This window comes from Pseudorca crassidens, chromosome 6, assembly GCF_039906515.1.
Source record: "Pseudorca crassidens isolate mPseCra1 chromosome 6, mPseCra1.hap1, whole genome shotgun sequence".
Taxonomy (NCBI): domain Eukaryota; kingdom Metazoa; phylum Chordata; class Mammalia; order Artiodactyla; family Delphinidae; genus Pseudorca; species Pseudorca crassidens.
This window is the reverse complement of record NC_090301.1, coordinates 38,486,556-39,026,316: the sequence shown is the minus strand read 5'-3', so window position 1 is coordinate 39,026,316 and position 539,761 is coordinate 38,486,556. Positions and strand designations below refer to the sequence as shown.

At 39.3% G+C, this 539,761-nt stretch overlaps 2 protein-coding genes across 4 annotated transcripts; both read right to left on the bottom strand.

Annotated features, from left to right (window-relative positions):
- Window positions 1-39,068: 39,068 nt before the first annotated feature.
- On the bottom strand, window positions 39,069-71,072 carry STK17B (serine/threonine kinase 17b). The gene is made up of 8 exons (XM_067741148.1): window positions 70,824-71,072; window positions 61,116-61,281; window positions 55,574-55,786; window positions 48,217-48,361; window positions 46,959-47,085; window positions 45,463-45,511; window positions 44,092-44,271; window positions 39,069-42,502 (listed from the first exon to the last, which is right to left on the bottom strand). The coding sequence occupies exons 2-8, from the start codon at window positions 61,235-61,237 to the stop codon at window positions 42,220-42,222; spliced, it is 1,119 nt and encodes a 372-aa protein (XP_067597249.1). The 5' UTR covers window positions 61,238-61,281; window positions 70,824-71,072; the 3' UTR covers window positions 39,069-42,219.
- Window positions 71,073-101,471: 30,399 nt separating this feature from the next.
- HECW2 (HECT, C2 and WW domain containing E3 ubiquitin protein ligase 2) lies at window positions 101,472-515,534 on the bottom strand. Of its 3 annotated transcripts, none has more exons than XM_067741145.1 (29): window positions 515,341-515,534; window positions 348,867-349,193; window positions 269,077-269,184; window positions 253,110-253,204; window positions 247,999-248,074; window positions 243,481-243,650; window positions 239,402-239,544; window positions 234,050-234,150; window positions 232,263-233,612; window positions 230,880-230,975; window positions 221,993-222,143; window positions 221,230-221,333; window positions 220,237-220,361; window positions 208,067-208,252; window positions 190,051-190,185; window positions 186,635-186,737; window positions 184,608-184,704; window positions 163,234-163,317; window positions 156,248-156,357; window positions 146,452-146,572; window positions 144,630-144,743; window positions 133,345-133,497; window positions 131,270-131,368; window positions 127,791-127,920; window positions 126,399-126,545; window positions 125,595-125,709; window positions 122,689-122,774; window positions 121,553-121,665; window positions 101,472-105,536 (listed from the first exon to the last, which is right to left on the bottom strand). In XM_067741145.1, exons 2-29 carry the CDS (start codon window positions 349,156-349,158, stop codon window positions 105,425-105,427), a joined length of 4,716 nt encoding a protein of 1,571 aa, XP_067597246.1. In that variant the 5' UTR covers window positions 349,159-349,193; window positions 515,341-515,534; the 3' UTR covers window positions 101,472-105,424. The 3 variants fall into 3 exon arrangements, with proteins under 3 accessions (XP_067597246.1, XP_067597245.1, XP_067597247.1); XM_067741144.1 differs by lacking the exon at window positions 101,472-105,536 and adding an exon at window positions 115,682-116,186; XM_067741146.1 differs by lacking the exons at window positions 101,472-105,536; window positions 348,867-349,193; window positions 515,341-515,534 and adding exons at window positions 115,688-116,186; window positions 284,033-284,186.
- Between the last annotated feature and the right edge of the window lie 24,227 nt (window positions 515,535-539,761).

Below are 539,761 nucleotides of genomic sequence, written 5' to 3'. Positions count from 1 at the left end.
TCAAGAATTCGTTTAAACCAACATTCCCGGATGGTCTACTGCATGAAGGGTGCTGTGCTAAGGGCTAGGCATACAAACCTGACCAAGATGCCATCCCTTTAGCACCGGCTAAGGGAGTATTCAAATAAGCAGTTAAAATGGTGCAGGCAACATGGGAAGGAGGATCCTCAGGAAGAACACAAAGCAGGAACTTCTTAATTTCTCCTGGAAGATGTGGAAGTGATGTGAGATCTGAAGGAAGAAGACATGGCTGGACAATGTTGAAAGCAAGCAGATTATATATATATAAAGGCCCTAGACAAGAGTGGATGGCTGATGCAAGAATTAAAAGTAGTTCTGAAAGTTTGAAGAGTTGATTTACGTAAAGGGAGTTAAAGAAAATCTAGAGATGAAGCTGAGGTGACATGCAGGTGCTATATCTTAAAGGACTCTTTAAAACATGGTGTAATAGGGAAGAACAAATCTGACTCCATTTTGGATCTGTTTCTTTTACTTTAACCTTAGTATTCTATTGTTTTCACTACAAGTTAAGAATGTTGCCTAGAGCCTGAAATATACAGGACAGCCCATTCTCAAGGCTCTGACCTTTAAAGGTATAACACTTTTCCATTCATAGAGAGAGAAAAAGTTGAAGAACAGAGAATAACATTTGTCTTGTCAGAGGTTTACAGGAACATCATGACCTGACCTACCTGGACAGCTGCAAGAACAAAGGATTCCAACACCAAGAAGTTGGCAACAACCAAATACACCCCCTCCCCTTTTACTATAAAAGAAGCCTGAATTCTAAGTTAGGTAAGACCGTTCTTTGGGACACTAGTCCACCATCTTCTCAGTCTGCTGGCTTTCCAAATAAAGTCACTATTTCTTGCCCCAACAACTTGTCTCTCTATTTATTGGCCTGTTGTTCTGCGAGCAGTACGAGCTTGGCCTCGGTAACAATGGTATGGAGTTTAGACTTAAAGGGAAAATGATCTCCACTGAAAAGTGTTTTGTTCAGAAATTATAAGAGCCCATCCTAAAATTCACAGGGAATTTCAAGGGACCTAGAAGAGGCAAAACACTCTTGAAAAAGAACAAAGTTGAAGGACTCACAATTCCTGATATCAAAACTTAATACAAAGCTGCAGAATTAAAAACTGTCTTTTCAACAAATGGAGTTGGGAAAACTGGAGATCCACATGTAAAAGAATGAAATTGGCCTAACACCATATACAAAAATTAACTAAAAATGGATTAAGTCCTAAACGTAAGAGCTAAAACTATGAAACTTTTAGAAGAAAACATAAGGGAAAAGCTTCGTAACATTGGATTTGGCAATGATTTCTTGGATATGACACCAACTGCATAAGCAACAAAAGAAAAAATAGACAAATTGGACTTCATCAAAACTTAAAACCTTTGTTCATCAAAGAACAGTGAAAAGGTAGCCCACAGAATGGGAGCAAGTATTTTGCAAATTACATATCTGATAGGGATTAATATCCAGGATATATCGAGAATTCCTAAAACTCAACAGTAACAAACAATCTGATTTTTAAAAATGGCAAAGGACTCAATAAGACATTTTCCCAAAAAAGATATACAAATGGCCTATGAGCGTATGAAAAGATGCTCTACATCACTAATCATCAGGGATATGCAAATCAAAACCACAAGATACCATTTCACATCCACCAGAGTGGTTATTATTAAAAAGAGAAGCAATAAAAAGTGTTGATGAGGACATGGAAAAATTGGAACCCTCATACACTACGGATAGGAATGCAAAATGGTGCAGCCCTTATGGAAAACAATATTGCAGTTCCTTAAAAACTTAAAAATAGAGTTACCATATGATCCAGCAATTCTATTGCTGGTATTTGCCCAAAAGAACTGAAAGCAGGAACACAAACATATTTGTACATCCATGTTTATAGCAGCATTATACACAACAACCAAAAGCTAGAAGAAACCCAATCACCCATCTAAGGATGAATGGATAAATAAAATATGGTAATACAATGGGAATTTTTTTCATAGTGTGCCTACTGGTGTTTATTTATTTTTTAAAGTTATATAGGCGTATGAAAAACGCTCAAAATAGAACAAAATTTTACAAGAAATAAGTCTCCCACACCTGATCCATTTTTCACCTCCTCAGAGACAACCAGTGTTACTACTTTCTTTGGTAGACTCTAGAAATTTCCATACATAAATAGACATATATAGCTATCTTATTTATATAAATGTTTGCATACTACACAATCTATTCCGTGATGTGCTTTTCCTATTCACAATATATCTCAGAGATGGATCCATGTCACGCACTCGTTCTTTTTGACACTGGACAGTGTTCCACGGCAGATTCTCCACAATTTCTTAACCAGTTCATTATTGATGGGTACAATGGGAATATTATTCAGCCTTAAAGAGAAAGTAAGTTCTGACACATGCTACACCATGGATGAACCATAAAGGCCTTATGCTAACTAAAATTAGTCAGTCACAGAAGAACAAATACTGTATGACTCTACTCACATGAGGTACAGAGTCAAATTCATATAAACAGAATGGTGGTTGTCAGGGGTTGTGGGTAGGGAGGAATGAGATATTATTTTTCAAAGGGTACAGAGTTTCAGTGTTTGCAAGATGAAAAAATTCCAAAGATGAATGGCCGTGGTAGGTGCACAACAGTGTGAATGTACTTAATGCCACTGAACTGTACACTTAAAAATGGTTAAAATTGTAAACTTTATGTTATGTATATTTTACAGTTAAAAAATTTTAAATTCTTTTTTTAAAAGAGGAAAACTAAAGCCAAATAATGAGGAGGAAGAGGAAGAATATTTAATTTTTTTAATGATGCTTTATTAAACAATTGATTTGACAGAAATATTTGTTATATAAACTTAATTACTGAGAAGTTTCTTTTCTTCTTTCTTTCTTTCTTTTTTTTTTTTTTTTGGCCACACCATATGGCATGCAGGATCTTAGTTCCCTGACCAGGGATCAAACCCGCGCCCCCTGCAGTGAAAGTCTTAACCATGGGACTATTATGAGAGTTCTGCAAGAGATGATGGTGGCTGGAACTGGGGTAGTGATGGAGGTAATAGAGATTCAAGAGATATTTAGGAGGTGGTTCCACTAGAATGTGGATGTTTAAAATGGAGAAATAAGGTTGAGGATCATTTTACTGCTTTGGATACCTGTATGAATGATGGGATAGAGAAAAGAGGAAGAGGAGTGGGCTTTAAAGAGAAAGCAATGAGTGTGGGACATGGCGACTGTGAGATAACTACAACACGTGTAAGTGTATATATGGCCAGTAGGTGTTGTACATAGCAGTCAAAGCTCAGAAGATAAATTCTGAGCTAAGGACATGGATTTGAGACTCATTAACATATAAGTGACATACAATCCATAAGCAGAGATGAGATGGCTCAGGGAGTATGTAGAACAAGAACAGAAGAGAATCTAGTATAAAAAACAAACAATATTTGAAAGTTAGACAGAAGGGAACCCTGGAAGGAGAACTGAAAAGTGGCCAGAGACAATTGGAAACTGAGAGTATAGACCCATGGAAACCAAAGAAAACAATATTTCAAGAAGGAGAATTTGGTCAACACGGTCAAATGCTTCGGAGCGGAGATTCAAAAGTATCCATTGGATAAAGCAATAAGGAAGTCACTGGTGAACGTGGCAAAGGGATTTCAGTACAGTGAGGTAGGAGGATGTGGGCCCAGATACCAGAGGCTGGAGAATGAAGGGAGGGAGACTGCCAGTGTAGGCAAATCTTCAAAAAGTATGGGTTATGGACAAGAGGGATGGAGTGGGGATTGAGGGGAGTCATGGATACAAAGACCTTATTTTTCAAACAAGAGAGTTTTGCTTATGTTTATATGCAAATAGTAAGGGGGAGGATAGAGATGAAGGGAAAAGTTAAAAGGAGATAGGATTACTTCCAGATGAAGAGACACCCTGTAGGGACACTCACAAAAGGAGGAAGAAGGATGCATGGAGATGTGGGTGTTGAGAAGTTTGCTGGTGTGTAGTTGGGGGCATTTCCAAAAATTGAGTATCATTTTCTCTGTGATGTAGAAAGCGAAATCACCTACTAAGAACTAGAGGGAAGGTAGGAGTCAGGGGTTAAAGGAAAATTTGAGCAGAACCAAGAAGTTTTGAAATGACTACTTGGCAGAAAAGGAGAGAGAACAGAAGTGATCAAGGAAATTTAGGAAAGGCCTAGATGAAGTTGAAGCTTCTGAATTAGTGGTGACAGAAATCTACACTCCAAACATGTTCAACAGACCAGGCTCAGGTTCAGAGAAGACCAACACACAGCACACTCCCCAGGCCGGTATGACAGCAGGATAACTGATGGCTCACAGATAGACTAGAGAAAGAGGCAGACAGACCACTTCAGATTGGCAGGTGCCAGGTTTAATAAGCCAGGGAACTTACATACAAGACTTGTCTTGGGTACCTGCAAGATGCATACATCTCTGCACCCACCTGCCAGAATCTTCCAAGTTTATATGGAGGCATTAATGGAGTTCAGTCACATATATGGTCCAGATGGTCTCAACAACACATTGCTCTATAAGGCTGTCTCTCTGGAAACAGCTCCCACTGTGAGAACAGAGGAGTGTATACTCCAAGGACCGGGGAGGGAATGGGGAGCCTCTGATTGCCCGGGTCCACCTTGTGGATCCACCAGCAGTCACATCCTCTCAATGACCTCCAACAACAACAGAGCAAGAGAATGGGGCATCTGGTAGGAGTGAAGTTGAAATAAAGAATCTCAGAACCTAAAATCAGTAGGGGAAGAAAGGGCTGTTGAATGGGGTAGGTGGGGTCTTTGTGAGGGTAACACAATTGGAGGCTCTAACTATCAAAGCAGAAAGGATAAGAGTGAGGGTATTGACTCTGATCTCAGAGGTGGAGCAATTCCAGATGTTGACAAGGCACACAACTAGCTGTGGACATGGGTGACGAAAGTAAAGGACTTTGCCCATGGAAATTCAAGGAACTAAGTTGCTAAGGCTATGGCTGTTCCCGTGGATGCTGAAGTAGCGGAGTGGAGAGGACAGCCATGAGCTAAAGTCCTCAATGAATGAAGCAGGAGAAAAGGAGAGAAGATGCTATGAGCCTAAAATTAGTAAGAATTTTTTACTAGAAAACAGAGAATAAATGCTGAAGACCCCATCTCCTGAACTTGGAATGTGGAAGAATTGAAAATCCCACATAGAAACAGACCCTTCAGGGAGAGACAAACTTCAGTCAAAACCTGGAGCTAGGGATAAGGTTCAGAGACTGAGGGGAAGAGGTAGAGTGCTTTCACAGCCCCAGGGCACAGTGAAAAGATCTGAAAGCCAGCAGAGTGCTGGAAGGTTGAGTCAACCAAAGAGAAGCAAAAAGCACCTAGACAGTAAGACTCCGAGAAGCAAAAAAATGACCTTTAAGGGCTCACAGCACTGGCAATAACCAGGAGATATAAAGCGGTGATTGGTTTAGTGACTGCCCTACATGCTGCCAAAAGAACTAGTCCCAACAGCTCCCAGGTGTTAGAAGAAATTAGGGCTCTTGGTAGAAACCCAGCACCAACTGGATTGCTTCAGGAAGGGTACCTGTCCACATGAGCAGGCCAGCAAGAAACAGAAGGAGTCACAGCAACAGTCTAGACAGAGATGAGCCTGAAACAGTCAGCCATTCACCCTTTCCCCATCTGCGAACTTTCCTTCTTCAGTATTCTGCTGTCCCGCTCTCTGCTCACCACAACCTCAAAAGCCATAATTGAAATAAACAAGCAGCAGGGTATTCTGACTTTCTACATTGTCTCCATTTCTAGCTCCCCTTGGGGTCAATTTCTCATTTGCAGAATCCTGTTTCTAAATTTGTCTTCTGTAGTGCACCTTGCCAGCATTATGGAAGGAAAAATAATTTTATAAAAATTGGCAAAGACAGTTCTTTTGTATTTGTCAGTTATTGTGATCCCTGTCAAGCAAGAGGAATATGGCTCCAGGGGCTGAATTCCCATTGTAATTCTCACAGCAGTCAGTAATGTCACCAACCATACTGCGGCTGAGATATAATCCCTGTCCTCACCACTCAGGTTAAGGCAGGCTCAAAAACCTGACAAGAATCAATATATTTCAAAAAATATTAGGAATGAATTTTTTTTTTTTTCGGTACTTGGGCCTCTCACTGTTGTGGCCTCTCCCGTTGCGGAGCACAGGCTCCGGACACACAGGCCCAGCGGCCATGGATCATGGGCCCAGCCACTGCGCGGCATGTGGGATCCTCCCGGACCGGGGCACGAACCCACGTCCCCTGCATCGGCAGGCGGACTCGCAACCACTGCGCCACCAGGGAAGCCCCAGAAATGAATTTTTGATTAGACATGTTGGACCACTGGTTTGCTCAAGTTATAGAAAGACACTTTACTTCTCCTGCTATTTGTCTCCTTGAAAGACTGCATCATGCAATTACTTAGGGCTTAAGTAAACTTTGAAGGGCTTAAGTTTGGGTACCATTATCTATATGCTTTTGACTTACTAATCTACAAATATGGAAATCCATTTTAAGAGAAACCACCTGGGAACAGAAACTGGTTACCTCAGTTAACCAAATATGAAAGACCACATGGAAAACAGAAATTGACTTGTTGATATTTTGGTTCCCCGAGTGTCAAGGTCAGTTGCATTTATGATCTTGTGTTTTCTTTGATGGTTTGGGCGTTTTTTGCTAAAATTTATTTTATTAGACACGAACCAAATGCTTCCTTAAGGACTGTACGCCCAAATTTGTGCTGAGCCTATGGGAATCTTTTATGAGAAGGTATTTTATTTTCCTTTAAAATATATAAGCTTATGCTGCTGAGTTCCGACTTATGTTGTTATTTGTTACTACTCATTATTTTAGCTTCAGCTTTTGAAACTGTAGCATGTGTGAAAGGAAGGACTGTGAGTTACACATGTTCCTTTTGAGGCAGTGTGGTAGCTTTTTATGATTGTGGGGCATGGTATGAGGCTGAGAAAATTAAGTGTACAACTTAAAGCAGAGTCCAGGACACCGTATTCTTCTCTCTGCCCATGCCTTTCTCTCTTTGTGAACCTGTACTCATCCACATCTTCCTCATCTTGCTCAGTCAACAAATATTTCTTGAACACCAGCTGTGGGCCAGGCACTGTTCTAGGCATGGGAGAGACAGGGGGCAGCCAAGACCTCAGCTCTTGTTCTAGTAAAGAGAAAGAGAAAACTAGCAAGAAAAAAAATAAGTATATTAATCAATTTTTATTTCAGATGATGAAAATGCAAGAAGAAAATGAAACAGGGTAATGGGAGACTGCAGTCAAGGAAATTCTTGCTGAGGAGGAAACATTTGAGCTGAGACTTGAATGACAAAAAGGAACCAGCTGTTCAAAGATGAGTTTCCCAGGAAATGGCCAAGCCCAAATGTGAGAATGAACTCAATACATTCAAGGGCCTGAAGAAGGCCAGGAACACAGCGAGGAAGGATCTTATTTTAATTGGGCGGAGAAACTATGAACTGAAATGGAGCGGGAGTGGAAGCGGGAAGGCCAGTTAGGAGCCTCTTGGGGTAGGTCAGGGAAGTAACAACGGTGGCTTGAACTTGGGGAAAGTAATGGAGATGGAGAGAAGGGGACAAATCAGGGATATATTTTGGAGAAAAACCTGATAGGACTTGCTGATGGACTAAATGTAAGGAATGAGAATAGGGTACAATGACTGTTAGGGTTTTTTGTCTAAGCTACTTGGTAGGTGGTAGTACTTTTAACTGAAACGCAAAGCGGGGTTTGGGGGCACATGCTGGAAGGTGCAAGAAAATAAAAAAACTTGGTTTTCAAACATGTTAAGTTTGAGATGCCTGTTAGATGTCCAAGTGAGATGTTGAGGAGACTGAAAGCTATACAACCCTGGCTATAACTCTGGTCAAGGAACAGATTAGAAGTTCAGCCGTAGACAGACGGTAACTGAAGCCATGAGGTTAGACGAAATCAAGTAAGACAGAGTAAGTAGAAACAAAAAGAAAGGTGGTCCAAGGATCAAGCCCCAAGCCTCTCATATTCTCTTTCTGGAAACTAGAAATTTAAAAATTACGTACTTTGTCAATCCTTTAACAGAGAGTTACGCAGTACAAAGTTAGAGTTACAACAGATATCTCAGATACAAAAGAATCCTATGACATTTGGTTGACAATTCATGCATGTGGTATTTGTTTGTGAAAATATTGAGCTATATATGGACCAATTCCCATAAAAACAAATAATGATGCTGGCTTATTACCACACATTGACCTTTGACTAATCACAACCAGATCTGGAAAAACACAAGATTGCACTTGGTTTCTCTGAACACTAGAGGGAGATATATACACCTGCAAATTAAGGAAACATTTTTTCCTATACAACCAATTTTACCACAGAATCATAGAATATTTAAAATTTTGATATTCTTGCAATATCAAGAAATTAGTCATGGGCTAATGCTAAAATAAATTACACATGTTTGGAAAGTAACCCATTTTCTTTGTTAAACCAGGTTTTACTGAAAGGCTATTTCGTATATGCTTATGATATGCTATATTGCCAGGTGACGTCTTAGTCATTTTTCTCTTGGGCAATGTGAAGCAATAATATAAAAATCAGTCCATTTTTGTTTTTTAGATTACAGTCCATTTTTATTTGGGGAAACATCAGTGTTTCCTCCCCAGGAATTCTGGTAATATGCTCATTGTAAGCCAAATTGTCAAAAGCTTTGACTCTCGACCTTATGTCTGTGGACACTGGGAATGTGCTGTACTTCATCACGTTCAGTGTTTTTCAGGTGGCTTAAAGGTCATTGGCACTGACTTAATTCTGGGCTTTTTATTTGCCCAATAAAATGCTCTTCGACTTTTCTAGGTAATCGCATAGATATGTAGTGTTTTCATGATTGCTCGAGGCAGCTAGAAAACTTTTTCTTTATTTACTTTGGTAATCTTTCCAAGGAACACACTGTACAGTGTCCTCTTTTCCTGATCAAAGGTTGAATATGAGCCTGATCCAACAGCTCTTAGCCTACCAAATACTTTCTTTGACCTTGTAACTAATTTAATAAGCCCTCTTTTCTGTAACTTCAACACTGAAATGCTTCTGGTAATTGAAGGGAGAAAAATGTCTTTTCTATCCCTAGGGAAGGAGTATAGTGTAGGAAAAGAGGCTATTTTCTGGAATCAAAGCTGGTATGAATCCTGACTTTGGATAGATGTTAACTAAACATATTATGGTGATCATTTCACAATGTATTTGTATATCAAATCATTATGTTGTACAACTTAAACTCATACAATGTTATGTGACAATTATATCTCAAAAAAAAAAAAAAAAGTCCCGACTTTGTCTCTACCGGCTGGTGAAGGCAAACAAGTTACTTTGCATTTCTGAACTATTTTCTTTTTCTAAATTGGAATCACCATCTTTCAGAATTGTTGTGTAGACTGATTCAGATACTAAAGGAAAAGTAGCTAGCTTAGCTCCTAGTAAAAAGCAAGCATTCCAAGTTCCCTGGGACTTCCTCTTTTCCTTCCATGTGAAATGCTTTATAAAATAACCCTATAAATCACATGTTCATAGATTATGTGCTATGACGTATTTGTCATGTGCTGGTGTTATGTACGGAATGTGACCTGGGCCACACTGCAGCTGTACTGCCCTGTGCTCTATAGGACAAGGACAGATATAGGACCTTTCCAAGTGACCAGCCACTCATAAATATGGGCTTGTGAGTGGCGAGAGGGGAGGGGTGGCACTGGAAATCTAGTGAGGACTGTTATCCCTGAAATGAATGACTTCCCCTTTCCCTCCACAAATGTGAATTCCACCTCCCCACCCCCATAAAGGTCCAGTTCAAATCCTCCTTTTTCCAAGAGACTTCTCAGCCTAAATGAACTCATCTCTCAAACCACCTGTAACGTTGATCCGATTCAATCATCTGGCAATTCATGCCTGGCATTCCCACTTAACCATTTACATATGTCTCCCCAACCAGGTAGGTTCTTATAAGGTACAGTTGCTACTATGTCATATTTTGTAGTGCTTCACTTTAACACATATCACAGTGCTTTACATGAGGCAGGCTGTATTTGGATGTATTTCCATGTCAGTTTTCCTTCAACTTACTTTGTGGCATGCAGTTTGACAATGGAACTCATCCAGAGTAACTGTGTAGGTACAGCTTAGATCATTCTGCTGACAACATCTGAAAGTTCTCTCTTTCCTTTAAACTATAGATTGTTAAAAAGAAAGAACCAAAAAGTATAACATATTAGCCTTACATTTGTGCCATTTACTCTGCTACCTCTGCCATGATTTTTTTTTTTTTTTTTTGCGGTACGTGGGCCTCTCACTGTTGTGGCCTCTCCCGTTGCGGAGCACAGGCTCCGGACGTGCAGGCTCAGTGGCCATGGCTCAAAGGCCCAGCCGCTCCGCGGCATGTGGGATCTTCCCGGACCGGAGCACAAACCCGTGTCCCCTGCATCGGCAGGCAGACTCTCAACCACTGCGCCACCAGGGAAGCCCCTCTGCCATGATATTTGATGAGTATTCACTTTCAGTTGGAACAGTTTTGTTTCCATGACGTAATGATCATCACTCACAGATAAAATACAGCAGAGAGTGTGTGATAAACATTTTCCTCACCAGCAAGCCACTTGTTTTCTTTTTAAACCTCTTAGTCAGATCTTATCATTGGTCATAAGATGTATGAGAGGTAATGTGACACCTGTAAAACTCTAAGAGTTGGCATTCATGACTCCAATTTTACATACATAGAATGGAAATAGACAATGAAATTTTATCATTGTTTATTATTCAAACTGGAGAATGAAAGGGTGCTGAAGCTGGAATTAGGATGCTCTTCAAGGTCATGGTGGGTAAAGGCTCACCCATGAAATGATCACCTCGTCCCCAAGTGTCAAACCATAACACAGGAAAGTCATAATCCTAAATCTTTACTTAGCAGCTCTGTGATGTGACCCTCTTGAAGTGTGACTCTGCTTTAGGTGGGCCCCACCTTTCCTCTAAGCACCTAGACAAGGTTCCATGTTCTTCAAGAAAACAGTACAGGAACGTACCTTCAAATACGAATAAATAGAACTGAAGCAGCATTACTTTCAAAAGAGTTGTATGGTGATGCATTTTTTAAAGAATATTCAGGTAAAAAAAAAAAGAATATTCAGGTAATGGTGACAGTTTTTAAAAAATAGATGCAGAGGGCTTCCCTGGTGGCGCAGTGGTTGAGCGTCTGCCTGCCGATGCAGGGGACACGGGTTCGTGCCCTGGTCCGGGAGGATCCCACATGCCGTGGAGTGGCAGGGCCCGTGAGCCATGGCCGCTGAGCCTGCACGTCTGGAGCCTGCGCTCCTCAATGGGAGAGGCCACAACAGTGAGAGGCCCGCGTACCACAAAAAAAAAAAACAAACACTAAAATAATGCAGAATGACTCCATCTTGGGTTTGGTGTCATCCAATTCTATTTCAGTAGAGTATCTTTCAACTCCCTCCTCCTTACCAATCCACGCTTATCTCCCACCATCCTCTTCCCTGTGCAGTCTCTATACTGTGCAACATAGAACTTCTACTCAGATTGTGATCCTACACATTTGGACTGAGTTTACTTTTCCTTTGTATTTTTCTTTAACTCTATTCCAGCCAAACTCAAAGGCATTATATCAATTAAGCTTTTGCTCAAACATCTAAAATGGTCTATTCTTTTTTAAAACAAGAATTCACATGGTATCATCTTCTAATGTATTAACCATTATTGTTTGCATGAATGCTATTCTCTCTTTTACTATGTTTAAGTCCCAGTTCAAAGATCACTTCCTCTACAGCATTCCCTGACCCTCCCAGGCCTGGTATCCCCCAAAGATACCTGGCAGAGTTATAGGCGTGAAATTGAACAGATGCAAAAATATTCCAGTTGTTCTGTACTTTGGAGAAGAATGACCTTGACGAAATTAATTGTCTTCTCAGACCCAAAGGACGCATACATAAACTAACAGGGAAAGAGGATATTTTTCTTGGTTAAGATTGGTATTATTAGTAGAAACAATAAATAGAAATGAATTCTCAGAGTTATTCTACTTTCAGTGAAATTAAGCAAAAGCTTTTCACTACAGTCTATGAAATACTTATCACTACAGTGTATACAAAATCATTATTTTTGTTTTTATAACCTTTTCTCTAATTACAACATTAACAAATTGATACCATAATGGTGAATATATGTAATTATACATTTGTTATAGAATGTACAACACAAAGAGTGAACCCTGTGTACATACACATACACACACACAGACACACACACACACAGACACACACACACTGATTGCTTGACCTGTTCCATGGCTCCCTGAGGCTCCATCCACTTTTTTCCCTCCAGTTTTTGCTTTCTGTGCTTCAGTTTTGATAGTTCCTGTGCCCTGTCTTCAAGTCTTTTTTTCTTTTCTCCTGCTCTTAATCTTTCTAATTTATCACTGAAAAAACCTCCTTGAAGATGTTTTCACGGACCAGCTCCTCTCTAAGCCACCTGCCCTCCTATATTTCTGCCTAATAACACACTGTAACCAGCATCCGATGGGCCTCTTAGAGCAAAGCCTTTTGCTCTTCCCTCTTCCCCTACGCTTCCTTCTCGTACTGTCAGTGGGGAATCTTCCTCTCTTAAAGGATTTCAACAATAACTCAGCCCCAGGAACTGAAGTCATGCTTGGTGAGTTTCTAGCCTCATTTTCTTTTTCTATTTTTCAATCCCCATTGGCCAGAAGCCCCCTTCTAGAAATCAAAACATCATGACTGTTCTGTAACATGTACCTTCCAGGTGACCTTCATGTGGAACAAACTTGGAGAATCACAGACTCATTTCAGTAACATGGCATTGACCAAGCTATCCGTTTCTATCCCCGTTGGAGGGGTTTACTTAGTGGCTCTCCTCGGTGAAGGGAATCTTCCATCTGCAATCTGAAGAAGAGAGTTTCCACTGGATATGTTTCTGCCAAGGCTCTGTCCCATCACACCTTTCCACTCCTCCAACACACACACACACACACACACACACACACACACACACACACACACACACACACACACACACAGAGTATACCACTTCTAAGCACCCACTATAGTCACTGTTTCCATACAGATACAAAATTCTTTTCTGTTACAAGAAGCTGATCATTTTGTCACAATATCATTATCTCTATAGGTTGGCTTTTTGGTTTTAATAATAATCTTACATAGAGATGTACTTGAATAGGACATGGTACTTAGCCAAAGATATCCAGAAGGTTTGCTCAAAAACATTTCTTGTTGGGTCAGCCTTTATTAAATCCTCCCCAGGAGCTGATATTTTGGGAACAAAATATTACTGGTAAAGAGAAGCATGTGAAGTTTCCAAAAGCAAGGGAGTATGTAACCAATGAAAGGATAAAATTTCAAGGCCTGTACAGTAAAGCAGCTGTTAGATGATTTACTGGAAAATTCCTCCAAAACATAACAGAGGCTTCCTACTACAAAGGAAATATTTTCCTTCAAATCCATAATATTAAAGTTCACTATGTTATGTACTCAAAAGACCTCTCTAATAAAACCTGGGATTTTCACAATAACCCCCACCTTAGGGACTTGACTTTCTTTCCATCCCTCCGAGCAGCCAGGGCGCCACTGGTGTGAGAGTCACGATGTGTGTTCTCAACTTCAGAGATTCGTTCCTTTTGTGCAGTTTCCAGTGTCAATAACAGGCTAGGACTTCACTTCTCAGACATACCAGTGACTCACGCTAAACTAAGCAAAGGAGATAACCTCTCACTTTCAATTAGAGGAATTATCTTAGACCCGCCAGCACGTGTGGATTTACAAGGCAGCAAGCACAAGTGCAAAGCAATACTTGTAAGGGGAGGGGAGGGGTGAGGGAGAGGAAAACAGACTCTGGCCAGTACGTCCCCTTAGCTTTCTCCATGGGTGACCAACACGCAGGCGGACTTTCTCAGATGCTGCAGCACCTGAGCGCTTTGGCCAAGTCCTGGTCGAGGCCTGTGAAAGTGACCAGAGAGTGAAGGCGACTCCACAGAGCGGTGACTGTGGGAGCACCCCCGTGACCGAATGGGCCAAAAAGCTCTTAATAATTCCCCAAACCCAAACTTCCCCATCTAACCTCATCCTCGACTCTGCTGACCCACAAGACCGTTTATTAGGAGTTATCAGAAACCACTCGGACTCTTAAGGTCGTATTTGCACATAAAACACCCTCTGGCTCAAACTTCAAGGAGGAGCCCACCTGTACAAAGGGCACTACTGAGCTTGCTGAGGGGTAATCACTCCCAGGACTTTGATCAACAAGAGAAAAGCAGAACGGTAGTGGAGGAAAGAGATGCAGTGACACAAGCCAAGGTCAGAACCAGAGGTGGCCCCTGCCACTTGCCTCCTTTCGGATTTTGAATGTGCCAACCAGTTCCAGCCCTCCTGTCCCTGGACGTGCCAGAGGTTGGGCTAGGCCATCACAGCAGGAGCAGTGCTCCTCAGAAGACAGCCCTTTATCTGCTTACTGATCAATGGCAAGGAGGCTGCTCTGAGCCTTGTTTGGATATTCAGACGGTCAGAAGGGACACGGCTTCAATATGCTCATCTAGTTGATTGAACCTCCAGGCTAAACAATCCTACTTTTCTTAAGAAATGAACGTGGAAATGGTCCATTGGCAACAGGAACACTGATGTTGGAATGATCTGTTCAATAACTCTGACACGCCTCTATGACACATGAGTCAAACGTCTGGAGTTGGATTCTGACCTAAGCCGATACTGTGGGAGCAGGAGAACTGAGCTCTCCGAGCGCAGAGGCTCCGCCTTGGCCCCCGAGGCCACAAGGCAGTGAAGGTTTGAGTCCCTGTGTCGGTGACTCAGCTCTGCCTCTGCTCTGGGAAGATAAATTAGGTGCCACGTGCTTTACTCTAGGTAAAATGGGTTATTCAGGGAAAAATGTAAAAAGACTTCAAAAAGATTCCGGTCAATATGAAAGGTCCCCTATCAGAAAAGGTGCATATTGGGGCCATGACAAGAACTTCTTCCTTCCTTGTGAAAAAATAGTATCCTCCAAGTTGCTGACAACTGTTTACCTGCAGGGGCCCTTTAAGTTGGGCTGATAAGGAGGGAGGCAAACCCCTCTTCCAGTGATACTCTGCAGGCTGTGAGGGCAGCACGCCCCCTACCCTGCAGCACGTGCTACCACCCCTGTCCCAGCTGAGGAGCAGCTATGAAGTCTGTTCTCATCCCAGCAGCGAATGGGCCCGGGGCCTATTATTTCCACGTGGTAGGAGATACCCTGGGATGGGCTGGAGAGTCGTTTGTCATACGTGTGTTGGGCAGCTTCCCTTCTGCACTCTGTGAGGGTACGTGTCCCAGGCAGCATGCCCCCTTGTCTCTCTCTCACCCCCCTGTGCTGACAGACCCGTGGCCTCATTCAGGGCTCAGGCAGCAATGTGCTCACAGTAGTTAGGCTCAGGCCCAGGGATGACTCATGACTGGCCATTCCCCTTGGCCAGTGATGGGTGTAGGGATCAAGTCCAAAAGAAAAACAAAACAAAACAAACAAACAAAAAAAAAAACACAGCTTACAGGCTTTGGGAAAGGCTTTCCTCCCTAATAAAAGGAACCTTGACATGACTGAGCAGCTGAATTAACCCTTCCCGCAACCCTACCTCTGAACTTCTTGTTTAGGGAGAGGATATACTTCCTATTGTTTAAACCCCATTGGATATGGTGAAAATTGCAATGAAAGGCATCCTTACTGGCCTTACTGGTTCTCAGTGGTAGGAACCTGAAGTTACTTTCCATCTCTGGAAGAGTGCTACAAGCCACAGGCTACCAGCTCCTACATAAGTAGAGAAAATAAGCACTCACTCGTGGTAAGCTGCGTGAATCGAGGCAATTGCAGCTGAATTTGCTCATCTGTAAAATGGTTTTAGCAGTAGCAACAACTGCAGAGGCTTATGATGATTAAGTTAGTTAGTGCGGATAAAGTTCTTAAAATAGAGCACAGAGTAGAGACTCAATTTAAATGTCAAATGTCATTATTATGGAGATGAGGCAAGAAGGACTGATCATCCTGGGCTAAGTTAGGGCTACCAACTAGAAACCAAGAGAATATTACAGCAGACACTGGTAAGATAAAGGAGACAAAAATTGCAGTTTAACAATGTCTTCCTCACACTCATTCTCTCCACAAGAGTATACGGGTGACCTGGCTGTGACAGCAGTTCTTGTCCCTTTCGTGTCCAGGGCTGGCTCAGTTTACCTGAAGTGGTAGACTGAAAGATGTCCCCAAAGATGGCCATGCCCTAATCCCCGGAACCTGTGACTGTGTTACCTCACATGACAAGAAGGACTTTGCATCTGGAGATGGGGAGGCTACCCTGGACCAGGGGTCCCCAGCCCTCCTATTAAGAACCGGCCTGCACAGCAGGATCCCCATCGCTTGTACTACACTCCCCAGGTCTGTGGAAAAAACTATCTTCCACAAAACTGGTCCCTGGTGCTAAAAGGATGGGGATCGCTGCCCTGAACTATCCAGGGAAGCCCAGTGCCCTTATAAGAGGGCAAAGGAGATCAGAGTCAGCAATGGGAGGGTGCTGATGGGAACAAGAGCCCGCAGTGATGGGAGGAAGGGGCCACAGCCAAGGAATACAGGCAGCCTTTAGAAGCCGGAAGAGGCAAGGAATCTGATTCTCTCCTAAACTTCCAGAAGGAACTCAGCCCTGCCAGCAGCTTGAATTTAGACTTTTGAAGTCCAGAACTGTAAGAGAAAAAAAATTGTGCTGTTCTAAGCCAAAGTTTGTAGAAATGTGTTACACCAGAAATAAGAAACTAATATTTCTGGCTAACCAGGTGAGACATGCCCCCTACCTCCTTGTCTTCATTTAGATATTCCTGCTGCAAGTAACAGAAGTCTCAACCCCAAATGGCTTAAGGGATCTGTTATCTTACATATTAAAATCAGAGTAACAGAGCCAAGGTGTTATAGGTTGGCTAAGTCAGCAGCTCAGAGATCTCATTAGAGATCAAGTGTTTTGTTTTTCCAAATTCCTGCTCTGCCATCCTCAGCATGAAGGTTTATCTTTTCAGGTTGGTCCACTCATGGTCAAAAATGGTGGCTGTGCTTCAAATCACTATATCCCTCCACATTAATGTCCAAAGGTTGGAAGATAAAGTCACTTCTTTCATGTGTCCCTTTTTAGGTAACAGGAATAATTTCCCAGAAGTTCCCAAGTAAACTTTGCCTCTAGTGGCATTAGCAAGAATTGAATGATTCTTCTATTTCTAAATCAGTCACTGAGGAGAATGGAATTAACATTCAGCTCTGGGATAACAGAAGGGCCAGTCCCTCCTGAAAGTACTTGGCAGCCTACTTTCTAGGTTGTATTAGTAAGAAGAGGGATGGTAGGTGATGTGTGTAGCAAACATACACATCCTCCATTCCCTCCCCAAGGTCCCCTTTGAGCAGACAACTGCATCAGAGAGAAAAACCTTCCAAAATAGAGGAAGGCTGTCCTTCCGGTGAAGTGTGCTAATGTCTGTAACCCTCACTCTCTTTGCTCAAAATCTTCTGACCTGGAAGCACATTCATTTATTTAATATTTTTCTTTGCTCTGAGTAACTACTAAATAAATGTTTATGAATCAAGGATCAATAATTGTTATTTTGTGCCTCTAGTGGTATTATTTTCTGATTGATTGTTTCTCAACAGTCGGGAGGTATTTAGAACCTACTGGAGATTTCGTTAGCATAGATATTTGTATTAGGTGGAATAAAAATAAAAATACTAACTCATATAACATTTTCTCTGAGCCTGTCATTACACTAAGGACTTGATGTAACTCATTCAACCTTAGCTATATGAAGTGGTACTGTTTTTAATCTCCATTTTACAGATGAAGAAATTCAAACACAGAGAGAAAAACCATTGCTAATCCATAGATTCCTCTGAGGAAAAGGTTAAGCGATGGCAAAGACTGGTCGTCTAATGATATTTTAAAAGGAAATAAAAACAATTTAGGACAAGTGGCCTGATCCATTGATATAAACTACAGGAGAATTTTATATTTCAAAAACATTGTTTTTGGTGTAAAATTAAATGACACAAACAGCATTCAAACCTCTACGAAGGGGTGGATGAAAACATAGGGCAAAGTGAAAAGTGTGTCTGTCTGTGGGAAAGATACCAAAAGAAAAAATAAAAACTTTATAAATTATGATCCAACAGTCATGAACTAGTGAAAAAACTTGGGATTTCAAAGAGTTGATTTGGAAGCAAGATCTTTTGGCTTCCCCTAGCTGAAGACCAATATTTTGAATGGCTTTTATCTGTTTCTATAATTATTTTGACCTTTCTCTGAACTAACACCTTCTTTTAAAAACACGTATGGGACACTGTGTTACAACCATTCTAGACAAAAAGGCGTATATTATGTTTTGGCTATTGGGCTTTTCTAATCACTATTGACTCACTTTGTTGTTATTGATTTTGGATATAATGGAACAAAATGATTCCATCAGTTCTTGCATACAGATATAGTCAGTACTAAACTCCATGTTAAATTTGTTAGGATTCCCTTCAGGAGAGATGATGCCTGCAGATTCCATTGTGCTTTGTTGGTTGGCACTGCAATGGAGACTGAGATGTTTTTTCAATACTCTATAGAACAGTAGGCATTTTTACACCAAGGGAACAAAAATTACCTCATCTGAATCCTTTTAGAGGTGACAGGGTTTCAGTGAAGTTAGGTAGTTATTTAAAGATAAGACATTGTAGATTTCATGATGCAAAGTAAACGGAAGAATGCCTTCAAGAACACAAAATCCTGAAATACATAAGGGGAAGTAGGAGGCTAATTTATGGTAAATGCAAAGCATGAAACTCAAAAATTCCCAAAACAATTTGCATTGTGGCAGTATGTTGATTTAATTCTGGTTCTACTTAACTGATCAAATATCCAGAAAGAAAAATAGAAAATGTTGTTCATTTATCTGGATGATTCTAAACAGTCATATACTTGACATAGTAGAACTAAAATAGTAATGATCCAGGTTTTCTTGTTTTAATACTTGACATCTAAAATTGTTCTTGTTTCAACATTTCCTAAAAGGAGTCAATGTAAAGACTTCATTGATGATTGTTAAGTGTATTACTCTTTTGCATTTAGTTTTCCCAGACCAATTTATTGTTGCCAAGCATGTCTGGACAGGTTCTATCCTCTGAATACCCAGATTTTAATTTGGTATTTCTATGGTACTCTGAATCATTGCTGGTAGAGTTTTAATTAGTCCAATGCATTGGAAACTAATTTGGCAGTATATACAAGAGTCCTACAATGTTTGGGTATTTGACTCAGGGGTTCTGCTTCTGGAAATCATTTTCAGGAAATAACACAAAATTCACAAAACATATTTATGTTCAATAATATTTGTTTACATGGTAATTATGTTAGCCAAGATGAGATACAACCTAAATGCCTGATAATAGCAAGATGGTTAAGTAAATTATGATATATCCACTGAAGGATGTTACTGTCTCTAAAATTTATAATAAAATGAGAAAATTCTTAAATATAATGACAAGTACAGAGGTGGGCAGAAGGCAGAAGCAAAATTGTGTTCAGCATTTGATCATAACAACATTAAAAAACATATTATTTTAAAGACTGAAAGAAATATATCTCCCAATGTCCATTACAAAAGAAAGGATAAATAAGTTGTGGTATAGGCACATGATAAAATATTATAAAATTGTTAAATGAGTGGACTTGCGTCATATAAGCCAACATGGATGAATCTTAATAAATATACCAAAACAAACTAAACAAAATATTACATTATTTAGATACACATATGTATACATGTGCATGTGTGTGCATTACGAAATTAAGAAAAGGAGTGGTGATAAACACAAAAATGTGGGACAGTAGTTATCTCTGGCAGGGAGGCACAGAGTTAGGAGGAACAGGGAAAAAACAAGTAGATAGAGGTCAGTTACTGGTAGCATTCTACTTCCTGACAGGGCATGGGGTCTTTTGCTATTCATTATGTTATATAGTAATGAATAAACAAAATAAAAGATGTCCGTGCCTGAGCCCATGACAACAGTGTGCCACAACTGAGAATTAAGATTTATCCATTTCTTAACTTTGTTAGAAGATGAGATTATAAATGACTTTTTTCCCTTTATACATTTCTACAATTTCTATCATTAGCACTATACTTTAAATTTTTAAACACAATAAACAACTCTAGAAAGCCTGTAGATATAAAAATTCAAAAGACAAATTATACCTGAGGCTGGATGAGCTAGAATTACCAAATTTAAGTCAGGCAATTGAACCAAAAGCTTGGGTTTAATTAACAGTAACCTGCAGTTAGTGGTTACATTATGTAGACCTGATTTTATTTTCTTAATCCTGATGATTCCAATTCTTCTCTGAGAAAGTGACCACACTGGGGCCTAACTGTAAAGATCTAAAAATGTTATATTTTCTTATAATTAATTATAATAGCTAGAATCAATTATTACTATGTGCCAAGTACTGTGTTAAGTGCTTTTCATCCATAGTCAGATTTAATGCTCACACTAAACATATGATAGTTACTAGTATTGTCAAAATTCAACAGATGAGGAAACTGAGGCACAAAGAAGATAGGTGCCTTGCCCAAGATCACACGACCAGTAAATAAGGGAGCTCAAAATTTGAGCCTAGACTTACAATGGATCAAGCCGCCTCCTGAGAACTAAAAAAATCTTACCAAACGCTAATCTCAATAAATATGCACATATGAAAGTGGAAGTGTAATAAGTCTGAGAGAGGGCCCTAGAGTTTGGTTCTCAGAACCATGTGTGAGGGTAGATGTAGGGGCATGGTTTCCCAGGGCAAGGATCTGAAGATAGAAGTCGGAGAAGTATAGACCCCAAGGATACCTAGAAGGCGGGCTAGCTCGGTCCCTTGAGCAGGGCTCTGAAGGCCACGACTACGTAGGTTTATAGCTAGGCTTCACCACATACTAGCTTTGTGACCTGAGAAAGTTACTGGAATTCTCTGTGTTTCATTTCCTACGATTGTAAAATTGTAAAACAGTCGTACCTACCTCACAGAGTCATTGTGTGTATTAAATGAATCAACCTATGTAAAGCAGTCAGAACAATTCCTGGCACATAGTACTCATGAAATGTTAGCTATTATAATTCTGGTGTATATTTTCCCAGTACATAATCTTTTCTGTCTCTCTCATTGTACATTCATTGGTTGCTTTGAATTATCTGGGAAATGAGAGAAGTTATAAATAAATACAGAATGGAAAAATAACCCTTATAATATTAATAAATCTACTTTTATGATACTGAATAGAGGCTTAAAAATGCATACGCTGGTTTTCTTTTGCAGTTGAAAGAACATAATTCTAGGACCAGGAGATGTGAATTCAGGTCCTGGCTCTGTCCGTAACTCTACAACCTTGGATAAATCTCAACTCTATCAGCCTCTGTCTTCTTGCCTGACAGTGGAGGTGATGATGCCAGGATCACCTCCCTGAATGCTTTATTCTGGCGTGCGTCAGCAGGTTTGTGCTTTCATTTCATGATCCACACTTGGTGAGCAACTGCTCTGTACCAGACTCAGTGTTGGAGGTGGGACATGAAAAGTTTGGTACCTTGAGGAATTCAGGGCAGAGGAACTGCAATCCTGACTGAAGAGTGTGAGCCTGCATGAGCCCGCAGGGCTGGGGAAGGAATGAAAGCAGATATTCCAATTCAAATGATGATTTTCGAATTCTAGATAGTACACCAACCACACAAGGGGGAATAATAGCTGGCATTATTTTGGCCATTCAGAAACAGGTCCTTTTTTTTTTTTTTCCATCCTGAAACATATGCACATTTCCATGGGACTCTCCACCTATAACTGCCACCGTCTGAAATATTTTGTTTTGCATTTGTTTTGAATCCTTTAAGATTCCACAAAACTAACTCACTTTCTCAGGACAGAACATTTGTATTTGTTTGGCAGAAATTTTCCCACCGTTCATGTCCAATTATTAAGTTGGTTAGATAGAAAATAATGATATTACTACTCTTTCATGCTTATCACCCTTGACATTTTCCAAATAGAAACTTTGTTCATTGGCTGAAATCCTGTTTGGTACTATCCAACGTCAAAGACAGGTTTGGTACACCAATCTCCTTGGAGAAAAGGATGTGGGTCTCTAATTCAGTTACAGATGGAACTGAATTTGATAGCCCCAGACTATTTGCCAATAATATTTTTATAGCCACAAATAACCTGGCAACTCAGCATTTTAGTTTTGAGTCAGGTCAGGAAAAGGTCTACTTTGGGTCTGATTAGTTATTTATTTGCACAGTTTTTCAGATGTTCATGTAGTGCCCAGGTGCACGTCCATCCAGAGCAGAAAAGCCCACCAAGCTGACCAAAGCCACAGCTAGGTGTCAAATTTTAAGGTTTGACCCCCCCAAACCCCAAATTCTATGCCTGTGGCATCTATATAAAGGAATCAGACTCCCCCCCAAAAAATAATCTAAAGCTTTTTTGTTAACCTATCATCACAATATTTGATGTTGCTCAGACTGCACCAAATTTTTTTTTAATTGTTCTTCTCAAAATGTAATAAAAAGAGAAGTACAAATAGCTGATAAACCACAAAAAGATGCCTGGCCTCATAATGATAAAAGAAATGAAAAATAAAATATATTTCTCCTATAAAACTGATAATCTCTTGAAAATTGATAATAACCAACATTGGCAAGGGTGGGGTAACAGGATCTCTCACTTAGATGTTGGGCCTTAAAATATTAGTAAAATTTTTCCAGAAGGAAAAACACCCTGATATTTTATGTATCCTTTGACCTTGAGATTCTACTTTTAAGAAATTATCTTCAAAGGAAATAATTATGAACGTACGCAAAGATTTGCCTTCAAGGATAATTGCTGTATTCTTTTCAATAATGAACAGTTAAAAAAATTAAATGTCCAAAAATAGGGGATTGAGTAAATAAAAGATGCTATATCCATACAATGATATAGTATATAACCATTAAATATGTTACAATATTTTGTGGCAAGAATATATTTATGATATATTAAGTAAAAGAGTCATCATCATTAGCAGCAGTTATCCCTAAATAAGAGATCTAATTTGATTTGTAAATTTTTTAAAATTTTTTGTTTTTCTGTATTTTCTATGGTGAATGCATTTACCACTTTAATAGAAATTATAAACTATAATATAATTTTTAAAAACATATGAACTATAATGTAATGCTTCTTAAACTTGTATAAATTTCTAAATGTTATTAAAGCAAATAGATATTGGCATTCACCTTATAATCTCTGTGAGAGTAACTTTATTAAAAGTTATACTTTACGAGTTTTTATCAATTTAGTGTCAATATAGAATGTAATATTTGTTGAAGACACTGTAAACACATAGACATTTTATATAATATAGTGGTTGTGCACTATTTCAGTGGAGACCTGAGATTTGCAAACTTGCACTCCTGTCCATGGGAAGCACATGGAAATAATAGGAAGAGCTGACAGATGTAGGTACTTTGTAGTCTAGTCCAAAATAATAGGGGTAGAAAGCCAACACTCATTGGTATCCGGGGAGGCCTGCACTAAATTCCTGCCGCTGCCCCTCATAGGCTGTGTAACTTTGGCCAACTCACTGAACTCCAGCAAAACAGGGATAACAATAACGTGCAATATCTACCCCTTCCAGGGGTTGTGAGATTTAAATGAGAAAAGAGGGCTAAACGTAGAATTTGCACTACACGTGGCAAATAAGTACTCAATAAACTTAAGCTATAATTCCCAGCCATAGGTTCATCGTGGGATTGGTACATCCAAAGCCTCCTGCTCAGTCCTCTGTGGCTAAACCAGAGGAGGAACGACAAACAGCAAAATCAGTCAACAACCGCCCACGTTCCTCCACGTTGCTCAAGTTCCCCAGGGAATAAAAAGTGCAGTCCTTGGAAAGGAATTGAACATGGAAATGCCCTTGCATTCCTACTTTGTGTGTGTGTGTGTGTTTGCCTTAATGGAATCCTTTTGTTTAAAAAAAAAAAAAAAGCAGTGGAAGAAGAGGCCCCATTCACCATAGTTAATATTGCCAAGCCTTGGGGAGTAATACACTCACTGCTTTGTGACCCAGAGCCCAGCAGGAGTTAGGCTTCAAGGGGTCCTCTTTGAATTTCATGATTTTTTTCTCTTTTTTAAGGTTGCTTAAATGTTACCAAACTCTTAAGTCCCTGGATGGATGAAAGTCGCTGAGTGAATTGGTAAATGTTGCTGAAGCCGGGGGATGAGGGTCCCAACACAAGGAAGGGCCTGATTTATTCAGCGCCTGAGCATGAGGAACAGTGACCGCTTTATGTGGTAAAATAACTAACCTGCTAAAACAATGATCACTTACAGGAAAAATGTAAGAAAAGTTGACTTAAACCAGGAAAACGTTGGTAAATTCACTGTTGCCTTTGTGTCAAATCAGTAATTGAAAACTCTAGCTCCATGTTCTTAAAGTAAAACCCCTCAGTCCTGAGCAGGGCAGGGAAAAAAAAAAGTTTGCTTCCTGAGAAACACAAAAGCTTATTTTTTCAGATCTTAAAAAGAAATATAATTTAGAAAAGGGATAATCACAAGCAACACTTTCTGCTGAAAACAAAAACCAAAGCAAAAAAATATTTATGGACATTCCCAAGAAACCGCTATGGCAAATCTCACTGGAACTTTAATTCATGTGGAGGCTTTGAAACATCAGCACACAGCAGGAAATGAAAGGGCATTTGAAAAATAAAGGACAACTCCAGCTTCTCCTCTACCCATACCTCTATAAGTTGCAAAGAAAGTCCTTATTTTTAGCAAAATTGCTATCACATTTACAAACTGCAGTCTGGACATGTGTCCACAGCTTGGTGCCAACATGGCTCTATCACCGCAGATCCAAACCCACCAGAACATTTTGTTTTTCAGAAGTCAGTTTTCCCTTAAAATACATTCACGTGGAGAGCGGGGAATGAGAACTGCCGTGGATAATGAGAAGTGGGGGCCTGAGGACAAGAGAAATCTGCTGGAGAGCTCAAGGAGTATACGGTGAAGAAAAGTTCTTTTTTAGCTCCCAGTGAATTCCTCAGCAATTAGTGGTTTGTCATGAAATGATAGCAGTTGCAAGAACTGTGGCCAGAGACCCATGGCCTGCCTGCATCATGGGAATATCCCTGGCCTCCGAGACAAAAGAAGCTGCATAGAGTTATGGTGGTACAAAATATGTTTTTCAAAGCTTTTTAGGCCCCTCTTTCAATAATATATGAAGCAAACAAAGCTAAGCAAAGAAAAATTGTCTTTGATCAGGTTTTAACAGACATTTCAAAGTAGAGGAATGTGTTAATACTGTAAAGTATTGTTTATGAACAAGGAAATATGTTTCAGTGTGCCAAGCTACCCTCCAAGAAGCATCTTAAACTCTTGGAGGAATAAAGTCCAAGATAAATGGTTGTGGGATTTTGCAGGTAAGATGACTCTAACTTGCTGGCATTACTCAAAAAGATATATAATAAAGTGCCATGAAGAACTTCCAAAATCATCAGAATTTGTTAAAGACAGTATACTATTTTAGTTGTACATTTTTTGCGTTATTGCTAAAGCAGCTTTGCCCCCTCCCGCCATCAAATGCCTGATTGTAAAAGAAATGTGTGCTTATCGTAGGTAACTGGAAAGCATGGGGAAATATCACCTATCATTCCACTGCCCACGTGCTGATATGATTAGTATACTGGCATATTTTTTCTTGACTTTTTCCTACATGTATTTTTTTAAACTGGGTGCGATTACACTGTCTCTGTGTGTGTATGTGTGCGCAGGCGTTTACACGTAGTGTATCACAGAATTATCCAAGGTCGTGGAGCACACTTCACTATTGTCATTTGCTTAACTGTTTCCTGTTATTGTACATTTGTACACTCTTTGAGTGTTCTGTTGAATTTCAAGTAATGAGGAGCTTTTCTTGCTAAACCATGAAAGAATTGTACCTTATATATATATTTGTACATATAAGTGTGTGTCTCAGTTTTGGGTGCTGACACAAAATATTTTGGTTTATCTTATATTTATTTTCTTTGATGCAGTTCCTCAGAAATTAAGGAGACCCATTTTTATCTAGATTATGTAAAAAACTCCTAAAATCACTAATAGAGGATAAATAACCCAATTTTAAATGGGCAAAAGATCTGAATAGACATTTCATCAAAGAAAATACACCAGTGGCCAGTAAGCACATGACAAGATGCTCAACATCATTAGTCATCAGGGAAGTGCAAATCAAAACCACAAAGAGATTTAACTTTATACCTACTAGGATGGCAATTATCAAGAAGACAATAACAAGTATAGGGGAGGATGTGGAGAAATTGGAACCCACATACTGCTGGTGGGAATGTAATTTGATGTAGTCACTTTGGAAAACATGGTGGTTCTTCAATGGTTAAACATAAAGTTACCATATGAGCCAGCAATTCTACTCCTAGTTATACACTCAAGAGAAATGAAAACATATATCCACACAAAAACTTGTACACAGCAACATTATTCTTAACAGCCAGAGTAAAAACAACCTAAATGTTCAATAATTGATGAATGGGTAAACAAAATGTGCTATATCCATACAGCAGATAATTATTCAGCAATAAAAAGGAATGCAGTGCTGATATATACAACTATATGGATGAACCTTGAAAACATGATGCTAAGTGAAAGAAGCTAGTCACAAAAAATTATTTATTTTATGATTCCATTTATATGAAATGTATACACTAGGCAAAGCCATGGAGACACAAGTAGTTTAGTGGTTGCCTAGAGCTGAGAAGTTTGGGTTTTCTTTGTGGGGAGAGGAAAATGTTCTGGAATTAGATAGTGGTGATGGTTGTACAATTCTGTAAATACATTAAAAACCACTGAATTGTACACTTTAAATAGGTGAACTATTTGGTATGCAAATTATGTTTCAATAAAGCTGTCACTTAAAAAGAGGACTCAGAACATTGTGGGGAATGTTCAGACATTGGCTCATTTTTCATAGTTAAAATGTATCACTAAGGACCCACCATGTTCTTGGCAAGACAGTTTTCCTGGCTGCAAAGCACCGTTTGGTATCAAATTTCTTTAAATGTGTTTGAGACGTTCTTATAGCCACAGGAGATAATTACTAAAGTTTCTACTCAGAAGGTTGACTTATAAATGCCTGCCTTTTTAAGAACTGGGTTTAGACTATGCATCCTGAGTGAAAGTAAAGAATTATTTTAAAGAGAAATTCATCTAATTCACAGAGGGTTTACTTTAGGTTCAAAGTAAATGTGAACTTTCTGTATCCAGAAACTGGAATAAAATTTATTTACATTTGCTATCATTTTGACAAAAACTCTCTACAAATCTCACATATAGTGAGGTTATTTCCACTTCTAACCATTCTAAGAATAAAGGTAGTCTGGCCAGTTTAACTTAGATGGCATTTGTGTATTTGTTTAGTTTTCACAGGCATTTTGGACAGCCCACAAATGACACCTATTTGCGTAGTCACACAGCGGGGACGTGGCCAGGGGAGGGGCCAGGTTGTGGAAGAACATGAGGGATCATAAATATTTCTGTGGTTATTTTTCAGAAAATATAATCTGCCTCTAGGGGTGACTTTTAAAGCTTATAATAGCCATTTTCACTTTTGCATGAATATATTTCAGATGCTTTCTGAGACAAGGTTTTCATAAGAGGGACAGAACCTGAGTACAAAGCCTTAAAGGAACTGGGAAGTGGGCAGAGAGGAAAGAAGGAAATGAGGCGCTTACAGAAGTAGAGACAGGTTTTATCTACCACCACTCTGGCAGGGCAACCCGCCTTGATTTGTAGCTTCAAGGCTGGCCACACCATTGAGCCAAATTCACATAACCAAAAGCCAGCATCACAGGCAACACATCACAGGTGAACTCATCTTTCTCTCAAACATGCCCCTCCTCTGCTGTTCCCTATATTACTAAATTGACAACCACTGAGATGGTTACTCAAAAGAAAAACTTGAGAATCATCCTTTATATGCTCCATCATCTTACACACCCAAGTAATTAGGGAACTCTATCAGTTCTCTCAAATCTCACTTGAATCTGTCCCTTTCTCTCAGCTTCCTCAGCCACCACCACCTCTTGCCAGGACGACTGAGATAATCCTCCTAAGTGGGTCTCAGCCTTCAGATTTACCCCCTTTCAGATAGCCTCCACACTGTGTCCAAACAATGAAAAACATAAATTACGATTATGTGAAACTCTCATTGAAAACTCTTCACTGGCATCCCATGACCTTAATGTAAAAGCCAAACTGGTTGATACGGCCTCTGCCCACCTCTCCAGCCCCTTGTCTCACCTCTCTCTGGAGATCTTTTGGTTGCTTCAACAAATCAGGCATTTGGTGCCTCGGAGCCCCTTCTGCCTGAAGAAGGTCTTCTTAGGAAGGCTATTTAACAAGAGGTTTCTCAGATGTTATAGATAAAGAATTATGAAATTTTATACCAATTTCTGTTCCACGTATAACAAATTGTGTGTGAATACAGGTACTCTGTACAATACCTATTGGCATGGTACAAATGGCTAACTAGGAAACACTAGTGAATTATTCATGTCTCTCTTTCCTATTTAGCAACACTACATTTTGTAATGCTGTAAATATTGCCATTTAGATGATTCAATCCTAAGTTTAACTGACTTTATGATACATTTTTAGTTTTTAATCAAGCATGTATAAATTAAAAGGTAACCCAAACATTTTCTTAAATAATACAGATTCTAATCACTTTCTCCTGTTTTGTAAAATTTAATCCTGGAAAATTTAATTCAAATCTGTTGTGATAGAAAGGGCAAAGAAGGCATTTGAAGTCAGGTAAACTTGAGCTCAAATCCCCACATATGGTAATTAGGTAACTTTGAAAAACTGCTTAACCTTTTTATTTATTTATTTTTTGCCCCACTGTGCAGCATGTGGGATCTTAGTTCCCCAACCAGGAATCAAACCCTCGCCCCCTGCATTGGAAGTGCAGAGTCTTAACCACTGGACCGCCAGGGAAGTCCCTGCCTAACTTTTTTGAGACTCAGTTTCCTCACCTACAAAATGAAGATAATACAGTCAACCCTCAGTATCCACGAAGGATTGATTCTAGGAACCCTGAGAACAGCACAATCTGCAGATGGCCGAGACCTTATAAAAAATGTCATATATGCATATAACCTATGCACAGCCTCCAGTATACTTTAAATCATCTCTAGATTACTTGTAATACCTACTACAATTGTCACAACACAAATTCAAATTCTGCTTTGGGGAAACTTCTGGATTTTTCTTCAAATATTTTCCAACTGCTGTTGGTTGCATCCATGGACGCAGAACCAGTGGCTACAGAGGGCCAACTGTATTCAATTTGCAGAGTTGTGAAGATTCAATGAAAACAGCATGAATAAAAGAGCCAAATATAATTCCTGATTCACAGTGGGGCTTAGTACACTGCATTCTTCCTTCTTTAATTTATATCTTACATATCCCTGAATAGGCATACCCACAGGCGATATTTTTTATACAGACACACACATCCATTCTATAAACACATACCATAAAGACCTTCCAAAATTAAACTGATAATTAGATACAATGTTGCGGGACTATTTGTGCCTGTTGTTTGGGACACGGGGGCAAAGCCAAAGTAATTAAATCTCGTATAAATTTAATGATATAAGTGGCCCCAGCCATTGGCCATTGTGATTATTCTATTTCTGGGAAGAAAGGAGACAGGTTTATTTGCAGTATCCCATGCTTAATCATTAGTATTTAATGAATGAGGACCAGAACTAATCAAAGAAGCAAACAGCTGATTACTGCTGTTTTGTCAAAGAAAGAAGTAATTGATGTTCGTGCAGGTTAAAGCGGCCAAAAAGGCCTCTAAATAAACGGCACAGCTCTTTTTCTCCCTTTATAACTTGTTTTCAATGGTCTTTAGTCTGTGATTACTTAAATATTCACTTATTTCAGAAGACTTTTTGTGCAAATCCCAGTTAAAAAACCAATCACGTTCTTAATAAATTGGGCTAACAACATCTTTCAAAGGAAGAAACAAATAAATCTCAATGTTTCATCTCTAAAATTTGATTTTGTATGACTTTACAGGCAGTTAATTCAATTATAATCAGGAAAGCCTAATAAATTTATTCATGATGATTAATTTATAGGGGAAAATAAGTCTGTGATATGCCTTCTGTGACATGGGGAATCTATTGTTTTCTTTGTTCAATAATACTATCTTATAATTTTCTCCACATACATTTTGCACTCATTTGTTTACTATTCAGTATAACCAGAGTGACTCTACAACCTACAATTGTATCTTTAATTGGTGACCCACTTGCATTTTACCATCTGGCTAGAAATATTGGTATAATTAGTACATATCTTTCTTTTGGCCTTTCAAAAGGGGTATTACAATCACTAAATTTAAATTCCAGTGGTGAACCACAGAGGGCGGAATCCTTCCAACTAATTATAAAACAATCCCTTTTTTTGCTTATTCTGAAAGTTGACCACAGCATAGAGTTGGCATAGGACCTAAATGTGACAGATTATTCATTTGATGCTGACTACACTTGCACCTAGCCTTGTGCATTAGAGAGACTGTTGAACAGTTTCCTTAGTAATATATTTAGAGGAAAGGACTTAATCTATTTCAATAAGCTAGAAGACCTATTTGCTTTCTGTAAGTAAAACTTTTACTTTTCTATATAATAATGATAAGAAATTGTGTGTGTGTGTGTGTGTGCATGTGTGTGTGTGTGTGTGTACTGAGGAAACTATGTATATGGGAAAATGTTGGAACTTCTCTATTCTTATAGGAAGGCTTTGATGAATAAGAAAGAATTCAGAAGATATGGGAAGACCCATGGTGGTTAATTTCATGTGTCAACTTGACAGGGTTAAGGGATGCCCAGATAGCCGGTAAAACATTATTTCTGGGTGTGTCTATGAGGATGTTTCGGGAAGAGATTAGCATTTGAATTGGTAGATTGAGTAAAAATTACCCTTACCAATGCAGGTGAGCATCATCTAATCAGTCGAGGGCCTGAATAAAACAAAAAGGCAGAGGAAGGGATAGTTTGCTCTCTTTGCTTGAGCTGGGACATCCATCTTCTCCTGCCCTCAACATTGACCCTCCTGGTTTTCCGGGCTTCAGACTTGGACTGGGATTTATACTATCAGCTCCTCTGGTTTTCAGGCCTTCAGATGTGGACTGGAATTATACCATGAGCTTTCCTAGTTCTTCAGCTCACAGATGCAGATGGTGGAGGCTCTCAGCAACCAAAATCACATGAGCCATTTTCTATAATAAGTCTCCTCTTATATATATATATCTGTATACTACTGGTTGTGTTTCTGGGGAGATAGCTAATATAAGGCCTTTGCCTTTAGGTGAGGAATATATTACAAATGAGTTAAATTGATAGAGATGAAGGAGCAGTGAGAGTGCAGACTGCTGGTTCTGGAAGCCAAGCAAGGCATGGCCAGCTAAGAGTCCTCAGCAGAAAGCCATACTAATGACTTCCAATCAAGAAAACACCTTCGAGGTGTTGCCAAACCAAACTTGGGTCTGCTGGCTTGACGCACAGCAAAGCCAATCTATTGACACCAAATCATGGTGAAGGAAAGTACAGTGTTTCTTGCAAGGAACCCAGCAAGGAGCAGAGGCAGCTAATGCTCAAAAGACCCAAACTCCCCAATGGCTATTGAGAAAGACAAAGTGAGGGAGACGGTTGTGGGGAACGTGATCAGCTCCTGTACAATTTTCTGATGGTGGGTGGTAAGGTAGCCAGATGAGGTCACAGGGGTTAACATTATCAATTTTCAGGCTCCAGCCAACTGGGGGACTCCATGCTTATCACCACTCTCTGTCTGGTTGGGGTATGGTTTCTGCAGAAAAACTGACTGCATTAGACCTTATCTTTGCCTTTGAGAGAGAACTGGGAGTCCTTGGGGCTGATTTATTACGTTATGTTTTGTTCTCTGCCTGACTGCCCTGTCTCTGTTTCTGCACTCCTTAGCTTTGCCAGTCATCAAATGCTGGGGCTTGGTTCTTTCTCTCTCTACTCATGGATGGCCTGGGAAGCCACAGTATATTTCCACAGTTTTTCTTCACTAATCACCAGTAAGCAAGGGCCACACTGCGGGTTCTGCCACCAGGAAGGCCTCTACATACGTCTACCTGGTTTCAAAGATACTGAGAATCAGAGTCTGTTGTATCAGAACCTAATGATGATTTCTAATAAAGGTGCAAAGCTCACAGTGCTAAAAAGAGTGCTAGTGAAAATGGTCTTACTTGGATCAAGAATTAGGAACCTGCCCTTTCAAATTCCTTCTCCAATATAAGAGCTGGTTCCCACAAAATAACTTGAATTCTATTCCTGGATAAGCCAGATCTTTAAAGATCTTTGGACTATATTGCTTTGGCATCTAGTACAATGTTTTCCAGTAGGTGTCCACGGATAACTATCCAGAGAGATGTTAGCTTGGTCAAAGTAGTTATAAAACATGATACACGTTAGGTTCCTCACTCGGAGGTTCCCAGTGTAAGGTCCCCAAGCAATCCTGCTGTAAAAATACATGTCTAACACTGTCGAACGTAGTGTTTCTAAAACATAAATGGGTATATATGCTTTCTTTCTTTGCCACACACCTAGTAACATTATGAGAAATGTGAGTTCAGAAAACGTTGATGATTGTGTCAATTAAGATGCTTTTAGCTGCCAATAACAGAAAACCTGAAACAGAGCAGATTAAACAAATAGGACATTTTAAAAAATCACATACTGAAAAGTCAAGGAGATGACTGCGGCCATTGCTTCAGTGGCTTCAGTGGGACAATAACGTCAGGACCAGCATCTCCAGGATTCCCTTGTCAGCTCCTTCATAGTTACAAGATGGTGGAAACAGTACCCATTCCTTTGCGTATTTCATACTCCAAGAGCAGAATTAAGTAGTTGTGACAAGGCACTGTCTGCCCTGCAAAGCTTTTAAAATATTTAGCAACTGGTTTTTTATAGAAAAAGTTTGCTGACATTTTTCTGGATGTTCTAGACGATCTAGGTATAAATGAAAGAATGTGTACCAGTAAGAATTGACAGGAAATGACTCTAAAATATATAAAGTAATATCATTGATAGAAATTAATAATTAATAGACAGATGTGCAGTAAGGAAATAAAATTTTTAGAATGAAACCCAGAGATTTCCAGCTGTGAAGTATGGGTAAGTAGTGCTGTGTTAACTAAGGGAGATGACATGAATCCAGGAAATTTGGGTGAGGAGGTAATAAAGAAAGGGAGAATATGATCATCATTTTACTTAGAGCTGTTCTACATTTGAGGATACTTATATCCAAATAAAGATAATACATGTAACTTCAATGTCTAGGATGAAAACAGGCTAAAGAGAAAAATTGGGGAGTGAAAGAAAGACAGACAAGATGAAAAGGCAGAGGGCTATGTACCAGATGAAGGAACAAGACAAAACCCCAGAAAAACAACTAAATGAAGTGGAGATAGGCAATCTTCCAGAAAAAGAGTTCAGAATACTGATAGTGAAGATGATCCAGGACTTTGGTAAAAGAATGGAGGCAAAGATGGAAAAGGTGCAAGAAATGTTTAACGAAGACATAGAAGAATGAAAGGACAAACACTCAGAAGAATTAAAGAACAAACAAACAGAGATGAACAATACAAAAACTGAAATGAAAACTACACTAGAAGGAATCAATAGCAGAATAACTGAGGCAGAAGAATGGATAAGTGACCTGGAAGACAGAATGGTAGAATTCACTGCTGTGGAACAGAATAAAGAAAAAAGAATGAAAAGAAATGAAGACAGACTAAGAGACCTCTGGGACAACATTAAATGCAACAACATTCTCATTATAGGGGTCCCAGAAGAAGAGAGAGAGAAAGGAACCGAGAAAATATTTGAAGAGATTATAGTCGAAAACTTCCCTAACATGGAAAAGGAAATAGCCACCCAAGTCCAGGAAGTGCAGAGAGTCCCATACAGGATAAACCCAAAGAGAAACATGCCGAGACACATAGTAATCAAACTTGCAAAAATTAGAGACAAAGAAAAATTATTGAAAGCAGCAAGGGAAAAATGACAAATAACACACAAGGGAACTCCCATAAGGTTAACAGCTGATTTCTCAGCAGAAACATTACAAGCCAGAAGGGAGTGGCATGATATACTTAAAGTGATAAAAGGGAAGAAACTACAACCAAGATTACTCTACCTGGCAAGGATCTCATTCAGATTCAATGGAGAAATCAAAAGCTTTACAGACAAGCAAAAGCTAAGAGAATTCAGCACCACCAAACCAGCCACACAACAAATGCTAAAGGAACTTCTCTAAGTGGGAAACACAAGAGAAGAAAAGGAACTACAAAAACAAACCCAAAACAATTAAGAAAATGGTCATAGGAACATACATATCGATAATTAGCTTAAACATGAATGGATTAAATGCTCCAACCAAGACACAGGCTTGCTGTATGGATACAAAAACAAGACCCATCTATATGCTGTCTACAAGAGACCCACTTCAGACCTAGGGACACATACAGACTGAAAGTGAGGGGAGGGAAAAAGATATTCCATGCAAATGGAAATCAAAAGAAAGCTGGAGTAGCAATTCTCATATCAGATAAAATAGACTTTAAAATAAAGAATGTTACAAGAGACAAGTAAGGACACTACATAATGATCAAGGGATCAATCCAGGAAGAAGATAAAACAATTATAAATATATATGCACCCAACACAGGAGCACCTCAATACATAAGGCAACTGCTAACAGCTATAAGAGGAAATCGACAGTAACACAATAATAGTGGGGGACTTTAACACCTCACTTATACCAATGGACAGATCATCCAAAAGGAAAATAAATAAGGAAACAGAAGCTTTAAATGACACAATAGACCAGATAGATTTAATTGATATTTATAGGACATTCCTCCAAAAACAGCAGACTACACTTTCTTCTCAAGTGTGCACGGAACGTTCTCCAGGATACATCACATCTTGGGTCACAAATCAAGCCTTGGTAAATTTAAGAAAATCGAAGTCATATCAAGCATCTTTTCTGACCACAACGCTATGAGATTAGAAATGAATTACAGGGAAAAAAAACGTAAAAAACACAAACACATGGAGGCTAAATAATACAATACTAAATAACCAAGAGATCACTGAAGAAATCAAAGAGGAAATCAAAAACTACCTGGAGACAAATGACAATGAAAACACGACGATCCAAAACCTATGGGATGCAGCAAAAGCAGTTCTAAGAGGGAAGTTTATAGCTATACAATCCTACCTCAAGAAACAAGAAAAATCTCAAATAAACAATCTAACCTTACACCTAAAGGAACTAGAGAAAGAAGAACAAACAAAACCCAAAGTTAGTAGAGGAAAGAAATCATAAAGACCAGAGCAGGAATAAATGAAATAGAAACAAAGAAAACAATTGCAAAGATCAGTAAAACTAAATGCTGGTTCTTTGAGAAGATAAACAAAATTGATAAACCATTAGCCAGACTCATCAAGAAAAAGAGGGAGAGGACTCAAATCAATAAAATTAGAAATGAAAAAGGAGAAGTTACAACAGACACCCCAGAACTACAAAGCATCCTAAGAGACTACTACAAGCAACTCTATACCAATAAAATGGACAACCTGGAAGAAATGGACAAATTCTTAGAAAGGTACATAACCTTCCAAGACTAAACCAGGAAGAAACAGAGAATATGATCAGACCAATCACAAGTAAGGAAATTGACATGGTGATTAAAAATCTTCCAACAAACAAAAGTCCAGGACCAGATGGCTTCACAGGTGAATTCTATCAAACATTTAGAGAAGAGCTAACACCCCTTCTCAAACTATTCCAAAAAATTGTGGAGGAAGGAACACCCAAACTCATTCTATGGGGCCACCATCATCCTGATACCAAAACCAGACAAAGATACTACAAAAAAAGAAAATTACAGACCAATATCAGTGATGAATATAGATGCAAAAATCCTCAACAAAATACTAGCAAACAGAATCCAACAACACATTAAAAGGATCATACACCATGATCAAGTGGGATTTAACCCAGGGATGCAAGGATTCTTCAATATATGCAAATCAATCAATGTGATACACCATATTAACAAACTGAAGAAGAAAAACCATATGATCATCTCAATAGATGCAGAAAAAGCTTTTGACAAAATTCAGCACCCATTTATGATAAAAACTCTCCAGAAAGTGGGCATAGAGGGAACCTACCTCAACATAATAAAGGCCATATACAACAAACCCACAGCAAACATCATTCTCAATGGTGAAAAACTGAAAGCATTTCCTCTAAGATCAGAAACAAGACAAGGATGTCCACTCTCACCACTATTATTCAACATAGTTTTGGAAGTCCTAGCCACGGCAATCAGAGAAGAGAAAGAAATAAAAGGAATACAAATTAGAAAAGAAGTAAAACTGTCACTGTTTGCAGATGACATGATACTATACATAGAGAATCCTTAGGATGCCACCAGAAAACTACTAGAGCTAATCAATGAATTTGGTAAAGTTGCAGGATACAAAATTAATGCACAGAAATCTCTTGCATTCCTATACACTAATGATCAAAAATCAGAAAGAGAAATTAAAGAAACATTCTCATTTACTATTGCAACAAAAAGAATAAAATACCTAGGAATAAACCTACCTAGGGAGACAAAAGACCTGTAAGCAGAAAACTGGAAGACACTGATGAAAGAAATGAAAGATGATACCAACAGATGGAGAGATATACCATGTTCTTGGATTGGAAGAATCAATATTGTGAAAATGACTATACTACCCAAAGCAATCTACAGATTCAATGCAATCCCTATCAAACTACCAATGGCATTTTTTACAGAACTAGAACAAAAAAATCTTAAAATTTGTATGGAGACAGAAAAGACCCCAAATAGCCAAAGCAGTCTTGAGGGAAAAAAATGGAGCTGGAGGAATCAGACTCCCTGACTTTAGACTATACTACAAAGCTACAGTAATCAAGGCAGTATGGTACTGGCACAAAAACAGAAATATAGATCAATGGAACAATATAGAAAGCCCAGAGATAAACCTATGCACCTATGGTCAACTAATCTATGACAAAGGAGGCAAGGATATACCATGGAGAAAAGAGAGTCTCTTCAATAAGTGGTGCTGGGAAAACTGGACAGCTGCATGTAAAAGAATGAAATTAGAACACTCCCTAACACCATACACAAGAATAAACTCAAAATGGATTCGAGACCTAAATGTAAGACCGGACACTATAAAACTCTTAGAGGAAAACATAGGAAGAACACTCTTCGACATAAATCACAGCAAGATCTTTTTGATCCACCTCCTAGAGTAATGGAAATAAAAACAAAAATAAACAAGTGAAACTAGTGAAACTTGAAAGCTTTTGCACAGCAAAGGAAACCATAAACAAGATGAAAAGACAACCCTCAGAATGGGAGAAAATATTTGCAAATGAATCAACAAAGGATTAATCTCCAAAATATATGAACAGCTCATGCAGCTCAATATTAAAAAAACAAACAACCCAGTCCAAAAATGGGCAGAAGACCTAAATAGACATTTCTCCAAAGAAGACATACAGATGGCCAAGAAGCACATGAAAAGCTGCTCAGCATCACTAATTATTAGAGAAATGCAAATCAAAACTACAATGAGGTATCACCTCACACCAGTTAGAATGGGCATCATTAGAATATCTACAAACAACAAATGCTGAAGAGGGTGTGGAGAAAAGGGAACCCTCTTGCACTGTTGGTGGGAATGTAAATTGATAGAGTCACTACCGAGAACAATATGGAGGTTCCTTATAAAACTAAAAATAGAATTACCGTATGATCCAGCAATCCCACTACTGGGCATATACCCAGAAGAAACCATAATTCAAAAAGACACATGCACCCCAGTGTTCACTGCAGCACTATTTACAATAGCCAGGTCATGGAAGCAACCTAAATGCCCATCAACAGACAAATGGATAAAGAAGATGTTGTACATATATACAATGGAATATTACTCAGTCATAAAAAGGAACGAAATTGAGTCATTTGTAGAGACGTGGATGGATCTAGAGACTGTCCTACAGAATGAAGTAAGTCAGAAAGAGAGAAACAAATATTGTATATTAACACATATATGTGGAACCTAGAAAAACGGTACAGATGAACCAGTTTGCAGGGCAGAAATTGAGACACAGATGTAGAGAACAAATGTATGGAAACCAAGGCAGGGGGAAAGCCGCGGCAGGGGTGGGGATGGTGGTGTGATGAATTGGAAGATTGGGATTGACATGTATACACTGATGTATATAAAACTGATGACTAATAAAGACCCTGCTGTATAAAAAGATAAATAAAATAAAATTCAAAAAAAAAAAGAAAAAAAAATTGGGGAGTACCTATGTGCCAGAAAAATAAGATATGGAACCTGAAAGAAAAGCACGCACAATTGAGAAAAAGTTCCAACTTTTTATGAATGTCTCCTTCCTACAAATTCAATTGTCAAGTCTGCACACCATTTCTCTCTCATCACACTTCATGCTTTCTACATGGTGATTTTATTCATCTTTATGCAACACACAGTGCACTGCCATGCATTGACATTTTCTAAAAGTATCTGTTATTACTTACACGAAGTGAACAGACCTTCCTGTTTCCAAACTTGTGTTTTTTCCAGCAGAAAGGATCTAATAAACATACCTGTATTGGAAAGGGAGTTCAAAGATGACGTGTGTCAAAGGCTAGAGAGCCTCCAGGCAAGGAGGTAACAAATTTAGAAATACTTTAAAACAAAGACAACCACAAATTTAGAAAAGTGCTTTTTAATCCTTAACCAAAAGGATAATTAAGTAGATGTAATTTGTTTTTTTACTAGAGTATTCATAACAATGTAGGTCAATATGCCTTAAGCAACATGATTATTGAATAAAAGTTAAGATGGACAGCAGTTGTAATTTGTGTGAAATTTATACTTGAGTTTAAAGTTCTTTAAACTTTTATAAAACTATAAACTGATAATAATTCCCCAAATTGGAAGTCAGATAACTTAATTTTAATACAATATGAAATTAAAGTACACTTGTTTACACAACAATGAATAAGGACAAGTTTCCAAGTCAGATATCAACGGAAAATTCAAAAATAAACAGAGGAAATGTAAACAGTTATAAAATACCAACAGTTATAAATGTTGCTTAAAGCAAGCCTATTCAAAATATGGTCTATGAACGATTCGTGACTCATCCAAAATGAAAGAAAGAACTTGTGCCAGAATGAAAATCTATTTTGTTACTAATTGGCCGACATTTTTTTATAACAAGACTTTCTTGATAAAGGAAGCAATGTGTTGATTTATATTCTGGTACAGGTGCCTCATCTCATTACTGACTGGAGAACAGGTACTGCTTACTTCTTTAAAGTGTCATTATAATTTTACTGCTTAGAGTTAGGTTAAATTTACTGTGGGGGAAAAAAGTTAAAATGAGACTTATGATTGTCACCTATACCTCATCTTTTTAATCCCATCTATACAGGGCTCCTATCCGAAAAGCAAATTAAACTTTATAAACTCACCACAATTTAACATTAATCTTCAGATGTGTTACTGACATCTATTCACCTCTTGTTTTCAATCTTGGGAGGAAAAAAATAAGAATTGAGTTATTTGTTAATAAGTTCTCTCTAAAAATTGGTTTATTTTCATATTTCAATCAGAGAAAATAGTTAAATTCACCTTTATGAAAAAACTGAATTTTCATACTGTTTGCATAACCTACTAGTTGCTTTTTTACAATAAAAATTGGTAGGAAAAAAAAGGTATGGAAATTTACAACTCTGTGTATTCTATTAACTAAGGGGAAGGAGATAAACTATTTAAAGATTTCTCAGAATAAAAGAAAACTCGTATAAAATATTTTTTTTAAGAAACAGTTTATAATTCAAAATTCGAACATTTCTTGATTTTTGCTTTTTAGTATGGCATAATTCCTCTGGAAAGTTAAAAATATAATATGGTCTTTTGTCAGAATAATAATTTCTTTCTCCAATGACTTTCTTACTAAGCTTTACCTGCATTAGCTTAATACTGAAGGCAAATAAATGGGCAACAACAATTTAGAAAAAACTCATCAGTTTTAGATACACGAAAGCCCAATTTAGCTTCCGCAATGATTAGTTTATTGAACCGATAAATTACTTCTTAAAGAAGTTAAATGTATATTTACATGTCTTAAGATGAGATCCTTTGGCACCTGAGTTGAGTACAATATACCAGAAGGAAGAATCTCTAAGAGAAAGTTGTCTAAGGACCATATTTCATCTATCTATACATATATACATACACCTATACAAATACATATACACATGTGCACGTGCACACACACACACACACACACACACACACGAACAGAAATAACTTTTCCTTTAAGAAATGCTGAGGATGTAAAAAGAATTCATTTACCCAAGTAAAGTGATCTGACCATTATTAAAAACAGTTTTAAGTTATTTGGAGTCTTACCAAGTTTCAAGAAGTCAAAGCTTTTACAGTAATATATAATTCAAACGGAAAAAACCAAAGGATTTCTTTTGACAAAACCTAATTTCTTTTGATACAGTAACATGGTCATGAATTTACAGTTATCTTAACATGGTAACATAACAGAGTTTTTAATAGTCTCCAGGTGGAAAGTCATCAAAGATTACTCAAAAAGGAGTAAATCTTCCCTGCCTCCGGCCAATTAGGACCAAACATAGTCACCGGCCACCCATCAAACATTCTGCTGTCCCTAGACTGTGACTTGCACTGGCCCCAGCAAAAGACCATTAAATGCCACTATGCAGATCTCCTGCTAAGCCTCCTCACTCACTAGGAATTTTACACAAGAACTTTAGAAGAGCTTGATGTCATCCTGCTTTATGAGCATATCCACCTTGCTACTGCTGACTCTGGCACTGTGTTAATAGTACTACTGGTGCCATGATATTTTTTATGCATCCTTTTAGAACTCTGAATAATTGGCTTCTATTCTAAGAGTTAGAAGATACCTAAAATTCTGTAAGTTGCATAAGTCTGTAAGCACTTTCTTCTACATTCAATTAATAAATATGTTTGGTTGACTGAAAACAGAGCATACTCAGTTTTACCTAAGCATCTTCTACTCTAGAGATTCTGGAGGATGAAAATCCTCTACACCTCTGTACCCTGTATTCTCCATCTTTTACACCTTGTTAAATCTGACGTATGTTGAGAATGGGCAAAAGACATCTGAGTTAAAAATGATGCCATGCTGCTCTTTCCTCTGCTTCAACTTGTATAGAATATCCCTAATCTAGTTTCTAACCCCCCCTCTGCTCTGGTTAAAGGACCTGTCTCATATAGCAGACCATATGTAATGGAAATCTTATGCAGTTTCAAAATATCCATGATTGAAAAACATTTTCAAGTGTAAAATATCTCTTGAGCATCTATAAAATAATGTATATTCTTATATAAACTTGACATTGTTATCCTAAACAAAATTTTGTCAGTAGAGGCATGGTATAGAACTTACCTTGGAGAATCTATTAAATTCAAATGTCTTCATTTTGTTCTGTTTACATCAACCATAATATAACCCAAGTTACTTTTCCTGATATGTAAAACATTTTAATAAATCCATTTGAACTTGAATTCTTTCATTAACATGTAAACTCACATGTACAATTTTATTTTTTGTCACATATTTAAATATTTTCTTTGAGAGCTGATATCTCAGTACAGGAAATGAAATTATGCTAGTAACTAGTAATTTAGCATTAAAACACTTCCCTAAATTCTTCTATGCTAAAGTGCATTTACAATATAAACATGCCATATATGAAGCTATAAACATGCCATATATGAAGCTATAAACCACAATCTCACACTGAAGTGGATTTCAAATCCGACATTCAGTTCAAATGAGTCAAAGAGAAAAGTGCTAACAGAGCAAATCTGAAACAAGTTCATGGGGATTGGGCAATGAGTCATCAAAGCGGAACCTTTTGGACACCATGCTGCTATCCTCTGGGATATTCTCTTTGTCTTCTCGGTCACTGCAGGTTCCATTACAAGAGGGTTTAGAAGTCTTGTCTTCAGAGGACCTTACTGTATGATCCTGACTTTGAGAGGAACTGGAAGTTTCTTCAGGGTGAAACAAGTTTCCAAAGTCCCACTGCTGGAGCCAAGAATGAGAAAGGCAGATTTCGGCTGTTGGTCTTTTCCTTTGAATGAAAACACCAAGGGAAAATTGAGAACCAAAACTCAGGTTGGAAATGTCTGCAGTTCAATATATTATAGACTTATTTTTTATTTATTATGAAAATAACACATACTTATAGTACAGAAGGGAATAATAATAGGAAAAGTGGAGTACCTAGAGTTTAATTCTGACGTGCTGAAAATTCAATTTATCATGGAGCTTACGGATGAGACTATCTAGTCATAAAACTGGGAACGTATTTTAGGCTCACAAATAAAAATTAGTAAAATTATAAAGACTCCTGGGTTTACAAACCCTTTGAAGGAAAATATATGTAATTTATAATCTCTATTATTATTTTGTGTTCTTAAAAAGCAGTTAACTGTTAAATCTTGAAAACCAAGGCTATTCTTCAATGACGTTTATCCAACATTTTTAGTTTTTAAATTTTGTTTTTGCTTGTGAAAGCAATATGGTCAAATATCACAATATTTCAAAAGGAAGGAAAACACCTATTTATACTCAACTCCAACCTTAACACACCCACCATTACTATCAGAACGTAGGTTTCCTTAGTCTTTGATTTTATTGTTCATTTTTTCCTGATAATAAAAATTAAGGTGCTTATTATAGAAATTTTAGAATCTAGATGAAAAAATATTTAGGAAAATAAATACTGTTTATAACCAGAAACAAACAGTATTATTGCTATTTCTAATAAATAACCATTCATGTTCAAAATAGAGCCAGTGCAAGTTTGTTCAGACTTGCGTTAAGCCAATAAAATAATTAACAAACCTCTGAGGGTTGTTTTCTTAAACAGATAAGGAAACTGAGTCCTCCAGGAGATTAAGTAATTGTAGGAGATAAAAGACCTGACAAGCAACACAACCAGGATCCCAGCCCAAGGCACTATATCACAGCTTCTGCATTATGTACCGCCAGGCCGTTTTAAAGTAAATAGGAGATTGGGATTGACATATATACACTAATATGTATAAAATGGATAACTAATAAGAACCTGCTGTATAAAAAAATAAATACAATAAAATTCAAATAAATAAATAAAGTAAATAGGGCTGATCCAGGTAAAGAAAAAGGAGGTCAGCTTTTTCTTTTCCTGCTTTGAAGTTGCCAATGAATGAGGTAAGAGTCTTAAGACATAGTTTCATGTCCCTTCTTTAGTAGGTGGTCAAAGAGCATCTGCTCCTTAAAAATTTGACAATCAGTAATTTGGACTTGTTATACAACTGTAGTTATTTAACTATAAATCATTCATAACAAAGTCTTATCTTAAGCAGCCATGTGTATTGTAAACCTTATACTTCTAATTATTTTAGGGAATTTCAGGGATTAGTAGCAGGTTGAGAGAGAAATAACCCAAATCTTCTCTTCAGTTCAAGACTTCCTGTTACATATTTTGTATTGTCTATGTTTGAACTTACGGATTGTTATTTAATGATCTCTCATACCACCTCTCTCCCCATTTTACCTGAAACTTGAGAGCATACATCTAATAATTTTGTACTGTTTTAGAGTATATCTTCCTTAATAGTCACACATATAATTCATTTTATAATAGTATTTAAACAAATTAATGTTATTACTTACTCTGGATTTTTTACTAAAAGGCTCTGGATGAAGTCTGTAGCCAGCTGTGAAACTGAAGAAAAAGTTTCTTCTGAATAATCTACATTAACTTGGGAAATATTGAGGTATGTTTCTTGATTATCTTCTCCCACAAATGGGGATGTATGAGTTAACAACATATATGTTATTATACCAACGTTCCTGAAAAAACAAATAGGGGAGAAGATGGGAACTTAAAATGTGTGCTAATCTTAAAACACCTATATAAAGTCAAATTGATTCTCAACATATCCCCGTCCTCAAAACTTGTACAGTTAAACTACAGATTTTAAATTGCTTTTCAAAGTTCCTACGGTATACTACTAAACTGAAATAATTATGTTATCTCAAAGTTTGCCTCACAGAAAAATAATATGAGGGAATGCACATGTGTGTTATATAATTATAAATATGATGTATTAAATATATATCATTATATCTACAGTCTGCCCTTCACACAGATACCTATGTTATCAAGTACACAAAGCTGCCCTGAGCAGCATTTCCCAAATGGTGTCCAATGACACAGTAATGGTCTGTGAGACATAAACAGGATACCATGCAAACAGAATCTGCAGGTTTGGTAAAGCACAATATTGGGCAGGCAGATTTTTTTTTAATTGCAAAACGTTTAGAACCGTAAATATGTTAATGACAACTCCTGTGTTCAGGAACCAGAAAAAGACAATACATATAGTACCTATTTCACCCAATTATTTAGCCACAGGACCCTTTTTTCTTGGCAAATCCATTACAGTCCCAAACATAGGACACAGGGAATAAGTCTAAACTCTTCTACTTGGCCTTACGGAGTCAGTCTTCCACTGTGGTCCCAAATGAAGTTCCAGTATCAATGCCAGTTCTACTCTATGACATTCTCTCTGTGTCAGCCACACAAACTCACAATACCTGAGAAATATACTCTCATAAAACTAAACTTTTGCATGGCTCTGACCTCATTTTTCTGCTGAGCAAATACCTTCCCTAGTTCTCCTAGACCTAGACCAGATGTCTCCCAACTGGTGCTTGTCTGCTAATTCCCCCATGCTTATTAAATAGCATTTTATCTTTTTTATAGAACACGTATCACAGTACTGTGGCTATTTTGTTCTTTTACCAGAAGCGGTCTTCCTCCAGGAAAGGGATTTTCCTATTTATTCCTGCACCTTTGGCTCACAGCCAGAGTGTTATTAAAAAGAATGAACAGGTAAATGTTTTCCTGTGGCATAATAATGACACTTGAATAAAATCTTTTAAAGAAAGCTTTATTATTTACTTCTGGAACCAAAGAACCCTAGAATATATACTAACCAGCTTTTAATAAAGGCATTCAAGTGATTAACAAAATCTTACCACATGTCTGTTGCTGTGGTAATAGGATCATAGTTCAGGATTTCTGGAGCTGAAAGAGAAAATAAAATTCAATACTGACAAATTTAAAAATGTGAAAATTACTTTATATTAAACTGGATTTAATTTTAAAGAACTACCAATATGATCAGTAGAAATTTAGCATAGTATTAATTATCCAGTGATTAGACATTTAAACATATCTAATGTTGAGAAAATTATAGAACCAGATGGTTCAAAAGCACCAATTATATTCTTGAAGTAACCAGTAGCTATGTAGTATTTTTTTAACCATTGAGATTAATCTCAGGAGAAACAATTATGAAGAAGTAAAATGTTAGAAGCTAGAATCTTTTTATAGTTTAAGTTTTATCACTCTGTTAGGAATTAGTTTGAGTTATTTTATTAGACTGATTTAAGTTTTTCTTCCCAGGGTAAATAGAATCATATGCATTTACAATGACATTATGAGCAAATTAAGCTTCATGGAAGTGCTTTAGATTTTCAAGTAGATTAAATATCCCCTTAAACTACAGAAAACCTAGTTTCCTAAGCAATTAATTTTCCACTGTCTCCTCCCCCGCCAAAAACATTTTTTAAAAGGTGCAACATAAATTGTCTATACTTTCTAAACATTACCATAAATTTCAAATTAGTAGAGTCCAAACTAGGATCCATGATTGAATAACTTTTTTGTTTCACAGTATGGTTTCATAATTTTTCCAAAGAGAGATTGTTTCTTAAAGCTTAACAATTTTGTTAAAGCCTTTGAGTCACATATGTTGTCAGCCTCCATTGCACCACCTACCACCTTTTCACATACATCTGTGAGCTGTTTTATCTACAATTACAATCATTATTCTAGGACATGGTGGCCTCTATTAGCATTCAAAAGTTAGTAATTTGCTTTGCTTTTCATTTTGGGAAAGTCAGCTGCCTAGCTGAGTAGCACTTGTTCTGTTTACTTGTATCTTTTCAGTGCCTGCATGGGACTATCAATATGAGCAACAACAAAAAAATGTAAAAAACTTGTTACTATAAATTAAAATACTTTATGTACTTCTTCATACAAGTTAAAAAATCGTTCATCTGCATGATCTTATTTGTTGATTTAGTACACTATTCCTAGATTATCTAATTATAGGTTCTTTTTGACACCCCTATGAAACAGGCTTCAAACGCAGTAACATTTGCTTCTGTTTTCCTCTTTTTCCATTTTTTCCTGCTCCCTAACTTCCCTTTTACCTATTTTTCTCTATGTACAAAGCTTTTACACACAAACATTAAACTTTTAACTTATATGTCCACTGTCCTGTAAATTGTTGTGAATGTCTCAATTCGCTACAGTCCATTTAAATGTGTCATAAGCAAATTTCAATGCACTAAAATATTTGAGCCAAATATATCCTGGAATTATACACCCTAAAATATAGTTCTATACAGATATCATTTAGTTAATACATTTCAAGATGGTATAGAAAGTAAAAGGAAATTCTTACCCAAGTATTCTGGTGTTCCCATGATTTCCCGAAGTTCACATGCATTCCCTATTTTTCGAGACATTCCAAAATCTACAATTTTTATGTCCCCAAGAGGGTATATGCTGCTCAGTAATATATTCTGTGGCTAACAAAGCACAACAAAACAATGATAAGTAATACAAAACAATAAAAGAATACTAATCTCAGATCAGAGGTAAATTAAGTGGAACTTATAGTTTAGCTATTAAACATTTTATTGAGTCATCCATCGAACACTTACTGAACTACTACTTAGGAGAAGCTATATATTCAATGATAAATAAAGTAAAAAATATACTCCAAGAGGCTTCTTTGTTTGAATAAAAAAGATAGGTACATAGATTAATTGATTATGAGAGATAGAATACTCAGTAGTAAAGACTACTTAATTCTGCCCATTAGAAAGTCCAACAAACCTTTGCAGTAGAGATGATGCTTAAGCTGAACCTTAAAGGATAAATAGAACTATGCCAGTTAGAAAAGTGTTCTGGGGAATAGCATGACAGAAGGCTGAAGGAATAAAAATGCATATATTTCCAGGAACATAATGGTTCAATACACTGTGATGGTTCTGGGTCTGACCATTCCCAGGTTTCTACATGAGATAGAAAGAGGCGTCGTGGGGTAAATGAAAGGGAAATTGTCCAGGAAGAAAAGAGTCCAATGTTCAAACAATAAGAGACAGTTTGATCCAGATTTTAACGTCCTTGTATGGCTGAAGAGGAAGGATAAGGAGAAAGGATAGTAACATGAGAGGCTGAAGTGGTATCTCAGGGATTGGGAAGGGGCCTGAATGGTCTGGGGGCGGTGGGGGGAAAGGAGAAGCCAAAAGACTGAAAGCCTCAAGGGAAAGATGAATGAGTATAATGGGAGCAAAGGAGTGAGGACTAGAAGGTTACCTTCAAGATGGAGATCAAAATTAAGTATTTTAGAGATAGACAGTTTTATAAGATAGAAAGGTCCAGGATGTGGCAGTAAGAGTGGGATGGAGTGACATGATGGTAGGATTAGAACATATAGTAATGATGGTTTTTAAGAGCCCAGTGATTAATCTGAGCTGCTCACACATGCAGTCTTCTCTCTGCCAATACAGAATTAGTCCATGTAGCAAATGTGCAGTCTAGACAAGCATGATCTGACTGTTGTTTCCTCTCAATACCAGCCTGCAATTAATTGTGCAAAGCAAGAGCAGAGAAGGAACAGAGATGTAGTGTTACTTAAAATCACATTACATTACCTTTAAATCAAGGTGTACAATGTTATTCTGATGTAGATAATAAACTCCTTCAAGTATTTGTTTAATGAGTCTGATAATGTCATTTTCAGAGACCATTTCAGCCAACTCAGGTAAACACAGATTGAAAATTTCTCCACCTGCAGCACTGAATAAAATTCAAATAACAGAAACTTGAAAAATCATTGACCTAAAAATGACAACTTTTAAATACTGTATACCTTTAAGTAAAAGACATGGCCATCGAAACTTTATTCTCTCTATATACACACATTTAATGGGGGGGTGGTCCTGGGTGGGGGAGAATCTTTAAGGAATAAAATAAATAAGAATATTTCAAATTCTGGGTGCTAGTACTTATTTATGAGCTCAGCTCTGTTCTATTTTACTCATTTATTCATTATATATAAATACAGTTATCAGCTATGTATAGATACAGATATTTTGATCCTCATGACAATCAAGTGAGGTAGGTGGTTATCATTCCCATTTTACAGATAAATAAGTACAAAGAGGTTAAGCTACTTGTACAAGGTCACATAGTAAATGGGGGTTGGGGGGACAGAATCTGAATAATATGGATGAGAATCTGCATTCTTTACCAATATCCTGTATTGCAGCTTCACAAAGAATACTTGGGGCCAGAACCCATATCTTAATTGTTTTTTTTAAGAACTGAAAATCTAAGAATGTTGACAAAAAAAGCATTATGAAAAATTCCTAGGTTTGGAATAAAATGATTTAAATTTAAATCCTAAACCTGCCATTTATCAGCAATATAATTTAGGATCAATCACTTATTTGAGCTTTCACATCTGTAAAATAGAGATATTACTGAACTCAACAGATTTTATTTTGAGGACTAAATCTAAATAAATGAGATAAAATTTGTCAGCCAGCACATCGTGCAAAAAAATCTAGATGGTTATTAATCAAATTTATAAGGTATGTTTGGGAATATCTCAAGTAAAGCCTATTCTATGTAATAAAATAGAAACTCATTTATTTCACAAGACACTATTTTCCCCCCTTTGGTTCACTGCTGTATCCACAGCATCAAGAACAGTGTCTGACATGTAGAAGGTACTCATTCTCTTAGAATGAGTTCTTTGCTAGGCCCTTTATAAGATACATCTGGTAAGAAGTCAGACCAAATCATTGGAAAGTATAAGAAAACTGTATAAAATACTAACTTATATCCACTATTAAGATATGGAACATACCAAAAAAATATGGAAAATACCAGAAAGATCTGAATTCTTCAGTATCTGGCAGTATATGGCAGCATAAATTCATTCTTGAACACTTTATATGTATATACCAACATTTACATTACACTCACTAAAGTTAATTCAGTAGACAGAACCCTCCATTAATTCTAAAATTCAAAATAGAATCTAAGAAAACATATGTAAAGCACTTCCCAGTGCCTAGACCTAAGAGGAGAGCAGGTTGTTTATAGAAGTGCCTACTGAAATCAAGACTGCCTGGCCTCCACTCTTGACTCTGCCACTAACGAGCTACCTGAACTGGGAGAAAATGTGTTTCTGTTTCTTCTATTGTAACATAATGATACATAACAAAAAATGATAGCTCCTGCTTCAATGGCTTGTTGTAAGAATTATTTTAGATAAACCATGTAAGGTACTGAGTAAAACCAATGTTATAAGCATGAAAGCAGATCACCTGTAAGTATTTAATACAGTGTCTGACACATAGTAAATATTCAATAAATATTAGCTATTATTATAATGAACCAACTAATACTAATTCCAAATCTAGCCAACATCCAGCCTTTCTGAATTTGGGGGCTTCTTGTTAAACTCTGATTATGAAGGCAATTTTAAAAGTCTTTGCTAAATTTAAATTCATTTTTAGAAATACTTATACATATAAAAATGCACATAATATATTCTTAAGTGAAAAAAAGGGTTATAATAGAGTATAATTAGTAGATCACAATTTTGTTTCTACAGGTATACATACATAGACAGAAAAAGAATAATTTTAAAATACAGGAATATGCCATAAAAGTAACCACAGTTTACAAATGATTTCTATTTTCTATACCTTCTAAATTTAACACAATAAATAGGTGTTACTTTTACACCAGGAAAAGTATCCTAAGGGTTTCTTGTTTGTTTATTTCAGTAACAAGATCAAACAAACACTATGATGATCAGCCAATCACACTGTCCCTACCTTTCAGTTTGGCAAGCTGACCAATGCCTTTTGTAGGAATGCCATTTTTCCCACAAAAGAGCGAAAGCTCTTCACCATAGCTCTCCATAGGAGAAGGTATGGTAAATAGAAAATGAGGAGGAGTTAAGAGGAGGGGAAGAACAGATAACATAAGAAGCAGACCGCAGAAGTTAGTGGAAACTGGAAACTGGAAGCATAAATGGAAGCAGAGTGGAGTAGCAGACTAACAGACCCTTTGTTAAAACAAGGCACCCAGAGCGGTGACTACAGAGAAGAAAAGATATCTCTGTAATCAGAGAAGCCACCTATATCATTATCATTGCCCTGGAAGGTAAATTCAGGTATTTCTACTCTTTCTCTCTCTGTTGAAGAGTTTGCCACCTGAAGGAACTCAACCAACAATTTAGAAATTTGGAGTATTCACGTTCTTTTGCTTATGTATTTGTATATGTGTTGTGTACACTGTCACGTAAATCTATGTGCTATATACTACTTAAATCTACATTTGCCTTTTACAGCTTTCTAACGCACAGTTTAGATATTAGTAGGGAAGTAGAGAATTACCCTTTAGAAGAACTGCCATAACAATAAAGTTAACATGTAAAAGATTAAAATCAGAATATTTTCCTATCCAAAATAATAAATTTCCCTGGGTACTAGAGAGCCAAGATTTTCAGTAAAACAAAGCAATATCTTCCTCATCCATACTACAAATCTATGCATATAGCTTTGGAAATCATAGTAAAGATTTTTAAATTATTTATTTTTAGTGATCAAAATGAAGTAGTTTTAAATTTTTTATATTGAGTATCTTTCAAAATTATATCCAATGCTAATGAGGGGGAAAAAAAACCCATGGAATTTCAGAATGGAAAGAAACCAGCCAGAGTATTTCCTGTCTCTAAATTAGAATATGTGAAGTAAATACCAATCTCCCTTTTTGGAGGATTATTTTAAAAATCAAATGAAAATATAAAGTGCTTAGCATGGTGCCTGCCATATAGTAAATGCCCAACACATATTATTGTTGAAATGTTTTGCTATGGTCCTCATCATTTTCTACTGGGTCTATAATATTTACTTAAAGATATTTAATAGGCAACATAAGCTGGTAATTTCTTGACAGAAAGAAATTATTGTTTCTCTTCCATATAATTTCAGAGTTGACTGGATAAACTTATATTTATCCTAACCAATTTCCCCTATCGAACTTTGCTATATCTAGGACAAAGTTCTTGTTCCACATTTTCTAAAGATTATACATACATATTCTTTATAATCAATTTTAGTTAGCTCAAAACTCAGCATTGAAAACTTAATGTGCCCAATTAGATAACATCCTTCCAGAAGTTTTTTAAAAAAACTTTGTGTATATTTTATTTAATTATCCAAAGATGCTTTTAAAACACTTGTTATAGAGAAGTTGTTGCCTCACGGAGAGTGGAGATGGTTTGACTCAACTATCCTCAAAAATTTCCCCCAATTTATAAAGATATCTAATACTAACTCCAGAATAGTATTTATATGACTTTTCAAATAGTTAAAGAAAGGGCTAAAAAATAATTTAGACTTTATAACCGGTAATGAAATACTTTGCTGTGGACTAAGTATTAAGATAAAAATAAAAGATTTAGTAATTGTTAAAAACTGTTACATTGACTGCAAGAAGTTAAGTTTAATTCACAAAAGTAAACAAGTTAATTTGGTTCAAACAATTGGTTTAGGTTAAGTGAAGGCAAAACAAAACACAAAAGCAAAAATAAAACAGAGCTATCAGAACCCATAGCTTAATAGTTCCAAAGGAAGATTTAAGTTAGAGTCATATAATTAACAAATAGTACCTTTTTAAAGTAATTCTGTACCATCCATATAAAGAGAAATTTGACAACACCTAATACAAGCACATATGCATTTACTCCCGGACCTTGCAGTCACATTTATAGGAATTTACACCAAAACTCTACCTCCACAAATGATGGCCATCCAAAGAAGGCTGAACAAATGGTACACCATACAGTGGAGAACTATACAGGCATTTAAAAAATAGCAATAATAATAATAATATTAAAAAAGATGCCTATGAATATGAAATGATTTCCAGGATATAATGTTATTTGAAAAAAAAAGCAAGGCACAAAAAGGCATATATAATATGCTATTTTTTCTGTAAGAAAGAAAGGGAAATATACATATATACAAATTTGCCTATATTTGCAAGAAGAAACACATAAAGAATGAGCCAGAAACTAATAAATATGGTTACCTATAAGGTTGAGTGGGAAGAGAGTGGAAAGGATAGGAATGACAATAAGACTTTGTAGTATACTTTTATAATAATTCAAACAAATAGCATCAATGGTTACCAAAATCACTAGATAAAAAGCTGTTAAAGAACAGAATATTCACAGTGTTAAAATATTACCACATAGGTTACTTATTAATTATAAAGGGGAACATGTTCCTTACAATGTGGAGGGCTGGCAGACTCCACCTTAGCCATGTTCTAATTAGAAAAACCAATAATGGAACAATCCGAATGTACTTGCCACCTCATGTTTTACAATAAGAAATACACATGATCATCCACAATGTCCCCTTGCCAAAAATATTTAACCTAAATCTAGTCATGAGAAAACAAACACACGAATCCAGGATGTAGAATACTTCATGTGAAAACAGATACAGATTTCCTCCCAAAAAGACAATGTCAGGAAAAATAAAGTGACTAAAGAAGTTTAGCAATCAAATATAATGTGTAAGTCTTGATTGGCTCTGGTACTGGAATTAAAAAAAAAAAGGTCCATAAGACATTTCAGGGATAATCCAAAAAATTTAAATATGAACTATATATTTGATGATAGTACCGGATTAATATTAACTTTCTTAGTTTTGATACTGGTATTGGTTATGTAAAAGAATGCCATTACTCTTCAGAATAAATACTTGGGCAAGTGAAGAAGAAATATCATGATACCTACAACTTTCAAATAGTTTGGCAAATATGGCAAAATGCCAACATTCGGTGAATCAAGCTAAAGATTATAAGAGTGTTAATTGTACTGGTCTTTCAACATCTCTGTAGATTTAAAATTTTCTCAAATAAAAAAGTCAGGGAAGAAAAATGAGTATGCAGAATAGTTTGAAAAGAATATCAAATTGGCAACAGTAATTAGAGTAAAGGATTCCACTGTTTTATTTTTACCACATAAAAAATTATGCCACCTTATTTTACATAGCTAAACCTGCCCAACACATTTTTACCTTTGGTTGAGATTGTGTGATGTGACAAGGCCACCTCAAAAGTGATAGGCACAGTAATAAATTTTAATAGGTCCTAGTTGCTCTGGTAAGAAATTAAATATATTTATCCACTCACATTTACTGATTGCTTGCTACATTTCAGCCACGAGATACAGTTTAGCCCTTACAGAACTCAGTTTACTGGGTAAGGTATCTGAATTAATTTTCAGAGTATGAACAAGGTCCATCCATAAAATGTGTTAAAACTTTTTGATGTATTTTGTTGTTGCTATTAGGAAGAGAGGATTTTATGAAAGTGGTCAATGCTCCTATTGTATACTCACTCTCCAAACCTAGTATTCCATTAAGTACTGTTTTTGAAAAATATTAGCTACTGTTCACATACTTCAAACATGCAGATGTCATGCAAGTAGATAACTTTTTAAAGGTCAGCTTAAGAATTTGACAAAAATAAACCGAAAATGTATGAAAATTAAATCCTATTGGAAGAATCCCGGTCTTCTCTGCAATTCTAATTTATTTTGAAGGTACTATAATATACCGTAATTGGTATGTTGCTGTTCTGGGAGATATACATAGTATTCATTCTTAAACAAACTACTTGTAGGTTTAGCATTTTGCAAAATAAGCATTTTCATTTACAAGTTCACTCTAGGCAATCATCTTTCCTGGTACAAAAATATTTAGATTTTTAAATAAATATATAAGCAAATCTATTCATCCCTTAAAATAACTGAACCCTAAAACTTGACTAATATACTTTTATTTTATTTATTTTTTTTGCGGTACGCGGGCCTCTCACTGTTGTGGCCTCTCCCGTTGCGGAGCACAGGCTCTGGACGCGCAGGCTCAGCGGCCATGGCTCACGGGCCCAGCCGCTCCACGGCATGTGGGACCTTCCCGGACCGGGGCACGAACCTGTGTCCCCTGCATCGGCAGGCAGACTCTCAACCACTGCGCCACCAGGGAAGCCCCTGACTAATATACTTTTAAATTCAAAAAGGCAATAATGCAGTTAGCTACTAAAAAGAATTACTATATTTATAATTTTTTTTTTGCTAAAACACCTCTTTAGCTTTTTTTTATAAAGACTATTTTGTAATAAACTATCAGAACCTAAAGTACACTAAACATAAACTTAGCTGGTCTCTACTAAGTGTTGCAAATGTTCAGATACACATTTTACATAATTATAATAAATGTGTCAGACTGTCACATTTTAGAGTAACACATCAATAACAACACTGTTTTAGAGTAACATGTCAACATATTGGTTAACAAGCCAGTTAGTTTAACCATATTCTATCCCGACTTGACAAATTATTGAAATCTAGGTGTTTTCAACTTTTCACTGACTTGTGGGACGAGATATATATTTTTTCTTATTGCTATAATTCCTAACATAATGTTTTGCACATCACACATACTAAATACATGTGTTTTTTTTAACAACCTATATGGTTTACCTTTCATTCATGCAAGTTTACCTTTTTATTCTCCTTGGGTCACTTCCTTGGATGTGCTCTTCAAATAACTGAATATACAAATTATTTCAATCCTATTTGCCCACCAGATTGTTTTGCAGAAAACCTCATCAATTTTCTGTGCCATTAGCAATGAAAGTATACTCATTTCACCATATTCTGCAAACACGGTATTGTCATTTGTTTACTGAATGCTGTTTAATTAGTTTTTGGGTATGTGTGTGAGGCTGCACATTAAGTTTTGTGAAAACATATAAATATACACTATGTTCCTCTAATATTTTATCGACAGGAATCTTTACAAGTTCTTGTCTTACTTTTATCATTCTTGTTCTTGACATTTCAAGCAACCTTATCCAACAATTAAAATAGGTACTATAAATTTACTTCAATTTTTAAAAATGTATACTTACTGTTCCAATATCAAAATGATTTCATTTGTATTTTCATAGACTTCATGAAGATTAATTACATGGGGACAGGACTTTGCCAATTCAAGTACTGCAATCTCATGCAGAATCTCTGCTCGACAATCCTGTCCTCTTCTTCTCTTTTTCAGAAATTTTGCAGCATACTCTTGACCAGTAGATTTTGATATACATTGTCTAACCACAGCAAATTTTCCTCTGGGGGCAAAAGTGAGGACAATCAATTTTAACTTTTCCATAGAGAACAATATTAGTATAACACAGATACTGTTATACCTCCAACTCTGTCCATCCTTTCAAATATTCATGTCATCAGGAATTTATCTTTGTTCTCTTAACCTAATCAACTACTGCATGTATTTTTATAAAATTTATAGTACTATCACATGAAAATATAAATGGCAAATGTAATAACAAGATAAGACAATTATATTTATTCTTTACTATCATATCATTAATATGATATATTACCATTGTAGGGGGAGATCTAATTTGCCTACCAACTCCATGCCATACTCTTGATATAAATTATTGTATTTAAGTATCACAACAATCCTACATAGTAAATATTATTCTGTTTGGCAGACTCCAGAGAAGATATGTATCTTGGTCTATTTTCAAAGACCAAGAGTTTCACATTAACCCTCTATGAAAAATTTTAGCTTTCCTTCAAATGAAAAAAATTAAATGCAAAAATGGGTATTTGACTTATTTACTTTTATTAGTGTAATCATTCTGCCTTTCAACATCACTTTTAACAAGCTTTGAAGCTTTCTATCACAATTTGTCAATTGTTCTACCAGAGTATCTCTTAGTATTGCTCAGTACCATGAAGCTTATAACAGATACCAAAAGTACATACATCTTACGGAGAGTATCCAAAGACACTTCATGATCAAGTAAGAAAATTCATGGTTATCAGTAGCTACGTACAAACACACCATTAAGGTCATATTTATCATTTTAGGAATAAACGCGTTTTAGCTCTCTCCAATAACAGTGCTCAACATTTCAGCCAAAATTTTAAAAGACTGGCAAATGATGTATTCTAAGCCTATAGTCGCCCAAAATTTAGTTTCTCAAAGACCTAAGCTACTTTGAGTCAGACTATTTTAAGAAACTAATAAAAGCTATTGACTGCCTACCCAGAAAAATGTACACATGCCCTTATATCGAAGGTTTTACATATAATTTCAGACGGTTTTCAGATTTCAAAGACCATCCATAAACTTCCTAAGCCTGGTCCAGGGGGTCCAAAATTAACACCTTCTATCCTAAGGCTCAAATGACTCACTGGATACTAACAAATCAGGTATAAATAAAAACCTATCTTTAATACACTTGGGATTTGGGGTGGGAGTCGGGGACAGAATAAATTGCTTGACTGTGTTTTTACTTGCTATTCTCAAGCGGCCGGATGACAAAGATCCCTACTGTTTATATCCCAAATTTCCTCAAAATTGGTGCCAATGAAAAGCACTGGAAACCAACCTGAGAAGGTATAGTTACTAATGCAAAAAACTATTTTTTAAAAAAGTGGCCAAGCTATAATTTGATTCTTTTACATTTATCAAAATAAATATCAACTCAGAAAATTTGCATGCACAAACTTGATTTTTTGATAGAACTTTTCATTTAAGATTTGAGAATGCTTAATTTATTATTTTACTTATTTATTTATTTAACATCTTTATTGGAATCTAATTGCTTTACAATGGTGTATTAGTTTCTGCTTTAGGAGAATGCTTAATTTAAATTATATTTTCTTACTACATACAATATGAATACAAATCAATGCATTTTAATGAGCACACACAAAAAGTTAATCAGTCCCTTTGTTTTATACTCAAACTGCCCATGTTTTATAGATTTTATGCTGGATAAACTGAGTCAAACTAAGAGTAAATGACTCATGAAAGGTCATATATGGAAATGGAGTACCACGACTTAAATTGTAGAATGTGAAATCCTAGCTTTCTCTTCTGACCATTACAAAACAATTTCTCCCTTTAAGATAGTTTTTTTTTAAAGAGGTAAATTCACTTTTGCCAACTCTTAGATTTAGAAGTGAAAATTTGTCTAAAACAAAAAGGAAACTTTGAGTTTTATGAAGAAATTCACCTTGTAAAACTTAGGAAACAAACTAGTTAGCCAAGAAATCTGTCCATCTGAAAAAGTTTACAGTACTAATTGTGACAATTAAGTTCTGCTGTAATTTTACAATTATATCTATAAGCCAGAATTTTCTCAGGAACAAAGAGCAAAATTAAATAATAACACTTTTACCTAATTGTTTCAGGTATTCTCATGAGGCTTACAAGTATAGTACTCATTAATGCAAAGCAAAGATGACCAAATGATATTGGTAATAATTTGCCAATGTTCACCACTAAGTAAAAGCTCCATGAGGGCAGAAACCCTATCTGTCCTAATTACTACAGTAATTATAAAATCTACACTTCGCTAACTAACACATAATATGAACTGAGTATCTGTTGAATGAATGCAAGAGTTAGGAACCTACTATAGTACCATACATTGTGCTACTTTGTACACTGTACTTAAAGCATTTACATTTTTAAAGTTTATTTGAGACTCAAATAAAATTTTACATATTCATTTATGTACTGTTAAATAAGGTAAACATTTTTACCATAATTATCAGATGACTTAGGGAAAAAAAGCAAGTATTTGTTTTCCATTCTAAAATGCTAATTGTCATTTAGAAGTATCAAAAATAACATTTAATATATAATGTTCCTATATCAAATTTAACAGAAACATTTAAGAAAATTTAAAACCCTTAACAATAGCACTTAATTCATACCCTAAAAAGGCAAGGCTGTCTAGATTTCCCAGCAGCTAAAAGGCCTTGTTAGTTACCCTTCTACATTCTAGAATAGACAATAAAATGTGAAAGGACGGGGGAGGGTAAGCCACAAAGGAAGCTGACGTTTATTTTTGCATCTGCCTCACCCTTCTAACCACAAGAAGTCCTATGAAACCTTGATTCAGTTGGGGGAGGGGTGGAAAAAACTTAACCAACATGTTAAAAAACAGGAACAATGCAGTTTTTTGAGAACAATCAAAAATGAACTGTTAACTTTTACATATTTTCTTCTAATTTGCTGAAGAAAAATAACTTCTAAAACACTAACATCTTAAAATTAATTAAAAAACTGATTTATAAAGATAATTTTGTAATCACCACATGCTAGAATTATATGTTTGTATGCTTCAAAATGTACGCGCCTCAGAAGAAACAAGATTATGATACTAATTTTCATTTTGCAAAAGTATGGGATAATATCAAAATTGGTAAAATACTGAAAGAATTTAAAGCAAGTTCATGGCAGATGAAAGGGCACGATTTCCAATTTATCAAGGTTTACTAATTAGACACATCAATATTTACCATGTAACTCATTAGCCCATATCAATTAAAAGAAAAAAGTTAGGTCTCTTTCATGAAGGTATTAGAAGATGAAATATTAGCCATCTGAATTTGTTTTCATCAGATTCTACCATGAATTTTTGCTCTAAAATGTTGTATACTGAGTCAAGTTTATGACTGTGATTTATGACGGCACCCCATTTACAAAACTTAGAATTATTAATATTGTTCTCAAAGTTTAAGTTATTAATATTGTTCTCAAAGTTTAAGTTCTCAAAAACCCTCAAAGAAAAAAAATTAGTCTTTCTAGCTCCGACACAGGCTATCTCAATAAAGTTTTGTTGTATTCTAGATGATAAGATATTGACAATACTGTGTCCATTCTAGACTTTCTTATTTTAAAACTGATGATGAAAAAAATACAAAGTGGTCCAGAAGAGGATAACTGGATCAAGGAAGGCTCTCTGAAAATCAGGTCATAAGATGACCATTTAAGGAAACTGGCAACATTTTGCTATATTCAAATCTCTGAAGGGTTTTTACATGGACATTATATGCAGCTACAAAAGGAGAACTATGTATAGTGGGTAGAGGTTAGGAGAATAGAAAACAAAATTCTGTGCCTAAGAGGTGCCCACAAAATGGAACAGACCATTCTGAGGTAGTGAGTTCCATCACTGAAGCATTCAAATTGAGGCTGGGTAAAACACTTGTCAGGAAAATTTTAGAAAAGACTGCTGCACTGCATAAAAAAATTACATTAGAAGGCCACTGACCACTGAAGTCCTTCCAATGTAGATTCTATGACTATTTAATGAATAGTGAGATACAACTAAAAGAACACTTACTCTTGCCTGTATAATGCAAAAAGAAATAGTATAGATTTAGAACTAAACTATTTCTTGAAAACATTCTGAAAGGGTTTTGAAACTATATTTTATAAAAAAATAAACCATTAGAAGACAAATATTTTGCACACAAAATTAAATAAATGTGACAGGAATACTGAAATATGCTTTCACATTTAGTTCTTAGTCTGATGAGGCAGATATTATCACCCTTATTCTGCAAAAGAAAGACTGCATCCAATATCTGACAAGTAAAAAAGCCAGGACTAGCCTTTATCCTTGACATAAAAGACCACCAAGAATAGAATTACTTGCCATGGTTCAGTCAATTTTTGTTTTCACATTGAGATTTTCAAAGATAAAAAATCATTCACACTATTTTACTGTGCATCTATCAATAATACAAACACGGACTTTTACCATTTTAATGTAAAAATCAAACTGAAGACAGAAAATGATCATCATCCTACCACCCTTTGTTAAGTGTTTTTAATTTAAAGCTCAAAATGCTGAATAAATAACAAATTATTTGGTATATCTTTTGTAACTTTCATATATATTAAAATGGTAGTGCTAAATGGTCTCATAATCTCAGTTCACTCCTTGGTCTTAAGGAATTTACACCTTCGTTAAACCAAAACAGATTAGTACCAGTGTAAATACAGGTTTTACTTACAGTACATGCATTGTTTGTCATACAGAATTATACTATCTAATATGAGTTAATTCATTTTGCTTAGAAAAGAGAAGGAGAATCTCCATATTTATTTTTTTTTAGCCCAGCACAATATCCTAAGAATTAAAAATTTTTTTATTCAACAAAAACTTCTATGGTGTTCTACTAAATACTTTACAAATATTAACTAGTTTAATCCTCACAACAACCATATAAAATAGATAACAATTATCTTCATCCCTGGGTCTCAGATGAGAAAACTACAAAACCAAGAGGTACAGTAATTCAATTGAGGTTAAATAGTAAATGGCAGAGCCCAAACTTGGATGTGGCAGTCCATTGTGCTAAGCTGCCTCTTCCCATGCACAGCCTCAAGTAAGAACCCTGACTTCCAACCATGGGCTCTGAAGCGAGGTGGGATGTATCATATATGCTCACTAACCCTCTACGGATTTGATTTCCAAGTCAGTTAAGACTAAACCCTGTATAACATCAGCAGAGATGAGGACTTTTCTTTCTAATCACTGCAAAATAATCATCAAGTGAGTTTTATAGACACAGAAATCCTAAATGTGAATTTAAACACATACACATCAAAAGTTTCCTTACCTTCCTAGCTCTTTGGATGTAAGTGTATAAAAATTACTAAAGTTTTCCATTTTAATTGGAGTTTGAGGAGTTGTAGTTAGCAAGCCCGAAATACTTCGACACTCAAATCTTCTCCTCGACATGTTAGATGACTCTCAGGTAGGCTTCTTCAGTCACTTATTTTTACCTATTTAAAAAAAGAGAAGATACAGGATATAACTTAAATGCAATTAAGAAAAAAAAAAGATGTTATCTCAGATAGGATGTGCGTTATATTATACAGCTCAAAATATAGCTATAAGATACAACCAAAAAAAAAAAAAAAAAAAAAGAAGAAGAAAGAAAGAAGAAGATTTAAGAACATATTCTACCCAGAAGGAAGAAAAACAAAAGGCATACACATAAACTGGTATCTCCTCTATGGTACTTGAACTAAGTTACTGACTTCATTTCAGAATAAAACTACTGAAAAATCCTGTAAGACCTCCCAAATTCTTTAAAAAAACAGTTAAAATAAAATTGTAATACAATCATTCAATTTAGTTTTTAAAAAACATTAAAATTTTTTTTTAAATTTCATTTTTAAACTGTCATTCTTTAAAGTTATATCTTCACATAACAAGATAATTTAACACAGCATGATTATAACACAAATGATCATTCATTTTAAATTTAATTTCACATGGCCAAACAAATTTGACGGTAAAATCACATATTGTGAGTTATGTTACTGACATGTGAATGACTACAAGAAATGGACTGTTTCATAGGCCTTAGAGGCAGAACACAGCACAGAGCCTGCTATGCATGAAGAGCTCTATAATTTTGTTGGATGAGTGAGTGACCACACATAAAGCCTTATTCTAGAGTTCTAATCTGTAACTGAAGCTCATATTTATTTGGAACTTTTATTTATGAGTATTCAGTTTTAACATTAAAACTACTATTTCATATTAATTGAATTCATATAATAACAGCAGACTATATATTTAAGATATGCCTGACTTTTCTGCTATGCCTATCTAATAAGAAATCCAGTATTCTTCTTCTAGCACCCTCTTATAAGAGGGTGTAGTTAGCAAAATGTGTCTCTGACACATTTTTCCTCCCCTTATTTCCTACTTGACATGTTCTGTTCTTTATCTTCCTAAATTCAAATGCCATCTATATTCAACTTAGCAAGTATGCAGTATGATTAGAGGGGAGTGTTTTCAGTTTCTGTGGCCTTTGAAAAAACAAAGCCCTAACTAGTTTTGAGGTACATCTCTAGTATTCCAAAAGTAGTGGTGTAGAATTCTGAAAATAACATTTGGACTGAATCACATCTGGGTCTGAATCCCATTTATCCATCATACCAGCTATGAGACATTTAACTTTGCTAATGTTATGGGGTGAATTATGTCCCTTCCCTCAAAATTCATATGTTGAAGTCCTAACCCCCTAGAACCTCAGAAAGTGACTGTATTTGGAGAAAGGGTAATTAAATTAAAATGAGGTCATTAGGGTGTGCCCTAATCCAAGAGGACAGGTGGCCTTATGAAAAAAATGAGATTAGGATACAGAAACACGTAGAGGGAAGATCATGTGAAAACATAGGGAGAAGCCCATCCACAAGAAACCAGCCCTGCTGACACCTTGATCCCAAAATTCTACTCTCCAGAATTGTAAGAAAATAAATTACTATTGCTTAAGTCACCTGATGGACAGTACTTTGTTGTGGCAGCCTAGCAAAGTAATACAGCTACTTTAAAAAAGAAAGAAATATTTCAAATGTGTAGGAAGGGATACAAATATAACAAACACTTGGGGCTTTCAATCTTATTACTTTGCCATATTTTGTTTAAATTAAAAATAAATAAGGCAACATAGACACAGAGTAGGTCCCTTCTTTCCATTCCACTAGCACTGGGTAGGAGAGCTTATCATCTCCTTGCCAACATTTGCCCCATTCAGACAGTTTTGTGGTTTAGTTTGCATTTCTCTGATTACTAGTGAGGACAGCTTCAATTCTGCTGCCCCTGAAGTATGGATGAATTATGGAATGTATCTGGCAGTACTCTAAATATTAAAAATTAAAATATGATGAACTCATGTAGAATCACACTGGTACAGTGCTAGTCATGAAAGCACATCATGATTGTTCAATCAATAAATACTGTTACTATTCTACTGAAAGATACTCTCCGCACAATCCTCTGCCATTGTTGAACAGCTGTACCTATATTTCCACATACAAAACTCTCACCCCAAGTTAGCTTAAACTCAACTCTTAAATTCTGTCTTTTTATTCTGTTTTGATGAACTATTTGTATACTTTTAGCTCTGATGGAACTCAGTTTCATTGGTCACATATTCTTCTCTGAAAAATCAATACGGTTACCAATTTCTATGCTCAACCTTTTTTTCTTCAGGTCATCTTTGGACTTTTAAGATTTTTTCCCCTAAATTTAAGTCTATGAATTTGCATGCTTATGACCACATTTATACATAGAAAGAAGGGATATACCTGTATTATAGATACAAATTGGGCTACATTCCCAACATGGTTCCAAATCAGGCCTTAGGAAACATGAGCACAAGAACATGTCAAATTCACTCATATAGAGAGAGTACAGGCTCTTGATTCTAAGATGTTCACCTCATCTAGATTCTAGAATCTAAGATGTTTATCTCATACTGTAATATATCAGCTAAAAAGTGATCTATTCATAAGAATCTAGTAGAATGGAGATATATTTTATAAATAATTATTTTCTGCTCTCAAGTTTCAAAAGAATCAATATGGATCTTAGATATACTCAAAGACTTATGTTTAATGAAGCATGATATATAATAGTTAAAAAAATAAAAAGCCTGTAGAATGAATGAATCCCAAAGTCCAACAATAGGGAAATGGCTAAATATACCTAAATAGGATATTATATACCTAATAAAAATTGTGCTTTCAAAGAATATTTTTAACTCATATAATACTAAGTGAAAAAAGGAAGACAAAACTTTACATATAATTTTGTCATATAAGGTATATGTATTTGTTATATATAATTTTTGATATGTTACATAATTTTGTTAAATATAAAAGCAAATAGAGGAAAATACTGGAAAACTATGGCAACATATTAACAGTGGTTATCTTTGGGTGGTGAGATTATGGCAGTATTTATATTTTCCTGTGTTTAAGTTATCTACACCAAGCAGGTATAGACGAAAACTAATAAATGCCTTTGGGTAAAAAAGATGGCTTTGAATATATATGACTAGACTCTAAACGCAGAAACTTACCCATTTTTAACAGCAAAACATATCTCTTTACACATTAAGTGTTACTTGGCTGGAAGTTCATGAGCTATTATTGCTCAGGTTTTTTAAGGCCTCAACGTTTTCTCTGCATTTATTTAGAGCATATGGTATTCATTATCCAAATAACATGTCTGTTCTTATGCAAAGACCATATAAGCATTTAGGGTAAATACTAAGCAAGAATTAATACCTTGTTTAATACTGCACAGAAAGAATAATTTCATAAATTCTGAATTAATGTTATAGTTATAATTCTATATAATGAATAATAATTTGTAACCTTAAGACATATGCCTTTATTGTATCACTTGGTGAAAATCCAGATTCATCCCAGGATCCCTCCAAAAAAAAAATCCAAAATGTGATATCCAAAATATAATACTAATAGGTATTAAGTTTTGTAATACCTATTCAGTTATATTAGAAGGAAAAAAAACTTACCTTTTTTAAAAAAAGGATTGAAATAAATAGTGATAATAAAAACAGGGCCTATTAATCAAACTACTTAATAGTATTTCCTAATTCTAGACATTGGTTTAATTTAATTTTTTACCTAACAAATTTTCCTCCCCTCACATGTACTGTTGGTCATCATAATGGATGAATGTACCATGGTATCTGTATATTTGTATGATTATAAATGCAGCTGAAAACAGTGTTGGGTAATCAGCAGTTTTTAAAATACATGTTAGTATAAAAATCATTTTCTGAATTGTGATAAATTTTACTCTGTCTCTGAATATGCTGGAAACACAAGCCATGTCTCAGAAAAAAGGAAAAGCACATTTCTGAAGGTTGAACTTTAAGCTTATCTACTTATTGCAAATATACCTATATTACAAACTGCCTTAGGGATCCATATAGCATCACTTAGGTGTAGCTTCCTTCTATTTACTGCACTTGCACCAGTTGCCACGGCCTAGATATTTTTTCCATTTCCTCTCCTTTGGCTAATTTTGCATATAGTGGAGCAAGAATGTCACCTTTTTCCACCAATCCCTCCACAAACAGCTTGCTGCCCTTCATATAAGATTTAATCCTTGGGCACAAGCAGGTTATCAATCAGCTGTCTTTCCTTGCATCTTCCTAAATTTCCCACTGAATCCTCTTGAACTCCAACAATCACAGACCTTTTCTTGTTTTCTACCATAATTCACAGACCTATAACTGACTCTAAATTACCAATAGGTCTCACTCCATTTGAAATGCATCTCATAACACTATGAGGCTATACTAATAAAAAATCTCAAGGTACTTAGTACGTAAATTTGTGTGTGTGTGTGCGCACACATGAGTAGGTACACAGTTATAGACACAATCAGGCACTAAAAACAGTAAGAGGATAATAGAAGAAGGCAAGAGACAATTAAGCTTCCAATTACACAGTACTATCAATACTAGGAAAAATGGCACCTCAAGTTTATTTGCAAAGTTTTTTTTATTAACTCCCATTACAATAATCACAATAAGAATTCAGATATGGATCAGTGAAGGAAGGAAAAAAGGAAATGTTAGGCTTGATCTGGGCCTTTAATTTACTTGAAGGGAGAAAGCAAATGTGATGTGATCAAAAGTAAGAAAAACAGTCCCTATAAACCTATAAATAGCTCTATTTAAAAATATTCATCACGGGCTTCCCTGGTGGCGCAGTGGTTGGGAGTCCGCCTGCCGGTGCGGGTGACGCGGGTTCGTGCCCCGGTCCGGGAGGATCCCACGTGCCGCGGAGCGGCTGGGCCCGTGAGCCATGGCGGCTGGGCCTGCGCGTGCGCTCCGCGGCGGGAGGGGCCCCGGCACTGAGAGGCCCGCGTACCGCAAGCCAAAACAAACAAACAAAAAATATTCATCACGATATTCATTTCAAGGTTATCATATAAAAATGTTTTATAAAATAGAATACAGCATATAACACTAAATAAAAACATCTAGAGAATTAAATTATCTGCTTTGATCCGTGCATTAGCTTCCCAGTAGCTACAAGTTCAAGTCCTTATAGCATGCACACAAAAGCCTTTGAGGCCAGGTACACACCAGCTTCATTTCCTGCCACACTTGTAGCTCATCTTTTGCCTCCACATCTCTCTTATACTCTCCTGTCTGAACATCCTTTCTACCTTTCTTTAAATGCAAAAACTCTTCGTATGCATCCTTCTTACCTCAACAAAGAATGTCATCTCCCCCAGGAAGCTTTGCCTAAAACCCACAGGTTGCCTTTAATGCCTGTCCTTTACGCTTCAAATAGGAGGAACCTTGACATACCTCTTTACCTCAACATGTAACATGTTAGCCTGCAATTATATTTAGTGTCTGAAGGGTTGCAACCATTTGCTTTCATGCCTAAACTCCCAGCACGGTGTCTGGCACCTGGTAGGAATTTTTTTTAAATGTCTGATGAACTGAATTCTTAAGAATTATGAAATATAGCAAGAAGAATTTTTAGGTACATCTCATATCTTCAAGGGTTTAGCAGAACTTGAGATCCATCTTGAAATTATCATATTGGAGCTTCAAATGCAGCTAATCTCTGCTTAATTCAGTATTTGACTAAATAAAATAAGAAATATTTTAAATTGCTATCAGAGAACTTCAGTTCTAAACAGGATAGCCATAGTCTGGAAACATGGATAAAATTATAATATCATATATTGTAATATAATACCAACGGGCCATTTATTTTGTATTTACCTATCTTTCCAAACTAGGTGGCCACATGATACTATACCTACTTCAGCTAAGAATATCAATATTTTAAGAGCTGCCTCAATCAGGAAATCCAGACACTTGTCCTGCCAAGGACTGATAAATCAAGATCTTCATGAAGTAAATTTGAAAGGCAATGGAAAGCAAAGTAAGGCACAAGATGAGAGGGGAAAAAAACTTTTTCTTTCTACATTAGCATTTATAGCTACCAAGTTTTCCCTAGGAAACAGAGGAACTGTAGATTTATTTATCTAGAATCCATCAGAATAAAGGAAGAACTTTCTGCTAGTGTGGTAAAAGGATCCATTTTTAATTAGTCATTGATCAGAAGCAAAGTTATTTGTGTAGGGAAAGGGATGATGATGATTTTCAATTTCAAGGAAGAGACTGTTCCTTATATGTATTCTACTAACAGGTTTGTTTGTTCTATTAAGATTGAATAGAAAGCATAATTCAAGAATTTAATCCTTTGAAAATCACAACAGGAAGCCAGCTAACTGACTCTAGTCTAACTAGTCTATCTAGTATATACTATCCAAGGGCTAAAGTCCCAGGTAATGACCCCAGGACTGATTCTGTACCATGACAGGTAAGTCCTGGTGCTGTCTCTTCTACCTTCAGAAGAAGAATTAAACCCTATAATTATGGACCAGGATGGAAAGATGTTGAAAACGGAAATATAGTGGGCCAACAAACATACAGTGCTTGTCATTCATCAGATGGAAAACTAAGTTTCTGTTGTAAAATAAAGCAGTTTACTTACAGCATCTCTGAAGTATTGTTTATTCAGTAAGTATTACAATGCAAAACGGAATATGATCCTCGGATTACAGATGAAACTATCATCTCACTGTTAATATTAAGATTTTTAAATGCTTCAAGTACAACGATTCCCTCTTTTGAAGAAGTTGCAAAGGGTCCAGGGTGCAGCGACACATTGCATATAAATATTAAAAGAAACTGACTAGTTTAGATGTTTAAAGTGGCACTGAAGTTCAAGGTAAAATATATTTGGGGGAAAAAGGATAAATTAAAGAAATAAAAAATGAACAAAGTATGTCTTGAAAATTACATTTGTCACAACATATTTATATAAAAATATGCGACTTAATTCCTAAGTACATTTGTTAATTATTTGTCTATTATCTATTAATGTCTATTATGATAATAGACATTTGTCTATTATCAAAGAAATATCCTTTGATAATACTCTATAATAGAATATAAAATACTTAAAAACAAAACCATTGAGGGACGTCCTTGGCGGTCCAGTGGTTAAGACTTCACCTTCCAATATGCAGGGGGTGTGGGTTTAATCCCTAGTCTGGGAGCTAAGATCCCACATGCCTCGTGGGCCAAAAAACAAAAACCCCAAAAACGTAAAACAGAAGGAATATTGTAACAAATTCAATAAACACTTTAAAAATGGTCCACATTAAAAAAAAAAATCTTTAGAAAAATCATTGAATTTTGTCATCAATATTGTGGAAAATTAAAATAACTAAAACATATAAAGTTTTCAAAAGTGGAAAGTAAGTACATAAATGACTTAATGTCTTTGACACAATCAATACCCACAGAACACAAAGAATTCTTTTTAAAAAAATTAATCAAAATCCTTTAAAAGCAGTACCTCTAGAAGCACTGTCCTACGTAGCTGCCAATTTTTTTACAGGAAATATGCACTGCAATATAACATACGTGCAACTGTAAGACAATTTTAGGATTAAGTGAAAGTGTCAGCAATTGATTTCCTTGATTCCTGGGTTTTAAATTAGGTCTCTAAGAGAAAAACAGGGAAATTTTGATAAGGAAATTCTCTCTTATAATTATCAAACAGCTTCAAAAACAAAGCTTTTAAAACATATTTAACTGTTTACTTAACACCAGTAAAACACTGTCAGTGCAAGTCTAAAGATAAAATTGTAAACATGCCATAAAATGCCTGTACCTTCCTCAGCTTTGCTGTTAATACGCTGACACAGTGATCAATTTGTCAAGTCCCAACGTTCCTAAAAACTGATTCTATCTTAACCAAATTGTAATTCACTATTCAATGAGCCCAAGAGAAACTACAACCATTCTGTCCACACACAAAAATGAAAGGCCTTCAATAACACAATTTTTACTTTTAAAACTTGAATATATTGCCATGTAAATACATTTCACTTCAATTTCAGATCCATAATTTAGAAAAATGATGTAAAATGTATGATATGTACCTCAAAAATAAAGCAGCTATTAACAACTTCAGTTATTAAAATATAAGAAAAACTTTAAAAAACTGAACATCTGCTCAGAGGAGGATGAAGGGGGAAGAAGAGAGATCTTAAACTAGGACATTGCTTCTATGGACTAGCTTTTTCAAAAACACACAATTTTACGGGTGTGTGGTTTAACATTTATAAAACAAACATTCTGGAAGTTGTTGAAAACTACTTCTGGACAGTTTACTATAAAACTATAAAATGGTGAATCAATGACAAAGTAGGTTTATCATCTTTTTCTTTAATAAAATTGTGCTCCCGGGCTCAAAATGCCAAGTTACATTTGCTGCCACTTGCCCAATCATCTCAGTAGACCATGCTGTCTCAGGGCACATTCTCAAAGGCTTGAGAACCTAAGGGGGTGACACCATATCAAACATCGCTGCTTATCATCAGTACCAGGGATGTAAACATTACGTTGGCAAAACCAACAGTGAATGTGACACACCGACCTAATATAATTGAATTCTGATCAGCATGTGGCTTTAAAATGTTTTCTCTTCCTTAATTTCAATTTGCAAATTGATGTTGGAGGGCCTCTAGTCCCATCACAGGCAGCGGAAGAACGAACATCAGCTACCAGCTGCCCATAAAGTCTCTTTCAACTTCGTCTCTACTTGCCCCCCTAAGGGAATTCAAATGAAGAGCTTTTCCCTACACCAAAACCAAGAGCTGGGTAAATGTCAAAATCGTAGCCGTCACGTAGTTGTATAGTTTGAGGATGGGTCGTGTACCCTTTGCGGTTTACATGGCGTCAAAATAAAACCAGATATCTAGAAATCACAGAAACAACTACAACTCGACTTCTCTATTCACTGACTTTAAAAAACTGTTCACAATAGTAACTGAAAATCCCCCACAAGATGAGCACAAACTTCTCTCCAGACGAAAGACAGCTGTGAGCAGGACGTGTCCATGAGTCCAGATGTGAACACGTCCTGTGCCTACACCACAGCTGTAAACTCGGCAGGGACCTGAAGGGACCACGTTGACGCGACGTGGAAGGGACGCGATCGAGCCGGTCGCGAAGGGGGCCCCCACGGGACGCGACCCAGGGAGAGTCCGTGCCAGCCAGGCGACGGCGCGCACACAGTCAGACAGACAGACACACACACACACGAGCGCGCGCGCGCGCTCCCCGCGCTGAGAAGGGTACTGGGAGGACCAGCCGCCGCTCCCAGCGCCGAACCCGAGGGAACCAGGGAAGCAGGACTCCAGCCGATATGCGGCGAGGGATTCGGAGCAGTCGGGCCACCTAGGGGCGGCGGTGTCTGAGCCCATCTTCCCCAGGCCAGGGGTCAGAGGGGACCCCGGATCCGCCCACACCGCCTGGATCCCTCCTCGGGACCCCTCCCACGTTCTGGGTCTCTGTTCCACGGGTAAAGGGGGCTGGTTCAGGGGTTTGGAGTCGCAACCCCCAGTCCACCCGGCAGGACCGCGGACGCGCGAGGCGGAAGACACTGACCGCTCAGGCAGCAGCAGGTTCTCCCGATGCTGCCCCCTCCAAGGGGGCTCCAGTCCCGCCCCACGCAGGTGGGCACGACAAGACGCGTTCTCCAGCTCTAGCTCCGTGAGGTGCCGGGTAGCTCCAAGCGTGGCAGGACCCACTTTTACTCTTCTGGACAACGGCCAACAGTTGTGACCTGACCTCCCCGTGAGGTGGCTCCCGGCTACGGCGGCGAAGACGGTGACGGAAGGTTACAGTTGAGGTTTGAAAACTGCAGCCGCGTTGCGGGGCAGAGCTGTAGGCTAGAACCCACCCCCTCAGTCGCGAGAGCCAATCCGAGCGCGCATGGAGGGCTGGGCTGTCACGTGAGGAGAGGGCGGGGCGCCAGCCAGCGGCGCGTGCTGCGAGGCGGGGCTCAGTGGTGAGGGGGTGCGGCCGCCGCCCGGCGGTCGGAAGCTGGGCGGAGCTGCAGAGCAGGTGGGGCGCGCTCTCGTAATTGCTGCGAGAAAGGAGTGAGTAGGGCGCCAACCTGACCGCGCACGGGGCTGTAACTCCGACCCAGTGCATCCCGGCCTTCAGAGTGGCAGTCCACGCGGCGTGAATATCTCAGACTGGGGAGAGGGAAGAAGGAAAGTTAGTCGCTGCTTCTGACTCATTCCCAAACTTCTGTGCCTGTTTTCTGACTCTTCCCGGTCGTCTTCCTTATCACCTGAACACACTCGGCCAGTGGAGAGTCCAGTTTGCTCGAACTTGGCAAGCATCAGCATCGCTGGGGGATTTATGGAACTTGGGCCCCACCGCTAAAGTCCGCTCCAGCGAACTGAGTTCTTCTGAGGCATGGTTGAAGGCAGTGAAAAGAGAGTCCAAATAAGATGAATTGCTGTTTTTGCATATAGGGTACTAAGGGAAAAGATGAAAGCTCCTCAGCAAGCTACTCAGGATCTGTTCTCTCTTCGAGAGAATGAAAAATCTGAAAGTCCTGTGCAAGACACAACTGCGGGATTTTTGTTTGTTTTATATAATCTAGGGTTGGTTGCAAAGTATATTTACAGTAATTGTAGAAGACTATTGAGAAAATATGTTGGGAGGGGAATCGTTCTCCTTGAAAAGACTTCAACACTCAGTCAGCATTTAAAGAGGAGATTTTCTTGTTCTATCCCAGTAAGCTGAGCAAATTGTCATCAAGCCGTCCATTTGCTCTTCCGTACTGTATGCTTCCCAAGATAAGTGCTTAAAATGCCTCACAGTCATCTACTCGTCTCCTTGCTGTTACTTAACTAACTCATCCCGGTTTAATGTGTCTAGTCCCTAAACCTTGTCACTTGCAGAGTATTGCTTCCATCCATCTCATTTCTTGTTGCTAACAATTGGACTGACAAGTTAAGATGGAGGGGAAAAAAACCCTGCATGCTGAAATGGACTTTTCAGCTATTATTATCTAAGAATCCACAAACAGTGAGACTGTCCCCATCTTTTCTTTTATGAACACAAGGGTGGTTCCTAGAAGTCTCAGCACCAGCACTGGAACCAGTAACCTCCGGAAATCTCACAACCGCAGCATGGCGCGGTGATTTCTGTTTTGCCCGTGCACGCGCGCGTGTGTGTTTAACTCTGGACCTCCTGAGTATCAACACTTGATCAATAGCCAGCTCTTAGCAATCTCCTCACACTCAGTCTATCTTCCCTTCTGTCTCTAATCCCATGTAACCACATCACTTCACACCTAGATGCAGACCTTTCTCTCTCCCGTCACTGCCTTAAACCAACCCTCCGTGTGGTCACAGGTCCTCTGCTCTAACCAATCATCCTGCTGGGCTGATAGGCCTTTTCATGTCTTGTTTTCTCCTGCCTCTGCCTAGGCTCCAACTTTTCACCATCCTCTTCATCAGCACCTGTTCATCAATTTCCAACTTGAAGAAGTTACCCCCTCCAGAAATCACAAATCTTTGCTGATTTCTACTTTCCACTCCCAGCCCGATCACCTCTTTTCCCTCTGTCCCTGGGTGCAGGGCTTATACTTGTTCCCTGTGTTTCTCTTATGCCCCTAAATAGATTGTTAACCCTTGTGCCTGATGTCAGATTTGCCAGCTAGGATTTAGCTCAGCTACTTACTTGGTCTCAGGCACTGTGGTTCAAGTAACGAGGGACTCCTGGTGCCGAGGAGGAGACTGTACCATCTGTGACCTTGCAGTAACATTCAGGAGTCAGCACATCCCTTCATCCGACCTCATTTACCTAAAGTCATTCATAGCCGTGTCAAAGGTGCATGTTCTTGCTCTCCTTCCCTTGAGTGGGAAATCCCCATGTGACCTAATGGTCATTCTGTAGTCATTGCCTCTGACTGCACAGTTCATTAAATTGATCCTTGAATGCCACATACTGACCAGAGATGGTGGTTGTTATGGGCTGAATATGTTTCCACCAAACTGATACACTGAGGTCCTAATACCCAGTACCTCAGAAAATGACTGTATTTGGGGACAGGGCCTTTAAAGAGAATTAAAGTAAAATAAAATTGTATAGTTGGGCCCTAATCAGAGACAAAAAGATTACACCATCAGGAAAATGAAAAGGCAGCCTACTGAATGGGAGAAAATGTTTTCAAATCATATATCTGGTAAGGGGTTAATATCCAAAATACATAAAGAACTCACACAACTCAACAGTAAAAAAACCAATCCGATTAAAAAATGGGCAGAAGATCTGAATAGACATTTTTCCAAAGAAGATATACAGATAGCCAACATGTACTTGAAAAAAACACTCAACATCACTAATCATCAGGGAAATGCAAATCAAAACCATAATGAGATATCACCTCTCACTTGTCAGAATGCTTATTATCAAAAAGATAAGAAATTACAAGTGTTGGCGAGAATGGGGAGAAAAAGGAACACTTTTGCACTGTTGGTGGGAATGTAAATTGGTGAAGCCACTATGGAAAACAATATGGAGTTTCCCCCCAAAATTAAAGATAGAACTGCCTTATGATCCAGAAATTCCACTTCTGGGTATTTATCTGAAGAAAATGAAAACATTAACTGGAAAAGATATATGTGCCTCCATGTTCATTGCAGCATTATTTACAATAGCCAAAATATGGAAACAACCTAAATGTCCATAGATTGATGAATAGATAATGTTGTATGTATATGCAATGGAATATGATTCAGACATAAAAAGGATGAAATCTTGCCATTTATCCAATATAGGTGGACCTCGAGGGCATCATGCTAAGTGAAATAAGTCAGAAAGACAAAGAAAAATACTGTATCATCTCACTTATACATAGAATTAAATACAAAACAATACACAGTCACACACTCACATACCCACACACTCACACACCCAGCTTATAGATACAGAAAACAGATTGATCGTTGCCAGAGGCAGGGGATGGAGAATGGGAGAAATGGGTGAAGGGGGTCAAAAGGTATAAACTTCTAGTTACAAAATAAATAAGTCATGGGCATGTAATGTACAGCACGGTGACTATAGTTAACAACACTGTATTGCATATTTGAAAGTTGCTAAGAGAGTAGGTCTTAAAAGTTCCCATCACTAGAAAAAAATATTTTTTTGTAACTATGTAAGGTGGCAGATGTTAACTACACTTACTGTGGTGATCATTTTGCAATATATACAAATATCAAATCTTATGTTGTACACCTGAACCTAATGTTATATGTCAAGTATACCTCAATTTAGAAAATAATTTTAAAAAAAGGGATTATGACACAGACAACACAGACTAAAGGATGACGATGTGAGGACACAGTGAGAAAGTGGTCATCTGGAAGACAAGAGGAGAGGCCTCAGGAGAAACTAAAACTGCCGACACCTTGATCTTGGAATTCTGACCTCCAGAACTGTGAGAAAATAAATGTCTATTGTTTAAGCCACCCAGTCTATGGTATTTGTTATGGCAGCCCTAGCAAACTAATACAGTGGTGCTCCTCAGTCAATCCAAGTGAATCCCCATCAGTGACCAGGGATGCTGGTCCTTTCTGATCATGCCACCATACTCACCACATTCTCTCCAGGGAAAACGACCATTCCCAATCGCACCAGGTCAGCCACCACATGCTGACCACACACTGACCAGAGAAGTTGGTCCTCCTTGATCATACATTTACTCCCTACAGATGCAGAGAGGGGGGCAGAATTTTAAACAGAGGAAAAGACCCCAAATTCAAAACTCCTGCCCTTGACACATGCTCCTTCTGAAGAAAGCCTTACCTGTTATTTTTGTGTCAAGATCCTACAATTCAATCCATGTGGAAAGAGCAAAACAAGTACTACTATCTCCAGGTAGCACTATCTCCAATTGAATAAACCAGAAATTTGTGGCCAGACTAACGGCAGCCAGACTCGGGTTGGCCAGGGTGTGGGCTAGAGTGGCGGCAGGAACAGCCTCTGAAGGCACTTGACTCAAACCTCCACCCAACAGGGGTACTCATGCTGAATGGAGACAGGCTAGTCCAAAAAGATCCCCTCTCTGGAGGTAGGAGTGCCGAGTGTACTCAGATGGGTAAGTCATGGTACATTTATCCATGGTGCCTACAGCAGCCCAAGTTTGGAAGCATTGGGGACCACAGAGACCTTGCATCCCCTGGCTCTCTTCAAACACGCCCTATTAGCAAAGGTAATTAGGGCAAGTCTTTCCCGACAAGAATAATGACTCAGACTGGTACAAATGTCTTCCTCAAAAGGTGACACTGTTACTTTCTCCAAAGCACCAAAGCATGCAGCGATGCCAGAAAAAAAGAAAAGAAATATCATGCAAGCCACATATGTCATTTTACTTTTTCATATTGGCCATGCCGCGCAGCATGCAGGATCTTAGGTCCCCGACCAGGGATCTAACCCTCGCCCCCTGCAGTGGAAGCGCGGAGTCAACCACTGGACCGCCAGGGAAGTCTACCATGTATATAATTTTATATGTCCTCATAATCACATTTAAAAAAGTAAAAACAGATTAAATTAATTTTAATAATATATTTTACTTAACCCCATATGTCCAAAATATTGTCATTTCAACATGCAATCAATAAGAAATTATTCATGAGATATTTTACATCCTTTTTTAATATTGTCTCAAATCTGGTGTATTTTACATGTACAACACATCCCAATTCAGATGCTAAATTTTCATCAGAAACACTTAATCTGTATTTAGACTGTACAAAATTTGTTGAGAAAAGATTCATATCCCTACATTGTTTCAAACATAAAGGTTTTCAATAACTGAATACAGTATTAGTTTCTGAATTCAAGTTTAATTTAAATGACATAAAATTATAGTTCAGTCACACGACATTTCAAGTGCTCCACAGCCACACGTGGCTGGTGGCTACTGTATTGGACAGCACAGGTCCAGAGGGCTAGAAATATGCCTTCTAATTGCCTCTAAACCTCGAATTGTTTAATGCAGTACTAGACACAGTGTAGTTTCTCGGTAAATCATGGCATCAGAAGAGTTTGGAACTTCAAAAATCCTTAAGGTTCAGTAGATTAATTCTCTTATATTAGGAGGAAAACCTACAATGGGCGAAGTTAAGGGACTTGCAGAAGATCACACAACTGAACTACTGGTGCATATCTGGACAAGAATTTAGGTCTCCTGATTTTTAATCCTGAGGTCTTTCCACCTCATTACATCAGACATACTTCAGGAAAAAAAAAAAGATTTTTAAATTTATTTGAATAGTCACTTGAATGATACAGGCAAAGAAAAACATACTTATATCCTAGTTGTATTTGCATAACCTGATAAAGACAGTGCATTCTAGAATATTTAAGCCTCCTTCCACTGTGGTCTGCGGTCCAGGTAGTCTCATCTGTCAGTCCCTCTTACCTCCACCCGTCACTGCTTCCTCTCCTTGGAGCTGCCTCACTGCACATCCCCCGCTCCCCCGCCCACAGAGCATCCGGCCACATTTTTCTGTCTGCAGCTGTCCTCTCCCAGCTGTCTACCACAATTTGTTTAAGGTTGTGCTTCAGAGAATTCTTTATATTTGCAAATCAAAGTATTCAGTAGAAACTTCAGCAAAGTTGGAAAAGAGCTACTATTCTCCAGCCACAGACACACCAAGCTCTGAGGTCCTGCTTCCTGAGAGGTGTGTGTGTGTGTGTGTGTGTGTGTGTGTGTGTGAGAGAGAGAGAGAGAGAGAGAGAGAGAGAGAAAGGATGGATGTGTGGTTAAGTGTGTGACATCAGACAGACCTGCACTCCAGTCCCAGTTCCACCCATTCCTAGTTGTGTGACTTTGGGCAATCCTCAGTTTCCTCCTTTGTAGAATGAGGATAATAGTAATAGCTTCCTCTGTGAGATTTCAGTGTGATAGTGCATACGGAGCCCAGTGCCTGACAAGAGTAAGTCCTCCGTTCATACAAGCTGATGTTATTTTCCAGTGGTCTGTGGGCTCCCTGAGGAGGACTATGTGTAGCTCTTGGGCTCAATACCACACCTCGTGACTAGCAAAATCCCTGAGACATAGTAGGTCCTAAATGAATATTTGTCAAATGAATTTATAATATGCTTATGATTTCCCTCAAATCTTATAATGGATGCTAAGAGACATAATTGGGGGGGAAATGGTGGTAAGGAAAGGGGAGAGGGAGGTGGCTGCTTCCCCCTTCAGAATCTACCTGGCGGTGGCACCCAGGCTCATAATGAAACTGTAAGGTCAACAAATAGTGATGTCCAGGGCTATGTATGATAAAAGAATTAGAGTCATAGTGTTTAAAGGGGAGTAGATATGGAGTGGAGCAAACAAATAAGTAAAGGTGTAAAATTGTCATGTATTTGATTTGAGTAGATAAATGTCTACTAGTTCTCCCCATCAAATCTCCTCCCTTTTCACCTCTAAGACACTTCCTTTACCAACTTCAAATTCCATGAATCACGACCTGGTGTCACATTCCCCAGAGCACATGGCAGGTAAGAAGTAATAAAGCTTCCAGGAAACCTTCACTAAGTGAGTCTTCTTACAACAAGCAGTCACAGGTATAGATAAGGCAGAGCTAACTTTTAACTCCCTTCTTGGGTGACCTTTGCCTCAAGTGGCTTAGGTTGACAGCATGAGTATTGAGAAGGCCAATCTACTCCACTAGCTGAGTCCTTTCATGGCATGAAAGTGGTGGTAATGTAGGAAATGATAATGATGATCACTGCGTATACAACAAGTATATAACAAATGCAGGAGGAAGGGGCTAGAATGATCCATGTGGCAACAGATTTGAGTTAGAGACATCAAGAATATTTAAAGCATCCTTGCGTCTTTTCAGTAGTTAGCCTTCCCTTTAGATTTATAGAGTAGCACGTTATAACTTCATTTAAAGAAGAAAGAGATATAAGTGTAGAGCTGTTCAGAAACTCTTTAAAGGGCATAGTTTATGAGAGAGTGGGCCTGAAATTTACTAGCTGTGAGATTTTGAGCAGGTTATAATATCTCTATGCCTCTGTTTTTTCATCTGTAAAATATAAATAATAATATACTTACCCCTTAGGGTACATAGTAACAATAGGCCATAAATACTGATCCTGGCCCTGTTCTAAATTTGCTGGTTGTGTTAACATTTAATCCTCACACTCCTGTGAGTAAAGTGCCCACTTTGAAGATAAGAAAATGAAGAGACAGGGAAGTTATATACTTTCCCACTGTAACCTGAGTTACTAGTAGAGTACTAACAAGAGTTAAGCTTACTCTCTATAAGGCTTTTTACTATGGATATTTAAAAACTGTAGCTGTGAACAATAGAGAACAGGCTCTTGGATGTTTAATTCTTCTTAGTCGCTGGAGTTCCTGCTCTTTTCATCCTTTTGTTTCTCTCATACCTACCATTACAAAATTTCTCCACTGTTAAAATAACTTTACAAATAGATAACAAACGCAAGAGGAAGTTGGGGGGTAGAATGAACCATGTGGCAATGGATTAGAGTTAGAGATGTTGGTATGAACTAATGTTTAGTTTAATAAATGCAGATGTTTACATATAGGTTTCTTTATAGATATCTGTGCGTGCATGGGTTAATATACATACACATCTCCTTGCTCTGTCAGCTGAGAGCACGGAATAGCAATGACACCCCAATAAGCACATCTATCACTCAGGTCTTGTTTTTTTTTTTTTTTTTTTTTGCGGTACGCGGGCCTCTCACTGTTGTGGCCTCTCCCGTTGCGGAGCACAGGCTCCGGACGCGCAGGCTCAGCGGCCATGGCTCACGGGCCCAGCCGCTCCGTGGCATGTGGGATCTTCCCGGACCGGGGCACGAACCCGTGTCCCCTGCATCGGCAGGCAGACTCTCAACCACTGTGCCACCAGGGAAGCCCCCAAGTGTCATTCTTATTACAAGTGTCATTCTCATTACATCATATTATGGGTACCTATTATCAAAATGACTTATGACTAATGTTAACTTTGATCACCTGATTGACGTACTATATGTCAGGGTCTTCACTGTAAAGTTACTCATTTTTTTCTCCATTTCCATATTGTGCTCTTTGGAGGAAAGTCACTATGCACAGCCCGCACTTAGGAAGTGGGGAGTTAGGCTCCACCAACTTGAGGGTGGAGTGGCTACATAAATTATTCATATTATTCTTCTGCATGGGAGAATTGTCTATTCTTTCCCATTTATTTATTCAATCATTTACATTTATCTGTACGTACTCATGGATATTTATTTTATACTTTGGGATATAAGCCAATAGTACTTTATTTATTGTGTAGCTCAATTGTCCCAGCTTTGGCCATTGGGGTCTGGTACAGTTGGCTCCTGAGTCCCTTTGACATACCCCCATCATCGTGTGGCCATTTTGTTTGTTTGTTTGCACTTCCTTCTTTCTGATACTACACAATGTTCCAGGCTCATCTGTCTGTTTCCTGCCCCAGTCCTAGAAGCATCAATTTCTCCAAGGAGCTTTGTTTCCTTTTATTGGAGGAAGATATTAAAAACCAAGACCGGGCTTCCAAGCCATGGCCGCTGAGCCTGCGCGTCCGGAGCCTGTGCTCCGCAACGGGAGAGGCCACAACAGTGAGAGGCCCGCGTACCGCAAAAAAAAAAAAAAAAAAGAATGACACTTGGCCTCTGTGGTCTTCCTCCCCCAAATCCCATAACCCCATTTCAACCATGAGAAAAACATCAGACAAATCCCAGTTGAGAGACATCCTAGAAAATACCTGACCTGTACTTCTCAAAACTGTCAAGGTCGTCAAAAACGAGGGAAGTCTGAGAAACTGTCACAACCAAGTGGAGCATACGGTGGCATGATGACTAAACATAATGTGGTGTCCTAGATGGGATCCTGGAACAGAAAAATGACACTAAGCAAAAGCTAAGGAAATCTGAATAAATTATGAACTTTAGTTAACAATAATGAATTAATATAAATCACTATTTATGACAAATGTACCCTACTAGTGTAAGACACTAATAGGGGAAACTGGTTGTGGGGTACTCTATGGATTACCATTGCAATGATTCTGTAAATCTAAAACTGTTGAAAAATAACAAGGTTGTTTAAAACAAGTAAATGATTGCTTACAATATCCAAAATTAGGGAACTATAGAATCAGATATTAGAGTTGGTAATGAGCTTTGATATCAAAGCAGAGGACAAAACTCCAAAAAATAACCAAAATACATTCCCACTATTATTTTTGCAGTCTATTCAAAATATCATCATAATAGTAATTTGATATAGGCTCAATCCTGTCACCCTCTGAGCAAAATGTCCAAGTCTTGGGTAAAAATATATGTGACAGGATGTAGAAGAAGGTCCAGAGAATTGTGTGTTTCAGTATAATATATATCATCTAATTACAACCACAAAGTAAATCTTTTGTCTAGCAATTCTCAAGCTGTGGTAGGGAGACCCCAACACCTTTTTAGGGATTCTCCAAAGTTGAAACTATTTTCATAATAACACTAAGATGATATTTACCCTTTTCATTCTTATTCTCTCACAAGTGTATGATTCAGTTTTCCAGATATGACAGAATGTGTGATATTACAGAAGATTAATGTAGAAGCAGATATGAGAATCCAACTGCTTTCTATTAAGCCAGAAATTAAACAGATTGCAAACATGTAAAACAATACTGCCCTTATTATTTTCTTTTGTTTTGGATAGTATAGCTATTTTCATAAAACATGTCATTTATGTTAACATGTAACTGTTGTTATTATTAAGGTGTAATTATTATTTAAAATAAACTAATAAATATTTTTAAAATTCCTCTTTTAATTTCTAATATGGTAAATATTGATAGATAACAACCTACACAAGCAAAAATTCTTTGAGGTCCTTAGTAATTTTTGAGTGTAGAAAGTTTTGAGAACTGGAAAGATTGAGAACTACTATACTAATCATAGTGACCAGTTTGCTCTTTCAGCTTTGAGACAATTGTCATTCTATGGTCACCTTGTATCCTAACCCCTCCAGTGTTTTGAGAATTCCTCACCTTTGGAGTCTATGGGAATGAATATGCCAAATACTCATGTTCCCAGCCTTATGCCTTGCAGCTAGGGCAGGAGCAGTTACCTTAGGTCCTATCAACCACCTGAACGCACTTGAGCCTTGGAACATGGAGAAAGTGAGACTGGGGCCAGGAACAGGTTTATCACAGAAGCAGAAGTGGCAAGGAGATCAGGTCCTGTAAGCTGTAGTTCTAACGGCACCTTGTTTGTCCACTGTTAGTTGTGTCGACAGCACAGATTGCAGTGTACAATCCTGTATTTGGGCAGCAGTGGTATCTTCACCTGAACAATCCACATATGTGAATCTGGATATTATTCACGGTTATCTTGTCCTGACCCTGGATTTCCAGCCTGGATCTCTGTTCTTTGAGCTGCACAGTATCCTTTAAATAACGTTCCTTTTCAGCTTTAATCATCCAGAGATGCTTAATTGCTTGCAATTAATAACTCTGACTATCCTACCAAAAATTGATTTCTTAGTTAACTTCTGTAGTTATATATCTTGACCTCTTTTAACATCAGTCTTTCTGAAATCGCACAAATCATCCAAGGTTAATTAAAGGAAAGAAAAAGCAAACTAAACTTACCCTTTGCTTTATCTACTATAGAAAACAAGCAACTACATAAATAAATTTAAATGTTTAACATTTTGAAAGATGAAAAAAAATGTTGGCCTTCTCTAGCTCTAAACTTTTACCGACATTTTGGAATTGTGATCCAACTTTCAACCAGCAGAGTGTAAGATTTTCATGTGTTACTTCCCAGTTATGCAATTTCTATAAAGCAGTCAAGAGGATCTGAAGAGAATGACTTATGATGCCATGCCATGTGCTTAGCTCATTATAAGTCATTTCAAGGCCCTCCAGCCATTCTGAGCCAATCAAAACAGAAATGTTCTAACACATTTGAGAGTATCTTGTTTTATAGAGTGCTTAAAACGGGCAAAAAAAGCACACTAGATTTCAAATGTACCAAATTATCCAGAAAGGATTTTGAAACTGGTTCCTATTAGGTTACTTTTCATTATTATTTAATGTGATATATAAAATATAATGCTTTTCTGTTTGAGCTCCTAGGGCCTGGAATAGTTCTGCCTTTTATAATTTTGCAAGCAAATCTTAAAGTATTTTTATGCTGCTCACTTTCTTGCTAGATTTCAAAAGTGAAAAGTATGAGGCCAAGTTAGGCCCTACAGATCTTCCCAGTTTTATGCTAACTCAGATTATGAGGGGCTTAAATTAATTTTGACTAGAAAAAGCATCTTCTTCTACAATTGAAATACTACCTCAGATTAAGGATCCTTTGAAGTAGTGTCTCAAAATAATTTAGGGAAAACATACGAGGGAAGTAACCCATTGCTTTTTCCCTCTTATGCGTTTGATTTTCCAGGTGTGAGTGTAGGGGTTCCTGGATCTGGATATCTCCACATTTAACTTCTCAGAGGAAAGGTCTGTTTACAGGAGAAGTCAACAGAAAAGCATACACCCACTCTGAGCAAATCACCCTCTGAGCAAAATGTCCAAGCCTTGGGTAAAAATATATGTGACACCCCACTCTGAGAACAGGTTGAGGAATTGAAAAACAGGCACACATTATAACCAATAATAACGTATTCTTGCAAGCTTAATTTAGGGGTGCACCTTTTAAAATATGAGGTTTTTGAGCACTTTGCAGATGATTATCTTGGTGTATTTGAGAGAAGCTGCATAGACATGAACTCATTTGTCTTCATTTTTTCCTGTCTCTCACCCAGGGCATCTTTTTCTCCACTTGCTAAGAACAGGAAATGGCAGAAAATAAAGATTTGATCAGTTCCCATTACCTCAATGAGACTTGCTCAGTTTAACTTAGGCCAACAGCACCTTTATATTTGCCCCAATAAATTACACAATGTATCAGAATAGACTAGTTTTGTATAGTTTTTAACTCTCTTTTAATCTTCCAAGCCTTGAGTTCTTCTCACTATTAAAAGCCTGTCTCGAGAAGGTTGCTGTTTCAAAGTAAAAGTAGGCGGTACCTTTGAGACAATTTCCATTACTCAGTGACCTAGAAAAATCCCCTTCTAGCAGCTCCGTCTTGAGCAGGTGTAAGAAGCTTCTTGGCCAGCCATGCATGTGAATGTGGCACAGGATAGGCTAATATTAACAGCACCTGAAATCCGGACAGCATTTTAGAGTGAATATAGAGCTTTCACATGCAACATTCTGTCTGAGCCTCAACAGTCCTGCGTTTACTGTAAGCAAGGCTAGAACTGTCCCATGTTACAAATGAGGAACTAGACTCCGAGAGTGACTTTCCCAACTGAGGTGAAGGCTCAGTCTAGAACTGCAGACTGTAGACCATCTGGGCCACCGCTAAGAGAGAGGATTATCCAGAGAGCGAAATCATCTGACCGTTTTTCACTCCTCTCCCCTCCCCACCCTTTTCTGAAACATTATAGGAAGCCCTACGATTGAGCAACCATGGATATTGGGGAAGAAAGGAGTACCCAAAGGCCGGATGGCAAGGCAGGCTGAGCCCCTTGGGTAGCTTACCTGCGGCTACGTACAGTACCAGGAGCCCTGTTATCACCCCAAAACTTAGCATTCACTTCTCCCCAACTGGCCAGACCATGCTCGTTCCCTGGATTGCTTGAGGCCATTTTGGGTGAGAATTAGGAAAGTCAGGAATGATTTACCACCTGAAGTAATAAGATTTAGCACAGAACTGAGAATTCCAAATCAATAGCCAAGGTTTGACAAAGAAATTTAAGAGAAAGGAATGTACCTGCCTTTAGAAGTTGACATTTCTGTAGTGAGACTACATAAATACAAAGGATTTAAGTTTTGTAGCGAAATGACAGGAATGTGCTAAATAAAGCATGGCAATACGTTTTTCGTGCAAGATCCTCTGCATATGTCATTTCATTTAACTCTTACAACCTGCCTTGAAGTCGCCATTATTATTCTTGTTTCTCATATGAGGAAACTCAGGCTCAGAGAAGCTGAGTGACCTGCTTGTAATCATACAGCTAGAAGTGGAGACAAAATTTGAACTCAGACGACAGATCCCATGTCTTTCTCAGTATACTGCACTACATCCTAAGTAGTAGGTTACTTGTTCTTATTTTTTTATTTCTCTTTGTGTCCCATCTCCGTAACTCATTATACAAATGAGTTTTTTTAATATTTTAATTTCATTTTTCCTTCTTTCTTTATTGGCTGGAATAACTTTTATAAAGAGACATTTACAATCATCCATTCTTTGGTTGCCTGGAGGTACAACAGAGTTCATTAGGAAAAGTCAGAATAAATAATTCTATTGTATAACAGCTTACAAAATAATGAGTTTGTATTACTATAGCGAAAAGCTACTTACCTCGCGGTCCAACTTCTAAGGAACAGGAAGTATGCAAAAAACTCTTCTGAGAAGCAGAATAGACGTTACAACAAGCGTTCCTATGTGAGAAGGCTGTCTTTGGTGGTGATTATGTCTTTTACGTATACTCTGTAATTATCTGGGATGTTATAAGACTTCAATGATAGGATACTGCAGGAGTTTTCCCTCTGATCTTTCCGTGAGTGACTGCTCTTCCACCTCGAGTTCTCACCTGTCCATCGCTGCGCCCGGTTCTTTTAGCACTTTTTATCATAATTAATAATTATGGATTTATTTCTTACTACCTGTCTTCCCCATTAGATTGTAAACTCTCCACAGACAGGAATCATGTCTGCTGTATTCAGCAGGGTTTCTCCAGCACCTATAGTGATGCCTGACACATAGTAGCAATTCAATAAATGTTGATTGGATGAATGGATGGATGGATGATGGATGGATGGATGGACAAAGTGAATCATTCCCAGAAGAGTTTCCAAAGATCGGAGGAATAGGTGAGTTGGTAACCTGATCCAGGGAAGGCTGGATAACTTTGGGGGCTAGGGTGGGTCAGTCATCCTTTCCCTACAAATAGGCCTGGAAGCTGGTGTTTTCCCAAGGACAATACACAGGAACTGTGAGGCCAGTCCACCAGGACAGAGGGGAAAGGGAAATCAATATACTAAGCATTACCAAGTGCAAAGCAATGTGCTAGAAACACATTATCTCATTTAACATAAAAGCACTGTATGAAAAAAGAATTATTTCTATTTTACAAAAGAAAAAGGTGAGACTCAGACTGGTGAGGTTGCCCAAGGTCATGCAACAAATAAGTGGCAGAGACAGAATATGGAGCTAGATTGGCATATGTCAAAGATGATACTTTTTATTTTAAGCAAATTCACTTTCTTTAAAACATTTCTTAGAGATACAGATGTAGAGAACAAATGTATGGACACCAAGGGGGGAAACTGGTGGGGGAGGGGTGGTGGTGTGATGAATTGGGAGATTGGGATTGACATGTATACACTAATATGTATAAAATAGATAACTAATAAGAACCTGCTGTATAAAAAATAAATAAAATAACATTCAAAAATTCAAAAAAAAGTTTCTTTTTTTATTGGCCTATAACTTACATACAAGAATTGATCCTATTTTAAGTGTATAGCTTGATAAAATCTAAATATGTATACATCCTGAAACCACCATCCAGATAAAGAAACAGGACATTACTAGCCCACTAGAGGTTCTTTGCACTTTGTCTCTGTCCATATTCCCAATGCTACCACTATTTATTTTTTTGCCAAAATATATACATATATATATATATATAAAACGTTTTTATTGGAGTATAATTGCTTTACAATGGTGTGTTAGTTTCTGCTTTATAACAAAGTGAATCAGTTATACATATACATATATCCCCATATCTCTTCCCTCTTGCGTCTCCCTCCCTCCCTCTCTCCCTCCCTCCCTATCCCATCCTTCTAGCTGGTCACAAAGCACCGAGCTGATCTCCCTGTGCTATGTGACTGCTTCCCACTAGCCATCTATTTTACATTTGGTAGTGTATATATGCCCATTCCACTCTCTCACTTTGTCCCAGCTTACCCTTCCCCCTCCCCGTGTCCTTAAGTCCATTCTCTAGTAGGTCTGCATCTTTATTGCCACCTTGCCCCTAGATTCTTCATGACCTTTTTTTTTTTTTTTTTAGATTCCATATATATGTGTTAGCATATGGTATTTGTTTTTCTCCTTCTGACTTACTTCACTCTGTATGAGAGACTCTAGGTCCATCCACCTCACTACAAATAACTCAGTTTCATTCCTTCTTATGGCTGAGTAATATTCCATTGTACATATGTGCCACATCTTTTTATCCATTTGTCTGTTGATGGACACTTAGGTTGCTTCCATGTCCTGGTTATTGTAAATAGATCTGCAACGAACATTGTGGTACATGACTTTTTTGAATTATGGTTTTCTCAGGGTATATGTCCAGTAGTGGGATTGCTGGGTCATATGGTAGTTCTATTTGTAGTTTTTTAAGGAGCCTCCATACTGTTCTCCATAGTGGCTGTATCAATTTACATTCCCACCAACAGTGTATGAGGGTTCCCATTTCTCCACACCCTCTCTAGCATTTATTGTTTGTAGATTTTTTAATGATGGCCATTCTGACTGGTGTGAGATGATATTGCATTGTAGTTTTGATTTGCATTTCTCTAATGATTAATGATGTTGAGCATTCTTTCATGTGTTTGTTGGCAATCTGTATATCTTCTTTGGAGAAATGTCTATTTAGGTCTTCTGCCCATTTTTGGATTGCATTGTTTGTTTTTCTGATATTGAGGTGCATGAGCTGCTTGTAAATTCTGGAGATTAATCCTTTGTCAGTTGCTTCATTTGCAAATGTTTTCTCCCATTCTGAGGGTTGTCTTTTCGTCTTGTTTATGGTTTCCTTTGCTGTGCAAAAGCTTTTAAGTTTCATTAAGTCCCATTTGTTCATTTTTGTTTTTATTTCCATTTCTCTAGGAGGTGGGTCAAAAAGGATCTTTCTGTGATTTATGTCATGGAGTGCTGTGTCTATGTTTTCCTCTAAGAGTTTTATAGTGTCTGGCCTTACATTTAGGTCTTTAATCCATTTTGAGTTTATTTTTGTGTATGGTGTTAGGGAGTGTTCTAATTTCATTCTTTTACATGTAGCTGTCCAGTTTTCCCAGCACCACTTATTGAAGAGGCTGTCTTTTCTCCATTGTATATTCTTGCCTCCTTTATCAAAGATAAGGTGACCATATGTGTGTAGGTTTATCTCTGGGCTTTCTCTCCTGTTCCATTGATCTATCTTTCTGTTTTTGTGCCAGTACCATACTGTGTTGATTACTGCAGCTTTGTAGTATAGTCTGAAGTCTGGGAGCCTGATTCCTCCAGCTCCATTTTTCTTTCTCAAGATTGCTTTGGCTATTTGGGGTCTTTTGTGTTTCCATACAAATTGTGAATTTTTTTGTTCTAGTTCTGTGAAAAATGCCAGTGGTAGTTTGATAGGGATTGCCCAATGCTACCACTATTTTGACTTTGGTCACAACAGGCTCCTGTTGCCTGTTTTTAAACTTTATACTGATGGAGTCTTACAATATGTCCCCTTATATGTCAGGCTTCTGTCTACAGGACTCATCCATGTTGTTGCTTGCAGCAATAATTGATTATTTTTCATCACTGAGTTATATTCCAGTGAATTGATATAAACACAACTTATTCTACTATTGATGGACAATTGCATTATTTCCAGTGTTATTAATAAAGTACTATGAACATTCTTGATTGTGTGTTTTGGCGGGACATACATACTCATTTCTGTTGGATATCCACTCAGAAGTGAAATTGCTGCTCATAGCTATTACAAATGCTTCTGCTTCTTGCATGAATCTGACATGATTCTATTCCTAACTCTCTAGTATCTCAGGAAGATGGGGTTCTCATGTCTGGACACACAGTGGGTGAAGTAGACTCTCCTCAAAGGATAGAACAGACTCTAACAACTGGCTCATGAATGTGATTGAGGCAAATGGACCCACTGAGAGAGAAGTGGGACATAGCAAAGGGAAAAACATTTCCCCTTTGATCAGAGCCACAGACACCTCCAGCAAAGGGGATACTAATGTCTCATCAAAGCATGTCCAGAGCAGGATACCAGAGCAGGACTCTTTCATGTAAGGAAGTGCCCACCTCATGTAGCAGGTCAAACACCAGACAATTACCACCACAGTTATCAAATTTTGAGCACTTTTTATATGCCAGTCATAGTACTTCATACTTTATAGAATGCAGTAGTTAGGACTGTTGAGCTGTAAATAACAGAATCCAACCTGATTATTAACAAAGATTAATTCATTTAAATAATAGTTCTTCATTCCGAGATTGCCTTTCTCTTCATGTAGGTGTTAAAATTTATTACATTTCATATAATAATGATAAGAGTGGATGATAATTGCTAATTGTTATTAGTAAATGTTCCTTTCAACCATATGTAAAGCTCATAACACTAAACTATTTCCCTGCCCCCACCAACCAAGTCTTTTACTTTTGTGTTGTATATGGGGCTGAATTTTATTGCCACATGACACCCAGGTGGGAAAGCTACTGCTTCACACCATTCTCTAAAACCTGGGCATTTTCATTCTTTTATCCAAGAATAACCCTAAGGTTCTCATCAATATCCTATTTATTAATGTAGCAAGAATGTTAGGTGAGTTTATATGATAGTGATATGTCATTATTTACTGAAGTCCATGCTTTATTCAGATTTCCTTAGCATTTACACAATGCCCTTTTTCCATTCCAGGATCCTATCCAGGATACCATTGTGTCTCATTAAGCTCCTCTTGGCTGTGACTATTTCTCTGTTTCTCAGGGTTTTCTTGGTTTTGATAACCTTGATAGTTTTGAGGAGTACAGGTCAGCTATTTTTAGAATGCTCCCATACTGGAATTTGTCTGATGTTTTTCTCTTGGTTGAACTGGGGTTATGGGTTTTGGAGAGACCACAGAGGTAAAGTGGCATTTTTATCACATCATATGAAGGGAACATACCATCCACATGATTTATGACCGTTGATATTGGCCTTGATCACCTGGCTGACGTAGTGTTTGTCAAGTGTCTTCACTGTGAAGTTTCTCTTTTCCCCTTCCTCATTCTATGCTATGCTCTATGGAAGGGAGTCATTATGCACATCTGACATTTAAGGGCGGAGTATCTACACAAATTACTTGGAACTCTTCTGCATGGAATATTTCTCTCTTCTTCGTTTATTAATTATTCAAGCATTTATTTATCAATATGGACTTATGTATATTTATTTTATATGTTGTAATAGAATTCAGTACAACTTTTTTTTTGCTTGGGTTGTTCTAGATTTGACCATTTGGAGCCATTTCAGTTGGCTCCTTTACCCCTTTGATATACTCCCATTGTTGGTGCTTTTTTTAATTTTTTAAAGTATTTCCTTACTTTGCAGCACTACAAGATGCTCCAGGCTCATCTTATGTTTCCCGAATCAGTCATTTCTCCAAGGAGTAGGGCTAAATTTTTTTTTTAAGACAAATGTTATTCTCTCTTCTGTAACTTTTTTTTTATTATTATTTTTTATTTTTGGCTGTGTTGGGTCTTCGTTGCTGCGCGCAGGCTTTCTCTAGTTGCAGTGAGCGGGGGCTACTCTTTGCTGCAGTGCGCAGGCTTCTCATTGCGGTGGCTTCTCTTGTTGTGGAGCATGGGCTCTAGGCACGCGGGCTTCAGTAGTTGTGGCATGCAGGTTCAGTAGTTGTGGCACGCAGGCTCTAGAGTGCAGGCTCAGTAGATAGGGTGCACGGGCTTAGTTGCTATGAAGCATGTGGGATCTTCCCAGACCAGGTATGGAACCCATTTCCCCTGCATTGGCAGGCAGATTCTTAACCACTGTGCCACCAGGGAAGTCCTAGGGCTAATTTTTGAAATATGATTTAATATATATGATTTATATCTTAACTAAGGACCTTAGCTCAGGACAGGTCAAAGTCAGCTAGAAAACATTAGTTTACTAGTATGTACATGTACAACCATAACCACACCCAAACAGTGTGGCTTGTTAGAAAAGATCTATACATACCCTCCCACCACAAAACTATTGGCATTTCTTCTTGGTTCCAAGATTCAGACAGCCTGTTATCTTCATTCCTCCTTAAACATTGTTATGAATGTTATAACAGACAGGTTAATTGAAGATGAGAGAAAACAAACCCAAACATTTTAGCTCCTAATCATCAGTAGTATTGTATGAGGAAGAGATTTTGATGACATAGACATTGCTATTCAAACCAATGAGTGCACACCCCAAGATACCCAGTTTCGGCCAGGGATCAGACAAAATCAAAGTGGTATCTTACTGGATCATCACTTTTCTTTTATATCTGGGGCAGTGGGCAAGCAATTGTTATTAAAGCTAATGGGAAAAAATTTCTATTTTCAAATTAAAAACAAGTTTGATGATATATAAAAGTTTACTGGAAAGTAAATGAAGCATACATATGATTTTGTATTGGTAGGGCTGACTTAAAGCTATGTTTCTGTATTTGGAGGGTCCTCTATCACTACTGGTGACTTGATGCAACATTTAAGAAACGACAAATAACATACAAGGGAACTCCCATAAGGTTAACAGCTGATTTGTCAGCAGAAGCTCTACAAGCCAGAAGGGAGTGGCATGATATACTTAAAATGATGAAAGGGAAGAAACTACAACCAAGTTTACTCTACCCAGCAAGGATCTCATTCAGATTCAACAGAGAAATCAAAAACTTTACAGGCAAGCAAAAGCTAAGAGAATTCAGCACCACCAAACCAGCTCTAAAACAAATGCTAAAGGAACTTCTCTAAGTGGGAAACACAAGAGAAGAAAAGGACCTACAAAAACAAACCCAGAACAATTAAGAAAATTGTAACAGGAACATACATATTGATAATTACCTTAAACGTGAATGGATTAAATGCTCCAACAAAAAGACACAGGCTTGCTGACTGGATACAAAAACAAGACCCATACATATGATGTCTACAAGAGACTGACTTCAGACCTGGGGACACATATAGATTGAAAGTGAGGAGATGGAAAAATATATTCCATGCAAATGGAAATCAAAAGGAAGCTGGAGTAGCAATACTCATATCAGATAAAATAGACTTTAAAATAAAGAATGTTACAAGAGACATGGAAGGACACTACATAATGATCAAGGGATCAATACAAGAAGAAGATATAACAATTGTAAATATATATGCACCCAACATAGGAGCACCTCAATACATAAGGCAACTGCTAACAGCTATAAAAGAGGAAATCGACAGTAACACAATAATAGTGGGGGACTTTAACACCTCACTTACATCAATGGACAGATCAACCAAAATGAAAATAAATAAGGAAACAGAAGCTTTAAATGACACAATAGACCAGATAGATTTAATTGATATTTATAGGACATTCCATTCAAAAACAGAAGATCACACTTTCTTCTTAAGTGTGCGTGGATCATTCTCCAGGATACATCACATCTTGGGTCACAAATCAAGCCAGATTAAATTGAAGAAAATTGAAATCATATCAATCATCTTTTTTGACCACAACGCTATGAGATTAGAAATGAATTACAGGGAAAAAAAGGTAAAAAACACAAGCACATGGAGGCTAAACAACAGAATACTAAATAACCAAGAGATCACTGAAGAAATCAAAGAGGAAATCAAAAACTACCTGGAGACAAATGACAATGAAAGCACGATGATCCAAAACCTATGGGATGCAGCAAAAGCAGTTCTAAGAGGGAGGTTTATAGCTATACAAGTCTACCTCAAGAAACAAGAAAAATCTCAAATAAACAATCTAACCTTACACCTAAAGGAAACAGAGAAAGAAGAACAGACAAAACCCAAAGTCAGCAGAAGGAAAGAAATCATAAAGATCGGAGCAGAAATAAATGAAAGAGAAACAAAGAAAACAATAGCAAAGATCAATAAAACTAAAAGCTGGTTCTTTGAGAAGATAAAAAAAATTGATAAACCATTAGCCAGACTCATCAAGAAAAAGAGGGAGAGGACTGAAATCAATAAAATTAGAAATGAAAAGGAGAAGTTACAACAGACACTGCAGAAATACAAAGCATCCTAAGAGACTACTACAAGCAACTCTATGCTAATAAAATGGACAACCTGCAAGAAATGGACAAATTCTTAGAAAGCTATAACCTTCCAAGACTGAACAAGGAAGAAATAGAAAATATGAACAGACCAATCACAAGTAATGTAATTGAAACTGCGATTAAAAATCTTCCAACAAACAAAAGTCCAGGACCAGATTGGCTTCACAGGTGAATTCTATCATACATTTAGAGAAGAGCTCACATCCCTCCTTCTCAAACTCTTCCAAAAAATTCCGGAGGAAGGAACACTCCCAAACTCATTCTATGAGGCCACCATCACCCTGATACCAAAACCAGACAAAGATACTACAAAAAAAGAAAATTACAGACCAATATCAGTGATGAATATAGATGCAAAAACCCTCAACAAAATAGTAGCAAACAAAATCCAACAACACATTAACAGGATCATACACCTTGATCAAGTGGGATTTAACCCAGGGATGCAAGGATTCTTCAATATACACAAATCAATCAATGTGATACACCATATTAACAAATTGAAGAAGAAAAACCATATGATCATCTCAATAGATGCAGAAAAAGCTTTTGACAAAATTCAGCACCCATTTATGATAAAAACTCTCCAGAAAGTGGGCATAGAGGGAACCTACCTCAACATAATAACGGCCATATACGACAAACCCACAGCAAACATCATTCTCAATGGTGAAAAACTGAAAGCATTTCCTCTAAGATCAGGAACAAGACAAGGATGTCCATCTCATCAGTATTATTCAACATAGTTTTGGAAGTCCTAGCGATGGCAATCAGAGAAGAAAAAGAAATAAAAGGAATATAAATTGGAAAAGATGAAGTAAAACTGTCACTGTTTGCAGATGACATGATACTATACACAGAGAATCCTCAGGATGCCACCAGAAAACTAGAAGAGCTAGTCAATGAATTTGGTAAAGTTGAAGGATACAAAATTAATGCACAGAAATCTCTTGCATTCCTATACACTAATGATGAAAAATCTGAAAGAGAAATTAAAGAAACACTCCCATTTACCACTGGAACAAAAAAAATAAAGTACCTAGGAATAAACCTACCTAGAGAAAAGACCTGTATGCAGAAGACTATAAGCCACTGATGAAAGAAATGAAAGATGATACCAACAGATGGAGAGATATACCATGTTCTTGGATTGGAAGAATCAATATTGTGAAAATGACTATACCACCCAAAGCAATCTACAGATTCAGTGCAATCCCTATCAAATTATCAATGGCATTTTTTTACAGACCTAGAACAAAAAAAATCTTAAAATTTGTATGGAGTCACAAAAGACCCTGAATAGCCAAAGCAGTCTTGAGGGAAAAAAGCAGAGGTGGAGGAATCAGACTCCCTGACTTCAGACTATACTACAAAGCTACAGTAATCAAGACAATATGGTACTGGCACAAAAACAGAAATATAGATCAATGGAACAAGATAGAAAGCCCAGAGACAAACCTATGCACCTATGGTCAACTAATCTATGACAAAAGAGGCAAGGATATACCATGGAGAAAAGAGAGTCTCTTCAATAAGTGGTGCTGGGAAAACTGGACAGCTGCATGTAAAAGAATGAAATTAGAACACTCACTAACACCATACACAAAAACAAACTCAAAATGGATGCAAGACCCAAATGTAAGATCGGACACTATAAAATCTTAGAGGAAAACATAGGAAGAACACCCTTTGACATAAATCACAACAAGATCTTTATTATCCACCTCCTAGAGTAATGGAAATAAAAACAAAAATAAACAAATGGGACCTAATGAAACTTCAAAGCTTTTGCACAGCAAAGGAAACCATAAACAAGACCAAAATACAACCCTCAGAATGGGAGAAAATATTTGCAAATGAAGCAACTGACAAAGGATTAATCTCCAAAATTTACAAGCAGCTCATGCAGCTCAACAACAAAAAAAACAACAACCCAATCCAAAAATGGGCAGAAGACCTAAATAGACATTTCTCCAAAGAAGATATACAGACTGCCAACAAACACATGAAAGAATGCTCAACATCATTAATCATTAGAGAAATGCAAATCAAAACTACAATGAGATATCATCTCACACCAGTCAGAATGGCCATCATCAAAAAATCTAGAAAGAATAAATGCTGGAGAGGGTGTGGAGAAAAGGGAACACTCTTGCACTGCTGGTGGGAATGTGAATTGGTTCAGCCACTATGGAGAACAGTATGGAGGTTCCTTAAAAAACTCAAATAGAACTACCATACGACCCAGCAATCCCACTACTGGGCATATACGCTGAGAAAACCAAAATTCAAAAAGAGTCATGTACCAAAATCTTCATTGCAGCTCTATTTACAATAGCCCGGAGTTGGAAACAACCTAAGTGCCCATCATCTGATTAATGGTTAAAGAAGATGTGGCACATATATACAATGGAATATTACTCAGCCATAAGAAGGAACGAAATTGAGCTATTTGTAATGAGGTGGATAGACCTAGAGTCTGTCATACAGAGTGAAGTAAGTCAGAAAGAAAAAGACAAATACCGTATGCTAATACATATATATGGAATTTAAGGGAAAAAAATGTCATGAAGAACCTAGGGGTAAGACAGGAATAAAGATGCAGACCTACTGCAGAACGGACTTGAGGATATGGGGAGGGGGAAGAGTGAGCTGTGACAGGGCAAGAGAGAGTCATGGACATATACACACTAACAAACGTAGTAAGGTAGATAGCTAGTGGGAAGCAGCCGCATGGCACAGGGATATTGGCTCGGTGCTTTGTGACAGCCTGGAGGGGTGGGATAGGGAGGGTGGGAGGGAGGGAGACACAAGAGGGAAGACATATGGGAATATATGTATAACTTATTCACTTTGTTATAAAGCAGAAACTAACACACCATTGTAAAGCAATTATACCCCAATAAAGATGTTAAAAAAAAAAAAGACAATATGGTACTGGCACAAAAACAGAAATATAGATCAATGGAACAAGATAGAAAGCCCAGAGACAAACCTATGCACCTATGGTCAACTAATCTATGACAAAAGAGGCAAGGATATACCATGGAGAAAAGAGAGTCTCTTCAATAAGTGGTGCTGGGAAAACTGGACAGCTGCATGTAAAAGAATGAAATTAGAACACTCCCTAACACCATACACAAAAATAAACTCAAAATGGATGCAAGACCCAAATGTAAGATCGGACACTATAAAATCTTAGAGGAAAACATAGGAAGAACACCCTTTGACATAAATCACAACAAGATCTTTATTATCCACCTCCTAGAGTAATGGAAATAAAAACAAAAATAAACAAATGGGACCTAATGAAACTTCAAAGCTTTTGCACAGTAAAGGAAACCATAAACAAGACCAAAAGACAACCCTCAGAATGGCAGAAAATATTTGCAAATGAATCAACGGACAAAGGATTAATCTCCAAAATATATAAACAGCTCATGCAGCTCAATAATAAACAAACAAACAATGCAATCCAAAAATGGGCAGAAGACCTAAATAGACATTTCTACAAAGAAGACATATAGATGGCCAAGAAGCACATGAAAAGCTGCTCGACATCACTAACTATTAGAGAAATGCAAATCAAAACTACAATGAGGTATCACCTCACACCAGTCAGAATAGGCATCATCAGAAAATCTACAAACAACAAATGCTGGAGAGGGTGTGGAGAAAAGGGAACCCTCTTGCACTGTTGGTGGGAATGTAAATTGATAGAGTCACTATGGAGAACAGTATGGAGGTTCCTTAAAAAACTAAAAATAGAATTACCATATGATCGAGCAATCCCAGTACTGGGCATATACCCAGAGAAAACCATAATTCAAAAAGACACATGCACCCCAATGTTCACTGCAGCACTATTTACAATAGCCAGGTCATGGAAGCAACCTAAATGCCCATCAACAGACGAATGGATAAAGAAGTGTACATATATACAATGGAATATTACTCAGCCATAAAAAGGAACGAACTTGGGTCATCTGTAGAGACGTGGATGGATCTAGAGACTGTCATACAGAGTGAAGTAAGTCAGAATAGAAGAACAAATATCGTATATTAACACATATATGTGGAACCTAGAAAAATGGTACAGATGAACCAGTTTGCAGGGCAGAAATTGAGACACAGATGTAGAGAACAAACGTATGGACACCAAGGGTGGAAAGTAGCTGGGGGTGGAGGTAGGGGTGTGATGAATTGGGCGATTGGGATTGACATGTACACACTGATGTGGATAAAATTGATGACTCATAAGAATCTGCTGTACAAAAAAAAAGAAAAAAAAAAGAAATGTTGACATGGTTTCCTGATTGAAACTGGAACGACAGTAAATCTGCACCAACTGGTGAACAGTTCTTTAACCAACAGTCAAAAATGGTTTGTTTTGTTGTTTTGTTCTGGCAGAGGCAGGGAGAGGGATATGTTGGCAATGTCATGAGAAGGTTCAAGAATTTGGATTTGCGTTCCATTTTCCAATGCCAACTAAATACCAACTAGACGTGAATTATTATACTATCCAAGTATTTTGTGTTGCAAGAGGTAGTATTTTATAACAATATTATAAATTGTCAAAGAAATATCTATTTGACAATGATTTATGGCTTGGAAATTGCTGGCTTTTCCTTTCTAAATGAATAGTCAGTTCATTAAACTAGACATCATCTAAACATCTTTTGAGATGACCTATAATGATGGGGCAAATAAATTAAGTGAAATTCATTTCTATCAATATATATATTATGTTTTTATCAGATATTCTCATTTCAATTTATTATTGTTACTCTAAAGTTTACTTTGGTTGACAAATGGAATACTAGTCAACCTAGTATCTATTTAGAAGAAAGTATCTGTTTAGAGGGAAAAAAAGTCATTAATAAAGTTTTTTGATCAAGAAAAAGTGGAAGGTATGAAGAAAAACACTTTTCCATTCCTTGATAAAGGGGTTAAATGCTTTCTGGTTAAAGGGTTAAATAAAAAAACATCAAGAAAGACTTCCTGGGGGCAATTAGCAGGATGGTGGGAATTATGCATTGTTAAAACATTCACTAAGTAGGTTTCAGGTTTTATTAAAACAATATAATGAAGGTAGATAAATTTATCATAACGAAAGCACACTGAGGTCAAAGGTTACACAGGGAACATTATGACACAATAACCAGGAAGTCAGTGTCATAGATTAATCTCTTGCTCTTCTCTTTCAATAATAATGTCAAACTTTAGTCAGTTATAAAGGATGAGTCTTTGCTTAACTGTTCTCATGTGATACAGGAAATTCATTTCTAGTTTAAAATATAGAATAGAGCTTAATGGCACATCTGTTTCACAAAATCTTGACATGGATCCTAAACTTATATGAATTAACATGATGAATTGATTTTCAGAATGATACTGGTGGGTTTCCCTGATGGCACAGTGGTTAAGAATCCGCCTGCCAATGCAGGGGACAAGGATTCAAGCCCTGGTCCGGGAAGATCCCACATGCCGCAGAGCAACTAAGCCTGTGCGCCACAACGACGGAGTCTGCTTGCGCTCTAGAGCCTGCAAGTCACAACAGTTGAACCCGCGTGCCACAACTACTGAAGCCCGTGCACCTAGAGCCCATGCTCCACAGTAAGAGAAGCCACCGCAATGAGAAGTCCATGCACCGCAGCAAAGAGTAGCCCCTGCTCGCTGCAACTAGAGAAAGCCCATGCTCAGCAACGAAAACCCAATGCATCCAAAAATAAATAAATAAAATAAATTTATAAAAAAGAAGGAAAGAAAGAAAGATACCAGCAAACACAGATCATTTTCAAGTACATCATTTAGTGAGTATCTGCCATTACAGCATATATTTGCCTTTTTCCTTTCCCCATCTCTTCGTATTAACTGCCATATCACAGTAATGTTTTATTTATTTGGTCAGTTCATTTATATTACCAATCAAGTATAAAGTAACATTACTGAGTAAATCAAGGGTTCCAAACTGGGGGACCTGCAAGCAAATTCAACCTACAGACATATTTGCTTTGATCCACCCAGTATTAAAGAGATCTAGAAACGCCATATAAAAATTTAGATTTCTGGATTTCTCTTATTAAACCAACTGGCCTGAGTCTTTCAACACTGACCTGAATCTCATGTGACTCGAATCTGCTGGAGCAAAATATGAGAATGCCTCCTTTAGGTAAACCCCACCACACTCTGTTGCTTACACCCAGCCAGTTTCATTCATTAAATACCTACTTGGCCCCTGCAGGCTTGTGAATATGTGACCCCTCGATTAGACTGATGTGGGTGGTAGTGGTGGTGGTGGTGTGCATATGTGGTTATGAAGTAAGCATGCAACCAAGATGGTTTAACAAAGTCTCAACCCATGTGACTTCAGAGATTATGATTTGTGTTAAATCATTTCTTTAACAGTAATTTATGGCCTATCAAATAGTAAAATAATCTTTTAGGGATAAACAAAATAGATTCCTACTTATAAATATCATGAAAAGAGAACTTCCTGTCTACACAAAGCTGCATACTAATCCCATGAGACCTTTATCCCTACTTTCTCTTCCCTCTTGAGTTTTTTCCTCCCCAAATATATCACAGAAAAATCATAATCTATTTTTTTAAAGAAGATTTATTTTGGATTAAGTGATTTCATGATGCAACATGGTTTTAAACAAAAATAGAGATCAGTATGAAAATAAAACAAATTGTACACATTAAAATATCTTTCCCTCAAAGCATTTCAGAGTCATAAAAAAATACAACACAAAAGTCAGGGGTTCAGGTTAGGATAAGAATACAGAAAACAAACAACAAGTCTACATTTCAGAGTCCCAGGCTCCATTTAATACCACCCACGATTCATTTCTAGGATGTCAACAGTCTGTATTATTTGCTTGGGAAAAAAATAAAGATGAAATTGAAATATAAGGTGAAATGAAAGCTGTATAATTTCAGTGTCAATAGCAAATACTTCCCATTATTATTCTCTATTAAAAGTCACATTGAATAAATATAAAGCTTAAATCAACTCAACAAAAATAGAAACATAACTATTAATTGTGACATGGTGTAATAGACACAATGGGTGGAGTTGGTGAAAAGAAATTGGAAGGCTTAAAAAAATACACGACCCGTGCTCTACGTCTTAGAAATAAATGTGTTTTTCTTTTACAGAGCCTTAATATTAAAAAGTAAGCATTATTATAAAATTAGATTAATACTTTCAGTAAGAGGCAAGAGAGATGCATGTACTTTTATTTATTTATTTTGGAATGCCTGCATCCCTATTATAAAAACATGTAATCTTGTGCACTTTCCAACATATAACAGCCTCCATTTTACTTATGATATCAAATAAAGAAAAATAGGTTGTAATAACATCTTTTAGAGCATTAGGGTCCTAAAAGAACATTCATTTTGTGTGTTTCTTGGTTAGTCCTTCCAAGGTATTTCTTGAACATTATCCATCCTTTTTTTTATAGAAGGTGATAGTAACCAAGAGTTTACTAATGGTTCCTTACCTGCATCAGTAATAGCTGATTCAGTTTGAATCATACACTATACCTATCAACACTCCTGAGGGCTGTAATACCTTAAAAGAAAATTGGATAGAAAGATATCACCTGCCCAAGGCCACTAGATGTAAAAATCACATATTTAAATTTAATTTTCCTGTGTTCCCCAGAAACCGTACAAGTAGGCCCTTCCAATTCTGCTGAACTGTTTGATCATGAAAGCCCAATAAACTACCTAACAGATTAAATCTAAGCAAATGTATTTCAGTCTTGATGAATTTCTCAAAAAATCTGGAAACACTTATTAGGTCTCCATTTGCAATTCAGTAACCTAATGCTTAGGTTTCTGCTTTTAAGATGAACAGTGAACATTTAAGTTACCATTAGAAACCAAGAAAAATGTCTCAAAAACGATTGTAACATCAAAGAATGTCTGCTAAAAAACAAATTAGGCAAAATAAATGTGTCAAGCAACAACACCCTCTCTCATTTTTCCCATACAAAGTTCAGTAATAGTAACGATAATTCTTAAATTAAAAATAGTCCACAACATAATTTAATGCTAAATTGTTGAATCTCCTGATTGAGCTACGGTTAGCTTTATTACTTTGGGGCTAAGTTCTGTTTTGCAACACATAAAATGTTATCAACCTACTTAAGTTATAAAATAAGGGTATTTCCCACCAGGTAGATTACCAAGCAGTGCTCTCATTAGGCCGCACGGCATTCTTCTCTAAGTCAGAAACCAAAGTATATGTTCCTATACCCACCAGCAAGCCCTAAGATGATCCTTCCATCTTGGTTTTAACTTTCCCTCTGCTACAGTCCGGTGGACTGCTCTGATACGGGTAGTGCACACACATTACGTATATCCTTTGTGCCAGCTCCTTGGAATGCAGTTGCCACTCCTGAATCCTCAAGGCTGGTCAATAATTAGCACTACATTCTTGGCAGGGGTCAGGGAGGGAGGGAGGCACCACTGCTGGGCTCCTCTTTTCTGATTTTTGTTTCTATCATCCTTCTAGTGGGCAGCAAGTTGTTGGCCTTAAGCCACAATTCAGAAAGCTTGACATCGCTGACATTTCTTTGCTTCCATATTAGAAAAGCATATCTATCTAGAAAACACAATCGAACTAGAAAGGTAATAGTTTTTGCAAAATTAGGATCTATCTGAAAGTGACATTCTCATTAATTTAAACTCAAATTTTATAGAAGGTGTCTAAGATTTAGAGTGTTTTCATTCATCAATTAAATCAGAAAAAAGGTAAGAGAGCACAAAAGGGCCTGAAAGTCAGATTCAGTTTGAGGATGAGGCGTGTTCTTTATTTGTGTTTTTTTCTACACAGGGTGATAGGTATCTTGTAATGATGGTATAGCATCATTTCATCCTCAGTGGGAATTTTCCGAATTGGGTTGGATTGGAAGAAAGACTTTAAGGCTCTTCGTTTTCAGATGTTTGCCTTAGAAGTAGTCAAATCATAAATACAATTCGTGCAGATAGAAAAAAAAAAGTTGGAGGAATGTGAGGAGGACAGAGAGGAAATGAGAACCTGTAGTAGTTCCTTCATCCACGTCACTGGAACTCAGCTATCAGGGTTTTCTAGATCCATCCTTGTCCAAAATTAAAAAATAAAATCAGGCTTCTAATTAAAGTGTTTTTTCATTACTTTGCTTCCAAATAATATTTGAGAAAACTAAACTTACTATACTATATAAATCCACCAAAAGCAATCAAACTTTGCAGTTTGTTTTTAATTTCTCATAACAAGTAGTAAAATGGAAACATTAAGAATATGCGGAGTTTTTCCATGAATATGCTAATTTCTTCATGGACTTTTCAGAAGGTGTCACATTTTAAGACTGTTTGAAAAAATGAGAGTTTGGGTAGACAAAGCAGCTTGTAAACTTCACTGAAATTGGAATAGCTTGGTAGAAACATTAGTCTCCACATTTCTCGAGATGAAACCTAGAACTGTAGCTGTAAAGTACTAAAATTGATCTCACAAGCCACCTGTGAAAATCAGCCTCAATCCAGATGGGACCTGATACCTTCTACCCCACAGAGTGTGAAGATCAAGAGAGACTAAGCACTTAAAAGTGCTTAGCAACTGTAAAGCGCTGTTCAAACATATTCTACCGTTACTGTTAATCATTTGAATGCAGGTTTTTTTTAAGCTTCTGATTGTTAAGCAAGTACAACAAATTTTCCTTCATTTATTACAGAACTTCTACTTAATTATAAACACAATATATGGTAGAAAATTGTGACCGCACTTCTTTGACCAAGATCCACTCATTTTGTGCACAAGAAAAAAGTTTTGACCCCAGTGGTGGATGGGCTCAAGGATTGGGATTTTTCACACTGAAAACCAAAGGTACATTGTAGTGCAGATGAAGGGAAACTACTGAACTTAATTTTGGCATTTTTTGGGTAATTTGAAGATCCTTGAGTTTGTCCTTCACAGTTCAGCTCGCCACCTGCACACTTTAAACTCTGTGTGTAAACACACTCTGGGCTTCCACACTTGACCAGTATCACCACACTGTTACATGCCATTAGTTACCAACAGAAAGAACATTTATATGATTTTTTTTTAGCCACAGTATCTCCCACGTATGAACCCTTCACTGGAACCCCCAGATGGAGCAAGCCATTCTCTCCTCATTCCTTGACTGTAGAACATACCAAATTTTATTTAAAATACTTTCTTTGAACCTTGGTGTCTACCCCACTAGACTGTGAGCTTCTTGAGGCAGATTTTTGAATCTTGCAGCTCCATCATCAAACACAGTGGCTGGCACAGAGTGAATGCCAATAGTGGGCCTCTTCTCTCACCTAACAGAAGCTCTGCATACATATTTGATGTATCGTGACTGTCTTTTATAGCATAAGCATCACTTATGAGTTTCTTAAAGAAAACAAGATCAGACAGCCAAATTATCTAGGTTCATAGTCCAGAAGAAAATATTTACAGATATTTCTATTTGTAGAGTATATTAAAGTCTAATTTATTCTGTGGAAATGTTATTTAATATTTTAAACAGTTATTATTGGACTCTTTTACTAATGAATAATAATAGATCAGTTATCATGGTGTTCTGAAGTGAGAGGTCCATCTTGGATAATTCCCAATTCTGAGAATGGCAGCAGCTAGACGATTATACTGGTATTTGGAAAGAAGCTGGATGCCTTAACAAAGAAGTATATTTGCTAAAAATAACTAAAGAGAGATATTTTATTTGAAATCTCTTTTACCTAATAATGTGTAATATGGTAACAAAGTGTCACAAACCAAAATGCAAGCTGACATGGTCTATGAAAATATTTTTGAAAGAAATGCAACCTTCTATATCAGCTGCTTAGAGAATGCCAGCTCTGAAACATCTTATATACCATCAAAAATGTGTGTGTTTTTTTTTTTAAAAAGCATGTTATACTATTTTTCCTTATAATGAAAAAAATACAAGTAAAAATAGTTTGTAAGATTAAATATATACTTATATTCATGATAAGTAAGTACAAACTAACATTTCCAGTTCAAATTTTTTTCTGTTTCTTTCTGATACAATTATAGTACACAGATAAATCTTTCCTTCTTATTTCCAGATTTCTGAAACCTTTTCCCCAGAATGTTTCTCCACACCATAGTACTTGCCTTTAGAGCAGGAATGCAACATGAGTGGTATTCCTCCTGAGGGTCCCAATAATAAATGTAGCTTAACCAACAGTGAAATCAGTTCTTACAAACCACCTATGAAAACCATGCATTTGATCTCCATAAAATGTAGGATTGCCAACACCTCATAATAGGAATTCCATGGTTGCTTATAAATACAGTTCTCGAAGAAGTATTTGGGCCATGCCTGTAATACCATAGGCTGGCAAACCAAATGTTTAATCCAATGATTTTATTACCTTCAATTTAAGTTCACTCTATTGAACACCTGATTAGTTACGACCGTAAGTCAAGAAATAAACAAGGATGTGGAATAATCCCAAAGCAATAAAAATGAAGAACACCCTCTGATAAACTAAGCAAAAATAACTTTAGTGATGTCATGCAGTTTCTGAGATATCATAGAAAAATTGTTTCTTAATACTGATAAGAAAATTATGCATCAGTGAAAATGTAGGCTTAGAAATATAGTACTGAGAGTTTCAATTTGTGATGTCTTCAACTGATGAGGGAAAATGGAATTCTTATCACTAAAGAGAGCTGATCTCTTGGGTGTTTCTGATGGCTCCCTAACTGAGCTTAAGTGTTTAATGATGCTGTACAAATAAAAAGCAGTGGGGGAAATACGAAATATATGTATTAAATGCCATCCTGAAAAGTATTTGATGGATGGAAGAGAGTCTAATGCATTTTAAATAAATGCATATCATACTATCACATAGAGTGAATCTTAAAAAATTATTACTTAGATGCACAGTCCTTGTAGTGGTAGACATGGCACTGTGAAGAAAGTTTGATTTAGAAGCTATTTTCTATTATACTTGTCAAGTGATGGAGTTGCTGTTAGTCATATTGTAATGTCCCTTCAACTTTGGTACATTCAGTGCAAAATATTTTGGGGAATTTTTTTGTACCTTTATAAATATAAAAGGCCCTTTTGTTCCCTTTGAGAGTGCTTAAAAGGATACATATTAGCATGATGCCCTAGTAAGCATGGAACACGAAAATGGAACAGATGATATGTACAGTATGATAGGTAGGTTCTTATATACATCTTAGAGAACATAAATATAATGAACTTATAAAAAATAAACAGAACTCACTGTGTACTTTTTCCTGATATGCTGTGATTAATTGCTAGTTATTTTAAAACTGTTTTCATGCATTATAAAGCATAAAATCTGTCATTAGTAATTCACTGAATAACAGTTTGTCTTCGGCCATAATTACACACATACCACTTTGCATATACATTGTCACAGACCACCTTATTGCAAATCTTTAAGGTTACCTCATATTGACTTGGTTTCATTTTCACTGTGTCCCATGAAAGCTGAAACCTATGGTGCACACCATGCAGGCACTCATAAGCAAGAAAATGAATATTCTGTTATAACTTAGGGCTTAAATGAATGTATTTTCAGGAGATATATTTGTTTTTATTATATTATTTAACTTGCACTAATTTGGAGATTGGGCCAAGTGCTGCCAGTTTGGCTTGAATCATGTTCAAAGGTAAGTTTCAAGATTCTCCTGAGTCTCTAAAAGTTATCATGGAGCTGATCGTGTACAGGTTCATCTTCGTCTTGGAACATAACAAATGGAAAAAAGCTTGGCAGTCAAGAACTGTTGATTGAAAGATTGTTGGGTGGTTCCCTGGGCATCAAGCTCACCCAAATCCTTCCAAGAGTACTCATCACCACTATCCAGTCCCCAAATGTGACAGAACACGTGTTCCTGGAAAATAACAGCACTCAGCTTTACTCTAATGGAAGTGTACTCTTGAAACTTCCAATGTTCAGCCATTCTTCTAGAGGGCAGCTTCTGGAATTGCCTGTCTACACGGAGCGGGGCATTGTGCCTCCAGGTCACTCAAGTCCAAAGGTACTGGTCTCTTCAACTGCTGTCAAGAGTTTTTCATAAAGCATGGAGAAGGATGGGTACGGAGGGAGATCCAGACGGTTAAAACAAGTGTGAGCTCTGCAAACAGAAGAAGCAGTACAGAGTTCAGAACGCTTTGAGTGAAACGATATTGTTTCTCTGTGTGTCTGCCTGTGCTTGTCTTTCATATTCAAATGGGTTTGTTGCCAATTTTCACATTCCTTTTGGAAACACTTTGAAAACGTTTCGACTTGAAAAATTCAGAATTGAATTTCTTTAAGGGAAATAGGATCTTTAAAAAATATTTTCCTTACATTTTCACAACCGTTTAAAATCCATATTACATACATATCACTAATTGTTTAGTTGTCTAAGAATTACAAAGACAAGTTTGAATGTTTGTTTCTCTTCTGATGTTAGATTTTTTTTTTTCCTAAAAGACATGACTATAAACTCTTGCAAAGTAATTCATTTTCAGAGTTGGCATTTGCCTGAAAGTCTCTCAAAAAATCTACGGTTTTCCATTTTTTCATTTTGTTGGTCAGGGAAGAGCACTGAGTGTCTCTGAAGACCTGCAGACACGCCTCATGGCTTAGAGTTTTGGGAAATTCCCTGGCTGGACTTTCCTGTCGAAGTCAGTAGACCATTGTTACTTCTTTGACTCCAGTGCTATAATCTGTTTTCTCCTAATTCACAATGCAAAATAATGGCCATTTAAATCATTACATTACATTCTTTTTAGAAATACCTCCCCTTTTGCCAAGATAGGAAAAAAATATGCTTTCCTGTTATTTGCACCTGAATCACAATAAAAAATAGACAGTCTCCAAATAGTACATCTTATCAGGAAGTAAATCTGCACTTTTGACATGAAATAGGAAGCATTTTATTTGGAATGTACAACAGTTTGTTTGGGGAGCTAAACAACTTTGACTTTAAAAAAATGCTCCTGAATTAATATGGAATTTTGGGAGCTGTGATTTTTAACAGGCTGTTTTTACAAAGTCACGTTTAAGTTTTTATTCTTATAAATTACTTTAATACTAATGAAATATACTGCTAGATGCAGCATAGTGTCATGGGAAGATCAGAGATCTACAGTTGGATAGACTTGGGTTTGAATTTCAGCTCTGCCAACGAGTTGTGTAATTTGCAGTGAGTTATTAAAAATCTGCCACTCAGTTTTCTCACCTATAAAATCAGAATCATATCATTTGTTTCAGAAGGATATGAGGATTAAATGAAATCACAGAAACATGCTTAATACAATGCCTGGCTCACAGTGTTTGACCATTTACTAAGATATATATTGTTAGCTACATTTCATTACCATCAAAAAGATTTACTCCAATTGCATTCATTAAACTGCCAAAAGATAATCATGACTCGTGGCAACTATGGGATAACAGAGAAGATAAAGCAGGTGTGTGGCCACATGGCTTATTAGAAACAGTAACTCGAAGGGGCTCTGTTATATTAGAAAAATAAAGATCTTCCTCAACTTACAATGGGGTTACATCTTGGTAAACCCCTCGTAAATTGAAAATATAAGTCAAAAATGCATTTAATACACCTACCCTACCAAATATCATAGCTTAGCCTAGACTACCTTGCACATTCTCAGAACACTTACATTAGCCTACAGTTGGGCAACATCAGCTAACACAAAGTCTCTTTTATAATAAAGAGTTGAATATCTCATGTAATTTATTGACTATGGTACTGAAAGTGAAAAACAGAATGTTTGTATGGGTACAGAATGGTTGTATGTGTATAGCTTTTTTTACCCTCGTGATCACGTGGCTGACTGGGAGCTGAGGCTCACTGACACTGTCCAGCATCATGAGAGAGTGTGGCACTGAATATTGCTACCCTGGGAAAAGATCAGGATTCAAAATTGGAAATATGATTTCTACTGAAAGTGTATCACTTTCACACCACTGTAAAGTCGAAAAATTGTAAGTCAAACCCTCGTAAGTCTGAGACTGTCTGTACCAGTTTTAGGACACAGAGATAGAACTGGCTCAGAGTTTACAACTCTTGTTATTACAAACTCTAGAATATATTGGGGGAAAATCACCTAATCAGTCTTTCCAAGCAAACACTTTCTTTGATATAATAAACCACTTCAGAATTGCATTTAACATAATCCATATTACACCTTCCTTACGCCAGAGCCTCAACTTGGGTCTCAAGGACAATGTTTTATTTTTTAAAAAACTGAACTAGCATACTGAAAGTCTTAGGAATGGTTTAAATATCTATCTTGTATAAAACTTTGGTGTAAGAATATTAACTGAAGACTTAAATCTGTCATAGGGAAAGGGGAGGAAGAAGAGAAGTATGTTTTGAATGTAATTATCATCCAGACTTTGTGTGTCAGATGACACATAACATTCATTATCCCATTAGACTAAAGACGATACTTCTTTTAGATGCAATTTAAACATTTTCATTTCTTTGGTTACCAACAAGGCTGAGAATCTCTCCCCAAGTCAGCTTGTTTGTAACATTTCCCATTTTGTGATCTACATGTTCATCTCCTTTGTGATCTACACGTTCATCCCCTTTGCCCATTTATCTTTTCTCTAAAAATTGTTTTTGTGATAAGATACCCACCACATAGAATGTATCACCTTCACCATCACCAAGTACACAGCTCTGTGGCATTAAGTACATTCACATTGTTCTGCAACCAACACCACCATCCATCTCTAGAACTTCTTCCTCTTTCCAAACTGAAACTTCGTACCCACTGAACACTAACTCCTATTCTCTCCCGCCCTTGCAACCACCATTCTTTTCCCCATCTCTATGAATTTGACTACTCTAAAAACCTCATGTGAGTGGCATCGTACAGTATGCGTCCTTTGTGACTGGCTTATTTCACTTAGCATTTTCCAGGCCCACTTTGTAGCATGGGTCAGAATTTCCCTTCTTTTTAAAGCTGAATAATATTCTATTGTTTGTATATACTACATTTTGTTAATCCATTCATCCATTGATGGACACTTGGGTTGTTTCCATCTTTTGACTATTGTAAAAAAGTGCTGTTATGAACATGGGTTCCAATTTTCCTACATCCTCACTGACACTTGTTATTTTGTGGGTTTTTTTTTTTTTGATAATAGCCATCCTAATGAGCGTGAAGTCAACTTATTTAAAACTTCAGGATTTCTTATTGATTTGTAAGAAATACTACAAAATAAAGAGATTAATTCTTGTTTATCTCTAGCTAATCTCTTCCAGCCTGTTCACCTTTTTATTTAGTTATGCATTTTATTTACAGAGCAATATTAATCTGGTTACTTGTTACCCATTTTTGATATTGTCTTTCTTCAGCATGTTGCTGTGATAAGAAATGTTGAAAAGATGATCGCTAATGTTTACACCTAATAGAAGGTTTTCATTGCCTATTTTTTTCTTTTGGTAGTGCTGGTATATGAAAGAGTGTGACAGATAAACTTTCGGGACAACTCTTAAAAGAGTAACTCATTTTATACAGTTGTAATCTTGAATAGATACGTGTGAATTCATTTTTGTGAACTGAATCATACTGGGTAAACTAGGAAGTAAAATAATTCAAGCAAACTCTTTATCTAGGTAAGCAATAATCCATAATTAATGTTTTATTTGCTTAGGACAGGACAGGACTGTAGGTGTAGTATATCTATCACATGGTGGTTAAGCCTGTTCCTTCCCTCTTGATAACCAAATACCTTCCCTTAACTGAAGGTTAATTTTACCTAGTCAAGAATTAACAAAATGGCCACATACATGAGAATGAGAATTCATAAATAGTAATGTTGGAATCCCCCAATTAACTTCTTACGCATACTTGAATTGAATGAACTTTAATTCACTGTGGTCTTATGGTAGGCAGAGCTCTAAGATGATCTGCCATGACCTATATACCTTTGTATAATCCCCATCATTTGAGTGTGACTGGGGACCTGTAATTTGTAACCAATGGAATATGGCAAAGGTGAAGGTATGCTGCAGATGTAATTAAAGTCTCTAATCAGTTGATTTTAAGTTAGTCAAAAGCCTGATGATCCTGAATGGACCTGACCTAATTAGGTGAGACTTTTAAAAGAGCATCTAGAGATCAGAGACTCTCACTGTTGCTAGATTTGAAGAAGTAGGCTGCCATGAATTCTACAGCTGCAGGCAATGAATTCTACCAACAACCGAAGGGAGTTTGGACGCAGGTCCTTCCCTAGTTGAGCCTCCAGATGAGAATGCAGTCCACCTGATATCTTGATTTCAGCCGTATGAGATGCTGAGCAGAAGCCCTGGCTAAGTTGTGCCTGGACTCCTGATTCACAGAAACAGACATAGTAATTCTGTGTTGTTTTAAGCTGCTAGATTTGTGGTAATTTGTTATGCAGCACTGGAAAATCACTACAGGTCTCAATGTAGTACAACAATCTAAGGAAAGGTAGTAAGTGTGATATAGTAGCATCATCCCTATCAAGGGCAGGCAGTGGGGCCAAGTTGGGAGCCAACAGCAGTCCTTTCATTCTCCCAGGTTTCTGAGTAAAGAAAGAGGAACTCTGCATGTCTCTGCTGTTCAGTAACTCACCCATGAAATCCATAAGCCTGGGTACTCTTTCTTCGATAGTTTCAGTTCTCAACACAAAAAGAAGGACTGGACAACTTTTTTGTTTTTGTTTTTGTTTTGTGGTATGCAGGCCTCTCACTGTTGTGGCCTCTCCCGTTGTGGAGCACAGGCTCCGGACGTGCAGGCTCAGCGGCCATGGTGCACGGGCCCAGCCGCTCCGCGGCATGTGGGATCTTCCCGGACGGGGGCACGAAGCCGTGTCTCCTGCATCGGCAGGTGGACTCTCAACCACTGCGCCACCAGGGAAGCCCTGGACAACTTTTTTGATCCTCTTCAGTCATAAGACATAATCACCATCACTGACCCATAGCCTAAGGCTATCACTGCTTCCTAAATTACATCTGGTTGCATAATAGACAGTTACCATAACAGAACTTTCCTTCTGAATAAACTGAACAGCTCCCCTGGAAAATGTGTCATGAAGATGGAGAAAGTATGCATTGTTGAAGGGGAAATTGTGCAGAAAGATTAAATGGTTCTCCCAAGGTCAAATCAGGAATAGGACTGCAACCTTGGGTTCCTAGGGGAAGTCGAACATTAAACAGAAAGCAGGGAGACTAATCCTCTTTCACTTTTGGAAGCCTGACTGTTAACTTCATCCCACCCCTGACTTTTAACTGCTAGTCCTCAGCATCCTACCAGATTACATACATTTTGACGATAGGAATTAGCAAAATAAAGCTTCAGATATATATTTTTTTTCTTCTTTTTTTTGCGGTACGCGGGCCTCTCACCGTCACGGAGCATAGGCTCGGGACACGCAGGCCCAGCGGCCATGACTCACGGGCCCAGCCGCTCCTCGGCACGTGGGATCCTCCCAGACCAGGGCACAAACCCGTGTCCCCTGCATTGGCAGGCGGACTCTCAACCACTGCACCACCAGGGAAGCCCCCAGATATTTTTTAACTGAATGACTCAATCAAAATATACGGGCACTCTAGGGAAAATGGTCCAGGTTGGGTCAGTCCAGAGAACTCTGAGAGATACCAGGGGATTTTTAGGTACTCAAATCATCTAGTTCTATCTCATGCTCACCAGAAAGCAGAGATACTCAGAGAGGTAGGGTGAAATTCATCAGAATCACCCAAGAAGCTTGTTTACAATGGAGATTTTGGGGTGTACCCCGAGATTCTACTTTAGAAGGTTTGGGGTGGGCCTAGGGATCTGCATTTTAACTATCACCCCAAATGAGTCTGATGCAGGTAGGCTCCACTAGCAGAGAGACATCAATTGGATTAGAAATAAGATATCTACATTGGCTATTTGTTTCCCTTTTTTGAATTTTATTTATTTTTTTATACAGCAGGTTCTTATTAGTTATCCATTTTATACATATTAGTGTATATATATCAATCCCAATCTCCCAATTCATCACACTACATTGGTTATTTGTACCAGTGTTTTGTGTGCTTGCAAAAATTTCAAAACTCCTTACAAACAAGACAGCATTGCTAATACGGAAATTGAGGAATAGTGTGGTTAAATAAATTGCCCAATATTTACCATCAACTTGCTGTATGAGCCAAGAACAGGGGAAAAAAAAAAAAAGCAAAACAAAAGACAATCCTCTGAGGCTTTTCACACCCCCTCTCCCGCCCCATTCCATGTCCTAAGAAAACTCTAGCAGAAAATAACAGAAGGGCCCTTGGACTATGTTGACATTGGCAGCAAAAGCACATCCAGTTATTCAGTCTCAATAAAAGAACATTTTTCAAATCTTTCAAAGCCAGCCACACTAAGGCTATAATGAGTTTACCTCATTTTCATCTATGCAGCCAGAAACACTCAAGGAGGGCAGGTCTGAACTGGTCTTTGGGAAATCATGCTGGCATCAATATAAAGAAGATTTAAAAGCCCTCCAGACATCTGGTGTGACTTAATAGATCTCTTGGTGCCTTCTGGATTCTTTAAATGTTAACCAGAAGGTCACATGCTCAACCCTCTTTTCTTTCCTATAGATAGACAAGTCAATTATCCAAATCCAATGAGCCCAAAGAATCACAATTACATCTAAAATTTCATCAATCAATTAACTGATAAATGTATTTCTGTGTGTGTGTATGTATTTATTAATTTATTCTCCATTTCCTCAGAGTGATTTTTCGTAGCTTATAAGGACTCAAAATATGAGGCGAAGAAGAAATTACAATCAGGATTTTAAAGAGAGAGAGAGAGAGTGAGAGGTGAAAAGCATGGGCCTCATTTTATCTGGTAGATATAGCCCGAGAAATAAAATGTATGTAAATTGAATAAATTTTTAAAATTTGCATTATCATTTATAATGTGTTTTATCAGTACTCTCTTTCTTTTTGATTGGCAGTGGTGCCTAATCCTAATTTGTTTCCTTACTCCTATTCCCACCTTTTCATTAAGTAATTAATCAATCAAAACCAAATACTTATATATGTACAGCTGATTCACTTTGTTATAAAGCAGAAGCTAACACACCATTGTAAAGCAATTATACTCCAATAAAGATGTTAAAAAAAATACTTAAAAGCATTCTGGAAAATTCCTAAGGGATACTAGAGCTTATCACTTTTTAATGTCATGATTTCTTTGGAAATGTGAGCATTCCTGACCAAGTTTACCTGTCAAGTCCAAATTTTCCTCATCTGAGACAGGGCCTATAGGCTTCCCCACAGGGGAATCAGGTGCTCCCGCAGTCCTGTCGGCAGGGAAGGCTGGAGGGAGGAGCACAGTTGGCCTGGAGCTGGGCTATGAGGTAGGCAAAGAGGGACTCTCTTTGGGCTCTCAGGGCCCCCTAATCAGGGCCCACTGAGTGTTCAGGTAGCACCCAAGCACTTTCACCTGCAGACCCTCTTTTATTATGTCCTCCATTGAAGACCCCATATTTTGAAAGCTTGTCATTCCTATACAAAGTGCCCTGATGCACAAAAATTAATTTTTCAACTTACATTTCATTTATTCCTTCATTCATTGAACAAATACGTACTGAGGTCATACTGCATGCCAGACATTGAGCTGTCCCCTGGTAGATGAGGATGAATAGTCTGCTCTCTGCCCACAAGAAGTTTGCACTCTGACAGCAAAATATGCAGGCAAATGGGACCCACTAAAGGTTATGCAGTCTGTGCTCTGTACTAGGGGAACTGGCTGGGGCCAGTAGGCACTGTAATCCAGCCTACCTTTGGCTCTGCTCACCAACCCATAATCCCTAGCTCAGGGCTGCATTTCTCCAGAAAACTGTAAGAAACCTTTGTCTAATCCAAAAAATTCATATGGGCTCTCAGTGGCCCTGCACACAATGAGTTACAAGTCTGCTCTGCAGAGTCAGGAAAGGCTTTACAGAGGACACTATCTGTGCCAAGCCTCGAAGGATTTATAGGTGTGTAGGGTTTGTCTGGATTGGCAACAAGAAGGACGTTCCCAGCAGACTGCCCGGAAGTGTGAGGAAGCATTGCATCACCAGGAAACCTGAGAACTACAAGTGCTTGAGTGATAGGAGCCAAGGCTGGACGTGAAGCCAGAGAGGGAGGTAGGGTCACATCAGGAAGCGAGGTGTGCTCATGCAGAGACCTTTCCCATTTATTCCACGCATTAAAGGGAGCTAGTGACCGGGCGTGGAGCTTGATATGGCACAGGTGCCATTAAACACACCAGGGAACAGAGGAAAGGGGCACGGTAGATGATGAATTCGGAGCTTGCAATCAACATGAGAAATACAAAGTTACCAATCGCACGGAGTGATAAATTCAATGGACGTAATTCAGTGATTGTTTTGTTAGCCTAGATCGATTTATTAACACAAATAAAGGTATAACTTTTGTTATGATTTTAAAAAAATATTCATAATTTCTTTATGATCCCAATTAATACTTTCTTAGACCATGAGATTTAGGGCAGGAATTCTCACTAAGACTAGTTCACAAATATCTGGGTAACCCGTGGTGGCGCAGCACAACCCCGACCCTCACCAGGTGTTCAATAAATGTGAATCAATGGAAAGGAATTCTATGACACTTACTACGCCCACTACTCATGCGTCATATACCACTTGGTGGCGGTGATGTTGGTTATCTATTCATTTAAATATCTATTACTTCCTTCTCTGTGTTTTAAAGTCCACATGGACAGAGATCAATTTATGTCTCCCATAAAGTTTTGCATATAATAAGTGCATAATGAGTATCTAAAGGCTTGTTGGAGGAATTAGATTTACTAACTAATTAATATCTTATTCTGAAGTCTCATTAGGTTGTCTTGGTTAAAATGCATCTGGGTCTATAAATACAATGTGGAATGTTCCCACAGTGGGAATTCCTGCACGGGGGATAATTAACAGAAGAAAGTCTTCAAACTATGCCTGGTAATCAGGTCACTTCTCACCTGTGGATGCCCCCTGGGAATAGGTGAACAGTACATACTTTTCAAATGTAAGAATTTAAACCCAATAGAAGAAAACCCAGTAAGGAACTGTTCCAGAATGAGAACTCTTAGAAGCCCAAACAAAATATAAATACCCTGGGTGGATACAGCACATTTCTTGCACACCTAAGGACTGTAAAATGTCATGCCAGCTCTGAAGGCTAGGGATTAGGGCCAATAGTCAAAATAGCTGAACTTACTGAATAATGTGTCAGGCATCATTTTAAGCACTTTGTATATGTTATCTCACTTAATCTTCAAAACAACTTTGTAATGTAATTATCAGTACCAATCCCTATTGTTCAGATGAGGGCATAAAGATACAGAAGCGATTTTGGCATATCTTGTCTGGAGTGGTCCAGAGTCAGACCTGAAGTTTAAGAAGTCACTAAAAATACTGAGTACCAATTACGCGTTACGACTCAGCACGAGGGGCAAAACCACATTCAATTCAAACAAGGTCCTTGTTCTCACGGGGTTAGATCCTAGAGGGGGAGATAGACAGTCAACAAGTAAACCAATCACTAAACACAACGACTGAACCGAAATAAGTCCTATAAAGGAATTAAGGTATGACAGAGTGGCAGGTACACTGGGGGCAGAAGCCTGGAGGGCCTTTCCGAGCACTGAGCTGAGTTCTTAGGGATGAGAAAGCCAGCCACGTGCAGAACCAGCAGAAAAGAGTTTGGGCAGCAATTTCCAGAGTCTTGAGGCAGAGTTAAGTTTGGCACATTTCCTCAAGAAGGAGGCTGGTGGCTGTAGCTGGCGGGGGGAGAGTGTATGTGTTGAGGTTAGAAGAGTAGGCCAGAGCAGGCCACCCACCTGGTAGTCCTTGGCAAGGAGTACGGATTTTACTCTAAGGCACTGGAGGGGATGAGCAGGGGAGGGAGGTGATCTGGAGATTTCAGAAGCTCACTCTGGTTGCTGACCACAGAATGAACTACAGGATGTACGAAGAGAAGCAGGTGTGTAGCCAGCAGGCTGCGGCAGTAGCCCCAGGGGAGAGGGGCTGCTGTAGTGGACTAGGGTGGTGGAAGGAGATGAGCCCAAACTAGTTTTTGGTCTTGAAGCCAAAGAGAAGGGGATAACCATTCCTTAACAGCTGCAATGTCTGTCACTCACAAACACACACTTTACGATTTATAGTTGTTGTGACTTGGACGACTCTATTCTGTTGGCAGCAGCAATGCAAACTACTTTCATTCCATTCAGTAATTACAAATTATTTCAGCAGTATTTTACATTCATCACTGGAGTCCTTTTTCAGGCAAAGTAGGTTTTACGATCATCTTACCCACTTCCCAAAGTAAAGACCAATCCAAAAGGTACAGCATATTTAAGGATTTTTAATAAGGTAATATTCGTAGTCATCACTGGTGTATTTTCATTAGCATGTGCTGAACCAATGGCAGAATACAGTAAAACCTTAAAATATTATTATAAGACAGTATAAATTGAGTAAGTGGAAAGAAAGGGAAAGGGTGGAAGAGGGCCTTGTATCAGAGATTAAATGATGGAACAGACTGCCGTGGGACCAGCAGGTGGTGGGGAACTGGGAGACCAAGGGGGGACATCCCAAGGCAGGTACAATACGGAAAAGTGGTGGTGTCACCAAGCGATCCTCCCAGTGTCCATCGCTTGTTCTGGATTTTTTTTTAATTAAAGAAAGTGACACCAGCTCCTCAGTTACTTTCCAATTTCCAAGCTGATAGCTCCAGTAGACAATGCTCTCTGTACTAGAGGAGGAAAAGCTGAATTATTGATAACATTGTAAAGCAGTATTTAATGACATGGAAAGTTATTCATGATTAGTGATATGTGATAAACAAAAAGCAGGTCATAAACAGTATAGGCGCTATGATTGTATTTTGTTTTTAAATGTGTGTCTTGTGTGTGTTATGTTTGTAGAAATGAGTGGAGGCATGTTTAGAGATTATCTCAGTAGTGGACTTTATATATATATATATATGTATACATGTATATTTTTATTATATACACATATTATTGTATTATATGTATTATATAAACAAATATTAAAAAATTTAAACTTCTTGGCATTTTTTGTGAAATATTTTCTTTACATAAGAATAAAAAGCAGAGTTTTAAAAATGAAAATAATGTCTAGCAATATAGGGGTAGGGGAGTGAGAGGTACAAACCATTATGTATAAGAGAAGCTACAAGGATGTATTGTACAACACTGGGAAATAGCCAATATTTTATAACAACTATAAATGGAGTGTAACTTTTAAAAATTGTGAATACTATATTGTACACCTGTAACACATACTATTGTATATCTACTGTACTTTAATTAAAACAATTTTTAATGAAAAATGTCTCATCTTTAAAAGATAGCTTTATCTTTTTAAATTCTATTCCACTGGAAAAGCTGTCTCCCTGAAACATTTCATAATTAACTCTTGCTTCTTATTTTTTAATTTGGGTCAGCATTTCATTTGTAATAATCTCCAGATGCAGCCATTGTCAAAAATGAATGTTTCCTCCCTTTGGCAAAACCAACACTCCCCCATCACGACTGCGGCTCTCCAACTCCTCTGTCCCATCATCCTACTTGGCAAGAACCTCTGAGATGAACACATAAAGTCTATACCACCCTTGGAGAGAGGATTTGACCTGCATTTTCCTGCTGGCATGTTAGCAGCCTGTTTTTCGGAATGTTTAAGAGCAACTGCAGTAAAGTGAATTTACAGTCTCCTAAGTCCATCAGAGCACAAGGGACCGGAAATCTACAGAAATGCAAAATATAGCTACCAACCATGAAGCAGAGGAAGTACAGTTATGTGTTCAAGCTAGAAGCCTCCACAGAGACACCCGTCTGCCTCCATCATTATTTATCATCTGGTCTCCAGTTACTTTATTACCACAAGACAGAAAAAAAAGAGCCATGGATTCAACTTGTACTGGCTTCAGAGACAACCCTATATACTTTAATACACTTCTTGGCCCACATTGTGAGTAGTGCTATTCACTGCTACCACAGTGTGGGACTAGGAAATCTGAGAAAAGAATGAGACTCACATTTGCTTTCCTGAAAGGTTTAAAGGCCTTTAATCATCCGTTTCTAGAAAGACTAAGATGCCCTCCCTTCTGCGGGTACTACCTGCCCTCATCCTTTATAGCCACTTCCAAGTCTCCAGGGTACAGCCTCCCATGCCTGACACGAGATGATGCCAGACCTCTTAGGGAATACACTTTTTAAGTAAGAACAACATTCAACCATTTTGTCTCCAGTGTGTACAAATGTCACATTTTAAATGTTAAACATCATCTTGCTAATAAGAAAAAAGAAATACATTGGGGATGACCAGCTTGAGACAGACCAGTCCTTTAGTTCTGCAACTCAAACCTAGCCGGAAAGATGGCTTCAGTGTATCTGTTCTGACGGTGGGAAAAAATGGACTCAGTCATATAAAACCATCTTTTTAGACCACAGCCAATCTTACAGATCTTTTTCACACTTAAGTAACACCCCACATTTCATAAAGGGTGATGACAACGTTATCAGTAAAGAAATCACTTCTGGGCTTCCCTGGTGGCGCAGTGGTTGAGAGTCCGCCTGCCGATGCAGGGGACGCGGGTTCGTGCCCCAGTCTGGGAGGATCCCACATGCCGCGGAGTGGCTGGGCCCGTGAGCCATGGCCGCTGAGCCTGCGCATCCGGAGCCTGTGTTCTGCAGCGGGAGAGGCCACAGCAGTGGGAGGCCCACGTACCGCAAAAAAAAAAAACCCCAAACAACAACAAAAAAAACCCCAAACAAACAAACAAACAAAAAGAAATCACTTCTGATAAAACTATATGGTCATGCATTGAAGTTCTCCTTTTGTGTTTTTCCTCCAAATGTACTTTTTTTGTGGAGCACATTTTAATAGTTTCAGCAGTATGGTGGCTCACAGAAGATTCACAATAAAAGGTTTAAAAGAACAAAGAGAACATACTGTCCCTAAGAACTTTCATACACATTATCTCACTCACTTGTCGCAAATACTCTTTGAGCATGGCATCGTTATTCCTACTCTTCAGAGGTGGATCAAGGCTTTTAGGATCACATTGCTAGTGTATCACAGGGCTTAGGTCTGCATTCATGCCTCCTAACAAGGCTCTATAAATTGATGAACTGTGAATTAGAATAGCCAAGTAGCTCTTTCTTCCTGCTGGACCTAAAAAGTTAGGGCTTGTTAGAGACAAGGTATGAAAATGGTCTGCTTGCCTAATGTGCCTCATATCATCTTTATGTATGGCTATTTTATAATCTAGGTAGAGCTAGGAATCTAGAACCTAGAGCCTTAGGTCATAATGCAGAAAGGAAGAAACAACAACGCCTGTTGCTCAACCATATGTATGCAACAATGTGAAGAAACCCACCATTTATGATGACTCAGCACACAAACTTCCTGGAGCTCCAGGCGGAAGCAGACAAGTGAATAGGGCCCGACCCCCAAGATTCTTCAGCAACCTGTTGGTGCTACTTATTGCTCCACTAAACCTAATATACCACCCCTTCCCTGGCCATTTAAAGATGGAGAAATGGAGGCCCAGAGATCAAGTGATCTTCTAGGTCCCGTTAGCTGGTGGCAGAGGGGCAAGAACCCAGGTGGTCTAACTCCCAACCCTGTGCTCTTTCCAATATGCTACAGCCTGACATATATTACAGACAATGGTGACAGAAATCATAATGGCAGCCACCATCGACTGGATGCTTACTCAGGGCAAGGGTCAGTAGTAAATGTTTTATATGAACGATTTCCCTTAATCTTCAGAATTACTAACCTACAAGGTAGATGAGGAAACAGAGGCTCAGAACAATTAGGCAACATCTCCAAGAGCCCACTGTGGGCAAGTAACAGAACTGGGATAGAGTCCAGTCTCTCTGAAGCTTAAGTTTGTTGTTTATACAAAATTGCCTTTCTCTGCTCATCAGGTTTGGTGAAAATTACAGTGATTAAATATGAACAGCTGATATATCGGCCTATGGTTACAGTTTATTCCGTCTACTTTACATAAGCAAGTCTTTACAAAAACAGATTTCAAGAGAAAGAACACAATTCATCTGTCCTTTCCTGCCTCTTTAATGCTAATCCTTGAGTTTCTCAGAAAAGTAAAAGGTCCTACTCAGATACTGTAAATCTGCTTTTGAGTTGCAAATTTGGTCTGAGGGGAAAAAAGCGTGATTCAGACATAAACAAAATAAAGTACTTCTTTAAATAATGAAATTAAAGTCTCTTACATTTGGAACACCAGGTAAGCCAGCTAATTACTTAGGTGTTTGGATGCAGTGCCTCTGTTCACAGACTGACATGCACCCAAAGCGACTGAAGAGGCTCAGGCAGCCCTGAGCTTGCTCTATTCATTGCTCTCTGTATCTGTATTTTCAGCATGCTTTTTTTCACATGTTGATGCTTAGAACGTTATTCTTAAGAACCAGTGTTGTGCAATTGCTAAGAAGACAGTCTTGTTAACACGTTTCTCAAAGTCACTTGTAAAGTTGTCCCTTGGTATCCCCAGGGCATTGGTTCCAGGGCTCCCTCAGGGAATACCAAAATCTCGGATGCTCAAATATAAAATGGCATGTTATTTGAATATAATTTATGCACATCCTCCTGTATACTTTAAATCATCTCTAGATTGCTTGAAATACCTAATACAATGTAAATGTATGTAAATAGTTGCCACAACACAGCAAAATTCAAGTTTTGCTTTTTGGAACTTTCTGGAACCCCCCCTCCCCCCCCCCTCCGTACGCGGGCCTCTCACTGTTGTGGCCTCTCCCGTTGCAGAGCACAGGCTCCGGACGCGCAGGCTCAGCGGCCATGGCTCACGGGCTCAGCCGCTCTGCGGCATGTGGGATCTTCCAGGACTGGGTCACGAACCTGTGTCCCCTACATCGGCAGGCGGACTCTCAACCACTGCACCACCAGGGAAGCCCTCTAGAAATTTTTTTAAAAAATATTTTTGACCTGTAATTGGTTGAATCTGTGGTTGGTTGAATCCGCGGATACAGAGGGCTGACTGTACTTAAACAAACTCAGGATAACATCTTGAGGAAACTAATATCACTTGGGAAGATTTAACCTCCCCAGATTGCAATTTCATTATTAGTAAAATGAGAGGCAATCCTTTTTACCTCAAAAATTCAATATATTACTGCTGACTAGATAAAGGAGTTCTGAAACCAACTGTTCTCTACTCCTCTTTTGTTCATTTGCTCTCTCCTTTTCTTTTGCTTCAGCTCCAGTTTGCTCCATTCCCCACAAAACACTTTTTTTTTTACTCACAAAGACTGCCTTACTAGTCTCTTACATTTATTAGTAGCAGCAGAAAAGCAAATTTTTCCACTCCAAGGAAATGTATCATCTTATTACAAATGAGAGTACAATGCAGAAATCATTCCCAGGGAGGTAAGGCATGTATGATAGAGACTGAAGAGGCACAGAGCACAATTACATGATTTAATGTTCCTTAGAAACCACAATGGTCGTTTTTAGTGAAGGGATTCTAAATAGTTACCAATGATAAACTTAAAACTAGAGCTTCTGGAAACGTAAATTAGAGCCACAATCATAAGAAGCCACAAGTATGATGACCAATGTTGCTTTTCCTATTGCTAACAAGTGCTTTGGTTCTGTTGCGTTTTGTATTTTGAGATATGTACGTATGAATATACGCTATTGATACTATGTATAAAATAGATAACTAATGAGAATCTACTGCATAGCACAGGGAACTCTACTCAGTGCTCTGTGGTGGCCTAAATGGGAAGGAAATCCAGAAAAGAGGGGATATATGTATACGTATAGCTGATTCACTTTGCTGTACAGTAGAGAGTAACACAATATTGTAAAGCAACTATACTCCAATAAAAATAAAAAAAAGATATGTATGTATGTATTCCAAGTATGACCAGGAAGACCTTTTTTCCTTCATTTAAAAAGGTAATCTGAGGTAAATTCATTCTAAAAGTTTTTTCCACTCTCCCAAACTTTCAGCATAAAAATGGTAATAAATCTATATATATATATATATACGCTAAAGGTCCTACCTAGAACACTGTAGTGACAGTAAAGAAGTATCTTCTACTTTACCTGGGAAGAGCGGTGATTTTCCCCCATTTCTCCACACAGAATCTTCTTGGGCCGTTACTCCCTCGGAGAGAAGCAAATCCTTCATAGGGAATGCTGGATGTGCCTGTAACAAACTATCAACCCAAGAAAACAGAAGGAGAAGGTGAAGCCAAGAGACCAGGCTCCAGGCAAGGTTGACATCGTTCATGTGCAGAGGTGCTGGGGAAGAGCAGCCTGCTGCTCACTGGTGGAAAAGCTCACAAGATAAAACTTTATAGACATAGAATAGCTGTAACACGAGAATTCTGGCAAAGAGCTGGAGAATACCAAGGAAGGACAGAGCATTATAAAGAGAAAGGGGATGTGGAGGATTTGTAGAAGATACAGCGTCCTGTACAGCTGACCAGCTTAGAAGCTCAAACCATGTATACTTCCCATTTGAGATTAATAAAGTGGGCGTATCGATGAACCTAAGTCAACTTAGCATTAGTCCCTGATCGAACTGAGGTGAATGAAAAACAAAGAGAACTTCTCGTCCTGCAAATTTGAGACCCAGATCTGTGATCCAAAGGAGCCAAGATCCAGCCTACTGGTAAGGCTTTGCCTGAGTGACCAAAAGGCTTCCTCATGTCTGATATTTCTTTAGCTGCAACCAACCAGCAATTGCCCTGTATAACTATAAACACCACAAGAAAATGAGTTAGTTTTCCCAGTATTCTTAAACTTCAATATTATCTCAAATTTGTGGAATGTTAGATGGAAGAAAAGAGAGGACTCTTTATCAAGGAACTGGGTCACTTCTTAAGGGACTGAAGATTATCTCCTTCAGTTGCCAGGGATGCTGGCCTGCAGAGTACCCAGGGACCTCTTGTGGAAGGGATCCAACTGCTGTAAAGGCAGACGCTGTTGCTGGGATTCTTGGATGGGAGTCGGTACTTCCTCACAACTCTAATGACATGCTTGGACTAGGTTGGGGATGTTCTGCATAGTGATGGAACCACAGACCCACACAGTCAGGAGAGTCTGAAGACAGTATATCCCGAATATGTAGATAAACCTAAATGTATTTACTGAGTATACTTAGCAGTTATTAAAAATTTGCAATTCCAAAAATAACTATATTAATGCATTAAAAAGATGAACTGATGGCATCTTACCTGTAACAACCTTAGTCGTTGTTCATTGTTGAATCTTTCCACTGCAGCCCAGAACCACCGAATTACAATATGATTGTCATGATATCCTATCAAAGCAATCATGAAAGCCCGTGTTACTTTGAGTTTTCTATCTTAAGTCACCACGACACTGGCAAGTCGACAAAAGACCCCCAGACATAAATCATCATCTTGGATTCGTTAAAGGTTATTTATAATTTAAGACCAAGGAATTACACTGTAAATGTGATCACATGAGTGTCAGAAGTTAAACAAAACACTAAATGAAACCAAGAAACCTGTTTCCATTTAGTGGTCACTAAATGAAGCTAGCGGAGGGAAGAAAACAAATGAGTTATTTTAACCATACCGTTTCTGAAAAATATAACTGCTGTTACTGGAAATGTTTAACCCTTTTGGTCATTTATTTAAGAAATAATTTTCTAGCGCTGCTATGCCAAGCAGTGTCCTAAGTTTGGGGGACAATGGCAAAGGAAATAGTCCCTCACAGGGCTTCTGGTAAAGGAGAGACATAAATCAAATAATTATTCAAATCAATATATAATTGCAAACCATTTTAAAACTATATATTATGTTCATATTTTAAAAGCAAATTACTTTTTATTAATAAAAAGGGAAAATAAGTTTATTACTTTAACTCCTTCAACAAATAAATCTCAATCATCAACCTAAATGTTACTTTTATTCCATACTTTACTAGAATTTAATAAAATGTCAAAAGTATCATCCCACAGGTGGACTGAGGAAGTAACTGTGGATTCTAAAACCTTCTGCCGAGAAAAATTAAGTTCAGAGAGAAGGTTGACGAGGATTAAGGCACAGTTAGTGATTCAAACCAATTAGCTGACATATTCAATGTATAGAGAGCTACTCTAATTCTGAGTCAGCAGCAGTTAAGTCCTAAATAGAAGGTAGGTAGAAACCATTTTCATTCAAATTTTTCCTCATATGTTTCCGTGGCTGTAGGATTTGGGGAGAATCTTGCCTTACTGTTTACCATTTGATCAGCGATGCCCTTGGAGAAGAAAGGGATCCAAATGAAGCGTAAATACAACTAGACTGGACACGGCGATGCATCGGCTCCTTGTCCTGCCTTTGGCAAAGACCAGCTGTTTGGTGCTGAGCAAATACTTTTCTAATCTATAAAATAAGTGCGTTGGCTCTTTATAGCTTTAAAGTTTTCTGACCCTTTGAATCAGCCCTTTTATGCCTCTCCTTTGCTGTCTGTGCCAAACCATTTGGAGAAGGAGGAGGAGTGAAAATGTCTCATCCTATTCTCTAGAAACAGCTGCCCTGTGAACATATGGCAAATGGCAGCAAAGCCGCCCCTTCATTCAGTGCCAAGTAGCTGGGTTAGCAAACATGGCAGCTGGGCATGTCGCCATTTTCCTGCCCCCTCCCCCCAGCCCTCTCCTCTCAAGGATTTCACTTGATAAGACTGACAATAACCATAGAAATAGGTACTCGATTAGTCATATACAGTGAATAAAAGTCTATACTGTGTAAATACAAAACTGGCTGACTTGATGAATGGCATTGCTATTAGAATCTCCTGGGGTTTGGGGACGGGGGCGGGGGGGAAGGAATGAGCTAATAGCATTTATGGTAAGATGTAAGTTATGTAGCATGTTGGAGAAACTGTGTTCTAGTTAGTGAAAATAGTTAACAAAGTTATAATAGCCAAGGTCATATTTGGATTATACACGGGGCCAATTGGAAAAGAGTTATTACAGCAACTGGACTTCAGAAATAGCAGCAATGGACACTGCAGTTTAATATCATCTTTCAGAGAAAATGGACGGGCAAGGCCAGCCCAGGGCAACAGTGATGGGCTGGAAGAGCCAAGCAGAGGCCAAAACAAAAGCAACTGAGCCAACGTTAAGGTATTTTTTCTACTCCAAACTTTTTAATTGTTTTTTTTTAAATCTCTGTTTCAATTTACAGATAATTGGAGAACTGCTCAGCTCTCATTTTAGTCTAAGTGGTTAATTCAGTGACTTAAAGATTGTATTCTTCACTCTCCAAGTTCAGAACCACTGCTAACCTCTTACATTCTGACTTCAAAAACAAAAACAAAAACCAACTGTCATTTGTCACGACTTTCTGAACACTTTATAACACTACAATAAATTTCAGAAAATGTATTCTTTCTTTGATTAAAAGTATTGAATAAAACTTTAACTCTGGGTTAGCATCAGGTCCCTTTCCATGCGTCTTGATTCAGCAAATGTCACAGGCTTCGATGCCAATTACTAATTGAAAAGTTGTATTGATCTACAGAAGTGCCAGTCCTAAAACTTCCCATTTGGTGACGTGTGTAGTTTTTAACTAACCTTACAGCAGTTTCCTTTTCAGTTGAACTTAATGCTTGAATTTTAGAAGGGCTTGTTCAAGAAACTTGAAATCTGAGAACCATATCTTACTCCATTCATGTGTTTCAACTGTGAATTACAACTGGTAAGCAGTTCAAGTGAAATGTAGAAAAACTGTGTTTGTTCATTAAGAAGCTCAGAGGGTATGCCTCTTCAGGTTTGAGGATGAAGGCAGAATAGGTGGAATTTGACCAGCTGGGTATGAGCTCCCTGGTGCTTCACTAACACCACCATAAAACCATTAATTGATGTTCCTATGGCCACATTCCTTCACTAACAATTAAGAGTTACGACATCCTTAGATGGTGTGTAAACAGCTCTCCTTCCACTTGACAGATGAGGTAGCTAGGGAAAGAAGGGCATGTACCTTGCCCAAGGTCTCAAAGGAGCCTGCATCAGACCTATGATTAGAGTGCAAGTGCCCCTGTCTGTCCTGGATCCAGGCCAACGTGCCAAACCGCTTGCTTCCCTCTAATCTGAAACTTTAAATCCAGCCATCTATAAGTCAAATTTCACCTCCTCTATATTCTGTGTTGTTCCTCCAATCACTTAGGTCTATTTCAGCTGTGCCTGCGATGACCAGTTCTAGTTCTCTCGCATCAAAAACAGATACCAGCCTGGCATCCACGACCTGTGGAATAAAAAGAATATAGGACATGGCTTAAGAACCTGGAGAAGCCTCAGCTATAATTAAGCCTCATCAGAAAAGGAGGGCACAGGGAGTGTTGGGAATACTATGGATGTATTCTGTGGAGGCGCTTTAAAACATGTAAAGCTCTCTATAAATATATTTTTAGTACAAGGTTGATGAGGTTTTCAACAGAATTTTTGTTTTATAATTGGTCACTGATTAATCCAGTTTTTTTTTCTCTTTGGGAGAAGATCTAGTGCTCCAGTCACTTTCACAGTTTATTTTTATTTTAGCTATGGCTTTTTCACAGAAGAAGTCATATGGAATACTTGTTACAACTCATTCTGACCCTCAGATACGATCATTTCACATATCAGGCATGAGATCTGATTACACATATCTAAGCATGAGTAAAATGCGTGACTTAAATGTTATTAGTGGTCATTAAATCGTCAAATGCTATTTGAATGCAGGTCATTTTATTTCAGTGATTTCTTGTAACAGGGCAATAAGCTTTTTTTGTGTTCTTAAAACACACAGGAAAAATTGTTGAAGTGTTTGAACTGAAATAGCAACGGTAAATATACCAAAGAGAAATGGAAATATTGCACACATATGAAGTACAGTGAAGTGGACCAAGGTATTGCTGACATCAGACTGAGAACCCCACTCCTGCTGATTGTCTTTACCTCATAAAAGCCACGCACTAAGCTCTCTGTTTGCTGCACGACACCCCTCTCAATCCTCCATTTCACCATCCTCTCGATGTACTCCTTCTTGTTCTTCTCGGTGACTGGGATGTTAGCACCCCCTGGTTTTAATTCTCGTTCGGTAATCTGCGATTAAAAAACAAAAGGACTGACCATAAAGCAATACTCTTGATGTTGTAAGACCACTGCTACCAATGAGCTGGAATCAGCCAGCTACCTGTCTCTGCCCTGGCCCGGGTACATCCCACAGGCAGAGTGTGTGGCACCAGCACAGAGCCCAGGCACCCACTGATGCTCAGGGAAAGCTAAGTAATGAGCAGACGTCTGAGAGCCTCAGTGGTTGAAAATGTATGTGTTGCGGGGCTTCCCTGGTGGCGCAGTGGTTGAGAGTCCGCCTGCTGATGCAGGGGACGCGGGTTCGTGCCCCGGTCTAGGAAGATCCCACATGCCGTGGAGCGGCTGGGCCCGTGAGCCATGGCCGCTGAGCCTGCGCATCCGGAGCCTGTGCTCTGCAACGGGAGAGGCCACAACAGTGAGAGGCCCGCATATCGCAAAAAATATATATATATGTGTTGCAAGGTTAAGCTTTAAATCCTGATTAAACAAATAAGTCTTTTAAATGGAAACAAAAGGGCTCCAGATTCTGTCCCACTGCTATTTGAATGTTTGACAAAAAGACATTTTCACAAATTCCTTTAGGATTCACAATCAACTACATATAGAAAGCCAATATTTAGGTAAACGTTTACCTTAAGGAAGCAGAATTACATTCAAGCGAATGTTAAACTGAGAACTTCTTTTCCAAAATATGAAATTCAGGAGACCAGCCAAGTATTAATGTTTAACTAAGAATATTAATTATGAATTAGCATATAATTTCTGAAAATCTTTTGACCAACTCTTCTACCAACTTTTTAAAAAAACAATATGTTTCCAAACCTTCACCAAAATATTGTTTACTTTCCCTCAGCTTCAAAACAATCCATTTCAGTTGTTAAACATGAATGAGAGGTAAGTACAAGGGCCAATTAAATAATTTAATATTCAACTCTGGGGTAGCATGGATATTTAAAAACTGTATTTGGTACAAGGCACATTCTAATATCTTATGAGGATATTTTAGTTGGAAATAAAAAGATTGTTTACAACATACAAATAGTGCAGTCTACAAATTAGAAAATTTTAATCTGAAGTCGGCATTAGAATAACCTTTATAACCAAGAATATTGTAACTGTACATAAACCTGGGTTTAAACCACCCAACCAACCACAAATAAATAAGCATCTGATCTTAGGCCACTGAATTAATTCTTCACCAACCAATAGCCTTCAATTACCACACTTAGTCACCAGTTATTCACACACACAGACCTGCCCAAAAACTTCTTCGTTCACAGTGAACGTGAGGTCCAGGATGTCATGGATGTCATTGTCTTTCATCCACTGCAGGCTCTGGTGAAATTCTTCATCAAGGTATTCTAGATCACTCAGGTCACAGAGACTAAGATGATAAACAGAAAAAAAAAAATGTAGTCATGGCTATTAGCAAAAACCCAGAGTTGTGAGGAAAGAAACTAAGAAATAATGACAAGAACAAGATCAACTAAAACAGGCAGTGATTTCTGGAATGTTCTTCGTCAAAGTTAGTAACCAAACCAGTGAAATAATTCAGAAATATGACATAAAATTGAAAAATTCTGATATATAAAATGCCTTAGGAATCACTCAGTTTGTTTTGTCTTTTAAGACACAGAACTGGAGGTGCAAAGAGTGGCTGCCGTTTGCACAGTCACCCACGATTAACGCCAGAGCTGGAAATGGAACTCGAGCTGACCACTTGGGTTCAGTATTCTTTGGCTATGTTATACAATCTTAAATTATCATTCTCCTAATTAGAAATTCTTCGTATGTTTCTATACTGTACTTTAACTTTTTTTTTAAAAGACTAGATTCTGTGATCCACATTCACATACGTCCCTTTTTTCTTCATGGTTCTTATTCTTTCTGTGATTCTGAAAACTGAAAGCTACAGAATTGCTCTACAATTATAATGGTTTTCTAAGAGAAGATCTACATGAAGTGGAGTTACTATTATATGACCCTGTTGTAAGATGGTAGCAATTGATTTGCTTTAGTTGTCTTGAAACTTCCTCCCATCAGCCCAATTTCAAAGACCATTTTGTTTAGTTCAGTCTACACATGTATTAGGCATCAAGTATGTGCCAAGTATCTTAATAGCTACTTGATAAACAGTTACTGCCCTCAAGGAGCTAATGGTCTAGTGGGAGAGACAGGGACACAAATAGATAAGTTAACGTAAGGTGATAAGTGATAGCCTAGGGTGGGTAACACTTATTATTAGTGCACTTCTTTATATGTACATTACACTTCAGTTAAAAAAAAAAAGATAAGGTAGATATAGGGACCTCCCACAGCAAACATGCAAAGCATTTACTTTGACCTGGAGATTTAGAAGAAGGCTGTTGGAGCAGATGATACCTATATTAAAGTTTGCAGGATGTTTCAAGCTAGAGAGGTAAAGGGGAATGGATGAAAAGGAGAAGAAGGGGAAAAAGAGAGACAGGAGAAGAAGACAACCTGAACAAAGCACAAAGGGATGGAGTATACAGATTTTCCAAGCATACTGGCAGCACCAGAGAGTTAACCACAAGACAGAATGTCTAGAGAATGAGGCTGGAAAGGTAGCTGGGAGCAGGTCTGAACGTCATTCTAAGGAGCTTGGTGATTCAGAACTACTGAAAGGTTTTAAAACAGGGAATGACATGGTGAGACATGAGATGTGACTTTAAATTGTTCTTCTGGAAGTGGCAGTGTTGAGGATTACTTAAAATTGGGGGGGGCGGTAATCATTGGGTGGAAACCAATTAATAGATCACTACAGTAATCTGGCCAAAATAAGATAAGGATTTTAATTAGGGCACAGCTATTAGGGTAGAGAAGATGAATTTAAGAATTATTTAGGAGGTGAATGTGGAAATTAATAAATGGTTTTACTGGGTAGTATAAAGAAGTATATCTAAAACAGGATGGCAAATGAACTCAAGTTACAAGACAACTCTGATTCATTGGCAGTCTTGAGGGCCAAAAGTTGAAAAATTCCTGAGGCCACAACGAGTTCAGCAGGAAAAAGTACCTAAATGATTTGTGACCTGTACCATGGGAATGGGGTGGGAGGTGGGGAAGAGAAGAAATGGTGCTGTGTATTCACCATCCCTGTTTGAGGATGACGCCCAATTTCTGACCAGAGTGACTTGAGAATGTTGGCACCTTGATCTGTGACTGGGCATATAAGGGAGAAGGTACATTTTTAGGTCAGGAGAAATTGATGAGTCTAGTTTTAACCATGTTGATTCTGAGGTGCCTGTGAGACATACAAGAGGAGATATTCAGTGGAATGTTGACCACTTGAGCCTACGACTCAAGGGAGATCATGTCTGTGGGTGCGGATTGGAGAGTAGATGAGACAGGTAAAGAGATAGCCCATGAGAGCACACAGAGAGAGGAAAGCAAGGGGACAAGAATGGAAGCTTCAGGAACATCAAGGTTTAAGGGCAAGTCAGGACATCCACAAAGGAGGCATAAAAGTGAAAGGAGAACCAGGAGAGCACAGTGTCACATAGGCCAGTGAAGGAAGAACGCAAGACAAATGGGTGGTGGGGTTGGGAGGGGTCAACAGTATCAAAAGCAGCAGAATGGTCTATTAAGATAAAGACTAAAAAACATTCTTTAAAAGCTTCCATAGGTTATTGGTGGGAAAAAAAGCCAGGCTAAAATGTGTTGAGGGTGTGTCAACAGTCAGTGTAGACTACTCTTTCAGGAAGCTTAAATGGAAAATGAGAGATAAGGCAATGAAATGGGAAGGTGCAAATGGGCCAGAAGAACCAGAGAGGCAGAAGTCAGTGTCCAGGTGCCCAGGACTTCATCGGTCCATATACCAAAAGGGAGGATGGCAAAGGTCTTCCTACTGACCCTCTTTAAGAACTATTAGAAATACTTTGCTTTCAATTGAGCTCTAGGCTTCCATTTTGACAGAAAGCAGATACATGGCCTTGGTTAAGGAATGAGCTGGTCAGAGCCATGCAATCATTCTGTGTTTTCTCATTGCAAGTTTGAGCTACTACCCTCACAGATAGTTGCCTTCTTCTGTTCATCCTTGAAAATGACTACTGATTCTAGGACAGAAACTGTTTGCTCTACATTTCACAATAATTGCAATCTTTCATTGTGCTAACAATGAAGAAAAAATTCTGTGAATGCTAAATTTTCATCTGCCATCGTAAATGACTGTCTTGCATATAGAGAGATCTCAAGATAAATATGAGACTTTAAAAATATTGCACACCTCTAACAAACAAACACATTTAAAAAAAAAGAGAATGAAAATATGAACCAAGAATAAACAGTTGAAAGTTTGCATAAAGCAAAATGTAAAATGCATCTTGTGAAAGATGGGGGGCTGTGAGTCACCAAGACTAAGCCACAACTATTCTATTAATAATCGGCATTAATACCACAGGAATTCCAGCACTGTATTTGAAGTACAAGTGTTTCGAAGACACATGTGTAGCAACAAATGAGAATGAATTATTCAGAGTGGAGCAAAACTAAGCCTTTGGGAGCAAGACAGGAATAAAGGAACAGAAGCTGGAAAAATCCAGTAACCACTTTTGAAATTATATTAGTTGATTAGTTTCAGAAATCTAAATCACTATTAAGTAATAGATTTGAGATAGTGAGCCGATAAATGACATTGTCAAAAGACCCCTTTTGATAAAGGAAATATTACATTCTTTACATGCTAATTACATAAGCAATAAAAACACTCTTACATTCTGAGAAGAGCCTTATAAAAGGGCCGTGTGAAGAAGGCATCCAACAAATACTGGTGAATTAGTGCAAGACCAAGGATCCTACCACTGAACCGGAACCTGTGAAGGAAAAGCAGGAGATGGCTTACACATCATGGAGCAATTTCTTTCCTTTTTTTTTTTGCGGTACGCGGGCCTCTCACTGTTGTGGCCTCTCCCATTGCGGAGCACAGGCTCCGGACGCGCAGGCTCAGCGGCCATGGCTCACGGGCCCCACGTGGGATCTTCCCGGACCAGGGCACGAACCCGTGTCCCCTGCATCGGCAGGCGGACTCTCAACCACGGCGCCACCAGGGAAGCCCCATGGAGCAATTTCTGAACGGTTCAATTTGCTCTCAAGAATGCTTTCCAGCTCTAATCATCTAAGTTTGTCCATGAGAGTCTGTGTGCACTGCAGGCTGGGTCTTCATTAGGCTGATAGTCACATCTCCTTGTAGAAGAAATCTGTTTCACTCTGATGTTCAGAGAGATACTGCTCCACTTTCACCCCGTGTCAGTAATGTCCACCATGTAGCACCCTACATGGCCAACATGAATTTCCTGTTAGCATGGCAGTGAAATTTCCCTATATCACTTCTAAGAAATGTTGACAGAATGAGACCAGTGGTGGTGGGGAAAATGTTGTCCCCTTGTAGTTTGCTTGCATGAATATTAGCAGGATTTCTCTAATGCAAACCTAGTGGCAATTCCCTTTTGAGGAAAAGCCCAGTCTCAGAGTGAGAAAGTTCCTATTTCTGTTCTCTCTCAAACCCCTCTCTTGATGATAACTCACAATCCAAGAATTATGCATGTGTACATTTGAGGGAGTTTCCTCATGGGACATTCTGTTCTTTAAAATTTCAGTGCTCAATTCTATACTGAATCACTTCGGAAATTTTATTAAATATATCTGTCACGACTGGGTTTGCTGAGATGTACATGTATTTTCTTTTTCGGAAGTATTCAAGTTTCTAGCTCTTTGGAAGCCTGATGCCTTCCGAAAGCGTAAATCCACACTGAGGTCCATACTATTCATTTGTAATTTTAGTGTTAGGCAACCATTTTAAGATGAATGTCCAGCAGCTTTGTTTTTCTTTATCCACTTATGTTAGTATAGCTGCCATAGCTACTCTTAGGAGGACTCCAAATTGTAGTTAAACGGAAGTTAATTTGAAGAATAAGTCCTAAAACTTAATGCCCTCCACCCACCAATATTAACCTCATGACTCAAAGAAATTGTTTCCATGAGTCGTACTCATGTTCTCTTTTTTGTTACTATAGTGAAAATGAACAGGAACAAGCAAACAGGGGTTATAAAGATACTTCAAGTCTATAAATGCAGGCATGTAAAAATAAATGTCATAAAAAGAGTGCAATTCGGGATTTTCAGAATAAATAATTCCCAGATGGGAATCCTAGCCCAGTTTTCCTTGGTTTTGTGTGAGAAATTAGGAAAGGGGCAATTCCTGGCTACAAACTTGAACCAGTCACTAGGGTAAGGGGCCACTGCTGTGACTCCGCACTCCTGCCTGCCTGCCTGCCAGCATTCTCTTCCACCTCCCATTCCTCCAGGGCACCCCATCCTCCCGCCCTCCCTCCCCCTAGAACACCAACAGCCCAGCTGCTCTGCCCCTCCCCCAGTGTTAGCCACTTCCCCAAGGGCTGCTCCTTAAGCTGCCTGACCTCTGGGTCAGGACATTCTCCTACTCACCCCCACCTGCCCCCGTCAGATCTCAGAGTGGCCCAAAGCTGCAGAGAGGGATTTAGGGTCTTGCTGGGAACCTAACATCACCCGCAACTTTCCTTCAGTGGAAAAAACCTTTTGAATTCTACCCAACTCACTTAAAATTGGTCTTATGGAACATAATCTATTCCTAGCTTGGAGACTGCCTGTATATTAAATTTGACAACACAAACAAGAGTCAAATGAGACAGTTAACTGAAAATATGATTTTCTCCAAGGGAAAAAATGTTTAAAAAAGAAGTGTGGGTTCCTATAAAAACTAATATCACAGAAAATCAGCTGAAGAAAAGCGTTGGAGAAAAAAAATACTTACCATTCATGGTGATTGTCTACAAAAGCAGACATGGGACTTATTTGTACTGTGTATGTGTCATTGGCTGAATATTCAAATAAGCCATAATATGGGTTAAAGAGTTCTCTGGATACCAGGAAGAAAAACTCTCTGGAAGGTCCACTGTAATCCAGCCTTTAAAAAATTCACAAAAAGAACAACCAGTTATTATCTTTTTCTATTTATTAGACACATTTTCTACAGTGCTCAACTTTCTACAGAATACTCCTTAGAAGTCTAATTATCCACACACCAGGATTGTCCAAAACACTGGACAGAATGATCATGATTCCTGATCTCAAACATGTTTTGACCCAAAATAACGTAATGGACATTTATATGGAGCATATCTAAAACTAAAGCTACATATCAGATAATGGATGAGATAGGCAGTATGCTAATAATTTGATTGTATAAATATGCAGAAAAAGGTAAATTGAAATGCCCAGAGCCAGGTTATGGGGAGAGAGAGTACAGTGGGAATGCTTTATTTAAGCAGGTTAAACCAGAGGGCATCAGCTACATACATCCATGGGACATGGAGTCCTCATGGATTTCTGAAACACTTTTAAATGGGAAGGAAAGAGACTTTAGGGGATTGGTGAGAGGGTATTACAGATACAAGACCTCCTAGGGAGATCAGAGGCAAAAGATGGAATGATAGGGTTCACGTGAAAACTTTAAATGATAAAATGCCACGGAAAACTATAAACAAGAAAAGTGAGGGTGTCTAAAGCTTCGTCGGTAAGGTATTTGGAGAAGAGGCTGAAACTCCAGCGCCTGAACTACAGTGTAAATTCCATTTTACTTACAAAGAAATCAGGGTCAAAGTAAATTTTGAGAAATTATTGTGTGAGGTTTGAGGAATGACAAGTGGCCAAAAATGCTGGAGCAAAAAACACAGCAAAGAGGAGTTTGCAATAAAGCAATTTGATATGCTCAATTTAAAATGAAAAATGTAAAGTACATCTACCCTATGATAAAAAGTTTACACAAGGGTTCAAAGACAGGAAGGAATTCTGAAGGGGGAATGAAAGCTACAGATAAGTTGGGGTGGTGGGATTTTATAAGACTTCCTTTGTTCACTCTATTTTTTTTCCTCTTATGGAATTTCCTCCAGTGGGCATTACTGTTTTTTTTTTTTTTTTTAATGACAAAGAAATCATCTGAGTCTTGGGTGGTGATGGGATTGTGTGATAGAGAAAAGCATCCTATTATAGGTAGAAGAGGGAGTTGGAATACTAGTAAGAAAAGTGAAATGGCTTTTATATGTCTTAGACAAGAGTTTAATAGAATTTACTTAGAACAGACCTCAGCTACCCACCTAACTACTTTCTCAATTTTTGCGATGCACGCACTGCCATTTCCTTAATATTTCTAGCTTTACTTGCTTTTCCAATGTAGCCTTGTCTTATACAATATTGATGGAATCATGATGTGCTAGCTTTATATCTTTTCTAATACACATTAAAAGAAACACATAAATATTAAAATAAAAAATGTCAGTCTATGGAATAGCTACAATCATTTCACACCTCACCAGTCCACACTGCACTTTAGGAGATATGAGTGCAGACTGACAAGAAACCTATGTGTACAGAAAAATGCAAACACAGCAGACGCTCAAGGCCAGAGAGGCCTTAAGGTGACATGACAGAACTGCCTTCTGGGGCAGCTGAATATACTGTGCCTGCCAGGAACTGTGGGACTATGCTCAGATCACCCTAGGGGGGCTCCCAAAGCAGCCCTCTGGCTGCCTGCCAGGTACAGTGACGCAGGCTACCCCTCTTGGTGCCGAGACCAAGGCAGCGTCTCGTGGCTTCCTTCCACTGTCCTCGTTGTGGTCTCTGACGCCACCAAGAACAAGTAGAATACTTTTTCCACTTGAACGTTCTTCACATACTTAGAGGTTTTCTTTCAACAAATATTTGAGTGCCTATTATGTTTTGGGTATTAATCTAGATGCTAAAGATGTAAATTTTTTTTCAAAAGTCATTTTCTACAAGAACTCTAAGTTCAGCAGTTTCCATATCCTTGGTCCCTGCCCCCTCCTCACTCATGAACACAGACACTTCTTTCAACCTCCTCTCAATGCAGGGTAGGGAATTCCCTCACCACACTGGTCCTCTGCTCTGGACAGTCTCCAGGTGTCAAAGTCTGACCTAAGGGGGCGGTGTCTATGCTGATCACAACACTCAAGGTGTGGTCTCGTTAACAAAAACTTAGAAAGGGCCCTTGACCTCTTTTCCTGGAACTTTTCCCCACTAATGCAGCTTAATGTCACTCTGCCTTGTGGGGCAGTCACTTGACTCTGTTGACTCATCATGAACTAGTCATCAGCTCAAACCTTTCACCTATGCTTCTTTAACCTAGGACTCTCCCATACTGTCTGCACGTTCACTGTATCTTTTTTGTTTTGTTTTTTTGCGGTACGTGGGCCTCTCACTGCTGTGGCCTCTCCCGTTGCGGAGCACAGGCTCCGGACGCACAGGTTCAGCGGCCACGGCTCACGGGCCCAGCCGCTCTGCGGCATCTTCCCGGACCGGGGCACGAACCTGTGTCCCCTGCATCAGCAGGCGGACTCTCAACCACTGCGCCACCAGGGAAGCCCCTCACTGTATCTTTTTAAAACCTAAGTGCTAGACGTTATAGTTTTCCTACTAAAATTCACTTTGTGAGACTGAGTTCGTGATTCCAGTCTGTCTACCTGGATCCCTGTGGGTGCAAAACATCTCTAAATTTCCTATCGATGGTGAATTTCAGACCCCTGTGTCTCTTCAGAAACAGAGAATGCCATCAATAGTATCTGAACAGTCATTTCGCCCATCCCCTCATTTCATTGAGAAGACTGGGGCTGAAGGAAATCACTGACTTGTATCAAATGAAAGCTGCAGTGGAGGATCCAGGTCTTGACACCGGTTTCCTGATCCCAAGCGTAATGTTCATTACTCCTTACAGCTCACCCTTCAATAAATTTTAAACGCTCATAAGCAAAACAATGTTGCTTATGGCAAACTATGGCCTGAGGGCCAAATCTGGCCCACCCCCTGGCTTTGTAAATAAAGTTTTATTGGAACACAGCCACGCCCATTTGTTTATGTGTTGTCTGGGGCTGCTTTCCTGTTAGGATGGCAGAGTTGAGTACCTGCAACAGGGAATGTATGGTCTGTAAAGCCTAAAATATTTACTATCTGGCCCTTTACAGAGAAAGTTTGTCAACCCCTGCTACAGAAGAAAGTAGGAGGAAAATGATGCTTTATTAAAAAACCTGACTTACCCTAAACCCTCTTCTTTAGTGAGGATCACTTCAAGGCAAGATAAAATGACAACGATACCCTAGGGTGTATGCAACCTCCAGGAGAGCTGCACACACCCTAGGGTGAGACCGTGAGTGAGCCTTGGCCTGCGGGGTCCCTGCTCTGCAGAAACCTTCAGACACAATCAAGGCACACGAGGATAAGGGTCACAGACAGCTGAAACATGAGTCAAACACTCTGTGAGTCAGTTTTCTTACAAAGAGACAACTGGTATAAGTAAAATGGGTTTTTAGCTGCTTAAAATTAAACAGTGGCATTCAGTTAGAAACAGCAGGTTTTCACTGAGCTTCAGCTCTCAGTGTTTTAATAATACCGCACTTAGCAGAGTGTCTTATAATTGTCTGCCTCCCACCAGACACACATCTAAACTGTAACCCTACTGAGGGCAGGGACTATGTCTTTCTCATTTCTGGATCCTGAGTACTTAGCCTGATACATAGGAGGGGATCAGTTTATATTGTTGAATCACTGAGTGGAGCTGTCTGATGCTCTCTAAAGGAAATCAACATAATTTACATTGTTATTTCACATCTAGCGGAGTGAACAGTTTTGCACAAGTCTGCCTTATATTCAATGCATTAATAGGTCATGCCAGTCCTTAAGAGACAACCCGATTAGCAAACACTGTCAGAAATCGCTCAAGTGAATTATGCTTAGAAAGCTTGCTCCTTGTCTTTTCCAAGTCTAATATCTTCTAATATGGTAGAGTTTGTTAAAACAACAAAGATGGACCTCACTGATTGGTTCCTTTTTCATGATGATAACTAAATCTGGCTAAAGATACAATGAATGTCCCCTGAGGAGTTAAGTTGAAAAGTAAAACTCCTTTTTTTCCCAAGAGAGAACAAAGCTAGCAGCTCCTCTAGGAGGGAAATGTATCTTCCTCAACTGCTCAGGCTTTTATCTGCTGTTTTTTTAACTCTAGCAGCACTGATAGAGTCACTATAAAGCCAAGACAGTTTTCAAAGTTTGATTTGATTATAATCTGAAATTGAGAACCGCATATCTGAGGGCAGGTTGTTGACTACACATTACATATGTCTACCTAATTCAATAAGACGTGTCCCAGCAGGATACCTTACGCATGCGCTTCCTGTCTTAGCAACCTCTTCCATATAAATAGTTAATATGACTCATATCACAGGGCTCATTTGTTACATTCCTGTTCTGCCAGTTAGGTTGGTTCCACAGCTAAAGACTTGGCATGGAAATAATGAAACTCCGGACAACGGGTGTGTAGCCACACAACAGCTGCATCTGAGGCCATTTCGGAATAAGCACAGATGTCCTTAGGGTGGCAATGTCGTTCTGAGCCCCATGAAGTGCCGATGAGGCATTTTAAACACCATCCCGTTGCTGGGCTGACACCACCCGAGTTGTTAGTAGCAGCCAGTATTTGTTAAAATAAATAGTTTTATTCTCCTGTTCTTTATTTTCAACTAAAATTCACCAAGTATTCCAAAGGAAGTAGACTATAAAATGCAAGAGGATGGTGCCATTGGGAAGTCTCACTATCATTTCCTACAAGTTTTCTGGAAGACTCTGCTTTCTTACAAGTTGGTTCAGGCACAAATGGCCTACACACCTGATTCAGCCTCAGATACTTATAGCAGCAAGGCTTTGGTTCTTGAGCCACTGAAGAAGGCCTGATGGGTGAGTAAGGAATTTTGTGAGCCATCAGTGTGACAAAGTTATACCTGGGGATACCAAGCCAAAGCCTAGATACAGAAGCACCCTTCTCCAGCATGGTAGGGATCAGTTAGGTTATCCTGCAAGTGTCTCTTTTTAGAAGAAAACAAGCAGCACCATAAAGTTTCACTTGAAGCTTTACACATTGCTGAGGAATAAATGATCAAGCCCAGGACCCCAAACAACCTCTAGATCAGTCAGATGTTAACAGCTACTGGTTATTTTATAAGCAGGGACCCAAGAAAACCTTTCAGATCTCATCCTCCCTAGTTGCTTTCATCTGTCTAAGTAGAAATATCACAGGAAGAGCGCACCTGTTCTTAAACCCCCAAACTAAAACTGTTTGCACGCATCCCCTCCCTAGTCCAAGTGTGGCTTTGCAAGACAGATGACTAATGTCACATCAATGGCACCTTACATATAATGAACTCATTCTTTCCTAAAGAAAGCTGCCTTTTATAGAGCTGGCCATGGAGAAAAAAAAAGAGGCGAGGCAATCACAGTGTAAACATCCTCTCTTTATCCAGGCCATTATTTCCTGACTTGTTTTGGGTACTAAGAAGTGAATGTACACCTGAAACTAACACAATATTGTAAATCAACTGTACTTCAATTAAAAAAAAAATAAAAAGAAGTGAATGGCCCCAAATGTCCCATCAGAACACAACAGTCTGCCTAGCTAAGTTCTGACACCACACATTTAGAAGAAAATAATACACTAGAGAATATGCGGTATTCTACTGGCTCCCTTCCTAAAGAAGCAACTTCTAGGCGGACAGAAGCACAACAGAAAGAGGCAACTAGAGTACGCAATTTCCCACCACATTCAGTCAAGATGACTCAGTTTCCAAGCTCTTCCACCACTGCTGTCTTCTCCTCTTCCCCACTTTGGAAGAGCAGATAACCAAATTAAGTTGGGTAGAGATTTTAATGACTAGAACAAAACCTTCAGCGCTGACCAAATTAAATCACAGTGTTTTGCTTAGAAACCGTCTGCTTTTCAGAAAAAAGCCAAGCATAACATGAAGCATTATTTTAGCGAGATATAATAATTAGCTGTCAACTAGTATATTTACATTAATAGATTCTAGATTTATTTTTGTATTTTTAATTGAATACAGGCATCTCTACCATTCTGGGGTTAATTCTACCTCACATGGAATTTGTAGTCGTCCTGTAAATTTATGACTATAACATTTCCCATCATTTCTCTTGACTCAGCTCTTCCATTTCAGGAACAACCTATATATCATGTGTCAAGACCTACGCAAAGAAACATCTTAAAGCAGAGCTGCAGTCTCTGAGTGAATCTGCTAATTCACACCTTTTTGGAGGGCAGGCAGACGCATTATTCTTAAAAATAAATCCTTTTCTCTTTATGCCCTCACTAATCTATTATAAATAAAGACCCTGATTATGACAGGTAGAAAATACAATCAGTGAGATGGTATCAATAAGAATTGCAAAGTATTATTCCCTCACAGATAACAAAGTTGACTTTAGCAACACAAAATAATACTCTATACATACCAATCAATACCTCTACTAATTCCTTCCACAGAATGAACTGTATCTCTATACTTATTACTCTCCTGACCTCAAGTGCAAAAGGAAGTATACACCTACCAAAAATTACCCTGGTGGCAATCACTCATCAGACAGCAAAGAAATAAGAAAGGTTGTTCAGGGAAACATTCTCTAAATCTCCCCAAATCCTGACTCTATGCTTTCTTTAATAAATGTTCTATTTTAGATTAGTTTTTGATGTATAGAAAAGTTACAAAGACAGTAGGGAGAATTCTTATATACCTCACACTCAAGTTTCCCTCTTATCAACATCTTACATAAGTACAGTACATTTGTTACAAAATGAACTGATATTGATACATTATTAACTAAAACCTATACTTTAGTCAGATTTCTTTCGTTTTTGCTTAATGTCCCTTTACTGATCCAGGATCCCATTCAGGATACCACATTACATTTAATTGCCATGTTTCCTTAGGTTCATCTTGGCTGTGACAGTTTCTTAGATGCTTTTGGTTTTTGATGACCTTGACAGTTTTAAGGGGCACTGATAAGGTAATCTTGTAGAATGTTCCTCAATTTGGATTTATCTGATGTCTTCTCCTGATTAGACTGGTGTTACATGATTTTGGGAGGAAGACAGTAAAGTGTCATTCTCATCACATCATACCAAGGGTACATACTATCAACAGGATATATCACTGTTGATTTTAGATTTTAGCCTTGATCACCTGGCTGTGTGTTTGTCAGGCTTCTCCACTGTAGACTTAACTTCTTTCTCCCCCTTTCATACTGTATTATTTGGAAGAAAGTCACTATGTGCAACTCACAATTAAGGAGCAGGGAATTATGCAGAATTATTTGGAAATCTGCACAAATTTGTCTACTGTTATTTATTTATTTATTCAATTGTGTATTTATATCAGTATATAGATATTTATTTTATACTTTGGGGTTCTAATCCAATACTACTTTATTTTTTTGCTCCAATTATTCCACCTTTGACCACTGGCAGCTCTTTCAGTTGGTTCTTGTGTCCCTTTGACATCACTGTGAGCTGTCTGAGCTCCTCTATACTTTCTGGCACAAGATGCTTCAGGTGCTGTCTTGTATATTTCCTGCCCCAGTCCTAGAATCACCCATTTCTCCAAGGAGCCCTAGTCCCTTTTATTGAAGAATGATATTGCAAGCCAACATCTGGGCACTAGGCATATACGTTTTTTAATACCTATTACTAGAGCTAGACATGAAGAACTTACAAAATGACACATTTTGAGGGCATTAAAATTAATGAACGAAAAGTGACCAGAAAACTTTCAGCTCCATTTCACAATTCCACAGAAAAACCTAGGTAGCTTTTCTCTTTGGGTATTTATTATAATTCAGAAAGAAATGTTATGATCTCTAATTTTAATGTAGTAAGATGACAAAGGCTAAAATAACTTCTTAATTTTATGTTGTTTTGAGGTTTCAATTTTTTAGCAAGCATACTGCGTTAATCTTTCAAAATAGTATTATGTGTTCCCAATGCCTTAATAGCAAAATAAAGTCTATATCTAACAATCTATATGTATGATACTGACATGATAAAGCCATGAGACCAGAAGTTATCTGGCCCCATTCCAGTTTCAAAAAACCATATGCAGAGGGGCCTGATTAAGAGATTGTCCCTGAGGGCTGAGGTCACACCTCAAAATATCCTCCCTCTTATTTTCCTTCTAGGGTTACAGGAAGAAGACAAGAAATGGAGGCAGGAAACATTTGGACATTAGTGGCAATTAAATAAGGTTTCAGGCCCCACTCTGCCTGGGCCTCCTCCTAGGAATGGATGTCAGTCCAGACCATGGGGAGACAGCTTTAGGATGACCAAGCATGATAGCATCTGTTCTATTCAAACCTAAGTACCAGGGTTTCCAAAGACGCTTGCCTACATCTCTGAGATCTCAACAAACTGTGGTCCAACAAAGAAGAAAGGCAGCTGGAGTTCTGGGGGAGGAAAAGTATTCTCATCCAAACCAGACTAGTTATGTAAGGAAATACCTGGAATCCCATGCATACCTGTGATTAGGCTAAAAACATTTGCCTTCATTTTCAATTGCCCACCTGCATCTTTAAGGCAACTAACAAAAGCTAGAACCATTAAGGCTTGTCAGCAACAAAAGGCTCAAGTCTCAGGCAACCTTCCCAAACTTTGTCACATTATATTGTTTTCCCATGTAGTATTTTACTTTAATCTAGTCACAGCTGGGAGACTATACAACACTATATGTGACAAGAGAAGTTATCAGTCACTAGCCGGAATAGTGAAAAGATCCATGGGTAGGAAAAAATTCAGACAGATCAGAGTTCAGGAGTTTTGCCTAAATCCCAGTGCTGTTCTAAGAATCCTGGATGGAAGACAAGAGGCCTAATTTTAAATCTCAATTTTACTATTATCTAGTTCTACTAGCACATGTGAATTATTTTCTACTTTAAAAAAAATTTTTTTGCGGTACGCGGGCCTCTCACTGTTGTGGTCTCTCCCGTTGCGGAGTACAGGCTCTGGACGTGCAGGCTCAGCGGCCATGGCTCACGGGCCCAGCTGCTCCGCGGCATGTGGGATCTTCCCAGACTGGGGCATGAACCCGTGTCCCCTGCATCGGCAGGCGGACTCTCAACCACTGTGCCACCAGGGAAGCCCTATTTTATACTTTGACAGCTCCATTTCATTAACCATAAACCAAATGGCTGAATTTGTTGAATATTATTGCTACGATTCCATAATCTAATATACTTTATTCCTGGGCAAGACTGAGAGAGGTAGCCTTAACATGATCCAAATCAACAGCAGTTAAGGAGTTAAAGAGAAGACAACCCGAGTTCAGACAATCACGCGGTATTTTTAAAATTCACTCTAGTGATGTCTACAAAGAAGGTGCTGAGACTCCAAACCTAAACCTGAAATGAGGAAAGAGTAAGGGGTCTAGGAGAGATGAGAGCTTTCATCTTCTCAAGAGTCATAAAACCACCGTTATGCCTATTTGAATGCAATAAACACCGTGTAGGAGTCTTTACTCATTCATTTCCTAACCCCTATCTCTATGAGCACACTCATGGAAGAGTCATACAAGGCTGGACTCTGTTTATGGCAGGTAGTTATTTTGGTAGGTGTGCCAAAGAAAGAGAAAAAGTGGGGACAGAGAAATAAGAACCAAGGCCCAAGAGATACTGCTGGGGAGATTTCCAGGTGGAACAGAAGGATTCTTCTTTTTTCCTCTTTTTCTATCTTTTTAAAATTGAAGTACAGTTGACATACAATATCATTTTAGTTGCAGGTATACAATGTAGTGATTCCATAATTTGATACATTGTTAGATGGCCACCACTGTGAGTCTAGTTACCATCTTGTCAGCATACAAAGTTATTACAATGCTATTGACTATATTCCCTTTGCTGTACATTACATCCTGTGACTTCTTTATTTTACAAATGGAAGTTTGCACCTCTTAATCCCCTTCTCCTATTTCGCCCATCCTGCATCCTCCCCACGCCCCCTACTCTCTAGCAAACACTAGTTTCTAATTCGTGGTTCTGAAACTGAGCTTATTTAACAGGTGAAGTACGATTTACTTAGTATTCCTGTGCACATAACAAGATCATAGATGTTAAAATGCAATTCCTTGCTTTTTTTAAATCTCAAAGCCCATGTTTTGAATCCTCTTACACTGTTGGTGGGAATGTTTATGGGTACAGCCACTATGGAAAACAGTATGAAGCTTCCTCAAAAACTAAAAATAGAGTTGCCATATGATCCAGCAATCCCACTCCTGGGCATATACCCAAACAAAACTCTAATTCAAAAAAGATACATGCACCCCTACGTTCATAGCAGCACTATTCACAATAGCCAAGGACGTGGAAACAACCTAAATGTCCTTCGACACATGAATGGATAGAGAAGATGTGGTACATATATACAATGGAATACTACTCAGCCATAAAAAAGAATGAAACGATGCCATTTGTAGCAACATGGATTGACCCAGAGATTATCATACTAAGTGAAGTAAGTCAGAAAGAGAAAGACAAATACTATATGATATCACTTATATGTGGAATCTAAAAGATGACAGAAATGAACATATCTACAAAACAGAAACAGACTCACGGACATAGAGAACAGACTTGTGGTTGCCAGGGTGGTGGGGGGTGAGGGGGAGGGAGGGATAGAGTGGGAGGAACTTGGGGTTAGCAGATGCAAACTATTATATAGAGGATGAATAAACAACAAGATCCTATTGTATAGCACAGGGAACTATATTCAATATCCTGTGATAAACCATAATGGAAAATAATTTTAAAAAGAATGTACATACATGTATAACTGAATCACTGTGCTGTACAGCAGAAATTAACACAACATTGTAAATCAACTATACTGCAATAAAACAAACAAACAAACAAACATGTTTTCCCTTTGAGAGAAAGAGTTACGGAGAGAAGAAACGAAACTAAGTTTCTGCTCTCAAAAATGATCTATAGTTAGAGCTTTTACCAAAGAATTTTTATGTCAAATGATTTAAAAATCAAAGGAAGCTTAAAAAAAAAAAAAAAACTGAAAGGTTTAAGTGTATGAGAACAGCATTTTCCGTCAGAAGGATTTCCTGTTTCAGGCAACCGCAGGGGACAGTGTGGGGAAACATCCTCCGGCAGCCACAGCCTGTGCTTCACAGGCCACTTCTCTGTGTTACTCACCCTTCCTCCCCAACAAATGTGACATACAGCTTATTTCTCTGCAGGTCTTTTCTGGAGTAGCCCATAATCTGATTAAAAGCATCTTCGAGCAAGTGATCTCTTCTGATAATTAACCTGTCCAGAAAAAGACAATTTGAAAAATACAGATTATTTCCTAATCTTTATCTTTCCAGAACTGGGCACTTGCCATTTAACTTCCACTTACCACAATTAATTAGGGGAAAAGTGGAGTGACTTACTATCATCGCTATCTGCAATAAAGCACACATCTGTCTGTAACTCTTAATAGCATTAACAAAAGTTACAACAGAGAATCATTGGTAAATAGAGCACCCCACCTAAGACCTGTAAAACCAATGCAAGAGTCCTTTCTGAATGGTCACATCAATTTATCCCAGAAGGAAAACGATTACAAAACAACACACACACACAAAACATTTGTTTAGGAAAGGAAGAGCAACCCTAGGAGGTAATGTTTTAAGCCTGAATGCACTTAGGAATTCAATTCTTAAGTACCTAGAAAGATAACAGTGAGAACAAGAAGGACAAAAAAATTCTCAGTGTCCTCCAAAGCAGTGGAGTTTACTGTTGTGCTTAGTTTTTTTTTTTTTTTTGCGGTACGCGGGCCTCTCACTGTTGTGGCCTCTCCTGCTGCAGAGCACAGGCTCCGGACGCACAGGCTCAGCGGCCATGGCTCACGGGCCCAGCCGCTCCGCGGCATGTGGGATCTTCCCGGACCGGGGCACGAACCCATGTCCCCTGCATCGGCAGGCGGACTCTCAACCACTGCGCCACCAGGGAAGCCCTGTTGTCCTTAGTTTAACTTTAAAATTAAGTGAATCTTGAGATTCCCTAAGTGACAGATACAAATGAATGATACTGGTGGTTGATTAATCTACTTGTGACAATGAAAATTTAAGTCACCCTTAAACAGGGGTCAATTTTCCCTTAATGCAAATAGTAATGGAAAGGGAGATGATAGGGAGGCTGAAGGTATGAAAGCTTGATCAGCAAGACCTTAGTAAGTGAAGCTCTGAGAGGTACGGTGTTTGGGGCGGGTTGATGTTTTCGAGGGTGATGAAAGGGGAACCTGTGAGTTCAGATGAGCAAGCCCTGCATGGGGGGCAGTGAGCCGTGTGCCTGTTGGGCTGGGCAATTCTCTCACACACCCGGGTCCCGACGCTTCTGCAGTCAGACCCTCCCTCCTCTGTCCTCTCTCAAGTGGCATAGTGATCTCTAGTGGGGACATGGGACAGGGGTGGAGGTGGGGCTGAAGGGAGTATGGGTAAGTAGGAAGTTCAGATAATTCTAGGCCAAACAACAGGATGATGTTTCAATTTCCCCATTTAAAGGGAGGTGGATAAAGACAGGCAGAAACAACATTCATGACATATTCCGTTGGACAAGTTAAGCTTACTTCACAGAAGGAAACAGAGCTGAGCAGTAGTGCTACACTCAGGTCAGCCCAGGAGACAGTGACGTGCAATACAAGACACGGTGACAGCCTTATATCTAATGAATATGCGATATAAGTCAACCAAGAGGTACTTTTCAGGAGAACAAAATAAATCAGCTTTTAATTTTGCCTTATTTTTATGTGAAACATGGTCATCTCTTTCCTGTCTGTTTTAAAACCGTAAGTTTAATAGTGCTTAATTCAAGAACTATGTTTTAGATGATCCTGTAATTTACACGTGCCCAAATAATTACGCCGACTAAAACGAAGGCTGGTCATCCCTAATCAATCCATTTCCTACATTCCAAATTGCATCCCATCTTTTCGCCATCTACAAATCCTGGGGTTTGTATTATTTTGACTTACTTTAATTTCCCTGGGCCTTGTCCATATCCTTTAGTCTCTAACTTCCTGTAAAAGTTTCTTAGTTTGGCTTCAAAGTCTCGCTTGTAAGGGGCTGGAGCACGGGCATTGGCACGCTGAGTACCTACAACGAAGCACGAAGAGACAAGGGTGTGGATCTGTGCGATGTCCTTATGTTCATCACATCACCATGAAAAAGATTACCATGGGGCTGAGACCACAGTTCACAAGTAAAAGGAGGCAATACTGTTAGGTCCCTGCACTTTTCACCTCTCCAAGTCGAAGGCTATCACAGAGCTTAACCAGGATCTTAAGATGTCTTCTTTGTGGCCTTCAAATCCTGTTTGAAGAGTTACAGTGGTGCCCATGTGTTAGTCAAATATGTTCCTCTTTTCAGTCCAAATCAATATGAGTCAAACAGTTACTCATGTCTAATGGTAACTGTTCAGGGTGGAATATCTTTGCTTACGGCTGAGATGATATCACAGCAAATAGGAAGTTATCTTGTGAAAGTATGTGGTATGCAAAGCAAGAATAGTGAGTTTCCATACTTGATGAAAAACCTACAACATTATATTTCATACCACAGGGTAGAATAATCTTGATTTGAAAACAGAATTCAGCCATAATTGCAGAAGGCACATGTCTCCTGGTTATGCAGAGTAAAAATACTGTGATTTGTTGCATTCTTAATACATGCCAAGTACTGTAATTATCTACAGATTATCTAAAGATGTCATGTCATTACATGTCATTACATGTCATTCCACGGCAAGCATCATTAATAAAATATAAAAGCAACATGGTTTGTGCCTCTTTCCATAGAAAAATCTGGTTTTGTGTCACACTGTGACTAACCAACAAGCGGGGATACAAAACTGATGATGAATATGGGAATCGGCGCCATGACGAAAACACGATATTTCCCAAGACATATTTCACAAAACAATAAAAGAAACCAGAAAACAAAAATTGTGATGTCTTGTGCATTACATACCATGTAAGCTCCTTAAATATATCTTTATGCATGAATCAACTAAGTGATGATTATTTTTTGCTAACGCTGTGTTAGGTTCAGCAACAGATGCTCAGAATGGATAAGGTCAGGTTGCTGGAGTGGATATCTTGGTTGGGAAGACAGAAATAGAACATATCAAACAACTAGAGAATATTTAAGTCTTAAACTAGATGGTATACAAACTCTAAAGCAGAAGGAACAAAACGACAGCCCTGGGGCTATACCCAGCCCTATAGATTTTGTTTGCCACACAATGTTCTCAAGATTTTAAATTAACTGCCAACATTTAAAAATGAGGAGATTTCAAGAAGAAAAAAAAAATCCTGATTTCTCGTGAAAGTCAGTTGGGAACTCTTGCAACAACTGGCTTGCATTTCCCTGGGGCTACAGAGGGCAGCTGCCCCATTAGGTGAAGCATGTGCTCTCCACTGTGCCACCGCCACTCAGTGAGGATGCATCTGAGATCAGTGTTATAGAAAAGTAACAGTAAATGAGGATAAGCAGAGATCAAAATGGAAAAGACTTTAGGAAGGAGATGTCATTGGAACCAGGCCTTATAAACATGGGAGAACTATAGTCTATACTGGGGCAGGGCAGCAAGAGCTGGAATAAGCATTGCCTGCATGTTCAGAAGACACGGAGGAGACCCCACTAACCTAGAGCAGAGGGGGAGTGCTAGGACGTAAGTAGGAAATTAAATTGGTCAGAAGTTTGGTATGAAATTATGAGAAGAATTTTTAAAGACCTAGCTGAGAAGTGTGAGCGTGATGCAGCAAGCAGTGGGAAGCCTTTATAGGTTCTTAAGCAAGGGAATAACAAACAAGTGGTGTTTTATTTCAGAAATGATTTTTGGAGTGGATTAAGGGCAGGAAGGAGGAAAGACCTAGGAGTAGTTGAAGCAATGGAGGCCTGAGGGCATGAGGACTAGCCTGGACTATGGTGACTCAGAGGAAATTTTACAAAATGTGAAATAAGAATTGCTAAAAGTAGATAAGTAAGGAAGAGGAGGAAGAGGAAGCTCTCATGGTAATATAAAGTTTTTTTTTTTTTGCGGTACGTGGGCCTCTCACTGCTATGGCCTCTCCCGTTGCGGAGCACAGGCTCCGGACGCGCAGGCTCAGCGGCCATGGCTCACGGGCCTAGCCGCTCCGTGGCACGTGGGATCCTCCCGGACGGGGGCACGAATCCGTGTCCCCTGCATCGGCAGGCGTACTCTCAACCACTGCGCCACCAGGGAAGCCCAATATAAAGCTTTTTAAACAATAACAATAGCTGTCATTTTTTGTGTCTGCTATGCATTAAGGACCATTCACTTTACAGAGGGGATCTTGGGAAATCCTCACAAGTCTAAGAAGCAGGCATTAGTATTATTACTGTCATCACCACTTTGTAACTAAGGAAACTGAAGTCATATGACAGTGAATAGTAGATTCAGGATCTGAGCCAGGTCTGTCTGATGCTAAAGCAGCATGGGAAATGATGCTGGTGGACAGGAGCATATGAGGCTTTCTACATACTAAGCTGGAGAGGACAGCTGTTCAGGTGGATATACCTTGCAGACACTTGAAAATATAGTACTGGAGTTCCAGTGAGAGATCCGGGCCACACTTGTGGACTAAACAAGTTAGTGTATGTGTGGTGTGGCACTTCGCGCAGTGCCGGCTGCATAAGCAGCCCCATGTAAACGTTAGCTGTTATTGCTATTATCTGCATAGTTGTGAATACTGAACACATGGGGAAATGTACTGAGGTCGGGGAATGGAATTTAATAAAATGGGCTATTGATGAATAATATGTCCAGAGTTCTGTTGGCACAGTTATGAATCTTTTACCCAAAGAGCTAAGAGCTATGCCATAAAGGAAACAAATAAACTTGACCTTAAAAGGTCTGGGATGCAGAAGACTCCTAGGCAGTGGTTCTCAATCTTGACTGCACATTAGAATCACTTAGGGAGCTTTTAAAAATCCCAATGTTCAGGCCACAGCCAGGACATATGACATCAGAATCAGTGGGGGTGACACCCAGACATTAGTGTGTCATGCAGCTCTCCAGATGATTCCAACGTGCAGCCAAGTCTGAGAACCATTATCTCCCACAAGAAGGTCAAAGGTAACCAATGAAACACCTGGGCATCATCCAGGGACCAACACAGGGGGAATACTTCCCATGTATTTGAAAGGTATCATCTGCAACATGAAGGACCATGATCTGCATGGACTCTGGGCTCCTCTCTTGGATGGCTGAGGGACAGAGCCATGCAGCACAAGTCCAGTTAGAGTGGCAGAATAAAGCTTTTGTTGCTGCAGTCTGAGTAACTGCAGACTACTAAACCCAGACAGCTCAGCAAGCAGCCATAATGAATCAGCTTTCAAGAGCGCGATCATTGATAGGGAAGAGGAAAAACAGGAACAAAAAACCGAAAATCTTTCAGGACTCAAAAGAAACCCGATTCTTTAAGAGTTGATGACTTTTGAAAAACAGCACATATACTATTGCTATATAATTTGAGATGCTTAAAAGGATGTGGCAAATGCCATAACGCATTCCATCAATATCAATACAGACACTTAATAAAAATTAGCTCTGACTCCTTTTAAGCTCTAGGTAAAGGAATTCAATTATGGAGGCTCTGGAGACAGAAACTGTTAAATGCAAAAATCCTTTTGCCAATAGTTCTATGATGAAAAAATCATTTACACATTACATCATGATTTAAAAATTACAATAAATTATGCTGTTGGCCCTTGTCAAATTCTTAATGCAAGTCAGGTGCAACTGCCAAGAAAGTCCAGGGCAGAAACAATATTACTTCCACTTTGGAAATAAAACATGATCTTGGAGACTGAGCTCACAGAACTAAGAGCCATAACTGTAAGTGAAGTTCTAGAATAGAATTCTCTTATAGAGAGGGTAATGGCATAGTCTATATGGTCTTAAGAAAGGAAGTCAGATACGAAAAGGTCAATGTTACATATAGGAAGTGATCAAATGAAAGGCTGGCTTTATGGATAGTCAGTATTATGTTAATTATTTATGGGAAAGAATTTCAGTAACAGATATTAGACTTTTTAAAAATCATTGCTAGGCAGGCCTAAAGTACTTCCATATAGTGTTACGCAATTTCCACATACTGTTAAAAAACTGCACAATCACATACAAACTAAAGAATTCTACCAGGCAAAGGATTTCTTTTCTAGGTGATACTAGAAAAACCTTGGCATCAAACAGCTAAGAAGTCTGGGCCTTTTTTGATGCTGGGTGTGCCACCCAGAACCCAGAATGCTCTGATGACTTGCTCTTGGTCTGCAGTGGAGGGGGATGAAGCCCAGCCTAATTCAGCATGGTTCCAGGCCTATGTACTGGGATGGCTCAGAAGAGAATTTCTTTTCTGTTCACTTTCTAAAACAGATAAACTCTATGACATTTTTTTTTTTTTTTTTTGCGGTACGCGGGCCTCTCACTGTTGTGGCCTCTCCCATTGCGGAGCAACAGGCTCCGGATGCGTAGGCTCAGCGGCCATGGCTCACGGGCCCAGCCGCTCCGCGGCATGTGGGATCTTCCCGGACCGGGGCACGAACCCGTGTCCCCTGCATCGGCAGGCGGACTCTCAACCACTGCGCCACCAGGGAAGCCCTCTATGACATTTTTAAAACAATAATTCCCTGTTAGTGAATGAGAACAAATTATGAAGCATTATAATAATTTCTGGAAAACTCTATCTTATGGAACATAGATCAACAATGGAAATTAAGAAAAAAACCAAACAAACAAACACACAAACAAAACCTCAAAAAATAGCTGGCACAAAGCACAAGCAAGGAAGTCCTGGCATTTTTGCTTTATTCTCTAAGAGTAATAAAAGGCCCTCAGGTCATTGTTTTGACCTTGTTGATGCTTCCATTTACCTACCATTTATTTATTTGATAATCTGATTTTTCAAATGTTGGCAAATTAAAAGCAATTTATTAAAAGGGGAAAGCTTGAGGGCATGCCAGTGACAGGCATCTTCTGAGAGCGTTAGGGGTGGGAAGCAAGGGAGAGTAACAGCAACAAAAAACACAAAAATAAAAATACCTGTATATTGTGACAGAGATAGTATTTGGTTTTCCTCCAGTCTCTGGAATCATAACTCCCCCATCCCCACCTACCCAGAAAGCATCCTTCATTTGTACTGTTTGGTTCCTAGATCATCTCTGTGGGGCTTAGCAAAGAGAAGGGATAGAACACTTTTTCTAACAACAAGTATAAAGCTGCTTCAGAGACTGTGGGAAAGGGGAGGGATGGAAGAGGGAGAAGGGAGGGTGGGAGGAAGTCAAAGAAGGAGGAAGGGAGAAGAGGGAGAGAGAGACGCTGAGAGAGAGAGAAAGGGAGGGAGAGAGGGAGGGAGAGATGGAGGGCGAGAGAAAGTGAGGAGGAAAGGAAGGGGGAGAGGAGGGGAGGGGAAGGAAGAGAGAATATTTGTGAAAAGGGCCGATGAGATAAGCAGCAGCTGGGATACTAAGACTTTGGAGGAAGAGAGGGGAAAAGAAAGTCCTTAAGGAGGTGCACTGTGTGTTGAGAGAAACAACTGCCCTGAAGACAGCCTTCAGTAAAGACCCACACAGCTCTTCAGTGCTCTCTGGTCTGTTTTACTTCTCTTGAGTGTGATCTGGTGCTCTACTGGCTTCCAGAGTGTCCAGTTCTAGTCAAGTTATAACAGCTCTGTATGCTGATCCCCCCGAACCGTGAAATATCCTCAAGGCACTGTGTCTAGGGAAGCAGGGAGAAGTATAATGTATTTATGAAAGAGTCTCAGCAAATGGTGGGTTAAACAAATTCTCAGATGACTAATGTCACAGCTTTGGTCACGTGGAAAATTCACATAAGTAAGCACGTCTCCAACAATATTAGATAAATTAGGTGTTCTTGCATTTCAATTCCTAGAAATGTACAGCTACAAAAAGTCCTTAAATAAAATTCTGGATCCTATATTTGGCATAATAAACCATATGGTAATTGGAAAGATCTTTTCCTTCTGGCATAGCTAAGGTTGGGACTGGCATTATAATGGTCCTAGAAAAACAAACCTTCACATTCCAAAATTTTGACAAATTTTAGGTGAGCACTCTAACAGCTGCAAAAAGCAGCGAGTCCAAGTTTCCAAAGCCCCTCTCTCTCCTGCACTTGAAAAGACATGTAAATGGGCTTGGAACGGGGAAAAGTATGGAAAGTTTAGCAGGTTCCTGGGTGTTCTGAAAGAAGATCATTAAAATTTATGATTGTCGTAATTTTTCCAATATTATTCTCATACCACTAAAAGGGATGAAATTCTAGTCACAAGAAGGAGGATCAGACAACTTGAAAAAATCTGTTAGAAATGTTTTCATAAGAACTTTAGGAGTACTGGTAGAAGAGGCTATTTTACTCAAAGAAACAGAAGATTCCTCCACAGGGTAAATAAGGCTAGTCCTGCCCTTGTTTCATGTGGAATTAGTTATAGTTACTTCCATTGATATCAGGCAGTACATCCCGATTTCAAGATCAAATAAAGTCCACTGAAATAGAGTAGGCCAAAAATATGGAGATGATTCTTCCTGAAAATTAAAACCACCACAAACACTGCTAGCAATTTAAATATATTTGGGTTAGACATGTCTTTGGAAAACGTTTAACTCTCAATCTGCTTCCAGAATGCATTTATTACCACCATGGGTTACTTATGTACATTTGTGATGCTACATGAAAAGAAGAAACTTAGTCACCATTTAGAATGTTCACAGAGTCTCAAGTCCAGCCTGTCACCGAGAGCACGTGCCTTTGCAGGGCTCAGAAGGGAAAGAATCCGGTGATCTACTTTTTCTCTAGGAGGAGGGGCCCCAGAAAAGGTCTGGAAAAGAGAGCTTTGACTGGGATGAGCAATACTCCAAGAGCTTCATTCCTTTAGCCAGAAAGCTGAAGGGACAACCCATTTCAACCCCCTCGTAGGTTCTAGCTAAGATTAAGGCCAGTCAGAATGATTAAATATCTAGGCAGTCAGTTCTGCAAACATGATATAGATTTATATGTATCAATTATTAGTAGTTCAAATATTGACAAATTAGACTTCTCAGATTTCCAGAAAGAGAGAAAAAGGGATAAACTAACATTTATTGGATGCTTGACATGTTTTAGGCACCAGGTGAGGCATTCTCCTCCAAATAACCATGGGAGGTGATTACTATCATTCCCATTTTAAGGAGAAAGAAATTCAAATTCAGGAAAGGAAGTAAACTGCCCAAAGTCACACACAGTTGGTAAATGACCGAGGCCAGCTGTGAATTCCATTAATTTTTCCCCTACACCTTTACACTTACCCATAGAGCCATATACTTATTTTCTTTTCATCCTGTATCATCAAAATAAGTGTCCCTACTTTGTTCCAAAGTTGACCTGTGCTTTGCCTCCAGTGTCCTGCCTTCCCACGGGCCTGTGCTGTGCTGACTGCTGCTTCTTCGCCCCATTCAACAAACCACTTTCCTTCCACCCACATTATCTGACCTCCGCACACACATGCTCAACTTCCCCATCCTAAAATCCCTTCCTTAATTCCTCTTCTCCTTCTAAGTACTGCCTTATTTTGCTTCACTTCCATATTTCATGAAGAGAGTATTTTTCATGCCTGTTTTCTACTTTACATCTTCTAGCATCCTGTAACTGGTAACATTCCAGTTCATGACCTATTAATTCATAGAAACTGCTTTGCCAAAGGCCACATATAACTTCATGATTTTCAAATCTAATGGCCTCTTCTTAGGCCTCATCCTTCTTGACTCCTTTGAACACCTGGCCCTGTTGGCCACTCCTTCTTTCTTGAAACATGGCTTCCCCGAAAAGACTTTCCTAATTCTCTTCCAAAATCCACTGGCTCTCTCACTTTCACTTGCACCCTCAGCCCCTCCCTTAAATATTGGAGTTGCTCATGTCACCATCCCCTATTTTCTCTTCTTTTCACTGACCTGTCCTCCCTACTTCCTCTGTCTACCCAATGGGCTTCAACTGCCGCCAGCACGTCTGTATTCCCAGCTGCTAACCTCCCCTGAGCTCCAAGACTCTGTTTCCAGTTGTCTTTGGGTTTCCGTCTCCAGTTGGATGGCCCAAAGATTCTTCAACAAAACATGTCTCAAACCAGCCTTTCACCTCTCCCCTCCAGTCTAACCTTTTTCCTTTCTTGGTAGATGGTGTTACCATCTGTCTAGCAGTCTATGTGGTGAGAACCTTAGAATTTGCCTTGACTCTTCCCTACTTGGACTTAAAGTTCTAGAATCTCTACATCCAACATAGCCTTTTCTCTATCACTGTTAGTCCAGGCCTTATCATGTCACCTGGGTTAATGCAACAGCCTCCCAGATGGTTTCTCTAACTTTAGTCTCTCGTCTTCTAATACATCCTCCACATGGCCACCAAACTGAACTTTATAAAACAGGATATTCCTGTTTGTAAATTTTCAGTGGCTCCACATGGAGTACAAAGTAACACTTCAGTGGCCAACCAACTCTAGCTTATCTTTCCAACCTGCGCTTTGAGAACTTGCCTTTACTTGTATCTATTAATTTGTCCTAAACTACTTTCATGCTTCTGTGGCTTAGCTCATGCTACTCCTTAGAATGTCCTCGTTCCTTTGGTCCACCTGGTAAAATCCTATTCATCATTCTTCAAGGCTTCCCTTTATACCTTTCCCCAAACACCCCACCCCCATCTTGAATGAAGAATTGTTCCCACACATTTCTTCATTATAGGACTAAACACAGAGCTTTTGGAGTCACTTGTTGACTTACTGCCTCACCGTGAATTTTCAAAGGCAGAGACTGTATTATTCATCTTTGTAGAACCAGGGTCTAATTCAGGGCTTGGATCATAGCTGGATGCTCAATAAATCTCTATTAAATGAACAAATTAATAGACCTTTTTCTGTTTGCAGTATTCAGTTAGGCTGTAGCTTCACTATGATACCAATATATGAAAACAGGTGTTATATATCAGAGAACACATAGCAGCTTTTAGTGACACATACGGAGTTTGGATTTCTATTAAAATAGTTTTAAATTCTGATAACTGCTACAGTGTGAACTATATATGGCTTATAATAAGGATAAATAGAGCTGATGTTCTGTCAACATCATGACTACTTTCCTTAAAAAATAACTCATTTGCTAAGCTGCATTATCTACTATTTATTCATTCCTCCATTCATTCCTCCATTCACACCATACCCCTTTCAAAAAGAATTTAAACTTAAAATTTTTAGTTAATTTCATCTATCAGCATGTTCTACCTGCCCATGTATCTCTGGTCTTCCTATCTAATGCAGTTAGTAACTACTGAAGGGAAAAAAATTATCCAAGACCATTAAACTCACTAATTCTAATTCTATAATATTTCTTGAAAATAGATTTCTCTTTATTATTCATTGAATCAATCTCCTAACTACAACTTTTTAAATCCAAAGAGCTAACATAGCATTTTGTGCCCTAATATTTTCCAAGATATATTAGGCACTACATAACATAATGAAAAGTAAATTCTACATCTGAGTATTTCATGCTGCTGACATTTATCCTATTTTGGAATGTCATTATTTTCCTGTCAAAATAAATCCCCATGGAAACAAGCCAGTTTTAAGAGACAGGAAGTACCACAGAATATGTACCTGTGCTAACAGTACAGATGTACCCAAAGTGTTCCCTTACTGTCCTTTATGAGGACAGAACATGTGACTTCAGGGCTCACTCCTCAGAGAAATTGCATGCAGCCGGTGGACTCACCTGGTGAGTTCTGGGGAGAGGACACAGGAGAGCCACGTGGGGACTGACAGTAGCTGGGATGGAGTAAGGCATGTGGAGGCACATATGACATTATCTCTTCTTCAAATAAACTGGGGAAAGACAAGAAATAAAATGCATACTTTAGCCAAAGAGGTGGGTAAATGCCTTGTTTCCGCAATGAGTAAGTCGATCTCTCGCTCTGACCAATTCCATCTGAGGTCCACTTCACGTCCTAAAGAAAGCACCTGTCCCCCTTCTCCTGCAGGTAATTAGTGGGACAAAAACGGGTGGCTCTTGCATCTTTTGTGAAACCTGTGGTTATTTGCCTGTTTTCCTACCAACTTTGGACAGCATGATCTCTATTTTGTTACTTTTTTTTTTTTTTTTTTTTGCGGTATGCGGGCCTCTCACTGTTGTGGCCTCTCCCGTTGCGGAGCACAGGCTCCGGACGTGCAGGCCCAGTGGCCATGGCCCATGGGCCCAGCCGCTCCGTGGCATGTGGGATCTTCTCGGACCGGGGCACGAACCTGCGTCCCCTGCATTGGCAGGCAGATTCTCAACCACTGCGCCACCAGGGAAGCCCCTCTATTTTGTTACTTTAAATGAGTTTGAGTTTGCACGTTCACCTGAAAATAGCCTGGGTTTTTACGTCTAGGAATATGAGTCAAACACAAGAGACAATGTTTATGGAAGACCCATAGTAAATACACAAAGTATGTTCATACCTTCATTCTAAGACACATACAACATGATCTCAGCCTTCAAAGAGCTCGGGATTTCATTGGAGAATTAAAAGCAAAAGAAAACAAAACACCTCTTAAATAATTACAACTGCTAAATAATAAGCTTCCTCATTTAGTCTGGCTTTATAATGTTTTTCAGATGTGAGGATTTTGATGTTATTCAACCTAGTGTCTTCTTTCTCCTCCATACTGAAATTTCTGTTTCTAATACTCTCCTAAAAGATAGTAACCAGGGATCTGAGATCTTGGAATCCTAGACTTTTCATTAACTGTTATGATAAAGAAATGTACTACTGATTATCAAATATACAAACACTTGACAAATAGAATCAACAATATAAGTAAGAGTACTTGTGTTTTTTAAATTAAGAGTAGAAGTAGCTTTCCCTCAACTTTGGTCACATCTAGAAACCTGCTACTTGTTTTCAAAAAACATTGAGAAAAAGTGCCAACAGTTTAGTCTTGCGAAGATTTAAGGAAAGAACTCCTCAGGGTTATAGCACTGGTTTTCCACTGAGGCTATTTTGCTCTTCCCCACACTCTATGGGGACATCGTACAATGTCTGAGGATGTTTTTGGTTGTCGTAACTGGGAGAGGGGGTGCTTTCGGCATCTAATGGGTAGAGGCCAGGATGCTGATAAACATCTTACAATGCACAGAATAGCCCCCTGCAACAAAGACATATCCAGCCCAAAATGTCAATACTTTTAAGGCTCAGGGACCCTGGGTTACAGCAATGCAATAACAACTTGATAATTCTTTCTCTGGTTCTTCATTCACCTGCACATGTCTGCTAAACCACTATCACAAAAACATTTTTAGACACCATAGTTTTTTAAGCCATATTTCCACTTTTAAACTATAAAAGTCAAAAGATTTAGAAACAGAAGCAATAAGTAATTGTACTTGTAATATCAAATTAAGCCCCGAAACAGTCAATTCTCTTTCTCAATAAATCAATAACCATTGAAATAATGTGAACTTTAAGTTGATTGCTAAGGAAAAATGCCATATAAACAGTTGATACCATAAAGGTCTAGAAATTCATAGCTAAATTAATTGAAAAGTAGGAATTAGCACCCTCTCCTCAAACATCTATACCTGTGTCCTTTGCTCCATGACACTTACTTCCTTTAAATACAACCAATATGCAGAAATCGTTCTTATCGAGAGAAATTTTTTTACTTGAAAAATTTAATATAGGAGAGATAGCGAATAACATAAAAACACTCAGTACATATCATCCAGGATTAGTACATGTTAACCCTATTACTTTTGCTTCAAACACACATGCATACTTAGGGATGTCTATATATCTATATATAGATGTATCTATATATCTGTGTGTATGCATGTTATGTATATGAAGTCCCTTTTGAGTGCCTCTATCATGACTTTAACATATCCTTCCATAGTCTGATATTTTGCAACATATGTACAGACGAACAATATACAGTTTTGCCTTATGCGCTGCTAAAAAATTATTTAAATACTTTATAAGTATACTGAATTATTGAACATTTTTTATTCAACAATATATTTCTGGTATCTGTCTGTGTTGATATATAAGGGTCTAATTTACTACTTTTACTTGCTATGTAGTATTCCATTCTATTAATGTATTAGTTTATTTATCCATACCTTTCTTGACAAATATTGACTTTTTTCCCCACTGTATGCTTTTATCAATAATGGTGCAATGGATATCCTGTATGTATCACCTTGTATACATGTAATACAGTTTCTTAGTGTAAATATGGTATATATCTAAAAGCAGAGTTGCTCAGTCATAGTGTGTATGTCTTTTTTTTTTAATAGATCTTTATTGGAGTATAATTGCTTCACAATACTGTTAGTTTCTGTTGTACAACAAAGTGAATCAGTCATATGCATACATATATCCCCATATCCGCTCCCTCTTGAGCCTCCCTCCCACCCTCCTAATCCCACGTCTCTATGTCATCGCAAAGCACTGAGCTGATCTCCCTGTGCTATGTTGCTGCTTCCCACTAGTTAACTGTTTTACATTTGGTAGATGTTGATGCTATTCTCACTTCGCCCCAGCTTCCCCCTCCCTTACCGTGTCCTTAAGTCCATTCTCTACGTCTACGTCTTTATTCCTGCCCTGCCACTAGGTTCATCAGTACCTTTTTTTTTTTTTAGATTCCATATATATATATATATATATATATATATATATATATATATATATTAGCATATGGCATTTGTTTTTCTCCTTCTGACTTATTTCACTCTGTATGACAGACTCTATGTCCATACACCTCACTGCAAATAACTCAGTTTCGTTTCCTTTTATGGCTGAGTAATATTCTATTGTACATATGTGCCATATCTTCTTTATCCATTCATCTGTCGATGGACACTTAGGTTGCTTCCATGTCCTGCCTATTGTAAACAGTGCTGCAACACTGTGCAACACAGTGCTGAACACTGTGGTACATGTCTCTTTTTGAATTATGGTTTTCTCAGGGTATATGCCCAGTAGTGGGATTGCTGGGTCATATGTTAGTGCTATTTTTAGTTTTTTAAGGAATCTCCGTACTGTTCTCCATAGTGGCTGTTATCAATTTACATTCCACCAACAGTGCAGGAGGGTTCCTTTTTCACCACACCCTCTCCAGCATTTATTGTTTGTAGATTTTTTGATAATGGCCATTCTAACTGGTGTGAGGTGATAGCTCATTGTAGTTCTGATTTGTATTTCTCTAATAATTAGTGATGCTGAGCATCTTTTCATATGCCTCTTGGCCATCTGTATGTCTTCTTTGGTGAAATGTCTATTTAGATCTTCTGCCCAATTTTTAATTGAATTGTTTGTTCTTCTAATATTGAGCTCCGTGATAGCTAAAAGCAGCGTTGCTCACTCATAGTGTATATGTCTTTTTAACTGTACAAGATATTGTCAAATTGTCCTCCAAAGAGGTTGTAGAAATTGCAATCCATTGAGTCCAGAAAACATGGAGTTCCTACTTCTCACTTGGTATTACCAGACTTCTTGATTTTTTCAAATTTAGTAGTATGAAATAGTATCTCATTATTTGAAATTGAATTTTATGATTACTAGCATCTTTCCATGAGTTTATTGGCTATTCATGCTTCAATTCCTTTGAAATGCCTTTTTATATTCTTTTTTTTCTTTAATTTCTTTATTTTATTTATTTTTATTTTTGGCTGCATTGGGTCTTTGTTGCTGCATGCGGGCTTTCTCTAGTTGCGGTGAGCAGGGGCTACTCTTCGTGGCGGTGCGCGGGCTTCTCATTGCGGTCGCTTCTCTTGTTGCGGAGCACAGGCTCTAGGCACGTGTGCTTCAGTAGTTGTGGCGCGTGGGCTCAGCAGTTGTGGCTCAGAGGCTCTAGAGAGCAGGCTCAGTAGTTGTGGCGCATGGGCTTAGTTGCTCCGCGTCATGTGGGATCTTCCTTGACCAGGGCTCGAACCCATGTCCCCTGCATTGGCAGGCGGATTCTTAACCACTGCGCCACCAGGGAAGCCCCTTTTTATATTCTTTTTTTTTTTTTTTTTTTTTTTTTGGCGATACGCGGGCCTCTCACTGTTGTGGCTTCTCCCGTTGCGGAGCAACAGGCTCCGGACGCGCAGGCTCAGCGGCCATGGCTCACAGGCACAGCCGCTCCGCAGCATGTGGGATCCTCCCAGACCGGGGCACAAACCCGTGTCCCCTGCATCGGCAGGCGGACTCTCAACCACTGCACCACCAGGGAAGCCCCTTTTTTATATTCTTTATCCATTTTTCTTTTGGGTTATTTTCTTTCAAATTGATTTAAAGGCATGCTTTATGTATTCATGATATCTTTGTTTTATGTGTTGTGAATATATTCTTCTAGTTTGTTGCCTTCTTTATGCCTTTATATGTGGTGTCTTTCATTACATAAAACTAAGAATCCTAATGTAGCCAAATTTATCAATCATTTCCTATATAAGCTCTGTTAAAGGCACACTTCTTACATTAGTTGAGTTAGTGACAGAATACATGAAATAGAATAACAAATACAACCAAGTTATTTTAAAGTTCTTGAGTTTTGTAATAGCTATATTGGAAAATAACCTTACATGGGTTTATTTAAAAATGAATAATTTCCTAGAGCTATATCAGTTCTACATTGCAACTTGCTGATGATATTCAAGTCCATTTGTACCAGGAGTGACTTTCCTTTTTAAGAAATAGACAATGTATATAGGTAAAAATTAAATAAGATACAAGGATACAATGTACAGCACAGGAAATATAGCCAATATTTTTATAATAACTTTAAGTGGAGTATAATCTATAAAAACACTGAATCATTATGTTGTACACCTAAAATAAATATAGCATTGTAAATCAATTATACTTTAATAAAAATATTTTTATTAAAATGTAATTCACATACTACAAAATTCATCCAAGAAAATAAATATTTTTAAATACAAAAAAGAAAGAAATAGACAAAGTATAAAAACAGAAACAGAGACTCCATCTACATATCCAACAAGTCCACTGCCTGAGTTTATAGTTACTGATTCAAATGACTCAAACTCCAAAGTAAAATAAAAAATATAGAGCTGAGAATATCCCAAAATGTTTCAATAATCATTAAATATTATTTATTAAGCATGCACATGTAATATATTGTGTCACAGCATACAACTATTTATTTGCTCATCCAAATGAAGTAATAGTCTAGAATTAAATAACATCATTTGTCATTTGTATGTAATAATTATAAAGCTACTATATGTAAGTAAATTTCTCACACTTCTCCAAAGGCTCAACTTCAGAAAACATGCTTATTTTCCCAAAAGGGCAAAAATGTAGCCTTGCTCTTTATATATAAATCAGTTTTCAAATATTTTAAAATTCAACCACATAACATATAGAAATTCAGGCCAACTGTGGTGTTTAACAATGTACAAATATTATAAACTATACTGTAACTCAAAATATTTAGGACTATACCATCTAAGGATTATTTAACTAAGGACAGGTGAACAATAATCATGATTTCTGTTTTGCAATCATTTTTGTTTTTACTAATTCCAAAAGTAGAACTCTTTAAATAAAAAAACACAGACTTCTAGAATGAATCAAAAGAGTCCTATCCCAGCCAGAATTTTGTAATAAATGTTACTACTTTATCAACAACCAAACTACAGTAGAAACATCATACTCCATATTAATTGCCCAAGAGTCTTCATGAGTATCTAGCATGCTACATCCTGCTTTCAGAACTGCCAGAACACAACAAGTTGAGGGTCACCACCTGGGCTGAGAAGTGACGCCCAACCACCAATACATCTTGTTCAGGATAAAATGAAGTGAAATACCTATGGAAAGTGATTATATCCCTTTGAATTACGCTCCAACCACAGAGTAAAAGAAAATAACTTTTTGGCTTTAGTTTTACAAATATGGCAACTATCGAGCATGCAGTAGAAATGGTTAGAGTTAAGATTATCACGAATAATATGAATGAGACTATTAACACTTTGAGATAAATAAAACATTGCTGATATGGCCAAGCATGACTTCCCTTTAAGCCTATGGAGGCTATAGTAGTAGATGCCCCAGTCACTAGGTACAGCAAAGCATTATTTTACTCTGATCTCCTACATTTGAGAGATAATATCAAAAATGAAAAAGTCTCATGAAAACTTGCCATTCTAAGCTACTCTAAAGTTTAAAACTAAAGCTCACCTAACCGTCAGAAAAGAAAATATAATTGGTCAGTATTAGGAAGGTCTATCAAGTTGGCAGTGAGCACCAGTGACCAAATTTCAACTTTCTTATCTGATTTCCCACCTTAAATTCTCAAAACCATAAAGTAAATAGATAACGTCAAATCAGCAAACAGGGACAAAACACCTTTCGAGAAAAATTTTGGACGAAAATATAAATACAACCTCTCTTCTACTCTGATGAGGCAAGCCAGGTATAACCTCCTGCTCCATTCTGTGATGGGACATTCTACTCATCAGCCTCTACAGACTTGCCGTTCTCCAGTACCACACCTCCTTTGCCAGCAGGGTGAGAACAAAATCAAACTGATTCCAGTGATAAGAAATGAAATCTGAAATGAATTATCACTAAATCAGCATCTTATACCTTCAACATGAGTATTCCACGAGTCTTTAAGAATATAGGCTGCCAATATTGGCACGTTATTTTCTAAAATGCTCCACGATGCCTGACGATAGGAGACTTCCCACTTCAAGAAGCGGTTACGTACCTCAGCAACATAACAAGGTCGGCATCACTTGAAAGACGCACCAATCCTGGGGTCCCTTCAGTTCGGATAAATTGGATCTTCTCCCTATTCAAGCAAAGAAACAGCTCAAATATGTGTAGTAGACTTTTGGGACATAACTCAGTACTTTAGGCACCATTTTTTTTTTTAAACAATGGTCACAACATTTTGGGGGGGACTACTATATGGCAGCTACTGTGCCCTAGGAATACACATCCAAGAAAAACGTGGTCCTTGCCTTCAAGGAGGACCTCGCGAGCATGAACATCACCCAGTTCTAACACTGCCAAAAAAATTATTTTATCGCTTTCATCTTTTGCTGCCTAAATACTACTGTGGGTAGCAGCACCATCCAACCAATAAAACTCAGTTTCTGCTTTGAGTTAAAAGCCTTGTTGTGGGCTTGAATCTAAGCAAGTCTGGACCATTCAGGCTGACTCTCTCTTATTCCAAAAAGGGAGTGTGTAGGGATGTTCATTTATTTTCCTGAGGATATACCTCTATATTATGTGTAATGAGTACATCCCTACTTGGAAGCAGGTAGTATCTATAAATTATATAGTCAATATAAAAGCATATGGCCCTCTCAAATAACTGAAACCTAAACCATTTTCAGTTACTACAGTTGGTGAAATAGATTGTGTGTATACTTGTGCAAATGTACATATACATACACATATCAAACACAACGATGTGAGTTATCTGGACCATTATTTTATTATAGTTATATGTAATAACACAAGTTTTTGTTTGTTTGATAAGTCATCGTTTTGCTAGTTTCAATTCTTTGTATGAATATAAATTCAGTAAAACTTTTCCTGGTTGCTTCCCCTCATTTACGTCATGCCATTTCAAAGCACACCATATCAATTTTGATAAGATGAGGACAAAAATTAAGAACATGAACTATGGTACTGAAAGCATTACATTTGATAGGAACATAGGGGCCGACACAAGTATACAATTTTACTCTAAGTGCTAAAGACAATATATTCTGATTCCTGTATACTATGAAATAAAATATCAATCTCTGATGTAAGTATTTATTTAGATTTAGTTCTTTTCCACAGAGCATCTTGTTTTCCTATTTGATATTTACACAAAGCTCTAATGAATTTTATATTCCCAAATTTCAAATTCTAATTCAATTGCATGCAGGCTTGAAAGTAATGAGGTGAAAGGCAAGGTTTAATTCTTGAGATGAAAAATTCCCTAATGTACAGAAAAGTCAACTGATACGCTCTTAGCCACACAGCTTACTGGGAATGATAAACAGAGTTTAGTCCTAGGCTTCTTCTGCCTAGATCCATTTTACATAACCTGTTAGCATATGAGGCACCTAATCTTTGATATTACCAACTTTTCTTTTTGGTCCTTTATTACCAGTAGCAATATTACATGTTTTATATAATTTTTATATGATCTAACTTTATATTATGAAATTTTAAATTATAGCTATATTATATATTATATATGCTATATATAGTAGCTAGCTACTGGCAATATAGATACAGATATAGCTATACATATAGATGAATGGCAGACATATATATAAAGAAACTATTCAGAAGAGAACGTCCAGCCTCTCCTCTCTGCTTAAGGTTATTTCAGTCTGAAGTCTCAAATCAAGCAGAACATTTTTCCTCGAGTGTTACAATCATATGTCTGAAGCACATGACAGAAACCAAGGCCCATTATCTGGTAAATGGTTTTTTGATAAGAGATGTAGAAGTTAGTTTAAAGAAAGCTAAATTAGAGAAAAGTTATCTTGGAGAAAAAAATGAACTTGACCAAAGAAGTACTCTTATAAGGGTCAGTAACAATATGCTTTGATCTTGAAGAATCAAAAGCTGTCTCCAATAAATACACAGTTTATCTCCTTAGTCTATCACCACAATGAAAGAGGCAAACCGAACACAACGAGAAAAGAAATGGGCTGAGCACTCTCCTCCACTCCTTTAACTGGAACCACACAGAAGGGGTTGAGTGAGGAAAAAGATAGCATGCTCCGGACTGTGGCCTGTGTGTATCCTGTGATAGCCTGTGAATAAGGAACAGATCATAGCTTCCTGAGTCAGAAGGATGACAGGGTGAGGGAAGGAAAGGGAAAGACACCAGAGTAAACATGCCAATTGGGAAACTCTTCATCATTTTCCAGATATTACCTAATGAGGCAGTGAAGGCAACTGGTCTGATTCTTTGGGCCAGAACATACCAGAGGCAGGCTGAGACTAGTTCTCTATGGGCCCAGCTAATTTATCACAATGGCAAGTGATGGGTCATGTGCTTCTGGAACAAGACACTGGAGCATGTTATCTGATGTACATCACACCACTAAGGACTTTATTATATTAATATGCGTTCGTTCAGCAAACATTTTCTGAGTGCCTACTGTGTGCTGGGCATGGTACCACATACTGGGAATCCAACTGGGTGTAAGACACAGCCCCTTCTCAAAGAGTTCATGGTGCAGTGGAAGACAGACAGTCCATGGGCAATTCCAGTATGACATGAAAATATTTAAATTATTCCATTCACTTAACTGAGCTCTGTTTAGGCCTTATACCCACTCTTCTTCTAATAAGTCCTTCATAAAGTTATTTCACATAGAAACAAAGAAGGCATTGGTTTATTGACTGTCAAGAAAGCAGATCAAGGCTGAGGAAGAAAAAGAAGTCAGTAGCTATCCTCAGAAATGTCACCAATCTGTCCTGAAGGGGAAAAAACGGGAACTACTACTCCTCGGTTATCAGGTCCTTGCCCAATATTCTACAGGCCAGTATTTCTTTTCTTTTCTTTGTTTTCTTTTTTGCGGTACACGGGCCTCTCACTGTTGTGGCTTCTCCCGTTGTGGAGCACAGGCTCCGGGCACGCAGGCTCAGCGGCCATGGCTCATGGGCCCAGCCGCTCTGCGGGATGTGGGATCTTCCCGGACCGGGGCACGAACCCGTGTCCCCTGCATCGGCAGGCAGACTCTCAACCACTGCGCCACCAGGGAAGCCCCAGGCCAGTATTTCTTAAACTGGCATCATTGCCTACTAGAAATCTACAGACATAATCTTGAGTTCTGGGAGAATTTAAAAATGCTGTGTTTTCACTTTGATGATCAAAACTGCTAACATGAGGTAAGCTATTTTGGACAATATAGATGACATTCATGACTCAACATCACTGACTTCACCTCCCATGTTTGCATTTACAAAACACTTGTTGCCAAGTGATCAGAGGTGAACTTTCAGGGTGTTGATGAGCAGGGCCTTGATATTAAATATGGTAACAGTCCCTGTCTGCTCCTCACACACAATTCTTTCACCACTTAAAAAGACAAAACTTTTCTTTGGAAGTATTAATTTGCAAATTAAATGATCATGATGAAGTGAGACAAGGTAATGTATGTATAACTTGCCATAGGCTAAAGAGAAAACAAAATAAATGGACTTAAGAAGTGAATTATGCATTTATGTTAAATAAAGCAAAAAAGATGTTATGGTTTATTCTAAGAACAAAAGTTTTAACACAGTTTAGAAGTAGAAAAGTGGTGGCAGAATCATCACAGGGTACGTTTAATGACATATTTTTCTTCAGTATTGTACTTGGGGGTGCACCATTAAATGAACTGGCTCTTCACATAGATAAAAATAAGCTATTTGTTAAGAAAGAAAAGTGATGACCACAATAATGCCACAGATGCACGATATACCATTCGATGCAAAATCAAAAGAATGGAGTCATAACACAAGTGAAACCAAAAGCATAAATGTATCTTTCCACTGACACTGGTCTCAACATCGGTGATCTGGCTTCTGAAAAACAAAACCTTCTCACGATATCATTAATTCAAATGTTATTTTTTTAGTTTTTACGTAATTTATATTTCTTTTGGTTTTATAGCTTATAAAAGCTGTAAGGATAAGAAGTTTATGCATATTTTATATTTGCACACATTTAAGTTTCATTAAAATAAAAGTGGTTAAAATCACCATTGTAGATCTGCAATGCTTCTTTTCCTTTTAGGATGGAAAATAACAGATTTGGCTCCTAAAAAATTTCCATGAGTCCACCCAGTGTCTGAAATAAACATAACAAGTTTGAGAAACGTTGTTGATGATTCACATGACTCTGATTAGAGGGACATTTGAAAGTTACATTAATATATTTATTCAAGTTTATTTTCTAAATTTATAGAGTTAGAAGGAATCCGTGGCAGTCCTCTAATTTCTTTCTTTACTGCCTACACCGTAATGAAGAAATTCTATTCAATTTTAGTGGTTTATAATGAGAATTAAGATTACATTCAAATAACATTTTATCATTTGACCGTCTCTGCATGGGCATGTTTCTCACTGTGCCCTTTACAGCACATTCCAGCATTTCCTCCACCGCACGTTCTCACACGGCCACTCAGTTATAACTTCAGTTCCTTTTGAATTGTGAGATTCTGGAGGGCAAAAGCTCTTCCTCCTTTATCTTTGTGCCTCCAAGTACCTAGCACTATGCTGTGCAACAAGAAGTGCTCAGTAAAATCAAACCAGGCACATGATCAGTTAACCCCAAAACAGATTTGGCTCCTAACAAACTTCCCTGTGTCCAACTCAGTATTTGGAATAAACGTATATTTATAGCATTTTTTGTTGTGGTGGAGAAAAGAGAATCAGAAAGCTAACATTAGATTATTTACTAAAACAGAACCCACTGTAGGAAGCGCAAAGACAGGTAAAGGCAACCTCTTAATAAGAAAACACAGCTGTTATAACTAAGAGATTTATACAGATGCCAGACTGTAGTGTCTACTGTAGTAGACACAGTGACAACCTCAGGAAAACGTCGCTGGCTATTGCTGTCTCTCAGATGCCCATGGCCTTCAGGCCTTGGTAACCACTTCCTCAAATGCCTAGAATCACGCTAGAAGATCAACTCAAGCAGAAGATCATCTGAGGATAAGGAACATAGTCTCAAGACCGGAATTCCCGCAGAAAATATCCTCACTGAAACCAACCAACATTTTGGTGAAATTAAAGTAGGGCACGTGATCAAAAACAATCAGAAGCAGGAATGCCTCTAAACCACAACACTCTCTGGATTGTAGACTCTGCACACACATGGTTCCTGTAGATACAGTTTAGTAAACCTTCAAAAATATATATGTTGTTAAAAACTGCCTTAGGGCAATTTTAGAGAAATCCCCATGACTTCTCTGATGGTGTAACTTCAAGAAAATAAAATTAGTACCGATCATTCATATTTCTGATTACAGTCACAGGGCATGGTCTGACTTGAAGGGTAAGAGCCAGGCAGTAGAAAGGTCAACTTTTCTTTCTACTTCCCATTATACAGGTTAGGTTTGGAGATACAGGTTCATTATTATCTCTTGATTCTTATGGACGCACAGAAGTGACATCAATTCGCCATATATGTAGAGACAATATTTGTTGTAAATGGATATAAATCAACTTTGCGCTAAGAATTCAGAGAGTTACTTAACTCTCTCTCTGCTCGTTTCCTCATCTTGAAGTAAGTATAGTTATACTATCTGCCTCATAGGTTGGTGGAAAGGATTTAATGAACAAATGCAAATAAAATGTTTAGCACAGAACTATTATATAGTAGCATTCAACCATTTTAAGATATTGAGTATATTATAAGATATGCCTCATAATTAGTTATTACTTTTTCAGTGGACAGAATCATCTACTGAAAATAGAGCAAAATAAGATGTCTAGTCATAAACTCCTTTTTTTGTTTCTGTTGTTGGTAAGTTATTTTAACCATGCTATTTACCTTGGTTAATTCCACAAATATCTATTGAGTACTTCTATGACATGCAGTAGATAAGACTCTGACCTCTCCATAAAACTGAAATAATGCTGTGAGTACCAAAGAGATAATACATATGAAGGGTTTACAGTTCTCATAATTCAATGGATAATGGGAAACATTATTCTCAGTAAAGCAAAATTCTATGTAAAGCAAAACCATTTTGGACTCTAAAAAAGGAATTTAGTTATTATACAAAAAACCCCATGTGGTTATAAGACACCTTACCTAAGGCATTCTAACAGCTTGCACTGTAAGCCCATCATTATTCTGAAGAATTAGTATCTAGGGTATATTAGAATGCATAACTGGTGGTTTATATTTTCTTATGAATTATAATAATTTATTATGTATTTGATAACAAATGTTTTAACTGAAAATATATCCAGGAATTGAAACTATGTTATATATGAATATATTTTATTTTAAAATCAATATATATATATAAACAAAAGACCCCAATTGGTTATAATATAAGACATTAGAACGGATAAGTCAGTTAAAGAGCGTGTAAAGGGGTAGACAAGGATAAGGCAGTATTTTTTCAACAGTGATATAAAATGACAAGGTAAGGGAAAAAAGAACTTCAGGCACCCATTTTTGGAAAATAGTACTACAAAAACTAGTAGTTTTCTAGATTTGGCAGTTATTATTTAGAAAACTAAAAACAAAAAGTCCACCCACAACCGAAACAAAAACATAAAATACTTTGGGAAAACCTAGACAAGAAACATTCAGTTCTTAAATAAATAAATAAGAACATTTTATTGTAGGAGATGAAGGGGTTGAACACATGAAAAAAACTGTAGTTGTAGAATAAAAAATGGAAAACTAAATATTCTAATCATATCCAAAGTAATTTAAAAATTTTTTAAAAATCCCCATCAAAATCCCAATGTAATTTAAAAAGTTGAGAACATTATTCAGAATTTCATCTCAATACTCAAAATAATGCTATGTGCTAGAGAATTTTAGCCAAGTTTTCAAAATAAATCATTGTTATGCTATCATTTCCTGAGATCTAAAATAACATACTGGAATATACAAAGATATATAAGTTGTTGTATTTAAAAGATGGATTCTTTATAGATATGATTTTGTGTACTGGAAATGTAGTTACTTGCCCTTTGGGATAAATAGTTTTAGGTGCTATCATTAAGTCCCAAATATATTGCTATGAAATTGATTAATTTACCAAATATTTCTCAAACACCCACTTTATTCAACATAAGATGTGAGGTCCCATGAGGATTAAAAAGATGAGTAAGTTACATATCTTGACTTCATGTAGCTTGTACTTGACTTGGAATAAAGTGTGTAAGAAAACATATGGTAGAAAAATACGAGATGTTTTTAAACATTTTAAGCACAGATGGTAATATTATGCCATTTCTATTGTAAGCTATAAAATTCAGACACATAAGATACCTGATTTTTGGTATAATGGCACCCTGATGGGGCTGCAAGAATGTTTTCTGTAAAATGTGCCCTCAAGGAACAGAGAGTAAGGACTTATTCAATGGGATGTACCCATTTGCATGTAGGGCAATGTGCATGAAATAAGGAGATTTTAACTTTAGCCAAGTAAATTTTTCTGAAGACAGTTTCCATAACTATTTAAACCCACTGCAAAAGACGAAAAAGAAAAAAAAAATTACATTATTAACATAGAGGGGATGTGTATTTTGTTTGCTTTGTAAGAAATGCTTCTGATTTACTAATAACTTAGAAATTTAAATATAAATGTAAAAATCATACTTCATTGAAAACCATTTTGTGCTATCACAAATGGTAATGCATTCTGCATGACTTTATTATTCTCTTGAGTTTGGGAAAAGCATTGAGGCTGGAATCCATACTGATATTTTTCTCTGGTCCACACAGAGTCCACATCTGATGAGCTACTGAAGAAGGATGACATTTTGCTGAACTCTTTTCTTGATAAATGCAACAGAATATAGCAAAAATCAATAGTGGAACAGACATACCTAAAACATGGTTATTCTTCATGTAAGAAAATGGTTTGAAAACCCTGATTGAATCATTTGTTAGCCAGAAAATACAAGGCTTCAGAATAAATATCCAGTGGATGAACATATTCATAATTTGGGAAATCTTGAAAAGTTATATGAAGGAACTTTATTTATGGGAAAGTGGTTTAACAAATACCTGGGTGTAATACTTAAAGAGAATCTAAACTAATCTTGGCTATGAGGGTTTTTCTTTTGGGCCTCTTTTATCTTCAGTGATTGTATAGTTATTTAAAAATTAATCGTTACAAGATTCCACGCATGGAAAATGTGAAAACCACACATTTACAGGATGTACATGTCAAAAGCCTATACACGACTACATCTTGGCATATCCATTCACATAAAACATCAGCAGCAATTATTCCTTCTGCAGAAGCCGTAGAATAGGTATCAGGGACTAAGAATGTGTGTTCCTTACTGTCCTAGGTAGCAATATCTCAAACCTCTCATTAGATCTACGAGAAGGTTATTGCCTGAGAAGGTGTTTTAATTCAACTTTGGATGGCTTCTAAAATGTTATGTCAATGACTTTGCCATGATGTTTGGCCTTCAGTAATTTGTACTGAACCTTGAGCCAGAAGGCTCAGTCCTCTGTGCAGGCATGGAGCAGTGAAGGCTGGTTTCATCACATACATGTAAACAATTTTAGAACAAAGCTTCCTATAGGACACAGTATAAGCACAACACTAGAAAACCTTCCTACACAGAAGTTAATTATGGAACTCAAGGTACCCTTTCTGTATTTTAACTATGTCCACAGAATCACACGATGCCATTTATGCATATGATCGGTCTTAGGGATAATGGTATTGAGAATCAGTACAATTAGGGGTAAATTACTTTAAACTGAGTCCTTGTAATACAATAAAGAAGTGAAGGACAGATTACTAATACAATATTACTTTAAATTTGTTGTATGCTTTCTATTGCTTACGTTGTACCAGGGGCTGTAAATACATTATCACATTTAATCTTCAAAAGGACACTGCAAGTTAGAAATTCCTATCACCATTTTACAGATGGGGAAACTAAGAGTTGGAGGGGTTAAATGCCTCATTCAAAGACTGGTGAGTAAACTGCAGAGCCAGAATTCAAACCAGGTCTGTTTGACCCCAAACCTGAACTCTTAAGATCTATATTCTACTACTTTATAAGTGTCATTATTAATGCTGGTCTCCCAGTTGGGAGACAGACCAGAACTCTCCAAATAACACTATGTGGTGTCAATAAATTATTTTAATCAGGTGTGTAGAAAAATTCAGGAATTATGCTTATGCAAACTTTTCATAGGAAAATAATAGTTTCAATGCAGTTTTCCTGTTACATAAATAGGAAAGTTTGTCATGTCGGTTCCAGACATCTGAGAGACCAGTAAACAAATTAGGAGACGACGATGAGACAGAGCTAGGCAGGTCATAACAGGAAAATGCATAAAGATTGGCAAAGGGAAATTTATGCTATTTTGACCAAGTAGATCAGATGTTAACTGAGATTAATATTTCCAGCCCAATAGTAAATGCAGAAAAACTCATCTGTTAGAAAACTGGACAAGAAATAAGTTAGAAATTTTGAACACTGGAATTTGTTTTATGAAAGCCAGCTTTTGGGAACTTTAACTTTTTATTTCATAAAATTCTGTATTGCTTGATAATTTCACAATGGATGCACTATTTTTAAAATGAAAACAAAATTAAGAGTATAATTTTAGCAATAACAAAATTCTAGGGCTCTTAAAATGGGATTATGGGAAGAAATAAAAGGTCAGAGTCTGCGTTTGCTTCTATTCTGGTGAACCCTGAGAGACGTATTCATTTACCTTTTTTTTTTTTTTTTTTGCGGTACTCTGACCTGTCACTGTTGTGGCCTCTCCCGTTGCGGAGCACAGGCTCCGGACACGCAGGCTCAGCGGCCATGGCTCACGGGCCTAGCGGCTCCACGGCATGTGGGATCTTCCCAGACTGGGGCACGAACCCGTGTCCCTTGCATCGGCAGGCGGACTCTCAACCACTGCGCCACCAGGGAAGCCCCTCATTTACCTTTTGTAGCTCAGAATTTCTTGACTTCCAAGTTATTGATTTACCAGTGACATAAAATAGGAAATGGCCCAATTTATCCAGAAGAGGAAAAAAAGGTATCATAGATCACATCCTCATGGGAAGGAAATTTTTTTAGGAAGCACTCAAGGAGGAATTGACCTAGAGCCCAAAATAATTATCACTGATGTCTGAGGAAAGCTGGACTAGTAGGGAGTAGATTTACTGGTTGATTCCAATAGTCACACAAAAGGGGAATTCTTAACTCAATTCAGTTTCATGGTACTTAGCTCCTTGTTCATAATACAATGTTGTACACCAAAAAGTTTATTCAATTTGTATACATTACATTCATCTGTAAAATATGCTTAAAAGGTTGTTTTTTAAATGAATACAGTTTTTTAAATGAATACATTTGTCTTTGGATAAAATATTAGAGCATTTTATTTTAATGTTATAAAGCTTTTTAGTAGGATTACTGTCTTTCACTGAGAACCAAGAGTAGGATATACTAATCCAACGGAACTCGATCCATTTGATGGAGGTGGTACTGACTTCTGGATGTTGAGTTTTCTGAGCAAACCTCTTCTGAGGTTAAAAAAAAAAAAAAAGAGGACAACTTGGTAGCATGCACATTTGCTTGATAGATGAAGTTAGAAGAAGTGGTGATTTGAAAACAGCAGTTGAAAGCAAAAGCCACATCCCAATGCACGAAAAACCATAGCCATTCTACAGCAAAAGATACACAAGGCGGGTCTCAAGGAGGAGAAAGCTGTATATGGATACAAACTAAACAAACTGTTTGCTATCCTCTGGATAGCAAGGAATCGCAAGCAAAACAAGAAAATCACACAGCACAGAGGTGTACCTACTTGAATCTCCCAAGGGCTGATGCTTATTTCCTCATTATGTTATGGAGAAAATAAGAAGGGATATTTCCTTTAAGTGGCTGTACCACGGGTGATGAACAGTGTACACAGAGCTCGGGATATGAATATAGGTCCACAGTTAGCTTTGACACACAATCAGTGGCTCCATTCCATGCATAAACGTCTTATCAAATGTATCACTGAAATATGAGATTGAAGAACCCCAGCGAGTTCCCCGCCCCTTCATTTGTGGGAATGCTCCTTACAATGCAGTTTTTAACTATATGAAACAGGGTGTTCCTTTAGATGTACAAACTTCCCCATTATGTTGTTATGATAAGCAAAATGCTAAACTATCAACAGCTTTTCAGACTAAAAGCACACTGTGACACACACTCTGTGTAAGAGGAACAGCATTATCTCATTGATGTAAGTTCCTGCTTCTTTCTACTTGTCATGACCGCTCATGCTTTCTATGGTCAAATTCTATAGCTATAGAAAGCGTAAAAGGAAATTTATAAATAAGTTTTGAAATAAGATGGAAACTTATTTTAAAACCTATCAAATAATATCTTAGCAATAGACTACCACGTGAGATTGTACTTAACTGAGGACCCCGGGTGTCATTAAAAAGTAAAAATCTTCAACAATCTTTAGGAGATTAGAGCCTTTTAAGACTCTAAAAAGCAGAAAGGAAAACAAAAATAAAACTGGAAGCTACCAAAGGGGCCTGCAGCTTTTTCTTCTTCAGGATTGGTTAAGGATCTCTTAAGTCATTAAAGAAAAATGATGTTAGGGCTTCCCTGGCAGCACAGTGGTTAAGAGTCCCCCTGCTGATGCAGGGGACACGGGTTCATGCCCTGGTCCGGGAAGATCCCACATGCTGCAGAGCGGCTGGGCCCGTGAGCCATGGCCGCTGAGCCTGCGCGTCCGGAGCCTGTGCTCCGCAACGGGAGAGGCCACGACAGTGAGAGGCCTTAGTACTGCAAAAAAAAAAAAAAAAAAAAAAAGGATAATGATGTTAGATGCCTTGTTCAGGTAGATTATATCATCTTATTTCTCTGATGAGAGAGATCTGAAGATATGTTAAATTAATAATAATGTGGAGGTGCAGAGCAAAAGTAGAAAACTTCTTGAGTTCCCTTTTTCTTGCTTTTTGCTGCGGCACGGTTCTTTCAGAGGAACAGATATTGACTAGACGTGGGGGGAGGAGGGGTTGTGGCTGAAGTTGGTAACAAAGAGAGAAAATAGAGTTCTCCTTATTTTGTGCTTTGCGAAAGAGCAGGGATTTTGTTTGTATGTTTGTTTCTTTTGTTTTTCAGCCCAGAACCTCTAAGATCTCTCATTAGAAAACTGAGGGGCTCATTTCTGCAACGTTATTTTTACAGAAGACTCTCTAGAGGACCATGAGTTGCTGAGTAGATGCTATAATATACAAATATACAAAACTAAAGCTTATATAATTTTTATAATTTTTCCTGACTGAGAACAGCACGCTTACCAAGTTGGGGAAAACACTGAAACCTGAGTTAGATGTTAACTCTGTGAAACCAGGAGTTCTGTATAAGCAATGTTTGTACTATCATACTTGAAATTATGTGTACTTCTAGCCTGTAGAAACTTTAGAAAGTAATGATGATTTTAAAGATATGAGAGACTAAGAACATCATAAGAAGGATATCTGGTAAATTATATTTCATATAAACATATACCTACATTTCATATTTCATATCGACATATACCTACATTTACTATATATGCAAAGTGCTATTCTAGATATTTCAGCAGTGAGGAAGGAGAAATAATGAGGAGTTGGATGAGATCCCTACTTGCAAGGAGCTTATAACCTAATTGGAAAATTAAGCATAAGGACTTGAAAACTCAAATTAAATCACAAAAGTCACATAACCAAAATAATAGGAGGGACAACTTGATACATAATTAATGATCAAATTAGTGTCTAGACCAGAGGTTATGACACCTGGATGGGCCACTGGAATTACACGGTGAGATTTTTTTTTAACATCTTTATTAGACTATAATTGCTTTACAATGCTGTGTCAGTTTCTGCTTTATAACAAAGTGAATCAGTTATACATATACATATGTCCCCATATCTCTTCCCTCTTGCATCTCCCTCCCTCCCACCCTCCCTATCCCACCCATCCAGGCGGTCACAAAGCACCGATCTGATCTCCCTGTGCTATGCCGCTGCTTCCCACTAGCCATCTATTTTACGTTTGGTAGTGTATATATGTCCATGCCACTCTCTCACTTTGTCCCAGCTTACCCTTCCCCCTCCCCATGTCCTCAAGTCCATTCTCTAGTAGGTCTGCATCTTTATTCCTGTCTTGCCCCTAGGTTCTTTTTTTTTTAGATTCCATATATATGTGTTAGCATACGGTATTTGTTTTTCTCCTTCTGACTTATTTCACTCTGTATGACACTCTCTAGGTCCATCCACGTCACTACAAATAACTCAGTTTCATTCCTTTTTATGGCTGAGTAATATTCTGTTGTATATATGTGCCACATCTTCTTTATCCATTCATCTGTTGATGGACACTTAGGTTGCTTCCATGTCCTGGCTATTGTAAATAGAGCTGCAATGAATATTTTGGTACATGACTCTTTTTGAATTATGGTTTTCTCAGGGCATATGTCCAGTAGTGGGATTCCTGGGTCGTATGGTAGTTCTATGTTTAGTTTTTTGACGAACCTCCATACTGTTCTCCATAGTGGCTGTATCAATTTACATTCCCACCAACAGTGCAAGAGGGTTCCCTTTTCTCCACACTCTCTCCAGCATTTATTGTTTCTAGATTTTTTGATGATGGCCATTCTGACCAGTGTGAGATGATATCTCATTGTACTTTTGATTTGCATTTCTCTAATGATTAATGATGTTGAGCATTCTTTCATGTGTTTGTTGGCAATCTGTATATCTTCTTTGGAGAAATGTCCATTTAAGTCTTCTGCCCATTTTTGGATTGGGTTGTTTGTTTTTTTTATATTGAGCTGCATGAGTTGCTAGTATGTTTTAGAGATTAATCCTTTGTCAGTTGCTTCATTTGCAATATTTTCTGCCATTCTGAGGGTTGTCTTTTCATCTTGTTTATGGTTTCCTTTGCTGTGCGAAAGCTTTGAAGTTTCATTAGGTCCCATTTGTTTCTTTTTGTTTTTATTTCCATTTCTCTAGGAGGTGGGTCAAAAAGGATCTTGCTGTGATTTATGTCATAGAGTGTTCTGCCTATGTTTTCCTCTAAGAGTTTGATGGTGTCTGGCCTTACATTTAGGTCTTTAATCCATTTTGAGTTTATTTTTGTGTATGGTGTTAGGGAGTGTTCTAATTTCAATCTTTTACATGTAGCTGTCCAGTTTTCCAGCATCACTTATTGAAGAGGTTGTCTTTTCTTCACTGTATATTCTTGCCTCATTTATCAAAACTAAGGTGACCATATGTGTGTGGGTTTATCTCTGGGCTTTCTATCCTGTTCCATTGATCTATATTTCTGTTTTTGTGTCAGTACCATACTGTCCTGATTACTGTAGCTTTGCAGTATAGTCTGTAGTATAGCCAAGGAGCCTGATTCCTCCAGCTCCGTTTTTCTTTCTCAAGATTGCTTTGGCTATTTGGGGTCTTTTGTGTTTCCATACACACTGTGAAATTTTTTTGTTCCAGTTCTGTGAAAAAGCCAGTGGTAGTTTGATAGGGATTGCATTGAATCTGTAGATTGCTTTGGGTAGTAGAGTCATTTTCACAATGTTGATTCCTCCAATACAAGAACATGGTATATCTCTCCATCTATTTGTATCATCTTTAATTTCTTTCATCAGTGTCTTATAAATTTCTGCATACAGGTCTTTTGTCTCCTCAGGTAGGTTCATTCCTAGATATTGTATTCTTTTTGTTGCAATAGTAAATGGGAGTGTTTTCTTAATTTCACTTTCAGATTTTTCATCATTACTGTATAGGAACGCAAGAGATTTCTGTGCGTTAATTTTGTATCCTGCTACTTTACCAAATTCATTGATTAGCTCTAGTAGTTTTCTGGGAGCATCTTTAGGATTCTCTATGTATAGTATCATGTCATCTGTAAACAGTGACAACTTTACTTCTTCTTTTCCAATTTGGATTCCGTTTATTTCTTTTTATTCTCTGACTGCTGTGGCTAAAACTTCCAAAACTATGTTGACTAATAGTGGTAAGCGTGGGCAACCTTGCCTTGTTCCTGATCTTAGTGGAAATGGTTTCAGTGTTTCACCATTGAGGACGATGTTGGCTGTAGGTTTGCCATATATGGCCTTTATTATGTTGAGGAAAGTTCTCTCTATGCCTACTTTCTGGAGGGTTTTTATCATAAACGGGTGTTGAATTTTGTCGAAAGCTTTTTCTGCATCTATTGAGATGATCGTATGGTTTTTCTCCTTCAATTTGTTAATATGGTGTATCACGTTGATTGATTTGCATATACTGAAGAATCCTTGCATTCCTGGGATAAACCCCACTTGATCATAATTTATGATCCTTTTAATGTGCTGCTGGATTCTGTTTGCTAGTATTTTGTTGAGGATTTTTGCACCTATGTTAATCAGTGATATTGGCCTGTTGTTTTCTTTCTTTGTGACATCTTTGTTTGGTTTTGGTATCAGAGTGATGTTGGCCTCGTAGAATGAGTTTGGGAGTGTTCCTCCCTCTGCTATATTTTGGAAGAATTTGAGAATGATAGATGTTAGCTCTTCTCTAAATGTTTGATAGAATTTGCCTGTGAAGCCATCTGGTCCTGGGCTTTTGTTTGTTCGAAGATTTTTAATCACAGTTTCAATTTCAGTGCTTGTGATTGGTCTGTTCATATTTTCTATTTCTTCCTGGTTCAGTCTCAGAAGGTTGTGCATTTCTAAGAATTTGTCCATTTCTTCCAGGTTGCCCATTTTATTGGCATATAGTTGCTTGTAGTAATCTCTCATGATCCTTTGTATTTCTGCAGTGTCGGTTGTTACTTCTCCTTTTTCATTTCTAATTCTATTGATTTGAGTCTTCTCCCTTTTTTTCTTGGTAAGTCTGGCTAATGGTTTATCAGTTTTGTTTATCTTCTCAAAGCACCAGCTTTTAGGTTTATTGATCTTTGCTATCGTTTCCTTCATTTCTTTTTCATTTATTTCTGATCTGATCTTTATGATTTCTTTCCTTCTGCTAACTTCGGGGGTTTTTTGTTCTTCTTTCTCTAATTGCTTTATGTGTTACGTTAGGTTGTTTATTTGAGATGTTTCTTGTTTCTTAATGCAGGCTTGTATAGCTATAGACTTCCCTCTTAGAACTGCTTTTGCTGCATCCCATAGGTTTTGGGTCGTCGTGTTTTCATTGTCATTTGTTTCTAGGTATTTTTTGATTTCCTCTTTGATTTCTTCAGTGATCTCTTGGTCATTAAGTAGTGTGTTGTTTAGCTTCCATATGTTTGTATTTCTTACAGGTTTTTTTTCCTGTAATTCATATCTAGTCTCACAGCTTTGTGGTCGGAAGAGATACTTGATTCGATTTCAAATTTCTTAAATTTACAAAGGCTTGAATTGTGACCCAAGATATGATCTATACTGGAGAATGTTCCATGAGCACCTGAGAAGAATGTGTATTCTGTTGTTTTGGGATGGAATGTCCTATAAATATGAATTAAGTCCATCTTGTTTAATGTATCATTTAAAGCTTGTGTTTCCTTATTTATTTTCATTTTGGATGATCTGTCCATTGGTGAAAGTGGGGTGTTAAAGTCCCCTACTATGAATGTGTTCCTGTCGATTTCCCATTTTATGGCTGTTAGTATTTGCCTTATGTATTGAGGGGCTCCTATGTTGGGTGCATAAATATTTACAAGTGTTAAATCTTCTTCTTGGTTTGATCCCTTGATCATTATGTAGTGTCCTTCTTTGTCTCTTGTAATAGTCTTTGTTTTAAAGTCTAGTTTGTCTGATATGAGAATTGCTACTCCAGCTTTCTTTTGATTTCCATTTGCATGGAATATCTTTTTCCATCCCCTCACTTTCAGTCTGTATGTGTCCCTAGGTCTGAAGTGGATCTCTTGTAGACAGCATATATATGGATCTTGTTTTTGTATCCATTCAGCCAGTTTATGTTTTTTGGTTGGAGCATTTAATCCATTTACATTTAAGGTAATTATCTATATGTATGTCCCTATTACCATTTTCTTAATTGTTTTGGGTTTATTATTGTAGGTCTTTTCCTTCTCTTGTGTTTCCTGCCTAGAGAAGTTCCTTTAGCATTTGTTGTAAAGCTGGTTTGGTGGCGTTGAATTCTCTTAGCTTTTGCTTGTCTGTAAATCTGAATGAGATCCTTGCTGGGTAGAGCAACCTTGGTTGTAGGTTTTACCCTTTCATCACTTTAAATATGTCCTGCCACACCCTTCTGGCTTGCAGAGTTTCTGCTGAAAGATCAGCTGTTAACCTTATGGGGATTCCCTTGTATGTTATTTGTTGCTTTTCCCTTGCTGCCTTAAAAATATTTTCTTTGTATTTAATTTTTGATACTTTCATTAACATGTGTCTTGACATGTTTCTCCTTGGATTTATCCTGTATGGGACTCTCTGCACTTCCTGGACTTGACTATTTCCTTTCCCATGTTATGGAAGTTTTCAACTATAATCTCTTCAAATATTTTCTCAGTCCCTTTTTTTTCTCTTCTTCTGCTGGGACCCTTATAACTCGAATGTTGGTGCCTTTAATGTTGTCCCAGAGGTCGCTGAGACTGTCCTCAATTCTTTTCATTCTTTTTTCTTTATTCTGCTCTGCAGTCATTACTTCCACTATTTTATCTTTCAGGTCACTTATCCGTTCTTCTGCCTCAGTTATTCTGCTATTGATTCCTTCTAGAGAAATTTTCATTTATTTTGTTGTTTATTATTGTTTGTTTGCTCTTTAGTTCTTCTATATCCTTGTTAAACATTTCTTGTGATTTTCTCCATTCTATTTCAAAGATTTTGGATCATCTTTACTATCATTATTCTGAATTCTTTTTCAGGTAGGCTGCCTATTTCCTCTTCATTTGTTAGGTCTGGTGGGTTTTTGCCTTGCTCCTTCATCTGCTATGTTTTTCTGTCTTCTCATTTTGCTTAACTTACTGTGTTTGGGGTCTCCTTTTCGCAGGCTACAGGTTCATAGTTTCTGTTGTTTTTGGTGTCTGTCCCCAGTGGCTAAGGTTGGTTCAGTGGGTTACGTAGGCTTCCTGGTGGAAGGGACTAGTGCCTGTGTTGTGGTGGATGAGGCTGGATCTTGTCTTTCTGGTGGGCAGGTCCATGTCTGGTGGTGTGTTTTGTGGTGTCTGTGGCCTTATTATGATTTTAGGCAGCCTCTGTGCTAATGGATGGGGTTGTGTTTCTGTCTTGCTAGTTGTTTGGCATAGGATGTCCATCACTGTAGCTTGCTGGTCCTTGAGTGAAGCTGGGTGCTGGTGTTGAGATGGAGATCTCTGGGAGACTTTTGCCATTTGATATTACGTGGAGCTGGGAGGTCTCTTCTGGACCAGTGTCCTGAACTTGGCTCTCCCACCTCAGTGGCACAGTTGATGCCTGGCTGGAGCACCAAGAGCCTATCCTCCACACGGCTCAGAATAAAAGGGAGAAAAAAAAGAAAGAAGGAAGGAAGAAGATAAAATAAAATAAAATAAAATAGGGCTTCCCTGGTGGCGCAGTGGTTGAGAGTCCACCTGCCGATGCAGGGGACACGGGTTTGTGCCCCGGTCCGGGAAGATCCCACATGCCGCGGAGCGGCTGGGCCCATGAGCCATGGCCGCTGAGTCTGTGCGTCCGGAGCCTGTGCTCTGCAACAGGAGAGGCCACAACAGTGAGAGGCCTGCGTACCGCCAAAAAAAAAATAAATAAATAAAATAAAAATAAAATAAAGTAAAATAAAATAAAATATAGTTAGTAAAATAAAAAATAATTACTAAGAAAAAAATTTTTTTTCAGTAATAATAATAAAAGAACCCTAGGACAAATGGTAAAAGCAAAGCTATACAGACAAAGTCACACACAGAAGCATACACATACACACTCACAAAGAGAGAAAAAGGGAAAAAAAATATATATAACGTTGCTCCCAAATTCCACCTCCTCAATTTGGGATGATTCCTTTTCTATTCAGGTATTCCACAGATGCAGGGTTCATCACGTTAATTGTGGAGATTTAATCCGTGGCTCCTGAGGTTCCTGGGAGAGATTTCCCTTTCTCTTCTTTGTTCACTCAGCTCCTGGGCTTCAGCTTTGGATTTGGCCCCGCCTCTGCGTGTAGGTCACCAGAGGGCATCTGTTCTTCGCTCAGACAGGACGGGGTTAAAGGAGCAGCTGATTCGGGGGCTCTGGCTCACTCAGGCCGGGGGGAGGGAGGGGTACGGAGTGCGGGGCGAGCCTGCGGCGGCAGAGGCCGCCGTGACGTTGCACCAGCCTGAGGCGCACCGTGCGTTTTCCCGGGGAAGTTGTCCCTGGATCACGGGACCCTGGCAGTGGCGGGTTGCACAGGCTCCTGGTAGGGGAGGTGTGGATAGTGACCTGTGCTTGCACACAGGCTTTTTGGTGGCAGCAGCAGCGGCCTTAGCATCTCATGCCCGTTTCTGGGGTCCGCTCTGTTAGCCGCGGCTCGCGCCAGTCTCTGGAGCTCCTTCAAGCAGCGCTCTGAATCCCCTCTCCTCACGCACAAGGAAACAGAGGCAAGAAAAAGTCTCTTGCCTCTTCTGCAGGTCCAGACTTTTTCCCGGACTCCCTCCCGGCTAGCCATGGCGCAATAACTCCCTGCAGGCTGTGTTCACGCTGCCAACCCCAGTTCTCTCCCGGTACTCCGACCAAAGTCCGAGACTCAGCTCCCAGCCCCCATCGGCCCCGGCAGGTGAGCAGACAAGCCTCTCGCGCTGGTGAGTGCCGACCACTGATCCTCTGTGCGGGAATCTCTCCGCTTTGACCTCTGCACCCCTGTTGCTGCGCTCTCCTCTGTGGCTGCGAAGCTTCCCCCTTCCGCCACCCGCAGTCTCCGCCCGTGAAGGGCCTTCCTAGTGTGTGGAAACCTTTCCTCCTTCACAGCTCCCTCCCACTAGTGAAGGTGCCGTCCCTATTCTTTTGTCTCTGTTTTTTCTTTTTTTCTTTTGCCCTACCCAGGTACATGGGGAGTTTCTTGCCTTTTGGGAGGTCTGAGGTCTTCTGCCAGCGTTCAGTAGGTGTTCTGTAGGAGTTGTTCCACGTGTAGATGTATTTCTGGTGTATCTTTGGGGAGGAAGGTGATCTCCGCCTCTTACTCTTCCGCCATCTTGAAGCTCCTCCAAGTTGTGTTCACTGGCACAACGTGGCCATCCCTGGCTTCACATCAACATGATCTCAGGCACAAACCTCCTTGTTTTTCCATTTTGTTTTTAAGTTACTTGTTGAAACAACTGGCCCGCAGTCCCAAGGACTGTCGCGGCTTCGGCTGGTGGGGCCCCTCCAGAGCCGGCAGTCTCAGTGAGGCCGCCCTCCCCTCGGTCTCCGGGGCAGTTCAGTGACGGCGGAGGGAAGAGACCCTGAACCAGCTACAGTGAGGTTTTAAGAAATTAAATGCTTGAGCTCTACCCCAGACCTCCTGAATTAAATTTCTGGGCAGGGCATGGGAGGACAGAGGGTATAAATTCAGAGAAGGGAGAGGAGTTGGGGGAAGCAAGACCTGGCATTCTGTACCTTATAAAACTCCCCAGTAATGCTGATAAAAACAGCCTGACGCAACTTAGTGAAGCAATATTTGAGAATCACTGCCATGGGGCAGGATGGCACCATTGGGCAAACGTATTCCTGTCAGTTAACGTGGCATGTGACCAAATGGGCTTTGAGTTATGCAGGATTTTCAGCAGAAACTCCCACGTCTTTCCATCTCCACCTCTCTGATGTCTAGCACACCAAAGTTGAGAAATACTACACTAGCTCATGAGCCTGAGAGTCCACAGTGGGGCCGAAAGGCTTCAAGGAGGGGCATCTTACATTGAATTTAAAAAGAAAAATCTTGCCAAACATAGAAGAAGAGAAGAGTTGCCAAGGAAAAGGAACAGCATGTATTCAGGAAAGGAAAACTGGGCTTAAAGTGTGATGCACTGAAGAGTTGTTTAGAAGAAAGGGTTCCTGCAGGGGAATGCTAGGCTCTGGAGAGGATCAGATTTCTTCCTTGGGTTCCACTGTGTTTTTATTATGGAAAATTGTGAATACCAAGTCTAGGATTTTATAAATCTCAATTCAATAAACTCTATGTTACTTTTGTTTACTCAAGTTACATTCTAATAGGCAGTGTCTTATTATTTTTGTTATAATCTGCACATCTAGGATGCATTCTTGGCTGTGAAATTTTCATATTTCTTCTTTAAAGTTGGTTCCAGGTTCTTTAGTCAGTTTCATTCAGTCCTCATACTTAACAGAGAAAAGCCAGGACTACATTGACCTGATATTAATAACGAGGTATCTGTGTACAAGATGCCTTTGTTCAGAATGCCACAAAGCAAGAGTGAATTTCCAAGACAATTATCAGTGTTACTGAAGATTTAATGGTTGGGGCTTATGCAACCTGAATTAAATACCAATATTATGGTTACCTGAGTGAGTGATTCCTGGTAAGATCAGGTTGACGCTCCTGTAGAATTTCAAAGATGTTGGGCTGGCGCAGAAATGCAACAATCTTGTCATTGTAAGCTGAAAAAACATACATATGTAACAATATTTTAAAATCTGTTATTTTATGCACATAAATCCAGACTTTTTAAGTTTTGTTTTTCTGGTTAATGTTCCTTGTATTCAAAGTCATAGTTTAGAGCCACTATAGATGCTTAAATTCCAATTTGTGTCTATCCTGTTATATGAGTATTGGACTTAGATCTGTTAGGTATGACTGACTTAAGCACTCATTAAACTCATCTGATGAGCCATATTTATCATCAAATTGCAAGATGAGATCACCAACAAGATTCTAGATACTGATTGTTTTACGCTACTGCTTACTAAAATCAACCTTATAAGCAATTGTTAAAAATGGAAAACCATCTTCTGATTAAATGTCAGCCACCTACAGAGGTGAAGAGGTAGAGTAAGAGTTGCTAAAATACCGTAGTTGCCAGCAGCAACTACCAATATGCAGAGGCAAACCATTCCCAAATTCTACGTGGAAATAAATGCCATTAAGCCACAGGGTAGCTCTTTACCAAACCAACTACACCAACAGCTACAATACGACCAGCATCATCAATTATGTACATAATATTTTAAAAGGAAAATCTATATCTTAGTCAAGGCTGGCTAATGTTTACAGAAATTTTAAATTTAATTAACGTTTACTAAAGGCTCTGTTAATACTCTTTTGTCAAGAAAGTAATTTGCTTACTTAAGATAATTCATCTTGATTCCATTTATTTATAATCAGAAATACAGATATATTTAAATTACAGAACTGAGTGTCTGAATTCTCAAACATCAGAGATCCTAGTTCAGTCAATACTCTTGTGCTCATAAATATGATCAAGAAACATGCCTTACTTTAACAAAATATCACTCAAAAGAAGTATAATTCTCTTGACATTTGCCAGTTCAAATTTTAGCTGCATCATGCTAATTTTAGTAAAATGTAAATAAAATAAAAAAAAATACTATCTGCTAACATGGAATCCCATTGTCAAACTCAAAGTGTCCCTAACTGCACATTTAACCACATATAATAAAAACATTTTTATAATTGAGGTTTTGTCAGCAGTTTTTACATTCTATCTAAGATCAGAGACTAGATAACTTTTTAAACAATTTTATAGTACTTTAAAATTCTATGTGCAGCATTTAGTATCATATGAGTAACAGCATAATAAAACATAGACTGTTCAATTTCTACCCAAGGTTTCTTCTTATTCAGTGACTGTCGAACCTTTTAGGACATGGGCACTGCATTATATTTCATGGTAAAGTCTTTCTTAAAAAAGTAAAAATTTTAAAGCAAAATCAGACAAATGGAGAGTTGCTCAAATTTAAGATGGAACAGGGAGCCCATCTGGCCTCCTGCCAGTCTGTCCACTCCACCTGCCTTAGGGGCTCTAGGTTTGAAAACTGATCTACTTCAACCTCATCATTTTACTAACAACTCAAGTTGTTCTTTAGGCCAATTTGTCTACATTCATTTATTTTTATTTTACAATTTTGAAGACTTCTGCTGTCTTGCATTTGCTACAAAACCCCTTAAGAATGTGCCATCATTGCTTTCTTATTTTGTGAGGCTCACACACCTTTTAAACTCTGTCTCAAGTATTAAGATATATACTAAATAAATGCTTGTCCAAATGCCTAATTTAAAATGACCATACAATACAGCGGCCTTAAGAACTTATTTTTCCTTAACTTCAACAATCTAATATAATAGTTCTACTCAGGTAAGGTAGAGTAGTAGAAAAAATTCTCATCCTATAGGATTTTACAAGACATAAGTGTTTTGAGACTCAAATCGATTTCTTAGGGATAATGCAGCAGTTTTTCAGTACAGGGCAAATGTAGCAGGCTGACAATAGGGAAGCGTATCAGCAGAGAATGCATGGTACACACTGACATGAAAAGGAAAGATAAAGACTTTGGGAAAGAGATGACATACCCACTGGAACCATGTCCTGGTACTGTGGCCTACTAACTGTATTGAACGTACTTGATGGCCTGGGAAGAACTGGTGGTCCTGCATGTCGAGAATCTTCTCCTACCTGCAAACACAAGCAGTGTTTTTGTTCTGCACCAAATCCTAGAATACTTTACATCAGTACCCCAAGCCAAGTTGTTCAGAACACTTGACAATGAGCATTGTTAAGTACCAACTGATCAGAACAGAGGCTAGCTGAAGAGCTGACATAGGACTCTCAAAAGCTCTGCTTCAGTTGCTGAATTGAGGGGATGGGTTGGGGTATAACGTCCCTGAGAGGGGCCAGGGCAGTAACTGTTGACCAAGTGGTACAGGAGTAGCTCAAAATGCCTACAGCTCTTGGGGATGTAGATGCTGAATACCTGTTCCTCAGGAATAACTTCTACCTGACAAAACACAAACCTGCAAAAGTACAATCAGAGAGAACACTTTGGTGGTGCAAAATTCATCGGGCAGTGCAGGATATACCTTCTTTTGGCCAAGGCAGGTCAGGGAATTCCCTGCCTCAGCAGAGGAGGGGTTGAAGAGCAGCAGTCCTCATGTGGGTTTCCGAGTTGGATATCATCTCCTCAGAAGCAATTTTACATGCCTATTAGAGCACCCAGTACAACAGCTTTTTCTGGTTTGAACCTCCCACACCAGCAAGCTAATCACAGCAGGTGTGGAGGAGCTAAATAGGGTTGCCCCAACCTGAATTAGTTACATACTGATTACAGGCTTAGAAACTCATACATACAAGGAGATAAATAAAAACGCCCATTAATAATCTTACCAGAAAACTCTAACACTGCTTTAGCTTCTGTTTTAGCATTTTTCCCCCGTACTACAGAAGTCTTTTAAGACAACAGTAGAACAGTTAAATAAGAGAGTAAGAGAACAAAAGGCAAAACAACCTCCTGGATTTATAAATTGGTACTTTTAAAATACAGTTTCTACTCCCACCCATTCAAACCCTCACAACCATTTTAACATACTGCATCCGTTAGGTGTTCAGAGAGGGTTTTTCTAAAGGCCCTAAAGCTGGAAATATCGTCCCCACACTTGACTGCTTGTTTATCCTTCAAGAATGTTCTCACTCATTCTTCAATGTGTAGTTCAAACAGCCCCTCCTCGATGAAGCCTTCCCTTCCCTTCAAGCTGACATGAAATGTCACCTTCTCTGAGCACCCACAGCACTCGGGGTACATTTCTAAAGCAGCTGCCATTATTAACAGTCTATGAAGCATTTTTTGCTTGTATTGTTATACATCTGGATTATGGTTACTTTTATATATTCTCTCCTTAATAAGAACACAGGAACATACATTATTTACTTGTATCCCTCACACCAACCACGTTTCTACACTACAGGTGTTTAGTAAGTATTCATTTGTTGGATGGAAGAGATACCAAAATTTCTACTACCTGGAATATTTGCTAAATAAGTCTAAGAGACTGGCTGGGAAGACTTGTGAATGTAACCAGAAATTTCCCACTCTGCTTCTCTTGAGTTATTGGCTCTGAGAAACGAAGTCAGCCCCTCTTGGGAGAGATTCAATCATTAACTATACCTTGTCAGTCACCAAACTTATCATTTCAATCTACCAACATATACTTTCCCTCCTGTCAGTAAGTTGCCTTGTGTCATCATTTCCCAGAACAGCCAAAGGTCTTCTCCTTGACACCCTGCTTCTTCAAACCAGACATCAAACCAGACCATTATCAGTGGGCAAGCTGTGATAAACGTCTGTATTACTGCAGGATGTGCGTGCTTCCGACAGCTGGGCCAGAAAGCACATTCCCCTCAAGGGTTTAACAACGCCGAGACTGAATGCTGAGTCTTTATGGGGTCGTCTCTGTTCCACTGCTCAGCTTCCGTCAATAAGAAGAGAAGTTCTCATTCAAATTTTAATGTGTACCTTAGTATCCCTACTGCTAGACCATGAAACTAATTCAAGTTCTGAGGCAGAGGAGTTGAAAGAAAATATAAGTATAGCTACTAATCCCATGCACGTAGTCCTGATCAGACTGAACAGCCAGCGTCATATTGTGACGTCAAATAAGGCAAGCATCTAAAGTGCACTGGTTGTGTGATAAAACGAGGCAGGGCCCTGATATGCTACATATCACGCACAAGGTCCAAAGGTGAGAGGTCTGTTCTGCTTTTTAGATGAATGCTATTAGCATCATCCAGTTCACCACTAATGTTTTATATGACAGCCAGGTAGAGATTTATTAGCTACTCATAAAACATGAATATTTTTGTGCATACCTCATCCTGCAATAGATTTATATAACATTTTTATGTGAGCGTCTCGTGTGTACTCTTCTATGTCTTCACTTACAACCAGCAAACACACATAATCATTAGAGCCAGTATGTAAATCATGAGGGGAAATTCCAAGAGTGGAATTTTGATGAATCAAATCCAGTTATTTATTACATTCATAATCTTTTCTTATAATAGAAGCTACAAAAATATTTGACATACAATATAATACTGAAAATATGATATGCACATAGATGGAACGTGGAAATGGCATGCAGGAAAAGAATCTTAATTCTTCTTGTCTAAGGGAATTTTTAGAAACAATGTATATCAAGTGATAATATATGACATTCAAAGCATAAGTCTTTATTAAGGAGAAAATATGTGACCTAAAACATTCCTGTTTTATTTATTTAACCTGCTACAGAAAAAGGGAAACAGGAAGAGATTATTTCTTTTCTCTTTTTTCTTTTTCTTTCTTTTTTTTTGTCTGGTTAGATTATTAGAGAGCCCTCATGTGGTTACCATGGGACACTGCAAACTAGCAAAGTATAATAGAGTACGGTAGAGCTTTTAGTAATTCTTAATGCTACCCATTTTCTCTGAGCACTTAAGAGTACATAAATCAACCCTCATACATATCCTAACTTTAAAGAATATTAGTGAGGATGCCACAACCCCATAGCATTGGCCGAAGATCTTAATCTAATCCAGCAATCCTCACTTAAGAAACTTCCCTATCTTTAACCTAATTTTAATCCCCTAAAAAAGTTACATTCCTTCCTTCCTATGAAGCTGCTCTTAGGTATGCAAAAGGGCTCATCATCATCCTCTCTTGAACACTGTATTGCATTATGAATTCCCTCACCATCCACTGAATTTTTTTTTTTTCTAAATCTCTAATTTCTTCAACCTTTCCTCACATGTCCTACTTTTTAAACCTGTAATTTAGGCTCTTTGAGTTTCCAGAGAAACCCCGTTAACATTCCAACACTTTCAGCCTCCAAATGACAGTCTCTAAATTAAACTAGAAAAACAAAACAATAAGGAAGAGCCAGCACGATTCCATAAACCCCACATCCCGTGCTTCTATCAGCCAACAGGTCGGTCGCTAAGGCTCAGGACTCACCTCGCCTGCGCTGTGGCTGCGCTGCCTGGTCAGGTGCTGTCGATGCACCAGCGCGCTCGTGGGTCTGCTGCTCTGAAGCGGGAGCCGGGGATCGATGAAGGTGGTGGTACGCGAGTTGTGGTCGACAAAAAATGCCTAGGAAGCAACCCACTCAGTCAACACTCCGTACATGGCACACACCTGTCTAGCGGTCCTATCATTTCACACATGCAGGGAAAGACCCACTTTGGAGTGAAAACCTTCGCTCCGTTTTCTCGTAATTTCAAATCTTCGGGAGAATTTCTCCTTCTTCCCTCAGGACAGACCAGAAGAGAGGAAGCCACGCTTAGATTGGATGCAGAATGAAGACAGCAGGAAGGAACATTGTTCCTGGCTTTAGGAAATACAGTCATCAAAGATAGGATCTCAGAAAGAAGCCCCCTGAATGGACATTTGGGCTTCTCTCTTAACTGATGCTCTTTGCTCTTACTGCTATCGGTTATTACCAAGTTTTTCTTTCAAACATCATTGGCTTCTCTTTTCCTTCTATGTAATCAGCTACCAAGTCCTCCCCCATTTTCTCATTAGAGTGTCTCCTCTATTTGTCCCATCCCAGCCTATCATTCATTCCATCATTTCAGGGTTTTCTCTTAAACGTGTAATTATTAATAGTTTCTCAGCTGTTCCACGTCTCTACAACCTTATTCACTGAATGGCACCTCACTATCAGAATTTTTTTTTTCTAAAAGCTTTGACTACATTTCCACTCCAATCCAAAGCCTCTAATGGCTACCTGTTATCTACAGAAAAAACATTCCAACCCTTTGGTCAGTTTTCCAAGACTCTTTACCATCTCCTTCTTACTTTCTTTCCAGTTTGGTCACTGATCACACACCCAGATAAATTCTATCACATACAATGACTCAGGGCAAGACACTTAAGTTCTCTGGGCTATAAATTTCTTATAAAAACACGCCTCCTTCATTCATAATAAACATTTCTCCACCATAAAGTGATAGGAAGGAGGAAACCAGGTCTGTCATGTTTACTGCAGAATCCTTCGTGACATGAAACCATGAATGAGCATAAACCATTTCCCTCAGTTTTGCAGTAAGGATTGCATGTAATGTAGAAAGGCCTTTAAAAATTCTGTTTGTTTAATTTTAAAACTCGATGTAAGTGCAATTTTTCATTATCATTAGGAACAAAATGGTGTTAAGTTTGCAATGTAAAATTCATTCAAGGTAATAATGAAGCCCATTATCTCAAGGATAATTAGAAAATATAAGTTTTCCATGATCAGATAAAGTTAATTAGGTCAAGATAAAAAGGACTATTAGGAGAGCCTGGAGACTCATTACTGATAAATGTCAGGAGACATGATATATGCCAAATAACCTAAGCAAAAAAGAACTGATGGAGCTCTGTTAACAAAGTACCTTAAAGACTAGGAATGAATGCATCTAGGCAAATCTCAGGGGCAGATGGTATATTTATGCTGATTAAAAATTCACCTTTCCATTATGAAACAAAATGTTTCTGTAGATAATCAGGAAACAGAGCAAAATAATTTGTAAGTAGCTCCCAAATAGGGGGAAAAATGACTTCTTTAAAAAAAAATAACTTTAAGCAGAATGTGCACTAGAAACAAAGCAGAGAAATGGCCAGAACAAGAATCCTTGTCTGTCCCTTCTCTCGATATCCGATTTCCAGGTACAAAGACTGGATTAAATGGAAGTCTTGTAGGACGGAGTCACCAACCTCACATCCCTGGGTAATGCTCCCTTTTCCATAACCTATCAGGTGGAATATCTTTCTTCTCTGATCTTGTAAAAATGTACACCAACAATAAACCCTACACAGGCTTATATTGTCAGGCTCTGGTCTCAAATGTGACACTAGTCCCCGTTTGATTTGAGCTTCTAATACACATGTATGTATATTATTTCTGCCACTATTTAAAATGTCATAAAATAGAAATTCATTTTTTTAATATACATTTCAACATAATAGGTATTATAGTCAATTTAATATTCTCTTTATGTATATTAAGATTAAGCTCTTATTACTACAACAATAATATTAGCCATGTCGTTTAAGGGGAAAATACAAAGAGTATGAAAATAGAATTGCCTATTTACCTAATGTCTTAGGAATGTTTTGAAGGAACAGGTGGTCATTTAGAGGTAATGATGAATCACTTGTAATTATAAGGACAAATGGGTGTGTACATCTAGGTCAGTTGTGATTTACATGGAGTGTCATAGTATAATTTGACGTTAAGAGGCTTCTCTAAAATCCATTCTATAAAAAATTATACTGTAAATGCCTTCAGGGTGGGGACCCTTTCTTACTCACCCTGTTCTCCCTAATAGCTTTTAGGGCTGCATCTGGGAGAAAGAGAGTGCTCAGTAAATAAACTGCCAAAAACTCGAACAGCAGACTCCTGACCAAAATACAGGAAGACAACTGACAATGAACTAACCAAGTATTAAAGGTCGCATTCTTTTACGTAAGCATAGAAATACTGAAATATTTGAGAAAAATACATGAGAGAAGTGTGTGTGTGTGTGTGTGTGTGTGTGTGTGTGTTGGGTGAAAAGTGTGGAGAGCTGAAGACTATAATACCACACAAATAGGATAAAAGGTTTTAAAACACCTCATGTGGACATGGATAAACTATCAAGTTAAAACTTGAGAAGTCCGAGACAAAGTAGTGATTAAATGCTTGGGATCTAGAAAAAGACAAGCCTGGGTCTGAGCTCTAGCTCCACCACTTACTACTGACATAACATTGGGCAAACTACTTAACTTTTTCAAACTACAATTTCTTTTCTGTTAAATAGGTATAATAACGCCTACATCAAAGGAAGATAAAATGAGATGGTTCATATAAATTTCTGAACATAGTACCTGAGACCCCTTAAATGTGAGTTAATATTATTATTACTAATAATAACAGTATTAACTTCCGAGACATTTTTCTAAGGATTACAGTGGTTCTCCCTGCAGCCCATAAACAAAGCTCAAAAAAAAAGGGGTGAACCCACACTTCCCAGGCTCCTTGTAGGTACGTATGGCCTAGATTAAGTTCTGGTCAATGAGATGTAAACAGAGGGTCACATGATACTTCTGGAAAACTCCTTTCCAAGGAGATTTTTACAAGGTAAAGCCCTCCTTCTGTACTTCATCCATTCTGCTCCCTGAAACAAAGATGTAATTGCCGAACCCCAGCAGCCACAACGAACCCTGAAGATGAGGGATGGCTGAATAAAAAGCCGTAAGGAGCCAAGGCTCTTACAACTTAAGAAACCACCTTAAGGGCCCTAGACTGCCTGTCTCTGAACGTCTTTATGTGACAGAATAAAATCTTGTAAACTTTGTATAGGTCCCTGTCACAATGCAGCCAAACCAAATCCTAACTGATGCACTGAAGTCAGCAAAGAAGAACGCATAAGCTGGCCACCACCATTATGAATACGGATTTTCATTATTTCATAAATAATGATTTCTCATTATTGTTCACCTTTAATACAGTTGGGTAACAGTCCGAGATTTAAGTGAAATGCAGAGTTGGGAAAGTATAAAGCTGAGATTTGAATCCATCTTTCTGACTTCAAAGCCCAGTGAGCAGTGCCTCTTTCCCCTCCCTCTCCTTTTCATAGTTCTCCTCTTTTTCTTCCATTCTTTCTGCCTCCTATTTTTCCTTTTGATGTTCTTCCCACTCCCCTCACACAGTACTTGATTTTAGAAAAGTATTTAAGTATTTATTGAATTAGGCCGACAATAACTGTCACTCAGAGTGCTGGGCCTCACCACTGTCTCAGTGCTGAAAAGGTTGCTACTGATGCTGGACAGCAAACTGTACGTCCTCTGCACAATCTGTACGGCTCCCCTGCTGGAGGGTGGGCTGTGGCTGGAGCATAGGTGCTAATTTGTATTCCACAAGGAGCTCAGTTTCAGAGTAAATGGAATGTGTATACTGTTTACATGTGCTTTTTATGTCTGCCAAGTACTTGGGGGAAAAGTCTCAATTAAGACCACTATCGAAACCACGCAGCTAGCACACTAGCACTAGCCGAGGGCAGCACGAAGAGGCAATTCCTTGGCATGTGCTTTGGCTCTGCTCCGCTCCCTGTGTGACCCTGGACAGGCTTCCTTGGTGCTTTGCTATATCCACGTAAAGGAGATGACTGAGGTCACAACTGAGTTGTGGAAGATGTATTCTACTTTAAAACAAAGATCAAAGCATAGAAAAAATACAGTGCAAATTTTAGGCTTGACATTTCTATTTGTGATGCACAAATCGATTATGTCACAAAATCACTTTCCCATAGGATGTCCTAACTAGTTCAAGCCAGTAATGAAGTTGACCTATTCCTTTTTTAAAAAAATTTAATTTGGGTCACCATTTTATTTTTTTACATCACCATTCTTGAATAGCCTGCCTTTATTTATGAAATTGTCTACCATGTATCAATAAATACTGTCTGAATAAACAGTATGTTGAGAAGGCAGACCACATCAAAAAAAGCAATTGTATTAAAAAAGGAGTCTTTTCCAGATTAGCCACTAGCAAAGCAAATTTTGAACAACACAGATTCCCTACTGTTAAGTTTCATTAAGGAAATTCACTCAAGCTTCCCAGTGCTGGACCAACTAGGGCTAACAACATAATCAAAAACTGAAAGGAATGCAAATACCCAAATTCAAATCTCATTTTAAAAACGTCTACCCTTTCGCTGCTTCAGGGCATGATCAGAGTCAGAAAATATGGGCTGGATGGAGCCCATATTAGTGAGGCCAAACAAAATACACTTCTCTCTTTACACAATTCTTTTTTTTAAGCTTCTGTTATTTTAAGAAAAGAAAAAGCATCAGTATTTGTGAAGAAATACCAACCTCAGGCTCAACAAATCTAAGTTACAGAAGTTTGAAATTGTTTCCACTTACATTTTGCCAAACCAGGAATCCGTATTGAAAGACCGTGTAAACAAAATAAAACAAAAAGCACTTGTAACTATGCTCCAGAAAGACATCATCAGATCTTTCTTTCTCTAAAGAGCTATGGAAACAAAGAAAGAACAATAATTTAAAAGATAGCAGCACTGCATATTGAATCTGTTCTAACTTCTAGTTTCTCAACTCTATAAAGTCTTAAAATGCTCAAAAAGTTCATTGTAATCTACTTTAATTTTTATAAAGATTGTAATTTACTCACGCATTCTCTCCCTTCCGTAATATAAGAATATCTCAGTTCCTGGTCCCCTCTCTAGTATTTCCCCAATTATAAGGAATAAACATGCTATCATTTTCTCTACATTATATCCCAGACAGAACTCCATTACCAATACTGGAGATGAAAAGCACTGAATAGTAGAGTTTATTGTAACTAAAAAAATAGTCATGCTAACATTTTCTAACATTTGGTTCATCTGAAGGAGTGAGTGGTCCCAAATATCTCATGACATCTATCAATAACAAAAAAGTTAAAGAAGGTTATTTTGTTAAACTGCTGTGATCAGAGATCTAAAGTTGCTAGGAGAGAAAACAGGGACACATGGCACCGTGGATAAGTAAAACATCCCCAAAACTTCAGATGTAAAATGTTAGCAAAGGGAGGGGGGTGGTATTTTATGTATTGGGAGTAGTGGTATTTAGGTGTTAGAAGTATAATATAGGGGAGCCAGTGCCATGCTGGGGATGGCATGGACCAGCTTACAGGAGCTGATGGTGAAATCTCAAGCTGGTTGATGATGATGCTGGCAGCCTGAAATTGGCTATGGTGGGAAAATTTACACCATGGAAAATGGCAAAGGCTACAGATCAGCCTTCCTCCCCACCGCCCCTGAGGAGCTGGTTGCTAAGCATTTATCAGCACGTCACTGCAGAAGACCAAGGATGGAGTTATCCAAATCAGCACATTTCAGGTAGAATAGAAGGGCATTGCCATGAAATTTTAAAATAGTACTCTACATTTTTTTAAAAGAGTCAGTGCTGGTCAGAGGACAACTGTTTAAAGATAAAAGGCAAAGCCCATCTTCATACTTGGGCAATTCCTTCAATATTCCATGAGTTTAGCATTTTACTCAAAAACACATTCACAAAACCAACCTCTGCTTTATTCTCTCATTCTGAAAGGTATACTGCCCTAGAAGGATTCTTCAGCTCTGCCTCTATGTGTGGGTTACTTTTTGGTCTAACAAGATTGTACCCCCTGAAAAATAAGCAAGAGATACTCTAAAAACTATGTGTTATTTGTAAATTTAGAGTTTAATTTCATCTCTACCTGGACTGCTGTGTAACTGGAGGTGATTAAACCAGATAACCACCACAAAGAGGTATTAGTTGTTTCAAAGCAATTAAAGAGACATGTCACAAAAATAACTAATATAGTGCTCTAATGAATGAAAAATATATTTTTCAAAGTGTAGAACTTATTCTGCTAAGAGACTTTTGGGATTCACTTGAAACCTCCAAATATTAAGTTGCATTTTACTCATTAAGAGGAACCTGACCCAGTAAACTGTGGCCATCAGCTTCATGTGGGACTGAAACCAAAGTCTATGTCATCACTGGGGCAACTTCTACAGCCACATAAGCTATTAGCATCTGGTAAAATGAGAATCCTCAAGTAGGCTCTGACTGTGGTAACTTTCACTGTACAAATATTTGTTCTCTTCTAAAAAATCTATCCTCATAACCATGATTCCTACTTGCCACGGTCATCGAAGTTGAATATTTGGACCATACGGATACTCAAATCCCCAATGTGACATCCAAAGTCACAAAGCCCTAGACTTACAAAGCTTGGCTTTAGAGATGGATGTCAATTTAGCTGGGTGATATTATAGCAAGTGTTTTTTGTAGGGAAAAACACAAGAAACTATGGGAAAAGACATTTCACTTTAAATAAGGAGATGGTTACCGTTTTATATTTTCATTTAAAGAGCCCATGACGTTTATATCACTTTTAAAGCTCAAAGTTTCAGTATAGGCTCAAGTAGAATGAACTGGGGAAAGCACCCTGTGTTAATACTGTTAACAAAACAAAGAGGCAGGAAAAAAGTTATTCCATATTCAACATCTGAAAGGGGAGTCAAAAATAAACACTTTTCTTAAAAATTAAACCAAATGGTAAGTCCATTATATAAACTTATTAATAAGAAATATCAAGCTTTGTAATATTTTTCTAATTGTCCATGTCATTGTCCATGTCATTTTGTATCATTCTCTCTGTTATCCTTAACCCTCTGTAGTGATGCTTCCACTGATTTTACTCCATTTGATATCGGTCTGTGATTGTTAATTTTATGTGTCAACTTATCTGGGCCACTGGGTGCCCAGACATTTGGCCAAACATTATTCCAATGTGTCTGTGAGTGTGTTCCTGGATGAGATTCACCTTTCAATCAGTAGACTGAGTTAAGCAGATCACCCTCCCTAATGTGGGGGGACCGCATCCAATCAATTGAAGGTCAAAAGGGTGAGTAAGAGGGAATTGCCTTGGCCTGACTGAGTTGGGACATTGGCGTTTTCTTGGGTCTCAAGCTGCTGGGTTTTGGATTGGATCTTACACCATCAGCTCTCGTGTGTGTGTGTGTGTGTGTGTGTGTGTGTGTGTGTGTGTGTGTGTGTGTGTGTGTGTGTGTGTACGTAATACAGGGTCTCTCAAAATGTTCCCATTACTTCCTTTTTTTCTCTCTTAATTTTATTTCTTTCTTTTTGGCTGCATTGGGTCTTCATTGCTATGCGTGGGCTTTCTCTAGTTGTGGCAAGCGGGTGCTACTCTTAGTTGTGGTGCACAGGCTTCTCATTGCAGTGGCTTCTCTTGTTGTGGAGCAGAGGCTCTACGCATGCGGGCTTCAGCAGTTGTGGCATGAGGGCTCAGCAGTTGTGGCTCATCGGCTCTAGAGTGTAGGCTCAGTAGTTGTGGCACACAGGCTTAGTTGCTCCACAGCATGTGGGATCTTCCTGGACCAGGGCTTGAACCCATGTCCCCTGCATTGGCAGGTGGATTCTTAACCACTGCACCACGAGGGAAGTCCTTTTTTCTTTGTTTTGTTTTTTTATACATCTTTATTGGAGTATAATTGCTTTACAATGGTGTGTTAGTTTCTGCTGTATAACAAAGTGAATCAGCTATACATATACATATATCCCCATATCTCCTCCCTCTTGTTTCCCTCCCACCCTCCCTATCCCACCCCTCTAGGTGGTCACAAAGCACGGAGCTGATCTCCCTGTGCTATGCGGCTGCTTCCCACTAGCTATCTATTTTACATTTGGTAGTGTATATATATCCACGCCACTCTCTCACTTTGTCCCAGCTTACCCTTCCCCCTTCCCCCTCCCTGTGTCCTCAAGTCCATTCTCTACATCTGCATCTTTATACCTGTCCTGCCCCTAGGTTCTTCAGAACCATTTTTTTTGATTCCATATATATGTGTTAGCATACGGTATTTGTTTTTCTCTTTCTGACTTACTTCACTCTGTATGACAGTCTCTAGGTCCATCCATCTCACTACAAATAACTCAATGTCGTTTCTTTTTATGGCTGAGTAATATTCCATTGTATATATGAGCCGTATCTTCTTTATCCATTCATCTGTCGATGGACACTTAGGTTGCTTCCATGTCCTGGCTATTGTAAACAGAGCTGCAATGAATACTGTGGTACATGACTCTTTTTGAATTATGGTTTTCTCAGGGTACATGCCCAGTAGTGGGATTGCTGGGTCGTATGGTAGTTCTATTTTTAGTTTTTTAAGGAACCTCCATACTGTTCTCCATAGTGGCTGTATCAATTTACATTCCCACCAACAGTGCAAGAGGGTTCCATTTTCTCCATACCCTCTCCAGGATTTATTGTTTGTAGATTCTTTGATGATGGCCATTCTGATTGCTGTGAGGTGATACCTCACTGTAGTTTTGACTTGCATTTCTCTAATGATTAGTAATGTTGAGCATCCTTTCATATGTTTGTTGGCAATCTGTATATATTCTTTGGAGAAATGTCTATTTAGGTTTTCTGCCCATTTTTGGATTGGGTTGTTTCTTTTTTTGATATTGAGCTGCATGAGCTGCTTGTAAATTTTGGAGATTAATCCTTTGTCAGTTGCTTCGTTTGCAAATATTTTCTCCCATTCTGAGGGTTGTCTTTTCATCTTGTTTATGGTTTCCTTTGCTATGCAAAGGCTTTTAAGTTTAACCATACACAAAAATAAACTCAAAATGGATTAAAGACCTAAATGTAAGGCCAGACACTATAAAACTCTTAGAGGAAAACACAGGCAGAACACTCTATAACATAAATCACAGCAAGATCCTTTTTGACCCACCTCCTAGAGAAATGGAAATAAAAACAAAAATAAACAAATGGGACCTAATGAAACTTAATAGCTTTTGCACAGCAAAGGAAACCCACTACTTCTTCAAAGGAACCAAACATACCCCCCCAGTGTGTTCCCTTTTCCACGTCTTTACTTTGAGTGTTTTCCTTCCTTTCCCATTCCAAATTTTCTCTTCTCCACAATCTAATTTTATCAAAATCCTACTCATTGGGCTTCCCTGGTGGCACAGTGGTTGAGAGTCCGCCTGCCGATGCGGGGGGCACGGGTTCATGCTCCAGCCCGGGAGGATCCCACATGCCGCAGAGCGGCTAGGCCCGTGAGCCATGGCCGCTGAGCCTGCGCGTCCGGAGCCTGTGCTCCGCAACGGGAGAGGCCACAGCAGTGAGAGGCCCGCATACCACTTAAAAAAAAAAAAAAAATCCTAGTCATCATTCAGGGTTCAGTTCAAATCCAATCTTTACTATGAAAACTCTCCAGGTATCCCATGCCAGAAATAAGTCTTTCTGTACCTATACTAGTGCATGATGCACGTTCTGTGCTTTTATAATCCAAATAAGAGGAATTAGGGGTAAAATGGTCTGGGCAAGGGGTGCTTAGTGGCTTTACACAGGAAGTGCATGATTCTGTGCAAATGTGTGGATCTGATTTCAGTCCCAGTTCTAAAAAGAAAGTTACTTATCTGGCTAAGGATGTTTTTAAAACACTATCTTCATGACCATAGCTTATGGAGATTGCAACCACCAGAGCAGAAGACCACTAATCTAGCAAGAGAACAAATCTACCAGAGAGACCACAATAAACAGAACACTCATAGCAGAGAAACAGAAAATGCTCTGGGTTGTTATACAGGTTTCAGGCAGAAGCAAACACTCGAGGGCAGACTACTGTGCAGTGATCAAGAACAACATGGACAAAAAGAACAAGAACAACAAAAGGAACCCTGTTGTGACAAAATTATTCTGTTGGACCACCTCAGTTAAGGGAGATCAGCTGTTTGTTAAGAGGAGGAATGGGACACTGACACTAATTCTTCAGTGTATCTTTTATGTCATTGTGTATTTCCCATTAGAGTAAGGATTTAACCATCAATAACAAATCTTTATCATTTTTATAAAAGTCTAAACTGATGAAACTCTTTAGTTGTTGTTCTACTTACTGTAGATTCTTGCTTCTACCTAACCATTCAAATCAAGATTTTGGAGAGCTGGGTAGGAATAACCAAGTGAGTAGCATTCCTGGCTTAGTGTGCTGTATGGTCCATTTTATTTTGTGGTGTTTGAATAATCCATATTTTGCTTTCCCCAAACTAAGTCATAAACCTCTAGAGGCTTTGTAATTGTACTGCTTTTATCTTCTACACTATAGATAATAATAAGTCAATTACTGAAGAAGTTGTTTAATTCTAATCCTAATTGTTTTTCTTCCATTTGTAATCCTGTGATTATCTAAGTGGATGCCAACCACAGCTCCAGGAGCTAGACAGGACGGGTTACTGGCCCTCACTTTAGAGAAAACTGAGGTTTGTAGAAGTTAGATCAGAAAGACAGCGATGGATCCAGAAATCCTGATCCACAGCAGCATAATTTCCTCAAATCCTCCAAATTAAAAATGAGAAGGGGGCTCCCCTGGTGGCTCAGTGGTTGAGAGTCTGCCTGCCGATGCAGGGGACACGGGTTCATGGCCCGGTCCGGGAAGATCCCACATGCTGCAGAGCGGCTGGACCCGTAAGCCATGGCCGCTGAGCCTGCGCGTCCGGAGCCTGTGCTCCGCAACAGGCGAGGCCACGGCAGTGAGAGGCCCGCGTACCGCAAAAAAAAAAGGGAAGGGAGGGAGAGAACGAAGGGAGGGAGGGAAGGAAGGGAGGGAGGGAAGGGAGGGAAGGGAGGGAAGGGAGGGAGGGAAGGGAGGGAAGGGAGGGAAGGGACGGAGGGAAGGGAGGGAGGGGAGGGAGGGGGGAGGGAGGGGAGGGAGGGGGGAGGGAGGGAGGGTAGGAGGGAGGAAAGAAAGGAGCAAAGGAGGAAAGAATTTTTAAAAATGAAGAAAGAAAAAACACTCCTAGGTTAAGTAACATTTGGTTTTCCTTATTAAAACTCATATTCGTCTACCAGATCTATTATCCCCATGAACACATACTAATGATCAAACCTAGCCAAGAACCAGAAGCATTTTAACCAAGTCACATTTTAATACTACTGATACATATTTCTTTCTTTTTTTTTTTTTTTTTGCGGTACGCGGGCCTCTCACTGTTGTGGCCTCTCCCGTTGCAGAGCACAGGCTCCGGACGCACAGGCTCAGCGGCCATGGCTCACAGGCCCAGCCGCTCCGCGGCATGTGGGATCCTCCCAGACCGGGGCACGAGCCCGTGTCCCCTGCATCGGCAGGCGGACTCTCAACCACTGCGCCACCAGGGAAGCCCCGATACATATTTCTTGCATAAATATAAAAAGTTTGTATCAACAATGTAACTCAGATCCCAAAATACCCTTGATTTTCACAGTCCTGAGAGTGTACAAACATTTAAGAATTATGCAATAAGAAGTAAGAAGAAATTTTCTTTCTCTACTGGCCTACTTTCTTTGCTTATATGTTTTGTTTCAAATAAGGCAAGTCAAAATGTGTCCTGTATGTTAGTTGAAAATCCTAGACCTTAGGTACAACAAATATGTACACGTAGGTATTGATCACAGTCTCATGAGGACTATCCTGCATAAAATAAAATGTGGGTTAATTCCCAAAATCAAAATGATTAAGGAAATCAAGTAATGGAACAAAATACTGATTAAAATATAGTGTGGAATTCTGAACAAGATACCTTTCCAAATGTAATTAAAAGTAGAAAGAAAAGCATTACATATTTGATGTCAAACCCAGTTTGGAACTGTATCATCTAATCTTTAAGACTGAAGAATCAAAGATCTATAAAATCTAGGAAGTAAAAAGGGAAACTTAGTCTTCCTCTAATTTAACCTATTAATTTTTTAAACAGCTTTACTGAGATATAACTCAGACACTATACAATTCCCCCATTTAAAGTATATAATCCACTGTTTTTAGTATATATACAGGATTGTGCAACTATCACCATAATATAATTTTAGAACATTCTCTTCTCCAAATGAAACCACATACCTATTAGCATTCACTCCCCATCCCATTTCCAACCCAAGGAAACCACGAATCTACTTTCTATCTCTATAGATTTGCATATTCTGCACATTTCATATAAATGGGATAGTATGTGATATTTTGTGACCAGTTTCTTTTACTCAGCAAATATTTTCAAGGTTTACCATACTGTATCAGTATTTCATTCCTTTGTATTGTTAAACAGTATTCCACTGTATGGATCTACCACATTCATTTATTCATTTATCAGTTGACGGACATTTGGGTTGTTTCTACCCTCTGGCTACTTTGAACAACGCTACTGTGAATAGTTGTGTACAAGTTTTTGTTTGGAAGCACATTTTCATTTCTCTTGGGTATATACCTAACTGTGGAATTGCTGGATCATGTGGCAACTCTTTGTATAAACATTTTTCCAAAGAAGATATACAAATGACCAATAAGCACATCAAACGATGATCAACCTATTCTATTCATTTGCAGAGATAAAGAAAGTCAGACCTAGGAAATTTAAATGATGTATCCCAAGTCAGTTAGATGGCTAGTGGCCAGTGAGGTCTAGACTAACCTTGCACAGGAAAATTATTACAGGATTTGGATACAGAAAGACATGGATCTGTATACAAGAGTTTACTTGCACACTTAACCTCTTTGAGCATTGGTTTCCTCATCTATAGCAAAACCTATTCCATAGGATTATTGTGAAAGTTAAATGAGCTAATATATTATCCTATCATAGAACCTGGCATCTAATTAGTCATCAATATATGTGAATTTCATTCCTTTCCATTATTCTATGCGTCCCTAGCATAAGGACTCTATGGTATTTGAGCATGAAGTCATGCATGTGTTTCTGGTGAGGTGTCCTCTAGTAAACTACCTATGATCTAATCAAAACCTGTACGTATGTATGACTCAGCCTTGAAGTATACCAGTAACCCCAGTACCTGGATAGGAACTCTTCTTCCTTGGAATGATAAAATATCTCTCATTTCCAAAGACTATCTCTCATTTCCAAAGACAATCTCTCCCAATAGAGTGTAGCAGTTAAGAGTCATACTCCTAGAGTTAGAATCCTGAATTCCTCACTTACTTGCTAATACACACATTAGTTAACATCTCTAAATTTCAATAAAATGTAGATAATAATAATAATAATACCCACCTCATAAACTTCCATGAGGTCTAAATAAGATAATTCATGAAAAAGTACCTAGTACAGTGCCTGGCACATGGTATAAGCTTAATAAATGCAGGTATCATCATTAACACCATTGTCACTGTCATTATCATCATCATCCTCATCTTACCTAGTAAGGCCTGATATTCTGTTCTTACTCTTCAACTAATAGTCAATTAAAAAAAATACTTTACTCCTTTTATGTAAGTCAAGGACATTTTTCACTCTAGAACTCTCAAAAAAAAAAAAAAAAGCATATCAGTATAGACTCTTGTGAAATCTCACCCAATCTAAACCTTTGGCCTTAAGTAATTAGAAAAAAAAAAGTCTCTTCCAAAACTGAAGACAGCTAAAGTGTGGTACAAGCATAATCACTACCTTGCTCAAACATGTAATACGAAAAATCCAAGACAACATATGCATTAAGAGAGGTCAAATCAGGCGAATCTTAGGAGCTACTTCTGGTGAGAGCACAGGAGGAGGGAGTAGCACTGAGGAGAGAGCCTGGAAGCTTCTTCATTTGTCCAAAGCAGACATCACTGAATAACCAGGAATCTACAGGTGACAAGTTTCATTCATTCATCGAACTTGTTTTGAGAATCTTCTATATGAATGGCACTGGGGTTGAAGGGGGTAATTAAACAATAAACAGAATAACTCTCAAGAAGGGGATCATCTGCTTTAGAAGATAAAATAAGTTAACAACTATACCATGAGACAGATGGGGATAGCTGTCATAAAACAGTGCAAGGGAGACTCTATGGGGAGTCGCTTATGCCTGGAGAGCCAAGAGCGACCCACCCAATATGCTGCCCTTCAGTGATGTGTCTAAAAGCCCCCACCCCCTCAACTATGGTAGGAGACGCTACCACAGGCTCCCAGAGCACCTTCACTGTAATTGCTAGAAGATATGCATTCACCCTCCTCACTGGTGAGAGGCAGGGTAAAAGCACAGACCCTGGAGCTGGATGTCTTGAGTCAAATCCAATTCTATCACGTACTAATTGTAGGACCTTGGTAAATTTGCCATGCTATGCTTCAGTTTCCTCTTCTAGAAAATATGGATAAAAGTAGCAGTTATGTACAAGGCTGCTGTGAGTAGGGAAGGAATTAATCTAAGTGCTTATAACATGGGTAGCACACAGCCAATGCTACATACTACATAATGCTACACTGTTAGCTTGTATCATTGTTATCACAGTGGCATGTACATAGTAGGCATTCAGAAGTGTGTTGAATGGCAAAGAAATGAAAACACAAAAGGAAGATGTTGCACTTGAGAAGACAACATGGGGCCAAATTTCATAAGCCTGAGCAGCTAAGTTTGACAACGTTCCTCTTAAGAACCATTTCTTTTCATGCAGGTGAGGATTTGGCCGTCCTATTCCATGTCAATTCTAGAAATCAATCATCACTGAGGGGAAAATAAAACCTCGTAGTATTTAATAGCTTTCGATGTTATATTAAATGGGGCAAAAAGTTTACTCCCTTTAAATGTTCTGGAGGTAAAGCTATTCATTAAAAAGGGGAGCTAAAATTTCTGGCTGGAAGAAAACCTATTAACTGCCTGGAGGATGGGAGCCATGACTTTTAAAGTACAATCAAAAGCAGCACAGCCAAATACAGACATGGCAAGAGCCTGTCCCAAATGTTCTTTTAAGCTATTTTAGTTCATTGGAGGCCAATCATTTATACAGGAAGGATAGGGGAGAAGCACAGGGAGATACACCTGCTTTCATTAAGGTACCCAGCTTAGCTAAAAATCTTATTAAAGTCCAAATGCACAAAGCAGAAGAATCAGGCTAAAGTGATAATCTTTCAGGCCTGTCTGATAATCCATTTTGTCCACAAGGCCAGGGGTCTTTCCACATCTTTCATGCCACACAGCATGCAAATGCAAAGCCACCAACAGACTGTGAGGTCAGCTCTCTACCAGCCCACATCCAGGGCTCTTTACAATGCTTACAACTTCAGGCTGAAACCCCAAATGAATCCAAACCCTCAGGGAATAAGATGGATGGTTATGTTACCCACACAGCCGAGATAATGTTTACCTCTGTTTAACTATCGAAACTTTATAAAAGCTATGAGACAGAATTTGTTCTTAAGAATACATTGTAACTCAAATAGTATCCTAAGTTTAACTTAAACTTTTCTCGAGGTTCAGGTGTTATTTATAAGAAGCTCTCTCCTGAAGCATGTCTGACAAGTTGTGACTGGCAAGAAAGGAACCTCCCCTTCCATGTCTGCATGATAAGTTCCCGATTCCCTTTAGCTAAGGATACAAAATGACGTAACAAGTTACGTCTCTATAAAGAGCAGAAATACATGCAGCATTATCTCAACTTGGGTTTCCCTGGAGCTATGGTTCTCTAATGAGTATAGCTCCTCATGACACCAGGAAAAATATTGTCAGAGTTGAGGACAGAGCTGAATTCTTCGTCTGCTAATGCTCTTTTATATGCAGGTATAATACCATCTATATTTTCCAAAGTCCTTTCTTGGACCACCTGTGCCCTTCCATTTAGTTAGAATGTTTACAAACACTGGGCTCTCAGGCTGTTGACCCAGAATCAGCACCAGCAAAGTGACATCCTCCTCTGGAAGGAGAGAGCACAGGAAGTGCCAAGGGTCCCTGCGTGCAGCTCCTAGTGTCCTGGAAAGACTTCCCTGCCATGCCCACCTGACTCTGATACAACGCCATTCTATCTGTGGTCCAGGGACCTAATCACAAATCCATTCTCTTTCATCTATTCTACTTCATGCTTGCCACTTCTAATCTCCTCTAGGCTGGGAATTAGAGGTTTACTAAAAAAAATTTACAGAAATCAAGTCAATAGTTTCAATGAAAGTCTGAGGGCTCCTCCCATGCAAAATACATACATGTACTTTGTAATATCTAATTTGACTGCTTATAAGTTCTTAGATAAGACTGCTGGAAGCTGAGTTCAGGATGAGTAAGATGCTACTGTGGTATTATTGCCAGAGGGTACTTTGGGGGAGAACGGCATTTATTGAGTACTTTCCACATTCCATTCACCTTGAATGCTCTTCCCTGATATGGTTTACTTCTCACTTCGTTCAAGTCTGTGTGCATGTAGAGCCTTATCTGTGAGGCCTTCCCCAGCCACCCTCTATAAAATAACCCTCCAATCCTGCCTTTCTCTAGACCTCATCTCCTGCTTTCTTTTAAATCATAGCTTTAATCAGCTCTTGGCATGCTCTGTATTTACCTATCTGTCCACTGCCCATCTCTTTCCATCAGAATGGCAGTTCCATGGAGTAGTTGGCTTAGCTGTTTTGCACAGGTACTCAATAAATATTTGTTGAATGAAAAAGTCAAGCATAGTTATTGTAAATATCTTGTCAATTTAATCCTCCCCACCCTACAAGTCACATATTTCAAGCCTTTTTATAGATAGGGAAATTGAGGTTGGTTACTCAATACTTGGAGAGCATGCTGTGGTGGTTAAGAGCATGGACCCTGGAAACAGACTGCCTGGATTACAGCCCAGCTCAGACACTGCTCACCTCTATGACACTGGGCAAGTCACTGAACCATTCTGGACCTGGGATCCTTTATATGTAAATAGCAATAATAATAACAGTACTGCCTTACAGAGTTGTTGAGAAGAGCTTAAACATATAAAGGGCTTAAACAGTTCATGGCTCACAGTAGGTGCTGAACGAGAGTTAATAAATAAAATCTTAGCTGAGAAACACCTTATAAGAATTACTAACTTTCTCATTCTGATTTCTTACTTATATAACAACCTCCTGATTACAAGCCAGCTTTCTGGTTCATCCGTCGAAGAAGGAAGTACGGATGTGGTTACCCGGCCTGTGTGAGAGTTACGTATTTCTCATCATAAATTCATCAATCTGTGAATCTTGTTTTATTGTGCTAACAAAACCAGGGTCCTGAATCAACAAGACTGAGGCCCAAACCCTGACGGTGTCACAGACACACCTTGTGCTGTTGCTTAGCAACCTCCTAGCCACTTTCTCCAAACAATGCCGCAACTTGTATTCAACTACTCACAGCACAAGCTGTATAGCTAGAAGAAGGAAGTGTTGTTGCCTAAGAAACCTCTTCTCTAATCAGTAGAAAATGGTGAGAGATTACAATTCAAAGAAAATCCAGGGGAAGTGAGTGTTTTGCCCAACAAGTGCCCTCACAGCCATCCACCGCATACACTACTTCAGAAGAGTGTAGCAATGGTTTATGGTATCAAACAACCTGCTTGTCCAGGTTTCCCTTGAACCAGGTCACGCAGGGCTTTTAGCCCTCACTTGAAAGGTAGGGCCCAGTGCCAAAGCCACAAGCAGCCCACAGTCACACGGAGGCTTCCCCATGGCAACTCCCGCAAGTTACCTTGCCCTGATGATCATGTTTCATTTCCCAGCCCCTCGGCAGCTCCAGTTGTTTGTTTGCAAACATGTTGAGGAATCCCACAAGGTCCCGGTTATGCTGGTAGCGTTCAAAGTGGTGGGTGTCCCGCCGGACTTTGGTGATCATGTGCTTCAAACACGTGTTGTTTGTAAACATGCGGTAGGCACTCTGGAGAGGATGGAAAAACAATGTTAATCTGCTTTGGGACATGCAAAAGTAACATATATACTCCCATGGGCATATTTAATCTTTGGAATAGTGTACAGGCTTCAATGTAACTCGAGACCCACACATGGAAACAGCAGATAAAGCAAAATAATTTTGATCAAAATAAAACAGACTACAGAAAATCAGGGAGTCTTCACTAATGATTCTAGTTTTCTAAGGAACGAGAATGCTGTCGAGTCTCATTCTATAGGTGATGTAAGATCCTAAAGTTGGTTTTAGGCAAAACCCACACAGTCGAAATCACACCATGCTGGAGGCAAACATGCCACCTCACAGTGAGCCCCAATACAGCCATTGTTTCCTCCGGCACAGGAACAGATCATCGGCTCTATGGGTGAGTGCCAATGAAGCAGCTGGCGTACATTTAGGAGCCAAGTTGTATGAAAAACTGCTTGGCCGTATATTTGAATATTAGAAGTACATGCAATGGGCTGAGTTGTTCTCACTGAGAGTCATATTTAACTGAGACCAGAGTAGACTGGAGTTTTTCATCTCACTCCTGCTTGGAGGCATAATCTCAGTAAATGGAATGGCAGGCAGAACTACCTGGACTGTATAACTCAGTATTTTTTTTTTCTTTCTCTCTCTTTTTCCTGTGTGTGTACACACACACACACACACACACACACACACACACACACACACACAGACAAATACACATATATATGGCTAAATTTACATGATTGAAATACACATTTAATAAAACTCCATTATACCAGCACATACAAAAAAGTGATTGTTTTGTAAAAGTATCTCATGATACTTAAAGAGGCCAAAAAAGGACCATGGGCTGTCTGCGTATGAGTCAGGCAACAAATATTCAATGCACAATACCATGTGCCAAGCAGTAGAAAAGGAATAACTGTATAGAGCTATTTCCTTAAGTCATCAGAAGAAACGTGATATTCATGAAATTGACCAACCGTGAATGATCTCTCTTGGAATGCTATTCTTCTCACGTAGATTCAAAGGGCTTTGGATTCCTCTTATCTTTAGTGTCCCAGGGACACCAGACTAAGTCTGGAGGCCTTCAGGCTTTACTTCATGGGTTCTGTTATTTATTTCCTTTTAGACAGACCAAGGCAAACCCAAAAGAAACCAGAATCCCTGGAAATCATTTCACTTTAATAAACATTTACTGTGCTGGTTATTGAGGATAAAAGATAAATGAGTATGAGGACAGTCAACAATGCTCCTGTCTTTCCAGGGTCCCTCAGGATGTGTCATGTCCAGGTCAAAGCATTTATTGCCGATGGGAGTCCCTCTAGAGCTTTCTTTTCTTTGGTACAGTGAGCACAGCAACCGGCCATGTTTGAAATGGTGGCTGTTTCCCAGTCTGGGTTCCTGGGTCTCTGAAGGACTACAGGGATCAGAGAACCCTGACAGCCCAATTTGGAATGAGAAACAAACCTTTGCTGGCTTAAGCCACTGAGATTTTTTGGTCACCGTTATTGATGTATAACCTAAACTACATAAAGTAACTTTTCTACCGTTATTCTGATTGATTCCCTGTCATTATATACTTTTTGCTTTGCATTAGAATATTTTTCCTCTATCAAAATGGAAGGAAGGGAGGAAGGAAGGGAGGGAGGGAGGGAGGGAGGGAGGAAGGGAGGGAAGGCCAGCCACATTAAACAGTCCTCAAATATTAGTGTACTAGTTCCTTAGTACACCTGAGTAGAAAATATTTTGAGGTCACATTTCAACCTGACAGTCTAAATGAGAGGAGGTTTGATGGCTGTGAGAAATTATGAGGTTCAGAGCACAGAGCACTACCAAAGCAGGCAGGCCCATGCAGGGGCTCTGGGCAATTAGAGAGCACGAGAGAAGAAGAAAATGATACCATGAAAGCAGAGAAGGAGACTAATAAAAGAAGTTGGAGGGTGTCAGAGACAAACGTTAGCTAACTCACAGTTTAGCCTGTGGCTGACCCTTCCTTGGAGTCTTACGTCCAATCAGCAAGGCATCTGTTTTCTGCATTTGGCTCCATGGTGCTGATATATTTTCACAGAAGCCATTACAAGCATAGAGGCCAGAGACCACACTAGCTTCTGTGATGACGATGGTAACGAACGTTCAAGTCATACTCCCTAATAAGTCTCCTTGGGGACAAATTATTGCGGGATAATTCTGTCAGATAAATCATTTCATTAGCTGTCTTCTAAACAGGTGTATGTCCTGTCACCCTTCCTTCTCCTTCCGCCCATTAAAATAAGAGGCCACATCCTGATTCTTTATTTAGAGCACCAGAAATGCTCCTCACTCTGCTAAAGAAAAGCAGCAGAACTTCATTAGGGCAAGCAGTGGTGATTAGGTGAAGGAACCCACTCCAGCCTCAGGCACGAAGCAACTCCCTGGGGTTGGACAGCTCTTTAAGCACAGGAGTCTTAAGGCTGGTCTTATAATTAATTATGTCCTTTCATCTTCCTCTTCTCCACTTAATGAGACGTGTAATACAGTGCCAAGTTCAACTGCTCTTTGCAAAAAGCATCTACCAAAGTAAATTAAGTGTAAGGAAGATTTCTCTCATCACTAACCAGCAAACAACCTTTAGAACCACAGCTTTTTCAAGTCTGAATAATACGCACATGACTACTAGGGTCTATTTAAAACACATAAGGCAAATAGGAACATCCCTCTAGACTGCTACATGTCTATAAGAAACTACATACATACTTATTTACATGTATATGTTTATTTATCCATGTTTATATGTATGTATAACATTTATACAAGTCTATGCTTATATATACATCTGTTTATTCTATTTTTAAATATATATTTTATATGTTTATTCAATATGTATAGTATTGTTTTAAAATATATATTTTATATATGTAGATACATATGTATGATCGGAAATATAAATATCCTTTCTGAGTAATTTTGTTCAGGAAAGATATTTATACTCCAGTTCATACAGAACTATGGTGAGGATTCTAGTCACAGCTCATGGACAGAGACAAAGAAAGTAATTTACTCTCTGCCTCAATTTGCTCAACTATAAGACAGGATAATAGCAACTGCCCTGATTTCTTCATAGGCATGTGGGATTGAAATCCAGTGGAACAAAGGATGTACAAGTGCTTTGAAGAGGTAAAAATCACTGTAAAAATATAGAGTGGAAGTAAGTACAAGAATATATAAGGGATTATACCTATCATAACTACATTCTAACAGACGAATTATAGTACTAAAACTGTTTTCTACTTTCAGTTGTTGAAGATCTTGGGGGAGCATCCCACTTTCTGTTAAGGGAAGAAGCGTCTCATAACCTCTCACTAATTATGTGCTAAGCCCTGTGCTAAACCCTGAGGATACAGAGATGAGCACAGCCTGATCACTCAAAGGGATAGAGAAGGAAAATTATAGGGGGAGGTGGGAGGAAGGGGTTCACTGGAGGCAGAAAGTAGAGCTTGGGAAACAGAGGCCACAGTAGCAGTGAAAATACTGAAACACATTGATAGAACTAGCAGAGCTAAGAATGAGAACAGTCCAAAGAGTTGAGAAATACTAAACAGGTGGGATTAGGTTGAAAGAGCTTCGTCTTCAGGCATCTTTATTCGCCCTCTGGGGTTCAGTGGGTCTAACTGGAAAGGGATCCTTTTCTGTGTTTGAGTTGTTGTTTTGTTTTGGTCTTATAGGGAAAATAGGCAGTAAAGGGATCTGACCTTCTACCTGAAACAAAAGTAGATTAGGAAAGGGCAAATGGACCTATTTCATAGCAGTCTCATTATAATGCACAGAACGATCTCACCTGGGAAGCTGCTGCATGTGGACTCACAAGCAGTAAGGCAAGTTGGCAACTGTTAACAGTAGACAGAGCCCCTTTAAATGAACCCTGAAGGGTGTAAAGTTTTCTTGTCCTTTGATGTGATTTAAAATGTCCATTTTGATCATCCCTTCTCTAATCCAAAACTCCCTTTCCCAATCCTGTTGTTTCTTGTCTTATCTCCCTAGTAAAGAAATAAACACTCCATGGTTGGATGAATGATCAACTGATTATGAACTGAATTTCTTTGTGGAATTTTGTTAAAATAACACTCCTTAGAGCTTGACATGTTTTGTTTGGTTAAGTGCTTGAGGTGTTAGAAGTGAAAAATATTGAGATGAGTGAAAAATACTGACATAAGCCGAGGGAACGTTATTGCCATTCGGCAACAGAATAAGAAAATTGTATGTGAACACTCAGCTCTTATCAATCAACCAACTTATCAATCAATTAATTGCAATCAATGCAAGTAATAATCAAACCTCTTTTCTTTTTTTGGCAGTTTTTTTTTAAGTGTTATGGTGATCATATGCCCAGGATTACCTGGCCCAGTCTTGATTTACTATAAATCTGTTCTTTTCAGTAACACAGGTAAGTATTGACACATTACTGCTAAAGAAAATCTATCTTTCATATTCCAGAAATCCTTAATCAAGAACAGGTATTCTGATTTCATGCTTGGAAAATATCATCACTGCCTCCATAGCAAATGTATACAAAGGCTCACAAGGGAGCAGATATAAGCATCTGTATATATTATTCACTAAACAAAATTTATCATGAACAACATCAAGTAACATTGTTTCCATAAGATATATGCTGCGATATGGAAACAGTCTTGTCTTAAGCAGGTGTTTCACAATATTTTTAATCATAAGGGATTTTACATTTTTCTCATCTAGCTAAAGAGTAAAATGGAGGGAAAACTGAACTTATTGACAAAACTAAACTATCAACTCATCTACCTTGCAATAGCGGGAATTTCTGTCTTATAAGAATATATTTAAGTATTTTGGAGCAATATTTTTTCTTCATTAAGTAGTAAGGAGTGTATAAGATGGAATTAATGTATTTCTAGAGAGTTTATTAAAAGCCGAAGTAATAATTATTTGGCATGTATGTTGGAAACATTATTCAGTTGCCTATAATGAAATGTATTTATGTATGACAATTATTAGACAAACACAGTCATACCAACTATAAAAGACATGACACTAATAATTAAATCTTGAATTATCAGGAGAAATGGTTTATCAAGACAATTTTGGAAGCAATATGATCACAACCAGAAGAGGGCAGTAGAATACATCTTAAAGCAACAACCACGCAAAAACAGAAAAAAAAAATCCCAATATTTTATTCCTCAAGTTTTCCTTTAGAGTTATGACACCTATATATCTACTTAATTTTGTTCTTTTCAATAAATATGATTAGGTGTACACCAAAAAACCATTAGAATAAATGAATTCAGCAAAGTTGTATGATACAAGATTAAAATACAGAAATCTGTTGCTTTTCTATACACTAATAATGAACTAACAGAAAAAGAAAGCAAAAAAAAAATCTGTTTAAAATCACATGAAAAAGAATAAAATACCTAAGAATAAACTTAACCAAGAAGGTGAAAGACTTATACTCTGAAAACTATGAAAGACTGATGAAGGAAACTGAAAATACATAGAAATGGAAAGATCTTCTGCATCCTTGGATTGGAAGAATTAATATTGTTAAAATGTCCACGCTACCCAAAGCAGTCTACAGATTTAATGCAATCCCTATGAAATACCCATGACATTTTTCATAGAACTAGAACAAAAAACCCTAAAATTTATATGGAACCACAAAAGACCACGAATTGCCAAAGCAATCTTGAGAAAAAAGAACAAAGCTGGAGGTATCATGCTCCCTGACTTCAGACTATACACAAAGCTACAGTAATCAAAACAGACTGGTACTGGCACAAAAACAGACACACAGCAATGGAACAGAATAGAGAGCCCAGAAATAAACCCACACACCTTGGGTCAATTAATCTATGACAAAGGAGGCAAGAATATGCAATGGAGAAAAGACAGTCTCTTTAATAAGTGGTGCTGGGAAAACTTGACAGCTACATGTAAAAGAATGAGATTAGAACATTTCCTCATACCACATACAAAAATAAACTCAAAATGGATTAAAGACTTAAATGTAAGACTTGAAACCATAAAACTCCTAGAAGAGAACACAGGCAAAACACTCTTTCACATAAATCACGGTAATATATATTTTTTGGATCTGTCTCCTAAGGCAAAAGAAATAAAAGCAAAAATAAACAAATGGGACCTAATTAAGCTTAAAAACTTTTGCACAGCAAAGGAAACCATCAACAAAACAAAAGACAACCTACTAAATGGGACAAAATATTTACAAATAATATGACTAACAAGGGATTAATATCCAAAATATATAAACAGCTTATATAACTCAATATCAAAAAAACGAACAACCCAATTAAAAATTGGGAAGAAGACTCAAAAACATTTTTCCAAAGAATACATACAGATAGCTAACAGGCACAAGAAAGGATGCTCAACATCACTAATCATCAGAGAAATGCAAGTCAAAAGCACAATGAGATTATTACCTCACACCTGTCAGAGTGGCTATCATCAAAAAGTCTACAAATAACAAATGCTGGTGAGGATGTGGAGAGAAGGGAACTGTTGTACTCTGTTGGTGGGAATGTAAATTGGTGCACCCACTATGGAAAACAGTATGCTGGTTCCTCAAAAAACTAAAAATAGAACTATCATTTGATCCAGCAATTCCACTCCTGGGTATATACCCGAAAAAAACCAAAAACATTACTTCGAAAAGATACATGCACCCCAATGTTCATAGCAGCATTGTTTACAATAGTCAAGATATGGAAGCAACCCAAGTGTCCATCAACAGATGAATAGTTAAAGAAGACACAATGGAATATTACTCAGCCATAATAAATAATGAAATTCTGCCATTTGCAACAATGTGTATGGAACTAGGGAGTATTATGCTTACTGAAATAAGTCAGACAAAGAAAGGCAAATACTGGATGTTATCACTTATATGTGAAATCAAAAAATAAAACAGGGCTTCCCTGGTGGCACAGTGGTTGGGAGTCCACCTGCCTATGCGGGGGGGCACAGGTTCGTGCCCAGGTCCACGTGCCGCAGAGCGGCTGGGACCGTGGGCCATGGCCGCTGGGCCTGCGCGTCTGGAGCCTGTGCTCCGCAGCAGGAGGGGCTGCGGCAGTGAGAGGCCCGCGTACCGCAAAAAAAAAAAAAAAAAAAACCCAAATATATATAACAAAACAGAAACGGACTCACAGATATAGAAAACAAACTAGTGGTTACCAGTGGGGAGAAGGGAGGGGGAGGGGCAAGATAGGAATAGGATATTAAGAGATACAAACCACTATGTATAAAATAGATAACCAACAAGGATATATTACACAGCACAGGGAAATAGCCATTATTTTGTACTAACTTGAAATGGAGTATAATCTATAAAAATATTGAATCACTATGCTGTACCCCTGAATCTAATGTAATGTTGTAAACCAACTATACTTCAACAAAAAGAAATCACAAATCGCACACCGTAAAAAGATGGTAGCTTGAAATTGGCCACAGTGGGAATATCAACACTGAAGAAATCGGTAAATGCAAATCAGGCCTTGATATTGTTTTATGGGCTGTCTAGACTAAGAGTGAGTAAACTATAGACTCATGGGCTGACTGGCTGTGTTTGCTAACCAAGTTTTATTGGAATACAACCACATCCATTCATTTACATGTTGTCCTTGGCCCAAACGCTGAAAATATTTACACTCTGGCCCCTTCCAGAAAAAGCCTACTGACCTTTTCTAAATAATAAGTTCTAGACTTAAGAAATTGGTAAAGAAAATAAAATGCTAATAATACAGATTAAAGTTCAAATTGTGCCATTACATTGCAAATAGCGCATGCACGTGCACACACACACAATGAAGAAAAATAAGTCCAATATTCAAACACTATTATCTAGCAAAACAAAGAAGGTGCTAGCCTCACTGACAAAAGAGTGTGAAGAATGTCAGCTCTCCCTCCAAGATATGTGCCATATTCATCCACCTGTCACCATCTCCACTGCTGCTGCACTAGTCCAAGTCCCTTCCATGTCTCACCACAGCGCCTTTTCACTCGTTTCCCTGATGCCAATCTTGCCTTTTAAAACCCAGTCTCAACACAGTAGGTAGAAGAAACTTTAAAAACATCAAAACTACACCCCCACAGGAACCCCTTTTAGAATAAAGCCCATTTAGAATGAAGCCCAAACTCCTTGCCAGATCACACAAGCCCTACATTTTGAAGCCCTGCTCACCTCTCTGACCGTACTATGTACCACATCAAACTCATTCCTGTCCTCAAGCCTTTGCTCTTCCTTGGCAAGCAAAGTTCTTCTCCAAGACCTTTGCCTTTCTGGCTTCTTGACATTGTACAACAGCTTGAATATGACTCCTTGGAGAGGCCTTGCCATCCACCTGACCTAAACCAGCATCTGCAGTACCTTGGCCCCAAGTCACCCTAGCCCAGTCACCTGTACTGTTTCAGTTGCCTCACGACACATTTTACTGTCTGCATTATCTTTTCTTGTTCACTAGTTGATCTTTATTCCACTGTATCCTGAGAGTCTCGAATGTACTAGGCAAATCATAGGCATTTAATAATTATTGGTTGAATGAATGCATGAACAAATGAACAAAGGAAAACTCATGTTACCTGACCTCAAGTCCAAAGCTTTTCCCACCACAGCATGACACTTTCTGTTTTAGACTGACAACTCTGAATGTTATCCCATTTTTCCTTGTATGAAAGTCTACGATCTCCTAGAATTGTCACATACACGAGTTTAGGTTCCTGTAATCTGGCTTCTGCTTACCTTTCCAGGCTCAGATCTGACTTTCACTAGTGTCCCATGGTCTCCGCACACCAGCAACACCAAACTGCTGTACTAGTAATTCGGTTTCAGTACTTCTATAGTAATTACTAAGACAGCCCTGCAACTTCATGGATCTCCTGTTTTGTAAATGCTGCTCCTTCTACCTAGAGAGCTCTGGCCCATCTAGGGCAAGTTCCTATTCAATCTTTAAAACCTATCAGTCTTTGAAACCTACTCAGTCTTTAAAACCTATCCCAAACGCCAACCCAGCCATGGCTCCTCCCATATGCCTTCTCCCCAGAGTTAATCACACACCCCAGCAGGATATCTTCTACAACCTTCCATCACCGCACTTACAACTCTGCTCACTGCATTGGAATGTGTTTTCAAGTCTGGGGCTCCAGAGCCCACAGTTGCTGTCAATTTTGTATCTCTAGGACTTAGTGCCTGGCATACAGTAGGGAATAAACAACTGTTGCTACACTGAATGCCTCTTGCATGAAATCTGAGAACAGCCTTCTCCCAAGTCCTCTCTCTTCCAAGATAAACCCATAAACCATGAGATAATGATCAGTATGCTAACTGATCAATAAATACGTGCATACTAATAGCCTCGCCAACAGCTCCTGGTGACTGGACTATGCTGACTGCTACTTTTCCCAACAGTCTATTTTTCCTAAGGCATATAATCTGTCCGGTTAAATTCAAAATGTTCTTACATTCCCTTAACAAGCCTCTCAAGAGTCCTCTTCTTCAGTTTCTGTTCTATTTACCCACCAAAGCCTGCCAGCTCTCTGCCTGTGATTCTCTCATGCTGGATCCTTCCTCGTTATTTCCTCACCTCCTAGTCTAGGCTCTTATCAGCTCCAGCCACGACGAATGGGTTATATACAGCTGGATGTCTGTGGCCAGGGTCTCCCCCGGCCCCCATTCTAAAGCGCTCCAGGTGCAGCTAAGACAATCTTCCCCTAATTAAAACCTCCAGGAAGCCGCTCCCTCAGCCCTCAGAGACTTGCGGGACAGGGCCCGCCTTGCTCGCCCTGTTACCCTCAGCACCTTGCAGAAACACGAAGCTCCTTCTCGATGCCTCCACACCTAGTCCAGTTTCGAGCTGTTTACTTGCGCCTTAGCTGACCCAGCAAGATGAACTCCTGTGTCAGACCAAAGCCCTACAGGTGTTTCTCGTTTGTTCTTTTTCCCATCCCTAACAGCCAGTTTTTCACCAAGTCATGTCGACTCTACCTTCAAAACAGCCCTTGAGCCCGTGCACTTCTCTCCATCTCCACGCCAACACCAGTATTCCAGCCATCGCTGCCTTTCCCTTGGACCGTGAAGATCCTCCGTTCTCATCACCCTGCTTCCACCCTTGCCTTTCTACGCTCTCCAAATCCAAGCATGTCACACTCTAAGTGCATGATGGCTTCCCGCTGCTCAGAATAGAATCTAAATCCCCTGCCATGTCCCATAGGCAGACCTATGATCTGGATCTCACTGACTTTCCAACGTAGTATCACACCACCCCCTTTTCTATCACTACACAGCAGCCCCTCTGCCCTCTTCTGAGCCCTGGGGCCCCTGCACTTCCTGTTTCAACTGCTTGAAATGAGCTTCCCCTGGCTTTTCCCATGGTTGATGATTTCTCATCTTTCAACTTCCAACTCAAAAATTATTTCTTCAGAGAGGTATTCTAGAACCATCTTTCTAAGGTAGCCTTCATTCTCTGCCCATTCTAGGAAAAGAACTTGATCTTATTGCCCACTGTGTCTGCAGCACCTACCATAATTTCTAGCATCAACCGTGTTTTAAGTAATATTTATTGGATGATTAAAATAACTCACTATGCATATAGGACATGTTTTTCACTTCTGTCTTTGCTCATGCATACGCTCCACCTAAAAGGCCCTCCTACTCCTTTCTTTTTTAACCAGCCAGTGTCTGTTATTTATTCTGTGAGACAATTTAAGATTTACATCACAAAGAAATGCTTTCTAACCAACTTTCCTATCACACTCTAATTTTTTTCTTCAGACACACATGCACGCGTGCGCCAAAACACAAGTTTTGGCTTAAACTATATAATATTTTCAAACACTTCTCCTTCCTTCTAGAAATGTCTGAGATAAATATCACGCTCAGGACCAGAGAACAGGTATGTAACATTTTCCACTGTCACCCCATGGACTTCATATACCCTGGTGCCTCCAGGAGGCTAACACTTCCTGAGTAAAATTAAAACCTCCCATTCCAGATGGTAATTCCAAAATAAATGTGGGAAAGGGGCACATGAATAGAGCTGGAGAAACTGATTGTCATGAGGACTTAATGGGGTGGGGATTGGAAGCTAGCAAGGGGTTTCTTGGTTAAGGAACCAAGATCAGGAAAGGGGTAGAATTTTTGTTAAAAGTCAAGACGGGGGGAAATGAAAGAAAACAAGTGAAGGAGACAGTCAAAATGATTTCTCTCTATTTAAACAATGATTAAAAGGCTGACGTTTTTTATAACCTTCTGGTTAACAAAAGGTTGATTCTTTTAGCTGATGCTAACATGTTTAGGCCTCTGGCAAAATTACAGAGGGAGGGCTTCTAAAGAATAGCCATATTAGTAAAAGGAGGGAAATTTAAATCCACTTCATCCTAAACACATCACCATTACCCCTCCTCCCACTAGCCCCCCCCCCAAATCCTGATCTCCCATACAAACCTCATGTATCTTTAAAAAATTCCTCTATTTATGGATTTATTTTTTCAGATTACAGCAATGTATACATTTTATATTCATTCTTTCTTTTGGAGAGCCCGTACCAGTATCTCAAAGCTCAATCTGACCAACGCCTGTTGTCAACTCTCAGATATTTGGTTATACTTGTGCACGCAAAACAAGGTGGTCATTAAGAGCACAGACCCTGGAGTCAGCATCTCTGGGATTTTAACCCCACCTATCACACTTAGTAGCTGTATAACCTTGAGCATGTTATTTAAGCTCTCTGTGCCTCAGTTTCTTCATCTGGAAAAATAGAAGTTTTATCTAACTCGTAGGTTTGTTTGGGCTAAATGGGTTAAGCCATGGGTAGTGCTTAACACTGAGCATGGAACACATGTGGTGCTCGGTAAACTTAGCTATTTTCATTCTTACTGTTATGACGTAAACAAGGATAATTTCCTCTGGCCTGGTGCTCTTTCCCTCACATCCTCTCGGATTTGATACTCACAGGGTTAGAATGCAGCACAGTGAAGAACTCTGGGCTGATGAGGAACTTCACGGGGGGAGACTGTAACAGCAACGTGAGCCTGGATCTGGAGGTAGAGTGGGGCGGGACGTTCTCCCGTCGGAAATCTAGACGGGGCAGACCACAGAGGCTTTCAGGGAGGTCTCTGCACGTGCTGGAAACATCTACTCACTTCCGTCTATATTTTAAAACAACACCTATATCGTTTGTTATTATTTTAATCCCCCAAACACTTTTTTACTTCTCTGTAAATCACGCATAAAACCCAATTGCTCTCCATCACATTAAAATGGAATTCAATAATATTTCTAGTCACTATTAACATTTTTTAAAATAAATTTATTTATTTTTGGCTGCTTTGGGTTTTTGTTGCTGCAGGCTTTCTCTAGTTGTGGCGAGCGGGGGCTACTCTTTGTCGCAGTGCACAGGCTTCTCATTGCAGTGGCTTCTCTTGTTGTGGAGCACTGACTCTAGATGCACGGGCTTCAGTAGTTGTGGCACGTGGATTCAGTAGTTGTGGCTCGCGGGCTCTAGAGTGCAGGCTCAGTAGGTATGGCGCACAGGCCTAGTTGCTCTGTGGCATGTGGGATCTTCCCGGACCAGGGCTTGAACCTGTGTCCCCTGCATTGGCTGGCGGATTCTTAACCACTGCGCCAACAGGCAAGTCCCCACTATTAACATTTTAATGCATCCTTAGATTTTGTAAGTAATCAGATTCCATCTTTTTCTACTAACCCACAGATCCAGAGATTAAAGTAATTTATATCCTGTTTGGTTTTGTGATTCTTTTCTTAGTACTAATAAAAAGTCAAGGGTTAGAAGAGGTGTCTGGTGAATTGGACTTTTTGAGTTGAATTACCTGGTCTTCATGAAGATCAAAAGTCCTTTTAAAGAAAGCTTCATTTCTTGGAAATCCTTACTTACTTGTTTTCTATTTTTGCGAGATTACAAAACAAACCAACCAAAGGCTCTTACCTGCACTGGCTTGGTGAAAGTCGGCTTCCTCCCCTGCCACATCAATCGCATTGGTGTTTTCCTCAGGCCTCTCGTTTGTCATGGTTCTGCGGATACTCTGGTATCTAAAATCAGAAGCCTAGAGTTACAACACAGCAGCCTCTAAAACACAGGGCTCAACTGCTCCCCCAGAGCCCAGAAGTTTTCACCATCTTCCCAGCCTTGACCATTTCCTCCCCAAACCTCTATCCTCTGAACTTCTGGGCCATCTGTTAAGTAAATCCATCGGATTTAATTTCTTCTGTCCATAGTCTGTGGAACATTTTCTTAACAAATTAATAAAAATTTAAAAAAACATTGTGGCCTTTAACCAAAGGAAACTAAATTCCTATATTGTTAAAGAACAACTTTTGTTCCATAGCAATTAGTTTTGGGAAAAGAAGGACAGATTTTTAAAAGCTTAGGTAACGAATAAAGATGCATTACGAACGAAGATTCTAGATATTTAAAAAGCTATCTGGCTTCAAATGACAAGTGTATATGCTCTGTTCTACTAAAAATCAGTGCCTTGGGTTGACTAAAGGGGTCATCTCATTACTTATTTCCTCTCTATTTTCTAAGCAAGCTGTGGATGTGTGCGCTTATTAATTTTTAACCAAGAGACATTCAATGAAGTCTATGAATCAAGAGAAGTGACAGGACCCCCAGAGATGAAAGAGGCAACCGTGTTTTCCATTTTGCACTGTGTAAAAATGAGCCCAACCACAAAACTGCCCATCCTCACCGCCGGTTCAGCTGCTCCATCTGCTGTATGGAGTTGGACCTCTGCAGCACCTGCGGGGCAGGGGGAGCTGTGGGCCGCTGCCAAGTCGTGGTTCTGTTTACGTGATCCACGTAGAAGATCCTGCCATGGCTGTCAATGCGTGCCTCCCAGTCTAAACAGCAGTAGTGCACAGAGAGGGATTAGGAGGGGCAGCTGAAGCCATTAACGTGGTTCATCAAGCAGCACGTGTTTTCTCCCTGACATGCTATACTTTGGGGCTAATAACGTATACCTGGGTGCATAATCCAGCACTTCCCCCCAGTCCACTCCAGAATGTTTGACCAGTTAGTAAAACAGCTCCTGTGTGCATAACCAACACCTTAAAGAATCCCTGAATGTAGGGGATCCTCCCAGATCCGCCCACAATGCTCATCCTTCACGTATGAGCAACTTTAAAAATTACTAGTTGGTATCATACTACTTTCGATATTCACATCAAAATTGGTACTGATGTTTATTTTCACCCAAACTTGATTTCTTCTGTTTTTTTTCCAACCTAGATGACAGACTCACAGCTGGAAATTCCTACGTGTATATTTACACACAATTTTAGTAGATGTAGTCTTCGGAAGAAGGTAGTGCTAGCCTAGTCATCAAACAGTATCATTATCTACAAACTTCCATTTACACTTTCCCAAAGAGGAACACATTTTCAGAGCAAGGTTAATGACTTGTCTCCAACCTTAAATAAATACAATGTTTTAAAAGATTATTTACTTTTATGTTTAAGCAAGCTCGTTAAATGTGTTAGTCTTTGTAAACAAATATGTAAGAGCATGTTCAGTAAAAACAGCAAGCACAGTAGTCTTCAGGGCCAGCCATCCCGCCTCTGTGAATTCTCTAAAAGGCCATTCCCCTATAAAAATAAGCAGAGCGTGAGCTGATCTTTACAAAAGGCAACAATTTTTAAATTGATTGCAATTGGGAAGGGTAATTTATATTAATTTATATAGGAACATATGAAAACAGCAGAGATCTATTCTTTAACCAGGAAAGTGCTTTATACATTGCTATTTCTAGGACAAATATGTTCTGAAATTAATAAGCACCTTTCTCTTGAGCAGCTCTGTTAATTTCAAAACTCTCCATGTGATCACACAGCTTATCAGCAGACGCCGTGGGTCTCATCCTAGAGACCAGGACGAAAGCATGTTTGCTCCTGACCAGCTATGGCATCTACTCTGGAGGTGAACGGAACAAGTATTCCAACTAAGTCCTTAGGATTGCAAAAACCTGCAAGGTAGATCCCAGCCAGCACCGGAAGACCCCTGAAGACTGCCTCAGCTGGGAGTGGAAGGATATCTTTTTGTTGATTTCAGCTGATCATAATTTATGACACGTGGCAAGGGAAAGAAAAATTTTCTGTGAGGAAAAGCACCACACAGACAACAAACAACTCCGTGTCACTCATGCTCCAGGGTAATGCGGACTCACAATGAAGCAGGCTGCCAAGAATGAATTACTTGGGCACAGCTACAATCCCACCAGTAGGACATTTCCAAAAGGCCTCCTGCTCAGCCTGCCATATGCTGACAAACAGTGAGCACATAAAGGCATTTTCAGGAACCATCTTCTAAAACCTTTGATCCATTCCATTGTTTGGCTCTGCTCCTCGCACACTTTCCCATCTCAAAGATTCTGAGAACAAGTATTCCCACTGCATTCCTCTCTCATTAGAGCCAGGGTAATTCAAGCACATACTATATGTCAGATCAAATGCACATGGAAACAAATGACCATTCCTTCCCCCCCAAGAATGTTTACAGAAGCTTCCAATTTTTTAAAAATATGTAGGATAGGTCAATTAGGGATAAAAACAGAACAGAAACCAACTAAAGGAAGCAGAGAGAGAGATTCTGCCAAGCTCCCAAGATAAGGTTGTCACTACAACTTGGCTCTAAGTATTCTGGCAATTTCAGCAGAAGAGAAAACACACTGCTGCATACTTTCCATTCTCTGACAAAAGAATATTAGAAAAGTATCTTCAAAGATGGAACTTTTTCCTTGAATAAACTATACAAGAATTTACCCCAAGAAATGTGACCTGTATGCGGGCCACATGGGTAGGAAAATGGAGGAGGGGGTATCTCCAAATATATTCACCACTGTGCCTTGCACATAGCATGTAATGAATGAATAAATAATTTAAATAACGTAAAGCTATTAAAAAATGATTCTTCTTATGGTTACCGGGGGGTCGGGGGGAGGGATAAACTGGAAGATTGGGATTGACATCAACACACTACTATATATAAAATAGATAACTAATAAGGACCTACTGTATAGCACAGGGAACCCTACTCAATACTCTGTAATGGGAAGAGAACCTAAAAAGAGTAGATATATGTATATATATAACTGATTCACTTTGCTGTACACCTAAAACTAACCCAACATTGTAAATCAACTATACTCCAATAAAAATTTTAAAAAATGATCTTGTATTCACTTTCCACAAAGGCCAGGAATAACCTTCATTTGTATCTCAATAAAGACATTTCTATGCAATGGGAAAAACAAGGTCCAAAAATTTGCTTTCTAAGAATATGGGATGTTGGATGCACATTAAGACTCTCCCTATCAAATATCATATCTTTAAATTGAGGTTGTTACTTAAGTCCCCATAAAGAGAAATGCTATACTGCTGGTTTCAAGTGGACACTCGGCATTGAACTGGGAAAGACTGTTATGCTATTGACTCATTCGTGAACTACATATCTACTCTTACCCAAGCAGTCAATACCCTTCCATCCAGGCAAGACAGCAGAGGTGCCTGTAGGAAGGTCAGTCCTCTATCATTATCTATCATTATCTATTCGTGGGGGTGGGGGTATGGTTGCTTTAATATCTTGTAAGTATTTACATGAGGCCTGGTTTGTTCTTGGTTAAGAAAGCATATGAGAACACATGGCCTGGTATCAGTTTCTTTCACAGACAATGCTAAGATCACACAGGCAGGGTTAGAAGACTAGGATCTTGGCATTTACTTCCCTGTCTTGCCACACTGTAAACTGGGGTACATAATCAGTGTGCAGCGAGACTGACAGCAATGTGTTGGGTGTGTGTGTGTGTGTGTGTGTGTGTAATGCGTTTGTGTGTGTGTAATGCACTAGATTAGCAAGTAGAAGGCCTGTATCTGGCCATGGCTTTGTCATACCTTTGCTACATGACCTTCAACAAATTACTACATCTCTATGGCCCACAGTTTCTTTACCTAAAAAATTAGAAGACAGAGGTAAACATTGCTAAGGTCCCTTTCAGTTCTAAAATAACATGAATCTGCAATGACACCCATTTTATCACATTAGGTTCAGGAAGGTCCTAGCAACATCTTACGTCTAGGCCAGAATTTCCAAAATAGATTCTAAGTTAATTAAGCCTTTGGGGCCAGGGGCTTTGGGGTCCTGAGGAGTAGGGCTGCTGAACCACCTGCCAACCCCACTTTAAACACTGCAGCTCCAACATTATCTGTTGTGCATATTAGTCTTCCACATAAGATTTCACTTCCATAAAGAGCTTCACAGCAATAATAAAGTTTGAAAACTATTATCTAGAGAATGTTTCTCAAGGTGTGGGATTCTGACAGTATGTGTCAGAATCATTGTGAGGACCAATAAAAATGCAGATGCCTAGGACACACCCCAGGTCTTCAAAATCAGACTATCTGAAGCCAGGACTCAGTTATCTACATTGTTAACAAACTTCCCAGGTGATTCCTAGACACACTAAAATTTGAGGAACACTGACGTAAATTAGCAAGAACTTAAGACAGCAGCTAACTTACTGGACAAACCCATGGAGCTAATGCTGGATTTCTTAGAAGTCATGAAGTGCGGGCTCGCAAGAAACTAAATTTCAGCCTAAATACCCCAAACTGAAATCCAGGAGCAAGTGTACACTTAAGACACCCTGAGATTCAAATATAATAGCCCCCTTTAAATAGCTGGATATTAAGGGTAAGTCAGAGAGTTAGCATGAAAATCTATGCCAAGCCACTGTCACAGCATTAATTCCAGATGCAGGGAGGTAGAGCTGGGCAGGTCTTAGATATTTTCAACTTTTAGAATCAATATATGTAGGCAGGGGGCAGGGGTCATCACTATGGCCCCTCTTCATCTCATCACTCTTCTTTCTCGCTCCTCTCAAACTAGACCTTGGTCTCCACTGGGCCACCCAGGTGATTAGATGAAGACGTGAACATATCTCAGTGAGTGCTGAGACTGGGAAGAAGGTCAATGTCTAGACAGGATGAATCACATATCAGGGGAAGCCAGCACTGAAGTGTCTACTACGGAACTCAAAGCGGTGAGAGGACTAAGAGTAGGGAACTGACCTGGTTGTAACTGGATTAAGGAAAACGAAGTACCTGAATATTGTGAAGTAAGTTTATAAACCCACTGTAAAAATTATAATAACCGTGGTATTCTCACCAAAATGGTGAGATGATGAAGTTACAATAAACTAAGGGTACTTTTAAGGAAAAAAAGCTTTGTAATAGATGCCAGAAATCAGTGTTTAATGGATTATTTTTTCCTTATTTAAACACTCAAAGATGTATGATACCATTTGTATAAAGTACGAAAGTAAGTTAAACTTGTCTGTGCTCTGGGGAGTCAGGACAGTAGGTCCCCTTGCTCTTCAGGAGTGGGGGTTGGAGACTGGTAGCGGGGCACAAGTGGCCTCCCAGGGACCACAGATGTGGTGCTGATTGCCTGGGTGGGCACAGTTTGGGAGAATTCAGCAGGCTGAATGTGCTCTTTTCTGCATGTACCTTATATTTGAATAAAAAGTTAAAAAAATCTCAAATAGCTGCATAATTTGGACCTTAATATTCGATTTTTAAGGAAGTAGCTTTTTAGATTAAAAGTGTGAATTTTTTCTCCAAACTAACTTTTAGGTTCTAGAGAATAAGAGCCCCTAGCTTTAAACAGAGTAGAAATTCTATAAGATTAATTGTATTTTTCAGATTCATTACCTTCTTTTAAACCTTCATTTCAAAGGATGCTTTAATAACAAAAGTGCACAACCACCAAAAATGATAAACATCGCCCTGTGTTTTTCCAGAGCTACTCATTTGAACCCACCACATAAATAATACACGAGTCCTAAAAATATGGCAATAAGCCTGGGATCCTATAAGAGTTCACTGTGGACTGTTCATCCGGAATCTATTCCTATTCCTACCCTTTTGGGAGAAAAACACCTTTCAACAGTTTCCTGTTGTCTCCAGTAAGCAATGGGTTAAGTCACAATTACACTGGAGCCAAGTACAGTAATGGGTTAAGTCACAATTACACTGGAGCCAAAAAAGAAAAAACTAAAATAGTTTTTCAGAAGGGGCTGAGCTGGCCATTTTTTTCCACTTATCCTAATGCTAAAAAGACCAAGATTCATTATGCTGATGACATTTTAGTGGGCTTCAGCCCTGAACAACCTCCAGCTGCCAGCCTATGAATCACCTCAGAAGAAGATACAGCAGGTTCTTAAGGCACTCAGTGCATATTCAAGTTCAAGCTGCCTCCCTGGAAGGCTCTCAATAGTGCCATGCCACCTTTAAGAACCAGAGCTTTCTTATTTTTGTATGGCTCATCAGAATGTCTCTCAACCAGTGGTTGAGGTTACACAGCCCACAAGGTCACAGCACAGGGGGTCCATGGCCTAACGCAAGAGTAAGAGTTTGAGAACCAATCGATCGATCATCATTACAGCTGAGTGGTCTCTGTCCAACATCTGTTCCCTGGTCCTGAGATAGGAGGAATAAGGCTGGAAGAAGAAGCAAACAAACAAGAAAACCTGCTTTACATAAAAAGAGATCAAACAGACGTTCAGAGACTAACTTATAACCCTGACACACAGACGACCATGCCATCAGCCATAAGAGTGAAGAGGCATAGCAAGGATACCTCTAAATCCCCTTAGTTGAGTTTGCAAATCTTCAGAGAGAAGCAAACTTTACTGGGTAGTTTCCTCACTGTATGTTAGTACATGGGTATTTTTAAGGCAAATACAAGCTAAAATAACAACAACAATAATAATAAGGAAAAAGAAAAAGAATCCAGAGTGGGGGGGGGATCATGCTTCAGTAGACTGTCCTGCAGGTGTGTGGATAGTGACCTATACAGAGAGGAAAAGGCACGTCTGAGTCTAATACAGATGCTTAACAGAGCAAATCCATCTGGGCCAAAAGACAGTCGCTAGTACTGTCACTGTCACCACTTTTCTTATACTTGAGGGACCTCCCAGAGAAGGGTCCTGCTAAGTGATCTTCACCTGGAAGAAGAAAGCTGAGCATCTTTTCAGCCTTCCTAGGTCTGCCCTCAAAACACAATATAATGCAGTTTCAGAGAAGCCCCCAAACCCTCTAATTTCAGGTGATTCTTGTGCCTAATAGATAACATACCAAGATATGTCACCACTCTGCCGCTAACCAAACTTTCAGAATTTACATTCATCTACCTACACAACAGTCCCTACCATTCTAACCTTAGATCATGGAGTAGAAAAAAATGTTTGAGACTCTGTCTCAACTTTTACTAGTATGGAATCTTAAACAAGTTACTTAATTTATCTGGGCTTCAATTTCTCCATCTATAAAGTGAAAGAATCAGATTATTTGATTTCTACCCATCAATCTATAAATTATGGATAAGACCTGCTTGACCTACTTCACAAAATTGTTAAAAAGAATTTTTTTAAAAAAGCTAAAAATTCTTTGTAAACTGTAAACCACTATACAAGTCTGAGGTATTATAATAAATAATGTTAAAAGTATAATCCCTAACCTTAAAATAATTCAGCCAGGTCATTTAAGAGACAGGTCAATCTGCATACTCCAAGTGGATGCCCCTTAGCTGAGCCTCCTGAGAGACAATATATGAACGCAGAATGCCACAGCTCTGAGTTAAGAGGCATGGCCAGAGACAGTAGCAGAGCTGCCCAGTAAGGCAAGGAAGGCAGAGAACTGGTTCGGGCAGGACGTACAACTAGCACAGGCAGCCAAGTGATTAGACTGTCAAAAGATGAGACCGATTGGGAATAGGAGAGGGCAAAGCAGTGTGAGGACAGAGTTGAACAGTAATCAGGTATGCTCAGACCATAATCTGTAATTGGTCCATGATCATGTAAATCTCCAAATCTGCAAATTGCAAGTTGCACAAGAGGGAACAACTCTTAAGAATTCCTCCCCTCGCCGCTGTTCCTCAGTTACTCATTAAATTGGATATACTACTAACGTGCTTTTTTTCCTTTTGGATATATTAATTTATTAAAATGAACTGCCAATTGTTTATTTTTTTAAATCCTAAAATTTAGCATTATATCTGTGTAATGCAAATATCAGTGTTTAAACAAATGCATGGAAACAGCACAAATGGTGGTCATAATTTCAGCAGGAAAGTACCTGTCTTTATTAAATACAATCTAGAGACCAAAACTGTGAATCCAACAAAATTCAGAGCAATTGGATGTGGCCAGGAAGATGCCATTTATCCATACACTGATGCAATGCTATGCCTCCTGTCCAGGTGCCTGAAACTCTGATTACTTACTATTAATCCACATACTCATGTAAACAAAGCTCTCCCAGAATTCTCTCCTGGTGTTCCTAATTCATTTTTCTCCAATTATATCTAAATATCACCCAGGAATACTTTTCTTTTCTGCCTCTAATGTTTTCTCCAAGGGTAAACAGTAAGGAAGTTTTCCCCTCCACCTGCTTAAGATGACACAATGGTTAATTAATCTCTTGGATGATTTTTAAAAACTGCTTAAAATATATGTTTCCTATGAGTAACCACCCTCAGCTATCCAAATATATGAACAAGGGGAGGATCTGTGCACAACAGTATTTACAAACGATTAAGTCAATATTTTGACAAACTGTACAAAGCACCATTCAGCTCTTTTGTCAGCACTCACCAAAACTAACTACTCAGCATTTTAGCCCTTTAAATGCATACTGCCCCTGCTCTATGTCCCACCATTTTTAAAACACAGAGGGCCAAAAGCATCCACTTCTTGCCATGATCACATATAAGATGGGCGAATAGAGAAGGTGAACAAGAAGGAAAAGCAGTAAGGCAGAAAGATGTATTTTCCAATGTGTTCTTAAAAACAGTATTTACTGAGCTTTATCACTGTTCTTCAAAATGCTTTGCTCTCACAGAGTAATACTGCTTTAAGGGATTCTAGAAACTTAAATAGAGTTTAAATTACATTCAGACTATGACTGGCCATGGGCATCACTCAGCTCTTGGAGTTCAGGTCGCAATACTTTCCCAGCATTCCTAGTGCTCACCCATCTCTCCTTTAAGTGCTACGTGTTTCTTGAAAGCAAAAAAAAAAAAAAAAGAAATATCTTTCAAATCTCCAGATAATCATCATGGTCCAGAAAATAGTAGACTAATTTCTGAAATTAATAACACTTCTCTGGATATTCCTAAGGAAAAAAACCAGGACCCTGTAGTTAATGATTTAAAATGTTGTAAATGAATAAAAAGCAGTATATTACCTAGAGCTAAGGTTCTTCTAAGAGATTGTACCTATTTGTCTAATAACTGAAAATTCATACTGCCTATGCAAACTTAAAATTTTTTCTATTATACATCCTATTGTCCATAACATCTGGATCTCTTTTACTTTAGAGTATCTACTTTCCCCCAGCTACCCTTTCATTTGGTGGAACTGTGCCAGAGAGGAGTCTTCTGCTAAGCACTTTCCAGACTGTATCTGCTAAATCACGTGGCAGCTCCCAGAACTCTACTTCTGGGGGACTGGGCAACCATCCTTTAGGTCCCGTCACCCTTGAACCCTTTGATCGAGGTGAGCCCTTTAGTTAGCAGGTCCTCACTTGGTGGGAGAGCCTCGTCCACCCTCTGGTACCGGCTAACATCCTGGCGCACTGAAGGCAGTGATCGCAAAGGCTGGTGGCCGTTGGCTTGAGAACCTAGGATTAAAGGTAAACAGTTACCTGAGTATTGTTTTCCCCTTCAGTATCAAAACAGCCTTTGGGAAAAAAAACACCTAACAAAAGTCCTGGGGCTAGTCTCTTATCGCTTTTTCGTCTCATTTCCCATATGAGGACCCAGAAACAACAGAAGAGAATGGGAGGTGGATGCTTAGTCAGAAGTGGGTCTTCTAGGGAGATGTCGGTCTGGGCCCATTCCTCCCCGTCCCCTGCCTTTTCCCACCCTGGCATCTGTCCTAGTCACGTAGCAATGCTTTAGGGTCACACAATGACTGGAAGATAATGAAAAAAAACAAAAAAACAAAAAACGGTGGAGGAAGAAAAGAAGGGGATAGGTAGAAAAATAAGTAACAGAATAAGAAAATCATTTCTATTTCTGAGTCTATGCTATTCAGGCATATGAAATTATACTCAGACTTTTTGATGCAGCTATAACAGAACAGTTTAAAGGCATCATTCTACTGAGCCACATTCATTGAGACAGAAAACAAATTTTATGTGTAAATTTGCATCCTCAAACAGTTTGTTTTCAAGTGTCAGAATGCATCACCTAACTTAGTTGACATTTCTTATACTGCAGAAGGCAAAAATATGACATTTGATGCAAACCACATATTAACCTTCTGTTTTGAAGTTTCATGCAATAAGGAGCGAGTTAAGATGTTCCTGAAAACCCTGCAGATAACACTAACGTAGATGCTGCCAGTCTGTTTGGTTTTGTATCTACAAACCCAGGTCCCGCCAGAGATTCATTATGCTTTTTCACACTGCCCAGACAAGAGGACTGAGCCCCAGGCGCACTGAATGTGCCGGTGCGCGGCACGCATCCCAGGCCTCCAGGCCTGTGTGGACCAGGGGTGCCCCCACCCACCGGGCCACCTTTCTAGGCAGAGCAGGTGCCCGCACTGATGCAGAGCCTTGAGGTTCATTATCTAAGTTTAAGACTGTTATCTGACAGGCCTCTTATTCCACCAAAAGAAGATCCATAGGGAGGGTGGGATGGAGACTCAAGAGAGAGGAGATATGGGGATATATGTATACATATAGCTGATTCACTTTGTTATACATCAGAAACTAACACACCATTGTAAAGCAATTATACCCCAATAAAGATGTTAAAAGAAAAAAAAAGCTGTTGAACCCCAAAGAGAAGAATTCAGCTAATATGTGCCCTGCAGTACAATTTCCACTGAGGGCCAAAACCACAAGACTTCTCTCTGAGCGGGTATGCCCGAGCCACGAGCCACGTTGTCTACTACATCCTACCTCCGGTCGCGCCCTCCTCCTGGGCAGTGGCCCCTTCACAAGCCCCTTGGGCATGCCCCGCATCATGCTCTTCTTGGGGCAGGCTCTCAGTAGCAGCAGCAGCTCCCTCCAGGCTCCCCCTCCGCTGCCAGACCTCCCCCACCTCCTCCTGGTCAGGTGAAGTAGCCGATTCTGCCCCTGGCCCTTCCTCCTCTCCACTGGGCACCTGCACTACAGGTAAAGAACCAGGAGTGCATATGGAACCCTGTGAGCCTTCAGCAGGGCCACTGCTGGTGGGCTCTGCTGCACAGGCTCCATCTTCCTCCTCCTGAGAAGAAAAGGCTGGGGTTTCGGGAAACCGCGCACTCTCAAGAGATGAGCACCGTGTCTCCACCGAGGACAGCTGCGTGGTGACACTCTCATTGCAGGAGCTGTCGGCCCCGTCCAGGTCACTCTCTCCCTCAGGCCTGGTGCTGGCCTCGCTCACGCTCTCTGTCCTGGCGGGGTCACTGGGCTCTGTTTCCGAGGACACCTGGGAAGGCTCAGACCCCTGATCAAGGGACTCCATCTCACTGACGGCTCTTCGGCTTCCTCCTGACGTGTCAGAAGTGCCCGTGTCTGCCCCACTTGTGGGCTGATCTACCTCCTGAGAGCCGCACAACTGAGTGCTCCCCTGGTCAGCACTCGGCTGACACTCCGGGGCATTCTCACTTTCATCAGGGACTGGGCCTGAGGGGAAGGAGCTCTCCGCAAGCTCTGGAAGATTTTCTGGCTTGTCCTCGAAGGAAGCAGCTTCATTGGTGGAGGCTTCCTCATTCTCCACCGTGTTGTCTTCTGGCTTTATCTGAGATGTCAGGCTCCCATCATCAGTTCTTGACGCCCTGCTAAACATTATCAACCCTCCTTCCTCCTCCAAGGAGGATGGATAACCCAGGTCTTGCTGGAACTCGTGGTCTTCTTCATCTGAGTCGATATGAAGCATTGCATTGAGTCTTGTGTCGGTGGGAAAACTACTCCTTAGTTTCGGAGAGGCTCCCATGGACCTTTCTGAACAAGTAGCTGCACCCGACCTGGAATGGCCATTGTGTTCAATAGCATCTAAATAATCATTGAGTGAATCCTGACGTCCTCTGGGAGGTGAGGTCCTTGAAGAAGTAGAGGTTAATTCTTCTGAGTCTATTTCCAGAGTAGAGCTAGTCCTGAAAGAATGCTTGGGGGTCCCATTAGCACTTTCCTCAGAAACTGGTCCATTGGAACAAACCGTGCTGTCATGATGGCCCCCTGGCATGTCCTCCTCATCAGAAGGGCTTCCTAGGTCTCCATTCACAGTATTGACTCCAAGTATTGTGCCAACAGCTTCTGGAGAAGCATCTGAAGGAGAAAACAGCATTTATAAAAACAAAGTAGTAATAATGAACGAACTTTTAATGTCCTGTTCCTTTGCCACTAATGAGTTCAAAGAATTCAGTCATCCCACTGAGGTCTCTTTACAGTATCACCAACTTGCTAAGAGTTACTATTCACTACTAAACGAGTACATATATTGCTGGTCAGTTTGACATATGAGGTTTACACGTTCACTACTGCCGTAAATTCCACATCCCAGTTTCCAAATGCAGGTAAAACCTAAGAGAGATTTTTTGATAAACAGGCTTTTAAATCTGCTTGGAAAACTTCAGCAGGTAATCATTTGATAGCTATTTTATGTTCAGAACAGGATACAAACAATTCTGTTCAAATGTAAACTGACAACAGAGTAAGATTTAACAAGTTTTTCCTATGGCAATATATTTATACAGGTATCTCACCTTCATGCACAGAAGATGTGACCTCCACTCTGAATTGGAGGTACCCACTCACGTGGTCAGCTGGGAGCCTTCTGCCGAGGTTGTAGCTGAGCATCTGGTCACTGCAAGAGGAGAAATGGTTCCTTCATCTGTACTACTCTGGTGTCAGCCTTCATCTTCTTCCCATAGGTCACCCCCCAAACCCCACATATTTATCTTGAAACTTGCATATTCACAAGAAAATAAAAGGTCAAAGGCATGTTAAGAGTCAGTGTAATTTTGTTCATTTGTACAAGTGAATACTTATAAACCCAGGGATAAAAGGGAATCTTGTCACAAGGAAAAGTATCAGTAAAGGCTGAAAATGCAATACTGTACAATATTGTTATGATTTTTTTAAAGGGCACTGATTTGCTCTCTCACTGTTAAGAGTGACCAGAGAAAGGGCATTTTAAAAGCCATCAACGGGCTAAAATTTTGGGTGTTTTCTGACTCAAGTGTAAATGTATAGAAGGTCTGGTTCCTTAGCATTTAGCATGATAGGAGTTAGGTCCTAAAAAGACAGGCACAGGGAATTCCCTGGTGGTCCAGTGGTTAGGACTCTGTGCTTCCACTGCAAGGTGCAGAGGTTCCGTCCCTGGTTGGGGAACTAAGATCCCGCATCCTGCATGCTGCACGGCCGGCCAAGCAAAAGAAAAAGAAACAAAAGAGAGAGAGAGGCGCACAGGTAAGGGTTATCACATGGAGGGCACAGTGCTGCTGTATCCTCAAGAACAGGAGCTGGGAGTCAGGAGAGAGCAGCGTGAGAACAGGCCGGGCTCTGACAGCTGTTCCAGCTGTGTGAGAGGCAGAGGGCTGTTGCACCTCCCCTTCCTCACCTGTAAAGTAAGGGGCTCACTGTTGGCCCTCATTATTGGAGGGCCTATCATTGATACTCCAGGCAGCTTGTAAGCCATACTGATGGGACAGTTGGAGAACTGCACTAGCTGTCGGAGTCTCGCTGCCACACTTGGAGGTGCGCTGGAGGGGACCACAACTGGGCCCAGCTCCTGCCCCACCTTGGCTCCAGGCTCAGGCTACCAGCCTCCTCCAGGATGGAGCAGTTGATCTTTTTCAATTCCGTGTTTATTTATCAAAGTCAAATACAATCGCATCATTTCTCTGTATGCAAGCAACTTTCGTTGAGAATCTGATTTATTCTTAATTAAGGAAAATAATCAGAGGGATAGTACCAAATCACACTATCTGTGCTCTCACACTGCCCTCTAATGGCAACTTCAGGAGGAAAACACAAGGCCTCTACCTAATACTTGCACCACTGTACACTTCAGGGCCTCTGGTCAGCTACTGATTATTAATCTCCATAACTATTTTGCTTGTTCTTCTCTACCTCCTCCGTACAATTACAAATAGATGTTATCTGGGATTTTACATTAGCGTGTACACATTTACATGCTAATGTGAAATCCCAGTTCAGCTCTTATGAATTTCTTTGAGTTCATAGCAAGATTTTCTTAAAATAATGAGATCGTTTCCTTTACTTCTTTCTTTTTCTTCCCTAGAAATGTTGTAATAATTTTTTGATTGATGTTTTTAAAAAGCTTTGTTTCCCCCAATTGAGTGCTTACACTCTGATAAGGGCTTTGCATGCATCATCTCCTTCAATCTTCCCTGTGAGGCAAGTGGTGGCCCTGTTTTCTAAGGCATAGGGAGGGTACGTAACTTGCCCAAGGCCAGGCAACAATTAAGTGACAGAACCAGGATTAGAACACAGATGCATCTGACACAGAAGCCCCTGATCTGCAGTCCCCAGATCAGATCTCATTTTATGCACACTTTCAGTGATTCTTGGCGGCTTTCAGTAGCATGCATTTTAATGATATTTACTCATGGCTCATCTCAATGCAATCATTATCATAATGTTTTGTCTACTTAATCTGGTATTTAAAAAAATTTTTTTCTGTAAAGGGATATACTGGCATTTTTAACTATTAGACATTACAGGTATGTTAAATGCTTTTACATTAGCGTGTTCGAATAATTCTATAATGACTATAATGACAGCAGGGATGTCTTTTTCTCTTACCACTGTCTTCCAGCATTTAGACAGTGCCTGACACACAGAGATGCTCCACCTTTGTCCACTAATGCATGAACCCAGCAGCAAACTACTGGGACCTACTCTCAACATTACAGTTCCTCATCCACATCTTTGGACATTCAGTCCTGGAATAATAAAACTCTTCATTTCTCTGTTAAAATTAAATTGACTCTCCTCTCCTCCTCTTTGGCCAATAAAAGTAAAGTGTTGGTGTTGATGATAAAAGCTTATAAAAGTGATGCATTTTAGCTAGCAAGTAAATGTTCAGTAGGGATTCTAAGAATGGCATCCATCCTTTTGCTCACTATCATATCCCAAATACCCAACACAGTGCTTAACATTTAGTAGACACTATATGTATACACACCCACACATTTGTTGAATAAATTTAACAAATGAGACTCTTTACTTGGAAAAAAGAATTTTAACAGGTGTTAGTGCTATTTTTTACCCAAACTGACAAGATACTCAACTATTCAATCTATCAGTACAGGAAAGCCTCCCTATTTGGAGATTCCTAGTCAAGGGGGTTTCATCCTTTGTGAGTGCCTGTCAAGGGATTCACCTCTTTCTTGTTCTTACTCAGTCTCATCTGATTCATCCTGCCTCTTGCCATGACAGATAATTGTGTACCCTATATTATATATTATTATGATACATCATTATAAAGAATAAGTGCCAAAGAACTCTCACTGTCTGACTGAGACATTCTCTCACTAGTGTAATCACAGCAAATGACAAAGCATGGCACAGTGATGTGCCTTTTGGACAGAATGCAAGCCACTCTCTGAAAAATGTCACATTCAAACCAATGCTCTTAAAATAGGTAATTAGTAAGGACTTCTAGCTCATCCTATAAAACCTCACCGTGTAAAACCTCAGCTATTTCAGAGAGTTGCAGTCTACAAAACACATAAGAAAACTCAGTATTTTTCAAGACGTATCAATTACTTGATAGAAAGTAATAATCAGATCAAAAATAGATTTAGATGCTAACAGCCAATACACTAACATGTAGTATCATATTTATTTAATAAAGCAAATCCCTAAGTATCAGGCAATGCTTTTAATATACTTATGTAGGAACATTTCATAATTCTGATACTTTACGAATTCATGCTGGACTTCCTTCCAGTACATATGGAATCCATGACAGGCAGTACTCTATGTGTCCAGTTCTTTAAAAGACTGAATGAAAAGCCAGCAAGTTAACAGGAGTTTCAAGCACTCAAAATGCTTTCAAGCATTTCCAGTTTCAAGATTTTATTTTTCCTTGATCATTCTTACTGGTATACATAAATTGACACTCTGCCAAGTGTCACAGATATTATATAAATTATATGATTATACTTACAGAAACTAAATTATAAGTATATTTCCAATGAGAGTTAATTCTCACTCTTCGTAATTTTTCATTTTCTATCAATCCTAAAAATAATTTTTAAAAACTTCCCAAAGAATATCTCTACTAGAAGCAATAATTGCTATCCTTAAAAATAACTGCGATTTCCAAGTTTTATCAAATTAAACCAGGCTGCTAGAATTTCAGCCTAATATTTCTACTTCATGTGGTCTGGCTCAACCATTGTCTCTGATGGCCAGAGAATTAGAATCCATTAGAATCTCTTAATTTCATGTTTTGAAGGTGTCTTAGAGATCATCGGTCTAAAGACTTTATTTTTCAGATGAGGAAACTAATGCCTGAAAAAATTGTGACTTGCCAGAATAGAACAGTTAATTAGCTGCAAGGTGAATAGGAATGAGCAACCTTCCTCAGTTAGCTAGACTAGTATTCCATCACTGCCAGTCCTTAGTGTTGCAGAGAAGCTGGGATTCTGGAGCTGACGGATCTGCTCCAATCCCAGCTCCACCCCTGGCTTGCTAGCCTCAGATTTCTCATCTCCAGAATGGGTATAATCACATTATTCACCTCTCAGAGTTGTTGAGAAGATTACATGAGCTAATGAGTGTAATTTACTTAGCTCCTGACATAGAATAGGGTCTCATCATCTTTTTTGTTTACTTTGGTTTACTACTGCTGCTACCACTACTACAACTACTGTTATCACTGATACTGCTGCTACTACCACTACTGTTATCATATGTTCATAATGTCCTCCTAAAATGAAAAAGATGTCCCCCAGTGCCACCTGAGAGCACCAGTGTTACTGGGTTTGTTGGCACTTACCATGTGAAAATATATACACCATTTATATAGTAAGGGATGGAGGCATGTTACGATTTCTTAACTACTTGATTCACAGCTTACAAAAAGTTCACAGAAAGAAAACAGACGTCAAATCACATTTCAAAATTCTCTCAACGGGCTTCCCTGGTGGCAGAGTGGTTAAGAGTCTGCCTGCCAGTGCAGGGGACACGGGTTCGAGCCCTGGTCTGGGGGGATCCCACATGCCGCGGAGCGGCTGGGCCCGTGAGCCACAATTACTGAGCCTGCGCGTCTGGAGCCTGTGCTTCGCAACAAGGGAGGCCGCAATAGTGAGAGGCCCACGCACCGCGATGAAGAGTGGCCCCCGCTTGCCGCAACTAGAGAAAGCCCTCGCACAGAAACGAAGACCCAACACAGCCAAAATAAATAAATAAATTTAAAATTCTCTCAACAAGTAATTTCTAGTTGTCTGAACGAATGTACATGTCTTAGAGCTCCACTATAACACCTTCTCGGAGTCTAGGCTTTGTTTTAAAGGGCCCTAAAATAAGGTGGTTTTGGTGTCTCAGGAATAACATTCTCTGGATGGGGTTAATCAGGATCAGGAGGTGTCAACCTGACACGGAGATCTTGCTTTAGGGAGAGACTTTTATAGCAAGATTTCAATATCTCAAAAACAACTGAGCACTGTGACATTTGACACTGAAATGGTAATAATGGTAGGTACATCGTGGAAAAGATAGATAACCCAAAAAAAGGTATATAATTAAAATAAAGTGCTTTCTGCCCTTCACATTTCAATGAGTATATGAGCACTTTCTTTCTTTCTTTCTTTCTTTTTTTTTTTGTGGTACGCGGGCCTCTCACTGTTGTGGCCTCTCCCGCTGCGGAGCACAGGCTCCGGACGCACAGGCTCCGGACGCACAGGCTCAGCGGCCATGGCTCACGGGCCCAGCCGCTCCGCGGCATGGAGCACTTTCCTTTTTAAAAGAATTATGTTACCACTTCTTATCAGTAAGAAAAGTCCTCGGACTTCAAAGTATCATTTCAGTTGCTTCAGTAGGAACTAATCCCAACAAGACCCCTAGGTGTGACGGCTGATTACCCGATGGCTTGTCGCTCCAAAAGCCTCTGGACTGGAATGGTTAGTTTCCCCAGAAAACGCTTGATGATAGGTCGGCTCTTGGCAAATTTGTCTTTAATTTCAATTTCTAAGACATCAGTAAGGAGTGCGAAAAAGGAATATTTCTGAAAACAAAACATAACATGTTGAGTCAAAAAAAGATAAATATGAAATTATGTATATCAGTTTATTATTATAGAAAATAGTATCTCTTAAATCCTAACGACACACAGAGTCCACATTGCCAGAAAAATCTGCAGCTATTGTCAATCCTTTATTCACTCAGAGTCATTAACATTCACAAAGACTAAAAAGCAACAGCTAGGATCTGTATGACAAAGGAAGCCCCTTCGATCATCCAACCCTTCCTGGTTCAACAGTTTTAGGAGATGCTATCAAATATTAAACTATGCACAATACAATTTTAGTGCTCACTACATTTAACGTATCTTTATTCTTTAATACTTAATATCTTGTTATAGAGTGGCTTAGACTTAACTGATACATTTGATTAACAGCAATTTTAATTCCTGATCCCATGGTACTTTCGAAGTTGCACATCATAGGTTAAAATACTCCTTCACTTAGTGGTTAAAGTAGGAACATCTAAAGGATATGATAATTTCCCCGGTTTATATTAAAATAAAACAATGCTTAAATGGAAGTTACTTAATTTAAAAGGCACACAGGGACATTTCTTCTGGGACAGAAAAATAAAAGTATGAGGTTAAGATGTGTTGTTTTAAGAATGCCATTGGAGAAAACTGGATTGGATATTAATAAGGATATAAAATAAAAATAAAGAGCTTTACTCATTTACAAAGACTTTCACATATATTACAAAGATAAAATTTTCTTTTTAATGATGAGGCTTTCAGGAAAAGTAAGTGATGGAGCCAGGAATCTAACCTGAACCATTTCTCTCCTCCTCTGGCAGTATCCAGGCAACCACAGTGATATGAATAGTGTCAGACAGCTTTACACTTCGGGGTCACTAAATTTATTCAGTCATAACAATTTATTTTCACCAAAGGGCCGTAAAGTTTAGTCATCTTCTTAATGGAAAAAGCACTTGCTTAGAATAAGGGAGCAGAGTTTAAGCACTACTAGCCTCTGAATAGCGAGTTACATAAACATTTTAAGCTTCTGTTTCTTAATCACACAAATGGAGAGATGATAATCTCATCCCTTACACCCCCCCTTATCAGGCTTGTACTGGTAACATGGTTAAAAACATGGTTAAAAGCAATCTACAGATTCAATGCAATCCCTATCAAATTACCAATGGCATTTTTTTATAGAACTAGAACAAAAAATTTTTAAATTTGTATGGAGACACAAAAGACCCTGAATAGCCAAAGCAGTCTTGAGGGAAAAAACGGAGCTGGAGGAATCAAACTCCCTGACTTCAGACTATACTACAAAGCTACAGTAATCAAGACAATATGGTACTGGCACAAAAACAGAAACATAGATCAATGGAACAGGAGAGAAAAGCCCAGAGATAAACCCATGCACCTATGGTCAACTAATCTATGACAAAGGAGGCAAGGATATACAATGGAGAAAAGACAGTCTCTTCAATAAGTGGTGCTGGGAAAACTGGACAGCTGCATGTAAAAGAATGAAATTAGAACACTCCCTAACACCATACACAAAAATAAACTCAAAATGGACTTGAGACCTAAATGTAAGACCGGACACTATAAAACTCTTAGAGGAAAACATAGGAAGAACACTCTTTGACATAAATCACAGCAAGATCTTTCTTGATCCACCTCCTAGAGAAACGGAAATAAAAACAAAAATAAACAAATGGGACCTAAGGAAACTTAAAAGCTTTTGCACAGCAAAGAAAACCATAAACAAGACAAAAAGACAACCCTCAGAATGGGAGAAAATATTTGCAAATGAATCAACAGACAAAGGAATAATCTCCAAAATATATAAACAGCTCATGCAGCTCAATATTAAAGAAACAAACAACCCAATCCAAAAATGGGCAGAAGACCTAAATAGACATTTCTCCAAAGAAGACATACAGATGGCCAAGAAGCACATGAAAAGCTGCTCAACATCACTAATTATTAGAGAAATGCAAATCCAAACTACAATGAGGTATCACCTCACACCAGTCAGAATGGCCATCATCAGAAAATCTACAAACAACAAATGCTGGAGAGGGTCTGGAGAAAAGGGAACCCTCTTGCACTGTTGGTGGGAATGTAAATTGATATAGCCACTACGGAGAACAGTATGGAGGTTCCTTAAAAAACTAAAAATAGAATTACCATATGATCCAGCAATCCCACTACTGGGCATATACCCAGAGAAAACCATAATTCAAAAAGACACATGCACCCCAATGTTCACTGCAGCACTATTTACAATAGCCAGGTCATTGAAGCGACCTAAATGCCCATCAACAGACAAATGGATAAAGAAGTTGTGGTACATATATACAATGGAATATTACTCAGCCATAAAAAGGAACGAAATTGAGTCATTTGTTGAGACGTGGATGGATCTAGAGACTGTCATATAGAGTGAAGTAAGTCAGAAGAGAAAAACAAATATCGTATATTAACGCATGTATGTGGAACCTAGAAAAATGGTACAGATGAACCGGTTTACAGGGCAGAAGTTGAGACACAGATGTAGAGAACAAACGTATGGATACCAAGGGGGAAAAGCCGTGGGGGGTGGGGATGGTGGTGTGATAAATTGGGAGATTGAGATTGACATGTATACACTGATGTGTATAAAACATGTATACACTGATGTGTATTAAACTGATGACTAATAAGAACCTGCTGTATAAAAAAATTAAATTAAATTAAAAAAAGAATGCTAGGGAAATAAAGTTATTGCTAGTATCATTACTATATCCACTATGTGCCTTCTAAGTGCTCATCTTGAGATAACGTTTTATGTCTTCTAGGCTTCTAATGCGTTAAATTAAGTGGTATGCCTTTAAAAGTTATTCACTACTTGGGGACAGTAAGTAGTTTTTCAAACCAGGAATAAGAAAACATGTAGTTTTTATCCACTTAAATAACCATAAAAACTGCCCAGGAGAAACATCCTGCTGCACTGGCAAGTCTCAAATAGCCACATCTTTTCTCCAATTGGTTTTAGATCCCCTGAAGTATCTCCCTCTCCAATGAAATACTCGTTCAACATTGTTAGAACATATTATTGTCATTAAACATTTAGAGAGTGATTTAATTAACTGTGCAACTCCCATGCCAATACAGGTTTGTCTAGAAGCACTCATTAATGCTAGTATATGAAATGTGTCTTGGTTTCCTGAGAAATGGTGGGAGAACTCACACTTTGCTCCCTAGAAAAGAAGCAATGTCTCTGTTCATTCTTTGACTTTAAACAGTTCCAGTGGGAAAACCCTGGGCTTGATTTCACTGATATGATGCACTGTGATGACTGGTAACATATTGTAACTGTGAGAGAGTCTGAAATACCATCAACACAATCTGCCTTGCCTCAGGATGACGACTCCTTGAATGGCTCATGTAAGTAACCAAAATCTATAATGGAAATCCAAAAACCATTTGCCAGACAGTAAGGAGAGAAATTCCTTTAATCTGTACTGGGTATATGCTAGAACAAAATATCAAAATTTTAAATAAAAATGGAATCAGTATTACTGACTTTTCCTTCTGCCTCAGGCTCCCATACGGCTTGGCAAGGCAGTTACTGATGCTGCCCTTACAGAATTTTGATATTTTGTTCATCACGAATTTTTGCCTTGATTTTGATTTTTTTAAAATATTGCATTGAAATATTAATTTTGATCATCGAGTCTTTTGGACCCTATAAATCATGCACCTGAAGGAAGTGCCTCACTTGATTTACCCTAGACCCAGCCCTGGTTAGAAGGGAATATCTCACTTTCATTGTACCTTTTTCTAACAGAACCTCTAGACACCTCAACCATCTTGCCCACACCCATAAGCAGCTCAATGATACAGAGCCCAGTGGAGAGAGATGGAGTTGGCCAACTTCCTAACTGTCAAGCAGAAGGCCACGTACGATCATCTTACCTCTCGGTGCCAAATTGGATTTGTGGTGTTACTGATGATAGTAGACCTCCTCTCCTGCCCATGGTGGGCGCAAGTGGGGAAACTGCTCTTCTTCCCTGGCTGAATCGACATCTTAAGATAAGGGTCAGGATTGAAGAACATCCCTTTCTTTAGCCCAACTGCCCGAAGATCTTTAAAGAAAGAAAGAGAGGAGGAAGGAGGGAGGGAAAGAGAGAGGGAGAGGAGAGGGACAGAAGGAGAAAAGATTCACATATCTTGATTAGAACAAGCAGCTCAACGACAATTTGTTCTTAAATAATCACACAGGAAGCTCGAAACAGAAACTATTTGGTAAAACAACAAAGTTATTCACACTATGATTGCTTAGGTAAGTGAGGACAAGTGGGTTATGACTAGTTCCAGCAGAAAGTCTCCTAACAGGCTGCAAAATGAAGCCAAACTTTTACTACCACCTTATACAACTAAAATGACTTTTCCTGGGAAACGTTTTGAGCCTAACACGTACATCATCTTCACCCCCTTTTCCTATGTGGCTTGGCAGCTAGCATTTCACACAATGTCTTGAGAGAAACCCTTAGTAAATAGTGTGTTAAAAAAGAAAACCAATATGTTCCTTCATGAGAGAAAAGTGAATCTTCTATATACACATATGAGATGCACTGACTTAAGTTTAATTGGGGATGAAACGTAAGAGCACACATTCAGTTGTGCCATATTTAAAACGTCATACATATTCTACAAACGAAATGAATGTTAGGGGAAATAAAAGGAGGCCAGAAATATTTCTAAACTTTGAATGCTATCTGCTATATTAAATAATTGTAAGGTTATTTTTTCAATAGGCTGTTAAGTAAATTAAGTATTTGATGAATGTTCCATAACTCATCTTAGAGTCACCACTTGTTATTTCATACTATGCGAGCTGCTAAAAGTTCTGGCTAAAGTCTGGTTAGTGAAGAGACTAAAACTTTTAAAAATGGTCAAGCTGAGGGATACAAAAACGTCAGGAAATAAAGCTGGCTTCACTGGATCCTCAATGCCTTTCTGAGAATATCAGTTTGAATAAGGTTGCCCTGGGAGTTAAATGATGTCGAAAGCTTCCGGGAGAACAGACAGCCTCTAGGTAACTTTATGCAGTTATGATCAGTGTAGGGAAGTCCTGACCACTGGTTCAGAAAACAATTCTGTGGATGGCCTCTGAATCCTCCAAGACCTTTGGATTACCCAAATGAGCTGGGGAAGAGACCCTATAGAGTAACCCCACATTTTAGGAGGTCACCAGGGTCATCCTACTCAAGCCCATTCCTGAAACACAAAGTCTTTCTTAGAAGGACAGAATTGGCCTGGGGTTGCCCATAGAACCATACTCCCTGGAGGAGGTTCACCAATGACCAACAAGAACTTGTGGCCTAGATAACATGTGATGAAAACAGACCAGGACTGTCTAACGACTCATAACTGGCGGTAGCGGGAGACAGTCTAATATGTCAGAAAAGATTTAAAAATTCAAGCAAGAGGACCTTATGTTAAGAACACTGCATCAAATATAGTAAGATCTTTGATCTAAAAGCCAGTGGCAGAAGGGAAAGATGAGCAAAGAACTAGACAAGCACTTCAGAGAAGCTGCTGTAATCTCATTAGCTTCACAGTCCCCACCCCTGGCACTTCCTAAACTACGGAGTCATTATTAATACAGTATTTGCATTTTACTGTCAATTTAACAATGCTACATGTTTTCACTTGGCTTTATTTAGCATTAAATGGCTTTGAGAGAAAATGCAATTTACATATTTATTTTCTTACCTTTCTTGATTGTGCTCGCCTCAGACTCAGACAAGAGAATGACATTCTTTAGATATTAAATCTACTTCTCAAGAAGGGATTTCTTTGCAGTAAACAAGGAGTAACATGTACAGAAATGGCTGCCATGACATCTGACAGAGCTAAATTATTCATGCAAAACATTCCTTTGAAGAAAAAGCATCCACCAGAAGATTAAGCCAGAGCAAAGAAAGATGTCACCATTAACCCTTTTCCACAAGGGACATCGTACAAATAAATACAATAAACTACCAATTATTTGTACTCTGATCATTCAGTTCACTTTATCCATCTCTTGCCTCTCTTTTATCTTTTATATATTTTATTGCTCATAAATATCCACATCACCTAATAGACTAAAGAAGGACTCAAAGTCACAAAGGTATGACAGGTTAAATATCCTTCTTACTTGGAGAAAAGGTTTAAGATAGTCATCAAAAAACAGTTTTTTGGGGCTTCCCTGGTGGCGCAGTGGTTGAGAGTCTGCCTGCCGATGCAGGGGACACGGGTAAGTGCCCCCGTCCGGGAAGATCCCACATGCCGCGGAGCGGCTGGGAAGATCCCACATGCCGCGGAGCGGCTGGGCCCGTGAGCCATGGCCGCTGAGCCTGCACTTCCGGAGCCTGTGCTCCGCAACGGGAGGGGCCACAACAGTGAGAGGCCCGCGTACCGCAAAAACAAAAACAGTTTTTTGTTTTAGCTGTAGAGTTCAATTATTTGTGTCCCTACTTATTCATAGATAATCAAGAGCAGAACATTTGCAGACAGACATTCTACAGTGCTTAAATGCTCTCCATAAATATTATCATCCACTGTCAATATGCAACAACCAGATGAATTTTTTAGAATTACCGTTATAAAATTGCTTTCATCTTCTATAATTTTTAGCCATTTCTATACATCATCTGCAACTAGCTGATTACATGGTAAGAAACAGAGCAGATTTTAGGTAGCAAGCCTCCATGTGTATTGAGGTGGATGTTAGAAAAAGTTGTATATAGAAAAAAAAGGATTTGGCTGTGCCCCAAAGCTTATTTCCTACTTTTTAGGAAAATGTCCTGGGATTTTCAACTTCTACGTGGTCATTCTCCCACGGTGGGTTAATTAACATCCCCTCTGGAGTCAAAATCAATTTGTGTGTGTCATATTTAGAGTGATATTGATCATTTGAAAGCTTAGGGCAATGCTTCTAAACTAAGAAAACCGTGGTATGGTCAAACTAAGTTTTCTGAGCCATGGAGGTTGGCTAATTGTTCCATATCTATAAACGAAGAAATCTATAAACAATTTATCTTCCTGCAACCACCCCAGAACTGTGAAGGTCTAAAGCACAGGTAGCCAACTGAAGTGCTTTCAAAAGAGAGACAGATAAGGCGGGTGGGGAGTAGTATCACAGGCAGTGGTAGTAAGTGCTTTTCTAAAAATCTGGATATTTTCAAAACCCTGAGGGTTCCAACCAAAATATATTTATTGGCCAAATTTGAACCAGTTTACAGCCTCTGAGATTTGTCAGAGAACCAAGGCAAAATGGTTTTCATAGTAAGTGACCTGCATGGCAGGGGAAGGGGAGGAGAAGGAACATGCTAGAACAGACACAGATAGGCCGTGGGCCAGCAATGAACTAACGTGCACACTTCCATTATACGTGATATTCATGCATCATGGACTTGTGTTTTCAAGATCAGCCTTCTAACCCTTACTCTTGAAAATTTCTATTTTCATTTTCTATTTTCATTCATAACATTTTTTTGCAACCAAGAAAAAGTGAATCTAATTTAAATTTTAGAAGCACTACAATAATGGAAAAATGAAAACAAAACATCTTACAGTGATAGACATCTGTTAGACTTGATTTTACATGTATTGTAGTACGGTCGTCTGTTTTACAAGTCCATTTCAAATACTGATTTTCTTATTCTTGACTTTATGACTGCCGATTAATTTTTTTAAATCGGTGGCTTTGAAACCTTTTTTGACAGTGATCTATGTGTGAAATACATTTATCTTGAAACCCATTATACACATACATAGGTGTGTATATTTTTGTGTGTGAAATTTTCAGTTTGTATAAACTGGTGTTCTATGAAAAACATTTCCCTTTGGTGGTTAAACTCTGGCTCTTTTCTATTCTTTTTTTAATTGCTAGTTTCAATTAAATTAATCTTATAAATCACCAATGAGTTCCAACTCACAACCCAAAAAGCAGTGCTTCAGTTGTACGATAAATACACAAAAAAATCAGAATATTTTACTAACCAGAAAATAAACAACAAAAAAGTTGTCTTATCTACTTTTCAATTCTTTATATGTACTCCTTCACAGAAACAGGAGTATCCCTTGGCTTTTTTTCGCTAGTCTCCAAATTTTTCCTTTCTCTAGATGAGGCCAGCACAAATTGTTTTCAGTTATCTAAGCTCTAAGTGGGTTTAGCACATGTTACATTACAGTTTTCTTTAAGTAAGTATACATAGTTATGGTCTTTTCATCACAAGACAACTTGCTAGAAGCTTTCTGAGTTTATATTAATAATCTAATTTTTCATGGTAAGAGATATACTTGAATTTCCAGAAGTATTACCAAAAAAACACAAACAAACTTGCTCACATATCATATATGAGAGTGCAGAAAGAAGTGACTATTCGTGCCTTTGAAATTATACACTTTCCAACTGGACATCAGGTTTAAAGACATCCTTACCAGACAACGTAAAGCTAACGAGTTTTCGAGAGTGCTGACTTCCTGAAGCACATCCTTCCATGCCTTCTGCCCCCATCTGCAGAGAAAAAACACATATGTGAAGTTCCACAGGAATATGGTACCTCTCAACTTTTTTAGGGAAGCACACATATTTGCAAATATGATTTTTGTATCAATGTATTGTATATGCCTTTTCATATGCTACAAATCTTGGAAGTGAGACATAAATGCAGAGTCTCAGAGACTAGAGGAAGGGTCATACCTAAATTTAATCTTTACCCCAAATGTAACCAATATGAGCTTCCAAGTTCCCTGGGATATGAATCAACTTACTTTATGTCCTTTTATTTCTTTGGTAAGAAGATTGGGGCTTCCCTGGTGGCACAGTGGTTAAGAATCCTCCTGCCAATGCAGGGTACATGGGTTTGAGCCCTGGTCCGGGAAGATCCCACATGCTGCGAAGCAACTAAGCCCATGCACCACAACTTAAGCCTGCGAGCCATGACTACTTAAGCCCGCGTGCCTAGAGTCCATGCTCCGCAACAAGAGAATCCACCATAATGAGAAGCCCGTGCACCGCAACGAAGAGTAGCCCCTGCTCGCTGCAAATAGAGACTGCCCGCCCACAGCAATGAAGACCCAACGCGGCCAAAAATAAAATAAATAAATATTTTTAAAAAAGAATATAGTTGACATGTAGTAAGCATATTTATATTGCCATTATGGTATTAAAACATTCCCTTAAGTTAAAAATCAAACATCAAATTCCTTCAGATTTATTAGGAAAACCTAGAATAAACTAAACAGGTGATTTACATCAGACTCATCCATATAAATGTAGAATTACCCTCCTTGCTAAATATTTCTGAGTGACCATGTGGATATCCCACCGCCCTTGTAGACTCCTATTTTATTGTGCTACTGCTACATGGCACATGCTATTACAATTAGCAATAACAAGAATTTGCAATCCTATTGTACTGATTATTGTATTGTAAAGCTTTTTCTAAAAGCTTCTGAGTAAATTATATCTTACTTGAAAGGAGTCATTTACAGACCATAGCAGATTAAGTCTCTCAATTTATGTACAATTAGTGCTCAATTTATGGTACACTAGGAAAAAAGGGTTTCGTGGTCCTCTAAAAAAGAAGTCCAGAACATTGTAAGAGACAGATTTGAAGGCAGAATGTATTTGAATAGTCAAGAAATAGAAACCACATTTTAATTCCAAAGTTTAGATTACACCCTTCCAGCTTATCTTTGTGGCTCTCCCCACCTCCCTTAAAAATTATACACCAAGAGATAAAACTTTCACTAATCCAAGCCAAGTTGAGGAACTTCAAAATAAATTCCATTCAAATTTTGAAATATAAATGTCCACTTCCAGGCTTCCCTGGTGGCGCAGTGGTTAAGAATCCACCTGCCAATGCAGGGGACACGGGTTAGGTTCGAGCCCTGGTCCACGAAGATCCCACATGCCACGGATCAACTAAGCTCATGCACCACAACTGCTGAGCCTGCAATCTAGAGCCTGTCAGCCACAATTACTGAGCCTGTGTGCCACAACTTCTGAAGCCTGTGCGCCTAGGGCCTGTGCTCCACAACAAGAGAAGCCACAGCAATGAGAAGCCCATGCACCACAACAAAGAGAAGCCTCTGCTCGCCACAACTAGAGAGAGCCCGTGTGCAGCAACAAAGACCCAACACAGCCAAAATTAAATAAATAAAATAAACATTAAAAAAATTTTCCATTTCCTTCTCTACTTCTTGTACCTTAGTCAAAACTATTTTGTGTGACACTTAACTGCTTCCTGATTGTTTCACGTATCATTTGCAACATGCCTAGGGTACCATCCAGGCATCTCTACTTCGTTCCATCTAGATGCACATTGTCCTGCAAGAAGTAACTGAGAAACTCTACAGGCAAGGGAAGAGCAGCCATCCTAATCGTATGGTCTCCTTTCTCACATATCCTTTTGCAATGAATCAAGAATAAAAAAAAGTTATGTCTTCTCTGTCATGCATACTTTGACATCATTGCCATTCATCAGTGTACACAGTGATATGTGCCACTTGGAACAGGAAATCCTTCGCTTCAGGGACAGATAAAGGCGACCATCACTCACTACCATGTATTGTTTCAACACGGGTTGACAGTATTACTTCTGAGCTTTCCTGGCTTAAATCTATGAAGGGAGTTTATTTAAAAACCTCTCTCTAAACACTGAGTACAGATATGTTTATTATCACTGATGTTCCTATTTCTGGCGATCAGGTGGGTCTTTCCTGGCTTTATTGTCATGAATGATAAAGCTGAATTCTCTGAATATTAGTTCACATGAGCATTTTACCACGTTGTTGTAAAGGACACTGTTTATCTGTGAATTCTGTGATAATTGTTTCATATTAGCCTTTTGCCAGACAGTGAATTACATTTTTAAAAGGAGAATTCGAGGGCATTTTCTTTAGTTTCTATAATTTCTTACAACATTTTAAGTAGGCTTTGAATGATGACAGACTATGAATCTTTGCAAAGTCTCCCTGTTCTCACTTGGCATGAAGAGACATCATGTTTTCGGAAGGGGCACATCTCCCTGGGCAGTGTGGTCCATTTGAGGGGAGGCCACGGTTTGTGAGATGCCTGGCACAGGAAGGGCAGCTGTTGCTGAGTGTCTGTCCCAGATGCAGTCTGTACTACCTCTCTATTTGCCACTTTATAGTCCAGGGGTGTGTGTGTATGGTGAAAGCAGGATGAGGCAGACACAGCGATGCTATCTGGCCAGTTGGGTGCTGTCTCTGCTCTATTTAACCTAGGGATGATGAGTCAGAGGGGTACAGCACAATATAATAAACCATATGTACTTGGTGAGAGCCAACCAACCCAGTGTCATCAAGCATTAAAATGTGGTTGCTACTGCCCAACTATTCTTCGCATCATGGAATGATCCTACTAAATGAGCTTCGTGAATATCGATGTTGTCAGTCAGTACAATATCTACACACAGGTCACATTCCTAGGTGAACATCATGCTGTCATAGAAACACAGTGCTCAGCCCACAGTGAAAGGCCCATTGGCACAGCCTCTCAATAGCAGATATAGACCCAACTGTCTCAAGCTTGGTCAGAAATCTATTGACCACCAATTCCATTAGTCAGCCTTTGAACCAAAATATTCTATTATGATTGCCAGTGCTGTATCTATGAAGCTTTTAAGGTGCTCTAAAACCTGTCTGAAGAAAATTAATTATCTACAACTATCCACAGGCTTTGACAGAATAATCTCAATGCAAAATCAATGGAAAAAGATCAATGCTCACCAGGCTGTAAGCTCCCGGCCATCAGTGATATCTGATCATGGAAACTGCTCAAATCCAAGAAAATCTGACTCCAGAAAGTCATGTTTGGAAGCTATTATCTAATTTCACACATAGTTAATTTTCAAACGTTTTATTATCAACAGCCCCACTTTTCTAGTTTTATAATTTTCCTTTTTAGAATATTAATTAGTGTGTTCTAGGGCTTACTGTGACATGGCAGACTTTGTAATCAACAACTGTTATTCTCCTTGTGAACCTTCAAAGTCTTATATAGTAAATGTGGGTTTTTAAAAAATATTCTATACTTTGTTCACTATAATAGGAACTCAAATATAATTCAAATGTGAACAGAGTACTTATTGAAAATTTTGCACATACTGTTCCCTTTACCTAAAATGCTCTTCCCTCCCCCTCTTCACCTAAGTAACTTCTACTCATCCTTCAGATTGTCCCGAGAACATGCCTTCTTCAGGGAAGCTTTCCAAGACCTTCCTGATCAGGATGAATCCTGCTAGTATATGCTCTCATAGCCCCATTTCACTGCCCCTCACAGTAATTATCACTCAAATAAATACAATTCAGTTTAATTGATGTCTCTCTCCCCCACCAGACCAGTGAGAGCAAGGGCTGTGTTTTTGCTTATCATTTCATTCCTAGTGGTGGGTATAATGTCTGGCACTTACTAGGCACCCAATGAATATTTGTTTGAATGAATAAATGAAAGGAAAAGACTGCTTGATATCGTATTGGTGGGCCAGACAATTTCAAAATGCCATCTGCAGAGATTACATTCTGAATTTCAGGGAGTCAACCTGTTCACTTGCTTACTTCCAAAAATGCATGCATCTATAAATGTGTACACACACACACACAACATTAGGAAGATTCTATTTTACGAGAGTCAGTAATTTTCTTCTATACTTTCATGGCCTGATTGTTATAAATGACTTATAAACACTGCAATGATTTATATATCTTGGACTCCATGAATCATCTGAGTTCAACCACCCATGTACAATGGAGTGCATCCTGTGAAGCTGTTAGATTCTAAAGTTAGTTGGTGAAGTGAAAAATCATGAAATTGTGAAAAGTAATTCTTAAGAAAGTACCATGTTGGAAATGGACATACGTTCCTTCAAAAGTCCAGCACAATCAGTTTCCTCCGAAGCTAAGTTAGATATCTCTTTCTTTAATTGAGGACTTGGTGAAAAGGTTGGCTTCTGTTGAGTGGCCACGTGATACCAAACATATGTGTGGTACCTTTAAGCACTACAGTTCAATTGAGCATCAGGAGGGATCCCACACTCTCTCCTGCAGGAACGGCACATTCGTAATCCCCATCTCACACTCTCTTTGGGGTAAAAGTCTGTTAAACTGACTGGTAGGGAGAATCACCCACTACTTAAATTTTTTTTTTCTCTCTGAGTTCATGTAAATTAAATTCACAGAAGATGCAAAACGCCACCATTTCCTACCAACTGGCCACCCTGACAAAGTTTAAAAAAAAACCTTCCATGATGGACGGGCACTCACCCATTTCCTTCAGGAATAGGTTCCCTGGAGAGTTGACTATATACAGAATTATTATAAATCAAGCCATATTTTCCCACTGGTTTACATTATGGATTTAGTGAAGCCATCCTGTAAGTTATTTCCTTTCCCAAAACGGCGCCCACACTGCTGTGTGTTTCCTTTGCATTGTTTCCCATAACCCTGCCAGAGCTGCACAGGCAAAAATAGAAACCAAGGCCTCTGGGACTGAGGCTCAAGGAAGCAGCCTGAGGGGCACTCACCATCACAGCGGGGTTCTTCACCGTGATGCAGGGGGTCGTGGCTCGCAGGGCTCCACTAATGCCGTGGTAGTATTTGAAACAGATTTTTATCTCCGCTGTGAATTGATTGGAGAAAAACAGTCATTTAAACACTGAAACAAATCCCTTAGGCATCACCTGAGGAAATCCACCTCTCCACCTCTCCGAAAATCCCACTCAGGACTCTTTGAGCGATCCCTTCCTTTCCAGTCAGAGGCAACAGACTATACCAACTCCTGTTTGATTTTATAGGCTTCTCTGAAAATGTCTAAGAACACCCCAAATATATTAGAAAAACAGTGCACAAAAACAACACGCCAAAATATTAGTGTAGAGATAAGAATAAGACTAGCTACCATTCAGTGAGGAGCTGCTGATGGACCACAGGGCTGCGTCTCTGCCCCCATTGTTACTGACCCCTCATATTTAACTCGGGAGGCAGAAATTCTTGTCCCCATAGAACAGCTGAAGCATTGAGGTTTGCCGAAGATCAAACAAGTAAGAAACGACAGAGTCAGGACTCAAACCCCATCCAATGGGGCTTTGCCCCATTCCAAAGCCTTCACTCCTATCCTCTACAATATAGACAGAATGCAGCTGTCAATGGAAATAAAAAAAGAGCAGACAGAGTATAAAAGATTGCTGTAGGAGACTCTGTGGTGAGAGGGTCTGGGGACCTGACTTAAATGTAGCCACTAGTAGGGATCATATTCTGGAACCACCAGTAAATATATATCTACATCTCCACAGGTGTGGACAGATGTATGTATATATATTGGATATAACTATAGGTGCGTGTGTATGTATATATATTTATATACTATATAATTTGAACTTGATCAAAAGCAATACAAATGTCAATTACTGTTTTTGGAAAGTAACTACATGAAGCCAACAAGTGTCAAAGATAAAACCCAGAGTCACTGAAATTTCTCTGTATACAGAGCACCTGAGTCACTGAAGTTTCCCTGTGAGATGTCTTTTTCCCAAGGTGTCATTTAATATAGGCAATGACACTGATGGGCAGGCTGCAGAGGAGAGTCCTAGCCTATAGGAGTGGAGTTACCCTCTCAACTGAGTCACCTGGATTATTAAAGTGGGACCACTCGATGTGATTCCCCAAGGAAATTAATCTTGCACTGACTTTCCTGACAGCACCAAGTGGTCTCCTATAGAGTATTTGGTTTGCTTATTTTAAGAAAAAGATACAATGATTGAAGAAAAATCCTACTTTAGGAATTTATATAGGAATATTTAGGAATATTACATATAAAAATATAATATTTCCCATCAATGAAAAAATACTAAATCTCATAAAAAAAAGGTCTATCATGGGTAAAATATCGAGTCTTTCCATTACGTACATTAATCACGAAGCAGTGATTCACAACGAAGGCGGTATCATGAAGTGAAAGATGTTTACCATGCCCAGCACTATGCTAGACAGTGCAAGGGAATCAGAGAGAGGTTTCTGGTCTAGCAGGTGTTAAGATGACAAAATCCAGAAGAGAAGCACTGAAGAGGCAGAGTGCCAGGTGGAAATGTGGAGATCGTGGAAAATATTCCACGTGAGGGCACAGTGGAGTCAGAAAGGTCTCATGAAACAAACAGAACTCAGACCTTCAGCTGAGAAAAATGGGGTTGGAGAGAGTTAGGAGTGAGTGGTGGCAAAAACAGGGAAGCAGGAATGAGCATGCTGGCTTGAGGACCAGCAGGACGACCTCGGCAGCAATTCTAGCTTTACTATGAATTCCCTGGAACCCTACATAAGTGAGTGGAGTGAGCACGAACACAGGTTTTTGGTGATTATGGAAATGTAATAACTATAGATTTGAGTAAACCACTGTCCCATCTGCTTTCCTTCAAGACCAATAGCATGTATTCTGCAAGAACGAAGCTAAGTAACACGTACAAGGCCTGTCAAAGCAGAACAAGCTCGGTGACAGGCGGGAGGACTGAATTCTGCAGGCATGAGCTCATTAGTATCACGTTCTACATGCCGGGAACCAGCAGTGTGTGAATCTGCCTGCAGCAGTGCCTCACAGACCCAGCCAATGGTCAGTCAGTGAGCAGCTTATTTTTCAATAAAGAGAAGTGCATTTTTACAAGACATCTTCCCTCTCGTTAGGATGCCACCTCCTCTTTTCTAATGTTTTAACAGTCAGCGAGGTAAAAGACTAGGAAACAAACAGACCCCAATAAGCATCTGCTTATTTTTATCTGTAGATGTTGCTAGCCAGACCAGCGTTGCTAGCTGACCGTTCTGACTGTTACTTTACTTCTTGCTAAAACAAAAATCTCCAACCCCCGTGATAAATGAGAATCCCTGAAACTATAAGATAAACTCATTCTCATTGTGCACAGCAGATTTTGTGGACATGATCACCAAAAACCGCAGACCTGACAGCTTCACAATGCTTTAAGATTCAGTGTAAAGCCAAGGGGACTTACACAGATCACCAGTTACAAAACCAAATGCATAGGCAGGTCCTGGTCGCCAGAGAGAAAACCCCAGTACCAGACAGAACTAGTTGCTTGCACCTCGACTGTTCAGGAGGACACCAGTGGAGACTTCTGCCCCTAAAATAGAGGAATGTTTCATGCTGAGTGGGAGGTTTCATCTTCACATATCATTTAGTGTTTTAGAAGGTCACTCAAGATTTTAAAAAATGGTGTAACTAAGCAACATCCCCTCTGAGGAAGAGAGAGAAGAGAGAGCAGAATTTTGATGAATGTCCCTGAACATTTTAGTTATGAGAAGAGGTAACTGGGAAGATTACTCAAAAGGGTGGAAAAGAGAAGTTGGTATTCATGCTTCTATTTTAGCTACAATTTTAAACTCTAACTGTAAGAGGAGACCAGAAAGCTATTGCTGAGAAACAGATACAAGAACAGGTGAAAGCAAACGTGGGCGTGATGATGGAGCATCAGATAAGAGAGGAGCCACTGGCCACAGGGCCAGCCCTGCTCACAGGCAGGAAAGATGAAGGATATGGACTAAGGAGCATTCTACCTGACAACGGTTTCTCCACAGCCTGATGTGGCAGCTAATCAGGCCTCAAATTATGGAGGGGGAATACATATAACTATTCCTTTGGATTATAAAAAAAGAAGAGTATTTTCTCCAAAGCAACTGCTTATAAAAACATGTTGCCTTACTGGGAATATACCCAGACAAAACTATAATTCAAAAAGATACATGCATCCCTATGTTCATAGCAGCACTGTTCACCAATAGCCAAAACATGGAAACAACCTAAATGTCCATCGACAGGTGAACGGATAAAGAAGATGTGGTACATATATACAATGGAATACTACTCAGCCACAAAAAAGAATGAAATAATGCCATTTGCAGCAACATGGATGCAACTAGAGCTTATCATACTAAGTGAAGTCAGAAAGAGAAAGACAAATACCATATGATCTCACTTATATGTGGAATCTAAAATATGGCGCAAATGAACCTATCTACAAAACAGAAACAGACTCACAGAGAACAGACTTGTGGTTGCCAAGAGGGAGGGGGGAAGGGAGAGGGACGGTCTGGGAGTTTGGGGTTGGTAGATGCAAACTATTACATTTAGAATGGAAAAACAACAAGGTCCTACTGTATAGCACAGGGAACTCTATTCAATATCCTGGGATAAACCATAATGGAAAAGAATATTAAAAAAGAATGTCTATATGTGTATAACTGAGTCACTTTGCTGTAGAGCTGAGATTGTGACAACATTGTAAATCAATTCTACTTCAATAAAACAAATGTTGCCTTAGAGGCAGTGAACCAGGAGAAGGGTGAGGCCTCCCACATTAACCTTGAAGGACCTACAGTCTGGGCCAGCTCCTGGAAGGAAGAAAGCATTGCCGAGTGGCATCTTCTCTCTCTCAGGTCCCTTCTGAATAGCTGAAGCCAGTCATGAATCACAGAAATATATTTTGGCCCCTTGCAATAATCTTCTGGACACTTTCGTTTATAGAGTTACTAGAAGATTTAGCTGCCTCTATTTAAATGCCAGTAAGACACAGAAACGCTTTTATTTTAAAAATTTTAACTTACCAGCTTCCATTAAATACAAATGAAGAGGTCACCCAGAGCAAGAGCTTGCCAGCTCCACGTCTACCACAGATGGGAGGGTGATGGCTGTCCAAAGACGGCACTTTGTACTTGTTGGGGGTGACTGGGAAGGTAGGAAGAACTTAAACCTGTTCCCAAGTAAAGGGGTTTCTGTAATTTTGTCACTCGGACATTGCATTTTAAAGCAATCATTCTACCATCTGCCTAAAGGAAGAAAAGATTTCCGTGTTTGTACATGAATAAAACACTTCTAGAACGATCACATGAAACTGGTAAAACTGATTGCCTTCAGGGAGGGGAAACTGGTGACTGGGGCATGAAGTTGGGGAGATAATTTACTTTCATTTTTGTGTCTTTTTAACATTATACTCTTTTTGTCTATTATCTGTTCAAAATTTATTTTTAAAAAGCAATCTCAACTCAGCTACATTAACTCTAGGCAATGGTATAAGATTCCAAGCCTTCTCGGAAAAAGGTTCTACAGGCCACTCCCTGCAAGAAATGGTTTTGTTTCAAAGACTGGGATCTTTGAAACACCATCCATCACTTTAAATAGCTACAAGATTCACTTAGGTAGTAGTTAATAGCTTGCTCCCATTTAGAAAATCTGGATTTTCCTCAAGTTTTAGAAGTTGACTATTTTGAACCATAAAGATGGATGGAATGGGAATGTCCTTCTTCCTTTAATCATTTCTGTTTCATTAAAATAATCTAAAAAAAAAATCAAGCTAATAGGAATTTATTCAAAAACATGATTTTAACCACTGCCTTTGTGCTTTTATTATATTCTTAATATTATGATTCCTATTGATAAGCTCTTTTATTCAGAGGCCACAAGTTGGGAAAGAGTAAACACATTCTAATTCTCATGCTTTTGAGGAAATTTACCCACATTTCCAGGGACGTGCTCACCTGTTTATACGGTACCGCAGGTTGTCTTCTCTTTAACAAGGGCCAATGCAACCTGAAAGGGCCAGGCCCTCCCCTGCTAAAGCTCAGAAAAACAATCTTGAAAATCAAAGACAGACAATATCAGTATAATGTGGAAGAACCTAATAGGGTTAGAGAAGTAATTGGACCTTGTTTTTCTCATTACTTAGTAATGGCAGCTGGACCAATGTTGGAAAGTAAAGAGAAGTAGAAATAGGCAATAAAACGTAAAGTATGCTGGCAGAGAATGAAAAGCACCAAACCTCCATCTAAGGGGCAAAAAGGCCCTTCTGATGTTGGTGGGAAGGGGCTTACGAATGGAGGTTAGAGCAGGGGCTCTGACAGTACAAATAAGAGACTGAGGCCACCCCTTTCCCCCCACCCAATAAAAAGTCACGCACAAAGGTTCTGTTTGGGCAAGGCACCGCATCTTAGAAAGCACGCTAACCTGAGTGCCAGTCAGAGATGAGGCTCTCAGTTACACAAGCCACATGCACCTCTGCTATGCAGTTTCCTAATCCTGCCCACTTCCTAGGGCTGAGACAGGTAAGATATGTGAAAGCACTATATAATTCATACGAATGGCAATGTCCTGTTATTACCATTAATGATCACAAAGCAGTTTAGTAAACAGCAATGTAGCTATTTCTAAGCTTCTTCACTGATCCAGGAATCAGTGAGTTCTCGAATATTGCCTGGCACAAAGTTGATACTTGACTAAATACTTCACGATGGCTGGGGACACAGATGGACAGATGAGTAGAAGAAATGAAGGAAGGACAAAAAGCAGCTCTGAATGAATGAATGACCATAGTCTGTGAAAGACTATGAAGAATAAAATAGATATCCTAGCATGCCAAGACAATTCCTGAAACCTCTTACATTTCAAAACTCAAGAATACACATTGCTCAGGGGATCCATTCATTTTCTGCAAGCATAAGCTCATTTGAGGAACTGTGACAGTCCTATGACAAGTAAGTGCAGATGAAGCTGATCCTCCTCTCCAATGTCTAGGAAGGTCACTTACTCAGAAATAAACCTGTCTTTGTCCTTCAAATTCATTCCAGTAGGTCCCGTAATAATGTAAGTGTGGGCCTCCTGCCTCCTCTGGAGTTTATTCAGATAAACCAAAGCCATTTTACTTTTAGAAACAGGTTAAATAGTGCTCAAATCCAGGTTTGCCCATGAACTCAGATTAATTTTCTGAGAATTTACTTTACTTGGACTTCTGATTAGCTACAGATAAATTTTCTCTCTCAAGATGAAAGCAAAAATTTTAAAATGTCATAAGCTTTCAAGATCAGAGGCTGAAAACAGAAGTTTTTAACCCATACCCCCAATCCCGATTTTTTTTGTTTCACACCGTCATCTCCAGAGATTCAAGCAAAACTTCATTATGCTGGGAAGTCCCCTTAGTTCTGCTCTTGCCAGACATAGGGTAAAAAGAAATTGACGTCGAGTAGTGAGGAAGATGGCGGAAGAGTAAGACGCGGAGATCACGTTCCTCCCCACAGATACACCAAAATACATCTACACGTGGAACAACTCCTACAGAACACCTACTGAACGCTGGCAGAAGACCTCAGACCTCCCAAAAGGCAAGAAAACCCCCACGTACCTGGGTAGGGCAAAAGAAAAAAGAAAAAACAGACAAAATAGGGATGGGACCTGCACCAGTGGGAGGGAGCTGTGAAGGAGGAAAGCTTTCCACACACTAGGAAGCCCCTTCGAGGGTGGAGACTGCAGGCGGCGGAGGGGGAAAGCTTCGTAGTCGCGAAGGAGAGCGCAGCAACAGGGGTGCGGAGGGCAAAGCGGACAGATTACCTCACAGAGGATCGGTGCCGACCGGAACTCACCAGCCTGAGAGGCTTGTCTGCTCACCCGCCGGCGCGGGCGGGGCTGGGAGCTGAGGCTCGGGCTTCGGAGCGCCGCCGGGAGAGGACTGGGGCTGGCGGCGTGAACACACCCTGAAGGGGGCTAGTGCACCACGGCTAGCCGGGAGGGAGTCCAGAGAAAAGTCTGGAGCTGCCGAAGAGGCAGGAGACTTTTTCTTCCCTCTTTGTTTCCTGGTGCGCGAGGAGAGGGGATTCAGAGCGCTGCTTAAAGGAGCTCCAGAGACGGGCGCGAGCCGCGGCTACCAACGCGGACCCCAGAGACGGGCATAAGACGCTAAGGCGGTTGCTGCCACCACCATGAAGCCTATATGCGAGCACAGGTCACTATAAACACCCCCCTTCCGGGGAGCCTGTGCAGCCCGCCACTGCCAGGGGCCCGGGATCCACGGACAACTCACCCGGGAGAACGCATAGCGCACCTCAGGCTGGTGCAACGTCACGCCGGCCTCTGCCGCCGCAGGCTCGCCCCGCCCTCCGTGCTCCTCCCTCCACCCGGCCTGAGTGAGCCAGAGCCCCCGAATCAGTGGCTCCTTTAACCCCGTCCTGTCTGAGCGAAGAACAGACGCCCTCCGGTGACCTACACGCAGAGGCGAGGACAAATCCAAAGCTAGGCCCCGGGAGCTGTGAGAACAAAAAAGAGAAAGGGAAATCTCTCCTAGCGGCCTCATGAGCAGCGTTGGTTAAATCTCCACAATCAACTTGATGTACCTGCATCTGTGGAATACATGATAGACAACCAATCATCCCAAATTGAGGAGGTGGACTTTGAGAGCAAGATTTATGATTTTTTCCCCTTTTCCTCTTTTTGTGAGTGTGTATGTGCATGCTTCTGGGTGAGATTTTGTCTGTACAGCTTTGCTTCCAGAATTTGTCCTAGGGTTCTATCCATCCATTTTTCTTTTGTTTTTTTGCTTTTGTTTTTCTTTCTAAAAAAATTTTTTTCTTAATAATTATTTTAATAACTTAATTTTATTTTATCTTTATTTTATTTTATTTTATTTTATTTTATTTTATTTTATTTATTTCCTTCCTTCCTTCCTCCCTTCCTTTCTTTCTTTCTACTTTTTTTTGCTTTTATTCTGAGCTGTGTGGATGAAAGGCTGTTGGTGCTGCAGCCAGGAGTCAGTGCTGTGCCTCTGAGGTGGGAGAGCCAACTTCAGGACACTGGTCCACAAGAGACCTCCCAGCTCCACATAATATCAAACAGCAAAATTCTCCCAGAGATCTCCATCTCAACACCAGTACCCAGCTTCACTCAACGACCAGAAAGCTATAGAGCTGGACACCCTGGGCCAAAGAACTAGCAAGACAGGAACACAACCCCACGCATTAGCAGAGAGGCTGCCTAAAATCATAATAAGGCCACACACACCCCAAAACACACCACCAGACGTGGACCTGCCCACCAGACAGACAAGATCCAGCCTCATCCACCGGAACACAGGCACTAGTCACCTCCACCAGGAAGCCTACACAACCCACTGAACCAACTTTAGCCACTGGGGACAGACACCAAAAACAACGGGAACTACGAACCTGCAGCCTGCAAAAAGGAGACCCCAAACACAGTAAGTTAAGCAAAATGAGAAGACAGAAAAACACACAGCAGATGAAGGAGCAAGATAAAAACCCACCAGACCTAACAAATGAAGAGGAAATAGGCAGTCTACCTGAAAAAGAATTCAGAATAATGATAGTAAAGATGATCCAAAATCTTGGAAACAGAATAGACAAAATGCAAGAAACATTTAACAAGGACCTAGAAGAACTAAAGATGAAACAAGCAACGATGAATAACACAATAAATGAAATTAAAAATACTCTAGATGGGATCAATAGCAGAATAACTGAGGCAGAAGAACGGATAAGTGACCTGGAAGATAAAATAGTGGAAATAACTACTGCAGAGCAGAATAAAGAAAAAAGAATGAAAACTGAGGACAGTCTCAGAGACCTCTGGGACAACATTAAACGCACAAACATTCGAATTATAGGGGTTCCAGAAGAAGAAGAGAAAAAGAAAGGGACTGAGAAAATATTTGAAGAGATTATAGTTGAAAACTTCCCTAATATGGGAAAGGAAATAGTTAATCAAGTCCAGGAAGCACAGAGAGTCCCATACGGATAAATCCAAGGAGAAATACGCCAAGACATATATTAATCAAACTGTCAAAAATTAAATACAAAGAAAACATATTAAAAGCAGCAAGGGAAAAACAACAAATAACACACAAGGGAATGCCCATAAGGTTAACAGCTGATCTTTCAGCAGAAACTCTGCAAAACAGAAGGGACTGACAGGACATATTTAAAGTGATGAAGGAGAAAAACCTACAATCAAGATTACTCTACCCAGCAAGGATCTCATTCAGATTTGATGGAGAAATTAAAACCTTTACAGACAAGCAAAAGCTGAGAGAGTTCAGCACTACCAAACCAGCTTTACAACAACCGCTAAAGGAACTTCTCTAGGTAAGAAACACAAGAGAAGGAAAAGACCTACAAAAACGAACCCAAAACAATTAAGAAAATGGGAATACGAACATACATATTGATAATTACCTTAAATGTAAATGGACTAAATGCTCCCACCAAAAGACACAGATTGGCTGAATGGATACAAAAACAAGACCCATCTATATGCTGTCTACAAGAGACCCACTTCAGACCTAGAGACACATACAGACTGAAAGTAAGGGGATGGAAAAAGATATTCCATGCAAATGGAAAACAAAAGAAAGCTGAAGTAGCAATTCTCATATCAGACAAAATACACTTTAAAATAAAGACTATTACAAGAGACAAAGAAGGACACTACATAATGATCAAGGGATCAATCCAAGAAGATATAACAATTGTAAATATTTATGCAACCAACATAGGAGTACCTCAATACATAAGGCTAATACTAACAGCCATAAAAGGGGAAATCAACAGTAACACATTCTTAATAGGCAACTTTAACACCCCACTTTCACCAATGGACAGATCATCCAAAATGAAAATAAATAAGGAAACACAAGCTTTAATGATACAGTAAACAAGATGGACTTAATTGATATTTATAGGACATTCCATCCAAAAAAACCAGAATACACATTTTTCTCAAGTGCTCATGGAACATTCTCCAGGATAGATCATATCTTGGGTCACAATTCAAGCCTTGGTAAATTTAAGAAAATTGAAATTGGATCAAGTATCTTTTCCGACCACAACACTATGAGACTAAATTTCAATTACAGGAAAAGATCTGTAGAAAATACAAACACATGGAGGCTAAACAATACACTACTTAATAATGAAGTGATCACTGAAAAAATCAAAGAGGAAATAAAAAATACCTAGAAACAAATGACAATGGAGACACGACGACCCAAAACCTATGGGATGCAGCAAAAGCAGTTCTAAGAGGGAATTTTATGGCAATACAATCCTACCTTAAGAAACAGGATGCATCTCGAATAAACAACCTAACCTTGCACCTAAAGCAATTAGAGAAAGAAGAACAAAAAACCCCCAAAGTTAGCGGAAGGAAAGAAATCATAAAAATCAGATCAGAAATAAATGAAAAAGAAATGACAGAAACAATAGCAAAGATCAATAAAACTAAAAGCTGGTTCTTTGAGAAGATAAACAAAATTGATAAACCATTAGCCAGACTTACCAAGAAAAAAGGGAGAAGTTTCAAATCAATAGAATTAGAAATGAAAAAGGAGAAGTAACAACTGACACTGCAGAAATACAAAAGATCATGAGGGATTACTACAAGCAACTCTATGCCAATAAAATGGACAACCTGGAAGAAATGGACAAAATCTTAGAAATGCATAACCTGCCAAGACTGAATCAGGAAGAAACAGAAAATATGAACAGACCAATCACAAGCACTGAAATTGAAACTGTGATTAAAAGCCTTCCATCAAGCAAAAGCCCAGGACCAGATGGCTTCACAGGCAAATTCTATCAAACTTTTAGAGAAGAGCTAACACCTATCCTTCTCAAACACTTCCAAAATATAGCAGAGGAAGGAACACTCCCAAACTCATTCTATGAGGCCACCATCACCCTGATACCAAAACCAGACAAGGATGTCACAAAGAAAGAAAACTACAGGCCAATATCACTGATGAACATAGATGCAAAAATCCTCAACAAAATACTAGCAAACAGAATCCAACAGCACATTAAAAGAATCATACACCATGATCAAATGGGGTTTATTCCAGGTATGCAAGGATTCTTCAGTATATGCAAATCAATCAACGTGATACACCATATTAACAAATTGAAGGAGAAAAACCATATGATCATCTCAATAGACGCAAAGAAAGCTTTCGACAAAATTCAACACCCATTTATGATAAAAACTCTGCAGGTAGTAGGCATAGAGGAAATTTCCTCAACATAATAAAGGCCATATATGACAGACCCACAGCCAACATCGTCCTCAATGGTGAAAAACCGAAAGCACTTCCACTAAGATCAGAAACAAGGCAAGGTTGCCCACTCTCACCACTCTTAGTCAACATAGTTTTGGAAGTTTTAGCCACAGCAATCAGAGAAGAAAAGGAAATAAAAGGAATCCAAATCGGAAAAGAAGAAGTAAAGCTGTCACTGTTTGCAGATGACATGATACTATACATAGAGAATCCTAAAGATGCTACCAGAAAACTACTAGAGCTAATCAATGAATTTGGTAAAGTAGCAGGATACAAAATTAATGCACAGAAATCTCTTACATTCCTATACATTAATGATGAAAAATCTGAAAGTGAAATCAAGAAAACACTCCCATTTACCACTGCAACAAAAAGAATAAAATATCTAGGAATAAACCTACCTAAGGAGACAAAAGACCTGTATGCAGAAAATTATAAGACACTGATGAAAGAAATTAAAGATGATACAAATAGATGGAGAGATATACCATGTTCTTGGATTGGAAGAATCAACATTGTGAAAATGACTCTACTACCCAAAGTGATCTACAGATTCAATGCAATCCCTATCAAACTACCACTGGCATTTTTCACAGAACTAGAACAAAAATTTTCAGAATTTGTATGGAAACACAAAAGACCCCAAATAGCCAAAGCAGTCTTGAGAACGAAAAATGGAGCTGGAGGAATCAGGCTCCCTGACTTCAAACTATACTACAAAGCTACAGTAATCAAGAGAGTATGGAACTGGCACAAAAACAGAAAGATAGATCAATGGAACAGAATAGAAAGCCCAGAGATAAACCCACACACATACGGTCACCTTATCTTTGATAAAGGAGGCAGGAATGTACAGTGGAGAAAGGACAGCCTCTTCAATAAGTGGTGCTGGGAAAACTGGACAGGTACATGTAAAAGTATGAGATTAGATCACTCCCTAACGCCATACAGAAAAATAAGCTCAAAGTGGATTAAAGACCTAAGGCCAGAAACTATCAAACTCTTAGAGGAAAACATAGGCAGAACACTCTATGACATAAATCACAGCAGGATTCTTTTTGACCCTCCTCCTAGAGAAATGGACATAAAAACAAAAATAAACAAATGGGACCTAATGAAACTTCAAAGCTTTTGCACAACAAAGGAAACCATAAACAAGACGCGAAAACCCTCAGAATGGGAGAAAATATTTGCAAATGAAGCAACTGATAAAGGATTAATCTCCAAAATTTATAAGCAGCTCATGCAGCTCAATAACAAAGAAACAAACAACCCAATCCAAAAATGGGCAGAAGGCCTAAATAGACATTTCTCCAAAGAAGATATACAGATTGCCAACAAACACATGAAAGAATGCTCAACATCATTAATCATTAGAGAAATGCAAATCAAAACTACAATGAGATATCATCTCACACCAGTCAGAATGGCCATCATCAAAAAATCTAGAAAGAATAAATGCTGGGGAGGGTGTGGAGAAAAGGAAACACTCTTGCACTGCTGGTGGGAATGTAAAATGGTACAGCCACTATGGAGAACAGTATGGAGGTTCCTTAAAAAACTACAAATAGAACTACCATATGACCCAGCACTCCCACTACTGGGCATATACCCTGAGAAAACCATAATTCAAAAAGAGTCATGTACCAAAATGTTCATTGCAGCTCTATTTACAATAGCCAGGTGATGGAAGCAACCTAAGTGTCTATCATCTGATTAATGGTTAAAGAAGATGTGGCACATATATACAATGGAATATTACTCAGCCATAAAAAGAAACGAAACTGAGCTATTTGTAATGAGGTTGATGGACCTAGAGTCTGTCATACAGAGTGAAGTAAGTCAGAAAGAGAAAGACAAATACCGGATGGTAACACATATATATGGAATTTAAGAAAAAAAAAGTGTCATGAAGAACCTTGGGGTAAGACAGGAATAAAGACACAGACCTACTAGAGAATGGACTTGAGGATATGGGGAGGGGGAAGGGTAAGCTGTGACAAAGCAAGAGAGAGGCATGGATATATATACACTACCAAACGTAAAACAGCTAGCTAGTGGGAAGCAGCGGCATAGCACAGGGAGATCAGATCGGTGCTTTGTGACTGCCTGGAGGGGTGGGATAGGGAGGGTGGGAGGGAGGGAGACGCAAGAGGGAAGAGATATGGGAACATATGTATATGTATAACTGATTCACTTTGTTATAAAGCAGAAACCAACACACCATTGTAAAGCAATTATACTCCAATAAAGATGTAAAAAAAAAAATGTTGTCTATGAGATCTAAGAGACACAGACTACACTTCTAAGCACTGATATAAACACCACCTCAGGTTTTTACACTGAATGGATTTTGAAAAGATAGGGATGTGTGTTGGGGGAGATCCCATTCTGATGAATGAAGATAAACTTATTCTAAAGCCAAATCTTTCTGTAATTCCTATTCACTGTCTTGCACTTAAACTTATACAACCTTTCTCAGTCCTTAAAAATGCATTACTTGGGCTTCCCTGGTGGCGCAGTGGTTGAGAGTCCGCCTGCTGAATCAGGGGACACGGGTTTGTGCCCCGGTCTGGGAGGATCCCACATGCCGCGGGGCGGCTGAGCCCGTGGGCCATGGCCGCTGAGCCTGCGCGTCCAGAGCCTGTGCTCCGCAACGGGAGAGGCCACAGCAGTGAGAGGCCCGCGTACCACAAAAAAATTAAAAATGCATTACTAAATATTTCCAGTTTTACAACTATGCTACACAATACCCCCAATTTTGTGTGTGAAGAATTAAGGTGGAAATGCTAAATTAGAGGAGAAAAGCAAAAGCATTCCCAATTCCTAGCTTCAATATCAAGCCCATTTCTGTTAAATACTAAGACTGAGATGTGAAGAAAAAATTTTGTCATGCCAGAGATGTTTACTATACCCTAATCAGCCAGGACATTATGAATCTCTAATTCATACTTCATGGAGAAAGAAAATCAATCATGTCAAGTGGGATACTCTGTAAATGGGTCTCTTATACATGTTACAAATTATAGCAGTGTGTGGTACTGACTTCTTCCCAGGTGTTCACATGAGCCTCATCATGTGAATCTGCACACTCCATCAACAGGCAACCGTTCCTAGCCATCTCCAGCATTTTAAAGCAAACAGGAAGGTTGTTTTGCCTTTTTCCCTGAAGTTCAGTTGGCAATACTTCTCAGCTAGACCATCCTCTTAAGCCCTGGGATCTTTTCAAAGGAGGAATTACACTGAAAGTAAACCCAGCTACTTCCTATTCCATTTTCACCAGATTCTTTTACCACTTATTTTTCTCATTACTTAGTAATGGCAGCTGGACCAATGTTGGAAAGTAAAGAGAAGTAGAAATAGGCAATAAAAACAAATCACTCATAATCTCACCTCCCAGATACATCCCTTGTGCACATTTTGGCAAATCTCCTTCCAGACTTTTTCCTACATGCTGTATTAGCTGGGATTATGCTGTATGTATCTGCTTCCCGCTTATTGTTATATCATGAGCATTTTCCCTTAAAAACTACATTCCATGTAAGGAGAAAATCTAGCCAGAAATTGAACTATGAAAAAAAAGACAGTCCTTAGAGGACAGAAGTGGGATTCGAGAAAACTATGAAATGCTGACCTACCAGTAAGGATGGTCAAAGAAATTATCTGGTGTCTTTAATGGCAATTCAAAATAATAGATGTTAACCTTTTAAAATGACTTTTTATATTACAGAAGTTTTACATGCTTCAAGAAAGACATGCTTACATCAGATTTCCATTTAATCAAACTTACTTTATAATTTATGGTTTAATAACTACCATTCTTAAGTACCAGTATCCATACACTCTCTCTCTTTCTTATATTAAATCCCTTGCATATAGAAAATTTAATTCTTACACAGAGCTAAACAGCTCAGAAAAATTTTAAAGAGCTCATTTTTTTCTACATTAAAGAAAAATAAATTCTGTAAATGTAGAAGTTAACCTGGACCAACTAGTAAATCATTTACATATATAATACTATATATAAGTACTATATATAAGCATTTGTATTTATAAGTAAGTATCAATATAAATCAGATCAACTGGGAAATTGTTATTTGCAGTCAATTTCTGATTCCTAATAAATGACCTCTATGGCAGTGTGCCCCACACTATCTCATCTACACTTGGAAAGACCAAGACCCAAACGCAAAACTTATTCTGCTGCTGGGGAAAATAACAGTCAAGTATTCTACGGGCAAATAAAACTCTTAGATTAACTGAAATCTTGAATTATTCTTTCTGCTCCTTGTAATTAATATACTATTAATTATAAATGAGATATTAGGGTATATAAATATGTGTAAAGTATTAAAATAACCATACATAATTTATATACCATACATTCATCAGGTACATTTTACACACACAAGTTTTTCAAATTATATGAACATTGTCTAATGAGTATTTTCCAAAACAATATACTTTCCAGTTTGGTGCAACACGGCATACATGTATAAATCAGAGGCCAAAACTTTTACAATAAAATTCAGGAAAGACGCTATAGATTTCTGCATATTTCTGCAATGTTCAATCACAAACTTATATTTCACACTTAGTTACTTACGCTCCATGAAATAAGGCCCAGGCTCAATTCTCCATACAATTTGTCCTTTTTGTGTTCCGGTTACACCCCTGTTTTTAGAATCCCAGAAGTTGGCTGGAGAATTCTCATCTGAAAAAAACAAAGAAACACTTTTTAATCTTAATTATAACCTCTTTGTCTTTCCTTAGCTGAAAGACTAATACAAGTTCTAAAATAAATGGAAAAAAAATAAAGGGGAAATATTAATGAACACTATTGTTAATGACTTACCTCCTCCCAGCAGATTACCCTGAATTTCTACATTTGCATTTATACAGGAGAATTGGGGAGGAGGATGGGAAGGTGGAAAGGAGATGGCACGTCCAGGCTTGGCCAGGTTGTTCACTGTTGCCAAAAGACAAAACCACAAAGAACAAAGGGTACGATTGTTCGTCAACCAGCAATGAGATGATATATAAGAAAAGGGTTGGGTGAGCTCCCATCTATAAAATCCTTTATCAAAAGAAAAGGAAGAGTAAGGCCAGACACTATAAAACTCTTAGAGAAAAACATAGGCAGAACACTCTATGACATAAATCACAGCAACATCCTTTTTGACCCACCTCCTAGAGAAATGGAAATAAAAACAAAAATAAACAAATGGGACCTAATGACACTTCAAAGCTTTTGCACAGCAAAGGAAACCATAAACAAGATGAAAAGACAACCCTCAGAATGGGAGAAAATATTTGCAAATGAAGCAACTGACAAAGGATTAATCTCCAAAATTTACAAGCAGCTCACGCGGCTCAACGTCAAAAAAACAAACAACCCAATCCAAAAATGGGCAGAAGACCTAAACAGACATTTCTCCAAAGAAGATATACAGATCACCAACAAACACATGAAAGGATGCTCAATGTCACTAATCATTAGAGAAATGCAAATCAAAACTACAATGAGGTATCACCTCACACCAGTCAGAATGGCCATCATCAAAAAATCTACAAACAATAAATGCTGGAGAGGGTGTGGAGAAAAGGGAACCCTCTTGCACTGTTGGTGGAATGTAAATTGATACAGCCACTATGGAGAAGAGTATGGAGGTTCCTTAAAAATCTAAAAATAGAATTACCATATGACCCTGCAATCCCACTACTGGGCATATACCCTAAGAAAACCATAATTCAAAAAGAGTCATGTACCACAATGTTCATTGCAGCTCTATTTACAATAGCCAGGTCATGGAAGCAACCTAAGTGTCCATCAACAGATGAGTGGATAAAGAAGATGTGGCACATATATACAATGGAATATTACTCAGCCATAAAAAGAAATGAAATTGAGTTATTTGTAATGAGCTAGATGGACCTAGAGTCTGTCATACAGAGTGAAGTAAGTCAGAAAGAGAAAAACAAATACCATATGCTAACACATATATATGGAATCTGAAAAAAAAAAGGTTCTGAAGAACCTAGGGGCAGGACAGAAATAAAGATGCAGACGTAGAGAATGGACTTGAGGACACAGGGAGGGGGAAGGGTAAGCTGGGACAAAGTGAGAGAGTGGTATGGACATATACACACTACCAAATGTAAGATCGATAGCTAGTGGGAAGCAGCCACATAGCACAGGGAGATCAGCTCGGTGCTTTGTGACCACCTAGTGGGGTTGGATAGGGAGGGTGGGAGGGAGACGCAAGAGGGAGGAGATACGGGGATATATGTATATGTATGGCTGATTCACTTTGTTATAAAGCAGAAACTAACACACCATTGTAGAACAGTTATACTCCAATAAAGATGTTAAATTAAAAAAAAAGAAAGAAAAGGAAGAGCAAAGCTGGTAGAATATAACAGAATCAAGATGGGATGAAACAAACAGACATTGAGCTATGAAACTGAGTCAAGACACAGCACAGGTTGGCCATGGACAGTGCTCAGCAGACACCAACTAAGTTATCAGGTTGGCTAGGACAATCGTTTACAAAAGGTCGGTAGCAGTAGACCTTGAGTCAATACAAGAAAAGGAAAGAGGAAGAAGGATAGAAAGAACAGATCCAAAGAGCAGCCTGAAAGTAGCATTCTCCAAGCTCTCTGACCTCATGGCACTAAGAAAATGGTAATATTTGTAGGACACACTCGAGTACATGAAAGAGACACTTACAACTTAAGATTATAGTAGGGGTGATCTGGCTGCCCCAGGTTCTGCCCCACCCTGAAGGTGGAAGGGATTCATATTCTTTTTTTTTTTTTTTTTTTGCGGTACGCGGGCCTCTCACTGTTGTGGCCTCTCCCGTTGCAGAGCACAGGCTCCGGACGCGCAGGCTCAGCGGCCATGGCTCACGGGCCCAGCCGCTCCGCAGCATGTGGGATCTTCCTGGACCGGGGCACGAACCCGTGTCCCCTGCATCGGCAGGCGGACTCTCAACCACTGCGCCACCAGGGAAGCCCAAGGGATTCATATTCTTTAACTTGCTTACATCACACTAGTTTGAAGTTCTGTCCTAGGGCCCTGGAATAGGAAATGAAACTAAAAACAGGAAAAAGAGACCACTCAGAGTTCTATAGGTACACAAAAATGTGTGCAGAGATACTGGCTCTTAAAATCAGATGTACCTCATTTGCTTCCCCAAATCCCTTTCCCAGGAGGGAAGATTAGGGATACACTTTAACTGAGAGCTGGAATTAAGCCGAGAGGGTGAAGTAAGAGATCCACTAAAATAAGAGAGGAGAGAAAAGGTCCCAAGCCCAAGGGAAGAGTCCTAAGAAAAACCTCACTTCTTATGAGCATAAAAGGAACAGAAAGTGGGCCAGGTGAGGGGTTGGATAATCCAGCTCCACTGGATTTCAATCCAGTGGTTGTCCTTGGGGCCCACTGGTTTCATCACATTGAGAAGTCAAAGAAGTTTGGGAGGAAGGGTCCTTTCCTGCTACCTGTAATCAGCACAGTATAAGTCAAAGATTCTTTATCGTGAAAAGGCCAAGAAGCAGCCACTGTTCTTGTAAGAATGGAAAGGCATAACTGACTCAGGGCATCACCTCCCCTCATAGATAAACAATGCAAGGCGATCCACTCCATTCCATCACAAAAATAGAACCACAACACTGACATTTAGAAGGCACTCAGGCAATCACCTAAAACTGGATTTGAAAGATGTCATGTGGCTCCTCAGGGCAGACCCTGCTCACTGCCTATCCCTTGAACCTATTCCTTGTCAACTGAACCCCAATTCTGTCCGAGGTAACAATGTGCCCAGTTAAAAATAGTTGCCTCTCCAGAATCCCTTGCAGCCAAGGGTGGCATGTGGCCAGTGAGACGTAGGTAGAATTCTACTGGGTGGGATTTCTGGGAAAGCTGTTATTTTCCTGATTGATCAAAGGACAGACTCAATAATCTTTTTGTTCTCCCCCCTCCCCTCTCCTTAGATGAGAGCCACATACTAAGAATGGCAGAGAAAGAAGCTGGAAGCATCCATGATGATCCTTTGAGCCCTGAATGGCCTTCAGGCTTTTTGCTACCGAGGCAAAAATAAATTCCTATTTACTTAAGCTCCTGTGGTTGGGTTTCTGTTACTTGCAGCTGAACACAATTCCTAATAGACACAACTACCTTCCTAAAAATCACTCAGTGATTTAGGTGCATCACGCCTGACTTGACCCAGAATCGCTGAGATTGCATCACTTCTCCAGGTTAGACAACAAAGGTAGTTTCTTCCTTTCTAAAACATACTGGGCAGAGCTGCTGGCATAGGGACAGGGACCCTCATGTTTTCACAAACAAATGTATTGTATTAGCTGTTGGTCACATGCAAGGCACTGGACCCTGAAGGGAACAGAACACAGGTATAGGGAGTAGAAGGTGTCCAGCTGTTCAAAATGCTTTTTTTAAAAAACACGGCTATGCACATGGGAAATTTTCTGAAAATACTGTTGTGTCAGTTTCCTCTTGAGGCCTCAGGAAAGATGAGGCAACATCAAATCTCATTTTAAGGAGCATGCATTAGGATCACAATGATAAAAAGCAACATTAATAAATTTGTACTTGGTAAAGTGTGACCTCTCTGTTAGAGGGTTCGCACTTCTGCTGTTACTAAACTTTTTCTCCCCAAGCCATCAGTTAAGTCAAACCAAGTACACACTTCTGACGTAATGACCCTGGGAAGATGGGGCCCTAAGGAGCAGAAATAGGAGCGGGTGGGGGTAATGGGATGAGGAGATAGCGTGAGAGGACTGAGCTCCACGCAGAAGTGATGCCTGAGGCTTGACACAACCCCTTACATGTTCCCTGGAGGAGAATTTTGACAGAGAACCAGTGCCATCATCTCCTGTTCCAAGAAGGGCCACTAATAACTTTTTCTTTGCCGGTTATATTCACTTCAAGGTAGAAATACTGCATTGCACGAATATCCATCCTTGGTCTCAGAAGTTGGAAATAAGGGAGGATGAGTTATGGGTGCTTCCTCCCCAGACTCCTCACCAAGAAAGAGACCTAGAGTTAGGGGTTCGGTTCACCCACCAGCTTGTGTGGGTTGGGATAAAACATGTATCTCTGACTTTTACTCCTATCTTTGGTTCATAGGCTATGTGGACAACTCCATTTGGTTAAGTATATGATATTTAAAGAAATAAAGGCTAGCCCCTTGAAGCAAAATGTCAAAAATGTACCATGAGTATTCAGGCCCATAGGGAACTCAAATGTCCCATATATGTTGAGAAATGGGTCAGAATTAGGATGAACAGGCCCAGAGCAGAAGCTTGATGGGTATGTTCTGATTTTTTTTTTTTTTAAGCCCAAATGCCATAGCAAGAAACAAATCTGTAAACCTTCATAGGGAAGCTCTTATTCCCCACCAAGCACAGTGTCTGTCATTTAGAAGTTACCCAAGTTGCTTAATATTCTGGTTATTCTAGATGGAAATCTTTCTCCAGTGAGATTATGTTTCTGAAAATTCATCATCCCTGACAGATACTAGCTCTCCTGCTACCGACTGGCAGCTACTCTTAACTGAAAATGTAAAATCCCTAGAAATAAACCAGTGTGGTGGCACAGAGTTCAAATTATGTTGTGCCGGCTCTCACAGTCTCCACCACAGCTCCAGCTCCTACTGACATGGGCCAGCAGAGCTCTGACCAGCCTTGGTGGCAGGATTCTAAAACATACCTAGAATGACTCATCCCTTGTCTTTGTTTCAAGGAGACCAATTTTAACTTGTCCTTCAGACTAAACCTTTTTTTCCTTAAGTAGGTTAACACTTTCATTTAGGTTGCACTCCGTTCTAGGCTAGCCTAAGAACATCTTTTCAGTGACAGCATTTTTCTGCTCAGGTCTATTTTTTTATGGATGTTTGAGGACAGAATATTTTTTCCCAGATTGTGTAAGTTGGTTTTCTTCACCCTCATTTAACATCTGTATTAGATGACTCAATCTTTTTAAAATGCCCCCAACTCCAAATAAGAAAAATAACTGAGTATAAAAATAGTACACCAAAGAAAGCCTTCTAAATTCCCTACATGTATCGTATAGACATAATTATACATCTATTTCTTCCTTTAATTGAATAAAGATTCAGATAGATCAAAGAAATGTCATTGGTCTTTAAAGCCAATTATCAATTTTTCCATTTATACTTGGCCACTTCCCTTCCCCATTTCTCTTAAGAGCTATTCAAATCTGTCTCACTGTCCTCACATCCTCTAATTTCCACCCTCTGACTTACAGCAGGGTACCATGCACCCTATGGCATCTAGAACATGGAGGACATCAAGCCCCATTTCCCTGGTTTCTGCCTCTCCCTACCGCCATCTTTTCTGAACCCACATGTATTTCTCGCTTTCTTGCCCAGGGTTTTACCCCCCATTATGGTGGTGCCCTTGACTCAAACCCTTCCATCAGTCACCTTCTCTCACCTTGACCTTTAGCTTCTTCCTCTCAACCGAGAAACACGTCAAGGTAGAAATACTGCATGAGACATATCTGTCTCTCCATGAGACATATCTGTCTGCTTTTGCTCTTGGACCGTTGCCTTCCTTGCCCCCTTTCCCATCCACATTTTTATTTCCCTTCTTACTAACATTAAAATATCTGTTATAGTTACAATGGAGTCTGTATTCTAGAAGTGTATGTTCTAGAAGTGTATGTTCTAGATACCTAGGTAACTTTCTATCTGGAATATAATTACAAAAAGAAACATTGGAGATATTTAATTCATGTACCTAAATATCTTTTCTAAATCTAATTTTGTTTGGCAGGGTTTATATGAAGCTTGTCCACTCATGTCTCTTACATATTCTTAGTTCTCTTATAAATCTAGTTGGCAGTACATGTTCTGTAAATAAAAAGGCAAAGCACACACCCAAAAAGCCCTAAAATCCTTCTAATGTAATTTTCATTCCTGTTTGTGAATATTGTGGGAACATGATCAAGAAACCTTTTGAAAATCTTTACTCTTGCCTTATTTTAGCAATCCATGATACTTTCCGAAAATGATTTCATATAGTGTTTTTTAAAATTACAGTTGACCCCTGAACAAAGGCAGGGGTTAGGCACACCGCCCCTCTCTGAAGTCAAAAATCGACATACAGCTTAGAGTTGGCCCTCTGCATACGGATGGGGTTCCTCCTTACCCGCAGGCAGTTTCCATATCTGCAATTCAACCAACCGTGGATCACATAGTACCGCAGTATTTACTACTGAAAAAAATCCGTGCATAAGTGGACCTGAGCAGTTCAAACCCATGTTCTTCAAGCATCAACTGTACTCTTCTAGGGCTTTTCCAATTAATTTTTTTTTAATACTGGAATTACTTCTGTTAAGTCTGCTTCTCCAAGGGAGAAACGAAGTGTTTGGACCCAGAAGTAAAGGAGTAGGGATATAAGATTACACTACACAGAACTAACTCTCTTCTATTAACTGCAGAGTCTAGTAGCTCAGAGAATTTTCTCAGAAATTTGGTTAATTAGGTGAGAAATAGTCCCCTTCCCTTAATGAGAACCACATAATTTTACCTTGGGGTCTTAAACAAAATCTCTATATAAGCAGATTTGCCAACATCTCCTGCACATTCAGTAGGTCACAAATCATCATTGGCTACCTTCCCCTTTAGCTAACTGATCCTCTGGGGCAATGATTGCCCAACTCCATTGCTCACAATGAATATCCTGGGGGCTCCTTCAACAATGCTGACTTTGATTCAGTAGGTTTGAGTCGGGATGCAGGAATTTGAATTTTAGGAAGCACCCCAACCAGGTGATTCTGCTACAGGTACTACAAACACCTCACATGGAAAAAAAATCTGTTCCATGGTAATTTCCAGAGAAACTGAGCAATCATAGCAATGCTGTGGACCATGCACATCTCATTGACCACTGTCCCTCTCATTTGCTAGCTTGTTCCTTTCCTTCCTTCCTCCCTCCTTCCCTCCCTTCCTTCTTTCATCTGAATGGAATTTACTGACTGTCTTATGAAGGTCAGGAACATCCATTTCCTGCCATAAGGAGTTTGCAGTACAGTAGGAGAAGACTGGCATATAAGGTACAATGCGATGTTAAAAGTGCTATGATAGAGGTGTGCATACTTTATAAAGTGTTAGAGAACCGAGGGGGAATGATCAGCATTCTCCGTGACCGTGTATAATGACTATGGCTCTGGATCTATCAAGTTTGAAGTGTCTTTGGGAGATGCATATGGAGATATCCTTTCAGAGGTTTACACATTTGAGCCAGTCATTAAGGTATCCCATCCATTCCTTTGCTTCGCTGTTCTCTAGACATATTGTTTTGTCTCCCGAGGTTCATTTTTTGGTTCCATAAATGGTCATCAGAAGCAACAAACAAGTGGCATATTAAGAGCTGAATTCAGTGGTAAAAGTTACTGTTTGTTGTTCCCTAGGTCCCATGACATTATCATTTTCTTACTTGGAAAAGTAGGATTAATTATATTAACTTACAATATGATTGTAAAGAGTAATTTTAAAAAATAAATGAATTCTTTTTAAAATGCCACAAAAACCTAAAATGACGTAAGCATAAAGTCTTTCATGCTTCAAACTCTTCCTTCCCCGTAATATTTCACACACAGAGGTCAGTGTGAAAATAATCTTTTAAAGATTAATTTTTTTTTCTGTACATGACTTTTGGATTGCAGAAATGTCCTGTGAATAGGCATATACAGGAGACATGGCCAGACATATTAAACATATCCAAAATAATTTGGAAATGTTTCTATGTCTATATTAATATTTCCAAAACCTCCATACAATACTGGAGATAAAACAGAAACAAAAAAAGTATTCAAAGTCCTCACTATTCTATCAGTCAACCTAGGGGACTTGAAAAAAGATAAGAAATTTTGTAAGAAAGATGCCATGTGACAGACTGTGACAGATGAAAAATGATGTTTACAAATGTTCTTTTGCTTTGAAGTAATTCCTCCCTACATTTTCTTGAAAAATGGCATAAACATCTAACTTGATTTTAAATTACTTTTCGGATAAAAATTGAATATACCTATGTCCTGAGATTGGATCATAAAGAGGCCTGGCTTTCTTCCAGCTACACTCAGAAATTAGATGCCTTGTCTAGGATTTGGGATTTAGAGCAATCCTAAGCTACAATTTGAATCAAAATGATCATTCTAGACCTGGCCAAAAACACATCTTCACAGGGGCTGCCTGACTGTTAAAACTTTGCAAATTTACCTGCATGTGCTAGGCAAGTTATGGAATCCCACTAGGCAAGTTATGCGAGAGCAAAACTCTGACAGTGGCTGAGATCTGAACTACATTGCAGGTGGGTGAGGGGGTGACCCTTTACCACTGATTGTACCAAACAGAGCACCAGTCTTATTAAGTGCTATGAGAATTCACTCACAAACTTCATGAATTGGCACACTCGGCATTTGTTTTTAACCCAATCTCCCTAGATGCCCAATTCTGTACACTGACACCCTCCCTGGATGGAAAAAAAAAGAGTGTGAGTATTGGACATATTTAGGGATTGCAATGATGACACCATGCTATCAAATGAGAATGCGCCCACTGCCACTTGAATATTTTCTTATATTGATAGATACCAGAAAGATTTGCTGATTATAATGTGCCAGAGATGAGAGAAAAAGACACTGGCACATTACAGGACAGAAAAAGCAACAGAGGCTGAGAAGACCCTCTGGCAAGCCGGTAAGGTCTGGCCTTGGGGATGTTTGCACTGAAGGGCGTGTGCCCCGATAAGAAGGGAACACTGGCGAGGGGGGGCGGGAAGAGTGAGGCTCATATACTGATTCACTGTCACTCACACCGCTGTATGAGAGAGGTGTGCTACTGCTGTCTCCTCTACAGGAGGCCTCACCAGGGGTGGTGCAGGCCAATCTGAAGAATGTTATATGTTTCAGTAGATCCAGGCTGGGTGACATACCTTATAGCCAAGTCCTAACCACACCCCTGAGGGGTCTCCTCAACATTCAAACCTCCAGACGTGCTAGGCAGAGGCAGGAGGCCCTGCTAAGCAACTTCCTGTATAAAATACCTGATCCTAAACTAGTCAATTAAACACTCAGTTGACAAGGGGGGAACCACCAACAGACCAGTGAGAGGAAACACTTGGCTTCATTTTAGCAAATAACTGTCAAGAGTTTCAGTCAGAGAGGGTTTACAGAAGAATTCACTTTAAACATAGGTAATGTTTACATATTGAAAATGTCTTACCTCTTGTTCATTAGGATCCCTGTTTCTTTCAGAGTAAAATTCAAAGTCTTTTTGGAGGTTAATAGTGCCCTACAGGATCTGGCAGCCCCCTTCCCCACCCCCCAAAAAATTAGAGCTCTGACCTCATCTTTCCCTACCCTCTCCCCTTCCCCGCTTGCTCCACTCCAGCTGCACTGGACTCCTTGGTAATGAAGGGAGTTAAGAGTATGCCAGGCCAAAATATGCCACTTTGAGCTGAAAGCAATCAGCCCTCTGCTCTCCCCCTTTATGTCTAAAAGCAAGACATAAATTTCCATCCGTAAAGGTGTCTCCCTCTCCCATACCAGGAAGAGTAAGATGACTCTTAATCACTACTCATCAATGGAGAAGGAACCAACTTCAGTCTGCGTAACAAACCTTCCTAAATAACCCTTATCTTCCATTAGTTTCCCCCATATATTTACCTTCCCACAATTTACCACCCACAGAAGCCAACCGCCCTTCCTTTGTCTAGTTACTTCTCCACAATTTATTGTCCTTTGGTAAAGTAGCATATAAGCCCCTGAATTTAACCACTTCTTTGGGTCTTCATTTTATATACAAGAAGGCTTCATGCAAGTAGAAATAAAATTTTTAACATCTATTAAAATGTGTATCCTCTTTTTCCTGTTAATCTGTCTTTTGTCAGTCTGATTTGCAGGGCCAGTAGCCAAACCTAAGAGAATAAAGTTTTTTTCCTCCTTTACAATATCCTCAAAGTTCTGGTCAGGACTCTGCCTCAGGGTCCATCTGTCTGAATCTTTCCCCCAATATATCCTAATGCATCAATCCTCTCCTTAAATTATTTTTCTTTTTTGCTTGCATATCACTGTCTCAATGAAATCTACCCTGACTGCCCGGTTTAAAACTACCCTGTCTCCAGCATTCCTGGACTATCTTACTCCGCTCAATTTCTTTTCTATAACCCTAACACCATCTAACATACTATATAATCTACTTATACTTCTTGTATATTGTCTTTCTCTCTAGAATGTAAACTCCAAGAAGTCAAGGACTTTTGTCTATTCTGTTCACTGATGTATCTCAAGTAACTAGAATACCTGGCACATAGTAGGTGCTCATATTTGGTTGAACAAAAGAGGTTGTCATGTCTTCTTTTAATTATGATGATATGGCATTAACTGAATACCAGTATTATACTGTTAAAATATACAAAGGAGGAAAATAAAATTCTCACCAAGGAATGCATAAAGCCTTTTTAAAAAGATCTCTGTCCTGTTCAAAATAGAGAAAAACAAGGACAATATTGCAAATTCCACACTAAGCTTTACTAGACTAACTTAACAAGATCAATTTATTTAAACTCTCAATCTTTATAACAAGAATTTCTAATTAATTCAATCACATTGCTATGCTGAGTTGACATTCAACTTTGTTTATAGCTTATAGTCCATCACACCAAATGCACAAAAAGATGAACTAGCTTACTTAAGATCACATAATCAGTTTCTGGTAAAGGCCTTTGAAACATCTTAAACAAGTTTATTCCTGATGAAGACTTTCAGAGCATTTCTAAATTAACATTTACTTTTTCCCCAACTGAATACTGTCCTATATAGAACATAGGAAACTCAAATTCTTTGATAATACCTCAAATGAAAAAATTATTAAACGTTTACTTATATCAAATAATCTATTTAATTTGGCTACTCTAAAAATTTATAATAAATATCATTGTGAAAACAGAATATGCAACTGGTAATAGTTTTAGCCAATTTCATGTTAGAAATATCAGCAGGAATTCGGTGATCTTTATAAAATTTGAGGCTTAAAAATTTCCAATGTCGGGCTTCCCTGGTGGCACAGTGGTTGAGAGTCCGCCTGCCGGTGCAGGGGACATGGGTTCGTGCCCCGGTCCAGGAGGATCCCACGTGCCGCGGAGCGGCTGGGCCCATGAGCCATGGCCGCTGAACCTGCGCGTCCGGAGCCTGTGCTCCGCAACGGGAGAGGCCACAACAGTGAGAGGCCCGCGTACCACAAAAAAAAAAAAAAAAAAAAAAAAAATTTCCAGTGTCTTCATGAAGCACACATTGCTGTCAGAACATAATTTTCCCCATCACAGTTTGCATGGCTATATTTCCTCCAGCGATTACACTTTAACAATGAGAATGTAAGCCTCAGCTCTTTCAAAGGGTCAAGCATGTTCAGCACATGGTAGCTTGGTAAACACCTTGGCACATGATTCTCTATTAGGTCCTATATGAATATTCTATAACGATGACACTAAAATGCTTCAATCCCCTTCCTGGTACCAAAGCTGACAGATTAGAACAAGACTTCATATTGCTAAAGAAATTTCATGAGAAAGAGTAGGTAAATGATCTTTTTCTAAAGGTCCATCATGTGGGGCAAGGTGATGACAGGCTAACAAGAGTTAGAAGGAAGACTTTAAGGCCTAAAAACAGAAAGAAAACAATTACGGAAGTAATGATGGAAATGAAAATCACTGAAAATTAATTGAACAAATATTTACTGAGCATCCCCTCTCTGCCAGTGAAAGTCCCTCTCCTCGTGGAGATTTTGGTCCAGTGGGAAAAGCGATGAATAATCAGACACAAAATAATGTGTATGTCAGGTAGTGTAGTACAGACAACGTAATGTCAGGTGGTGGTGACATGGGTTGAAGGAAGACAGCCAGGGAGTGGGAGGGGGAGAGAGAGTGGTGGGAGAGTACTATTTTATGTAGGTTGATGAGGGAAACATTTGAACAGGGCCTTGAATGAAGTGAGACTGCTTTCCACTGGGAGATTTGGGAAAAGGCAACACAAGAAAATGCAAGGACCCTGAAACAGGACAAGCCCACTGTGTTCCTAGGGAACAACAAAGTGATGCAGAGTGAAGGATGAGGCCAAGAGTGGGAGAAGATGAGATCAGAGAGACAGGCAGGGCCAGCTTGTAGATGGTGTGTAGTATGGCTTTTGTTTTTAGGTACACATCATTTATTACAGGTGCAATGAAAGTAGTATGCTGCTTGATAATGGTGTTACCAGGCTGTGGCTGCTGTGTGATGCTAGGATCCCAGAACTTCAAGAAACAGCAGGCCTGAGTTTAAATTCCATTTTTCCCATTTACAGAATGTATGACCTTGGGCAAGTCTTAAAACTGCAAAGACCCCATTTCCCCATTCTATAAAATGATAATGGCACTCCTAGCTCAGAAAGGTGTGAGGAGGACATGTGTACAGGATGTGAACCTGGCTCATATTAGGAGCTATTATACATGTGTAGGTGTTTATTTGATCCTTTTTAAAGAGTGCTATGTTTTTAATACTCAAAAGCACAATTCCTCAACTTCTTTCCTTTTAACTTTTTAAATTTATTTCCTTTAAAGACATTGTCTTATTCTGATTTTTCATAAATAAATTAAAACAAAAGCATAAAAAATATATAAAAAAACACAAAAGCATAGTTATTTTTATGTTTTTGGAGACTCTGCTTTCTTAAGCAATGGATGTTAAATGACCAGGCAGCAAAAGTGCAGAGGCCGTATGTACAGAAATTGCACATTATGCCATGTACTACGCCGTGTAGCACAGTCTCCCACACAGAGTGTCTGAATACTGCCCAGTTCTTGGATGGAGGGTCACTCAGAGCTGAAATTGCTGTCAATGAGCTTTAAGCCTGGCTTAATAAAGAGTCAGGCAGAGGTGCCCTCATCTCCCTACACAATAAATCCAAGACTTTGAATACAGTTTCAACTTGGGAATCTCTGTCACAGCACTTTGTATAAAAAGTCATCAGGAATTATAATGTTTTGACTATATATCCTCCTTTCTTTCCTCTATTTTTTTAAATGCCATGCATACACTAAGCTCTCACTCATAGGTAATTCCTTCTAATACTAAGTGAAGTTTAAAAGCAACCTCTAGATTTTCCAGGATGTTACTTTTACATTGCACATGATAACTGAAGATTCTGAGAAATGTACCATTATAAAATATAATGTTTAGTACCAAATCATCCTTTGGTTCAGGTAAATTACTCCTTTGATCTTAATGAGCTCATATAATAAGGACTGGAAACTGTAATAGATAACTTTATTTAAAGAAGGAGGTTGCCCTTATTGAAATGAACCAGATACTTTTTGGAGCTAATCCAAACTAGTTATGAAAATATTAATAAGAAATATGTGGGAGCAATCTTTCTGGAACAGTTATTGCTACTGATTCTAAAGAATAATTTTGCCGAGTGGCTACTCCCTTGGGCCCTTCCCCAAAGTGTCTTGATCAGAAGATGGATAACCTTCCCAGAGATTAGACTGCTCACCTGAATCTTTACTAGATCATCAACTTCCTTTTCATTAAACTGAGCATGTATCAATGTTTCCCATTAAGGATGCTCCTGGCATTCTAGCAGATAATTCTTTGTAAGAGTCTGTCCAGTACATTATAGGAATGGTTAAGCATCCCCAGCTCCCAGGCACTACATGCCAATTATATGCTTTATGACAATAAAAAATAACATCCCCACCCCCCCCTTGTGAACCATTTTTGGCATATAGCCCTCCTCCCCCAAATTTTTTTGATTCAAAAACACTAATTTGAAAAAATTAAAATAGAACTGAAATTTTGCCCTGCATTCATCCCAGTTTTTAAACAATTAATTGAAGCAGATTTATAAGGTCTATAGAAGACTGGGCCAGTTTGCCACAGTTTCCACAAGAAAATATTTTTTAAAAACATGGTTTTAATCTTGAGTTAAAATTTTGTTGTAAGATTGTTGTTAAATCATTAGTCTCTAGAATGTGAATCCCTATGAATGAATACTTGTCCACAAAAATGTTACATTATAAATAAATCTGTTTTAACATCTCATTCCCTGAGAGAAGAGTTTTTAAATCCATCAAAAACATTATTATTCCAAAGGCAGATGAGCTGTCATGAAACCTCTTTGGACTCAGTCTAACGCCATTTTCAAAAGCATTCTTGTAGGTAGAACCTGTACTTAACTTCACAGTAAAATAATTCATCTAAAACCAATGGGACTCTAGAAATTCAGTGAGGGGACTGCATTTTATTTGTAAAAGTTTTACAAAAGCTTTAATCCCAGCACTGATCTCCTACGTTGAGATGTCAAATGACTAAATGTGATGAATGCACTACAGAATTTGTTAATAATTGTCCCTAAGCAAGCTGGGAGGGGACAGCATTAAGAATTTTTCAAAAAGAAAGGCAGACACAACTGTGAATTCCAAACAGTTGGACACAGAAATCAGATGAGAGTGGAATTCATTTCACAGAACTTTCTAATACCTTACCTCATAAAATCCCAAAGAGTTCCTCTCTGCCTTTGTCAGGGCAGAATCCATCATTTCAAATCAGATTTAGGAAGCAGCACGAAGAGACATTTCATTCTCCTTAAAACCATGTACCTGGCCTACCCACTTGGCAATGTCATTCATAAGCGTGGCCCGAACTGAAGTTAAAGAGGTTCTGAAATCCTAATGCGGCGGGGAGAGCTCTGCGGGTCCACTTCAGATGCGCCTGCTGTTCTTCCTCTTCCCCAAAGTTCTAGCAGTGAAATACTGAGTGGGACTCGAGCAGGCTGCTACTAGGAGACTCCTGTCCAGCTATAAACAACACTGAGAGCCGCCCCTGCCTTTCATCAAGACTTATCACTGTTCAGGCATCCGAAGTGAAAAAAAATCATGTATCAGTGTCCCCGCGGCTGAGGCAGTTGCGGCCACGCCCCTGTAAAGCACAGGATGCAATCGCCCCATCCTCCCCTCAGCTTCCTTCCTTTGCTTTTCCATGGGAGAATTCCAAAGAAAAAGTTATGTGTGTACACACACACACTCACACACACAGGGGGCTGATGTCAACAAGCTGACTGTTATCACAGAGAGGGGGTTTTTCTGTTTGATTTACTCAGAATAGAGTGGCCACTATCTGGGAAACTCTAATTTACTGTTACCATTAATCAGATACAGACTTAATTTAAGTTACTGAAATAGTATCCTAGCCAATCCAGAATAGAGTTTGTGGACTTGTGGTTTCAAACTGTAAAAAAGGACTAAAACTTTTTCATATATCATATAGCTTTCATGAAAATCGCCAAATGTGGTTATCAGTACAGAAGTTATTTTCAGACCCTACTTTTAATGCAAAAATAGACACAATCACCGATTTACCTGGTACTCCTGTCTTATTCTAGGAAGCGGTTGTGGTATGAGAATCTCCAGTTCAGATGCATTGTCCTTCAATGGGGAGAGGGGCCTGGTAAAGCTGTTCACCCACCCAGTGCCATCACTGCAATTTTTTTTTTTTTTTTTTTTTTTTGCGGTACGCGGGCCTCTCACTATTGTGGCCTCTCCCGTTGCGGAGCGCAGGCTCTGGACGCGCAGGCTCAGCGGCCATGGCTCATGGGCCCAGCCGCTCTGCGGCATGTGGGATCCTCCCGGACCGGGGAATGAGCCCGTGTCCCCTGCATTGGCAGGAGGACTCTCAACCACTGCGCCACCAGGGAAGCCCCATCATTGCAATTTTTAAGTGCTGGTTGAATGCATGAGTACAATCAAAGGCTACAAGACCATCTCTTTCCAGCAAAACTTCCAGGAAAGCAAGATGAGATGTGCTCAGTTGTCACGTGCTTTTGCTGCGAAGTAGGGCAGACTAGATTTAAGCTCCATGGTACATTTGGTGGCTGCAATTTCCTCTCCACTGTTCCCTTAACCCAGACATAGTTTGCCATGAAACTTCAAAGGTGCACAGAACTTTGGGCTGATTCTGGAATAGACTGAGTGAACACAGCAAGCTTGTCACGCCAGAACCACCCCCGCCCCATCCAGCCCTCTTCTGGACATGCAAACCCAGCCATGTCTTAGGACAAATCATTGTGGATTTCTAGGTACATCCTAGCAAACAACAATAATAGCAAGCATGTATGGAATGCCTACTATGTACCAGGAACACAGAGTAAATGCTTTAGAAATAGTCTCTAATGAATGCCACCGTGCTCTAAAACTGAGGTCAGTAGTGTTATTAGGTCCATTTTACAGATGAGGAAACTGAGACTCACAGAGAGAAAGTGATAACAACCAGGATTAAAGTCAGATCTGAATACACCCAAGCCCAAACCCTGTTATAATACACTGCCTCCCCAAATAACACTGTGAAAATGCCATGACCTCACTAATTAATAGGTGGCCAATGGGCCCACAGCAGCTTCAGTCACCATTAGGAGATTAGAAAAAATAAGCCAGAAAGGATGAATTTATTTCCTATTGTTGGCATGAAAGATGGCTAAAGCCTATGAACAACAGACTGCTCAACAATGTCAGCATCTCTGTTTTCAACCCCAGTGTTTAACCCTTACCTCCACTCAACTCCCAGGGCCCTGGACCCACTTGATGCTCCCACCACTCTGGCCCTCCAAGCCACGTTTCCTTGCCTTCCAAATACTGTAACAGTTGTCAGATACGCCACTTTAGCTGAACTCTAGATTCTGGTCCATCCACGTGTCACTGACACTCACTTGTGACAAACAGGCTACTTTCCTATGTAAAGGAAATCTGCTTCTCCACAGCACAAGTCTTTGTCATAATAGAACATAGATTTTTCCCAAGATGATCATGAAAGAAACTTATAGGGTGGAGCAAGGGAGGTTAGATGAACATTGGAGCTTAGCCTTAAGGCCATCACATACACGTACCCTTTCATGGGGATGCTGTTTCTTAAATACAAGTAGTTCAGCCAGTACCTCTTCACTCACAATAAACTACTGTATTGAGAAAGTACAGCCAGAAGATGAGCCTTGAAATTTACATATGCCATTCCTTCCTCCAAACCACACCCTTGAAGAAAACACCGGAAAAAAAAAAAAATCCATAGCAACAAATAAAATGGTGAAGCACATTAATACCAATTTTGCATCCATATAACACCTTAGCATTTTCACCTACTATGCTATCATATAGGTGCTAGGCACTGGGAGACATATGCGAACAAGACAAACACAGCCCCTCCTTCTTCTTGCAGAGCTTCTATTTTAGAGAGAGAAACACTAAATAACAACTATAAAGTGAATTCTTTAGTTACTTTTATGATACATGCTACAAAGGAAAAAGAGAAGGTGGTAAGGCAATGGATGAGCTGGGGACATGACCCAGGCCAGAGAATAAGAGAAAGCTCCCTCAAGGAATCAATGTGTGGACTAAGTGGACCACTAGGAATTGGGGAGGGGAGGAGGGAAGAGGAGAGAGAGTTCATTCCAGACAGAAGAGCTGTGCAGAGGCCCTGTGGTAGGAAGCAGCATGGCCCTTTCAGAGACTGAAGGAAGACCAGTGTGACTAGAGCACAGAGGATGAGGGAAGGATGAGGCCATGGGAGGAGAACAGACTAGGAAATTTAAGCATCAGTGTATAGGGAGAGAAAAGGAAGCTTAAGAGTAAGGGAAAGGAGGGCTTCCCTGGTGGCGCAGTGGTTGAGAGTCCGCCTGCTGATGCAGGAGACATGGGTTCGTGCCCCAGTCCGGCAGGATCCCACATGCCGCGGAACAGCTGGGCCCGTGAGCCATGGCCGCTGAGCCTGCGCGTCAAGAGCCTGTGCTCCGCAGCGGGAGAGGCCACAACAGTGAGAGGCCCGCGTACCGCAAAAAATAAAAATAAAAAAAATAAGGGAAAGGAAACGTCCCTTTCCCCATCTCCTTAAGCTCTCCTTCTGAAAGCCCAACTGATTATCACATTCTCAACATTCTGATCTATTGATCAACAAGGATACTTGTGGGTAGAACTGTGATTTGTGGCTGCTGAATGAATTAATCATATAAATTAAAGACATCACTTAACTGAAATAGCTTATTCCCCAAAGCTCACAGAATATTTATTAAGAATAGGGTAGAGAAGAGCAAAACACAATTCTTAGATTACAATACAGACTGACAATGGAAAACTCCAACAGTGTTTCCTCCAGCTATCTTTATGCGGGCACCAAAAACACGAAGCAGAGTCAAGGTTAGCACATCAGGAAGCAACAACCCTCTTCCTGAAAAGCCCATTATGAATTTCCTTTGTGTTTATGCATTTTGCATGCCTGTGAGTCTGACATCACTCATATGCATTACTGAAGTCTTGCAGCAAGGGTCTGCCTATCTGCTGCAATTTGTATTCCCTGCTTTTTCTTCTGAAATTGTGTTTGTAAAGCAGCCAGATGAATACTCATTTCATCACCGCTCTGTTTTCGGATTCCCAACATCTTCCAATGGAAATACACATTGGTTCGTGTATAAATCAGAAAGCTTTTGAAAATAAATTTTAAAATGAGACAGCTGCTAAAAGATCAAGGGGAGGACGCTCAAAACTAAACTCAAGTAGATACATGTACATGAAACATGTTTGTTTGTTTTAAATTTCTCTTAGAAAGTGGTATGCAATCAAATTCAATAAAAATAATAATGGCTATCACCTGTTATCTATTAAGAAACTTCTATGTGCCAGGCACACATTCCCTCATTTAATCCTCATAATAACTTTCTGGAATCGTCACTACAATCCCCATTTCACAGATTAAGAAAAATGGGGGATAGATGGATTGAATTACTTGCTAACACAAGATTACATAGCAGGAAACCATCTGAATTTCAAATCTAGAGTTTGCATGACATCAGAGATTACCCACACATTTCCCACTGCTATACAAATTCCCCAGGTTACTGACTACCACTCACCAATGCCAAGAGCTGTGCTCGGTATTTCAGAATCATTAACTGATAGAGTTCTCCCAGCAATTCTAAGAGGTCTTGTTATCCTTATGAGGAAACAGTTTGGAGAGGTCTAGTAACTTGATCAAGGGCACACAATGGCAAGGTTGAAAGGTCCAGAGGAAAATTTTCCAGTAGCCTGCATAATTTCACATCAGCAACATTCTTGCGGTACTCTGAGTTCAGTAAATACAAGTATGGACCTGTTACTTTCTTAGGGTTTTGCAGTTTTACCTGGGAAGTTATCATTATGCTTGGGAAGAGAGTGAAGTCCCCAAAGAACTGATTTTCTTTTCTTAAGTGAATAAGGAAATCCCTTTATCACTGTCCATTCAAGACAAAATATCAGGATTATGATCTACTGCTTTCCTAAAGAAGAATAAATGACCTTCACTCTTCTATCTCTAAAAGACAAATACACACACGGGATATAATGTGCCAAAAACTCTGAAAGGAATACACAAATAAGAATAAATGTGGTGGTGTTTGTTATTTTTTAGTAATTTCCACTGCTGAACTAAAGATCCAGCTATAGCAGAGGCTCTTTTATTTGACTGACGTGTACCTTGAATAATATATCCAAGGATATATTATTTTTCCTTATGGGTGAATTTGGTATTAACACCTAAGAATATAATATTTTTCCTTAACAATAAATTTTGTATTAACCCCAGATTAATGTAAAGACAAGTGTTTTTAAATGAAATATTAACGTGGTTTATATACAATCCCACATGTCTCATTCAATTCATAACAACTGTTTAATTACATGGTTAATGGATTCTGTAGCTATGCTACTTTTTTTTTTTTTTTGCGGTACGCGGGCCTCTCACTGTTGTGGCCTCTCCCGTTGTGGAGCACAGGCTCCGGACGCGCAGGCTCAGCGGCCATGGCTCACAGGCCCAGCCGCTCCGCGGCATGTGGGATCTTCCCGGACTGGGGGCATGAACCCTCGTCCCCTGCATTAGCAGGCGGACTCTCAACCACTGCGCCACCAGGGAAGCCCCTATGCTACTTTTTATTCCAAATAAAATTATATTATATAAAGCAAGGTGAATTTAACTGTAAAATCATTACAATAAAGAAGGATGTACAATTATTTTATTTGTGTATGTGTGTTCTTTGCTTCTGTCTGTAAAATGAAAACATACCTTTTTCCAATAAGGCTTTGTATATGTCTGAGATAGCAATGAACCCAAGAATATCCTGGAGATTCTCTGCTGAAAGCACATATATAAAGACTCCAAAATATTCACATTAGTGGACATTTCAGAATTGGCATTTATAATATACCACCATAGTGTATGATACAGAATCGAATAACCACACAGATTCCCACACCCTTAAAGAGTAGAGCTCAAATTCTATTGTGTATTAGAATCAACTGGTGAGACTCATGTTTAAAATTCAGACTAAATTTCATAGAGCAAACCAGAGAAATTCTGATTCAGTAGGTATAAGATGGGTCTTAGTAGTCTTCATTTTTAAACAATTACCCGAGCTAATTCTGATATAGTTGGTCCTTAAACCACACTTTAAGAGACACTGACCTGGAGTCAAAATCCAACAGACCATATATTAAGGTATGTGTGCATATGAATGTCATATTTGATTTTGTAAATTCGTTTTAGTAGAAAACTCAAAAAGAGACATGCATCTTTGTACCTTTGCAGTGTTACCTACCCTAACAATTCTCATGTTGATTATTTCCACTCCATCTTAAGAAAAGAGGAAAACTATGTAAGAAGAAGACAAGAAAGTACAGGAAAAATGAAGAGACAGGAAGGGACACTAACATGAGAAAAAAAGTTTTTGTCTGTATTTAAATCTAGAACAGTGCTCCTCAAAATATGGGCCATGGGCCAGCACTGGGCCATAAGCTGGCTGTTAATCACCTGAGAAAAGTACAGAAATTGAGCCCTTTAGTAACTTTTACAGAAATTTGTTAGAGTAATTTTAAGTCTGTTCAATCTAATAATAAAAATGTGGGCTTATATTCTGTGGATCTTGTTTTTTATTCAATTTCATTCTTCTAATAGTTTATTTTTATTCTGACTAATGAAAGATCAGTGTCTGTGATGGATCTGAACGACCATAGGTAATCTGAGAAACTCTGGCATACTCTAGATGGAAGAATGAGCCATGCTTGGTCAGACCAGGGAGCCTCTTAGCCCAGGGTTTGATATAAAAGTGGCTTTCTGTAATATCATTTCCAAAGGTTAGGGGCCAGAAATGATCTATTGAATGACTGTCTGAACTAACGTCTTCATCGTCTCATAATAACTCACTCTGAATCTGTCAGCAATACACCAATCTATGTGTTACGTGAATTGACCAACCATTTGTTTAGCTTGTACCACCTCTTAGAATGATATTTTAGTAAAATTTCCTCAAAGTTTACTTTCAACAGCAAAAACCAACCCTCGTTTCACTTATTATAAATGTTATCTTTCAACTTGCAAAGAAATCCTTGAGTTTTAATATTTGAGAATTCAATGATGAACTTTATCACTTGAGGGTATAAATATTATATCTATACAATATCTATACTCTGTCTGTGAATCTTTGTTGACATGAAACGATTGCTTCAGGCTATTCTCAAATAGCAGCCTAGCCATCTTAGCATTGGGCCCTATCAGCTAATGATTTTCATGATTTTTGGCAATGAAAACAGTAATAAGAAGCACAAAGTATCAGTACATTATTTCAGTCATAAGTACACAGACACAGATCTCATTTTGCAGTTTTCCTGCCTCCTAGTAAACCTTGAATAATAATTCTTTCTCTTGTTAGAGACCTGCATTCTAAACAGAATTGAAGTTAAATTGTAGACATATTTCTACAATTCCTGGCTCAGGTCAGTATTTCCCTTCATGCCTCCCTGCAGTTGCTACTTTTGCTCTACCAGTGTTGCCAAAAATAACTTTTTCCTCTTCCAAGTTAAACACGGTGTTTATAAAAGGTGAGGATGGAGAATCTGGGAGCATGAATCTGTACACACAACAAACAAACTCACAATAATAGCAACAGCACTCCTAGCTGCCAAGATTTCTAGCCAGGAAGAATGAAAAATGAGGTTTTTTTCCTACTAAATAATTATGCCTCCTTTTTAAAAGAGAATAAAGCCAAGCTTTAAATATCCAAGTTTGTTCTGTGATGCTTAAAAGTTATGTCACACACTAAGTTTGTTCATTATGTTTTCTTAACATTTTTTAATCCAATTTAAGACATTTTCTCATGTAGTCAGTTTAGTCAGTTCATATGACTAAGAACTCTCTGACAGCTTGAAGGCAGTACAGAATAGCACTGGTTCTGCAGCCAAAATGGACACTTATTAGCTGTGTGACATTGGCCAAATGAGTAACCTTCTACAAACTTTAACTCACTCATTTATAAGATGGGGATAGGGACTTCTCTGGTGGTACAGTGGTTAGGACTCCGCGCTCCCAATGCAGTGGGCCGGGGTTCAATCCCTGGTCAGGGAACTAGATCCCATATGCGAGCCGCAACTAAGAGTTTGCATGCCACAACTAAGGAGCCCACCAACCGCAACTAAGGAGCACATGCATGTGCCGCAACTAAGGAGCCTGACTGCCGTAACTAAGAACTGGTGCAACCAAATAAATACATAAAATAAATATTTTTTTAAGTGTTTAAATAAATAAAATGGGGATAATAACAATGTATAACCAGCATGATTTTGAGAGCACTGTAAAGCTACATAAAGCAAGGAGACAGTGTGCCTGGCACAGAGTATTTACAGACTATCAGTAACTCTCAGATTCTAGTGTTGTCTTTATTCTCAATAGAGAAGATCTAAATCATTGGACTATTTGGAGAAGTTTTCAGAATTCTACTTCTGTGGCAAATATGAATACTAAGTAGATTAATGACAGTCCACCAAGAAGGCAACTGGCTAGATGAACTGACCTCAGAAGTCACTTGGATATAGGTTATCTAACATGATTCAACCAGGCTTAAATTCAATACTTTTATTAAAATTCAAGTAACATTGTTGGAGAAAAAGAATTGCCTTTAACTAAAGGAATTATAATTATGTTAATTCTTTTTATTGTATTACATACATTTGCTTCAGCAATCACTTTGGGAAAGGTTAAGTGGAGTAGATAAAACTAAAATCATAAGACATCTTTGTAAAAATAGATGGCATTCATCCAAAATGCCTTTCCTGGAACAAATTGTAACAACTTGATTCACTGCCGCCCTTCCCTACAAAGCTATATTTAAGGATCTGTAAGCATTTCCCTTATAAACTGCTATCATCAGGATTTGTAATTTTACCTTCTAATCTGTTTTAGAGTTTATGTTTAAACAACTCAATCTTAAAAAAAAGCTATTGTTTTTTAAATTTAAAAACTTCCTTCAGTAAAGAATAATAGTACAAGGTTGGGGTGCGGGGGGGAAATCACCAGGAAAGTAAGGATTATTTTACACATGAAAAAATGGTTTAATAAGCAAAATAATATGCATGTTCAAGAAATACGTGCCACCAAAGATTATATAAGTTCAGTGGTCATTGTGTCATGATCTGTAATAATTAGAAACCAGATTAAGTGTCCAAAGAAGATGAATAGGTAAATTATGACACAGCCATATTATAGAATATTATGTAGTCATTACATTATGTTCCCAGATAATTTTGAATGACATGGGAAATGGTCATGATATAATAAGTGGAAAAATGTACTGCAGAGTTATATGTATAATATGAGCTTAATTGACCTTAAACATACATACGGTATTTATAAAAATAAAATTGTAAAAGGAATATGCCAAAATGTTCAGAGTAATTATTGCTTGGCAGGAAGACTTAAGTGTTCCTAATATTCTTCCATATTTTCTACCTTTTCTATAATGAACTTGCATTACTTTAATAATCAGAAAACAGAGGCTTCAATCTGGCTTAGTGTGACAGAAACAGTAATAAATAAAAAAATAAAGTTTCCCTTGCAAACCTATCTATCCTGACACTTGAAAATATTACTTATAGTGTGGATTTAAGTACTCAATCAAAAGGAGTTGTTATTTATCGAGTGGAGTTGGCCAAAAAAGTGACCTTGTAGCTAACCACACATTATCAATAAACCATATGTCTCAAGATACTAAAAAACACAAGTATCATTCATCATAAGGACACCTCCAGGGGACAAAACACAAATTCAAGATACATCTGGTAAAGGAATTGTAAAAAAAAAAAAAAATTGAAGTGAAAGATGGCACACAAAAACTAGTTTAAATCTGAGTTTAAAATTGTATTCAAAACTCCAAGTACTGAATAGTCATCAACTCAAAGAGATCTGCTCCAAATGGAATTACGACATCAATTTAAATCAAACATAAATACCCAAATAATTCAGATTCCCAGGCTATTTCAGGGTCTCCAACTTACACTGTAAACACAGGCCCGTGTGCGTGCGCATGTGCACACACGCCCCCCCCACACAGAAAAATCACAGTACAATCAACCATTGTAAACATTCATGGCCATAAATATCATTTCCAGTCTCTCTTTAAAGAAACCTGAATAAATTCTACCAGAAAAACAAGTTTTACTTTTTTCATCAAGATGACATTTTTTAAAACTTATATATCCATTATGTATCAGCTACTATGCAAAATATTTTCACGTAAGCTCTCTTTTTCATCTTGTCCTCTTATACCACTGTTAGAAAATCTGGTCCACGCGGATACAGTCATATCCAATCCCCTCTATCAGTCGATGTTATCTGAGATAAGGACATAGAAGATACTTTATTAATCTTCATATTCCAAAAATTATCCAGTTCTGGGAAACATCCAATACATGTTTTTGATTAAATGAGTAAGAACAGATTCTCTATCCTAGTTTTTATTTCCCTCAGACTTTATTTCAAACATCGTAAGTGTGAAGCACTTTATAACTTACTGGTCTCCAAATGTATGTATTTAGGAGCAACCGCTAAAATAAAAATTTGAAGAGCTACTAATACTGGAACAGACACAAAGCCACATCTAAATAATCTCCTTATACTGACAAGTAAATATGAAGAGTCTGACAACAAAACATAAATCCAAATAGTTTTCATTCTTTAGGGGAAAAATACATAAAAGTTACAAACTCTATAAAAACTACTCTTTGAAGATGCTCAAATTTCATAAGCGGGCCAAGGAAGTTTTAATAACATTACTCTCTAAGTCAAATGGAAACCAACTTGGTTGAAGCTACACACTTAGTTTGTGCCAAGGAGAAGTAGCTTGGACATTCGTGATAAAACAATAAATAAATTCTTAGAACCTTGAAGAGAGAGAAAGAGAGTCTCAAATATAACCTAAGAGGAAACTTACATTATAGCCACTTCTAATTCTTTATGTGCTTAAGTTTATATACTTGGAACAATTGCATTCCCTATCTAAGCTGGTAAAAATTACCTTGGTGTAGATTCTTCTAAATGGCATCGGAATAGTAAATTCACAAATGAGGCAAAGCTTCCATTTTGCAAATTGATCATGCAGTAACAATTGTAACATCTGAAAAGGCTTAGAATAAGCTTTTCTCCCCATTTCTTGCCAGTAAATCAAGTCAATAAGACTAAATCAAAAATAGAAAATGTGGACCAACCAAATAAAATACAAAAGAGAAAAAGAGGAAAGAAAATGAAGAAGAAGGATATTTTTTGTTGGCACAAGTCTACTTGGATGCATTCTCACATAGCGTTTTTACAGTTCTTTAAAAAACAGTTTCCATTGCTAATTCTGTGTTCAGATGACTTTTCCACTCATTACTCTGAGAGTAGCAAGTCACACATTCCTCCTTTTTTAGGTTGTGGGTCAGTGAGACTGTCATAAGTATAGCAGAGCAGTTAAGAGCCCAAGGTCCGGAGTCAGGTTGTTCCTGAGGAGCAAGGAGAGAATATAGTGAAAGAAACCAGACAAAAGGGACTTCCCTTTTGTCGTGCAGTGGTTAAAAATCTGCCTGCCAATGCAGGGGACACGGGTTCGAGCCCTGGTCCGGGAAGATCCCACATGCTGCGGAGCAACTAAGCGCGTGTGCCACAACTACTGAGCCTGCGCTCTACAGCCCACGAGCCACAGCTACTGAGCCTGCGAGCCACAGCTACTGAGCCCATGTGACACAACTAGTGAAGCCCAAGCTCCTAGAGCCTGTGCTCCGCAACAAGAGAAGCCACCACAATGAGAAGCACGCACACCACAACAAAGAGTAGCCCCCGCTCGCTGCAACTAGAGAAAGCCTGCGTGCGGCAGTGAAGACCCAATGCAGCCAAAAATTAAAAAAAGAAGAAAACAAAAAGAAACCAGAAAAAAATGAAATACTCTATATAATTGGTTTGTACAGTATGAAAACAGGCAAAACTAACCTATAGTTTTAGAAGTCAAACCCAAAGGGAATTATAACTGGAAGGAAACATGAGGATGACTTCTGGGGTGCTGAGAAGTTTCTATATCTTGATCTAAGTGGTAGTTATAAGAGTGTGTACATATGTAAAAATTGATTATTCTGTATATTTAGAATTAAGGCACCATAAGGACCTTCCTAAATATGTGCTAATTCCCCCAAAAAACAATATAAAAGCCATGACTAATGTATGGTGTTAGAAGTCAAGACTTTAAGCTGCCTTTAAAAAGGGATGTGATTGGCGGGACTTCCCTGGTGGTCCAGTGGTTAAGACTTCTCCTTCCAGTGCGGGGGGTGCAGGTTCAATCCCTGGTTGGGCAGCCAAGATCCCACATGCCTCACAGCCAAAAACCATAACATAAAACAGCAGCAATACTGTAAAAAACTCAATAAAGACTTTAAAAATGGTCCATATAAAAAAAATTTTTTTTAAAGGGATGTGATTGGAAAAGGCAGGAGAGGGACTTCCAGAATGATGGAAATACTTGGTTTCTTGATCTGAGTGCTGTTGCCATAAATGCGCTCACTTTGAGACAATTAAGCTGTAAACTTATTACTTTTCTTTTCAGTACGTATGCTATACTCCAATTTTAAAAAAAAGTGGAGAGGAGGTATTGCTCTATATTAAAAGTGCCATAATAAATAAATTGTTTACTGAATTTTAAGTAAACCAACTGATTTTTAAGAAACAGTGCAATTTTAATATTGGATAATACTTGTGTATCATAATAAAGACATTGCAGTTGTATAAGAAAATGTCTCTATTTATTAGAAGTTTATAGGGATGAAGCAGTTCTCATGGGTGGCCACTGAAGTCTATGCTAAGTTAGCTTAGTGCTCAGATAACAATTGGACAGAGATTTGTTTAAATGCCTTTGGCCAGTAAGTCTCCCAGCCTTTGCTAATGGGCTCTACGTGTATGATGGATCGCACCTTCAACACTCTAGCAGCTTAGAGCACTGTAGCTTACACTTCCTGCTTGCACAAAGTCTCAAGATCAGTGAGATGAGAGAAATGAGAGCCTTCTCAGGTCTTTTCTGGGCATAACACAGCCCTACATATGTGTGTGGCCTTCTAGAGTCCCTAGAATATTTCAAAGTTTTTCAAAGTCCTGCATATTATCCTTTTACATTTTTTTGGCCAGCCCTTTGTGTGCCCCAAGCAGTATTGCTACCTCAGGCAGCTATGATGTGAAACAGTTGCCTGTGATTATTTTTGACAAATGTCTTGGAGATAGGCTATTTGCACAGAGCAAGCTCTGAGCCAGGTCAAATAAAGAGAAATCCTGTGATTGGGGCTCTTCCAGGGGCTGCCAGACATGTCAAGTAGTGACAATTCTCTAAGCATGAGGCTTTTGGGGGATCTGGGAACACATTTTGCCTGTGTTCATGGCTATTAAGTTGTTGATTTTCTAAGCTACCATGGTCACAAGGCTCTTGGTTTTCAAAACTACCGTGGAGCTGGGGAGAGGGAGATAGAAATAAAGTAAGTTAAAATACCATAAAGTCAAAACCTTCTATTCTAATTGAGATTCAACCGTTTCTTGAATAAATGCTCCTCCTGTACTTAAAAGCATTCTGTTGATTTCCAGAATGCTGAAAAAGTTAAGTTTGAAAATTTTCTCCAGTGTTCTCATTGACTTTTAGAGGAGTAGACTTTTGAAGATCCTTACTTTACCATTCAGAACTGCTTCTCCTCACAAGGATCTTTTGAAGGTAACATTAGGGGTTTTCCTATTGGACTTCCAGTTCAACTAGCTGCCATTTTCAATAAGCATTTATGTTTAGAGCATGATACTCAGGAAAGTCAAGAGTCCCTTATAGACACTGTTCTGTGACCACAAACTTCACTGATAACATGGTTATCATGTCACTGATTCTAAAAATCGGTTCAGCAGAAGTCATTCCTCCTAGTGGAAAAACAAGTAAGTATAACATGCCCTTCTGACCATGTGGGCTATTACAGTAGTTTCTATTAAAGTTTTATTTTCAGTCATAATGCTTTTGCACCTTAGTTGTTAACAAGTTGTAAATCAGTAAAGAAAAATTAACTAAATGTCCATACAAAATTCTCACTAAAAATGAATCAACAATGGAATTTTCAAGGTGGTCACTAGTTTCTCATAGTGTAAGGGATTATAAAGGGACAGGTTCCGGTCTATTAATAGGCAGAAAATGTCTCTTATGTCAAAATAAGTAAAAGCAGAGAAGTTCTGGGAAGTCAGGAAGCAGATACTTACCTCCTACCAGGAGGGCAAAAGTTTCCCAGAAACCAGACCCAGCTGGGGTTGGAAGGGTCATTATGCTAAGGCTCTCTGTATGTAAACCATGATTTGGAAACTTACAGTGAAATAAAGAAGTGAGCTTTCCTAAACTGCCAGGAGTGCGCCACCTAATGCAGGGCATGGCCAACATTAGTTCTTTAACTAGTTTAAACTGAAATAAAATTAAACATAATATTACACAAGACAAAACAATAAAGTTCCTTAAGAGTTAAGATTGAAAAGAGGTAAGTGAATGAACCACAATATTCCCCTTTATGGTTAGGAGCATACCTTAAATAAGCTTTTCTTAACCTCAAATCCTTGGATCCTTAAAGGTAGATTTTTGAAGAGGCTAAAATCCATAAAATAGTAAGCAAACTTTATATGTATGTATACATTTTATTTTTCCTGTAAAGAGAGCCCACAGCATTCATCACACTCTCAAAGGACTGATTTTAAGTCCCATAACAGTAAAGGCATCACAGATTGTACCCAGCAGCATATTAAAAGGATGGTACACCATGGCCAAATGGGATTTATCTCAGGGATACAAGAGTGGTTTAACACACAAAACTCAATGAATGCAATATACCACATTAATAGAATGAAAAGGGGAAAGACATTTCAATTGATGCTATAAAAAAAATCTGAAACAGTCTAACCCTTATGGCAAAAATACTTAACAAACTAGGAATAGAAGGGCATTTGTGAAAAACTCACAGCTAACATCATATGCACTGGTGAAAGACTGAAAGCCTTCTCCTTAAGATTAGGAATAAGACAGGGATGTCTGATTTTGCCACTTCTATTCAACACTGTACTGGAAGTTCTAGCCAGAGCAATTAGGCAAGAAAGGGAAATAAAAGGTATCCAAATTGGAAAAGAAATAAAACTATCTCTATTCACAGATGACATGATCTTATATAGAAAATCCTAAAGAATCCACAAAAAACTATTAGAGTTAATAAATGAATTCAGCAAAGTTTAAAGAATGCAAAAATTAGTTGTATTTCTACACACTAGCAATAAACATGCAAAAAGGAAATTGAGAAAGCTATTCCATTTACAATAGCATGCAAAAGAATAAAATACCTAAGAATAAAGTTAACCAAGCAGGAGAAAGACTGGTACACTGAAATCTATACAACATTACTGAAAAAAATTAAAGAAGACCTACAGATTCAATGCAACCACTATCAAAATTCCAACTGCCTTTTCTTAAAGAAATGAAAAGACTGATTTCAAATTCATTTGGAATTGCAAGGGCCCCTAAACAGCCAAAACAATCTTGAAAAAGAACAAAGTTGGAGGCCTTATACTTCTTAATTGAAAATTTACTACAAAGCCTACAGTAATCAAAACAGCATGGTACTGGCATAGGGATAGACATACAGACAAATAGAATAGAAATAAACCCATATATTTATGGTCAATTGATTTTCAATAAGGGTGCCAAGACTGTCTAATGGGAAAAGAACAGTCTCTTCAACAAATGGTTCTGAGATAAATGGATTTCCACATGCAAAAAAATGAAGTTGGACTCCTATTTCCCAGAGGTTGCAAGGAATGAAGTTGGACTCCCTTTCTCTTAGAAGAAAACACAGGGGTATGATTTTGTGACCTTGGATTTGGCAACGGAATCTTCATAATGGCAACAAAAGCACAAGCAATAAAATTAAAAATAGATAGTTTGAACTTCATCAAAATTAAAAACTTTTGTGCTTCAAATGACCATCAAGAAAATGAAAAGACAACCTACAGAATGGGAGAAAATATCTGCAAATCATGTATCTGTTAAGACTCTAGTATCCAGAATATATAAAGAACTCTTACAACTCAACTACAAAAAAGATCATCTAATTTTAAAATGGGCAAAGGATTTGAATAGACATTTCTCTAGAGAAGATATACAATTGGCGAAGAAGCATATGAAAAGATGTTCAACATCATTATTCATTACGAAAACGCAAATCAAAACCACAATGAGGGCTTTCCTGGTGGCGCAGTGGTTGAGAGTCCGCCTGCCGATGCAGGAGACACAGGTTCGTGTCCTGGTCTGGGAAGATCCCACATGCCGCGGAGCAGCTAGGCCCGTGAGCCATGGCCGCTGAGCCTGCGCGTCCGGAGCCTGTATTCCGCAACGGGAGAGGCCACAACAGGGAGAGGCCACAACAGTGAGAGGCCCGCGTACCGCAAAAAAAAAAATAACCACAATGAGATACTTCATACCTACTTGGAAGGCTATAATAAGTATTGGCAAGGATATGGAGAAATTGGAACCCTCATACATTACTGAGAATGCAAAATGGTACTCCTGCTGTAGAAAAGTCTGAAGGTTCCTCAAAAGTTAAAGAAATACCATATGAGCTAGCAATTTCACTTACAGGTGTGTAAGAACTGAAAGTAGGTATTCAAACAAATAATTGTACATGTATGTTCACAGTAGCATTACTCACAGAAGCCAAAAGGTTGAAAGAACCCAAATATCCATCAACAAGTTAGTTAATGAATAATGTGGTATATACATAAAATATAATGGAATATTATTCATTCATGAAAAGAAATGAAGTACTGATAGACGCTACAACATGGAGGAACCACAAAAACATTATCCTAAGTGAATGAAGCCACTTTTAAAAGGCCATATGTTGTATGATTCCATTTATATAAAATATCTAGACTAGGTTAATCCACAGAGACAGAAAGCAAACTGGTGGTTGCTGAGCTGGGAGTAGGGGTATTGGGAAATGACAGCTTAGTGGCTGTGGAGTTTTCTCTTAGGGTGATGAAAATGTTTTGGACCTTGATATATGTGGTGGTTGCATAAAATTATAAATAACTAAATACCACTGAACTACTATACACTTTGAATGGTTAATCTATGCTATGTGAATTTTCCCTTAATTGAAAAAATGAGTAATTGCATTAATTATACACATATATATAATTTTATACATTATATATGTATTCATCACAGCATTATTTATTTGTAATAGGAGAAAACTGGAGAAAATTTAATATCCATCAGGTGTACCTGTTAATAAATTATGTTACATCTCAACAATAAAATAGTATGTAAATATGTAAGAATGGGACTCTATGTATTCACATGGAAAATCAGAAAAATACATTAAGTGAAAACAATCTAGGTGTAGAAGGGTGTTATTTTGCTACTTTTTATAGCAGAAGAGGGGGAAATTTTTTTAAATATGTATTTGCGTTTGCTTGTATATATGTATGTATGTATATGTGTGTATACATATGTATACACACATGCACTAGAATATATATCCACCCATATACAGTATATGGAAACTCTGAAAGGATAAACCTGAAACTAATAAGCATTGTTACCTGTTGGGAGGAAAGGAGAAATCTGGAAATGCAGAAGAGGTTAAAGGGAGACTTTTTCCTTTTGCATTTAAAGAAACTTTTGAGCCATGTGACTAAATCACTTAGTTCAAAAAGGTGTTTGTTACACGGTTATTCAAATATGGCGAAAGACTCTATGATAAGATATTTTAACACAACTATTTTAAATAAAATTATAAACTAGAGATATTTTCAAATTTTACAAATCACTGTAGTCAAGAGAGCTGATGAAGCCCGAAAGGATGGAACGAGAGTCTGTCCACGTGATGGGGCACTGTGTTCTCCGTCTGGTAGCAAGAGATGCTTTGCCTTCATTTATAAATAATCTGGCTTTAAAAAGAGATATATAACGGTGGACTCATAGGGAAACTGCGCTTCCACCTTGCTTCACAATCACAGTCCTAAACCAGGGTAGTTGACATGAACCCGCTGTATTTTAAATATGTAATTGGCTTCAATATTAAAGAATTATATTGCAGATGGTAGCGGGCCTATAAGTAATTTTTACTTTATTCTTTATATTTCCTGTATTTTCCACGTTTTTCACTGAGCTTAACCTTAACGATCAGGGATAAAACTATATTTTTTTATAAGACAGATAACTCTAGAGGCAGTATGGAGGAGGAACTGTAGCAGGAAGAGACTGGCAGCAGGAACCTCAGTCAGAGTGCTGGAAAGTAAGGGGAAAGATGACAAGGATCTATATAAAAGGAGAGGCAGTCGGGGTAGAAATAGGTAAGGTGAAGAGGTGGACTGACCAGGTTAACTGGATAAAGTAATGAAGAAAAATTTAAGAATAAGTCTTAAATTTCTGAGTTGAGTAACTGCCACCAGCAGTATTAGAGAAAAGAAGAGGTGGGCTGCTTGCAGGACCAAGGATGGAGGCAAGTTCAGTGTGAGATTAGTGAGTCTGAGGAGTCTGGACCCATTCTGGTAAAGATGTCAAATCAACACTGGAAATACAGCAAAGGCACTCAGAGCCAGAGCACTGGCGAATTAGGTGCATGGCTGTTAGTTGAAGCCATAAGAATGGATGAAATTGCTCAGAGTTCCAAGAGCAAAATTAGAAGAAAATGGGATAGGATAAAAGCCGGGAGAACACCAGGATTTAAGGTGAAAAGAAACAGAAAAGGAAAAAATAGAAATAAATGTAGGCAAGTAACTAGGAAAGAATGAACTTATTTTCAAGAAAGAAAATGTAAGATCAACATCATCAAATCCTGCAAAGATTAAAGGATAAAGCCTGAAAAATGTCACTGCATTTGGCAATGACAAAGTCCCCAGTGAGTTTAGTGGGAGCAGAAACAGTTGTGTTGGACTTAGGAGCTAGACTGGTGTGGGTTGTGGAGTGAAATGGAAGGTGAGTATTCCAACCATTTAAACCTAATCATTCACACTGTATATACACCACTCATTGAAAATCTTTAATACGTGAGACTGGAAACTATATTCTCTTTTTATTTGATGGCCAAAGGTTAAACAGTTTAGTACAATGGTTAAATATATTCCCTGTGTTCAAGTCCTGTTTCTATCACTTACTGCTTGTATGACTTTGGACAAACAATTTTACACCTCTGAGCTCCAAAATCCTCCTTGGTAAAATGGGGGTGGGAATTGTACACTTTCAAGAGATTGCTGAGGATCAGATGAGGTAACTCCTGCAAAGTAAATGGCTCAGTGTCTGCTCACTCAAGATTCAGATGTTATATTTCCTAACTCTTCTATCTGTACAAAACCAAAAAGAAATTAAATCTGGATCTCCCCAACTGAAGTTCTGATTATTTAAAAACAATAGTCTCATTCAGGACTATTCATTAAGCTTTCTCATTCACTGGACAATGACTATTCGTTGAGCCTCTTCCATGGGCCAAATACGTGCTGGATCTCAGGACAAAAATGATTAAGGTTTGGTCCCAACTCTCACAGGCCAGAGGAGGCAATGGCTCCATTGAAAAAAAATCATGAATATATATTTCTTTGTGTTAAAAAAAATCACAAGTTGGCAAGTAAAATTACAGAAGAGTTATTATAAGGGTTACTTTTAAGGGTTGTGAAGAAGCAACAAGAGAACACAAATTTATAAGTATTTACACAATGAAGTGGTGAAAACAACACTTGAAACACCCTGCTTTAGTACTTCTTACAGTCCTTCATTACAATGTCCTGAGCTAAGATTAAAAAAAACCCACAATGCTCAACGGCCAGTTGATTAATTTCTTCTGCATGCTTTATAAAATATTAATCAGTTGTTCTAAATACCTGTGTTTAATCTGTTTTCTTCTTCTCTGTATTTCTTAATAACTTCCTGACATTAACAATAAGTCTCCTGAGTCACCTGTTGGCTGGTTTCTTTTCTGTACCCCATATGCAATAATCACATGGAACCTCGTTAAGATGTAAAAGCCTTCTCTGCCTTAGAAATAACAGCTCATTTACTTAATCAGAATATAAAAGCTATAGTTACTTAATGAAGAGTATTCAATAAACTACTGAAAATGGGATTAAAGCAAATCTTTTAATATGATCTCAGTAGAGAGAAATGAATGTTTCATTCTGTAAAACACCTTCCTGAGATCCTGTATCGTTAGTCACCCCTCTCCCCTAATAGCCTATAAGCTGATACTATAACCTGCTAGCAAAAGAGCATTCTGTTCACCTGGGTAGGACTCTAAAGACTTAGGCTGCAGGTCTTAGAAGATCATTTTTGTGATCTGGGGCTAGTTCTTTAATTTCTCTGGAACTTCAGTGAAGGAGGACTGAAAACACCTGTTCAGTTAGTCAAGGTTGTCAAACAAAATACAAGAAAGTTTTTAATCAAGTGCTCTTCAAATTGTCAAATGCAATACTAATGTGAAGTATTTTACTGAAATGTAACTCACCTGCATTAAAATACCAGCTTTAGTAGATGAGTTTTGTTTTCTTAATTACTTATTTCAAATTAGTCCAAAGGAAACTAACCTGATTGGAAGCCTATCTCTAAATATCTATTAAATATGCTTCATTTAATATAAAATACCTCATTTAATGTGGAAAATGTCAGGACAATGCAGAGCTGTGTATCCTGAACTTCTTCCCACTAATATATACAAATGTGCCACCTCCACCCCCATCCTCAAAACTTTTTGGAAAGAAGAAACACAGGTTATACCCTTATGAAGAATTGGACTAAGGAGAAAGTAGAATGACAAAATTCATTCAACAATTATTTACTGAGTGCCTACTTTGTGCCAGGAACAATTCTACGCCCTTGGGATACATGAGTGAACTAAACAAATAAAAAAACTCTTGTCCTCATGGAATTTACATTCTAGCAGGAGATGGAAGGGAGAGATAGACAATAAACAAAAAACATAAGGCAAGTTAGAGATGGAAGGTGTAAGTGTTTTGGGGAAACAGAACAGGTTAGAGGCTCCAGAGGAGGAAAGCAGGGTAGACTCCATTCAGAAGGTGACATTGGAGCAAAGAATTGAGTAAAGTTCTTGAGTTGGTCTCTGTGTTATGAGCACAGAGAATGAATGTGCAAAGGCCCTAATGCAGGAGCTTGCCAGAAAATGCCCGAGGAGCAGCAAGCAGATAAAAGGAAAATTTTGAAGATTTAAAAGGAACAGAGATATACAAAACAGAAATAGACCCACGGACGTAGAAAGCAAACTTACGGTTACCGAAGGGGAAAGGGAGGGAAGGGATAAATTAGGAGTTTGGGATTAACACATACACACTACTATATACAAAATAGATAACCAACAAGGACCTGCTGTATAGCACAGGGAACTATATTCAATATTTTGCAATAACCTATAAAGGAAAAGAATATGAAAAAGAATATATATATGTGTGTATATATGTATATATTATAACTGAATATATATATAACCGAATCACTTTGCTGTATACCTGAAACTAACACAACATTGTAAACCAACTATACTTCAATTTAAAAAAAAGAAGGAAGAAAAGGAACAGAGAAATTAAGAGCAATGTGAAGAAAGAGACCAACTGTCTGAATTGGCTTTTCCTATAGTCATTGTGTACAGTGTTGACTTCTCTCAGTTGGTAGGCTGGGCATCCCAGCACTACAAGTTAGGAAAAAGGCAGGAAAAATCTCCTTTACCCTCTGTGTTCTGAATCTCTTTTCAAGCAAAATGAAGACCTCAGGGCCAAGACAATCTCCTTCCTAGGCAGTGTTTTTCAAATATGACTAATGAACAGATTCCTTATATAAAAAGAAAAAAAATTCTGGCATGATTCCTAGCATAGATAAGTAATTTTTGTTATAATATGAAATATATACAAATGTATAACTAAATGCCAATAGTGCCAAACAAATTTATACAACAAAAAAATGCATTAAGTACAAGCAAAACTAGAAAACAAATAAAATTCTCATTTACTGTTACTGACGATGGTGTTTGCTGGAACTATAATGAGCCCCTAACACTGACTACTAACAGCAGAAGTTAGTTTGAGTTCATCATGAAAATAATGCACGATGCTGGGAAATGACTCAGTTCTTCTCATTTTTCTTTATTAAAGCTACTGTGAAATCTTTGTTTTGGGTCCTCTCTTGGCACAAGTACATCACAGACATGTTAAACTTACCTTTTATCTTTCTCATGGTGACAGCAACATTTAAGCACAAATGTTATAAACTGATGATCTCAATGAGTCAGAATATGTTTAAATACTTTGGAGGGATGATCCCTGGAACAAAAACACAAAACTTAAAATTCCTTGTAAAAAATACACCCCTGAGGATACGCTTACATGTGTCCGGGGATGGGGATCTTGTGGCCGTATTTCAGCCAATAGTAGAGAAGAGACCACTGAGGTGTGTGTGGTGTGTGACACAGGCGAGAGAATAACAGGCCAGATTAGAGCGTTTGTCTTCCTTGCTGTGACTTTGGGGATATCATTTGGCAACTTCCTTATTTCACTGAAGAGTAGCAGCAGTAGATAATTTGTTATCCAATTTGAAGCCCTCTGTTCATCTTAAACAGGGTTTATGAACACTGAGTGATTAAGAACCATTCCTTAAAATACAATTTTATTATTCTTATTGTACAAAAAGGTCATTTTCTAAAGACTGATTTTTTGCTTTTTCATGACTTTCTTTAGGTATGCGGATTTAACGCTTTATATAATGTGTACTACCTGTCATCCATTGTTCAGGGTGTTTTATAAATATAAATTAATTTAATCCTAACAGCAAACCTATGACTTAGATGCTATTATTCTTCCCATATTATGAGGGTGAAAACAGAGGCGAAGAGGGACTATATAACATGCCCATAGGCACAAAACTAATTAGCAGCAGCACCATGATTCAATCCAGATGCCTGGCTTCAGAGTACATGAGTTTCACTGCCAGGCTATGCTATCTTATATTTACTTGTGGGCCTTAAACATACACCTATTTTCTTTTTCCTTAATGTATTTATAGCATCTAATCATATGTATGATGTTCAATATATAAGAAACCTAGAAAAAGGTAATGAGGATTGAATTTTTCTGGGTATCAAAAGCAAAATATTGGGCAGTTTTGCAGAAGTGAAACTTTACTTCTCAGACTCGAGTCACTATCTACAGAGCTGCCTTTTGATTATTATGTATGTTTGCTTTTGTTGGCAAGCAAGACTAGCACTGGGGACGTGGCTACTGCCACAATGAAGAGCGCCTCTGTGAAAAACGCAGCAGAAGTATAAACCTCTCTACGGGATAACCTTTACAGGCAACAGGAAAGCAACAATTCCTAGAATTTGAAGCACAGACTGGTACATAATAAACTGTGATTGAAGTGCAATCTGTTGTGAATTAGTCACTTTATGGACTATTCGGGACAAATTTTTCACCTGTGTCTGGTTCTCTCTCCATATGGCACAGTGACTTCATGCCATTAACTGAAGAATATTCCATGCATGAAGTTAACTACCATATTGAGAAATTGTCTATTGCTGGCAAATGGATGTTCTACCAAGAAGCCTTATGGAGTGATATTTCCTTAGTGCAGCATTTTGTAAAGTGCATTTTGAGAAACCTTAGTGCTTTAAGAAGTTACTAGGAAAGGCGGCCAATGGTCAAATAAGAGTAGAGTATGATGGACTCTACACTGCCCCCTCGAGGCTCACAACATGAATTAGCAAGTACAAAGGTTCCCAGAAGCCTTCTGACATCCATGGCGGCTTAAACTGACTTGATCACCGGACCCTTTATCACATATACCTACAAACAGCCTGGGGACTGTAGTTTGAGAGACTGTGACTTGGTGAAATCCCCACTATTCCGGATCTTTCTCCTGGCTCTGCAAGAGGTTTGATCTTGTCAGGCTCCTAGGAGTTACTCAGAATCAGAAAGGCAGATTAAGTTGACAAAGAAAGGTCACTTGATGGGGGTCTAATTCTTGCATCCTCTGGCCTTCTAGGAAAACTCCACAGAAAGCCTAATTATCATTACAAGTTTGCCGGGTATCAAGAAATCAGAAGTAGGGGAACAACTTCAGATGTTTAAAGGTCTCTGGCTAATGTCATCTGACACATGCACCTCTGGCCCTTGGGACCACACAGACTTCATCCTTGGGCCAGCACATCCTCTCCCTGGACAGTGATTGGATGGACACTGCCAAGGACTACACTGCTCGCTCTAAGCTTCTGAGACTCCTTCTGATTTTTTATAACCTCTTTGGATTTTTCCAAACCCTGGGTCTGTTATAGCCAGGGCTTGGAATAATAATACTTATATACTCACTACTTCCTTGATGTCAGGTGTTTTATGAAGTACATTTTAGTCATTAGCTCTTATAATTTTCCTTACAACTCCATGAGGTAGACCCTACCATGGCACACACTTTTTCATGAGGTACCTGAGACTCAAAGAAGTTATGCAGCTTACCCAACATCACAGAGAAAAAGTGACCAAGCCTAAATTTAAGCCCAGCCCACCAGTTTTTGGAATCCATGCTCTTCACTAGCTACTTCAATGATTTAAAGACCTGAGAACTTTGTGAGTTCTTTAAGATGACTTGGCATGATCAATATGTCAACTTTATAGTTTAATTCTCAGAGGGAATTATTTTTACACTCTTGCCAGAACTCCTTGTACTCCCCCAAACTATCCCATATCATGACTTCCCAGCAGCCACTGATCACCTCTCAAACTGAGCAACAGAAGTCACTGCATGGAATACTAAACACACTAGAAGTGACACTGAGCAGGGTACTAGTCTTCTCTGTGCCTTGATTTTCTCATCTATAAAACAGAAATTACGCTTCCATTAGTTCATAACCTGGCAGGGAATGCATTTTCCTGCAAATGCATTTTCAGCCTCCTGGGGGAAATAATGCCATCTAAAGCCTTGTTGTTTTTTATTAATACAACACTCTCCTACTTAATGCCTGTTGGGGCCAATGCATTCACTGTCCTGGAAACAAATACACATTGCTATAAAACCGGTCACCATAAGAAACAAGATACTCGGAGGTAAGTAGATTAAGACTTCACAACAGGCAAGAACGTTGTTTTTATTTGTGATGAATGGGCCAAGTATTTAGACAAGGAATTTTCTGATTTGAATTTTGTATGTTGTCTAGGAAATTCTACATGGTGATATCCTTATACACATTGGCATTGGTGCTGGATTATCTTCCATTTGCCCCACCCCTACCCCTACCCGCTCTGCACCCCTTTCCACTCTGCTCTCTGCCCTGGGACACTGACTTGTATTGACTGCATCATTGAGATCCTTTTCTTTCAAGATTGCAACTGGATTTAGCCAACAAGTAGTACCAGCAAGAGACAGAAAGGAGGGAGAAGAGGAAAGTTGGGATATTAAACCCCTAGTCCTAAACATATAGCTCTCTTGCAGGTTATATAGCTCCTGCCAGGTGACCCTCTCCACCTGGCTCTCTCTGTCATCCAGGTTCTAGTAACTGTCCCCTCTTCTTGCATCTTCAGGTCTAGGAGTGGTAATGGTATCCACTCTGCTGATACTAGCCATGTGTCAACCCTTGTGATTTCCCTTTGCCCTGCTCATACCCTTGTAAGTAGTCCCTGTATTAAAGGCTCCTCAAATTACTTAAACTGAGATGGCCATCTGCTTTCTGCATGGACCCTGACTGATATAGGACTCAATCAAGAACATCCTTGTGCCATTTTTGTACTGAATTAATACTGCTCTTATTATAATATTTAATGTATGTTTTAGATTGTAGGATCTCACAACTGGAACCCAAAGGTTTATCAAGTGTAATCCTATAGAGCTTCCATTTTTTGAAGTTTAGGTCTTCTCTCCTTTCTCTCTCACACTGCAGTTAACTCCTTGGGACCAGAATAAGGAAGTACGTTTTCTAGCCCCAGATATTATATTAGGTTCCTAGGACTGCCATAACAAGGTATCATAAACTAAGTGGCTTAAGACAACAGAAATTTGTCCTCTCAGTGTTCTATAGGCAAAAAGTCTAAAATCAATTTGTTGACAAGATCGTGCTCCCTTGCCTCTTCCTCGCTTATGATGGTTCCTGGCACTCCCTGGTGCACCATTCCAATTTCTTCCTCTGTTTCCACCTGGACTTCTCTGTGTCTTTGTTTTGCCCTCACCTTTTAAGGATACCAGTCATTGGATTTAAGACCCACCTTAACCCAATACAACTTTATCTTAATTATATTTGCTAAGATCTAATAAGGTCATAGTCTGAGGTTTCAGGTAGACACAAATTTTGGGAGGACACTATTCAACCCACTACAGGTATGCTATGTACAATAAATTTGTCCAAATAATTTTTCTTTTTAGATTCAGTTTTCGAATCTGTAAAATAGATCATATTAAGATTGGTAATAGAATAGAATAAAATGAAATAATATTGTTCTCCATCTCCTAGTCATGCTAATTACTTACACAACTCTTTCCAGAATTAAGCGTCAATCTTGCTAAACATAGTACTCTCCGTAGCTTCTACTATTCAATTTACGTAGGCATGTAAGATGAAACCTATTTTCTGTGTCAGGGCTATGTGGTCTTTAAGAATCCTCCTGGTTCTTTGATTTTAAGCTTTACTCATTAATTAAAATGCCATGTACAAAAGCTTAAGGAACTGTGTTATATAAAAGAAATTTATTCTTTTAATAGTAAACGTTCAAGTCAAGAACTTAGGAGAGAAGATTTGTTTGTTACTTTTTAGTCAGCAATGGAACACAATATATTCCATCTTCTAAAACGTTGAGAATAATGGTTTATAAATCTAGGAAGTAGGCACAATTAATGGAAAAGTATGAATCATTCCCCTTAAGAAATAAAATACAAAAATGCCAAATGCCACCCAAATGTTTCAGAAATATTGCTGGAAAACATGAAAGAAATATAAAAACAATAGAAATCAACACTGAAACAGCAATAAATAAATAGAGAAAAGGAAGACATGAAAATATCACCCTTTGCATGTAAAACTTTTATACACCTAGAAAATTATCCCAGAAAAAGAATATTACAGATAATAAGAGTGACAAGTAAGAATTTGTTTTCTATTTCTCTCACCACCTAAGGTATAAGACAAATTAATTAAAGGGAAACTAAATTCTGTCGTACCTTGACTGAGAATAATATACTTTCCTCCATCATTTGCCTAAACCTGGGGCTGGTTTTGCAACTTTAGTGAGTCAATAAGCACTACCCCTCTAGTTCATGACGAAGTTCAGACCATCTAGAAGTAGATACAGGAGCCAGACAGATGGATGATTCATCCAATATCCTGGCCCAGAAAGGTCAGTTAACTCGCCCCAGATCATATAGTTAGTTAGCAACAGAGGTATAGCTAAACTCAGGTTTGTATGATTCCAAAACCCAATATTGTATACCACAGTGCCTCTCCGAGAGAAAATAAAATGAATTTGCAAATATTCTTCTTTAAAATGTTTGCCACTCAAAGGGGAAAAAACAGTCCTTTGAACAAATGGTGCTGGGAAAACTGGATATCCCTATATGGAAGAATGAAGTTGGACTATTACATTACATCATATACAAAAATTAACTCAAAATGGATCAAAGACATAAGCATAAGAGCTAAAACTGTAAAACTCTTAGAAGAAAAGATAGGGGGAAAGCTTCATGACATTGGATTTGGTAACGATTTCTTGACTATGATGTCAAAAACACAGGCAACAATAGAAAAAACAGATAAGTCGGATTTCATCAAAACTAAAAACTTTCGTGTATCAAAGGACACTATCAACAGAGTGAAAAGGCAACCCACAGAATGGGAGAAAATATTTGCAATGTTAAGGGTTTGATATCCAGGATATTTAAAGAACTCTTACAACTCAACAACAACAAAAAAACAACCTGGTTTTAAAAAATGTGCAAAGGACTTGAATATACATTTCTCTAACAAAGATATATAAATGCAATAATCACAAGAAAAGATGCTCAACATCACTAATCATTAGAGAAACGCAAATCAAAACCACAATGAGATATCACTTCACACGCATTAGGATATCTAGCATCAAAACAAAACAAAACAGAAATAAGAACTCATATGCATTGCTAGCGTAAATGAAAACTGATAACAGCCACTGTGGAAAACAATATGGCAATTCCTCAAAAAATCAAACAGAGAATTACCACATGATCCAGCAATTCCACTTCTGGGTATGTACCCAAAGGGACTAAAAAGAGACCTGAACAGCTATTTATGCATCCATGTTCATAACAACATTATTCACAATAGCCAAAAGGTAGAAGCAGCCCAGTGTCCATCAATGGATGAATGGATAAACAGAATCTGGCACACATAATGCGATATTATTCAGCCTTAAAAAGGAAAGAAATTCTGATGCATGCTACAACATGGTTTGATCTTGAAGACATTATGCTAAGTGAAATAAGCCAGTAGCAAAAGGACAAGTTTTGTAGGATTCCACTTATATGAAGTACCTAGAATGGTCAACTTTATAGAGACAGAAAGTAGAATGGTGGTGCCCAGGGACTGAGGGGTGAGCAGTTTGCATGTCTAAAAACAATAAAAAATATACAAAGATAATCAATACGTAGAAGTAATTGAGAAGTTTATAATTCAAAGTACAGAAATGGTTTTTAGATAAACACATATGGGTCAATTCTCAGGGTCTCTTTACATAGTGATTAAAGAAAAACTACACAGGACTAAAAAAATAGGTAGTAAATTATCACATGGAGAAGAGTTCTGAAATGCCATTTTTAAAGATTTACTGAATATCTAGTAAAGGAAATAAAAATAAACATGTAAAAACAGGCATTCTTATACATTTCTTGTTGCTATGTATAAGACTGTATCGATCTTCTAAGGAATAATTCTTAAGTGTTCAACATAAGCTATAAAAGTATCTCTATTGCGTTCTCCTTTTTGAGAAACATGCCCCAAATTAATACCCTTAGATACTTAGATTCCTGCCTACACGCAATTCTTTAGTGGTAACCAAGCTGAGTGTTTACAGAGGTAAGAAGGAAACAAGCATTGAGTAAAGGTGGCCTGGTTAGGACTGTGGCAATGTCCCTGAAGGTTCCAGCAAATTACTGTCTCATAGATAATATATAGGGTTAGGTTTTTCACATATTCCACTTCAAAAAACAAAAACTGCCTTTGTGAAGCCTTCTGCATATGGAAGAATGAGAGCTATTTACAGTTTGATGTGACAGAGGAAAGACATTATATTGTGCCTTCTACTCCAGAAGAACAAATGAAGGTATCCGTAAGGTAGTGCTTAATATGACTCAGGTACCAGAGAAATCTCACTTCTGAAAGTAGGCCTTCCACTCCCTTCCCCAAGAGCTTACTGACATTCACCTCCTGGAACCATTGTGTACCTACCCCACTTCATACCAACTCAATGACCTGCATCTACACACACAAATAAGGACCTGGACTTGTCAATTCTTAAATTCTTTTAACGGGGAAAGCAGTGAACTGCGAGGACAGGAGTGAGTTTGGGTTTTGTGGCTTCTTTCTTTGTATTATTTTTTTAAAAAAAACATTTTCTATTTATGCTTAACAGGTTTGCTAGCTCTCTGCACAAAGGTTTGCTAGCTCTCTGCACAACTTCGCAGGTAACAATAATGACAGAACCCCCTTCATCTCCCACCAAATAGCAGACAGTATCATTAGTTGTGAACACGCAAGGCCCCTTTCCCATTTTATTAAGGTGCTCAGCTGCCACAATCTGTTTTCCCTTGGAAGTAGTTAAATTCTTTAGGTTATGGTTCTCCACTGACTTGCTTAGCTACCATTTCCTTCCATACACACCAAATTTTTCAAATGCTTCCAATGTAGAGTCCTTTAAAACTCAACAGAATGGGGCTTCCCTGGTGGTGCAGTGGTTGAGAATCTGCCTGCCAATGTTAGGGGACACGGGTTCGAGCCCTGGTCTGGGAAGATCCCACATGCCGCAGAGCAACTAAGCCTGTGCGCCACAGCTACTGAGCCTGCGCGTCTGGAGCCTGTGCTCCGCAACAAGAGAGGCCGCGACAGCGAGAGGCCCGCGCACCGCGATGAAGAGTGGCCCCCGCTCGCCGCAACTAGAGAAAGCCCTCGCACAGAAACGAAGACCCAACACAGCCAAAAATAAATAAATAAATTTATCAAGAGAAAACTCAACAGAATGCCTCCACACCACTGCCTCGCTTGCCTCATCTTCCTCACTTGCACCCAAAGATGTTTATGGAAGAGCTGTAAGAATAAGAACAAGTCTTCGTTTCCACAAAGCTCTGACAATCCTGCAGAAAGCATGCCCTTCCTAAGGTACATCAGCGGGAAGTGGAGTTTTCTTAAGAAGGTGTAGGTGTTTTCAGGCAATCAAAGGGGAGAAGGAGACATAAAAGGGGGGAAAAATGGAGATGGTGGGAGTGAGCAGCACGGAGAGAAGGGGAGAAAATGGCCTGGGAAGTCAGTATGTATCCTGTGAGTAATGATAGAAGACACACTGTCCTGGAAGGAACCCTGGCTAGATGAGAAGGACTCTGAATTTGACGACAAAGACTAATGGTGAAGTTAAGGGTTTTGAAGACAAAACAGTATGGCCAAGTCCTTGGGGAAAAAAACATTTTGATTATGTGTGCAGAGAAACAGACATCTAGCAAAATGCAGCCAGTTAAATAAACATGTTTAACAACTTCAAGGAGAGGAATATGTTATATAGTTAACATAGGAAGTTGTAAAAGAGATATATAATTACTATAGTTTAATAAATTGGGTGTTTCTGGATAAGGTAAAAGACATAGCAGTTAAGGTTTAGAAACAGTTTGGATGTGAGAAGGGAAAAGAAGAAGAAATACCCCTAAGGTGCCCTTTTTCCAACGAATCAAATCTCACCTATTCTTCAAACTCTAATCAAATCCTCTATGAACCTCTATGAAACCACCTCTGACTTCCAGTCCAAAGTAGAATCTTTCTCTCTTAAACATGTAATTTACTATCCACACCACTCATTTCTCATCTAATCATATGTCCCTGTATGCAGATATGAATCTTTTGATATCTTGTACTCCATATCTTGTCTCCCCAGTGAGAGTAAAGGGTTTACGGTATTCTATAGATTCGGGTGCCCAATAACTCCAAGAAGAAGTAAATTTAAAAAATGGAGATAGAAGTATGGCTAGCAAACCAACATACGCTTACAATCCAATGTTATTATTTTGTTTCAATCAGTAATGACATGTTGGCCCCCAAATCCATTCTTAATCTCAAAATGACAACTGCATTCAGGTCTCAATAGTTCTGGGCGATGGTTCTTAACTTGAGCATGCATGCTCCAGAAGAATGCACAGGTATGCCGGGGACCCTCCCAGTCCTATTACAAACATGGAGCATAATTTTATTCAAAGATTTGAAGAAGAACGGGGAGGGCTAAGTAACATTAAGTAATCTAATTAGTAATTTTTAAAAAGCAATTCTCTATGAAAACATACATTTCTATATGAAAACAAGACTTCAAATAATTCCATCCCAGTAGCAGACCACTTCGAGCTATACTTTCAGAGGCCAATGTTACTTAACCACTGCTATCTGCAGTAGGAATTCTCTGGTGAAAAACTCTGGGAAGCACTATTTTAAGCTTCCACAAAACAGAGAATGAAGTGCCAACTATAAGAATAGCAACTCACTGGTGCAGCCACTATGGAAAACAGTGCGGAGGTTCCTCAGAAAACTAAAAATAGAATTACCATATGATCCAACAATCCTATTCCTGGGCATATACCCGGACAAAACTATAATTCAAAAAGATGACATGCACCCCTATGTTCATAGCAGCACTATTCACAATAGCCAAAACATGGAAATAATCTAAATGTCCATGGACAGATGAATGGATAAAGAAGATGTGGTACACATATACAGTGGAATACTACTCAGTCACAAAAAAAGAATGAAATAATGCCATTTGCAGCAACATGGATGCAACTAGAGATTATCATACTAAGTGAAGTAAGTCAGAAAGAGAAAGACAAATACCGTATGATATCACTTATATGTGGAATCTAAAATATGGCACAAATGAATCTATCTACAGAACAGAAACTGACTGACTCATGGACATAGAGAACAGACTTGTGGTTGTCAAGGGGGAGGGGCTGGGGGAGGGAAGGACTGGAAGTTTGGGATTAGCAGATGTAAACTATTACATATAGAATGGATAAACAACAAGGTCCTACTGTATAGCACAGGGAACTGTATTCAATATCCTGGGATAAACCGTAATGGAAAAGAATATAAATAAAAAGAATGTTTATATGCATATAACTGAGTCACTATGCTATAGAGCAGAGAATGCACAGCATTGTAAATCAACTATACTTCAGTAAAAAATAAAATTAAGTTAAAAAAAGAAGAATAGCAACTCATGATCGAGCTCTTCCTCCAAGTCAAGTATGGTGCTATGCACTTTATGAACATGTATTAATTTCTTTCTCCAGTCCCATAAGAGTTATGGTGCCCACCTGACAGACGATGAAACTGTAATTCACATAATTTGCCTAAGTACAAGCCACTATTAGTGACAAAGATGGGATTCAAACCCAGGCCTATTGAACATCAATGCCGATGTTCTAACCACATAGTCTCCTACGTAGGACTGAAAGAGGCTTGGACTTGCAGGCCTAACTCTTCTCAAAAGGATACTTCAAATTATAAGCAAATGTTAACACATCTTTGAATAAATGGTTCAGTAGCCTTTCATTGCCGTATCTACTGACATTTTCAAGGCAAGAAAATAGTCTCACTAGATGCTGCCAAGTTTTCAGTACAACAAAAGCTTCTCTGGATTTAAATAAACTCCTGGAGAAGGTCCTAATACAATAGGTACTCAATATTACATTACCAATAACTGAATTATAAGAACCACTTAGAATAATAAAAAAATGCTAGAATCTAGAAGTATGGAGAATTTGTCTTATAAGAAATTAATTGGCTCTCTCCCTCAGGCCAATTTCTCAGGAACTTTTTCATAAATGTAAGAACCAAATCTCAAATTTTCAACAATCTTTCTAATCATAGTAAATAGTGTTTGGTGTCTTTGTAACCTTCACTGTGGGATTCTTGAGGCCTTTCCAAAAGGGACAGCCTAATTTTAACTGCCAACATTGCAGAGAAACTGCATCACTCCTGTTACATACATCAGCAAGGAAATGGGACAGACAGAGGAAGGATTTTCGCGTTGGGGGGGAAGGAGGATAGGGTATATGACTAATGCCTGCATACCTCTGGAAAAGATATAGCATTTTTGCTGTTGAGTGAAAAGATAAGCTTATGCATTGTATTAAAATCAAGCCCTTTGACTGAAACAGGATAGCCTAGAAATAGTTCAGAAGCACGGGATATTTGAAACTTGAAAATGGACTTTCAAAGAGGCTATTTTTATAAACCAAATATGCACAGGAAATTCTGTTATTCTATTCCATAGCTTAAAGATCTGTATTGTCCTAGCACAAAGACTTTCTTGGACTCAATCCCAGTCACAGTTGGTTTACTTAAAGATCATGAAAGTCTGACTAAATACCACCTTGCTCCAGATAGCATCTTCCTGACAGATGCCCCTCCCTCACCTCTTTTTCCAAGACTGAATGGTGACTCTTTTGCCCTCTCTCTAAGCCACTAACCTGCATTCTCAGGAAATGCAAAATACAAAGTTTAAAATAATTTCCTATTTTTATATTCAACTTGTGTCTATTTAAACACAGTTTTTAAATTTCCATGAAACCTAAAAAGGTATACAACTTCATCTGTGATGTATGCCTTAATCATTCAGCAGACTTGTGCCCGCTATCATTTGAGCAATTTCTAATTTAATTTCACAGTTAATAACAGGCTTTAGTAAATTGATATGATGTTTCTGGAGGGATATTTTGCACTATCCCTCAAATTAAATGTGCACATTCTTTGCCTCAGCAATTCCATGCCTAGAAATTAATTTTTTAGAAATAATGACACAAATGCTCAAAAATGTAAGTGTAAGAATTTTTCTTGCAGCACTATTTATAATACCAAATTTTGGCACCAATCTAAATAGCCCTCAACAGGGTAATGATTAAATGAATTATGGTAGAAGCACATTAGGGAATATTACAATGAAGCTGAAAACAATGAACATCAAGATTGATGGATGTCCAAGATGCATTGCAAAGTGAAAACAAAAGCAATTTACAAAAGAACATGTCTAGCATGATACATTTTTTGTTTAAAAGTCTGTTTTTGCTTGTATATGTGTTCATGTGTATTATTACATAATCCATCATTAATACTTCTTACCTTTGGTGGAGAAAGGGAAACAATTTGTATTATTTGAAATTTTTACAAAAGAATACAATATTCTTCTAGTAATTTTTAAATAAAATTTTTCTTTAAAAACTCTAGCTTTAAAAATATGAATCATCCCCTCTTCTTCCCAAATATTTCAAAGTGTCATATCAGGTAACAATATACCTCTCACAGACGTTTTATATACACAGATGTGAATCTACATTCACAGATACCTTTCAATGAAATGAACATTTAGAGAGCGTCATTCATAATCTTACCAAAAAAAGTTTTATTAATGGCAATACTTTATTCATCAATATGATTTCCAATGGAAAACAAAATTCCCCAGATAAGTTAAAACACTGAATCAAAGGATGGTGACCATTTATAGGATCATCAAATGGAGAGTACTAGCTAGCTGCAATTAGGCATCCCAAGGAGAGAAACTTGCCACAAAAACCTTAAGTTATAAAAAAAAAAAAAAAAAAAAAAAAAGATAGAAAGCAAGCAAGCAAGATAGCAAGCTTTTGTCAGAAATTCAATAATTAAGCCATTATATAGCACTTTACAATTTAACAGATGTTGGATTTGGTTTGGGGGGGGATGGTTTGCAAACAGTATATTTTTTATTCTTAGTCAAAAGGAAACTTTGGAACTGTTGTCTGACATGAGAATCCAAGTGAGAGACTTTTAGCCATAAATGCTGTGCACAGAGCACCTGCACAGCATAGGTTACTTCGGCTACTTCTGCTTTGATTGTTCAGTCCCCCTGAGAGATATTATGCTCCATAATGTTCCTCTGTCATGCATTTAATGGCATTTTTCAAAATGAATAATGTAGCATATTGAATGATATGTTTTTCATGGTACCTAATACAAATTACTGCAGCATACCTTTGACAATGGCCTGGAACCCCCCTAAAAAGAGCACACTGTAGGAGAGCAAACACAATTTCTGTGGCTGACAATTTAATTTGGGAGACCAAATGAGTACTTATGAAGGAAACTGAAATATTTGTAAAGCAAATAAAGTAAGAATTAACCAACAAATAAATCTCTTTGCCTTGGGGTTTTTATTCTTTTGAGGCTCTCCCCAACTAATAACCAGCTTTAATTGTGCCAGATAGGGTAGAACCACAGGCAAAGAGACAGCTAGTAAGTACAAAATAGCCAAAGGCTACCAAAATGACACTTAACTAAATGCATTTTGATTCTTTCTTTGATGGTTAATGTAATGTGTAAAAAGTGTTAAATAGATATGTTTTGTGGAACATTATCATACTAATAAAGCAACAGATCACTAAATGTTTCTGTTTTACACACACACTTAAGATTACACATAAACTATTAAAAAGACTTCTAGGGAAAGGTAGACTCTGTCATTAAAAATTCATCTCATCTAATGAAAGAGATTCTATACGTGCAAACCCTCAGATCTTCAAGATGCCATAATTTTCTAAATGTCCTTTCCAAAAGACATTTATACTGTGCAGCTCATTTCTGCAAAATGTGACTTGATTATCAAGTCCTCAGCAACTTATGTGATTTATTTTAGGAGACTGAGTCATTTCCCTAAAGTTTTACAGCTATCTCTTGTCAGTGAAAAAATTCTAACGCTTAAGAGCTCTCAAGAAAATGAACCAAAACATTCTGGAAAATTCTTTCTTTGCAGAGAAGATAACAACAGCTATAAGACCAGGAGGTGTAAGGAAGTAACAGGGAAGAAGAATGACAAAATGTGATAGGACCTCAGATCTTTTGAAGGAAATTAAAAAAACAGGAACGGGTCCATCTCCCATCTTAATATATGTAGCCAGATTGTAAGCCAGACGCTTTTTCATGTTTTCACAGGTTGTATATCAAGCACATTGTCCTACTTCAGCACGACACTGCCAATATTTTCTATAGCACCCAGTCTTTCTTTTAAAATTATTTTACATGAATATGGTTTAGGCCTCATATTCACCTAAGATCAAAGTTTTAGGTGCCATTTCACTTTGATAATATACAATGGAACAACTCATTGGCTGTGGCTGGCTAACCATGCTATATTAGGTCTTTACTATATTTAATTAAGTTCTAGGAGAAAGTTTTCTGTTTGCATCCATACAATAAACAGCTTTCTTACAATTGGAGGGCCTGTAGCAACTTGCAGTATCCACATTGGATAAACTTCAATTTTTTTTTTTTTTTACGGTACGCGGGCCTCTCACTGTTGTGGTCTCTCCCGTTGCGGAGCACAGGCTCCGGACGCGCAGGCTCAGCGGCCATGGCTCACGGGCCCAGCCACTCCACGGCATGTGGGATCTTCCCGGACCAGGGCAAGAACCCGCATCCCCTGCATCGGCAGGTGGACTCTCAACCACTGCGCCACCAGGGATGCCCTAAACTTCATTTTTTTAAATCACTGTTGATAGATGAGGAGGTACATGGTACTGGAGTTGGAGACTCGCTATGAGTCCCATTCTATGAACTTTAAGAGTCAAAAAGCATAATTCTCCTTACGACTCTCCCCATGAATGTTTATTTAGTTGCCCAAAGCATTAGTCATGCTGTTTTCTACCATATCTGCTAGGATAATGTAGGAATAGAGAGTCTTCAAAGTCTCTCCCTACCTCTTTCGGTAGAAGAAAATGATGTCCTCATTTCCCAACACCCAGTAAACCTGGTCCGACCAGTCAGGAAGGTTTTGGAGGGTCTTCTAATGCCTCTCCTAGTCAAAAGTTTATAACTTGAGAATGTAATGACATTTCTTTTCTTTTAATTGTGGAGAAACCCTCAAAACACTGGCATTAAATCCCAAAGGGATTTTCACTCCTGAGACATTTTATTATCTTGGAAACTGTTTCCTGTCTTTTGGGCATATTTCTGTACCCAAGGATCTCTGATCTTCTAGCTCACCAGCTTCAATGCTCCCACTCCAGAAATCCTCTGTCTCAAGCCTTTCAATTCATTTTCTCTGTCAATCACCCCCAAGAAATCAATATCTTCCTCATCCTGCTAGATTCCTTGGTCTATCCTTTTAATCACCCTCCAAATCCATCTTCCTTTTCCCCTTCTGCTGTGTCCCATGGCAAAGCTCAACAGTAGTTAAACCTAGCAACCTACTTAGACCTCATCTGCAGCCCAGCTGCTGGAAAAAGAAAACAAAACCAAACACAGGGATGCTCACCAGTCTTCTGACCACAAATCTTGCATGGGACTCAATACCGCCATGCAACCTTGCTACACTGCTCAAATACATGTATTCTCTTATTTCCCTAGGTGACTATGTCACATGTTTACCTCTCTCCTCCACCTCTCTACCACATGCATAAAAAACATTCAAATGCATAAAAAGCAGAAGTGAACAGGCTCATATCTTCATTGGCAGATCTACTGCTGGCCTGCTTCTAGACACATCTTCTCTCCGTTGCCTTCTACCCTTCTGGATGAAATGCTTCCGCTCCTGTTGAAGTCTGAGCTCCTGACCTGTGCTCTCATCTTCTCAAATATTTATCTCCTGCACTTATCCTCTCTCCTGAATCATCAATGTCATCTGGACAATGTCTACTGCATCATATCCATTTTTAACACAAAATGTTAAAATGCCTTCACTTTATTTTGAATGCCCACCAGGCACTACCCCATTGCTTTAGCCTTCTTCACAGCAAGTTCCTCGAGGGAATGCTCTGCAGCCAAAATAGCCACTTCCTCGCCTTACATTTTCTCCCCAGCTCACTTCATTCCAACTTCTATCCCCATTCATCTTGTCAAGACAGCAGTGATCTCCCTTACCATGTTGCCAAGCCCAGTGGTCAATTCTTGACTCTTAACAGTACTTGACTTCTCAGCTCTAACTGTTGATTACTCCCTCTACTTGATCATATGCTACTTTCTTCTTACAGCTTCCAGGACATGTCAGTCTCTTGCTTTTCTTTCCTGACCACTCTTTCTCAGGCTTCTGTGCCTCCCCTGCTCGGCTCAGCCTGCACCCTAGGTCTCCTTCTCTTCTCTATGTACATACTCCCTCAAGGCAACTTCCTCCAGCTCCATCTGTCAATGATTCCTAGACTCCAGATTCATGGACCCCACTTCTTTCTACTTTCATCTCTACCTGGATGTCTAATAGGCACGTCAAAATTGACATGGCCAAAGCAATTCTTAACAGCCTCTTCCCTTCCTCCCTGTTACCCCCAGTTAATTCCTCCCTCAGTCAATTGAACTTCTCTGGTCAAAATTCAAGGTGCCATCTCTGATTCTTCTCTTTCCCACAGCACCCCTTATCTGAGCCATGAGGATTCTGTGGATACCACCTTCAATAATGCCCTACATACATTCAACTTCTATCAACTTCTCTGCTATAAGCCCGTATTCTATCTCACCTTCACTGCCACAAGACTGCGACCTATGATTCATTCTCCACCAGCTGCCAAAGTGATCTCCTAAAAACTCAAACCTGTTACCCTGCTTCTTAAAACCCTTCACTGGTCTCCCCTATACTTAGAATAAAACCCAAACTCCTTATGCTAGCTTACAAAGTGCTCTGTGATCCAACCTCTGTCTGTTTCTCTGACCCCCCATCATGTCTCATTTCCCCCTTATCCACTCTGCTCTAGCCACACTGGCCCTCTTTCCATTCTTGAAACCTACTAATAAGCTCATTCCTGCCTAGGAATTATGCTAGAACTATTCCCTCTGCCTAGAAAACTCCTATCATTGGCACGGCTTTTTCCTTCTTGTCATTCAGCTTAAATGTCACTTTTCAGAGAGGCCTTTCCTGACCCCCAGTATAAGTCTACCCAATCATTCCTGTCAGATTATCCTGTTTTTATTATCTGCACTGTACTTACTTGACAATCCTGATATTTTATTGCTTATTGGTTTATTTTCTGTCTTTCCCCCTCTAAAATATAAGCTCCACAAAAAGAGATCCACTCTGTTTTATTCACTGCTGTATCCCAAGATGGAGAAGGATGTCTAGCACCAAGTAGGTGTGCAATAAATACTTGATAATGAATGCTTATATGGAGAGCTTGGTCAAAGAATATGAGCTTTATGGTTCAAAAAAAGTTATGTTTCCAAAATGTTTATACTTACATTTATGTGGCAGACAGTAGTTTCAAAACACTTTCATAGTCATTTGTTTAATTTTCCCAATAACCTTTTAGAAGTTCACCATGATTCTTCCTTTCCCTAACACAGAAAGAAGAGGCTAACTGATTTATACCAGGTCACACAGTCAGGCAGTGCAGTGCTGGGACTAAAACCTAATTGCTGGACTCCTTGCTCAGTGCTCTTCCTACTAAGCCTAAGTTAACAAATGAAAGCATATATTGAACTGGACCTTTCTGCCACCATGTGCTCTGTGCATATGTTGCACTTAAAGATTATACTTAAGTTATTTGTTCACATGTCTCTTCTCCCACTGGCTATAGGCTCCTACAAAACAAAGCTCATGTTTTATTCATCATCTGTATTCCCAGTGCCTAGCACACTGCCTGGCACATGGTAGGCATTTAAATGCTTGTTGAATTTAGCTGAATACTCACATCAGAGCCAAGCGTTGCTCTCAATGCAAAACAGATGGGTTATTCTCTTTCTCAATACTGAAGAGTTCACTCTGAATACATAAAAACCTTTTAATGATTCTTTTGAAAAGCTTCACGTTTCAAGTCATCCAGCACCTTCTGAGTTCTTTCACTGACAACTCATGTGCCACAAGTTGTAGGAGGTTAAACGAGTCCTAGGCATTCCTCCAAATCAGTACTCCAATTCACTTTCCACTTCTTAATGGGAACAAAGGGCATGTTAGAAAACCTAAGATTTATTCGATCTGAAGTCAGAGGCTAAGGACATAGGCTATATGTCTGTCCATGCTCTGAATGTGAGAAAAAACCAAATAGTCAAAATGGTGTAATAGGAGGAACACTGAATGGGGTATCGAGAATCACAGGTTATGATCCCAAACAATGACTCTCAATAGCTATGTGGCTATTTATGTGAAGGTTTCCATCAGTCTCTCAGTTTCCTCATCTATAGTTTAAGAATTTTCGATTATCTTTAGGGTCCTTCTGGTTCTAGAATCTGTTATTCTGTAAGCAATCCTGATTATTATGACATTGCCCCTAGTATTTTATCCCCCACCCCAGTCTCTAAACTCAAAATAGCTAGATGGAAGAGTGCCATAATCAGATTTGGATGCAGTGGTAATAGTCAAATATAAATAAATAACTGACTAGGTGAATGGGAGATGTTCTGCACCCCTCAACTGGACTTTCTCTCGAGATGCAGAATCTTTATGAATAGCAAAGTCTAAGTCCCACAACATGACTATCTCAAAATGCTGTAGAACCAAAAGAAACATCCCCTCTTCACACCCAGTATTTATTATCATACTTTAACTCAAAAAGGCAACAAAGTCTTATGAAGAGATTAAAATCCAGGGAATGCTGGACTCATTTTAACTGAGCTGATCAATAAAATAGGCTCCTGTCTTAGTCACACTGTTTTATCTCCCATCAGCTCAAGGGGCCTACCTATCTCACAAGGCAATGGTCACTGATATGCCACCAACAATGCCCAAAAGAACAGGCAGAAGAATACAACTGGTGGTGTGTTGGAGCTGGTTGTTAAACAGTTTCTGAAACTTGAAAAGCTGATTGTTAGGACGCTTGAAATTGGCCATGGTGGAAGTCTTTATACGATGGAAATCTATAAACACTACAAATCAGGGGGTACTTTTAAAAGAGAGCCAGTTAATCAACACACTACTGAACACGGTGCTTGGCTAGAAAGACTCTGAAAAACAGACGATGCAAGACCAACAGAGAACAGAGAGAAGATCTGAATTCTAGCCCTATATACCCACTCATTGGCCATGAAAACTGTAGCAAGTCTATGAACCTCTGGTTTGTTGACTAAAATGTAAGAGAAGTGAAACAAAGGTCCCTTTAGAACCTAAAATTTAGGATTTTGTGGTTCTCTGTCTGGGTCATACTTACCCCGACTCCTGAGGTCTTCTTACAGGAAATGCTACATGAAACAAAACCTGGGTAGCACCAGGACATTGATCAATCTTCCCTTTGTTGTGAGAGCACTACTTCAGTCTGATGCATTCGGCCAATCAACCATGTTCAAACCTGGCCAGAGTTCTAAAATTCCCAGGATCTCTTAATTATTGAGCTGCATCCAAAAGAAAGTTCTAGAAAGCCTCCAGCTGATTCAAGGGTTTCCTTCAGACTTAGGCTAAAGGCTCAGAGAGGATTCCTGGCCATTTTGCCAAGCATGGGCTCCTTCTATATCCTGTTGCTGTGGTGACGCTCCATAAGGAGCCCTCTGGCATGAGGGCAGAAATGACAGTGCCATGCTGCCAGAATAAGATGTAGAAGAAGCACATGTCCTAATACCAGACCTTCTTCCTCAAACCTGAGTCACCATCCCAAGCTCAACATGCAGTAAGTCCCTTAAAGGCAGAGACCGTGTATTACCCACGAAACCATGGGTTTGCACAAGAACCATGGAATATCTGCTACAGTGAATTCCCTGGTTTGGTAGTATTTGAGGTTCATCTGCCTGAGGCTGGTGTATGGGCAACAAATAACATTTAGTTAAATGTTTCTCCCAGAGCAGCAAAGGACTCCTCAAAACAGCTGCTCCCCCTGACAAGTCAGCACAGATTTATCCCACAATATAGGATGGCAGTGTCATCATATGCATGATTTGATCATGAAAAGATATAAATACTCTTGTTGTGCTTCCAAGTGTTCTCATTTCTGGATGCAAGGATTTGTAAATATCATCATCATTCCATTGCCTTGCTCTTCAAAATAAAAATGCATATATCAGATTTGGGTAGAAATATTTAATTGGTAAATAGCAACAGTACAATTTGGACATCATCCTAAAAGTGATGAGAAATATAATATCATCCAAGAGGACCAATTTGTCAGTGTGCTGACAGCCATATATTTTTTTAACATTCAGTCACAGAGAACAGAACTTAAAAATAGAGTGGTTTAAACTTAGTACAGATTCTAGAAAATGATCGTATATATCCAATCTAAATCATAGAAATAGATTTTTTAAGAGATTATGGGAAAAGGCAGGGAATTATTTAAGTCCATCTACTGTGTTTAGGTCCAGATAACTACCTAAAGCATTGAAAACATTGCCTAAAGCTCCCTAGAAATATAGGAGCCAAAATATCTTGGGAATCCAGTCCAGAACTAAAAACATTCTCTAAATCAACAATATTCTGAATCTAAAGACTAGAAGAGGGCTTCCCTGGTGGCGCAGTGGTTAAGAATCCGCCTGCCAATTCAGGAGACATGGGTTCGAGCCCTGGTCCGGGAAGATCCCACATGCCGCGGAGCAACTGAGTCCATGTGCCACAACTACTGAGCCTGCACTCTAGAGCCTGCAAGCCACAACTACTGAAACCCGCGCGCCCTAGAGCCTGTGCCACAACTACCGAGCCTGCGCTCTAGAACCTGTGAGCCACAACTACTGAGCCCACGTGCCACAACTACTGAAGCCCACACGCCTAGAGCCCGTGGTCCACAAGAGAAGCCACCGCAATGAGAAGCCCTCGCACTGCAACTAAGAGTAGCCCCTGCTCACTGCAGCTAGAGAAAGCCTGCATGCAGCAACAAAGACCCAATGCAGCCAAAAATAAAATGAATAAAATAAATTTATTAAAAAAATAAAATAAAGACTAGAAGAACATTTCAGGTGCAACATATCATTGAATTCAATTGTATGGCAAATTAAAATACAACCTATAGGACACTGAATCTCAGTTTTCCTTTTAAAATGCTCATTGATTCAACAAACTCATATTGAATTTGAATTTGGTACTAGGAACTGGGGATCCAAACATGATTAAGAGATGGCCAGTCTGCAAACTCACAGAATACAGCAGAAGACACACACCCACAAATGGTAAAGATACAGGATGCTGAGAGCTATGATAACAGCAGCCCATCCAGATAAATACAGACTCTGCAGCTTCAAATGCCATACAAGGCAACAGCTCAGCTGGAGGCAGCAGCATCTTTTAATTAAGGGCCAGGCTCTGTGGTGAATTCAAATAGTGCTCTTTTTAGTGGGTGCTACCACTTCTAAGGATAACAATTTTTTTTCTGGCCAGAAGAAGTAAAAAAAAAAAAACTACAAAGCACTGGAAGTTTAAAAAAAGCAATCCAGGTTCAGTACTAAGGTTTGTGGAAAGGAGGACAGCCCTTTACCTGACGCAGGGTGGCGGAGTCCAGACATCTAGGGGACCTCACATAAAAGGAGACACACCAGAGGGTGCCCAAGCCCAGGATATGGCGGTGCTGTGGCAGGACTGGGGTTGGGGGGAACACTGTTGAAGTAGAAAGAGAGAGAAGGGGCAGCCTGAGAAGGCCTTAAAGCTCCCGAACAGGCTTTTTTTTTTTTTTTTTTTTTTTTTTTGCGGTACGCGGGCCTCTCACTGTTGTGGCCTCTCCCTTTGCGGAGCACAGGCTCTGGACGCACAGGCTCAGCGGCCATGGCTCACAGGCCCAGCCGCTCCGCGGCATGTGTGATATTCCCGGACAGGGGCACGAACTCGTGTCCCCTGCATCGGCAGGCAGACTCTCAACCACTGCGCCACCAGGGAAGCCCCCTGAACAGGCATTTTAAATTCAAAACTCATGAGTTTGATCAGAATTGCACTGGAAGAAGATCATGTTTTTCAGTTTAAGAATTCTTATTTAGTTACATTCTCAGTATTTAAGCAAATACCTACTGTATTCATTTCCTAGGGCTGCCATAACAAAGTACCACAAATTGGGTATTTTAAACTGAAGTTTATTGTCTCACAGTTTGGAGGATAGAAGCCTGAAATCAAGGTGTGGACAGAACTATTTCCTTCTGAGCACTGTGAGGGAAGGATCTGCTCCAGGCCTCTCTCCTTGGCTTGCAGATGGCTGTCTTCATATTTATATGGCATTCTCCCTGAATGGCACGTCTTTATCCAAATTTCTCCTTTTCATAAGGACAACAGTCATTTTGGATTAAAGTCTATTCTAATGACCTCATTTTTAACTTGATTACCTCTATAAAGACCCTCTGTCTAAATAAGGTCACATTCTAAAGTACTACGGTTAGGACCTCAGCATACAAATTTTAGGGGGACATAATTCAACCCATAACATCTATATTATAAAAGACACAGTAAAAGGCACAGTCCCTGTCCAAAAAGAGATTATAATCTAATTGTGAAGTTGGGACTGAGCCACATGAGACAATTCAAGAATAACATTCAGAGAATGTAATCGAATTATAAGCTCTGTGTTTTGGGCAAAAGTCTTTAGGCTAGTAGTTCCTAAACATACATGTGCACTGGCCCCCATCACAATTACTGCCACATCTCAGTAGCACTATTTACTTGGTGCTTTTTAATTTCTACTCTTTCACTTAAACAAGTTTATCCTAGTCCGTTAACTGAAAACCAGTACCTTTGCCAAAAATAGAAGGCAAACTTAAAAATAAACACATCACTATTAAATTTTTTAAAACTGTCCAAAAATCATCTGAAATCCTCTCACCGCAGTTGTTAACACAGCAGTAAAGGCTGGTACACTGGAGAGAGCTCTCCAAATTAGGAAATTACAAGACAACTTTGATCAAATTTTGTTACCGTCTATCTAACCTTGGGTAAGCAACTTAACCTGTTGAGTTTCCTCATCTAGTTTCCACCAACAGGTGGCATAGTTAATAAGGTGGTTCGTTGCTATAACAATTACATGAAATGTTCCTGAAAGGACTCTCTAAATATAAAAGCACTGTAAACACAGTATCATGGATAAATTGGAGGGAACACTGAAACCTTACAACCTTAATCCTGCCTTCTTTTTCACTCTCTGATTTGGAGCTCTCCCTTTGAGGGAGATGGGATCCTTTGAGGTTTACCATCGCTACACTGACGGCCCACACCACCTCTCGCTTCTCTTGGCCTGTCAGTTCGTGCTGGTCCCTATAGGAATACAGAGGCTGTTCGGAGAGACAGGTGGCCTCACTTCAGTCACCCTGCACTTTATGCCTCAAGGGCTGAGGCAGACCCGCCTCAGCTTTTTGTTTGTTGTCGTTGGCGATGATCATTGCTCTGCACTTCACCTCCGCATCCAGCTGTATCCCACCAATGTCATCAAAAGCACAGAGAACACGGTCCCCTGATTTTCTCTTCTTTCGCTGCTCTTGAGTGAAATGCTTTGCTTTTCCACAAATAGTTCAGAGCCTGATGCCACATGCATCAGGGTCTTTTGAAGAACCACTTTCTTCAAAAGTGGTTCTCTCTGGGGGACTGGGGCACAGCTGTCAGTCAGCTTGACTTAGAAGCAAGAGATCAGAGAAAGGCATTTTCCCCAACAGTACAGTTTTTGATCCCACTTTGCCTGGTCCCAGTCAGCTCAATTTCACCTCTGAGGCTAAGACTAAAACCATGCCTATAACATCCCTGTAACCTCCAGTCTTGTAACATCACAATTTGCAACTTGAAAATCAAGCAAAACAAATCTCAACTGTCTCCTCTGCCTCAAATTCCAAAGACCCTGTTTAAGCCCATATTTTTCCATATAAATTTAATAACTGGGTATTCAGTGAACTATTACATTGAGCAAGCAGGACTCACTGAGTACGACTTAACCCTATTCTACAACCCTGCTGTTTGTCCTAATCTGCTCTGGGGGACTACTTCTTTGCCCACCATTGGATGGAATGAGAGCAGGGCCCTTCAGTTTTCTGGTCATTCTGAGATAATGAAAAGTCCTTTGGTCACATCAAGTCACAAAACAGTTCACTTCTGCAAATAAAATGTCTGGTCCTGTGTCAGAGACAAAACTTCAAGCTTCAGTTACAATGACATCTTCTCTCCTGTCTTCACGTAGGTCTGCAGAAAGCCTTCTGAGAGAAAAGGAGACGTGGCCGGACTCCACCACATGGATTACTTCCCACCAGTTTCTGACTCTCTCAGGGTAACAGTGGGGTGGAAGGAGGAGAGATCAGGAGGGAGAGAAGGTCTGACTGAGCTGGCATGGCCACAATCTGGTGCCCGTACTCTGCAAGCTTGGGGTATCTCTCTCTCCCCAGGGGACCTTCCTGGGTTCTGGAGACATACCCCATTCTGGGGATTCTCACCTGCAATTTCCCTGACGTGGTCACTTACAGCCCTCTGCCCACCAGAGATGCTGGGAGTCCGGGAGTGCACTCGGACTCTTTCTGCCAAGGTCTTCTGTCCCGCCCCTTTGGGTGGCCCCTGGGAGACAGCAGCCTCTCCAGGTAGTCCCTTGAGCAGGTGTGACAATGACCCCACACCAGCTCTGTCGTGGGCAGATCCCACCCCTGGTCCACAAGAAACATGCATTCTTGTGCCAACAACTCAGGCCGTGCAGGCCACTGCCAGCAAGCCCTCCTCAGTTGGAGGTCCAGCCAAAGCTTATTACCTCTAGAGCCCTCAGGAGAGAGTCAGACTGTGACCATTCCACCGTGTCCCTCACACTGCAGAGGACACTTATGAGCCTCTCAGAGCAGTTCCCCTGACATCCCTCTCACTTGATTTGAGGTGGAGGGAAGCACCTTACATCTCTCTGACAAGTCTGTGTGTGACAGAAAGAACAGGCTTCCCACAGCACATGGACAATGCCCCCAAAGAAACCCTCCATCAAATCAACAACTCTGAGCACCTGGGTGGCCAGGAAAGGGTCATGAGAGTGATCCTGGACCACCTCCCTCCCAAGTGCTGCTTCGGTGATCAAGCATCTCACTTTGAAATGTAGACGCGGTTGTCATCTTTCACCTGGGGGCCTCAGCTGACACTGACCCAGAACGATTTCCATATTAACATCCTTAAACACTAATGATGCTATTCATCAACTGAAGTACAATTTCCATCATCATATTGCTTACATATAGTGTTTAGTTTTATTTTTTAACTCAACAAATACTTTATCCAAAAGTAATGGGATGTACTTGGCAGTACAGCACATGGAAACAGCACATGCTCTTTGCCTGGCTCAAATATGCAGTTTAATCATCATCATCATCACAGTCGATACCTCCTATACTCTTATTAAAACAAGTCCTGTGCCCAGCACTTTACATGTATGCAGAAAAATCCTACTGAGGATTTTATTATTTCCTATGAGATTGCTACTGTTATCAGAGAGGGTAAGTAACCTGCTCAACATCACACAGGAAGCAAGTGGCAAAGCAGAGATTTAACTACATGTCTACCCAACTTCGCAGCCTAAACACATGATCTCTAGCCTCTGTTACGTGAGTTGGGAGGTTTATGACAAAGGATAATAGACAGAGCATAAGCTACAAAGTCAGGAAAATCTCAACTCCTCCGTATCTTAATTGAAAATACCTTGAATTAAATTCTTGGTCTATTACTTTGGCTATAAAATGAGGATACTAACAACTGCCTAAATTAGACACTTGTTGCACTACACAGCATCCATCTCTCTCTTCATTCTCCGCAGTGTAGCTTGTATAGCACCACCTCCCACACACACACCTCCAGGCAGAACCTGGTTGGTTTGGAGGATAATTTGCATATGCCATTCTCTGGGTCACAGTTACTGGTCCAGGGAAGGGCTAGGTTTGCTTGGTTCTTTTCAGTCGCTGACAAATCCTAACTGATACACTACGCCATAAGGTTGTTTTAAGAATTAAATGAGGTAAGATGTGTAAAGCACCTAGTCTAATGCCTGGCAAAAATAAACTTACAGGGGCTTCCCTGGTGGCGCGGTGGTTGAGAATCTGCCTGCCAATGAAGGGGACACTGGTTCGAGCCCTGGTTTGGGAAGATCCCACATGCCGTGGAGCAACTGGGCCCGTGAGCCACAATTACTGAGCCTGCGCATCTGGAGCCTGTGCTCCGCAACAAGAGAGGCCGCGATAGTGAGAGGCCCACGCACCGCGATGAAGAGTGGCCCCTGCTTGCCGCAACTAGAGAAAGCCCTCGCACAGAAACGAAGACCCAACACAGCCATAAATAAATAAATTTAAATCATACGGGCTTCTAAGAAGACCTCTGCTTAAAATAAATAAATAAATAAATAAACTTACACTTATTAAATGTTTGGCAATACTGTGGAACATGGACCGGACTAGAGCATGTTAGACTGACGACATTACTTCTGTAGCTAATAAAAAAGACCTAAACAAAATGAGAATCAAGAGGTGACAGTGCCAAGAATCACTGCTAACTTAAAACTTACATCGCTGAGTAGCAGATCAGATGTGCAGGTTGAGGGAAGGGGTAGAAGTCAACACCTTGGGCAAGGTTGTCAAGCCTGACAAACTAAAAATAAAAAAAGCATTTCCACTAACTGAAACAGGGAAATGAAGAAGAACTGGTGTGGCATATCAGTCAATTTGTTTTGAACAGGCTGAGTTTGAGAAATGCGTACGATCTTCAGAGAGACATGATCTCGGGAACTTTCAGCAGAGGTTGGGGCTAGTTAGTGGTGTGCTGGTAAACCAGCTCTGGGTGAGTGGGAGGAAGCCCTGATTTGTAATGTTTGCCCCTTTTTGTGGTATAAATGCTCTTATTGCACAGCTGCCTTCATGCTACTTACATGAGCCAGGAAGAGATGGCTCCAGTCACCCTTGATGAAAATAAGCTTTCTGCTTAGACTGGCAGTGAATGAAATTGTTCAAGGCGAGAGGTTAAAAAGAAGAGAGTTCATAATGAAGCCTGAAGAATACTTAGAGGATAAGGGTGAAAAGGGGGGGAGTTTCAGCAAAGAGGAAAAGAATGAATGGCCAGAAAACTGGGGGAGATGGGACAGTGTCACATCCAATGAAGAAACAGCCTCAAAAACTGGGGGCAGTGGACAGCACGTTAAGGCAGAGGGTGTGGACCAAAGAAAGGCCTAGTGTCTGACTTTTAAGAGTATTGTCGACTTGAAGTGCACAGTTTTGGTAAATAGTAGGGGAAGAGAGACTCTATTGTAAACGCTTATAAATAATTCTCTATATATGTCATTTTTTCTTCCTATCCTTTTCTTTTTTTTTTTTTTTTTTGCGGTACGCGGGCCTCTCATTGTTGTGGTCTCTCCCGTTGCGGAGCACAGGCTCCGGACGTGCAGGCTCAGCAGCCATGGTTCACGAGCCTAGCCGCTCCGCGGCATGTGGGATCTTCCCGGACCGGGGCACGAACCCGTGTCCCCTGCATTGGCAGGCAGACTCTCAACCACTGCGCCATCAGGGAAGCCCCTTATCCTTTTCTTAATAGAGATATTAAAGAAATTCTGTTGAAATATTTCAGCTCATGGACACTTTTGGGTGCTGGTCACGTCTGCCTTTAGAAAACAGTAAATTACATCAGTTACAGTTTAGAGAAAGATGGGTAGGCTTGAAATTTTATGGCAAAGGAATTTAATAGGATCTAAGCAATCATATTAGATCCTCTCAGCCTTTCTTATGCCCAGAGCTTGTATATACACTTGGCCCTGTGGATTTAAAATCCGAAGGAATGGGGTGCTCCACTGCAAAGGAAGCACAAGAAGTAACAGAACAATATATATCTCTGTGTATCTGATAAGAAGTCACCAGAAAAAATGTGATGGTTTAAATGGAACTCTTTCAAGAACCATAAACAAATGTTAAACTCTAGGTAAAAATGCATACTGTAGTGTTTAGTGGTGAAGTGTACACTGATGTTTGCAATTTACTTTGAAATGCATCCAAAAATAAGATAGATTGATCAATGGATAGATATGTGATGAAATAAATATAACAAGATGTTCATTGTATAATATAGGTAATGTGTATATGTGTGTGTTCACTGTACAATTCTTTCAAAATTTTCTATATTTTTGGTATTTTTCTAATAAAAATATTGGGGAAAATGCAAATAAATAAATGGAACTCTTTCACTGAAGTATTGCTCAAAGTGACAATAAGTATTGGGTTGGGGGGTATTTTAGACAGTGGTATAAAAACTAGTAAAAAATGATTTATAAAATAAATTTCTATGAGCTTACTTTAAAGGAACTAACTCAGCATACACTACAGAATCTTCAAAGATGAATTGATTTTCAAAGGAGGCACAGCAAATACCCATTTAACAAACTCCGGTGTAACCGAAAGGCTTACTCGGGACAAGCAGAAAGACTGAGAAAGAGAACAATCTAAGAACAGTGGGAACCACGCCAGACCCTGAGCGCACGCCCCTGGGGGAGCATGAAATGTGCAGTTCTTCCAAGCATCCCACCAGGCTGAGTGGAATTTTAGTTTCAAATGATAGGTTTTTTGATATAAAAACAGCCCCTCAACACAAGCCAACTTCTTCTCTGGCACTCAAGCTAAGACAGGAGTCTGTTCCAATACTGGAGGAAAAGCTATAGCTGCACTCAACTCATTGTTAAGTTGCATTGCCTTCTTTTTTCAAGGGTAATTTCGCCTACACTCAAAAATCACCTGCAGGAATTGACTTTAGCACCTAACTTCCTTTAAAAAGCAACTCCACTGTGGAGGAAATTCCTATAGACACTATTTTTTCTGACTATTTCACTGAGTAACCACGGGTACATTACTTAATCCATCTGGGCCCTCAGCCTCTCATTTGTAAAATGAGGTCAGTGAAGTAAATGATCACTAATTTCTTTTCTAAATCTAAAACCTCTACGACACTATCTTTCAAAATAAACTTCAATAGATGAATAATATATTTTAATGATTCCAAATGACAAAAAAACCCCACAGTACTTCACTACCAGCATTTCCTTAAATAAGTAACGAGGTTTCCTCACATTTGAGTGAAACTTACTTAGAATGAGGAATTCTGGGGTTCTGTCATTAGCACCCACACAATGTGAAGATGATAATGTGGCTGCTTAACTTAGCATTATTGCCGTAGTTAGAAAGACCAACAAGTAATAATAATAATTTCTAAAAGAAATTTTGTTAGTTGCGTAGCACTCCATTCAGGCAAATGAATCACATGATGGGCCACAAAACTCTAAGTTAGCTGACATATGCTGACCTATAACCTTGCTTAAATCAGCAGTTACAGTGGGCCATGTGCAAAGCACAGTTCACCTTGTTTATCCCTTTGAAATGGCTCAGGAATGACAGGGTTTTGTTTTGTTTTGTTTTGTTTTTTATTTATGGCTGTGTTGGGTCTTCGTTTCTGTGCGAGGGCTTTCTCTAGTTGCGGCGAGCGGGGGCCACTCTTCATCGCCGTGCGCGGGCCTCTCACTATTGCGGCCTCTCTTGTTGCAGAGCACAGGCTCCAGACACGCAGGCTCAGTAGTTGTGGCTCACAGGCCTAGTTGCTCCGCGGCATGTGGGATCTTCCCAGACCAGGGCTCGAACCCGTGTCCCCTGCATTGGCAGGCAGATTCTCAACCACTGCACCACCAGGGAAGCCCCCAGAATGACAGGTTTTGGCAGTTAAAGTGAACAGAGAAAAAAATGGCTGTTACACAGCCCCAAACTAAGAATTTAACCTCCTCCAGATGTTCACTGAATTCTTCAGGCTCCCCTTTTCCCATGAAATGTTTTATCATGTCAAAAATATGCCCCAGACTTACACTTGAAGAAAAAAATCTATTTGGATGCTTTAAAAAGATACGCACTAAATATTTAGAATCCTATTAGTAATGTAAATTCGCAGTTGGGAGTTTCAAGATTTTTTTAGGTTAGTCTTTCAGTAACATATTTGCTTCTATATTACACCTTAATGCTATAACTATAGTCTAAAAAACTGTTCTTATTTTTGTAGAGTAAAAGGATGATCATTCCTTGATCCATCAATAATCACATAATAGCACTTGTTCATACTAGAAGTGTAATAGTTATATATTTCTGAATGACAAAAACAATACAGATATTCTCCATGTCAAACTCACAGCCTTCGGGAAAACATCCAAGAGTGCTTAGAGTAGCAGATGCATATTTTTGAAAACAAGAGACCAAGAAAGGCCAAAAAAGTGAGCGTTTAAAGCAGTAACAGTGAGTTCAGGGAGCAAATTTATTTCTATTTAAACATACAGTGCTTTCTATATATTTTTTTCTTTTTTTAAATTTGGCTGCTTTGGGTCTTCATCGCTGCGCGTGGCGAGTGGGGGCTACTCTTGGTTACAGTGCATGGGCTTCTCATTGCAGTGGCTTCTCTTGCTGCGGAGCAGAGGCTCTAGGCGTGTGGGCTTCAGTAGTTGTGGCTCACGGGTTCAGTAGTTGTGGCTCATGGGCTCAGTAGTTGTGGCTCACGGACTCAGTTGTGGCTCATGGGCTCAGTAGTTGCAGTGCTCAGGCTCTAGAGCGCAGGCTCAGTAGTTGTGGCATACGGGCTTACTTGCTCTATGGCATGTGAGATCTTCCTGGACCAGGGCTCGAACCTGTGTCCCCTGTATTGGCAGGCAGATTCTTAACCACTGTGCCACCAGGGAAGTCCATGCTTTCTATATTAAAGATAGAATCCATGGGGCTTCCCTGGTGGTGCAGTGGTTGAGAGTCCGCCTGCCAATGCAGGGGACACGGGTTCGTGCCCGACCCAGGAAGATCCCGCATGCCGCGGAGCGGCTGGGCCCGTGAGCCATGGCCGCTGAGCCTGTGCATCCGGAGCCTGTGCTCCGCAACGGGAGAGGCCACAACAGTGAGAGGCCCACGTACCACACACACACACACACACACACACACACACACAAAAAGATAGAATCCATGGCCTAAGGAAACAGGAATCTAAAGGCCAACATATTGTATAATAATTGGGAAAAACCCTAGAATGACAGTACTTTATTAAATATAGATATTTTTTAAATTCTTTCAGATGCCTGGTACAGGGTAAACTCCTAATATTGTTGCATGAACAAATGAATGAATGAATACCAAAAATAATCTTTTGAATAAAATCATTAAGAGAAAACTACATAGATGGCCAACAGGCACATGAAAAGATGCTCAACATCACTGTCATCAGAGAAATGCAAATCAAAACCATAATGAGATATCACTTCACACACCTCACATTTGTTAGAATGGCTATCAACAAAAAGAACCCAATGGGGGTGGGGGAATGGGATGAATTGGAAGATTGGGATTGACATATATATACTAATATGTATAAAATAGATAACTAATAAGAACCTGCTGTATAGCACAGGGAACTCTACTTCACTTAGCTGTACAGTAGAAACTAACACAACATTGTAAAACAACTATACCCCAATTAAAAAAATATACGGACATGAAAAAAAAGAACACAATAACAAATGCTGGTGAGGATGTAGAGAAAAGGGAACCCTCCTACACTGTTGGTACGAATGTAAACTGGTGCAGCCACTATGGAAAACAGTAAGGAGGGTCCTCAAAAAACTAAAAATAGAACTAACCTATGATCCAGCAGTCCCACTCCTGGGTATATAAACACTAATTCTAAAAGATACATGCACCCTAATGTTCACAGCAGCATTATTTACAATTGCCAAGATATGGAAGCAACCTAAATGTCCATCAACAGATGACTGGATAAAGAAGATGTGTGTTTGTGTGTGTGCGCACACGTGCACACACACACAATGGAATACTACTCAGCCATAAAAAAGAATGAAAATTTGCCATTTGTAACAAAATCAATGGACTTGGAGGATATTATGCTAAGTGAAATAAGTCAGACAGAGAAAGAAAAATACTGTATGATAGCACTTATATGTAGAGTCCAAAAAATACAACAAACTAGTGAATATAATAAAAAAGAAGCAGACTCACACATATAGAGAACAAATTAGTGGTTACCAGCGGGGAGAACGAAGGGGGGAGGGGCAATATAGGGATAGAGAATTCAGAGGTACAAACTATTATGTATTAAATAAGCTACAAGGATATATTGTACAGCTCAGGAATTATAGCCAATATTTTATAATAACTATAAATGGAGTATAACCTTTAAAAATTGTGAATCACTATATTGTACAACTGTAATTTATATAATATTAACATCAACTATACTTCAATAAAAAAAGAAGAAACATAACATGAAATAATCTTCAATAAAAAAGTATTTACTTTTGTGTCATAACTGCTCTAGCCTAAAGCCTATTCTTTAATGAAATTGATTGATCTGCATGAATAATGCGGCACTGAAAGCTGCTCAGGACACTGCATGAACAGGACACAGTTAAAGAGTTAAGAGTGCAACTGAAGAGACAAATGTGGAAGAAGATAAATTACAACACAGTGCAATCAGCACTGAAACAGTGATGTGAAAAAGTTTCTAAGGGAGCAGGAAAACGGACTGATTGCTTGAAACAGATGGCGGGGTGCATGACAGAGTGGGTGGCTTCTGAATCCTGTCTAAAAGGATACACAGAAGTCAGCCAGGAAGAAAGGGGATGGGGACAGAGGCGCAACCTTCAAACATTGCACATGAAGCCCTTCATGGGAAAGACTGCATCTGCACGTGCAATTCCCGCCTCATAGAATGACTCTTTGACCTTCTTGGTGAAGCCCGTTCTATACCCTTTCCATTCCCGAATCTACCTCAAGCATTAAACTGTTCCCCCACCATGCTCTCATGGCCTCTGTAACGTTGTTCTGAACACACTGCATCATGCACCCCACTGAACTCTGAGCTGATCCATGTTGTATCCTATTGCCTAGTGGCAGACAAATAGGAGGCTCTCAAGAAATGTTTGAAGTTGATGTGGCAGCTACCTCCTACGAAACAATTCCCCTTGTATACATATCACAAGTGTTAGCTTGTTCCATCTTCCTCGCAATTGTGTAAAGTTGTTATTGTTCCCACTTTGTATATGAAGAAACGGAGGCTCAGAATGGTTAAAAAACTCCCAAGCGCCAACTAAGTGACAGAGTCAGAATCTAAATCCATGTCTGTCTCACACCCCAATTCCAAAACCATCCTCTTATCCACACTATTCCTGATGCTGAGTTGATGGGTCCACGAGACTTAACCCAGTTCAAGTTTGTTTGTAATTAAGGTATTAGTGTGGTTCTCATAATGATTTTATGAACTACAGTAAATTGAGCAAATATGACCATCTATCATATTTACTTCTTGTTTTATAAATTTTGATGTAAGAAAAGAAAAAATCAGGTTTTCTCAATGAGTAGATAAACACTAGGAGTTTGCAATTCATAACTGAAATAAAAAATACAAATCAGTTTTTCTCAATGAGCATGCATACATTGAGAGTTTGCAATTCACAGTTGAAATAAAAAATACACACAGAAGGTCGAACTACAAGAACTCAGAGGAAGAATTCCTTAATGTCACCATTAAAACTGTGTTACAACACTCTGGCACTCACAACTTAAAGCAGACTGAAGATGAGTTGTTCTATACAGTTTCTCTGAAGTCCATATGAAGTGAAGTGAGTCTGTCGTTATTCAAAAATCCAACAATGTCATTCAGATTGTAGGAAACAACTGACAGAAATTAATATAATGACTTTGATAGTTATCACAGCTCTATACCTCAAAGACTGCCAGGATAAGCCTGGTTTAAACTAAAGATACAAACAAATGGTACAAAATGAAATAGAGATTGTGTGAGAGCCCATAAAGGGGAAAACTCACTGGAGAAAATGAAGAGAAGATTTCAGACATACCTGACATCTTTTATCATTACCTACATTAACCAGAAAAAAGAATGATTTGATTTGGTAAATCAACAAGGGTTTGAAGTTAAAATTTAAACTCCTCCTACTTGCTTCCATTTATTTTAGAATGCAACTTCGGGGGGTGGGGTGTGTGTGTGTGTGTGTGTGTGTGTGTGTGTGTGTGTGTGTGTGTGTGTTGCAAGAAAGTCAAACCCCATGTACTCTAGTTTTGCTGATTCAGATGTCTTTTCTTTTCATCCTTAAATTATTTACTCACTCAATAAATTGTTGCTTTAAGCCACTAAGTTTTGTGGTGGTTTGTTATGCAAAATATATAACCAGAACAATTCCTGTCTATGAAAAAAACACAATAATAATAAAGACAATATGGAAGAAAGGGTTTAAAACAGGATGGAATTAAATGTCAACAATAAAAAAGAAGATGGGGAGGGAAGTGATTGTAGTGAATCTCTCCTAAGATCCTTGTACAGTTTGAGAGGTGCTTAAATATATTGATTCATTAAAACCTTTGTTAATTATACATGACCTGTATTTTAGGGTGACCACTAACAGACTAGAACTAGAATGCTCAACTGCCAAGCAAACAGATTGAAGAAGAAAGCGGGAGGTAGGGATGAGTTAAGGAAACTCATCATTTCAACTGAAGGCATAAAAGTAGAAGGAAAAAAATACCTATGAAAAAGCAGGCAATATATAGAAAACAAAATAAGATGTGGAAATAAATTCAAATATATGAAAAAATAATACCAAATGTAAAAACACTAAATGCACCAATTTTAAAAGATGGTCACACAGACTGGATAAAAATCATGAAGCTATAGATGATTTACAGCAGGTATATGTGAAGCAGTCAAAGAATGGCTGAAAGTGAATTGGTGGGAAAACATACATCAAGCAAAAAACTAACCAAAAGGAAGCTGATAGGACAACTGATAACAGACAAACTGACTTTAAGAGAGATATCAGGATAAAAAGATGGCATTATAAATGTTCTTTCTTTATTGATGTGCCCACTATTTAGTCCTTAGGAAAGTATGAAAAGCCAATTAAAACAAACATTACAAAATTAGCATGTGTGGTAAGGATTATTTTGTACTCAGTAATGGGTTATATCAGAATGAAACATTTGTAAACCTCAGGCCATGGTATTTTCACAAAATATTTACAATTATTTAACATTTAATAATTATGGCACCTACGTAAGCCTCCTTTAGGGAAAAGTGACACAAATCAGCATGGGGGAAAAAATCAAGTAGTATTTAGAGAATAACTGGCTAGAAAATAAAAACCATGTCACTCTATGGAGAGAAGAATACCTATTTCAAGTATTGCTTTCAACCAGTATGTTAGGGGATAAAATATACTAAAGTGTCTTCAGTACACTGAGCTATACAATTTTTTGAAACCTACGTCATGTCCAGGGAAGTGTTCCACTACCATTTTGAACTCATGGACTCCTCTGTGAACCAAATCTTCAGCATGCGTAATAAAGGAAGATCCACGATCATCTGAGACACCAATGCAATGCTGTGAATTCAGATTCCAGTAACTGCTATTGTGCATCCATAATGTTGGGTATTATCCTTGGTCCTGCCCTAGATGTGTCCTCTCATTCAGTCTTCTGAACACCTTGCAAAGTATATCCCAAAGTATGACACTTTCTAACCTCCAGCATCTATTCTTGCAGCGACTATGGAAGACCAGACGTTGTTAGCAAGACACATCTACTACGGCAGAGATACCGACTCTCACCAAATAGCCAAGGGCTTCTCCCCATTTCCCAGTCCCCATGCAGTTAGGCAGATCACGAGACTAGTGCTGAACGACGGACTCTGAGCAGAAATGAAATGTGCCACTTTGGGGACAAAGCATTTAAGAGCTGGTATAAAAGTCTCCAGCTCTCTCTTCCCTCGACACCTGCCCAAAGAGGCCCTATGTTCCAGATGGTGTAATGACAAGACGGTTGAGACTTTAATAATCCAGTATGGCAAAAATCAAGAGGTGGTAAGCCTGAGTCCCTAAAAGACAGTACAAAGCAAGCCCCCATGTTGGATACATAGCATTAGTAATAAATCATCTTTTGTCTGTTAAGCCACTAAGGACTCAGGAGTAGTTAATTACTGTAGCATAATCTGACCTATCCTAACACAACAAGGTAACAAAAAGTAATTTAGAGTTAAGTTGTTCCAAAAAATAATTTCATTTCCAAAGCTACTATTTTCTAAGATAATTTTTTTTTTTAATTTAAAGCCATGAGCTAAAACAACACTTCTTTGGCAGTAATCATGTAAAAATACCCCCAAAAAGAGTTTAAGAACAAATACTCTTAACTGTTTTTGACAGCTGTTCTGGAAACTAAGTACCTAACACATAAATTATTTGTTCCATTTGACTGAATTTCAGATTAAACGGCAGCTTTCCTATCACCTTGGAAAGCACACTGGTTTAGAACCTACATAATACTCATCTTAGAACACTGCATTATTTAGCATTCATATTTTAAGTGCTTTGTATAATTCCTAGAGCTCAATTTCCAAAGAATGGATTTTGTTTTCTGTAAGCAGAAGTAAGCCAGGATGCCACTTTAATCTGGAAATCCCTTCTTATGGACTCACTCAGTGGGTAAATTCGTGCTGCTGCTTTAGACTACCAAGGAGAGGATTTCATTATTATTTACAGTAGCCAACATAAGGATGACAGTTTACAATCAGCAGGCCCTTACAATGAGCCCAGGTACCTTGCTAAGAGCACTGCGTGCATTATCTCATTTAATTCTCATGATACTGGCACTTTCCTTAGTCTTTTTTTTTTTTTTTTAAGATGAGAAACCTGAGGTTTAAAAAGATTACATAATTCTCCCAAGCTAGTAAGTAGCTCTGAATTTACTAGTCTGTCTGACTCTAGAGCCTGTCCTCTTAATCACTGATAACCTCAGAATTTCTCAAAGTGTGCTGCGTGGCCCATCCTGGGTGGCCCATAGACACAGTTATTACTAACTGTTAATGTATGTTAGGAAGAAACATAGCTAACACAGCAAGCCTTTCCCAGACCTTACTGCTTAGAACAAGGTCAGGGTACATAACCAGTTTGCTTTCTTTTAATCAGATGGTTTAAAGAAAAAGATTAATAGCACAAGTGATAATCCCAATATTGCAAAAACCAAGAAAGTGCTGAGAAAATAACTAAAGGTTGAAAACCACTGGACTGTATTTTTCAACACAGAGGGGAAAACATGAAGACTGGGACACAGGACTCTTAAGTCCCAGCCTTGACTGACTCCAAGTAACTGAATGGTATCACCATTCTGGACCTCAGTTTTTAATCTATAAAACATCAGCTTAAATTTGGAGCTCAAAAATACATGATCCCAATGCCTTGGATAACTACTGCAACTTCATTTTACCATCCAAATGCAAAGAAGTATGAAAAATGTCATAATACATAAGCCAGGATTTTTTTAAGACAGGGTCAAAGTGCAATTGTTCTGCCATCTATCTTTGAAGACACAATCAATGCACAGGACTGAGAGGTATACTCAAAGGACGGTCCAGACAATGCTGATAAATTATTTATCTGTTACCGGTCGATGACAAGATAAGAACCTTGATCCAAAATATGAAATACCTACATCAATAGGCACTTTATTTAGTTTAGATGATCTTTTAATAGCAAGATTTTCTCAATGAAGGAAGCTGTTACACTGATTTACATTCTGGAGAATGTTTCTTATCGAGTTACAGATCAGTAACAAACAGTTCAGAGACCAGCACTGTGAGAAGCACAGGTGTACAGCACAGTGTAAACTTCTAATTTTCATAATGTGCATTTTCCCAGTTCTGTTCAGGTACCTGAAGTTGCCTGCACATAAGAAATGGCAAATTAAGCTCCTTGAAGTGTTTCTCTTTTGAAGAGCCAGAAAAATGAGCACAAGATTAAAGGTTAAGGGGAATTAGATAGTGAGCCTGAAACAAATTTAATATTTTCTGCCTCCACTTTAAAAAGTGTCCACTTGATTTTTCGTGGAAAGCTGTTTGTGTTGAGTACCCTAAGGGTTCTTGCACAAGATAAGCATTTGGTTCTTTTTATTTACACAGCTTAGGAGGAGGCAATGAGTAGCACTATTAAATTTGTGAGGGGTCGATTCTAATTTTAGATACCAACACTAAATTAAAAACCTAGTGATTTCTGGAAACCATCTGCAAGGCATTAATTGTTGTAATTTGGAGATTTGGGGCTATAGGTACATTGTGATCATCTCTGGAAATCTCAGGGTGTATATGAGACTTTCTGGAAGGAGAAAATATAATTAGCTTCTGCTTTAAGAACCATGTTCACACTCAAAGTTTCCCCAAACGGTGTTCTGATATTTTCAAACTTTTTTTCTTTATATTCCCAATAGGATCTCTACATTGCTAAACTGCCTAAAGAAAGATGTATGTTTCTGATCCAGAAGGATATGTTTTCCCTCCAGATTAGTAGTGCTAAAAGTCATCTGGAACAAGCTGTACAGTGCAAAACGTTATTAGCAGTTAGCGAAACAAAAACAAATCACACTTCTAGGTAGGAAGAAAATGTAAGCCAAGAGAAATACATCAAAATGAGGAGTGTGCCAATAAGCCACACCTCTCCAGGCCTATGTTCCACCCAAATCCTTCCCCTTTGGGACTTATTTCTATAGAGACCATCTCTCAGTTCCACAAATAAAACTAGACATTGCTAGGAAACAGTCCAGCTTCTCAGGACACAGCTGAAGAGGAGTGGCTGCTTCCTACTAAGAGATATAGAAACCTGAAGCTATTCCCGCTATATGTGCTTCTATGAAACCTATTTCACAGAGCCTGAGAGAGAACTTATTATGCATATTCCTCTTTAGTCATAACAGCCTTAAATTTAGGACGTAACTTGGACCCCAACATTCTTTTCCCCATCTTAGCCCTGCATTTCCTCTTTTCTTTCAGGTCTTCTCTAAATGCATCATCTCACCTACCTTCCCTTCATAGGGCCCAAGAAACTTGTTTTGTACGTTTTCAAATGACTAACTGCTCATTTGAAAGATTCTTCCCATCATGTCATTGATTCATTAAACTCTTGTAAATTTCTGCATGGCTTGGAGTTACAGTGTTCAAATTTTTTATGTCAATTTTTTGTTACTTCTTTTAAAAACAACTGAGTGGTTTTTACCTATATTAAAGCAGCCCAAGCCCTCACCCTGAAGCAGTAACTATGGAAGTAGCCCACTCACTCTTCATCCTGCCTTTAAAAGCAGTTGTGTTCCTCCTTTCCCCTTTCTCATCATAACAGCCACCCCAATGACTCAGTTAGGAATAACTGCTGGTACAAGAAAGCCTCACTAATGATGACTTAAACAGATGTGAAGATTTTTTTTTTCATGCATAGCAAGAACTTTGGAGTTCCAGTCCAAGCTCTTTCTTCTCTGTAATTCTTGGCTTTTAATTTTCTTGATTGATAACTTATGGTTGCTACATGGATGCCACAACTCAAGATATCACATCCTTTCACCAGAGTCCCAAGTACAAGAGAAAGGGAGGTTTAAAGACTCTCTTCATGAGGCTCTGGTTTTTCATTAGAAAAGGAAGTTTCCCCAAAGTCTTTCCCTTACATATCACTGGCCAGAACTGGGTCACATGTGTACTCCCTGACTACTCACTAGTTGGACTACCACATCAGTTTAGACCCTTCCTGAGTCTGGAGAGGGCCTGCCTGCCCTGAGATCAAGGGCTTGCTGCCCACCCCCTGACCCCATAAGGAAGAAGGGATCAGGAGATGGCTGCCAGCTAAAGATCACAGTGCTGTCACCCGTCCCTCACTGCATGGGATGGCAAAGTCCCCACAGAAGTGAGGCTGTCTCCAGTCCAGAGGTCAGAACAGTCCATCCTAGCCCCAGGAAAGAAATGGATATCTCTGCTTAAACCAAGGTCCCTGTCACTCACTTTGAGGTCCCAGAGAGCCAATCTTTCTTTTAAACACAGCTGTGGTGCTGCAACTACATAAATGAGCCATCCTTAATGTTCTAGATGTTAGGACCTGTGCCTTTTAAAGCCATTAACTGTGGAAGACCTGTTAAAACCAACAGCATGCCTGAAAATACCACATACCTCATTCCACCTACGTGATACTTTCATTTCTGAATTCTAGTCTCTGTGTTCATCCCATCCCCTTAAGAGGTCTGAGGGTGCCAATTCCTCACACCTTTTCCATGCTAGGGATCTAAAACTATTAGAAAATACACTAAGAAGGAGACAAACCTATGGGACTCAAACTATCATTTATTATTTATTCAGAGTTCTCTGGAAATGGCTAGATGCAGAAATTAAGTGGAACCTCTTACTGTCTACCCTAAATCAAAAGCAGGGGAGAAATTTCTGCTTCAGGCCATGTTGCAGTAATTAGTTCCAGACTTGCCTTCCTAATGAAGCAACTGTAAAACTAGAAGGCAGTGGTTTTCTGACATTGCACAATAGATTAAAATCCCAAAGTGAAGGGAAACTTATAAATTGACTCCACGACCACCCAGATCTCAGCTGGGGGACAATTTCCTGGCAGTTCTGATGGGCTAAGGAGGCATCAATCAGAGTTTGGGTCAACTGAAGTGACTAGAATCTCCAGGCAAGGCACTGGAAAGGAAAGAGCTGTGGGGGGATGAAGGCCAGAAGTCCACATGGGGATCCCCCATAAGCCCTTGGCTAAGGTCTGGGCTGCACATGTGCAGGGCAAGACTACAAAGGCTTCTTTCCAGAGAGCAGCTGCTACAGGACTGAGAGTGTAGTGGAGTTAAAGAAGTCAAGCAGTGCTGGAGAACACTGGAGTTACAGCTGAGCCAGAGAGAATGGTTAACATTCCAGGCATGCAGCTAAGACATCAGAAATGCCACTACTTAGGAATAAGCACAAAGTCCTAGAGTAAAGCCTAGTAGACCTACTCTAACAAAGCCCCAAACCAAGCCCTAACAAAGTCCATAGAGGAGACCAAACGTGAAGGCTGAATGCCATCAAGCTAGAAGTGCTGCATAACTACACTGGGCTTTCCATAGATCCATTCTAACCAAGTGTTACCACATACATAGAAAGCTCAAGGAAATAAATATGCCAACTAGAACAAAAATTAACATTGAAATAAAAAGTATGCCACAGAACTCAGGATTTCTACAGTACAGAATCCTCAATGTCCAGTGTAAAGTAAAAAATTGCTGAATATACAAAGAAACAGGAAAATGGGACTCACGGTCAAGAGAAAAACAGACAATAAAAACGGACCCTTAGATGACCCCCAGAGATATTGGATTTAGCAGAGAATTTAAAGCAGCTGTATTCAAATCAATTCAAAGACCTGAACAAAGATATGGTCTGACAGACTTAAGACATAGGGACTCTCATAAGAGTAATTAAAACTATAAAAAGAGAAATCCATATTCTATCAATGAAAAGTCAAATAATTGAAATTTTAAAATCCATTGGATGGGCCTGACAGGAGAATGAAGATAAAAAAAGAAAAAGTTAGTAAACTTGAAGATAGGTAAGTAGAAATGGTTGAATTTGAATACCAAAGAGATTAAAGAACAATTAACCAGAGCCTCAGGATCTTGTAGAACAGTATGAAATGATGTAACGAATGTGTAACTGAAGTCTCAGAAAAACAAGAAGAAAGTGAAAATAGATAGAAAAAATATCTGAAAATATAATGGCCAAAATTTTCACAGTTTTCATTAAAAACATTTACTTAAAAAACTCAAAGAATCACAACCAGGATAAATAAAAAGAAAATCACACCTAGGTACATAATAGACACACTGCTGAAAACCAAGCTAAAGAAAAAAATGTTGAAAGTAGCCAAAAGGGAAAAAAAGAAACACATTTCATATAGGGAAGCAAAAATACAATGAGGATACGTAAGAAAGGTACAGAAACAGCTTGAAATAAACTAAAGAAGAATAGCACTTTTCAAAAGAGATTTATTTCCTAATTCTATTTTCCTAGCTATATCTTTGGACTAATTCCAGATTTAGGACTCTGGCCTATTCTCTAGAAAGTGAAATATAAGAACACCAAGATTTTGTGACTTTGGTCACTTGGGAATAAGATAAACTCTTGTTGTGGAGCACAGGCTCTAGGCACACGGGCTTTAGTAGTTGCAGCACATGGGCTCAGTAGTTGTGGCTAACGAGCTCTGGAGCGCAGGCTCAGTAGTTGTGACGCACGGGCTTAGTTGCTCCACGGCATGTGGGATCTTCCCGGACCAGGGATCGAACCTGTTTCCGCTGCATTAGCAGGCAGATTCTTAACCACTGTGCCACCAGGGAAGCCCCCCTTTTTTTTTTTTGATTTTTGCTTTCAATTAAAGTAGATACTTATATTTTCTGGAATGTGCTACTCATCGTGCACTCACCTATGAATAACAGATGCAAATCAGCTAAACAGAGCTAGGACACTTTCGTTAAAACAAATAGTAACCTATTTCTAAGTCATTTGTTAGGAGAATATGACACTTTCTTTACCTAATTGATCTAGGACACATCAAGGAATTTTGAAATAAAAAGATACTTTAGACTACAAGTTGTTCTTAATGTAATTCAACCTTCTGAAAGAGCACATTTTTTCATATCAGTTATCTAAGTCTAAACATCCTTTTCATTGGTTTAAAAACACTAGTAAATGTTAATAGCCACCTCTTTCCAAATGCAGTTATTGATCAAGGGCAAAGTGAAGTTTTAAAAAGAAAATACTGCAGGTTCTGACATTTAATTAAGGTAGAGATATAACCACAGTATTCATATCAGCAAAAGGTATTTATAATTGTTGACTGTCCCCCGCCCCCGCCCCCGCCCCCGCCCCCGCCCCAAAGAAGAAGAAAAAGTTCCTAGGATCTGGCTGCTTTAAATTATGTGTGTGAATTTCTTCCCAGGAGAAAACACAGAATAATATAATGTCAGAGTGAAATGTATGATCAAGTCACAAGCAAGTCCAGTTCATTTGACTCACCTATGTGATAAAGTCCAATCCAATCACTGGGGTCCACCTCCTCTTTAATGTCCCAGAAGATGATGAGGTTCTGAGCTTGCCCCAGCGTGTACTCATACATGCTGGCAGTCAGGCTGGAGCGGCTCTCAGAAGTCACCAGATCGGTGTCGCTGTTGGCCCGCTGTAGAGTCATATTCTCGGGCATGGAGCTCTGGGCGGCCAGGCTCTGGAGGTTCTCTGGACTCAGTGTGTACCGCATCTGGGGATTTCGACGCCTCACAAAAAGCAGGTGCTCCCGGGCTGAGCTAGCCATCCCGTCTGCCTCTCTGAGGTTGGCTTTCTACGAAGCTGTGAGAGACAAACAAGCACAAAGCATTAGTGCTACAATGCAAGGAATTAAGTTTAAGCTTCCCAGATAAAAAGACTTTATGAGTGTTTGTTAAAGCTTAACCATGCAATAATCTTCTGCTGTCAAAATAAAACCTATTATTCTACTGTCAACTGATGATTGTCAGAAACAACTTCTATAGACTGAGGTCGCAAGACGGCAAAGGCCATCAAACACCTGTGGCCCTCAATTTCACTGGGCACAGCTTCCTCAGAGCAATTAAGAAGGAGACTTCCCTACCATCCCTTTTATGGCTATTCTTTCTCCTTCAGAAATGGCATCCTCCTCTCCTTCACATATTCATTTGCTGATGCAATTAAATTTTAAAATAGCAAGACAGAAAATTTTGAGACATGTTCAACAGAGTTGAAATATACTACTGAGGACAAGTTCTATTTCCTTCCCATAGGAATGAAACTCACTAAACCCTTTTTCAGGAGCTTGCTCAAATGTTACCTCCTCACTTAAATAGAGTTGGCCATCCTGTGTAAAACTGCAACAGCCAAGCATTTCCCATCCCTCCTTCCTGGCTTTACTTTTCTCAAAAGCAATTACTCTGATCTGATGTACCACCACATAGTACCATGCACTTATTTATTTGGTTACTGTGTACTTTCCCCCACAAGAATGTAAGCTTGGGGAAAGAACACTCTTCAATAAAAGGTGATTGGAAAAATTGGGCAACCATGTGCAAAAGAATGAAACTGGACCACTGTCTTACACCAGGCACAAAAATCAACTGAAAATGGCTTAAAAACTTGAAATAAAGCTCCGAGAAGAAAATACAGACCAAAAACTCTTTGACATAAATCGTAGCAATATTTTTTTGGTTCTGACTCCTAAGGCAAAGGAAACAAAAGCAAAACTAAACAAATGGGATCTAACTAAACTTAAAAGCTTTTGCACAGCAAAGAAAATCACTGATGAAACAAAAAGACAACCTACTGAATGGAAGAAAATATTTGTAAATGATATGACTGATAAGGGGTTAATATCCAAAATATATAAACAGCTCATACAACTCAGTATCAAAACAAACCAAACAACCCAATTAAAATATGGGCAGAAGACCTAAACAGACATTTTTCCAAACAAAACATACAGATGACCAACAGGCACATGAAAAAATGCTCAACATCGCTAATCATCGGGGAAACGCAAATCAAAACCACAATGAGGTACTGCCTCACACCTGTCAGAATGGCTTTTATCAAAAAGAAAACAGATAACAAATGTTGGCAAGGATGTGGAGAAAAGGAAAACCCTCCTGCACTGTTGGTGGGAATGTAAATAGGTACAGCCACTATGGAAAACAGTATGGAGGTTCCGTAAAAAACTAAAAATAGAACCAACCACCATATGATACAGCAATTCCACTTCTGGGTATATATCCAAAAGAAATGAAAACAGGATATCAAAGAGGTATCTACACTCCCGTGTTCATTGCCGCATTATTCACAATAGCCAAAATATGTAAACAACCTAAGTGTCCATCAATGAATAAATGGATAAAGAAGATGCAATACATATACATACGATGGAGTATTTTCCAGCCATGAGAATGAAGGAAATCCTGCTCTTTGCAACAACACAGATGAACACTAAAGCATCATGCTAAGTGAAATAAGTCAGAGAAAGACACATACTCTATTATCTCACTTATATGTGGAATCTAAGAAAAAAGTCAAACTCTTAGAAACAGAGAGTAGAAGAGTGGTTGCCAGGGGCTGTGGGATGGGGGGTAATGGGAAGGCTGCTGAAAGGCTACAAACTCTAAATTTTCAGATGAATAAGGTCTGAGGAGCTAACGCAAAACATAAATGACTACAGTTGATAACACCATATTATATAATTGAAATTTGCTAAGAGAGTAGAATTTAAATGTTCTCATCAAAAAAAAAAGTGAGGTGATAGATGTGTTCATTAACTAGATGGTGGGAATCCTTGCACAACGTATATGTACATCAAATCACCACAATATAAACTTTAAATATCTTACAATAGTATCAATTATACCTCAATAAAGCTGAAAAAAATAAAAAAGAATGTAAGTTTCACAAATGCATCTGTTTTGTTCACTATTTTATCCCCAGTGTTTCCAACAGTGCCTGGTACACAGTAGGTGTCAATAAATGTTGAATGAAAAGATCACGGAACAGTGAGCACCCTTGTGCTAGATACTCCTTAAGCTCCTAGGAGATACTCCTTACTATCTCCTAGATACCCATGACCTACACCTTGAGTCCCTTTGCTGGGCCTGCCCTTTGCCAAACCTATTTCTACCATCTAGACCCACAGTAAGCTATTTCCTTTGGCTCCCACTTGGCCTCCATCTAAAGGAACAAAGCTTTTCCTGTTCAAACTTAGATCCAGTCCCCTGTTGGTTCGCTGAGTCTAGTCCTAAGATATCCATTTTCTTCTCCATTGCCAGGCTCTGACAGAGATTCTTTCTAAGACCTCTGTACTTTACTCTAGCACATTTGAGGTTCCATCTGCCAGTGCCTTTCCTGTCTGTCCATGGATTCACACTCCCTCACCCAGACCCCACAGGCTCTGCACAGAATGAATCTGGCTCTCCTCTCACTATCCCTTTCAGGACTACATCATTCACTAATAGGTTTATGGATTTAACATTTACTCTGCATCCCTAGTATGTGCTGGCCTCTTTAATATACTACATCTTTTCAGAAGGCCACGCCCGCAAGGTGTCCTAGAATGTCAACATGAACTTTCATGAAAAAAAAAAACAAAAAACTAATCTTGGGCTGAATATTTACGTTATAACTAATAATCTTGGATACCAAGTCGGAGGTAAGAAAAGAGGAGGGTTCCCTAATTTCTCCCATCCCCTCATCCATTTCACAAACACTTGGGTGAAGGGGACATTCTACCATTGCTAAGGTCATAGTACTTGCAAATGTATCTATTCAATTAATTTCTGGCACAAAGTTGATCTCATATTTTTAGCACGATCCCTTGAATTAAAAAATCACTGGGATTGGTGGGCAAGATGTCCTGTGTAAAAAGGACAGAAATAAAACGAACAGAGAAACTTAATACTCCTCTTCATAAATTTAGCACTTGCTTCCTTATGTGGTATATGGTAACTCTGACATCATATAACCCATAACTGTTAAACAACCTCAAATCCATGAAGTCTAAAATTCAGGTCAACCTCTAATCTCAGGGTTTCATGAAATTTTCATTTTAGTGGATTTCGACAGGCCGTTCTTTGTCTATAAACCCAGAGTGAGTCCAGCACCACATCAGCTTCAGCAAGCACTGTAAATAATTAACTCCTAACATGTTGTAGTCAAATAGAAAATGCAGGTTGGACATAACTAAGCTACTTCCCTGAAAGAAATAGGCCAGAATCTTTACAGCTTTAAGCCACAACAAAAGAACTGAAAATTACTCTGTTCTAGAAAAATGGGGAAAAACAGGGATGTACACCAAAACTGTTTCATTTTTTAATGACCTCTATTTAATCAGAGAGATAGGTAAACACAGTGGATAAGAGAATAAGCTCCGAAGTCTGATTTCTGGGTTTCAGTCATATTTCTACTACTAAGTTGCTCTGTGATCTTGGACAATTTATTTTAACTCTGTGTGCCTTCACCTTCCCATCTGTAAAGTAGGGACATAATAACACCTGGTTCATAGAATTTTGGAGAGAACTAAATGAATCAGTATAGTATAGAACAGTGCCTGGCATATAATAAGTGCCCAATCATGTTTAGCTATGAATATTATTATGTGACTACATTCTACTTTAATTATATAAAGTAGAACTGGTTTTAATCCCCTTGATTCCCCCACTTATTGGGAGAGTAGGCTATCAGTATCCACCATTATTCAAAGCACAATCCCAAAAACAGAAAGAAAAAAAAAAAAAAGAAAGAGACTGGTAGGCACTGAGGAAGAGCTATCCTGAAGCCCAAGCCTTAACTCCATAACAGTGGCCTGACAAGGGCCATTCTCTGGTCCTCTAGCCAGAGATAAGGGTTGGAATTTGACTTTCTCACCATTATTGGCTTCATTCATTCATTCAACAAAATTTTATCGAGCACCTCCCTTGTGAAAGGGAGACACGCAACAGACAGGTCAAAAAATAAGACAGAAATGTGCAAATCTGCTAGTTTAACTGAACCCTGCAAATAAAAACATATGGAGCATCTATTAGTACACATCTGGCATAAAGCTACAAAGTATACTAAACAGAAAAGAGAGTGAGGTTTTCTTTCAAATTCTTTCTTTTCTTTCCCTAAGGCATGTAATTTACTCTATAGGAACTTGACTCTGGGGGGAAAAGACAAATACATATATGAAAAAATTCAATCCTGTACTAATGACACTTCATTAGTGTACAATTTGTCCCCACAAGTATGTGATGGAGATAATAAACGCTCATGAGGCATCAGGAAGTGACAGTAATATTTATAAAGTGTTTTACATTTTTCAAAGCATTTTCACTTCTATCATCTCAAGTGAGACCCAGAATATTATGAATTAAATTTGAGAGATGCCATCATCTCTGTTTTCAGATGAGAAAACTGAGGATCTGTGAGGCAAAAGGTTAGCTGAAGGAGATAAAAACACTTCGGAAGTGGTTATATATTTGAGGTAAGTCTTAAAGGGTTAGAGGAGAAGAAGAACTATATGAAGAAATGAATGCATTCTAATTGGAAGGATGGATATGGAGAAGCAACCAAGGATAAGAATATGAGAAGGAAGAAACAAAATAGAAAACAGAGGCTCTGCAGAACCCTGGGAAAATGATGGGAATCCTCCAAAGGAACCAAGCAGAAGCCCAGGGAGAGAGGCAGGTCTTAATACTGCCACTGAAGACATATGGTGAGCCCAGACATGACTCAAAACATACTGATGCCCCATGAGGTTAAACCCACCCAAGGTCGCAGAGCTGGTAAGTGACAAGGGTAAAAATCAAGATAAAATAGGAGAGAGAGAAACACACAGACACACGAAAGAGCGAGAAAGAGAGAGAGAGAGAGACAGGAACGGGGAAGAGGGAAGGGAAGGGGGGAGAAGGTGGGGAGGGGAGAAAGGGAGGGAGAGGGAGAGAAACATGTCTTGAAAGTCAAGGAGAGATTCTGAGGGAGAGCCTCAGATGTTGCAACTAACGACTGAAAAGTTACCATAGCACCTGAAAACTAGGAGGACATCCTTGGCCTTAGGAAAACCTTTTACATGGAGTGGTAAAAGTGGTAAAAGCCAGACTGTTGAGGTTTGAGGAAGGAGGCTGGAAAGGTAAATGGAGGTAAAGAGTACAGACTCTTCTTCAAAAGGCTGGACTGTAAAGGGAAGGAGAACACGTGGTAGAGGGTGATGTGTACTGAGACAGGGTTGGGTGTGTTTGCTTGTTGTTTTTCAGCCTGAGAGAGACTTTTGCATGTTTATAATACTAGCATAGGGTCACTAAGAGCTCAGGAAATATCTGCTGAATGAATGAATAAATGAAAATTGAGAGAAAGGGCCAGTGAAGAGGAGAGGCTGAAGATGTAGGAAAGAGAGGAGATATATGATGGAGCAAGATGACTGAGGAGGAACAAAAGCTGGAATACACAGGACAGGAAGAGGATTAGTCTAAACCAGCACTGCCCAATAGAAATATGCTGCAACCCACTTATGTAATTTTAAACTTTCTAGGAGCCACATTAAAAAATGTGAACATTTTAATCATAACATATTTCATTTAACTCAATATATCCAAACTATTATTTCAACGTTAATGTAAATAATTATTAATGAGATATTTTGCATTCTTTTTTTTTTTTTTTTGTAGTAAGGTGTTTAAAGCCAACACATATTTTATACTTAAAGCACATTTCAGTTCAAACTAACCACATCTCAAGAGCTTGAGAGCTTCAAGTGGCAGGTGGCTCCTGGTCTGGACAGTACAGATCTAAACCACGGGAATGCTCCCAGCTTCCAAGACAATCTGCTTCCTTTTCAACCTTATCCCACCAGAAAGGCCCTCAATGTAGCTAAGAGGAAAACATCATTAACTAGCTGACAATAATGTGTGAATAACCAAGAATTCCTTAATCCTTCCCAAGGGTTCTTTCCATGCATTTTAGCATGAAGATGCTTTTTTTCCATTATAGTTTGTTACAAGATATTGAATATAGTTCCCTGTGCTATACAGTAAATCATTGTTGTTTATTTTATATATGGTAGTATTCATATGTTAATCCCATACTCCCAATTTATCCCTCCACCTCCTTCCCCTTGGGTAACCATAAATTTGTTTTCTATGTCTGTAAGTCTGTTTCTGTTTTGTAAATAAGTCCATCGGTACTATTTTTTAGATTCTACATATAAGTGATATCATATAATATTTGTCTTTCTCATGAAGATGCTTTTTGAGCCAAATCTCTACTTGGTATATGAAGACACCCAGTCTGGGGTAGAGAATTTTCTGGGGATAGATTTGAGGACGGGGAGGGTAACAAGTCCCAGAAACTCTTTTGGTATCTTTTAGCTTCTTTTCTTCTACCTTGAAACTACACAGTCTTCAAAAGCAGGAACAGTGCTCCAGTGGAGCTTACGTATAACAGGGGAAGAGATGAAGTGGGGAAGTGATCGGGTTATCTGTATATTTCTTTAGCAAACACTCACGTGGCACTTACTCTTTCTAAGTGATTTACAAATATATACAGGTTACCTGTAAGTCTTCTGTGTTTACCTAAGTAACTGCATATACTTAAACTTCACCCTGTCTCAATATATTCAGCTATTAAACGGAGGTAACTTTAATGTAGCATGCAAGGCCATTTGCAAGGATTAGGAAAATCGTAAGTGAGAGTTATTTTTTAAAGTAACTACTGTTATTTTAATAAACAAATAATATAGTTCTGACCTAATTAATGCAATTAATGCCTGGGGTAGCTCTCCAGGCCTAAGAGTCTGGGGAGAGGAACTAAGACTTAGAAGACAGTTAACAGAAATCAAATGCTAAAGACCATCTTTACACATGAAAACTCACTGTGAACTCTGCCTAGTGTTGGATGACCCCATACTTAGGAAAGAAAGGGAAAACAGTTCATGCTCCCCTACTTTCCTATTCAACATGGCTCCTGGCTCCCAGAGCCCAGAAATCAGCTACATTAGGATACATAGGCCTTCGACTTACAGCTTAGGAACTCATCCACAGCTCTTAAAGAATTGTTTCCACATAAACAAAAATTAATTCCAACTTCCAAACCACCCCACTTTAAAGGAACTTGTAGAGCCTACCACTCACAAGCCGGTCACTGCATGTAGTGAGATGTGAGACTAGAGAGAGAAGAGAAGATTAGAAGAAACTTGGGCACAGAATGTTAAGTAATTCACTTGGAACCTCACCAATGAGCAGGGAGCCATTCCAGGCTCTTGAGCAGAAGAGTCAAAATAGGAAATTTAAGCATGGGAAACTTAATCTGAAAGCTCACGTGGGGCTGATTGTAAGAGGAGAAAACAGAGGTGGGGGAACCAGTTAGAAGCTAACTGATTAGTTAAGACATCCGGCACTGAGTGCTGAAGAGCGGATTCAGCAACACAGGAAGGAAGTGTATCAATCAGGAATATTTCAAAGAAAGAACCCGAAGACTTGGTGGCATATTGAATACAGGGGATAAAAGGAAGGAAGAAATTAAGACTCAATTCTGGATTTTCAATCTACGTGACAACAGAATCCCAGAAACATTAATAAGGCTGAGAAAATCAGTACTACTTTGGGTGAGTTTAAAATAAATGCAATGTATCCAAGTAACTATATCCCAAAGACTCTCGCGAAGGTGGGCCCCAATTGCTGGTTATTATGAGGCCAGGGATAAAACAAATACTCAAATGCAAGTTTCTGCTTACTAATGGGCTTAGAATTTATTAGTTAAAATTGACTATGCCAAAGTATCTCTAAAAGGCTCAACTCAGTGTTGAAAAACCTCACTCAGATGTTTTACTTTACATAACTTAGATCAATGGAAAAGAAGTAAAATCAGAATGCTGAGATTATGATGAGAGACTATTTCCAAAACTGCTTTGGAAAACTTCATTTTTCCCTTGCAATAAAAGTAATGTATTTTTTAAGAGTTCATGTTTCCGTAATAAATTAAGATCAAACCCCATGCAAAAATGAATTATGCAAAGTTGCATAAAAACTTTAACAATCAAGCCACTCTATCTTCAGCTAAAATTTGAGTTTATAACTACCTTATTCAATGCAATGTTCTCACATGGGAAAATGAGGGCTACTCCAACAACAAGGAACGACTGCTTCACATTTTCTACTGATATCTAAGAATTCTTCCCTTGTGTCCTGGTTTCATATCTATGCCTTCTGCAATAAGAAAGGCAAATTTTCTTCAGAATAATATCTATGTTCTTCTGAAAAGCTTTAGTAGACAAAGCTGATGGTAAGGGAAACTGATTAATACTCACCAAATTTATTAAAAAGAAAGCTAGTCCTTTAAAGCTCCTTAAACAATCCACCCACGGTGAGCCTCTGCTGAGGCTATATGGCCCATTCCCAAAGGACACAATTTAACACAATGTAGCACTCCTTTAAAAAAAAAAAAAAAACCCTACCACTTCTAATTATGATTAGGTCGGTACTAACCTGCTCTCTCAGGTAACAGACATCTGCTTAAATGACAACCAAAAACAAAATCACTTTTCCTCCAGAGGTCAAGAGAGATATAATTACTAAGCAAATTGCAAAATGCTTTAGTATACAATTTCATTTCCAAAAGCAGCAGATTTTGTTTAGAAGATACAGACAGAAGCAGATGACAAATACATTAAACAAGTGTTTTTATTTAAAATATTTTTGCTAAGGAGTCTGGAGGTGAAACCTCACCTGAAGGGCAAGTACTGAAAACATTCATTATGAAAAGATTTGTACAAAAGCGAGAGAGAGGCATGGACATATATACACTACCAAACGTAAGGTAGATAGCTAGTGGGAAGCAGCCGCATAGCACAGGGATATCAGCTTGGTGCTTTGTGACCGCCTGGAGGGGTGGGATAGGGAGGGTGGGAGGGAGAGAGACGCAAGAGGGAAGAGATATGGGAACATATGTATATGTATAACTGATTCACTTTGTTATAAAGCAGAAACTAACACACTATTGTAAAGCAATTATACCCCAATAAAGATGTTAAAAAAAAAAGAAAGAAATGCAAAATTGGAAATTAAAAAAAAAAAAGATTTGTACAGAATGGAAATGCACCCTCATATTTTAATTTCCTAGATTGGACATTGAAAAATAAAACCAATAATAATAACTAACATCCTTGTTTAGCCCTTCAAATTCCCAAAAAAACACCACATGCATACACACACATGCACACACCTGTTCAACTACACTGTACTTCAAACTCCATTTGTGTTTTACTATATAAATAAGGAAAGCAAAGGCGGGATTATGTTTATGTCTAGAGACACTAAAGAAAATATAATATGTCTGCAATAAGCAGAGGTGTGAGACCTCTGGGAAGAGAAAGCAGCGAGCCATCAGACCCCGCAAGCCAGCTGTCACCTGAGATGAATAAAGTTATCACCAAATTCTCAACTAAGACCCCTTCCCAGTGGCTCTTCACTGTGCCTTCTTGCTAAGAGAAAGCATACTCATTACTCACTGTTTATCATACATAGTCATAACCCAATGCTTAGCTTACTCGGCAAGAGTGTGCTAGGAAAATGATTAAGATCAGAAAAATCCCTCCTATTTGACCTACCAATAAATGATTTCAGGGCATTCAACAGAGAGCCTGCAGTGACTGAAGCTGCCCCTCACTTCCTCTTTCCAGGTGGAAAAGTATCAGAAAAATGTAATTTTCCCTCCAGCCTGCTGCCCTTTAGCAAAAGGCTCTTCTCCCCACAATTTTCTCAAATGATATGTTATGATCCATAACATAATAATAGCCCACCTGTAAATTTGTAAAAGGGATGGACAAGATAGAAAGAATTTTAAGTTTCAAAAGTTGTTAATTTTAAAGACTGAGTCCAACAAAGCTTTCAAGCTGTTGATTAGCTTGAATCATAATTGACTGAATATGCAGCCAGACAAATATGAGAAAATAATTAAGATTTGGTTTAACTCTTCTGAATTCTTTAAACGTGATAAGGCTTTCAATTCAATTACTTAATTAAACTTTTCTTTTGCAGATGTGAATAGATAATTCACAAAAGGAAAAATTTAAATCACTAATAATTATATGTTAAAAATTAAAACAAAACTTAGATATAATTTTCTATGCACCAAAATATCAACTCTGAAAAATAACAGTACTCAGAAGTGAAGGTGCAGTGAGACAGAAACTCATGCTGCTGACAGGATGGTTTTGCAAAGCTCGCTGGGCATGCCCTTGGAGAAGAAAAGGCATCTAGACCAAAACTGAAGGCAGTGGGGGACAACTGAGTCCTCAAAAGAAGCAAGTCAGCTGTTACTAGAAGAAGAGGAAATGAATGCTGGACAAACATAAAGGAAAAAGAAAAAATGGCAGACCGTTATACGCGTAATTAGAGAAGAATTTAGGATAGAGAGTGTGGGAAGAATCAAGACATCTTTATCTCAACAGTCAAGGAGAGAATGGAATGGGCCCTCACTGGCATTGGCATAGATACCAATTTTTTAAAAATTGATCTACACTCTTAAAATGCTATTAAATTAAGAACAGCAAAACCATTTCAAGAATCATTTTTAAACATTATGCCAGATATGGAAATCAAAATTTCATATATTTTCAATACCTGTTTAAAATTCCAACATATTTTTCAGTAAATACACATGAAGTTCCATGATCTGTCCAAGGACTGATAAAAAGAAACGAAAAACTCTTTTATGTCGAGCATTCTTGGTGGTTTCCTTGCCTAGCAGCAAATAGTGATGGTTTGTGCAGGAGAAGTAGAATCGATTCATTTTAGAGTAATCTCTTTTCAAAGATATTCAACTTTTACTCACTGTACAGCCTTAGGGGAAAAGATGTCTTTTTTCTCTTGTGTGGAACACATCCCAAGACATTAACTTCCGCTAAAGCTGAAGATAATTACCAATTGTTGGTAAATGGAATTCGGATATTTAAGAACTCTGCATTACTTTGAGGTGGTTGGAGCACATTTGTGTGGAAAAGTCTTTCTTGCAAAGCAAACCGCATAAGCTTCTAGCTGTGGATTGTCAAAAGCTGCTAAAAAAGATGACTAACTGTATTTATATACAATTGCTTATTCCATAAAACACCAGAGATTATAACTACAAACACTATTAATTGTGGCATGTACTCTATACCCCACAGAACACTCCCCTCTTTTCCATTCCCGTTGCCACAACGGCACTAAGTCAAATCCACATCATATCGTATCTAGGCCATCACTTCTTTATTATTTATTTGGCTGCACCGGGTCTTAGCTGTGGCACACGGGATCTTTGTTGCAGACTGAGGGATCTTTAGTTGCAGCGTGCAGGTTCTTTTTTTTTTTTTTTTTAAGTTGCAGCATGCAGGATCTTTTAGTTGCAGCATGCGGGATCTAGTTCCCTGACCAGGGATCGAACCCGGACCCTGTGCACTGGGAGCGTGGAGTCTTAACCACTGGACCACTAGAGAAGTCCCAGGCCATCACTTCTTAAAAGGCCTCTCTGATCCTTGTGTTTTCTCCCAGACAACCCATCTACTCTCTTCCTATAGCACTTTTTCAATGACAACACTCCCAATCAAGTAAAATACATAATTAAAGGGCCACGATGGTAGTGAACAAAGGGGCAGGGGTGGGACCTGGTTTAGGCAGGGTGAGTAGGCAGGCCTCTCACAGGTAGTGACATATAAATTGATTAAGTTGAGACCTGAAGTTAGCAGGCAGTTGCATAGTCCAGGTGAAAGGTGAAGATGGCCTGGATTTGCATGGTGGTTCCGGGGGTCAGGGTGGTTTTTTAGTGTATTTCTTTATACTTCCTTAAACAAACCCAAAGTTCTATACAAACTTTCTCAATAGAAGGCTATCTATCTGCTCCCCATGAAAATGCTTAGCGCGCCCAGCATTGCTCATGCCATCCTCTCTACTTCCTGCACCCACCCCACCTTCAAGGTCTAATGACCACTCTCTTCTTGAAGAACAGCCAGCCAGAGGCAACATTCCCATGACTGAATTCCAGTGGCCTTTTTGATATCATTCATATCACGTGTAATTCACAACGCTTTATAGTCTAATTATAAAGATTCGTGTCTTCTCTTGCCAGAGTATAAACTCTTTGAGAAAATTACTGCTTCTCTTATATGTTATATTCTCCATAAAATAGTAAGTTTTCGGTAAATATTTTTCAAATAAATGAATGGATGGGGTTGACTCCTACTAATCAGAAAATAAGAATGTAAAAGGACTAAATCAACAGTATGAATACATGTTGCATTTTCTTTAGAATTAGCCACATTAGCCATCCAAAAAGATTTACTGAGTAAAGTACCTACTTTGTGCTGAAAAGCACAAGTCCCTTGTTATAGTATAGAAAGAAATATAAATCAACCTGCAAGAAAGAAATAGAGAAGAATTGTCTTCTATACTATAAGGTGTAAGTGCAAAAGTCACTTACACCTTAAGTGCAAAGAGCTCACTGCCAGGAATGATCAGCAGGGGCTGGAGTGTTTAAGAAAAGCCTAATGAGGGGCTTCCCTGGTGGCGCAATGGTTGAGAGTCCGCCTGCCGATGCAGGGGACACGGGTTCGTGCCCCGGTCCGGGAGGATCCCACATGCCGCGAAGCGGCTGGGCCCGTGAGCCATGGCCGCTGGGCCTGCGCGTCTGGAGCCTGTGCTCCGCAACGGGAGAGGCCACAACAGTCAGAGGCCTGCGTACCACAAAAAAAAAAAAAAGCCTAATGAGAAAAACTGAGCTGGACCTTGAAAGATATGAGGAGGCCTTTGAAATATGGCATGAATTTTAGGCCAAAGAAAGAATGTGATTAAAAAGTAAGGAAAATAGAGAGAAAAAAAAGTAAGGAAAGATAGCAATTAGCTTCCACTACCTTTACTCTGGTCCAAGCCACTGTCATATGTCGTCTGAATAAATAATCATCTATATCCCTGCTTCCATCCTTGATTTCTTACTGTCTATTCTCAACATAGCAACCAGAGTGATTCTCTTCAAATGTAAGTCAGAACATGTTGCTCTCTACCCCAAACCCTACAGTGGCACCCGTTTCAGTCAGAGTGAAAGCCAAAACCCTTACGCTAGTCTGTAAGGCCCCACACAATCTGGTCTCCGGTGCTCTCTGACCTCATCTACCACTACGGCCACCCATGCTCATGTGACCCTAGTGCCACTGCTGCTCCTCGAAGGCACCAGCCACACTAGCACAGGAGCCTTTGCATCTGCTATTTCTTCTGCCAAGGAAGCTCTTCAGGCAGAAGACCTGAACAGACATTTTCCAAATAAGACATACAGAGGCACATGAAAAGATGCTCAATATTGCTAATCATCAGGGAAACACAAATCAAAACCACAATGAGATATCACCTCACACCTGTCAGAACAGCTATCACCAAAAACACCACAAATAACAAATGTTGGCAAGAGTGTGAAGAAAACGGAACCCTTGTACACTGTTGGTGGGAATGCAAATCGGTGCACCCACTATGGAAAATAGTATGGAGGTTCCTCAAAAAACTAGAAACAGAACTACCATATGATCCAGCAACTCAACTGCTGAGTATATATCCAAAGAAAAAGAAAACACTAATTCAAAAAGATACATGCACCCCAATGTTCACACCAACATTATTTACAATAGCCAAGATATGGAAGTAATCTAAGTGTCCAACAACAGATGAAAGGATAAAGGAAACGTGATATATATACATAAATATGTGTGTGTGTGTGTGTGTGTATATATATATATATATATGTATGTGTGTGTGTGGAATATTACTCAGCCATAAAAAAGAATGAAATTTTGCCATTTGCAACAACATGGATGAACCTTGGTGGTATTATGCTTAGTGAAATAAGTCAGACAGAAAAAGACAAATACTGTATGATATCACTTATAGGTGAAATCTAAAAAATGAAACAAATGAAAGATTATAACGAAACAGAAACAGACTTACAGATATAGAGAACAAACTAGTTGTTATCAGTGGAGTGAGGGAGAGGGAAGGGGCAATACAAGGGTAGGGGATTCAGAGATACAAACTACTATGTATAAAATAAATAAGCTACAAGGATATACTGTACAGCACAGGGAAATATAGCCATTATATTGTAATAACTCTAAATAGAGTATAATCTATAAAAATATTGAAGCACTATGTTACACACCTGCAACTAATATTGTAAGTCATCTATACTTCAATTAAAAAATAAAATAATAATTAATAAATCACCAATACCCGAGATTTCCATGGTATATAGAATGATCTGGAAGAACCAAAAAGTTAAATGAATATCAATATGCAGCATGTGGATAAGCAAACAGTTCTGTTCAGTATCATGACCCTGCTTATTGATACCAGGTTTAACCTTGATTCAAGTATTAGGATAAAAAATGTTTTGAAACCTTTCCCAAACAGACTGCCTGCATTTTCATAGCACACATAGTTTTCAAAATTTTCTGACAAAGAAAAAAATCCTTTTAACCTAGGTATCCTTTATCCAGCTGCACTCTATTAAGGAACTGAAGAAAGCAAAACATACACAAAACAATGAACTGAAGATTTTTTATATGAGTCCTCATTCAACCATTCTTCCCATGCAATGAGAGAGTTGATCCCTACCACTCATATCTCTGTCTTTTAGTCAGTCACTCACTAAATTTCAGATGTTCCAACAATAAACTGATGCAAAGAGAAAATGCATGAACTAATAAAAGACTCAGGATTTCATAAAAGTCAATGAAAGTAATTTTGAAAAACTACTTGAACCACATGCTAAACCAATGATTAATAAGGGTCTGGCAAAGATAGCATAGTTGACAACTGAAGGAGGAAAAATATTAAGTGCAATTTGAACATCACAGGATTAAAAAGAATGTCACACGGGAAGGCTGACAGTGGCCTGGCACAGCTTTTGTAATATGACTTTCAAGGCTGGGGTAGAAAGACAAATACCATATTACGCTATTATACAATTTTTTGAAAAGATTAACTCCCCAACCCTCTAAAAATGTCAACTCTTCATTTGTTCTTTTTTCACTCTAATAATTAGGCCGTATTTGTGATTACAAACAAGATTAAACTGATTTCCATAATTTGAACTTTTGTTTGTCGAGATCCAACTCTTTTTTCCCCTAATCACTATGAAATCCGGCTTCCCAGTGTAAATGGATGTGTTTTAAGAAGCCCGCTTTTCTGGCATCTCTTGTCTATGTCCTGCCCTCACACTCACCCCATGGTATCCCACAACCACCTTATGATGAAGCTGTAAATTCCAGATTGCCATTTCCAGATGAGAGCACCACACTAGTGGGCGGCACAGCTGAGACCCACACTTAGGTCTTTAAAGCCTACTTCTCTTCCCATTTGACACTGTTCCTTGTGGCAACTATACCAAGCCCACATCATGGGGTACCTACAGTTACCCACAAAATTGCGTGGTGGGGGGGGCGGCGGGTGAAATCACCCGTTTACAGGATTTAAAATCAGCGCCTTCCACGCAGGTGCCGAGCAGCCTCCTGCTGCCAAAGCCGAGCTCCTGAGCTGACCTGCCATGCTTCCTCCCTGCCTTCTCACTCTCATTTCTGGTCCACCTACTGTAAGCTTTGCAGACATAGAAAGTCATTATTTCTTTATTTGTTATGAGCCAAAGATCTATTATAAGTCAACTTTATAAACCCACAATATTGTTGAGAAGCAGCAAGTTCCCTCTCTCAAAACAGTCTCCACGGACTCTGACAACTTTGGAGTGTGAAGGCACAGCACAGAGGCCCCGAGGAGCGGCTTTGCCGATGGGGGCCATTCCAGAATAGGACTCATAACAATCACATCCTTTTTGCCCGTCTCCTCTCACCCACCCATTTTTGAGAAGGATGATGAATATGTAGTAGAGGGTTCCTTGAGCAAGCACATGGAAGTTTGTACACAGAACTGCTGCAGTAAGCAGACAAGTAAAGTTCTGCCTCCCACGTCAATACTGGGGCTGGATTTCATGACATTTGAGTATGTGTTAAAAGGAAGACAGTGTTGGCTTCTTAGCCTAAGGATACTGGGAGGAGGGAGGAAATTTGTGATGTCAACTCTGGGAAGCTTGCCTGTCTAAACTACCAGCTTCCTCCTGCCCCAATGCACCGATGCCTACAACTAATCCTCAGGGACCCTAACAGCTCTCCAGCCGACTTCAGAATGACATGTCATAAGTCCCTAACAAAGCAACTTGGTCTTCTCCACCTTCTTCCCTTCCCACTAGACATCACCAAGATGTCTAGTGCAGTAACAGTGACATGGAAACGATTCACTGAAAGTGGAAAAAATATGGAATGAAACAAGGTTGAAGTTGGTGGAATGATTTCTGCAGAATAGACAATTCTTACAAAATAATGTTAGAACCATTTTAATTGGGTTATATATCAGATAAAGTTCTATTTTAGGTAAAATTACCAATTTCTTTCTAAAGACGCTGAAAAAATTCTTTCGTTTCAATGAGTCAAATTATTTTAACTTATTAAATTTACAGAAATTGGAGGGACTTCCCTGGTGGAGCAGTGGTTAAGAATCCACCCTGCCAATGCAGGGGACACAGGTTCAAGCCCTGGTCCAGGAAGATCCCACATGCCGCAGAGCAGCAAAGCCCGTGCACCACAACTACTGAGCCCGCACTCTAGAGCCCGCGGACACAATTACTGAGCCCACACGCCACAACTACTGAAGCCCACGTGCCTAGAGCCTGTGCTCCGCAGCGAGATAAGCCACTGCAATGAGAAGCCCACGCACTGCAACAAAGAGTAGCCCCTGCTCGCTGCAACTAGAGGTAGCCCGTACTCGGCAGAGAAGACCCAAAGCAGCCAAAAATTAATTAATTAGTTAATTAAAAAAAGAAATTGGATTTCTTCTCCAAATTCAACAGACTACAAGAAGCTGCATTTTAATTAATAGATTAAAATCTATTCAAAGAAGGAAATCCATTCAGTTTATAAATATTTACTTTTGCTTAGAATGCTACACTATTAAATTTAGAAAAATACCATGGCCTTAATAGTTTCAAACAAATTAAAATCTTGTTAAAACCTAAATCAATTATAACTGGTTGTAACTGAGGGAAAAATCTCAAAACACTATGCACTTATCCATTACTTTATTAATCCAATTCTTTTTTTAAAAGAAAGATCCCAGTGTAATCCAAAAAACCACTCTCTGCCATGGTCAGTCCTTCTGTCATGACGCATGAGTAACTGGGATAAAGAAGAGATTTTGAATCACAAGTATTGGCACTTCTCCTCTCTCCCTCTCCTCCTCGAAGAGGAAAGTGTTCTCCTGCCTGCCTTCTGGAAGTAAGGAGACCTTGCTGGTCAGCCGGGCTGAGAACCAGAGAGACAGCTGTGTATGGCTCTCGCCTCAATCCAGCGTGTCTGACACAAGGCCCATCCCTAGTCTCTTCTGACACTTTTCTCTTTTTGGTTAGGCAAGTAGGGATGGGTTTCTGTCACAGACTTAAAGAATCCTAGATAATACACTGGACATGTCCCACTGTTTAGTTACAAAACCTAGGTAATGGGGGAAGCAGGGAGGGAAAAAAGGAAAAATCCAAAGAATCTGAGTTGACCTATAAAACACTGTGCTTTGCCAGAGAGGGGCAGGGAAAGAAAGACAAGAAAATGATGTGGTGGTGGGAGGGGAGATGTATATACAAATTTCCAGCTACAACATAAACAAGCATTTCTGGAAATCTAATGTACAGCATAGTGATTATGGTTAGTAACACTGTATTACATACTTGAAACTTGGTAAGAGAGTAGATCTTAAATGTATCACCACAAAAAAGAAATGGTAATTATATCACATGATGGAAGTGTTAGCTAACTATGACAGTAATCATTTTTCAATATATAAATGTACCAAATCAACATGTTGTACACCTTGAACTTATACAATACTGTATGTCGATTATGTCTCAATAAAGCTGGGGCTGGTGAGGGGGGAACCAAAAGGAAAAGACTGTGGGGATTAAGTATGGGGAGCATTTTTTTCTGGGGGATTAGTGAGGAAGAAGGAAGATGGGAGAAGTAGCTACCAGGAATATGACAACCACAGGATGTGTTAAACTACCATATTCTAGACCCCAACCCAAATCTACTGATCCTAACCCACCCATGGGACACAGCCCAGGCATCAGATTGTAAACATGTTCCCCAGTTGATGTTGATGAATGCTGAAATTTGAAAGCTTACTGATGTAAGAAATCACCAGCTAATCCCTATAGAGTCCCAAGTTAGACCAAATAATAACTTAGATGCTCTCTCCCCAAGTATATCCAAGTTTATTAAATTTTATTATATTATTAAATATTTAAATAGTAAATATTTTAATATTTATTTTATTAATTTTAAAAGAACCAAAAGTCGACTGAGAGACTTTGGTCTTTCTAAAATTTAATTCTATTTCCCATAAAATTTATAGCAACAATTACTTAAACAATAAAAACTTAACACAAAGTCTTATTTATTCATTCTTATTCCAAAAAAATTTTTCATGGCACATTGCAGTATGAGACGCAACAAGCTGAAAGAAGTCGGTGAAGAAAAGCCAGGGGAAGCAAGCCAGGGGTCAAGTTTATGCTCAGAATTCTCGCCATTCAGCACTGCTCAGATACTAGAAATAAGCCATTGATTTGTCTCTGAACTTCCTAGCATCCCGACCAAAGACTCACAAGGATCACAGCCCTAATCCACATGTCTATAAGATAAACACAAATGGTTTCCTGGTGATAAGCCCTGACTTTAAGTAAAATTATATGACTTTAAGTAAAATAAGAGATTTCTGCTTATTAGTCTTTATGATATAGGAAGTATTAACCTGTATTCTTATATCTACATCAAGTATGACATTTGCAATTGTATTACCTTTTTTTTTGACATCTTATTGGCTTAATACAAATAGTGTCAATTCGGGCACATTTGTACATAGCTCTATAGTGGTCTACAATGCGGTGTCCACTACAAGCTATCAGCCACATGTGGCTACTGGGCATCTGAAATGTGGCTGGTCCAAATTGAGATACGCTGTAAGTATAAAATACACCAGATTTTAAAGACTCTGTCTTTTAAAGTACCAAATTTTAAAGTACCAAAAAAGGGAAATCTCTCAAGTTTTATATTGATTACACATTAAAATGATAAAGTTTTAGATATATTGGGTTAAATAAAATAGATTATTAAAATTAACCTCACCTGTTCTTTTTACCTTTTTCAATGTGGCTACTGAAAAATGAATGTGTGGCACACATTATATTTCTACTGGAACAGTGCTGGTCTAGCAGCTACACTCCTGCTTAACTCAAGGGTCAAATTTAGACTTAAATCTTAGATCTTAAAGCAATGGCTGGACTTCTTTTTTTTTTTTTTTTTTTTTTGCGGTACGCGGGCCTCTCACTGTTGTGGCCTCTCCCGTTGCAGAGCACAGGCTCCGGACACGCAGGCTCAGCGGCCATGGCTCACGGGCCCAGCCGCTCCGTGGCATGTGGGATCTTCCCGGACCGGGGCACGAACCCGTGTCCTCTGCATCGGCAGGCGGACTCTCAACCACTGCACCACCAGGGGAGCCCTGGACTTCTTATTTTTTAAACAATTCTTTGTGAATATAACTTCTCATAAATAAGTTTCTCTTAAGAATTTGGCAACAGGAAGTTCAAGATAAAGTCTACTAACAGAAATCTGACCTTGAATATTTGACACAAGTGACTAAGGGCAAAACCACTGGGAAGGATCTCATCCTTTTGTGAACATGACGGAAGCTGACCAGTACGTGCACCTGCATAAAAGGCCACTCCTCTCCTGCATGGAGATTTATTTATTTATTTATTTATTTATTTATTTATTTATTTATGGCTGCATTGGGTCTTCGTTGCTGTGCAAGGGCTTTCTCTAGTTGCGACAAGCAGGGGTTACTCTTCATTGCAGTGCACAGGCTTCTCATTGCAGTGGCTTCTCTTGTTGCGGAGCTCAAGCTCTAGGGACACAGGCTTCAGTAGTTGCGGCACGCAGGCTCAGTAGTCGTGGCTCGCGGGCTCTAGAGTGCAGGCTCAGTAGTTGTGGTGCATGGGCTTAGTTGCTCTGTGGCATGTGGGATCTTCCTGGACCAGGGCTCAAATTCATGTCCCTGCATTGGCAGGTGGATTCTTAACCACTGCATCACCAGGGAAGTCCCGTCCTGCATGGAGATTGGTACAGAGATCATTTCTGGGCAAGATCTTCCTCAGAAAACAATTCTTGTCTATGTATGACCAAATGAATGATGACCCCAAAGCTCTAAGGAGAAAACATGGGCCAATAAACACATCCTGGTATATTTTCAGAGCAGGGCTTACCAGTGGGCCACAATCCAATGATGTAATCCTATGATTTCAGTAAATCAATTCCAGGACAGAAAGTATAAAAACAAAACTAAGCCCCATCCACAAAGACCAGTGAGAATCCATGATGAAATTGTGTCATCCAATGAAAACGCGCTTATTTTCTGCTAAATTTGCTTTTAACAGTAATTAGTTTTACTCTAAGCAGCATGCTTAGGGAAGTCAGCAAGACCTTTATACGTATTCCCTCTGCCTACGGAAGCCATGTAAACAAATGAATCCACTCACGCAAGAGAGGAGAGGGTAGACTCCGTTCTTCTTTAAGAAAAGAGAATCTCATGATTGAAAACACCTAATCACAAAGGGTTTGGGACCCCCTGCAAGAAACTAGTTATGAATTCTTTTTTCTATTACATCATAAAATTGTAGGGTATCCAGCTGGGATGATGCTAAAATCTCTTGGCCAATGAATTACTTCGAAAGAAGACTTTGAAAGAGTACAGCCAACTAAATTAGTTTTAAGTACATATACCCAAAGTCTAAGTAAAAAATAAACTGCCCCAAAACACAGCACTACCAGCCGAGTCCAAACCCAGTGTGGAGTATGCTGTGGAACACAATCTTTGGGATGTTTTTACATCAAAGTAAGATGTAAGAAGAAAAGAACATTCTAATCAGGATCTGCATATATGATCATGAAAGAAAAATTTTGACTGTTTGACAAAAGATTCCTGATTATTAATGACATTTGTTGACTTTAAATGCAGCTTTAAGATATCATCTGCTTTAATGTTCAATGATAGCTTGTATTTAGTGGTTTTTTTAAAAATTTTTTGCGGTACGCGGGCCTCTCACTGTTGTGGCCTCTCCTGTTGTGGAGCACAGGCTCCGGACGCGCAGGCTCAGCAGCTATGGCTCACGGGCCTAGCCGCTCCGCGGCATGTGGAATCTTCCCGGACCGGGGCACGAACCCGTGTCCCCTGCATCGGCAGGCAGACTCTCAACCACTGCACCACCAGGGAAGCCAGTATTTAGTTATTTTAACAGAGTTCTATCTTTGTATAAATTATGTTATGGAAAAGTCATGTTTAAATCTGGAAGCTCAAGCCAACTAGGTGGGCTCTTCAGTTCAGAGCGCATCCAGAGCTCATTAGCCCCACCTAATGACAGCACATCTAGACCTCTGTAGCAGCTTTAGGGTAAGGAATAAACAACCGTGGAAGTTGAAACTTCAAAAACAAAATTGTATAACAATAAGTGAATCAACTATATGTATACATATATCTCTATATCCCCTCTCTCTTTACAGCAGAAACGAACACAACATTGCAAAGCAGTTATACTGCAATAAAGATGTTTAAAAAATTTTTTTAAAAAACCTGGCATGGAGCTTCATGAAAAGCTCACATAAAATACTGCCTCACATTCAGAAAGCATGACACCAAAGAAAAACCTGCCAACCTAATTTTATCACAAAAAAATAAGAGTTGAGGGAATAAGGGAAAGAAATGGGTTTTAGGACTTTTTTCCAATTATAAAAATACCACATGCCCACTATAAAATTTCAAAAAAGATGACAAAAGATAAAGAAGAAGATAAATATCATCCAAAATGCCAGCACCCAGAGATGCCAGCCCACTGCATTTTGGTGTATAAATACATGTATAGCTATTTAAACGTATAGATAAGATGAGATCATACAACAGAGTACAAGCTGTTTTGTAACCTGCTCTTTTCATGCAAACTGTAATGTGGACATGCATATTAATAAACATAGCACTATATCATCCTTTTTAATAGCAATATAACATTCTATCATATGATGTTCCAAAACAACTCGCTCGAGATGGTCGTTTCCATTATTGCTATAAACCATGTTTTAAACACACCCTCTCACATTCATTAATGCACACGCAACTGATTATTTCCTTAGGATATATTCTTAAAAGTAGAATTTTTGGATCCTAAGGTGTTGAAGAGTGCTACCAGAATGCCTTTTCAAAAGAATGCTCAATAAACTTTCCTCACACCTGCAATGCAGGTGAGATGGCTATTTTCTTCTCAATGCCTGCACCAACACTGAACGTTGTTAACCTTTGCAGGCAGTTCAGTGAATAAGGGAATGGGTTCCAGAAGTAGAATTCTATAGCTGGGTTCAAATCCTAGCTTTGCCACGGACTAGCTCTATGACCTCTGGAAAGTTACTCAATGTTTCTGCAGATTTCTGTGAAACAGAGATTGTATCATTATACCTACATAAAGGGTTATTTTTAAGGATTAAATGAGTTACTACAACACCTGACATACAATAAGGACTCAATATTCACTCATTCTATTAGTAGTGCCCATCTGAAAATAAAAACAAAGCCCATTTTTGTTTAATTTGCATTTATTTGATTCTTGCTGGGACAAAACATAGACCCTTTTATTTAACTTTAATAAACTATTTTCACTTTCTTGGCCTCTTTTTTTTTAAGTAGTCAATCACATCATTTACAAGTAAGGTGATTTCTGTTATCTTCCTGTTTTATTTTTCTGAAATAATTGCTTTGGTTAGAAGTTCTAAAGCAAAGTTAAATAAGAGTTGTGGTTGTATGTGTGTGTGTGTATAAAACCTTACATCATTCATGACTTTATGGTAACAAAAGCATTTTTAAAGTATTCCAAAATTCAAAATTATAAAAAAGTGATGGTACAGACAACTTTTAAAATACAGGATCTTGTAAAATATCCTTTAAATATAAATTCTGCATTGTTTCTAAATTGTGGCATTTAATTGTGGCATTTTTTGGGGAAAAATGTCTTCTTTGATATTTAAAAAATCTTTATTAACTAAGTTTGAATACACCTTTAACAAAGACCATAGTAACATTTAACACTAGAAATATGAAGTATAAAATTAAAAAACTGTTATATTACTCAAATTATAGAAGCAAAGGAAATTCAAAAGACAATAATGTAGTTTGCCCAATGACCCCACATCAATTATCTTTGTGTTAAAGAAATATATTATATAAATAACAGGAAAGTTTTAAACCACCATTTGTAACCAAAAATGTTGAGCCCTTTAACTTTAAACAGCTGCATTTGGACCTAGTATTTTTGACTCCTACTGTTTTTTCATCCTAAAACAGAATGTAACTTTCAAAAGAAAGACTCTATTTCTCACAATTCACACATACTCCCACATTTTGAGAAGGAGCCTGAATTATTTCTAGATATCAAAGTCTTCAGTACAAATTAAGCCCCTAATTGCTAATCCCCAATTTAGGGATACTAAAGTCACAGAACATGTTAGCTTCCTTTTCTTAAGTTAAGCAATAGAAGAGCCACTGTACTAAAATTCTACACTATATCAAATACTCTGGAGAATCTTCCCCAGGTCTTAACAAAATATACAGGCCTGCCTGCTGACTGCCTGAGAGCTACAAACCTAGAAGCACGATTACGAAACAGAATAAAAACATATTTACTGAGCACTTAACATGTGCCAGACCCTATGCTATGAGCTTATACTACAGCCATTATCTCCTTTACCCAACAAGGAAAATACTGCCACCCCACTGGCTTCACATTGCCTTTGGCAGAGTCTTTCCAAAGCACCCTGTAACCAGATTGCAAATGGTTCTTTGGGAGTCATGACTGACCAGCTGTCCTGTGAGGAAAGATGAGGAAATATCAGGGCCGCAGGCACTGCAGACATACTTGGAGCTTGGACTGGTGAAAGATTGATTACTTGAGATCATGATAATCAGCAAGTTAAGAGTAATCATATCCCAGGGTACAGGACAAGGTAAAATGACACTTAAGTATGACCAGATGACCTTCCTATTTACCCTCCTGGGACACTATCCTTGAATAAGAGTGAGCATAGCTAAGAAACACTGGATTTACTTTTCCACAGAATGTAAAATAAGGGAAGTTTATCAAGCAAAATACACTAATTCAACAAAACTAAGCCCATGGATCAGTTACAGTGCTTTTCAATAAAAGATGCTTCAAATTTAAACAACCTAAGTTTTCTTTATTCTTTAACACAACAACACACCTACCACGTATATGGACTATTCGTTTGGAAGAGCCAAAAGATTTCTAAATAATAAGTTTATTGGTTCATTTGTATCTATTCGCAGTATTCCTATTCCTGCAACAAGCTCCAAGCAAAAAGAGAGATCAAATTAAGCCTCAGAAACAGGAATCATCTGAAAAGCTTCAATCGTACTGATGAACCTAGTTGCAGGGCAGGAATAAAGAGGCTGACATAGAGAATGGACTTGAGGACCTGGGGTGGGAGGGGGAAGCTGGGGCAAAGTGAGAGTAGCATCGACATATATACACTACCGAATGTAAAATAGTTGGCTGATGGGAAGCAGCTGCATAGCACAGGGAGATCGGCTCAGTGCTTTGCGATGACCTAGAGGGGTGGGATGGGGAAGATGGGAGGGAGGCTCAAGAGGGAGGGGATATGGGGACAGGCGTATGCATATGGCTGATCCACTTCGCTGTGCAACAGAAACTAACACAGTATTGTGAAGTAATTATACCCAAATAAAGATCTATAAAAAAAAAAAAAAGGAAAGAAAGTCTAACACGTTTGGACTTTTCTGCTGCTGACACCTTTGGTCACACACTAGATATGTCTGTCTCTACTCTCATTTCGTAAAGCTTTGATCATGTCAAGTGTTTTTGATCAAGTGTTTTGATCAAGTTCCAAGTGTTTACCATTGCTTCATTTTTACAAAGAATTTTAGAACTAAAAGGGCTCTCAAGAGAACCTCACCTAATTCTTTCATTTTTAAATAACACCAACAGATTTTCTGAGTGCTGTATGATTTTTGTTCCAAGGTCATACAGCTTGTAATTAATAGACCTGGATTAGGACCCAGATTTCTCAACTACATGCCCCCATGCATGGTATTTCCACCTCTCAACTATGTTCTATTTGAGGTCCCTTGCAGAGCAGTTCAATATACTAGCATATGAAAAGATCTTTTGAAACTTTTTTAAAATTATACTTTTTAAGAATATGTGAGTTTCTCAGATATCTATCTCCAGAATACTACTCTATAAACTGGGTTGGAGAATCAGAAATAATATAAATTGATTATCTCAACCTACTCTGTCCTATGCTGACTTCTACTAACTGTAACCTTATCTAAGTCACTTAATCACACTGGCCCTTGATATTTTTCACCTATAAAAATGAAAGAGGGGGACTATATAATTTACAAGACATCTCCTAACTCTATAAATTTATGTCTGTGACTCATTTATAAATCAGAATAACCATGTCTCCCACTGCTGTTTTCCTTTCCCTCACAACAAATTTTAATAAGCACTACTACCAAAAAACCTGAAAAGGATACTTAAGAAACATGCCAGAATATGCCAAAGTGTTTATCAATAAAGCATATGGTATTTGACCCAAAGAATCAAAAGGGATAGTACCCACAATTCTTTAAAGCCTTAGCATACTAGGAACTCTTTCCCTTTTTTATGCCCTCTACCAGTTCTCTTATATGATATACCTGAGTTAACCAATTTCTGCAGTAAAAAAGGTCTTTTAATGCTAGGAATATCTGTTATACTTCACCCCACTACCAATGGATGAAAATCTGTGACTTACATTGCTAGGTACTGAAATAAATAATACAAGACTTTTAAAGCCCCAGAGTGAAAATTATGAAACCAGATGATGAAGAGGACAAGAATGTAAACACGTTGACCTAATAAACATATATCCAGATGACTAAGTACTAGGTGTTCACTGAGCGTTTATGTCCAGAGCACCATGTTAGGCACTGTAGAATACACAGAAGAAAAAAAAAGACTTGGTTCATATTCTCTAGGAGCTTACAATCCACCTGGGGAGACAACATTAAATAAACAATAAACAGCACAGGACTACAGAAATTAAATGATAGATTCTGCACATAAGGGATAGAGGAATTATTGATAATTAGAAATGACATGAAAAATAAATTGGCCCAAAGAAAGAACAGAATTAGGAAGACCAGACTTTTTCATAAACTTTGCATTCTACTCAACCCACCATATTTTTCTTCAGTGCAATTTCTATTATATGATTCAAAATGACAGTAACATTTCTGGATCCATTAATAGTGCTTTCCAGATGGCCAATTCCTGGTTATGCTTTAATCAGGTCTTAGCTGAATAGAATCTTAAAACTTAAGATAATCACTACGTCCCAGAAATATACCCAAAACAGGTTCCTTTTTTATAAATAGGTCTTCCTTTAAGGCTATTTATTTATAAAATAAATGGTACTAAATTTTTTATTAAGTGATAAACTTATACATCTCCACCACCACCACAAAAAAAAAAAAAAAAAGGCACTGAACAAAATGAAATGGTCTTTCATCATGCTTAACAATCCTGAGCATTACTGAAAATAAGTCAGGTCAAAACTACTATACTCTTTATCTCAACAGCATTAGAAATGTACAATCTAAGAAGACCCATGCGTGAACGAATGGAAAGACTAGGAAATAAAATGTAAGGGAAAGCCCGAAGGGAATGGCCCAAGCAGATGAAACAAACGGGTATGAGCGGCAGATGAGGGAAAGCAGCCCTCACCTGCTCTCTATCCCCTGTTCCAGCAAGACTTCCAAACGAGAGAGAGGTCCCCCATTCACACCAGCAGGGAAGAAATTGCAAATTCTCCCATTCTCCACTTGTACTAATGCCAAGGCTTCTGAGTCCTGGTAGAAGTTTAACTTGGAAGTTCTATAGTCACAAAGTAACAATTAGTCATGGGGGTATGTAATAACTCAATTCTGTCTTCCCTGGTGATCACCAGCGATAGCACCAATAGCCCTGTGGGTGCAGAAGGGGTGTCTCACCTCTTTTGTGAGATTGGAACATAAGAAAAGCAGCAGTGATTATTGTAAAAGGTATGTGTTCTATCAATTGTAATTGTTAGCATGGCTTACTGAGTGAGAGATGAGTTCTCTGAAAAATAAGACCGATGCCTTAGTGCCTGGAATGTTTGGGAATAGACTGAAATGAATCCAAAGTAGATTCGTCATGCAAGTCAGGCAGTACAACCCTCCCCCCACGCCAGCCTGCCAAAAAAAAAGAAATTGCAACTGCAAAGTAGGAATTTTAATAGAAATGAAAGTTCAAAACTATGAGGCTGGGCTTCTCCAGAATACTAATGTAGACTGGCATCAGTCTACCTTATGACTATAACAGTAATCATGGTAGAGAAATAGCTAATATTGTTTGCCATTGTTTTAAACTTGCTTATATAAGGTTCTATTTTATATTATAAAGTGAAACCATTTCCAAGGTGACTTAACTGAACTACCTGATCTCTTTGTTCTTTGAATTCTATCAGACAAAACCGTTCTTTGCAAGAGTCCTCCTCACCATGAGACGTACATTTTGGGGGGGGGGGGCGGGGGGTACGCGGGCCTCTCACTGTTGTGGCCTCTCCCGTTGCGGAGCACAGGCTCTGGACACGCAGGCTCAGCGGCCATGGCTCACGGGCCCAGCCGCTCCGCGGCATGTGGGATCTTCCCAGACCGGGGCATGAACCCGTGTCCCCTGCATCGGCAGGCGGACTCTCAACCACTGCGCCACCGGGGAAGCCCGAGACGTACATTTTATACTATTACAACCAGGAAGTAGTACTTGTCCAGTGACACTCCTCCCCTGAAAATCCACAGAGGCAACTGAACCAACTAGCAACATTCATTACCTGCACTTCATTTTGACCCAAGAAATAAAATCAAACTGTGCTGGAAGTTTCATGTAAAGGAACTGAGAGTAAGTACTATTTTAAGCTACTTCCCCAACCTCCCTCCTCTACCTATGAGAAGTCAGGTCCTTTTATTTTATCTTGAAATCTCCTTCCTTCCCTTCCTTCCTTCCTTCCTTCCTCCCTCCCTCTCTTCCTTCCTCCCTCCCTGGCTTCCTTTTTCTTTTTTTCTCTTATTTTCTTTTCAGAAGCTCTTTTACCAGTACTTCAGAAGAGGGATACATTAAAATTGCCACACACGTTAGAGGCCCTTATCACCTCTGTTGCTTCCAATTTCATTTTGGATCTTTCAACATGAAACATTAAGAAAATGGCACCCCAGAAAGCATATGCTGCCACGTTATCACCAGCTGTTATTGCCTCATTTTTAACTCTGCTTTTAAACATACTTCAGAGCTCCCAACTGAAAACCTGCATACGTTATGTAGGAGGGAAAAAAATTTCAATGTAGATCCAGGGCAAAATAGTATTGCTGGGAGTTAGAATTACAGCCTAAGTATCATCAGTGTTTTTGGTGTGTTGTGTTTGGTTTAAATAACCATGAAGGCTCCACCAAAACTAAAGCAGACCCTATTTCCTTTCGAGATATCAAATGACAGCTTACTGACAACTAAGCTCAGATATGCAATCCTCTTTCCATTACAAAACTACCAAACCATAAAGAAAGAAGAAAAGTCAAAGGAAAACCTGAAGTGTGATTCCCAAGATTTTGCAAACAAGAGGCAAACAGTCTGTAATAATCTCATTGGCCATGTTCAAACCCATAACAATTCTAGGAGGGCAAAAGATTAGTGCCATGACAATTGTTTATGTGCAAGTTAGGCAAGAGGATGAGAAACCTCCAAATAAGATAAGATTACACGCTTCTAAAACATTGCTTAAAGGAGGGGATGGTAATGCACGTATTTGGGTGTAATCCTAACACCCTCCTGCAGAGGTGGTTCTATATACACCTCAGTGGAGAGTGAAAGAGTTCACAGCTTTAAGGGTGAACATGTTTTATTTCTTACTAACAAATTAAAGTATTTGGCAGTAATTTTTTTTAAGCAGATGGATTGGAATATTTTGGGAAATGCTAAGGGACTGATTTTCTATTGCCTTTTAGAATCTCAAGTTATAAAATAAGATTTTGGCTAATCTAGTCTTCTTCCAAATTCAGCAGTATTTATTAAAGGCAACAAGCTTTAACTTTCTTATCTAGGTTACCTGTGAAGCAGTAATTAGCTTTAATTAGGAATTCAAATTCACACAGTCAAAATAATGCTGGATTTGGTGCCTTTATTCTTCCCAAATAAGGAGAGATTAAAAAACAACCATGTGCCCAGGACAACATGGGTCCAACCTATACCATGAGTTTTAAGGTGCTCTTAAATTCACTATTTCTTCTTCTGCTTTTAAACCTAATTTTACTTTAGAGAACCTGCCTTATCTTTTACTTTGTCCATGGTAAAGATTAGAACACTTTCTCTACAAATACCTATACTTAGATTAAGCTCAAACAAACTCATGTTTCCTGTGTCAGGCAATCCTTGGTTGACCACTGATCCAAGAGGACATTAAATAAAAATGAAGCTTCGCAATTTCTTGCTTTGTATTATTTTAGCCTTGTGCAATCCCACTGGATATACAAAGGAATTATTCCTCTTTCTTTGGCTCCTTCCTTAGATCAATCATCTGGCCAATATTTATTGAACCTCTGCTACGCACATAGTTCTTCAAAGAATTGCTTTCACAGGCTGTCCAAATAAACAGCTATAAATGTTGCTCAGATCCAATCCCATAACCTCTTAATTGGCTCTCTAACATAGAAGCCTGTAAAAATATTTTTTAGAAACTAGAAAATTAGTCTAAAGGCTAAGAATTCTCTTCACCACACCTACATACTAGAAGAATCCAGTGAACAAGAACAAATGACTCCCCCACCCCATCCATAAGTTGAACAGTGAGAGAAAGCATGTTATTCAAATCTGCTAATATCTGGCTCCTGAAATTTGGATAATGAGTTGGGAAGTCGGGGATTTAAGTTGTGTGCTGGATGGAGCTGGCTCTCGCTGGCTCGGGAGCGGACTGCGTGCATCTCGTCCCAACCTCCAGAGACCTCAAGTTGGCAGCCTGAGATAACCGAGAGGAAAATATTTACACCCCTGTGATTTTCCTCCAAATATTCCCCTCTCCAAAAAGTTACCCAAAACTATTCTGCTCCTGGGTTCAGATGGTAGGAGCTTAGCTAGCAAGGGTTACATTTTACATTAAGAAACCATCACTTGTAAGAAACAAAGAACTGGTAAAAACAGAAAGTTATAAGATCCTCAGCCCTCAGGGAACCTGAGGATTCAGAAGGACAAGCCACAGGCAATGCAGGGAGAAGCTGGTGCACAAAATACTTTTGAAGCTGGCAAGAGGGATGAACAGGTATCCAAATCGTTTGAAACTGTCAGGAAGAGCTCAGAGAGGAAAGGAAAGTGGGATTTGAAGCAGAACGTAATCGATGGTTATGATTTTGGTCAGCTGGAGGGAGTGGAAACAGTCATCCCTGGTGGGATTACTTAATGGACAGAGGAAGGGAGGTTAAAGAGTAAGGTGAGCCAGAAATGGACTGTGGGGCTGCATACGGAGACCTGGAAAGCTAGAGGCAGGGGGAGCTAGTGAAGTTCTGCGAAGAGAGTGATGAAGATGTATTTTAGGAATATTCTTTCCAATTTTGCTCAACTTCTTGTTTTTCTGATCTTTAACTTCTTTCTGATCTCTGATAACCCCAAATCCCTTGGTTTTCAGACTGGTTAGACTAGCACTCATACTGGTACTGAGCATAGCACACTAGTGTGTCAGCTGGTAACCCTGAGCCTCCTGCTGGGACACAACAAATAACAGCTGATGCCAGCTTGCCCTCATAAAGCCCGCTTGGCCTCATAAAGCTCACATCAGGGGTTCCCAAGGAAATGGTTTAGGATAAATTTCACCTTAGCCTTTGTCTTCAGCTAGTTGCAAATTATTGGAATTTAAATGAAGGTGATTCTCATGTTCAACATTTAGAAAAACTATGCGTAAGTATTCTTTGAGCCATTCACTTGGAGCCCCAAATGTCTCTTTCCGTCAAAAATCACCTCCTCCTTATTTCTGCACCCTATTATACTCCTACCACAACTACTATCCTTAGTACTAACCTCTATAGACTCTGGAATCAAACTGCCTGGGATGAGATGAAAGGGAAGGAGGGATGTGGGATGTGGCGGGGAGAGAAGGGGAAGAGCTACTATTTATTGAGACCTTCCTCTGTGCCTTTTTGCAGATCCCATTAAATCCTCACAGTAATCCTGTGAGACAGGAAGATACTGAGGCTCAGTTCAATACTTGTATTACTGCACTTCCTATGCTTGTTATAATTTTGGTTTCAAAATCTGACTCTCTTCCTAGGTGCTATGGGCTCTAAGTGCAGGAATGGCTGCTGTGTGTGTATAACTCCAGTCTGCTGTATGCCAATAAGGCTTCTCAATAGAAAACTAATGAGTAGAAACAATGTCAGAAATGGTAATTAACCTTCTGGGTTAAACCTGAAAAATTAAAAAAATAATGCTGGGTCCGGGCAATACAAATTATTGCAACATAGAAGCAAGAAAGGGTAAGGTCATTCCCATTTCTGAGCAAAATCCTTGATGCTCCCTTTATCCCACCTCCTACTTCCTCTTCTTACTAAATACATTTCATGCTTCCCTAGACTTCCCCTTACAGTCCCCTCCAATCCAGGCCTAGCCTATCCCCTTCTCTTCTCTTGCTAAAAAACTTCCATTTCCTTATAAAATAGCAGATAGCAACAAAGTCTAATAATTATCAACATTCAAGTAACTAATAACCCCTTCATTCTCCTAGTTGTTTCTTTAAAGAAGTATGTTTGGATTAAGTAATGAACTAAAATGAACCTCACTGGTAGGACCTCAAGTTGTACAGCGTATGTACGGCTTTGTCAACACCTATCCACCCCCAGGCTTCAGTTACTCTGAAGAAAGACTGGCGGAGGAGGGGTCCCTTCTGAGACACGTCAACCTTGACCAGGACTCTGTTTTTGCAAGCAAAACTTCTCAAACTTCACTTGTCAAAACGCAGCGTCTGATTCAATAGGACCTGAGTGGAGCCAGAACCTGCATTTCTTTTTTTTTTTTTTACATCTTCATTGGAGTATAATTGCTTTACAATGGTGTGTTAGTTTCTGCTTTATAACAAAGTGAATCAGTTATACACATACATATGTTCCCATATCTCTTCCCTCTTGCATCTCCCTCCCTCCCACCCTCCCTATCCCACCCCTCTAGGTGGTCACAATGCACCGAGCTGATCTCCCTGTGCTATAAGGCTGCTTCCCACTAGCTATCTATTTTACGTTTGGTAGTGTATATATGTCCATGCCACTCTCTCACTTTGTCACAGCTTACCCTTCCCCCTCCCCATATCCTCAAGTCCATTCTCTAGTAGGTCTGTGTCTTTCTTCCCATCTTACCCCTAGGTTCTTCATGACATTTTTTTTTCTTAGATTCCATATATATGTGTTAGCATACAGTATTTGTCTTTCTCTTTCTGACTTACTTCACTCTGTATGACAGACTCTAGGTCCATCCACCTCACTACAAATAACTCAATTTCATTTCTTTTTATGGCTGAGTAATATTCCATTGTATATATGTGCCACATCTTCTTTATCCATTCATCCGATGATGGACACTTAGGTTGCTTCCATGTCCTGGCTATTGTAAATAGAGCTGCAATGAACATTGTGGTACATGACTCTTTTTTTTTTTGTGGTATGCAGGCCTCTCACTGTTGTGGCCTCTCCCGTTGCAGAGCACAGGCTCCAGACGCACAGGCTCAGCGGCCATGGCTCACGGGCCCAGCCGCTCCGCGGCATGTAGGATCTTCCCGGACCGGGGCACGAACCCATGTCCCCTGCGTCAGCAGGCGGACTCTCAACCACTGTGCCACCAGGGAAGCCCAAACTGGACAGTCTTTAGGTTGTCTAAAATGTCTTTTACAAATATCATATGATATCGCTTATATGTGGAATCTAGAAAAAGGGTACAAGTGAACTTATCTGCAAAACAGAAATAGAGTCACAGATGTAGAAAACAAACTTACGGTTACCAGGGGGTAAGGGGGAGAGGGATAAATTGGGAGACTGGGATTGACATATATACACTATATAAAATAGATAATTAATAAGGACCTACTGTATAGCACAGGGAACTCTACTCAATACTCTGTAATGGCCTATATGGGAAAAGAATCTACAAAAGAGTGTGTATATATATATACATATATATATATATATATAAAAAACTGATTCACTTTGCTGTACACCTGAAACACAACATTGTAAATCAACTATACTCCAATAAAAATCTTTTTAATAAATAAAATGTCTTTTAGCAAGCTAATGACAGCTTACTTGCACTGTAATGTTACCATATAGAAAAAGCAATGACTTTTTTAAAGGGGAGGGGTCTGATTTGATACCAAACCAGGGCCAGATGTGAGAGGAAAAACAAAGAACTTTTATTTTCTACTGAAGCTCACTGAATGACTCTGTGTGTGTGTGTGTGTGTGTGTGTGTGTGTGTGTGTGTGTGTGTGTGTGTGTGTATAAATGTGAGACCAACAGAGAAAACTCGGTAAGAAAAAAAAGAGAAAACTGGACAAAATGTATGAAGTAAAACAGTTTACAAAAATAAAACCTAAATAGCCAATAAACATATTGTGAAAAGATAAATATTATTTTACATCCATCAAACTGGCAAATTAAACAGTCTAATGATACTAAGTGTTAATAGGGTGAGGAACAAGGGGAATTCCCATATACTCTGGTGGGGAGTATCATAAATATGAAGAGGTGCATATCCTGCAACATGGCAATTCCACTCCTAGGTACATCCTAGGAAAATCCTAATAGATTTTCATTTAAAAAATCCCTACCAGGATTATTTGTAATAGGAAAAAAAAAAGGAAACAAACCTAATGTCATTTATAGAAGAATAGATAAACTGTGGCATTTTCAAACTTTAAAATATTATACAGCCGTGGGAATGAATGAACTGGTTACCCACAATCAATATGTATGGGGCGAGTTGTAGAGAAATACATGTTACATATTGGAAGTATGTACTGCATAAAATTTAAAACATGCAAAACAATAACTCATTGTTTGGAACCCAAACATAGGTCTACAGTTGCATGGGAATAAGAAACGATAAATTCAAAAGAGTGGATCCCTCTGCAGGAAGAAGGTAATGTTTTATTTTTCAAGGTACTCGATAAAAATATGGGCCTTGGTCATATTATATGTTATACTGTTTGTATGTCTTACATATCCTATAATAAAATTTTAAGATCTTGTCTTCATAAACTGGTAACCATATTCCCTTAAAAGAGAATTGATAGCAATCGACTGTAACCAGAAGTTGTATTCAAGTTACACTCATTCTGAAGTTTACTAAAAATCACATCCTTCAAAAATATCATACTGAGATTAGTACTATGGCTCAAAATGAGCCATGTGGGTGCACTGAATAATCTTCTGCTTTCTAAATCAGTGGTCTCCAAAGTGGGGTACATTGAGCTCAACAAGAAAATATTAGAACTTATATTTTTTTAAAAAAATTCTTCTGAATTCTAGCTTTTGTCTGTTATATAATATACAAAATAGAAACAAGCATACATTAATTTATATAATATGTGCTTGCACAGTGGTAAGTGTATGCCATTTATAAAATTTTTACTGATCAGGGTGCAAAATCAAAACAGTTCAGAAATCACTGTTTCAGATGAACATTGACTTTATTTGGTTGGTTTTTTAATTAATTTTTATTGGAGTATAGTTGCTTTACAATGTTGTATGAGTTTCTACTGTACAGCAAAGTGAATCACCTATACGTATACATATATCCCCTCTTTTTTGGATTTCCTTCCCATTTAGGTCACCACAGAGCACTGAGTAGAGTTCCCTGTGCTACGCAGTAGTTTCTCATTAGTTATCTATTTTATACATAGTATCAATAGTGTATATATGTCAATCCCCATCTCCCACTTCACCCCACACCCCCCTTTCCCCCCTTGGTGTCCATACATTTGTCCTCTACATCTGTGTCTCCATTTCTGCTTTGCAAATAAGATCATCTATAACACTTTTCTAGATTCCACAAATATGCGTTAATATACGATATTTGTTTTTCTCTTTCTGACTTACTTCACTCTGTATCACAGTCTCTAGTTCCATCCACATCCCTACAAATGACCCAATTTTGTTCCTTTTTATGGCTGAGTAATATTCCATTGTATATATATACCACATCTTCTTTATCCATTCCTCTGTTGATGAACATTTAGGTTGCTTCCATGTCCTGGCTTTTGTAAATAGTGCTTCAGTGAACATTGGGGTGCATGTGTCTTTTTGACCACTGACTTTAAAAACGACCCACCCAAGTAATCTATACCCAAACCCTGAAGTTTAAACATAGACATTTTGGAAGAGGACTAGATTTTTAACAAAGAATTTATTCGTGAAAAATATCTTGAACCAGATGATTAAAACTGCAGCCTGAGAACTGACCATGTCTGCCAACTTTCTACAGATCAAATTTTATATCAGGCTTCAAGATAAAGGTTGATATCAATGCCAACCAGTGCAGCATCGGGTCTGGATATATTAGTGTTGAATATTGTGTTTAAAAAAAAGAAGAAGGGAAAAGAAAAAGAAAGAACAGAAATCATTTGGAAAACCCACACAGGAATAGGACACAATCTAGGAAACTGAGTGCCCCTTGTTAACACAAGAGCTAAATTAACATTCTCCAACTGCTTCCAGCTATTGATATTCATTTTGGAACAGGCAGGACACATTTAGAAAATGGCACATCACCAGAAAGTGTGGGTGAGGGTGTGCAATTTTGCCTACTACAATGCAGCCAGCATCTTTCCAGAACCAACTTCAGGAGCCAGAGAAGAAAATTTGTTGCATAAACCCTTTATATTGGAGTGTATTCATTAATTTATTTATTTTTGCTGTGTTAGGTCTTCGTTTCTGTGCGAGGGCTTTCTCTAATTGTGGCAAGCGGGGGCCACTCTTCATCGCGGTGCGCAGGCCTCTCACTATTGCGGCCTCTCTTGTTGCGGCTCACAGGCTTCAGACGCGCGGTTCAGGAGCTGTAGCGCACGGGCTTAGTTGCTCCGCGGCATGTGGGATCCTCCCAGGCCAGGAGTGTAATAATCCTCCTACAAAATAAACTATATAAAATTGAGTAGTATCAGGACTTCCCTGGTGGCGCAGTGGTTAAGAATCTGCCTGCCAATTCAGGGGACATGGGTTCGAGCCCTGGTCTGTGAGGATCCCACATGCTGCAGAGCAGCTAAGCCCCTTCACAGCTACTGAAGCCTGCACACCTAGAGCCAGAGAAGCCACTGCAACAAGAAGCCTGTGCACCACAGTGAAGAGTAGCCCCCGATCACCACAACTGGAGAAAGCCCACGCACAGCAACGAAGACCCAATGCAGCCAAAAATAAAATAAATTAATAAAAAAAATAATTGAGTATCATCTTATTATAAATAGCCATTCAAAGAAGATGCATTTTAAAATAAACTTCTTGGCCTTTAAGCTAGTGATCTTGGTTATTGCCAACTGAATTCATAATTAAAGGGATATAGTTTCACTTAATGTATAATAATCTACATATACCTCTTAATGAAAATGAGATGACTATTTATTTATATGTATCATTTATCAATTTAACAATAAGCAGACAAACGTAAGAACGGGCACATCAGCCAGCTACCATAAAGGCTTGCCTTTGGGCAAAAGGAGAAATAGAGGTGGGTGGATACTAAAAATATCATTAAGCCATAAACTGAGGAAAACTAATATATTTACTAGGATTAGTGTGCATTTTACTCTAATAATACTGTTCTCATACCAAGCCAAAGAAAGCCTTCTCAAAATATCCTTCAAAAACATTTATTTGGATACTAACTCGGAAAATCTCACTAAGGGTGCGAGGCCTTTAGTAGTGCCAACCTACGCAGACATCTATTTTGTGACTTGTAAAGGAGCTACACATCTCTTTAAAAGGTTCAAAGCTTATATAAGAAGCTAGCTATCTTGTCATATCTGAGAATGGAAAGATTTATCAAACAATTCCCACCCTGTCTCCACTCCTAACTACTTGTTTAGAATTGATTCCTACAAGGTACATTACAGGATGAAATAGGTCATTCCAGGATAGGTAAGTCTTTGATGAAAGCATTTGCTAGGATTTCTCATTTCTTCCCTCAAGTCCATGAGACAAAGCAAAGCATTCACTCTAATATCCAGGCTTTCAAAGCAGAGGCCCTTTTATTAGAGTATGTTCAATATAGAAAACATGGTCTGTACCATGCTCCCACCCCCTAGCCTCAACCCCCTAGGCCTAGGGAGAGCAGACTTATCATTGATGGATCTCCATGGCTTAACAAAGTTCTCTGATGCACAACAGTCCACTGTGGGTCCATGGTCCCATGGCTCTGCCTCCCAGAGAGGCTCAAAGACCAAAGTCTCTTCTCAATGGTTTTCTCTGAGAGGCTCAGAAGACCCCAGGCAACACAGCCTCTATCCACCTAGTTTGGTACCCTTGATGCAGTTAAACAGTTCCTCCTTCATACCAGTGGCAAAAATGAGGGGCTGTCCAGGTTGGAGAGTGCTTAAATCTATTTACCTTTTGTGCTGGAACTCTCTCAGCAGTAAATAATGGGAGGGTAAGGGAGCAGAAGAGAAGGAAGAGGAAAGGAGAGGGGAGATGAGAGGGCAGGAGGAAAAAAGGAGGCTCACATAACTGAAAACTCTAGGGGCGGATGGTTCCTATGGCATATCTTCAGACATGGCTGGATCCAGGAGACAGCATCAGAGCTGTCTCCACCTCTCACGTCTGCTTTTCAATGATCCTCATTTTCTAGTAGGGTCTTACCTTAATGTCTGCTGGCTCCAGGCTTACATCTTCCAAGCCTTACTCTTTCTAAAGAGTGCCGATTAAATTTCCAGAATGAACACTTATCAGTTCTAATTGGCCTCAGGTCGGTTATCTGCCCATCTCTGAGCCAGTCACTGTGGGCTGAGAGGTGCAAGGACTTCCGTGATTGGCCCAGCCTGGGTCATACGCCCACCCCGGCATCCTGGAGGAAGGGAAGTTGCAGAAAGCAAACCCAGGTGCTGCTACAGAAGAAGAGCATTTAGGTAAACCCACGGCTGATCTCAGAACCCTCGTCATTCTGCCCTTGGCTTCATACCCTGTCTCACATGTTCCCAACCTAGGAACCTTTGTCCTTCACCATGTCTGTCTAGCATAGGGCTGCTCAACACGTTTTCCTGACACAGGAAAACCCGTGTGGTATAGTGACTCTACAGCCAAGCAACCTGGCTTCCAATTCTGGGTCTATCACTTTAGCAAGTTGCACAATCTCTCTGTGCCTCAGTTTCCTCATCAGAAAAAAAAAAAGGCAGGAGACAATAGCACATCTATCATCTATTTGTTGGGAAAAATAAGTAAGATGATACGGGCAAAACAGCTCCTGGCATAAAGTTATCTCTCAAAAAATGTTAGGTGTTAATATTCAATGATTGGTTAACATTTCACTAACATTGCCTCATTTCTGCTTATATTTGAGACATCTTATAAATGCAGTTTATAAAAAGCTATCACTTAAGGACACATATAAGATAAGCAGGGGGCATATCTGAAGAGTGCTTTCTAAGATCATATTTCCTAAATTTTCTTCTCACCATCAATGTATAAATGGGTGTGTTTCACTGCATCCTTATACCAAACTGGGTATTATTGTCTAATCCTTCTTGCAGAACCTTTATGAAAAAACTCAGTTAACAACTATCAAGTAGATGTGTTTTTAATCCACAAGACACAATAAACACCTAAAAATCTAAAAATACAATAATTAGTTTACATTTTATCCGAAGCTCTCACTGGTTTCATATTATCTAATTTGGTTACTGATAAACTCAGAAAAGAAGGAAGCATGCTTAAAATCTGAGTGCTTTAGGAAAGTGGAATTCTGAACAGAAAAAGACTGAGTTTTTTCCCCCTGAAGGAAATTTTTAAAAATCTCGTTAGAAATAATATCATGTCCTCAGCTCATTAAAAGCAAAAGCTAAACGGATATATGAAAAGGAGAAAATAGACCATTTTTAATGTGTGGAAGAAAGTTGTAATGAATATTTTTCCAGCAGTTCTCTAACAGCATTTTAGTCTATTTAACTCATCAAATTGCTACCACTGAAAAACATCAAACCGAATCTAAATTTCCTTATTCAAGTTAGACACTGTATAGGAAATCTTGTATGCCTTTTAAAACAAAGAAAACCCTTCTCTGCTTTCTCAGCTTTCAAGTGTTTCAGGAAGAAAATTCTAAATGGGATGAAGAATGTATTTATCCTCAAAAATCCCCTCAAATGTCCCAGGGGATTTCATTTTCAACAGTGCCATAATTGAAAACAAAGCCTATGTATGTTATTAATTGATTTTCCTTTAATTCTTTTCAAATGCTTGTTGCCAAAAAATCTGAATGAATGTTTCATACTCCTTTAAAGTGAAATCTGAATAAAACTGACAGGAAGATGCTAAGCTCCCACCGCAAGCCTGGTAGTTTGGAAGGGAGGGAGGGCTGGGACCACCCCTGTCTTGCAGGAGCTGAGCACTTCACAGAGCACGCAAGTTCCACTCATAAAGAAAGTCTCCAGTGATTCAGACACTGGTCTGTGAGAAACATAAAGAAATTTAAAGAGAGACATCAGAGTTTCCTTGGTGACAGAAGTGTTTCCAGACAAAGGGGAGACAGGACCGAGGCTCTGAAGAGTAGTTAGATTTAGACAGGCTGAATGGGGAGGATAAAACATCCCACTACAATCCCTGTGCGACTCACAATGGCTCCTGTGAAAATGGACACATTTCCAAAGACACGTCTCCTGGCTGGTGGTATGTAATGTCATCATGTTTCCGACCGTTCAGTAATGTACAAAGATCGTATATAGCCCAGTAGCTTTGCAAGTCACTGTGGTATGACTGTAAAGTTCTTTAAAGTAAGACTGAACATTCTGTTGCTTATACCCAATAACCAGAATGGGTAAAAAAGGCATGTCGAGGGGTAATAATTATTGTTGTTGGTATTATCACTATTCATTTTAACTTTACTCTCAACAGTTGCTTTTTACCTAATCCCCATAAACATCTTCATAAAGAATTGTATCAGAAAAAAATTATGCCAGAAGTACCAGAGGAGATCCCAAGTCATACCAAAAGAAGCAACCCAGCCCTGCGATGAGAACAGGGCAGTCTAAGATACTAGAAAGCTGCCTTCACTGCCACATTCTCAATTCTTGGGAAATTCTGTACTGATTTGTACCGCCAAATAGAAACTTATTTACAGCATCCTGTAAGAACAGGTAGCAGCCAAAGCTAGGGCAAAGACGACCTCTCAACTGTAGTATATAGAAGAGGGGCCATCTTATAACAAACTTGATGGTTACTGGATTTCATTCCAAGAGAAAGGTGGGGTCAGGCAACACCCCACCTTAGAGCACCTGTTGGAACCCCATTTGGTAAGAGGCAACACAATGTCTGGGCCAAAAAGAAGGGTACATAATTCAGCCTCCAATAATTGAGAATTGGCCACAATATAGTACAGCATAAACGCATTCCACTAGAATATTATTACTCAAGTGCAAAGCCACCCTCTCCTTTTCTTATGTAATGAATAAAGAAGCAACAGTGCAGATAACTGACCACTGTGAGCACATATAAATTGGTGGTCAAATAAGGAAGTGAACCCAGGGCCTTTCATATCGCTTCCAGCTCCATCTCAGCCATATGTCTTCCTCGTCTCTCTCAAAAGGAAATTGGGAGTAAAATCCCCAAAGTACCCAAAGTCCTTGGCATACTATTCACCACTCCATTACAGACAGAAAAACATAAGGAGAAAGAATTCACGCTTGCCAACAGGATTGCATGCTCTTTGACTGCAACTGCCAGTAAGTTCTCAATCTTCTGAACAGGAAATGCAACTGACATCTGGGTGGAACAGCTCTTCCTTGTGCAGGATGTCTCGAGTGTCAGTAGCACAATCAAAATCAAAACTGTCCCAACACACTTCCCAGACTACCTCTGATTAAGAGTCACTTGGTTGGGCTTCCCTGGTGGCGCAGTGGTTGAGGGTCCGCCTGCCGATGCAGGGGACACGGGTTCGTGCCCCGGTCCGGGAAGATCCCATATGCCGCGGAGCGGCTGGGCCCGTGAGCCATGGCCACTGAGCCTGCGCATCCGGAGCCTGTGCTCCGCAAGGGGAGAGGCCACAACAGTGAGAGGCCCGCGTACCGCAAAAAAAAAAAAAAAAAAAAGTCACTTGGTCACTGAGCCATAGCTACTCACACTGTTCCATTGCCTGAGCCTCCATCCAACGCTTAACCAAGTACGTTACACTGTATTAACGCAGCACTCAATATTTCCAAGAGCAAACTCAGGATCTCTTCCTCCACCAGCTCCCTCTCCAAATGACCTTATTTCTATAAACAGAAACTGCCTCCAGAGCTCTGAGTTACCTCTGACTCTTCCTCCCAGTCCATATTTTCTTCTCGATCTTGCCCTGCCTTTCCATCCCCGCTATCATCCTCTTTCCTGAAGGACTAATATATTCATTCAACTCATCTCCCTGCTCCTGTGCTACCTGATCTCCTAGTCTGTCTTAATCCCAGCTCTATTTGTACATCACTCATGCTTAGAAATATTTCAAGGACTCCCTACTGTCTACTAAACTAAATACCTTGACCCAGCATTGAGACCTTTCATAACACGACCCCAAAGGTTTTTCCTGACATACCAACCATTACTCCCCCCAAAATACCTATTCTCCAATCTGTGTATTCCTTCCCAACTCATTTCCCACCTCAGCTATATGCTTTCCCTGTTTCTCCCAATGAAAGAGATGGCTCTGCCTGAAATGTCTTTCCACATTTCTAGCCAAATCAGTTTGGAGGTCCTGCTCACAAAGCTTTTCCAACTACCCCAACATAAGATTTCCTTCTCCTTCCATCCTCCCTCCCCCACACAATACCTTGTATTTTACTATCCTAACATACTTATTCTTGTACCCAACCACTGTAGTGAGAAAAAAAAAAATGTTGTCTTTGGATTATTGCACAGGTGACAAAAGCCTGATTTCTGTTGAGGGACCCACTGTCTCAATCCATCAGAACTGGATGAGGCCTCCTCCAAGGTCCCAAGGGTGGAGCAGAGGATTCCAGGCTCCGGCCGTCAGCACATCCCATCTGCCAGCCACAGTGAGGGGTTCCGAGATGTGCACATTATACAAGTCTAGGCAACAGTGCTCAGTCAGAATCCAGCTCCCGGCTTTTCTTTGGGAAAGGGGAAAAGCACTGAAGAGGGAGGATGGAAAGCTGGATGGGGCAGAACTGAAAGGTGAGAGACATTACCTGACACATGTACCACACCACGCAATGCCTAGTCCTATCCCTGAAGTTTTCAGTTCCATAGGTAAAAAATATTCTTTTCTTGAGGTCCCTCACAACCATAAATTCTACCTAAATTATCCTTTCTACTGTCTGTTGGCTATGTAAGCAAAATGTCTGACCCTTAATCACGTTTCCCCTCCATGCTTAGCTCATCCAGGTCCCTGTACATTATACAGTTGTACAACGACAAATGTGCATGGTACTAATTCAATACTTTTACTCAAGAAGTGTTTTCTATATGGATTTGAGAGTAAATACTTTAATTAGAAGGAAATAAAGGATTTAATTTTAGCTCTTTGCAGTCTCTCCAGTCATCACCTTATCACCTGTAGTCAGTAGACGCTGAAAGGCTTTCATTAACAAGTTTCAGGAAGGTTTTGCATTCATAATCAAACTCTTCTGTAGAAACCCATCCCTGCTTTCAGGATTACTTAAGCACTAGTGGCATATGGTAAAGCAGGTGTTTGGCAGCAAATGTTTTTTAAAAGATCTTTTCAAGACCACAAACTGGTTTCCCACTCTAAAATTACGTAGAATACTACAATTTTAGCTTGGCTTCCCTGACCCTTTCAGTAATATATTAATTTCATCCCACTGAGAAGCCACAAGCTTATTAGGTGCTGCCAAAAGAGGTGCAGTTGTGCTGGTTCTCTTCAAGGCCTAAGTAAGCTTCACAGTTGTTTTTATTTGTGCCCAAACATAAATGCTTTGGAAAAATAAACACATGTGTGCCCAGCCACACTGGGATGTTGCGGACTCACCTGCAGTGGAAATCAGGAGACCATCTCCTAACAGACATCCCAGGGTCTTGCTCCTTTCCAGGATTAACTAACTGACCCTCAGTTTCAAGTTTCAGCCCTCAGGCTTGCAAACTCAAAAACCTACATGTGGCACTCCGCGGACTTGGATGCATCTTCAAAGGTGGACTTTCATAAAACAAGCTTATGGACCAATATAGAAAATCACAATGCCAATTAGTTTGGTTTACAATAAAAGGTAACTATCTTTATTAGGTATTAGAAAACTACTGAGTATTAGGTATTAAAAAATTTAAAGTTCACCTGATCACTCTACTCTCTCCCATAGCTAAGCTCATGGGAGACAAATCATAATCCTAAGATTGCTTTGGTGAGTACTGAAATCAAAGAAAACGGGACTTAGATGTCCTTACAAAATGTACCTCAGACAAGACAGCTAAGGAAACATCATTCCTATAAGAATCCAAGTCAATTGGCCACACTCCCTCCCCATGGAGAGAGCTGGCTGCACCATGACCAAGCTCCCCCTCATTCCATATGCCTTCTAACTACCTTTCCTTCAGGGCCAGCTCCATAATTTGCAGGGCTCAATCCAAAATAAAAATGTGGAGCTCCTTGTTCAAAAAGTGGGATAAAAGTGCCATTAAGATTCTAAAATATAGGGGCTTCCCTGGTGGCGCAGTGGTTGAGAGTCCGCCTGCTGATGCAGGGGACACGGGTTCGAGCCCCGGTCCAGGAGGATCCCACGTGCGGCGGAGCGGCTGGGCCCGTGAGCCAAGGCCGCTGAGCCTGCACGTCCGGAGCCTGTGCTCCGCAACGGGAGAGGCCACAACAGTGAGAGGCCCACGTGCCACAAAATTCTAAAATATAAAATTTTTTCTTTCTTCCATCCTTTCTCTTTCTTCTCTCTCTCTCCCCCCGCTCCCCTCAACCTGTCGAGGTGTTTTTCTTAATTTGGCACTTAATATCCACTCCCTGGAGTACAGAGATACTCACTGGGCCAGTACAGACCGTCACAGGCACCCAAGGGCCCTGTCCCATAACTTGGCATACGTGTGCAACCCACCAGCTAGCAGGTTCCCTCTGCCACCAGCTCCCTCCCTGGCTGGACTGACAGGGTCTGGGGCAGGGGCAGTGAAGTCAAGCAGGCATCTCCCCTTGCAATGTGGCATGTGCCGAACCCACAGTGGACAGGGCATCCCAAAGATCTGCAACCCCCAAGTCGGGGCACACTCAGTACCTGAATTAGGAGTGGGCGAGGGGCTCACTCCACTGAGTGACCTGCTGACAGCACTGTGGTGCTGTCAGCCCAGGGTGGGAATGACCACCACCGTGCCTCGTACCAAGACACCACACGGTGTGCTTATTGGACCCTGACGCTCCCTGCACCCAGACTCCCAGGCCGGATAGTGGTTGTCTGATGGTCGAGACAGGAACAGCCCAGGCCGGACAAGGGTACAGGAGGTGAGGGAGCAGCCTACCAAGTATCTGTCCCAGGGAGCTGGGCCCCATGCTCCTGGACATGCTCCACTGTCCCACTGGACTCACCTTCATAAACTACAAATTCAAAGGTAAAATTATCAAGAATTTCAAGAGAGCAACTACAAAGCACTTCACCTCAAGGACGGAGCCCTTCTCGTGGGACCCCCCCTTGTGTGACTGAACTAGCCGTACACCCATAAAGCCAGCCTGCTTCTCTTGCTTTTTGTTTTCTTCTAAATGTCACTGGGTATGCCACAGCTCCAACAAGCAACAGTCCCGTTTTGCCTATAGCTATAACTTAATAACTTACCTCAAGAAAATAAAGGTTCCTCTTTAATTAACCAATTATTTTTAGACTGGGATTCTAAAGGCTAAGCAACTTCCACAATGTGTATTGATTTCATAATCAAACTAAAAGAAGCATTCCTGTTTTCCTCATTTCCAAGCCCTAGTACCCAAACACTGACAACATCGACAGCTGACCAAGCATAGCAATAACCACAGACTGAAACCTGCTTCAAGGACGCATTTATCTCCATTCATTTATTTATTCAATAGATTTAACGAATCTTATGTGCCTACATGCCAGGCGTTATGCTCTATGTTACAAAATTCAAGAATTACACAGTCCCCTGAAGAGTGTGCATTGAAACGGGGAAGATAGACACAGAAATGGAAAATTTAGTTTGGTAAGTGCTATGGAAACATTTGCCATGGAAGCACAAAAGAAAAGCATTCAACCCAGCCTAGTGGGGTGGGGTAAAGGTTTTCCAGACCTTTTCCATCAAGTAGTGGGACACATTTTCCCCAAGAAAACTGATAGCACCTTGGAGTTACATGTTCCTTTTCCTACAGACTTTCAGAATCTATCATATGAGAACACACCACCTCCTCTGAAAGTACCAAGTAGCCTTGCCAAAAAAAAAAAAAATCAACCTAGATCTATTCAAGCCTCCAGAACCAACTACCAATTTACAAGAAATATGGGGGACAGAGGGCCATATTAAACTAACCATGAGGAATGCAGTCAGCAAAATCCAGACTGTGAGAAACTCTAATAGGACAAATATCTTGATTCCTTCCAAAATTAAACTACAAGAAAAAAATAGGTGGAAGAGGGCTTCCCTGGTGGTGCAGTAGTTAAGAATCCACTTGCCAACACAGGGGACACGGGTTCGAGCCCTGGTCTAGGAAGATCCTGCATGCCGCGGAGCAACTAAGCCCATGCGCCACAACTACTGAGCCTGTGCTCTGAGCCACAACTACTGAGCCCACGTGCCACAACTACTGAGGCCGTGCACCACAACTACTGAAGCCCACGCGCCTAGAGGCTGTGGTCCGCAACAAGAGAAGCCACTGCAGTGAGAAGCCCGTGCACCACAACGAAAAGTGGCCCCTGCTCGCCCCAACTAGAGAAACACCGCCCACAGCAGCAAAGACCCAATGCAGCTATAAATAAATAAATAAATTTATTTATTTATTAAAAAAATAGGTGGAAAAGCACTCATTAGATTAAAAGGGACTTAAAGGACATATCCACCAACTGCAATACGTGGGCCTTGTGTGGAAGTTTTTGAATCCTTATGGGGGAAAGATATTATAACATTTATGAGACCAAGATATTTAATGAAATTAAGGATCTGTTCATTTTCTAGATGTGATCATAGCATTGTAGTTACAGTTAAAGAGGCATAAAAGCATAATGGTTAAGGGTCCAAGCTTTGGGATCATACTTCCTGGTTTCAGACATCTCTTCTGAGACTGGGCAACAAAACTTTGAGTAAGATCCAATGGCTGCATGTTCTCACCTCTAACACAGGAAATAATAATGGCAGTTGTTTCATTAAGTTGTTGGAGGATTATGAGATGTAACAATACCGTGAAAAAGCATTTGATACAGTGCCTGGTTCACAGTAACCATCTATTCCATTTTTATTACTACTGAGGTGATGAGGAACCTTTTTAACACCTTGCTATTGACCGCACTCAGCTCAGTTACTCTGGACTAGATTACTCCTTTTGCCCAACCAGATGCCTGCAGGACATCACCTAATGGGAGCTCACCATTCCCATCCACCATCCTCCCTATTCTGTTCCTCTGCTCCCAGCTGCCAAATTCACAGATCCCGATTCCTTTCCTTTACCGCCCCATGAAAAGTATAGTCTCAAGAATCAAGGCTTCTCCTAAAAAGGGTGCTGGTTCATCTCCTCAGCTAAATTTCTTTGAGTAAACCTTTTTCAATTCATACATTCGTGCCCTAATTTGCCCCAGCAGGACCCAGGCCCTGCCCTTCCAATCCTGGCCATGGCAAACCCATGCTTCTTCTTCCACTCCAGGCTTGTGTTGTATGTCCTGGGATCCAACAAACAATTTCACTGTTTGCTGCCTCTCACTGCCTTCAGGCTACAGAACCACACTTCGAGTCTGAAATTTTTCACCGTCTGCTGCCATCTTGACCTTTTCTCCACTTCAGGGTAGAGAAGGGCAAGGCTCCTTGTAAATCCTTAAGATCAGTGCTGCCTTACTGATTTCACCAAGGCTACTTACTTGGTGCTTTGCACGTGTAGGCACTACAAAAATCCCTCCTGATTTTTTTTATAATACTTAGAAGCAAGGAGTAAAGCTGGTTTACATGTCAGGATCTGGAGAAAACAGTATACAAAGACTGACTTCAGGAAACTAGTGTAGAGAAAGTGATAGCATTCGTAAAATCTTCTCCCATCCCAAAAGGAAAAAAAAATTCTAATTATTCCTCCCTTCTTAAGAATAGACCTGGGCTGTCTGTCACAGTTCTGCTACTAATTAGATGTACAGGATTCCAGGTAGATGATTTAACCTCTCTAGGACCCCAGCTTCTTCATCTGTAACAAGAGGATGCTGGATTATAGGATCTCTGAAAACTCCTCCAGCTCCAAAGGTATGATTTTAAACATTAGAAATAAAACTCCCAGATGCAGATGTCCATCCTGTGTCTAAAGCAGGTGAACCCATAGTCACTGACACTATTTTCACAACAACCATTAACCAACAATGCCTCATGACTACTAAACTGAATACTAAAATGACTGCTAATACCATTATAAATTTAATAATAGTATAATATGTATCAGTTGCCTTAAGTTGCATGTGCAAGAGTTATACGGTATTAGTCTAACATCTTGTGAAATAAGTCATAATGTTAATATTAATAACTTATTGGCACAGAGTCCAGCATATTTTCAAATGCTACATGGTAAACAGTCCAATATCTGCTGAGTTCTTTCATTTAATTAGGAATTCTGCCCTAGATGATGCTTTGTTCAGGCTTTCGAGACTGCATCACGCTAAAGTGAGATTGCCCTGGCTGAGCTAGCATAATTCTTCAGTTCCTTTTCCTTGCTCCCCTCTTTGTTCTCTGGAATTTAGATATAAAATTGAGTTATCAACCACTTTTGTTCAAGGCTGACCCACCTTAAACGACCATCTTGGAATGCAGCCAAGGCTATAAAAATACATCTAGAGACAGAAGTGTTTCCAGGAAACTGAAAAAGACTGACATAAACGTTTGTAAATAAAATCACAGACTCACAGCTTGCACAAAAGTAGGACTTCAGCTCAGCATCCGGCAAGCTGGCACCTGTTTGGGCCTACATTTTTACCTGTCCTGGAAACTCCATTACAATGAATCTAATGGCCATGGTACATAAAGACAAGTGTTTGTTAGGCACCCTAGCAAAAAGTTGCCCCAACTGTATTACAGGCAAAAGGGTGGTCTCAAAAGAAAATCAACCTAATCCTGTCCTCAGCCCACTTCACTGGCTATGGAAACACTATATTAGAAAGAAGGGGACAGCTCTAACTTAGAGAAGTAGCATTTTAGTGATGGGGATCAAATCATCATTTCAGTCTTTCCTAAAGTTCTAGGCATTGTGCTGCTGAACGACACATAGAGGAAAGGAGATCTAGACACTTGGGTTCAAGAGCCAGCCAAGCACTAAAAGGAGGATCAAAGTTGATCAAGTCACTGCCCCTCTCTGGGCCTCAATTTCTTCATCACTGAAACAAGACTGGACCACCCAATCTCTAAGGTCCATTTGGAATTCAACATCTATGAATCAATGACATTTATTCAAATATCTGGGTTGTCATTTCAACCCATTTCACCCATCATACATAGAAAAAAACCATCCTCTTTTACCTTCACTCCAACCTCTATAATGCGGTTGAAATGCCAACACGTTTACAGTAGACTCTACACCACCCCTCTGTGGGGCTCAACCACTGCCCCACTCTCACTTCCCAAATGTCCCAGTTTTATCCTGTTGCAGGGCATGTTAACACATCTGACTTCTTTCAAAACCAGAACTCCTTCCTTCTTCAGGTGTGTTTTCATGAACTGACACACTATAAATAAACCGTGTCAAGGACAATGGTCAATATCCAGATTCCCCACAGGCCTGTCCATTTTCAATCCAGTCCTGACAGAGTCAGGTTACCTCAGTTATCTCCTAGCCACCTGCTTTTGTAAATGAAGCTTCACTGATAACACAGCTGCATTCGTCTACATACCGTTTACGGCCGCTTTCTCACTACAACAGCAGAGTTAATTAATTGCAGAAGACACAATATGGCCAACAAAGCCTAAAATATTTGCTACCTAGCCCTTTACAGAAGTCTGCTGACCCCTGCCCTAAACGGATGCATGGCAAGCCTAGCACTAAGCTGCTCTTCCAAAGATCCCCTGGATAAAGGCAGTACTGAAGGAAGGATAACATTCACTGAGGGTCTCCTACATGCTGGGTACCACACTAGCTTTCTACCTACTTTTTGCCTAAGCAGTGTTACAGACTTGATACCACTAGACTGTACACTCCTCCAGGACAGAAAGCGAGATTCTCTTTATAACCTCAGCTCCTAAAAAACTGGCTGTACACAGAAGACACTCAATATATATCTGTTGAGCTGAATTACAGGTTATCTTATTTAAGGTCACACAATAACCTACAAGGAAACTGAAGGTCAGGTAAATGGCAGGACAAGGTGTGAGCCCAGGTTGGTCTGACTCTCTCCAATATTCTATAAGACTTGAAACAAGTCAGCAGTCTTCCTGGGAACTGAGTTATTGTCACCACCACCTGATAACATGGAGCTGCTCTTGGCTTCCCAAATTTCTGTCCCACACCACAATTCTATCCCCAGCAGTCGCATGTAACTACCATTCTCTGAGCACCTACTATGCACCAAGCGCTAGTCTACGTTTTTTGTATGTATTGATGCCTTAGCTCTTTGCAGCCCCATGAGTGGTACCACTGATTGTCCCATTTTATAGATGGCAAAACTGAGGCCCAAAGGATTTAAGTAACTCATCTAAGGTCACATAGCTAGTAGGGGGTAGAGCCAGGATTTAAATCCAAGATATCAGACTCCAGAGCACCTACCCTTAACCACTACCCTAAACCATCTCACTTTTACCATAAGATTTTTCGACAGCTCAGCCCAAGACATACATCCTCCATAAAAACTTTAAAATGAGAACAAACATTTCATTCCATATCTCCCCTTTACCCACCATATCATTTATTTATACTAAATGTCATTATACTAAAATGCATTCATGTGCTTTTTTTATCTTCCCTTTTATGCCACAAGCTCCTTTAAGGTAAAGACCATTTCTAAGGAGTTATAAGCCCAAATGTTTAAATAATAACAAACAGGGACTTCCCTGGTGGCACAGTGGTTAAGAATCCGCCTGCCAATGCAGGGGACACAGGTTCAAGCCCTGGTCCAGGAAGATCCCACATGCCACAGGGCAGCTAAGCCCATACGCCACAACTACTGAGCCTGCACTCTAGAGCCTGCGAGTCGCAACTACTGAGCCTGTATGCTACAACTACTGAAGTCTGCACGCCTAGAGCCTGTGCTCTGCAACAAGAGAAGCCACCACAATGAGAAGCCTGTGCACCGCAACAAAGACTAGCCCTTGCTCACTGCAACTAGAGAAAGACCACCAAGGCAGCAATGAAGACCCAATGCAGCCAAAAATAAAGATAAATAAATAAGCTAAAAAAAAAAATGTTATAAAAAAAAAATCCACCTACCAATGCAGGGGACACAGATTCGAGCCCTAGTCCAGGAAGATCCCACATGTCGTGGAGCAACTGAGTTCGTGAGCCACAACTACTGAGACTGTGCTCTAGAGCCTGCAAGCCACAACTACTGAGCCCGTGTGCCACAACTACGGAAGCCCATGCATCTAGAAACCCATGCTCTGCGACAAAGCAAGCCACCGCAATGAGAAGCCTGCCCACTGCAATGAAGAGTAGCCCCCACTCACCACAACTAGAGAAAGCCCGCACACAGCAACAAAGACCCAACGCAGCCAAAAATAAAAAATATAAATAAATTTATTTTAAAAAATAATAATAATAATAACAAACATCTTCCATTTGGTATTTCCACAAACTTTAGAACAAAAAACTTTTTTTTCTAGATAAAACAAGGGAATTTATTGACTCACAAAACAAGCACCCAGGGAAGCTTTGAGCTGCAGGTATGGTTGTATCTAGGGGCTCAGCAGAATGTGTTTCTCTTTCTCCATCTCTCTTTTTTTTCTTCTATTGGGTCAATCCCAAGATGATACACTTTTTAGTGAAGGTATTATGGGTTGCCTACAGCTCCAGGTTCACATTCCTCCAGCTATGTGTCTAATGGAAATGGAAGTTATTTTTCTTCCCTGTGCTGAAATATATCTTGGGTGAAGAAAGAGTCAGCCTTACAGTCCTGAGAGTGCTGTCCTTTGAAAGGTGAGTTTACAAGGTTGGCCCCTTGGCTGGTACATTGAAACTTGGATTTCAGGAGGTTCCCATCATTTCCTGATTAGAATGGCTCACTTTGTCAAAATTATTTATGCAAACAACACTGTTTATGCTGACAACCTGCCTTCCTCCTGGGAGTCTGGGATTTCAGTACGTGCCAAGCAGAGGATGCCGACGTGACCAGCCCTGATAAAAACCCTGGGCAATGAGTCCCTAATGGGCTTTCCTGGTAGACAACATTTCAAATGTGTTGTTACATGTTGCTAGAGGAATTAAGTGCACCTTTTGTGACTCCACTGGGAGAGAATTCTGGAAGTTTGTACCAAGACAGAAAACTTTTTTTGGTGGCTTTCATTAGTTCAGTCTTCAGGTCTAATAAAGGACAACTGTGTGAACTAAGCTTTTTTGTTATTAAGCATCCAGGTTACATGGCAGTATTTAAGAAGTGCACAGGTTTTCACAGGTTGGTAGATCCTCTTGCACAAGACATTATAAAGTACATTTATTTTAATATAAAATAAATTAAAATCCCATTATTATACAAGTTATTATTTTCTCTAAGTTAAATCCTGTCTTGAAAATTTAGGAACTATTGGTGTTTGTTACAGTGCTGAACACTAATATTAATGCAGAGATTACATGTATTTATAACTCCACTCAGATTAAACCTAGGAGCCACTTTCCTTATAAATATGCCATTTATTTTAGAAAGGTGGAACTGGTGGAAAGACCGTGGAACTAAAAACAGAAATGGGAGTTCAGATTCCAGTTCTGTCAGTTACTAGCCAATGTACTCGAGCATATCATCATCTCAATGGGCATCAATTTCCCCATCTCTAAAGATAATATTCACTCTGCCTTCATTCTAGAGTTGTAAATTTAATATTTATGAATGATGTCCCATAAGTATGGCAATATTTTTACAAAATTGTGGTGTCTTACCCCCTAGCAATATCTTATATGGTATATATATTAGATCCCCGATACGTAAGTTGAGGATATAATGAGAACACTAGGGATATCTGATTATCAGTTATATCAGCTGACTAAAGAAGGTTTTATTATTGTCTTTTAAGACTTGGCCAGAGCAAAATGTATCCGTAAATAAGCAATTTATATATTACAACAATGGCATCATTTTTGACTCACACTCTCTTTTCATATTATTTTGACAGCAAGCATGGCTGCTGTTAGAGAGTATGAAAGATGAACTTATGAGCACTGAGTTAAATTTGTTTCATTTTTAAAATATTTAATTGTAAGTATAGCATTACCTTGCATGTTCTTCACAAATCTCAATCCAGGTAAGCTTGCAAGGTGTCTTTAGGTTGGTTGCCTAACCTTCCAAGTTTAAAGAACCTCATTTTTATCTTAACCTAAAATTATTCAGAGCATCTGTAATTGTATAACACTTCTAAACTATTTCAGGCAACTTGGCTACTATATAGAATCTTTAAGAAGCAATTTACGAAGTGACTCACTTAGGTGACCCAAAAGTATTTTCACATCTGCCAAGTGCCTCATTCGCTCATTCAAGTGCACAGCAAGCACCTATTACATGGAAGCCACTTGGTAGAGTCAAGGGAGATCTGCAATTCCAATAGGACAATATCCTCACCATCAAGGAGCCCACAGGCCAGTGTATCAGCTGCATGAGCACAATAGGTAAGTACCTAACATGGAGATGCTCCCTGGAGCAGAGGAGGACAGCACAGTCTCAGGGGCCAACACCAACTGGAAAGACATTCAGAACACACCGGAAACCTGAGGACATCACTCTCACCTCACTCTCATTTTTCAAGAAATTAAGAGATATAACAAATTCATAAGCAAAGTCAGGAAAAGAAATCAGTGCTTTCACATATTATTTTAAATGCCTGTCATTTCCTTTGTCTAGGTACCTATTTCACAGTTGCATTAATGTGTATTTTAAATGACCTAAGATGTAAGGCAATGCCTTTAGGAATAAAATTAATTCTTATTACACTTCAATTTAAGGTTTCCAAGTTGAAGCCACTGACCTTAGGAAAAACGATTCTTAAACACAAGCAGGCTAGTAGCCTGAAGAAATTCACGGAGGAAAAGAAGTACAAACATATCAATGAAATGTATATTAAACTTGAACACAGGGGAGGGTCTTTGAAGCACAAAGTTCAGCAACCTAAAGCCTATGTAAAGGGCCTTCAGTGAGACAGCATCTGTTTCTCTACCGCTTCCTAATTAGACTCCCACTTGGAAGGTATATTTATACTTTTCTAGAATAAGCAAGGTCACTGCCTCACCATATCGAAAAGTTTTATCAAGAAAATGTCACAACCCAGTTAAAGTCATTCAGCAACCATTATAATTTTTAAAAGTCAGCAGAGGAATTCAAAAGACAATCATTAATTCAACAAATGTTTGTGACATACTGTATTAGTTTGCTAGGCTGCCACAACAAAGTACCACAGACTAGGTGGCTTAAACAACAGAAATTTATTTTCTCACAATTCTGGAGGATAGAAATCTGAGATCAAGGTGCAGCAGTGTTCACTCTTTCGAGGCCAATTTCCTTGGCTTGTAGATGGCCACCTTCTACTTCGTCTTCACTTGGTCTTTCCTTTGTGTGTGACTGTGTCCTAATCTCCTCTTATTATAAGGATAGTAGTCATATGGGTCAAGGCCCACCTTAATGACCTCATTTTAACAAAATTATCTCTTTAAAAACCCTATCTCCAAATACAGTCCACTCTAAGGTAATGGGGGTTAGGACTTCAACATGTGAATTCTGAAGGGGGCACAATTCAGCCCATAACACATACCTACTCTGTGCCAGGCTCTAGGCTAGGGGTTATACAAACCAGACCTGAACAACATCGATGCTTCCTCCATCCTGACAGCACTTAATTTTTCATCAGTATCTTTCATGTGTTAGTTACACATATGTAGTAATTTAAGGACAGAAAATTAATAAGCATCAAATCTAATGAACCACGGACTATAACTGATAAATCGTGCAACCATATTGAAAGAAAGAGTAGGAAACAGGAATGAAAGGAGAGGTAAAGGGGAAGGAATGAGCTACTTTCCATGACTAGATCCTAGAGCTTCTGTACAGCACACAGCATGGGCAGCCTTCACTCCAGTCACAAAGCCTACAGGTTCCCAGCTGCCCAGGCAGGCTTTCCTGGGCAGTGCTGTTCAACGGCATTATTGTTGAAGGCAAGTCAGTTTCTGGATGGGCAACTGGGAACCTGTTGGCTCAGTATTCTCCAACTTTAATGTGCATAAAAAGTTCTTCCCATGTGACACACAAAATATCTTCTACACTCCCTTTTATGATTGATCCAAAGGATTTTTTATGGGTGCTTTGACATAACCTCCAGTGACTACTATATGTACATACGTATATATATTTCTTTTAAAATGTATATTTTATATACATACATGTAAATGTACATATATGTTCCTTAAATATATATTTTATATATCATATATATTTTAAACATAATATACATATATGTATATATTTCTGAAAATGTGTATTTTATATACATACATATAAAATGTACATATATATTCCCAAACACATATTATATATTTATTTACCTATGTATGTGTATATATATTTAATGTATGTTATATACATACATATATTGCTTATATATTCCTAAAATATATTTTATATATTAAATATATTTTAATATGCATAATATATATCTATATACGTATAATATACATATATCCTTTTAAATGTATATTTTATATACATATATTATATGTGTGTGTATATGTATACGTATGTGTGTATTCCTTAAAAAAGGACTGTCTGGACACATACCAGACAAGTGGTAGAAGGGTAGGTTAATTTATTATCCTCTTGTGCTTTTCTATAACTAATAATTAATCTCCAATCAGAAGAAAACATTACTATTTTAATAAGATAGCAGACAAGGCCTTTTTTCTTTTCCTTTCCTGTATACCTGACAACATTACAAGGAAATTAGACAAACCAATTCCTCTTTCACCTAGCATTTCCCAAGTTAATGGTCCAGAACCACTCTACCTAAAATGTGGTCCTTCAACTGCAGCATGTGTTAACACCTGTCTCTTCTAAGAGGCCTACTCAGAATTTCTTGTCCGTACATTAGATAACCTCAAACTATTTTGCTTCTGGAATTCCTGCACTTTTTATTTTTCTGTGTCTGCTGCCTCTGAGCCTGATTTCAGACAGCCAACCATCCACTTCCTTTTCTAGGGTGCTGTTTTTGCTTTTCAGTGAGAAACTAGATAATTAGATATGTCATCACTGTTCCAAACTTAGAGGTGCCAATCGATCGAGTCTCATGTCACACCTATGGCCCTCACACTCTTATGTGCTTTTATTTTAATGCATGAACTCTGGGACATATACTTTGGCTTCACAAAGGCCTTCTTTGTCCTCCACATTCTCTAAAAGCTGAGTGTGCTGAGGGTGAACTGTGTGCCCAGCACTGCCTAGTGTTCTGCAAGTACTAACCCCTTAAATCCTCACAAAAGCCCTAGGGGGTAAGTAAAAGAACCCCCATTTTACAGCTAGTGGAGGTGGATCCAGGGTATAAACCCAGGCATGCTTCTTGTCACAGATATGTTGTCAGATACTTCGCCTCAGGGTAAATGAGGTACTTTTAAAGAAAATAATCTGCCCAAATTCTCTTATCGTTGTGCAAATAATAATCTCGTATATTCACTAGGTCTCGATTTTCATAAAATCCTAGCTATTAAAAAGACCTTCAAAGCTATCTTAGTCAAAGGGTCAAAGCCTTTTTTTAATAATAGATTATTTCCACGTTTCACAGTATAAAAAATAATCCCTGCCTTCACAAAGGAAGAGACCCAATGAGTTTACGATTTTGTTCTCCATTCCCAAACTCAAGGCCTTCTTAACATATGAATATATGTTGAATTACAATCTAATATAGTGGTTTAAAACATGTGTTTTGAAGACTGGCAGCCCTCGTTTGAGTCCCAGCTCTGCAATTTATGAGCTATGTGGCTCTAGGCAAAGCCCTCAACCTCTCTGGGCCTCGGCTTTTTCACTGGCCAGATAGTGGTAACCGTACCCACACCACTGGGTCTTTGTAAGGATGAAATAAAATAACACATGTGAAGTACTTAAGCACGGTACATGCCACTTAGTAAATGCTAAATAGATGTTCTTTCTTTTTTTCTTTTTCTTGGCTGCACGGCAGTCAGAACCCATGCCCCCTGAATTGGAAGCGCGGAGTCTTAACCACTGGACCACCAGGGAAGTCCCTAGATGTTGACATTTTTAAAGTTTCATGCCAGTTCAGCAGTTAGCCAGATGCTCATCTTCACAAGACAGGCCTTGTACGCAAATCAACAGATCATTACAAGAAGCCCTTCAGTTACAAACCCCTTCATTACCTGTTAGTGGACAAAATGGCAGAATGCTACTAATTACTCTTCTAAAATCAGTAAGTACTTAACTAGAAGATTTTTTAAGCTATTTTTTAATATTTTTTAACATCTTTATTGGAGTATAATTGCTTTACAATGGTGTGTTAGTTTCTGCTTTATAACAAAGTGAATCAGTTGTACATATACATATGTTCCCATATCTCTTCCCTCTTGCGTCTCCCTCCCTCCCACCCTCCCTATCCCACGCCTCTAGGTGGTCACAAACCACCGAGCTGATCTTCCTGTGCTATGCGGCTGTTAAGCTAATTTTAGCCTCAAAAGATAACTCTTTCTTTGAAGCAAAAATGAGATATTAGCCCTATTGTTCTTGACAACCTAGTTTTCCAAAGAATGTATGCAAATTCTAACTTCAAAAACCCTACCATTCCATTTTTTTTTATCAAATTTATTATTGGAATTGGAAGATTTTGGACTTAACACTTTCTTTTTTTTTTTTTAATTTTATTTATTTATTTATTTTTGGCTGTGTTGGGTCTTCGTTTCTGTGCGAGGGCTTTCTCTAGTTGCGGCGAGCGGGGGCCACTCTTCATTGCGGTGCACGGGCCTCTCACTATCGCAGCCTCTCTTGTTGCAGAGCACAGGCTCCAGACGCGCAGGCTCAGTAGCTGTGGCTCACAGGCCCAGTCGCTCCAAGGCAATGCGGGACCCTCCCAGACCAGGGCTCGAACCCGTGTCCCCTGCATTGGCAGGCAGATTCTCAACCACTGCGCCACCAGGGAAGCCCCATTCCATTTTTTGACTCTACAGTGTCCTATCACCATCATCCTACATTAGATAGCAGACACCTGTTGTGAGGGCTTGGCACTCAGCCTCTCAACTGTAAAATGTGGTAATAGCATCTAACTCACAGGGTTTTGCGGGGATTAAATGACATAGTGAGTGTAAGGTGCTTCATGTAACGGTTTTAAACAATACACAGGAAGCACTTGCTGGATGTAGCTATTATTCATTAATTTTGTAAATCTCTCCTTATAAATTGAACAGCGGAGACCAACTGTTTGCATCTGGTAGTCTATGCAGTTGTGGAAAGCACAGATCTTGAACTGGGTGATGATTATGAAGAATTATGGATATCACTGTTAAGCTATTTCTTAGTAACAAACCCACACTCCTTCTGCATTAAAATATCACAGGGATTCCAGCAAGAAGGCCAATCACATCACAACTCTGAAATGGCATTTGGAGCCTTTGCATTTCCCTAACAGACAGTTTTAGTCACTAATCTCCAAATTTTGAAGTGGTAATTATTTGATATTTGTTAGGTTCTGTGCTAGGATCAATGAGTCCAAAGAAGTATGAGACATTCCTTCCTGTACAAAGCACAGGATGTAAGGCAGGGTTCTCATCCTGGCTGCAAATAAAAATCAGCTGGGGTGATTTAGGAACAGATGATCCCAGGCTTTCCTCAGGCCAATTAAAACTGAAAGCCTCTGGGATGGGGCCTGGGCATCTGTAATGTTTTCTTTTGTTTTAAAGTTTCCCAGATGGTTCTAATACACAGTGAAGACTGAGAACCACATGTGTAAGGAGAAACAGGAGAAGCAGACAAGAAAATTCTGGAAAAAAAGATCAGGCCATTTTATCCCATTCTATAGACTGCCTTTTCACTCTGTTGTTTTCTTTGCTGTACAGAGCTTTCCAAGTTTGGTGTAGTCCCACTTGTCCATTTCTGCTTTTGTTGTCTGTGCTTTTAGTGTCATATCCAAAAAACCATTGCCAAATCCAATGTCATAAAGCTCTTCCTCTATGTTTTCTTCTAGGAGGTTTATAGTTTTAGGACTTTACATTTAAGTTGTTAATCCATTTTAAGTTAATTTTGATATATGGTGTAAGGTGAGGGTCCAACCTTATTCTTTTGCATGTGGATATCTAGTTTTCCCAACACAATTTGTAAAAAAAAAAAAGACTGTCCTTTCCCTACTGTGTAGCCTTGGCACTCCTGTTGAAGATCACTTGACTATACACTCGAGGGTTTATTACTAAGGCCCTCTTTTTCAACACACATAAAGCAAAACTGTGTTCTTCCTGTATATATTATTTTGTAATCTGCTTCTGTCATTTAAAATAGATAACTGATGATGACTTTCCCTTGTAATTTTAATTCTTTTTTATCATTTTAAAGGCTTTTGCCCTGACTGTGAATGTAACACACATGCTCAATGCAAATAAGAAAGGTAAAGAAAAAAAGTGTAAATAACCAGTAATCCCACAAACTTAAGCACTGCTAACAGTTTGGTGCATTAATCCAGAACATTTTCTTTTCTGAAAATGAAAATGTTTTTCCAGATTGTAATCTGATATTTACTGATATCCTACTATTTTCCATTCACTACACTTTTGGTACATGGCCAAGAACTACAAATAAAGCAGCATCTAGACGAATGCCTCACACATAGAAGGCACTCAAATACTTGTTGAATGAATGAAGAGATGTGTGACCTCAATTAATTTAGAGTTAGTCCAGTTAAGAAGCAAACAAGTACAAAAATCACTACAGGACAGAATGATAAATCTTACAACAGAGCTGTGATGGGAGCACCGAAGCACAGAATAACACTCAAAATGTTAGGTCACTTCCTCCAAAAGAGATGGTGCCTACTTTGAGTCTTAAAGGAGGACCACAAGGGCTTCCCTGGTGGTGTAGTGGTTGAGAGTCTGCCTGCTGATGCAGGGGACACGGGTTCGTGCCCCAGTCCAGGAAGATCCCACGTGCCACGGAGTGGCTGGGCCCGTGAGCCATGGCCGCTGAGCCTGCGCGTCCGGAGCCTGTGCTCCGCAACGGGAGAGGCCACAGCAGTGAGAGGCCCGCATAGTGCAAAATAAAAACAAAAAAAAAGGAGGACCACAAGACGACGGGCAGGTAAAGAAGCAAAGGAAGAGCAATCAGGAGGAGCAATGTGTCACCAAAACCAAATCAACAAACAAAAAGCATGTTCAGGGAATGGCAGAGTTCATCTGCAAGGGAAGGTACTGTGAGAGTGTGTAATTGTGCATCTCCGTGTGTGCACATATGTGTGTGCATGTGTGAACATGTTTGGTGGACTGGAGAAGTGTGTGGCGGAACAGCAACTCAGGAAGCTGATAAGGCATAAGGAAGGCAAAACATAGAGGGCTTTGAATGTACCCTCAAGCGTTTCAACTTCATCTTGAAAACGATGGGAGTGATTGAGGGATTCAAGCACGAAAGTTATATATTCAATGTGGTATACAGTCCTCTGGCTATTCTTTGGGTGGGCGACAAGACCGGAAGCTGTAAGGGGTTCTATTGCAGGATTCTAAGTCAAAGGTGATGCGGGTCTAACTCAAGCCAGCACGGGGTGTGGAGAGGGTAGAAGAGGAGAGAGGTCAGTTATCAGTTATTAAGGAGGAAGAGCCATTAGGGTGTGGTGAGTCACTGGGTATGGTTACCCGGAGGAGAAAGAGTCCAGACAACTCCCAGGTTTCTGAAAAGCAGGATCACAAAAGCAGTTGAAAAAGAAAAAATGTTGAGTTCCACTGGGGACATGTGGAGTGAGAGGTACCTGTGAAGGATCGAAGGGGAGGGCTCCAGAAAGGGTGGCTTAGAGAAAAGAGATGAGGCCAAGGACAGAGAGCAGAGAACATGAGCACAAAACGGGACAATGAGGACGATGCGTCGGGAAAAGAGACTGGGAAGGGAAGTGGCCAGAGAGATGATAATAAGGAAAGGAAGGAGACGGCTTACCACAATAAGAGCCAAGGTTTTAAAAACCAACTAAAAAATGAAAAAAGGAGTTTTAAGAAGAAAATAGTGATCAAAAATGTGACAGAGGAAGATATTTCGAAAAATAAAGGAGAAAGTAAAAGGCTAGTATAAGGAGTAAAAAGTAGAAACTCTCAAAACATAAGAAGACAAATCCCTGAATCACTTCAGATCCAGCTGTCTTCTATCATACCGCTCTGTCCTATCGCGTACCAATACCAAACACAGCATCTGTAATTTCCCCACCTATATCACATGGCAATTCTTGTAAATTTTTTTCTTTTTTTTTTTTTTGCGGTATGCAGGCCTCTTAGTGTTGTGGCCTCTCCCGCTGCGGAGCACAGGCTCCAGACGCGCAGGCTCAGCGGCCATGGCTCACGGGCCCAGCCGCTCCGCGGCATGTGGGATCTTCCCGGACCGGGGCACGAACCCGTGTCCCCTGCATCAGCAGGCGGACTCTCAACCACTGCGCCACCAGGGAAGCCCTCCTGTAAATTTTATAGAAAGTGTGATGGTATCCCAGATCCAGATTCTGGCACCACAGTCCTTGTGATGGTTGACTTCTTTGGTGGGCAGAATCCAACCCAGACCTCAGTTACTGCAGCCTTTTGTTATTCTGTAAGTGCCGGAGGCATGGGGGGAGAGAAATAGGGAAGAAAGGAAAGGAAGGAAAGAAAGGGAAGGAAGGAAGAAAGAGAGAGAGAGAGAAAGGAAGGAAGGAAGGGAGAAAGAAAGAGAGAGAGAGAGAAAGGAAGGAAGGAAGGGAGAAGGAGAAAAAGAGAAGGAAAAAAGAAAAAAGAGGAGGGAGGAAAGAAGGAGAGAAAGAAAGAAAGAGAAAGAAACAAAAGAAGGGCAAAGAGAAATTCAGAAAGTGAGAAAATGCTCTCGAAGCTCTCTACCAGAGACCTCACATGAGGTCACACATTTCTGTATGCAAACTAACTGGTATTTTCATAGCTCTCCAGAGCCCCCAGCTGAGCTGCTTGCCTGTTTCCCCACTTTAATGCTAGCCAGTGGGACCAAGCAGTCAGACACAGCTTCTCATTATGTCAGAGTACAGGGAGGGTGGCCAAGCTTCACATCGTCATATGCTGCAGATGCAATCCCCCTGGGCTCAGAGAAAAACTATGACTTTGGAAAAGCCACAAGCCCATGCACTCTGCCAGCATTACACACATGAGTGTTCCTCACAGAAAAAATCAGCAGCAACACTGAGCATCCTCTCAGGGCCCTTCCCCTGGAAGGGACAGAAATGGGAAGGAGACACATAGGATGAAGCACCCTCAATTATTAGTGTACACTCTGCCCTATTTTTAGCAAGGCTTAATGAACGGAATGATATTTTAACCTGGTAACGAAGACTGGGACCCAGCATCCAAGGTAACTATTAAACAAGAATAGAAATGCTCGGTGTTAACCCCTTATCTATGTGATTTCAAATATAAGTTCAGAGAAATTACGCAGCTTCACCTCTACTCATTTCCTCACTAGAAAAGCAGGGCTAATATTAAATCCTCAAACAGAGGATTTAAATAAACTGCTATTATTGCCAAAGTGGTACCATGAAAGATGGGTAAGTACCATTACATCACCGATCTCTGGTAATAACTCAGGCTAGCTCATGAAGAAAGGCCCCCTGTTTATTCCTGGAAAATTTTAATGCTATCCAGATTTTGCTTATTAATGTTCCAATATGCTGAGGGTGAGACCTTAGCCCTGAAGTAGAACTGCATGCCACTCTCCAGGGAAATAAATTGGCCTATTCCATCATAGCACCTGCAAAAGGGGTCTCCAGGTAACTGCCTTAAATTACAATCCCACGCCAAGTCAAATGTCACAGAATTTGACTCTGACATAGATGTCTTCTTCTTAGACAGGGGCCAAATACTGGATAAATTTAATCATCTCAAAGCTGTACTATAACCATAAATGTATGGCTTAAATATTTTGATATTGTTATAAGGTAAAATTTGCACATACTACTACAAATCTATTATATCAGTGCATTTACCAGGTGGTATTCCCAAGGGTACAGTATCAATGACATCTATCCAAAATGCACCAGCTTTAACAGAAGTCCTTGGGTCTTTCAGGACACTCATACTGTTATACCAGCTGCCTAGAAAAATGTGAACAAGACTTAGTTTTTGTTTCTGTTTTTTTAAAAAAGGTATAGTCCTAGAACTACAAATTAACAAATGGGATCGTTTCAAACACCATGATGTTTGTGAAACCCCATTTACTATATTTTTGGTTTTAAACTGGGAAAGTGCACGTACACATTCTATGATTGGGAAATATTCAGTAAGACTACTGTTACCACACTGAGCAACAGAGGTACATGCACGAAAGTTAAGTTTGCTCATATTCTCCAAGGGATCTCCTACTATCCCATTTCTCAAGGGCATATTATAAAGAACAGGATCAAATGCTTTCTTACATTCAAAACAACAAAATACCCAATTTCACTCTTAGAATAAACACCAGGAAGAGTTAAGGCATGTCAGATCATAATCCTGTCAAGTATTTCCACCAACATGTAAAGAGCTCTTTTAAAGAAGATCAAGAATAGAAAAAAAGTCTCAAAGCATAGACACAAAACAGTGATTGTATTTCTTCTTTATAATTCTGAATTGATGGACTGAATGACAATGAGCTTTATTCCCTTTACATTAAGCATGGGAAATTATTAAAATGATATTATAGAAGAATATGTAATGGCATGGGGAAATGTTCATCCCACTATACACTGTTAATAAAAAGCACATTTCAAAACAACATATATTATACATTAAGATCCTAAGTTTATCACAAAGAATACACACACATACACACCACATAAAACACACCTGCAACCATATAAACTGAGGCGGGGAAAGGAGTAAAGTTAACTTCTCCAAAATGTTCTCCCTAAATGATTGGGCTGCTAATGAATTTTTCTCTCTTTACTTTTCAGGATTTTCCTATTTTCTACAATGACCATGACATTTAAAATAAAAATAGCATTTAACCTCTTCTGGAAGTGGTGGAAATTAAATGAGACTGTTCTTGGGTATAGCACAAAACTCAGTGACTACATATAGTTAAGCATTCAATAAATATTATTTTAAAAGTTCAGTGCATAAAAATGCATTCATACAAAAGTTTATTAAAAAGCAAAGGGTAAGATATTACCTACACAGATTACATTGTATTAAAAACTATATATTGACTAAAATAAATTTAAGAAATTTTTGACTAATACAAATAAAGTTCGTATCTTTTATTCTTGTAATCTTATTTAAGTTCCTTTTCCTTAAAGTGTACTTATACAGGGAGATGTTTTCAAGAAACATGGAATTTACAGAGACAGTGAGTCCCTGGTATTGTTTTGCTTTGTTAATCAGAATATAGTATAATATAAATTAGTAGGCTCATAGAAGGGTATACTGAACATACTTTTCAAAATGGTGCTTTGTTTTTATGCTCTGCTAGAGGCTGTGAGAAGGTTTTTCAAGGGCTCAAAGAGGGAAATAGAACCACCCTATCATACACAAAGCTATCATTTTCCATAACAAAACACTGCTTTTCTTCTATAGTCCTCAAAGCTATTTATTCTCAAAGACACTGTTATAATTCAGTGGTGTTGGAGGGATACAGCTAAATTCAATAGGGACTAATGAGTGACCAGGAGAGAGGTCAAAAGAATACACTTCATGGAATCACAAGGTACTAAAAGTCCCATAGAATCAGCATCCTCAATCCATATCCTTTCTTTCAAACCATTAAACTAAAACATTCCAAAAGGAAACAGCCTTGGGATGTGAAGGAGGAGACCACAAGGACGGCGTCAAAGGCTAACTCCTCACACACTCAAGTTTGCCACTGCCATTTCAGCAATCCAGGAGGGCCCATCCACTTGGCCCCCAGCCTTGGGAAGTGGGTCTTGTTAACTAGGAAATAACCCAAAGAAACACTGGCGAGATGGCACAGCAAAAGGTAAAGAATAGAGATGCACTGTCCCTTACTTTCTTCTATTCATTGGATGATACTTTAACCCCCATTATTATAACTGAGGCTCATCTGCAGAGAAGACTACAAAAAGGGAAGAGGTAGGCAGTCCAGGGGAATGAGGTAGCTGAAAATCAGGAGAGCCAAAGGACTTACGTGGTAAGGGCAAGGACACATTTCACAGCCAAGGCTGACTCTACACGGGAGCTCTTTCTCCCATACCGTCCACTCCACTCTCCACTACAACCACGGCAGATCAAGAGGAGTTATTGGCAGCCCTACTTTCCCACACTCAGCTCACTGAGGGAGATGCCGGGGGGGGGAAAAAAAAAAAACAACAAAACAGGTGGATGATGGTGGTCGAAAGGTATAAACTTCCAGCTATAAGATAAATAAGTACCAGGGATGTAATGTCCAACATGATTAATGTAATTAACACTACTGTATGTTATACATGAAAGTTGTTAAGAGAATAAATCCTAAGAGTTCTCATCACAAGGAAAAAATATTTTTTTCTTTTTCTTTTATTTTGTATCTATATGAGATGATGGGTGTTCACTAAACTTATTGAACTTATTGTGATAATCATTTCATGATGGACGTACGTCAAACCATTATGCTATACATCTTAAACTTATACAGTGCTATATATCTATTATATCTCAATAAAACTGGAAGAAAAAAAAACAAACGTACACACAAAAGACAGAGGTGCCCAATTGCCTGGGACATCCCATTCACTCTCTGGGCTAAGCACTCCTTGGAAAGGATTTGATTTAACTACTCTTGATAAGCACTAAAAAAACTACAGCCAAAACCAAATAAAACAAACAAAAAAATTAAACAGTCGTTGTTCAAAGACTGGAGGATGGCGACGCCCCTCTTTCCCTTTATTTGCTCTTCCCTTCCTATTTCACACTCCCCCATCTGTTGCCCAGCAATGACAGGTGATATACTTGCCCACAAACTAAATTCATTCACAAATCTGCTCTCATTCAACACAGAGAATGCCTTCAAAGCACTTGAAAAAGATTTATTCCAACAAGAACCTTCAGATGCTGCTGGCAGGAATGAGAAATGGTGCACCTACTTTGACAAACAGACATTTTCTTAAAAATTTAAACATGCATTTACCATACAACCCAGCAATTGTACACCTAGCTGTCTGCCCAACAGAAATTAAAATATATGTCCACATAAAAGCTTGTACATGAATGTTCACAGCAGCATTATTCGTTATAGCCAAAAAGTGGAAAACAACTCAAATGTCCACCAACTGGTGAATGACTAAACAATATGATATTGCTGATTACAATTCAGCAATATAAGGAAATAAAGTATGGATTCATGCTGCAACATGACTGAACCTCAAAAATATGCCAAGGGAAAAAAGCCAAAGCCAAAGCAACACATATTGTATGATTCCATTTAAATGAAATAGAAAACGCAAATCTAGAAATACAGAAAGTAGATTAGTCATTGCCTGGGGCTGAAGGTCAGGAAAAGGATTAACTATAAACGGGCATGAAGAATTTTATGGTGATGGAAATACTCTAAAACTGGATGTGGTGATGCCTGTAAAATTCTGTAAATTAACTCAAAACTGTTGAATTATACAGATAAAATGATTGAGTTTTATGATAAACTATACCTCAACAAAGTTGTAAGAAAAAGAAGTGCACAGTGCATAGACTACCAAAAAAAGAAGGTTTATGCCACTTCTACTGCACTCCGAGTCTAGCTAAGTGCTGTGACATAGCCCCTATACTTAATGAATTTAAAATACAATGGAATGTTAACATTTAAAATAAAAAGCAGAGAAGCTTTAGGGAATTTCCTGGAGGTCCAGTGGTTAAGATTCGGCACATTCACTGCTGTGGGCCTGGGTTCTATCCCTGGCTGGGGAACTAATATACCACAAGTCGCACCACACGGCCAAAAAAGAAAAAAAGACAAGCTGTAGCCTTCTGACTGACTTGTTTATTAACTAAGAACTCTGTGTCTATAATGCAAGAAAACCAACCACAATCAATCAAAACTAGTTTTCAAGATGTTATCAGATAGTTGATGTAACTTAAAATAGTAAATCATCTAAATATCATTTGCAAATGGTCTCAATACCAAACTCTTTAGTATTTGAACTGTCCATATATTGGTATAATAATTAAAACAAACTTACCCCAAGTGTACAACTGGCTTCTAAGGTAAAGATAATAATTACAAGGAATAAATGCACTATGATTCCAGATTAGTTCTAAGATTTCACTTAAAGTTAATGTTACACTAACAGATCTGAGAGACAATTTCATGAATTTTTTTCAAATAGGTGGGTTAAATCTCTGAATCTGGGTGGAAATTTTAACTTTCAAGCCTAAAATAAAATTCTGATTTAAAAATAATATATACTACCATTTAATGCTTAAAATAAAAACATACAATCTCTTAAGGAAAGCTAACATAGTCAAAAATGTTGCAAAGTAAATAGAGAAAAACAAATGCTTATGCTTGAGAGTAATACTCAGTACAAAATGTGCAGATTAGCACAGAATGTTCCAGAAACAACAGGTACACACTGGTCAGAAAGCCAGTGTCCCTTTGTTACCTGACAGACATCATATAAGCTGGCATCTTCCCAGACTACGTGTTTGCATGATGCCAGGCCACTAGACAGAATTATGGCAACTTTCCTACCCCACACTAAAAATCTCCAGTGTAAGTAAGTTACTCCCACAAACCAGTGGGTACGATGTCTAGTGCCACAGCCAAACCTGCAAGCAGTTTACAGAAGACAGAATAGAAAATAAAATTACATAGTCCATAAGGTGTCAAGCCTGTTAAAGACTAGATTATCAAACTGAAATTATTAAACTCTCCAGCAAATTCATGCTCAGTCAGAAGACAAAGGATTGAGGGTAAAGGGTTGGGGGTGAGGGCACGGGGGGAACTCAGATAAAATACATTTTTCTTGCTGAGGTGCTAATTCAAGGGTGCCACCATTATTACCAAAGTATTCTCTTTCCTGAAATTTGAAAGAAAATTTGGGTGGAAAAATACATTCAAAAGTGATTAACATCAGTAGCAGCAATTAAGTGTTGCATACCTTTTATGTCCGTATCATCCTTCATCTTGCATTGCTTACTTTTGAAGCTGCCAAAGAAACTGCCCTTCCTGAAGAAAAATTTCAGTTAAAAAACTCAACAGAGGGCTTCCTTGGTGGTGCAGTGGTTGAGAGTCCGCCTGCCGATGCAGGGGACACGGGTCCGTGCCCCGGTCCGGGAAGATCCCACATGCCGCGGAGCGGCTGGGCCCGTGGGCCATGGCCGCTGAGCCTGTGCGTCCGGAGCCTGTGCTCCGCAACGGGAGAGGCCACAACAGTGAGAGGTCCGCGTACCGCAAAAAAAAAAACAAAACAAAACTCAACAGATGTATTTTATTGACAAAAACAACAAAGGCTTTTCAAATTTGTAATGATAGAAAACAGAGATGTAACCTTAAAGATCTTGACTCTTCAAAAAAAAAAGACAGAACCTCTGCTGTAAAGTAGAGGGGGAAACAGAATACAGACCGCTGATTAAAATAAGCACATTCCGGGTATTTCAGAAAAAATCTGCCTGAATGTTTCTAATAAGATCAGAATTAGACAGGATAATAAACAAATTCAGTTATGTCTTTGCTACTAATGCAAATACTCTTCTTTTTCTTAACACTGAGTCTCTGAGTATCTGAATTCTCAATCCAATTATCTTTCAAAGAATAAATTAGGGAAGTCAGTGTATTAGGTATTGTCCATCCCTTTTTTAAAAACGTGTGTTTCTTTTGTGTGTCACCAGCCCAAGAGGCTTGTCTGCTCACCTGCTGGGGAGGGTGACGGCTGGGAGCTAAGGCTCCGGCTTCAGAGGTCGGATCCCAGGGAGAGGACTGGGGTTGGCTGCGTGAACACAGCCTGAAGGGAGCTAGTGCACCACGGCTAGATGCAACAGAGTCCAGGAAAAAGTCTGGAACTGCCGGAGAGGCAGGAGACCTTTGTTTTGGGGTGCGCGAGGAGAGGGGATTCCTTCCCCATGTGCCCACAGAAGGCAGAGCACCGCCTAAGTGAGCTCCAGAGACAGGCATGAGCAGTGGCTATCAGCTCGCACCCCCAGGGACGGGCATGAAACACTAACGCTGCTGCCGCTGGCACCAAAAATCCTGTGTGCAAGCGCAGGTCACTATCCACACCCCACCAGGAGCCTCTGCAGCATGCCACTGCCAGGGTCCTGCGATCCAGGGACAATTTCCCCGGGAGAACACACAGTGCACCTCACCCTGTTGCAACATCATGCTGGCTTCTGTCACTGCAGGCTCATCCCACATTCCAATTATGACTACCGTATCCCTCCCTCCCCCTGGCCTGAATGAGCAAGAGAGCCCTAAGCTGCCGCTGCTTTAACCCCCTCCTGTCTGGGCGGGGAACAGATGCCTGACGGTGACCTACACGCAGAGGCAGGTACAAAACCAAAACTGAACCCCAGGAGTTGTGCGAACAAAGAAGAGAAAGGGGAATTTCTCAGTGCAGCCTCAGGAGTAGCAGATTAGATCCCCACAGCCAACTTGATAAACCCTGCACCTGAAGAATACCTGAATAGACAACAAATGTTCCCGAAATTGAGGCACTAGACTTTGGGAGCAACTGTAGGCTTGAGGTTTGTCTTCTGCATCTAATTTGTTTTGGTTTTATGTTTATCTTAGTATAGTATTTAGTGCTTATTATCACTGGTGGGCTTGCTTATTGGTTCAGTTGCTCTCTTCCTTTATATATATATATATATATATATATATATACACACACACACACACACACACACACACTTCTTTTCCTTTTTCTCTTTTTGTGAGTGTGTATGCGTACGATTCTTTGTGTGATTCTGTCTGTATAGGTCTGCTTTTACCATTAGTCCTAGGGTTCTGTCTGTTCATTTCTTTGCTTTTGTTTTTTTTCGGGGGGAGGGTTTCTCTCCTCCTTTTCTTCTGAGCCGTGTGGCTGACAGGGTCTTGGTACTCCGGCCAGGTGTCAGGCCTGAGCCTCCGAGGTCGGAGGGCCAAGTGCAGGACACTGGACCACCAGAAACCTCCAGGCCCCACATAATATCAATCAGCGAGAGCTCTCCCAGAGATCTTCATCTCAACACTAAGACCCAGCTCCTCCCAACAGCCAGCAAGCTCCGGTGCTGGATGCCCCATGCCAAACAACTAGCAAGACAGGAACACCACCCCACCCACTAACAGAGAGGCTGCCTAAAGTCACAGTAAGTTCACAGACACTCCAAAACACACCACCAGACATGGCCCTGCCCACCAGGACAAGATACAGCCCCACCCACCAGAACACAGGCACCACTCCCCTCCACCAGGAAGCCTACACAAGCCACTGAACCAAACTCACCCACTGAGAGCAGACACCAAAAATAACAGGAACTACGAAGCTGCAGCCTGCGAAAAGGAGACCCCAAACACAGTAAGTTAAACAAAATAAGAAAACAGAGAAATATGCAGCAGATGAAGGAGCGAGGTAAAAACCCACCAGACCAAACAAATGAAGAGAAAATAGGCAGTCTACCTGAAAAAGAATTCAGAGTAATGATAGTAAAGATGATGCAAAATCTTGGAAATAGAATGGAGAAAATACAAGAAACATTTAACAGGGACCTAGAAGAACTAAAGGGCAAACAAACAATGATGAACAACACAATAAATGAAGTTAAAAATACCCTAGAAGGAATCAATAGCAGAATAACTGAGGCAGAAGAACGGATAAGTGACGTGGAAGATAAAATAGTGGAAATAACTGCCACAGAGCAGAATAAAGAAAAAAGAATGAAAACAATTGAGGGCAGTCTCAGATACCTCTGGGACATTAAACACACCAACATTCGAATTATAGGGGTCCCAGAAGAAGAAGAGGAAAAGAAAATGTCTGAGAACATATTTGAAGAGATTAAAGTTGAAAACTTCCCTAACATGGGAAAGGAAATAGTCAATCAAGTCCAGGAAGCACACAGAGTCCCATACAGGATAAATCTAAGGAGAAAAACACCAAGACACATATTAATCAAACTATCAAAAATTAAATTCAAAGAAAAAGTAGTAAAAGCAGCAAGGGACAAGCAACAAATAACATACAAGGAAATGCCCATAAGGTTAACAGCTGATCTTTCAGCAGAAACTCTGCAAGCCAGAAGGGAGCAGCAGGACATATTTAAAGTGATGAAAGGGAAAAACCTACGACCAAGATTACTCTACTCAGCAGCGATCTCATTCAGATTTGACAGAGAAATTAAAACCTTTACAGACAAGCAAAAGCTAAGAGAACTCAGCACCACCAAACCAGCTTTACAACAAATGCTAAAGGAACTTCTCTAGGCAGAAAACACAAGAGAAGGAAAAGACCTACAATAACAAACCCAAAACAATTAAGAAAATGGTAGTAGGAACATACATATCAATAATTACCTTAAATGTAAATGGATTAAATGCTCCAACCAAAAGACACAGACTGGCTAAATGGATAGAAAAACAAGACCCGTATACACACTGTCTACAAGAGACCCACTTCAGACATAGGGACACATACAGACTGAAAGTGAGAGGATGGAAAAAGATATTCCACGCAAATGGAAATCAAACGAAAGCTGGAGTAGCAATTCTTATATTAGACAATATAGACTTGAAAATAAAGACTATTACAAGAGACAAAGAAGGACACGACATAATGATCAAGGGATCAATCCAAGAAGAAGATATAACAAATGTAAATATTTATGCACCCAACATAGGAGCACCTCAATACATAAGGCAAATGTTAACAGCCATAGAAGGGGAAATTGACAGTAACACAATCATAGTAGGGGACTTTAACACCCCACTTTCACCAATGGACAGATCATCCAAAATGACCATAAATAAGGAAACACAAGCTTCAAATGATACATTAAACAAGATGGACTTAACTGATATTTATAGGACATTCCATCCAGAAACAACCGAATACACTTTGTTCTCGAGTGCTCATGGAACATTCTCCAGGACAGATCATATCTTGGGTCACAAATCAAGCCTCAGTAAATTTAAGAAAATTGAAATCGTATCAAGTATCTTTTCCAACCACAACGCTATGAGACTAGATATCAATTACAGGGAAAAAAATCTGTAAAAAATACAAACACATGGAGGCTAAACAATATGCTACTACATAACCAAGAGATCACTGAAGAAATCAAAGAGGAAACACATGACAATGAAACATGATGGTCCAAAACCTATGACCCAAAACCCAAAAGCAGTTCTAGGAGACAAGTTTATAGCAATACAATCCTACCTCAAGAAACAAAAATCTCAAATAAACAACCTAACCGTACACATAAAGCAATTAGAGAAGAGAAGAACAACAACAACAAAAAGCCAAGTTAGCAGAAGGAAAGAAATCATAAAGATCAGATCAGAAATAAATGAAAAAGAAATGAAGGAAACAATAGCAAAGATCAGTAACACTAAAAGCTGGTTTTTTGAGAAGATAAACAACATTGATAAACCATTAGTCAGACTCATCAAGAAGAAAAGGTAGAAGACTCAAATCAACAGAATTGGAGATGAAAAAAGAGTAACAACTGACACTGCAGAAACACAAAGGATCATGAGAGATTACTACAAGCAACTCTATGCCAATAAAATGGACAACCTGGAAGAAATGGACAAATTCTTAGAAATGCACAACCTTCTGAACCTGGAAGAAATAGAAAATATAAACAGACCAATCACAAGCACTGAAATTGAAACTGTGATTAAAAATCTTCCAACAAACAAAAGCCCAGGACCAGATGGCTTCACAGGCAAATTCTATCAAACATTTAGAGAAGAGCTAACAGCTATCCTTCTCAAACTCTTCCAAAATATAGCAGAGGGAGGAACACTCCCAAACTCATTCTACAAGGCCACCATCACCCTGATACCAAAACCAGACAAAGATGTCACAAAAAAAGAAAACTACAGGCCAATATCACTGATGAACATAGATGCAAAAATCCTCAACAAAATACTAGCAAATAGAATCCAGCAGCACATTAAAAGGATCACACACCATGATCAAGTGGGGTTTATCCCAGGAATGCAAGGATTCTTCAATATTCACAAATCAATCAACGTGATACACCATATTAACAAATTGAAGGATAAAAACCATATGATAATCTCAACAGATGCAGAAAAACCTTTTGACAAAATTCAACACCCATTTATGATAAAAACTCTTCAAAAAGTGGGCAGAAACGGAACCTACCTCAACATAATAAAGGCCATATATGACAAACCCACAGCCAACATCGTTCTCAGTAGTGAAAAACTGAAACCATTTCCTCTAATATCAGGAACAAGACAAGGTTGCCCACTCTCACCACTATTATTCAACATAGTTTTGGAAGTTTTAGTCATAGCAATCAGAGAAGAAAAAGAAATAAAAGGAATCCAAATCGGAAAAGAAGAAGTAAAACTGTCACTTTTTGCAGATGACATGATACTATACATAGAGAATCCTAAAGACGGCACCAGAAAACTACGAGAGCTAATCAATGAATCTGGTAAAGTAGCAGGATACAAAATTAATGCACAGAAATCTGTTGCATTACTAGTACAGTTTTGAAACGTAAGACTCAGAGAATATTTATTGATGTTTTCAACAATTTTTGTTTTTATCAATCACAACTGCAATATACTGGTGCTGATATGAGAAACACTGAGTAACGTTTTCCATATATATATACATATATATACCTACATATATTTATAAATGCACATGCACCTATATAGTAATTCTCATGTGTTTATATTCTATCAGTATGACTAATCTCAAGCATTTTTTATAATTAGCACACTCATTCTTTTTACAGCATGTTTTCCTCCAAATCTTAAGCCCTTTTTCACTCTTCATTTGCCACTGAACTCCCACTGGAGTTAAAAATAATCAAATTTCCAATTCAGATATGCATAGCACTTTTCTTCCAAGGAGCTTATGTTGCTTTATAATTAGTTTCAAATTTAAGTTCTGGTGAGATATCAATAGTAGGTATGAAACACTATATAACCTCACTGGCCTGTAAAACAGAGTAGATATTCTTCCTACAAGTTCACCCCTGAAGAGTGATGGCACTGAGGAGGCCATGTGTTTTGTATGTCACTCAAATGTTAACCTGGTTTTTCTTCATCCATCTATTCTGTATCACACTGGCTATTAACTGTACAGAAATCAGTAATTCATTTTTTCCCAAGCATTTATTCAGTACCTACCATTTACCAGACATTGTGAAAGGCTGAAGGGAAGTAGACTAAAAGGTAAGTCTTGGTACCTGCCTTTTAGGAATTCTCCGTTAAGTGGGGAAGACAGACCCATCCCAGCTTGACAGCACAGACTAGTTCAAACCAGACCGGATGAAGGTCTTTAGGAGCCCAAAGGAGGGAGGAATGTGGACACGACATTAAAAAGCATATCGAATCTTACTCCCAAATCTTAATTCTAGGATCTATAGATTCCCCCCAAAATATGCATTCTGAAATTGTTCAGACCAAATGGCCCCCTTAAGATTTCCTAAGGTAAGTTGGATTTCCTAACCACTTTTAGACTGTGCTTTCGTTTGTCCCACCTTGATTCCTAAAGCAAACAAAGCCTTCCACCCAAGAAAGAAATCCAGGCGGCGAGATTTAACTAGAACTCCATACTAGTAAACACTTATGAGTGAACATCAGGTTTGCATTCAGATACTAGAGACTTTAGGCTCTTCATCTTTGTACCTCAGGGCCCAGCTTAATATCTGGCAGACTGAATGGGAAATGAGTGGTTGCTGACTTGACTGAGTGAATCACAAAGCCACTATTCAGCAATGATAGTACATCAATTCGTCAGGAAGGTAAAGGCACACTGGAACGTCAAGAGCTGCTGTCACTCCCTAATAACTGGAAGTTGTATAAATCTTACATCCTGTTTTTTTCTCCTCTTAACATGCTAGCATAACTGTTTTCTTTTCTCATTTAATTCAAACTTTTCAGCGTGTATCAGTTTAGAAGCTATATAAATACATTATTGCTTGACTATATAATTTTTCTAACTATTCCCACTTATTGGAAATAGCCCAAAGGTCCTCTTTTTGTTCATTTTTATGAATAATATTACGGTGAACATCTTTGTGCGTAAAGTTTGTATGTATTTCTGATTACTTCTTAGAATAGGAACCCAGAAGTGGAATTAAAAGGTCACATTTAAAGTTCTTATGCTGTACTGACAAACTGCTTTCAAAAAAAGCTTAAATTCTTTCTGACTGCAGGATATAAAAGTACTAATTTCACTGGACCTTTGCCAGCATTAAGCATTCTTAATTTTTTAAATCAATGCTAGTTTGCTAACTTAAACACATTAGACAAATAAATGAAAATAATGCTATTTGCATTTAACAGTTTCAAAGCAAGAGACCCTGAAAAGACTTGGGAATGCAGAAGAAAATAAGCTATTTAGATAGGGGCTTAACTTGGAAAATGACTCTGGATTTATTATTAGAATCCACAGACAGTTTCAGACATCTTTTATCTTTACTGATAACCTTCTCAAAGTCAAATTTAGAGTCCTTCACTCTGCAACTTTTCATATTACATTGAATCCTAGGCCTTGCTTCTCACTCTTGGACTCAACAACATATTAAAATGCATGCATTCTTTTATTTTACTTTATTTTGTTATCATTATTGTTTTGACTTTTTTTTGTTGGCCTTGCCATGTGGCATGCGGGATCTTAGTTCCCCAGCCAGGGATCAAACCTGTGCCCCGTGCAGTGGAAGCTCATAGTCCAAACCACTGGACCACCAGCGAATTCCCCATGCATTCTTTTAAATGGACAAAAATTAAATTTTAAAAAGAACTTAATAAACACTAAACATCAATGTTAACAAAATGCCCAACACCTCTCTAAAGAACTCAAGGAATTCCGGAAAGTTCTTTTCCTCAAAGGTTTTTTTTCTTTTAACTACATTATTCTGAATTATTCTGAGTTAAGGATTAAATTGCATGCCCTTTCCGAGAGACCTGACGTTGTTACAACAAAGTTCACCTGTGTATTACATTTCTACTCTTTTCTATAAGCATATGACAAGAGGTGGGATAATGAGTCTGAGATTCCATTTCATTTCGAGTTCTAGTACATATTTTGTTCTAACCTTGAGCATCCTTAAAAATGTCCCTCCTCAAAAACAAAACAAAAAAAGACACAGTAAACTCCTTGCTCATAACCGAAATTCTCAAATGAATAATGCTATCTCTATGACTCCAAGCAGTGAGAATTAAATGAGATAGTACATGTGAAAACACTCTAAAGAACTATAAAACTTCCCTTCCTCAAGTTTTTTCACTAAGACCCAGCACTTTAAATTATCAACTTTTAGAAAAAAGAAAGCACAACATATAACTTGATATAACTCAAGATAAAGCAAACTGAAAGCCCAATTCCCCATCCCCTGACCTAAAGACAACATAGGCATTAGCAGTAGGTTGATCTCCTTAATACATAGATACATAAAACACATATATACAAACATATATACACACATAAAATATTCTAAAATTAATTAAAAGATGTGAGTATTTCAAATAATTTTCATAGAAACAATTCCCTCTGCTAGGAAAAAAGACCAAACGCTAACAAAGTAATTGTTGCTGCCACTAAAAGAATGAACGGTAGACTTTGGGTTTCACAGAACAATAAAATTCCAAAAACATTCTGCAGACTGACATACAGTAGCTTTATATTTTGTCAAACAAAGGTATTTAAGAGGAAAAAAAAACTAGCACAATTAACACCATTTTACCACTTTACCATTTAATTCCTTAAGTTAAATAACCTCAGTTTTAATAAAAAGCTCAGTACATTGTCCATGTTTTTCTAAACCCACAAAAATGTTGTCTCACAACAGCACTGGGAATCACTTACCTAGACTATACTTAACTGAAGGACAACCACTGCCCCCTCCACATCTCCATTTCTTATCCACATTCCCTGCTGCTACTTCTTTTTGTCCTCCACCCTTTCTCTGTCAACAAGGCAGTCACCTATCCCAGACTCAACACTTCAGAAACCAAGGTCAAGGCAGACTTGGCTTGAGGGACACAATGTCCACAGATGGAGGGCAAATTTCCAATAGCAAGGACATCCTTAGTTTTCCTGCCCTAATTGGCTGGGTTAAACCATTTCCAAAAGTAAAGATTTTTCTCTTTGAAATATAAATGTAGATAAGGATAAGGAGGAAAGATAAAGTGAGTGCAGATAACAACATAATGAAACCACCTACTTATTTTGATATCCTTGTTCAGAAAGTGGTAATTAAAGTAATAATACACAGAATTTTCATGTAATAAAAAATAAGCTAGCAGCAGCAGAAACACATTTTCTTTATCTCTTTTAAGAAAACCCTAAAATATCAGAATAACTTTTTAAAATTATAAGTTATAAAAGGTGACAAATTTTTTTTATGTTTTCTTTACTGTGAAATTCTTTCAATTTTTGCGTGGTATTAAAGAGATAGTGGGAAGGGATGCCACAATTACAGAAAAAATAATAATTTTTTTAGGAACTAACTACCAATTCTCAAATTAGCACTAGTAGTCTAAGTCCTCCATGTGTTTTTCATTTACATTCATGAGGGCAGAGTTTCTCCTGCTTTAGATTTTTTAAATGCTCCTTTAAAATGTGAAAGATTCTCAATATCTAAGCGCATAAGTATGATCACAGATCAAAACATTAAGTGACTTAAGCTTACATCTAATTAAATATAAAAGGAAAATGATATCTTCTGGTTTGGAAATATGAATGCTTACACTTCTCTTGAGCATTAGACAGAAAGAGTTGTTGCATAATTTTCTGAAGCCGGAAACAAGATCAGTATATACTATTTTACTAAGTTTCAGTTACTGTACGTTCCTCAAAAAAGGACCATTACACAGGAGGAATCCCACTTCACGTTCTCTTCTGCACTCGCCCCCACCCCGGTCCCCACAGATGATTTAGATTACAAGTGAACTTAATCACTCAAGTCACCTTGAGCTAAGTATTCTTCACTATGAAAACCTTGACTTTCCTTGAATCTAACTCCCATAGTTTTATTTATTTTGAAAATGCTTTCAAAATAGTGCTAGGATTTACATGAAAAGATAGTCATAAAATATAACATTCCCATTTTGCTTTCAAATTTAGTCTCAATGGTCAAAAACAAACACAATAGTTTTATAACATATTTCCTATTTATTTGTCTTCATTTAACCAACTCTGGTAGTGCGGGGCGGGTGTTTATGTTTGTTCTGCTCCTTCTTTCCTTCCTTCCTTTCAACTTAGTTGAACTACATACCATCCTGTAATGGATATTGCTGGTGAAAATGTGAATCAGGATATTATTGTGAAGTTTCCTTCCCTCAGAGAGAAAACATGCTACAGGTACAAAGTCAAACAACAATATATTAACAAATTCACATAACTGTCCCTAAATGTTACATAACTTTTCAAACTTTGCATGATCCAAGAGGAAAATGGATACTGAAGAGCATCCTGGAACAGCTGACTCTTCGTCTGTTACACATAATCTCACCCCAGTGACGAAGGGAACTTCCCTTCTCTTCCCCTCCACTGGTGAATAATTCCCTCCCTTCCACTGCTGCTCAGATCTCATGACTATTCCTTCTTTCATTTAACAAGTATGTGCCAGGCTTTGTTCTAAGAAACAATGGAGAGCTGGAGCAGTGATGGTCCCTGCCCCATGGAGCTTACGCTGGGTGGAGGGAGCATGCTCTTTACCCAGCCTTGACCCTCCCAATACCAATAGGAGCTGGAGCCATGCTCTTATGCAGGTCCACTGCTACCAACAGAAGGTTCAGGGCAAAAGTACAAACGGAGGCTCACCTCCTCCCATATGTCTAAATACTGAAAGGCTATAAATTAACCTAACAAATATGTTCTATTCTCCTACCTTGACCCTCATAATGACTTGAAAGGCCAGGTCTGAATGGAGAATTCTAACCGGAATGTGACTTGCCAAAGGGGCCAGGTACCCCTCTCTTTCTACCCCCAGCTCTGTCCAAGACAAAGGGCCTCATTCATGCATACTTGTGGACACGGAGCCAGCTCAAGCCCTATTCACACCTTCTATAAACAACTGCCTTCTAGACACCCCTTGGGCCTAAGGGTGTGCACACTGGCTTCCCTGTCTATCCTTAATAGGAACTCCCATGAAGAGGCCAAGAAGGCCCTAGAAGCAGGCTTGGGGCTTTGGGGCAGGGAAATCCAGTACCCAGAGTGCCTAGAGGGTGTTTCAGAAGGCAGGGCGAATCTAGGCGCAGGCTCCAGGTGGATACATTGCTTGGCCCTGTGGACTCCTAGACCCGTGGGGAGGGAGGGCCTCTTGTCCAGTTCTAAGGGCACAAGTGTACTCTTGAAGTACAGAGGCAGGAGATTAGATTGTTCAGTGTCTGTCTTCAGTATCATTTAAGAGCAGCAAGAGAGAAAGGGGAACAGAGGAGTCAGGGGCCAGGGAACAAACCTACTATCCTGATGCCACCAAGTGATTCCACCACTCCCCACCATCGCGTTCCTCCACCCAGACGGCCAAGAGCAGTAGAAGGAAGGGGAAGGGGAAAGGAGAGGGCCAGTACTCTGCTACTGCAGAAGGGTGTCTCCCTGTAACAGCAGAGTTCAGGGCACAGCCCAGAAGAATTGGGTGGGGAAAAAGGAAACAAGAAGGTAGGTGAAAAGGAACTGGTATTTACCAAGCCTCTGCTCAAGGCCAGTTCCGTCCTCTCACAGGGACAGAAACACAAACACAAAAATTTACACCATAAACAGTGTCTAATGTGCTGTTTATTAAATTATACCCAAAAACTTAATTAAAGTACTTTTCCCACCACAGGCTTTGCTCTGCTCTTCATGAGTCTTCCACAACAGAGCCAACCCAATGACTCCCGCTGTCAAATCAACCCCAGGTGCTTCTAATCTGGGAGTAGCCCACGCTTGCTTGATTCAAAAATGGCAGAGGCCATGCAATCCCTGGCTAAGCAGTGGTGCCTGGACTCTGGTACAGCCAACCCCCAATCACAGAGATGCAGTCCATACTCTCCTGGGCTCACCTCCTGAATGCTTCTACCTGACTAATTCTCCACTCAGTCCCTCCAAGCCAGAGACACCTGGCAGCAAGGCTGTCTCATATAATCATCACAGCAGTTATCTCTCCTTCCTCTTCCTCTGTCTACCCACCAGGCAAATGGCATGGGCTTCAGGGGGATGCTTACAGATCCATGCCAGCCCACGGGTCCACAAACCTCTACATCACGTTACTTTCTGTTTTATGTTACCCTTCCATCTAGAGCACAATTCTCCCCTTCTTCCTCCACACCAGCCCTCGCCCTCATAAGAATTCAAGTTCACTCCCTTTTCCCTGACATCTCTCTTCTACTTGACTTATTTGTTTATCTGTGAGTTCTTTGGGATGGAGTGTATGATCAAACCTTATGTATCATGCACTCAAATACTGGAGAAGGAGGTTTTGAACATGCCTTGTACATTTAGGAACCATGCTTCTTACACATATTTTCTCACTTACTCTTCACAAAATTTCACAACCATTATTACTATCCACAGTTTTACCCACTGAATTCAGAGAGATTAAGCAAGTTGCTCAAGATGACAAAGCTAGAATAAGTGTGAACACAGCAGAGTTCTACCTGTACCTGTGAAAGTCCAGTTACTCTCCTTCTACTGTGTTAGTTTCCTGCCTGATGCGTGGCTGCTGACTTCAGAGTCTTACGTATGGGTGTGGGGCTACATTTGCCTTAAGTAGCCTGTTAAAGGTTGATCCACAATAACAAGGATAAAATATTATATTAACAAGATTTTATAGTTTAAAAAGAACTTTAAAAATAATGTTTAAACACCAAGATAGCAGAAAGAAAGAATAAGGATAAAACAGCGATTAATGAAAGAAAAAACAAAGAAATTAACTTGATTAATAAAGCAAAAGATGATACTTTTAAAAGACCGATAGAGCACACAAATCACAGGTTAGCCTGATTTTTAAAAAGAAGAAAAACAGAAATAAGCAACACTAAAAATGAGAAAGAGGACACAACCGCGAATTCAGTATTTACAGAATACTTCAGATTTACACCAATAAATTTGAAACTCTAACCAAGTGGATAATTTTCTAAGAAAATATAAATATACTAATCATTCAACAAACATTTACGGAGGACCTTTCTATATGCCAAGCACGAGGTCTATCACAGTCAACAAAACAGATGAAGTCTCTCCCACTGTAGAGCTTCCCTGGGGCAGAGGGAGCAGGGATGTTGAGGGACAGAGAGAAATAAACATGTAGCATGTCATGTGGTGATAAGTACCACAAAGAAAAATAAAGATGGTTAGTGGGGAGATACAAGGAAAGGGGTTCATCTTTTAATGAAGTGGTCAAGGAAGGACAGACGCAAAAGGGAAAAAAACTGGAACTACCTGACTTATTCAAGTTCTGTGAGGAGAACAAAGAGGTAACATGATCTGATGTCACTTTAAAAGAAGCAGAGTGAAGTAAGTCAGAAAGAGAAAAACAAATACCGTATGCTAACGCATATATATGGAATCTAAGAAAAAAAAAAAGGTCATGCAGAACCTAGGGGTAAGATGGGAATAAAGACACTGACCTACTAGAGAATGGACTTGAGGATATGGGGAGGGGAAGGGTGAGCTGTGACAAAGTGAGAGAGTGGCATGGACATATGTACACTACCAAACGTAGAATAGATAGCTAGTGGGAAGCAGCCGCATAGCACAGGGAGATCAGCTCGGTGCTTTGTGACCTCCTGGAGGGGTGGGATAGGGAGGGTGGGAGGGAGGGAGAGCAAGAGGGAAGAGATACAGGAACATATGTATGTGTATAACTGATTCACTTTGTTATAAAGCAGAAACTAACACACCATTGTAAAGCAATTATACTCCAATAAAGATATTAAAAAAACAAAAAAAAGAAGCATTCTAGGTCAAGAAGGACCTCGAAGAGGTGAAAATACTGCACAGACCAATAACTCTGGGAGGCATTAGAAAAGTCATTTAAAAAAAAACTCTATTTCTTTAAAAAGGGACACCCAGATGGCTTTATAAGTGAACTCCATCAAGCCTTTGAAGAACTGATAACCCCTATATGGAAAGCTTCTGAACATTTAAGAGGCTCACAGAACCTGCAAAACAAAGCCAACAAGGATACATATAGAGCTTTCCTCCCCACTCACACACACGCACACACACACACACACACGCATACATACACACACACTACTTCATAGGCCAATGTTTCCCAAACCTCAGTCACTCCAGTACCATCTTCACAATTTTTAACAGATCCAGATACCACATATAGTACATTTAAATATTATTTAATGTGCATTTAAACTGATTGGCTACTCTAAAAGATAAATTTCTACCACTATCATAAATAGAAAATCAGTATCATCTGTCAAAATTAATTAAAACAATTGTATGCCTATTACAATTTTTGAAATATTCATCTGCACACTACCAAAGAGTAGGTCACATTCTGTCAGTACTTGGTGCTGGCAAATGGACCATATTTTGAGAAACACTGCTATAGGCCAAACTCTCTTATGACTCTTGGTATAAAACATTTTAAATATAATATTAGAAAATCTAATACAGAAATGGTCTTAAAGAACAATCATGATCAATAAGTTTTATTCCAGAAATAAAAGAATGGCTCAACACTGGGGAATCTATTTAGGTGTGCATACACTAAATTTAATATATGTACGTATATACACACAGAGAGACATGCGTGGATAGACTACAAAGCACATTCAAACCCACTGCCTATCTCTCTTGAAATAAGTCATACCCAACTTAGAGAGAAAAACAGGCTAAGGGGTGTTATATAATCTGACCAAGCTCTAGCTCATATATTTAGAGCAGTGGTTTTCAACCAGGGAAGATTTTTCCCTCCGGAGAACATTTGGCGATGTCTGGGAACATTTTTGATTGTCGTGACTCGGGGGGACTGATACTGACATCCAGTGGGTGAGGCCAGGGATGCTGTTAAACCTTCAACAATGAACACATAGGACAACCCCCAGGACAAATAATTAACCAGCCCAAAGTGTCAACAGTGGTGAGGCTGAGAAACCCTGGCTTCATCTAACTCCAAAATCTGACTGCAGGTCCAGGACTCTTTCCACTGCATTTCTATCACTGAATTAAAACATTATTTCTATGGAAGAATACATTTTGAATTCTAAATAACCAACTCTAAAACTTACCTAAACATGATACATAACTGAGGAGTCACAGTTAAGAGAAAGGACAGCTCACTCCACGCGGAGTCTTCTTCCCCCAGTGGAACTACAAGTGAGAAAAGTTAACGCATTCTTTCCACCACCAGGGCAGGGTCAGATGGTTTAAGAGCAGTCAACCAAAATGTTTGTCCAGCTACTTTTCTCCTGTGCCATTAACATTCCTCTTTGACTCCAACATGCTCTGCAAACCTGGGTCCATCATTTTAAACTGTTCTGGGAGATTTTATAATAGGCTAGTGTTGTTTAAATACTGTTTGCTTACACCATTTATACAATTTATGTATTACGGAGAAAAAAAAATGGACTACTTTAAACAAGAAGGTATTTTTATCCCTCTGCAACTGTCTCTGAAAGAGTACTGCTTTCTGAAAAATGGAAGGAGACATAAACATATTACTTTACTTTTCTTCCATTAAATCTCCTGACCTGCTTTTTCTAACCTGCTTTCAATTCTTTTACTACAAGGGCAGAGGGGAGAAAAGAACAGTTAATAAGCCACCTGTGTCAAATATAGAAGCTTGCATCCACCAGTCTCTCGGGATATTCAGGACAAACAAGCTAAATATTTCCACCCTTCCCTGTGGTGCAGCTAAAATACAAACTATAAAACTAAACCAGTAAACATTTTCTGCAAGATCACAACTGAATGGACTGCAAAAGAAAGCTACTGGGGCTCCGCTGGTGGCGCAGTGGTTGAGAGTCCGCCTGCCGATGCAGGGGACACGGGTTCGTGCCCCGGTCTGGGAAGATCCCACGTGCCGCAGAACGACGGGGCCCGTGAGCCATGGCCGCTGAGCCTGCGCGTCCGGAGCCTGTGCTCCGCAACGGGAGAGACCACAACAGTGAGAGGCCCGCGTACCGAAAAAAAAAAAAAAAAAAAAATGCTACTGGATTCTCACTGCAGCTGATGAGCTTGAAGTATTTGACTTTCAAAATTCATGGATTATAAAAAGCATCAATATGTGTGCAGGGTTATGTGTAGGTTGAGTAGGTGGGGGTATAATAAGAAAGAACAACAGTATTTTGGTTCTTTAGCAGATTTAATTCCTTCACCCCAGCCTCCCACTGGTATTGCTGACGATATGCAAATTACCCCAGAATGCACTTCTCCAGCTTTCCTCCTTCTTCCTCTTTGCCCTCCATCCCCCTCATCCCCCAAAGACATCTTATCACGGAATGAGCACTCTTGTTTCTTTCATTTCTCCTCCATTTTCTCCACCCCTGAAGAGAACCCCGTGATTTCCTAAAGGATTTCTTTTAATGAATATTTTCATCTTGAGGTTTCAAATAACCACAACTATTACTCTGTATAAAAAAATATTTCTACCAAGAGCAGGACAAAAAGTAAATCATTAAATGTTTAAATAAGCTTCTGGCGCGAATGTAGAAAAATTTAAAGGGTTTAATAGAATCGTAATATTTTCTTTAGAAAGATTCCCTTTGTTATACTTCATAATATTTAAAACAAACAAACAAACAAACAAACCTTCCAGCCATCAACACTAAAGACTTTCAAAGATTTTTTTAAGTGGGACTTTAGTAGTATTTTCCACAAATATGGGGATTTTTTATTTTTTTTTTGCTTAGGCATCTATTTTTTTTAATGCTATGATCAAAAACCCCAAAGAGTTTATGGACAAGTGGTTCTAGTTATTATGTAGCACTGAAGTTTTAATTAGTATGAAACTAATTCCATGGTGACTTATTTTTCCCCTCAGAATTGTAATCGCAAGCAATTAGTAGTAAGGACTTCTCCCCTCTGGTAAATCTCCAAAAATCAGACTTTGCAATCTGTGATAATACAGGTACAATAAATAAATTACTTTTAGAATTTTAAAGTACTACATTCCCAAATGTGAAACCACAAGCACCAGAATTGTAATTAATAAACTTACCAAAACATCAATCAATATTTCCATTCATTTTCTGAGATAATTCAAATAGAAATGGGCTTTAAATCAGGACTGACTGCCACACTGCAGAGGTGCAAATTAATTCCACAACCCACCTTCAAGCCTACTGTGCCAATACCATCGTTTCATTCATCCAACAAATATGTGAGTGCCTGATGTATGCCACACACAATAGCAGGGGTTGAGAGTTCAGTGATGAACAAGCAGGGAGGGCCCATCATAGAGCTTACAACTTGGTATTAAATAAGTAAGCACATAAATAAGTATATGATTACAAAGTATGATAGGTGTGATTAAAGGAACAAACAGGCCTGAACGAGGAAGACAAAGTATTGTAAGGTTAGCATTGTAAGGTTAGCACTGCATGAGAAAACTGTGTAATTCAAAGGAGAAAGCTGTAAGAGGCGAGCAGAGGATGATGCATGAAGGTTTCTAGAAAGGCCAGTAGGAGAGTAGGGACAGAGGAGGGTGCAAGGTGGGGTAAAGAGAACAGCAACTATTCCGAGCAGGCCCTGAGAATCAGGGTAACAGGAGCTGTGACATCACTAGTAGGGCAATCTGACAGATTCTCTTTCAGTGGGTGTCCTTCACCACAGCCTGCTCATTGGACATTCTGTGATCCAAGAGGGATTTTGACACATTACTCCATACCAAGGGTCACAAACTCCAATGCCCCTGGGGGCCAGGCAGGTAAGGAAAATTAACAAAGCCAGCTATAAACACACCACGTGTGAAAGATGGGGACTATGGGGACACAGGTGGGGACCTGGAAAACAGGCAGGGAGCAATTAATTGCCACTTTTATCCATGGGGCCAAACAGAGTTTTTTTAAGAGATGCTAGAAATCTGGATTTTTTTCATGTGACATATTCCAATTTGGGGCCAAATAAAGCAAGTTTGAGGGCCACCATTTTGCAACCTTCCTGCAACATTTTACATCACTTACTTTGGATACAAAAGACTTTTCCTAAATCTTCAACTAGTTTTACTTTTGAATCTACCACTAACACAATATCTCTGACCAAGAAAAAAAAAACAAAACCTATAACACAATCCATTCCTCTATTATAGTCCTTTATTTTTTTTAATTGAGGTATAATTGACATATAACATTATATTAGTTTCAGGTGTACAACATAATGATTCAAGATTTGTGTATACTGAAAAATGATCACAGTAAGTCTAGTTAACATCCATCACCATACACAGTTACACTTTTTTTTCTTGTGATGAGAACTTTTCAGGTCTACTCTCTTAGCAACTTCCAAACACACTACAGTATTATTAACTAGAGTCACCATGCTGTACATTATATCCCCAGGACTTATTTTACAACTGCAACCTTTTGTTCCCTTTCACCCATTTTACCTTTATTCTTTAAACCTAAACAATCCATAAATATATATATATATATATATATTTTTTTTTTTTTTTTTTTTTTTTTTTTTTGCGGTACGCAGGGCCTCTCACTGTTGTGACCTCTCCCGTTGCGGAGCACAGGCTCCGGATGCGCAGGCTCAGCGGCCATGGCTCACGGGCCCAGCCGCTCCGCGGCATGTGGGATCCTCCCGGACCGGGGCACAAACCCACGTCCCCTGCATCGGCAGGTGGACTCTCAACCACTGCACCACCAGGGAAGCCCCATAAATATTTTAAGCATAGATAACATTGAAGATACAATAGCACATTCCATAATATTCTATACTTTACATGTAAAGTTTGCTATCTTTAAATGTAAATCTACCACAATGGTGGTTGTTGTTTTACCTGTTATACAATACACCTAAAGAGGATTCAATAAGCACTTTCAGGGCTTCCCTGGTGGTGCAGTGGTTGAGAGTCCGCCTGCCGATGCAGGGGACACGGGTTCATGCCCCGGTCCGGGAAGATCCCACATGCCGCGGAGTGGCTGCGCCCGTGAGCCATGGCCGTTGAGCCTGTGCGTCCGGAGCCTGTGCTCCGCAACGGGAGAGGCCACAACAGTGAGAGGCCCGCATACCGCAAAAAAAAAAAAAAGGCACTTTCAGCACCATGCTAAATCCTCATCCTCAGAGAGATTTTAATACTGTTGGTGAGAAAACAGTCACAAAAACAAATAGAAAACAATGAAAAATCAGTATATAATTAAATCTAATTGTACAGAACAAATGAACATAGTAAGTCACACAAAAAATAAATCATATGTAGAGAGATAGAGTAAGTAAAAAGGATCATCTGCACTGGTGCTACTCAAAGAATGGTACGCAGATCTGTGCCCATTGGCCAATGGTTTGCTACTGGTCCATGAAATAAGTACAGAAATGGAAAGTTAAGCAGCTAGAAACTTTTCTAGCATTTTGACACTGCTCTGACATCCAAGCTTGTACTCAGTGGACTTTGTTCATTGAACAAGTCATAGGCCAGTTAGGGTGCTATCAAACTCACGGGGTGGGACATGTGTGGCACAAGCTGCATGCCAGGAATGTACATTCAGTCCATGTCACAACATGTAACACTTTCACATTCATTGTCAACTATAACCCAACAGTGTATAAAACCCAGAAATCATTTTTCTTCAAGAAGCAAGTTATTTACTACAAAATTGTTGAAACTGGTTACTGATAAAGGATGGAAGATTAATTTGAAAATAATAGCATTACTTGTTTCACTTTGAGTTTTTTTATTTTAAAACTTCTCTAATCAATGAATTTGGTAAAGTAGCAGGATACAAAATTAATGCACAGAAATCTCTGGCATTCCTATACACTAATGATGAAAAATCTGAAAGTGAAATCAAGAAAACACTCCCATTTACCATTGCAACAAAAAGAATAAAGTACCTAGGAATAAACCTACCTAAGGAGACAAAAGACCTGAATGCAGAAAAGTATAAGACACCGATGACAGAAATTAAAGAGGATACAAACAGATGGAGAGATATACCATGTTCTTGGATTGGAAGAATCAACATTGTGAAAATGACTCTACTACCCAAAGCAATCTACGCATTCAATGCAATCCCTGTCAAACTACCACTGGCATTTATCACAGAACTAGAATAAAAAATTTCACAATTTGTATGGAAATATAAAAGACCCCGAATAACCAAAGCAATATTGAGAAAGATAAACAGAGCTGGAGGAATCAGGCTCCCAGACTTCAGACTATACTACAAAGCTACAGTAATCAAGACAGTATGGTACTAACACAAAAACAGAAATATAGATCAATGGAACAGGATAAAAAGCCCAGAGATAAACCCATGCACATATGGTCACCTTATTTTTGATAAAGGAGGCAGGAATATACAACAGAGAAAAGACAGCCTCTTCAATAAGTGGTGCTGGGAAAACTGGAGAGCTACATGTAAAAGAATGAAATTAGAACACTCCCTAATGCCGTACACAAAAATAACCTCAAAATGGATTAAAGACCTAAATGTAAGGCCAGACACTATCAAACTCTTAGAGGAAAACATAGGCAGGACACTCTATGACATAAATCCCAGCAAGATCCTTTTTGACCCACCTCCTAGAGAAATGGAAATAAAAACAAAAATAAACAAATGGAACCTAAAGAAACTTAAAAGCTTTTGCACAGCAAAGGAAACCATAAACAAGATGAAAAGACAACCCTGAAAATGGGAGAAAATATTTGCAAATGAAGCAACTGACAAAGGATTAATCTCCGATATTTACAAGCAGCTCATGCAGCTCAATATCAAAAAAACAAACAACCCAATCCAAAAATGGGCAGAAAACCTAAATAGACATTTCTCCAAAGAAGATATACAGACTGCCAACAAACACATGAAAGAATGCTCAACATCACTAATCATTAGAGAAATGCAAATCAAAACTACAATGAGGTATCACCTCACACCAGTCAGAATGGCCATCATCAAAAAATCTACAAACAATAAATGCTGGAGAGGGTGTGGAGAAAAGGGAACCCTCTTGCACTGTTGGTGGGAATGTAAACTGATACAGCCACTATGGAGAACAGTATGGAGGTTCCTTAAAAAACTAAAAATAGAACTACCATACGACCCAGCAATCCCACTACTGGGCATGTACCCTGAGAAAACCGTAATTCAAAAAGAGCCATGTACCACAATGTTCATTGCAGCTCTATTTACAATAGCCAGGATATGGGAGCAACCTAAGCGTCCACTGACAAATGAATGGATAAAGAAGATGTGGCACATATATACAATGGAATATTACTCAGCCATAAAAAGAAACGAAATTGAGTTATTTGTAGTGAGGTGGATGGACCTAGAGTCTGTCATACAGAGTGAAGTCAGAAAGAGAAAAACAAATACCATATGCTAACACATATATATGGAATCTAAAAAAAAAAAAAAAAAAAATGGTTCTGAAGAACCTAGGGGCAGGACAGGAATTAAGATACAGACGTAGAGAATGGACTTGAGGACACAGGAAGGGAGAAGGGTAAGCTGGGACAAACTGAGAGAGCGGCACGGACATATATACACTACCAAATATAAAATAGCTAGTGGGAAGCAGTCGCATAGCACAGGGAGATCAGCTCAGTGCTCTCTGACCTCCTAGAGGGGTGGGATAGGGAGGGTGGGAGGGAGATGCAAGAGGGAGGAGATATGGAGATATATGTATATGTATAGCTGATTCACTTTGTCTTAGAGCAGAAACTAACACACCATTGTAAAGCATTTATACTGCAATAAAGATGTTTAAAAAAACAAAAACTTCTCCATGTTTTTAGTCTTTATTTTCATTTTATTTATTTGTTTGTTTTTGGCCACACTGCGTGGCATGCAGGATCTTAGTTCCCTGACCAGGAATCGGACGCGCATGCCTTACAGTGGAAGTGCAGAGTCTTAACCACTGGACCACCAGGGAAGTTCCTGCTTCACTTTGTATAAAAGTATTAAATGAATATCCTGACTTTGCTAAGATTGCTTTAAAAATCTATTCTTCCTTTCCTGTCAACATAGACTCTGCAAGAATTGTTTGTCTACTATGAGTGTTATCAAATCAAAACCTGAAACATTTTAGGTAGACATTATGCCTTGTGAGTAGCAGGTCATCAGCCCTATAAGTTCTGCAATTTCTTCTTTTTTCCTATGTTATGTTTGCTAGTGTTTATTGGAATGTCATTTTGTTGGTTGAATCTAATAATAAAAACTTCGGGCTTATATTTTATATGTATGGTTTCTGTTTTATTTTTCTAGTAACTCACAATATCAGCCCATAATGTATTGAAAATTAAAATTTTAAAAAAGAAAAACTGGCCCTTCTCCAAAGATAATTTGAAAAATACTGATCTAGCCTCAGACTGCTAGAAAACAAGCCAGAGTTATGCAAACATAGCTTTCCCAAGGGCTATCTTTTCCAAAATTCAGGATGTGCTGCTTGGTAATAGGCTAGGCATTAAGTCACATTGAATCAGAGAGTAAGAAAGTTTCTGCACGCTGACCTTTTTGGAAAAGGTCTGGGTCTTTTAATCGGTTAAGGTAGGTACAAGCTATATATCCCACTCCTCACGAGCTTGCTGCTGGGGAGTATGTTAAGTCATAGACTAAATTCAGCCAAAGGTACACTTACTGTTAAGCAGGCATCAAACCTGTTTTGTAACTGAAGGACGTCCCACTTTCTTCCTCTGGTACTTCCTCTGGTACTTAGACAAGAGACACTCAGAAAAACACCAGGGTGTCTTGATGGCAGGACAAGCCACTGTCCCGGGACCATGCCCCAGTAGTGACTCCCGGGCTTCCCACAGCTCATTCATACAAATGGCATCCATTTCATGGCTGAAAAATTATTCCTAACATCCCTTAAGGTAACGAAATCCTCTGGTATAGATTTCTATAACAATACTTGAAGTTCTAAATATCCAGCACTGAGGTGCTCATTCCTTATGAGGGTACCTGAAATAATAGCCTCTAAGAAGAAAATCAGGCAGGGATCACGGCATTTATTCTGAGGCACTTTTGGACTAAATTGACACACATACCATACAAGGATTTTATTCCAGTAATTCTACTGAAATAAAGTCTCTCTTTGATGATAGGGTGCTGTGAATAAACCTTCAACACTTGCTAAGCTCCCATTTTAACAGAAGAAATTTGGCTTAGAGCCTTTGGCAAGTATCAGTATCAGACTAAAAGTTAATTACATTGTTTTGTTTTCACTGTAATGACTACTAGTTACCTTCTCTTGATCATGTAATAATGATATATGAGCTACCTTTTGAAATAAATTTACTTAAGTTAAATTAAAAGTGAGTAAATAGAAAATACCAGGTAATCAATAGTAGAGGCGCATAAGGTGAAAACTGTTCCATCCTAAGTTATGGACACACCCAAGCACCCCCAATCCCACTTCCCCACACTTTTAGGACACAGCAGCTCTCCAGTGACTGGGGAGGGAAACTATTGCTAAAAAGGTCTGGAGTGCATTAATTTCCCATAATTCTACATCAAGCATCACTCAGGTAAATCCCATGGGGTAACCATCCTTATTGCAACCCTTTTTCCTTCAACACCCCCCAGAGAACGTATGGCTTACAATTCGGCTTCTCCAACGTTCGTGTTAATCATATTTTAGCAGTATAAAATAGGAAGGGGAGGAAGAGAGTTTTTATACACAACTGGGATAAGGTGAAGAAAGACAGAAATGCACTGCACTAACATAGCTATGGAACTGTGGACTGTTTTTTGTTTGTTTTCTTCTCCTCCTGTCTTTATCTATTTTTCCAAATTTTCTATAATGTTGTTATAGGTCTCTTATAAACCAAAAATGTGTTAAGGAAAAGTAAAATATAATGAAAAAAATATGCAGAGGCATCTGAGCCTAATGTGATGGGAAATGGGACACAAACCAAATTTATAAGACCCACATGGTGATAGTTCACTTTACAAAAGGCTTCTGCGCATCATCTCAGAGAACTCCCTTAGCGAGTTCCCATTCAGAGGCTCGGTAGGATCCTTAACTCCTCTGTGCCATGCATTCGCAGTAATGACGTTTACTGTGCATTCCACTGCACATAAAAATGTTTATTAGCAAGTAGGTACAAAAGAATCATACTCTGAATGCCAGTACTCCGGCAGGCCAGTAATGCCAATAATGTCAAACCCAGCCTTAGCTTGGTGCCTGCTGCCTTCTTGTCCGCCTGGTTGTCCTCTCTGTATCTCTGCCTCTCCCAGGCAGGCCTCTCCGGCTCCTTACCAGTCTCCCCACCATGCCTGTCCCACAGTGTCATATGGCATATGTCTCCACTACCCCATGCAGCGCCTTGAGAACCAGGACATGTCATTTCTCTGTGTCCCTAGCGCCATGCCCAGATCTTAGGCCCACAGAGGGAGCCCAACAGATGTCTGCCTTGGTACTAGAACTGATTCAATTTACAACCAAGAAAAAGAAACAGAAAACATATTTAATATTAATAATAGCTACCACTTACATAGGTGCTTTATGTACCTCATCTCAGTTAACGGAGCCTTCAGCCCTCTGAGGTACTTATCATTATCCCCGTGCGACAGGTGAGGAAACAAGGTGGGGAGAGGCTACGTAGCACATCCCTGTCCAATCTCAAATCCTTAGAAGGTGGTGGAGTCAGGATCGAAACTCCCGCCTCATGTGAAAATGACTTTCCTCTGCCACCCAGTTTCACTTTCCCAGGTTCACCAGTACAGCAGAACCGCTGTCAACAATCTCTCCCACAGCAACACATCAGTAACTCAACAACTGTTCCCCAAAAAAAGATCAAAATAAACAGAAAAGAGCAATGGCAGCTTGCCTCAGCTGTGACATCAGCACCTTAATCAGTATGTGTTCTGAGGAACATTTGCACACTTTCTTATTTCTTGAAAACACGTAAGTGTAAAGTCCCATAATAAACTTTGCTTAAACAAAAGTAATAATTTATGCTAAGAAGCATTTTGTCTCATTGCTTCTAATTTTTTGAGATCAGTCCAGTACATTCCTGATGGCAAAAAGGCAAAAGCTTCCCTGAAACACTTAGAGAAAGATGGATGCAGATTCAGACTGTATTTCTGTATTTTCCTTGTTTCTAGGGGTCACAGGGGTAATTAGAGTTAAGAGTAAATTTAAAGTTTAAGCCAAGAAAATCAGAATGATGAGCACTATGTAATTAGGCATAGTTACTTTTTTATGCTTATCTATGTTTTCTATATGTCTTACAAGTGAACGAAAGTACTACTTTTTAAAATTAGGGTAGAAAATGTTATAATTTTTAAAAAGAACTAAAGATTTCCTCTCACCGATCATCTACAGCACATATTAACCTAAACTGAACTTGAACATAAGCTTAGTGTTATATTACCTGGAATTTACCTTAAAATACTACAGCAGAGCAATATGAAATGTATGCATGTATTAGTTTTAATCTCCATCCTAATTGGGACTGTACACTCCAAAGGCAGTCAACTGACACTGACTCAAAAGAACCACTCTACCTTTCTCTCCAATCAACACTGGTGGTTTTGATCATAGGTCTTATAGATGTTAGAGACAAGTTTTCACTGGTCAAATTTCAGTGGCGTTGAAGATGTGGGAACTGATCTCTTCCATGAACCTGGTACAAAAATCTAATGATAAAATGCAATGTGGTATTCTGGATTGGATTTTAGATTTGAAAAAGAATATCAGTGGGGAAAAGTCTGGGGTTTAGTTAACATTAATGTGCCAGTGTTTACTTCTCAGTTTTGACAGATAGACCACGGCAGTGTGGAAGGTTAACAAAAGGGGAAATTGGATAAGAGGAATATGGAAACTCTGTATTATCTCTGCAATTTTCCTGTAAATGTCAAATTATTACCCTAAAATAAAAATCTATAAGCGTGCAGACCATGACATTAAGAATAGCACCTTAGGTCTGATTCTTCAAAGCCCTCTGGGTAGTGTCCATTCCAATGGATTCCTGTCCACCCAACACTAGGTAGCTAACAAAGTATTCCTGCTACAACATTGTTGCAATTGCCCCAGGAAAACCTATCATGCAATGTACAACTAAAAAGCACCGAAAAGGACACATTGTTGGGAATTCATAGAGCTTACAGAACAGGTTGTATGAGTCTTTTGTACCTTCTTGCTAATCAACATTTTTATGTGCAATGAAATGAAGGTCGAAGCTTGCTTTCATTATTACCCAGTAAGAAAGCTACTCGTAAGTACTGGAGGTTAGTGATGTTTACCAAAACAAATAAGCCTAATACTTGTGCATAACCAGAATGGCTTAGATTGGTTTGTAATGCAATACTCAAAACAGTTTTTCAACTGTAGCTTTTAATGGTGGATGTGCATGAATGTCCCATGAGTAAGCAAAATAGAAACAAGGAGACAAGGGAGGTCTGAGGGAATCCAATCAGCTCCCGCAGGAGGAAATACATGAGTAATTCACCAGAAATAAGAAAAAAATTATAAGGTCAGAAAAAAATACACTGTGAACAGCATAAAGCTAGCTGAAACATAGAACCGTGTGGTTTTAAGATCTACAGAAGCGAGTATGCAAACAAAGCACGTTTCCCATCCATTCCTTAACATCGCTCGTATCCCTGCCAAAACCCAGTGGCTGTGGACCATATGAACACCCCGGAAAGGGTAAGGTCAAGGAGAAAAGCACGATTTCATTTCACATTCCCAACAATCTAATGTAAGTAGATACTATCATTCCATTTTACATGTGAAGACTCGACCTCCTCTTGTAGGTAAAGTATTAACTGGCCCAAGTCATGGGCCCAGAATGAGACCCAAGCCTGTCACTTCTATGCAGTTTCCCCAATCCTGCAGTCTCCCTTTTACGAAAAAGTGAGCACCAAAAAAGAAAAACCTACCATTAGTGGCCAACTCACAACTACTTTTATGTAGAAAACGTCTAACAGAGATAATTATAAAATATTCTCTTCACAATAATGTTTCAGAAACTTATATATGAATATTAGTACATCATTTTAACCCAGGCACCATCCACAACATGAAGCTGTACCTGCCAAACTTGGAAGCTCACAGTTAGGGTTTGAGGCAATGCTAAAAGCACTGCAAATGCCAGGAAAACCTTCTCAGAGTATCAAAGTTTACCTAATGTGGAATAATTTAAAACAGTATTTTTATGTTAAAACAAGAGATATATATAAAATAGAATGCTAGATCTGCACAAATATTAAAAACAATGCATTTCAGAGAAACTTCAAACTTGCAGCACAACACTTTGAACTGTACATCAAGCCCCTGGGGGTTTACAGTTCTCCTAGAAGTATTTAAGTGAAAATTTTTAAGAAACATTAAATGATTTTTATGTCCTGGTTAAAATTTCACAAGCAGTCATGTAAGTTAATGCCTAAAGAAAGCTCATGGACATGAAGGCTCTCAGGCTTCCATTTTTTAGTATTTCAACATTTAAAAAATATAATGATAAAGAGTCCTTAAATTTTTGTTTACAGAGATCATAAAGGTTGAGTGAGTTACTTTCCTCAAAGCTTCATTTTCCTCTTCTAGAAAATGAGTCCCACAAGCAAGGGCTCAGTAGATGTTGATGATGAAAGTGATGGTGATTGTATTGATGATGGTATCTTTGATTAATGTTCACCTACATCTCCAGGAGATCATTTAAGCCATTACTTAATATGCCAAATTCTTCCCTCAATAAATAGGACACAGACTTTTTTAAATAAATATCTTTAAATTATCCAATGCATTACCAAGCAATTAAATATTAAGGTAGCATTGGTGCCTACAAGACTGGAAATTGACTAATTAATAGAAAACAAAGTCAAATGTAATTTTTTAAATTACATAAAAGCAACTACCACCATCCTGTCCTCTATATGGGAGGTAGAACACAGGCAGCCTCCCCCATTTAAAAACAATTTGTTGCCTGAAGCAACCAAAAGCTAATAGATTTCCAAAGTCAGTGCTGAGAGTCAGTGGCAGAAACACCAGGACTAGAACCCTGGTATCCTGGCATTATAATCCCGGGCTCCACCAACCAGAACATGATGCTCCTTAAAAAAGCAAAGCAAAACAAAACAAAAAAGAAGGCTGTTCTATTGTGCACATCCAAGGCATTGTCAACACATCACTGCTTCATTGTTCTGCCCATTCTTCATCAGAGCAGTCACAATTATGTGGTCAGGCCTGGTTCTTTTCCTAACTCTAATAAAAGCCAGAGAGAGAATTCCACATCCCTACAACTTTTCATTCTCTAGAACTCCAAATTCACTATTTAAATGTTTCATTCAATGACTTGAGTAAAAATGAAAGAGGGCAGTCAAGTATCTGGAAACTGTTGTTTTCTCTAACCTGTATTAGTGAAATGCCCCAAAAACTGTGACGTGAGATTTCACTTATCTATGCAGGGAGTTATGGTTACCCAGAACGAGAAGACTGATTTGACTAACGAAAGCAATTCTAGCCAAGACACTTTCTAAGGTTTTTCTCAGAAATAGAAATTTTTTAAAAAATCTTTATTGGAGTATAATTGCTTTACAATGGTGTGTTAGTTTCTGCTTTATAACACAGTGAATCAGCTATACATATACATATGTTCCCATATCTCTTCCTTCTTGCGTCTCCCTCCCACCCTCCCTATCCCACCCCTCTAGGTGGTCACAAAGCACCGAGCTGATCTCCCTGTGCTATGCGGTTGCTTCCCACTAGCTATTTTACATTTGGTAGTGTATATACGTCCATGCCACTCTCTCGCTTGTCCCAGCTTACCCTTCCCCCTTCCCCATGTCCTCAAGTCCATTCTCTACGTTTGCATCTTTATTCCTGTCCTGCCTCTAGGTTCTTCAGAACCTTTTTTTTTTTTTAGATTCCATATATATGTGTTAGCATTGTTTTTCTCTTTCTGACTTACTTCACTCTGTAGGACAGACTCTAGGTCCATCCACTTCACTACAAATAACTCAATTTCGTTTCTTTTTATGGCTGAGTAATATTCCATTGTATATATGTGCCACATCTTCTTTATCCATTCATCTGTCAATGGACACTTAGGTTGCTTCCATGTCCTGGCTACTGTAAACAGAGCTGCAATGAACATTGTGGTACATGACTCTTTTTGTTTGTTTTGTTTTGTTTATTTAACATCTTTATTGGCGTATAATTGCTTTACAATGGTGTGTTAGTTTCTGCTTTATAACAAAGTGAATCAGTTATACATATACATATATCCCCATATCTCTTCCCTCTTGCGTCTCCCTCCCTCCCACCCTCCCTATCCCACCCCTCTAGGTGGTCACAAAGCACCGAGCTGATCCTCCTGTGCTATGCAGCTGCTTCCCACTAGCTATCTATTTTACATTTGGTAGTGTATATATGTACATGCCACTCTCTCACTTTGCATGACTCTTTTTGAATTATGGTTTTCTCAGGGTATATGCCCAGTAATGGGATTGCTGGGTTATATGGTAGTTCTATTTTTAGTTTTTTAAGGAACTCCATACTGTTCTCCATAGTGGCTGTATCAATTTACATTCCCACCAACAGTACAAGAGGGTTCCCTTTTCTCCACACCCTCTCCAGCATTTATTGTTTGTAGATTTTTTGATGATAGCCATCAGAAATAGATATTGAATGAGGGTGAAGGTTATAACCACCAGAAACCACACCACAAGGAATCAATGTTCCTGCACGTAATTAAACTCTAACATTTAAGACAAAAGAATTTTCTGAGACTGCCAAAGCAAAACCATCCTACTAAGCACTCAAAGGGCTGTTGGCTTTTGTGGATTCCCCTCATCTGATGCCAGGAGTGATCAAGAATGATAATTTGCAAAGGAAATAGGATAACACATCCAGGAGGAAAAATACATGTTGCCCTCTCTCATCACACTTTGATAAGCGACTAAATTTTGTTTGGTAACAGGAACTCAAATAAGTTGAGTTTTATTTTAAATATTTATTATAAATACATTTAAAGGCATTTTATTATTATTAAAACGGAGCCAAGATACACTCTAGTCCTGCCACTAATTCTCTTTATGATATTGGGCAAGTCATAACCTACTTGAACCTCATTTTTATATCTGTCAAATAAAAATAATAACCCATCATGCCAGGCTCAAAAGGCTAAAAAGGATTTAAAAAATTAATAGGGAAGTATGCTGGGAAAAAACATGTAGATACTAAGAGTTGTTATGAATACATAGCCAGAGCCTTAAGACAATGAGGATGCCTCAGCCATGCTCTCTTTCTCTCTTTATGAGGACTGGAATCCAGATTTGATGACCTAACTTTAACCATGCAGATGAACAACACTACACTTGGGGACAACAATTTGGGAAGAACCTGAATGACCATGAAGAGCAATGATGTCCGGCCACCTGTCCTTTCACACTGGAACTGTCAAATGAGAAACAAACATCTCTGCTCTTTTGGCCACTATATTATTGGATTTCTTTGTTACAGTAGCCTACCCTAACTAATACAGTTATTAAAGATCTAAGCACAAAAATGAATCTGTGCAAACCAAATCCCGCTTACAGAGCTGTTTTGCTTGGCCCTTACAACGTTCGTCTGTACAGTACTTTGTATGTTTGTTTGATTTTTACTTAGATATCAACATTTAAAAATCAGACAATTTCATATAACAATCCAACAGTCTTTAGAAAAAGGGAAAAAATCAGAAGATCTGACAACAATGAATTTTTATTTACAAACGGCAACACTTGGAACTGAATAGACTTGTCCCCTTCAGAGAGGGCATGTGCTATCCAATTCCCCATAACCTCCCACCATTATAACCCGGTTGCTTCATTTAGTTAGTTTTCCTATTCTCAAGCCCTAATAAATATTTGACTTTGCAACCCCTCATTAAATAAACTTGTGGACACTTAAAATTCTTGGGATTCACATAACACTATGAATTTCAGGCCTGGATAGCAACAGATTTAAAACAGTTAATTTCTGCCAAACTCTGCTCCATGATGTCCTGCCTATTAACTATATTATGTCTAATAGGTATCCATCCCTACAGAGTCCATATCACCACATCCTTTCTCACTTGGATTAGAGCAACAGCCTACTGGCCTCCCAGCCTTCCATCTTGCCCACGCATTCATTCGGAGTATTAAAACCAGAACCACCTTTTTAAATTGTAAACTTAATTCCTTTCTTTACAGTGGTTTCACAATTACTTTTGGTTAAATCCTAAACTGCTTAACATAGTTTGTGGAGCTGTCTTGTAATTTACTTTAAAATATAGTGAGATGGTGAAATATATAGTTAATGGCTCAAGTTCTCTAAATCAAGAATTCACTCCTCTTAGCATTGCCAAGACCCTATTCAGGTGTCCACCCTCCTCCAGAAGCTGCTGTAGCAAATCCTGACTGTTCTATGGGAGGGATATAAACTTCAACCTTGCTTGAGCTACTATAATTTGTGGCCTCTTTATTGCAGCACCTGAAATTATAACACTAACTAACACTATAACCAGCGTTTTTCAGTTCCTTAAGTATACCACATTCCCTCTTCCCATGAGCTCTTTGCACTTGTTCTTCCCTCTGCCTGGAACTTTCCCACCTTTTAACCTTCATCTGGCCAACTTCTACCTCAGTTCACACTTCCTTTCAGAATATCCCTAACCTTAAGACCAGCTTCCATTCCCCTCGATATGTATTCCAAAAGCAGGCTTCTTTCTCACTTTCTGAAACTTTTTGCACAGTGGTTCACTAATTAGTAGAAGGGACACTAGAAACAGTTTTTCATTCATGAAGTGAGTGATCAAGAGAAAAGAACCTGAGTTCCAGAATGACCTTTCAGAGCAGAGCTGCTTATTCACCCTGGCTTGTTGACCAATTCCAGACAATTTAATGGGAGAAATTAAGTTTCTGCCTTGTTTGAGCTGCCATAATTTGGGGTGGCTTTGTTACAGCAGCTTAGCTTGTACCTTAAAAATGCACTTACCATATTTCATGTTTTTCAGGTCTATGAAAGGATCACGTTCTCTCTCACTTCTGAGTCTTTACACATGCTACTCCTTATACCTGGAATACTCTACCAACTCCTAATGTTAACCAAGCTAACTATTAGTCTCCAGATAGCAGCTTAAAGATCATCTTTTCTGGAGAAATACTCCCTAACCTATGGGTCCATTAGATCCAACAGAAGACCCTGCAGCCCTCTTATCATTACTTCTTATTTACTGCCCTTTGTTTTGTAATAGTCTCTTTCCTTAGATGCACTATACGCTCCTTGTGGAGGGGCCACTTCTGATGTGTTTACCGCTGCCCTGGCAGCACCTAGTACTGTGTCTGGCACCTAACATCATGATCCAGGGCACATCACTCCATCTTGGTCACAATGCCATCTGGAGAGATCTTGTCAATTATCTCGCTATAATCTAGACCTATCTCCATACTTTGTTTTACTTACAGTAATACTAACAAAGAGAAGAAAGGGGAGGAGGAAAAAAAAGGGAAGAACAAAGGAGGAGAGGGAGGAAGAAGGAGAGAATTGTTTGGCAAATTTGGCATGGCTTTGTGAACCCTCCTGACTAGGCTACTCCCCAAAACAACTTGTTTAAAAAATACATTCAAAATATGTGGAGGTTGAAAAAAGTTAGATAATTTGTATTTTCTTTAGCTATAATTTTTTTCAGGCCCATAGCATTTAATTTATCCAGTGTGGAAACCAACTGTGTGCCCTCTTACTATCTTTTTACCTTGGATAGAACTTCAGTTGCATCTTACCCATGTTAGTTTGAAGACTAAGACATGATGCTTTGCTAGTATGTTTTAATTCTTCCTGGAAACCAGGAATCGGGAGGCTTATCAATCTTTTGGTAAACAAATAACTATAATGTTATGGAAATGTCCAAACTGCGGTCACCTTATCCCACACAGAGAAACTGAGAAAGATCCCTACGCTGGTTGGGAATTAGCAATCAATGACCTCTATTTACTTCCAAAATGCTATGTTTCTAGCACACTAATGTCTATCATTGACACAGCCCTTCCGTAATATGAAGCAGCCTCAATCACCACAGATGAACCTTAGCTTTTAAATTACTTCTAATCACAGCAGCCAAGAGACAATATGTCTCTTTTTTTTTTGGCTTACCTTGTATCTCACTTCCCTTTCCACCCTCCTGGCCTCTCCTTCAATTTGCAGGTTATGAGACAGAAAGGCTCCTATTTCCTACTCTCAGCAAAATCATATGTATCCTTGTCCATGGCACCGGAAAAGGAACATATAGATGTAATTTCATTCTTGATTTTCCATTAGTAATGTGTTTAATTAGGCACATGGCTCTGATACTGTCACCTTAAACTAGGCTGCCTTGTTTCTGGCTCAACTTACCTTACTATAAAACAGTATGAGACCAATACTAGATTCCATAATTTAATGAAATGCCTAAGATGAAAGCTTTACAATCTCTTCTATTCTTGCTTTGCGTCAAGAACAAGAAATCAAATTTTGCTTTGAGGCTAAAATATAATACTAGCCTTGTGGAAAATGATTATTGTACATAATTTATATCCTCATTCCTGTGAACTATCTAACCCAGTGCATCTGTTATTTTGATATTGTTCGTGAGCTATCAGCTGGGCTGGGGATTTTTTTTTTTACTGTTGATTTACTGTTGCACACTATTCCCAGAATTCTGATTTCATTTGTTTTCACTGATAACATGCATCTGCTAAAAAGTCCCAACTCTGTGTCCTACACAAAATAAGATCAATTGGAAAGTAATATGCATAAATTTTAATATCCAGCTATTTATTGTCCTACTTCCCAGATGTATTTCCGGACCACAGGAAAGGTTCAGTCTGGCTATAAGTGCGTCTTCAGTATGTGTCAGGGCTCCCTGTCCTTGTGCCGTAAAAAATCTTTACTCTGCTTTGTTCTTAAATTATTCAGTTCTTCCCTGCCACACACACTAAACCGCTCATATGTCAGCATTAATAAACAGGAAAAAATTATTAGTGGCAACAAGTACTGAGATCTCAATTCAGTGAGTGTGAAACATCAAGAGGGAATTTGTTACTTTCCTCCTCTTTAAAGAATACACTCAAGGACCATGGAAGAATCTTTTCAGCCTTAGAAGAAGCTGTGTTGAAATGATGGCTAAATTCTCTTCTATTCTCTTATTCCTCACTCCACCTCCCATACATATCAGAAGAGAGGCTGCATATTCTGGGGAATGTAGGCCAGCTGCTGTGACGCGGGAGATTAGGGGCTCAGAGACATAAATTTTTCAAAGAGCTAAAAGTAGCTCCCAAGAGCCTGCTAACACAAACCCCTGCCTCAGTCTCAGACAGCATTTCCATCGTCAGTCTCTACTTTGAAACAAGATGGTGCTCATTTAGCTTCCTCCAGTGGCTCCACCTGGCTGGGAAGGTTTAACTAGGATGAACGGGTCACTTCTTGTGCATTTCTTGCCTCAAATCATATTAGGGGAAAACCGTCTTGCTACAAACCTGAGATACCAAAATCAAATTCTATTTCAACTGCCACAAAGCTCCTCACATTTAAACAGGGAAGCTTCTGAAATGGCAAACCCTGAATTAACAAAGCCACGAACTCCCCGAGGAATGTAGTCTCCTTCAGTCCGTAGGGATTTGTACAACGAAATGACTAATAGAAAATGAATTGTCAATATAACTGAAAAACACACTTCTTCAACTGCTAAACGAGGTAGCCTCTAAAAAAGCCACATTTTAGGCTTCATTTTTCGCAGCACTCCCATAACGGGGAAAACAGACGTCCCAGTTTGTGAAAATCAGGGCGGCTTTCAGAATGCTGGTAAGGACTCCAATTGAAGAAACACGAAATCAGGATCAGTACTAAAATAAATGCGGGTTGGTCCTTACCACCACTGTGAGAAACAGACTGTTTACCATGCTGGTTTTGTTATTTTCTAAGTGCCGCTTCCAACATAATGCACAGGAAAGGACAAGATTTCAAACATATCAATGTTTAGAAATTTTATACTGTTTGACATCAAATTTACCTGCTCTCGGGGCTTCCCTGGTGGCGCAGTGGTCGAGAGTCCGCCTGCCGATGCAGGGGACGCGGGTTCGTGCCCCGGTCTGGGAAGATCCCACATGCCGCGGAGCGGCTGGGCCCGTGAGCCGTGGCTGCTGAGCCTGCGCGTCCGGAGCCTGTGCTCCGCAACGGGAGAGGCCACAGCAGTGAGAGGCCCGCGTACCGCAAAAAAAAAAAAAAAAAAAAATTTACCTGCTCTCGGAGAGGTTAGCTGAGCTCGGTGTAATGCCATGTGTGACATGGTATAATACCAGATAAAAAGACTGGCTAAAGGCAAATTATAGGGCAATTTCATTAAAGTCTCAAGCACACAGCACTTACAGCTTATATGTGAGAACACTGCACATCCCCTTACCACATACTTTCTAGGTCTAATGTCTGTGGCAAAGTCAACCCTAAATGTAGCAATTCTTCCCCTCCCCAACCTCACCTATCCTTAATTAGTAGTCACTTTGGAAATGCAGAGATGGCATAAGTTCAAAAGCAGCAGAAGAAAAATTCAAGAAAGCAGAAACAGCTTGGAAGAATAGATCTTAAGGACAAACTACCATAAATTATTTTACGTTGTCGTTTCACTTTTGTCCAGAACGTCTGAAATTGATCATTTTATTATGATACACTGCCTCAGATGTCATCAGTGAGAGATCTGAGTTAACAAGCACTGCTTGTTAAAAACAAAAATCCAACTACCTTCAGGGGAATCACTAGACTATGAAGAATTTAATCAGATTGCTTTCCACTCTAACACCTATCAGAGAACAGTTTCAGAGGGAAAAAAATGGAGGAATGAGGCTTCATAATTTGGAAGCACTTTAGAACAATCTGGAAAGGTAAAGTGAGCCCTTAGGAATTATACGACATCCTAAAAGCTCAAGCTCTATTTTTTTAAGTGGCCAAGGTTGGATACAGAGAACACATTAAATAAGTCGGCGGTTAACAGATCTCGTGGAAGAGTAACCTGATCTGACACCATTTTGATGCTCCTATAAAATGTATGCGAAGCCTCTGGCTTTGTCCAATTCTGAACTCATTAGTTTTCTTGGTTCACCTGGCTGCATGGTTTGTCACTCTGAACTGTGACAGCCGTGGCAGCTTTCTGAACAAGGGGCTACCGTTGGGGTCACAGGACCACATGAGAGAGCTCGACTAGAAAGATCAGAAACGTCACTGGGCACTTGCTTTCCGGAGAATGTGTCTAAACTCATAAATTTTAAAAGCTGGTGTGCTCATCCTCACAAAACCCCTACTACCTATGTATCTATGCCCCCATCGATTTCCAGAATTCTTCTGTTGATAAGCAAGAAGAGGAGCAATGAGAAAGAATAATTTCTTGATAACCATTAGAGTTTGCCATTTGATGCATACACTCCCACCCAGGACTCATCTCCAGCTTGAAGGGAAAAAGGAGATTATACACCTTGAAAAGTTAAATGGCAAATGATTTTCAGGAGGGGCAAAATCCACTTTCTGGACTAGGAGCTGGGAGCGACAAACCAGATACCTCCAGTCTGCCGAGTGGCCACTGTGCTACATGAATAAACTGAGCATTGATCCAATCAAGTCAGAAGCCACTGCAACTCACTGGGTCTTTGACGGCTGCATCAGTGGTGGTGTGGGCGGAAGGCAGCAGCTGTAAACGAACAGGCCCAGAGCTCCCCACACATCACCCATCTCACGCGTGTGGGGCGGCCATCACCCATCTCATAGCTCCATCACCCAACTCCAAACACAGAAGCCAAGAAAGGTGGAACTAGTGAAAAGAAAGGAGAGGACAAAAACCAACTCCTATTTAATTTTGCCTAAAGTCATTCCAATCAAGGAAGAAGCAAGAAAACTTCCTCCCTCAATAGCATAGGCCTCCTGCTCCTAGGAAATGACAATTCAGTTACCATATAACATGAATCCGCTTCAGTGGAACAACCTGAACACCTCACCACTATAACAGAATTTCCAGGAAAATGTGCTCCTAGACATAAACAAAAAACAAAGAAGGGTACTGGGAAAAGCTGTTGGGAATATAAGAATGTGCTGTGTATTTATGGGGACAGGTTTAGAGGTGGGAATATTGAAAGGCTGTGGGTGGAAGGCAATAGATCCAAGAGAAATTCAAACAGCCAACCTAGAGACAGCTAGCTCAATCCAAAGATTTAAAATTCGACTGAAGCTGAGATCAGGAGGTGGCAGAGTTCTTGGCCTACCAAGCAGACCAGACAGGACACAGATGCTCGTAATTATGAAAAAGCTTCTCATAAAACCAGGGGCAGCCTGAACCAGGGCGGAGAACCAGGCTGAGATGTGGCTGAACAGCACTCAGTAGAAAGACTGACAGACAGAGACGGTCAAGAGCTCCAGTTGTTCCTCTGCCTTATAAAGATCCTTTCCTGGCATCCTTCCCGCCCCCTGCCACAAAGTGACGTGTCTGAGTGCATCTCAACTGCTCATGAGAGCGACAAACAAGGGAGATGAGAAAGGAGAGAGTGGCTGTCAAATTTTAGAATATCTATGAATACTGGGGGAGCTTGTTAAAAATTAAGAATCCCAGGCCCCAACCCCAAGAGATTCTGATCCAGGCACTTCTAAGCAGTTCTAGTTACAGGCAATAAAAAAGCAGCACAGCAGCCTCACGTTCATTCCGGCAACGTAAAAGGTACCCACACACTCAACAATCCTTGGAAAGATTACTGCAAAGCTCTACAAAACGGCCCACCTTACCTTTAGGGGAGAGCCATGGCTCCAACTTGGATCACTCCTCTACTAGGCAATCACCTCGTAGCTTAGTTAATCACAGAATTAGTCAGTGCCCCTCCACCCTCAACCTTGAGCAATAAAAAAAAAAGTTTCTGAAAACTCTGAGTTTGTAAAACTATACGAGGGTATCATGAGCTAACATGTTCTGACACTTTTGTTTTAACTTGTGTGAGTTTTACTCCCAGGTCCCTTCGTTTTTATATGAAGAACAGCCCTGGTAATATGAGAGAGAACAGAGGCCAGCTTGCCAGCCTCTCATCAAAGCTTACCAGAAGGAAAAGCTTAGTAACTTGCCTGGGTACCAGCTGTTGCCTCTATACCAAGTCAGCCCACTGCCATGGCAGTTTCCTTGGAGCTGAAATACTCTTTGAAAGTGAGAAAAATATCTCTGAACAAAGAAACCAAGTCCTCCCACAGTGAGAAGTAGTAGTCTGAAAAGGAAGACCCTATTCAATTTTATTAGTCCTAAAAGCAAGAAACTATTGCCCAAATGGCATGAATATTGGCAGAAGTCCAAGAAGTACCCTAGAGTCTCAAGCTGAGACTAAATGGATTGTTAGAAAAACTCTGAACATTCCTAAGTTCTTGTCTGAGGAGCTCAACCACTGTAGGACCTCGGGTGAATCACTTAACCTCTGAGGCTCATTCTACAAACGTGTAAAGTGAGGTAACACTCCCTGCCATCCCTCCACATAGGAAGTGGTGTGGCTTGAATGACAGAAAACACGCAAGAGCTGTCTGTAAAATGTTAGTCAACAAACAAATATTTTTAACATATTTTTATCACCATGATTGTTATTCAAGACTTTTAAAAATCGAAAAAGCAACTATTTGCTCTATCCATTAACTATCTGCTTTACTCATTAATCTTTAAGTTACAATGCTAATCTGTAAGCGTCAATGAAATTGCTCAGTACATAGTAATCAAGTATAGGAGAGGAGGAATATTTGTGCCTAAGGTACCTAAATCTCAAATACCATCTTCTTTTATCATACATTTTCCTGAAACAAAGAATAAAAATAAATATGAGGAAGTGCAATATTTTTAATCATTACACTTTCTCCATGGAATGATCACACAAAGAAACAACTGGTCACCCTAGTTATATGACAGAGGGTATCAGGAACCAGAAAGAAAAAAGAAAACTTGGAAATTTAGCATTGTAGCAAGAAACTACATAAAATTATCTTCAGCTCATCTGTGCCCTTCCATCCCTCAGTATCTTTATATTAAAAACTCTCTTAGCAACCTCCTCTAACCCAAACTTCACTTAACCAAGCACCTCAAACAGCCAAAGCTCCTCATTTCCTCCGTAAAACATACTGAGTGATGGATGCCCTTGGACCTCCTGGGGGACTGCCCTCCAGGGGGCCTGTGTGCCTCTGTTCTGACCAGTTGAGTTGTGCACCCCCAAAAGCCAAGTGTGTTTTTTCCTTACCCATTTATGCCAGTTCTACTTGTCATTATAACTATATAATTTAATTAAATATTACATAAACCACAGAAATGCAAGACCAAAAAGAAAGACTGATTGTATCTATGGAAACCAAGTTAAATGCTTTAGAAAGATTTGGTAAAGGCAAGTAACTAAAAATATTTCTGTCAAATTAAGAATGAGCAAAGGATTGGGGGAAATCTTAAAATTCTAGAATTCCTCACTCAGACTGCTTCACAAGAGTCTCTAAGTACGTTCTCCAGTGAAGAAACTGGAACAGGAAAGCATGGAGGAATCACTGTGGGCGCAGCTTATGCAAGAAAGCCTGTGAGGAACTGCAATATACTGGAAGGTGGCGTTTCAGTGATTTTTATTTTTTCTTTGTACCTTTCCATATTTTCCAAATTCTAGTAATCAAATATTGCTATAGTCAGAAACTATTTTAGACATTAATAGTTAAATACAAATTTACAAGTGAAGAGTGTTACAAATTAAGATGCACATAACTTCCCGGAATTTAAATTTAAGGTACATTTTAATGTACCTTACCGAAAAGATAAGTCTAGAAACGTTGTGATACATTTTTCATGTATGTATAAATGTGCATAAAAAGAAGTTATATACCCAACATAAAATGCTCTACACAAAGGTGAACTATTAATATTACTGTTGACAGCGCAGGTGATGACAGAAATTGAACTTCTATGCTGCTCTCCTCCTCAGTATTTAATTCACCTTTGTGCGCTGCCCTTCATATTCTAAGACACTGTTAGTAATGTTTCTTCAGAAAGACAGGTATATTGGTAACAAAATATCTGGAAAGCCTTAGGCAGACCTTAAGCATGGCATTCAACCCATCTACCACCCAGGCAGCCCCGTGCCCCCAGATTTCAGGACTCTGCTAGGCAAAGGAAAGCCAAAGATGAAGGGGGCAAAAACAGCTCTCAAAGCAGGCACCAGAGACACTGCAGCCAGCCTGAAAGGAAAGAGACTGATTTTCCTCAAAAGAACTGGCACAGCTCCATCAAAGCAAGACCAGAAGAACAGCCTTGCTCCTTGCCCAAGCCCTAACACAGGCGAGGCCTCCAGCCCCATCCCCGGAAGGATGAATTACCCAACTAGAGTTGGCCACCCTCCAGAGCCTCATGGGACCTTGAAAAACCAGATGAAAATGTTTACCATCTGGGGCAGGCAGGAGTGGTTACTGAAGAAGTTCCATTTGTCCCTGAGCTGAAGAACAGGAGTTCTTCACTGTTATAGGGACAGGAAGGGGAGAAACTGGGAGATGCTAGGCCTGAACAGCCACCGCCCCCTTCTCTCCCGGCTTACACACCAACTCCCCCTCAGCCTCGCCCCTCCTCTCCCCTCTGACAACTCCAGCTAACAAACCCCCAGAAAGTCTCATCCCACCGCTGCAAAATTACCTCGTGATTCCACAGGTACCATTTCTGGAAATGATTTCTGTCCAGAGTCATATTTGCACAGCATGAAGTAGGAGCTGGAAAAATAATAGTGCTACTTCTCCAAGAGCAAGTCAAAGCAGAGGTCCCTAGAGAGTATTTATGTTACATACAAAGCGGCTGGATGACAGGTCTGATCTGGTGTGGCAATTCCAGTCTTCCTGTTGCCGTGCCCTTTTTTAAAATTGGCATGCCACACACACAGTGTGGTAAATGGTGTGGGAATTCAGAAGGAAAAAGCAAGGGAAAACAGCAAGGGAAAGGAGACCTCCACGGGGTCTCACACTGGTCTCACAGCCTTTGCCCAAGTCCAGACTTTGCCTCTCAGTCTGGAAGCCTTCGGAGCCTGATTTCTTGGTTGCCACATTCAGAGCAGGCCCTTCTCTCAGGGGCAAATTCACCTTATTGTAACTCATAAGATCCACATGTGTGTGTGTGCGTGGGTGTATGTGTGTGAACACATACCCACAGAGAATGCCAGTGCGTTAATTTACAGGGAAAACTCTGTCAAGGCGCCTGGAAACAATTAACATGGAGGCAAATGCATTTTCTTCCTTACAGACACATCACATGGAAATCAAATAATAGAACAACAGAGGAAGACTGCCATCTCTGCCTATCCAAATCCATTACTCTTTACTCTGAAAATTTTACTTCTGAGAATGACTCGCCCTCCATTAAATCTATGGTTTAGATGGTTGGGTGGGCACATGTCCCAGGTCTGGCCAGTCATGGGGCTGAAACTGCCCCAGCAATTGTTAGGTTTGCTAAACCATGAGGATATGAGCTGGGAGATGCAGAGAGCCACCCCAAGGACAGAGCACTGACTGAAGATGAACCCAACAGGTGAGCCAAACAAAGAGGTGGAAAGAGACATTGCCTGACAATATCGTTAAACGTCAGAGTCAACCAGGATCCTCCTTGAACTTCTCATTTATTGGAAACAGTGAATTCCCTCCTTTGCTTGAGCCACTTTGAGGTGGATTTCCATCTCTCACAAGCAACAAGAAGTCCTGATTAATACATAAGAGTTCTGACAGAGAAAATGGAATTGGACTAAGAAGAGTTTATCATATGACTTGAATACTCAATCAGCATTCATTTAAAGTAGTTTAATGCATTGTGTCTACACCAGGGCAGGCCAGGGCTCATCCTGGTCATCCGTCTGTCCTTTTGACACCTGACTAACCTCACTTGCACTGACATATTCTCTTTTAAACCATGCTCATATGGCTAATCCACCTGGCAGGTCTGCAGTCATTCTGTCTCTGCTCCATTTAACTCTCAGAGGGCAATCATATATCCCTAGTTCCCAAGTCCTTAAGGTGACGCATCACTGGATCCCAAGAACTGAGAGTAGTAGAAAACCACTTAATAGATTGTTAACTTCCGTGGCACCCAAGAGAACTCATAAATCCTCCAGGTTAAGTGGTATGGATTCCTTCCAGTGAATTCTAGCGTCAAAAAATCATTTACTGTAGCAAAACTACATAGTCAACCGTTTCCAACTATCAGGATACATCGATGATATTTTCAATTAAGGTGAACACATAGTTCTTATACTTTGATTAAGGTGGGTTCTTTAAATCCACGTTGTTTTAGTTACAAGGAGTTGTTTATGCTTAATTCTATAAGAAGTTCACAGGACAAGACAGAAGTGTGTATCTTTGTAAGTTTAGCTCCTATTATAGCTATTTTTATGCAAATAAAGGCTGCAGTGTATTACTTCCTCCACTCAGACACAAATCCTGTCTGTGGTTAGATTCTCTGAGGGCCTCCCCCTAGCGCCACTTCCCAGTTCCTTGTCCTAATTAAGCAATGCCTTAGAGAGAAGCAAACAGTTGTTTTCTCCTCAAGCTGTTGTCATCATTTGTTTACGTGTCTCCCCCACTAAACTCAGCTCTTTGGATGACTTCATGACTAGTCTAGCGCTGTGTCTAGCAGATGCTCTATAAACATCAGTTGAGTGGATTTTACACTTGTCAGATTTTTACCAGAATATCTGGTTTGTGACCTTTATGTCACTATTCAGTTTCAAGCATCAAGGAAAGTATTGGAGAGGAGTCTTAGAAGCTTGGTGTCTGCCCTCCCTTCAAGAACAGGGTCCAGATACAGTTTCTTGTGCGCAAGCATTCAACCTTTGCAAAATTTATCCTGCAACCCTGGCTACAACTATCTGGACCAGGGTTTGGTGCCTGACCTAAAGATGTCAGCTCCAGACCGGACATGAGAAAGACCACTGGCCTACAAGGTGGCCAGCCATGAAAGCTCAACCCCAGGAGGGATAACATGTACTGAACAGTGATCGAGCAACTCAATAAGATCCTTTCTCAGGGTATTTGAATGCAACTTGTACAGAGAAAGTTGTCATATAATAGAAAGGGACACACACACACACACACACACACACACACACACACCAAAAAAAAAAAATCTAGAGAAAATAAAAACAAACTCTAAAACAGGAAACGCCAGGAATAATCAAAAGCTCTGAGGACTCTAGGCGAAAGGAAGTATCTAGGACTGAAGAGAAAGAGAGAAGAAGACAACACAGCAAGAAGTTAAGTATCAGGAAAGTACTACAACTACTACTATATGGTCTGAAATTTCCTTTACAATATAGTTGGAAGACCCAATTAATCAAAAGGCCACATTAAAAGACAGCTACTGTAAGTTTTCCAACCATCTTTACCTCCACTCAAGAGCTGAGGTTGTCTGCTATCAAAATAGACATTAGAGGGCTTCCCTGGTGGCGCAGTGGTTGAGAGTCCACCTGCCGATGCAGGGGACACGGGTTCGTGCCCCGGTCCGGGAGGATCCCGCATGCCGCGGAGCGGCTGGGCCCGTGGGCCATGGCCGCTGGGCCTGCGCGTCCGGAGCCTGTGCTCCGCAACGGGAGAGGCTGCGGCAGTGAGAGGCCTGCGTACCGCAAACAAACAAACAAAAAAAATAGACATTAGAAATCCGTTTTTGTTGTTGAAATTTAAGATGTTCAAGACTTGTGAACTGGCTAGAAATACTTCAGGGGCACCCCACAATTCCATGAAGGGGTATAACCTAGCACACTCACAAGGCTGGACTCAGAAACCCGGCCCCGGCTGGATTCTGCACCAAGACACAGTTTATTTGGAAGACTGTGGTTGCCCAATGCTAACTCTAAGTTTTAACTGAATCCTGCCTCTACAATATTATCATGTTTTCCTCAAGTGAACCTCTTAAGCAAAGGGAGGGACACCAAAAAAGGCAGAGACATAGACCTTATTAAAGCTACAAAATAGGCTGTAGATGTATTTTTATGCCCTCTCACAAATTAACATTTGCTTTCATATCTGGGAGCAGGGCCACCGGTGGGAGACCTATAGCCCTCACCTACCTCTACTGGAGTATATTAGTTGGGGGTACAGAGTCAGGTGCTATTACACCGAAACTGAAAAGAAAAGTGGCTTGAACAAGAGACATATTCATGTCTTCACAATTAACAGTCCAGAGGTAACCAGGCCAGGCAGGAATAGTGTCCACTTCTAATTCCAGATGGCTATTTCAAATCTCAGCATATCCCAGTCAGCAAGGAGAAAAAGAAATGGAGGGCACATCCTTACCCCATCGGCCAGAATTTGTCACATGATCATGCCTAGCTTCAAGGGCAGCAAAGAAACTAATCTCTACACCAGCAACTGAGGGGCAACTGGGTGGAATTATACTGCTGTACATCATGTTGTACATCATTTGGGGGTCTCCTTCCCTGTGCATCTCTCATCACCTGATGGAACTTGAGTGAGGTCTGTTCTTCATGGTAGGGATGACTTTAATACAGGAATTCAACTCATTGCTTAAATAACACCAATAACAAATCCACTATGAAGTCATTACAGAAAACAGACAGATGTTTACAAAAAGAAAATAGGCAAAAAATAGTCAATGCTCTGACAGATAATTAGATAACTGTTATATTAAACAAAAGCTGGATGACCTGAGACTAAAACACATCTGTCCCGAGCCTTCTTCAATCACTTTAATTAGAGATTCTGAGTCACTTGGGAAAAGTAGCTGTCCCTGCTCTACTTTGAAAGGCCCCAAAACAGGTCATTGTGATAAGTAAAGCCACCGATTAAAACATAAAGTCCTTATTAGTTTTCCAAACTGTATTTGTATTTGTTAGGACTGCTGTAATAAATACCACAAACTGGGTGTCTTAAGCCACAGAAATATAATGTCTCACAGTGCCGGAGGCCAAAAATCCACAGTCAAGGTAAGGGGTTGGCCGGATCAGTGCCTTCTGAGGGCCGTGAGGGAGAATCTGTTCCCGGCCTCTCTCCTTGGCTTGTATTGTAGTTGGCTATCTTCCTCTTACGTCTCTTCACAACATCTTCCCTCCAAGTGTGTCTCTGTGTTGAAATTTCCTATTCTTACAAGGACACCATCCAAACTGGATTACGGTCCACCTTAATCACCTCATTTTAACTTGATTACCTCTGTGAAGACACTATTTGCAAATAAGGTCACACTCCAAGGTACTGGGGGATTAGGACTTCAATACACGCATTTAAGGGGGGGACATGATTCAACCCATAACACAAACCTAGAAGCCCTTTAAATCTGAAACCATACTTTACTACAGTAATCATTATATCCTTTTTAAAGGCTTTTTACTGGAAAATATAACAGATAAAGAAAATGCATAAGACATAAATATAACAAATAATTATAAAGCAAGCACCTGTGTAATTGCCATTTGGGTCAAAACAGAACACTGTCAGTAGCCAGGAGCCCCTTCCCGATCACAAATCCTTCCTTCCTCTAGCAGGTATCACTATCGTTACTTTTAGGAAAGTGACTTCCTCTTTCCTTCATAGTTTTACACTTCTGAATACATACCAAAAGAGTATAGCTCTGTTTTACACGTTTTTGAACTGGATCTGAGTGGAATTATGTTGTAAGATATTATTTGGAATCTTCTATCCCTTAACATGTTTGTAAGATTTATCCATATATTTACATTTTAATGGTTCCAAAGAATACTTCATTAACCTAAATCCAATTTTGCCAGTCAAAACTATATTTTCTCCGATTTTTACCATTCTCACGCACTTTTAACATCTGCATATCCTTCAATGTCTACAGCAAAATCATATCTACAGAGGACTTCCCTGATGGCAGAGTGGTTAAGAATCCGCCTGCCAATGCAGGGGACTCCGGTTCGATCCCTAGTCCGGGAAGATCCCACATGCTGTAGAGCAACTACCAAAGCCCGTGTGCCACAACGACTGAGCCTGCGCTCTAGAGCTCATAAGCCACAACTACTGAAGTCCATGCGCCTAGAGCTCATGCTCCACAGCAAGAGAAGCCACTGCAGGAGAAGCCCACACACCGCAAAGAAGAGTAGCCCCCACTCGCTGCAACTAAAGAAAGCCCACGTGCAGCAACAAACACCCAACGCAGCCAAAAATAAATTAATTAAATTGCGTCTTTATTTCTTCAGCCTTAAAAAGCATTGAGGTAAAATATACATAAATCTAAAACATTTGAACCATTTTTATGCGTACAATCAGTGGCATTAAGTAACTCTGTGCAACCATCACCACTATCCATGACCAGAATGTTTTCATCACCCCAGACAGAAATTTTCTATCCTCTAAACAATAACTTCTCATCACCCTAACCCAAGGGGCCGCTCTGAAAAGGCTTGCTCTGGAGGGAAGCCCCTCCTCAGGGCCCTGCCTTTCCCCAGGACCCAGCACCCCACTCGGCTGTCACCCATCAGACACAACACCAAAACGCAGGCCCCAGTGGCAGCCCCTTCCCTTTCACTCATTTAAAGCCAAGGACAAGTTAAGCAATTATGTGCTTCTTTAACCTCCTCTCTCAATACCGCACCTTCAAAATGAAAAAAAGGGAAGTAGACAATTACATGTGATGTAGTATCCTTGATGGGATACTGACACAGAAGAAACACACTGGGAAAAAACTAAGAAAACCTGAACAAACTATGGACTCTAGTTAACAATAATGTATCAATACCGTATTATCAATTGTTGCAATGTACCACTAATGTAAGATGTTAATAATAAAGGAAGTAGCTTCAAAATGGCAGAAGAGTAAGACACGGAGATCACCTTCCTCCCCACAAATACTTCAGAAATACATCTACATGTGGAACAACTCCTACAGAACACCTACTGAACGCTGGTAGAAGACCTCAGACCTCCCAAAAGGCAAGAAACGCCCCACGTACCACGGTAGGGCAAAAGAAAAAAGAATAAACAGAGACAAAAGAATAGGGAGGGGACCTGCACCAGTGGGAGGGAGCTGTGGAGGAGGAAAGATTTCCACACACTAGGAAGCCCCTTCGTGGGCGGAGACTGTGGGTGGCGGAGGGGGTAAGCTTAGGGGCCGCGGAGGAGAGCACAGCAACAGGGGTGTGGAAGGCAAAGCAGAGAGATTCCTGCACAGACGGTCAGGGCCGAGCGGCACTCACCAGCCCGAGAGGCTTGTCTGCTCACCCGCCGGGACGGGCGAGGGTTGGGAACTGAGGCTCGGGCTTCGGAGGTCGGACCTCAGGGAGAGGACTGGGGTTGGCGGCGTGAACACAGCCTGAAGGGGCTAGTGAGCCACGGCTAGGTGGAACAGAGTCCAGGAAAAAGTCTGGACCTGCCGAGAGGCAAGAGACTTGTTCTTGCCTCTTTGCTTCCTGGTGCGCGAGGAGAGGGGATTCAGAGCGCCGCTTAAAGGAGCTCCAGAGACGGGCGCGAGCCGCGGCTATCAGCGCGGACCCCAGAGACGGGCATGGGATGCTAAGGCTGCTGCCGCCACCACCAAGAAGCCTGTGTGTGAGCACAGGTCACTGTTCACACCTCCCCTGCCGGGAGCCTGTGCAGCCCACCACTGCCAGGGTCCCGGGATCCAGGGACAACTTCCCCGGGAGAACGCAAAGGGCGACTCAGGCTGGTGCAACGTCACGCTGGCCTCTGCCGCCGCAGGCTCGCCCCGCACTCCGTGCCCCACCCTCCACTCGGCCTGAGTGAGCCAGAGCCCCCGAATCAGTGGCTCCTTTAACCCCGTCCTGTCTGAGCGAAGAACAGACGCCCTCCGGCGACCTACACGCAGAGGCGGGGCCAAATCCAAAGCTGAGCCCCTGGGAGCTGTGAGAACAAAGAAGAGAAAGGGAAATCTCTCCCAGCAGCCTCAGAAGCAGTGGATTAAAGCTCCACGATCAACTAGATGTACCTGCATCTGTGGAATACATGAATAGACAACGAATCATCCCAAATTGAGGAGGTGGACTTTGGGAGCAAAGATATATATATATATATATATATTTTTTTTTTCCCCTGTTTCTTTTTGTGAGTGTGTATGCTTCTGTGTGTGACTTTGTCTGCATAGCTTGGCTTTCACCATTTGTCCTAAGGTTCTGTCTGTTTTTTTTATTACTTAAAAAAAAATTTTTCTTAATAATTATTTTTTATTTTAATAACTTTATTTTAGTTTAGTTTACTTTTTTTTATATTATCTTCTTTCTTTCTTTCTTTCTTTCTTTCTTTCTTTCTTTCATTTTCTCCCTTTTACTCTGAGCCATGTGGATGAAAGGCTCTTGGTGCTCCAGCCAGGCATCAGGGCTGTGCCTCTGATGTGGGAGAGCCAAGTTCAGGACACTGGTCCACAAGAGACCTCCCAGCTCCACGTAATAACAAACGGCAAAAATCTCCCAGAGGTCTCCATCTCAAAGCCACGACCCAGATTCACTCAATGCAGCAAGCTACAGTGCTGGACACCCTAGGCCAAACAACTAGCAAGAGAGGAACACAACCCCATCCATTAGCACAGAGGCTGCCTAAAATCATAATAAGGCCACACACACCACAAAACACACCACCAAAAGTGGACCTGGCCACCAGAAAGACGAGATCCAGCCTCATCCACCAGAACACAGGCACTAGTCCCCTCCACCAGGAAGCCTACACAATCCACTGAACCAACCTTAGCCACTGGGGACAGACACCAATAAACAATGGGAACTATGAACCTGCAGCCTGCAAAAAGGAGACCCCACACAGTAAGTTAAGCAAAATGAGAAGACAGAAAAACACACAGCAGATGAAGGGGCAAGGCAAAAACCCACCAGACCTAACAAATGAAGAGGAAATAGGCAGTCTACCTGAAAAAGAATTCAGAATAATGATAGTAAAGATGATCCAAAATCTTGGAAATAGAATAAAGAAAATACAAGAGACGTTTAACAAGGACCTAGAAGAACTAAAGAGCAAACAAACAATGATGAACAACACAATAAAAGAAATTAAAGATTCTCTAGAAGGGATCAATAGCAGAATAACTGAGCCAGAAGACCGGATAAGTGACCTGGAAGATAAAAGAGTGGAAATAACTACTGCAGAGCAGAATAAAGAAAAAAGAATGAAAAGAATTGAGGACAGTCTCAGAGACCTCTGAGACAACATTAAATGCACCAACATTCAAATTATAGGGGTCCCAGAAGAAGAATAGAAAAAGAAAGGGACTGAGAAAATATTTGAAAAGATTATAGTTGAAAATTTCCCTAATATGGGAAAGGAAACAGTTAATCAAGTCCAGGAAGCACAGAGAGTCCCATACAGGATAAATTCAAGGAGAAACACGCCAAGACACATATTAATCAAACTACCAAAATTTAAATATAAAGAAAAAAGTATTAAAAGCAGCAAGGGAAAAACAACAAATAACACACAAGGGAATGCCCATAAGGTTAACAGCTGATCTTTCAGCAGAAACTCTGCAAGCCAGAAGGGAGTGGCAGGACATATTTAAAGTGATGAAGGAGAAAAGCCTACAACCAAGATTACTCTACCCAGCAAGGATCTCATTCAGATTTGATGGAGAAAGTCAAACCTTCACAAACAATCAAAAGCTAAGAGAATTCAGCACCACCAAACCAGCTTTACAACAAATGCCAAAGGAACTGCTGTAGGCAGGAAACACAAGAGAAGGAAAAGAGCTACAGTAACAAACTCAAAACAATTAAGAAAATGGTAATAGGAACATACATATTGATAATTACCTTAAAGGTAAATGGATTAAATGCTCCAACCCAAAGACACAGACTGGCTGAATGAATACAAAAACAAGATCCATATATATGCTGTCTACAAGAGACCCACTTCAGACCTAGGGGCACATACAGACTGAAAGTGAGGGGATGGAAAAAGATATTCCATGCAAATGGAAATCAAAGGAAAGCTGGAGTAGCAATTCTCATATCAGACAAAATAGACTTTAAAATAAAGACTATTACAAGAGACAAGAAAGGACACTACATAATGATCAAGGGATTGATCCAAGAAGAAGATATAACAATTGTAAATATTTATGCACCCAACATAGGAGCACCTCAATACATAAGGCAAATACTAACAGCCATAAAAGGAGAAATCTACAGTAACACATTCATAGTAGGGGACTTTAACATACCATTTTCACCAATGGACAGATCAACCAAAATGAAAATAAATAAGGAAACACAAGCTTTAAATGATACATTAAACAAGATGGACTTAATTGATATTTATAGGACATTCCATCCAAAAAAAACAGAATACACATTTTTCTCAACTGCTCATGGAACATTCTCCAGGATAGATCATATCTTGGGTCACAAATCAAGCCTTGGTAAATTTAAGAAAACTGAAATTGTATCAATTATCTCTTCCGACCACAACACTATGAAATTAGATATCAATTACAGGAAAAAGTCTGTAAAAAATACAAACACATGGACGCTAAACAACACACTACTTAATAACCAATAGATCACTGAAGAAATCAAAGAGGAAATCAAAAAATACCTAGAAACGAATGACAATGAAAACGCGACGACCCAAAACCTATGGGATGCAGCAAAAGCAGTTCTAAGAGGGAAGTTTATAGCAATACAATCCTACCTCAAGAAACAGGAAACATCTCAAATAAACAACCTGACCTTACACCTAAAGCAATTAGAGAATGAAGAACAAAAAAAACCCAAAGTTAGCAGAAGGAAAGAAATCATAAAGATCAGATCAGAAATAAATGAAAAGAAATGACGGAAACAATAGCAAAGATCAATAAAACTAAAAGCTGGTTCTTTGCGAAGATAAACAAAATTGATAAACCATTAGCCAGACTCATCAAGAAAAAAAGGGAGAAGACTCAAATCAATAGAATTAGAAATGAAAAAGAAGTAACAACTGACACTGCAGAAATACAAAGGATCATGAGGGATTACTACAAGCAACTCTATGCCAATAAAATGGACAACCTGGAAGAAATGGACAAATTCTTAGAAATGCACAACCTTCTTAGACTGAACCAGGAAGAAATAGAAAATATGAACAGTGCAATGACAAGCACTGAAATTGAAACTGTGATTAAAAATCTTCCAACAGGGCTTCCCTGGTGGCGCAGTGGTTGAGAGTCCGCCTGCCGATGAAGGGGAAACGGGTTCGTGCCTAGGTCCGGGAAGATCCCACATGCCGCGGAGCGGCTAGGGTCGTGAGCCATGGCCGCTGAGCCTGCGCGTCCGGAGCCTGTGCTGCACAACGGGAGAGGCCACAACAGTGAGAAACCCGCATACAGCAAAAAAAAAAAAAAAAAAATTCCAACAAACAAACGCACAGGACCAGATGGATTTACAGGTGAATTCTATCAAATATTTAGAGAAGAGCTAACACCTATCCTTCTCAAACTCCTGCAAAATATAGCAGATGGAGGAACACGCCCAAACTCATTCTATGAGGCCACCATCACCCTGATACCAAAACCAGACAAAGATGTCACAAAGAAAGAAAACTACAGGCCAAAATAGCTGATGAACATAGATGCAAAAATCCTCAACAAAATACTAGCAAACAGAATCCAATAGCATATCAAAAGGATCATACACCATGATCAAGTGGGGTTTATCCCAGGAATGCAAGGATTCTTCAATATATGCAAATCAATCAATGTGATAAACCATATTAACAAATTGAAAGAGAAAAACCATATGACCATCTCAATAGATGCAGAGAAAGCTTTCAACAAAATTCAACACCCATTTATGATAAAAACCCTCCAGAAAATAGGCATAGAGGGAACTTGCCTCAACATAATAAAGGCCATATATGACAAACCCACAGCCAACATCGTTCTCAATGGTGAAAAACTGAAACAATTTCCACTAAGATCAGGAACAAGACAAGGTTGCCCACTCTCACCACTATTATTCAACATAGTTTTGGAGGTTTTAGCCACAGCGATCAGAGAAGAAAAAGAAATAAAAGGAATGCAAATGGGAAAAGAAGAAGTAAAGCTGTCACTGTTTGCAGATGACATGATACTATACACAGATAATCCTAAAGATGCTACCAGAAAACTACTAGAGCTAATCAATGAATTTGGTAAAGTACCAGGATAAAATATTAATGCACAGAAATCTCTTGCATTCCTATACACTAATAATGAAAAATCTGAATTGAAATTAAGGAAACACTCCCATTTACCATTGCAAAAAAGGAAAAAAAGATTTAGGAATAACCCTACCTAAGTAGACAAAAGACCTGTATGCAGAAAATTATAAGACACTGATAAAAGAAATTACAGATGATACAAATAGATGGAGAGATATACCATGTTCTTGGATTGGAAGAACCAACATTGTGAAAATGGCTATACTACCCAAAGCAATCTACAGATTCTATGCAATCCCTACCAAACTACCACTGGCATTTTTCACAGAACTAGAACAAAAAATTTCACAGTTTGTATGGAAACACAAAAGACCCCAAATAGCCAAAGCAATCTTGAGAAAGATAAACGGAGCTAGAGGAATCAGGCTCCTGGACCTCAGACTATACTACAAAGCTACAGTAATCAAGACACTATGGTACTGGCACAAAAACAGAAAGATAGATCAATGGAACAGAATAGAAAGCCCAGAGGTAAACCCAAGCACATATGGTCACCTTATCTCTGATAAAGGAGGGAAGAATATACAGTGCAGAAAAGATAGCCTCTTCAATAATTGGTGCTGTGAAAACTGGACAGCTACATATAAAAAAATGAAATTAGAACACTCCCTAACACCATACACAAAACTAAACTCAAAATGGATCAAAGGGCTTCCCTGGTGGTGCAGTGGTTGAGAGTCCGCCTGCCGATGCAGGGGATACGGATTCATGCCCCGGTCCAGGAAGATTCCACATGCCGCGGAGCGGCTGGGCCCGTGAGCCATGGCCGCTGAGCCTGCGCGTCCGGAGCCTGTGCTCCGCAACGGGAGAGGCCACAACAGTGAGAGGCCCGCGTACTGCAAAAAAAAAGAAAAAAGAAAAAATGGATTAAAGACCTAAATGTAAGGCCAGACACTATCAATCTCTTAGAGGAAAACATAGGCAGAACACTCTATGACATAAATCACAACAAGATCCTTTTTGACCCACCTCCTAGAGAAATGGAAATAAAAACAAAAATAAACAAATGGGACCTAATGAAACTTAAAAGCTTTTGCACAGCAAAGGAAACCATAAACAAGATGAAAAGACAACCCTAGAATGGGAGAAAATATTTGCAAATGAAGGAACTGACAAAGGATTAATCTCCGATATTTACAAGCAGCTCATGCAGCTCAATATCCAAAACACAAACAACCCAATCCAAAAATGGGCAGAAGGCCTAAACAGACATTTCTCCAGAGAAGATATACAGATGGACAACAAACACATGAAAGAATGCTCAACATCACTAATCATTAAAGAGATGCAAGTCAAAACTACAATGAGATATCATCTCACACCGGTCAGAATTGCCATCATCAAAAAATCTACAAACAATAAATGCTGGAGAGGGTGTGGAGAAAAGGGAACCCTCATACACTGTTGGTGTGAATGTAAATTGATACAGCCACTATGGAGAACAGTACGGAGGTTCCTTAAAAAACTAAAAATAGAAGTAGCATACGACCCAGCAATTCCACTACTGGGCATAGAATCTGAGAAAACCATAATTCAAAAAGAGTCATGGGGCTTCCCTGGTGGCACAGTGGTTGAGAGTCCACCTGCCGATGCAGGGGACATGGGTTCTTGCCCTGGTCACGGAAGATCCCACATGCCGCACAGTGGCTAGGCCCATGAGCCATGGCCACTGAGCCTGCACATCCGGAGCCTGTGCTCCGCAACGGGAGAGGCCACAACAGTGAGAGGCCCGTGTACCGCAAAAAAAAAAAAAAAAGAGTCATGTACCACAATGTTCATTGCAGCTCTATTTACAATAGCCAGGATATGGGAGCAACCTAAGTGTCCATCGATAGATGAATGGATAAAGAAGATGTGGCACATATATACAATGGAATATCACTCAGCTATAAAATGGAACGAAATTGAGTTATTTGTAGTGAGGTGGATGGACCTAGATTCTCTCAGAAAGAGTGAAGTAAGTCATAAAAACAAATACCATATGCTAACACATATACATGGAATCTAAGAAAAAAACAATGGTCATGCAGGAACCTAGGGGCAAGACGGGAATAAAGACACTGACCTACTGGAGAATGGACTTGAGGATATGGGGAGGGGGAAGGGTAAGCTGTGACAAAGTGAGAGAGTGGCATAGACATATATACACTACCAAACGTAAAACAGATAGCTAGTGGGAAGCAGCGGCATAGCACAGGGAGATCAGCTCGGTGCATTGTGACCACCTAGAGGGGTGGGATAGGGAGGGTGGGAGGGAGGGAGACACAAGAGGGAAGAGATATGGGAACATATGTATAAGTATAACTGATTCACTTTGTTATAAAGTAGAAACTAACACACCATTGTAAAGCAATTATACTCCAATAAAGATGTTAAAAAAAATAACAGTAATAATAAAGGAAATCGTGTGTGTACGTGTGTATGTGGGGTGGGGAGAGTGTAATAAGGGCACTCCGTACTCATAACTTTTCAGTAAATCTAAAACTGTTGTTTTTTTTTTTAGGCCAATTAAAAAATAAAGTGAGGCAGGAGCTCTTGTGATGACCTCATGTGTCAGAGAGCCCCTCCTCTTGAGGACCAGACATCCTAACGGGGCAGTAAGTGGCTCTGGTTCTCGAGAAAAAGGGTCCTTACGTGGCCATGCTTAGTGAGCTCAGGGGCAGGCCCCTCCGTGTACCACGAAACCCAACTCTGTGCCGGTGGTTCCAGCAACCTAATTATGCTCCCAGAAGACCATGGGCCTGTTAAGGTCTTCCAGACAGTGGTGCTGATGATGGAAATAGAGAGGACACGAGTGACAGGTGGGTCTCACAGAGGAGGGCAGAGTCCCTTCTGGAGGTGCTGCACAGGCCCCCTCAGGTGCAGGAACCACCTGGGGGAGGGCCTGCAGGTTGAGCAGGTTGACACCTGGCTTCAAGCCTGGCTCCTTCACTCCAGGCTGTGCGCCCTCAGCAGTCTCCCCGTCTATGACACTGACCCTTCACTGCTATTGGAAAGATCTAGTAAGACAACAAAAGTCACGTGGTTCGCGCCGAGAGGGTGCAGGCCCGCCACGTACCCACTCTCTATGACTGGTCCCTGAAGTCAGCCGAGGACAGGGACGCTGCTCTGCTCAACATGTGCTCTATGGTCAGTTTTCTGGGCAGATGGAACAGGGTGCCTGCTTCCCGGGGCCGGTGCGTCCCACTAGGTCTTTGTCCTGCTTCTTACTCAGCAGTGCATTCCATGCACCGTGCCTCGTCTAGGACTGGGGCAACCTTGTTCTTTCCACAACACTGTACCCATTTCACAGGCAAGCGAACTGAGGGCCAGATCACCTTTCAGGCGGGCTCTTTATTTTGCAAGTGTTCGAACCTGACTTGCCCACGGCAGCGTGCGGAACCCTGGTTTTGAGTCTAGGTCTCTCCGGCCCTTTGGCCCGGTAGATAAAAACTGCGGCTCCTACCAAAAAAAAAAAAAACACTTTTTGGTTAAGGTTTCTATCTATGCAGGCAGATTATAACACAAGCAATTTTCATAAGTGTTGCTTCTACAGACATTTTCCCAGAAAAACCTACAAGAAATGGTAAGCAAAGTATATTTACCAAATGACCTACCTTGTTTCAGGCAATGCTATAATATTCTAGGTTGAACTGGCCCATGCACCATTTCTCACGAGGTGTGTGAACCACCAGGTAAAGGCAAGAGAGGGCATGATTCAGCGGTTCGAGGGGACAGTCATTTGTCAGGGTCTAGTTGACAGGCTTCACTGATGAGCAAAGGACCTTAAAGGAAAGACGACAATGTAACCTGCTAGGCTACACTGACCTCTGAGGCTTGCCCAATTCTTGGGTTTTCAACGGTCAGAGAAGATTTGTTTCTTTGTCAGTTCTATTTGAGATGTGCAGTACTCTGACCCTGGCTCCCTGCTTACCTTTCTGAACTGCATCTCTGTCTGTAATCTCAGGCTGGAATCTGACACTAGTCTGATTAACTCATCTACTGGCTAGTGCCCTGGCCATGCAGAGGTAGACGGACTGGCTTAGATCCTAATTCTTCGTTAGTAGTCTCCACCCACACTTCATTTCCTGGTCCTGACAATCCGTTTTATTACAAATACAGTCAATAGAACGATGCTAAAGGAACCTTATTTACACCCAAGAAGATTAATGACTAAAAAGAATTTCTAATGAAATCAATAAAGATTTTAAATCTTTCATGCCTTATTGCTTGCACGTTAAGCAAGACAGTGCTAAACATTCAAACTTTCAGTTAGGATAAAATCTAAGTATTTGTCTTTTTGCCCAGTAAAAAGTCCATAGTCTTCAAGGGCAACTAGGAAATTCAATAAAATCCAAATGTTCTTCTCATCTCCATCACAGCAAGCCAGGTAAACAGCTCTATCTGCTGAATAAGTTAAGAAGGAGCCACCAATGCAATACCATAGGGACCAAAAAACTAAGTCTCACAGTGAAAACAACCAAGAGACATACCCACTTCATTTTATTAGAAAGAAACACAATAACTCTTATAGCCAAAGACAGGGGCAGGAATTTAAGTGAAAAGAAAAACAGTAACTAGGTGCTATTTTTCACAAACATTTATATGAGATCTTAAAAGATCAAAAAATTTCAAGCTGTTGTCTAAAAGTGACAGACTATAGAAAACACAACTATTTTGAATCATTCCACTCTAGGAAATGGAAAGACTAATATCTGTAGACACCACATAACAGAAGTTGGCTTCTATTTGTTGCTCAAACTCAACTCCAGATGATGAATCAGAATATACGAATGCTTGAATTCAATACGCTTCTTTATATATGTGTAAATTTTCCCCACACTACATAAAGATTTACACCTCTGCAGTACTATATGGCTTCAAGTCATCTAAATATAATATCCAGTCATTTTGTTTAAATGGTAAACACGATTATAAATTTCCTTTAAACTTAGATGTGTAATAATTACTCCCTGATTTGGAAGAGAATAAATAAGAATTGAAAATTACACTACATCCTGAGGAAACATCATTTACTATAGTCATGCATTCCTTTCATAAACTTCTGCAATCCGACTTCAGGATTCAAATCTTGCCTGAAACTCTCCTCTCCATGGTCATCAGTGACCTCCTTCATTTTATAAGCAATACTTCTCATTCTTGAATTTCTCTTCCTAGCATTTCTAACTGTTGACTATCACTCTTTCTTGACATTCTCTACTAATAAAATTAATTCGTATAACGGGACCCACAAAATGGAGACCACCCCAGTGGTCCAGACCACCTCACAAATCTAAACCTAAGACAGCCTGCACTTATGGGAAACATCTGTCAAAGTATCCTAGCATACATCAATCACAGTCCTCCAACTTGGCTTTAACCAGCTTCCCTTACCCTAGAAAATAGGATCTGCTAGCCAGGGATTCCCCAACCTCCTAGCCAATCATGCCTTCCTTCCCGCTGCCTCTTCTAACTCTCTACGAAACTCCCTCTTGCCCCAAATCCCTCAGGAACAGTGCTCCGCTGCTTTTGGGGCACTGAACTCCCCCAATCCATGGATTATTTCTCTTGAATAAAGGACATCAAACTCATTACTAAACTGTATTATTTTTGTCATCTGGCATTTCTCTCCAGCTTTCATAACCAAACACCACCCTGAATCACTTCATACCCTTCTCTTCTTATCTCAGTTAACTCAAATATTATTGTTGGAATACCTCAGGCCCTCAGCTGCCTGGAAATCCTTCTAAGTTTTCCCTATGCAGCTCTCTGGTCCACTTCCATGACAACTATTTCGTATTTTCTTCACTCTCCTCAAAATTTCCAGATAGCCTCTATCTGTCTCACTCACAGAAGACAATCTAACCTTCAACTTCAGAGAAAACAGAAATACAGCCCATTAGCAGAATAATCTTACTATTAAAAGATGAAGCACTGAGTACAGAGAATGGTACCAGGAGTTATTTCATTGTTTCCTAAATCACCACTTCCAGACATGACCCCTTTGAGAGGCACAGAGAAGTCCTTCCTGTCTTCTGCTTCCTTGTGGTTCCTTAAGTGTCTTCACTCCCTGGCCAGAGCCCTAGACTCCCTCTCACCTTCCTCTGCCGCCGCCCCAGAGTCTCCACCATTCGATTCCACTGGATTCTCCTTCAGTGGAAGAGGGTTGGAGGCCAGAATGGCAGTGAAGGGGAGGATCTTTCCACTTCAGATAATCAAGAAAAAGGAATTTCCAGATCCAGCCTGAGACTGAAGTCTAAGACCCTAGACCCTGAAACACCTCCAGATTTCCATCCCACGTTACCAAAACTGTTCCCATTAACCTAGCTTGGTCAAGTCCCCAGAAGGGAGACAGCTGTGCACCAAGCCCTAGGAAGGCTGAGAGTAGTGGGGCCCAACGGGAGGAAAATCCCGTCCTTTTTCTTGGGCTCTTAGGTTTTACTACAGCTGCTTTCTAGGAATCAAATTTAGATAAGCTAGAAGCTAACAACTGTTTTTGCAAGACATTAGAAAATGTATTTCACATGCAAATAATGGTTCTTCTCCAGAAACACCATTTTGTTCAAATCCTGCTCAACAGTATGGATTACACGCAGTAATTCTACTATACCTGAAAGAGTTTTGAAACCCAGTTAATTAAAGTTGTGGGTTAGCCAACGAAAGTCAGAAACGTAAGTTTATAACTCCCCTATAACCTGAAGGTACTGGGACTCTTTCAAGTTCTTCAATCATTCATCAAATATGTATGAAGGCTCTGTCTCATGTCTGATACTACACTAGGCTCTGAGCACACAATGGAGAATAAAACAGATACATCCACTGCTTAAAGACTATTGAGGAGATGGATTAAAAAACAAGTAAACAAGTAAGTTGAGCATTACAAACGGTAACAGATGTTTGCATTACACGCTGCAACAATATTATACTCCCAGGCACTAGCCAGTTGCCATCAGGCTCCTTAGCAGGATGAAACAATGGCCAAGAAAACACAGTAGAAAATTGCTCCAAATTGTTGGTCTAGAAGACATCTGCATTTAACTCTGATTCGTAAAACAACAGTCTGGAGAGGTCTACAGGTTGATGACTCACTGAACCAAAGGGGACTCTTACACAGCTTAATATTCAAATTGATGTCCCACATACTACATGAGTGTTTAACCAAAGGCACCATTAACTTGAGCCATCAACAATATCCAACCCACACAAGTCTCAGAACACATTTACATGACAGTTGTCATTTTCACATAACCAATAAAGTCTCTTCAGTCAGTAACCTCAGCATCTCACTCAAATGACCCAACCCTAAGTGGACAGAAGCCACGGAGTTGTTCACCAGGAAAGGTACCTCACAGATATCTCAGAGGGAGGTGGGAGGGTTCTTTTCTGAAAGATTTCTTAATTACAATGGCAGAAAATAAGCAACTCCTGATTTACCCTCCCAGGCTCATTGTCTTCTCAGTGACATTTTCATGGTCTTGGAAGCTCCACAGATGGTTCAATGGCTTATCAAAAAACTGGAGAAACATCTCCTAACTAATCCCATTTCATCTGAGATCTAAATTGAAGAAGGAGAGAGGTAATCACAATTTCATCCCAAAATATGTGTGCCCCCCAACCCCAGTCTGGGCTTTACACACAGAGGGAAGCAAACTACTCCCTCATACTGCTTTCTAAAGCAGCTGGGAGCTGCTCTCCTACGCCAATACTTTCCTTGTACTAATTCTACTTTAATGCCCACAAACCACACTTCCCAGCAGGCAGTGGGGCTGAGAGGTACTCTGATCCACAAAAATGAAGTCAATCATTGGATAAGTTCAGCCTAGAAGAACAATAAGTGGTAGGCTCTGTGGCGTACAAAACTGCTGGCTTGGAAATTACTTGCAGTGTTTTCAGATCATCCAAGAATAAATTCTCACCCTTATAAAAAGATAACAAAGACAAGAGATCAGAAAATCCCTGCTTTAGACAACAGATCCACAAACAATAAAGACCACAGTAACACAGTACACAGCACTCAGCCCTCTAGCTTAAAGGCCAAAAGGAGACTATAAAACCTAAAAGGTAAACCCAGAATGACACCAAGAATAACGATAAATATGGCCTACATCAAGAATGAACAGATTTCTCCTCATGTAAGACTAAGTAAGGAAGAAAAATCAATATAGGTCCTATCAAAACATCTCACTTCATAAAAGGCACAAGTTATATACAAAATTTTATCAGAGGACAGAATGTACTTCACATCTATGGGAAAAGGAAGAACTGGATAATAAAATAACAACCGCAATAATAATAATAAAAAGCACAGAGACTATGACTAACTACTTGGAAAGAAAATTCATAGGCCCCATAAAAATACAGGCATACCTTGCTTTATGGCACTTAGCAGGTCTTGCGTTTTTAACACATTGAAGGTTAGTGGCAACTCTGCATCAAGCAAGTCTATTGGAGCCATTTTTCCAACAGCATTTGCTCACTTTGTGTCTCTGTGTCACATTTTAGTAATTCTCACAATTTTTCAAAACTTTTTCATTATTATTATATTTGTTACAGTGATCTGTAATCAGTGATCTTTGATGTTACTATTAAAATTGTTTGGTGGAGCCATGAAATGCACCCATATAAGACAGTGAACTTAATCGATAAATGTGTGTGTGTTCTGACTGCTCCACTGACCAGCCATTCCTCTGTCTCACTCCCTCTCCTCAGGCCTCCCTCTTCCCTGAGACACAATAATATTGAAATTAGACCAGTTAACAACCCTTCAATGGTCTCTAAGTGTCCAAGTGAACGTAAGAGCCGGGTGTCTCTAACTTTAAATCAAAAACTAGAAATGATTAAACTTAGTGAGGAAGGCGTGTCAAAAGCTGAGATAGGCCAAAAGCTAGGCTTCTTGTGCCAAACAGTCAGCCGTGCTGTGAATGAATGTAAAGGAAAAGTTCTTGAAGGAGATTACAAGTACTACTCCACTGAACACACAAACGATAAGAAAGTGAAACAACCTTATTGCTGATATAGAGAAAGTTTTAGTGGTCTGGATAGAAGATCAAACCAGCCACAACATTCTCTTAAGCCAAAGCCTAATCCAGAGCAAGGCCCTAGCTCTCTTCAATACTATGAAGGCTAAGAGAGGTGAGGAACGTGCATTAGAAGAGTTAAAGCTAGCAGAGTTTGGTTCATAAGGTTTAAGGCATGAAGCCCTCTCCATAACATAAAAGTGCAAGGTGAAGCAGCAAGTGTAGTAGTTGCAGCAAGTTATCCAGAAGATATAGCTAAGAGTATGAATGAAAGTGGCTACAATAAACAACAGATTTTCAGTGTAGACAAAACAGCCTTACATTGGAAGAAGATGTCATCTAGGACTTTCATAGCTAGAGAGGAGAAGTCAACGACTGGCTTCAAAGCTTCAGTGGACAGGCTGACTCTTTTGTTAGGGGCTAACGCAGCTGGTGACTTTAAGTTGAAGCCAATGCTCATTTACCATTCTGAAAATCCTAGTGTCCTTAAGAATTATGCTAAATCTACTCTGCCTGTGCTCTAAAAATGAAACAAGACAGTCTAGATGACAGTATATCTGTTCACAACATGGTTTACTGAATATTTTAAACCCACTGTTGAGACCTACTACTCAGAAGAAAAAAAAAGATTCCTTTCAAAATATTACTGCTTATTGACAATGAACCTGGTCACCCAAGAGCTTTGATGGATATGTACTGTGAAATCAAATGTTTTCATGCTTGCTAATGCAACATCCATTCTGCAGCTGATGGATCAAGGAGTAATTTTGACTTTCAAGTCTTATTTCTGCTTAAGAATTACATTTCATAAGGCTATAGCTGCCACAGATAGTGCTATTACTCTGATAAGTCAGGCCAAGTAAATGTAAAACCTCTAGAATGGATTCACCATTCCAGGTGCCGTTAAGAACGTGTGTGATTCATGGGAAGAGAACAAAATATAAACATTAACAGGAGTTTGGAAGAAGTTGATTTCAACCCTTATGGATGACTTTGAGGGGTTCAAGACTTCAGGAGAGGAAGTAACTACAGATACAGTGGAAATAGCAAGAGAACTAGAATTACAAGTGGAACTCCAAGATGTGACTGAATTGCTACAATCTCATGAAAAAACCTGAATGAATGAAGAGTTGCTTCTTATGGATGAGGAAAGAGAGTAGTTTCTTGAGATGGAATCTACTCCTGGTGAAGATGCTATGAAGATTGTTGAAATGGCAACAAAAGATTTAGAATATTACAAAAACTTCGTTGATAAAGCAGCAGCAGGGTTTGAGAGGATTGACTCCAATTTTGAAAGAAGTTCTACTGTGGGTAAAATGCTGTCAGACAGCATTGCATGCTACAGAGAAATTGTTTGTGAAAGGAAAACTCAGTCAATGTGGCAGACTTCACTGCTGTCTTATTTTAAGAAATCGCCACAGCCACCCCCAGCCTTCAGTGACCACCACCGTGATCAGTCAGCGGCCATCAACATCGAGGCAACACCCTCCACCAGCAAAAGGATTATGGCGTGCTGAAGGCTCAGACGATGGTTAGCATTTTTACCTATAAAGAATTTTTTATTATGATATATACATTATTCTTTTAGACATAATACTATTTCACACTTAGTAGACTACAGTATAGTGCAAACATAACTTTCATATGCACTGGGAAACCAAAAAATTCATATGGCTTGCTTTATTGCATTTTTGGATTTACTCTGGTGTTCGTTCTGTAAGCTAATATGCAGTATCTCCAAGGTATGCCTATAAACTACAAAAGGATTCAAGAGTTAATTTTTTTAAAAAAGAAATCATCATGTCATCTACTTTAAACATTCTGTTTAAATTGCATTAGTGGCTTTCCATTGCTCTTCCTATAAAAGACCAAAATCTACAACAGGATCTAGAAGTCTATACATGGTCTGGCTTCAAAATTCCTCTCCAGCCATAAACTTGGCACAATCACACTTCATCTTGATGTCTGTGCTTCAGCAACAATGGCCTCTGCCGGGGCCTGAAATCCCCTCCTCCACTACCTCCTTGCTGTGATTTAACGATGACCTTACTTCAGAGTTTATCTCAAGGTCACTTCCCGAGAAAAGCCATCCTGGGTCTCCCTGAGCAGGTCAGTTACCTCCATTTCTATATTACCGCTTACCTCTCCTTCATAAGTTAAGGGCTACTTTCCACTAGACTTAAACTCCAAAATGGTAAGGATTATTCCTTTTTTTCACACACTTGACTTAGCACCACCATGTAAGAGGCACTCAGTAAAGATCTGTGAAATCAGTGTGAATGAAGACTTGAACTAAAACATGGAAGATCATATAGCCTTGAGGTGGAGACAGACATCCTGAGCATAACACAGAGGCAGAAACCATAAAGAAAAAAATTGATCAATTTGACTAAAAAAAAAAAAAAGAAAATCTCTATCAAAAACATTTTGAACAAACTTAAAAGTCAAATTTAAAACTGGAGAAAATATTTGCAGTACCACTGATTAAAAGTTGATAGCCTTAAAAAACAAAAAGCTTTTTACAAATAAATAACCCCCCAAAAATGTGCAAAGGACACAGAGAAGCAGTCTCAGAATAATAGTTTCTAAACATAAAGAAATTCAGTATCAAAAGAAAAAATTTTTTAATTTTATGCAAAAATGATTTTTTATCTACCAAATTGACAATTTTTTAAAATTACAATATTCACTGTTAGAAGATATGAAAACCAAATTTCATATATTCCAAGTGGGAACAGAAGATTTGTAGAATTTCCCTGGGGGTCAGTTTTGTAATAGGTACAAAAGTGAATATAGCCTTTGATGTAGCAATTCCCCTTCCAAGGACTTAGCCCAAGGGGGGAAAAAAAATCACTAGAGAATTATTTATAAATAATGAAAGACTACAATAATGAGATACCACTACACATCTATTAGAATGGCCAAAACCCAGAACACTGACAATACTGAACGCTGTGAGGATGTGGGGCAACAAAAACTCTCAGTCACTGCTGGTGGAAATGTAAAATGGTACAGTCACTTTAGAAACAGTTTGGTGGTTTCTTACAAAACTAAACAGCTCTTAACATATGACTGTGCAATCACGCTCCTTGGTATTTATTCAAAGTAGCTGGGAACTTGTGTCTTACACAAAAACCTGCACACAGATGTTTATGGCAGCTTTATTCATGATTGCCCAAACTTGGAAGCAACCAAGATGTCCTTCAATGGATAAACTGTGACACATCCAGACAATGGAATATTATTTAGTGCTAAAAAGAAATGAGCTAGCAAGCCATGAAAAGTCATGGAGGAATCTTAAATGCATATTACAACATGAAAGAAACCAGTCTAAGAAAACCATGTGCTGAATAATTCCAACTGTATGACATGCTGGAAAAGGCACAACTATGGAGACAAAAAGATCAATGGTTGGGGAAGGGGGCAGAGGAACAGGTGGGGCACAGAGGATTTTTAGGGTAGTGATATTATAATGATGGATATACGTCATTATACATTTGTCCAAACACACTGCATGTACAACACCAAGAGTGATGTTGATAATGGACAAGGCTGAGTACATGTGAGAGCAGGGGCTATATGAGAAATCTCTGTACTTTCCTCTCAATTCTATTGTAGCTAAAAACTGCTCTAAAATAATTGTCTTAAAAAATGAAAAACTGAAAACAATAGAAGAAACAAATTTTAGGATATAAAATGCCAATGAAATCATGTAATAGAAGAATATTCAATGACATGGGAAAATATTACTAATGTAATGAGTAAAAAAGGTGGGTTTTAAACGAAGTCCTACTATATAGCACAGGGAATTATATTCAATATCCTGTGAAAACCATAATGTAAAAGAACGTGAAAAGAATGCATATATATGTATAACTGAATCACTTTGTTGTCCAGTAGAAATTAACACAACATTGTAAATCAACTATACTTCAGTAAAATAATTTTGTTTTTAAAAGGTGGGTTTAAAACCAATGTAATTTTGGTTTCCTTATGTAAAACATGTACATAGGGAAAAAGAAAGATTGGGAAGATATACTAAAACGTCAACATCAGTTATCGTTAGGTGGAGAATTAGGTGACTTTCATTTTGTTTTATTTTACATTTTCCACAGTGAACATTTCTGCTCTGTAATCAGAGAAAAATTAATAACAAAAATTAATAATAACACTATTATAAAATATGCTTGCCATGTGCCAACTACTATTCTAAGCACTTTATATATATTACCTCATTTATCCTATGAGGAAGGTAGTAATCCTATGAAGTAGGCACCATTCTTATCCCCATTTCACAGAAGAATAAATGTAATTTAAACGAAACAATTCTTCATTTGCTAATTGTCTTAAACCTGATCAAGAAAACTAACATTTTCCAAACAGCAACCACTTGAAAACAATAAAGGCACTACATCTATATTAAAATCAAAGCCTCCAAGCTCAGACTTGGGCCATGGGCTCGGATTCAGGGAGAGAGAAGGGAGAGAAGAAAGAGGCTATAATCAGCCGCAGTGAGAACACAGATAAATTAGGGATTTTGTGCCACACTTGCTAGTTTCCCAACGTAAGCAGAGTTCTGAATTCAGCTATAGAACTTTATACTGAACCCTATATCCTTTCTGAACTGTAAAGAAAATCTTGCTTTCCAGGGGATTACATGAGCATACTTTTTGAAACCAGTGTCTCATTTCATAGCGTTCCTCATGAAAAAGAACCCCACATACTGCAACCACTCGAACATGATTAACTCACCAAAGCCCTTTTCACCACAAGTCAACGTTACACATACCCTCTCTTTTTCCTGACTCTGACTATATGCTGGCATATCCTCTGTGTAAGATGGAAGATTCTCAGCTTTCTGGACATTTAGTCACTGCAAGCTATGATCCAGCTGATAAACCTGCCAGGTTGAAGACACTGTGCCTTTCAAGGCCAACATCTGCCATGGTGGTAATAACAAAAGATGACGCTCACCCAGCAAAGAATCACTTGGAAATATATCTGATGGACAAAAATACCAGAAGCTACTCAGCTTAGCTGAGGCAGGCATGAAAAAAACTGGTAAGCAATTATTCACTATACCAAATGGATAAAGTAATGCATACTTACCTTTCAATGGGCACCTACACTACACCAGGCACAGTATTAGGCTCTTAATATATTATCTCATTAGGGCCTCACAACAACCTTGGGAGGTATGAATCAACCCTACTTTTACAATTATGGAACTCAAAAATCAGAGATTAAATAACTGGTCACAAAACTAATAAGCAGGAGAGCTAGGATTCAAATCCACATCCACCTAATTCCAACTCCAATGCTCTTTTCACTGCACCATATTGCCACCCTCCACCTAGCAGCTCTCAGTGGACCTCCCACCTGAGGGAGCCAGTAAGATGTACCTGCCGTCTGCCACTGGCTTAAGGTATTTGCTTCAACAGCACATATATTAGTCTATCAGAGTCACATCTGACTCTTCCATTCCTCAGAAACATCTAGGGATGTGTGGGAGTCTCATATGAGTGGAAGAGGGTCAATTCCTTCACCGTCATCCCAGATATAGTAAACATCTGGAAAGCTAAGAAATGTTTATGAAAATATTTATATCACGCTGTCGTGAACATTACTAAAGCTAATGCTGGGCTAGAGTGAGTTATCACACCTAGAGTTCAGCTGATTACTTCTCACGGGGTTATGCAGTAAGTGGGTCCCTCTGCCCCAACCCTCCAGAGTCAAGGAACAAACAGGCCATGCTACTGCGCTTAGGGAGCCCTGGCAGAGTTAGGATGCAAACAACCGAGGCATCCTAAAGCTTTTCTTCGTAGAGCTTTCCCTTCACGTTGAAGCATGACTTCAAAGATGTAACCACCTGGTATCACAGTACAAAGAATATAGGAAGCAGGAGAAGGGAGGAAAGTATTTGAGCACTCCAGCCCATGACTAAGAAAATGACAAAAAAAAAAAAAAAAAAAAAAAACACTTTTTAAAAATAATTTTCTTGGTCTTCAGGAAACATCTCTTTCAGTCTTCCCGGAAGGAACAGTGTGGGGAAGGTTAATATCTAACAACTGTACTGACCCAAGAGTTTACAATAAATATCCGAAATGCTTTCACTCTAAGAGGATTTGCCTAAATATGCTATTTAGTATCTGCAAGCGCTTCACAACCTGATGAGTCTTTATCACCCAACCAGTTAACATGCAAGGACAGTCTCACAAAAATGATTTCCAGGGCTTCCCAAACCTAATTTATTTACAAACCACTTGAAGATAGTGCCGAATGCAGATTCTGAGTCAACAGGACCAGAACAGAGCCTAAGGTTCTGCAATTCTACCAAGCACCCAGGTGGTGGGGATGTGTAGGACCACTGTGTAGTAACACACGCCTCAGCCACAGTTTCTTCACTGAGATCCCCATATGCCTGTGCTTCCCACCACTGCCCCACGGAACTGAGCTTTACAGAAATTTATTGTGGGTTCATTTTCTTTATAACCTAAAAAATATATATTTTACTCATCCAACACCAAGTCTTCTCTTTTGAGGAAATAATTAACAGGTATTTCGAGAAAATTAGTTTTCTTAAGTCAGTTTTTCTCAACACGGAGTATAGAGACATCTTCTTGGTGGGTCCTCAAGAATAATTTTCCATAAAGGAGGTCCATGCAATGTCTTCTTCATCAGAGCTTTACCCTACTCAGCAGCACAGCCAAAATCCAGCTGCAGAAAAAGGACTGCCATCTGGGAACAGACAAAGGTTGGGAGGAAGGGTAATTCTGAAAGTCAGAGATTGACTTCCATCCCCACAAACCTCTGAAATGGATTACTGAATAAGTGATCTGTGAGAAATCAGGGGCAATAAAACGAGGCATTCACTAGAAAACAGGATGGTTTTGCTAAGAATAAGTTACACCAAACACTTTCCTTTTTGACAGGCTTTCTAAGAATGGAGGCTATGACAATGCTTTAGACAGACTATCTAGATTTCAGCAAGGTATTTCAGTCTCTTAAAACAGTTTGTGGCCTAGAAGACGAAATGCAGCCTAAATAATAATGCGCTGCATAGATTCACAGGTGCTTAAACAGAACATGCAGACAATGGATTGATGGCATAATGGCAGCCCAGTAAGTGACCCCTTCACAGTTCCTTCCCTTCTCCCCTCCAATCCCTCTCAACTTCCAACCAAATTAGAAACAATATCACAAGTGACATGTACTGAAACTGAAATTCTTACATGTACTTTAAATGTAGACAGAAGTAAAGTCACTAGTATCAGAACTTTACAAAAGAAGGATTCAATTTCACTATACTTCGAAGCAACCACCCTTGATAAAGCCCCAGTACTTAAAATTTAATGGCATTTCCCTGTATGAGTTATTTGTCAACTGTTTACAATGGCAATTTCAGTGGTCACGAGTAAAGAGAGGTTGGAAATAGAAAAAGGAGGTAAAGTGGATGCCACAGAAGCAGTAGAGATTTTTCCAATTAAAACTTGGGAAAGATAATGGAAAATGGGCAACAGCAAATACTGTATTTCCAAAGTGTACGGGGTGGGGGGTTGGAGCGTGAAAGAGCAAGTATCTGCTGTCCCACCTTAAGTATCCACATTATTTTGCATCTACAGGACAACAAAGGGTCTCAGGAGGTAGCACTCAGGAGTTTTTATTCTGAATCATCAATCAGAAAAGGACCAGCTTTGCGAAACACACCAAAAACTTCCTTCTTGCTATGCTTATACTCTTCAGTAAATCAAAGTTATGCACACACCACTAAACTACAAGAAAGGAGAACCTTCCATCAAACAACTTATGATAGAAAGAAATTAACAATTTAAAATGTCTAGCGGACAGACCTTCAAGATGGTGGATGAGTAAGACGTGGAGATCACCTTCCTCTCCAAAAATACATCAGAAATATATCTACACGTGGAACAACTCCTACAGAACACCTACTGACCGCTGGCAGAAGACCTCAGACCTCCCAAAAGGCAAGAAACTCCCCACGTACCTGGGTAGGGCAAAAGAAAAAAGAAAAAACAGAGACAAAAGAACAGGGATGGGACCTGCACCAGTGGGAGGGAGCTGTGAAGGAGGAAAGGTTTCCACACACTAGGAAGCCCCTTCGAGGGTGGAGACTGCGGGTAGCAGAGGGGGAAAGCTTCGGAGCCACCGAGGAGAGCACAGCAACAGGGGTGCGGAGGGCACAGCGGAGAGATTCCCGCACAGACAGTCGGTGCTGACCAGCACTCACCAGCCCAAGAGGCTTGCCGCCAGGACGGGCGGCAGCTGGGAGCTCAGACTTGGGCTTCGGAGGTCAGATTCCAGGGAGAGGGCTGGGGTTGGCTGCGTGAACACAGCCTGAAGGGGGCTAGTGCACCACGGCTAGCCGGGAGGGAGTCCGGGAAAATGTCTGGAGCTGCCGAAGAGGCAAGAGACTTTTTATTCCCTCTGTTTCCTGGTGCGCGAGGAGAGGGGATTCAGAGCGCCGCTTAAAGGAGCTCCAGAGATGGGCGTGAGGCTTGGCTATCACCGCGGACCCCAGAGACGGGCATGAGACGCTAAGGCTGCTGCTGCAGCCACCAAGAAGCCTGTGTGCAAGCACAGGTCACTATCCACACCTCCCCTCCCGAGAGCCTGTGCAGCCCACCACTGCCAGGGTCCCGTGATCCAGGGACAACTTCCCGAAGGGAACACACGGGGCGCCTCAGGCTGGTGCAACATCACGCCAGCCTCTGCCACCTGAAGGTTTGCCCCGCATTCCGTACACCTCTCTCCCCACGGCCTGAGTGCACCAGAGCCCCCGAATCAGCTACTCCTTTAACCCCGTCCTGCCTGAGCCAGGAACAAAAGCCCTCAGGCGACCTACACGCAGAAGCGGGCCCAAATCCAAAGCTGAACCCTGGGAGCTATGCGAACAAAGAAGAGAAAGAGAAATGTCTCCCAGCAGCCTCAGGAGTAGCGGATTAAATCTCCACAATCAACTTGATGTACCCCGTATCTGTGGAATACCTGAATAGACAACAAATCATCCCAAAATTGAGACGGTGGAGTTTGGGAGCAACTGTAGCCCTGGGGTTTGTTTCTGCGTCTAATTTGTTTCTGGTTTTATGTTTATCTTAGTTTAGTAATTTAGAGTTTATTATCATTGGTAGATTTCTTATGGATTTGGTTGCTCTCTTCCTTTTTGTATATATATATATATACTATTTTCCTTTTTCTCTTTTTCTGAGTGTGTATGTGTATGGTTATTTGTGTGATTTTATCTCTACAGCTTTGCTTTTACCATTTGTCCTAGGGTTCGGTCTGTCTGTTTTTGTTTTTTTATTAGTATAGTTTTTAGCACTTGTTATAATTGGTGGATTTGTTTTTGGTTTGGTTGCTCTCTTCTTTCTTTTTCTTTTTCTTTTTTCTTAATTTTTTTACTTTTAATAATTTTTAATAACTATTTTATTTTATTTTTCTTTCTTTCTTTTTTTCTCCCTTTCCTTCTGAACCGTGTGGTTGACAGGATATTGGTGCTCTGGCCAAGTGTCAGGCCTGTGCCTCGGAGGTGGGAGAGTCAAGTTCAGGACACTGGTCCATCAGAGACCTCCCGGCTCCACGTAATATCAAACGGCAAAAGCAATCCCAGAGATCTTCATCTCAATGCTAAGACCCACTACCACTCCACAACCAGCAAGCTACAGTGCCCAACACCTTATGCCAAACAACTAGCAAGAGAGGAACACACTCCAGCCATTAGCAGAGAGGCTGACTAAAATCATAATAAGGTCACAGACACCCCAAAACACACCACTGGACGTGGTCCTGCCCACCAGAAAGACAAGATCCAGCCTCATCCACCAGAACACAGGCACTAGTCCCCTCCACCAGGAAGCCTACACAACCCACTGAACCAACCTTAGCCACTTGGGGCAACACCAAAAACAACGGGAACTACGGACCTGCAGCCTGCGAAAAGGGGACCCCAAACACAGTAAGTTAAGCAAAATGAGAAGATACAGAAACACACAGCAGATGAAGGAGCAAGATAAAAACCCACCAGACCTAACAAATGAAGAGGAAATAGGCAGGAAATTCTGAAAAAGAATTCAGAGTAATGATAGTAAAGATGATCCAAAATCTCAGAAATAGAATGGAGAAAATACAAGAAATATTTAACAGGGACCTAGAAGAACTAAAGGACAAACAAACAATGATGAACAACACAATAACTGAAGTTAAAAATACCCTAGAAGGAATCAATAGCAGAATAACTGAGGCAAAAGAACGGATAAGTGACCTGGAAGATAAAATAGTGGAAAAAACTGCCACAGAGCACAAAAAAGAATGAAAAGAATGAAGACAGTCTCAGAGACCTCTGAGACAACATTAAATGCACCTACATTCGAATTATAGGGGTCCCAGAAGAACAGGAGAAAAAGAAAGGGACTCAGAAAATATTTGAAGAAATTATAGTTGAAAACTTCCCTAATATGGGAAAGGAAATAGTCAGTCAAGTCCATGAAGAGCAGAGAGTCCCATACAGGAAAAATCCAAGGAGAAACATGCCAAGACACATATTAATCAAACTATCAAAAATTAAATGCAAAGAAAAAATACTAAAAGCAGCAAGGGAAAAACAACAAATAACATACAAGGGAATCCCCATAAGGTTAACAGCTGATCTTTCATCAGAAACTCTGCAAGCCAGAAGGGAGTGGCAGGACATATTTAAACTGATGAAAGGGAAAAACCTACAACCAAGATTACCCTACCCAGCAAGGATCTCATTCAGATTTGACAGAGAAATTAAAACCTTTACAGACAAGCAAAAGCTAAGAGAATTCACCACCACCAAACCAGCTTTGCACCAAATGCTAAAGGAACTTCTCTAGGCAGGAAACACAAGAGAAGGAAAAGACCTACAATAATAAACCCAAAACAATTGAGAAAATGGTAATAGGAACATACATATCAATAATTACCTTAAAGGTAAATGGATTAAATGCTCCAACCAACAGACATAGACTGGCTGAATGAATACAAAAACAAGACCCATATATATGCTGTCTACAAAAGACCCACTTCAGACCTAGGGACACATACAGAATGAAAGTGAGGGGATGGAAAAAGATATTCCATGCAAATGGAAATCAAAAGAAAGCTAGAGTAGCAATTCTCATATCAGACAAAATAGACTTTAAAATCAAGGCTATTACAAAAGAAAAAGAGGGACACTACATAATGTTCAAGAGATCAATCCAAGAAGAAGATATAACAATTGTAAATATTTATGCACCCAACATAGGAGTACCTCAATACATAAGGCAAATGCTAACAGCCATAAAAGGGGAAATCGACAGCAACACAATCACAGTAGGGGACTTTAACACCCCACTTTCACCAATGGACAGATCATCCAAAATGAAAATAAATACGGAAACACAAGCTTCATGATACATTAAACAAGATGGACTTAACTGATATTTATAGAACATTCCATGCAAAAACAACAGAATACACTTTCTTCTCAAGTGCTCATGGAACATTCTCAGAATAGATCATATCTTGGGTCACAAATCAAAGCCTGGTAAATTTAAGAAAATTGAAATCGTATCAAGTATCTTTTCTGACCACAACGCTATAAGACTAGATATCAATTACAGGAAAAAATCTGTAAGAAATACAAAGACATGGAAGCTAAACAATACACACCTAAATAACCAAGAGATAGCTAAAGAAATCAAAGAGGAAATCAAAAAACACCCAGAAACAAATGACAGAAAAGGACAACCCAAAATCTATGGAATGCAGCAAAAGCAGTTCTAAGAGGGAAGTTTACAGCAATACAATCCTACCTCAAGAAACAAGAAACATCTCAAATAGACAACCTAACCTTACACTGAAAGCAATTAGAGAAGGAAGAACAAAATAACCCCATAGTTAGCAGAAGGACAGAAATCATAAAGATAAGATCAGAAATAAATGAAAAAGAAATGACAGAAACAAGAGCAAAGATCAATAAAACTAAAAGCTAGTTCTTTCAGAAGATAAACAAAATTGGTAAACCATTAGCCAGATTCATCAAGAAAAAAAGGGAGAAGACTCAAATCAATAGAATTAGAAATGAAAAAGAAGAAGTAACAACTGACATGGCAGAAATACAAAGGATCATGAGAGATTACTACAAGCAACTATATGCCACTAAAATGGACAACCTGGGGGCTTCCCTGGTGGCGCAGTGGTTGAGAGACCACCTGCCGATGCAGGGGACACAGGTTTGTGCCCCGGTCCGGGAAGATTCCACATGCTGCGGAGCAGCTGGGCCCGTGAGCCATGGCTGCTGAGCCTGCGCATCCGGAGCCTGTGCTCCACAATGGGAGGGGCCACAACAGTGAGACACCCGCATACCACAGAAGAAACAAAAATGGACAAACTGGAAGAAATAGACAAATTCTTGGAAAAGCACAACCTTCCGAGACTGAACCAGGAAGAAACAGAAAATATAAATAGACCCATAATAAGCACTGAAATTGAGACTGTGATTAAAAATCTTCCAACAAACAAAAGCACAGGACCAGATGGCTTCACAGGCAAATACTATCAAACATTTAGAGAAGAGTTAACAGCTATCCTTCTCAAACTCTTCCAAAATTTGGCAGAGGGAGGAACACGCCCAAACTCATTCTACGAGGCCACCATCACCCTGATACCAAAAACAGACAAAGATGTCACAAAGAAAGAAAACTACAGGGCAATATCACTGATGAACATAGATGAAAAAATCTTCAATAAAATACTAGCAAACAGAGTCCAACAACACATTAAAAGGACCATACACCATGATCAAGTGGGGTTTATCCCAGAAATGCAAGGATTCTTCAATATACACAAATCAATCAATGTGATAAAACATATTAACAAACTGAAGAAGAAAAACCATATGATCATCTCAATAGATGCAGAAAAAGCTTTTGACAAAATTCAACACCCATTTATGATAAAAACTGTCCAGAAAGAACGCATAGAGGGAACTTACCTCAACATAATAAAGGCCATATATGACAAACCCACAGCCAACATTTTCTCAATGGTGAAAAACTGAAACTGTTTCCCTAAGATCAGGAACAAGACAAGGTTGTCCACTCTCACCACTATTATTCAACGAAGTTTTAGCCACAGCAATCAGAGAAGAAAAAAGAAATAAAAGGAATCCAAATCGGATATAAAGAAGTAGAGCTGTCACTGTTTGCAGATGACATGATACTATACACAGAGAATCCTAAAGATGCTATCAGAAAACTACTAGAGCTAATCAATGAATTTGGTAAAGTAGCAGGATACAAAATTAATGCACAGAAATCTCTTGCATTCCTATACACTAATGACAAAAAATCTGAAAGAGAAATTAAGGAAAGACTCCCATTTACCATTGTAACAAAAAGAATCAAATACCTAGGAAGATACCTACCTAAGGATACAAAAGACCTGTATACAGAAAACTATAAGACACTGATGAAAGAAATTAAAGAGGATACAAACAGATGGAGAGATATACCATGTTCTTGGATTGGAAGAATCAACAAAGTGAAAATGAATATACTACCCAATGCAATCTACACATTCAATGCAATCCCTATCAAACTACCAATGGCATTCTTCACAGAACTAGAACAAAAAATTTCAAAATTTGTATGGAAACACAAAAGACCCCCAATAGCCAAAGCAATCTTGAGAAAGAAAAATGGAGCTGGAGGAATCAAGCTCCTGGACTTCAGATTATACTACAAAGCTACAGTAATCACGACAGTATGGTACTAGCACATAAACAGAAATATAGATCAATGGAACAGGATAGAAGGCCAGAGATAAACCCACACACATATGGTCACCTTATCTTTGATAAAGGAAGCAAGAATAATCAATGGAGAAAAGATAGCCTCTTCAATAAGTGGTGCTGGGTAAACTGGAGAGCTACATGTAAAAGAATGAAATTAGAACACTCCCTAACACCATACACAAAAATAAACTCAAAATGGATTAAAGACCTAAATGTAAGGCCAGACACCATCAAACTTTAGAGGAAAACATAGGCAGAACATTCTATGACATAAATCACAGCAAGATCCTTTTTGACCCCCCTCCTAGAGAAATGGAAATAAAAACAAAAAGAAACAAATGGGACCTAATGAAACTTAAAAGCTTTTGCACAGCAAAGGAAACCATAAACCAGACGAAAAGACAGCGCTCAGAATGCAAGAAAATATCTGCAAATGAAGCAGCAGACAAAAGATTAATCTCCAAAATTTACAAGCAGCTCATGCAGCTCAATATCCGAAAAACAAAAACCCAATCCAAAACTGCACAGAAGACCTAAATAGATATTTCTCCAAAGAAGATATACAGACAGCCAACAGACACATGAAAAGATGCTCAAAATCACTAATCATTCGAGAAATGCAAATCAAAACTACAATGAGGTATCACCTCACATCAGTCAGAATGGCCATCATCAAAAAATCTACAAACAATAAATGCTGGAAAGGGTGTGGAGAAAAGGGAACACTCTTGCACTGTTGGTGGGAATGTAAATTGATACAGCCACTATGGAGAACAGTATGGAGGTTCCTTAAAAACTAAAAATAGAACTACCATATGACCCAGCAATCCCATAGCACAAGCAGCCGCATAGCACAAGGAGATCATCTCGGTGCTTTCTGACCATCTAGAAGGGTGGGATAGGGAGGATGGGAGGGAGACGGAAGAGGTAGGGGATATGGGGACATATGTATATGTATAGCTGATTCACTTTGTTATACAGCAGAAACTAACACAACATTGTAAAGCAATTATACTCCAATAAAGATGTTAAAAAAAAAGAAAGGGATATGACGATCAAATGTAATGCATGAAACTTTATTGTATCCTGGATTTTTTTTAAAGTTGTGCATTAATTTCAACATTAAATATATATAAGATGATATTACTGGATTATGTTTAATTTTCTTAGGTAAAACGATAATAATAATAATATTAGAGGTGGTAGGACAATATCTGTATTCTTAGGAAACATGAAAGTATTTGGGGTGCTGTGTAATGTCATCTGCAACTTATTTTGTTTAATTTCAGAAAAATACATACAAATGTAGAGAGAGAATAGAATGTGATAGGATGTTAAGAATTTATGATAAAGAGTATGTGAGTGTCTCTGCTCAATATTATGAAACAACCTAAATGGGAAAAGAATTTGAAAAAGTATAGATACATGTATATGTATAACTGAATCACTTTGCTGTACACCTGAAACTAACACAACATTGTTAATAAACTATACTCCAATATAAAATTAGAAGTTTTAAAAAAAAATGGAAAACAAAGAGTATACGAGTGTCTTGCTTTTTATTTCAACTTGTTTACAATTAGTAATTTTTGAAAAGTTAAAGGTTGAGGGAAAAAGACAATTATTTTTAAATTTAAACATTCATTAATATTTTTTATTCCCCCTATGTCTTATTTTCTCCATAAAAGCTTATGTTCCTCAACCTTTTCATGCCCCTTACTGCAGAAATTTCCAGTATAAACGTCTCTTTGGAGACTGGTAGCAATTACAGTTATCTCTGAACTATGCAGTCAATATTCCAAATGTATACAGATCATAATAAAAGGTATATTTAAAAATAACATAAAGCATCAAAAGTTCAATGAACAGGATCATCCAGTAGATAATACGTTAAAAGCTGAGTGCTAATTTCTGTTTCTGTGCTTTCAATTTTTTTCAAGGTAAGAACTTCAACTATTTCTTCACAGAAAGTTAGAGAAACCCTGTGGTAAAATTCAAAGCTGCCTTTAGCCCAATACTTCCCACCAAGTTAACAACAAAGTTCAACCTAAGTTATTACAAGACTGATAGCTGCGTTACCCCACACGTCTTACTACATGTAAAGATCATCTTAAGCTCACCCACAAGATAAGCCAGCGAGTCCAAAGATCAAGAAAGAAAGAGTACCAAAAGCTGCAGGTTAAATCAGTGAGAACTCAACCTATATTGGGGGAACTGAATCCAAAATTGATGATGACAAAGCAGATGGCACACATATTTCTCATCTGGCACTCTGCCCAAAAAATAGCAGACCAAGAAGGAATTCTTATGCAACAAATGAACATATTTTAGAGATACTAACTCAAAAACAAAACGAAACAAAACTTAACATGTTCTTTGATTTTTTATTTCTTATGTCCTTATCATCAAAGAAAGTAGGGGATTAATGAGCAAATCGATTTAAAGGTCAGCTTTCTCAACTCCGAAACGCACTTCCAATGGAAAGAGATGCTGCTTTAACCAAATTAACATATGATTTCACAAAACTAATGAAAATCCCTGAATAATAGGCTTGTCACATTTCATGTTCATTTTCTGACCAAAAACTGGTTTTTACTAAGAACTGCTTCAAACACGTTAATGAATGATCCTTAACAATTGACAGGATAAAGTAAATAAGGAAGCCAAAATCCAAAATAAAGTTAACTTTCTATATTCCAAAATAATAACATTTGGCTGTGAACAATTAAAGATAATAATTTGTTATAGATTTAAATGTTTCTTTTGAGCTACAAAGGGCAAATAATATATAGTACATTCCAACAGTCACAATACTATTATACTATGAAATGTAGGGATTACATTCTCTACTTCCAAAATCAGACAGTTTAAAAACTATTTTTGTATATGTTTAAAAATATCAACAATAAAGAAGTTTTGTTTTTCTTTAAATTAGTAAGAGGTTTTATAGCTTATTGCCCCCAGCAAATATCAGGAAAACAAGTTTTTAAATTACAGATGCATTTTAGAATTCTCACTTCTGCAGCAAATCCATACACTAAGAATATCTTGCCAAATAAATGAACTGCTTCTAGCGATGACCTATTTCAAAAGAAAAATCTAACTAAAATTTGTGCGAATGAAACTAAATGGACTCTAATGGACTACTTACCTCAAAACCTACTTATGCGTTATCTACATTAAAGCCATTATGAGAAATAGCATGAAATACTGTGCCATAAATAATACTTTTTTAAAAAATAAGCTAAAACAAAAAGTCTAGAGGTTATATTTCTATAATACCTGTGGTCTTCACCTACTTAGCTCAGTATCTTTTATTGTTTCAAATAAAACAGTATAATTTCCTTTAGTAAAATAAGCATTGCTTAAGGGTTCTGTAAGCACTGAAAAACAAGAAAGCAATATTTACTCTTGTTATTTGAAAAATATCTTCATAGTTAACATTTACTGAGCATGTTTCATATGCCAGAAACTGAATAAATAATTTATATGTATTACCTTACCTAACCCTTAAGACAACCCTCTAAGGTAGATACGATTACTATCATTTTAGAGATGAGAAAAGTAAAATTCAGAGAAGTAACTGTGGCAGATCACTAAGCGTTGCCTAAAATCTAATCTCTCCTTTCGTAGTAAGAGGTATAGTTGGGCACATGGCCATCCAGCCCCCATTCAGTTAGTCGTGCTCAGGCACCAGGTTCTCACCAATGCTTCTCACTGGTGAACTAAGTTCCCTCGTGACTGGAGGTGACGTATGCACCTTCCATGTCATGTGCTTCTGTCCCTTCTCACAGTGGAACACAAATGTAGAACTGAGGCAACTTCAACCATTCAGATGATGACAGCGCCCTAAGGGATGGCAGAGAACCAAAATAAAAGAAATAAACAGTGCTCAAAGTGCCTATCCATCCTGGACGATCGTCCACCTGTGAAATAATGGAAAATATACAGACCGTAGTCTCTGGTCCTGGTTCCTGACACAGAGCTCCTGAAACCCTTATAATTTCCAGGTGAAAGGAGCATCTCCTGGTCTAATGAGGTAACTCTGGGTGAGCTCCTGGATGAGGGCTGGTCACCAGAAAGAACAAGCCATGATTAGAAGCTTGGACTTTTCAGCCCCGCCTCCCATTCTCTTGAGAAGGGAGAAAGGCTGAAAATGGACTTAATGATCTGTCATTGCCTACATGATAAAGCCTCCATAAAAGCCCAATTATATGGGGTTCAGAGAGCTTCCAGGTGGGTGCACACATCCACGTACTGGGAGCATGATGTACCCCAACCCACACGGAAAGAAGCTTCTGCACTCAGGACCCTCCCCGACCTGAGAGGGTCCTTCATATTTCTCTTCATCTGACTGTTCATCTGTATCTTTTATCATATCTTTTTTTTTTTTTTTTTTTTGCGGTACGCGTGCCTCTCACTGTTGTGGCCTCTCCCGTTGTGGAGCACAGGCTCCGGACGCGCAGGCTCAGCGGCCATGGCTCACGGGCCCAGCCACTCCGCGGCATGTGGCATCTTCCCAGACCAGTGCACGAACCCGCGTCCCCTACATCGGCAGGCGGACTCTCAACCACTACGCCACCAGGGAAGCCCTATCATATCTTTTAATGAGCTGGTAAACAAAAATAAATGTTTCCCTGAGTTCTGTGAGCTCTCCTAGCAAATTAATCTGATCCAAGGTGGGAGGAGATCATAAGAACCTCTGATTTGTAGCCAAGTTGGACAGAAGTTGTAGGTAACCTGGGGACCTACTTCTTGCCCTTGGCATGTGAACTGGGGTGGGGGGAAGAGTCATGGGACTGGGCCCTTAACCTGTGGGATCTGATGCTATCTCCAGGTAGATAGTATTAGAACTGACTTAAACTGTAGGGCACCCAGGTGGTGTCCCAGAGGATTACTTGTCGGGGGAAAACCTCCAAGCATTTGGCAACTAGAGGTATCAGAAGTGTTCTGTGTGAAAGAAAAGGAGACACGCAGGGCGGAAGGAATGAAGTTTTTCCAAAACACTCTTTCAGGTAAAAACAAGAGAAATATTAGAGAAAATGTTAGCAAGCAATGAGCTTCTATCTTTAGAGCCACTGTTTTGGGGAAGTGTCGATTATACCAGCTTAGCTCTTACTCAGAGAATCTTAGAAATTGGTAACAGAAATAGGGTGCTGATATTATATAAATATAAAATAGGAGGCACTGGCTTAGCAACTGGGTGCTAGGTAACAAGAAAGAAGCTACTGCTAACTGGAAAAGGTTATAAACTAGTGACCCTTGTTTGTCACAGTAAAGTAGTTGGTGAATCTGTCACCTGAGACAACCTGTAAGGCAGCTGAACAACATGCCTATAGAACCTACTGCTCTAAGAAAAGTAGATGGAAAGTGCAGGAATGGGTTATTTCTGTAATTTCCAGGTATTCAGCCAGAATTAACTGTCTAACATTGATGGGGCTATTGTCACAAGGAACTCCTGGAACTAACTGCATACACTCTTTAGCAAAAGTCTAAGACTTTCTTACCTTATACAATAAAAATATCAGTGTTAAGATGCCTTAGTACGTCTATTTCTAAATTAGTTTCATCCTTCCCTCAATGAGAATTGAACAGAAAGCGCTAAATAAAACCTTCTCACATTTTGGAAACAGAGAAATGGAATATTTTATTTCCAAAAAACTTTCTTAGAGGAAAACAAATTTTTAATCTTATTACCACAGTTATCCAGTAAACCTTTCGTTTCACTTTAATATTACACACATCTAAAAATACAACAATTAGTAAGATATAATATTTCAAACACACTTCCTTTAGAAATGTTTAATTATTTTAATTGGAGATTTTGTATATTTTGCTTCACTTGTTCTCTCTCTCTCTCTCTCTCTGTCTTATTATCTTTTCATTTCCAAATTTAGCTAAGGATTCGTTAGAATTTCATTCAAGGTCAAGTTGTGTGTTTCTTTAAAATACTGGGAAGTCATAATCCTCAAATATATATGTAAATAAAAATTCAGTGTTATGTTAGTTATTATAAGAAACTTTGGTTCCTAAAAGTGCTGTCAATTTAAAGACTCACAGTACTTTCAAGCACCCCCACCTTCTACAAAATGGAGACTAGATGTATGAATAAAATTAAGTAAAAGAAAGAGCCTAAAAAAGCACTAGTCAAAAAACTAAGAAAAATTATAGAAATAAAACCTTGTCTCAAATGTCATCTTCTTGATAAACACCAAAATTTATCCAAGAAATGCCTGCTACTTTCTATCCCTAAATATATTTTCCCAATAGCCTACTTATTTAACAGTGAAATTTAGACCACGATGTTGTGTTGGTTGCTTATTCAGAAGAACTATAATGATTGTTATCCCTACATTCTCCTTTTTCTTTAGGCACATAACAAATAATAAAACACAGAAGTTTTAGGTTTCAACTAAAATGAGAAGTTGGATTCCATTTAAGTTTGTAATTTACTCATTTCCTAACCCCTGACATGGCTTCAAGTCTTTTAAAATTATTTAAACTTTAGCAGCTTAAAAATGGGAGAACAAGAGAGATAATGTCTATGTCTGAGCAGAATCAGGAAAGAATACTTAGTTGTGCCTAATGAAAATGTATTATATAGCAAAATTTGAGACAGTCAGTTAAAAAAAACTATCAAGTTTGAGATTTCTATAGATGCTTCCATTCAAAACAAAAAAAATAATTATATACTCAAAAGAATTGAAGCCAGGTCTCAAAGAGATATTTGTACACCTACATTCACAGCAATGAATTCAATAGCAATTCAATAGCAAAAAGGTGGAAACAACCCAAGTGTTTATTGATGGATGAATGTACAAACAAAATATGATATATCCATGCAACAGAATATTACTCAGCCTTAGAAAGTAAGGAAATTCTGACACATGCTATAGCATGGATGAACCTTGAAGACATTATGCTAGATGAAATAAGCCAGTCACAAAAAGACAAGTACTATACGACTCCACTTATATGAGATACCTGGAACAGTCAAATTCATATAGACAGAAAATAGAATGGTGCTTGTCAGGGCATGGTGGGGGTGGGGGGAAGGAGAAATGGGAAGCTTTGCTTAATGGGTATAGACTTTCAGTTTTTCAAAATGAAAAGAGTTCTGGAGATTGTTCGCATAATAATGTCAATGTACTTAACATTACTGAGTTTTACATATAAGAATGGTTATTTAAGGTGGAAAATTTTTATGTTATGTGTATTTTACCTCAATTAAATTCTTCAATCTACACATGGATTTTTTTAACAAAGCATGTACCGGGCTTCCCTGGTGGCGCAGTGGTTGAGAGTCCGCCTGCCGATGCAGGGGACGTGGGTTCGTGTCCCGGTCCGGGAAGATCCCACATGCTGCGGAGCGGCTGGGCCCGTAAGCCATGGCCGCTGAGCCTACACGTCCGGAGCCTGTACTCCGCAACGGGAGAGGCCACAACAGTGAGAGAGGCCCGCGTACCGTAAAAAAAAAAAAAAAAAAAAGCATGTACCTATGGGAGGGGTGAACAAAACAGAGATAACAAAGATGAAAAAAGATAATAAAAATCATGTTTCAAAATCTTGAAAGCAAGCAAGCAAGCAAGAAGCTAATCAAATGTAACATCACAAGAGTAGTAGGCAGTTATAAAATTCAGTAGGAGGGAGAAGCACTTCCAGAATGGCCAAGTAAGGACCCCCCAAAATCTGATCCTCCATAAAAGCAATGAGAACACTGGCAAAAATTGTCAAAATCAACTTTTTCACAATTTTGGAAATGAATGAAAGGCTTACTACATTGTGAGAATGATTAAGGCACAAAAAATGGTTGTGTCACAATAAGTACAGTGAGCTTAGTGGCATTTTCATTTTCCCTATTTCCAATCACTCTCTCCCCAGCATCACAATACCCTTAAAAATCAGCATCATTACAGCCACAATGACTGAAAAATCCCGTACTCTAGCAGGCAATGGAGAGAGCAAAACGGGTTTGGAGTTCCACAAAATGGCTCTATCCCAGTGAATTGTCACTATTTGACCTGGCAATTACTTGGAAAAACCCTACTCCCAGGGCTTGTGTTTATTGGACCTAACTCAGAGATCACTCAATGGAAAAAGCTCTAGCCCCATAGCATTTGTTGAAAACACTCAGCTGCAATTGTTTAACAATACAGATGTCTATGGCAGCAATACCAGCTGGAGCAAAGAAGAGGCTGGCTTAAAAACTTAAGAGAGATCTGGAGAACGAAATGTCCATGGAAGGATTTGAAAGGCTCTGACATATTCCTTACAATTGAAAAGACCACATTCACGTGCAGCACTATGCACATACCTAAGAAATATCTCAGGAGACCCCCATTCTTTCAGCTCTGGCTGATCTTGAGGCTCTGCGCATGCAGGAAATGAAGGCTACAGTGCAATTGTCAGCTGCCTGGCTACTTGATGAAGGCGTGCCCCAACGTGCACATAGAGCCGCTCAGCAAAGACTGAGATACTTATTGGTTTCAGACATTTAAGGAAATCTCTGTCTAATCATTAACTGACCACTAAGGGAACCAAGCTAAAATTCAGTAGCCACATGTGACAAGAATGTAGACTTTCCAGAATTTATTCAGTAAAGTCAGTAAATAAACAAAAAACAGCAACAAAGAGCAAACACACCAAACCTTGGGGAGGTAGGAAAATTTGATTTTCAGAGTTGCCATATGATATTATTTGAAATGCCCATTTTTCAATAAAAACTTAAAACATACACAAATAAACAGGAAAGTATGGCCCATACACATGAAATAAAGCAGTTAAACAAAATATGTCCCTGAGAAGCCCAGATTTAGGGCATAGTAGACAAAGATTTAAAAATACTAAAAATATGTTCAAATAACTAAAGGAAACCATGTCTAAAGAATTAAAGGAGAATTTAAAAACATTTCACCAAACAAAGAATATCAATATAGGGATTTCCCTGGCAGTCCAGTGGTTAAGACTTCGCTTTCCAATGCAGGGGGTGCAGGTTCGATCCCTGGTCAGGGAGCTAAGATCCCACATGCCTCGTGGCCAAAAAAACAAAACATAAAACAGAAGCAAGGTTATAATAAATTCAATAAAGATTTTAAAGAAAGAATATCAATATAGAGATAAAAATTATTTTTAAAAAGAACCAGATTAAGATTCTGGTATTGAAAAGTACAATACCTGAAATGGAAAATTCACTAGAGGGGTTCAACAGCAGATTTTCATAGGCAGAAGAAAGAATCAGTGAACTTGAAGATATGTGGATTAAGATTATCCAGGCTTAGGAACAGAAAAAAAATGAAGAAAAATTAACAGAGCCTCAGAGACCTATGAAACTACAAATATTGTATCATGCCATGCACACTGGGAATTCCAGAAGGAAAGGAAAGAAACATTATTTGAAGAAATAATGGCCAAAGACTTCCCAAATTTGATGAAAACATTAATCTATATATCCAAGGAGTTAAATAAACTCAAAGTAGGATAACTAAAAAGAATCCACACCAAGACACATCATAGTCAAAATGTCAAAAGACAGAGAGAAACTTGAACACAGCAAGAAAAAGTCTCATCAAACCAAAGGATTCTCAATAAGATTAACAGTTGATTTCTCATCAGACACTATGAAGGCCAGAGAGCATTGGAACAACACATCCAAATCAGTGAAATTTTAAAAAGTTAACCAAGACTTCTATATCCAGCAAAATTATCCTTCAAAAATGAAGAAGAAATTAAGACATTCCCAGCCAAGCAAAACCTGAGAGAATCCGTCACTATCAAATCTGTCTTACAAGAAATACTAATAGGAGTTCTTGAGGCTGAAATGAAAATCACTAAATATTAACTCAAATCCACATGAAGACATAAAGAGATTTGGAAAAGCTAACGACATAGTTAAATGCAAAGTACATTATAAATGTATTTTTGTTTTTGTTTTTTGCGGTACGCGGGCCTCTCACTGCTGTGGCCTCTCCCGTTGTGGAGCACAGGCTCTGGACGTGCAGGCTCAGCGGCCATGGCTCACGGGCCCAGCCGCTCCGTGGCATGTGGGATCTTCCCGGACTGGGGCACGAACCCGTGTCCCCTGCATCGGCAGGCGGACTCTCAACCACTGCGCCACCAGGGAAGCCCTAAATGTATTTTTGTTTACAACGCTTTTCTATTTAAAAACAACTACATAAGACAATAACTATAAAAGTGTTAATGATGGGCTTACAATGTATAAAGCAAGGAATTAAGCCATACTGAAGTAAAGTTTTTGTATACTTTCGAAATGATGTTGAAATTGATCTGAACTTGATTGTTTTAAATTAAGAATTTCACTGTTAATAACCAGGCAACAACTAAGAAAATAACTCAAAAATAATCATAACAATATTATCAGGAATGACAGAATAAAGGCCTATGAAAATTATATTCTCCAGAAAAGCAACAACAAGAAAATTTAAATGGCACACTACAAAACATATATATTTAATGCAAGTAATGGAGGAACTGAGGAACAAAAAAAACATAAGACACACAGAAAACCAATAGCAAACACACAGATATATATCCATCTGATAAACAGTAATTACATTAAATGTAAATAAATTAAACACTCCAATCAAACATTCTAGTTAAACACTCACCAAAAGGCAGTGATTGGCAGAATTTATTTTTATTTTTTTATTATTTTTTTTTCAGAATATATTTTTAAATGAGTCAACTACATGCTATCTAAAAGAGACAATTTAGATTCAGAGACACAAATGGGTAAAAGTAAAAGGATGGAAAAAGATACATCATGGGAACAGTAACTAAAAAAAGAGACGGAGTGACAATGCCAACAATAGACAAAATAGACTTTAAGGCAAAAATGGTAACTTGGGAGAAAGAATATTTTATAAAGATAAATGGGTCAATTCAAAAGGAAGACATAATGACTACAAACATATATGTTACAAGGGGCTGCAAAATACATGAGTAGAAACTGACAGAGTTGAAGGGAGAAAAAGACAATTTAACAATAGTTAAAGATGTCAATACTCCATTTTCCATATTGGATTGAACAATTAGGAGATCAACAAGGACAGATATGCACCAAAAGCACAAGAAAGAAAAAAAAAGATACTTGGGCTTTATCAGAATTACAAACTTTTGTGCTTCAAATGACACTGTCAAGAGAGTGAAAAGACAATCCAAAAAACATAAGAAATATTTTCAAGTCATATGTCTCATAAGTGTCTAGAATCCAGAAAGTTACCCAAAAAATCTGTACAACACAAAAATTTTTTAAAAAATAAATTTATTTTAAAATTGGCAAAGGATTTGAAGAGACATGCCTCCAAAAAAATATATACAAATGGCCAATAACCACACAAAAAGATGCTCAACATCATGAGTCATTACAGAAAAGCAAATCAAGACCACAATGAAATACCACTTCATACCCACCAGAATGGTTAAATCAAAAAGAAAAGCAATAACAAGTGTAGGTAAGGATATGGAGAAATCGGAACCCTCAGACATTGCTGAGTAAAATGTAAAATGTAAATGTAAATGTAAATGTAAAATGTAAAATGTAAATGTAAATGTAAAATGTAAAATGTAAAACTCACTTTGGAAAACTGTTTGGCAGAGCCTCAAAATGATAAACATAGAGTTACCATATGACCCAGCAATTCCACTCCTAGGTGTATATTCAAGAGAACTGAAAACATATATCTACACAAAAACTTTTACACAAATGCTCATTGCACAATTATTCATAATAGCCAAAAACTGAGAACATCTCAAATGTCCATCAACTGATGAATGGATAAACAAAATGTGGTATATATACACAATAAAATTTTATTTGGCTATACAACAGAATGGCGTGCTAACACATGCTACAATATGGATAAGCTTTGAAAACATTATGCTAAGTGAAAGATGCCAGTCACAAAAGGCTACATATTATATAATTCCACTTTTATGAAATGTCTACAAGAGGCAAATCTACAGCGACAGAAACTACAGTGATGGTTGCCAGGCACTGGAGGCAGGGAAGATGAGTGACTGCTAAGGACACTGGACTTCTTTTGAGGGTGATAAAAAGGTTCTGAAATTACAGGGTGGTGATGGTTGCACAACTATGTAAATATACTAAAACCCACTACATTGTACACTTTAAGATGATGGATTTTATGGTATGTGAATTATATCTCAACAAAGCTATTATTTTTTTGAATCAGTGAGGAAAATGAATACCTACAGAATGACTCACCAAGATAGAAAATAAACTATATTCTGTTTTATAATCAGTACAGACCCAGACTGTGGTGGATGTAAAGATGATAATAATGTAAAGATAAATAATAAACAGTGCTAATCTTTAAGGAATTTAGTCTTTAACAAGAAGTATAATCAATAACAAACCTTTGGAAAGAATTTTGATTCCTTCACCTAGTTTTCACTCTCAAAATATATAAAATGCTAATTTTACCATGACAAACTTTCATAGAAAACTCAATTCCAGCAAACTTTAAATATTAGCCAGGACTTCACTGGTGGCGCAGTGGTTAAGAATCCACCTGCCAATGCAGGGGACATGGGTTTGATCCCTGGTCCGGGAAGATCCCACATGCTGCAGAGCAACTAAGCCCATGCACCACAACAACTGAGGTTGCACTCTAGAGCCTGTGAGCCACAACTACTGAGCCCACGTGCCACAACTACTGAAGCCCACGCACCTAGAGCCCGTTCTCTGCAACAAGAGAAGCCACCGCAATGAGAAGCCCGCGCACCACTAGGAAGAGTAGCCCTCACTCGCCGCAACTAGGGAAAGACCGCACGCAGCAACGAAGACCCAACGCAGCCATAAATAAATAAATTTTTTTAAAGTATGTTTAAAATTTTTTTAAAATAAATAAATATTAGCCACCACCTAAATTCAACAACCAGATGCTAAAGGTAAATTAACTCGAATTCTATCTCTAGTCACACTTCTCTCCAAGCGCAGTAAGTTCCAAGCTGTGGTCCAGCCTCCCAGCTCTGTTGCACCGTGTGATCCTAGCTTGGGGGTGCCAAGAAATTTCCATGACCTCATTTCCTCACCCTGGACCCAACTCCATGCTTACTTCCCCTTCAGATTTTACAGCGCCAAAATTTTATGCCTTTAGGCATCTAACTCTTTCCTTCAAACACCATTAGTTACTGAGGTTCTTCAGACATATATTTTAAATCAGGTCATCAAAGCAAGTGCAGCTCCCTTCTTTTACGTCTTTTTATTTCTTTTATTTAGTAAAGATCCAAAATGGTCCTTACCAGGACCAAAAGGCCTCTCCCTGTGTTTGGTGCCCTGCACTAGAAAAGCCAGGTATTCACACCACCACATGTTTTGTTGCTCCAGAACAGGGGTTTCAAAACACATGCAGGCAGCATATGAATTTAGTTTGGCCTGAGCCATTCTAAAAACATTTTAATTACCAACATACTATACCCAAGAGATGTTTTATGTACAAACATATATTTTTAGCTTCATTTGAAAAATCTGACGATTTGGCCATGCTGCACCCAAATTCCCATGTGGCAACAACTGGGTGACCTGAGTGGTGACACCTCCTTCCCCTCTGATGAAGAATGCCTCTCCACGATCCTCACCACTCCACAAGGTTTCCCTGCACAGCACTTTACGCCAGTTTCACGTGTGTCCTGCTGGCTCTGGAGGGGTTGGAGTATGAGAACCGAGTCCAAATCCAGAGAGTTAGAAGTTGTTTCTAATCATAAGGGGAAGACCTTTTCCCTTATATTTGGTTTCAGGTTGCATGGCCACTTTCCTCTACCTTTGCCAAGCTCTCCTAGTTTCTCACTCCAAACTGCTTCAACTTCCTGTAATCATCATCACGTCTAACATCTGTACCACTCACTTACTTAAATTACCCTGGGGCACTCCTACATAATTCTGGCCCGGCAAGAAGCAGTGTTCATTCCAGGCCAACACGACAGAAAGCACTGAGGATCTCACCCACAGACCAATGAAATCTTCATTTCCAGACTCACTTCTCTTTGAAGATAAATGCTCCTCCTAAATTTCTGAATTTTGTGTTAATAATAAAATGCTTCTCAAACTTTACTGTGTATAGAACATATCTGAGGATCTTGTTAAAATGCAGATTCTGACTCAGTAGGTCTGGCTTCTGGGTGATGCTGATGCCACTGGTCTGTAGACTACACTTTGAATAGCAAGGAGTTAAAAGGCTTACAAAGGAAGAAGGTTTCTGATATGGGAATCATCTCAATGAATCAGACCTCCAAGACTTGACTTTCTGCCATTTTAAAACTACAAAAATAGTAATCTTTTAGCATCTGTGCCAACTTAATATCTGATTTATATAAATAATAGCCTTTCATAATGGTCCATGAAAAAGAAACACGTGGTTCCTTCAGCCATGAGGCATTGATCACTGTATATGTATTCACTTCATGATCAATACTGAGCATTGTACAGAGGTATCAGCCAAGTTTCCATATCTTCAGAGTACTTAAAGTCTAGTTGGCAAAAAGACTAATAGCAAACAAAATAAGTAGTGCACCACCTAAAGCAGCAGATGATTAAGATCTTAATTGCTATAAGATAGTGATTCCCAAGAGTGGGGCATATTAGCATGTGGGAGGAAGGTATCAAACTAAATACACTGCCCTCAATCCCCTCCCAGATTAGGATACTCACTCTACCCCCAATCTTATTGCCAATCATGACAAAGGAAGCTACATTTACTTCTAGAAATGCCATATCCTTCGTAAGAGTAAGATGGGGGGGGATGATGAAAAGCACCACTTTTAAATGACACACAGAAAAGTAGGTAGAATGGGTGGGCATTCCAGGTGGGAAGTGTTCCTGTGGTAAAAGTGCTGAGGTGGAGATGAGTCTGGGGTATTTATGGAATGGAAAGAGGACCTGCCTACTGGAAGTAAACCAGAGTGGTCCACTTACCACCGCCCCATTCTAGGTGGAGGAAGCATGGAAGCGATCTCCTAAGAACTGGATGACCACCATTAACAACCTTGAAAAGATATTTCTTCATACAAAGGCTGAACTAGTTTGCCTCTCAGGTCCCTTCCAATTTTTCCTCAACTGCAGAACAAAATTTCAATTTTCCTCTAACATGGAATTCTAACCTGAATCACATGCCTTGCCTGATGTTGACCATGAGAAATGAGTGAAGAGAATGTGAACATGTAGAAGTGGATGTGTATAAAAGTCTCAGTTATACTTCCTTCTCTATCAAGGTCCTCCTCTACAAAGCACTTATCACACTTTCAACTATGTTTTCTTCACTTTTTACTCACAAAATATTTCAAAATTACATTCAGGAGATCATACAGTTCAGAAGTTAATATAAAAGTAGCTGAAATACCACCACCCTAATGTAAAAATGTTTACATTTACATTTCTGCCACATTTGCTTTGCAATTACATATTTACTTGTTTATTCACATTTTTGTTACCATTGCCTATATCCTAATTCAATTTTCTGTATTATCTGGTTAGGGCCATGTCTGAATACTGACCTCATTTATACCTATCACTCAGCACACAGCCTGGCACATGTAAGACTCTCAATGTTTGTTCAATGAATAATGCATGAATGACTTCTGTCCTAGAATGAAATAATGGCCTTCACTACAGAAGAGTTATTAGACAAAAGACAATCACTCCATCTTTATTAAAGTCCAAAAAGAAAGAGAGAAATGGATCTTTTTTTTTCCTTTTTTTTTTTTTTTTGGCCTCACCTGAGGCTTGTGGGATCTCAGTTCTCCAACCAGGGACTGAACCCGGGCCACAGCAGTGAAAGCCCGGAATCCTAACCATTAGGCCACCAGGGAACTCCCCAAGAAATGGACCTTTATTGAAGGATGAGGGTTAAAATTTAAATGTGTGCTATAACTGGATATTCCACATTAGAGTGGGTTAGCTGAACAAGAAACAGAACTTCCCTAGAGGCCCTTATCCCTCTTGCCCTGGATAGCACATGTATCTGCTAAAAGACATGGACAGAGAGGAGATGAGCTCTCAAAGTATCTTGTAGTTTAAAGATGCCAACTCAATAGCTTAAAGAGGGAAAGAACAAAAGAAGAGAGGGAGGCAGGGAGGGGAAAAAAGAAGGAGAGAAGAAGGGAGGGAAGGGAAGAGAGAGGGAGGGAGGAGGGAAGGAAGGAGAGGAGTCCTATGCAAAGAATCCTAGACCACTAGAGAACATTTATATTTTTTCTAGGTTAGGTTGGAGGCAATACAGATCGTGTTCTGAAAACCCTCGAGTACCAAGTCCATTTATCCGAAATGAAGCCAAGCCTAAGGAAAAAGTATAAGAAAAGTCATGTCCAATTGTCAGACTTCTCCACCTCCTTTTACCTATACTCCTGGCCAGCCAGTATCTTAACACAAAATCCTAAAACCCTGGGTTCCTCCCACTGTGGTTCCTTACATGCTCTCAAATATTAAGTATACACGCGTACTCTCTCCGCATCAACTTTATGGGATCTAAGTTCTATTCCTTTGTGCTCTTATTCTTTCAATAGGTCACTGAGAGGTATTATGCTTCTGATTTAAAGGACTGTCCGTTACTGAAAATATTTCCTCAACTCTTTTTTTTTTAATCTCCTCTACTCTTTATGGTCAATGTGGACCTCCAACTGAAAAAACTGTCTCAGTCCTAAGACTGTGGCAGATTGTTTTATTTGTTAACAATTCTTCCTTCCCTCCCTGTCCTTGACACGGTTCCCTGTGGGCAGAGTTTAGTACTGAGGTATGCCACTTGATACAAGAGAAATCATTTCTAATCCACGTCATGAAGAAACATTTTTCTTGCTCCACAGATATCTTACACCACAGATAAAATATCATATGAGCACCTTTCCCCTAAACAGCCAGGGTACATCAGCACAGAGAAGCAGCCTTATACTCCCTGCCCATCACTTTGCACAGCACATGCAGATACTCAGGGGCCGCAATTTGGCTGTACCCAGTTTTCACTTTCTTTTAGTATTTCCTCAAGATCAGAAGGTGCTACATCTTCGCTGTGAATGGAAGAGCATGTGGATTGGCTTCTAGGTACAACTTCTTTTCTTCATGAACCCATCACCTTCTTATCTGTACATGAAACTTATGCTCTGTCAGTCCTGCCTCCTGAGGACTTCTCCAGTCTCATATATAATGGTTAACCAAAAGAAAAATCTCTTCCCCTATAGCACGAGTTTTCAGTGATAAATGAACAAAGCATCACCAAGTGCTCCTCCCTGAACAAATGCCAAAAGCTGATTCATTCTCTGCATGACATCGGTGGGTTTCATCCAACCATAAAGTGAAATATCTGCTAGCGTGCACTTGATAGTAATCGCTCTTCCCTACTCCACTGATATTATGCAACAGCCAACCGTGTCATTTGACAAAGGAATTGTGTCAATAACTTCCGGTTTCTCTCTAAGGATAATGTTTGTCTTTAACTTTCCAGCTGATTTTCCAGGTGTCTCTTCAATAAAATGACTTATACTTACTTCTGTTACAAGGATCCTTTAAGGAAGCTACTAGAGTTTTAATCTCTTACCCACCGTTAGCAGTATAATACATTAATTTTGTAACGGAAAACATTATTGGGTACTTGCCCTGGGAAACTTGAATAGTATAACAAGGAAGCCACTGTGCTTTGTTTGAAAATGACACCAAAACATCCATGGTTTCACAGACAAAGTTTCATAACAGGCAATGACTGGGGACTTGGAGCGAATGGATGGCAAGCCCAATAAAAAGCAGTTTGAGATAGTCATCATCATACTTCCATATGCACTTTTTCATTTCAGCTACTGTTTTGAAATCATCACTCACACAAACGTCCTTGTTTTTACACATACAGATACACATTTTATATTTGGAATGGGATTCAGTTCTATAAGTATGTTTATGACATTCTGAACTGCAGCATTTACATTACTATTTTCATCACTATTTTCACACTGCAATGAACCACTTTTGAGCCACTGATCTATTTTTGTGAAACTGAGATACAATTTAAGACCAGCAACAACAAACTATGCTATTTTAACAAATAAACAATAAGCAAATGACATAAAAAGTATATTAACCAAGATGAAGTGCACCATGATGAAGTGCTTATGAAATGTAAGCTATATTGACCAGTGCAGTCTTCATAGCATGAACACAATTTTTTACACCATAATAACTTTTAAGAACATAATGGGATTTCTGATGAAATTATAATTACTCTCATATCTCAAGGTCCTACATGCTCTGCCACTCCTACACTATCTTTCTGATTCACATTTCGAAGTCCCCCCCCATCACTCCATCCCCTTGTGTTGGTCTTCTTGCTAACCTTTGAACACATCCAAACACATTCTCACCTTCAGGCCTTCGCACTGGCTGTTCCCTCTGCCTGGAACACTCCTCCCCAGGTATCTGTATGAGTAACTTCTGTCACTTCCTTTAACTCTTTGCTTAAGGTCTCTTTCTTCATGAAGGCTACTCAACTATATTTATCCTGCTCTACTTTCTTTCTTCCAAAGCACTTATCCCCTTCTACCATGCTGTATAATTTGGTTTATTGTGCATCTCCCACTCCTACCCCTCCACTCCCAACTGAAAGAAAACTTCACAAGGGCAGTTTTATTCATTCAGCAACTAGATTCATGGAAGGTGCTAAATAAATAGTAGTTGAATGAATGAATCAATAAGTGAAATGTTTTCACTGCTTTTCCTTTTTAGCCACCAATCTGTCTGTGGATCTTACTTTGAGAATTAAACAGAAAATGGAGAACTATCAAATGATTTAAGCAAGAGAACTACACAAGGTCAGAAGATGATTTAAAGTTTGGAGAGGCTGGACTTTTTTTTTAGTTTAAAAGTCAACCCATGAAAAAAATGATGAAAGTCACAATTTTCCAAATGACTAGGTCTTCGTAAGTAGTTAATTTCAACCCCACAATACACATATCTATAGATATATGATCAATGTTTGTATATATACACATACACATATATGCATGCACACATTAGACATATGTTGAACAAATCTAGAAGAAGCTAAGGACATTTTTCCATCATATGGGCATTCTTCATATAAAAGCTAATGACTTAGGTAATAGTTAAGACAACCATCCATCATAATTTTCCTGGGATAGCCCAGTTTATACTGTTTGATCTGGTGCCCCTTCCAGTTAGTATCCCCTTTTACTCTCAAAAGTGTCCTTATCTGAGCAAAAATAATTACATGGTTATCCTACTCATAAAGAAGATACATACATTTCTTCTTATTCAAGCATGCCAACCAAGCTTTGGAGGATTTTAGCCGAGTGGGTGTGGAAAAAGTGACAGCCATAATTAATTGTAACACCTGCTGGCCAGCACTGCAAGTGAACTCTTTCAAACAGGCAATTCTTTAGCCAAGGAGCACAGTCATTGTTGAAGTACATGCCACAAGCTTCATATATCTAGCTTTAGAACTCAAATCCCCACCAGGTCACCTGCACAATCTCCAGCCCCTATGAGAATGTTCACGTGATGAGTGGGCACAGCACATTCTTCTCTGCAAGCCCTTTGTCTGAAAAACTGAGACCCAAACCCAAGACTCTAGTCAAAAGAGAGGGCAGAAAACAAAGGCTCTTCTATTATCCTCGTGGCCCAGAGGGCTTGGAAACTAGGAGAATGTGGAGTCAAGTCTTCACAACGACACATGTGTTTTGGTCTCTCAGTAAATTCCAAGAACTTGACCAAACACTAGATCTTGAAACTTTCATTCATATCTGCAAAAGCCATGCACCCATCAGGTCTGCAAACAGAATTTTGTTGAAGCTGCTCTCCCAAATCATAGGAATTGTCCCAATTCATGCCAGCCCTAGGTAAACAGGCACATTCTTATTGTGCTCGAAGACAATAATAACCTGGGATCAGAGCCAGAGTAGACACTTAATATGTCAAGGAAAAAACTATTTTATTTCTTATATGTATAAATAGATGACAAGCAACCAATTACATCAGTCTTTTGTCTTCCTTGCTATTTCTTTTTTCCTTATGCATTTTTTGGGTTTTTTGGGTTTGTTTTTTTTTAACCTTTCTTACCTTTGCATTTAACAAATTAAAGACTGAAACAAAGCCAGACTCAAAATTTGAAGTCAGGAGAGGGTGGTGAAGAAAATAGTGAAGATTCCTTAATACCTAGGGTGACCACATAATTTATCATCCAAACCAGGGCACTTTTAAATGTGAAAGGGGATGCATTTGATAATTCAGATAGGTCAACAGGAAAAAACCAGGACTACTGCAGGCTAACCAGAGGGTGTAGTCACCCTTCTAATCCCTCATACATTTTCCCACACAAAAGACATCCTGTGTGTAAAGAAGCAATTCTGCCTCTGCTACATCAACCGAACTTCAAATATAGTCCTCTCTCTTTCAGGCCAGGCCTGGCTTTCCACAATGGAGCTGGAAATGTTTTCACTCCACCCTGCCATTCCCTATTCGTGCAAAACTGGCTCCATTTTTACTCAAGAAAGCAGGCAGCAACACACTAGAATGTGGATGCAGGCCAGGTGCCCAGTAAGCCCCAGGCCTGGTGCCTCGGGTTTCTCATAAAGGAATACTTCACAAGAAAGGAAGCAACCTGGTGAGAAGGTACACAGATACCAGCCACGGATTTAACAATCCGAATCTGAATGTTAGACCCTTTTGTTGATGCCAAGGCACACAATGAAACTGGACAGAGCCCGAAAGCTACCTCCCCAGCAGCACACATTCATCCAAAAGAAATGGCTGTGGCATCTGTCCTCAGCTACAGGTAACAGCCTTGGTTTCTTTGCCTTTTGCTGAGATCAGTGGTGCAGAAGGATTTGAAAAAAGTAAGAAAATATGTTTTTTTTTTCCCTCAAGATCACAGTTCCCACGTTAAACAGAGCCAGTGCTTACTTTTACCCCGTACTTCCTGTTCAGGGGGGTCAAACATTGCTCATGTTCTTCATTAAATTTAGTCCTGTGGTTAGTGACTATTAATTCACTGGAATATTCTCCCTCACATGCATGCAGAGGGGAGACCAATTTTATAATCTAGTTGGAATCTACAGCACAGAAGAATCTATGATGGTGGTAGGAGCAGAAAAGCTCCAGCTGGCTTATCTCAAATGTTCAGAATGACTGATTTCTTCAGGGACTCCATAGTCATTCAAAAAGATTCACTGCCCAAGGCTGTTCAATGCTGTGATGGAGGCAATGATAAAGCAAATGCCTTAGGCTGTTAAGCCTTATAAAAGTAGAGTACTACCGATAGCTGAGAGTCTCATGACAAATGCTGGGAGCCAGGGAACCACCTGTCACAGAGATGGTAGAAGAAACTCCTTTTGAATTCATGCAGATTGGACTAAGTCATTCCAGCTAGGAGACACTATGAGTCCAAGGGGCCACTTGTATACAACTGCTGTTTTCCCAGTGATACGATAATCTTAAATTCAAAGACATTTTTGTTAATATAACTGTTTAAACTGCTTCACATAACCACAATTGAGGCCAAAATGGGCCGAAGGAATAATCAAAACAAACAGCTCAATAATGACTTTTTAAATGTTCAAAGAAAAAAGAAACTAACTGGTTAGGCTGCTGGATGATAAGGTTATAATGCCTCCTTTGGGAGATGAAAATTATGGCTTCCCCACCTGACCCCATCTCCCAACAGTGAAGTGGATAATTTCTGAAGAATACAATGACCCTTTATGCTGGGCTTCTCTTGTCTGCTAGGGATGCCATCTGTCTCCCACACTATATAAACAATCCCTGCAGGAATCTTCTGATGCCCAAACAGATTAGCAAACTCCAGATTTTCACACCATTAATAATATCCCCATCCAGATTAGGCTTCTTGCTTTAATAACTCCAAAGATAAGCCTAATAACTGATCCTTTTTGTTTACAGGTAATGTGAGTGTCATTTTAAAGATAACCTCTCAGAACACACAGCCATCTGTTGGAGGGGGAGCGGGTGGAGCTCTCTCTAGGCAACAGAAGAAACGAGCCCTTGAGGGAACAGAGGAAATAGTAAAATGAAAATCATACTTATGAGACAAATGAAAACATGAAATTTCACCAGGTCTAATAGAGGACTCTAATAATTACATTAAAATCTTTTTCTTCCGAATGACAAACTAGAAAACTATTCAAAAAAAGACAAGTTTCACACTTTGACAAAGGCATACGTACAATGAGAATTCAGAGTTTGCTTGACTCTAGGACGGTGAAAGCAGAAACCGTACTGGGAAGGCTAAAGGCCCCCGGGAAGTTTGCCTACCGTTCACCTCTACCTACGAGGATTGCTGACGCTTGCCTTCTCCAAGTTTATTATCGATTGATCCCCTGTAACTCTGTGAGCTCTCTGTATTGTCTCCAAAGACTTCCAACTCTAAAAGAAATAAATGTACCTGTAAAGCTGTTCCTAAATTAATAATAATCAAGGAAAAACACCTGAGCTCTGCTAATAGCGGAAAACACAAGGCATGGAAGAGCCAGACCTCTGCAGTTGCACGTCCTCGGAAACGTCTACGTCTAAATCTGCAGCCCCAGTTTCCTCCAAGGCCCCAAGCCCCCGCAGAGGATGTTCACAACACGTTCCAAACCAAAAAGGAAATGAAGCCTCCGCTCCCTCAAGTGACGATCAAATGGACCCAAAAGTCTCAGCTCCCCGGGAGAACCAAACCTTGAAACACGTCCCAGTGCCTCTCACCCGCGTCTCTGGGCAGCGGAAGCCGAAATGTCAAATGAATGACCGCGCCGGGGCGAGAGGGAGGAAAACAAAGCCACCTCCCGCTGTCCGGTACCTGCGGCGCGAGGGCCGGGCCAGGGCCGCGCACTCACCTGGGGCTCGGCGCCCGCTGCCGCCGACTGCGGGTGGGGACGGGGCCGCCGGGCGACACGGCGCCCCCGCAGTCGCCCGGACCCGCGGCCCCGGCGCCGTCCGGCCGGCCCGCGCACGCCGCGGGGAAAGCAGGCGACCGGGGGCGCCGCCGCGCGTAGCATGCAGCTCCCGGCTGCGGCGGCCGCTGCCACGGGGCCGAGGGACCCTACGCGGCCGTCTCCGACCCGGCGACTCCGAGGCAGCGACGAGAGACGCAGCGCGGAGCCGAGCGCGTCCAACGCGCCCCTCAGCGGCTCTTCCCGCCGCCTTCCGCAGCGGGCTGGGTCTCGGCTCGCCTTTGTGCTGGCATCCTCCTTCGCTCCCAACGACGCCCGGAGCTCCCCGGGCGGCTCCGCGCCGCCGCCCACCCCCGGGTTACGCCGCGCCCCCCGCGCGGCCCGCCGATTCTGTCGAGTCAGCAGCGGCGGCGGCGGCGGCAGTGGCGGGGACGCGCGAAGCCATATCTCCCGCCCGCTCTCGGGAGGGCGCCAGGGGTCTGGGCGTCCGGAGCAGGTTTACGGGCGAGCTCGGCGGCCCGGGCGCGGCGCGTTCCCGAGCGGCCCCGCAGCGCCTGGCTCCCCGCCGCTCGCTCTCCAGGCGTCGCCCGCGAGCCGCGCGCCGGCCCGCCCGCGTCGCCCTCTCTCGCCGCTCCCCGCGGGCTCGCCCGGCCTCCCTCGCGCTGCCACTTTCCTCTGGCCCAGCGTGCCCGGTGCCCGCCCTGGCCCTCGGGGGGCGAAGGGTGCGGGCCGCTCACCTTCCGCGGCGTCGGCGCCCCTCCCGCTGGAAGCCCGGGAGGCATCTGCCCGCACCTCCCTGCGGGGCGCTGGGCTGGGGGCTTCCTGCACGTCAGGAACCAGAGTGGGGGAGGCGGGAGGGGTGAGGGGAGAGGGCGGGAGGGACTGCCAGACCTTGGCCAGTTGGACCTTCCCGGGGAAGGTGTGGGAGAGCGGGGCGGATGCAGCTGGGCGAAGGACGAATGCCGAGGCTTTGGCGGAGCCCGAGCTGCTCTCCTTCTGCGACGCCGAAAGACATGAGGGTTCCGAGAGGCGCCGCGGAGGAGGAAGACCCTCTGAGGTCAAGCAGGCTGGACTCTTCCTAAATCCCCCCGGAAGGCTGAATGGAGGAGTGTCATGCCTCGGTTTCCCCAACTGCAAGGGCAAGACGGTAATACTCGGGTCACCTACACGGGGTGTGGTCACGATTAAAAATGGATTATTGAAAGCCCTCCCAGCTACTTTGCCTAAAGAGGGCACTCAAATTAAAAATTACCGTATTAATACTTTCAGCTTTCTGTTTACTTCTTTTGTAGCATCTTCATTGACTCAGTCCCACTTAGGGGAAAGAGTAAAAACGCTGACATATAAGACGATTACCCACTATGCGTGATTATCTATCTGGATAAGGGAAAGATTTACTCGATTTTACAGTTTAACTACAACCATAGGAAAGAAGTCCCAAAACATTTTTTCCACAAATAATGGGTATCCTTATTTACGGTTTTTTGAGTATGTACTTTCAGTATTATCCATTTCTCTGATAAAGCTATTCATTTTTCCTTTGGGAACTACCCCTCCCCCCTTGCCCACGAGTCTCTGTGGTTCCAGGATACTGACACCTCCCACCCTCACTCCCCAGAACTGGCCAGTCTTCATATTCCAGACCGCAGTGATTGGTTCTGGGATAGGCATATTGATCCAGGAACTCAATCTGGGGTTTTTGCTGAATCAGTTCAGAAAAAGAAGCCCTTCAAACTAGAATAACTTATTTGGAAGGATATAAGCCAGTGATAAATACCACCAATGCCTATAAATGAAGTCAAGTCAACTTCAAGAGAAGGAAGACTGTGGGAGAGGGGATGATATCTTTTGAGACTTAGGAGGCAAATGTATCTGAAGTGAACTCTACCCCCGAAGGCAAAAATCCCCCTCCTCTCCTCAAGGCAGTTTCAGTTGTGTTCTGTCACATGTCACAAAAAGCCCTGACTCATTATTCCTCTGGATCTTTCCATCCCAGGCATCATTGCTAGGCTACTCCAGTGAATTGATGAACAACCCCCCCACGCCCCCCCAACACACACACACAAAAGAAAAAAAATGGTCCTATTCTTGTACTTGCTGGAAGAGTAGGGATCCCGAAAGATCCCACATGATGTTCTCTTTCTACAACTTGCTCTAGACTCAGCAACCCCACAACTGCAACCCTTAACCTCCTGTGTTGATTAAGCGCTGTCTTACAATCTGGCTTTAAACAAAAAAGCATAAAATTAAATAGAGCTAAAATGGATCATTATTGCTGCCCTTAGGTTTAAAAAACAAAACCTTTTTCTCTCACCTTAAAAGCAGTCCCATATATCCTTAAAAAACTACAAATACAACTACCATATGACCCAGCAATCCCACTACTGGGCATATACCCTGAGAAAACCATAATTCAAAAAGAGTCATGTACCACAATGTTCAATGCAGCACTATTTAGAATAGCCCAGAGATGGAAACAACCTAAGTGTCCATCATCGGATGAATGGATAAAGAAGATGTGGCACATATATACAACGGAATATTACTCAACCATAAAAAGAAACGAAATTGAGCTATTTGTAATGAGGTAGATGGACCTAGAGTCTGTCATACAGAGTGAAGTAAGTCAGAAAGAGAAAGACAAATACCGTATGCTAACACATATATATGGAATCTAAGAAAAAATGTCATGAAGAACCTAGGGGTAAGACAGGAATAAAGACACAGACCTACTAGAGAATGGACTTGAGGCTATGGGGAGGGGGAATGGTAAGCTGTGACAAAGCGAAAGAGTGGCATGGACATATATACACTACCAAACGTAAGGTAGATAGCTAGTGGGAAGCAGCTGCATAGCACAGGGAGATCAGCTCAGTGCTTTGTGACCACCTAGAGGGGTGGGATAGGGAGGGTGGGAGGGAGGGAGATGCAAGAGGGAAGAGATATGGGAACATATGTATATGTATAACTGATTCACTTTGTTATAAAGCAGAAACTACACCATTGTAAAGCAATTATACTCCAATAAAGATGTTAAAAAATAAAAAACTGTGTATCGGGCATTAAACATGAGGCTGAGGCTTCAAATAAGGTTAATAGCAAAGTCATCTTAAAATCTCAGACTTGCAAAAGTGTGTAAAGGTTAGGTTCTTTCATACCACACTCCCCATCCCTGTCACTACCACTCCCCAAACTGGGGCCTCCACTTCACAGGATCCCTGACTGGTTCTCACTTAGCCTCTTCCTGAGCTGTTCCTGTGAAGAAAACTCAGTATTTCATTAGCTGGTCAATTCTACATTTAAACTGGCCTAACATTAGACAGTGATTCCTTATATTGAGTTGAAATACTTCTTTCACCTCACAGGACTACAAGGACTAAAGACAGACTTGGGAAGCCCTTGAATTTTCTCTTCCAAAATCTTTGCATGGCCCTTAGCTGTTTATCATAAGGCAGAGTCCCGACCCTTCATCATCCTCCATTACCTCCTTTCTATGAGCGTGCTCACCTTTGAGCACTCCTCCAGAAGCATAGCATTCAAAGCTAAACCCAAAGGCAGATTCCAGGAAACTTAAAGTTCAAGCCTCTTCCAGCACCACAAGAGGGGTCCTAGAAGTGTATTCATGTGGTATTATGTTTCTGTAAAAGTTTTGGAAGTAAAATATTTTCATCTTAAAAGATTGCTGTCTCTGTGTACTCTAACTTCCCTTCAGTCATAATTTCCCTTGTGTCCAGAAGCACTGAAGTGATTGCTGGCATTTTGGGGATCTGGCTAAGGGGAAGCTGAGTTAGTTAAATGGAAAAAATGTATGTGGTTCATGGGCATTACAGCCCATTGGAACAGTAGCATCTATTCTGACTGCTTGAAGGCCTACTGTCACCTGGGTCACTTGGTATTGTGACACGAAGGTGGATGGCCAGAGACCAATCAGCAAATGAATGCTTTGGGACTCAGCACAGAAGCATGTAGGCAATGGGGTAATGTTTGAAATGTATGGATCCAGAACTAGAATTGGAAAATCCTCTCACATCTTATTCTGTATATGTAAAAGAAATTTGGTACAGATTTTCCCAAATTCGACCACTATCTTAAAAAATGTATGTAACTTTCCCAATAATGAGTTGTAGACTGGAAAGAAACTCTTCTAAACTACCAATAATAAAAATAAATTTCAATCAACTCCACTAGTGGAAAGACTGAACTATCTATTAACTCTATAGAACAAAATGTAACAAAATCATTTTCATATGAAGAAGAAATCAAAGAGTATGCAGTCAAAAGATGAAGGAAAAAGTATTGTTAAAGGTATACTAGGCAGTTAAGTAATTTAAAACATCAAGATATTTTTCTGAATTTGGTGATGTCTGGTTCTTGTGAATTTTTTAATTTGTAATTGGTTGTGACTTTTATTCTAAATAAATACTTTTTGTACCTTCTTTTATACTTGTGGGTTTTTTTCTTAAAGAAGCCTCTGTATTGTGTAATCTTCAGACTCCACAAAATGTGGATCTATCCCCTGTTGAACCTGATACTCTGAATATAGTCTAATCAGTGTAGCATTCAGGGAGTGGGAGCTTCCAATGGAAGAAATAACTAAGCACAATAATAGCTGAGACGTCCATTACTGTCCTATTTCATCTATCAAGCATCATAGAGAAATGAATGACTAGTTACAACTAGGGAATTTAGGGCATGACTGAAGAATGTCCGTTTGAACACACAAAAAAGAAAATTTCTTAAATGTATTACAACTTTTCTCACTTTTTAAAGAAAGTATACCAAACCTAACTGATTCATCATTTTCATAGTGGCTGTAATTTATTCACTATGCTATGATTTGGTGATACCCTTAGGACCCATCTAGGCATAAATGTTTTTGCCTCTACACTAAATGGCCTCAGGCTCCTATAGTTTTCATTGTTGCTGTTCTACTTTAAAAGTAACTTTTTCCTTTGAACCCGGTATTTTTCCTATAACCTTTTCTTTTCTTGATAATCTTTCTTGTCTCACTTTAAGTTCCTGTTTATGGTCTGGTATGGAATTGATCAACTATATAAACATTCTCACTAGAACTCTGTTTAAAATGCCTTGTGGGAGGGGGGAGGTTCAGTGAATAATATGTGTGAGCTTTAGTGCATACATTTCATGGTATCTGTTGTGGTTGCTTGGAATCCTTTCTTATTTTCTTCCAATTTCTCACTCACTAGTAATGGTAAGAAGCCCTGGATTCTCCTTTTCACATATTCTCTCAGTAAATATTTAATAACCATTTACTATGAGCCAGGCATTCTTCTAAGTGTTAAGGATACAGAAGTAAATGGAACAGAAAAAAAATCCCTGCCCTTGTGAAGCTTATATTCTGATAGAATAGGGAAGGAGAGGTCAAATAATAAGTTGTGGCAGAAAATGTTAGTGTTTACAATATCCATATGTTCCTATATGTTTTCCAGTCTCCTTTGCATTTAGGATAGCTGTGTGACTACTTCTGGCAAATAGAATTTAAGCAGCAATGATGGGTATCACTTCTAACAGTGAAGCTAAAAATCCAATGTGACTTCTTTCCTTCTCTTCACCTTCCCTGGATACCACAGAGGCCACCTGTTGAAATGGTGTCATCCCAAGATGGAAGGAGCCTGCATCACTGAGCCATCACTTGGAGGAAAGCTAACTGATATAAGGCTGTGATGAGAGCAAGAAATAAAGTGTTAAGCTACTTATTTGTTACAGCAGCCAGTATTAATGATCCTGACTAGGGACCTCCCTGGTGGTCCAGTGGTAAAGAATCTGCCTTCCAATGCAGGGGACATGGGTTCGATCCCTGGTCAGGGAGCTAGGTTCCCACATGTCGTGGGGCAGCTAAGCCCACACTCCACAGCTACTGAGCTCGTGCTTCTCAACTAGAGAGAAACCCTGCACACCACAACTAGAGAGAAGCCCATGCACCACAGGGAAAGATCCTGCACGTGTCAACGAAGATCCTGCGTGCCACAACTAAGACCCAATGCAGCCAAAAATAAATAAATAAATAAATAGATGATCCTGACTACAATGGAAATTAATACCTTGAAACAGGGTATTGCTATAATTAAAACCTAAAATATGTGGCATTTACTTAGGAGTTAAGTAGCAAAAAACTAACATTGGAAGCTAGAAAGATGGTGATAATAGTATGCAGTGGCAAAACAATTAGTAAAATGTTACCATTATCACATAACTTATCTCGAGCCACTGAGTCAGCAGCAGTTAAGATAAGTGATCAGAAAGAATCAATTAGTAAGTGATAGAGACTACTGATCGCATATGGCAAAGTATCACAAAAAAGATACGAGTTGAGGAAAGAACTAACCAGTTTTCAAAAATAAATGAGAGATTACAGAAAGTCTAGAAATTTCATGCTTCACAGAGGTGGATTGACAAAGCCCCAGTAAAATTCAGCCAGGGAAAAGATAACGTTTAAGGGTGTGGTTAGATAGGTTCAAGGTTACCATTAAGTTGAGGAACGTTTAGTCTTATATTTACAAAAACACTGGGTATAGTTACTGGCACACGTAACTGACTGGAAGAAAAAGATCAGAAACCTATTTATTTGTTTTTTTATTTTTTTAATGTTATTATGATTTTATTTATTTATTTTTTAACACCTTTATTGGAGTATAATTGCTTTACAATGCTGTGTTCGTTTCTGCTTTATAATAAAGTGAATCAGCTATACATGTACATGTATCCCCATATCTCCTCCCTCTTGCGTCTCCCTCCCACTCTCCCTATCCCACCCCTCTAGGTGGTCACAAAGCACAGAGCTGATCTCCCTATGCTATGCTGCTGCTTCCCACTAGCTAGCTATTTTACAGTTGGTAGTGTATATACATCCATGCCACGCTCTCACTTCGTCCCAGTTTACCCTTCCCCCTCCCCGTATCCTCAAGTCCATTCTCTATGTCTGCGTCTTTATTCCTGTCCTGCCCCTAGGTTCTTCAGAACCATTTTTTTTAGATTCCATATATATGTGTTAGTATACAGTATTTGTTTTTCTCTTTCTGACTTACTTAACTCTGTATGATGGACTCTAGGTCCCTCCACCTCACTACAAATAACTCAATTTCATTTCTTTTTATGGGTGAGTAATATTCCATTGTATATATGTGCCATATCTTCTTTATCCATTCATCTGTTGATGGACATTTAGGTTGCTTCCATGTCCTGGCTATTGTAAATAGAGCTGCAATGAACATTTTGGTACATGACTCTTCTTGAATTATGGTTTTCTAAGGGTATATGCCCAGCAGTGGGATTGCTGGGTCGTATTGTAGTTCTATTTATAGTTTTTTAAGGAATCTCCATACTGATCTCCATAGTGGCTGTATCAATTTATATTCCCACCAACAGTGCAAGAGGGTTCCCTGTTCTCCACACCCTCTCCAGCATTTATTGTTTGTAGATTTTTTTGATGATGGTCATTCTGATTGGTGTGAGGTGATACCTCATTGTAGTTTTGATTTGCATTTCTCTAATGATTAGTGATGTTGAGCATCCTTTCACGTGTTTGTTGGCAATCTGTATATCTTCTTTGGAGAAATGTCTATTTAGGCCTTCTGCCCATTTTTGGATTGGGTTTTTGTTTTTTTGATATTGAGTTGCATGAGCTGCTTGTAGATTTTGGAGGTTAATCCTTTGTCAGTTGCTTCGTTTGCACATGTTTTCTCCCATTCTGAGGGTTGTCTTTTCATCTTGTTTATGGTTTCCTTTGCTATACAAAAGCTTTTAAGTTTCATTAGGTCCCATTTGTTTATTTTTATTTCCATTTCTTTAGGAGGTGGGTCAAAAAGGATCTTGCTCTGATTTATGTCATAGAATGTTCTGCCTGTGTTTTCCTCTAAGAGTTTTATAGTGTCTGGCTTTACATTTAGGTCTTTAATCCATTTTGAGTTTGTTTTTGTGTATGGTGTTCGGGAGTATGCTAATTTCATTCTTTTACATGTAGCTGTCCAGTTTTCCCAGCACCACTTATTGAAGAGGCTATCGTTTCCCCATTGTATATTCTTGCCTACCTTATCAAAAATAAGGTGACCATGTTCATGGGTTTATCTCTGGGCTTTCTATCCTGTTGCATGATCTATATTTCTGTTTTTGTGCCAGTACAATAGTGTCTTGATTACTGTAGCTTTGCAGTACAGTCTGAAGTCCAGGAGCCTGATTCCTCCAGCTCCGTTTATCTGTCTCAAGATTGCTTTGGTTATTTGGGGTCTTTTGTGTTTACATACAAATTGTGAAATTTTTTGCTTTGGTTCTGTGAAACATGCCATTGGTGGTTTGATAGGGATTGCATCGAATCTGTAGATTGCTTTGGGTAGTTTGGTCATTTTCACAATGTTGATTCTTCCAATCCAACAACATGGGATAGCTCTCCATCTGTTTGTATACTCCTTAATTTCTTTCATCAGTGTGTTACAGTTTTCTGCATACAATTCTTTGGTCTCCTTAGGTAGGTTTCTTCCTAAGTATTTTATTCTTTCTGTTGCAATGGTAAATGGGAGTGTTTCCTTAATTTTTCTTTCAGATTTTTTGTCATTAGTGTACACGAATGCAAGAGATTTCTGTGCATTAATTTTGTATCCTGCTACTTTACCAAATTTGTTGATTAGCTCTAGTAGTTTTCTGGTAGCATCTTTAGGATTTTCTATATGTAGTAACAATGTCATCTGCAAACAGTGACAACTTCTTCATTTCTGATTTGGATTCCTTTTATTTCTTTTTCTTCTCTGTTTGCTGTGACTAAAATTTCCAAAACTACGTGGAATAATAGGGGTGAGAGTGGACAACCTTGTCTTGCTCCTGATTTTAGAGGAAATTGTTTCAGTTTTTCACCATTGAGAACAATGTTGGCCGTGGGTTTGTCATATATGGCCTTTATTATGTTGAGGTAAGTTCCCTCTTTGCCTACTTTCTGGAGGGTTTTTATCATAACTGGGTGTTGAATTTTGTCAAAAGCTTTTTCTGCATCTATTGAGATGATCATATGCTTTTTCTTCTTCAGTTTAATATGTTTTATCACATTGACTGATTTGCGTATATTGAAGAATCCTTGGATTCCTGGGATAAATCCCACTTGTTCATGGTGTATCATCCTTTTAATGTGCTGTTGGATTCTGTTTGCTAGTATTTTGTTGAGGATTTTTGAATCTATATTCATCAGTGATATTGGCCTGTAGTTTTCTTGCTTTGTAACATCCTTTTCAGGTTTTGGTATCAGGGTTATGGTGGCCTCGTAGAACGAGTTTGGGAGTGTTCCTCCCTCTGCTGTATTTTGGAAGAGTTTAAGAAGGATAAGTGTTAGCTCTTCTCTAAATGTTTGATGGAATTCGCCTGTGAAGCCATCTGGTCCTGAGCTTTTGTTTGTTGGAAGATTTTTTTTTTTAAGTTATTAATTAATTTATTTATTTTTGTTTGTGTTGGGTCGTCGTTTCTGTGTGAGGGCTTTCTCTAGTTGCAGCAAGTGGGGGCCACTCTTCATCGCGGTGCGGGGGCCTCTCACTGTCGCGGTCTCTCCTGTTGCAGAGCACAGGCTCCAGACGCGCAGGCTCAGTAGTTGTGGCTCACGGGCCCAGCTGCTCTGCGGCATGTGGGATCTTCCCAGACCAGGGCTCAAATCCGTGTCCCCTGCATTGGCAGGCAGACTCTCAGCCACTGCGCCACCGGGGAAGCCCCTGTTGGAAGATTTTTTAATCACAGTGTCAATTTCAGTGCTTGTGATTGGTCTGTTTATATTTTCTATTTCTTCCTGGTTCAGTCTTGGAAGGTTGTGGTTTTCTAAGAATTTGTCCATTTCTTCCAGGTTGTCCATTTTACTGGCATATAGTTGCTTGTAGTAACCTCTCATGATCCTTTGTTTTTCTGCAGTATCAGTTGTTACTTCTCCCTTTTCACTTCTAATTCTATTGATTTGAGTCTTCTCCCTTTTTTTCTTGATGAGTCTGGCTAATGGTTTATCAATTTTGTTGATCTCCTCAAATAACCAGCTTTTAGTTTTACTGATCTTTGCTATTGTTTCCCTCATTTCTTTTTCATTTATTTCTGATCTGATCTTTATGATTTCTTTCCTTCTGCTAACTTTGGGGTTATTTTGTTCTTCCTTCTCTAATTGCTTTAGGTTTAAGGTTAGGTTGTTTATTTGAGATGTTTCTTGTTTCTTGAGGTAGGATTGTATTGCTATAAACTTCACTCTTAGAACTGCTTTTGCTGCACTCCATAGATTTTGGGTCATCATTTTTTGTCATTTGTTTCTAGGTATTTTTTGATTTCCTCTTTGATTTCTTCAGTGATCTCTTGGTTATTTAGTTGTGTATTGTTTAGCCTCCATGTCTTTGTATTTCTTACAGATTTTTTCCTATAATTGGTATCTAGTCTTATAGCGTTGTGGTCAGAAAAGATACTTGATATGATTTCAATTTTCTTAAATTTACCAGGGTTTGATTTGTGACCCAAGATATGATCTATTCTGAGGATGTTCCATGAGCACTTGAGAAGAAAGTGTATTCTGTTGTTTTCGCATGGAATGTTCTATAAATATCAGTTAAGTCTATCTTGTTTAATGTATCATGAAGCTTGTGTTTCCGTATTTATTTTCATTTTGGATGATCTGTCCATTGGTGAAAGTGGGGTGTTAAAGTCCCCTACTGTGACTGTGTTGCTGTCAATTTCCCCTTTTATGGCTGTTAGCATTTGCCTTATGTATTGAGGTGCTCCTATGTTGGGTGCATAAATATTTATAGTTGTTATATCTTCTCTTGGATTGATCAGTGGCGGGCTGCACAATCCCCCAGGAGGGGAAGTGTGGATAGTGACCTGTGCTTGCACACAGGATTCTTGGTGGCTGCAGCAGCAGCCTTAGCATTTCATGCATGTCTCTGGTGTCCGTGCTGATAGCCATGGCTCGTGCCCATCTCTGGAGCTTGTTTAGGCGGTCCTCTGAATCCCCTCTCCTAGTGCGCCCCGAAACAATGGTCTCTTGCCTCTTAGGCAGTTCCAGACTTTTTCCTGGACTCCCTCCTGGCTAGCTGTGGTGCACTAACCCCCTTCAGTCTGTGTTCACGCAGCCAGCCCCAGTCGTCTCCCTGTGATCTGACCTCTGAAGCTGGAGCCTCAGCTCCCAGCCCCCACCCGCCATGGCAGGTGAGCAGACAAGCCTCTTGGGCTGGTGAGTGCTGGTCAGCTCGGATCCTCTGTGCGTGAATCTCTCCGCTTTGCCCTCTGCACCCCTGTTGCTGTGCTCTCCTCTGTGGCTCCAAAGCTGCTCCCCGCCGCCCACTCCCCGTCTCCCCCAGTGAAGGGGTTTCCTAGTGTGTGGAAACTTTTCCTCCTCCACCATTCCCTCCCAGAAGTGCAGGTTCCGTCCCTATTCTCTTGTCTCTGTTTTTTCTTTTTTCTTTTGCCCTACCCAGGTACGTGGGGAGTTTCTTGCCTTTTGGGGAGTCTGAGGTCTTTTGCCAGCGTTCAGTAGGTGTTCTGTAGGAGTTGTTCCACACGCAGATGAATTTCTGATGTATTTGTGGGGAGGAAGGTGATCTCCATGTCTTACTCCTCTGCCATCTTGAAGGTCGAGACAGAAACCTATTTATTTTAGAAGAAATTATATTACCAAAGAAACTATTAGCTCACCCAGACTAAAAAGTTATTTATCAGTTTAAGTTTCAGAACAATTTTCCATGTGAGGAAGCAGGTTTTGAATGCTATACACACCCCACCAAGGAGATCCCTCAAGGGATCTCAAGGAGAGTAATGGGAAAGAAAGATCCTCACAGAGGAGAAAAAGGAAAGGATGGAGGTAGAGGGAACAATGTACCAGGGAGGTCCCCCCTGAGGGCAGAACCAGAATTTAATCATGAAACTTCCCAAACTGCCAGGGCAGGTGGGGATATATCACAGTGCCCGCTAACAGGGTTTCAGAATTACTCTGGACAAGAGACTGCTGTGTGTCTTCCATTCTTTTTTTTTCCAAATGTGAGTATCTATTGTGGGTGTCCATTATCTATTGGATTTCAGAGGAGGAAGATCTCTTGTCCTTTTGATCATGGGTTGCTATATACCCTAAGTTGCTATACCAGGAGTCACCACATCTGGACTTGATGGAGAGAACTGCACATCACCCAAAGATCTAGGGCAAATGACTGCATTTTCTTCCTTAGTGAAAAAAATGAATGTTTTTTTTAAATATAGGAATGTATTGGTTTTATATTGTTGCATAACAAATTACCACAAACTTAGTGGCTTAACACAGCACACAGTTATTACCTGACAGTTTCTGTGGGTTGAAAATCTGGGCAAAGCTTAATTGGGATGTCTGCTCATGGTCTCACAAGGTGTCTGCTGGGTTACATTCTCATCTGAAGGCTTGACTGTGCAAAAATCTACTCACTCAATGTGTTGGCAAAATTCATTTCCTTATGGCTCTAGAACTAATGGCATCTTGTTTCTTCAAAGCTAGCAGGAGAATCTACCTTTCCAGTCTTCTAAGACAGAGTCTTATACGGTATACCTTAATCAATTGAGTAACATTCTATCATTTTTGCCATATTCTATTGGTTAGAAGCAAGTCACAGATCTCATCCACACTCAAGGAAAGATATTCTACAAGGGGACTTAGCTCATTGTCTGCCACAGGGAAAAGGGCAACAAATAGATATTTGGTGACCAGAGGGCAAATATATTGGTTTTTACCAATCACTATGTGCTTCTGTATTTTCCAGGCTGCCTTATGATTAAGTGGCCATGTGACTAGTTCTATACAATGAAATGTGAGCAGAACTAATGTTGGTCATTTCTAGACTAGATGATTAATTATACAATGTACCTTCCTTATCTCCTCTTCTCCCTTCCCTAGACCATGAAGGCTTCATGTTGAAAGATGGCAGCATTACAACATAAAAGAAGTCTGGCTTTCTGAGCAGTGCTTGGAGACAAGCCACCCAGGAGAATAGCACCTATGTCCAGGCCAGGACAGGAGTAAGAAATAAATACTTCTTATGTTAAGGCACTCATATCTGGGAGTTATTTGTACGGAAGGTTTGAAGGGGTTGGAATATTATATAGGGGAGGAAGACAACCTCCCTGAGAAAATGATTTAAATAAGGATCTGATAGCAGTAAAGACTCAGCCACTCAGGCATTTCGGGGAAGAACATTCCAGGAAGAAGGAACAGTAAGTATAGAGGTGCTGAAATGGGAGATGGATAAATAGTATCTTACTGTATCAGAGGCTATGTTGATAATCACCTTGTTTTTAAGATATTTTACAGTAGTGTTTCCCCATCCCAAAATTATTTTGTTTAATACATTATTGTTATGAGCTTCATTCATAGACTTAAGTGTTTCAGGGACTAATATAAAATGTGAGTGTAAAATGTGAATAAATTTGTGATTCCATTGCAAAGATATTATTATCATTAATACTTCTATATTTCTTTATTTTGTCCTTGATTTGATCTTTTCCTCTTGGTAACAAAAATCTTGTTTGGGATTTAAGAAAGGAAATCCTACCTGGTAAAATTAGTCTGATAAGTTTAAAGAGTCTCTTTAGATTAATTCTGTCTTTTTAACTTAAAAAAGCTCAGTTTCCCAGATTCTTCCCCCCATACCCAGGATAGTGCCCGTGAAAAGAGGTGGCAGTGGAGGCTTATGTGATCATGTGTCAGCAGCTGGAGAGCTGGATCCATGGCATCCTCTGGATCTATGTTGGCCTCTCATGGGGAGTGGCCATCTGGACTGCCTGGGTTGTGGAAAGCCAACTGATCCCACCTCTGGGTATTCAGCTGATGGAGTCTGCTGAAGCCTCTGGCTACTGTGACTCATCATCTGATCTCTCAGGTTCTGGTAGGCCCAGCATTGCTCCCTGGCTGATTGGGCCTCCTCCCAGTTGTTGCTGCCGCTATAGACGCTTCTAAATGTCTGTCATATGTGCTATCTACTCCATGGCCTAGGGTACGCCTCCCTTGGGCTCTACCATGGAATCACCTCATCTTTCATCACTGCTGGCCCTATGACAGTCATTCTATTCTCAGTGCAGCTGCTTTCATGTTCCTTATCAGCATGTGGTTAGTTCTGAGGCCTATCCACAACAAGGAAACTGAGGTAGACTCAGTAAGGTTAAACTCAGGGTTTGCCTCTGTCTAACTACACTGTACCCCTGAACTTACTTTTTTTTTTTTTTTTTTTTCCATACGCGGGCCTCTCACTGTTGTGGCCTCTCCCGTTGCGGAGCACAGGCTCCAGACGTGCAGGCTCAGCGGCCATGGCTCACGGGCCTAGCCGCTCCACGGCATGTGGGATCCTCCCAGACCGGGGCACGAACCCATGCCCCCTGCATCGGCAGGTGGACTCTCAACCACTGCGCCACCAGGGAAGCCCCCCCGAACTTACTTTGATGCAGCTGCCCTCAGGTTGGTGCCAGAGCAACCTGTGAGGCAATCTCCTTACTAAACCTTAAATATAAATTGAAGAAGATTCTGGGAAGATAGTGGAGTAGGAAGCACCAGGAATCTGTCTCCCCACCTAGCCAATGATTGCACTATCAGAATCTGTCTGATGTAACTATTTTAGAGCACTGGAGTCTGTTGAAGGCTTGAAACCTCCAGGGGAGACTTGGATGGCAAATTGTGGTTAATTTTGGCCAATTTTAGCTCTTAGCACAGTAGCAGCTACCTAACTCCCACACCCAGCCATGTGTCTGGCAGCTATATACATGTTCTTAGAGCAGCTTGCACACAGCTTACAGGAAACAGGGTGGTCAAAAAAGACTATGTCTTCCAAATATCAGGGATCTATACTCTGATCACTGATTGCTGCTTCTGATCACAGAGGTACAGACAAAGAGGTGGGTAGCCATTGTTGCTGTACCTACCCTCTCCTTGATGCAAGCCCCTCCCCATCCAGCTGAAGTGATTTCCAGGGGATTTAAAGACCGTTTTCCCCCTTCATTTTTCATTTTTTTCCCTTTTAGGAGGCAGACATTAAAGAGTACGGCATTCAAAAACTACTGCCTTTATGGAGAAAATTAGAAGCTGACTGTGTATTTCCAGGGAAAGGCTCAGAAAAGACCTGCGAAGACCTTAAGTTACATCTCGGTCTGATCCTTGGCACAGAGACAGCCTGCAACAATATAAATATAAATATAAATACAACAAACCCTGGAAAGGGAGAGAATCTGATTTCTAGAGTTACCACATTATTAGATTCAAATGTTCAAGGTTAAACAAAAAATCACAAGGCATACAAAGAAACAGGAATGTATAGCCCACTCAAAAGAAAAAATAAATCAACAGAAACTGTTCCTTTAAAAGATCTAATGGCAAATATACTAGACAAAGTTTTCAAAACAACTGTCTTAAAGATGCTCAAAGAACTAAAGGAAGATGTAAAGAAAGTCAAGAAAATGATTTGTGAACAAAATGGAAATATCAATATCAATAAAGAGATAGAAAACCTGGGGAAAAAAAGAAATCCTGGAGCTGAAAAGTACAAAAGCTAAAATGAAAAATTGGCTAGAGGGATTCAAAGGCAGATTGGAGCAGGCAGAAGAAAGAATTAGCAAACTTGAAAATATGACAATGGAAATTATTGAGTCTGAGGAATAGAAAGAGAAAAGATTGAAGAAACATAAACAGAGCCTAAGGAATCAGTAGGATACCATCAAACAAACCAACATATGCATTGTGGGAGTCCCAGAAGAAGAAGAGGGAGAAAACGGGGCAGAGAAAATATCTGAAGAAATAATGGCTGAAAACTCCCAAGTAAGATGAAATATATGAATATAAACACCCAAGAAGCCCAACAAAGTCCAAGCAAGATCAACTCAAAAAGAAACCTACACCAAGATACATTATAATCAAATTATCAAAAATCAAAGAGAAAATCTTGAAAGCAGCAAGAGAAAAGCAAATAATCACATATCAGCTATTCTCAGATTAATCCTAAGATTATCAGCAGATTCCTCACCAGAAATTTTGGAGACCAGTAGAGAGTGGACTAATATATTCAAGATGCTAAAAGAAAAAAAAAAAACCTGCCAGCTAAGAATTCTATATCCAGCAAAACTGTCCTTCAAAAATGAGGGAGAAATTAAGACATTCTCAGATAAACAAAAGTTGAGGGAGTCGGTGACCACTAGACCTGTCCTGCAAGTGAAATGAAAGGACACTCAACAGTAACTTGAAGCCATATGGAGAAATAAGATATCAATAAAGGCAAGTACATGAGTAATTATAAAAGCTAGTATTATTGTAACAATTGTTTGACACTGCACTTTTTGTTTTCTACTTGATTTAAGAGACTAATACATTTAAAGAAAAAAATTAATGAAACAGCTAGTATTACTGTAACTTTGTTTTCTATATAATTTGAGAGACTAATGCATTTAAAAGAACTATCAGTTTATGTTTTGGAGCACACAGTGCATAAAGATGTAATTCTATGACATAAACAACCTAATGTGGTGGGAATAGAACTGTAAAGGAGCAGAGTTTTTGTTATGTTATTAAAGTTTTAAATTTTTGTGCATCAAAATACCCTATGAAGAGAGTAAAAAGGCAACACACAGAATGGGAGAAAATATTTGCAAGTCATATCTATGATAAGGGACCAATACCCAGAATATAGACAGAACTCCTAAAACTCAACAACAACAACAGAAAAAAAAAAAAACCTAATTCACAAATGGGCAAAGGACTTGAATAGACATTTCTCCACAGAAGATATTTGAATGGCCAATCAGCACATGAAAAGATGCTCAACGTCATTAAACATTAGAGAGATGCAAATAAAAACTATAATGAGATACGTCACACCCATTAGGATGGCAAATATTTAGAAAAACAGAAAACAACAATTGTTGATGAGGATGTGGAGATATTGGAACCCCTGTGCTCTGTTGGTGGGAATCTAAAATGATACAGCCACTGTGGAACAGTATGGTGGTTCCTCAAAAAGTTAAAAAGAATTCCCATATGATCCAGTAATTCTACTTTTGAATATATACCCAAAAGAATTAAAAGTTGTTTCTCAAAGCATGTGCTATATACATACAATGAAATATTACTCAGGCTTAAAAGGGAAGGAAATTCTACAATATGCTACAACATGGATGAACCTAGAGGACGTTATGCTAAGTGAAATAAGCTAGTCACAAAAAGGCAAATATTATATGATTTCACTTACTTGTGGTACTTAGAGTAGTCAAAATCATAAAGAGAGAAAGGAGAATGGTGGTTGCCAGCGGCTGAAGGGAGAGGAGAATGAGGAGTTATTGTTTAATGAGTATAGAATTTCAGTTTACAGGGTGAAAAGAATTATAGGGACGGGTGTTGGTTGTACAACAATGTGAATGTATTTAATACATAAAATGGTTAGGACGGTAAATTTTATGCTATGTGTCTTTTACCCCAATAAAATAAATGAAAAAATAAAATAAATCAAAGCAAGAGTCCCTGCCCTAACATACTCACCCCCTTGAGGCCAGAGCCTGAAGAGGGCATATATTTTGAGAGACACATCTGGGTTGCTCTCATCTCTGTCTGCCTTCTTTTCCTATGACCTGCTGGCACTGGAAGAGACATTTTTCTTTTACTTCTCCTTCCTTGTTTCTTACTTTCTTATTGTTTTCATCTTTTCAGCATCTTCCTTAATACCACCACTCCTTATAGTATTTTTAATAATATTCATATAGGAAGAGCCCCAATTTGCTTTCTTTATGAATATATCTTCACAATTTCTTGAGATGAGAGGCCAAAATGAACTTAATGCTACAGAAAGAGATCTATCCCCCAGAAGGATAATATTTTGATTATGTAAGAAATGTGATGAATGCTTTAAAAATCCAAAATGTATACTATAGTTGGCATATTTCTCTTGTTGATGAACAAATATTTATCTTGGATAAACCCAGCCTTTCCACTTGGCTCAAAATTCCAACCCAAAACATGATTCTGTTGGGATAGAAGACTATGAGTGATGCTGTAGCTTTTGGCCAAAGAAAATACTTCTTTCCCAGAAGCTGTAACATTATTGAAACTTGTGCCAAGGAGCTTATATTGTGATTTAGTTCAAGGTCATGCAGAGGTAGCAGGTGATGCAGCAATTAATCAAAGAAGACTTACAGTGAAACAGAAACATAGAAAATACATTGTGAAATTAAAATCAAGGGTGAGGTCCTAGAAAAATAATGTAAGTTTTGGGGCTTCCCTGGTGGCGCAGTGGTTGAGAGGCCGCCTGCCGATGCAAGGGACGTGGGTTCCTGCCCTGGTCCGAGAGGATCCCACATGCCGCGGAGAGGCTGGGCCCATGAGCCATGGCCGCTGGGGCTGTGCGTCCAGAGCCTGTGCTCCGCAACGGGAGAGGCCACAACAGCGAGAGGCCTGCGTACCGCAAAATAAATAAATAAAAATAATATAAATTTTATGAAAAGTTTGATTATAGTGTCTTTTTTTAGTGTTATTCTTTCCCCATGTCCTGGAGTCAGTGATATACCACATACAGCTTATCCATTTATACTGGTTTTCTTTGTATGCCAAGCCACTTCCTCTGGAGACCCATGCTCCACCCTTCTCCACCCCGCTTTGTGTCCTGGAAAACTGACCCATACAGACTGCACAACAGGCTCGCTGCCTTGCTCCCTGGCATTGGAGGAGATTGGATGGTAGGACAACAGAGGGGTTGGAGTGTTTTCTCCCCAGCTCCCTCCTGGACTTGGTGATGCAGTTCCAGAGTCCCCCATTAGGCAGTCCGCTTTCTACTCCTCCAGCCCTCACTGGACTCCGGGACACCGTTGCCCTTTCTGCCTATGGATAAGAGCAGCTTCCCACTGTTCCTGGTCCCTAGCTGCCTCAACATTCCTGCTAGGTTTCTTAACTCTGCCGAAACCTCTGTGAACAGAGTTTTTGTGACATTCTGTACTCCAGTCCAACTCAGCATGCGTTCTATTTTCTGCTGGGCTCTCAACTGGCATCCGTTCCCAGGATATTTATACTTTGAGAAATGATAGATTTAGACACGGTTAGAAGTACATTTAAAGTAGATGGTCTTTACAGTTCAGATCAATAGGGTTCAGGTCAATAGAGCTCAGATCAATTGCCATCAGGTAATTTCATAAGGAACTTTTTTTTTCAATTAAAAAAATTATTTTGTTTATTTATTTTTGGTTGTATTGTGTCTTTGTTGCAGGGCGTGCGCTTTCTCTAGTTGCGGCGAGCGGGGGCTACTCTTCATTGCGGTGCACGTGCTTCTCATTGCGGTGGCTTCTCTTGTTGCGGAGCACGGGCTCTAGGCACACGGGCTTTAGTAGTTGTGGCATGCGGGCTCAGTAGTTGTGGCTCACAGGTTTAGTTGCTCCGCCGCATGTAGGATCTTCCCGGACCAGGGATCAAACCAGTGTCCCCTGAATTGGCAGGCAGATTCTTAACCGCTGCGCCACCAGAGAAGTCCTGCTATCACGTTATTTCAGACCTAGATTCATTGAGAGTTTATATCTCAGTTTTGAAGGTTCAAAAACTTCAATTTTATCAACTCACCTAGAGATGACAGAACCATAGGGAATCTGTTCATGCCAAATAAACTCATAGGATACAGAGTTCTATTTCTAGACTTCTGTTTATTAACTTACAGAAGGGAATCTCTGGCACCAGAACTGTTAGACCATCAGCTCAGGGTTCTCCTTTTAGGTGGATAATATCATGTAGAGTCTCAAATTAAAAATCAGAGTTTTGCATCATGGTGAGCACAGAGTTAGAATTAGAGGCATTAGATATTTCTAAGGTCTTTTCCCATGTATTTACATCAACACAGTGAATTGCTCTTATACACTTCCGGCCTTTGCCTACATGAACACAACAAAAAACAAACAGTACTCACATGGAATACTATAAAGTAATGAGAATGAACAAGTTACAACCAAATAACGATATGGATGACTCTCACAAGCATGAAGTTGAGTGAAAGAAGGCAGACACAAAAGAGCATAGATTGTATAATACATTAATTAATGCCATTTAGAAGTCAGGACAGTGGTTACCTTGGGGTGGGGTGGGAGGTTATGACAGGAAGAGAGCCTTGAGGGGGATTCTGGGAAGCTGGTGATGTACTCTTTTTTTTTTTTTTTTTTCTGTACGCGGGCCTCTCACTGTTGTGGCCTCTCCCGTTGCAGAGCACAGGTTCCGGATGCGCAGGCTCAGCAACCATGGCTCACGGGCCCAGCCGCTCCACGGCATGTGGGATCTTCCCAGACCGGGGCACGAGCCCGTGTCCCCTGCATGGGCAGGCGGACTCTCAACCACTGCGCCACCAGGGAAGCCCTGATGTTCTCTTTTTTAATCCGGGTACTAGTGACACAACGGGATCCATGTGTGAAAATTTATCAAGTTATACATTTATAATAGGGGTGCACCTTTTTGTATTTATATTATACTTCAATAAAGTTTTTCAAAATTATCAGTACCACTCCTAGAAACGGAGCTTGCCGTCTATTGGACAATACTCTAGATCCACTGACCAACTACCACCAATTTTGCTTTTCTGATGGGGTAGTCATTGTCAGTACTAAAGCTTCTATCATGACATTATCTCAAATAATAATGTCTAACATCACAACTATTTTACATTAGCACCTCATACTTTCTGGATGTCTTCCAGATGAAACATAATGATAACTCTTTGGTTCTAGTCACAAAAAATTCTTGGAAATAATATCTTAGATTAGGCTATTTCTGGAGAGAGTTCCATTGACCTCTTTTAAAACTTTAATCTCAATTTTTATGTGCCTTCTTGATACACCAGAGCAGTGATTTGTAATCAGATGTATGCCTTGGAATCTCAACCCACACCTGTTGAATCAAAGCCTCTATAGTCTCCCACTTTCTTGTCATATGTAGTTTGAAAATGTGTCCAGGATGAATCAGATGCACTTCTCTATTTAAAAACTGCTCTCTTATTTGAACAGATATTGGCTACATCAATGTTCATGGCTACATCAATGTTCATATCTACATTATTCACAATAGCCAAAAGGCAGAAACAACAAATTTCTGTGACCAGATGATTGGGTAAACAAAATCTGGTATATACATGCCATGAAATATTATTCAGACTTAAAAAAGAATGGAATTCTGACACATGCTACAACGTGGATGAATCTTGAAGACATTATGCTAAGTCAGACACCAAAGGACAAATCTTGTATCATTCCACTTATATGAGGTACTTAGAGTAGTCAAATTCATAGAAACAGAAAGTGGAATGGTGATTTCCAGGAACTAGGGAGAGGCAGGATGGACAGTTAGTGTATTGGGTACAGAGTTGGTCTGGGAAGATGAAGAAGTTCTGGAGATGAATGGTGGTGATGGTTGCACAACACTGTGAATGCATTTAATGCCACTAAACTGTACACTCAAAAATGGTTAATATGGTAAATTTTATGTTACATATATTTTACCACACAAATAAAAACACTCTCCTGGAGGCTTATTTAACTTATTTTATGCCAAAACAAACTAAGGGTTCACACTATTGGAGGAAGATAATAAAATCAAACTCAAGGGCCATCTAATGGCACCAGCAGCCCCCTACTTGAAGGCCAGAGTGACCCACAGCCTTGCATGTAGATAGAGCTTTGTACGGTGCCATTTTTGTTCTTGCTTATTTGATCTGGACGTTGACTAGTGGGAGGAAGCATTAGGTGCTCAGCCTACAGACTACATATGGTTCCTCTGGCTTGTTGATTAAAAGGAGCCTCTTATCTCATTGATCTCCTTAGGAAGCTAAGCCCTACCTGGCAACAGTTGCCATGCCAGAGGGACTTTGTTTAAACAGCATTCAGAAACGTCATTCATGAGCATTAAAGAAACCCTGCAATAAAGAATTTCATTCCATTTTGCCTTGACTCCTCTAAAGAAAATATCATTTTTCTTTGAGCACTGTCATATAATTGTTTCTAATAACAATAATAGTTTATTACTTTAGGCATTTGATAATTATTTTGGTTTAGTTGTTTATAACAAGATTTATCTCACTCACCTAGCTGTCAAAAGAAACAGGATACCTTCATGGCCTTCATAAGAAGTCCCTGGCTCATGACAGCCAGACTTCCAGTGGGAGGTTTTCTAATACAATTATAGGGGCTCTAATCCACTTTTTGAAATCCAGTGGCAAATATGCTCTTTTTTGGCTAACTAAAGCTGTGGCAAATATAGGTGCTATTACTCCCCCACCCACCGTCCCACCACCAAAACCAAAACCAAAACCAAACAAAAAAAACCCTTACTTTTTACGAACTAAAGATCTGATGAAATGACAATGTGGGGACTTCTTTTCAGCTAACTATGGTTCCAAATTAAAGTACATCGACTAAGGCACTCTCTTTAGATGAGTCTGCTTTTATGATTAGAAGAATGTAACGGTAATTGTCTTGTAAACTGGCTGTACCCAAGCAGCGACAGGTTTGGGGATGCACAACCGTCCACGCGTATATTACCTCCCACTCCGGCAGAAACTGATAGAGCACATTTCCTTGGTAACAGAACACTGACTTCATCTGGAGTAGTGTATTAGTTTCTTATCATTGCTATGACAAATCACCACAAATTTAGTGCCTTAAAAAATACAAATGTATTATTTTGCAGTTCTGGAGGTCAGAAGTTTGGAATCAGTCTCACTGGACAAAAAGTCAAGGTATCATCAGGCCTACCTTCTGGAGGCTCTCGGGAAAAATCTATGTCCTTGCCTTTTCCAGCTTCTAGAGGCTGCCCGTACTCCCTGTTTTGTGACTCCCTGTTTTGTGACTCCCTCGTCCATTTTCAAGGCTCATCACTCCAACCTCTCCTTCCATTGTCCCATCTCCTTCTTCTACCTTGAACCCTCTTGCCTCCCTCTTATAAGGATCCTTGTGAATACATTAGACCCACCTGGAAAATTCAGGATAATCCTCCTGTCTCAAGATCCTTAACTTAGTCATATCAGCAAAGTACCTTTTGCAATGTAAGGCAACATGTTCACAGATTTGAGGGATTAAGGGGGCCATGATTCAGTCTACCATGGGAACCTATAGCTTCAGATAAAATATTATACTTACCAGCTTCTTTTCCAGATACAATTATAAGATTAAAATTTGGCCAATGAAATGTAATAAGTGGGCCTTCCAGAAAGAACGGTTAAAGAAAGTTGATTTAACTGGAAGGTGTACCCTTCCTTTTGTTCTTCCTCTTTTCTTCCTATCTTCTGCCTCAGATACAGATATGTTGGCTGGAGTTCAGCAGCTTCTATGGACTCCAGGGTTAACACTGGAAGCGGAATCCATGACTAGGGCAGTGAAGCAAAAAAGGTAGAATAAGCCTGAGCCTTTGCAGGGTCACTGTACCAGCTTGAAATGCCAAACTCTGGACGTATTGTCCATGAGATAATAAACTCTTGGGTACACAAGTCACTATTTGTGTCTGTTGCTATCATCCAAATACAATTCTTGCCTGATGTGACTCCCTGTATAATTCAGCAAATCTACCTTTTCAGTTGATCAGAGGGTATTTGTTAAGAGTCACACTGTACTATGTGCCTCTACATTAGTAGGGCTTTCAAACTAAATGTAGAAGAAAGAAAGAAAGAAAGAAAGAAAGAAAGAAAGAAAGAAAGAAAGAAAGAAAGAAAGAAAGAAAGAAAGAAAGAAAGAAAGAAAGAAAGAAAGAAAGAAAGAAAGAAACGAAGGAAGGAAGGAAGGAAGGGAGGGAGAGAGAGAGAGAGAAAGAAAGAAAGAAAGAAAGGAAGGAAGGAAGGAAGGAAGGAAGGAAGGAAGGAAGGAAGAAAGAAAGGAAGGAAGGAAGGAAGAGGGAGGGGGGAAGGAAGGAAAGAAGGGAGGGAGGGAGGGAAGGAGGAAGGAAAGAAAAATGTGTCAGCCCCCATAGCTTCAGTGAGGGCTGGCACCAGGCACAGCCTGACTTCAGGCCAAACTAGAACCCTAGGATCCATGTTGGCTTTGCCCCCTCAGGGCTTCATCATCAATCTGGTTCCTCTCCTGATGGTACAATGGCTGCAGCAATCCCATCTTCCTCATATCCTTAATTCCCTAAACCCAGAGGAAGAGTGAAAGCCTCTCTGTTCTTGAAGTCCCTTCAAGGTCTTATTAGGCCTCATTACTTCTGTTTAGATTACATGCATATTCCTGAGCCAGTCGCTGTGGGGACTGAGGGTTGGGATAATCTGATTGAATTGGTTTACACCAATCAGGACCTGCCATTATGGCTGGGAGTGGGGTCCATCCCCCACATACAATATGGCTGAGAACAAGGGAGGGTATATGTTATAGAGACAATGAGTATTCAGAGGCAGTCTAGAAGACTTAA

Excerpts from the sequence above, each read along its gene's own strand:
- STK17B (XM_067741148.1), bottom strand. The coding sequence starts at position 61,237 with ATGTCGAGGAGAAGATTTGAGTGTCGAAGTATTTCGGGCTTGCTAACT. Across the intron at positions 47,086-48,216 it reads TTGTACACCTTGATTTAAAG|CCACAGAATATATTACTGAG; the intron begins GTAATGTAATGT and ends GTGCTTTGTTAG. Across the intron at positions 42,503-44,091 it reads CTTTTAGTAAAAAATCCAGA|GAAAAGACCAACAGCCGAAA; the intron begins GTAAGTAATAAC and ends TTTCATTCAAAG.
- HECW2 (XM_067741144.1), bottom strand. The coding sequence starts at position 349,158 with ATGGCTAGCTCAGCCCGGGAGCACCTGCTTTTTGTGAGGCGTCGAAAT. Across the intron at positions 156,358-163,233 it reads GACCTTGTTATGTTGCTGAG|TTTATTTGAAGAAGAGATAA; the intron begins GTACGTAACCGC and ends GTCTTTCCCCAG. Across the intron at positions 126,546-127,790 it reads ACGAAGAAGTTTTTGGGCAG|ATTACCGAACGAGAATTAAA; the intron begins GTCTGTGTGTGT and ends TTTTAATCGCAG.